Source organism: Lissotriton vulgaris, chromosome 2_2 (assembly GCF_964263255.1).
Source record: "Lissotriton vulgaris chromosome 2_2, aLisVul1.2, whole genome shotgun sequence".
Taxonomy (NCBI): Eukaryota; Metazoa; Chordata; class Amphibia; order Caudata; family Salamandridae; genus Lissotriton; species Lissotriton vulgaris.
Genome location: NC_141688.1, coordinates 84745161 through 85321876, shown reverse-complemented (window position 1 = coordinate 85321876; position 576716 = coordinate 84745161). Strand labels below are relative to the sequence as shown.

The window sequence follows — 576716 nt, the reverse complement described above, 5'->3', positions numbered from 1 at the left end:
GGAAGAAAGACTTGGACTGGTGCATGATAGCGGAGAGATCAGTCTATATAAATAGATGCTGTCATAAAAAATTGAAAAAGATCTGGGGCAAATGGAACATACACTGGGGAAAACTTGCACCATCCCAAGATCATGAGCCTCAGAACCTATATCACAGGAGCATGCAACATGAATAGAGTGAGGGTTATAATATACTGCCCTGCTTTCCTTGGGACTACAAACTCTATACGTAATGTATTTTTGCCCTGCTAACGCATATACACCTTTTGAACAATATCGAACTATGTAGAAAGTGGATTCTGAGATTGACCTAGGAGTTTAACTCACCAACTGTAATGCAACATACTTATGTCTTGTGATGAATAAAACATCTGTTAATAAAAAGAAAAAACAACAACAAAACAATGTAAACCATAGAACAGCAGTACAGGTCTGCCCCAGTGTGTGGGTTTATTCCAGGAGTGTGAGCCATACAACAGAAGCATAGTTACGACTTCTCAAAGGAGTGTATTCCAGCAGTGAAAATCTTCCCTCTTTATTTTACGGGTTTTACTCACTAAGAGTGAACCTTCCCCCAGCAGTGTAAACTTCCCTGTCAGTGTTATGAATCCTAGTAAAATGCAAATCCTCCAGTTGTAGTAGCAGTATTCTTTCAGGCTGTCAGACACAATCAGCGCTTTAGTAGTATCATTAATGACAAATGGGATTATGGTGTGCTCTTAGTTACTGTGAAGACCAATTCAATGTGAGCTCCCTCCAGCAGTGCTCTGCAGGGGTCAGTTACATTTCATAAAATGTTTCCATCACTCACCGCTCTCTCCAGGCTGTCTGCCGAAGGCATGTGCTCCAAGTCCACAAAGGGGTGTGTGAAGAACTCTGGAAAGGTAATGCGCTGCAGAGGGTCTCGCACTAACAACCTCTGCACCAGGTCTCTGCAGTCTGGTGACAACTGTGGCCTCCCTGGAATCTATGGAGAAAAGTCCAATGTCAATCGGAGACAAGATGGGGTGAGACCAGGAGTGGGGAAAGGCATTGCAAACTTCACAGCAGCAGAGCCAGATATTTGTAGACCTAATCATGAAAGGATAAAGTTCTCTGAGACAACTCATCACATCGGACCATAAAACAAATCAATAAATAGAGAGCTCCCGGAGTGTGGGCTTGGGCACCCACCAATTTCCTGCCCTTGCACCCATCCTAAGTCTTGCTCTGTATGTACAGAACTAAAACAAATCCCTCCAGGCCAAGGTTTATGCTCAAATGAGCAAAAAATAGAGCTTATCTCACATCAGCGGAACCTTAGACAAGGTGAGGCATAAACTGAATGGCATGAACATGTGGCACGTGTTAGTGTATTGAAGAAGTAATCCGAAGAAGGACAAGCAAAACACATTCGGAATCTCATGCAACGTCCAAGATGATTACCAAAGAAAGAAGTCTCTGGTGTACCCTCGTGGATAGTGGCGTCCATCCACCCCAGAAGATGACGTACCGTTCATCGAGCAACTTTATCGACCTTCATACTATATGGAGTTAATCCCGCCCATGGACCCCCAACGCATTTAAAGAGGGACATGCCGATTTTATAAAAAAACTCTTTTCGGATTGTTACCTCCTGGGGAATATACAGACTGGTTCGTATTAAGTGTGAACCCAGCCACCCTGTGAACTCTATGAGCCTTTCAACAGTGGTGCTCCATCCTAGAAGCCATCTTGAAATACCCGACCAAGGATAAATAATTGAGAGTAATTAGTGAAAAGAGTGGGAGAATAGTCCAAATCTGGGACACTGTCTTCTTAGGTCCCGGGCACAAAACGCCTGTTAAAGAGAGCCACCCTAATCCAAAACTGGAAAGGATGGCCATGGTATTTCCTGAATCCAATTTGACTGGATAAAGATACTCAGTCCCCCCCCGTGGTTCATCGTCGCCCTGACGAAGGTGTGGCCTGGTTGGGTCTGTACACCAAAACGCGCGTCGGCGTGGTTCCTGCGGGCAACAGGATTGTTTAATGCATCATCAATCCCCTTTGTTGTTTGTTGCCCAGCACCCCTTTGTTTAATGAATTGTACTACATCTCTACCAATTCTTGTGATGGCGGATGTGTATTAGTGGGAGTATGCCTGTTTGATATGCGAAAGAATGGTTGTATGATTGTTTATAGAGTATGTGGAAGTATGAGTGTGAGAGTTTTTCGGGTCATGCGGGACTGTATATGTGGCATTGAACCATATACATTTTAAGTGATATGTGAATGATGAACTAATATTTATTTGTATTTTGTAATATCAATATATGAGACTTTGAAATCATAAAAATAAACAATAAATGTATATATTTAAAAAAAATGTATGATTGATTGTTCGGAATTTTGGCTCTAGGGGGCAGTGTTGGCTCTGTTGGTAGTTTAGGATCCCTGTGTAAGACCTTACTTTAAATTCCAAGGCAGGGTTTTCTTGTTCTAATCTCTTTGGTACCAAAGAGAGAAGTAGCTGGGCACAAATTGGCATAACCTTTTCAACCCTCTTTCGTTTACAATGTTTGGAAGCTATCATACGAATATGTTCTATTGCTACTGCCATGAAACAGCCTGGAATTTAGGGAGCACTTCCAGTTAGGATATGCTTTATCTGGGATTATTGTAGGGAAAATCTTGGCCATCAGCAGTTTCAAAATCTACAAACAACTTCAGGAGGAGTGCCCTGTCGCAGGCATTACATATAAGGACCAATTTCAATGAAATGTTTGTCACAATGGCAAGGGGTTCTATGCTTTCCTGGCCAGTAACATCAATATAAATTATACCTAAGGGTCTGAGGGGGCAGAGACTAGGCCACAAAAAGTAATGGATTGGGTTTCTACATCCACTTTCAGCTCTGCACATTACTCCCAATCGCTTCCACGCAGAGACACAAGCATGTTTTCTCAGTGCCGCTCTCCTGATATTCCACCACTAGCCTTTCTTCCTTGCTCTCTAGTTACGTTGGTCCTTATGGTCTTGGTATTACTCCAAGCCTCTTTAATCGTTCTATTCCAAATCTCTCATTCCACTTACCATCTAGTTTTTCTTGCACCCTCACCATTAGGGATTCTTCACAAGACTCTAATTATTCTATGATGCTGGCATTCACAAGCATCTCACCCCACTCTACGCTCCAAGAATGTCTCCCAAGCCCTTTTTGTTTCACTACTAGGGATTACTCCCAAGCTTCTCTCCTCTGAGGCCCTGCCAAGCGCTGTAGGTCTTTCTGCCAGCTGTACCTCAATCGGACGGTTGCTCCGAATCTTTTCTTCCAGCTCACTGAAGGATTTCGAGGCAAAGGGCGGTCTTCCAAACAGGGCCTCTGAGAGAGAAAAGAAAAATGTAGACCATATTTTAGGATTCAAAAGTGTATTTGTGATTTTCAATCAATGGTTCAAATCCTACTCCCATGCTCAGTTGTCTGGGCCCCTTCTTTTATGGTAAATTTCCATGTTCAAAACAAGAGCTGGGTGGTATTGTTAGACACGTGAAACTATTATCTAGGCTCAACTTCCCATGTAAGTAGTGAGAATGCTCTATCCAGTCGGACATCTGTCTTGCATTAGAATTCACATTATAAAAACCCTAGTGCGCCTAAGGCAAGCCAGTCTGCATCCATCCGCATTGCGGCCACGCCAGCCACGCTGCCGATAAATCCTGCCACAATGCTGCCTTTCAAGCATACTCAAGGGCTGAGCTGCTGAAATTCCATACTGCTTCTTGCAACCATGTTTGTGAGCTGGCGCCCGTTAATAAGGAATGGGGGAACAAATGTCCCTTCTGTGGGTTCTCCCTAGATGCTTATGCGGAGTCCAGTTCGTCCTCTGGCAGGGATTGTGGTATTATTCTTGTAGCAGATCAGATGCCAAGGCTTTTTCCACTTCGGGCCTATTTTTCTCTGCCTGTCTCATTAACTGTCGATCCCTACTCAGGCGTGCTTTACTTATCGTTTACTTACTTGCTGAGATCCACTGGGATTTGATGTTCTAACAGAAACTTGGCTTCAGGATTGTAGGGCCACTGACTGCATTGGCTGTTCCTCCTGACTTTCAATTAAACATATTGACTGAGTGCAGAAAAAGGGGTTGGGGAGGCAATAATATATCGCTCCTCGTACTCTTGCTCCATTTCAAAATTGGTGAACATCCATAATATTGAAGGTCTGGCTTTTACTATTATTTTAGGACCCTCTTGTGCCCTATCTGGGGCGCTTATCTACCGTCCCCCTGACTCTTCGGCAGACTCTTTAAAATTACTTTCTGATGTGCTAGGTCAATTGTCTCCTCTGTAATCAATTTCCTGGTAATAGGTGATTTCAATCTACATGTGAACGACCTAAATAACAAACTTGTGCAGTAGTTCCCGACCTCACTGTAAGGGTTTTATATGGACCTAGTAATGGAACTCACTCATAAAGCAGGTCATACTCTCGATTTTATTTTATCAAACTCCTCAACAGTTCTGGTTAAACCTGCTCTCTCGGTCTGACCACTTTTTGATTCCTTTTAGCATTCTTTCACCAGCTCCTAGAATTGCGCATGTGCTGGTTAGGAAATCCTCCAGACCCTAGACTAACATTTCTGAATCTCAACTTTGAGACGTTACAGTTTACCCCCTTTAGTTGCAGTGGAGATCTGGAAGATGACGTGGTCAGCTTTAACAATTGGCTGGTCAGTGTGTTGGATGCTACTACTCCAAAAATCCACACTTATAAAAGATCAAAACCGTAATAGTTTTCAGATGCAGGTATGGTGGAGAAATCCCTATGCAAAAGATTAGAGTGGAGAAGGAGAGTGGCCTATGATAAAGAGTCTAAAGCGACCTATCAAGCCGCATTGAAAAGCTATCATACCACTACCCAGGAAGCTAAGAAATCCTACATTGCTAACTCCATTACTGAGGCAGCCAATAAACCATGACAGCCATTTAAAATTGTGAATTCTTTCCTCGCTCCCAGCACCAATTTATTTTTCTTTCTCCAACGACTAGGTCATGAGCTTTCTGATTTAAAAAAAAAAAAAAAGAAAATTCAAACCATTTACGAGCAATTTACTGTGCAGGTCCCTCCTGGTCATGGTGCTTCCCTTTTTACTCAATCAGGTCCTCTACTTACTAGGTTTGCCCCAATTTCTTTAGAGGACTCAGCAACGGAACGTGTAAAATGTAAATCTGGTTCCCTCTGGACCCTTTCCCTCCTGCAATTTCAAATTATGCCACTAACGTGGTTAACCCAGTTCTTAGTACGCGGATTAATGACTCTCTGGAATTGGTACTGGTTCCTAAAGGTTGGAAGCAAGATTTATTGCTTTCCCTGTTAAAAAAAAAACGTCTGCGTACTCAAAGGTCTTAGGCAACTCTAGACCGATTTCTCTTCTTGCCACAGTTACTAAACGTTTGGCCAAAATTGTCATGAGGCAGCTATCAAATTTCCTAGAGTATTTTGCATGACTCCCAATTAGGCGTTCATGAGGGTTACAGTACTGAGTCTGACCTACTCGAGGTTTCAGAATTCATAAAGGAAAATCTTGACCTGCGCTCTCCTGTTATAGTTATGCTACTGGATTTGTCCTCGCCGATCGATACAGTTCCCAAGGCTATTTTGTCGGATAGACTCAAGAAGAGTGTAAACAGAGATCAGATTCTGTTATGGCTGAAATCCTTCATTAAAGGTCGCTTTCAAGCAGTCTTTCTTCCAACTTTTACTTGCTCGTCCTGGCCACTTGAGTGCGGCGTACCTCAGGGTTTGGCGCTCAGCCTCAAACTTTTTAATGTCTACCTTGAGCCATTGGCTAAATTAGTGGGGACCTCCGATGCGAAAGACACCCAACTCCTTTTGGCTTTTCATAAAAACACGCCTTCAACACAGAGTTCTTTTCAGCTCTGTCTGAAGGTAGTAAATGAATGAAAGTGGTCTTAATCTCAAAGATTCCTCTGTGTACTTCAGTGCCCCTTCTCTATCATCAGCTCCACTGGCTCCCAGGATCAAATTTAAAGTACTCATCTTTACCTTTAGGGCCTTTATTCATAAAGGTCCTCGCTATCTTAGGAGAAGATTTAAGCCCTATTGCCAAGCCAGATCCCAGAGATCTAATAACCTCAAATTGTTTCAAGGACCCGCATTAAGAAGACTAGAAGAGGTAGTAGATCTTTCATTTACCTGGCTTGCAAATTAAGAAATGCTCCTTCTCTCAGCTAGCGGTGCAGTCCCTCTGAATATGTTTTCAGAAGTAATCTCAAAACTGTGCTTTTTGACTCCTCTCTAGTGGGCATCTAAGGACATGTTATTAGGTTTTTATTTTTCTGGAGCCTTCCGCTAGCATTGGGACACCTCTTCGGAGGCAGCTGTGTGCTCTACAAGTGCCTTGTATTGTAGTGTAAATGCTAACATACAAGTAACAAAAACGATGCAGGACCTGGAGACATTCATTCCTGTGTGCCATAAAACTGCAAGTTGGAACATATCATTTCAAGTTTATAGACAAATAACAAAAGGCGTCGGAAAGTAAAATCCAACATAGGGCTGGCACAGAATTACAACAGGCATAACAATTAAAATGAGTGACTTACAGAATATAGGCTTGTTCTAGAACAAGTCGTGAGCCACTCACACCACCAATGAGATGGACGTGAACAAACTTTGGAAATTCAGTTTCAATAAGGAGTATCTCCAAGAAGATTTAGGCCATCTCCAACTGTACTGCAGCACTGTAAAGATTTGTGGATTTGGCAAAAAACAGCAGGTGTAAATAGGATAATATCCTAAACTCTCTGAGACACATGGGTGTGGCAAGTGAAGTGGGAAGACACCGTAAGGCAGAGGGATTTGGGAACTGACAAAGAGAGGATTCCAGACGGTGGATCCGTGTACACCAGCGAGGGAGAAGGATTACCGCCTTGCTCCTGCCTCGATTAGGAGCAGCCGCTAAAGAAAGCAACAGAGCAGCGTTACTGAAACCGCTCGCTCGCAGCTGCTGTTAACAAACCTGTTGGGAAATACGATATTGATCAGATATTCTCAAGTTGTCGGTCGAACCTATGGATTGAGAACCAAACCCGGTCCTGAGGAGAACCCCACCTATTCTTAGGGGTTTGAAACGCGTCGACCAGCTTTTCTGTCCCGCATCTGGCTACCATTATCATGTCGGAATAGAGTTTTCATAAATTTGGTTTCATGAGGGATCTCATGACAATCACAACGACATTGTAAAATATGAAAAGAATCATTTTCTACTGATTTTTTGTCAGTTGCCTGGACACAGTGTTTTTTGTATTATTATTTGCTTTGTATTGTCTGTGTATGAATGTATGGCCAAGTGTGTATGATATGTTGCATTTATATGTCTGTATATATTGTACATAAAACGTATTTCATTGTCTATTTTGTATTTTCCACGCACAACAAATAATGTGTTGAAATAAGAAAACAAGACCGCTTGCAAAAAATAAAATTGCTCGGTTTAACAAGTTAACCGGTTGTTGCTTGATTCAATCAAAACAACCCTCATTGAAACCAGTTCATTTAATTATTGTAACCCCAGTTTTGGCTCTTGTGTTGGTCATTAGTAAAGAGAGGATTCCTGCATCACAGCAATAGAGATAGTTGGAGGTTGTTCGAAGAAAACACAGGGGGCTTTGAAGCACACACTCACCATAAAGAATGACTCCCACTGACCAAAGATCCACACGGGAGTCATACTGCCTATTGCACACCATCTCTGGGGCCATGTATAGAGGAGATCCCTTCAAGACCTGTTGCTCATCCCACGGGGACATGTGTTGGGCAAATCCAAAATCTGAGGAAACAAAGGTGAAAACCCATAACCCGAGGAAAGGGAGTAGAGGTTAAACATGTGGTGAGAGGGCAATGATGGACCACGACCTAAGACTACACCGTCACAAGGTCCGCAAAATTCACATCACTATCAGCCTGCGATTTGTTCATTTTTTGCTTTTCTTTTTAATGCTCCAAGATATAAAAATGTGGTATGCAAATAAATACATTAATAAAAAGCTGAGAAAAAAGAAGAGAGATGAGGAAACTAACCATGCAAAGAGGGAGAGAGCTGAGCTGAAAGAGCCCACAATCTGAGAAAAGATAAGATGTGAGCAAGTCCAATATATGAGGAGAAATTGAGGCGAGTGAAACCCAAATCAAGGAAGAAGTGATGGTGGAACCCATGATCATATGTTCAGATGCACCTTACTTTCCTCACCAAGGTTATCAGGACTCATGCTCAACTTCAAGGCTTTGCCATCTTAAAGTATTCTCTGATTTATGCAAAGTGGTAACAATTCATAAAAACCCAAACACAAAATATAAATCTAAAGGAAGGAGAGTGATTAGATGAGAAACCCACCATCTGAGGTAAGAGGCGAGAGGTGAAGGTACCTGTAGTAAACGTATACTCCTTGCAACATGACTGTCTTTGGTCATTAGACCTTTCTCTATGTTCTCACCTCTTAAGCCTCCGAGAATACCTGTGTGCATTGTACTTTGTTCTTGAATGTTCCACACTTGTCAGTTGATGGTCGTGTCAGCTGGTGAGGTTTACTGCTGTGCTGTGTCTTAATAAACCTATCCTGTAACTGAAGTATCCTGTGATCAATCCACATCATTTTGGCGACGATTTAGCTGACCAGACCAGTGAAGAAGACCAAGAAGAACAGCATAGCCCCGAGCCACACCTCGCACCAAGAACCCAAGACTGCGTGCCATCCAACTGCATTAAGAAATAATAATAAAAGCAACTGGTAACCGGAGTAATCGAGAAACTTTAAAAAAACGAAACTAAAATTAACAAGAAACATGCGGTTTACTGCGAGTCAAGACGAACTGCCATACACTAAACCGGTCACAGTACAAACTGCTGTCAACCCTGAGCCAAGACGATCATGACGGTGAAAGAAAGTTTACAGGTCAGAATAGACAATTCACAAGGGTGAAATGTCCATTTTTAATTTAAACTGAGTTTATTTAGAAACAAATTGGAGAATTGTTATGCGCAGCAAAGGCAAGCTCTGAGAGTGATAGTTAGGAGATCGGGTGACAAGCTGGAATGTATGTCTGGAATCTATCAGGCAGCGTGATTGAGGGAATTTGGCAATTGGTGACACTGGTAATGACAGAAGTTAAGAGTAGTACTTGTTTGCCCTGAACTGATTCACTAGCCTCTCTTACCGTTTGACAGCCGAGTGATTCTTCTGCGGCGCGGTCATGTTTACACTGATGACGTTGTGGAATCTCCATGTGTCCTAGCGGAGAACCAGCACGTTCACAGTGCTATATCAACAGCATCCAGCGTCTTTATGTTATCATAACTTTTAACCTCTGACCCGAGAAGGACTTGGAGTGCATTATTGCGAAACATCGCGCAACGTCCCTAGATTACCGGAACACAACGCTACGGAGCCCAATTAAAGGAAGACAGGAAGATAAACCCAGCGGCTGCCACAAGCAGTTAAACAAGAGAAATCTAAACTGTGAGTAATTGCTGGGTGACTGTTGTGTCTTTGCTTTATACCTGTATGCAGTACTCCAAAGGAATTCAATGCGTTTGGGTCGTACGGAAAGAGAGAGAGCCTAGGGGATCACCAAAACCTGATTTTTGAGTATACGCTACATTTCACCCGTAATTGTGTTGAAAGACTGTTGCAGCGTGAAATCTCTTACAATACGGCAATCTTGTGGAGCTTTAAATTATTACAAGTAAAAAGTCAAAAAAACGTCTAAGAGCTCGTTCAAGAGGAAAATATACTGTCACTTATTTAAAATTATTTGCGGGGTGGTTGTGCAGAGGTAAAACAGTCAGTACGCTCATAACTTACATTTTCACGAGTATATGCCTGAAGAGGCTGAAGTGCACATGGCAATGAATCACCAAACGAAGTACACCAATAGTTATCAATAGAATTACTCAATAGAATTACTCCAAGGGACAGTGACTGTAAGCTTAGAACTAGTTAAGTACAATACTGTGCAAAGAATACAGAACAAGATCAAAGAGTTCAGAACCAAGACAGCTGGGCAAGAGAGGAAAACCAAAGCGGAGAGCTTATCCAATTAGTTGACAGTGGGCCCTGAAGCGGGCCTTTGGACTCAACCAGGGAAAAACGTCCTACAACTAGAAGCTAGTCAACAAATCCCAGAACCAGGACCGGGAGTGGACAAAGGAAGTCCCAAGACCGGCACAAAGCAAGTCCCAGAACTGGGACTGGGAGAACCCGAAGGGGTCTAAGGACGTACCAGAACTAGCACCAGGAGAGGACAAAGGAAGTCCCAGGACCGTTAGGACTAAGTTCCCAGGACCATGACAAAGTATCGTGATAAAGGGGTTCACAAAAGAACCAGGGCCAAGTTCCCAGAAACATGACAAAGTAGCGTGATTAAGGGGTTCCCAAAAGAACCAGGGCTAAGTTTCAGAACCACAACAGAGTTTTGTGACACAGAGGTTCCGAGAAGAACCAGGATGAAGGCCCCAGAAGGGGACAAAGGCCCCAGAATCAGTTCCGGGAGAGGACTGAGGAAATCCCAGGACCGGGAGGGGACAAAGGTGAAGAATCAGTACCAGGAGAGGACGGAGGAGGTCCCAGGGGACAAAGGTCTCAGACTCAGTACCGGGAGTGGACGAAGGCGGTCCCAGGACCGGAAGGGACCAAAGACTCAAGAACCACAAGGGGGCACAACAGAGATTCATGACAGAGCGGTTCCTAGTAGAGCCAGGACAAAAGTTCCAGTGCCACGACACATAATTGTGACACAGCGGTTCCCAGAACCGGGACCAATGTTCCGCGACCAGAACTGGGCTTAATAGCCCACAGTACTGAGACAGATAGTCTACAGAAAAGCAAAAGAAGAAAAAATAGAAGAAACTTAGAGGCTCGAACAACAGCAAGAGGCCCATAACGCGAGAAAGAGAAGAAGAGCCAAGACACCTGGTTCAGAACTTCAGCTTGGACTGTGAGAGAACTGGCTTCAACTTTTTCTTCGGGAACATCTTTCCAGAACTTTTTGAGCATGGAGGCACTTGTTGAACTGTTCATCTTCAACTGTGAGTGGGAAGCCACATCGGACAAGGACTGTCTCTCTTCCTGTTTTTGCTGTCAACGACGGATTGCAGTGAGTAGGCTGTCTCTACCTGTTTTGTCAATCGAAGGGGAGTAGGTGGTCATGATAATCCTGTTTCTTTCTTCACCCTTGACCCGAAACGAAATGCTTCTTTGCCTCACCATCTGAAAGTCCATGAGGTCGCTGACCTCCTATTTGTCTTGATGTTAATTGTTGCTGTCTTCCATGCTTTATGCTTTCTTTTTATGTTTTGTGTGTTTATTTTCTTTTCCATGTAAAGGAGGGAGATGTGTAGTAAACGTATACTCCTCGCAACATGGCCATCTTTGGTCATTAGACCTTTCTCTACGTTCTCACCTCTTAAGCCTCCCAGGATACCTGTGTACATTCTACTATGTACTTGAATGTTCCACACTTGTCAGTTGATGGTCTGGTCAGCTGGCCAGGTTTACTGCTATGCTGTGTCTTAATAAACCTATCCTGTAACTTAACTAGAAGTATCCTGTGATCGATCCACATCAGTACCCTTTAACTGGGAAGTTAGCGGGATAAGGAGAGAGAATCCATATTCTGAGGAAGGAGAACATAGATGAGTGAGCAAACAGTCAGAAGAGAGAACTGAGGTGAGGGAACCTCTTAATTTGAGGAGGTGTTAGAAGCTAGGGTACCAATATCATAGAAAAGAGCGATGTGGGGGAACCAGGCAAATGTGGAAAGTATGGAGGTCGGTCAAGGAACCCAAAATCTAAGGATAAAAGAGATGTGCTGCAATTCACCAATTGGGGAGGGAGAGGGGTGAGAAGAGAGAAACCCATAGTTTGAGTAAAAAGAGGATTGATAATGCTTCCTCACCATCTTGGGGAAAAAGGGGGTGAAATAATTAACAAGTAGCAAATACAAAGAAAACAACCATCTAAGAAAGGAAAAAAGGTGAGGTCCCTCACCAGCTCGGAAGGGAGGATTGAGAAGCACACGCATTGACAAGAGAGAAGAGGTGAATGACCATCTGTGGAGAGAAGTGTGGTGAGAGAACCCACAAAGCATACACCATCTCTGGAGAAAGTGATTAAAAACTATTTTAAGAGGAAACATGAGGAAATCAACATCAGAAGACAGACGAGAGAAAGGAGTGGACGCATCTATTGAGGAAAGTGTGGAAAGGAAAACCCACAATCTGAAATGAAAAGAAAGACAGGTGAGAGGTAAAGGCACTCACAATCTGAGTGGGAAAAAAGCAATGGGGAGGATGGGTCAATACTAACCAAAGGAGAAAGAACAGAGGAGCCACAATCAGCAGTCATGAGTTGAGGACAGGTGGCGTTCAAAACCGAACCTAGCAAGAGAACAGAAAGGAGGAACTCAGAAGCTAAAGATAATCTAGGGACAAAGAAGCTGGGGAAACCAGAAAACCAGAATGCAACAAGGGACCCTCAATCTAAAGAGGGAGAGGAGACCAGACCAATTCTGCAATTTGAAGAGACAAAGAAGAAAGTGAGAGAACCACCAATTAGAAGAGGGAAGTGTGACAAGGGTGAATGCTTGCAAGAGTGTTTACCAAAAACACAAAAGACCTTTGCAACAGTTTGGGCTCAAGTCAGAACCATTTGAAACACCCTTACTCATAACATTCACAACATACCATTCCTGTTGCTTTTCAAGAAAGCTTTAAAGCAACATAATTCAAATAAATGCTGAACCTTATCCTCACCATAGTATTCCAGTACCTAGAAACCGTCCGACTTTATTATGTGAATAGTCACATTCTCTATAGGTTGGGCCGCTGCGTGAAGATGGGGGGCGGGGGGTGCTTCAAAGACAGAAAAGACCTCTATGGAGTGGCCAGGAGACAACCTGAACCTACTTGTGAGCCCAAGAGAGGTAGCTCATGTTCTACTCCAGTCAGAACAGACCTGAGCCTATGCAAAGAATGTGTGCATCATTCAGATGAAGCATGGAACACTAGATAATGAAGGGATGATTTGGTGCATCTCACAGTTCCCTTTGACATGAAGTTCCCCAATACTAACCGGCTAGTTTAAGGTGCGGCATGTCCAGTGAGCTGAGTAAGATGTTCTGTGGCTTGAGGTCCAAGTGAGAGATGTTTCGTTCATGGAGAAACTGAAGAGCACAAGCTAGACAAAGAAGAGATGTTTATTACTCAGGCATCCTCTACGTAAAACTCTACCAAAAAGGTGCTGTTGCTTAAAGCCCACCCAATGTTGTATTTAGTCCTAGAAGGAAAAGGCTGCATTTTGCATGTTTTGAAGCCTTTTACTGCCAGAGACAGGCTTGCAGCCCTAATAAATTTTTTAAGTCACCAATTAAAACTTAAACATGTCTCCACCCATGTGCTAAGCCCCATATCATCCAATCCTTCTAGAGACAATTTCAGCACATATTTGACATTCAACTAAGTATGCACAGTCAAAGAGGTGACGCCCAATGTATCCAAGTGCAAGCCTCATTGGTCATTTCATCTAAAGCGTAACACTTGGTATGCCTATGCTAAATTCACCAGTAATCCAGTAATAGAAGTGGAAACTTTGTACTCCTGTACCAATCCTACAAAACTTTAGTTATAGGTATGAGAGGCTCTCTATCACTGTGTTAATCTGCTAGGCACATACAGTTGTAGAGATGAAAGGCTGTAGGGGATTGGTGCATGCACATATGGTGTACAGGAGAAGAGGCTCCCTTACCAAGCTGTTGTAGGAAGATTCGAGTCACATTCTCGGGCAACATTCGCTTACTGCGGATAAACCTAGAAAGATCTCCTCCAGCACAGAACTCCATAATGAGGTATATGTGCTCTCGATCCCACTGCAAAAGAGAAAAAGAAAGCATGAGCCAAAGACACAGAAATCTTTTGTACACGTGTATGGACACATGCACGTGACAAGAATCTTAATAATAGCTTTTATCCCTAATACTGGACTAATAAACAGACCCACCAATGACTTAGTACCACTAAACTGGTAAATTAAAAACACCTCCTATTTACAACAGTTTGGCTACCAGCAGGAGCTATATAAAAAGCAGTATTAATGTAGTTTCACAGAACGTTTCTCTAGACTGAGTGCCAATACTAGCAGGCGAGACCATAGCACTTTGCACAGCAAAGCAAACAGATTGCCCAACATAAGGGGATGCGTGTGCCTAATATATATATATATATATATTGTGACCAAGAGCCCGTGAGCTCGAAACGCGTCGTTTGTTTATGCCCTAATAAACAACTTTTTCGGTACCTGGTGGTGTGGCTGGTCATCCTTTTCCTGATCAAAAGGAGTCCGTGGATAGATATATATATATACATATACATATACATACACACATATACATATTAATATTAAACATTATTTACATTTTTTAGTTGCAGTCAAACAAGCAATAAGGTGCAAATATTAAAGTATGTATATTGGATTACAATGCGCGTAAAGCACACTAATCTATGTTACAACACAATGTCTGTAAGTGATACTTATATCCTGTAAGTGGTGGGGCCCGTGGCCCATCAAGAGGCCTAGTGCTTGGTTGCAATTCTGCTTCATGTCTCTGCGTTCCCTCCACTCGACGTTGTCAGCCTATTGATCCTCTGCAGTGTTCTGGTCCTGATCATTTTGCCCAGCCAGTCCGCCCCCAAAGGCCGACTGCCGAATGAGGTATTCTTGGAATGGCCCCCAGAAATTCTTGGGTCTGCATCGGGACAGGACTAGAGCATTAGAATTGTCAGAATGTGGGGTACCATAAGCTAAGTCTGTGCACCACTCAGTTACTTTGGGTATTGGCCCTCGCATTCAGCGCATGGCTATTCTATGCATTGCAAATAATAAACTAATGGCCGCCAATTTATGGGATGACTTTGAAATATCCTTATCATAGCCCAGCAGTGCTACCAGGATCCGGGATCTGAATCTTCAGCATCGCTGTTATTGTGTGAAACGCTTCCCTCCAGAATGCGCAGATGCCCGGACAGTCCCAAGCTAGGGGAGTAAATCCGGACCCCATCGGCACCACAGGGCGGGCACCTATCATCCTCCTGAAGGCCATATTTGTACAGAAGTTCTGGGGTGTAATAAACTCTATGAAGGTATTTGTAGTGCACCAGCCTGTGCTTCCCATTCTGTGAGATCGACTTTGTGTTGCAACAGCAATGTGTCCACTGTGATAGTGACCCCCAGCTCTTTCCGCCACTCCTCCTGTGTCCTACCCAGGGCTTGCATGCCGTGTCTTTTGGTAAGTGTGTATAGTGCTGTAATGCCACAGCTTGGGATGGTGTCCCGAAGGAGATAAGTAAGGGGGCGCATTTCCTGTGGCTCTGACAAATCATCGCCCAGTAGTATTGGTATGCATCTAGACTGGTCATCTAGTCAGTGCGGTGAGGAAATTATAGCACCCCCCTAAAGAGAAGGGTCAGTTCCAAGACAGCAATACCTCTGGAGGAATCCCCTTACTAGTTACCAGGAGATTCATAATGTGTGCTCCTAAAGCCAATTCATTAATGGTCTCTAGAGGAAAAACGAAGCAGGCAATAAAAACAATAATCATAGAAAAAGATCCGCGAGGTCAGGTTAATTGCTTCACACTGGTGCTGGAGGGAACCCTATGGAGCGATCCATGTAAATCCCATCAAGAACACCTAGCTGGAGGAAAGAGTCCCTCCTTGATCAGCTACATGCAGCAGTAAAAGATTGCTTGATGGAGGGAGTGAATCTCTATTCTAACCTGACAACAGCAAATTATCAGTGTACAGGAAGGTTCTAGGGTGCTTTGCACACTCATGCTTTGATCTCTACTAACAACACGGAGTCAGGGGACAACCGGTTTGTAAAGATGAAAGTTTTTATATGGCATTATAGAAGTTCTAGAAAGGCATTAAGTTGGAGGTGTCAAAGATGAGAGTCCTGGAAGTGGCTGACTCTAGAACTCCATAGGCCAGCAGAAAGGTTCTGATGTCTAAGCAGGGGTTGACTTGCCTGCACTTCTACAAATACTTTCTATAATGCGACAGATAGATGATCATTCCTTGAGCTTGCACATGTGTGATGCATTCCAGCATATTCGATTTGATAAGTGGGTAATGTAAAATTGTTTTGGCCTTTGGAGGGGGCCTCTACTAATATTATACCTTTTTTTTATTTTTGTAGTCTTAAATGGTGCAGGTTCCTTCGAGAGAGAATAATAATATTTACATGATCAACACATAAATAGGTACAGGAGGGAAGATTTAATTATCCAACTTAAGTTCACAACGTGTTTACGATCATAAGCTAGCATAATACAAAATCTGCAAGAAAATGGGAGAGCGTTACATCAGTTTTTTTTAAACAAAAATTTACAAAGTTCAAAAATACAGTGGCCACTCTCACAGCTGATTTTTCACAGGTATTCGAAATGGGTTTGGACAACATGAACACCGGCATCTAGAATTTCTAACCATTTGTACCAGAAGCCCAATATTCTCTAAAGAAGTCTGGAACCTCAGATGAAAGCCCTGGGATCTGACAGGATATGCATCCCGCAGAAGTCATAATGGGCTGAATGCAAACATTTCCTAGCTGACCTGAAGGCGTGTTTCAATTCTACTAAGGACAATGAGGCGAGGATTATGCTCAACTTTCTCCACTTTTATTGCTCAGAAGCTCACATTTAACAATAATGCCATTACAGCACATAGGAGTACATTTCCCTTGAGTCCTAGTAACAAAAACAATAGTTCACCAATGACAGTTCTTCCAATGCATATAAAATTATCCACAAGGAATTTGTGCAAACAAAGTACTATTCTTGATATTTTCTTCAGTAGTCTTATTTGTGTTCTGCTTCTACCAAAGAAAAAAATAAAATTTGAAGAAACCTATTTCCATTTCATGTGCACAAGACAATTCAGTACATCCATCTGTACAACATCATCCCTAAACACCTCTAATAAGGAAAATGTGGGCCAGGCTGTTCTCAAAACATTATTCCGAACTACTGCAACAGATAGGGGTGGTTGCCGCTAGGGATGGGTACTGCTATACAATCTATGCACAGTGTGCTATCTGCAGCTCATATGCCTCGAACGCAAAATGCTACTTACCAGTATGCATCTGTTCTTGGCATGTAGAGCTGCAGAGTTGCACACTGTGCATAGATCGCCACCTAGTGTTGGGCCCGGATGTTTGCAGTTTGTTGTTGTCCTGAAAAGTTCTTTGGAAGTCACCAGATAGGTGACACCTCCTTTGGACCACATAGCGCATGGGCATCAGCTCCATCCCCTGATTTTTTTCCCCATTAGGGAAATGATGGAGCTTTGCAAGAAAAGGAAGGTTGCCCATGTAATTTGCATCTAATTAAGATAATACTGGTACAGACAAAAGGTAGCCGGGGGCGGGTGGACGTGTGCAACTCTGCCGCTTTACATGCCAAGAACAGATGCATACTGGTAAGTAGCATTTTGCGTTCGAGGCATATGAGCTGCAGATTGCACACTGTGCATAGATTGTATAGCAGTACCCATCCCTAGCGGCAACCACCCCTATCTGTTGCAGTAGTTCGGAATAATGTTTTGAGAACAGCCTGGCCCACATTAGTTTTGTGAATGTGTGCGGTGTAGACCATGTAGCTGCTCTGCAGATGTCATCTAGGGGAATGTTCCCTAAAAATGCCATTGAAGCCCCTATTTTTCTTGTAGAGTGGGCTTTAGGAGGGACAGATAACATACGTTTAGCTTTGTGGTAACAAATCTGTATGCATTTGGCAATCCATCTAGCTATCCAAGATTTTGAAATGGAATTACCTTTGTGTGGTGGTGAGAAAGACACAAAAAGTTGTTTTGTCTTATGAAAGGGTTGTGTCCTCTCTATGTAGTATAGCAATGCTCTTTTGACATCTAATGTGTGAAGATCTCTTTCTGGTACTGTCTGTGGTTGTGAGAAGAAAACGGGCAGTTCCACAGATTGATAGAGATGGAAGGGAGAAATGACTATGGGTAAGAATTTTGGATTAGTACGCAGAACTACCTTATTGTGATGCATTTGCAAAAAGGGTTCTTGAATGGTTAGTGCTTGTAGTTCACTAACTCTCCGCAGAGAGGTAATAGCTACTAGGAACGCACCTTTCCATGTTAAAAATTGTAGTTCACGTTTGTGTAAGGTTTCGAAGGAAAGCCCCATTAACCGTGTGAGAACAACGTTTAAATTCCACACAGGTGAAGGTGGTACTCTGGGAGGAATTATTCTTTTAAGCCTTCTATAAAGGCTTTAATGGCAGGCACTGTTTTGCAGATATGTTGCTATTGCCGCAAGATGTAGTCTAATAGACGTATAGGCTAAGTTGCATCTTTGGAGATGCAGTAAGTATCCTAGGATGTGTTGAATAGACACATCTAGAGGATTAATATTGTTGTTGTGACAATATATTACAAATCGTTTCCACTTGGCTGCATAACATGCGCTAGTGGTTGGACGTCTAGCTTCTTTTATGACATTCATACAGTCTGGAGGAAGGTTCAAATATCCAAATTTTAGGATTTCAGGAGCCAGATCGCAAGGTTGAACTGAGCTGGGTCCGGGTGTCTGATCTCTTCACGGTTCTGTGTTAAAAGGTGTGGAGACAGGTGTTGTTTTTGGTGCGGTACTACCGACAGTTGTAGCAGTGTGGTGTACCACGGCTGTCTGGCCCACGTTAGGGCAACTAAGATGAGGGTCAGAGAATGCTTCTGTAGTTTGAGTACTACTAATGGCATGAGTGGTAGAGGTGGAAAAGCGTACGCAAATCTGTTTGACCAGTTCATCCATATCGCATTGCCTTTGGACAGTGGGTGTGGATATCTGGCGGCGAAGCTTGGGCATTTTGCGTTTTTGTGGGTGGCAAATAGGTCTATCTCAGGATGTCCCCACATATGAAAGAATGGCTGAAGAACTTGCATATGAAGTTCCCACTCGTGGGTCTGTTGCGTTTGTACTCCTGGAACATGCTAGGCTAGAAGGAATATGTTTAAAGGTATAGCCCATCGCCATATGTCCTGTGCTAGTTGAGATAGCTGCAGGGAGTGTGTGCCTCCCTGCTTCTGTATGTAATACATGGCTGTCAAGTGGTGTGTGCGGACTAACACAGCTTTGTTTGATACTTGCTTTTGGAAAGCTTTTAGTGCTAGGAATATTGCTAGTAACTCCAGATGATTGATGTGGAGTAACTTTTATTGTGGTGTCCACCTGCCTTGCATGGTGTGTTGCAGTAGGTGGGCTCCCCAGCCGGAAAGCGATGCGTCCGCAGTTAAGATTATCTGAGGAACTGGCTCTAGGAACGGTCATCCCTTGGAAAGGCTTTTGGTATTCCACCACTGCAGAGAGCGATGAGCCCGACCGTCTACCAACACAAGGCCTGTCAATTGACCTTGAGCTTGGTTCCACTGATGTGATAAGCATTCTTGTAGCGGGCACATTTGAGGTCTTGCATGGGGCACTATGAAAATGCAAGAGGCCATCATCCCTATGAGTTGCATGAACACTCTTGCTGGAAGGGAGTGTTGTAGCTGAAACCTTGTTAGAAGAGTTTGTATGCTGGCTATCCTTGCTGGAGTGGGATAGGCAAGCGCTTTTGAGGTGTTTATTGTGGCACTGAGGTACTGTTGTACTTTGGATGATTGTAGATGGGACTTGGAGTGGTTTATTGTGAACCCCAAGTCGTGAAGCAGTTGTATTGTGGCATGAGTGTGTTCCACGCATTGATTGTATGAGCTGGCTTTTATGAGCCAGTCTTAGAGGTACGTAAGACATGGATGTGTTGTCTTCGTAAATGCGCTGCTACCACTGCTAAGCACTTGGTGAATACTCTTGGTGCTATTGTGACTCCGAATGGGAGTACTTTGAATTAATAGTGCTGTCCGTCTATTACAAATCTGAGATACTTCATGTGAGCCTTGTGAATGGGAATGTTGAAGTATGCGTCCTTGAGATCTAAAGAAGCAAGGAAGTCGTTTTGCAACAGAAGCGGAAGGACTTGTTGCAGTGTGACCATGTGAAAATGGTCTACTGTATGTATATGTTTAGCGGTGTGAGGTCTAGAATAGGCCTTATAGAGCCGTCCTTTTTTGAAATCAGAAAGCATAGAGAGTAAACCCCTGTGTTTTGTTGGTGCAGAGGAACTGGTTCTATTGCACTTTTTTGTAGCAGGGATTCTACTTCTTGCTTTAACAGTGCTAGATGTTCTTGTGACAATGGACGCTGTTTGGGTGGTATGTTTGGGGGGGTAGATGTTAGTTCTAGACAGTAACCTGAATGAATAATTTGTCGCACCCACCTGTCTGATGTGATGTTGGTCCAGGCAGGAAGGAATTGTTGCAGTCTTCCCCCCACAGGAATGGAATGTTGGTGGGGAAGAAAGTCATTGGGTAGGGGTAGAGGCAGAGCGGGAGTTGTTGGTTTTGCCTCTGGCTTGGTTATTGTTACCCCTGTAACCCCCTCTTTGGTAGCCCTTAATGAATGTGGATTGGCTAGGGGTTTTGTAAGAGGTGGAGGGACTTTCGGAGGAGTAGCCTCTAGTGTTGCCTCTGTATGATGAGCGACTAAAAACGTCTGGGAGCTTGCTGTTGCAAGGCTCCCATAGATTTTGCCATATCGGTGTCTTATTTCATCTTTTCTAAAGACACGTCAACATTTGGGCCAAATAAATGTGTCTCATCAAATGGCTGATTAAGGATGGAGTTTTGTACCTCAGGTTTAAAACCTGAGATACGTAGCCAAGCATTTCTACGTAGGAGGGTGCTGGTATTAATTGCTCTTGAGGCGGTATCTGCCGCATCTAGGGCACAGCAAATGGAAGTGATGGTAATATTTTTACCTTCCGTATTTTTGTATTTTTCAGGTAGATGCTGCATTATGGACTCTAGTTCAACATAATGAGCTTGGTCATATCTGGCCAGCAACTCTCGGGTGTTGGCGATGTACCATATATTAGCTGCTTGAGACGCTGCTCTTTTGCCTGAGGCGTCAAGAAGCTTGGTTTCCTTGTCTGGTGGTGAGGCCTCACCTGATGTCTGAGAATTAGCATGTTTACGTGCATTAGACACTACTAAAGAGTCTAATGGTGCTGGACCTTTAATATAGACTGGATCTGTATGGGCAGCTTTATTTTTTTTCTCAATTCGAGGATTGAGGACCCTAGCCCTGACGGGGGTCTTTAAAAACCTCTGTTGCATGTTTGATTACACCCTTAAGCATTGGTAAAATGGTAGTAGACCTTTGTGTGTTATCAAAAGTGTCTAGTAGGAAATCTTCCTCCACCGCATCTGTGTGTAAGTCCACCCCATGATATTGGGCAGCTCTTTGGACTAGTAGGTTAAAACCTATAGTGTTCTCTGGTGGGGATGGTCTAGAAGGGTATATGTCGTCTTGTGGGACATAAGGCATATCAGGGGTGTTGTAATCATCCCATGGATTAGGTGACTGAGGGGGACTATTGGTCCCGCTGGGTCATGTGCACCTCCATCTGTGTCATCAGAGTCTGTGTCTACATCATCTTATGGATTAGGGGATGGTGTAGGTGAATGGTGAGGTGGAGTAGGTGTAGGAGGGGGAACATTATTGAGAGGTGGAGGAGAAGGCACCCTTAATGGAGAGGATGCAATGTCTCTTCTTTGGAGGAGGAGGAGGTGCTGGCGCATCAAGTGGTCTCTTTTTGGAACCGAGAGTCAATTGACCAGTCTTCGGATCCTTGATAAGAGTTTTTTGGTTAGGGTCAGGTGTGAAAAGTTCCACTGAACAGGGCGGATCCTTCGGTGTCGAGGTTTTCGGCTCCGTAGGTTTTTTCGGCACCGAGTCGGTAGCTGATTTCGGTTTAGAAGTGTGCCCTTTTGAAGTGTCCTTTACTGGAACCTGTTTCTTCGGTTCCGAAGCGTGTGAATCTGGAGCTTTAGGCGGTTTTTTAGTTGGCTCCGGATGCGGTTTCGGCATCGATGAGCCGCTGCCAGTCTTCGGTGCCTTGTGCATTGGTGTCAGAGCAACGGTCGGCGTGGTTGACGAAGATGGCTTTTTCTTCGGTGTCGGTATAGGATCGGCACCGTGGATAGGTGGGCTCGAGCCCGAGCTGCCTGAAGGCTTAATGGGCTTCTTTGCCGGGGCCCGAAGGCGGGGCATTGGAAGCAGTCTCTCGGTGTGCACCCGGGCCCGAAGGTGAGGGTGTGCCCGAAGCCTTTTTAGAGGGTGTCGAGGAAGGGTTGGGGTCGACGATCCTACTTACGATCCGTTGAGCTGGAGTGACTTCCTCGACGTCTGAGTCTTCGGCGTCTGAGGAGCTGGTACTCTCTTCGGCGTGCTGATGTTCTGGCACGACGATGCCCTCTTCAAAGATCTCATCGGAGATCGAAGCTGAAGAGCGAGCCATTGTTCTTCAAGCTCGTCGGTCCCAGATCGTCTTCTTGGAGCGGAAGGAGGCAAAAGCGGAACAGTCTTTAGCCTCGTGCTCCGGTGAGAGGCAAAGGTTGCACACCTCATGTAGGTCGGTGTGGGGAAACTTCGACCCACATCGAGGACACTTCTTGAATGGCGTCCTTTCCCTGAGCCAGAAGTAAGGCCTAGGTAGGCCAGAAGGCCTTCGTCGACGACCGGAATCGAAGACTTCGAAGGTGAAGAAGCGCATCAATGTGGAGCGCGATCGAAACAATACCGTCGAACTGGGTATGGATTGTGCGCCAAAGGAAATTCGGTTCCTAACCGGAGCGCAGGAAACACATCCGAGCCCGATGGCGGAAAAAAACAATCTGGGGATGGAGCTGATGCCCATGTGCAATGTGGTCCAAAGGAGGAGTCAACTATCTTGTGACTACCAAAGAACTTTCCAGGACAACAACAAACTGAAAACATCCGGGCCCAACACTAGGTGGCGATATATGCACAGTGTGCAATCTGCAGCTCATATGCCTTGAACATATATTTATGCTTACCTCATATGTATCCCAACTTACTTTTCCTTTAGCTATAGCTGCTGTGAACCATTCTGCTCTCATTAGCAGGTGTGTGTCAGCGATGGTGTTGGAGCTTGAAAGGCTTAAGCTCAGAGAGGGGCTCGTCACCACACGGACAGTGGAATGAAGCACTTGTATATTGGCTTGCAGAGAAGAAGCAGGTCAAGTACTGTGGAGGCCTCAGAGTGAATGAGGACATCAGTACTGGGCTTTTGGAGGGCACAGTGAGGGAACCTTAGCACAGGTAGATGGTGTTATGGCTCAGTGAGGAGGGGAATCTCAGCACATGGGTCATGAAGGCTGATTTGCACTATTACACATTGCCTTTCACGTAATCCATCTCATAAACTGCAGGGAATGCATCAATGAGGCTTACTCGGGCAGAGGTGCCCTCAGAGACCCTGCACGTGCTGACGATGCTCGCAGATGCACTGTGGTCAGTGGGAGCCAGCTTGGATTCTGGGCACCCTGTATTACTCCAATGGTTGGAAGCTGATAGCCTAGGGTCAGAAGTGGGGGGCCAAGGGTGTCGGAGCTACAGGCACTCGGACTGCAGATGGTAAGCAGCAACAAGGCCTCTTGACACATTCAATGAGTTTGTATAGGAGCTTGTCATGAGATAGAAAAGAAAAGAGGGCAAGGAGACAGAGCGGAAGTTGATGGATGAGGTGAAATGGCACCAGAAGTGACGGGGTCAATATTTTCTGATTTGCTCTAGATCCCTTGGTATCCTTGCTATGCCATTTAGTTTGTCAGCTTGCATAATGCATGTGCTTCCATTCTAAGTTGTTGCATGTCTTTAGGGCACATAGACTTGACTGCACAGAACAAAGGAGCTTCATTACCACACAGAGAGGAAAGAAATTGAAGGAACATTGATTCAGATGTGTCCGGGGATGGGTGACAGTGTTATCATACCATCTTGGGTGGGATAATCCTTGCCTAAGTGTCCTGAATAGAATGGAAACCTTCCTTCATGTCAGATAGGAATGTTACATTCTAGGTCAGGATTGCAGGCTCGGATTACTCAAGTTCAAAACTTATTGAGCACAAATCACGCCACACCCATCAATGGCGTAAGATGAACCATTTTGGCCCCTATGACAAATTGGGCGGTTAATTCTGTCCTGTGCATAAACCTTTGTTTATGCATGGGCCGGAATTATGAGTTTGGCTTTATTTTGCGCATCGATACTTATCTGATGTGTTAAATAACCCAACATTCATTAAATTGATGCCTGCCTCCCTCATCACCCAATGAAACCCTCTTGCTATACTGGGAGATTAAACTGGTTTGAAGGGATTTTTCATTTTAATCAATAATTATCTGGTGCCAGCAGGTATTTTTGTAGGGCATTGTCACATAGGCTCTAATACACCTTACCACATCCAGCTTTCTGTTATCTGCAAAATCAGGGTACTGAATCACTCTAGCATAAGGTTTGGTGTTCCTAGGCACCATGAAAGTGTCCCCTTCTTGATTTAACATTCTAGATTACACATCCAGTGCTTTGACACCCCAATCCCTCTTGCAGGAAATGAGGCATAAAAGCATTGCTATTATTTTTCCAGGACAATAACTGATTGCCTTACCATGATTCGAAGAGGTGCAAGACTATGTTCACATCCCACAACTAAACATATCCTGGTTCACTCCTGTATGAAGTCTACAAACTATCAGGTGTTTGTCCATGGAAACCCCATTACTAGGCATAAGATCAACCGAAGTGGATGATCCACGAGCATTAATGGCATGATAGGCCAACACCATATCTGCCACTTCTTACAGGACCTTCTGGTAGTGCACTATATCCACCCTCACGGAATCCAAACTCCAGCCCAAACAAAAGGGACCATGTGCGTCAAGCCAAGCCATATCTTTTGATTGTGGACTCGGACAAGGACCTGATGATGAGGGTTGTAGCCCGCATCAAAAGACCAGGGACCTCTCAGGGTCTCCTGTAATCGTCCAGACCATCAGTCCGAGAGTCCCTCCAACACTAAACACTAACTGGTGCAATTTGCCAAGAGTATCCATCAGAAGTTTCTGGTGCTGGGGAAACAGTACAGAAAATTTCAAGGAAAGTTCCAGAACTGGAAACTAGACTTGCCACCCCCAAACCAGGGTCACCAACACCAGTGTCTTTCTCTCTCCTGACCTGCACTGCAAGCCTTTCAATCATGGAGAATCGTGGGAATGCATACCTCTTAATCTGGCTGCAATCCTGTAGGAATGCATCTATCACCTGTGCCTTCAGTTTCGGCCTTCAAATGAAGAACAGAGGGAGTTAACTTTCGTGTCGAGATGCAAATAGGTCTATCTTGCACAGACCCCATTTGTGCATATTCATCTGGAATACCTCTGTATCCAGTTTTCATGCACTGAATTCCTTCAAGTATCTAGACCTCCAATCTGCTATTAATTAAGCTTCTCCAGCAGATATTCTGACGTGACTGAAATCCTGCGGTCTAGACAAAAATGCCAGAAGTCTTTGGTCAACTCTGCAAGAGCTCTCGATCTTGTTCTTTTAAGTCCATTTATATACAGACTGGTAATACCTTGTCCATTCTCAGGAGGATGGAGCACATGACATTGTCTTTCATAGGACATTTTATTTCAAATGGTCCCCCTAGTAGTTCCAAACAGTTGATGTGTGACTGCCTTTCCAGCTTTGACCACTGTCCACCCGTGATGATCTCACTACATAGGGCTCTCCAGCCAGACAGGCTTGTATCTGATTCTATCACCAGATATGGCACAGATACGCAAATTACATATGATCCAACCACCACTTCAGTTCCATCCTGGCCTCCATGGTGAGTTGCTCCTCCACAGCGCAGTTCCGTTCCTCAAAAGGGCGTCTTTCCGTCTCTGTAAAGTTCGATATTTGAAAAGGGGTCCCCTGGATTAAAGATGGCAGAAGACCTCGTTTCATGGTCAGATGCCTCAGGGAAGTTAGGTCTTTTAATAAGGTCCTGCAGAGTTCTTTTGGGAACGTTTAAGTAGCTGCTGTGCCGAAAATATAACAAAAGGCCAAGAAAACTACAGTTTTAGTAGGATTGCATACAGTTTCATAAGTACTGATTATGAAGGCAAAGTTCTGAAGAGGAGAGGCGGTCATGTGGAGGAGCCTTCGTGTCATTCTGCATCAGAAGACATCTGATATAGGATTAGTCTGGGATCCCTGGACCTTACAAGTCCCATTACTGGACTCAGTATATTGGCAAAGCACCAAGGCATGGAGAAGAATCCGAACAGGAGTGCTGAGAACTCACACACTTGCTGTCTCTACACGAATTTGAGAAACCTGTATGAAAAATGGGACTGCAAGGTGTGTGGCCACCAGATCCAATCTTACCATCCAATTGTTTGGTAATTGAATGTATCTAAGAAGATGTAATCCCTTTCATCTTAAAGTGGCGATATGTCAGCCACTTGTTGAACTCTTTTAAATTTATTATCGGGGAAACCCCTTTGCCTTTTTTTTTTTAACCAGAAAGATCCCTAGGCACCCTCTTGGATGTCAGCTGGTATGGACTATGGGTCCCTTACTCTGCATAACCCCTTTTAACCGTGTCCTAGGGATCAATCATTAAAATATTTTTTGTAGATACCCTTTAGGCACTTTTACTTTTATACCTCACTGCACGCCCTTTTCACACAACCAGCTCCGCAGTCTTCTGGCGTCGTAGCACACCAAAGAGGCACTCGGCCTCTTTTGGTGGGGCCCTATGATGAAGCATGACACTGACTAGGTCGGTGTGTGAGGGCTTTCTTATCCACCCAAAGTGGGTGTGTGATTCCCCAGTTGCATCGCTCCGTCTCTGTGGCTTTTGAGACCTATTTAACCTCTCTTTTTTTGTTTATACGTACTAACCGGGGACTAAGAGAGTGTTCCTTAATCTCCCTGCCTCTCCTATTGTTGTTTTGTAAACATCCTTTTCCTCAACACCTGAAGCATTGTCCAATGATGAGAAAGTAGTTACACTTGCTTGGCCCTTTGATGAAGGGTTCCCTAAACAGGCCCTTATCTGCTACCGTTCCCACTTCGGAGGTAGTCAATTTGCCCAATTTTCAGTCTCTCTCAATGGGTAGGTACTGCTGTCTCTCAGTCGAAAACTGACAGGCTCTGGTCAGACTGAATGCAGTAGCTGCTTCCCGTATTCTAAATATTATGCCATTATAGAAGAATTTTAGTTGATTCATTGATCTCAAACCGCCATTATTCATTTGAAATGGCAATAATTCCCTCAACTCTTTGATAGGGTCATTCCTGTATCTCTGTTTAAGTCATACGGATGGTCTTGCGGATTGATACCATTTAAGATTGAAACGTCGACACTAAGCTCACCTTTCTACTACATCTTTTGATTCCTTCATCTACACTGACCAAATTCCTCATGAAAGATGGACAATTAATATGGATCTCTTCCAGAGTGGGTCCTTCTATATTGACAAATGAAATCATGTCACGTAGAATACAGTTTATATAGTGCATTGTCAATGTGTATTCAGATATCATTGTATCTTTAACCCCTGCTGTTTGATTTATAAATACAGTTTTCTTTATTATACAATCTATTGATGCGCCAGTCTTGTGTTTAAAAAAATGTCATTGGCTTTATTCCAGTTTTTTCCCAAAAAATTGCATTTGAATGACTTATTTTGATTCAGGATGCAACTAAATTGTGAATCCTCAATTTAATTTGATGTTGTTTACATTGGCATAAATGTTCCCTTCTTCAGCAGTTTACCCTTCTAGTGTTAGATTCACAAGCTAACAAGGGGTTATTGGGTTGCCCTTTTTTTTGTTTGATAGTTCTCAGGGGATAAGGTACAATACCCATTCCCTGGGAAACAAACTGGCGCTTGGACCCAGCCTAACAGAATTTTGGGAGATATAAAAGTTGCCAGTCTCTCTGCCACTTCTGAGATACTTATATTTTAGTTGGAGTCTTCAAAATATTCAGGTGTCAGCCCTTTCATACTCAAGAACAACCTATTCCTTTTTGGGATCTTTACAAAATTTAGTTACAAACATGGCCATTTACAAGTCAATTTTCTACTGTGATGGCTTCGGACATTCTGCCTTTATAAGGCCGTTGACCTCTTTATCTAGGGGTTTTCTTATCCTACCGCCCAACTTCTGGGCCACCTTGTAAGCCATAACTTCTCCACCGAACTCAGATGGTAAATATCCTTCAGGTCTAGCATAGCATGTAATTACCTTGGATTCAGTGACATGTTTGTAGAGATTGTCATCTAGCCTGGGACGTTTGGGACCATCATCCAGATGCCAATGTCTTTTGGTCCCAGGTTTTTGCCCCCAGTCCTGGTCTTGGTCAGGATCTCCTGACTTTCCACCATTTTGAAGGCCTGCTGGGTATGGGAATCATTTGTACTCTCCGGGGTATTTCCAGGCTGTTCATCTTCAATATGCTCCTTTAAGGAACACTTGCCTTAGTCTCTCAAAGATGTCTGCCAGAGGAGCCTAACTAATGCCTATTTGTCCTTATCCTAACCATTGGCTTTTTAAGCTCCCTGGAGTTCTGTGGGCCATAAGGGCCTTCATGCTTTGCCCGCTGGGGAGGGGCAAGCTATGCTTGGCAACCAGTATCAATATCTAAATGACAATAGGCTGCAAAGTGTTGGACATTACCTTTTGCAGTGATGAATCGATGTCATCCAGAAACGTGTTACCCAGAGAGAGCATGAGCTGCCCTTCCTGCACCTCCTCTCTCATCTGTTCCCTGTGTGATCTCGTCATGGTGTTCAGGAACAGGTCCTTTGTTTATACTGGCAATGGAGGTAGTAGCCTTATTAGGCGGGTATATGTATTAAGCCTTCGGTCTTTGTAGGTCAGAATAGAATCGGTCTGCTGTTATCGATCCTGGGCTTACGACTGTAGCCCTCCTGATATTTCATTCGCCTTTGGATAAGATGGGGTCAAACCTACTCGTTACCTGAATGGTGTCCTCGCCAAGTAGGAAAATGCAAACTACTTTTTTTAACATTCTTTTTATTAAACGTGCTGAATACTCAACATTTTAGTCTCATATTTTTGGATAATCTTTGCAAGTTACATTCTTTCCAATTTAGTACATCAGTTAGGCATTTTACAATGTAGGTTGCTCATTACCTCCCTTTCTATACCTCTACTCTCTTCACTACCCACTACATGCCTCTATATACTCTACAGGACTCCCAGATCTCCCCCACTTCTTCGGGCACCCTCTGCTTAAATAAATTGTGTGCTCTGCTTGTTGACACGAATCCAGGTCAGAGACCCAGTCTGCCTCTCTAGGCGGGGCAACCACGCCCCACGGATTAGAGAGGTTGCATTCAACGACCACTACTGCCACTTTAAGCAATTGTGTGGTGTATTTAGGCCAGGACTGTTCACTAGTCGGCATCAGCAAAAGGAACCACTTTGGGTCGGTTGGGACCTCCATCCCCACCACTTCTACCATGATCTTCCCAATCCCTTGCCAACAGGAATCCTCCTGACCGCATCGTCTGTGGCACTGTCCGATTTCAAAGTGCCCCATCCTGTGTAATGTAGTTCGAGGGTAATATAGCCTGTGTAGGAAAAAGTGCAAACTATTATTGGCAAAGCAGGAGTTACACGCTCACTCCGCTTCCAACGGCTATCAATCTCCCTGGAAGGAGAAGCCTTGCAGACGCGCCGGGCTGCTGATGCGGTCCGCCTACATTCCATGGTGGCGTCTGGATGTCACCACGCACGGGGCTGTGATTCATGGCTCTTCCTGCTCTCACAACGGGCTGTGACCAGAGGCAGTGCAGGACCTGGAAGCGCTCCTAAAGGGTCTCCCACCCGTATGGCACCCAGAACGGAGTTATGCTCTGAGGTTGCATGGGCACAGTATTGCTCCTGCAAGACCTCTCACCTGTGCTGCCTGTTGAACCAGCAATAAGAGTAGGGAAAAGATAATATTCTTAATATACAATGCACTGAAACAGTCAGATATTCTTTGCACAATAATTAAGCGTGACGTGCAAGATAAACTGATACTATCACCACAGAACTCACAAGTAAAAGAACGTATCTGGCTGCTAAGCAGCAAAGCAAGAGGAAGTGTTCTGCCGCGTGGATTCTTGTATGCATTGGAAGGACTGTGGACTATTTTTTTGCTACTAGGACTCATGATAAATGTAGTCCTGTCCATTGATATGATATGATTGTTAAATGCGGGCTGCTGAGCAATAAACATGGAGAAAGATAAACATAATCGGAGCCTCCGGTCCCAACACATAATTGGCCTACTGTCCCAGGAAATCAATTCACTGAGTCCAGAAGGAGAAGAGGAAAACTTTTCTCAGGAAGCAACACTAGATTTAACAGTTTGTTGGACCATACCACTGAAACCAGTATGATCAATGCCTTTTGAGGGCCATTCAAAATAGAGCGCTCAGAATCGTTGTGAAAGGAGCGAATACAGTCTGGATTCCAATTCAGGAGAACGAGGTCCGTCACCACTCGCCTGGTCTCCTGCTTTAAGCGAAACTGTTTGGGCATTGAACCAGTCAGCAAAAAACACAAACTGATCAAAGGAGTAGGCTTTTTTTTTGTTTTTTAAATAAATACTGACAAAAAGAGGTACCAGTTGCTGCGGTGTCTGAAATTCCACTAGAAGAAGTCAGCCTTCACATTTACCTTGGTCTAAATGTGTATCACCCGGACAGTGATTGGAGGACGTATGCTGAACTCCTAACACAACATGCCTGCTATTGAACTACCTAGCTTTGGGCAGACTGTTCCTGTTCAAGACCATAATAAACTGCATTGTCTGCCGGCATACTCAGAATGGCAAATTATGTTTTTACAAGCTCTAAAGATCCCTTTCTCGTTCCACTGCTCACTTTCACGAAGCCATCAAATAATTTCCTCAATGACTTCTGGGTTTATGTTGACCAGCTTGCATGTCAGGCTGTTTCTCGGTACCCTTATGTAAGATCTACTGACCCCTTAAAGTGCAGTGCACCTAGAAATGGTTGAGCTTGATATAGTACAAATTACTCTACGCAAGTTTCTATTGGGAAACCTTTTGCACTGTAGACCTATCCACATCTATTTACAGGAACTACACATTTTGGACCTCATTTAGACTGGTCCAGTAATCCTCCTGGTAAGTTACCCTCCAGAGATATGGAGGTCAAAGGTACTAGTAACTCCAGGGGCGGAGCTATCAGAGGATTACACATAGAACCTGAATGGTTCAATTAGAAATGGCAACACCGCACACAATTCCTCATTTTGGCGTGGACGCTCACAAGAGATCTTGGTGGCAGGCTGTTACCGTCCCCATCAGAATTAAGTTGCCTATCACAATGAAGGTCTCTGTGGGAAATTACAATGAAGTACTCTTTACCAATATTTCGAACACTAGTAAAATATAAAACTGTTTCTTCATATTCGGACTATAAGAAAGGAAAGATAAACGCACTTTCTTCCGGCATAGAAGGAAACAAATGACGAGAAAGCATTAGCAACAACCTAGGAGAAATTCCAGGGCGAGTTAGAAAAGCTGTTATCAGTGTTAGACATCAGCAAGCAAGGCATCAACCGTAAGCATATCCACCCAAATATGTTACTTATACACGTACACCTTAGTGCCAAGGTTGGAAAGTAATAATGCAAAGCTTTTTATATTACTTATTTTGGCCAGGACTAGTATAAATTGACTTGTTTATATAGATGTTGTTAATTTGAGGCAAACAATTGTTATTGCAGGTGAGACTTGTACAATTAAAATGTATACATAGAATAGGAACATTTTTCCAGTCTCTGTGTCAGAAGCTGAACCAGTTCCCAAGCTATTCCTAGAGCATCAGTACAAGACAGACTGTGGCAATGTATGTATGCCATCTGACAATGCTTGTTTTATTTTATACGGATAACTATAGATTAATTTTGGTACTGATTACTATGTTGAAAGTTGCACAATGAACATCTTCAAACATATACTTTGGATGGAAAATAAGTGTCCTGTACATTACATATAAATGGTATTGAGCATGATGACTCCATGGTGGAGGTGAACTGAATTACCTTATGAAACTCAAATAACAAATTGATGACGGAGTATCTTGAGAACTGAGTAAAAATTATAGAACATAACAGAGAAATGCCCCAGCTAAATGTCCTAATAACAGAATTGGAAATTGTCCCATATACCACAGGACTGCTCTCACCTGCAAATGTAACTGGGAGCATTTACAGAGAGATTTCAGTATCCATAGAGGCCTCTGTCAAACCTAATGCAGGGTGGTACCCGGCACTTAGGCGGGCTCGTTAAGAATGACGGACAGCTGATATTTATTACTGTGTAAATGAACTAATGTATTAATATGCTATTAATGGCATTAACTATTCAGTGATGGAAAGAGGTACATTGAATTCTCTCATAGGTTGGAAAAATGGTTCGTATTCACATATTGGAACATTGTTATGCTATACAAAATGGGGCTTTAAAATGTTGTAAAATATGGAACCAATTTGATCACCAGACCCTTTAAACCATATAGAATGTATTACGTTATACGGACAATTGGTTTGAAGATTATCACAGAGTAATATCATATTGCACTTGCAATGTATTGTTTACTCAGCTGTAATGATTCGAGTAATTTAGTAGACAAGTGTTAATGCTGAGGAGTATTTTATATTTACTGCATGACGTTTTTTGTATTAACTATCTGGTAATTGTTTTCTGTATTTTCTGCCTGAAACCTAAATAAATTTTTTTTTTTAAAAGGAGCACGTTACAAAAGAAAATAAGAAAACAGTTACCGAATGGTCATCATAGGTGCATGATTAATTGAACAACACATCTATTTCCCCAATTTAATTTAGAATTTTGAGTGAATGAGTTATAAAGATAGGGCAATTTAACATAAACAATTTTTTTTATTTTAACTGTATAAATCGCACACGATCGCCCGTACGAGGTATAAATCCCAACGATAAATTCACAAAAGTGTTTTCAAACCTCATCTTCACAGGCTTTAAGTCTATTTTACGGTATCATGCAGAGTAATATCCTGTAAAATAGACACAATGGTTATATCAAGTAAACTTTGGAATAATGTCACTGGAACTCTACTCAGCGAAAGTTACAGCATGGCAGGGATCACAGAGTAGCACCAGGTTTGATTAGTGGCAGGTGAGTAGCCAGAAAATGAAAATGCCACCAACTTTGAAACAAAACTCTGACTCCGAATGAGAGAAACAGTAAGCCTGACACTTCCTAGATTAGTTCTGTTCACCTGCACATCCTCCGATCTATCCATTCATCCTCCTATCCAACCATTCTTTGATCCTTCTTCCCATCCTTTCATTGTCCCAACAATCCATTGACTTTCCTTTCATTCATCGGTCTACTAATTAGTCCATTCATTCCTCCATTTGTCCATCCGGTCTTCAAACTTTCCAACCACCTAACCATCCATCCTTTTATCATTCCTTCCATCCAGTGATAATTCCCTTCACAAATTAAACATCCATCCTTTCACTCTTCCATCTATTTGTGCTAACCGCCTTTAATCCAACTTTCCTTTCACCCATCAATTTTTTCACCCTTACTTCCAGTCTTTCAATAATCGGTTTGTTTCGCCCCATCATCCAACCTTTCATTCTTCCAACTATTCATTCTTGCACCCTTCCTTTGTTGTTTTCACCCTTCAGTCAAGTTCTCCTTTCACCTTTGCTTGCTTTCTTTCATATACTCTTCCTTGCTTTTTTCTTTTCCCTTTGCCATTTCACCCTTCACGCCGTCCTCTTTCTCGTCTCAAACTATTTTTTCTATTCTATCTTCCCCTTATTCCTCTCCTGTTAAATGCACTCTGGGCCATATTTATCTAATGTAGAGTATCAAGTCACCATGCAGCGCTGTGTTACAGGGAAAGGTAGGAATCTGCCTTATTTATCACAATGTGGTGTATTCCTGCCTTTTCCCAGCGCTGGTGCACATTGTGCTACCTAAAGCCCAGATGGCCAATCTTGCACCATAGTGCATGGGTGCCTGCGTTGCAAGCATGATTGCTTTTGCGCAGGAAGGTTCATATTCCTGCAAAAAAATAACCCCCTGAGGCATATTCCTCTTACTATGTGTGTTGCAGAATGCAGCACACATAGAATGAGGCAGTAACGAGAATAAATAAATATATTTCTCCTCGATACGTCTCTACTGGAAAGGGATACCATTTTGGTACATTCCCAAGTTTACCAATAGTAGTAAATCTGGGAAGGAGTCAAAATCCATGGGTGTTGTGTGGGAACACCCACGCAACACCCATGGAATACCACCCTAGGGCAGAGAAATGCAATCCACCAGGAAGCAGCCCACGAGATCAACCAGGAAGCAGCCCAGGGACCAACCGGAAAGCAGCCCACAGGACCAACCGGAAAGCAGCCCACGGGACCAACCGGAAGGCAGCCCACGGGACCAACCGGAAGGCAGCCCACGGGACCAACCGGAAGGCAGCCCACGGGACCTACCGGGAAGCAACCCATCAGATCAACCGGGAAGCAGCCCACCAGACCACCCGGGAAGCAGCCTACCAGACCACCCGGGAAGCAGCCCACCGGACCACCCGGGAAGCAGCCCACCGGACCAACCGGGAAGCAGCCCACCGGACCAACCGGGAAGCAGCCCACCGGACCAACCGGGAAGCAGCCCACCGGTCCAACCAGGAAGCAGCCCACCGGATCAACCAGGAAGCAGCCCACCGGATCAACCAGGAAGCAGCCCACCGGATCAACCAGGAAGCAGCCCACCAGATTAATCAGGAACCAAGCAGTGGTATTAACCAGCATGCAGCCCATAGGGCTAAACAGAATGCAGCCCAAGGAACCAGGCATACACCTCACAGAACCAGCATGAAAATCAAGCAAGACATGGCTCTCTGGCAATGCGCAATATGGCATGCTAAGCAGGAAAAAACTATTTAAAGGCCCAACAGATTGGCACACAACAACCCATCATGAATCATCACACAGGCCAAGTAGGAAGAAGCATACTCGCCCACACCACAATGGCCCATCAAGTCTAGTTTGCTCCCTGTGTTTGTGTTTGTCTTCATATAGTCTTCAGCTTTGCCACTGCTTTATCAGTACTACTGCTCCATTGTGTCCGCACCAGGTAATTAAACGAGCAATGAGGCTGGGTTTCAAAAGTGTCGTACAAAACAAATATACAATTTTTGTACACTATGTGATTTCAAGTAGAAGATTTGGTCTAGAGGCCTAGTTGTTTTCCTTGCATCCTGAACACGGTTTAAGCAACTGACCATGAATCGCACATCGGGGCAAATCAGATTGTAAATACTTGTAAATGTGTGCCTACATGCAATTTAAAAATTGTATAGTATGTAGTCTAGAGCTGTCACAATCACATGTTCCCTCCACCTCACTATCAGATCATGATTTCGGTAATCTAGTTTTAATCAGACTCCTGTCTCACACACAATATTTTTCGTTGTTCAGCGATCCGTGTTTGAGATGCCCCTGCAATAAAATGACTTTGTATAGGTGTCTTTTGCTCCTTGTTTTTCCCACACCAAATTATAAAATACATATTCTCCTATGTAAAACCTGACCTGAAAGTCTTTCAGTTCCACTATGTGAGGATGACGGATTTGTTTCAGGATTTCAATCTCAGTAAGAAGGTTCTCCACAGACACCTTGTTCAGAGTCTTCTTGTTAACGCACTTAATGGCCACCACTTCTCTGCTGTTCTTCTTAAAAAGAGAAAATAATTGTCAAACATAAATAGTCCTATTTATCCAATAGGAATTTATGACAAGGTACCCAATATCATAAGTCATAAAAGCACCAATAACAGGAAATAGGTAATAAAAATTTTCAGTCACCAGATACTCACCATGGTCTGCCATCATACACTAACCAACATTAATTACCAAACACTGGGTGGAGTAAGTCAGAAGAAATCCCTCATTATCAATGTGAGTCAATTGATTGTCAATTACCAAGCACTGATCAAAATCAAAAGTAAGACATATGTAATTTACATTTTTATTCCTTGGGCACGTTCACACCAGTCACACAGCCTACAGTCACCAAGATCTTCAATTAACGAAAACCTTCTGCTGCTCTCTCAAACCCCTGAAATACAAATATTACTAAACTCTGCAAACTGACAACACACCGATCATCAAATGTTATGCCATTACTTTATTAATGCAGTGTAGTGCCCCCAAAGATTGAAGCATGCCAATATAATTACACATCCTACGAGGCAAACGGAAGCCCAACCACCAGACTACCATATCTAAGAAAGGATTCTTTAATCAATGAGTACTTGGAAACAAATACAATGCTAATTGGCCAATCAGGATACAGACAACATCAAGTTATATAATTTACCCTAAAGAGCGTACACAAAGGGATCCGACCCTGAATTGGCCCTTGATCTTCAGCCGCTTTTCTGTTGCCTTTGATATGATGCACTATTACATTCTTTTCACCGGTTAAAGTTCCAAAATCTTCAAAAGTGATTTTTTTACATGGTCCAAGGATCTTTCTTCACATCAGCCCTCTTTCAGTGTGTTTCTCAAAGCTCCTGAGCATCCGCAATAGCCAGAGTGATGGTAGCAGCCACAGAGCCTCAGCTCTGGGAATCTTTTTGAACTGCTGTACTCTGTGGGTGCTTCTTTTAATGTCAAGCTTGATCAGAAATGTTCAATTTAGAGTAAGCTTTCACTTGCAAACTAACAACATAACTAGGAATCCGTTCTTTCATTACGTGGGGATCTATGGCAATAACCCTTATATGTGCTTAGACCCTCTAACACAGGTGTGTGTCCCACAACAATGAAAAAACTCAAAGAAATCAAATCTGCAATGCTAGACTCATTCCCGGTCTAAAGGGACTTGATGATGCCTCACCTTTACTGATGCCGCTTTACTGGTTGTCCATTGAACAAAAGATCAATTTAAAGCACTGTGCGTGGGGGCAAGAAGGCTTTGTGTAGCAATGTTAGCACACCTCTTTCTAAAATGCTCGTCTCATACCACTCAAGCAGACCCCCAATATCAGCTTTCCAACACAATCTTTTGCAGCTACTTCGAAAACACAAACAGTTTATAGAAGGTTCCTGCAACTATCAAGGGTCTATTTTTTGGAGTTCCTTGCCTCTTTACCGCGAAACAACGGTAGATCATTCAGAACATACTGGAAGACTCGAATTTTCAATTAGGCATTCAAAATGGAATTCATGTAAGGGTCCTTCTGTTTTTTGCTTTTCTTTTTTACACTAACCCTTGCTCAACTTGCATGTGTACTAGCACTGTACAAAAAACAGTAAATAAAAATAAATATAGGCCTACAGCAGTTTTGTCAAAGAACATCTCATAAAATACTGAGTTTAAAAAAATAAATTTAAAAAAAGTTACATACCTAATTAATGGTTAAGTTAGCACAAGAGAATACTAGCCAGGAAAGTAGGCGCAGGGACGATGAGTTTTAAATGTAGTTATATAAGTGAAAGGGTTCAGAGCAGACACAGCAAGGAAGAGAATTACAAAAATAAATCCATCGTAAGAGCAAAACGTGCTAGGGCATACAGATGAGAAAAAAACGAATGTTCGTGAGAGACTATTCAGTTGGAAAAGATAAAAAAATGTTACAGGACACAAGGTCATGAATATATATATATATATATATATATATATATATATATATATATATATATATATATATATATATATATATATATATATATATAATATAAAAACACTGACCCCCCAGCTCTTTACAGATTTCATAATTGGAAGCCTGGTTTAAGAGGGAAACTTGGGAGAATCACAGGAGCACCTGAATCCATAGCTGGGATCATAGAGAGCAAACCAGTAGTCATCGAGCGTCCATATCTGATGCGACACAGATCAGTGGGGGGATGGAAAACAGGCATAAGGATTCAGCAGTTTTCATTTTGGAAAATAAACACAAGAAAAGCGGGGTTAAAAATATATATATAATTCAAGAACTGTAATACTAAGAAAAAGCAAGGCATGTATAAGGGTGTAAAGATTCAGTATAGGGTAGGAAGTAAAAACAAATTAAAGATTTACAAAACTGGTATGTACAGATTAAAGAAAAACAAAACAACAACAAATCTGGATTAGAACTACATTCAAAAAAAGTTATAAAAATAAAAATAGGGTTGCCGTCATAATTCTCAGAGATTACCTTCCCAAGATTAATCTAAAAGTAATTATTGGTCCCGAAATAATCAAATGGAACTGAAAGAGGTCCATCTGGGATGGCCCAAAAAGAGCAGCAGCTTGGCAAGGGAGGTGCTCAGAAGCAAGTTCAACCTACAAAGAGCTATGGCGCAACGTGAATATGTAGCCATGAATCGCAAATGGCATAGGAGGTTAATGGAGGCGTTAGCCTGCAGCGGGGGTAGAGTGCATTGAATGATAGCACACCTCTTCACATCCAATCCCTGATAAACAGATATGTAGAAAACCTCAATTGAGTAGGACACATAAGGCATTACAATGCGAAACATCTGCTGCGGCCACAATGCAGAAGGGAGTACCAAAGAAGAACCTAGTATAAAGTAAGAGTACTGTCTTCATGTGGTGGTGTCCATCTATAGAAGGTAAGATCTGAGGCCCAAAACTAACCGAAAAGTCCAGGTCTGGAGACACAAACTCATGAAAGACTGATTCTGAATCTTACAAGGGAGACAGCACTTTCCTGCTCACATTTATGGAGACAACACGGACAACAAGGATGGACAAGACATCGGCCATTTTTACGAGAACAGCTGGAACTAAACAGTCAATGAAGTGAGTAACAGAAAAAGTCTATACAGAGATGTAATTGAATTTGCACACAGAGAAGGATTTTCATGGCATTGCTCAGCAGAGACCCTTCTCCAGAAGCAACATCTAGTTGAAAGGCTGAACAAGAATGTCAGGGCAATAAAAGCAAATCGATTACAGATACCAGTGGGAGTGGACCTGAAGGACTGACCAGGATACATGATCAACATTACTGTTACATTTGGTACACTGAATGGAATCAGTCTCTGGTAAGTATGAATAGAATATTCAGCCTGAAGGGGGAGAGAAGGTAAGCACAGCATATGTGGGGCCATGCTGCGGATGCTATGGGAGGTCACAGACAGAATCAATTCTGAAAACAGAAGCCTCCCATGAAGGAACCTCTCTAGAGGGTAAACATATTCAACTATTGCATGTAGTATGACTTGGAACTTAAGCGTTGAAAGGTCTTTAGAAAGTATAACTGAGGGAATTGAAGGTGCATGCGTTGGTGTATTCATCTGCCATGCTAGAAGAGTACCTTTATAGAGAACTTGACATTACAGATCTTAATGGGAAGTGTGAGAGGTGTCAACAGTGGAAATGGGATTTTAAAAATGTAGTTAGTTTTGTGCCGTTGCTTGAGACCAAGTTCAAAATGGTATATACACAGAAGGGAAGGCAGAGCTATAGCAGTGGATTGACGTGATTTTTTCCAAGATTGTTCATAATGTATTTCCATTTTTAATACTATTTAAGTAGGCATTACGTTTGTTTCTAATGTCAACATTCTTACTTCTTCCAGTAGACAGTGAAAGTTCAATTAATGTTCTTATCTTGTCACAATTATTCATTCATTGAACTTTATTTTGGCTATTACAGCCGTAACAGTACATAAAAACAAAAGAATACAGTTTTTAACAACCTGTTAAAAGAAGAATCAGGAAAGTAGTCCATTTGCAAACACAAAAATACATAGTACACAAACAAAAAGGAGTTCACTTTTAGGGAGCTATGGCAGTAGATATTCATCACTTATGGGAAATTTATAAATATCTTTTTTTTTTTAACTTTATTTTTTCGTTATGCAATAAAGAGAACACAAACATTCCCCCCCAATTGCGGCATCATATGAACTATTGCATACAGTACGACAAACTCATTAATTTATAAATATCTTTAAAAATATAATTTAATATCTGAATATTAAAACCAAATAAAAAGTTTCATATTAAAAAATAACCAAAGCCCGTCATCAGCTAACAGCCATTTAATATATTACAGTCTTTTAGATCAACAAGTGCCTAAGCAATTGCCATTAATCTCGCGTGGTCCTTGTGCAAAGATAGATAAACTTACAGATGTTATAAGTTCACATTGCAACTGTCGAGGGGACACCTACGCTTAGACCACATTGCAAATAAAATATTTGAGATCACAACAGCAAAGACCGGATCAGTGTCTGTTTTTAGAATCCTATACATTTCTGTGTAATTTCTAATGCCCAGGTTTCTGCAAAGTTGGATCACCCACTTCGATCGGGGGCTCTTATACGCCGAACAGAAGACAACCACGTGAATCACAGTTTCTTCCTCCACTAGACACCCAGGGCAAGGCGGCCTATACTGCCTGCCCACCTATTTGTCCGGGCGTTTGGTGGGAGGGTCCCATATCTAAATTGAAGGTACAATTTTTTAGCTAAAATGGGTTGCATGGTGTCTATCACTCGCTCAAACTTATATTGGCACTTGAAATCGAGAAACCCATAGGTTAGGCTAGAAGGGTCAACCGTCTGTATGATGCATGACAGATTATATTCCTTCATAGAGCATGCTAGAGACTTTTTGAAATTTCAGGACATAATATTTCAGGTGTAGTCCATAGATCTTCCCTGCACGTTGCTCTAAATGTGTCCCTAATAAAAGCCAGCCAGGGAATTCTACCCGCCTCCAATGTGACAGTACCGCTTTTAATTTGTCCCTATAATGGGCTAGTTCTGGGGTGCTCCAAAGACGTCGCCAGTACATCAATGGACGCAACGATATTAGATCCGCTATGGGGCAGATACCCAGATCCATTCTGAGCGGAACTAGGGGTGTATTTTTGGGCAGACTTAGAATCTGTCTCATAAAACTATTTTCAGTTACTATGAGGACATTCGCTGCACAGTGCCCCCAGAGTTCTGCCCCGTATAAGGTAGATCCCCTAGCTTGTATTTTAAAATTTTCTAGTGGCGGACTTATGGCCTTTAGAGCTGAGGTTTTATGGAGTTTTAGAATCCCTCCTATGGCCTGGGTTAGTTTTAAATTAGCATTATTGATTTGTGAACCCAAACCCATTTTATCATTTAGAGAAAGTTCTAAAGAATCAAAGATGGACACCCTATCTAGAGGGCTACCATCCATTATGGGGTGTGGGCAATTTATAGAATTTGCGTTAAAAACCATAAATTGTGTCTTTGTGATGTTAACCACCAGGTTCCTCCTCTTGCAAAACTGACTAAATTCCTCTAGGACACGCTGCATCCCCATTGGTGATTTAGAGAGGAGCAGAGTGTCGTCCGCAAACATTAATGCGGGAAATTTGCGGTTCACCAGTTTTGGGGGGGGGGGGTCAATATCTTTAACAGCAAGAAGGTCTTCAATTAACCCATTAAGGAAGAGGGAAATTACACCCCAATGGATACGCCGTCCTCCCTCTACCACTGTTAGATTATCATGTTGGTTGTTGTGCAAAGCTTGCCCCAATTCTAATACATGTGCTTCCAGTGTCAGGACCAAAGGGTTATGGTCACTTTCTGCCCGGGAGAAGACAAAAAACATTAGTGCTTTATGCCACATTTCACTATTAATTAAAATGTAGTCTATTATAGATTCCTGGGCAGGTTTATTGTAAGTGAAGTGGCCCGGATTGTCGTCAGCGAACCGGCCATTACAGGCCCCCAACGAGTGTGTAAGTGTTAAGGAGGTCAGTTGGAGGGCCAAAAGGGTCCATCCCCTTATTGGATAAGCATTAGCCGCAGGGATTGATTGTACTGCATCCTCCTCGGATGTAATCGGTAATGGCAACCCATTAAGAGGTTCAAAGTGGCAATTAAAATCGCCACCTATTATAAAAATGCTTTTCCCGAGAGTGAAGCAAGTAGAACCGCCAAATGATCCAAAGTTGGCGATGTACACCCATATTTAACTTGCCTTGAATAGACATTAATAACGGCCAGATTGGGAAAATCAGCATTAGACAGTAGAAGGCAAAGAATGTCCGGTGTGTGGGTGTCTATACCCTTCACAGTGTACCCTAAATATGAACCCACCCATATGCATAGACCCCCTGATGGTCTGCCTCTTGCGCCTTTCACTGCTGGCTCACTGTATGATACAAAGCCAACTCTATGTAAAGTTTTTAAGGCCCAGGTTTCCTGAAAGAGAAATGTCGATTCTCCAATTATCATGCTGAGAGAATCTTGATTTCATTAAAGACAACGGAGGCTGACATTATGCAATAACCTTTTATTGCTCCCAGGACATGCAGCCCTTTAAAGTGTAACAAACATCATAAAGAAACATTCCATAGCAACAACAAAGCACCATGACGACCAGTCATCTTCCTCTTAGAGCTGCAAACGAATAAAACAACTTCTTCCAAAAAAAAACATGCTCCATAGATTCTTTTATAATTATGAAGATTCTGAAAAGGAAGAAAGAAATTTATGGTAAAAAACGCACAAAAAATAGAGACATAAAAAAAAAAAAAAACAGGCAAGGATTAAAGATGTGACATCCTGCAAATGTTAAAAAACACAGAATAAACAAATCAACCACCAGGGAGTGGTGGGGGGGATAATGTCAGCCTCCGTTGTCTTTAATGAAATCAAGATTCTCTCAGCATGATAATTGGAGAATCGACATTTCATTACAAGACCGGAGGCTACATTATGCACGTTTAAAGCTCTGTAAAGCAACGTTACTCACATGTTCGACAGGTTTAAGATAAAAATTAACAAAAGTGGAGGCATTAGACCAATCTGCTGCTTTGAGGATATCTGAAATAGAGCCACCACTCCAAAAAACCTTGCTGGCCATAGCACCTCGAGAAGAGTGAGCACCAAATTTGGATAGATCTATGCCAGCTTCAAGCATAACAGTTCTCACCCATCTCGAAATTGTAGCAGAAGAGACTGCCCGAAAGGGTTTAACATATGAAATCAGTAACTGATTTTCATTTAAAGGTCTTAAAACACTCATCTTTTGCTCATAAGCTTTGATACAATTAACAACACAGAGTTTGGGGCAATCCAAAAAGTAAGGATAAAAAATATTTTCAGACATAGTTTTAGTTCTTTTCCAAATTTCAAACAGTACACCATCAGGAGAATACATTTTATTACAGATTTCTAAAGCCTTAACATCAGAAACACGTCTAAAAGAAATTAGACAAAGGAGAGTAGCTAACTTAGTAGACAGCTGTTTCCTGGAAAGAGAAAGGTTATCAGGCCATGAGGTAAAAAGATCAAAAACAAGATTAACATTCCATAAAGAATTATACTTAGCCTTAGGAGGACGTTTGAGTCTTATACCTTTCATAACTCTACGAACTAGAGGGTCAGTACCAATAGAGAAATCATTTGATAGAGAGTGACCTGCAGAAATTGCAGATCTGTAGCAGTTAACTGTTCTGTAAGAAAGTCCAGACCTAAAAAGATCTGCAAGGAAATTTGCCACTTCTACAGGAGGGGCAGCCACGGGATCCAAATCCCGTTCCAAGCACCAACTACACCACTTTTTCCAGGAACCAATATATCTTCTCCTCGTTCCCGGAGCCCATGATTCATCCAAAAGGTCTTTAGCCTCTCCTGAAAGGCCCGAGTATCTTCCCGAACCCCTGAAATCTTCCAGACAAGAAGGTCCATTTTGTCTTCTAAGAGAAGAGGATGAAATTCTCCGTCGGGACCCCGAAGAAGATCTAAACTCCCGGGGATAAGGCGAGGGAAGTCTATTGTTAATTCCATCACCCCTGGGAACCAAATCTGAGAACTCCAAAAGGGAGTAATTAGAACAGTTTGGCAAAGCTCTCTTCGAACTTTCAAAAGAACTCTTTGGATTAGGGCAAAGGGGGGGAAGGCATAGGACAGCAGGGACTTCCAGGGTTGGAGAAGACCGTCCACTGCTAAGGCTAAGGGGTCTGGCCTCCAACTGAAGAAGCGATCTATCTGAAAGGTAAGTCTGCTTGCAAAAAGGTCTACTTCGAAAGGACCCCACAGCATTGAGATTTTCTGGAATACTGAAGGGGCCAGTTTCCAGTCGCTGGAATCCTTTAGGAATCTCGAATTCCAGTCCGCCCTTGTGTTTAGGAGACCCGGAATAAACTCGGCTCTCAGAGAAATCTTGTGATCCCAGCAGAAATACCAGATCTTTTCCGCAAGATCCGCTAGGGATTTCGACTTTGCTCCCCCTAGCCGATTGATATAAGTAACGGCTGAGAAATTGTCTAGCTTGACCAGGACCACATTGTTTTGGAGGATAGACTTGAAGCTCATCAGGGCATTCAAGCACGCCAACATCTCTAGAGAGTTTATGTGAAGGGTTAGTTCTTCTCTCGACCATTTCCCCCCAGTTTCCACCTCTCCAAGTCTGGCACCCCAACCAAGATTGCTCGCGTCGGATTCCAAGACAAAACTCGGTGAATTTCCAAAAATTGCCTTTCCATTCCAACTGTCTAAGTTGTTTCGCCACCATATAAGATCCTCCCGAGCATCTTGGGAGAGGGGAACTATGTCTGAGTACCAAAGACCCCTCCTCAGACCTGAAGCTTTGAGTCTCTGTAAGGCCCTGTAGTGAAGGGGACCTGGAGAAATAGCCTGGATGGAAGAAGATAAGAGACCCACTATTCTCGCTAATTCTCTCAAACTCACTTGGTCCTTGGATAAAACATAAGAAACTTCCTTCTTTATTTTGGCTAGCTTCTTCTTGGGAAGTTGTAACTGGGTTAAGGTTGTGTCCACCTGAAAACCTAAAAATTCCAGATTTTGAGAAGGTGTCATAATAGACTTTTCTATATTGATAATAAAGCCAAGACTCTCCAAGAGACTTACTGTCCAATCCATATGGGATAGGAGTTCTTCTTTGCTCTGGGACATCAGTAAGATGTCGTCTAGATAGATAATAAGGCGAACCCCTCTTCTTCTTAAAGAGGCGACTACAGGCCTGAGCACCTTGGTGAAACACCAAGGGGCGGAAGATAGGCCGAAAGGGAGACATTGGAACTGGTAAGTTACATTCCTCCAAACGAACCTCAGGAACTTTTGAGAGAAAGGATCCATAGGGATTGTAAAGTAAGCGTCCTTGAGATCCAATTTTATGAGCCAATCTCCTCTTTGAAGGAGATCTCTCAGGAGGTGAATACCCTCCATTTTGAAATGGCGGTAGACCAGAAAAGAATTCAGTTCCTTCAGGTTTATTACAGGGCGCCAACAACCCTTTTCTTTTTTCTTCACCAAGAAGATTGTACTCACGAAACCCTGACCAGAATTTTGGACGATGCGTATCGCACCTTTCTCTAGCATTTGATTCACTTCTGCATCTACCAAAACTGACTGTTCTTGGTCTATAGAAAGCTCCCTGGGTTGTTTGGCCTGAAAGGGAATCGATATGAAATCTATCTTGAATCCCCTTACCGTCTCCAAGATCCAAGCATCGTTTGTTATGGAAGGCCAAACGTGACTGAAAAGGGAGAGTCTTCCCCCTACCCTTGGAAGGGAAGAACCAAGAAGAGGGAGTCTTACCTTGTCCTTGTCCTTGGGACTGGAATCTTCCACGACCGGTACCACCTCTGTTACGATAGTTTCGGCCTCTTTGGGGAAAGAAGTTACCGTATCCCCGGTAGTTCCTTGAGTAGCCACGCTGATTCTGTTGGTAGTAGGATCTGTTGTAACCACGGCCGACAGCCGATCCTCCCCTGCCGACCCTTCCAAAAAAATCGTCCGCCAAACATTCGTCTCATATTTGTCTGTGCTTTGTTAAAAGCTGCAAAGGTGGATACATATTTGCCAAGGGACTTAATAAAGGATTCTCCGAATAGAAGACCATTGGGATCCCCTTGCACATCTTTATTGGCCAAATCCCCTAACTTTGGATTCATACGCATTAGGATAGCTCTCCTTCTCTCCGAGGTAAGGTTAGCGTTAGCGTTACCCAAAAGACAAATGGCACGCTGGCTCCAGCCTCTAAGGAGTTCAGTGTCAACTGGAGTGCCATTCAAGGAGGCCTCTTCAGCCATGTCAAGGATCCTAGCCAAAGGACCGAGGGTATCCAAAAGTTTATCCTGGCACTGCTTAAGGCAGCGTTCCAGGCCTTTGCGGGGATCTCTCCCAGTTTTAAATAAAAAGCTTAAAAGTTCAGGATCAAGATTAGGGGTTGACCCTGCTTTGTTATCCAAAAAGGGTTTGGGACACTCAGACTTCATAAGGTTACGCGAATCCTTTTCAAGAGGTTTGCCAATCCAGGTTTTAATAAATTGGGAGACGTGGTCCAAAGGCCACCAATCTGAACCTCTAGGATGGGTGATCTTGGAAGGATTAAACATTTCATTCCCCGATGGGTCTTTAATGGTGTTGAGATTAGTAGAGGTTAGAGTCAGGTCCTCGTCAAGGAGGTCGTCCTCAAGCTTTTCTAGAGGATCAAATACGTACTCATCAGCCTCCTCTTCCAAATCCAATGGGGATAAATAATCGTCATCATCATTGACGAGGTCAATTGTGCCGCGATGGACACCCAATCTCTGCGTGCCGCAAGGGACACCTGTGCTCTTTGCGCCATTAAGGCCGCTCGATCTTTTTGTGCCGCTCGGGACACCCGCATCACTTGTAGCGCAAAGGCTACCCACAGATAAAACTTTATCAGATGTTCCCCCTGGAAGATTTTGAGGTTCAATGTGTTTAGATTTTTTAACAGCCTTACCGCCTTTAGAGGGGAGCGGGTCCACCTCATCATCATCCGATGAAAAGAGCGTTGGCTCAATAGGAATGTCCCTTTTCCTCTTAAGAGCAGCTTCGATAGCTTCATTAAGGGAAGATTTTAAATGGCTCTCAAAGAGACCTATAAGGGAGGCTTGAGTAATGGGGGGGTCATTAACAGAGGAGTCTCCCTGTGACATAATGCAACAAGGGATGTCAGAAGAATAAACAATAAATAAATAAGCGCTACCTGTTATAAAGTGTTCCCCCTTTTTTTTTTTTTTTTTTAATATCAAGTATTCAGGTTAAAAGGGTTAGATCCGCTGAAAGCGCTACCTAAACTAGAGATTTAAGGCCCAAAGGTCAGGGGAGCGAGGGAAGGCAGTCGGGTCGGCAAACGGAGACGGAGAAAACAGGCAGTTAAAAAGCGCTGAAGGAGAGCGCGAGGACGGGTCTCGCGCTGTGTTTACAGTCAAATTTTTGCTTTGCGGGTCACAGCAAGAGCAAAAGTGAACCATTTTGGCCGAGCGGGTCACCTCCGAGTAACGGGAGGGACCCGGAAGCAGGCCGCATAGCGCAGCGGGTCTGAATCAGGAGCCCGTAGCCCGCCGAAGGTACATCGGCTCAGTGAGGGGCGGTAATGAGCGTGTTTGGTGGCGGAAACGCCGATATCGAGCTTGTTTGGGGGCAGAGAGCGAGCGGAGCCTCAGTGGAAAATAGGAAAGAGAAAGGGACCCAACCGAAATTGGAAGGGTATCTGAGAGAGGTAGGAGATATACTCACCTTCCAAATATATATATATTAATGACAAGACGCTCTACAAAGTAAGGGCACGAATAAAATGGTAACTCACAAGAAAATGGGGACTAAGAAAAAACGTTTCATTCATTAATTACACATGCTGAAAGAGATTAAAATAATGCCAAAGAGGCAGTAAATCAGCCTAAATATCTTAAAAAACAGAAAGTCATGAGAGACAAGAAGAAGTTGTACTTAACTGTCCGTGGGCAGCGAATAAAAGAGGAAGATGGCTGGTCGTCATGGTGCTTTGTTGTTGCTATGGAATGTTTCTTTATGATGTTTGTTACACTTTAAACTTTAAAGGGCTGCATGTCCTGGGAGCAATAAAAGGTTATTGCATAATGTAGCCTCCGGTCTTGTAATGAAATCTCATGAGCATCCACAAAATTACCCCAATCCGGCTGCTCTAGTTTACCCAGCAGTACTACTATATTCCATGACATAACCTTAAGACCGTTTGAACTTGCTTCCGTCTCACCCTCAAGATTCAACTCCACTTCTCGCCTGTGTAGATTTTCTGTCGTTCCTGAGTTGTTGATAATAGTCATGGGGGTTTGAAGATGGGATCCCTTCTCACAAGTTCTTACACTATTGGGAATGAACCCAGCTGCCATATTGCCCACATCCTCACATTGACTGGAGGTGCTTTTTCTCAAGGGGTGACACCCCGTGTCACCCCTTCGCTCTAACAATTGTTCCGGAAGGTCAACCCCCGGGGCCAAAGTAGAGTCACCCAGATTGTTAAAACAGGTGGGGTGGAGTATGCGGTTTGGCACTAGTCAGTCAACCACATCCAAGACACTATATCTGTTTCTTACAGGGATGTTAGAGGCAAAACCCAAGCCAACCAACTCGATACTGTTGGTGGAATTTCCATGTAAAGGTCGCCCCTTCCGTGTCCTTTCTTGGTGCCCAAATGGCTCCCTTCTTGGCATAGCTGTATAAAAATAACTAAGGTCCAATGCCCAAATGGATGTTCTCAAGTTTTGAGGCGGCCCCTCACAGATATGAGACACTGCCCGCCTATCCCCAAAATTGACTACTATGCAGTCACCTGGAATATCTTTCTTCCTCCACCCTACCCAGCTTACTCTACGGGCAAACAGAATTTGACTATGTACATTTGGAGGAAGTGGTCTGTTGGTATTCGACCAGTGAATAGTTTTGTTCTTTAATTCAATTTATGATTCAGATCTGCCCTCGGCTAGACCAGGGACCCCTGCCAGAACAACCACACAGGGTACTGATTTAGGGGGCAGATCAATGTGTGGTAATGTATTCACATGATTGTCAGATCCCTCGGTGCCCCTCTGTGGCCCTCTGTGTCATTGTAGCCGAACCCACTTCCAATAGTTGATGGTGTTCTCTGCCACCCCTGATAGAGTCTCGATTTTTCACAGGTACTCTACCATTGTCATTAGTGGGACCTGTTACAATGTTCCCACATAATGTACCTTCTGTATGTTCCATTGGTTCAGGGGCACTGGTATCGGTGGTCAAGTTTGTCACCCAAGCCCCTACATCCATCAGTTATTGTGTTCTTAACCTGACCATTCGCTGGGAGGTTCTTCTGAATGTCGTCTAGGTTGGTCATTATGGAGTTTTCAAATTTCACCAACCTATCCTCAGTCAATGTAAGCCTATCAAATAGAGGTTGTAGGGAAGAAGTGATAAGGCCGCCAATCTTTACCAAAAGACCATCATCATTTACGAACAAAGGCCAGCAAGAGGGGCCATAAGTGAAGGGACAGCAGAGGGTGTGACCACATGTGGTAAACCTGGCTTTGGGGGGTTGACACCGGATGAATCTCCACGTTTGTTCAATTTAGGCATTTTGGGCTTTTTTCCATTCAGTGGACCCCCTCCTCACTTTCACTTTGGGATTGCCCCCATATTCTGAGCAGGTTGAATGGACAAGCCTTCAGGGTTGCCCCCACTGGTAAGCTGGTGGTTACCTGTTCGTCAATGGTAGTAGCCCGTATGTTCTTGCATGAAATCCTACTTTTCTTGGCAGCCTCCCCATCAGTCAAAACATACACTTCCTCTTGAGGCAGAGAAATACCACTTAGGCATGGAGCTCCGGGGTCTATGCCTTACGGTTAACTCTCTCTGGGGTTCACGCCAGGATCAAATCACCTATGGATGAGCGTCTTGCAAATTCAAGTTCCTGGGAAACACAACGCTCAGTTAAAGCAATTTCGTTGGCCAACACAGAGGTAGCCCTTGTAATAAACTGGTCCAAAGTCCCAACTACATGCCCACCCGTAGCAGCTTTCCTACCCTTTCCCTCACGACCGGGCATTATGACCAAATTGATTACTGTATTTAAAATTTAACGTCTATAGTTCGTAGTGGCAGTAGTGTGGCTAGTAATTGACCGTTAGAGGGGGGGGCCCAGCCCAGCCTCCACCAGTCTCAAACGGGCCCAGCCCTCCTTTTGAGCACCTCCTGGCGTTCAGACGATGATGTGCGATGTGCGCGCCTCGCAGGCTGATGGGAAATGTAGTCCCCACACAAGTGCGGCAAACCGTGTGCAGCGCTATCTAACCGGGCCCCCTGCAGCAGCCTTCTATCCCCGGCGTTGGTGACAGATAGAAGGGAAGTGGTGCGGCGGGGTCTCCTTCTCCCCAGCGTTGGCGGCAAGTTGCGGTGCAATCACTCAGCAGGTACGAGTATCGGGTTCCTATTTAGTCACTATTATAATCTATACCGTCTCCAACAAACTGAAGCATTCCTTTACTATATAATGTTGGCATTTTACCAAATTGTAGTGCACCCATTATTGAGTATTTACTTCTGTGTCCGATGATATGAGCGCGAGTGGGTTAAGCTACAGTTCAATGCCTGTTATTGATTATATTTGGATTATTATCGCTTTCCAAAAGGTCTGCATATAAATGCAGCTTCACTGCGTGTGTTCCATTGCCCCTTTTTTACTCCAACCTGGCCAGCATGTGTCAGAAGAGCCAAATGATGTGTAATCATGCTAAATCTAGGCCCCATTTAATCAAGACTAATAACTATTCTCCTTCTATTGGAGAAAATGGAGTGCGTCTCTGCTCTAGGCCACGCGTTAAACCAGATTTTATCCTTTAGGTTCATTTTTTAAGTTTTGCATTTTACTGTGTCAGTGTTTCTTGGAAGTTATTTAAATGTCTATAAATTGGGAGGAGCTACGCGGGCATCCAAGATGGTCGCGTGAGCAGAGAGCTCCCGAGACCCGCGCCGCCCTTCTTTATCTATCCTTCACCTATCCTGGTCATTTTGACGGGCTTTTACAGCGCTTTCTTCACTGATGCTAACGATCCTTTTTTGGTCGAAAACGGACCCTGGAGACCATTTTTCTGTCACTCTGCAACTTTTTGGCCTGCCCACGGGCGCGACCGGGGACTCGGCTACCTACTGTGGCCGACCTGTAATTGAACAACAACGGCTGCCTGGCATCTGGCCCACCGGAGGTGTATTGCTTTCACTTTTGGTTTCCAGCCTCATTGTTCTTGTCTCCTCCTACTCTGCCTTCGCCTGCTGCCCTCGCAGCCCACACTTTCCTCCGTAGGACTGGCACGGAGGCCGCGATACTCTCACTTCACTGGCACGTCGGAGTTTTGGGATTTTTCCTCCTTCTCGCCATTTCTCCTGGCTACTCGGCCAACATTGACCGCGAGATGGCAACTAAAGCGGAGGCCGAAAAACGTCGGAAGGCTGCAACCCGGGGGGGATCGATCCAGTCTAATATGATCGAACGCTACACCCAGCCGAGAGGCTCCCCCGGGGTTACGAGCGTGGGTGCTGAAGGACTCCAAACAGACATGCCGTCTTCTTCGGAAGTATCGCTCCAAGATCTTTTGGCTGCCATCACTGGACTTAAGGCCGATATGAGTCAGCAATTCGAAGCCGTAGTGTCCAAAATAGACACTGTGGCGGTGGATGTAACTCTTATCCGGGCCGACTTAGCCAAAACGAATGAGCGGGTGAAGGCTCTGGATCTTAAAACGTCGAGTCTGGTGACGGACATGGCTGAGGCGCAGTCTGAGATTGGTAATCTGCATGCCTCGCACGATTTGCTGCTCAAGCGGATGGAGGACCATGACAACAGGGCCAGGCGGAACAACATACGCCTAGTCGGAGTTTCGGAATGTGATGGTGCTGTATCGACCGACCTGTTGGTCGAGGAACTCATTGTCGCTCAACTTGCTCCGGCAGGGCTCAGTAAGTTCTCTGCCGTAGAGCGCGCCTATCGTTTTCCAGGAGGACAAGTGAAGCCAGGAAACCCACCGAGGCCTATCATTGCGAGACTTTTTCACTACCGGGACAGAGACGCTATCCTCCAGGCCGCCCGTAAGCACGGCCCCTTGAAATACGACAATAACTCTGTCTCCATCTATCCTGATTTCACTCCCCAAGTGCAGCGACAAAGATCAGGTTTCCTTGGAGTGAAGAGTCGCTTGAGAGATCGGGGCCTGAAATACGCCATGCTGTTTCCGGCCCGACTACGGATCGAATTTCGAGAACGTGCCTACTTTTTTGATCAGCCTGAACGTGCTGCCGACTGGTTGGACTCGTTGCCGGCAGATGACTCTGGAAGTGGAGGCCCTGGTGGTGCGGAAGGTGGTGCAATGGCCCAGGAGTAATATGGGGCCCCAGAGGTTCTGATTGAGACTATGCATTGTACTGTGTAAATTAACTTTGTGCTTTATGGTACTGCCCGTGGCGGTGCGGGAACGGGTGATTTCTCCCTTCCTCCTCGGGGGGTTCTTTGTGTAGATAATATGGGGCGACAGGCACACTGCAGTTGGGGGTGGCTTTGTAGTCAGCAGGGGTGCAGGGAGGGGGGTGTTGTACCGGGTTTCGGTTTTGGGGTTGGTTTCTGGGGAATGGGTTGTGTTTCGTTTAGTTTGTTCTGTCTTGGTTTTCATGGTATTTCACATTTTGCAATAACTTTGAACCGTGGGTTCTGCTGGGGGGTGGGGGTGGAATGTCTTTGTCGCAATGGGGGGGGGGTGAAATGCGGGTTCTTTCTTGGAACGTAAACGGATTGGGTGATAGGATCAAGCGGGGCATTGTACTGCAATTCTTGAGGCGCCACACCCCAGATGTTGTATTCCTTCAGGAGACCCACTTGATTGGAAATGCTTGCAAGGCCTTAGACCGCCGGGGTTATCGCCTGGTTGCACATGCTGGTTTCACTTCAGGTTCCCGGGGTGTGGGTATCATGGTAAAGTCTTCCCTTGCTCTTGCTATTGACGAGGTTATCCTTGATGACCGTGGGCGGTACGCTGCTGTTTCTGGGAGGTGGAAGGGTAAACAGATTGTGTTTGTTGCTGTCTATATCCCCCCGGGACTGCAGGCTACCACTTATGCCGATCTTGGCAGGACTCTCCTTGGGCTTCCGGACGGATTGTTGATCCTTGGCGGAGACTTCAATTCTGTAATGTCCGGTGAATGTGACCGACTTCCCCCTAGGGTATTGTTGCAGTCCCAGATGTGGCTCAGTGAGATGGCTGATACTTTTGGCTTGGTAGATGTTTGGCGCTCACTACACCCCACACTCCAGCAATACACTTTTCACTCTGGTGCACATGGTAGTCTCTCCCGTATCGATTATTTTTTTATGTTAGCCTCCACTCTGTCCACTGTTCGGGAGATACGACATCTTCCCCGGGGTATCTCGGACCACTCCCCCTTGCTGATTACGATTTCTGTGGGCGGTCGACTTGGCAACAGGGTCCCCCCGATTCCTTCCTGGCATTTCCGAAACCCCCGGCTCCGCTCAGAATTGATTAGGGCAATAGATTGCTACTTCGCTGAGAATGTGGGCTCGGTCGATTCCCCCACTGTTCTTTGGGAGGCCTTCAAGACGGTTATTAGGGGTTCCGCCCTATCATTCATTGCCGCAGAGCGTAGGGTGAAGAGGGAGGCTGTTGTGGCTCTTGAAACCGAAATTACTGCGCTTGAAAGTGAGTTGGGTGGGAATGACACGCCTGCACTGCTGCACACTCTGGAATTGAAGCAAGCAGACTATAAAGCCTGTGTTACGGATGCTGCTAAATTGTTGCGAGCGAATCAACTAGGTCGACTGTATGATGTGGGTGACAAGGCTAGCAAGCTCCTTGCGTGGCTGGATAAGACTGAACGTGCGAGTCGAGTTGTACCGGCCATTGTTCGTGAATCTGGTGAGAGTGTCTCTGATCCGGGTGAAATTGTTGATTGCTTTGTGGACCACTTCCGGACGGTTTACACGCCTGTTAGTGATCGAGATGAGGCTGATTCCAGGCTACTGTTGCGTGACATTGCCCTACCCACTGTGTCGGAGGAGGACTGTCTTGCCCTGGAGGCCCCTTTTACTGTTGATGAGATTGCCCTCGCTATCCGATCCTTGCGCTCGGGAAAGGCGATGGGCCCCAATGGACTCCCCATTGAACTTTACAAACTTTGTCCCGACAAGATGGCCGCCCACCTGCGTCACATGTTTCTCGAGGCGGTTGAGGCTGGATGCCTCCCCCTTGAGCAGCGCCTCGCTACCATAGTCGTCATTTATAAGGACGGCAAACCTCGTGACCGCTGCGCCTCGTACCGCCCTATTTCCCTCCTTAACGCGGAACCCAAAATCCTAGCCAAGGTACTGGCCAATCGGTTGCTCAAGGTGATTTGCGACCTGATCCACCCGGATCAATCCGGTTTCATCCCCCATAGGAACACTGCCCTCAATCTGCGCAGACTCCATAGCGTTCTCGCGAGAGCTCCAACTCTCGCCGAGCCGGCAGTGGTCGCTTCCCTGGACGCCAAAATGGCTTTTGACACTATCGAATGGCCATACCTATGGGCGGCCCTCGCTAAATTTGGCTTTGGCCCTAAATTCATCGCATGGGTCAAGCTCCTCTACGAACGGCCACTTGCTCAGGTCGCGGTGAATGGTAGATGCTCGGACCCCTTCCCCTTAGGCCGTGGCACACGTCAGGGCTGTCCGCTCTCCCCGCTTCTATTCGCATTGGCGCTCGAACCCCTTGCCGCATGGCTCCGGTGGGAACCCTCTATTAAAGGGATCCGATGGTCCCCAGACCTTGAGGATCGTGTCTCCTTGTACGCGGATGATATCCTCCTTTATCTCACTTCCCCTCAGAAGTCGCTTAACGTTCTCTTCGACGTTCTCACGTCCTTTGGTAAGAACTCGGGACTCATCATTAACTGGACCAAGTCCTGTGTTTACGTTATAGCTGGTACTCTGCCGCCTCTACCCCGCAGGTTTCCCATTCTGGTAGCGGCCGACGGCTTTAAGTATTTGGGGATCTATGTATCCATGACCTCGTCGGTCCGCTATGAGCGAAATTTGTATGCTCCGCTCCGTAGACTTAAGCAAGACGTTCGACGTTGGCGCGACTTGCCTCTATCTCCATTGGGCCGGGCGGCACTCTTTAAAATGATGTCGCTCCCCCGATTTCTTTACGCCCTACAAAATTTTTTCGACCCTGTTCCAGCTCGCTACTTCCGTGAAGTCGAGAATTTACAGTGACAACTGATTTGGGATGGCCGTGCCCGCATTGCCTTGTCCAAGCTCACGCTCTCCTGGTATGATGGGGGTATTGCGTTGCCAGATATTAGACGGTACTACTGGGCCTCGCACCTGAGCGCTATCAACCATGCGACCTATGCTCCGGAGCCCGCTCCCGCTTTTGCCTTGGATAAACTATTGTTGCCCGGTGGCAATTTTAATAGGGCTCTGTATTCAAAGGCACCCTTTCGACTCCTTACGGGCCCGACGAAATGTGCAGTGCGGGCATGGAGGGACGCTACCGTGGCCACAGGCTGGGGTGGTAGGCTGACACAAAAGACGCCACTGTATGATTCGGAACGGTTGGGCAACCTGTGGAAGACAAAAGGGTTTGAGAAATGGGACATGATTGGGATCAGCACGGTGGAGGACCTATGGGTGCGGGGCGCGGTTAAGTCCTTTGAGTCATTGAAATTGGAATACCGGCTCGATGATAGAGAGCACTTCCGGTACATGCAGGTGAGGCACGCCTTGTCTTCCGTCTTTCCACCTGGTACCGACATTCCGCAGTCCTCCCCCTTGGAGGATCGAGTTCTAGACGGCCACGTCCCGGATAGTACCATCTCCTTAATCTACAAAAAGCTTATTAACAACAGAGCTGACCAACTTGAGAAGCTCCGGGCTGCCTGGACGGCTGACGGACTTGAATTAGACGACGAGGACTGGCAGTCAGCTGTGTCCTCCCCTAAGGAGGTTCCTATTCCGGCACGGCTTCGCTTTGTCCAGTTGAAGATCCTCCACCGTGTGTATCTGACTGGAGTGCGTCTGGTGCGAATGGGTTTGGTTTCGGATGGACGATGCAGGCGTGGGTGTGGTATGGATGGCACCTTTCTTCATGTTCTGTGGGAATGCCCGATGATTGCAGCGTATTGGTCCAGGGTGCATGATGTTATGAGTCGTGTCACTGGGATCCCACTACTTCCCGAAGCACGACGTTGTCTGTTGAATGTGTGGGAACCGTCTGATTGTAATGCTGCCCAGACACTTTGGGTTACCCTGGGCAACATGGTCGCAAAGAGGGACATCGCGCAGCTCTGGGGCTCCCCTAGATTACCATTGCTCAGTGCCTGGAAAGAGAACATGGACTGGTCCATGTTCCGAGAGAAGACTGTGTATGAGGCTCGGGGGCGTCCAGGGAAGTGGTCCAGAGTTTGGGCTCCGTGGAATACTTATCGCGGAGATATCTGCCCCCCTCCGCTTGACTATGAGGTCCCTCTCCCCTCCTCTCCATGATTTACGTTCCTCCCCCAATTTCACTACATGTTGTGTTTTCCCGCTCGTGCTCACCCCCCCCTTGCCAGAGTCCTTTTACCACGTCACTTTTCCCCCCCCACCTCCAGCGACCCTTGCCACTATGATACCATGTGTTTGTGTGTTGTTGTTTTTTCGACAAAAACATAAAATTAAACCTTTCTTATCCTACTTGTATGATAATGTGCTCTAACCGACAATGTGGACTTGAAAGATTGCTCTAGCAACGTACTGTCTCATAATCTACTTTTCAATCAGCCTGTTTATGTCATAGCGGCCGGCCCTGCGGGGTTGTAGGCAGACGCTGTGTATTGTGCATTCGTAAATAAAGGTTTAAAAAAAAAAAAAAAAAAAATGTCTATAAATTACAACTATTACTCTTGTTGTGGTGTGTTCTTTTAATAAAGGTTCCATGGCTGTAAAGTCTATAGTGGCGGCTTGTTCTGGGTACCTCTGGCTCACCCAGCAAATAGGCTGTGCGTCCCATCCCCCTTTTTATAAACAAAGGCAGAGATTTAGGCCACCTGCCTTTCAGAGCCTTCCTAAAATTGCTACACTGTTCCACATCCATTTTTAAAATCTTCGTTTTGAAACTCCGTGGCGAAGTAGGAGTTGTGTAATATCAGGAATAATGGAAATTGGTGAGTAGTCACACCTCTTTCCATTACACATTTTTCAGTGCAATAGTATGTGTCAGATAGATTGTGGTAATTTGTCTTCATACCCGAATTCAGAGGGGTACGCATGGAAAAATGTGCAATATTTTATAAGAGTATGCTTGTTCCACTTTTACCCATACATTATTGGGTGTGTTGAGATCTATTGTAGGTCTAACTTGGGTAACTTGAATTAATCGCTGTATAAGTGGGAAGGCCAATCCCCTCATCTTTCCCCTCAAATTAGGTTTTTGATACTCTGGGGCCCTTCCCTCACCAAGTGGATACTATTAATTTAGCTTGCATCCCTTTAACTAAATCAATAGGAAATGTCACCTGTAAGATTGGAGAGGAACATAGTACTCTGGGATTTTTACACTAGCTGTATGACAACCCCTTATATAAAATATCTAGCAGTTGTGAAAATATTGATGTCCTGTTTTTTGATGATGGATGTTGGATGTTGAGTAGCATTTTTGCAGCAATGTTCCTGTTAACACAATTTAAATGTTTGAGGGTTTATGCTAAGGGGCAGATTTAAAAGTTTTGTGGACAGCTACATTGGGAAGCATATGACCCCAAGATGGAATCAAGTTTAATCACATGATATTAATTTTTGAAAACTTATTTTTCTTAAATTCTTGCTGATAGGACTGGGATGTCGGAAGATTCCCAAATCCACAACAACAAACATGCAGTCTTTATTTGACCATCCATTCAGGAATTCCAACCATCTTCATCAATTTCTAATCACATACTATCAGCATTCTTGGCCATAATTTGGCGGGCAACCAAGACGGGAGTTTGTTTCTATGAGCCTCTAGGGGTTCGTCTGTTGAAGGCTTGTTTGCCAAACAAAACCTCATTGTATAACATCAAAAAATGCCCCCCATCGTGTCCTATCATGCAATGTACTATTTCACCCCACACCATGCAAGAACACATTCAAAATCAACCTACCCCATAACACATCGTTCCACAACACTTCACACCAAAGGATACAATAGCAGAATCTCCCAACAATACAACAAGCTCTCCATCACAACATACCACTTTCAATCAGCTTATCATGTAGTACCACAATAGATCCCACTGAATGATTTAGAGTGCTAAACAACTCTGCTCCACACACTGCCACAACTTAGCACTCCTGATCACATCTTAACTATAGTCCACACAGTAGAACATGCAACGCCATATTAAACCACACAATACGATGCCCCTTCTCGCTTTATAACACATTGCCATAGAATTCCCTACTATACCTTCACATTACATCTCACCTTGCCATTTAATACAGAACTGCATAAAACTGTACCACAATCTGCAACATATCAAAAAAAGTACACTATTTCTCTCTACAACACACCAGACCTACTATTTCATAACACCATGATCATTTTACATCATACAATCACAATACAAATCTGATCACACTACATAACATACACCAACAATACAACCTGTACCAACAAACTAGAACACAGCACTTTTCACTGAATTACATCACACCTCTACACCACACACGAACAGGGGAAACTTAGCCAACAATGTACAAGAATAACTAATATTTGTATGTTTTGCTTATGCACCCCCAACTGCATTTCATATATTCAATTATTATGAGTACACATTTCTCATATATAAAGGTATATTGCATTTAATGTTGCTTGCACAAGAATAACATGAAACATTTGATTTATTATAGTTGGATAGCATATCAGAAATTCACATACGAATTATAAGGCATTATAGAATTAAGCGAAGGAACAGCAAGTTTAATACGTTAATGGTTGCATTTGACATGATGCCTGTGAGGCCTGCCCTTTTCAAAATAATTTGAAAAGTATGTTTAAACTGAGTGCAGACAAGTGAAAAGAAAATAAATAAGTAAAGCAAATAGAAGCTATAAACATCTTTTGTAAATGCCAAAGCCAGGCATCACGAAGCCAGCCTGGCCTTTTCGGCTGACTGGGATGCAAAAGCTACTGAACACAGCGACAGACAATGATCTTCATGTAGAACAACACTTCTGTTTTATCAAAACTTTACAACTGGCAGGGCGGGCTAAGAACAAGGGCCCACTGGTGTAATATCAAGATAATTCCCTTACCACATTTCCACACTCCACTTTATGTGGTCCCACTGCCCATGGGGCATGTTAGTGGAAAGTTCAACTTTTGAAGAAAAGGAGGATGTAAAAGTCCATCAATAATTTTCTTTCCAAAATTCAAAGAATAATAATCTTCATTCCATAACTCTTTTCAGTCCCCTTTCAACAAATAATCACTAAGAAGTCTTGTGTCTCTTAATGTAAATCCAAATTTTGATCAAATCAATGCTTTCCATTAGAAGTAGTCAACGCAGCCCAGCCAACGCGTTTCGTCCCTAGGGCTCAAATTCAACCTTCAGTCAAAAGATTCTATTGTTCCTTCAGTTGTGTGTGTCAAGGTGCAGCCCAATTCACATCGAGGCGTAATCCCTTGTTCTCATTGGTCCCGTGTTGTCAGTCCATAGAACTTATCCATCATGACCTCCTGACTGCTGCTAATCAGGTAACCATCTAGTCGTAGCTGCATCACTAGATGGATACTAGAGGACCGCTCTTCCCTCTAAAATCACCATTGGATCGACAAAAGCTCATCGGTTCCTAAAAAACAATCTCCTCCTTTTTTCACAGTGTGACAACAGGCCACCCTCCACCTGGAGGAACCATGATGCAATACAGAAACATCTAATATGTATGTGGATTTTTTGTATTTAGCATTTGTTTTATTTCAAGTTTGATTAATGTATTTAGCTAACTACATGTGTGAAGAGCAAAGGTATGCAGAGTCTGTGGCATAGCAACATATCCTGCACCATATGACAAAATGTTGTGGGATTTTATCTAGTTCATTAGAACTACACTAGAAGTGCTCACCCATGTTTTTCAGGCAAAGGTGGTCACAAAAGTATATATGAAAAAGTACATACAGCCGAAGGCTGATGCATCTAAACTCTCCTTTATATCTCCACAGAAAAGCAGCAATTGAACACCAATTAGGTGGTAACCGTATGTATGCTCAGTATATAGCATGGCATGGCATGCAAATAGTGTGTTTCTCAGTGAGGAACATACAGGAGTGGTACCAAGGAACTAGGTTCCATGGTCCTGAAGAAGAGCAAAAAGGGGCACGGCTCAAAACATTTTGGCCCAGAGGAACATAGGCGCATTGTAACCTTGTCCTCTTAAGAGACCCCCGTTTTTAACCACACCGGCTAGAGGCAGGAAGTAGATATACCTACTAGCCAGGTATTTTTAGATAACACCGTAGCAAAGCACTATCCTCCACTCTCCCACTTGTAACATCTCCTCCATCATCATATAAAGGCCAATTAAGTGCTCAGACATAGCCTGTAGGTGGCAGCACGCTCTGATCCACAGCGGATCCGGATGGACCGATGATGAAGCATGCCACCAAGGGGTAAGCCTGGTGGGTGAGGGTTATATAAGAACAACAATGTGTTTCCTTCCATGGAGAGATATTAAATGTACCATTGCTGGGTTCCCGGTTTGGCGTAATAATCATTTTAATTGCCACTGTTCTGATAACCTTCATAGTTACACAATATATGTACTAAGGTAGGACGCTGATTCTTAGTGTGCATTTTTTAGTGTGTTTATTAATATTGAAAAGAGATTCGGAACTCATTATCAACCAAGAATCCTGTTACCTAGAACTGACTGCTACCTAGAATGCACCATCCTCATGTAATGTTTAAATGGTTAGTTGGCTACAGTCCACGAAGATTTCTGCCTCTAGTAGGTAAGGTGGCATTGAGACTGCTCTTTTGCCAGAGGCACTAGAAATTTGCTTAGAATAGCAAAACACGTATCATGGTTTACAAAGTTGCATACTACCCATCTTTCAATCAGGAGTTTGTTAAAGCGCGACTACTCACCCGTAAGGGTCTCAAGGCGCTAGGGGTGGGGGCGGTGGGGGGGGGGGGTGGGGGGGGGGGGGGGGGGGTGCAGCTTCCATTCCATCAAGGAGGGGGTCTGTCGAAGAGCCAGGTTTTGAGGTTTCTTGCGAAGATGGGGAGCGATGTTGTCTGTCTGAGGTGGAGCGGAAGGGCGTTCCATGCTTTGGCCGCGAGGAAGGAGAAGGAGCGGCCTCCCGATCTGGTCTTTCTGGTGCGGGGGACCACGGCGTAGGAAAGCTGGGCTGATCGAAGGGTCCTTTGGGGTGCGTGGAATTGGAGTCGGCTGTTCAGGTATGCTGGTCCGGTGCCGTGGAGGGCCTTGTGTGCGTGGGTGAGCATCTTAAAGGTGATTCTCGCCTCGACGGGGAGCCAGTGGAGTGTGCGCAGGTGCTGGGAGATGTGGCAGTGTTTTGGCAGGTTAAGGACCAGTCTTGCGGCGGCGTTCTGGATGTTCTGTAGCTTGCGGATGAGATTTTTGTTTATTCCGGCATAGAGTGCGTTGCCGTAGTCGAGTCTGCTGGTGACCAGGGCGTGCGTGACTGTCTTTGGGTGTTCGAGGGGGATCCATTTGAAGGTCTTACGAAGGAGGCAGAGGGTGTGGAAGCAGGAAGATGAGACAGAGTTGATCTGGCGGTCCATTTTGAGCTCGGAGTCCCAGGTTGCGTGCGTGGTCTGTGGGGGTTGGCGGGTTTCCGAGGGCGGTGGGCCACCAGGTGTTGCTCCAGGCGTCGGGGTTTGGGCCCATGATGAGTACTTCTGTTTTGTTGGTGTTTAGTTGAAGGCAGCTGTTTTTCATCCATTTGGCGACGGCTTCCATGCCTTCTCGAAGGTTGCGTCTGGCGGTGTTGGGCTCGTTGGATAGGGAGAGGATGAGCTGGGTGTCGTCTGCATATGACACAATGTTGAGTCTGTAGGTTCCGACAATGGGGGCAAGTGGAGCCATGTAGACGTTGAAGAGCGTCGGGCTGAGGGAGGAGCCCTGGGGGACTCCGCAGGTGATCGGTGTGGGGTCTGAGAGGAAAGGGGGGAGTCTGACCCGCTGCGTCCTGCCGGAGAGGAAGGAGCAGATCCAGTCGAGGGCCTTGTCCTGGATTCCTGCATCGTAGAGTCTGCGTATTAGGGTGCGGTGGGAGACTGTGTCGAACGCCGCTGATAGGTCGAGGAGGATGAGGGCTACTGTTTCTCCTTTGTCCAGTAAGGTGCGGATGTCGTCTGTTGCGGCGAGGAGGGCGGTTTCCGTACTGTGGTTTTTTCTGAAGCCGGATTGGGAGGAGTCGAGGATGTTGTGTTCTTCAATGAATGTGGCGAGTTGGCTGTTGATGGCTTTCTCGATGACTTTCGCTGGGAACGGGAGCAGGGAGATGGGTCTGTAGTTTTTGAGGTCGGTGGGGTCCGCTGAGGGTTTCTTTAGGAGGGGGTTGACCTCGGCGTGTTTCCAGTTGTCGGGGAACGAGGCGGTCGCCAGGGAGCGGTTGATGGTTTGGCGGAGCATGGGTGCGATGGTGTTGGCGGCTCTGTTGAAGATGTGGTGGGGGCAGGGGTCCGTGGGGGCCCCTGAGTGGATTGACTTCATTGTCTTCAGTGTGTCTTCGGTGGTGAGGGCTGTCCAGTCATCAATCGCTGGTTTCCGGGTGTCGGGGGTGGTTGGTGAGGGTTCAGTGTGTTGGTTGTCTTCGTCGAAGTTGTCGTAGATGCTCTTGATTTTGTGGTGGAAAAAGATGCTGAGTTTGTCGCAGAGGTCTTGTGAGGGAGGGATGTCGGTAGACTCGCTGGTGGGTTGGGCGAACTCCTTGATGATGCTGAAGAGTTCCTTGCTGTTGTGTGCGTGGGTGGAGATTCTGTCTTCAATCGCTTTTTTCCTCGTTTCTCTGATGAGTTGATGGTGGGCGTTGGTGGCGGCTCTGAAGTTGTTGTGGGCTTCTGTGGATTTGGTGTTTCTCCAGGCCTTTTCAAGGCGGCGGCATGTGCGCCTGGACTCTCGAAGTTCGGTGGTAAACCATCTGGCTTTCTTGGCACGGGTATTGTTTTTCTTGAGGGGGGCTATGGTGTTGGTGCTGTCCGAGATCCATCTATGCAGGGTTCGGGCTGCGGTGTTGGGGTCGTCGTTTTCCGCGATGGTTGGGCTGGAGTTGTTGAGTGAGGAGGTGAGCTGGTCATCGGTGATTTTGGTCCAGTTTCTTTGTGGGAGCAGGTGCTGGTGTCTGTGGATGGTGGGTGTTCTGAAGGTGAAGTGGACGCAACGATGGTCGGTCGGTTCATTAGCGCTGCAAAGACTAGTCAAGGTTAGTAAGCATCATACCAAACCAAACTATTAAAAAAATCAAATTCATGGGTCTTTTAGAAAGGTAGGGTATGTAGGAAATAGTAACACTCTTGCCACTGAGGTAGGCACAGATACTGCTTAAGAAAAAAAACACAGGGAGACTGGCATCAGAGATACTGAGTCAGTCAGATCCGGAGAATCGATGCAGACAGAAACTCCAGTGGGATAGGAAGAAAGGGATTTGAACTTTTGAGTCAACAATTCTTGGAAACAAAGAAAAAGGAGAACAAGGTGGTACAGGGAGCTACCGGAACAATGGACAGGAGAAATAGAAAAAGAAATAAAGCATAAAGTTGTTATGAATATAAGGCACTAAAAAAGCGAATCACAGATAAGGACTTATAGGACACTACAAAAGTGATATGCTGAGTAAGCAATGACGGAAGACTTTTGGCTTGCAATGGACTCCATAGGACTGTGACGTGAGTGCCCGAGGGCAGTCAAGTGAATGCAGGTTCAGAATGTGGCGTCTGCGGTTACACGCAGACCAATAAAGATGAGCAATACCAAGCTCCATGTGTGGCATAGTCATTGGCGAGTACCCAGGCAGGGGAAGATGCTACAACTGCCAACGAGATAGGAATTCAGTAACCAGAATATTGACAGTGCTCTCCCAGAGAGTTTGAAATGGTCCCGCAAACTGCTCATGCATGCCACTTGCGCCTCTGTTGAAGTACAGAATTGACACTTCCCGTATGTGGAGTCAAAGCCCAACTCCAGCCAGTGTAAAGTATTTGACGATAACGAAAGCATAATTGAGAAGACTACAAATCGATGGCCAAGAACCTGCTCGTAAGGCCGAAAACAGAGGTACTGTGCTACTACGCAACATAGAGCTATACATCATACAGAGTGATAACGCTGAAAGCGGATGCAATCAGGTTTTGAAATGGGAGCAGATAGCAACAGCAAATATCAAGAAAAAGCTTAGCACAGAAGCAAAGCGAGACAGAGTGCAACCAAGTATCAGAAAATACACAGCGATGCCTAAAAGTAAAGCAATTCTCATAAAAGAAACAATCATCTGCTTACCAGCACTGATTAAAGAGTCATCGTACCACACACTGGGTCAAGTGGCCCAAGGAGAAGAGCCCAGGGCTCTGCTTACAGAGCTGCCTATATCCGTAGAGGCATACCACCAAAGCTGCTGAGCGGGCCTCAGAACAACTCCAGAGGTCTTTTGAAGGGTGAAAGTCAAGAACGATGATCAGAATATTGAAAAATGTCAATGGAAGTGAAGAAAGAAGCCACATCTCTAGTCATTATCAAAGATGCCCTGAGGCCAGTACGTCGCAAAGCCTCAGAGATGGTTTTTTTATGAAGAAGATCAGACAGTATCGGAGAGAATGCTACCCTCCATGTCAGTGAGTTCTACACAGGTCCACAATGTTGCCGCCTTCTTGAAACCACCATTACTATGCGATATTGCCATAAATCAGAATGTTGTCAACAGATGGACTACTTGGATGGAGACATTTGATGATTTCATTGATGTACAAGACTAAACAGATAACAAGAAGATTATCAAATACTTTAAAAATCTTGCTGGAGAAGATGTAAAAGAAGCCATAAAGAAAATGCAGCGAGCTGGCGATGTTACATACCATCCAATCAAAGATGCCCTCAATCTCAAATTTAATCCAATGCCAAATGTAGATTACTAAAAGGTACATTTTCAGTTAAGAATGACAAAAGGTTAATGAGCCCATCGTCAAATTTGTTGAGAGAATGAATACACTCATCAAACACTAAGTTCAATTAATTTAATGATGAGGAAGCAATGTGTCTCAGAGTTATTGGCAGATGCTTATCAGATTCATTCAGACGACAAATGCAGAAAGAAACGCTTAGTCTGCAGCAAATTTTCCTTGCAACCAGAACAGAGAAGGTTGCTGATCGGCAAGCTACTGACATGGAGGCCAGAGGTGCCCAGAGGGAGTTGGTTATGAACATGAAAGGTGAGCAGAGGCACAAGGCTGCAGTACACACAGTGATGTCTCCATGTAAGAGTAAGTTGTGCTTCAGGTGTGGATTTGCATTTCCACACAAAGGTACATGTCCTGCTATTGGACAGACATACAAAAGCTGTGGAAAGGGGAATCATTTTGCAAAGAGAAGTAAAAAGTAAGTCCATCACGGCATGAAGATAAATTGGCCGTCTGTACATTCAGGAAGTGAGGTTCGACACACGGTCACAAGGCCAAGGGACAACACCAGCTGAGGCAAATCGACACCAAACAAAGTCAGTCATCATCTGAATCATTGCCAAATAGTTATTCAGTATTAATATCAAGTGAAAGCGAAGCTGTTTGTGAGATGTAGATGTTTACCTCAGAAAAATGTGTACATCGGACTGGTCGCATGTGAAAGAAAACATCTGCCAAAGAAAGATCGCCATGAAAAAGCATCAAAATCATTTAAACATTGTCCAAAGATTACACTGAAAATAAATGGTTGTTCAATGCCTTTCATTATTGACAGTGGCCAGGGACAAAATAACTAAGCTGTCTCCATTGCCCCATCTTATGCCATTGAACACTAAAATGTACAAGTGGGCTGCATCAAAGCCATTAAAAAGTCAAGGTTCTTTCGTAGCGACGATGAAGCACAAGAAAAACAAAGTCTAATCACCCATTCAGGTGCCTCAAGGTACAAAGTCAAGTGCACGTCTACTCACTTTCAACACAACTGCCAATATGGGACTAATATCAGTGAACTACAACATGAATGCTCACCATGAAACTGTAAGTCTGTTTCTTTCATTGTTTCACGGGTTAGAAAAACTTAATACTATGAAAGTACAATTACATATTAATGAGGACGTCCGTCCTGTTGCTCAAAGACACAGACGAATTGCATTTCATTTACAGGAAGCTGTTGAAAAAGAACTTGAATAGTTACCCAAGAATGATATAATTGAGCGTTTTGTTGATCAAATGCCATTGTATTCTCCCATAGTGGTAGTACCCACAAAGGACAATAAAGGAAATGTATGCATCAGAGTTGACATGTGTCAAGCGAACATGGCAATTTAAAAACAACAACACTCAGGTCCGCACATTGCCAACACGCTAACACAATTAAATAGTGCAAAGGTCTTCTCTTGCCTTGAATTGAATAAAGGATATTATCAGTTGGAACTTGAAGAGAACTGTAGGTACATTACAACTTTTCTGCACATTTTGATCTGTTCCGATACAAAAGAGATTTGATGTGTCATCAGCTGCAGATCTGTTTCAAGATGTCATTCAACGTATCATACAACCGGTCATAAATAGTTTAAATTATAGTGGTGACAACGAAAGTTTAGCAGTGGTGTGGGCTTGTGAACACTTCCATGTATTCCTATATGTAAAGGCTTTCCGCTTGTGACAGATCATCAAGCATCGTTGATCATCTATGGCAATCCAAAGGCCAAGATGCCTCCTCACATTGAACCTTGGGGTCTACGATTACGAGAATACAATTGCACCATTGTGCACCATCCAGGGAAAGATCGAAACCCTGAAGACTACTTCTCAAGAGTGCCTATACAAGGTCATGGTAACCCTCCCAAGATGGCTGAGGCCTACATCAAACACACCAGTTGCCATTTCGATAGAACAAATTGTCACTGTCAAGATAGTGACATGTTAAAGTTTAATGACTTTATCGCATTTCAGTTTTGGAACCACCATACTCAACCTCTTGCCAGTAACAGTGAATACCAGAAGTTAAAATGTTTTAAAGATGAACTGTCCGTTACTCAAGAAGGCATCTTCCTGGGAGGTCCGAGAATTGTCATTCTGGAAAGCTTACGACAAAAGATAATGGAAGTGGCCCATCAAGAACATTGTGGCATAGTTGCAACAAAACTAGTTCTCTAAGACGTAGTTTGGTTTCCTCATCTCAATGAGAGAGTTGAAGAACTGCCACCTATGCACTGTCTATCATCGAAAACTACTCAAAACACCTTGAATATGTCAGAGTTGCCAAAGCACGCATGAGAAACAAACAATTGCTGTTGGCTTCTTTGGTCCTCTTGACAATGGACATCACCTGATGGCGATTCTTGACAAATACTTCCATTTTCCATGGGTTGGAGATCTTTCATCTACCAATCAGAAACAGTTGTCGAGAGATCTTTGCAACATGGGGTGTTCCTGGATTTTAAAATCTGCCAATGACCCATTTTTCAACAGGCAAGAGTTTAGAGACTTTCTTGATCATCTGAATGTGAAGCATCAGAAAAGCACAACTCAGTGACCTAATTACCTTGACAAATGTTTCGTGAGTACATTAAAGAAAGCTGTCCAACGTGCTACGTTGAGAAAGCTAAACCTTAAAACTGTATTAAATTCTACCTTGAGAGCTTACAGTTTAACCCCTCACTTGCCCACAAGTGAAAGCTGTGCAACCTTGATGTTCAAGAGAGCAATGACCAAGTTATCTCACTGGACCAACAGTCGATCAACTACTAAGCAAGAAACCCGCACCAAAGACTTGGTTCGTAAAAGACAAATGAAGGCTTATGAAAACAAGCAACGACATGCAGAAGACATTGTCTTCAATAGAAGAGATCGAGTGCTTGCTAGTCAGAAGAGAAAAACAAAAGTCTGATGCTCCCTTCGATGCGGAGCCATTCCACATAGTTCCCACCAAAAGGACACACTGTGACTGCCCAATGTCCTGTGAAGTTCATTACGCAAGACTTCTCATATTTCTGACATGTGGCTAAATGCTCGTCAAGTACTGATGTCAATGTAGGGACTGGTTCTGAAAGGATAAGTGAGAACTCCCTGACTGCTGTTGCTCCTCCAGCGCCTAAAGTAGATCATAGAGACTTCTACTGCCAGTTCCCAAAGACTCAAACGATTAAACAGAGCACCACGAAGTCTCATGTAAGAGCTAAGACTGTGTATAGATTTGTAAAAAAAATTGTATAGTGCGAGTTAGTAATGATGGAACTCTTTTGGCTCACGATTGACTCCGTAGAACTGTGAAGTAAGTGTCAAAGCATAGTCAAGTGAATGCAGGTTTAGAATGTTGAGTTTGCGGTTACACGTAGACGAATAAAGACGTATAATACCAAGCTCCGTGTGTAGTTTAGTCATTGGCGGATACCCAGGCTGGGTAAGATGCTACAACATTGACTCCACAACATCTGCAACAGTCTTTTGGAAGCACGCAAGATCCTCAACCAACAACACTGCTTTAGCTATCATGACCCCAGAGACAAACATGAGGCCTCCAGTTCGTCCCAATGTGGGAAATCTGCTCTGTTCATACCCTGCTACCTGAGTGAGACTTGAAACCTGCATTCTAGTGCCCATTCACCATGCATCCTATTTCCAAGGTTCCAATGTTTTAAGTGGGGTGAAAAAAGTGGGGGTTTCTTTAAAGAACTTGTCCTAAGAAGCAAAACTAGGAATCCCTGCCAGGAGGCATCGCCTATATACTTAAGGGCATGGTTTAAAATATGTTATCTAAATTTCTATGCTTCCCAAAGAGTACCTCTTAACCCATGTTTGGGTGACTCTCTGCAAGCTTTTTGTACTGCATCCAGACATATCACACAGTAATAAACATGCACCTAAAAAGAAGGCACATCGATTGACTTTGCCAATACTTGTTAACAGTATCAGATGAAGTACTGATTTTGCTTTGGGGGTGGGTATTAGAATTGAACACCTTTCAATTCTAGAAATATTTGACTATGAATTCAACATTTCTAAGGTTTGTAGAAGGGGTAGTAGTGTTCAGATAGTCTCGATCACTCTTGTCCTTAACTTCATACCACTTTCCTTTGCAGTCTCTCTTGTACACTAATGCCTTTTTTTCTGCACACATCCTTCTGAAATTTTTCAATCTCCAGGTCTCATTCCTCATCTCTTTCTTCATTCTCTCCTGTATGTAATTCCTTGCATCTCATTCACTTCATCATATGCAGGCAATGCAACCACTCACCTGTAAGATCTGCATTTTCCTCAACTTTCGTCTCGTTATTAATTCGCCATCAGTGCACCTGCTACACACACACACACGTTCGCATAGAATCACAATTAAAATTGCCACAAGTGCCACAGTGATTTGAAGAGAGGCGAAGAATTGGGTGAACATGTATTTTGAACACCATTATGACACATTGACTGGTGCTGTGAGAAACTAGCATTGCCTTCAGCCTCAACTCCAGAGTTCTCAACTGTGGCCCGCTACAAACACTCACCCACAACCTCAAACCATAAAAGATGGCTAGAGGCAACTCAATACAAGTGTTATATGATGCAAACAATGTTTTCTTAGAAAGCCATCAAAGAACGCAAGTGTTGCGCAGAAACACAGCGCAAATGCCAGCACTGTGTTTATTGTAGCTGAAGAGCACAGATGGACACCGTTTCCAGTAGTGTCCTTCCTCCAACTGATCTGTACAACATACCTCAGAATGAAATACAAACATTACACGAGTGTCAGCTAGTCCCAGCATTCCATGTAACTAAGCAACCTAACACTCACCCCTTCCGACCATAAATACAAATAAAGTTAAGTAATAATAAACAGATGTGTGACAAAAATACATTGCCAAATGTCAATTTTATGAACACACAGCCGATGCATAACTAAATGTTGACAGTGCCAGATTGCAACATAAATATAACTTATTTATTATTCACAATATAATATTTCAACCAACCCTGAACCTTCCAGCAGGATTAAGTAAAACATGAAATGTAAACAGGGATTATTACACCGATTGCATGGATTACTGTAACGGGTTTTACAGCCATTGTTCAGACACCAAGCAGTGTTTTGTCAGTAAAATTAAGGCCATGAACCGAGGGACATACGTAGGGCCCTCTTTTAAGGTTCATTTTCAACTGCTGTCTGGTCTGAACTCCGCAAAGACCCGCCTCACCTAAAGCACTGCATGGTGCACCTGTTCTCTTACTCTGCCGTGCTTCCCTAGAACGCCTCCCGAAAGTACTTTCATAGTATCAGGGTTGTGCCCCTACCTGGCCCCAGCTCCAAAGGGGGGTTCTGCGCAAGCCCTGTTTTCACTTAAATCATATGTACCCCTCCCTGATCGTGCTTTGCTGTGGAGCCTTGTTCCACGCAGCGCTCCATCCATGCTTTACACCCGTAGGTGCTCGTCCACGCCAGCCTCCCAGGAGTGCCCCATCCCTGCTCCCCCTCCTCTCACCTTTCTGTACGCCTTGTAGACGGTGGCGTAGGTGCCGCTGCCCAGCCGCTCCGTCAGGATGAAGTCGTCCAGCCGCGGGGGCGCCCATCCGGGGGCCGCCATGGAGCCCCATGCACGGGGCGGGGTGCAGGGGTGCGCGCTCTAGTCCTCAGAGCAGCCCCTCTTCGTGTACTTGTATTGGTCCCAGCTCTCTGTGTCTCCTTACAGCTGACACATGACGTGCGGCTGCACTTCCTGGTTCTCTTAAAGAGACCGCTCCCTGCAAGCAGATTTTATTTATTTATTTATTTATTTATTTATTTATTTATTTATGCATATTTACATAGCGCGGACTTTACCTGAAGGCGTCAGAGCGCTTCACAATAGGAACAGAGATGAAACATGATGAAAAACATTACACAACAGATTACAAAAGCAGACGTTACGTTACATAAGGTAATGGTGACAATTGTGAGCAAACAAAATACATGAGGTAGTAAAAATTGTGAGCAACCAAAAATACATGAGGTAGTAAAAAGTGCACAAGAGGAAAAAGTGACAAGTGTGCGGTTACAAGAGAAAACAGAGTATAATTTGAGGTATAATACTGCAATAAGTGCTAGACACTCAGGCACAAGAGCAAGCGTTGCGTAGGCAAAGGTGGCACTTGTGCAAGTATCAAAGGTAAAAACATGTGAGAGGTAGCAAACCGTGTGTTACAAGGGCAAAGTGGTGTGTGTATGTTACAAAAGGGCACCAAACACAAGTACATGGAAAATACTGCAAAAAGGCAAACACTCCAACCACAAGAACACACTGGGAAGGCACTTCCATGGTAATGGAAAGTAGACATTTTCAGTAGTGGGAAGTCTTCCTCCAAATAACAAGAGGACGTGAATTACTTTTGGAGGTGTCTCTGGAGGAGGAGAACTTTGAGGTCCCTTTTGAAGGCCTGGGAGGAGGCGATGGTCCGGAGCTGAGGTGGAAGGGAGTTCCAGATTCTCACTGCGTTGCCTGAAAAGGATTGGGCCATTGTTCTTTCCTTCTTGAAAGTGGGAGGTTCAAGCAGTAGATTCTCCGCATTGCGTGAAGGTCTAGAGCCTCCAGAGAGTTTCAGTTTATTCGCCAGGTAGCACGGAGAGGATGAGTGCAAGGCTTTGTGGGTGATACAAGCGGTCTTGTAGATAGCTCTAGCCTCGAAGGGAAGCCAGCGGAGGGTGGATAACATCGGTGTGATGTGATTGCTTCTTTTGGCCCCATAAATGAAGCGAGCTGCTGAATGGAAAACAGACTTAAGTGGGGACAGGTGAGATTTGGGGAGGCCAGTAAGAAGAGAGTTGCAGTAGTCTAGTCTGGAGAGGACCAGCGATTGCACCAGGGTTATAAGGTCCTGCTCCGGGAAGAAGCGACGGATTCCCCAAAGAAGGCGCAGTTGGTAACAAGCAGATTTTGCAATAGAATTGATGTGGGGAGTTAGATTGAGTTTTTTGTATAGAATGACACCAAGGGATTTTGCGCTGTCGACAATGATGGGTTTATTGTTTAGTAGATTCATCTGATCCATCCATGATTGAACCCGGGGAGGAGAGAGTGAGGAGGAGAAGAGGAGGAATTCAGTTTTGGAGAGATTCAGAATCAATTGGTGAGTTGACATCCAGTTTTGAATGGAGTCAAGAGTAGAGCTTAGGATGGAGAGATCATGAGTGGAGCCAACCTTGAGTTAGAGTTGAGTGTCGTCTGCATAGAGATGATAGTGAATCCCGGATTTGCTTAGGAGGTTTCCCAGTGGTTCTAAGTAGAGATTGAACAATGTGGGTGCGAGTATAGAGCCTTGGGGAACACCTTGACCCACCGCCACAGAAGAAGAAAGACTGTTCGCTATTTTGATCATTTGAGATCTGTCAGAGAGGAAGGATGCAAACCATTTAAGCACAGTGCCCTCCATGCCCATTCTCTGTTGAAGAATATTGAGGAGGGTGTTGTGATTGACAGTGTCAAAGGCTGCAGAAAGGTCAAGGAGAATTAGCAGACAGGACCCCCCTGAGTCGAGTATCCTCAACACATCATCAACCACTTGCAGTAGGGCTGTTTCAGTGCTGCAGTTTTGGATGAAGCCAGACTGACAATTGTCAAGAAGATCATTGTCCTTGATATGACGAGAGAGTTGTTTTGCTACACATCTTTCTGTGATCTTCGCAAGAAAGGGAAGGTTAGTAATGGGGCGGAAGTTGTTGAGGTCATTCGCATCAGCAGTGGGCTTTTTAAGCAGAGGGGTGACCTGCCCAGTTCTGAAGGAGACAGGAAGGGAGCCTTGCCAGAGGGAGAGGTTGATCAGAGTGGTCCAATAGGAAAGGAAATGGGTATAGAAGTCAAAGGCAATGGCACTGGGGATAGGGTCGAGAGAATGGTTGGAGGGCTTTGATTCGCGTATGCACTTGAGAAGGGCATCTTCAGATATGGGGTCAAAGCTCTGCCAAATGGTTAAGGATTTGCGCTCCTCTGGAGGTGTAGGATGAGCGACCTGATCCACAAGTGATTTCACTTTTTCATCGAAGAAGATAGCAAAATCCGCTGCTCTCTTTGTAGAATCCTCCACCTTAGAGGTTGGGGGAGAGCAGCTCGGAATCCTGATGAGATCGAATAGTTTTTTGGGTCTATTTTTGGTGGAGTCAAGGAGGGTTTTGAAGTGCGCCGCTTTCTCAAGGAAGATGTGCTTGTGGTACTTGGATCTTGCTGTGCGAAGCATGGCTAAATTGTCAGTGGAGGGGACTTGCCTCCATTGCTTCTCCAGGAATCTTAGCTGCTTCCTTTCCTCATAAAGGGATTTGTTGAACCAAGGTGCTGAGGGAGTGGGCCTTATCCTTTTGCTTTTGAGTGGAGCAACGTTATTAATTTCAGCTGCAAGAACTGTGAGGCATTGGCATCGTCAACAGCTATGTTCGGGTCTAGCCTTGGCAGTGATAGCAAAGCTGATTCACAGAGGGGACCGACATCAATATTTTTGGAATCACGGAACCAGGAGATGGCCCTCTTGGGTTGGCCAAGAGTTATAGAGTGTGAAAGTTGAAGAGAGAATGGGATGAGGTGGTGGTCAGACCAATCTACATGAATTGGGGTAGTGGTAGAAAGCATGCCTGCTTTAGAAATAACAAGGTCCAGGATTGCGCCCTTAGAGTGGGTTGATTCAGTGCAGTGTTGGATAAGATCGTTTGCAGAGAGGAAGGTGGCCAATGAGTTCGCAGAGGAGTCTTGCGGTACGCCCCAGTGGAGATTGAAGTCACCCACGAAGGTCTGATTGTCACTTTGTGAGTATTGGTCGCTGATGAAGTCAGTGAGATCTTCTATAAGCGAAGGGCCACTACGAGGCGGGCGGTAAATGATATGGAATTTGAGCGGTGAACGGTGTTGCAATTGAAGCTCAAGAGAAAGGCATTCAAAGGTGTGAGAGGAGCTGATTGGAGAAGCCTTAAGTTGGAGGGCGTTTCTAAAGATGACTGCAACACCTCCCCCCTTGATGTCAGTTCTGCCATTCCTAACTATGGAATAACCTGTGGGTAATAGGAGATCAAGCATAGAGTGAGAGGTATCTTTGAACCAGGTCTCTGTGAGGAAGAGCATGTCAAGTTTGTGAAGGGTGATGGTAACGGAGATTTCAAGTTTGTGTTTTACTGCAGATCTGCAGTTGTGAAGCATACAGCGCAGCTCTGTCAAGACTGTTTTGGTGACTGGGGCACTTGGGCTCTGAAGGGTGATCGGGATATTGTACTTATGCGGGGGTGCTCGGGAGGGTTTAGGTGGATGCTTTGTTCTGACAGAGGTGATGGTCGGAATAGTGTAGATAGTGGGGTTGCTAGGGTATGCCTGTTGAAGAAGGGTGGTGTTCACGGGCTTGTGTGAGTTAACGACGTTTGCAGACGAAAGGTTGAGCTTGGCTGTATTGGGGTGAGGGGGCGAGGTGCATCTCATGGGAAGTTGGGAGGGAGTAGAGGTGCATGGAGGGGTGGAGATCTTAGAGCATAAAAGTGAAATGGCAGCTGTAAGCTGGGAGATGGAGGTGATCAGAGAGCCTAGCGTATTTTCCAGTGAGAATGAGGCAGAGCACGGAGGGTTGGGTGGCTCGATTGAAACAAGGGGGGGTGGAATTGGTGGTGGAAGGCAGGGAGAGGTGGGGGGACAGGAGGTGAGTTGGGGTGTGGGGTTCACAGGTGGGGAAAGGTGGAGGTTGAGAGCGGGAGTAAGTGAATTGGAGGTTAAGGGAGAGTTGTCATTGTTGGTGTTGCATGAGAGAGAGGAATTAAGGACAAATTTAGAGGGAGAAAGGTGCGGAACACGGCGGTATGGAAATAGGAGGGGGGAGGCCTGTGTGGCGTCATGGGAATGTAGGAGGTTTTGGGAGGAAAAGAGGTGCAGTGGTTGTGGAGGTCCTGTCAGTTAGGAGAGGTGGCAGTGAGGGAACGGTCATGTGGCAGAGTGAGGGGGTTGAGAGAAAGGGAAGTTGAGGAAAGGAGGTGGTTCTGCTGGGCCCGAGGGAGGGAGATGGAAGGGGTTACTAGGAGGGGAAAGGGGGTAGTGCAGTAGTACTGGAGGAGTAGGACGGAGGAGAGAGATGCAGTGGGAATGTGGCAAAAACGGGGTGAATGACGAGGGGATGAAGGGGTGGAGAGGAGGGATGGAAGGAGGGATAAGGGGAGCATAGGGAAAGTTAATTGGGGTGACAGATGATTGGTGGCGCCCTGCCCCGCCCCCCCCATGTGGTGTCCGGCTGAGAGTCACTGGAACCTCTGTTGGTTCCAAGCGTCTTTGATGACTAAAAAAGAGAAGAAGCTTTTACATAAGAAACATGCATAAAATCCCCAACTTCCATTTTCTAGAATATACTATGCAATGCTAAAAAAAATCTTGCGGGTATACAGTCGATATTGCCAAGATTCGCGAACTAATTAGGCCCGGCAATTGCTGTGATGTCTAACAGACCTGACAGAGTCCAACTCCACCAGATTGGAATTTATCGGTGCGATAATGTCATCCGATTAAACTCGTTTCTGGGGAATAAATAACATGTGGATGTTTGCGCTATCCGCATGGTCTGGCCTATGCTCTTATTTTTCCCCGGATAAATAGCGGCACATTTGACCTGCCAAGATTGATCATAAAATGTATAATTACAATATTTGCAATAACAGAAGTTACCTCGAGTATCGCAATTAACCAACCCCTTGTATTAAGGGCCATAATTACGATATGTGTGGTAACAGCAGTTACTGGGCATACCACAATTAAATGCGCTGTTGTTGGAACTGGCACTTTCTGGTTGACTGAACCTATCACTCCCATCACTGTTGGGTGATAACACTCACTGCATAACCTGTGCTCACCCTTTGTGTTGGGTAGCTTGGTACTGAGCAGTCAGGCTTATCACAGAGGCAATATGCAAAGCATTTGCACCAGGGCCGGACTGGCTACCGGGAGGTTGTGTGTGCTGCCGAGCTGGGGGCTGATTTCATTGATGGGGACCTCCGTGCGCTGAACAAAATTAGTTTTGCTTTTTTTATTTCAAAACGCACGCAGGTCCCCGTCAACGAAATCAGCCCCCACTGCAGAGAAATTAGCCCCTAGCTCGGCAGCACACACAACCGCCCGGTAGCCAGTCCGGCCCTGATTCGCACAGCACTCTCACACAATAAATACACTGAACGTCACAAGAGACTTCACATGTGGTGTATGTAAATAAAGCTTGTATTCAACACACATTAATTAACCCAACATGAACATCACGTATTTTGGGGCAAAATCACATTTAGAAATATCACTAGCAGTACTAGGCCCAACCCTGTTAAAATGACATCAGTAATGTGCAAACTTGGGAAAGATCTTACATTTCCCAACCCTCCCAGCACCTTTATGTGGTGCAAAACGTTGTCAGAACAATACCCATCCTGGCAATTATTATAATTCAATGCCACACAGTTATAGGGTACACCACAGATCACAACAATTTCAGAAATGTGTACACACATATAATTACAACACTTTTAAACAGCACCGTGGGCCACCGCAACATGGGTAAAAACCAATGTCAAACGTAGTGGAATCAACGTGTAAAGCAACACCGACATGCGGTGTAATTGATAGAAAGCAGTTACTCCCACACACTCACTCAGCACTGATACAAGGTGTCACAGATATCAGGCAGGTCCGTATGGAGAGCACTCATGCACACACACAGCACCGTAATGCGGCACAACTGATGTCAGGCAGGTCAGTTGATAGTACACATGCAGAGCCCATGGCCAAGCCCTCCTCTACCATTCAGCTAACCCCAACTACCCTACACCCAACGGGCTGGAGATAAAGAAAACCTTTCCTTCTGATTCTGGGCCAATCAGGACCGGAGTAACACTTAGTCATGGTCCCAGGGAAGAAGATGGGGGTAGGTAGCATGGCCAATTAGGTGTCAGTCGACAAATGGGGGTTTTGGCCACTACTCAGGAAGTTCACCCACGGTATGTGGAGCAAAAGCAGGCCGAGGCGATGGTTGTTCATTCAAAGGATTCCACACTGTGCCTTCCAGGGGCATCCCAGTTCTGCGAAGCACAGGTGGGGGTCACGCAGTCTCTTGACCCGCTTCCGATCGCTGTCAGAAGCGTTTCTTAGTCCAGTTGTTTACTCTCACCAACCAGGCCAAATACAAGCAACACATGGCCTCGGGCCGGGTGAGGAGAGGGCAGTTGGTCTGCCACACTGAGGGAACAAAAGGAACAATCGATGAATCGGGGATTAAGCAAGAGAGCCTCTCGAAAGAAGGTGGAACACCATCAGACAGAAGTCTATCAAAGTAGTAGGCTTGTTGGTAAATTCCACTCCGCTTGCGGAATTTGCGGAATTTTGACAATTCCGCGTTCCGCCTAGAACGCGGAATTGCTGAAAATCCGCGATCTGTGGCGTAGCAGAGTTTTTTCCTTGTTCACGCTTTCAAAATGCGTGTTTGCGCGCGGGAGCGACTTACAGGGATCCCTGCATTCACTGACGAGTCTTCCTATCCGTTTGTGTCCAGCCGCACGATCCCGCGAGAGTGGGCAATCGTGAACATGTCATTCGGACGCGCCATCGGACATCTGTGTTCGCGAACAGGAAACACGCATCGCGAGTGGGTGGGACAAGTGAAACAAGATGGCCGCGACCGCATGGGCAAGTTTGCAAGATATTTCCTCCCCGAGCATGCAAACAGTGTCCCTGAACAGGAAAAACACATTGCGAAAGGGCAGAACAAGCAATTCCACGTGCTCGCGGAATTCTGCGCAGCTCGCAGAGATTTTTTCCCATTTCGCAGCACTTTGCGTAACATGAATACGCAAATTTCACCCACCCCTACAAAGTAGCACCCAGGCAATCCGGGTACAACAGAACACAAACCCTCTCCTTAGCACCTCCCTTGAAGTGAAACACAACATCTGGTGTGCGTTGATATGAGATGCAACAGACAGTTCTAGTCACACACTATGAAGAATCGCAAACTCAGTACTTCTTAGGAAATGAGGCACAACATCTGGTGTGCGTTGATACGGGTTGCACCAGACAATTCCAGTCTCACACAACGAAGAGTTGCAAATACCGTACCTCCCTCCATATGTTGCGCATTGATACAGGTCAATGCAGGTCGCACCAGAAAATTCCGGTCACACACACAAGCTCAAGTTCAGCAGTACAGCACGAGGAACCTGTGAATCGGACTCTGCATGCAATGAGAATGGTTGGAGTGTCGCATGAGAGTGATGCGGCACGATTGACAAAGCGGACCACACCGGGTCCCGCAACCATTTAATCTGTTCACCACCAACAAGACGGTTATGTCTGTTGAGGCCCCACATCACAGGGGCCACACTCCTTAGACGCGAGTAGTATTTTTGGGGCTCCTCTCAAGGTAATCCTTTCTCCAGGCACAATACTTAGTTCCATGCTCATGCCGCACTACTAGTTGGGATCCAGCAGACGATGTGGGTATGAAAGAGAGCGCTGCTTTCCAGGTGTCACAAGTAGGTGGTATGTGTCCCGCACGGGAGGTCTTTGATGTCCCAGAGACCTCCAACAGGGAACAGGGGCCAAGCCAACAAGCCCTTGGAGAGCACACTTCAGGGTGCCACACACGAGCCACTATTCAGAAAGGGTGCACACCCCCTTCAACTGGTAGTAATCATCCTTGTGCACAACAGATTCCTCTGGCAGTGTGCACCACGCAGTTCCAAGATCTTCGGTCCCAGATCCCCACAAGTGTATCTCTACCCTGCTGTAGAATGGCACCAGTAGTTATAATGTAGTGTGCTTTTTAAGTTGGGGTGGTTCTGAGGGTTTCCCTTTTTTATTTTTTATTTATTTTTTAAAACATATTTCATTGAGATTTTACAGGACCAATCAGGTATATGGCCGATATAATCCACTTGGCAACACAGTTTCAAAGAGATCGCAACATTAGAAATATCAATGGGTACTGTTTGTATACAAAACATAAGAAAATAAACTAAGAACCGCACGCAGACATCCCAGCACCCCCTAGAAAGTCAAGCAAAATTCAAGATGCACATATGACAAAGATGAGGGAACAGCATATTGTACCTGTGGGCCCACTAATGAGGGTTGTTCTTTGAACCACAGAGTCTCCCCTAAATTTCAGTCCTGTATGCCATGGGGCAGTCGAATACAGATCTTAATCTTTAATGGGGCCATGATCTGGCTTCCCAGAGGCCAAGTGTCAAAACCTCTCCCTCTAATCTCTTCTGCCAGTCCCTCAAACTACAGAGGTCTGTCATTCCAGTTGCATATCCATTGTTTATAGCTGTCTCTGGGGAATGCACAGATGTGCTCTCCCAGCCTCCAGTGTGGACTAGAGCCAAACTAAAAGGCACACAAAGAGTTTTAGAGCAGGAAAATGCCCACTTTAAAAAATTGCCATTTACAAGCTATTAATGACAAATCCCTCTAAATGAAATGAAATGAAATAAAATACCAGCATTTGTAAAGCCCACAGTTACCTCTGGAGAGGTGTCCCAGCGCTGGGGGCCCTCGGGAAGATTTAGCAAGCTATTGCCCAGAGTCACATGGTGCTGGGCTAACCTGCCACGGGCCCGGGGATCCAACCTTGAACCCCGTGCTCCAGGCACCCTGGCTGCTGCGCGACACCTCTTCCACATCTCATCACAGGAGAGGGTTTGTCATTGTGAATCCAATGACAGGAAACATTATGAGGCTGCTCCGTCGTAAGCCACTACTGCAGGTTGAAGTAATTTCAATCATTCCCCCATGTTAACTTATGGGAAGGGCAAACCTCATAGGTGGTGAACACACACATGTGTTTTCTTCACTACCTGGGCAGGGAACTTGTGTACCTGCTCTGCCTTTCACCTACCACTTGCTTCACCCCTTAAGACTTACCCCAGGTGTGCCCTAGTGGTAGTGAGAGGTCCACTGAAGATTGGCCAGTGGTTTAGAAAAGTCATCATGAGCATAAGTGCAATTGCACACACAGGCCTGCACTGGCAGACTTGACACATGTTTAAAAACCTCATAGGTGCAAATGTGCACCCACATGCCTGCACTGGCAGGCTTGAGGCATGTTTAAAAACATCAGGTAAGCACCACTTGTGTAGGAAGGGCACGCGTACTTTCACACTGCATTTACTGTGGAAAAGTGTCTAGAGCCCTCGGCCAATAAAAGAGAATCAGGAAATCCTGTGAGAAAAAAGCAAAAAGTTTAGGGAAACATTACTTGAAGTGTGTTAGGTCAAACAGCCACTCATGATGAGGGCCCTTGGATCTGGTGCATTTCACCTGGAATCTCACATTTCAATAATCCTGGTGAAACTCCTGGAGATAATGTGTATATGAAGGGGAATTCATTTGGGTGCAGTATTCCCAATTCAATTCTACTGACAATTCATAGTTTCTGAGCCTATCTATCCTCATGGTACATTTTTAAATCCATGGGCAAGCGAGTAGGGTGTGAATTCTCAACAAACACCAATACACTCATAGTCTTTGAAAATTGTTCTAAATTAACCGGTTCAGGACTGCTTCTGTATGATATTTGTATATTTGCAGTGCGGTAATGTGTGACATTTCAGGGTCTCATGTGCGACACTTAAGGAGACACTATCAAAAAACGTAGTAACTAATCCTAGCAGATAAAGTCCATCTGTCGGTAACACAGTTTCAAGTTTCTCAGAGCCATGTGCGAGTATCTCAGCCAGTCAAAGTCTTTATCTCTGCATTCTAGGACTTTGAGTTGTCTTGGTCCCAACATAAAATCAAGACTGAATGTCTCAGAGTGAAAAGACAATAACAGAGAACACTTTAACTACTCACATATTGACGGTGCAAAACAAGAGAAGTCTGCAGTATCAGAAATTTCCTGTGATGTATAATCAACAAACCTTGTCATATGGTGTGATCCAACAGCACCAGGAATTATCCATACAAGCACAAAATGACTATAGAGTAGTCGATTGGAATACCAAGAGTCCCCTGCAAGTAACAATTCTCAGTTGGATGACTGCCATCTTCACCTACCCAATAAACAACTATGAATATTCCCCTACAGCCATTCAACCTTCCATTTGTTTGGTATTATTGACTGCCTTGTCATAAATGAAGACTGGATTCTGTTTTAGATACGTAAAAAATAAAATATGTAATGCTGTTCTTTAGTCATACTTTCAACGCTACTTTAGGAAATTACCATCTTTTGCTTCATGTACTGCAGATTTTTGCCCTAGCTGCTTTTCTGGCTTTAGAAATCTGTGCACTTTACCCCTGCTAACCACAGGAAAAGTGCCTGTCCTCCCGTGACACTGGAACAAGGAGTGTAGGAGGTGCTGCAGCACTCCCATAAAGCTTGGACCATTTTGAATGGAGAATGGGCAATAATAGTGCCCTTCAAATATGTTTCCTTTGGCAGCATTTTTGTGTTTTCAGAGAAAAACTGTCATCAAATGCACCCTTATCTTTTTGTGAGCTGAAGTTTTTGGCTAGCACCCCTACTTTAAAAATCGTTCCAGGACGACTGATGTTCTCCCCCTTTAAACATGATTGAATTGTCTTATTCCTAACCAGCAAATTTAACGTTTCTTTAAATCCCTAGTATATGGTTAAGAAAGTGTACCCCAGGCTTGGAAGTAAAATCCAACTAGTGGACTACAGCACTCATTGTGCCATGTGCTACTGTGACAAGGCAAACATAACTTCAGGCCTACCCTCTACAGCTTCACAACTGTAGCGTAAACCTTGCATAACGATCATTTATATAAACATTTTCACAGGAAAACATTTCTTTTTATTGTAAAAAAATTGAACTTGGAACATGCAGAAAATTAAGGTTACAATGTCCTTACAGTGACAAGGCCCAGAAGCTATTTTTACTGTGGCATGCCTAGCTGTCCTATGTGAAAAACCATAGTACAAATTAAAATAGTAAAAAGTATCTCGGAAAAGGGGCCAGATAGAAAAATAATTGAACTACTGTAGTTATTAGAAATCAAATTCAATGGTGAGATCAGATTTCTAATAAATATTAGGGAAAAGTAACTTCTAAAAAGTTAAGTTTTCCCGCCTGAAGATCCTGTAGGCTAGTTTCCATTAGCTCTACAGCTTCTCCCAGCCTGTGCTCAGTCTCAAAATGGTGTGGAATGCCTCCAGAGGCAACCAACAGTAAACCTGAATGGGCATAGATGATTCATCAGAACTAAAAAGAATGTTCAGAGTGAGACTTTGGGAATCCTGTCACGCCACACTGTCAAATCCTGCTTTATAGGTCTGTTGAGCCACAGGTAATATTCGGGGCACACATGAAAGAGAACGAACAAGAGGCCAAGATATTTTCTAGTGGTTCCCCCACCTGGTTGCTGAAGGACCATGTATTTGTCCTAACACACTTCTGTATCGGAGTTTATTGTGTTGCGAGTACCTGCAACACACCTCCAACCATCACATCCCAAATTTTGTCTGGCCAAACCCTGACATGGAAATTTGAGCCTGCTTGCAGGAAGGCAAACAGGAACTATTGCAAAAGTGGTTAGAGTTGGTCCCAGGAACTTTTATCCTATTGGTTAGGGAGAGCCCAAGGGTCCCTCCACCTATTAGCAGTTTCCAAGCATAAATGTGGCACCTACATTAGAAAATGTTATGGACCTGCGAAAATCAGAAGTGGACTGGAACAGCTGTCTGTGACCTGAGAGGAGACCTGAAAGACCACACCTGCATCCTAGTGTACCCAGAACAAAGAAGTAGACTCCAAGAGTCAGTTGTCTGACCTCCAGTGTGGCTACAGCGAGACAGCAAGCTGCAAAAGGCCTTTATGTGGAAGTACCCAGCTGATCAGTCATACCCGGACTGGACCCTGCTGTTGGCCTCTGCCTTATACCCTGTGAGTGTCTCCGCTGAGGTCCTGGGGGGCTTTAGAAGTGTAATCCTGTGGCTATTTGGGACTTAAAAAACGAAGTCCGAAGGTAAAATCTTTGACCGGGACAAACCTTGAGGGTCTATCTGACCTACGCTCCATTGCGGCCAGCCTGAAATTGTCCTGGTCCACAATGACCATAGATTATCATTGCTCCTAGCGCTTCTTGGAGCTATTTCAACTTAAAATCAGCCATTCGTCCTTACACCGAGGCCTCCCATTGTTCAGTTTCCGGTGGAGGAGTTGAATCATTCACATTTATTAATTGCATTCTCGTTCTTGTATTTATTAATTGCATTCTCACACTCGTAAATGGCAAAATAAAACAACAAATTCCAGAATGCAAAAAACAAAACAGGACAGGCACCCAACATGAGACAGACTAAGATGCCAATTGACTAAGTTTACAATAATAAGGTTTCATTTGGTTGCTTATAAATTCAATCCAACAAAGCATTTTATTTTAAAAAATGAAGTTCGAGGAAAATTGAGAGAAATATTGCACCATGGTCATAACTTAACAATATTTAAAGCTGAACAAGTCGTTTGTTGGTTAAAAAAAAGGTCGCTTGTTGACCATCTTGTGAGAGAAGTAATGAAAGTGAAGGAATGTTTATCCTTAATGGCCAGACGTAGCTGTGATTTGTAAACTCTACGCATTGATATTGCCAAGATTTGGAATTTAATTTTTATACACAAGTTTCATAATTGTTTTCACTTTTTGCTGACAAGTTATTCAAAGCATGCAGTAGGAAGTTAGAACTTTGTTTCCCTCCTACAGCTAAATGGATTTACTAGCTTTAGTTTCTATTTGTTGTGAATTGTGGTGTTTTTTCAGTGTTTTTTAAAAATGTATAGAACGCCGTTCCTCTATAAAAATTGATGGGGTATAATTTTTCACTGCATATAGAACATTCACTTTTTAATCCTTCCTTCCCTCTTAGAATTCATTTATTAATTTAAATAGTTTTTTATAGCGCGAACATGACCCTTTCGGGTATCAGAGCACATTACAAAATTATATTGTGCAGAGTGCTAAAAGCAATTGTCCAAACAATGGCTCTTGAACACTACACATACACACCTTAAATTGAAGACCCGTGTTTGTTCCAATGGTTTCCATGATTTGTTATCGCCTGGAGGGTGGTATATCATGTGTAGTTTGCATAGAGATCTGTAGTTGCTTGAGATATCAAGGCAAATGTATTCACAGGTGGGTAAGATAGGAGATTGCTCGAGTATGACTAATAAGTTGATTTTGTCTATGCAAAAGACACCTCCGCCTGGTCCATGGGGCCTATCTAGCCTGGTAATCCATAGTTAGGGGTGACTAGAATGTCTATGACAGGAGCATAGGAGTTATTTAGCCAGGTTTCTGTTGGGTTTAGGATGTCAAGATTATGTGCAAGGATCAGGTCGGCAATATCTTCAGCATGTTTTGAGGCAGATCTGCAGTTCATTAGGGTTTTGTGGGTGGCTGGGTAAGAGTGTGTGAGATTAGTTCGTCTGAGGTTATGCTTGTTGATCTATGGTCAAGTCTAGGAGCCCTGAGAGGGTTAGTTGTGACATCCTGAATAGTTTCCTGACTATCCAAGTTCTGGGGTGAGAGGAATTGGATGATATTAGTAGGGTTTGGAAGAGTTCTACCCTATTAGGTAGCTTTACATCTAGTTGGTTATGAAGGTGTGTTGTGATAGGGTTTCGTTCTCAGTGTCCAAAGTGGAGGCAGAGTGGAGGAAGAGGTCTGGTTGGTGGGTAGGTGTGTTCGGGGTATGGAGGGGTGGTTGGTGGGTTGGTCCTGTGTGGGGGGATGCATCGTGTGGATCTTATTCTGCCCCAGATAGTTGGTCTTCATTGTTGTGAGATGAAAGAGCCTGTGTAGGTCCGCTTTGAGACCTTGCAAGCTTTTTGTAATCTATTCCTGTTTGGAAGCTAGTGATGTATAGGAGTTGGTTGAAAGGTCCTGAGGTATTGGGCAAGGGGCATTAATGTAGGTCTGGGGTGGAGATGTATTTGGGGAGAGGGTACGAGAGAGGGTGTGCTGCGGGCTGAGTCACAGTCTCAATTAGGATGGGCAGAGGTTGAGGGAAGGGAGTTGGGGCAAGCTGCTGGAGTATCATTGGGTGTTATAGGAGGATCAGCATTAGGGGGAGACCGACGTTGGGAGGGAGGTAGAGAGTGTATTACTGGTTGACAGTAATGGGGCCCAATCTTTGACTCTTTGAACGAATAAAAGTTTTCAGACCCATACAAACATGTCCCTTATACAATGTCATTAGCTGCCTACGTTTCAAATATATATGGGTAGGGAAACTAAACCTTTCTGTGTGGATTCCCTAGAATATTGGCTTTTATGGGACTGGATTTACTTGTAGTTTTTAAGATTGGGCACTGGGAGACTGCTAAATATTTCTCAGTGCCTATGACCTGCCCCCTAAATATGCCTCATCTCAATTGGCATATCGGCTTTGTTTGAATTAGCCCATTTTTCAGAAATGTTTTGCTTTTCACCCCTCTATTTTAGGATGTCTCCCCATGGTAGAGAAATGTATAGGCCATGTGTGGTGTGAGATGCCATGTTAAATGTAATGCAATGGTGTGCGCACCTGTAATTCCCCCATTGCAACAATGCACCCCGGTGAAATGTTGCTTTTAAAATGGATGCCATGGCTGTGTGTGGTGCCACCTGACTGTGGTGAGGTAGCAGTCTAGTTGTTCGGTTCCCAGCCATCCCAGCTTTTGGAGGGAAAGCCTGGCACCCAGGGTGCTCTACTCCTCCCCCCCGAGACAGTTAGAACCAGTTCCCCAGACACTTCTAGAAGCTTCTGGCACTGTCTGGTAGGTGGGGAGAGGGGCGTATAAATGGAGGGGCTGTACCACCATGTCCTCAATCAGAGCGTGAAGGTGAGGGGACCTGCTACCAGGGGGTACCTTCACATGGGCCTGTGTGCTGGACCCTGCACCCAAATGTAACCCCTCTGCTGTCCCCAGGGCTAGTGAGAGTCCCACTGCCGGAGTCAAGGCTGCTGTAACAGGAGGAGTGCCACGTTACAGAGGAGGATGGTTTCTAGGACCTAACGCCCTGTCCTGATGAGTGCCCACTGACAGCTGACCTTGCCCAGTAGGGACTGCTGCTCTGCTACCTGGCCCCAGAAGAAGAAGAGCGCTAAATTGGGCTGGACTGTACTCCCAGGAGGTGAGGAGCGCTACCTTTGTTCCCTGAGGCTGCTGGTGGGACCTGGCACCTCGTGAGTGCTACCTGGGGAGTGCCAGGGGAAGAGAAGAGCTATATTTCCCTAGCTGCAGTACCTGTACCCCCTGCCTGCACCCTTCACCAGGAAATCACTTTGGGGTACTGCCCAGGGGAAGAGAGGAGCTGGTGTGTGCAGCGCTGGGCTGGGAAGGAATCCCAGCGTGTGGGACCGCCCTTGTGATCAGGAGAAAAGCGGGTGCCTACCCCGCTTCTTGCATAGTTAATGAGCAGGTGCCCACCCCGCGGATTGCCGACAAAAATCACCGCCACGGCCCGGGAGAACTGTTCATTTTAAAGCCCCACATGTGTGCTGTTTCTGCATGTTCAACAACACAGCGGGAGCCCACCCCGCGTGTTGCCGCGCTTTTGCCCAATTAAAGCTAGCGGGTGCCGGTGCCTACCCCGCCGTCCACTTCAGAGTAAGAGGGAGCCTAGCCTGAAATCACCGCTGCGGACCGGGAAGTCAGGCAGCCCAGCTGGGACGGGGCGGAGCTTCGCTGAGGTCCGGCCGGATCTGGAGAGCCGCGCCATGATTGGCGCAGGCTACTGCACTGCCAGGAAGTCCCGCCTGCCGGAGAGGGACCCGGGTAAAGACCGGCAGAGCCCCGGGCGTTCAGTGAGTGGGAGAGAAGCGGACAGGGACTGCCGAGACACACTGTCGGTGCCTACCCTGCCCGCGAAGACCTCAGGAGAGCCCCGCCCACATGAAGAGGAGCAGCGGAAGAGGGGAGACGGTTACGGCCTGAGGCCCCGGACTTCCAGTGAGTGGGGCTGCGTGGGTGTTGCATTCTTGCTTTTCCACTGCTTGTTTATTTTACTGTGATTATCTCATTGTGCTGGAGCCTGGAATGTATGATGCGTGCCTGCATCTTACATCCTTGGTTCCAGATTCTGTCCCAACTGTGAGATTACCTTGTACCTGTTACCTAACGGATGTGCTGTGCTTCCCTCTACTTAACTTGAAATAAATTACCATTTTTGTATAAAGAAGCTTGGTTCCAGATTCTGTCCCAACTGTGAGATTACCTTGTACCTGTTACCTAACGGATGTGCTGTGCTTCCCTCTACTTAACTTGAAATAAATTACCATTTTTGTATAAAGAAGCTTCCTACTTTTTTACAGTGGGGCACATTGCTGGTTCCGCCCCCATGCCAGGGATTTCGCTGCTGCCCTGCTAGAGCGAGGGGAAATCCAACGCTGGGGGCAATTGTGTAATTAGAGAGCCCCAGAAGATGGACTCCCACACGGCAACAGTACAGGACTGAATTTACACCACTGCCTCGCTGGACAGTGGGCAGTTGCAACGGTTGGGGCCCATAGAGTTTATGCCTGCGGGGCCTCCTATGACTGGCAGCTCAAGGGGGTTAAGTGCTGGTTTTGGGCGTAAAGGTGTTTCCTGCCCTCAGGATAGATGCCTAATACAGTATAGGTTGTTTGCCCCTACTGCTTACGTCGCAGGCGAATGTGCCCTATGTTAATGTGTGATGCCCTATGGTGATGCATCTGTACTAATGTGCCTAACGTTTTTTTTTTTTAGGTTGATGACCCTGAGCTCCCAGGATTTTGCCCAATGCAGGATGGGACTTATATTAGGACTCAGTCACCTGCTCATGATTTGATGCTGTAGCCGTGGGTGGGGGGCTGGGGACGCTCTCGGTGGTGCTAACAGACGGCTCAACAGACACTTGACCAGTATATCTTTTCAAACTCGGTTTTATTTTTAAGGTACGCTTTGTACGGAACGTTAGTCTCTCCCTCGCAAACTCGATTTTATCCGTGGTGGTGGTCTTCGGGGCACGCAGGGTTACAGATTGGAAATTCTCCGGTTTCCAGGGGCGCAGTATGAGTGGTATCTTCTTTAGAAGCAGCGTCGTGGATACCCCAGGCAAGCTACGGTCTCAGGCGTTATTTTCCTCCCGGTGCAGCAACATGGAAGAAAGAAGATGGACAGAGGGAGGCCGTTAGTCGCTATATCCGACAAGCGTTTGCACCCAAAGGATTCCCGTGGTGGTGAGGGACACCGGTGTAGTATACAAGCACGCTAGTGAGTATGTGATCGTACAGGAGGGTAGAGTGAGGGAATGAGGGGTAGGTACGATAAGGAGATAGGGTAGCGGGAAAAAGGAGGGAAATGGGAAACACAGAGGTTCAGTACAGACAGGGAGCTTTTTATACTATTCACACGGGGCACTCTTTCTCCCCACCCAAGCCGCCCAACGCCGCCGTACCTGGCTAAGCCATACTCCTCCCTCGGAAGTGTGGCACGGCGGAGCACAGGGTCATTGGCCTCCTGGCTTTCCTTCTTCTTCCCGTCTTCCGTTTTCTCCCTCGTCTTTTTCCTCCGTTCGGTGTTCTTCGCGTCCTCTGTCCTTCGGCTCGCCGATGGACGTCACACGCTGCGTACAGGGCTTCCCCTGTTTTCAACCATCCAGGATTGTCGACGTCAGTGGTAGGCGGGTCCTCGTGGATGTCATCATACTCCCACTTAAAGGGGGCTGTGGGCGTTTCTTCGGTTTGATCCACGTCCCAATCATCCCTCGGAGTTGCAGTCTGTAGAGTAGAAGGGGCACAATCAGGGATCCACCAGTCCTCCCGACAACCCGACCCGACCCCGTTACACTGTTCCCCCTGGGATTCTCCCGATCGGGGAGAATGGGCGCCCTCGACAGGTAGTCTGCATTACCATTGTGGACTCCTTTCCTGTGAACTATGTGGAATGAGAATGGCTGAAGGAACAGAAACCACCTCAATACCCTGGAGTTTTGTGACATGTTTTTCTGCATCCACTGTAGTGGAGCATGGTCCGAAAACAGCGTAAAAGTTTTACCCTCCAGGTAGTACCTCAATTTGTCCACTGACCAGCGGATCGCCAGGCATTCCTTTTCTACTGTGGGGTATTTGCATTCCCTCGGGTGTAGTTTCCGACTGATGAAGAGAATGGGATGTTCCAACCCATCGTCACCTGTTTGTGACAACACCGCCCCTATTCCTATGTCAGAGGCATCGGTGGCTAGTGAGAAGGGTTTTTCAAAGTCTGGTGGAATTAGGACGGGACTTGATGTGATGGCTGACTTTAAGTTTTCGAAAGCCTTGCTAGCCTCTTTAGATGGGCTCTTCCCTAGGTTGTTTTTGGAATTGTTTTTCAAAAGGTCTGTTAAGGGAGCTGCAGTCTCAGCAAAATTCATGACGAATCGCCGGTAATACCCTATCAGGCCTAGGAAAGCACAAAGTTCTTTTTTTGTGGTCGGAAAAGGAGTACTCGTGATGGCTCTTATTTTCTCCTCTTGAGGAGCGATGACCCCCTCTCCTAACATGAACCCCAAATACTTCACTCTGGGAAAGGCCGCCCTGGATTTCTTCGAATTTATGTGCAGGCCTGCATTTTGTAGGGCCTGTAGGATACTGTCTATGTGTTCTAGATGATCCTTCGATGTCTTGCTGAAGATGACGATGTCATCTAGGTACACTGAACTGTACTTGGTGTGGGGAGCCAATACAGTGTTCATAAGTCTTTGAAAAGTAGCAGGGGCTCCATGGAGCCCAAACGGCAGTACGGTAAACTCGAACAACCCATCATCCGTAGCAAAAGCTGTTTTGTGCCTGTCTTTTTCGGGTAGCGGAACCTGCCAATACTCTCTAGTCAGGTCAAGGGTGGTGATATATCTGGCCTCTCCTATTCTTTCAATTAATTCATCAACTCGTGGTATTGGAACAGCATCGAATGATGATATAGCGTTTAAGGCGCGAAAGTCCATACAGAACCGGGTCGACCCATCCAGTTTTGGAACCATCACTATGGGCGAAGCCCAGTTGCTACGTGATGGTCGGATGACCCCCAGTCGGAGCATGTCCATGACCTCCTTTTTTACGTCGGCTCTCCTAGCAGCCGGAATACGGTAGGCCCTTTGCTTAACTACCTTGCCAGGTTCAGTGTCTATACAGTGCTCAGCTAAATGGGTGTGACCAGGCACATCCGAAAACATAGGTGCGTACCGTTGTAGGGTTTGCAAAAGCTCTTTCTTTTCAGGTTCTGTCAAATCAGGGTTAATGGGAAGCTTGTCGAGGGTAGTGCCCTCGTCTCTTGACGGTAACGTCAGGTTCGCCGATTTGGGTGGTGGCCCTATCCATTCCTTCAACAGATTTATATGGAAGGTTTGTTGCCTTCCCGGGGTGATTTGAATCCGATAGGTTGTTTTGCCTATGGTCTCCACAACCTCGTAGGGTCCCTTCCACTCGCTTCTGAACTTTTGGCTGGATGACGGGAGAAGCACTAATGCCCAATCCCCCTTGTTCAACGTCCTCCATTTCTTTCCTTTGTCATACTGGTGTCTGATTCACCTGGGATCTCTCCAGGTTGGAATATGCTAGGTCCCTGAGTTTACCTAGCCGGGAATTTAACTGTTTGGTGTATTCCAGCAGAGACCTCTGTTCCGCCTCCTCTTCCTTTTCCCAGGCCTCTTTGGTGATCTCTAAGAGCGACCTAGGTTGTCGCCCGTATAACAATTCGAACGGGGAGTACCCTAGACTGCTCTGTACCTGGGCCCGCAACTCGTAGAGAGCCAGAGGTAACAACTTGTCCCAGTCTTTGTTTTCGGCGGTCATAATTTTTTTTAACGTGGATTTGAGAGTACGGTTGTATCTCTCAACCAATCCATCCGTTTGTGGATGGTAGGCCGAGGTGCGTATGTGTCTCAGTTCCAGGGTCTTGCAAACTTCCGCCATCATTTTTTAAACAAAGGGTGTCCCCTGATCTGTGAGGATCTCCCTAGGAAACCCCACCCTTGAAAACAATTCGATTAATTTATCCGCTACATTCCGTGTTCTTGGAGCACTGAGAGCAAAAGCTTCTGGGAACCTGGTGTTATAGTCGACAACAACGAGAGCATAGGTGTGTCCTCTGGATGTACGAGGAAGGGGGCCAATTAGATCCATCCCCACTCTTTCGAAGGGATTACCGATGATAGGTAACGGTTGGAGAGGCACCGCCGGAGGTCTAATCATGTTTTTCTTTTGGCATACCTCACACTGTCGACAGTATTCTTCGGAGGCTTTATAAATGCCAGGCCAAAAGAACAATCTTGTGATGTTCTGTAGGGTCTTTTCCGCTCCGCTATGTCCTGCTGTTAAGTGCGTGTGGGCATAGAATAATATCTGTTCCCTAAATTCTTTGGGGACGACTAACTGAGGAGAGTCACCTGCCTTTCCTTCCCTGTACAACAGTTCATTTATGATTCTGAATCTGGGATACCCTGAGGACGGTGTTGTTTCGTTTATATGGGCTGCCTCCCAGGCATTCAAGAGCGTTGGGTCGTTACACTGTGCAAATTTGAAACTCCGATCTATCTCCCAAGGATCGGTAGTGATAAATGCTTCTCGTGGCTGTTCCAACTTTTTCCTGAAGAGATTCAAGAAGTCAGGGTTATCCACCCCCAAAATCAGATCTTCGGGCAAGGACTCTACTACCCCCACCTTCTCTACACAAGACTCTCCACCCAGAGGTCTAAGAGTAAGTTGAGCCACAGGGTAAGGTTTCACATCTCCATGCACACATCTAATGTGTACGACCAGATCAGGGCCCAACTGGGAGGGTAGAACATGCTGTTTTTTATGACTGATTGTTTACAACCAGAGTCTAAAAGAGCTTTTATACATTTACTGTTCACTAGTACCCTTGCGTAGAAGGATGGTCCCATCTCCGCTGTATACATCACTGCCTTAGGGATGTAGCCGACTTCCATAGGTTCTTCGGGTGGTCGTTTCCGGGGACACATTCTAGTTATGTGTCCCCACTCCCCACAGTCAAAGCACTGAGGACCTCTTTGGGATGGAGGCTCATATCGTATGGGGCGGGTTTTCAACTGCTCTGGTGCTGGTTTTGGTTTTTTTTCTTGTTTCACCAACCCTGTAGGACCTTTGGGGCCTTTGTCCGTATCCCAAGGGAAGGTCTGTGGCATAGCTCTGTTGTAGTTCGATGCCATTTCAATTGCCTGTTCAGCGGTAAGACCTGAATGCTGTCTGAGCCACCGCTGAGTACCATAGGGCAAAGCTTCCATAAACTGCTCCAGGTATATGCTGGACATCACCTCTTCTTTGCTCCTACTCTCTGGTTTTAACCATTTGTCGGCGGCCATCTTTAACCGCAAGTATAATGTCTTAGGGTGTTCCCCAGCTATTCCCTTTTCTTTCCTGAATCGTAGTCTATAGGCCTCTGCATCTAGCCCCAGATGGTCCAAAATCACTGCCTTAATAGTTGCATACGGAGTTACTCCCGCATGGTTAGCTACCTGGTAGGCTGCTTGTGCCTCACCGGACAGTAAGGGAGCCAGGAAAAATGGCCACTTGTCCTCGGGCCATCCACAAGCTCTGGCTTCTCGTTCGAAATTGAGAAGGAGCGCGTCAGGATCTTCCCCCGGCACGTATTTTTGTAGCTGCATTCCTGAGGGATGGGGTCCAAAAGCCCGCCTCTCTGTTACAGTGGACACCCCGGGGTTCTGTATTACCTTGTGTAATCCCTCGAGTTGGGCTGTAATGGTATTTTTTAACATGTCCCGGTCAGCGTCCGCAGCCGTCATTTGTTGGCTGATAGCCCATTCCAGTTTCTGTTGGCCTTCAATAAGCTGTTGCACCACTTGTTCCATGGCTGTTGTTTGTATGGAGGGACTGGATCCCACTTCTGACACCAATGTAGCCGTGGGTGGGGGGCTGGGGACGCTCTCGGTGGTGCTAACAGACGGCTCAACAGACACTTGACCAGTATATCTTTTCAAACTCGGTTTTATTTTTAAGGTACGCTTTGTACGGAACGTTAGTCTCTCCCTCGCAAACTCGATTTTATCCGTGGTGGTGGTCTTCGGGGCACGCAGGGTTACAGATTGGAAATTCTCCGGTTTCCAGGGGCGCAGTATGAGTGGTATCTTCTTTAAAAGCAGCGTCGTGGATACCCCATGCAAGCTACGGTCTCAGGCGTTATTTTCCTCCCGGTGCAGCAACATGGAAGAAAGAAGATGGACAGAGGGAGGCCGTTAGTCGCTATATCCGACAAGCGTTTGCACCCAAAGGATTCCCGTGGTGGTGAGGGACACCGGTGTAGTTTACAAGCACGCTAGTGAGTATGTGATCGTACAGGAGGGAAGAGTGAGGGAATGAGGGGTAGGTACGATAAGGAGATAGGGTAGCGGGAAAAAGGAGGGAAATGGGAAACACAGAGGTTCAGTACAAACAGGGAGCTTTTTATACTATTCACACGGGGCACTCTTTCTCCCCACCCAAGCCGCCCAACGCCGCCGTACCTGGCTAAGCCACACTCCTCCCTCGGGAGTGTGGCACGGCGGAGCACAGGGTCGCTGGCCTCCTGGCTTTCCTTCTTCTTCCCGTCTTCCGTTTTCTCCCTCGTCTTTTTCCTCCGTTCGGTGTTCTTCGCGTCCTCTGTCCTTCGGCTCGCCGATGACGTCACACGCTGCGTACAGGGCTTCCCCTGTTTTCAACCATCTAGGATTGTCGACGTCAGTGGTAGGCGGGTCCTCGTGGAAGTCATCATACTCCCACTTAAAGGGGGCTGTGGACGTTTCTTCGGTTTGATCCACGTCCCAATCATCCCTCGGAGTTGCAGTCTGTAGAGTAGAAGGGTCACAATCAGGGATCCACCAGTCCTCCCGACAACCCGACCCGACCCCGTTACACTTGCCTAATGCATTCATGCTCCTGATGCCTACTGCATGAGATTATGCAGGTTTTACGCTAATGTATTTACGGCAAATGTGTTGTTGCTTCCCCTATTGTGCGCGTTGGTGAGTCTGTGTCTAAAGCGCTTAAGGCCACAGGTGGATGCCTATGAGGATCCTTGATGGTCATGCCGAACGCCTATGTTCCTGTCGGTACTGGTTGTTTTTATGCCGCATGCAGGTCTTGCCGAATGTTATGCCATGCTGATTTTCCTTCCGGGCCTACGGCAAAGGGGATTGATGCTGAACACGGATGTTATGGTGCTTCATGCCTATGTCCACGTGAATTATGCCAATACCGTTATGCACAATGTACTAGAGTTTTCATGCCTACTGTTAGATGACTAATGTGTTCTTCCTTCCAGGCTTACGCCCAATATGTTTATATGCTAACCTGACGTGTATTCTGTGCCCATTGTTTATGCTTCATGCTAATAAGGATGCCTTATGTTTAGGCCTGATACTTTTGACAGGGTCGCTCAGGTCGGGATCTAGCAAGAAGGTCCTGGCGGGTATATATTTAGTGATAGAGTTCACCTTTATTCTTCACCCTTACCTTTATCCTTTGTCCTTTGTCCTTTTGGGATGGTTCTGGCAGCGGTCCGACTGGCCCTCCCATGTAAATAATCCCCTTGTAAATATTGCCTTGGCGCCAGTTGGCGCAGTATAGAGACTACTGTGATTACTATTGCAAGTTTGACCAAATACAAACGTTATACTTACACCACCTTGTGTCGTGTCTCTTTTTGGAGTGTGCCTTGTGTGTCGCCTGTGTGTACTGCGTGGATGCTTTACACATGTCCTCTGGAGTTTGGCCCGCCCTCTCTGCACCAAACTACCCCACTTCTAACATTGTTGGTGAGCGGTGGGATAGGAGTTGTGTTTGCGCAGTGCCACAGCGACAAGGGTTGCACTGCAAACTGAGCAGTTAAAGTGTTAAAGTAATCACAGGTTTTTTATGGATTATTGGTTTTGTCCTGGTTGTGCTTTCCTCCAAAAAGTGTCATTTGTGAATTGTGTTCCCTTGTTGCACTGTGGGTGGTGTGTCCCGGGTGTACCTCGCCAGGATAGGGTTATCCTACAATACCTTATGGAGTACACAGAGCAGGAAGTGATAGACTTATGCAAAGAAAGAGGGATACCCCCAGTAGGCAACACTCACAGGAAGCTATTTCTCTATGAGGCCCTCAAGAGGGGGGAACCCTTAGAGCCCTGTGGGGACCTTTCTGATTACCCCTCCACATATTTAAAGGGGGGATTTGGTGGAGACCAGGAGGACTCTGAGAGTGAGGGTTCCCAGTCCATAACCCTGGAGGGTGGTGATAATGATGAGGAGGAAGGAGTTGCTATGGCGGAAACGCCAGTAGCGAATGAGGACGCCATAGTCCAGGTGTCCCATGCTGAGTCCAGTCCTGGGGGCACTGCCTCATCCCTTTTCCTGTCCCCAGAAGAGTGGTAGATAGGAGGGAAGAAAGGGAACATCAGCTGGCGCTGGAGATGCTCAGGTTGGAGCATGCCAAGGAGTTAGCGCAGCTGAGGGTGGAGGAGAAGAGGCTAGAGACCGAGAAGGTCCTAGCGCAGGAAAGGATTGGCGGAGGTAGAGAGGGCCTCTGCCAGGGAGAGACGAGCTCAGGAGGGTAGGCTGTCACCTGAGAGTGGTTTCAGGAGTCTGGATTCATCAGTGAGGGTGGGATCCAGTGGTGGCAGCGAGAGTGAGTCCAATGTAGGGAGTCCCACTCGCAGAGCCAGGGAGACGGTGCCTGAATCCCGGGAAGAGGGGTACAGGTTGGAGTTCAGGGGCAAGGGAAAACTGTCCCACCAGACTTGGGGGTGGGTATGTGGATGTGTGTTGGACTGCATTGGAGGATTGGGTGGTTGATAGCGCAGTGAATGATGGGGAAGGGCTGCTCCAGGTAGTCATCAAGGAGCATCTGCTAAGAAGTTGTTTTCCCAGGTTGCGTCACCACCTGTTACAGTGTGGGTTCTCCGACCCCAGGGAACTTTTTTAAAATTGTTTTTATTGGCATTTTCAGACTTAGTAAGTCAACATGGAAAGAGAACATCGACCGTTGCACAACAACATTCATTCTCCCGCCTATTTACAATATAATTGTATCCATGCATAGTAACATATACATGGAACATAACATACATATCTTAGTCTATTGGATGCGATTTCAGAAAATCAGCAAGATACAGCCAGTAGTCCTTTGGTCTCGAGCTCGCCGGGAGTTCCTCTTCGTATGTCATTAAGGTATCTCTGCAGTAGGTTTGGTCCCCAATCCATTGCCGTATGCTCAGAGCTCCTGACCCATTCCAGCTAAAAGAGATCCTGCGTTTTGCCATTAATAGCGATATTACACAAAACGTACGCCTTGTTGCTCTTACATTAGGTACCAGTCCCAATAAACATGAACGTATTGTACATTCGATAGGAACAGCAATCATTTCACTTAGTCACTTTAACCCAATAGTCTGCTATTTTCGGGCAAATCCATGCAAGATGAACAAAGCCTCCATCTTCCTCTTGACATCGTTTACATTTTGAATCTGCGCCTAATCCATATCTATGGAGTCGCTGCGGTGTGTAGTAAGTTTGGTGTAGGTATTTGAAGTGTATTATTCTCAAGTTGCCATTTGGTGTCAAAAGACTAGTGAGTGTACACGAATCTGCGCCTAATCCATATCTATGGAGTCGCTGCGGTGTGTAGTAAGTTTGGTGTAGGTATTTGAAGTGTATTATTCTCAAGTTGCCATTTGGTGTCAAAGGACTAGTGAGTGTACACGATGTAGTCCATTCTTCCGTTGTTAACAGGGGGGACAGGCTAGTATTCCATTTATTTAATGCATTCATTGAGGTGCCCACAATATCCTCTTGCAATTTGACATAAAGTTTAGAAACAATCTGGTGAAGCTGTGGGTACTGTCAGGACAAACTGCAAGGAGAACAGCTGTTGCGGCTCTGCAGGGTATGATGGGTAAAGTTCCTGTATCACTCTTTGCAGTCTGGTTACTAATGTAAGTCAGAGTATCTAGAGTTCTAAATTGCCCATCCTGAAATAGATCCCCCATTTTGTCCATACCCGCTTGTTTAAGCAGATTAATTCCCACTTTTTCTTGAGTGACCGAGAGTGCTGGGTGGTAATGTATAGAAATTGCAGCCGCATATAATGGTAGTTTATTCGCTTTCTTGTCCATTAAATACCAGGCTTCATTAGTGGCATCTATTGTGTTTATGTCTTGGGCATGTAGTGGGGGTCTCCTATGCGTCAAAATAGCCGACAGAGGTATTGGGAGTGCATCCCCTTCTTCTATTGCGATGTGTGTCATGAAGGGTATTTCGTGATGCCAGTAGTGGGCATATTGCGCTTGTTCGCATTGATAATAAAGCAGGAAGTCTGGCACTTTAAACCCACCTTGCGAGTATGGTAAAGTTAATGTCTGCAAATCAATTCTAGCTTGTTTACCTAGCCATATTAGGTTTAGTATCAACTTTTTTATATTGTGAAATACTGCCATTGGTGGCTTTATGGGAATATTGTTAAACAAGTCAAGAAAATTTGGCAGGATCACCATTTTCACTATAGCTGTTCGATCAGCCAAGGACAGTGGTAAACTGTTCCATCTCTTAACTTTATCTTCCATATTGCTGATAACTCTGCCATAGTTCGTACGTATGACAAGGTCTGGGTCCCTATGGAACCAGACTCCCAAACAACGTGTTGGTTCCTCCTGCCATTCCAAAGGGTAATCCATAGGGATGGGACATGTAGTATCGGTGAGTGGGATAATTTGTGACTTGGACCAGTTGAGTTTGAGCCCTGAATGTTGTCCGAACTTTATATATTCTCGCAATAAAGGATTCAGGTTTTGAGCGGGATCACGGACATAGAGCACTATATCGTCTGCATAGAGCGAGATGTGCAGTGGGCGCTGTGGGAATTGGAGTGCTGAAGCTGAATAATGGTGTTTTTGTCTTATCTTGCAGGCCAATGGTTCCAGCATGAGTGTGAATAATAATGGAGACCGGGGACATCCTTGTCTTGTACCTCTTGTTATTTTTATAGGGTCAGATACATATTTGTTAATTTTTATCCGAGCGGATAGGTCAGCATACAACATTGACACCCATTGTAAGAATATAGTTGGGAAACCCATTCGCCTCAAAACCGTATGCAAGTATGGCCATTCTATTGTGTCGAAGGCTTTTCCCAGTATAAGAATTGGCTTGGTAGTTTGGTCTGCCCTGTTCCCATGATGCACTGGGCCAGGGTCAGACTACTTTGCATATAGCCAAGTTCTGAGCTGGGATGGTGCAGTGAGCTAAAAAACGGTGATGGATCAAGCCCGGATCTTTGGACTGGGTAAGAGTGGTCTGCTTAATTCAGACACTCTGTTCATCACCACCCCCTTTTCTGAATCATTTTTGTCCACCATAAGCGTGGAAGGGTATACTCAGATGTGAGTCCCTAGCTCATTGCACCATCAGGATTCAAGCAAGCCGGGCCGAAGACAGCTGAAAGGCCAGAAACCGGTCCCCGGTAGCTTGTTTCCTTCCCAGTATAAGAATTGGCTTGGTAGTTTGGTCTGTCCTGTTCCCATGATGCACTGGGCCAGGGTCAGACTAATTTGCATATAGCCAAGTTCTGAGCTGGGATGGTGCAGTGAGCTAAAAAACGGTGATGGATCAAGCCCTGATCTTTGGACTGAGTAAGAGTGGTCTGCTTAATTCAGACACTCTGTTCATCACCACCCCCTTTTCTGAATCATTTTTCTCCACCATAAGCGTGGAAGGATATACTTAGATGTGAGTCCCTAGCTCATTGCACCATCAGGATTCAAGCAAGCCGGGCCGAAGACGGCTGAAATGCCAGAAACCGGTCCCCGGTAGCTTGTTTCCTTCCCAGTATAAGAATTGGCTTGGTAGTTTGGTCTGCCCTGTTCCCAAGATGCACTGGGCCAGGGTCAGACTAATTTGCATATAGCCAAGTTCTGAGCTGGGATGGTGCAGTGAGCTAAAAAACGGTGATGGATCAAGCCCTGATCTTTGGACTGGGTAAGAGTGGTCTGCTTAATTCAGACATTCTGTTCATCACCACCCCCTTTTCTGAATCATTTTTGGCCATGTCCAGCAGGACCGCAGCGGCTTCAGTCTCAGGGATCAGTTAGTGTGATAGTGAGAAGAGTGTTCTCGTGTTATGTGCTGTAGATCTGTCTGGGATGAAACCCGCTTGATCTGGCCGAACCAGTAATGGCATCAACGGCTTGAGGCGCGTGGCAATCAAATTAGCGATGATCTTGGTATCTACATTTATTAATGACAGGGGTCTGTAGGAATCGCAGTATTCCGGTTTTTTTTCGTAGTGTATTGCCTCCCGTAATGTGGGTGGGAGGGTTTGCTTGTCATAAGCATCCCCATACATTCATATCATGTGTGGGGCAAGTATATCCGCGGATGTTTTATAAAATTTGCACGTAAATCCATCAGGGCCCGGTGCTTTACCGTTCGGCAGGGATTTAATTACGTCCATGATCTCTTCGACAGTAACTGGTCGTGACAAGTAGTCTCTATGGGCATCTGAGAGCCATACGATCTCTACATCGGACAGATAGTCCATGATTTCTTCCTCAGTGGCACCCGTTGTATATAGTTCTTCATATGTATACATGAATTCACGCAGTATACCATGTGTCTCATGTTTGGGGGTCCCTGTGGAGTCTCAAATCATCTGAACCAGTTGTGGTGCGTGTCCTGCGCATATTTTATGTGCTAGATTTTTCCCCGGCCTGCCCCCCTCCCCATAGGCACGTGCTGTCTGTCTTTTCGTGATGTATTTGAGCTCGTCATTGGCATATGTTTGGTGTTCTATTAAAATTGTTTTTATGTCACTTAGTATTTTGGCGTCTTGTGTACATTCATATTGGTGTTCTAAGGTACGCAGTCTGGTTTCTCGAATAGTGAGCTGTTGTCTCTAAGGATGCCTGCACTGGTACTAATACATTTGCCTCTAATTGTCGCTTTGAAAGCCTCCCATAAGAGTCCTGGGTCCTCACTAGTTGGGGCATTCAGTTCGAAGTCCTCAACTATGGTGGTATGGATCGTGTCAGTGTATACTGAATCTAAGAGCGCTTTGGCATTAAAACTCCAACTAAACGGAAGTGGGGAGTAATGTGGTATTTTTAGTGACAGTAGTACTGGGTTATGATCGGACAGGGTACGGGGTAGGTGCCTAATCGAGATTGTCCAAATTGACATTTCCCCTGACCCCAACCAGTAATCTATGTGCGACCAACTGCTATGGGATGCAGTTATGTGAGTGGCCTCAGTACGATCAGGATGTCTTGCTCTCCAAATGTCAGTGAGTTGCAAATCTGACATAGCATCTTTCAGTGTATCTAAGGCACGCCTATGAGGCTCAACACCACGACTGGATCTATCTAGCCCACCTTGTAGTGCAACGTTAAAGTCACCTCCCCACAATAAATGGATATCATGTATATCCGATAGGACTCGCCACACCCGGTGATAAAACCCAGGATCATCCACATTGGGGCCATATGTATTTACTAATGCTAGTTGCTGGCCTCGTACGGTACCCACTACTATGACGTACCACTACCAGCCTTCCTCATCCTTCAAAACCTTTTTGACAATGAAGTGTATACCTTTTTTTTTACAAGAATAAAGACCCCTCTGGAGTATGTGGAGTAATTCGAGCTATGCGCTGATTCAGCCCATTTTTTACCAATTTATTTGGGTGCATTATGTGTGTTTCCTGGAATAACGCAATATCTATATGTTGCCTATCTAGATAGGCAAAGATTTGGCGAATTTTCTTTGGGTTGTTTGATGTTTTGGTTGCGGTGCATCAGCGAATCATAAGGCAGCAAAATTGCGGACTAGGTAGCAATAACATATATATCAAGTATAACCATGAAGTGTCACATACAGGGCTACCTACATCTGTTTCCTTCATATGTGGCCAGGAGTTTGCAATGTCTCTCAAGTGTATTGGTCTAAATACAACATCCCAACAATCCCCTTCCCCTCTTCCCCCTCCTCCCTCCCACTTCAGCATCCCAACCTTGCCAAAGACAAAGCCATACACAAACCAAAGTACGGTACAAACTGGTGGTGGGGAGCACACATGTGGGGGGTCCGCTCGGTGCACACATCTGCATCCACATAGTGGATGTGGGCAGGTGCCCAACAAAAAATACATTGCGGATCAATACATCCGAGGACACAAGGCAGAACAATATCCATTATAATCCTGATGGTTAAGGCATCCGCTAACTTCTAATAATAAACTACTGTCAAATGAGGCACAGTGTAGGAAACATTTGGATATTATCAGTGCAAAGATGAAATGCATTAACATAGGATATGTAGGAGTGAACATCAATCAAATGCTGTCGTGTGGGTTCAACAGGTCCATAAACCGCATACCCAAAACAATTATGGAGTAGTCTATTACCATATCGGCATTTTTACAAGCTACAACTGCAGGTGGTTAAGGCACTATATGCAGCTCTGTTAGCCAGGAGACTGTTTTTACATAGTAATGTTCAATTGCCTGTTACAGTTCGGAAACAGTCTCAGGAATACCCATAGTGACCCCATAGCATCTAGAAGTACCATCTCAGTCATAACAATGTCACTATAACCCTGTGGTTTTACTCCCGATGTGGGCCATCATGTTCATATAGGTACTTAAGTACGGCTTACCAGGAGCATGGCCTGCAGCTACAATTCTTCCTACCAGGTTATGTATATCTATGAATCTCGCTGTTGTTCCTGTCAGCTTTTCTCTTTACGTTTGCGTGCTAAAGTCTTTATGAAATCGTGTGCAGCTTGCGGCGTCTGGAGGATGGTGGAGCGTCCTTCTTGCAATACTCTGAGTCTCGCTGGATAAAGCATGGCATAGTCTATTCGGAGTTCTCGGAATTTTTTCTTTGCTGAGTTATATTCCTTTCTTGCCATCTGTACCGCCACTGTGTAGTCTGGGTAAAATTCCAATCTGTTTCCCTGGTAGTTGATCTTACCTTTCTCACGGGCTAATAGCAGAATGGCGTCTCTATCTCTGTAATTGAGAAGGCGGGCAAAAATTGGGCGTGGTGGGGTGCCTGGTTTAGGTCGCGGAGCGAGAGAACGATGGGTGCGCTCCACTAGGAATACTGTTGACAAATCCTCCCTGCCAAAGATTGTGCCAAGCAGGTCTTCCACATATGCCTCCATTTTGCCAATATTTGTGGATTCTGGTACACCCGTTATACGGACATTGTTGCAGCGGGATCTGGCTTCCAAATCCTCTGCCTTGTTGCGAATTACTTCTAGAGCCTTCTCCATTGCAGCGCAGGACTTTGTGGTGGATCTAGATTCATCTTCTACCGCAGACATTTTGGTCTCTGCTTCAACCAGTCTCTCACCATGTTTATCGAGCTTGGCCGCCATGTTATCAACCCTTAGCGTTATAGTATCTAATTTACCATTCATGTCTTGGAGGCTCTGTTGGATGGCCCGTAGCACTTGTTCCATTCCTCCACTACCAGCCGAGTCATTTTCTAATTCATTATCCGAGTGCGTGGTTGCGCCCTTGGTCTGTCGCCTCGACCTGCAGCTTAGTCTGCTGTTTTTCGGGTTTACCCATCGTCGCGGTATCGCGCACGGGCTGTTCTTGAAGGTGATAGCGCCACGTCGTAGCGTCTGGACTGGCGTGTGTCGTGGAGTCAATGCTACCAAGCACTGATCAGTTTTATATCCGTGTTTTAAGGCGTTTTCACAGGGTATAGGAATGTAGGATCCGCACATGCACTACATAACTCCAGGTGGCCGGTGCGTGTACTTAGCCGCTCCTATTGGAGACCGCGCAGCAAGATCCGCCGGTCCAGCAGTCAGTGCAGAAATGGCGAAGCGTCCATGCACTATATAGACACCGTACAACCAGCAGCGTTTTGATCAGACCAAGGCATGCATCTATACGTGATATCTCAAAGCCCTTCCTGTGGCGGGAGAAGAGACCTGTCCCATGAACCTCATTGCACTATATATGTGACACTGCCCCATTAGCCATATTTTTTATCAGCGGCTTCTAAGTCCCTTGATGTGGGTTGCCGAGTCACAGTGTGGCCCCACGTACCTCTGTGCGCCACTTCCATTCACCAGCAGTGTCAGCATCCATCAGCTTAATACTCTCCTTGCAAAAGCGCTTGTACATCGCAATTCACGGGCCCCGTTATGTACGTTTTAAGCACAGCGGTAATCGCAGTGGCCAAACAGCCCCCTCTGTTTCAGAAGTTACGGACTAACGCGCAGCCCGCAGTACCCTCTCGTCTGTTCGTAATGTATGTATTGGCATTTATATAGCGCACTACTTACCCGTAGGGTCCCAAGGCGCTTCGACCGCTGCGAAACCCTTCCTGGCTTCCCTGAGAGATGGTCCCTTAATGGGTATCTCCAGGGTGAGACCAGGCATCCCCGGCGGTCTGGTGGGGCCGTTAGTGAAGATGAGGCAAGCTAATGCCCAGAGTTGCCGAGTGTGATCGCTAATCAGAGTGGGCACCGAGGCGAGAGAATTATCGAGTCCGCTGACCCTGGTCCAGAAACCTGCCGCGCCGGGAATCGAACCCTGGTCCCGGGCCGTCCTCTGCTCTCGGGTCTGCCGCCTCTAACCAGTGAGCCACACTACTTCACTTCGTCATCTTGCCGCCATGGGGAGCTTGCACACGCAATTGCGCCGCACCACTGAAGATATCCAGCAGTTCGAGCAAAACACAGAGCAAAGATTGTACACTCCTTACAGCAATGTCCATGTACTCCCGGCGTCCTTACTGTGTGCTGTATATGCCACAATTACAGCTCCATCTCGGGTCGATCCCATCTGGTCCGTTAACATGCCGCCATTTTGTGCCATCCATTTCCGAAACAGCAAAAATGCTATTTGCTAGTTAAAAACGCATCTTCATACATCCTGCCTTTTTTTCAGTTCGTTCTCGGCACCTTCCGACCCCCGATTCAGCGTTTGTTGATCCTGCACATGACCTTTAAGTGAGGGAAAAATGACTCGTTGAGCACCCGTCCGGCGGAGCTGTCTCAAGAGGCAGCCATGCCGCAGTGCGCCCTCTAGCACCCCCGACCCCAGGGAACTTGCACAGGAGGCAGACCTTTGAGTGAGTACCAGGGAGTCTGAGAGGGCATTGGGGAGTGGTCCTAAAGGGAATGGTGCAGGGATCTTCCGACCCTCCGAGGCGGGAAAGGTGCAGAATAGCCCAGCTAGGTCCCAGGGAACTGAGAGGGTTGTAGGGCCTCACATCCTATCTACAGGAAGGAGTGAGACAGGGAGGTGTCCCGAGGTGCCCCAACCGCAGTCTCAGGGCCTGGAGAGTTCCTTAAGGAAACCCCAGGTTGGGAGCCTACGCTGTCCTGATAGGCCATCCATTGAAAGGGATCCCCTCGTGTCGGGAGAACCCAGGGCATTTGTAATCAGAGCTCCAGAGGTGTGGGGGTCTGCTCAGTCGCAGGGTTTAGATCCTGGGATGGGATGCTAGGTTCAGGGGTTGCCTGACCTGGAGGGAGGGGCACCTGTAAGCAAGGTCCCTACCAGTTTGACTTCCAGGGGTACTTCTCCAGGTGGGAGGGTGCAGAACTCTGGAAGGGGGTGCAGAGGGAGGAAGGTCTCGCCTCTGGCACCGGCTCAGCCACAGGGCTTAGATCCTGGGTTGGGAGGCCAGGGACAGGTACTGCCTGATTCTCAACAAAAACCAGTGGGTCCAAGGATTCCAGACCTATATCTGTTTTCACCAATTATACAAAAGCAGAGGAATCATACTCAAAGATCTGGACCTCTTGAGCTTTAAAATTGTGCAGTTTTAAAGAAAGAAAGAGTATGTATTCCTTTTCTATAAGTATATATGTACTCTCTGGACAGAGAGTGGGGAGTGGAGACCAACGACCGCCGCTTCCAGGGGACGTGCCGAACCTTCCAGATCCAGCCCGGGATCCCTCCGTTTCCTACGCGTCAGCCAAGAATTATGTTGAGCACATACAATGAAGAAAATTGAAGAAACATACAGAATGTCTAAATGAAATTGGAATAGCCTTGAGAAAGCCCTGGCGTCACTCGCCACATAGGGCGAAACACGTGTCGGCTGTTTGTGTTCAAATTTGCATCAAGAAAGACTTTTTTAAAAAATCCTAAATTGGAGAACTCTTTGACATTTGCATGGCACTCTGCATTTAAGGAAACAGGATTCAGCCTTAAATTAATATACTTATAGAAAAGGAATACATACTCTTTCTTCAAAACAGGTACTGCCTGACCTGGCGGGTGGGACGTCTGTAAGCAGTGTCCCTTCAGAATTGTCTTCCAGGGGTACCACTCCAGGTATGGTCCTGGACGAGTGAGAGAGTGGTGGTCTGAGGGTGCCCCGCATAGGAGGAGAGGGCGGAACCCCAAAAGGAGAGTAGGGGGAGGAGAGCCTCCCCCAGACTGTTGGTCAGCCTGAGGGTGCGGACTCCAGGTGGGAGGACTGGTGGCAGTTTGGAACTGCACGGAGGAGAAGGAGAGTGGTAAAGGGGTACTACGGGCCTAGGGCTAAAGCCCCCCCACTCTGATGGAGAGCAAGGGCCAGAGACATCTGGATGGCCTAGGGGCCAGTCTTGGCTACAACCAGCTGAAGAGCCCCAGTGGAGTGGCTTAGTTGGTCAAGGAAGGGTTGAGAGAGGGAACCATCGGGTTCCAGAGTGAAGGAGAACCTGCAGGTGCTCCTGTAGTTGCGGGTCTGGTCCACGTTTTCTTGCCCCAAGCCGGGAAGCCCATCAAGGCATTGATCGGTCTACCTTGGCTTTTGGCTGGGGGGGGGGGTTGTGTTGGACTTGGCCCATTTTCCTGAAATTTTTTGCTTTTCACCCCCCTATTTTAGGATGTCTCCCCCTTGGTAGAGAAATGTATAGGCCATGTGTGGTGTGAGATGCCATGTTAAATGTAATGCAATGGTGTGCGCACCTGTAATTCCCCCATTGCAACAATGCACCCCGGTGAAATGTCGCTTTTAAAATGGATGCCATGGCTGTGTGTGGTGCCACCTGACTGTGGTGAGTTAGCAGTCTAGTTGTTCGGCTCCCAGCCATCCCAGCTTTGGGAGGGAAAGCCTGACACCCAGGGTGCTCTGCTCCTCCCCCTGAGCCAGTTAGAACCAGTTCCCCAGACGCTTCTAGAAGCTTCTGGCACTGTCTGGTAGGTGGGGTGAGGGGCGTATAAATAGGGGGACTGTACCACCATGTGCTCAGTCAGAGCGTGAAAGTGAGGGGACCTGCTGCCAGGGGGTACCGCCACATGGGCCTGTGTGCTGGACCCTGCACCCAACTGTAACCCCTCAGCTGTCCAATGGGTAGTGAGAATCCCACTGCCGGAGTCAAGGCTGCTGTAACAGGAGGAGTGCCACGTTACAGAGGAGGATGGTTTCTAGGACCTAACGCCCTGTCCTGATGAGTGCCCACTGGCTGCTGACCTTGCCCAGTAGTGCCAGCTGCTCTGCTACCTGGCCCCAAAAGAAGAAGAGCACAAAATTGGGCTGGACTGTACTCTCAGGAGCTGAGGAGCTCTACCTTTGGTCCCTGAGGCTGCTGATGGGACCTGGCGCCTCGTGAGTGCTACTTGGGGAGTGCCAGGGGTAGAGAAGCGCTATATTTCCCTAGCTGCAGTAACTGTACCCCCTGCCTGCCCCTTCACCAGGAAATCGCATTGGGGATTTTGCCCCGAGAAAGAGAGGAGCTGGTGTGTACAGCGCTGGGCTGGGAAGGAATCCCAGCATGTGGGACCCCCCCCCCGTTGCCCAGGAGAAAAGCGGGTGCCTAACCTGTTTCATGCATAGTTAATGAGCGGGGGCCCACCCGCGGATTGCCGACAAAAATCACTGCTGCAGCCCGGGAGAACTGTTCATTTTAAAGCCCCGCATGAGTGCAGTCTCTTCATGTTCAACAACACAGCGGGAGCCCACCCGTGTGTTGCAGCGCTTTTGCCCAATTAAAGCTAGCGGGTGCCTACCCCGCCGTCCACTTCAGAGTAAGAGGGAGCCTACCCCTCATTACCGCCTGGAATCACTGCTGCGGCCCGGGAAGAGTCCACACTGCAGACGCGACGCGAAAGTCAGGGAGCCCGGCTGGGACGGAGGCGGAGCTTTACCGAGGTTTGTCCGGATCTGGGGAGCCACGCCCTGATTGGCGCCAGCTACCACACTTCCAGGAAGTCCCGCCTGCCGGAGAGGGGCCCGGTGAAGACCGGCAGAGCCCCGCACATGCAGCTTGAGTGGGAGAGAGGCGGGCAGGGACTGCGGAGGCACACTGTCAGTGCCCTCCCTGCCAGCAAAGACCTCAGGAGAGCCCCACCTGCATGAAGAGGAGCAGCGGAAGAGGAGCAGCGGAAGAGGCCCCGGACTGCCGGTGATTGCTGGGTTTGCGGAGCTAGGGGTGAGTCGGGCCACATTGCCGGTGCCCGCCCTCGTGCCAGGGATTTCACCGCTGCCCTGTTAGAGCGAGGGGAGCTCCAACGCTGGGGGCAATTGTGTAATTAGAGAGCCCCAGAAGAGGGACTCACACACGCCAACAGTACCTAACTGACTTTACACCACTGCCCCGCTGGACAGTGGGCATTGGCAATGGTTGGGGCCCATAGAGCTGCGGGGCCTTTTATGACTGGCAGCTCAAGGATTAAGTGCTGGTTTTGGGCGTAAAGGGGTTTCCTGCCTCGAGATCCATGCCTAATACTGGATAGGCTGTTTTCCCCTGCTGCTTACGTCGCTGGCGAATGTGCCCTATGTTAATGTGTGTAGCCCCATGGTGATGCATCTATACTAATGTGCCTAACGTTTTTTTTCCTAAGGTTGATGCCCCTGAGCTTCCAGGATTTTGCACAATGCAGGATGGGACTTATGTTAGGACTCAGTCCCCAGCTCATGATTTGATGCCTAATGCATTCGTGCTCCTGATGCCTATTGCATGATATTATGCAGGATTTACGCTACTGTATTTACGGCAAATGTGTTGTTGCTTCCCCTAGTGTGCGCGTTGGCAAGTCTGTGCCTAATGCTCTTAAGGCCACAGGTGGATGCCTATGAGGATCCTTGATGTTCATGCTGAACGCCTATGTTCCTGTCGGTACTGGTTGTTTCAATGTTGCATGCAGTTCTTGCAGAATGTTATGCCATGCTGGTTTTCCTTCCAGGCCTACGGCAAAGGGGATTGATGCTGAACACGGATGTTATGGTGCTACATGCCTATGTCCACGTGAATTATGCAAATACTGTTATGCACAATGTACTAGAGTTTTCATGCCCACTGTTAGATGACTAATGTGTAGAGTTCATCCTTAACTTTATCCTTTGTCCTTTTGCGATGGTTCTGGCAGCGGTCCGACTGGCCCTGCCATGTAATAATCCCCTTGTAAATATTGCCTTTGCATCAGTAGGCGCAGTATAGAGACTACTGTGATTACTATTGCATGTTTGACCCAATACAAATGTTATACTTACACCACCTTCTGTCGTGTCTCTTTTTGGAGTGTGCCTTGTGTGTCGCCTGTGTGTAATGCGTGGATGCTTTACACATGTCCTCTGGAGTTTGGCCCGCCCGCTCTGCACCACTCTACCCCACTTCTAACAGGCTTTCAGGCAAGACCACAGTAACATGGGGCAGAGAGTGCACTAGCATCATAAAAGTCAGAGTTTACATTTGTAGTGCAGTGTGGCTTGACACCAAACATGAGTGGCTGCCTCGCAGCCCTGAGCTACTCTGAGCAAAACCTGCAATAAACACAAGTCAAAGTAATATTTTTGACATTTTTAAAAGTGTACTGTTTATCTAGCGAAATTACATAAATATCGCCTTCAAGCTAACAAGGCCTGGGTGCGCAATGTGGAAAAGTGATACACACAGGTGGTCTTCACAGTATCAGGAATCAGAAGGGTTATTTACTGCTTAATGCAGAAGCAGCCATGCCATTTTATCCAAGTCTGTTTTGAGTTTTTAAAAAAATCATATTTTCCCAAGTTGGCTTAAGAAAGACAAAGAAAAGGCATTTCCACGACATTGTGATATTTATCAAAAATTGATTCCTTTGTGAACCTAGAATTTTGGTATATATGCCCTAAAGATAATTTCAATAAAAAGCGCTAATCTTTGACTGAAGCTTGACCAGCTTCCAAACGGTTTCTGTCGGGAACCTCACCATAGTTACAATTATATTTACCAGTTCAGTAGAAAGGAGTACTCCCATCAAGAAGAAAGAACCTTTAGAAACAGATTACCTGCTAGCAGAGCGTTGCCAGAAGAGCTTTCTGGGATTGTTTTGCAGTAACGTTAGAGGCACCACTAAAGGTGGGTTTTCCAGAGTGTGGCATCTTTCTTAAAATAGAATGAGAATTTATCAACAATCCCTACCCAGATATTACTATTTGAATGTCTCCCACCAAGAGATTTCCGAACAAAACTCAACTGGGAGAAGAACAGAAAAGAAGGGCATCTATGTGGGACTGCTTGAGAAAGGCCTGAATCCTCCTTTCACTTGAACTCAAGCCTGGAAGCTGTTCTCAAGGTCACAACAGCTAGCCTCCAGTGGTCACAGGGAAATAAAGACAAAAACAGCATATCTGCAAAAGAACCAGATGACCAGTGGATAGGACAAGTGTGAGAGCCTTCCTTGGCTAAAGTAAGGGGTTGTGCCTGCCTCCTACCTGTGGCCATGTATCTAAAAATTTACCCTAGCAATTGATGTCCCTTAAAAGTGACAAAGAGGAAGTGTCAGCCTCTGTAGTATCCGGTCAACGTGCCAAAGCTGTCCAACTAAGACACCACCTCAGTTGTCCCAATCTTTTTTTTTTTTTAATTATTTTTATTGCAGATAAAGAAAGAGACCAGCATGGTATGCAATTCTCAGCTGTCCCAGACGCGGGAGAGTCAATATGTAAAAAACACAGTGTCACACGGCCAATCAGCCCACACCCCGGAGGTTGGGCGGCGTTTGTAAGGTGCATGCTGAGGGTATACCAGCGTAGCCGGCATTAGCAATTCAGATCATATTGAATATCTGCTTTTTTAGTTTGAATTTAGTCCTCATTTAACCCCCAACTCCTCCCCCCCTCAACTGTTCAACTGAACTGCCGCAAGTGCGACAATCTTTTGCCGAGCCACGTATCACACCTTGGGTTGCTGTCGAGGGTCATTCTCCGCTTACATAGACATATTCATGCACAACCCTTCCCACCCCATCCCACCCCCCCCCCCCATGAAACCACAATCTTTAGCATATCTAGTTCACAACCTGTTCCCACCTTCCCGAGGTACCTCGCAGCGGGGTGTCACAGTGAATACAGGTCCTTGTTCATAACATTTTTTGTTGCACTCCTCCCCTTTCCACCAACGCCCTCCCTCACTGCCCCCCCTCCAGACCATGATACTGCCTCCACTTGGCCCACATTCTTCGGAATTTTTTGGGCCCCCCTCTTGCCTTATAAGTCACCCTCTCCGCTGCCATGTAGAGGTCCAGCCCCTGTCCCCATTCCTCAATGCTCAGCGATTCTGCGGCCCCCCAGTATTTTGCTATGTCTCGTTTGGCAACTACCAACGCTAGTACCAGAAAAAAGAGTAGAGGTCGAGGCAGGTCTACTTCGGTGGTCATGCCCAGTAGGGCCAGCTTAGGCTCCTGCGTGAGTTCCACCCTTAAAACCTCCCCAAGTTCAGTAAAGATGTGTGACCAGTAGGTTTGTGAGAGGAACCAGTGCGGTTCGCTCCTCCCCTTGACCTCTTGCAACCAGTTGTGGGTGCGCCTAAGGTTTAGTTTTGTCGCTCTATCAGGGAGAAACCCCGACTGGTCCATATGGACAAGGTCTGGGATCACCGCTCTCATGCGAGTTGCTAAGATGGTCGCTATCACCTTCACTTCCATATTGAGGAGGGAAATGAGACGTTACCTAGACTTGATCGCTACCTCTCGAGGGTGCATGAGGACAATCTCCCAGTCTAGATCTTCCATCTCACCCACCTCTGCCTCCCATACGCCCCTAAGTCTCGCCAGGTCGCCCAGCATATTATTAGTCAGGGTTCTGTAAGTGAGGGAAACCGCTTTGCCCACTATATGTTCCTGGAGGAGTCTGCCCTCCAGTGGTGCGTATTCAGGTATTCCGTAAGTGGAACATTTTGTGCCCTCCAGGCATGTCTCAACTGCGTGTATTTAAACATTTGTGAGTGGTGGAGCCCGAATTCAGTCCGGAGTGTCTGAAATGACTTCAATTCCCCCCTGGAGATCACGTCACCTATGTTTGATATACCGATATCGTCCCACCGTTTGAAGCCCCTGAGCTTACCAAGTTCTGTCAGCCACTGGCAATGCCACAACGGTGTTTGTCTGGTGGGTTTTCCTTCCCATCCCGTACGTTTGGTCGCCTGCCACCATGCCTTCAGTGTGATTACCGTCGCAGGTAGTAGCGACTTCCTCACCTTACCACCGTACAGATAATACAGAATGTTTCTGGGTGACTGTGTATGTCTTTCGAGTGTATTTGTCGGGTGGTCCGCCGGGACATGGATCCAGTCGTTTATCGGGGTCAGGTAGTAGGCCTCCAAGTTAGTTAGAGAGATACCCCCACTGTATTGGTGTCGTTGGAGTGTCTGTAGGGCTATTCGCGGTTGCTTTCCCATCCATAAAAAGGTGCGAAGATCTGCATGTATCTTTTGTATCGTATTGGTCGGGAGTGGGTAGTATTCATTTTGGAGTGCATAGAGGAACTTAGGCAGGGTAATCATTTTGTACATCGCCGCCCGGCCCAGGAGCGTGAGCGGCAACCGTTTCCATCTGTCCATGTCCTGCACAGCGTCCCCCATGATTCTGTCTATATTGTTGGAGAATGAGAGTTTCCTGTCTAGGGTAATATATACTCCCAGGTATTGAAAACCTGTGGAGGTAGTGACCAGGCGTTCAGGGATATCTCCCCACTGCTCCCTCCCCTGTGGGTCGTAGAGAACCGACTTGTGCCAGTTTATGGTATGGCCTGCTCTTGCCCCAAAGCTGCCCAGTTCCCGAAATAACTCTGGCACTGTTATGTCGGGGTTGGTGATGTAAAGCAGCACATCGTCTGTGTAGAGTGATATTTTTTCCTGCACAGCTACTGAGGGGTCTAGTGAAAAGCCGTGGATGTCCGGGTTCCGTCTAATATTAATTGCCAAGATTTCGATGGTTAGTGTAAACAGGAGGGGGGACAGCGGGCATCCCTGTCGCGTGCCCCATTCAACCTTGAATTCGCGGGATAGTCTCCCGTTCACTCTCACTCGTGCTCTCGGGGCATTGTATAGGAGCGGTATCCAGCCTCGGAGTTTCGGTCCGAAGCCAAACCGCTGGAGCACCGCCATGAGGAAGGGCCAATGCACCGCATCGAACGCTTTTTCTGCGTCGAGTGAGAGGAACCAGTGCGGTTCGCTCCTCCCCTTGACCTCTTGCAACCAGTTGTGGGTGCGCCTAAGGTTTAGTTTTGTCGCTCTATCAGGGAGAAACCCCGACTGGTCCATATGGACAAGGTCTGGGATCACCGCTCTCATGCGAGTTGCTAAGATGGTCGCTATCACCTTCACTTCCATATTGAGGAGGGAAATGGGGCGATAGGATGCGCAATCCTCTTTAGGTTTGCCTTCTTTGTGGATCGGCACGATGGTGGCCAACGCGAGGTCCGGTGGCAGCGACTTCTGCTGTTATGATTCAGTAAGGAGGTTTTTAAGATGGCGTGTCAGGAGATCCGACGCCTTCTTGAAGAATTCCGCTGGGAACCCGTTGGGGCCCGGCGTCTTGCCCGTTTTTAATTTTGCTATGGCTTCTGATATCTCGTCTAGCGTGATGTCCGTTTCCAGCACCGAGCTGGACTCAGGAGATAGTGTTGGTATCTCCATCTGTTCCAGATATTGTAGTGCCACATCTATGTCCCCCAGGTCTTTGGCTCTGTAAAATCGTTCGTAGTGGGTCGCGAATGCCTCCGCTATCTCCACATCGGTGTACCACATACCACCGTCCTCCGTTTTGATTCGTTCCACCCACCTCGCATCCCGTTCTTTGCTGCTTAGCCAGGCCAGGAGCCTACCCGATTTGTCCCCCACATCGTATAAACGATGTAGAGTAGCCAGCGATTGTGTCTTTGCCTCGTTCGAGACTATCTCCCTATACTTCTGTTGGGTACCTAGTAGTCGTCGCAACGTGTCTGCCCCTTTATGTGCCTGGTAGTCCTCCTCCAGGTTCAGGATAGAGGCCTCCAGGTCCGCCACCTCCTCCTGCTGTTTTTGTCTTGCCTCTCTCAACCTTCCCTGGATTCTGTCTCTTAGTACCGGTTTCATCGCCTCCCAGAGGGTTACCCTTGAGGAAACTGACCCCTCATTTTCAGCTATGTACACCTTGACGTCAGCCCTGACGCCACGTGCAATTTCCGGGGATTGGATATCCCAGGCCGCCAGGCGCCATTCAGTGCCTCTCCTCTGCCTCGCCCCACCTACCTTCGCGTACAGGGGCGAGTGGTCTGAAATACCCCTCGCTTTGTACTCCACTTCATCCTCTGCCGTTAGGTGTTGCCTTGCCATGAAGATATAGTCTAGCCTGGAAAAGACTTTGTGTGCCCCCGAGTAGAAGGAGTAAGCGGTTTGTGTAGGATGACGCCATCGCCATGTGTCAGTGAGTCCTATAGTGGTCATCGTTTGTGCCAGAACTGTCTGCGTTCCCCCTCTGCGTGGTTGTCCCATACGGTCTAGTTCGTCCGACATCACGTCATTGAAATCACCTCCCACTATTTGTATGGTGTCTGCTGTGTCAATGAGAATTGACGTGATCGCCTGAAGCGTACGTGGCTGAAGCTTCGGCAGCGCATTGACCGACACTATAGTGTAGCGCTGTCTCCTCCACGTCCCCTGTACCCCCACGTATGTACCCTGAGGGTCACTCCATGTGTGTGTGACGCAGAATGGTGTTGATTTTTTAACCAGAATCGCTACTCCCCTGGAGTCTGAGGTGTATCCCGCATGTGCCAGAACCCTGTGCCTGCCTCTCGCTATGAATGCACATTTGTCTCCTTTGAGGTGTGTCTCCTGCAAGAGAATGACGTCCGGCGCCAGTCTCTTAAGGTATGCATTCACTAGTCCCCGTTTAACTGTTGATCCTAGGCCATTCACGTTCCACGTTAGAATGGAGAGTCCCCTGTCATCCCTAGGCTGTGCTGCTAGTGTACCTGCCATTGTGTGGGTCGATTCTCATCTGTTAGCGGTGCAGATGGTGGGTGTCTGGGATGGAGTGTCAAAATGTGCGTTCGTGGCTTTCCCCCAACTGTGTTCCCCCCCAACCTTGTTCCCCCCTCCCCAACTCATTGTAACTCTGGCCCCCCTTGAACACTTTTTTTTTAGTATCAAAAGAGAGGAGTCTTGGGCTATTACTGCTCTTGTCGGAGCAGAAGGTCCATACACGACGTGCCCAAATTACACAAAATACAAAGAATGTCGCGTTGTTCCTAATGGAAGAGAAAGATGTCAGTACAGTCTGTAGTGCAAGTGGATTAGAACAGGGTAGCCAAGTGGTCACCCTGGGAATCCATTTTGTTGGATTTAATGCCCTCACACACCCTTTCAGGTGTCATGCTTCATCATTTGGGCCTGCTCCTCGTTGGGTCGGCGGTGCAATCCCCAACGGGCAACACCTCATAGAGGGGCTCTTTGGCGGAGATCTTTTTCCAACTGCCGTGTAGATGAAGTGCGGGTATGGGGCCAGGATTCAGGGTAGACGTAGCTAAGTGAGATAAAATAAAGCTAGTGGTACCGGAGACACTTTATTCAGGAGGGCCACTGCTTTAGTTTAAAACGATATCCTAGAGGAGAGTAGTGGAAAGTAATGTTTCCCACTCTCTTCTGGAATGTGTTAGAGTCCGGTCAACATGTTTCTCGCTGCTCTAAAATTTATCGAGCGATTCTTCAGGACCAGGGGGACTATTTTAGCAAGTATCTATGAATATATGTAACTGTCTACACTATTGCCACATGGTATGGTGTATGTAAGCTCAAATGGCTACCATCCTAGTGGGTGAAAAGGGGAGATTGAATATTACTATATTACCCTTCTTCACGTTGCGATTGTTAGTACCTGTTGGAGGCAAAGGGGAGGGGTAAAGAAACATATCGCAAACAAGTTATAACACGTTGCATTACAGACTGTGATACTTGTGTGGCACGCATGCTGTGATTCATGCGTGGCGTAGCATTGTTACACAAGTGTGTCAAGTGCTCTCAACAGTGGGGATTCAGTGAGAGTGACATGTGAAGATAAAATCATGTGTTAAAAAAGAAAATACCAAATTGGTATTTGTTGCACGCAGTTGTTCATGACTCACCTAAAGTTAAAAACAATCAGACAACAACAGTGTCCAGCGGGTAAAGCTTCAGGAGATCTTCAACCACAATGCTGAATATGGGGGGAAGAATTCTCAGTAATATTTACAATGATAATAGTGACCTAGTGATGTTCACAATTTCCGTTCAGAAGATACATAAATACATACAGACTTGTCTTGCAATAGTATTTGAAGATTGTGTATTGCTGGGGTTGGGTATGTACAACACTAGAAATTAATTTCTATACTAAGAGTGTAATGAGCGCTGGATTCGTAAATCTAGTATCTAACAACCTATGTTTCATGTATCTGTGATACTGTTTCAATGTTTTGTTTTAAGTATCTAGGTTGCAGGAGGGTGGTGATTAACTCCTTAAAGTTAATTGTTAGTGCATGGTTTAGAAACAGGCAGAGTATTTGTTGTATCAGTTAAGGTAAGGCTCTGTTTTTTAAGGTTTCCAACCCAGGGACAGTATCTCTGTTTGTGTCCAATATGGACACCCCAAATGTAACATTTATCCTGTGTACCCTGGTTGACATTCAACCATACTATACTCTCAAAAAAAGGGGGGGGGGGCGGGGGGCGGGCCGGGGGTTGTTGATTTTACCGTGTCCTGCTCGTGTCAGGCACTGTATTCATTAGCGGGTGCAGTAATGTATTAATTGCAACTCCGGCATCTCTTATATAATTGGTTAAATTCCGGTTGTTATTTTAACCGTGTCCTGCTCGTGTGGGGCACTGTGTGCATTAGCGGGTGCAGTAATGTATTAATTGCAACTCCGGCATCTGGTGTATATTTGGTTAAATTCCGGTGCATTGTCCCACTCCAGCTCCTCTCTAAACATGCTAACAAACACCCGCCCGTGTGGATTCGACGTGCAGAATTGTAAGGAATTTAGTTGTATGCTTTGTTATTGTCGGGTGCACTGACCCGTTCGTGGTCCTCTGTGAATGAATGCTCGCCCGTGTAAACTATTCAAGCAGACGCTATTACTGCCTTCTATCTTTACCGTTCTTCACCATACGTTTCAAAAACATTCTTTCACTCAGGTGCAACCGCGTATGTATACACATCGCTCGCCTCTCTGTCACGGTTGTGCTCACGTATAACCGCGTTTGTATACACCGCGCTGGCTCTCTGGCAAGGTTTTTTTTCTCTTTTGCTGCCGTGTAAGTGAAAGAGCTCGGCGGGGACGGTCTCAAAACGCGCATGTGTTTAGACAACACGGCGTGTACTCTATAATCACGGAGTGTTACCTGCTGTGTAGTTATATTACTTAGTTATTAGTTATATTACATTTCGCGTTCTATATCACTTACTTGGTGAATGCCTGAGCTTCGTATCAAGCACCTACCCATCGCCGCTGGAACCGGGTGGAGGCAGTGGGAGGGGTTGGGATTGTTTTTAAAGGAAGTGTACGTGGGCCCTATTGGTTAGTGGTAATGGCAGCCATCTTGTAGTGGTTGATGGTTACTATATGCACATATATGAGAAACTGCAAAGTGTCTGTGGAGTTAGGTTTCTGTGTGCATTTTGCAAGGGCTTAAAACCTCGCGTTTATATAATAATTAATTATTGCGGCAGAGGGCAGAACAGTGCCAAAATTCATCTGTTTGTATTACCATAATATCAAACTGCAGTGGGTGAGGTTGATCATTTAGGTCCACTACCTCGAGCTCGTATATAGGCCGGACAGTAAAGGTCATGATGTCTCTCTGGTACAGATAGTGTAATGTGATAGAGTTCTGTAGTAAATACTCATATGTGTAATGAAAAAGATATATAAGTTTTTTTTAGTATTTTAGTGCCCAGTCTTCTATCTTGATCATTAAGAGAGTAGTATAAAATTAAATCGGAAGGATGTTGGTGGTGTCTTTACATTAATTGTCATTTCAGAGGCTAGCCCAGGGTATATCTTCATTTAGGCCCTTGCTGTTGGAGGACAATCTGTGTATCCAACGTTGTTCTTTGTAGAACAGTCCCTCCTTAGATGTCTGGGGACTGGCTTCGAGGACAAGCCATTGGAGCGAGTCAGGAGTGTGTTGCATTTCTAGGAAATGTTTGCACATTTTCGTGTTGCTCTTTTTACACCTGAAATTGCTTCGGTGTTCAGATATCCTGGTCTTCACATTGCGTGTTGTCATGCCTATGTAATATAGGTTGCATGGACATATGATCAGGTAAATGCAATTCGAGCTATTACAATTTGTGTGGCCTCGCATTTCCCACCTGAAGGTGTCAGATAAGGTGATGGATTTGTATTTTTTGGTGAGAGGGCACGCCGTGCAACTCCCACATGGGTAGTGTCCAATGACTGGTGGCAGGCCCCATAATGTCGCTTGCCGGTTGGGTTCATTTTTTGTCTTGGGTCTAGTATGAATAAGGATATCTTTCATGTTCCTTGATCTTTTAAAAGCAAACCTTGGTTGGTCTATGTTAAGGGAGCCAGTGTTTAGAATGGACCAGTGGCGTTTCACAATTTTCTTTATTTTGTTGGATATTCGTGTGAAAGTCGTCACACAAGTCATGGGTTGGGCAGTTGTAAGGTCTCTTTCTCTGGGTTCAATCAGGCATTCTCTGTTGTTGTTCTGTGCTCTGTGCTCTTTTCAAGCTACTTTTTATGTCTCTGGTGGGATATCCTCTTTCCCTCAGGTTCCTTGAAAGAATGGCAGATTCAGTTCTGTAATTGGCCATGGTGCTACAATTGCACCGTATCCTGAGGAATTGCCCATACGGTAAGTTAGATCGTAGGGCTTTGGGATGGTGGCTGTTGTAGTGCAGCAAACTATTGCGGTCAGTGCTTTTTTTGAATAGGGTGGTACTGAGGGAAGCATGACACCTGAAAGGGTGTGTGAGGGCATTAAATCCAACAAAATGGATTCCCAGGGTGACCACTTGGCTACCCTGTTCTAATCCACTTGCACTACAGACTGTACTGACATCTTTCTCCCCCTTGAACACCCCACCTCCCCACCACCCTCCCCTTCCAGACTCATCCCAGTATAGGACAAACCTTTCAGCGGGAGACGGTCTGTCGCCCACCCTCACCCCCCCTCACTTAACTATCCCTCACCTTTCCCCCCAACGTGAAATGCTGTGAGGGCACTAGGCCCAGTGCCGTTCCTAGCCAGATATCTTAACCAATTCAAGGAAACATACACACTGGGCAGAGTGAAAATAACAAAGGGGATTGTCAACTTGCGTGTCTCCGGCCTCCCCGGCCGCCGTCTCTGGTACACCACTCGGTCATTGTTCATGAGTGTGAATCTTGTGTAGCTGAGTCAGTTCCGCTATGTTTGTCGGAAGAGTCCTGCTCCAGATGGTGGATCTCCTTCTCTAGTGGATGCATCGAGTCCTGATCCTCCCTCGGCTCTTCCTCCTCAGGGTCCGACTCTCCATCCTCAGCTCGGTCTTCGCCATCTCCTTCCGAGAGTGTTGATTGACGAAGGACTTGTCTTCGTGTGCCTGCAGTGGAGGACTCCCCCGGTGACTCCGATCGCCCTCTCCTTGCACCCGCGGATGTGCGGGCCTGATATGGCGTCCCAGGTGTGCGAGAATGCAGTCTTCTGGACTTCAGCCGTTGTGGTTTTGGGAGCCCCCATTGCGTCCTCTTCCTCAGCGACCTGTCCAACTCCTCGCGTCCTGACGCCTCTATGCTGTTGAGGATCGGCCTCTCTTCGAGCCACTGCCATGCGTCCTCAGGGTGGGTAAAGAATATCGATTTCTCTTTGTATATAACCTTGAGTTTCGCAGGGAAGAGCAGCATATAGGTGATCTTTAGTGCCCTCAGTTTTGCCTTCACCAGGTCGAAGGAGCGTCGCTGTTTCTGGACCTCCTGGCTGTAGTCCGGGAAGATCATGATGTTGGTGTTCTCTAGCCGAATCTCCCCCAATTTCCTGGCTTCCCGAAGGATCAAGTCCCTGTCTGCAAAGTTCAGAAAGCGTGCTATCACCGGTCTAGGCCTCGCACCTTCCGGGGGCTTCGCGAGCAGTGCCCTAGGCGCTCTTTCAATCACGAAGCACGCCGAGAAGCGTGCCGTCGGGAAGGTCGTAGTCAGCCACGTGTGAAGGAAGGCCGCCATATCGTTCCCCTCGATCCCTTCTCTAAAGCCCACAAAGCGCAGGTTGTTGCGGCGTGCCCTATTTTCCGCATCATCCACCTTCCAAAGGAGTTGTCTGTGTGATGCTTGGAGTTCCACCATGTCTTTTCGGAGCGTGGTGAGTGAGTCCTCCGCTTCCCCAATTCGTGTTTCAGGTTCAGTGACTCGTGCCGACAAGTTCCTGAAGTCTTGTCGCAGGAGGGTGACCTCCGACCCCACCTCGCCTATTTTGACCTCTAGAGCCGCTCTCGATTCCTGGATGTCAGATCTCGATGCTTGAATAGCTGCTAGAAGTCTACCAGTGTCTATTGGCCCCTCCTGCGCTGTGTTGGGGTTCTCCCTGCCCGGGCGGGAAATTGCAAAGTTGTCCATTGGGCCTTGTTTCAAGGATTTGGGGATAGTTTCTTTTTTCCCCATGGTTACCTGCGGTAGGACTGTTTACCTCTGATGCTGCTGTGTTTCTCTCACCTCCGAGCACTGCTCCGAAACGTCCGTAAGTCTGTAGACACGGCGTGTATCTGCCACCAGAGCCTTTACAGTGCTCCGGGTGCGGTCCCACGTGTCCCAACCTTCTTCTCACTGGTACATCCCCAGCACCAGGGACCTTTTGTGGGTTATCGCTGCTGCGCCGCGATGAGCTCACTGTCACTCCTGCCCCATAGGCCCCCAAGCACTCCTGGGCGCTCTCTGAGAATATCCCTACAGGTGGTCACCCTCCCGCGTTGATGGTCGTGGAAGGTCGGCTGCCCGTGAAGGTTAGGTCATGCAGGGATGCGGGGACAGGCGAATATTTAAATCGGGGATCCGTGTGTCTCCGTTCGCGATCTCCCAAATGTCTCGGGCAGAGGCGTCGCCGTTATCCAGAACCCGCAACACATTTAGCGCAGAGCCTCACCACATTCGCCGCGTCCTGGGCCACCCTCCTCTGATGTCCGCCGGGGTGTGCGTAGGCTGTCTCCTTTTAGCTGGCGCTTATTACCCGCGAGTGTCCTCAGGCTCTTCCACCCGTATCTGCCTCTCTCTGCGTCGGTCCGCCCAGTCTCTAGGCAAGCCCTGGTTCCTTCCCGGGCGCGCTGCCTGCAAGCGCGGGCTTAGTTTATCTGGCCGCCATGTTTGTAAAGGGCGGCCCGGTACGTGTAGGGTTCGGAGCCGCTTCCCGCTTCGCCTGTTCCCTCTGTGATCGTGCGGGGCCCCCTCCGGACCGCGCGCACCGTCTCCGATCAGGCCGGGCCCCCCTGTGCGATTCCCGAGTTCCGCCGTTAAGTCATGCCGCCATCTTGGTTAGGTGTGCTCGGGCTCGGGGGGGGCTCTCACCTCTTACTTGATTCCGTCGGGGGCCGCCGCCTCAGGGTTCTCGGGCTCCGAATGGGGTCAGCTTCGTGGCGTGTCAGTTCCCCCCCGGTGCAGGCTCCTGGTCACTTCGTCCTCCTCACGCCGCCATCTTGATGAGGTGCGGCCGGGTATCGGGATCTTTCGCACCGGGTGATCGGGCTGCCAAGCTCGCCCCTCCTGCCCCACGTCCTCTCGGTGACTACCAATTGGCCTCCCGGCTGCCGCAGGCCACTCCCGGCTGTCCGGCGTTAGTCCGGTTTTACTGCCAAGCCTGTGTCGCCATCTTGGTCTCACGGCCCACTCGGTCTGCGGCCAGGCAGGCTGCGGATGTCGGGCTCCTACCGCTCCAGCGGGTCTCTCCCGACAGCGTCGCAGCTTCAGTACGCTCCTCCGCACTTTGACAGTTATTTTCGATTATGTGGCATCGATTTTTGGACGGATTAAGGAGTCGGCGGCCGGGAGCTCCCGAGCTGCACGTCTAGCTCGGCATGCTACAAGCCACGCCCCCCCCTCAGTTGTCCCAATCTTGGTAAAGCTTCTTGCATCAAAGTGTGAAGTGTCAGTGAGATTACACAAAACAGAGATTTGGCCTCCTGAAACCCTACCAGATACAACTATTATCCTCATATCAGTTGTTGATTATTACTTACAAAAAAGAGATTGAGTCCTATTATGGACAGTAACAGCAGACAAAAGCAGAAAAGTACCCCCTCACACGATAAAGGACTAGGAGGGCTATTTTTTTAAATTGGTCCCCTTCTCAGCTTTTGATGATAAAACTGAAGTCTTCAGACAAGCCACAGGTAGGAAATCTGACCTTATGGTGCCTTTACTGCCTACAGTGTCGTGCCTTATCATGTACACAAATATTGAACTAAGACTAAGTCACAAGCTATCTACAGACAAGCTTGAATTTGACTTTTTAATCACAGGAATGAACGTTTGATACTGCAATATTGAAAAATGTCCTGGATTTAGCAGATTTTAAGAAATCCTTAGGTGTCAGATGACAAGGAGCACAATCAAAAGGAAACCTAAAATATTGAAGCCGTAACCAAATTGTTTTAACATGCATTACGTAGCAATATGTATATTTGAAGGTTCAATTTTGTGTATACATTCACATAAAATAGACTATGTCTTGTCAGGGAATATGTGTTTAGCAACAAACTACTTTCTGATAATAAAGAGGTTTCAACACGAACAAAATGGATATACCCAATCTGAACAAGAGGAACCGGGCGCTATTGGTTAGGTCCTGAACACATGCCCCCTTCTGTAGTAATTGAATGCAAGGGTGTGCAGTTCCTGGGACAAGGAAGGGTTGTCAGGTCCGTGGAATAGCCTCCAATTGGAGTAAGTGCCCTCACACACCTGAGAGGTGTCATGCTTCTTCATCTGGACGTGCTTCTCATCGGGCCGACTTGACCCCCGAGTCACCGCGGTCCAGATCTGCACCCGATTGTGGCAATTTAGAGGCTTTCTATTGTTAGGTATTTAAATAAATGTCCTGATGATGGTCCCCATGATTTAAAAGTGGGACCGAAACGCCGTCGACCTTTTGAGCACTTTACACATAAAAATGTTATGTATTATGAATATGTGAAAGTGCCTGCTTGAAAATTCTGTGTATCTGTAAAACTACTGAAAATTGCTGCTTTTGCCTAAAAGCCCTGTTCTGTTCTTCGCTCCACTCACTGTACTGATCTATATGTGCTTGGGTACAGGCTTGTGCCCCACTACGGCGAATTGCTGAAGGAATCCTTTTCCGTGCACCTTTAAATAAGTAAAGATTGAGACCTCTGTCCGGCTGGACATGTCAAATTTAATATAGAACCGACAGTGGCTATATTTTTTTTGTACGAGTATTCCGTATGCATGGGACCCCTGTTGTTTTGAAATAATATGTTCCCCGAGGTCCTGTGCTGACTTGCTTGGGGTCCCCTTGTTGACTTTTATATGATTCACAAAGTTGTCGTAGGAGCAATTTAGTCCGTCAGTGATGGGGACACAATCAGCAGTTGCCTAAATTTACCTTACTTTAGAAACATAATTCACCAGTGTATATTGCTTTGCTGTGAGGCATTCTCTCTCAAGGATTGCTCTTAATGCACATATTACAGAGTGTGCTTCCATGGCTAGCCAACAATAGCACACTTGGTCTCACTCAATATCTATAGTGAGATTTTTCATGTTAGACTTCATAACAACCCAATGATATAAGCTCAAGTATAGTGGAAGATTAATAAAATTACATGCAGAGAAAAATTGTCATGGTATAACTTTACAATATTTAAAAGTGAACAGGTCAAAAATTATTTTTTTGTTAAAAAAAAGTTGCTTGTCAGCCATCTTGAAAGAGGAATAATGAAAATGAAGGAATGTGTATTCTTAATGAGCAGCCTTAACTGTGATCCAAGCTGCCCTGCAGGCTGATGTGCCTGCAAACACAGAGGCCACAATATGGGACTTTATCCAAGCTTGTGAACCCTTAAAGTCATGTCAATCTAGGGGCTGAGGTGCGTTTATAGCACTAACCCAGGCTATTGCCCTTGGAGTTTAAGTATTTTGGCTACAAAGGAAAACAAGCATTTGCAATGCAATCAGTCTCACCTTTGTGATCTTATATGCAGTTAGCTATGCAGCACGCTAGCCTGGGTGCTGAAACAACTACTGTTCTTTAACTTGGAAGGAAAGTAAGTACCAAACTGCGTGACACGTCAGGCATGGGAACACATGGAGAGAAATATTGCCTTTCAGCAGGAAATGGTAGAGTTCAAAGCTCTTGTTTTAATATAAAATCAGGGCCTTCGGTGGTCATATCACTGAAAATACAAGATTTGAAAAAAATATTGTCTACGGGTGCTCTTGGAAGGCAATTTCTATGGACTGTAATCTAGAGAATACTAAAGTGATTCTGGTATTTACTGACCTCTGCTGGTCGTTTTCTATCAAGAAAGTTAAACAGAGGCAGTTGCCAGAAAAATTAAAAAAGAAAGTCCCTCAGCAGAAAGCAATTCTGGTATTTTACTGACCTCTACTAATCGTTTTCTATCAAGACAGTTAAATAGAAGCAGTTGAACGAGCAGGAAGCAATTCTGGTATTTTACTGACCTCTACTGGTCGTTTTCTATCAAGACAGTTAAATAGAGGCAGTTGAACAGGAAAAAAAAGTCCCTAGGCGGTAGCAGACAAGTCCGAGGGCTGATCTCTAGAGCTCACAAAGTACATACACATATTAGTACATACTAACGTATATACAAGAGGTCTCGACTGCTCGACCTAAATAGAGAACCCTCTGTTAGGATGATCTAATTCCATAGGTTAGATTAGGCGTGTAGGCCCTACACCTTTCCTATGGGCGTTTGTTCCATCTCCTGCATGTCTCCTACTTACATTGCATTAATGCTACATCCCATGCAAGGATCTAAAGACATACGGAGAAAAACAAACTCTTCAAATGCATAGGAAGGGAGGATCCGTCCTCACGGGGGCACTTTGCATTCATGGTAACTGGTGGAAGGAGGCTTTTCTTCTTCAATGCCAAAAAAGAATGTTATAGGCCAGAGCGCAGCAAGGCCCGGCTGAAAGCAGGAAACTTCTGTTCCACTTCCCAGTAGTGAAACTCAATTCTAAGTAAACCAACAAACACAAACTCCATTCTAGGATGTCTACAAAATATGAACACCATTTCAATATGACCTGCCCTCTTCTGGCAGGGGATACCTGTTCTAGATTTAGCACCTTCATACCAGGTGACTCCTGTTCTACTCGTATATAAAGGGTCTCTAATCAGTGTACCAAACGTTTCACACATCCTCTGGCTTGCTCCTGTTCCAGTCCTCGTCTTAACCAGGTCAGAAATGTTAGTCTTGCAAGAAGTGTCCTGCAATTGGGACCAGGCACTTTGGACGTTTTATTTTGCAGTCGGGCTTTTTCTCTTCGAGTGCTTCCAGGCACTTCTTTCCGCGAGGCATCCTTTCTGTAAACGAGAAAGAGTCACCCCTTACCCAGAGCCTCCAACAAAGAGGCCAAAGATCAACCCCTATGTCCAGCCTTTGAGAAAGTGTTGTATTTACACAACTGATTGCGACTGTCTCACCATTATAATAGCACAATACAGCTTTTGGCTTTACCTTGAGAACTGCCATCTCTGATGAAGGTGGATAAGGTTTGTCGGCAGCAGCCTTCTTCAAGGAAACAGTTCCTGTAATACTGGGTGATTTCGCATCAGATAACGTCGAGGAACGGCAGTATGACGAGCACAGGGAAAGAGCGGGGTGACTTGGTTCATGAGCTGTAGAATCAGAAAACACACACTGCTCCTGAAGTATGCACGTGGCCACAGACATACAAAGGACAGGAAATATACACTAGTCCAGGAGGACACAGTGATTGGGATATAGACACATGATTTATCTAATAGCTCAGTCAAGTGGGAGGGTATGGATGAGGTAGACATCGCATGAGTGATGAGAAATGAAACTCATGGACTGAAATGGACTCATCTCAATCGAAATGAACGTTACCTGGTGGGGAACTTACCTGGCACCATTACAATGGCATCTGTTATTAGTGCCCAGTGGTGTGAACGAGGGTGGGGAAGGGAAGCTGTGATGACCAAGCCTCAAGGTCCGATGGGTGGAGAAACCAAAAGTAAATCAACACGACATATCCATGCCTAGTCGCAGACCACCTCCATTTTCATCTTTCAAAATCAGCAGAGCCTTTCGCTTGCGGCCTGTGAATCCTATCATGTTGTTAACCAGAAATGTAGTAAACAGTGGCAGGACCAATGGCTGACAGCACTTAAAACAATGGTTTCAGTTGAAAGAGTGATATTTGTCCAATAACTTATATCATTAAGAGAATGGCTGAAAGAAGCTTTTTGAATCAGAATTTTAGAGAAAAATAACCAAATTTCTTGGGGCAGTTTCTCGAACACCCTCAACCTAGGCTAACCCTTTTACCACTGAAGGGAAATCTCGACCCCCATGATCTTGCCAAATGTTATCGGGTCACCTACATTCCACCATTCACAGGGATCATGGACAAGGCAATCAGCAAAGTGCTGCATTAGAAATCAACAACAACTCTTTTCAGGACGATTACCAGTCAGGGTTCAGGAGACAGTCCACCGAGAGTCTGACTTCAAGCCGGTATGTTTGGATGACATGGCCTGCGGCACAGGACGCCGGCCCCTTGGGAGTGGACCTAGTAGCCCCCTCACCCCCCACGCATTATTGGCACCTACGCTGGTACACATGGATAGTTCAGAGTGAGATGTTCCCATAAAGACCGACGGCGCATGTAGTTGAAGACACCTGGGAAGAGAAAGGAGTCCCCTGGCTAGCTGGGCGACTGGGTGCCCAGACGGCAAATGCTGCGAGACTTGGGCAGGCCTTGTGGTCGATATGTGGTGCCCTGTGCCTCCTCTTGGCAAGCAACAGTCTGAATACCTGCAGGGTGAGAGGGAATTGCCGGGAGTTGGTGGTTCGGTGGGTAAGATCCTCTTATTTATTTATTTACGAGTTTATATAGCGCTGGAATCGACTCCAACTGGAGTATCTCTGCGCTTTTGGGCCGGTAGACATACACAGAGGAAAAGAGTAATGCTGGAGCTAGATCTCATTTTTAAACAACAGGGTTTTAAGGTGTTTTCTGAATTTCAGATGTTCTGTGCATAGTCTGAGAGTCAGAGGGAGTCTGTTCCACATCATGTAATATGGTTGTATTTTGTCTTAGTCCTTTCTTTGTGTTTTCTTGTTCTCTGGCTACTACAATGCCTATGTATGTTCTGACGTCTACCTGGAGAATTCCACTAGTGTCAGTTGGTGGTCTGGTCAGCTAGCGAGGTTGTGTGCTCAGCTGTGTCCAACAATAAATCTACATGTAATCAACTAGAAGTATCCTGTCACCACTTACCATCCTATTTACAACATTTTGGCGACGTTTTCTGCTGACCAGACCAGAGATGAAACCATCTAACACAGCCTGAGCTACACCTCGCGAAAAGAACCCACTGCGGTCTACCTATCTGCTGCCAGCAACATTGTCAGAGGAAGTTTGAAACCAGATGAATCAAATAAAACTCAAAGGAAATTAAAGCAAGAAAAGAACTGTGAGTACATTACTCATCTCTGGCAGTACTGTGCAAGCTTAACTGTGGCAAGAAGTAAGGGGTAAAAAAAATAAAGCTGTATTGTAACCAGAAATTTTTGAAGCGCTGTGAAAAAGGAAGAAACCTGTGATGAAGCCTAATAACTAAAATTCTTTATAAATGATGACACAATCCACTATCACACTTACCAATCAATACAAGGCCCATAAAACATAAAGAGTGAGGTGAATGGATCATTATGTTGTATGACTTTAAGCAATAAACTATCTACAATAAACAAGACCAGCTTGTCATTTTGAAAAGTTTATTAAAACATATTTAAGAAAACTTAGGTTTGGAACTTTATTAAGCAAGCATTAGAAAAAGTCATAAGAAAGTTTTATTCAGCTTTTTATAAAGAGAGCTTAATTCAAGAAAATATTATTCATTAGCAGAAATAAGTGAAAAAGAGCATTTCCAAAACCTAACTAACTCTCTGTCTCTACCCTCATCGCCTGAAAACAAAGTCTTAAAAGTTACATTTCTTACGTGTAATCATCGGACAGCAGAACACGTCCTTCTGGATTCAAGAGCGTAAGCCAAAAGTTTGCAGCTTTAGCCTATTCTTATACCCTAAATTAAGCTGAGCTAACTATTTTTCACATTCCAACAGCTGAATTCTGACTCTCCATTGGCTGAACCACCTCACGCCACAGTAAACTGTGACATCTTCCACCACGAGATCAGGCTTTACACAGAGTCATTGTTCATGCACAGAATCCTGGCGACAGTTCCTTAGTCTGCTACATTTTGTAGCAAAAATGTTCAAGCAATACAAAATCTTGTCACGTCTCTTCCTTTCAACCTTGAGCCTGACCATTCTGAGCTTTCCATGGCACATCCAAACCCACTCCACAGAGTTGTCTTTAGCAGTTCCTTTTTTAAAGATTTCACAATAAAAGTTTGTAGGCTTGTCATCTTTTTTCAAAATAAACTTTCTCCTGTGGCTTAGCATCAGCAGGCCTCTTTTAGAAGGCGTCAATTTCCTGCGCCACTTTTTTTTTGCTTGCGTCACTGCGCCACTTTCAGCTTGCATCACTTTTTCAGAAAACTATTATTTAAAGAAACACAAAAGAATAATTAATTCAGGTAAAACAAACCCTTCGGTACCACCCAGCCCTTGCTAATTATTAATTAACCCACTAATAAAAGACATTTAGCAAAAGCAAACAAATAAAGCAACACATAAAATAACTACCATTCTTCATGTAATCCAGCTTTATGTTTCTGAAAGAGTAAAAAGATGATTAAATGATACACAGACAGACAAACACAACATAGGACATACATGTAAGCACATATAAAAGCACATGCCATGAATGATCAGCTGCATATTAATAGTGACAAAGACAATAGAACAGACATAACAAACAAAACAATATTAATAATGTGTTACAAAAACAGACTTGCAAATGCAACAAGAGCACATGTAATTAGTTTCCCGCGTGTTCATGTGTGGTGCAAACTTAATCTAGGTTGTGTTAATTAAACAAATCATGCAACAGCTCATTAATTGATTATTTCAAATTATGAGAGTATGACATCACGAGCTAGAATAAAATATTTTCTAAAGCTCGCTCCATCAACTCCCTCATCTGGTGATTTCAAAATCACCAAACAACACCCAAAAAATTTTAATTACAATTTTTATCTATTGAACATGTTTCAGGCTTACTCAGAATTAGTATTTAAGCTCTAATTTCATCTATCTCATAATTAGTATTGAGTCTTACATCTTACTAATTCTGTATCCTTTACCCTTTCTTTATTCAGCTAAGTTGGACCCTTTCCACCTTTGAATCCCCAACCCCCAATGAATTTATAAAAAAACTAAGTTTTTTGCATAACTACATTTTGAATTGCACCAACAAAACAAATATCAATCTGAGTATTATAAAACAAAACAAAAAACAAAAAGTACATTTTTTGAAAATTTTTGAAAAATTAGTACATAGTATATACCCCCTCTTTTTTTTTTTTTTTCAAATTCTAAATATGTTTTCTTCGACCTTGCCTCTTACATAAAAGTGTTTCCAGCTAACACAATTTCTTCGACCTTGTGTCACCCTAACAAAATTTCTTCAGCCTTATGCCAAAAATAAACCTCAACTTAAAGAAAACTAAACCTAGTCATTGTCACCATTTTCTTTCAAGACCACCTGACTGCTACTGCGCTCCTCAACTATTGGAGGGATAGTTATGTAGGCCCATTCTGGAGACTTGTATTTTACATTTGGTCTCAATGGTCTTTTGCTTTTCCTGGCAATCATTTCAATTTTCTCTTCAGCTTGCTCTTTTTTGTCTGAATCACTCTTCTGATTTGACACTTCGAATTTGAACTTTAAATCTTTAGGCCAGACATCACCTTTTCTCAATAGTTTCTTCTTAGGCTTGTTTTCTTTATATTCAGCTTTCCAAGCCCTTTTTCCGAATTTTCTTATCTCAGACTCTTCATCACTCCCGTCTGTATTTGTTTCTGAGACTTCAAATCTGTACCTAGGAACTTCTTTACTCAGCAGCTTCACTCCATTAGGAACATCATCCTTACAGCTGGTACTTGGTAATTCTTCCTCTTCTTCAGGGATCACCTTTAGCTTCCCAGTTTCAGGATTCTTGTTCCCGCACACAGAGCTACTCTTCTGCTTTTCAATACTCTCCTGGACTTGATTATCTTCTTGCTCAGAATTTTCTGCTTCTGAATCTTCTTCTTGAGATTCTTTTTCTAGCAGATTTTCATCATTTTCTGAATCTAGAATTACAATCTCTAGATCTTCTTCATTCAATGTCTCATTCACATTGACATCATCATCCAGATGTCGACCACCTTGTCGATCTTCAAGATCTGGATTTTCTTCAGGAATTTCTTTTTCAGAGTCTGAATCAGTTGTAGTGTCTTCACTAACTTCATCAGTGTTATCAGGTGCGGTATTACTGATATGCATCCATCTAGTATCTGTTGTCACCTGACTTGCTTTCTGCCACCTGGGTACTAGACAGTTTTTCCTCCGATGAACCTTTGTTCTGACCAAGTCTCTTGGCAATAAATCATGAGCCTGCTCCTTTTCCTTTGCAAACACATGTGTTCCCAATTGATGAAATACAGAAATTGTGTCATTTTTTCTTGTTGGAAAAGCTTCGACCCATTTTGAAAATAAACAAATGATGACTAGGACATATCTCAGTTTGTTTTGTTGGGACACTTCAAAAAGATCTGTTTGAATTTTTGCAAATGGACCACCCTCCCGGTCTATGGTTCCCAAATTCTCAAATGTCTTTTGATCTGCATTGTTTTTCTGGCATGTGTTCTTCTGACATGTCAGACATGTTTCCCTGAACAGTTGAATCATTGTGTCTCTTGCTAAATGACCTGGACCATGGTACATCTGTGCCATGTCAGCAATTATGCAATTGGGCATAACAGGTCTGTCATCTTTGTAAAAGCAGATTTCATTTTCCTCTTGCTGTCTGAAACCTTCTTTGAGCCATGCGTTTTTCTCCGCAACATGTGCCTCATCTTGTAATTGTTTTAACTCTTGCCATGTCTGAATTGCAAAGATTAGTATGAGGATGCATGAAACATGTTCATTGAATTTTCCCCTTTTATTGCAACCCACTCTTGAGCACTAAATTTAACAATGGTACCTGCGTGCTCATTACTTTTTAAGACATAATTATTTTTCTCTCCATTTGCAGCACATTTTATCTCTTCTATTTGATCAAGAAGCTCAATTTTTTTATTGAAGTCTAGCATACCCTGAACAGGAGCTTCACACAAACTCTTTTTAAATTGCTCAAAGGCCTCAAGTTTATTTTCTGTCAGGACAATTGGGTCTTTTACATCTGCTTTTGTCAGTCTCTGCAATGGTTTTGCAAACACTGAGAAAGCACTAATCCATTGGCAACAGCAACCAACCATGCCTAGGAGCATTCTTACTTGTGGGAATTCCATTGCCTGAATCATTTTAATTCTCTCAATAGTTACCTGACTGGGAATCCTCTCTTGGAACCTGAAAGCAAACATTATTTGACTCTCTGGGTACATTGAGACCCAATACCACTCAGCATCATGTGGTATCTGATAAAAGATCTCTACTGGTTTGGGCACAATAAGACAACAAGGGATAACTATCTCATTTACCTTTCTCAGGTCCTGTACTATTTTGTACCTTTCATCTGGTGAGTTATAAAGACTGTTTTCAATCTCTTTTAGGACACCCTGCCTAACGAATTTTTCAATAACAGGAATAACTCCTTCAATTGTTTCTGACTTCATCTTGCACTGTGGAACATTAGGAAATAAGTTTCCCTGCTTCATTGCAATTTTAACTGTATCAGGTCTGTTTTCTTTGTCTCCACTGAATCCTGTATCTGTAATGTATTTCTGAACATAATTTGGAAATGGCGGTGGAGGTATCTCATTCTGCTCAATCACCACCTGTCGCTGAATTTGTAGCTGTTCATTCAGTAGCTGTTGCTTCTGATTTATCTCATCCTGCATCTGTGGATTTTTACACTCTCCTACAACAGTTAAAGTCGCTTTTTCCTTCTCTTTTTTCTTTGTCCATTTTGTTTTCCATTTATTCAGACTACCCCTTTTTCTTAAAGCCCAAATTAAATCTTTTATATGGGCAGAGGCAAACCTACTTGTATTGTTCAATCCTTCAATGTCCTCATCATCCTGTAATCTTTTTAATCTGACTGTACTGATTGTATTATCCAGTAATTTATACTCACCAGGCTGTGTCAGGTCAACGTCAGTGTTTTCACTAGGTGAAACTAGAGTCATCACTCTCTCTTGCTGAGTTTGAATCATTATTAACTTATTTTCAGGTACATTAGAATAAAGTTTTTCAGCAAACTTTTGAATTGGGACCGTTAAAGCTGTGGGACTAGTTTCATCTTTTCTAAGCACTGGGGGAACAGGTCCAATTACCACAGGAACTGTCACTGCTTCCATGTCTGACGTTAACTGCTCAATTAAATCACTTGTAGAACTTACATGATCAGGAATATTAATTTCAGAAGTACTAAGCATCTCATCATACCTACCTGTTGTGACACCTTGAGAAAGGGTCTGGACTGGGACTCCATCAATCTGGACTGGGACTCTTGGCTTTACATTAATCTGCTTTCTTGGCGTCACATTAATCTGTTCTGGGAGCCTGCTTAAATTTCTGTCCTGTTCTTTATTTACAACATAATTTTTACACTGATCAATAAATTCTTCTCTGACAGGTTCATTATTTACATTTGCTAATTCAGGAATTGGATTTTCATTAAAAATTATTTCTTTTGGGGTAGCATCTGTATTTTTATTATGCTTACTAATTACTTCATTACTCACCTGTTTATTCATTAATTTGCTCTCACATGTAGCAACAACCCTTTAACCTGTTTGAATATATTTTCCATTTTCTGATAGCAGAAAAACGTTTTCTTCTTCAAATAATGACTATCCATAATTTAAAATACTTACCTTTATTAAAATTAATTTCAATGTAAAATAATTACAATAAGTAATTGCATTCACTTAATTGACCTAATAGCGTTTACTGATCAATTAATTAATTAATTTAACAAGGTCAGGTGAAGTATAACTTTATAACCTGATCAATTTAATATAACTCCTAATTTACCTGCATCGCTAATTTTAATAAACCTGGAAAGAAAAACATAAATTTGCAAAAACAATAACAATGCAAAATATTTATTTACAACAATAAATACCAACATATAATCACATGTGTTTTAAATGTACTTATTTTTTTTACTTACACACCTTCTGTAACATATACCTGTAAAAAGTAAGCCTAAATGTGCTTGCCTTTAATTTAAATAAAATGTTTTTCTGCAAAAACCTTTATACCCTTTTAACAATAATTTTAGCTCAAATCTGCTTTCTTCTGACCCACACACCTTTTAAACCCCATAAATCACTAATTCCATTATGTCACTCTGCTTCTAAAAGCTCTCTGCTTCTAAAAGCTCAGTCTTCTTATTATTAATGAGGAATGTGTTCCTTCAATTTTATTTTAATTTAATTTCAAATGTATTTTAAATGTCATTTAAAAACGAAGCTCTGGGCACTAACACTAGAAAAATCAAAGCCCTAATATTCTCGGCAGATGTAAACAACACTTCGGCCAATCACAGCGTCACAAATGCCTCGGCCAATCAGAGCACGGCGCTCCAGCCAATCAGAGCGCTGCTTTCACGACGCGCAACCAATCACAACACAGCTGTAGCTGTACCGCTACTGCTGATGCTGTACTCTCTCTCCCCTCGCGCTCAGCCTCTCCCTCCCCTCGCGCTCAGCCCTTCATACATCCGCGCACCTGAAACAGCGGGGTAATATTAATTCAACACTTAATATGAGGAAGATTATGGCTCACAACATCGTGCCATTAATTCTAAAACAGCGCACAGCACTCATCGCTATACACAAATCAGGGACACACAACAAATCAGAAATGACACTTCTTTTCTTTCCATAAACTAATTTGCTCGACTGAAACTAGGACAGAAATCATTTTGGGAACCCTCACAGAATGTAAATAACACAATAGCGCTTCAGCCAATCACAGCGCGACTTTGCTGTGACATCACAAACGTCTCAGCCAATCAGAACGCAGCTTTCGCGTTATTCAGATAATTTCAGCGCTGCTGTAGCTGAAACGTATGCTGCTGCCAGTGCAGTCTCAATCGCGCTCGTCACACATCAGCTGTGACACGATAGCACGGCAATGAAGGGAACCAAAGCAGAGATAAATTAAAATATCTCAATAATAACTCAGCAAACAGTACTAGTAGCGATGCCTCAGTTAATCACAGCGCAGCCTCGCTGTGACTCGCCGGACCTCCCAGCCAATAGAGCGCTTACTTTGCCCCAATGTCACGGAGCCTCGCCCAATAGCTCACGAGCCTCCTCAACCAATAAGGTCGCGGCCCTTGTATGACGCTGCGCGTCAATAGCCAATGAGTGCGCGACCTGCCGGGACCTTAACTAATCACAGTGCGGCCCCTTCGTAAATGTTTTAATACGAGGGAGGCGAGCAGGCCAAGGAAATACAGCGTATTAATACACAAAGGCCTCGCCGGAGCCTCGCCTAATGAGAGCGCGGCTCTCCCATGCGACCTACACAGAGCTTCAGTCTCTACTCAATACACGGAACTTCGCCCAATCAGAGCGCGGCTCACGGAGCCTCGCCCAATAGGAGCGCGGCTGTTTGATGACGCGACTCGTTAGCATCCAATGGGTGCGCGATCCTAAAACGAAGGACAAAAAACTTGGCACACGCACCAATGGGAGCGCTTGCACTGACACTCCAGGGATTTAAACCAATCAGAGCGCGGCAGGCTCTGACGCATGCAGCAGCTGCGGCTGCAGGCTCTCTCCCCACACGTTTTACTCCTAAAACAGCCCCTCCCTTCAGAATTTTCGATCGGGACACTTTTAAATGTATTTAAACAGCGCACAATTCTTCTAAATGCATTTAAATGACGCAAAACACTTTACAATACTTAAAAATAGCGTATTCTTTACTATAAGGCTCAAAAAACGTTTCCAATCATTTTATAAAAACGCAATTAATAACAACATTGAAAACAAACCATTTGTCTGCTTCTCTAACAAAGAGATAGTTTTAAACATTCATTCAAGTATCCTTAGTGTGGAATAGACGACGCTATTCTCACAGAATAGTTTCAATTGCTAATAGAGTAATTCTTACCCTACCCTTCAGTTTTACAAACCATTCACACACTTTCAAACAAGAAAACCCTGCTCATACACACATGAATTCTTGGCAGGACTTGAACCAACCACAGAAAACATCAAGCGTTGATAAGAATAGACGACGCTATCTCACCCTTCACTCAAGCTTGAATAAATCCTACTACTCTTTTCACAGAAAGCTTTAAAACAGGCTCACCAGGGCCCTCTGCTTAATGCTACAATTTCATAGGCAATCCTCACTATTCATTTAACCATGCAATCTAAGGTCCCTAAACTTGTGTTGTACGCCCACAACACGTGATATATTCTATACCACAATTTTGAAACAGACAAATGCACTGTGTAACTTTTCTAGTCACACTACCTTGCCGGTAATTAACCAGGAATCTTTCACACTGCTGGAAAAATTCCTAGAGACAACATATAACACTCTGACATAATCAAAAACTTAACAATTGTTAACACCTTAGCTGCGTGTAAACATTTCTCCCCAGTGCTGCGCTGTCCATTAGAACAAGTGCTGAATGGACGTTCAATGGTCGTGCGCAGCACTGGGGAGGTAGCGCTGCTGACGACCATTGGCCGTCAGCAGCACTTAAGGGGTTAAACATCAATCCTATGTCTATACCAACATATATGTAACATGCATGTCAAAAACAACATATAACCATCCTCTGCTATCAAATTGATGAAGCCTAATAACTAAAATTCTTTATAAATGATGACACAATCCAATATCACACTTACCAATCAATACCAGGCCCATAAAACATAAAGAGTGAGGTGAATGGATCATTATGTTGTATGTCTTTAAGCAATAAACTATCTACAATAAACAAGACCAGCTTGTCATTTTGAAAAGTTTATTAAAACATATTTAAGCAAACTTAGGTTTGGAACTTTATTAAGCAAGCATTAGAAAAAGTCATAAGAAAGTTTTATTCAGCTTTTTATAAAGAGAGCTTAATTCAAGAAAATATTATTCATTAGCAGAAATAAGTGAAAAAGAGCATTTCCAAAACCTAACTAACTCTCTGCCTCTACCCTCATCGCCTGAAAACAAAGTCTTAAAAGTTACATTTCTTACGTGTAATCATCGGACAGCAGAACACGTCCTTCTGGATTCAAAAGCGTAAGCCAAAAGTTTGCAGCTTTAGCCTATTCTTATACCCTAAATTAAGCTGAGCTAACTATTTTTCACATTCCAACAGCTGAATTCTGACTCTCCATTGGCTGAACCACCTCACGCCACAGTAAACTGTGACATCTTCCACCACGAGATCAGGCTTTACACAGAGTCATTGTTCATGCACAGAATCCTGGCGACAGTTCCTTAGTCTGCTACATTTTGTAGCAAAAATGTTCAAGCAATACAAAATCTTGTCACGTCTCTTCCTTTCAACCTTGACCCTGACCATTCTGAGCTTTCCGTGGCACATCCAAACCCACTCCACAGAGTTGTCTTTAGCAGTTCCTTTTTTAAAGATTTCACAATAAAAGTTTGTAGGCTTGTCATCTTTTTTCAAAATAAACTTTTCCTGTGGCTTAGCATCAGCAGGCCTCTTTTAGAAGGCGTCAATTTTCTGCGCCACTTTTTTTTTGCTTGCGTCACTGCGCCACTTTCAGCTTGCATCACTTTTTCAGAAAACTAATATTTAAACAAACACAAAAGAATAATTAATTCAGGTAAAACAAACCCTTCTGTACCACCCAGCCCTTGCTAATTATTAATTAACCCACTAATAAAAGACATTTAGCAAAAGCAAACAAATAAAGCAACACATAAAATAACTACCATTCTTCATGTAATCCAGCTTTATGTTTCTGAAAGAGTAAAAAGATGATTAAATGATACACAGACAGACAAACACAACATAGGACATACATGTAAGCACATATAAACGCACATGCCATGAATGATCAGCTGCATATTAATAGTGACAAAGACAATAGAACAGACATAACAAACAAAACAATTTTAATAATGTGTTACAAAAACAGACTTGCAAATGCAACAAGAGCACATGTAATTAGTTTCCCGCGTGTTCATGTGTGGTGCAAACTTAATCTAGGTTGTGTTAATTAAACAAATCATGCAACAGCTCATTAATTGATTATTTCAAATTATGAGAGTATGACATCACGAGCTAGAATAAAATATTTTCTAAAGCTCGCTCCATCACCTGCCACAAGTATTTGTAGCATCTAGAGACTTTGATGAACCTGTCTAAAGTGGCAACTAAAGTAGAACTAAATTACATCTCAAATAGCTGCAGTTAGAACCTCTAACAAATGTAACTGACAATGTTGTGAAACCCTTATCAAAATCAAAAGGAACCAGGAACTGCAGAAAACTGTCCAAAGAATTTCTTCTCTCCTTCCTGTAATGCTACAAATTAAGCGTCAGACACGAGAAACAGCACGGATTTAAACTAAGTACTTTCAACATACAAGGCACAGCTGCTGGAAAAATGAGTGAATCGGATGGACACATGCTAGACAAAATAATTAATAAAACGAGTGAATTAGAGACTGGAAACGGAGGAAGGAAATGAAGATACAAGTTCAAGTTCATCTACCGTGAGTAATACCGTTATTCTCCCTCCGTGTTTGATCTACACTTCTCCATAGCCCATTTTGAAATGATGACGTGTTTGTATCTCCGTTCGTCTCAGCGCAGGGGCTGCTTGCTCCATTGTGACGTGGTGTGCCCAGCGTCTTCTCACATTAGGGAAACTTCATTCCTCAGTTCCAAGCTGGGTGCATCATCACATATGGTGCGCAACGTGTAACGTCACTTTGCGACGTCAAGCGGACATTTTGGAGCTTCACGTGCATCAACTCAACAAGCAATGAGGCTCTCGGTGTCTAACCTGCTTTCAACGTGACGCCAACCGGAAAGAACTGTCACTCACAGGCTGATAATCGGAAGGTGAGAGAAGTGGAAGGTGTCTTCTTTATTTGCGTGTGTTTTTCTTCAGATGCTTGTGTTCCGGTATTCACTTACTTGTGGGACTGCATTTTGTTTTCTTATGATCGAAATTCAGCATTGTTAGTTGCATGCTGTCTGAAGATGAAGTAATACGTCGTCCTGTTGAATAAAGCTGATTTGTGAAAGGACATAGTAACTAGTACTAAGAAGGGGTAACAGTGCCACCTAGTGGATTTTTCCGTTATTGTAACAGAGATCTGGGATTAATCTGGAAACGAGTCGAAGTGGATGGTGCAAAGTAAATTGAACTTTGCTTTGAGAAAGCAACAATTCTATTTTGTTGATCTACATGTCATGTCCCTCACAATATCAACGAGTGCCTTTCAACTGTAAGCACAGAAGCATAAAGGAGACTTTGGCTTGACAGAGAATCTATGGACAAATGTCCAATAACTATCAGTGCACGGAATCCTTGGAAAGTCAAAGAGCAGAGTGAAATTAGTCCATAAATAAGTCAAAGAAGCGAGGGGACAGAAGTAAAAGAAAACAAAGTATGTAAACAGAGCATGGAGAATGGTCTTCAAGTAGAGTCAAGTTTGCAAGATGTTTGCAAGATGAACAAAATGTTCACAATCGGGACAAAGGTCCCAGGTGAGAGTCTCGACGGAGTCTTAACTTTTGGAACTTGGAGTCTTCTGATAGCTGAAGGGCAGGGGAAAAGTGTGCGAGAGGACAGAAGTAATGCTGGTCTGGACCTAAGCTAAATATGGGCAATGATGTCGCAAGGAGGCAAAGTTGTCCAGGAAGTTGGTGCGGATTGTCCCTGTACCTTGGTGAGGGTATGGATGTAAAATCTAAAAGAGGGACGAAGGTCCCAGGCGGGACTCTGGACGGTAGGTCCACAGCGGATACAAAGATCTCTGGTGAGACTCTGGTCTGTAAGTCAAAGGAGAGTCTCTGGATGGTAGGACTTCAACAGGGGATAATGGTCCCAGGTCAGTCTCTGGACAGAAAGTTCCTGGTGAGTCTTTGGACAGTAAGTCCACAACGGGGGGCTAAGGTCTCTGGAGAGGCTCAGGATTGTAGGTCCCAGGTGAGCCTCTGGACAGTAAGTCCTCAATGGTGGTCAAAAGGCAAAGGTGTGTCTCTGGACTGTAAGTCCAAGGTGAGTCTCTGGACAGTAAGTCCGCAACGGGGAAAAGTTCCTGGGGAGACTCGGGATGGTAAGTCCCAAGTGAGTCTCTGGTTGGTAAGTCCATAACGGGGGACAAAGGTCCCAATGAGAGACTCTGGTCAGCAAGTTGTAAGTGAGTCTCTGGACTGTAGGTCCACAATGTTGACGAAGAAGAGACTCTGGTTAGCAAGTTGTAAGTGAGTCTCTGGACTGTAGGCCCACAACGTTGATGAAGAATCCAAGTTAGTTACAGGGAAAGGTCGATGTGTGCCTCGGGACCGGAAAGAGACATGCTCTCGCCGGCCGGGAGAACGCGGAACCGCCATCTTGGGGGGAGGCAGGGTAGCGCTCCAGCTCCTGGACGCCTCCCGCCCTCCCTCGCTACTTAAGGATCGTGTATTCAGCTTATTGCAGATTACTTGCTCTCACCCCTGAGGCGGAAGCCGGGGGCATCTCCGTCTCTCTTGACCTTACTTAAAAGCAATTTAGCGTGAGTGTGACATAGACATATTTACGATTGAGATCTTTTAATAATTGTAAATATTTTAACCTGATGCTTTTTTAACTCAGCCATTGACCTCCTTGCTTGTTCTGACGAGAGTAAATTCGTCACAGGGGTCCTTGCTCTCTCTCCCCCGGCGCAGCCGAGCACAGCGCTCTCGCCGGCCGGGAGAACGCGGAACCGCCATCTTGGGGGGAGGCAGGGTAGCGCTCCAGCTCCTGGACGCCTCCCACCCTCCTCACACCCTTAGAAGGATGGATAAAAGCAAGGGGCCATCCCGCCCGCGCAGCGGGCGGGCGCAGCGGGCGCGCAGATGGCGCGCCGAAGGCGCGCCTAAGGCAAGCCCGTCTGCGCCCGTCCGCGCCGGGCCCGCGCCCAGCGCCGGACCCCCTGCTCCTCGCTCCCCAAACATCTCCTGGTCCATCGACCAACTTTATCTCATTCGCCAAGGCGCCTGCAGCCCTACCACCTGCTGTAATCCTCACAGCCTGGATAATTCCACCTATACTTGCTCACGTTGCAAATTTGCCATCCCTGCTTCTTCTAAACCGACTCTTCAGTCTAAGAATGCCATGACTCACCAGCCCTCGACCACCTTAAAAGCTGCCCTAATTAATTGTAGATCGCTACCCGCTCATGCCGCTGATATCTGGCTGTCGCTAGACACTAACAACTGGGACTTATTATTTTTGACAGAAACCTGGCTTAAAGACTCAACTAACCCGGACATAAATTTGGCCATTCCACCCGGCTACCATCTATTGGGCATTAATCGAGATTGTTCTAAACCAGGTGGGGGCCTCGCTGTTATTGCGAAATCCCACCTTAAACTAAATATTACGAAAATCCCCAATCTTGGCCTCATTGAGGCCATGTATTTTACAACTATGGATTCCGCAAGTATTATCTTTGCTGGCATCCTGGTTTACAATCCCCCCTCGGCCACCTCCTCATCTCTAAGTGCCTTGATGCACTCAATCGCAGACTTTTCACTTAAACATTCCCACTTCACAGTGCTAGGAGACTTCAATCTTCATATTGATAACCCTTCCTGTGCACAAGCTTCTTCATTCTTGGAAACCCTACAAGGACTTACATTGTCCCAATTAGTTAATGGCCCTACTCATAAAGCAGGCCACACACTTGATCTTATTTTCACTAATCATCCTGGTATCTCTTCTCTCTCCCCCCTCCCCCTCACTTGGTCAGATCATTTTCTTCTTCCTTTTGATATTACCTGCCCTGCCCCTTCCCCTCCTGCTTCTCTTAACAGAGCTAGTGGACGCAAATGGACCAAAGTTACCTGTGAGTCCATCGACTCCTGCTTTCAGTTTCAATTCAAGCAGTCGGAAGATCTTGATAGGGAAACAGAGAGATATAACTCTGCCCTTATCTCTGCTTTGGATCACATTGCCCCGCTAACCCCTCTGGCCTCCGCCAGATCCCGTCCTTCTGCCCCCTGGTTCTCCCCTACATTACGTGAGGAAAAGAGCAGGTGCAAGCAGTTGGAACGTATATGGCGCCAGACCTACGATCCTACTGCCAAATCGACCTACAAAAATGCCCTAAATAAGTTTAAAAAACTCAAACGCTCCTCGATGAGAGCCCACTTTTCAAAGCTTATTCAACAGGCGCAAAATTCATCCAAAACCCTTTTCACCATTGTGAAGGATTTTGTAAATCCCCCTGCCTTAAAAACTCAATGTGTTCCCACCCAAGCCCTTTGCAACGGTCTCTCAGATTTCTTTGAGGAAAAAATAATCAAACTCTCTTCCTCCTATGATACCTCTGCACTTAGTCCCCAGTCTATTGTTTCTCATCCTTCACACTGTTCCTTTAACTTTTTCAGTGAACTCACCCCTGAAACAGCACTGCCTCTTTTTCATAAAGTTAAGTCGGGATCCCCATTAGACCCAGTCCCTGCCAAAGTAATGAGCATCCTTGCCCCTGTTTTAATCAACCCTCTCCTTTCCATTTGGAATTTCTCCCTGGCTTGTGGCCACTTCCCTGAGGTCTGGAAACATGCCAGGCTTCTCCCCATCTTGAAGAAGCCGGGCGCTGATCCCGCTCAATTCAGCAACTACCGGCCGATTTCGCTCCTGCCTAAACCTGCTAAAATGTTGGAGAAGGTGGTTCAGGAACAGCTGGCTCAATATTTAGAAACTAATCAGTTGCTGCACGATACTCAGTCCGGTTTTAGAACTGGCTACAGCACCGAGACCGCGCTGCTGGAGGTATCTGAGACTATTAGGGAATCAGTGGACAGGGGCGAGGAGGCCATGTTGGTTCTCCTCGACCTGTCCGCTGCATTTGATACCGTATCACATGACATACTCACTGCCCGTTTACACCAACTGGGGTTTGGTGGCACAGTCTTAGCCTGGATTAAATCCTTTCTATCCGGTCGAACCCAAAGGGTACTGATGCATCCATTTGAATCAGAAGATAAACCCCTCACGTGTGGAGTGCCTCAAGGCTCCGCCTTGAGCCCTCTATTATTTAATGTCTATTTGGCCCCGCTTGCCAGGGTAGTTGAATCCTGGGGGGTCAGAGTGGTCTCCTATGCTGATGATACTCAGCTTGTTTTTTCATTCAGAGACCATTCTGACTCCCTCTTTTCCAACTTCAGAAACTGCCTTGGCAACATCTGCACCTGGATGGCTACCAATCATTTGGCTCTAAATACGGATAAGACTGAGGTCCTCTTTTTTAGCCAGAAGTCTACTCCCCCTGCTAACTTATGGTGGCCCACTGTCCTGAACCCCCCTCCTATACCCGTGCAGTCTGCCCGTAATCTGGGCTTTTTATTCGACAACACCCTGTCCTGTAAAGCCCAGGTTAATAAAGTTTCAACGGCCTGTTTCAATAAACTTCGCATGATAAGGAAGATCTTTCCCTATCTTCCCCAGTCCTCCCGCAAAACGATTGTTCAGTCACTTATTATGGCACATTTTGATTACGCCAATAGCTTATATGCAGGTGCCCCTCTATATCTTATAGACAGACTGCAAATCGTTCAGAACGCGGCAGCAAGGCTTATTGGCAACATCCCCGCTCGCAACTCGGTCAGAGGTTATCGAGATGAGCTACACTGGCTGCCTATAGCTAGACGGATTGACTTTAAGATCCTGATCCTTGCCTTCCGGGCAATCCATGGAACTGGCCCGGCCTATCTGAGCAAAAGACTCAAGATATCTTCTTCAGTGAGGCATTTGAGATCTAATAGCCTCCGATTACTGAATGTCCCCAGATTCAGACTGGCCCGTAGTGGTGGTAGAACTTTCACCGTTATTGCAGCCAGGCTCTGGAACAGCCTTCCTCTGGACCTTAGGTTCATCGAATCGGAACAAGTCTTTCGACGCAAACTAAAAACCTTGCTGTTTCCCAAACGTTAACTTAATTAAAGCTTCCCTGCTGGTCTTCTGGATGGTCCTGAACCTGGTAACCTCTCTTGCGATTTGACCTGTAATCTTAGCGCCGGGACACCCCCGTTGGAGGTAGCCGCGCGCTTTATAAGCGTCTAAATAAATAAATAAATAAATACATTTCAGTGTCTAGCTGGGAGAGGACAAAGTTTACCGTCAAGTGGCCTGGACTGAAATTGTACTGATGGTGACTTCAAAATTTAGTAAAATCTGAACTGTGAGTCCTGAAGCATGTCACTGAAGCAAGGTGAGGATTCTGTGTCGGAACGAATCCAAGAGGCAAATTTGAGACTGAAGGGTTTCAAGATCTTCCAGGTCTAAGAATTTGCGACAGCAAGTTGTTACAAAGAGGTTCTGAGAGGAACAGGACTACGAGCTGTTGTGTCTTGTTGTTAGACAGCTCATTAGCTTGTATTTTGGGGGTCAATGTGGAAAGTGTGTGGCTGTTCTTTCCCATGGCGGTGTCTTTTACCCAATGGTGTACCCTTCTTTGGGGAGGGGGTGGGGCCGGTCGGTTCCCATGGTATACTCTATGTAGGTCGTGTTGGAGTATAAATGATGTGTCTTGTTAGGCAGCTCATTAGCTTGTATTTTGGGGGTCAATGTGGAAAGTGTGTGGCTGTTCTTTCCCATGGCGGTGTCTTTTACCCAATGGTGTACCCTTCTTTGGGGAGGGGGTGGGGCCAGTCGGTACCCATGGTATACTCTATGTAGGGCGTGTTGGAGTATAAATTCCAAGGTGTGAACCTTGTGCAACGTTTGTTGTAGCTTGTATTTTGGGGGTCAATGTGGAAAGTGTGTGGCTGTTCTTTCCCATGGCGGTGTCTTTTACCCAATTGTGTACCCTTCTTTGGGGAGGGGGGGTGGGGACAGTCGGTACCCATGGTATACTCTATGTAGGGCGTGTTGGAGTATAAATCCCAAGGTGTGAACCTTGTGCAACGTTTGTTGTCACCCTGTTTGGTTGTGTTGTTGGTGGTTAGGTCACCGAGTTTGTTAGTAAATGTTGCATGATTGTGATATGAGAATGCTTGAACCAGATCAACACCAGGTATGTGATGACGGTTTCATGGGTCTGTTCTCCTTTTGTATTCTTTATTATGAGGTTGCAATGACATCTGGTGCCTCATTCTAGTCTGCAGGGCCATTTCTCCCGATGTACTCTATCTAGGAGGGCTTATGTGTTTTTCCTGGTGTGTTTAACCTTTTGAGCGTTTTGAGGGTCAGTGTGGAAAGTGTTTTGAGAGCTGTTGTGGCTCTACTTTCCTATGGCGGTGTCTTTTACCCAATGGTGTACCCTTCTTTGGGGAGGGTGTGGGGCCAGTTTGTACCCATGGTATACCCTATGTAGGGCATGTTGGTGTATAAGTTCCAGGGTGTGAACCCCGTGCAACCTGTTGTATGTTATTGGGGTTAGTGAGGAAAGTGTATTGAGAGTTGTTGTTGTTGTACTTTCCTATGGCTGTGTTTTTACCCATGGTATACCCTTTGTAGGGCATGTTGTAGGTTTGGTTTCAGGGTTTGAACTCTGTGTTGTACCCTTCTTTGGAGAAATAGTGTTGGAAGTTAGTCAATCTCCAAGTTAACCATCCTGTGCTGTCGTGTGGTGTAGCCTACTTTGGAGGGTGTGGAGTTGGTGAGTAATCAATACCTATATTAGTTCTCAGGTTGACTGGTTTAGTTTTTCTGAAATGGGTAGTAGTGTTAGTGCTGCTCTTATTACCCATTGCCCATGTCAGTTCCCAGGTTGTCTATCCTGAGGTGTACCCTGTTTAAGGAAAGTTGTGTTATTTACCAGGCTTACTACCTTGTGTTGTTCCTTATTTTGAGGAGTCATGTTTACAGTGTCAGTGTGTCCGTAAAAAAAGAACTTTTGGTTTCTTTAACTTTCTTGGGGTATGCTGTGTTTCTCCCAAGGGTCTATGTTTATACCTACCTTTGGTTAATAGGGTTTCTACCCGGTTTCTCTAAGGGAGGGGGATGGAGTGTAATGATATTTCGGATACCTGGTGTGGTACTTAATTGGTGTTGTGTATCTTGTTATTGTACAACATGGGGTAGGTGTTGTTTGGTTGTTTGAGTGTTTTGTTTCAACTCACTCTTCATTCTTCATCCTGTGTCTCTGAATACTCTTTTGTCTTTGTGGTTGTCGTTGCAGTCTCTTGTATTGTAATCTTTGTTTTCCTTTATTTCTTTTCTTTTCTATAAAGGAGGGAGATGTGTTGTACATTGATTCTTCATGTAATATGGTTGTATTTTGTCTTAGTCCTTTCTTTGTGTTTTCTTGTTCTCTGGCTACTACAATGCCTATGTATGTTCTGACTTCTACCTGGAGAATTCCACTAGTGTCAGTTGGTGGTCTGGTCAGCTAGCGAGGTTGTGTGCTCAGCTGTGTCCAACAATAAATCTACATGTAATCAACTAGAAGTATCCTGTCATCACTTACCATCCTATTTACAACAGTGTGTCCTACTACTGATAGGGCTTTGCCTCCGTGCCTAGCTTTCTTGGCGCGAGGTACTACCAGTAGATGGCTTTTACTGAATCTAAGTGATCTGGGGGTATGTAGGGAGTGAATTACTGTTCCAGGTAGGTAGGGCCTTGTCCATTTATGCTCTTGTGAATGAGACAGCATATTTTGAATTTTGTCCTTTGTCGAATGGAAAGCCAATGCAGTTTGTTTAGGAGTGGTTTAGATGCTGTTCTTGGAGGGGCATTGAGGACTAGGCGAGCTGCCGTGTTTTGGATTACCTGGAGTCTAGCCAACACTCCCTCATTAGCGGAAAGAAGCAAGCCGTTGCAGTAGTCGATTCGACTCAAGATAAGGGCCTGCACTAGAGTTTTCCTGAATGAGTCGGGCAGCAAGGGAAAGATTTTTAGAGGGTCTACCGGCAGCTGGTCCCTGGATGGCAGAAGCAGCCGTGGTAGCCCCGGTGTGGCTTGCTGCCCAGGATGGGCTGAGTCAGTGATGATGACTCTTGGTCCCGCCTCTCCCACTCTGTAATACCAGCTTTATTGGGGGTCATTCGCCCAGGTGGGCTGACTGCGTGGCATTGCAGTCATAGCCACCATAGCAAACGATAAGGTGTCGGCATCTTTGATGAAACAGAGCACTTTAGATCAATTAACGACCGCCCCACCAGTGACATAGGCGGATCTGATGAGGGAGACCACATCCCAGATAATGCAGCCCTGCTGGCGGCGATTACGCAGTCCCGCGACAAGTTGGATGACAAAATTGGTGCAGTGGGAGCAGAAGTCTCATTCCTACATCAAGACCTCCGCAAAGCACTGGACTGAATTACGGAGGCATAGGCTTGAGTGTCGGTTGTGGAGGACACAGTTACAATCATACAACAAAAAGTCAACCGCCTAACCGTCATTAGTCAAGAACTGGCTACGAGAGTTGAGGATGCAGAGGGCTGTGCAAGACGCAATAAACTACGCTTCGTGAGCTTCCTCGTGGATTGTGAAGGGGCCTTCGCAACGAAATTCATAACGGAATTCTCGGTGATGCCGGAGGGGACACTCTCCCCATGTTTTGTTGTAGAGAGAGTACATAGAAACCTGGTTAAGAGGCCTCCCCCTGGAGCGGGGCCCCGCCCGATCATCGCCAAGCACCTAAACTATGCAGACAGAGATGCGGTCCTACAGTTTGCGAGGGGCCACAAAGATAAACTGTTTCAAGACTCGCAGAATATTATGATATTCCCAGACTATACATGTCCCGTGCAACAGCAGCGACAATCATTCATGGCCGCCAAACGCAAATTGCGGGATCTTAATATGCGATACATGCTGCTGTACCTTGCAAGGCTGAGAGTCATATATAATCCAAAACTATATTTTTTGACACCCCTGAGGAAGTCTTCAAATGGACAGATGAAACTTCTTCACTAAGGCAGAACACTCCACCTCTGCTGGAGTCAGACTCCACTCGGAGTGCCAGACAGAGCAGCCCGAAGAAACATTTGTCGAAGCTGAGATACAGATCGCTGTTGAGCTGGCATTCCCAGGTACAAGGAGAATACCTGTGAATCGTCTGGATTAAACCTCTTGGATCTCCCTCTTCTTGTCTTTTTTCTATACTATATCTTCGTTCTCTCCTAAGCTAGAATAAGCATCTACTTTGACTATTCTGGGACTAACCTACATGTGGGGAACTGATTGTTACGACGGTTTACCACGAGGTCACTTACACGCTCTAAAGACTGATGGTTGAGGGGATGGGGTTAGTGGAGCTCCATTGGTGTAGGGCCTCCTGGGAGAGCCCCGACTGCAACAGATACTTCAAGTTCTTGAGGTATCGGGTGGGTGGAGGGGGTCAGGGATGTTCATGTTATATGGTTTAGGTATGTTAATGGCTGGACACGGGCATAAGTGCCTACCTGCTTCCATGCTCCACATTCATATACACTGCCACTCCCCAAGATTCATCAATGGCAGATATACAGATAGTTCGCTCTGTTGAGATTCATATCATTACCTGGAACATTCGGGGATTGCTAGACAAAACCAAACGGGGAGCAGTGTTGAAAAAAGCCAAGATATTTGGAGTAGATATACTGCTGATGCAAGAGACGCATTGATGGGCAATAAAGCCCGCGTCCTGGCCTCGCTACGGAGACTACCTAATATAACACTCTGGATGCACCGGGGGTCACGGGACAGCCATTCTTATCCATCGTAGAATTCCCTTTAGGTGCGCCAAAACATGGCTAGATTTGGGCGGAGATACACCATAGTCGCTGGTACATTATATGGGGAACACCTTGTTATAGGCAGTTTTTATGCCCCCCTCACCCACTGGTATATACATTCACATAGAAAGTCATAAGTATGTGGGGAACCTTGCCTGACGGTCTATACGTGATGGGAGGTGACTGGAATGACACTATGCAGCATATTGATAGGTGGCACCCTAGGGACAGCGATCGGGTCACAGGTGAATCCAAGCTACATCTCCTAGCAGCCTCTTTGGGGTGGTCCAATGTGTGGAGGGCATACCATCCAACTGACCGAGTACACTTTCTTTTCACCTACAAACGGGTCTCTATCCCGGCACGATTACATGTTCCTTCCATTGCCGCTTGTTCACAGGGCCACATCTACCTCTATACTCCCACTGGGCCTCTCTGACCACTCACCTGTGACACTTACACTATATATAGGACCTCACTGATCCCAATTCCGCTGGCGAATGTCACCATGGCATCTAAGAGACCCCAAATACGCTACAACCCTACACCAGGCTGTATTAGACTACTTCACCTTAAACACAGAGTCCGCGCCCTCAACTATAGTTTTTTTGGGAGGCGCTGAAACCCACTGTACGGGGTGTTGACATCAGTTAACGGGCCGGGGTGAGGCGGAGACGCCTTGCACAGATTGTTGAGTTGGAGTCTCATTAAGTGGCTCTTGAGGGTGAGATGCGGGCCGGGGAGCAGACCAGTTGCCAGCTCCATTTTTTGCAACAACAAACTCACCAACTTCTCACAAACGAAGCTCAACAAGCGTCGCAGGCGACAATATCGAATACATCAGAGGGGGGACAAGTCAAGTAAGACACTGTATAGTCTGTGTCAAGCAATACATGCGCAGGCCCCCATACTTATACTTCGAGGAACAGATGGCACTCTCTGTACTACTCCTCAAGTGGTGGCCCACGCCTTAGCCACAAACTACACCGACCTATACAAAAAAAGGGAACAGATTCATTAGAGAATTCCTACACCACATTTCTCCAAAGCAACTATTAGATAGTATGTATGAGCAATTGGACACCCCCGTAACTCTAGAGGAGCTTACCACTGCCCTTCACACCTTGCACCCGGGCCGGGCCCTGGGTCCCAACGGGTTCCACAGTGAGTTTTTTCGGGGATGTTTCTCCCAGACTGGTCCCCATCTCCTTGAAGCACTACAGGGGTCACTTGAGCTGGAGATACTCCCACCCGGTTGGCTACACGTCGAAATTGTAGTATTTCTTAAACCAGGATGCCCTCCGGATGATCAATCGTCCTGTAGTCCCATGTCATTACTTAACTTCGGTGCAAAACTCTTGGGTAAGAACCTTGCCAATCGTCTCCTACCGCATATCGCGGAACTGGTCCATCCAGACCAATCAGACTTCATGCCACAGCGGTCCACACGCCACAAAATCAGGCAAGTACATAATGCCCTGGCTGGGACAGCTTGCGTCGGTCCAGCTTGCAGATATTGATAAAGCCTTTGACTCGCTGGAGTGGGAGTACCTATTCCTTCTCATACACGCCCTAAACTTCAGGCTGCAATTCAGATTCTACATTAGTCTCTTATACAGAAATCTCTTTCCTTCTGTACAAGTTGCTGGGGCCTTGTCCGACCACTTTTCCATTAGTAGGGGCACACAGCAGGGCCCCCCCCCTTCCCATTCCTTTTTGCGCTCGCTATAGAACCATTGGCCAACTGGGTGTGGCGGGATCCCCTAGTCCGAGGATTTCAATGGACCAGGGAAGTGTCGGACAAGATCGCATCATATGCGGATGACTTCTTGTTCTTGCTTACGGACCTGGGGTTCACCGGTCCTCGGATTCTGAAAATCCCGAGTGTTTGGAGAAACATCGGATCTATACACTAATCAGTCTAAGTCCATACTGTTCCCGGTCTGTGCTGATCAGGGGCGGGGCACGTCGGCATAACAGCTGACGCATGCATCTGATGGCTTCACATACTTGAGCGTTTTTGTGTCCACTGATCAGGCGATGTCCTGGACATGCAACATAACTCCTCTTCTATCCAAAACCAAAGACGAGATACAAGCCTGGTCCCCTCTTCCCTTGTGCCTGTACGGCAGCTCGGCCATATTTAAGATGGGCTCATTACAGCGGATCCTATATAGGTTTCAGAATTACCCATATGATGTCCCTCAATCATGGTTTACACAAATCAATTCAATCCTTAATACCTTCTTGTGGGACGGCGGGGTTATGCAAATCGCGCTGCAAGCATGTACTCAATCCACCTACTGTGGCGGGATAGCGGCAGCCGACATTTTTGCATACTATGCAGCTTCGCATCTTCTCAGCATTAATGAATAGTGGTATAATACCAGGATAGATCCTGCATTCGCAGTAGAGCAAATTGTGATGGAGGACCAGTCGTTACTTGACTTGCTGTATAGCCATGGTCGCTTGGACTTTACCCCTCATGCCACCAGAGTGGTGGTTCAGTTGTGGCGACGCGTGGTCCGGTGGATGGGATTGGGAGGGGCGCTTGACGCAGGAGACTCCACTGTGGCAGGGATCTCGCCTTCGATAGGTGGGAAAACTCTCTAGATTCTGCGCATGGGATCTCATTGGCATATCTACACTAGGAGACATAATGAAGGAAACTGTTCTTAAATCCTTCCAGCAACCGCAGGAGGAGTACCACCTCCACTGTATTCAATTATATAAATATTTAACACTGAGTCATGCCTTACCCAAACACATAGCAACATTGACAGAACTTCCAGAATCCCATCCGCTGGAAGGGCGACTGTTAATGGGAGCTATTGGAGCACACAATATTAGACCAGCATATCAAAACCATTGTCACGCACAACAATACAACGTTAGATGAGCTCCACCGGAGCTGGGAAGATGACATACCACACCTTTCAGATTTTGATTGGACGGAGGCACCGCTATAGCGACCCGCCACCGTCGAATTCAGTTCAAATTTCTGCACCGAGCCTATTACATTAGACATCGCCTATGACGTATGGACGTTATATCTTCACCGATGTGCAGGTGATGTAATCGAGAAGCGGGCACCTTCTTCCATACGGTATGGAGCTGCAACGCTCCTCAACCCTACTGGTGTAAAATACTGACCTGCCATGGCAAGATACTCTTGTGGAATATCCCGCCCGATCCCAAAATAGTTGTGTTGCATAGCACAGATGAAATAGGTGGTAATAGGTATAAACAACACTTATTGTTCATGGGGCTCATGCTTGCTAAGCCGGATATTGCCCAACATTGGAAGAGCTCCACCTCGCCACCTTTAGGGATGTGGAAAAAAGCCATAGATCGGTGCATGGGAATGGAATTGCCGGATATTGCCCAACATTGGAAGAGCTCCACCTCGCCACCTTTAGGGATGTGGAAAAAAGCCATAGATCGGTGCATGGGAATGGAATTGGCTGTATTCCATGCACGGGGTTGCCCACAGAAGCACCGCCGGGTATGGCAACAATGGGCGGACTATAGAGGCATTCACCTGCCCACAGTGGAGTCCACAAACTCCTTCATAGAGCGGGAAAACAACTCAATTTTATAGTCTCCATATACTAGGCATAACTACCCGAGCAACGTGATTTATTGAAGGTTGAAAGCTGTGGGTGGGTGTGGGAGAACAGAGTTTGGGCCCCGCCTAGCCAAGGTTTTTTTTTTTTTATTAATTAATTCATTTATTAGCAGTCAGGCATAGTATACAGGTTCCACATTCCTTGTACAATTACTGTACATCTTTTCATTTACAAGCCCATAAGTTGATATGCTGAAACATTTCCATTAGCTATCATAGCATTTTCTTGACATAACTTCAGCTTGTTGGTTTTGGTCTCGACATGTCCTCAACAAACAATGACACTTGACATTCACAATCTGCAACACCCAGCATCTCTGGCACCGTTCCCCAAAACATTGCACTTTGCATTCAGCCTATATACTGTAGTGTGTATTCATTCATCTGTTTGTATGGATCTAAGGTCCCAGAAATCTTTGGGTCGAGAGTCCTGTGGTATTTCTTCTGCATAAGTTTATAGTCGCTCCTTACAATATGTCATTATCTGTGATCCAAACTTTGCTCTGTGGTGTTCTTCTACTCCCACATCGCAGAGCTATGCGTCTCTTAGTTAGTAGTAGTGCTACAGCCAGAAATTTGCGTCTTCTAGCCCGTTTGATTTTGTAATCCCCAATAGGCAGACCTGGGGCACATTAGGTATCTGCTCAGTCAACATGGCTGTGAGGATATTGCTTTTTATCAGGAGGGGGGAGAAGGAAAAGTCTGTGATACTTTCAGCTTCCTTAGTTGCAATGTAAAAAAAAAAAAAAACAATGGGGGAAGGGATCACTTGTCCTGAGTAACCAGGGTTTTGTTCTCTTATTCGGTTCCGGTGCCGATTAAAAAAAAAAACCCTCATTCACGTACCAAGGCTCGATAGGTAGTATATCTTGATTCTCCGCCTTGTTGTTCGCAACGTAACCGCATCATCATAGGGTTTGATTGTATGCTTCCTCCACCCGGAGGTAAACCACTGCTTAGTACAGTAGTGATTTAGTGATCAAAAAAAGGTGGGAGTGTGCAGTTAAAAAGGCTTCTGTACCCAGTGCTGATAAATTTTAATTGCTGCTGGAAGGAAGGCCTGGTTAAAAAGATTGGGCGTGCGTAGGAAGCTTGATTAGGAGGCTTCCGCACTATGTTATGTCCATAAAAAGGTCGACATGTTTAAGCCACAAGTTGCCCTCAAGGGGTCAAAATAGGCTTTCTTCAGGACCTAGTATCTCTAGTAGAAGTAGAGAAAAGTGAGGTAACCTTAAGTTTTAGGTTAGAATTCTTAGAATTATTTTTCTAGAATTAGGAAAGGCCTTATAGTACCTGTGGAAATAGAAAAAAAGGGGGGGGAGGGGTGACAAGACAGATAATACAAACATATATAGATTGCGTCAATGCGCTGCAATATAGGTGCTAGTATGCTATTGTACAAGAAGAAATCTTAAGATACTTGAAAATGGCAATTCTTTCTCACAGAAGGCAAAATTCTCTCGTTTCCATTTAGGCAAATTTCCTCTCATTGATCATGTTGTACATTTTGAGAATCTATTGTTCATGTGCGTGGATTGACATCTAGAGCGTTCACTCCTGAATTTAGGTGTGGAGAGTGAATGCTGGATTGTTGAAGGACATGGTCCAGTTTTCCATCCTTAAAAAGGTAAAGGCTATCTGAGTAATTATAACTGCAGTCGGTATTTCCTGTCGCTATGTATGCTTAAAAAGTGTGTTGCATGTTAAGCGGAATGGTGGCGACTTTTGTCTTATCGCTAGTAAAAATAGGGAAACTATCAGGGTCAAGCGCGTTATTCTATCTATACTCCTTTACATTTAAAACTCTCTCAACAATTCTGTATTTTGAACTGTAAAAACGTAATTTCAAGACCATTTATATCATCTCACAGAAACGTCGCCCCCTAAGTGTATTGGTGTCAGTGCGGCGTGGCGAGTATATGTTAAATCGCTTTCACCCGCTTTATTATTACCATGATTTACATGGCGTTTGCGATGTAGGTTACATCAAAAAATGGCAAAACCAAACCCCTCGAAGGGTTGATGTCAATGCGGCGTAACATGTGTATTTAAATAGTTAGTCCGCTCGTTTACAACCAATATTGGCCTTGTATCCCATACCTTTGCGGAGAACAATGATTGCCTCCTCGGGCGTGGTGAGAGGGGCTGGACCTGCTGGAAAAATGACATATATACATTCCGTATTACACAAAAGTCTCCACATATACGTTACGGTTTTGTAGCGGAGAATTCTGTCAGCGTTCGTTCTACCTCCTTTGCAGTTCAGCACGACTTGTGCCATCTCTGCCTCTCAGTCCCCGAAAGCAGAGGTTGTTTGGTTTCCTGTCTAAAGTGGGTCCTGTGTGGATTTATTTATTTATTTTATTTTAGGAATTTTCTATAGCGCTGGCCAGACCCGAGGGTATCGGAGCGCTTTACAACATGATATGAATAAATCAGATGCAGTCAACGAGTAAAAAACACACAAAGATGAGCATTCAGATAGTCCGCAGGTAAAATAGAGACAAAGATACGCGTTCAGACAGACCACAGGGGATGTGGGCTGAGGTGTGCCATTGAGGACTAGGGTTCAGGTGGTCGGAGGTCCTCGTTGAGGTAGAACAGTCAGGGAGAGTTCTTGCTGACTCTGCAAGGTATTAACCTGAGAAATTCCCCTGGCAGTGTAGACCCCATGTAGTGGGGAGGATATAGGGGTGAGGTAGGTAGCTGGTCCTTGCGGTCTTAAGATTGACATGACTAGCGCTTGAGCATTATGTAATTGGGTTCGGGAAGGCCCGGTTGAGGTAGAGGTCTTTTAGGCGACCTTTAAACTTAAGAAAGGAGGAAATGGTTCTGATATCCACGGTGATGGCGTTCCAGACTTTTGGAGCATTCCCTGCAAAGGAGCGGGTCACCGTTATCTGTTTGCTTGTTTTCAGGGGGATGAGAAGGAGGGAATTTTAGCTTCGGAGACTTCTAGATTGAAGTTGAAGGGTTTTGTATTGCGCTCGATCACCATGCGCTTTCTTGGCGCTGAAGACGCACTGAGGGGATCAGGAGGACTACTGTAGTCTGAATGCATGAGAAAAAAGGTACGTTTTGAGAACTTTAAGAAAATCCATGTAAGTGGGAGTGGACCTGATCGCAAAGGGAAGAGCATTCCAAAAAGGGGAAGCAAGGGTGGAAAACCTCATGCCTCCGAATTTTTTCCTCCTAAACCAGGGAACACCTAGGAGAAACTGAGTGGAGGAACGCAGATCTCTATTGGGGACGTAAGCTCTGATCTTAGAGTTGATAAAGGCTGGGGCTACGCCAGCCAAAGCCAAAAAGATCAAGCGCCCATCTTGAATAAAGAACGCTCCAAGATGGGCAGCCAATGAAGAGTTTTTAGCAGGGGGGTAACATGATGAGACCTGGGAAATCGAAGGATCAGACGGGCCGCCTGGTTTTGGATTAATTGCAGACGCCGAAGTTCGTAGGCAGGGATACCTACATACAAGCCATTGCCATAATCAAGGCGAGATAGGATCATGGCAAAAAGAATGAGTTTGAGGGCTGTAAAGGGAGAAAAAAAACGAGAAATTTTGCGTATAGTTCCAAGGGACAGAAAACAGGATGAGACCACTGTGCTGATCTGAGGGCGCATTGTGAGATCCTTACTGACTTTGATACCCAAAGTTTTCACAGAAGCAGAGGGAAGGGGAGAGGGGCCAAGGGAGGAGTGCCAGAAGGCAGAGGTTCAGGGGCTGAGAGAGCCGCCCGTAAGTACCAGCTCAGTCTTATCAGGGTTTAACTTTAGATGGCTACCGTTCATCCAATCACTGATAAACATCAGGATAGATTGAAAATTAAGGAGTGAGTCAGGGGAGGAGGAAAGGTTAAAGATGAGCTGGAGGTCACCGGCATAATTGAATACCGTGACCTCCTTTTTTTGTAGAGCAGATTTGAGGGGATAGATGTAAAGATTGGAAAGATGGGGGGAGAGGGACGAGCCCTGGGGGACCCCGCAAGGGACATAACAGGCAGGGGCAAGAAAGCCCTCCAACTGTACGGCCTGAGTGCAGTTCCCTAAGAATGAGGTGAGCCAGGCCAGAGCGGATCCCCGAATGCCGGCGCCCCCGACATGGTCGAGCAGAATCGAATGGTCGACCGTGTCAAAGGCGGCGGACAGATCGAGGAGGACCAAAGCCTGTGGAGAGTTGATGTCAGCACTTCTTCTGAGCTCATCCAGGACAGAGAGAACAACAGACTCCGTAGAGTGTGATGGGCGGATGCCAGCCTGAAGGGGGGGCCAGAAGGTGGTTCTCCTCGATAAAGGCACTGAGGCAGGTAGTGACGTGTCTCTCCAGAATCTTTCCCAGAAACGGGAGTAGGGAAATGGGACGAAAGTTGGAGAGAGCAGTAAAAACAGCACCTGTTTTTTTTAAGCTATTAATGGTAGCGACCTGAGAATTGGGGGAGATATCGGCCAAATTAGGGGGTGAGGCTACAAGAGAAGAACAGAATGTGGCTAAGTCCACACGATTCCAATTCCGTGCCCAAATATTTTTGTGGAGGGAGGGCTTAGTATCAACCCCAAGTTCAAGGGAGAGAGAAATCAGAAAGTGATCAGACCAAGTACACGGGGAGACTTGGGGGTGGGGGTGGGGAATGGATAGGTTGACTGACCAAATCTGGATGTGGCCATGTATATGGGTCGGAGAGTGTATCAGTGAGGTGAAGTTCAAACTGCGAAGTGATTCTGTGAAGTCTTTAGACATGTGATCCTCACGAGGGTCAGTAGGCCAGAAATTTAAATCACCCAGAACCAGGACGGAGGAATTGTTGACCACCAGAGTGGCCAGCAATTCCTGCACTGCAGGGATAAAGTAGGACATTGGTTGAGGGGGTCGATAAAAAATCACACATGTAAGTGGAACTACCAAAGAGACAGAGCGAACAACCAAAAAATCAACAGCAGTAATAGAGGGAAAGGAAAGAGGTTGAAACTGAAGATTGGAGCGGGCTATCATAGCCACTCCTCCTCCAACCTTGCCCTCGGGCGATCAGCTTGTAAAACATAATATGGATCAGGGAGGGCTGCTAGGACATCAGGTAGGGAGTCAGATGAAAACCACGTTTCAGTAAGAAGCAAAATGTCAGGCTTGACGATGTCCAGAAAATTAAACAGCTCCAATTAGTGTTTAACCGCTGAGCGGGTATTAAGGAGAAAAACTGTTGCCACAGGGGGGGGGGGGGGGGGGGGGGGGGGGGGAGTGGGGGCTGGGGATGTGGGGGGGGACTGGGGAGGGCCTCCGGCGTAGCAGATGGCGGAGGGGGCTTCCGCGGTCCAGGCGCCTGGGAAGGTGATATAATAAGATTTGGCTGGAATATGCCAATATGGATAAGGGTATGGGCACTAAGAGGCCAATTGCCTTGGAGTGCCTGAAGTTGTTTGGAGGAATAACATAGTAAATGGGCATAGTAACGGGCCCTGGGCCCGGGTCGGCCGCGGACGGGCGCAGACGGGCGCAGACGGGCTTGCCTTTGGCACGCCTTCAGCGCGCCCACTGCGCGTGTCTGCTGCACGTGCGCCTAGGCCCTAGAATAAATAGGTCGAGGCGCGGGAGTATAGAGCGCTGACCTTATCCGGAAATGTGGAGAAACCCCGAGAGCCCTCCTAGCAACCGGCACACAGCCGTGCAGGACCGGGGCTGGGGTGAGCAGGCAAGGTGAGAACCACAATAGCAGCACAAAAAACAATTTTTAAAAAGTGAATTACGATTTTAAAAACAAAGTAGCAGGGAGCAAGCACACGCAGCTAGCGACCACCCACTGCCACCAGGTGCTAGTCGCGTCAGCCGCCGTGCACACAACCCTGGAATAAGTAGGTCGAGGCGCGGGAGTCCAGAGCGCTGACCTTATCCGGAAATGTGGAGAAACCCCGAGAGCCCTCCGAGCAACCGGCACACAGCTGTGTCAGACCGGGGCTGGGGTGAGCAGGCAAGGTGAGAACCACAATAGTAGCACACAAAACAATTTTTAAAAAGTGAATTACGATTTTAAAAACAAAGCAGCAAGGAGCAAGCATATGCAGCTAGCGACCACCCACTGGCACCGGGTGCTAGTCGCGTCCGGCTTTCTTGAGTTTCGAGGCAAGGTATGTGTTATAAAGAATGCAAGAAACAAGAAATATCCAGTGAAGACTTTATTCAACCATCCACTCTCCAGATCAGCCACCAACACTGCGTCCCCAACATTCTAAGGTAAGCTTCAGTGGGTTGTACCAACTAGGGAGCAAAGAGGGGGTGGACAGAATGTACCAATGTGACCGAAGTTACAACACACCTCCCTTCCTACATAACACAAGGAATGGAGGTACATTAACACATTTTACCTAGCAGATAATTATGAATAACAGTAGATAAATATAACAAGCCCAGAGAAATAATCTTACATTCCAGACCTTACAATTTTATCGCAACTCCACCATTGACCATTGTCAAGTTTGACTAAATGTTTTAGGACCTTGGTGATGCGACAAGGGGGGTAGAATTTGCTTTGGGTTCGCCAGTTCTTTTTGTCTCCCTTAACTTGCACCACATCCCCAATTTCCCAACTGGGCGTTCTCACACCGTGTTTCTGATCATATAGATTCTTGTAATTGGTCTGATGGGAGACTACCTTCCTCCCACCCTCTTCTTCATCAGGATTCACGTCTTTGCCTCCCCCTAACCAGCTGGGGTTAAACTTGGTGAAGGGTTCTCTCCTGCGAAGTGAGATGAATGGGGAAATGCCCGTAACAAGATTAGGGGAGGTGTGATACACCCATAGGCAGTTCCTGAGATGGTGCTCTATGTTGTGACCATTGACTACAGCTAGTTGAATGTGCTCTTTGATCATTCTGTTGGCACGTTCAACTAGGCCATTGGCTTTTGGGCAGTATAATGCCATTAGCTCGTGCTTTATGTTCATGTGGGTTAGGATATTCCTCATGGCTTGGGACATGAATTGGACCCCATTGTCTGTCACGAGGGTAGCGGGTACGCCCTCTTTTGAAAATACTTCTCGGAGGAATTCCAACACCTAGTCTTTGTTAACGCGATGTACCAACTTCTGGGAGATCCAATGTGCGGTGTAGTCGATCAAGACAAGCATAAACCGTCTCTGAACGCCTAGGTTGTCCATGGGCCCAATGATGTCCATGGCTACCTTTGTCCAAGGTTTGGTGGGTACTTTGACTGGGGAAAGGGGTGCTCTGTGAACAGATTTAGACTTGTCGCTCCTAGCACAACTCACGCAATCCTTGACTAGTTGTTCCGTCATGGCGTCCATTGGTGGGAACCAACATGTTGCTCTGACTCTCTGTTTCGTGATGCTGCGCCCCAGGTGTCCTTCGTGAGCAAGTTCGACTATTCTTTTCCTGAGTTCCTTGGGTGGTATCACCCTACGTTGGCGGTAGATTCTTCCCTTGATGATACTCAACTCCTTTCTAACGTCCCAGTATTCTTTCAGTTCCTCTTCCAGTCCTCTCCTCTTGTCGGGCCATCCTTTTATTATGATCTCTTTGAGTTTGCATAACTCCATGTCTACCTCCATGGCTTTGTCCCATTCTTCTTCTGCGATGGCTGGGTGGTCTACCACCATAATAGGATTGTCTAGGGCTTCTTCTTGGACCACACTTTATAGGGGAGATCTAGATAAGTAATCTGGGATCATGTTCTCGGCTCCAGGTACATGCTCAAGTTTAAAGATGAAGTTTTCTAACCCCAATATCCACGTGGGGTGCCGTTTTCCATACCCTTCACTGTAAAAATGGAGGTTAAAGGCTTGTGATCTGACCTGATGGTGAAAGGCAGACCCCAAAGGAAAAACTTGAAATGTCTTACTGCCCAGAAACAGGCTAAGGATTCTTTTTCAATTACGGAATACTTTTGCTCTGCACTGGTGAGGTATCTGGAAGCGAATGCTATGATCTTCTCTTCCTTCCCTTCCTTCTGAAGGAGAGTGGCACCCAATCCTTTATTCGAGGCGTCTGTGGTGAGGATTGTTTTCTTCTTGTTGTCAAAAACCCCCAGCGCTTTGGAGTTCAAAACTCCTTCTCTCAGTTCATCCATGGCAGCTTTATGCTCTTCTTTCCAGAGGAACTCTGAGTCTTTTTTCAGGAGACTGCGCATAGAGTTGCACTTTGCGGCGAAGTTCATGATGTATTTGGCCAGATACTCCATGAGCCCAAGGAAAGACTTAAGTTCCTCCTTGTTCTTCGGGTAAGGGGCATCCTTTACTGCTTTTAACAGACCGTCTTTAGGTCTGAATCCCTCTTCCGATATAGAGTGGCCCAAGTATTCCACCAACGTGACTTTTATTTTACATTTGTTCTTTTGTACTGTCAGACCTGAATCAGTAAGTTTCTGGAACACCACTTTGAGGGTACTGTCATGTTCTTCCACACTGCGACCGTACACCAGGATGTCGTCTTGAAAACACATTGCACGGTTTATTCCAGACAGGATTTGCTGCATTATCTTTTGGAAAACAGCTGCGGCAGAAGCTAGGCCGAAAAGCATCCTCCTGAACATGAATGCCCCCTGGGGAGTTATTAAAGCGGTAAGTGGCCTGGAGTCAGGGTGAAGATCCACTTGGTGATATGCCATGGACAGGTCAATCACACTGAAATATTTGGCTTGCCCCATCATACTGAGCATTTTGTTGCTATTTGGAAGGGGGTGCCTCTCTACACAGATGTTCTCATTGAGACTGCGGAGGTCCACACACAATCTAATGCCATTCCCATTGGCCTTGGCCGCGATCACCACTGGTGCCAACCATTCTGAGCAATCCACTGGTTGTATTACACCCGTCTCACACAATCTGTCCAACTCCTTCACCAAAGGTTCCCTCATGAGTTGAGTTTGCATTAGATCTGAGTTTGATCTTATGCTGGAAATCGTGTAAGCAGCCCAATTTCTCTTGGAATAGATTCGGGAATTCTTCGCGAATGGAATCACCATCTTGGACTTTTTCTGTAAGTAAAACTTGCTCTTCGCTATTGGGGTCTAGGATGATACCTAAATCTTTCTGCTGCTTCCACCCCAGCAATTTGGATCCTGACTCACCTATGTATACCTTACAATATGTTTATCTGTCCTTGAATTGAATTCTCATCTCTTTCATCCCCATGAGAGGTATGGGTTCCATACTATAACCCGTGGGGGAAATGTCCGGTTTAAGTAGAACCGTCTCTCCTTGTTCTCTCAAACTCTCAAAATCTACCTTGTTGAGTAGTTTGAAAGACGAGCACAAATCAGCATACATGGTCACACTTTTATTGTTCAATAGAACTTCACATTTTGGATATATGGTGTTGACCGAACCAGCAATACTTTTCAACTGCAAAACAAAATTCTTTTCACCATCTGTTACACATTTAACTTCTCTGTTATACACCTTTACTCCTTCTCTATCCCATTCTCTAGTGTGTGGCTCACCTACTCTGCACACCCTGGCAAAATGCCCCCTTTTGTTTCATTGTTTACACGTTACATTCCGAGCAGGGCACTGGGGAAAATACGCAAAATGATTACTACTGCCACATGTATAACATTTGAATTGCATTTCTTTGCTGTTGGCCTTCTTACCCGCATTTTTCTTTACTTACTACCTTGTAAACCTCCAGTTCTTCTTCTTTGCAGTTGACAGTAGCCACTATTTCACCATTAGGCTTCATTTCTTTTATACACTTAGCAGTGTGTTCGATAGATTTAGCAATCTGAAACGCTTCTCTAAACCCCGGGTACCTAGCTAATAATTTTTCTTGAATGCGGGAATTATTGGTGCAATACACCAGTTGATCCCTTATGAGGGAGTCGGTGAGATCGCCAAATTCACACAACTGCGTGAGACCCCACAAAGCAGCCACATAGTTTTGGACAGACTCTTGTTTCCCTTGCACTCTATTAAAAAACTTGTGGCGTTCCAGTATAACATTTATCTTTTCACCAAAATGCGTTTCTAACTTTTCGACAGTACATGTAAACAAATCAATATCACCCCCTTCTTCCCTTCCTAAAGGGTCAGGCAAGGTCTCATATCTTTCTCCCATGAATTCCTAAATTGTGAAGGAGGATATGTTGCTTCCGCAGGGCAGTAAATCTCTCACCGCCAATGGCAATAAAGTAAGACTCGAAAATCTTGAACCAATCTTTCCAACAAATTTCTTTTCACCATCTGTTACACATTTAACTTCTCTGTTATACACCTTTACTCCTTCTCTATCCCATCCTCGTCGCCAGTGTTATAAAGAATGCAAGAAACAAGAAATATCCAGTGAAGGCTTTATTCGACCATCCACTCTCCAGATCAGCCACCAACACTGCGCCCCCAACATTCTAAGGTGAGCTTCAGTGGGTTGTACCAACTAGGGAGCAAAGAGGGGGTGGACAGAATGTACCAATGTGACCAAAGTTATAACACAATTCTAGTTTCCCTGTGTGTAAGGCTTTGTGTGTCAGGCAGGCCGTTCTGCAGTTGGCCCATATTTCCACTGGGAGCCACTTTAGATCTTTGAGTGCAGGAGAGATGTGGTCGAATTTTTTTACTTTCGAGTCCATTCTGGCCGCTGCATTGAGCATGGTTTTTAGGGGTGTTAGGTGGGAGAGAGGCGTACCAGAGAGGATCGCGTTCCCATAGTCCAGTCTGGATAACACCAGATTGGGTGGCTTGCTTGAGATCCATAGGCGGAGTGTAGGGTTTGATTTTGTTGAGTAACTTCAGATTGAAGAAGGCGCTCTTAGAAGAGTTCTTGATGTGGTTAGTCATGGATAGTTTGTGGTCCAGGGTGATTCCCAGTGATTTTACTGAGTTTGTCAGAGTGATATTCGAGTTGAGAGTATCAATGGCTTTCACCCACTCCTTCATTTGCGGGTTTTCTTCCTTGTTGGAGAGGAGGAGGATCTCGGTTTTACCTTGATTGAGTTTATGGAGGTTCGTTGATACCAATCTTGGACTTCTTTGAGAGTAATATTGAGTCTTAGAATGTCGTTGAGGGAGGAGGATTCTAGGTAAATCTGGGTGTCATCTGCGTATAGATGGAAGGGGATGTTGGCCTTATTAAGAACGGCGGCGAGGGGTACCATGTATATGTTAAACAGTTGAGGGGAGAGAACGGAACCTTGGGGGACGCCTCTGTTCACGGGGAGAAGGTCAGAAGTAAAGGATTTGATTTGGACTCTCTGGGAGCGATTCTGGAAAAAGGATGAGAACCGTTGCAAAACCTGTTCATCTGCACCAACTCTTTCTTTGAGGACCCTGAGGAGAAGACTATGATCTACCGTGTCAAAGGCAGCTGACAGGTCAAGGAGGACGAGTAGACAGCAATGGTCTGAGTCAAGGGATTGACGGATGTCATCCACAATGTTAAGGATTGCAGTTTCCGTGCTACAACTTTTTCTAAAACCTGAATGATGCTGGTCTAGCAGGTTGATAGCGTTGATATAAAGCAAAAAATAGTCCGGCACACTTTACAAGCAAGTATAACAATTAAACACTCAAGTACAAGATTATTACAAAGAAGAGTCAGTGTTGTATTAGTTTTCGTTTTGATCCTTTATTTTCTTTTGTTTAAAACCTTTTGAAACCGCCAACGCGTTTCGTCCGAACAAGGACTTCTTCAGGGCTACAAAAGTATATAAAAACAATATTATCCAAAACATTTAAAACACAGTCCAAAAAATAGCATCATAAGCATTATAATATTCTTGACAACATCGACCATTTATTACATAGATTTGTCAAGTTTTAATCTATTACATTTCACTGCTCATTCATGATATATTTTGTTCGGACGAAACGCGTTGGCGGTTTCAAAAGGTTTTAAACAAAAGAAAATAAAGGACGAAAACTAATACAACATCGACTCTTCTTTGTAATAATCTTGTACTTGAGTGTTTAATTGTTATACTTGCTTGTAAAGTGTGCTGGGCTACTTTTTTGCTTGCTATAAATTTTGGGAAAGCTGGTTGTGTCACGGTCAGCTACCCATTTATTGGAGGTATAGGGAATTGTGCCTCAAGCCCTTTTTGCACCTATGGATTTTGAATAATAGGCAAGTTAGGAAGAGTGCGGACATCTATGCTTTGATTCCCAAATTGTGTACTTTTGATAGCGCCGATATGTTTGTTCAGTTGTCGGAGAACGTATTTTTCCAGAATTTGGCCAAGAAGGGAAGATTGGAGACCGGTCTGAAGTTATTCAGGTCGTTAGAGTCTAGGCCTGTTTTTTTTTTTTTAGGAGAGGTGTTACTTGTCCAACCTCGAGGCAGTCGGGTACAGTGCCCGTTTTTAGGGAGCGGTTTATGATTCCGCACCAGAGTGGGGCAAGGGAGAGTTTTAGATCTTTGGCCAGTTGAGATGGTATAGGGTCCAAGTTGTGGGAAGAGGGAAACAGACTTGGTGCTAATGCTGTAGTGCTATGGATATTGAGTGAACTAAAACTGCAGTGTCAAAAACACAAAATCAAAAAGCTTTGATTGTGAAAACGCAAGGCTAAAGATTGTCTTTGTCTTTGTTATTGATTTCAAATATGTTTTAATCATCTTATCATAGATAATGAACCAGACTAAAGATCGGTTGTTAGAGTGTGATCAGCATCCTAGGTGGGAAATGATATCAAAGAATAAAGAGGTGAATCTATACACTCATATGTATCCAATTATCAAAGGTTTCTCACGGGAAGGAGTCTTATTGTGGACTCAGTTCTTCAGATATACAGCTATATGATGTTTAGACAATTTAACTGTTCAGGCTGAGCCACGGAATGTTGTCATTGAGTCCATTGACATTTCTTTGTAGGCAGTGGACCCATCTTTGCCCCTTCTCGAAAAGGATCTTTTCAGCATTGTGGTTCTTGGTGGGTAGGGTTTCTAAGATAACCAATCTCTAATCTTTCACTGTATGTTTTTTCTCGATATAGTGATTACTCATTTTGGTTGTGTTGCGTTGGCACTTGACATTGCTTCTGTGTTCTACCATTCTTTGTTTTACCTTACGGCAGGTCATCCCGATGTATCGCAAATTGCAAGGACAGGTGATCATGTATATTACGTGGGTGGTGTTGCAGTTAGTATGACACGTGATGATCCACTTGAAATTGGGGAGAAGTTGTAGTGACTTAGTTGCTGTTGTTAGTTCACATACAGAACATGCGCCGCACGGGTAGTGGCCCATCAAGGGGGGATTGTTCCATAGCTGGGGGGTAGGCTTGTTTCTTTTTGGTGCTGGTCTAGTGTGAACCAATATGTCTTTGACGTTACGCGTTCTTCTATTGGTGAATCTAGGTTTGGGCCAGCTAATAGTCCCTGATGTGATGATTCTCCAATTCTTGTTGACGATTGTCTTTATTTTGTTTCATGCTGCATTGTAAGTAGTTACGCAAGTTACCACATCATTCTCCGTGGGTCTTGGTGTTGTGTCAAGAAGACATTCTCTGGGTTGATTCATTGCTCTTTTCTTGCACTTCTTAATCACTCTCTGGCTCTCAATTGTGTGCACAGGTCCTCTGCTTGGGTCTTATAGTCTCGTGTGTTGCTGCAATTGCGTCTCAGGTGCAAAAATTGGCTGTAGGGCAGGTTTTCCCTAAGAGGGCGGGGATGAAAGCTTTTGTAAGAAAGCAAACTGTTCTTGGCTGTCGGTTTAAAGTAGGTCCTCGTTTGCAGGGTGCCACTGTACGTGTATATTGTCAGATCTAGGAAATCCAGGCTTTTGTTGTCGGCTGTGTAGGTAAACTTAAGCCATTCATCTTTTGTATTTAGCCAGCAGTGTAATTCTTCCAGACTTTCCTTGTTGCCCTCCCATATTACGATGATATCGTCTATATAACGTTTCCAAAGGAGGATCTGGTGTAAGTAAGGGTTATTGGCATTCTGTATATGGGTCTCTTCGAAGTCGCCAACGTAGAGTCCTGCGACGCTCGGGGCAAATGTGCTGCCCATTGAAGTTCCATGGCACTTTTGGTACAAGGTGTTGTTATACTCGAAAAAAAATTCTGTGAGTGCTAGTCTGCGGCACTATAAGATTAAATACCTCTGTGTTTTATGGGCCCACTGTATGTTAAAGAGTACTTTTTCCAGGGTTTCTAGGGTCTTCCCTTGGGGGAGACTGGTATAAAGGCTCTATACATCGAGTACTACTAGTAGCATTGTTTGCTCCGAATACGTTTTATCTGTTAGGAGGTTCAATACATCCCTTGTGTCTTTTAGATATGTAGGGGTCTCCTGGACTGTGAGGATATTGGTCACTGTTTGCCAGTATGAATGGAACTGTGAGCATGCCCATGCCATATGTAAGAAATCTGCCCGGTGAGCACTGCATCTATGACATCTGTCATCCACCCGAGACCATATTTGTGGGATTGCACCAGTGTATAATATAATATGCTGTTGTGTTAAAAATGTATAATATACTTGTAAAAATTTGAAATGTATAATTTGCAAATTACAATTTGAAGTGAGCATTTGTGTTAGTGCACAACTCTATATACCCAAACTTCCTTGACGATGGGGTTGCCTAGTGCTTCTACCCATCTCTGTGGAGCTTTTTTATGTTCTCAGAATTGTTCACGTTGGGCCGTGTTGTAGAGGTTTGTTACTAGGCGTTGGCGTGTGGGTGATGTTAAAAGAAGTTTGATCGCGTTAGGTGTCGGTGGCTCATTAGGGAATTTGGGGTAGAGTTCCTTCACTGCCATTTGCAGTCGGAGGTACGCAAATATCTTTAAAGGTGTGCACTAAGGGAGGCGTTGGTTTGTGATATGAATTGCCCATTTGGGAACATGCTTCCCATGACTTGGAAACCCATTTCTCCTAGTAATTTCAGCATGTTCTTTTCCTGCATCACAGTTCTGTGCGGGTGATGATTCACGGACAATGCTGGTGCATATGTTGGGAGTTTATGTGCTCTTTTCACCTGCATGTGCCAAACCATTTATGTGCAGCAGACTAGGTTTATTTAGGTTCTCAGGGCGTTTCGTCTTGGCTTTGATATACAAGTAACTAGGGGAGTCGGGTGCACACTTTCGTACTCTAGTGCTATATGAGGTATGTGTGCATGTGGGTGTAGCCAGTAGTGTGCATGCTGTACCTGTGCACAGTAGTAATAGATTTGCAGATCCGGGTGCTCCGAATCCACCCTGTGTGTATGGTCTAGTCAGTTCTTTCCAACCCACTCTTGCCTGCCCACGTCAGCCTTGTCATGTAGGTACGCAGTTTTGTGAATAGCTGTGAATAGCTGTTTTGTGAGCCTCACCGGTATGTCCGTGAATAAATAAAGGAATTGTGGAAGCACCACCATCTTCTGTATTGCTATCCTATCAGCTAACGATAGAGACAATCTGAACCAACTGTCTATCTGGTCTTCTAATTTTTACATGGCTTTACCATAGTTTTCTCGTATTACTAACTCCTGGTCTCGGTGGATCCTTATCCCTAGGCACTTCACGGGTTCCGTCTGCCATTGTAGTGGATAATCTACCGGGGGTTGCATTGTAGCAGGAGTGAGTGGTATCACCATGGACTTAGTCCAATTTATACTGAGACCTGAGTAATGTTCAAAGCGCATATATTCTCTGTTTATTTAGGTTTTCTGCTGGGTGCCGCGTATAGAGGACCATACCATATCTTGGTTAGACAGCGCATATAGTGATATACTCACTGGTCAGAGTTTAAACTGCAATGTGGTATCAGCATGTTTTTGCCGGATTTTACAGGCTAGTGGTTGTAGTGCTAGTGTGAATAGTAGTGGTCCTACTGCATATATTGATAGGATCAGATGTGTTGCCATTTACCCTTACTAATCAAAAGGGGGAGGAGGAAATCCTGATCCTTCAGTTTCCTAATTTTAATCCAAATAATCAAATGGGGAAGGATCACTTGTCCTGCATGAACCAGGGTATGCAGGAGATAAACAAAGTGTCTCCAATAAAAAACCCTTGTGCACGTGTTGGGAAGTATGGGTAGCGGTATATCTTGGTTCTCCGCTCTTCATACACGTGTGTGCATAATCATAGGGTTAGTTTTGGTATGCAGCCTCCACCAGGAGGATCTTACCCATGGTTAAAAACAGTAGAGACCCAGTGATGTGGATAGTGTTCAGTTAAAAATACCCGTACAGCCAGATAATGAACTTTATTAGGTCTGGGTTCGGGTAGCCCCTTTAGGGGAATGCTAAAAAATTGTGCGTTCTATTGAAAAAATTAGGATTTCAGAACGTGCTAGCATTTTAGTGAATAATAAAAACAGCCGACATGTTTCAGCCCTATCTGCCAGGATTCGGAATTAAGGGCTTTCTTCAGAACCAATCGAGGTAAGTGAGAGTGGCGCAAGTTTACTAAACTATTACAAACAAGTGATAGAAAAAGGGACATTTTCAACCTGTTTCTTCTTTAAGGTCTACCTGTGTACCTGTGAACAAACAATGTGAACATATAAAGTAAAAACAAGACATGCGAAACGGTAATGGGAGACACACAAAGTAGTGATTCACTACTCTACAGATCAATCTTGACGCAACTTAAAATGGCAATACTTTATAAACCCCCAGTAACTGGCAGTGTCAACTCTCTCTTTCTCCACAAACGTGTTCCATGCAGAAAATATGTACAATAATGGTTGTATTGGTGTTGGTGTACTATTTGTGGTCATGCAAGGTCAAAAGGCTCGCTGATCTCTAATTATTCAAAAACGCTCCTTGCATATGGTTTCATAGCGTTCACAATAATCACAAAAGGTAGCTTTGGCATGTGTAAATGATGGATTGCTGATTGTGTATTCATGCAAAAGTCAATATCTCCCATGCGCTATTTCGAAATGTATTATCATCGCCCTCAGTATTGTAAACGCCACTGTTAACATGCGTGCTCTTAACTCGCGTGGAGCCGCTAGTGTCGGTGATCGTGCTTCGCGCAGTACGAAGTTGCAAAATAACATACCTGAAGTGTCGACAACTTACACCTCCTTCGGGTGTTACAAGGGCTTCGAGGGGGCTAGACCCAAAATAAGCATTATATATTTTAGTGTGGAGTTCAAGATACTTGCGGTTACGTCGCGAGGTTGCAGGCGATGTTATCTACCTAATGATCCGCTCCTCACGCCTCGCATTACGCTGAAGCTGCCTCTTGTTACCCGGAAGTAGCAGAGCTGTGCTACTGGGTTGATTATAACAGCTCTGTAGTAATGAAGCTAGAGATGGGACTAACGGGATGCACGCTAGTTCGTCAAAGTGATTGACAAAACTGCAATGCTTGTGTGCCTTAATAAATTGAAAGCGAATCATAATTTAAATGATCGCGTTTGCCCAAAACTGAATTGTGGTTATTTTCTAAATATCTATTTTAATCTCACGGTGCTACAACGATACAGGGGAAGTAAAAATAGAGAAAAGACTTGCATGCTGAAGCTGATGTCTCTACAGATAAGGGCATTTGCATCATGCTACTCTTACATTTCGGCGTGAGCACGTGAAAATCATGCTTAAAGCTCGTGTTTTTGTTCAGAGTATGGAGCCCTGTATTGGTGCAGCTGCATGCTTAAGATGGGCAAGGTTCACTACTGTATAGCACCAAACATGTTGCATATGGCAGATGGGTGGGAATGGGGGATTTTATTAACGACCCTTATTGATTGTTGGCAATCCACATGAGGAAAGATCCTTTTCAATATTAAACAAATTTGAAACAAAACGGATATTTTCAAGACAAAATGTGAACTGGCAGAGTTCTGTCGCAAATTAAAACTAAAAGCCTGTTTTAAGGGTCAACCAACAAACACTTCAGACGGCGACACACAACTGAGGAACAAGTCTACCTTCTGTCCACTAAACTCACAGGTCCCAATCGAAATCACTACCTTTGAGCAAGCCATCATGAAAGAAGTAGACGAAATAGTCCTGGACCAACAAAGACCTTTTCACAACATAACGAGGGCCGAACAGACAGCACTAGACAAATTGAAAAATGATGGTCAAATCGTCAGTAAGCCGGCCGATAAAGGCAGAGGCGTAGTTATACTCTCTGCAGCTGGCTATGACAAGCAATGTCTGGATTTATTGTCCGATGAAAAATTCTACAGGACATTAACCACAGACCCCACCAAAAGGTTACAAACAACTATAAGGATGATGGTTGAGGAAGCTGAAGTTAACAACTGTCTATCCAAAAAAGAGGCAGAATTTTTGGAAACTAGAACTCCAAAGATCCCTTATTTCTACTCATTGCCGAAGACGCACAAAGCGCGAATGCCACCCCCAGGACGGCCAATTGTTTCCGGTATTGGGTCAGTCCTGGAGCCCCTTTCACAATTTGCTGATCACTATCTGAAACCGTTAGTACAGAAAACGCCGACCTACCTAAAAGACACCAGGGACCTTTTGAATTTACTCAAGGACGTTGAGTACTCACCAGACACCATGATGCTGGTGGGGCTCGATGTGGAAAGCCTTTATACAAGCTTGCCCCAACAAGAGACCCTCGATATGCTGGAGACAATTGTTTTCAACACAGACAGGCCACACAAGACACCAAGACACTTCATCTTGGAATGCTTCCCTCTCGCCCTCACTGAGAACTACTTTCAATACAAGGAGACCCTCTAATTGCAATGCCACGGAACGTCGATGGGCAGTACTTTTGCCCTTAGTGTGGCAGGGCTATATGCGAGTACCTTCGAAGGGACACACATTCACACCGAAGCCAACCCCTACTTTCGTCATATACTGCTTTGGAAGCAGTATATAGATGATATTTTGGTAATCTGGAGTGGGAATGAAGAAAACCTCAAGGACTTTCACACCTGGATCAACTCAAAAGATGACCGCTTAAAATTCACGTACAGTGCTGACAGACAAAGTTTAGATTTCCTTGACATCACAATCTATGCAGAAAGTGGATCCCTTCAGACACGCAATTTCTTCAAAGAAACAGCAAAAAACAGCCTGTTATCTTTTAAAAGCTTTCATCCCTGTCCCTTAAGGGAGAATCTCCCCTACAGCCAGTTCCTCAGGCTACGAAGGAACTGTAGCAAGAATACAGAATACAGAGCCCAAGCAGAAGACCTCTGAAAAATTGGCAGATCGTGATTACCCCAGGCGAGTGATCAATCAGTGCAAAAAGCAAGCTTGCAACCAGAACAGAGAGGGCCTTTTGAAAACATCTACCAGAACAGAACCAGAGGGTTTGATGATGTGTGTCACCACTTACAGTCCAGTGACTGATAGAGTAAAGAAGATCGTCAACAAGAACTGGAGGATCCTGACGTCTGGGGCACTCTCATGGCCTAAACCCAGGTTTGCCAACAAACTGAGTCGGAACCTGAAGGACATTTTGGTCCACACGAGACCACCACCCGCCAAGCAACGTGAAAGAACAAACTTATGGGGAAATGCCCCAATTATTGGCCACTACCCATGTGGCTCTTGGTCAGTGTGTAGCTTAACACAACCCACAAAAGAACTACAACTTCTCACAAACTTCAAGTGGAGGATACTAAAACACACTAACTGTAACACTAGTCATGTGGTGTATATAGTAACTTGTCCGTGTCATTTGAGATACATCAGTATGACATGCAGGAAGGTCAAACAAAGGATTGGAGAACACCGGAGCAACGTAAAATGTAAAAAGAGCACCACCATAATGGCCAGTCACTACTTAGAAAAGGGCCATACAGTGGAAGAACTCAACTGGGTAGTTTTGGAAACCCTAGAAAATAAGGACAGCAATGCAGAGAGAATCATTATCAAAAAGGAACAGCGTTGGATCAAACATCATCTAGGCACGGATACCAGAGGTTTGAATGACAATATTCCCTGGCTGAGCCTGTTGAGATAAAAAAACGCTTGTTTTCCAAACCAAAAGCAGGCAATTTCTCATACAGAACTCAAGCACAACTGTGGTAGCCTTTCTACTTGAGCCAAAAACCTCAGTCTACAGATGAGATCCAGCTCCATAAAACTGCCGATCCTTGGGGCACCTCTACAAAACATAATTTGTTTTATTTTGAAAAGGATCTTTCCTCATGTGGATTGCCAACAATCAATAAGGGTCGTTAATAAAATCCCCCATTCCCACCTATCTGCCATATGCAACATGTTTGGTGCTATACAGTAGTGAACCTTGCCCATCTTAAGCATGGCTGCACCAATACAGGGCTCCATACTTTGAACAAAAAACACGAGTTTTAAGCATGATTTTCCCGTGCTCACGCCGAAATGTAAAAGTAGCATGATGCAAATGCCCTTATCTGTAGAGACATCAGCTTCAGCATGCAAGTCTTTTCTCTATTTTTACTTCCCCTGTATCGTTGTAGCACCGTGAGATTAAAATAGATATTTAGAAAATAACCACAATTCAGTTTTGGGCAAACGCGATCATTTAAATTATGATTCGCTTTCAATTTATTAGGGCACACAAGCATTGCAGTTTTGTCAATCACTTTGACGAACTAGCGTGCATCCCGTTAGTCCCATCTCTAGCTTCATTACTACAGAGCGGTTATAATCAACCCGGTAGCACAGCTCTGCTACTTCCGGGTAACAAGAGGCAGCTTCAGCGTAATGAGGCGTGAGGAGCGGAGCATTAGGTAGATAACATCGCCTGCAACCTCGCGACGTAACCGCAAGTATCTTGAACGCCACACTAAAATATATAATGCTTATTTTGGGTCTAGCCCCCTCGAAGCCCTTGTAACACCCGAAGGAGGTGTAAGTTGTCTACACTTCAGGTATGTTATTTTGCAACTTCGTACTGCGCGAAGCACGATCACCGAAACTAGCGGCTCCACACGAGTTAAGAGCACGCATGTTAACAGTGGCGTTTACAATACTGAGGGCGATGATAATACATTTCGAAATAGTGCATGGGAGATATTGACTTTTGCATGAGTACACAATCAGCAATCCATCATTTACGCATGCCAAAGCTACCTTTTGTGATTATTGTGAACGCTATGACAATATGCAAAGAGCGTTTTTTGAATAATTAGAGATCAGCGAGCCTTTTGACCTTGCATGACCATAAATAGTGCACCAACACCAATACAACCAGTATTGTACATATTTTCTGTATGGAACACGCTTGTGGAGAAAGAGAGAGTTGACACTGCCGGTTACTGGGGGTTTATAAAGTATTGCCATTTTAAGTTGCGTCAGGGTTGATCTGTAGAGTAGTGAATCACTACTTTGTGCGTCTCCCATTACCCTTTCCCATGTCTTGTTTCTACTTTATATGTTCACATTGTTTGTTCACAGGTACATTGAGACCTTAAAGAAGAAACAGGTTGAAAATTTCCTTTTTTCTATCACTTGTTTGCAATAGTTTAGTAAACTTGCGCCACTCTCACTTACCACGATTGGTCCTGAAGAAAGCCCTTAAGTCTGAATCCTGGCAGATAGGCAGATAGGGCTGAAACATGTCGGCCATTTTTATTATTCACTAAAATGCTAGCGCGTTCTGAAATCCTAATTTTTTCAATAGAACGCACAATTTTTGAGCATTCCCCAAAAGGGGCAACCCGAACCCAGACCTAATAAATTTCAATATCTGGCTGTACGGGTATTTTTAACTGAACACTGTCCACATCATTGGGTCACTACTGTTTTTAGGAAAATATTAACAAAGGTCCCAATTCAAGGACAAAATAAAATCCACTCTGTTTTAGTGTTGGTACTCAGAGCCGTCTACTACCATTCCTAATAATAAACAGAAAAAAAACAATAGTACAATGGAGTCCGTTTGTTTATCAATTACACCCTCTATTGTTTGGCCCAACCTTAAGTTGAGACTGGTTTAGTACAGTGCGTGCAACAGGACTATAAAATTAAGACATATAAAAAGCACAGTTCTGGAAAATAAGACTTCTAACAGTGTCTGCTTGGTAACATTAACATTTGAATTTTTATTTCACATAAACAAATGACAATTTACAATTCATTTAAAAACATCATAAAAGATTTGCAATCTGTATATCAATAAAAAATTAATATAAAAAACAAAGAATCACAAGGTCGACGCGGCGTTTCGGCTTTCTTTTGTACACCTTCCTCAGGACTGATTCTTATTAATCCAGATGGAGTTATTGTCCATATGGAGATTATTGCTTGAACGAAAGTCCTGTGTGGATTAGGACCATCAATTGGGCACAAGTTGCTTGCATCAATTTAAAAAGTGTGCGATTCCTAGTACCAAAGGAGTAATCTCAATTTCCTTTTTTGGTCTTATTTGTTGATTTTTTATCTCTATCCGTCTGAATAAAATACAGCCAGATGTTAGCTGCCAGGAGGAGCCACCGTTAGCTTGAAGATTTTTTCGTGACTTTTTACCATAAGGTTAATGGGTCAGTCATTACAGTCGGGGACCTTTTTCAATTGGGTCTTTGTCTCGTACTGTGACGCTCAACACACTTGGGGTTCGCCTCTCAGGGTGTTGTACACTATGTCTTATGTTACGGCCTCCCTGCTCCTTTTGCCTGGCAGCCTGTCCTCGTCTCGGTATACCGGCGTTCAAAATACTACTGTTTTTAGCCATGGGTAAGATCCTCCTGGTGGAGGCTGCATACCAAAACTAACCCTATGATTATGCACACACGTGTATGAAGAGCGGAGAACCAAGATATACCGCGCTACCCATACTTCCCAACACGTGCATGAGGGTTTTTTATTGGAGACACTTTGTTTATCTCCTGCATACCCTGGTTCATGCAGGACAAGTGATCCTTCCCCATTTGATTATTTGGCCATTTACCCGTAGTCGTGTACACGGTTTTGTGTATAGTAGTGTTATCCAGCATAGGAACGGTTCGGGAAACCCCATCCTCCGCAGTACAGTAAACATAAAGGGCCACTCCACAGAATCAAAAGCTTTTGCTGCATCCAATAAGGCCGCAGCTGCTGGCAAATCTGGATTCACATGGTGAAATATTACAAATATGGTACGCAGGTTTTGTGTTGTTGACCTTGTTGGAATGAAGCCAGATTGGTCCGGCAAGACCAGGTTTTGCATTAGGGGTTGTATCCTTAGCGCTATCATTTTGGCCAGTAATTTGGAGTCTATGTTAATCAGTGACAGGGGGCGATAAGCAGCCTAGCCAAGGTTAATTGTTCTCTTTTCTTTCTATTATTTTTTTTATTCGTTCCATTGGTACAAGACGACATGTACATTAACAATTACTGATGTGTTGGCATTGGCCACTGCTGTACCATTACAAGCCCAAATAAAATTTGTTTAAATACAATAGAGAGCATCAAATTGCTAAGTATCATAAGTTTATTTATTTATATATAAAGTTTTCCCTTTTAAACTTCGAGTACTTCACTAGGTCCCACTGTCCACCCCCCTTACCTTCAAGATCTGTTGAGTCATATTTAAGATAGTTTCCAGCCAATAACCCTTCTAAGCAGATCTCTGGTGGTCAGAGTCACCCCAATATCACAGGCTAATAAACTAACGAGTACGAAAGACGAGTCTTCTTCTGCTATGTGGAAAAGACTATTGCAAGAGCATCCCAAAGAAAATACAAGTACCACCATCACTCCTCTTTTTTCAGGAAAAACTTTATTTCAGAATTGGCCACTTCAGAGCACCAGTGACCAATAAGTTAATTTGCAGAGTCCCACGAGTAGCATGAGAGTCGAGGGAAGGGACAGTAAATAGGCACAAATTTAGTCCAGAAATAACACCCACCATTCCACAGAACAACTAATACACAGGAAGTAATGGCTTCTACATTCCTGGCACTGGCCAGCATTTAAAGGGAGATCCCACCCACCTGAACCAAGTTAAGATATGTACTCCACTCTTCCAAGGACAGAGCTCAGTTGCTTTATAGTAAAGTTGCACTCTATGAGTACCCTGCATACAAGCTAAAAAGAAGGCAATGAATTAAAATAACAGAAAGGAACAGCCGTGGCAGATAATTAAGACAGACAAAACTCTATGTGAACAAAGAGAACTGTTGAATTTAACAGCAACTTAGTTTACAGTTTGGTCCCTTGTAATGTATTGGCATGCAAAAGCCATAAAGCTTAGAAACATAGGCCCCTATTTACAAATGGTATTTCGTAGTATGTTTTGTGGTACCACAATAGTATTACTCGTGTACTACAACATGCTATTCACTATCCTGTGTGTAGCTGAATCTGTCTCCTCCACTCTTTTTGCTTCTTTGAACATGTAACTTAGGTTTTAATAATAAAGGTGTAAAGAACAGGGAGAGTAGGTAAGAAATGGGAAATATTTGCTACAACAAACTCTGTTCATCACCACCCCCTTTTCTGAATCATTTTTGTCCACCATAAGCGTGGAAGGATATACTCAGATGTGAGTCCCTAGCTCATTGCACCATCAGGATTCAAGCAAGCCGGGCCGAAGACGGCTGAAATGCCAGAAACCGGTCCCCGGCAGCTTGTTTCCTTCCCAGTATAAGAATTGGCTTGGTAGTTTGGTCTGCCCTGTTCCCATGATGCACTGGGCCAGGGTCAGACTAATTTGCATATAGCCAAGTTCTGAGCTGGGATGGTGCAGTGAGCTGAAAAACGGTGATGGATCAAGCCCTGATCTTTGGACTGGGTAAGAGTGGTCTGCTTAATTCAGACACTCTGTTCATCACCACCCCCTTTTCTGAATCACAAAATGGCAGCGGCATAAGAATAGCCGAACAGCTACTCACAAAAGAGTAAGCCTATTGCTATTCACACACTGCGCTTCTAAAGTTACTACTTTAAAAAAAAGATCAAAAATAGTTGTAAATCTACTAAAGCTCAGATCTGGAGTAAATCCAACACCACACATGGCCAACTACTGAAACTACAACACCCTTTAACAGAAAAGAATGAATACACTAATTAAAATATTAGTTTGTGCGAACAGGTTCACATCCACCATATTAATGGTGCTTCCCACATTTAGGTCAAGCAAAGCTATGATGCGAGCCACAAAGTTTCCAGGACTTGAAAGTGTCATCCAGAGGCTATCTCATTCTGATCACACACTTGATCGGGATGATATAATGCTGGACAGCTTAGTTTGACTTAACCGTTTGAATCATTTTAAATATGGTGATGAGACCCCATTGGCATAAACTATTATTTGAATTATTGTATTGACTTAATTGTATTGAATTAATCTACTACCTGCATATCAGCCAGGATTGCATTCATCTCGGAAGTGAATTATACTTTAACTTGGATCCATCTGACATTCTCTTGTGGTCCTGCGATTTTCGGATATTTTCTTATTTGCCGTGGGGAAGTCTATGCGACAAGGTCGTGACGAAATGTGTTGATTAGAGGTTTTTCCATGAAGAGAGTGGAATCAAGACCCCTTTTCGGACAAGGCCCAGTTGCTGTTCCATAGTGTACTTGCAAGGACTTTAGATAACAATAGATTTGGCACTGCTGACTGACTATGCAACAAGCCTTTAAAAGGGTCCTTGGTCTTATGTTGGGTGAACAGGTTGATATGGCCAAGTCTTTTTTGTGTCTCAAGATCTCCCAGATGCACATGAACAGAGGCATGTTGCCAACCTAGCCAGAACAGCAAGTATGGCAAAGGTTCATGAGGCTAACATCCGGTGACCACCATTCTAAGCAGCATGTACTAAACCCCCTGCACGTATGCATGTCCTTACAGTTGGAAGAGTTTGCCCTGGAGATTATTAGCAATTTTATATTCTCTAGCAACATCCCCATGTGGCTGAATTCTAAGACTGCAGAAGCCAAGATGAAAGAGTCAGGTCATGATGCAATAACCTGCACACACACCTGCTTAGAAAGGCACTGGCCACTTACAGTTGAAAGTGAGTCCACACCGATATTAAGAGAGGTTTGGGGAAACCAGGTCGGCGTGCCCACTCCTTCGAAAGGAGGAGGAGTCACCTTACCTCGTGACTGCAAAGACTTCTTAGAAGAAAAACAACTTGCAAACATCTGCACCCAACACTCGATGGCAGGAGTAGGTAAATCATGTGTATATACAGCACACATGCCTCAAACCTGTAATTATACCCATCAAGATCAGCAGCATCTCCCTGCGACTTAAAACTGGGGCAACCTCAGACCTCCCTTGTAGGTCCATGATGTTAATTTGCAGCTTCTTTTTGGGATTGGGCCAGAGGGCCCTGGTACTGCCAACCTTCTGACATTTCGACCCATTGTGCAAGCCCAGACGGGCATGCCTACAGTCAGATGAGAACAGATCCATCAGCCAAAGCCGGTCTATATGCAATCTGTCCCCTAACTTCGTTCTTTCATGCTCCTAACAGCTCCATCCACTCCAAGTGAATGTCCTCCAAAATCACACATATACTGAGCCTCCACCATGATTTCACAGTGACATACGGCGCAACAGGTCCTGTCCTGCCTCGCCATCTACACCGGTTTCCAGCAAGATTTAGCGCAAACCCAGGACTCTATACTGGGATGTACACAGGCGAGACTTCTGGGAGTGTGAAGTTCTGGACCTCTGTGTCAATTTCCTGAACTGCCTCCTCCAGTGAGGACACTTTCACAGGCCAGTATCCTAGTAAGGAAATACATGGAGATGAGCTGACTGCCACATGGCCAAGCAAAAATATTGAATGGCTAGTGCTCTCAGCCCATTTTGACCTTTAGGAACGTCCAAAGTTTCAGGAGGCCGGTGATGAAAAGGTAAGGGTCATAAAGGCATTTACCATATAGAAAGTAGGGGATGACTTTTGCTATGGTCACCAACTTGAAAAGCTTTCAGACGTACCTTTTCATGGAGCACAAGGGGCTGGTGTGCCCAGATGGGATGTCCTTTAGATACAGGAAGTACCACGAGTAGTTCCCTTGGTTCAGTCGCATAGTGGCTGAAAAGGCCTGTACATCTATCACCAGCTCAACCCTAGATTCTTTTTGCCAAAAGGGAAGCAGGATGTGTTTTTTCTCTGTACTCTAGCCTGCATCCAGATATTAAAATGCCTTTCATACATTTGCCAGAGGTGATCGTGCCCTGCTGCCCCACACTCGGTTTTAATGGTTCCTGTGGGCAATCAACACGTAATAAACAACAGTAAACCGCACAATCACAATAATCAAAGGTAATGAGCTGTCAGAAAGAGAAAAAACTTAGCACAAATTTTTCACGAAGTCAAGTTGTTTATATAAATGCGTATTCACATTATTTTAAATCCAGTGCAGCGCAAAACAAAACGATCAGTAATGCCTGCCGTACTGCACTCAATATGGCTGGCAAGGCTCCCTTTTAGCCTATAAATCAACACCGCAATGAGTGGATTGGTCTTGACATTCCACAAACAGAGACAGCCGGAAGCGGTTCTCCTCCCATCACCGGCGCGATTAGTTTCAAAGCCGACCCAGGCGGCTTCAACATATTAGGTCTCCGTTAGACAGCGCATGCTGTCTCTCCGAGACATTAAGTAATCTATATTGGTGGTGAAACTCCGCCTATTGCAGAGTAATTTCTCGCTGCTTGCCATTTGTGGACTATGGTATTTTGTTGGTTAGCAGGCTTCTTATTGGCTCACAATCGGATAGGTAACTTCCGTTTCTACCGGAAGCAGCACCGCCTCACTACAGTGTCATTACGCTTACACAGCGTAATTGTTATTTCATAAAATAGTGCGCATTAACATGCGAGCGCTACTTGCATATCTGTGCAATGCCCCCACCTTCATCGCCCCTACCGTGCTTGGTTTTCTGGATCAGCGCAGTGTCCTCTTTGTGGACATCGCGCTTCGGCACTTTTTGCATCATTCAAAATGGTCGGCATTACTGCTTTGTTGTTTGCCTTTGCCTCTACACTCTAAGATTCCCGATGTCACGGAAGCAGCGTTCCTGTCGTCGTTTTACCCCAGGGGGGGGTTGACCAGTGGGGGCCTCGGCGGCCTGCTGTCAGTGTCGGCTGTTGAGAAATTCTCACTTTTCATCCCTGCGCTTATTTTTTCTTCTCTCCACAAACCTCCATCAAAGCGGGTGAAAAATGCGTGTGTGCAGCGGAGGGGAAGGCAGTGTGCGCCGGGCTCTGCTACTGAAGCTGCTCGAGAGGCCGGAGCCGGAGGGCGCCGGGGGCTTGCTGCTGATGGAGCCTGGGCACAGTTCCTTCCAGCTAATTTTGTGAATTTGTGAGCAATAAAAGGCCTCCTTTCTTTGCAATTGTTTCATCATTTTTAAACTTGGTAACACAATCAACACAAATACCCTCCACACCTTGCCACATAATTCCAACCAGCATATTTTCAGTCGACCCCACGCACTTACGCACCACAATTCAACTCAAAACATTTCCATTCCACACCACATCATTCGACAACAAACCACATAATTCAACATGATTACACAACACACATACATCCAATCCACACCACATAATTTCACAGCATGCCACACAATTCAACAGCATAGCACATAATTAAACTTCACTACATACCACTCCACAAAATACCATTCCTCATAATTACACTCCATGACACACAATCCCACTCCACATGATTTCAATACATTCAATACCAAATAACTGGATGTATGACGTTAAAACAAATACTTTTACCATGCATACCATTACAACGCAATATTTACAACGCAGGATCTTTAACAACGAATACCTTTACAACGCATGACATTACATCACAGATACTATTACAATGCATGCCATTACAACGTAAGTATATTATTTGTTTATAATATTATATTATTTTTATAAAAAATGTAATTAATAAATATTTAATTAATTTTATTTATTAAATACATTTTTTATTAATGTCATTGTAATTTAAAAATATATATATATATATATATATATATACACATACTTTTTTTAATAAATATTAAAATTACTAAAATAAATTTTATTTAATTTAAGTATTTTTATAAAACTGAACCCTTAAAATACCCCTGTACCCCATAACCCAAACCTAGCCCTGAACCCTAAAAATACCCCTGTACCCCAAAACCCAAACACAAGCCCTGAACCCTAAATATACCCCTGTACCCCAAAACCCAAAGCCAGCCCTGAACCCTAAAAATACCCCTGTACCCCAAAACCCAAAGCCAGCCCTGAACCCTAAAAATACCCCTGTACCCGAAAACCCAAACTTTATATAAAATTACTTTAATTAATTTAATTTATTTTTAATATATTGGTAATTTAAAAAAAGGTTAAATAAAATGATATACTTACCTATACTTACGTTGTAATGGCATGCGTTGTAATAGTATCTGCGATGTAATGTCATGCGTTGTAAAGGTATGCGTTGTAAAGGATCCTGCGTTGTAATGGTGTGCGTTGTAACAGTATGCGTGGTAAAAGTTGTGCGGTAACGGTTGCATACTCAAATAACTACTATCAAAATAATCTCACTGCACACAATGCTACATAATTCTGCTACACAGATCCACTCCATACCACACAATTCCACCACACACAATTCCACAACTAACAATTCCACCCCAACCCACATTATTCCACACCACACCACATACATCCACTCAAAACCAAAACACATGGGTAAAAGACATTGTCATTTACAACGCCAATAGCTCTAACTCTTACAAATCCAAGACCTATTGCATTGCAAATGCTTGTTCGTAACAAGGCCTACATACAAGCAAGCCTCATAGACTACTAGTACCCCTCCCCGCACTAGGGTAGAATTTCACCAGGTTCTGGTCTCACCTATTTGCACTACATCGTGCTCATTATAATTATGCCTCTTTTTCTTCCCATACAGTGCCTGGCGGGACCCCAAGTGATTACCCTCCCTTTATTTTTCACTTCCAAAAGGTGCACACCACACGATCCGACAGTCATTCTCAGGTATGAATACCGACCCTAAAAGAGTATTTTTAGACGCTGTTTTCTCTCTTTCTCCATAATCTCTGCACCGATGCATGGGTTATCATTCTTTCAGGGGTCCCTCCATTGTCCTGAAGAGACCCATATTGACAGTTGGGTCCAAACGTCATTGACAACCTGAAGCGAACCATTTCCCAGCCCCTATTATTACACAAGGAGGCTGCGAGTACTTATTGTAAATTAACATGATGGTCGTCATTGTATATTATCTTGAAACCTTCTTTTATGTCATAGTCACAACCTTGAAATATAGGTTCCACTTTCACTTGGGACACCATGCACTGGACTTAAAATAATGTGAATACGCATTTATATAAACATCTGGACTTCATGAAAAATTTGTGATACATGTTTTTTCTCTTTCAGATATCTCATTGCCTTAGATTATTGCAATTGTACTGTTTATTATGATTTATCACTTGATGATTGCCCAGAGGAACCATCGTTCCCATGCTAAGCTAGAATTACCCTGGTTCCATGTGAGTAGGGTAGCCCTTGTGTGCTTATACATCACACTCAGTTTAAGGCACATCTACAGATAACTATCTCCCTTACGTGCCTGCAGCAACTTGAAGGCTTTTTGCACTCGCTGGTGGTAGGCTGAGCATAGCCAAAAAGCAGAGTTCAGAAGGACTATTTTAGAACTATGGAGAGGAAAACCTCTTTCGCAACATAAAGTATCTACAGGAATACTAATGCCTTTGTCAGGCTTGATTGCAGAGACTGGTCATTTTTTTGCAGACCAGTTTCTCGCCATAAAATGCTGCTTGTTCAGTACAAACGGGAGAAGCTTAGTTGTTTTTTTCCCCACTGTTCCTAGTCATACCTGGGTCATCTCTTTAAGGGTGAGGAATACTGTACTAGGGATGTTCCTCCTCATGGCTCCATTTTCCTATTCTCTTTCTCATAAGGCATTAACACAACAGACACAAAGTTCACCTAACATTTCCAGGCAGCTGCAGCAGTGACAGTCCTCGAAAAGCAGGAGCAGCATCTTGTGTCCATGCGTCTTGTTGCAAAGGGATGGTAGTGAGGGACCGCAGGTTCTTTACGTGGACCTTGCCTTTCTTTGAGATGTTGTCTAGAAGGTGGAGACATTAATATCTTCTACATTCCTCTGCTCTCAAGTACGAATAGGCCACATTCAGAAGATAATTCATCCATAAGGGCTATGAAGAAGCCAGTATCCTCAGAGGTTAAAAAGGTTTGATATGAATGATTTGGAATGTCCTTGGGCGAGATGCATTAATCTGATGCTCCCGTCTCAAAATACAAGGGCAGGCCTTCATGCTGGTCTGACCCCTCTGCATCATCACCTCATACCACTTCTAGCCCCCAAGAGATACACTGTCCGGAAAATCCTCAGATGGGCCAGTTCCCAGTAAGGGGTGATCCACAACCTATTTGAACTCCTGAGCTTTTATTTTTATTTATTTATTTGAAAGGTTTTCTATAGTGCTGGCAAGAACCAGAGGTTACAGGGATGTGAGGAGATACAGTGTACAAGAACACATAATAATAATAATAAACACTGCACAAAAAGTCCGTATAGCCAAGAAAGCATACAAAGAATAGTAAGAATGGTATTTACAAGGAAGAGCCGGGTTAGTTAACTTGAGAAGTTCAAACTTAGTTTGGGGTAAATGGGAGGGGGTGAGCGAGAAGGGGTGAGAGGGAGACAGGGAGAATAGGGAAATAGGGGGTTAGGGAATCAGTGGGAGGTTGTGTGTGTGGTAAGAGATTGTATGTGGATAGAGAACAGGGAGGGTGGTTGGGTGGGGAAAGAGTAGCGAGTGGGTGGGGGCATGGAAGGAGAGGGTGGGGTGGGTAGATGTGGAGGAGAAATAGTGGGGATCCTGGCGGGGGTGTGGAGCATGAGAACAGAATCCGAAGTAGGAAAAATTATGGATCCCAGTATTTGTGGAGGAGGTGTTTTGAGTTCTCTTTTTAAATTGGAGTAGGAGGGGTTGCAGCGTAGGTCTTTAGGTTGAGAATTCCAGATGGTGGGAGCGTTTCTGGAGAAGGAGCGAATTTGTGTGCGTTTCTTCTTTAACAGGGGGGGGGGGATAAGAATGAGGGCGTTGGTGTCCCTCGTCGTTCGGGCGCAGCCTGCATTGTGCAGTGTGTCAGAGAGGTAGTGTGGAGTGTTTTTGGTGAAGGGCTTTGTGTGTGATACAAACAATCTTATAGGAGGATCTGCCTTCGATGGAGAGCCATTTGAGGGTTCTCAAGGGGGTGGGGGGTGGAGTGATGTGGTCAAAGCGTTTGTAGCCCGAGATGAGTCTAAAAGCTAGGTTGAGCACAGATTTGAGTAGAGTAAGGTGAATATTTGGAGTCCCGGCAAGAATAGCGTTGTCATAGTCTATTCTTGACAAGACCAGTGATTGGACAATGGTTTTGAAGTCTGCAGCTGGGATGAAGGGTTTAATTTTCTAGAGTTGACAGAGAGTGAAGAGAGCTCCTTTTGCTGATGATTTTATATGTGGGTTGAGGGCAAGGTTATTATCAACGGGGATGCCAAGAGATTTAACCGAGTTAGAAGTGGTGAGAGAGCAGTTGAGAGCAATAAGATCAGAGATCCAGTCTTGTATGGGGAGTGGGTTGTTTTTTGGCAAGAAGAAAATGATTTCGGTTTTTTTTAGGGTTAAGTTTGAGATGGTTGTGATGGAACAAAGATTGTATCTTGGTCAGAGTGTCATTAAGGTGGACGATATCAGAGTGTGATTTGATCTTATAGTAAAGTTAACTGTCGTCGGCATAGAGGTGGTAATTGATAACTGCACGTTTGAGGATTAGTGTGAGGGGTTCCATGAAGAGGTTAAAGAGAGCAGGAGAGAGGATGGAGCCTTGGGGGACACCGAGAGAGATCGGAGTAGGGTTGGAGAGGCAGTTCTCAATTTTGATTTGTTGGGTTCTGTGTTGGAGAACAGAAGAGGAGAACCAGTTGAGGACAAGGGCATTGAGTCCAAAGCGGATTTTGAGGGTGTTTAGTAAGGCAGTGAGGTTGACAGCATCAGAGGCAGCGGATAGGTCCAGGAGAATGAGCAGGCATGACTCACCTTTGTCAAGAGATTGATGTTATGTTATGTTATGTTAAAATGGGACTTTTATAGCGCAGCGGCTACTCCAAAGGAGTGTCCCGGCGCTTTGAGCTCCCGACCAGAGAAAAGAGCAAAAAACATAACAATAAAAGAGCAGGGGCCTAGAAGAGGGGGCAGATTATCCAGCGAACAACCAGGTTTTTAGGTCTTTCCTGAAGACGAGCAGGTTTGCGGTGTTTCGCAGGGACACCGATAGAGAATTCCATAGCTGAGGAGCAAGGAAACTAAAGGACCGGCCGCCTAGCCGAGCCCTTTTGATGCGTGGCAACGCGTTCAACTAGGTTGAACATGGTAGATTCTGTGCTGCAACCTTTTCTGAATCCAGATTGCATCGAGTCAAAGAGGTCAAAAGTGTTGATGTGATTATCGAATTGTAACAGGGCACATTTTTCAAGGACTTTGGACAGAAGAGGGAGGTTGGAGATGGGGCAGAGGTTGTTTGGGTCATTGGGATCAGCTTTAGGATTTTGGTGTGATTTGCGCAGTTGGAGGGAGGCAGGAACAAACCAAGAGGTCAGGGAGGAGTAAATAACTGTGGTCCAAAAAGGGGCAATGATATGTTTGAGTTCTTGGACGAGGTTAGGGGGCATAGGGCCTTTGGTGTGGGAGGATGGTTTCAGCTTAGCGATGATGTTATAGACTTCATGTTCAGTCACAGGGATAAAGTTCTGCCAGGAGGCATTGTTTTGAAGTTGCTGTGGAAGAGAAGGGTTGGGTTCCGGAGGGAGGGAAGCGGATGGGAGATGGGCAGGAACAGGGGGGTGATTTGGATGGGGCGGGGAAACTCGGGTAAAGTTCCGCAAGGGGTGAGGGTTTAAGATGAAGGATTGGTCCATTTTGGTGACTTTGTCAGAGAAGAACTTAGGAATAGTGTCACATTTCTCCTCAGTGGCAGTTATCTTTTGGGGGGGCGGAGGATGTTTGGTTTTTGACGATGCTGAAAAGTTCCCTAGGTTTATTTTTGGCCCTATCAATCTGTGCTCGGACGAAGGCGGATTTTTCATTGAGGATGTGTTTCTTGTTAATTGGACCCAGCAGAACGGAGGAGGGCTAGATGAGAGGGGGACGGGTGTTGCCTCCATGTTCTTTCAGATTGTCTAAGAGAGCGCCTTTCGTTGTTGAGATCAGAGTTGAACCAGGATTTGGAGGGAATGTTTCTTTGGGTTTTAACTCCCGAGCTTCCAGGGAACTCTTCTTGCACCATGTACTCCTTGTGGAGCTGTTTCAATGGCCTTACTACCCCTCAAACAGCCTCACCTCCTCTAGAAAATGAGGTATTTCCCTTGTGATGGCGGTCTCTAGAAAGATCCTTCTCCTTCAGTTTGTCCAGTTCCAATAGAAGGCCACTACCCTCCTTTACGACTCACCACATAATCCAGACTTCTGGCACAACCTTTTCAGCTACCCACATCTGCGCAGAACACCACTGATGCCAGAGTGTAACTCAATGCATAGCAGAGGCCGAAGGAGGCCCACGCATCACCATTGTAGGAGCATACGTCCTCACTGGCATAGATGATTTCAACACTGGTGAGCATGGAAGGTAGGCCCCTCAAGGTGCCAACTATGGCATCAAGTGGAACATCGTGGCAATGCTGTGAGTTGAACACAAGAATGATCTCTGCAGCCAGAGCAGTACTCTAAGTAGAGGCAATACCAGTGGTAGTCTAAGGCTAAAACGACAGCTACACTATAAAAAAAACCTCAGCATTCCGCCCATGTTGTGGTTTGGGAAGCTGGAGTCTTAGATAAGTGGACTGTCTTGGAAGTTGCTTGGGGAATTTACCTGGAATTCTCAGACTCATCCTCTAGTTTAATGGACATCAACCCAATCGCAGTGTCTTTGTCCGAATGGAAAAAGACTACTAGATAGCACATTCATCGATTTCCTGGTGTAAATACAAGAAGCAGACAATCCTAATGGAGTCATCCTCAAAGATGTTCCTCATGCCACATCTGGCATCAGACTTACCTTTTTTACCTGCATTAGAAGAGAATATTTAACATGTTGAAATAAGCACTTTAGTTTTAAGCACCCTGCAGGCTTAAGACCATGCGCTAGCAAGTGTGGAAAGAATCTGGCACAGGTAGGGCAAAGACAAGTATTGCTGCAGGACAGGAAGGCACTGGTAAAAGTGAGCCCAACTGGTTGTAGGATAGAGCCCCTTTGCTGGTCTTTTGTTAAAAGGCACAAAATGTTCCATTATAATATTTCCCGGAAGATTGACAGCTTGAATCTTCTAGTAAAAATATTAAAACATAGCATGTGAATCCTGCAACAAATACACCAATTCTTTTTCTACAGATTGTCTTTATTATAGAAGCACAAAAGTTTCGAGAACATATACATTTTTTACATGTAAAGATATGAAAATTACATCGTAAAGCAACACTTTTAAATCAGTTTTTTTATAGCCCTGTCCGGTGCCATTACCAGAATGGTGATTGTGGAGATGCCCAGAAAATATTGTTAATTGCAACACTCCAAACTATGGTCAAGCCCCAGAGAACTGAGCGATGCTGGAGGAAGCCAGGAATAAGAGTGACATCACTTGTAATGACTGAATACTTTCCTTGGGCAAGAAAAGAGAACCTTGTCTAGGGCCAACTTGCTGTGCTCCACAAGTGCCTGCTGGCACCTACATAAACAATATTACCCCCATGCCTACTGTATACTTCAGAACCACGTACAAAATGCCAATGGCCAACTCCCATAAAAAACAAATACTGCACGTAGTGCGTTGGGTTATTACATCCTAGCAAAATTTGGGCACCCTTATTGGCTGTTCTAAAATCTGCATAATGCTTTTCCCCCCAAAAACACAGTATTAGGTATCATGAGGGGTCAATTGTTCTTGTTTAGCCCATAAGCTATTTAAAGATTATTATGTGAGTATATTCGTGGCCTCACTGTTGCCGCATGTATCCACCTGGAGCTGCAGAGGTCCTCACACTCTTACCCAGATGCAAGGAAAGTTTGGACAGTTGCTTATAGTAAAAATCACTTACAGGGGTCAGTTATTTCATGACCTTGCCCAGCTCCAATAATAGTGGCTGAAAGCCAATATAACTCCTAGTGCTTATAGCAAAGAGACGCAAACGTTTACATTGAGCATGAACAGCTCGTGGTTCCAACCAAGCATTCAGTGCTACTCACACACTAATATTGATGGATTTGATAGCGTTGGTTGTTGGCTACTCTAATCTCACTCAAAGGCCCATTACCTCTTAGCAATGCTTCAACTGGGCTCTACTCGAGGAAAACGGCCTCTGAAAAAGTATCACTCACAAACCCAGACACAAACCAATCTGCTCTTTTGTAGATTAGTCTTACTTCTGTAAATGTATTATTATTCATTAACCCATGGGGGGAGGGTGGGGGGGATTCAGGGGAGGAGGGGTCGGACCAATAAGTACTTAATTCCGATTCGTTATTATTTTTTTTTATAATAGTGAACTGTCAATCAAGTTGTTACAGAGTTTATTATACATTACAATTTGAGTAGTCAACACCATAATCATGGCCTTGAGTTTAAAGAGGGCATTGGGAAGCAGTGGAAGGGCATCAAGGTTGTCTCAGGTCACATGCGCTCCCTGGAGCGAATCACTTCACATTATCAAGTGAATACTTTTTCTCTTTATTTGATCGGATCTACATAGTTGCATCATTAGAGGGAAGAAGGAAGAGATGTGTTGTGGACAAATCAGATACCATGCGCTGTCACTGGAACAATTATTCAAAGTAGAGCTTTCCAAAATTGGGCCACACAATGTTGGTCCCATGACTGTTGCTTGATGCCGGACACACAGTAGAAACATCAGCTTCAAGAAGAAAATCGCCTCGAACGCCCATGAAAAAATCACCAACTCAGTGGCAAAGACAAATATGCGAAGGCAAGAAACATGTAAAATGCAATGTTCCTTGTACTGTGCCCGCCCTAGAGGTCAAAGATTAAACAAAAGATGTGTAATGACTAACTGTGAAAGGATAATGATGAAGTAGTTGAGGGTAGACAATTTATGCTTGCAAAAGCCCTATCGTATAAACTACTACTGTAGACAAAGTAAAAGGTCACAAACATAGTCACCTCTGCGATCAATGCTTCATAGAGAAAGAACGTTGACGCAGTCACTGAATAAGTACATCATAAGTCGTGAGGCACCCAAAAGGAATATATGAAGCCATACTCGGCCCTCATACATTCATTCCATTGAGCCCAAGTGCAAAGGTGGGATTCATGTTAAAACCGCTCTCTCCCATTGGAAACACAATGATTTGGAGTTTGAAAGTAACAGGGAGAGGCTATTTCAACTAGGTGGAGATGGCGAGGGTGAGAGACAGGACAGCGAGGGCAAGGAAATCTATTTCAAAATGTAGGAAGATGCAATGGGGAAGCAAACCAAGAGTAAAGAGCCATGATTCAAGGTTGAAGAAAGAGATGGAAATCCAGGATTATCATCAACTGCCCCTTCTGCTTGAACAATTCTTGTTTTGGGCCCATGTTCTTGTTCTACATAAATGACAGTACATGCGATCTTTTAGGATTTGACATCAATAGAAGAATGAAGAAGAAACATCCAACAACAACTTATTTCAATTAGCAAACAAGAGAAGCATTAATACCGAAGCATCTAGGTGGCAGTGCTGCCAATGGGAAGTCTAGAGCACACATCAGGGGTTTCGACACTTCAAATAGGGGCAAAAAATTAAATAGCATGGGGGAAGTAAACTATGCAGCTAGGCCTGGTGACAAGGAGAAAAAAGTGACAGGAATATTGCAATGGACACTGGTACGTTTGGTGGAGAACAAAACAATGAAGGATTAATAGACAAAGTAATCTGGCAAAATTCAAATAAAATGAAAAACTCATGATAAGTACATTTTAATGGCTTTCTGAAAGGAATGTAAATGGCGCCCGCACTCCTTGTGTTTCTAAAATGAGCCTCCAACGACGTCGTGACAATAGAAAGCATCCCAGAGCTCCAATGCCTGAAGAAAGTAAACTATAGCAAAGCCTACCATAATCTTGCTCTGCTTCAAGCCAACTGAAACATGTGAAGAGTTCCAGCATATTTTCCCCAGTCTTTTATTAGTCCTTGTATCGGCAGGTACCTGCCTAGTTGCCAAAGGCAAGCCAGGGGTTTTATCCAAAACCATTTTGCCGGTAGGGGTTTTGAGTGGACACTAAAGTGAAAATTGGACACTAAAGTGTAAAGTGCACACTGCAATATAATGCAGTGTAAACGCCAGTTCTTCCTGAAGGTCTTGCACGACATGGGACAACTTGGTAGTTTTATTCTTGAAACTCCCAAAATAAGGTTAATCAGGTCTGTAAAATACAAGCCAGATTTTCAGAATTAAATTTAGAGACAGGGAATATAAACAGAATGTATTTACATAATCTGTGCTTATGCTAAAAATCTGGCAAGGATCTTCCTGTGCTCATCCTACATTGGACATGCCTGCACCAAAATAAACAAACATCCAGGTTCCTGCGCCCCACAAAAACAGCCTTAATGCAATGCAAACAATTAGATTAGCTTAAGTGCAGTGTGGGTGAAATGTTTAAGCAGTAGTCCAATTTGGACTACCGAGGAAGGCTAGAATAAAAAATGGAACAGTAACCATGAGCCACATATGGAGCATGAAAGGAAGCTATGGATACATGTTTTCTGGATGACTCAAACTTTCAATTATCTGTTGAATTCTTGTAACTTGGAACAATCGAACAAAGGGAAGTAGATATAAACATCAACCACATACGCTGTTGCACACAAGACCGATAGTGAAGCAATGAAATGATACAAATTAGCATTTTTTCTTAGAGGAACTGTGCAGCACAGGCAGGACTATACAAGCAATGCTACCCCGAGGGTCGCCGTATCCAAGTGGCACATTCAGATTAAAGATAGCTGCCTCATTGTTTTTTACTTTGGGGAGCCTACCAGCTCAGCATCACCAGTGCAAAATTTTTGCAGAAACAATTTTTTGAGGCCTCGAGATATATAATTCAAGGATAGTCAGTCTTCCAAATACTGCACTATAATGTTTGTTAAAAAAGACTTCAGGACTATCAGGCAACTTGGTCTGCTGTAGCCATTTCATCTACAAGACTCCCACAGGCATGATTTTTGAGACACCTCAGGTGAGCTCCCTCATATTAAGGTGAAGTGCTTAGAAACCTGGGAGGGGTTCACATTTTACCACAGCGCTTTACAAGGCAACTCTGAGACTACTTGTGGAACCAGGAACAAGTTAGGTTTGTATCTGTTTTAGCATTATTCTCCCTCCCACTCATAATGTACAAAGGCAGAAGCTTAACCGCACTTTCCCGCCGAAAGCTATTACTGCTCCAGTATAGCTCTGTTTGTCAATGCAGGCATCCCTTTTAAGGGTTCAGATGCAACAGCCTCTCCCCGCAAATCCCAGAGCTTCATCCAGCAGACTCTCCTGTCAAAAAAGCCATGCCAAGGATTTCAAAGAAGGTGCCTTCTCCACCCTTATCTATCTCCTCTGAATTTTTTACTCAGAGTATAGGGATACGGTATTAGATGTGCTATGGAACTGTACTGCCGATGAATCTAGATTGCACCGAAATGTCAAGTGCCAAGAACTGTGCAAGCCCCATGAGCTCATATAACCTATCCACAGGTCCTTTAACTGTGGCCTCTCAGGCTACAGGCAATAGAAGGTCAAGGTCATATAGACAAACCTATTTTGAACATACTGACTAGACCACAAATGGGGTTGAAACTTGGCACACAGAGATTTCTGAGCCACACTGTTTCCAAAGCAGTCTTCTTCGTTGGAATCACCGTAGGGACAAGAAAGCCTGAAGCAAACTCTTACCAGGCCGAAGGAGAACAGAGGTGAAAGAAAGAAAACTGTAGGAGAGTTTCCCAGCCCGAAGCTGTGGAGGTACCAAAGGGACAACAAACAAAAGAAATCAGGATTGTTTCTACTGCTCTAAATAAAACTTGTACTTTAAAAAATGAGGTCTGTGTTTCTAAACAGATGTAACTTTAATACTGCAAACAAACTGATATAAACTGAAGCAGTTGGAAGAGATGTTCTTGTTCTACATAAATGACAGTGCATGCAATCTTTAGGATTTGACATCAACAGAAGGATGACACGATGGCGGTTTTTAAGAAACATCCCCAGACAAGCATTGCCTCCACGGTGTCCCTTCTCTATGTCTATGAACACCAGGAATGCAATCTACTCCACATGTTAGCAGCAGAAATAACATGACCACTTGCAGCATTATTACTATAAAATGAATGGTAAAAGTTTCTGTCTTTGCCAGGGCAACTATAAACAGTTTCTGTTGTTCTTGTCAATGCGACTACATAGGCCTTACCAGTTCTGGCTTGGGTGATTACAGCAAGCCTCCCTACTACTGATGAGACTGACCACACACATCCTACAAGTTACTGAGAGGATTATCACAATCTTCCCCAGAAGGTTCGGGCAGGGATATCACAGCTAGCTCTACCAGCTACAGTGACCACTCGGAGCTTCATCCATTCCGCTTCAGTTTGGATGCTAACAAGCGGCTCCATCATTCCAGACCAAAGACAACACAGCCCCACCACTCCTGGTAAGGAACCTTAGGCGGTCTTAATGGAAGGGGACTACACATAGTTCAACTGCATATTACTAGGGCTAGGCAAAGGCAGGAATGCCCGCCATGGCTAGAGTGGCCACAGTCTCGTCAGCCCTTCCAGGAAGTAACCCGCAGGTTGCACGGGACACATCTTATGTGCTTCTGCAATCAAACCAGTTGTATGGAGGAATAAACTAAACGGGCAGTGAACCACAGTGCACCTTGAAGGGTTTGAGTGATGCAAACTGTACTTTGAATGTTCCTCCCAGTGAGAGCACGGAGCTGATAATCCATTACAAAGGTTTGTCGGCTAACACATTTAGGGCAACATCCCATTGATGAAAGCATGTGCCTAGATAACTTCACAGATGAAACTGCCCAGAAAGCTATTGGCCCAAGACAATGGGTAATCAGTTCCCCCAAAAGAATGAGGGACTGCGCATGCACGGCAGCATAGTACCAAACAAAGCAATCATAAGTCCAACTGTTAATTTTTTCAGTGGCCACATTAGAATGAATTCCATCCGAGAAAAAATTAACCACGAGAGAGAAAACAAAATATTAATGTGTCAATATACAGAAAAATATAAAATCATGGAAAGCCCAAAACTGATTAGGAAAGCGGGTTGTGATTCAGATTCCTGCTTCTCCAGCTAGGGGGGAGGATAGATGTGTCAGCAAGGATACATTTACCCTCCATCCTTGTGTATATATATATTTATATAGATATGTGTTTCTGTGTAAATCAAGTTCTTTTGGAATAGCTTCCATTTTGCTGGTAGGCAAGGTAATGTCCGCAATGATGCAGGTATATCGAGATGACACCGAAAAGGCCAAGTCCTTGTTCACTTCGTAGCCACAGAAAGTGCATCTTCTTTAAAACCCAGGGGGCGGGGGACACCGATTGGAGAATATGACAAGAAGAGAGGCAATCAGTTAGGCTGGAAGGCATTCCTTGCTGCGGCAGACGCGGCTCCAGATGCTGCATTTTGGACGTTTCTGTTGGAGAAAACGCCTTGTGAGAATTCAGCCTGAGCTTGCTGGAAACTGGCCCCTGTGCGGCGGTACATGGAATGGACCTATTGAGACAAAGACAAGGAATGTTATTGACAAATGACTAGGGCTTCATTTTGATGCAACTCTGAAATAGAGCTAAAGTTTGCAACAAGGCTGCAACACCAATACATGCTTTGATTGCAAAGTCATCAATTGCAATGCTATGTGAATCCTATTCTTTTTTTTTTATTATTCTTTTTATTGGCATTTCAAACATAAAGAACGACACTGTGCGTCGACCGCACTTTACAAAACAGTATACAACTTCACTGCATTACAGCACTCCTCCTCCAAAAGCACAATTTTTACGTACAATTTATGTATATGCAATATAAACATCACGTCCATTAGTCACCCCGAATACAGCACACCCGATTCACACTGGTGCATCTTGCTCCTTGAGATAGGAAATGAGGTATACCCAATAGTCCCTGGGTCTCGATCCGCGCAGTAGTTCTTCTTCATACGTTGTCAATGTGTCTCAGCAAGATCTTGTATCCAGTGCTTTAGCTGTGGGACATTTTTACTTCCTCATGCAATCGATACTCTACGCTTAGCCATCAAGAGAGCTATCACACACAACTTCCATTTTAATGCTCTCACCCCGTGCACCAACCCCAACAGGCACGTTCTGATGTTGCATTCTAATGATACACCCACCATGCACCCCAATGCAGTCACCACCTCTACCCAATAATCCGCTACTCTCGGACAGTACCATGCTAGATGGATGAAATCTGCTGGCTCAACACCGCACCTTTTACATTTGGCGTCATCCCTTAAACCAAATTTATGCAGTCGTGCCGGGGTATGGTGCGTCCGGTGTAAATATTTAATATGAATAATTCGTACGTTCCCATTGGGCGTTAATAATCCTGTTACAGTACCCGCAGTGGCCCATTCTTCCTCAGTCAGGGGAATATCCAAACAAGTGTTCCATTTGTGTATCGCCTTGTGCGACGTGTCCCCTATTTCAGATTGGAGTTCTACATACAATTTGGATACCAAATGTGTAGATGTGGGAGAAGTGAGTAATTATTGGAGTGTGGTGGACGTTGGGGGTTTGTCTGGGTATGTGGAGTATAGGGCTTTCACTGCTCTTTGTAGCCAGTAGTACGTAAATTTAAAGAGCAACGTTTGGTTCTGAACATATGTGAGATCCTCCATCATTTTAAACCTCCCCTGGGGAAACAAGTCTCCCATGGTGTCCATCCCCACTTGCTTTAATAACTCCATACCCAATGTCTCTTGTGTCACTGAAATGTGCGGGTGATGATGCAGCGGCATGCGTGGGGCATATAGTGGTAATTTGTTTGTCTTTTGGCCTATAATCCGCCAAGCTTGGTTTGTGGCGTCTATTGTGTTGATGTCCAATTTATGTAGCGGGGGCCTAGTGTGTGTCAGTATGGCATCCAGTGGGATTGGAGCGGTATCCCCCTCCTCGATCGCCACATGGGCCATGAATGGAACTTTGTGGTACCAGTAGTGGGCATATTGAGCTTGGGCACATAAATAATACAGGAAGAAATCAGGCGCCTTGAATCCGCCTTTCGAGAATGGCAAGGTCAGCGAGTGTAAGTCAATACAAGCGGTCTTCCCTGCCCAGATCAAGCGTAGTGTCATTGACGTTATTCTACGAAATACTGCAGCGGGAGGCTTAATGGGAATGTTGTTAAATAAATATAATAGTTTAGGGAGAATCACCATCTTCACCACTGCCAGCCGATCAGCTAAGGATAAAGGTAATTGGATCCATCTGTTTATTTTCTCCTCAAGTGCTGATATCACTCTGCCATAATTTGTGCGAGTCACTACTTCAGGGTCCTTGTGGAACCAGACCCCTAAGTATCGTACCGCGTCTGTTTGCCACTCCAGCGGGTAGTCTGTGGTGAATAGTTGATTGGTGCCAGTCAGTGGTATAATGCTAGATTTCGCCCAATTAATTCGAAGTTCCGACTGTCGCCCAAATTTAACGTACTCTCGAAGTAGAGGGTTCAAATTCGTTGCCGGATCTCTTACATATAGCAACATGTCGTCCGCTTATAAGGATATGTGTAGCGGCCTCTGCGGAAATTGCAGCGCTGAGTATTGGTGACCTTGCCTTAGTTTACAGGCCAAAGGTTCTAGAACGATGGCAAACAGTAGCGGGGATAGTGGGCATCCCTGCCTGGTGCCTCTTTCAATCTGTATTTCCCCCGATATATATTTATTGATGCGATTCTGGCTGTGGGCGCCATGTAAAGTAGTTTTACCCACTGAAGGAAGATTGGAGGAAAACCCATCCTATATAGAATCGCATGTAGATAGTGCCAGGCTATGGTGTCAAATGCCTTAGCCACGTCCAACAGGATCGCGGCCGCCTTAGTAGAGGGGATCAGGTAATGCGATAGTGCAAACAGTGATCTGGTATTATGTGATGTGGAACGTGTGGGAATAAATCCGGATTGGTCGGGAAGAACCACTCTAGTCATCAGGTGTTGTAGTCTGTTAGCCAATAATTTAGATAGTATTTTAGTGTCAACATTCATGTAGGAATCGCAGTCTTCAAGGTTTTTGTCTGGCTTTAGTAAGGCTAGAATCACTACTTCTCGGAGTGTTTGCGGCAATAACATCTTTACGTGCGCATCTCCAAACATTTTCACGATGTAGGGGGCTAACTGGTCCACATACGCTTTATAAAATTCTCCCGTATACCCGTTTGGGCCAGGGGCTTTGCCGTTTGGGAGTGACCGAATCGTCTCTGCGACCTCCTCCACAGTTACCGGCAGGGAGAGGTACGACCTCTGGGTGTCTGATAGCCAGGCTAGCGCTATGTCTTCACAATATTTCGCTATCTCCTCGCCTGTCGCTGTGTCCTCTTTTGTGTACAGTTTCCCATACGTGTGCATAAAGGCCTGTAATATTCCCTGCGTGTCGTGTCGCAAATCACCCCCAGCATCCCAGACAGCCTATACCACTTGTGGTGGTTTCTTGGCACAGATCTTTTCCGCTAGGACTGCTCCTGGCCTGCCTCCCTCACCATAACTCCGGGCAATGAGATGTTTAGATATGTATCGCAGTTCCTCGTCTGCACATTCTTGATAGTCGGAGATCGCCTGTCTAATGTCCCCCAATAGCGCTGGGTTTTGTGTCCGTGCGTATTCTACTTCCAGGGCCTGTATTCTAATTCTAGATCCCGTTGTATTATCTGTTGGCGTAAATCTTTTAAGATTCCCGCTATCGTGCTTATGCAAATCCCCCTGATGGAGGCCTTGAAGGCTCTCCACAACAAACCTGGGTCACCGTGGATGGCTCGTTCAGCTCAAAGTATTCGATAATGGCTTTCCTAATTGTTTCTGTGTACAGAGGGTCCAGCAGTGCTATCCCATTGAACCTCCAGCTGAACGGTGGTGGGGCATAGTGCGGGATCTTAAGGGTGAGTACTACCGGGTTGTGGTCAGACAGGGTGCGGGGTAGGTGAGATACGTCCTCCGTCCACAAGGAAATTTCCAGCGAGCTTAACCAATAGTCTATTCTGGACCAGCTACCGCATGCTGCTGTCGTATGTGTGGCCTCGAGTTGGGCGGGGTGTCTCCGTCTCCACAAGTCTATTAGTTGATTGTCTTTCAGTTTTTGCAAAGCTCGTTTGTGTGTTTCCGCCGACGTCGACGACCTGTCTACTGTGTCATTAATGGCAAGATTGAAGTCTCCTCCCCACAACAGCGGGGCCTCTGGAAATTTTTGTATTTCCTGCCACAGTGTGTGGAAGAAGTCAGGGTCGTCTATATTTGGTGCATAACTGTTAAGCAGTGTGACCCTCTGCCCCCCAAGTGTTCCTGAAACTGCAATGCATCTACCGTTCTGATCGGAAGCGACGTGTTCAACCTGGAAGTGTACCCCCTTGCGGATTAGGACGAGGACTCCTCTGGAGTAAGAGGAATATGCCGCCCCATGCACCGATTCAGCCCATCTCCGTCCTTTGCGGTTGGAGGTGTGGGGGTCTATGTGTGTTTCCTGTAGGAAAGCAATATCTATATGCAGTCTTGTGAAATAGGCTAGTATCTGTCGTATTTTTTTCGGGTTCTTGAGACCCCTCACATTCCAGGTGATAAGTCTAAGTTTGTCAGACATCACAGTAGCACTCATTCCCCCAGCCATGTCATTATCATGCTCGAGTTCTGGTGTGATGCATCGTGTGTGCGCAGTACGGGCGACATCTCCTGTGGACCAAGTGAGTGTATGTATGCACTCTGAAGTACGGCAGTGCTTCTCAAATGCAGTAGAACCAACAGTAACCCCACTTTCCTCCTCCCCCTCCCACTTCAGCATACCAATTATGCCAAAGACATACCCCAGTGCAAACATCCAACTTTCCAAAACTGTAGTAGGGGTGCACCCTATTGGTGGGGTCCACTAGGGCCATAGAACTGCATCCAACATGGTGGATGTGGCCAGGTTCATTAACAAAGCAGGTAATGCATCTATTTCCCCGCTGAGGTATCGGCTTACAATCAGTGCGAGTTTCAGCCCGCTAGTTCTGCCCGTGGGTTACATATCACCAATTCTCCACCGTCCTTATCCCACCTTCTCCGCAGTAATGACATATAGAGTCATATACAGTTCTCCCTACGGGAGGTAGGGAATGTCCAGAGGCATGGCCAAGTTCCCAACGCCAGATGCTGGTCAGTGTTCTGAGCTCAACTTAACCGCCCACCTCTATCAATCCGGGAACCACTCTCACAGCCGTCTCAGTCGTGTATCTTGTCGACTCGTACATCCCTTACCGTACCTGCTCCAAATCCCTCGGAGTGCCTCCCGGAGCTAAGGTGGTTGGGGCGGTCATCGATTATTCCCATTCGGCGTTGCTTGTTGATGTTCAGTCTGAGTCTTCTTGTTGTTCCGCCTTGCGCTGCTCACGTCTCTTCCTGCCGAACTTTTTAACATACTTCATCGCCTCTTTTGGCGTTTGGCATATCACAGTTTTGCCGTCATGTGTGATTCGCAAGCGGGCTGGGTACAGCATTGCATAATTCACTCCCAGCTCCCTGAGCTTTTGTTTGACAGTAGAGAATTCTCTTCGCGCCAGTTGGACATTCATTGTGAAGTCCGGATAGAACTCCAGTTTGCTGCCCTGGTATTCGATCGTTTTCTTTTCCCTCACAAGTCTGAGCACAACATCACGGTCCCTGTAATTGAGCAGGCGTGCTACTATTGGTCGTGATGTTCAGCTCCGAAAACGTTCTTCAATTCAATTCATCATTCTTTATTTCGGCAATTTTGCCATAAAAGATACCACATAAAATACATACAATTTGAAGACACAAAAAAGTGCACATAAATAACAATTCAGGTAAGGAGGTCCCGCCAATCAGTCACTAAGCCCAATAGCTGCAAATAAGAACCAATGCTAAAACAGTAAAACACTACCATTAAAATCTTTCGAATAAAAATACAGCTATAAAACAGTACAGGGTCATCAATTAAAATGCTCGCAATCTCGGGGAGGAGCCAAGATGGCCGCCGAGACGGACGTGTAGTCTCCCGGCTCCCGGAGCCCGTATCTCCCGCACAGCCATCCTGTCCGCTATCCTGCTATTTTGTGCCAGCGGGATGTTTGGAAAAGCTTCCTGACTCTTCGGGTGTTCCTCCGATGTCCCTGCCTGCTCGCTACCTGGGGTATCGTCGAGATACGCGCCGACCCCTCTCCTAGTCCTGTGCCCGGGACCTACGACACAGCGCACCGCCTTTGTCTATTGCAGCTGCGGGGGCCGGTCGCTCTGGAACGGAGCTGAAATCCTTGGTGGTGTCTACACCGGACGCTGGTGTGGAGGGCATTGCTGGCCAGCTGGGAGTTTCTCTCATCTCCTTCTCTTTGGGACTCTGAAGATGAGCCGCGCCCCGCTCTCTCCAGTGTTGGGAGTGCCCCGGACCACCGGGGCCCCTTTCTTGCCTCGTCGCTCCCTGTCCCGAGCGGAAAGGGACGCCTCGCTGTGAGCCGTCCAGGATTACGGACTTATCTGGTTCCGAAGAGATTCATTCTTCTGCCAATGTGCTGACCTCGCCGGTGATCCTTTGTCGTCTCTGGAGGCAGGATCAATACGGCTGGCTCCCCAGCAACTATGGCGGACGGCGCTTCGACTCCTGCCCGGTGTGCCCGGCTCATACCCTGCTGGGAAGCGGACCTGCCTACTACGCCTCGTACCGAGGGGGTAATGGAGGATAAACAGACGTTTACTCGCACTTTGGTGCTTCGTGCCCTTATTCGATTGCGGAATGAGTGGCGTGAAAACTCGAGACTGTTGAGGGAGAAACTGGATGGGTTTGTGACTGGATCATGCTCTACTTCGCCCAGACTCTCTTTTTGCAATGTCTACCAGCCTTCGCTGATCCCTGTCAATGATACACTGTTGCCGCGGGAGTGTGTACCTAAACTGCAACGTTGCGTGGATACAGAGTGTGTGCTGCGATTTAACCGCCCTGGAGCAGATACAATGTCGCTTTCCCCGGTGCAACACTCAACCTTGCCTGCGGAGTTCATGGGGCTGCTGCTACAACATCCGACTATCCCCATGTACAGTGCCTATTCATTGGAGACATTGACACCTGCAACGCAAAGAGTCAGTATATTGATAATGCTGTTTCTTCTATGTGTCGGCTCTGACTGGGACTGGCGGCGTCCATTTTATCCCTGGACATTACTCCATCATCGTGTGCGGCCATTTTGCCTCTTTGTTCTCATTGGGGCGGGCTTTCTCCTTCTCTCCTACGGTCGTGGCCTCTTATGGGGGATGGGTACGTCGGGTCACCCGAGATCGGGCCAGGGCTAGGCGATTTCTTTAATGTTATGGACGCACTGTTGGGCGGGGACTAGGATGGGACTGTTTTTTGTCTGACTCTTTTGCACATTTGGAAATGTCTTTCCCCACCTATAATCCTGCTTGCTATTTTTGTCATGCTGATGGTACTTGGGGTGGGGGATGCTTACGGGGCCGAGGGAGACCGGGAGTATGTTTACTTTCCTCCTCCCGCCCTCTCTGAGGGTTGGAGATTGGGATCGCCTTTTTCTCACTCTCTTTACTCTCTTCCCCACTTGGGGTTCTCTTGGGGCGACAGGCATGCCTATTGGGGGGGGGTGGGCCGTGGCCTTCCGCTGGTATGCAGGGTGGGGGGGATGGGATGTGTTTTATGTTTCTCTTTGTTTCTATGGCCCTCTTTCTTTCTCTTTCTTCTTCTGTTTCTTTCTCTTCTATATCTCTTCGCTTCCTTTGGGGTTGGGGTTCCGTGTCATTAGGGAGTCTATGGTATTTTATCATTATGTGACATAGCGGTTGGTTCTGGATTTTAATAGTGGTCAATTACTTTCTGATGCCTGCCTTCCTCTATTGTGCTTCCTTATGAGTGCTCCTTGAATTATTATAGCTATCCTGGTCAATGATTAGCCTCTACTCTGTTCGAAGTTTTATGACTTGTTCTCAACAAAACCATAAAATTAAACCTTCTTTTATCCTCATGCAATGTTCTGTGCTCCACACGTCACTCGTCGCTCAGAGACTGCTTCAACAGCGTTCTGTCCCGATTGATCCTTTTTTCCTATCCCTTTTTCGTATGTCATAGCGGCCGGCCCCGAGGGGTTGTAGGCAGACGCTGCGTATTGTGTTCTCTACAAATAAAGGTTTAAAAAAAAAAAAAAAAAAAAAAAATGCTTGCAATCTGACACTCTACATTAAAGTGACCTGGGCAAAAGTGACATTCTCCTACGCCATGCAAATTCCAGGAACTTAGACACTGCGAAAACAATGACTCCTGCGAGATCCGACTTGAGAATTCTAAATGCCACAGAGCAGTTGCTAAACCCCAAATTCCTACAGAGCGGGGTTATCCAGATCCTTCTAGGAACAGAGTAGGCTGGGCAAAAAAAAAAAAGGTGTAATTCATCTTCCAACCCACAGCTGTAACCCGGACAATTCTCGGGGGAATGCTGCTTCCATTTACTAGTAAAAGCTCTGATTGGGAGAGTGCCATACCGCCATTGCAGGTACAATTGCCGGGTGTAATTTGGATAAATATTGTCCAGGACACTCTCAAATTTATAGCAGTCTTTAACCCCGAGAAAGGAATTAACAAGTGAGTCTGTGGATACACCCTGATTATGGGAAGCTAATTTAAATGCATTATAAGTTGCCACTAGGGTTTTGAGGGTTAAATTTTGGCATGCTGCCTCCGGATCACTCCAGAGGGATTGCAGGCCTAGCCGTGCCAGCTCAGTCTTTATATATTTGAACCACGGTATGCTCTCAATGGCAGGGAGAGCAAGAATTTCCCGCAGTTCCAGCCTTTAGTTGGCTAACTCGGGGTAGACCACAGCCTACGCCAGAAGGTTAGTGGCTTTACCCCCAGTATTTGATCCAGTGGCTTCAAACCCAAATCCAACCTAAGGGGCATGAGGGGGGTACTCACAGGAAGATTTAAAAGGTGTCTCAGGAAAGTATTCACTGCGATGACCAGATCCTTCTTGCATGCATGGCCCCACAGTTCCCCACCATATACAATCGCACCTCTGGCCTGCAGTCTATAAATCTCCAGCGGGGGACCAATCGGTCTAACCGATGACTTGTTGGAATTAACTAGTCTGGTTATTCCCCCTGCCAGTTGTACTAGTTTAAATTGGCACTTAGCTTGGTGGTCACCCCATTCCAATTTATCATTGAGGGTCACACGTATAGATTCTTTCTAGTCTGTTGGGGTCAATAGAGGGGCTGGGGCATGTTTTCCGGGGGGGGGGGGGGGGGGGGGGGGGCGGGGGGGGGGTTTAAAAATCATATTTGTTCTTCAGGGCATTAATTTCTAAGCCATGCATTACGCAAAATGTCTCAAAGCCCTCCAATACACGCTGAATCCCCATAGGGGATTTCGACAGCAGCAGGGTATCATCCGCAAACATGATTGCAGGCACCCTGCTGCCGCCGAGCCTTGGAGCGTCCGTGTTGAGGACTTGGTTTAGATGCTCAATCACCCCGTTAACAAAGAGGCAGAACAGAGTGGGTGCTAAGACGCACCCCTGCCTTACCCCCCTGTCAACGGGGAATCTTTGTGAGAGCCCTCCCGACCTGCCACACCTAACCTGCGCAAAGTTATGTGTGTGCAATCGAATGATGATGTCTAAAATGTCAGGGGGAATACCCAAGGAGGAGAGTACCGCCCACAGTCTACTCCGCGGGACCAAATCAAACGCGGCACGGAGATCCACAAACACAGTGTAAAGCATTCCGTCCTCCACCCGCACCGTCTTCTAGAACAGCATGGCTAGACGGAAAATTTGATCCGTGGTGGACACCTTTCTCCGGAACCCAGCTTGATATGTACTCAAGACAGAATTCTCCTCCATCCATTCTTGTAGGTGATCTAGAATCAGCCGTGCAAAGACCTTTTGGGGAACGTCGATGAGGCTGATTGGCCTATAGTTGGCTGGGAGCAGAGGAGACCCCTTCTTGAAAATGGGTACTATCTCTGCTCCCAGCCTAGTACCAGGGACCGCCATCCCCCCCAGAATTGCATTAAAAAGTACCATTAGGTACGGAGCCCACACAGCAGGCTGGTGCCTGAACAAATCACCCAGGAGTTTGTCTAATCCCGGGGCCTTGCCCGCTGGGAGATCGCTGTAAGGACCTCATTCAGAGAAAACTGCATTGGCACGCCCCCCTCGCTAGGTGAAACAGTCGTCACTTGCCCACCAGGGAATTGCTCGGGCGCTAAACCTTCGCCGTGATCGCCAATCCCAGATGCTTCCTCTACATATAGGCTACGGAAGTGATCCTCCCACACACTAGGGGCTATATTAGCTTCCACAGCCTGGATTGACTCTGCAGACCCGGTTCTCACTAGCTGCCAAAATTTGCGGACATCTCTAGTCTGCAGGGTACTCAGCATACTATCCCATTTGGCTTCGTCCCATTCCACTTTGGCATGGTGGATAATGCACTTCAGTTCCGCCCTTTTGGACTTAATTAGCTCTGGATCCCGGGGCTGCTTTAGTGCCAAGAGGAGATCAGCTTTCGCCTTTCTACAGGCAGAGTTAAACCAAGAGGCCCTGGGGCCCCACCGGGGTCCTTTTCTTCAACATGTCTTCCACGTAACTCTCCATCTTTCCAGTGTTCGTCGACTCATGCCCGGTGGATGCCAGGCTCTCTTCCAAGGCCTTTGGTGGCTAGAATACTCCATAACAGGGACAGAGCTGCCATTTTCGGTGTTGCTCACCAGGTGGCCCCATGGAGCCTAACAATCAGTAAGTACTGGTGTTTGCAGAATATACCCTGGCAGTGCAGCACCAAAAGGCCACTTACTTATGGTGTCAAACGTAAGCTTTGTGAGCTGGGCCTGCAATATTTATTACTTTTCTCAACAATGCTTAAGAATATCCACAACCAGAAGATCAACTTCTTCTCTGACCCATCTTTGGCCTGTAACTGTGTTGTGTGCTGCACTTATGTGCATGCACACATGTGATCAAGCGACTGTGTGCACATCACGAGCGTGATCATGCATGCTGTGTTCTTTCAAGTGGCGTTGTGTTGCGATGAGCCTCATGGCTACATTCTTTCTCCATGGTATCCACAACCGTATTGAGATGTGGGTTGTGGTTTCATCGGGGACGAACCTGCGGCTTTAGGGCTCCTAAATTTTTGAGCATTAAACTTCTAAACATTACTCCCTGTGAATCTCATCCTTCTCATGTAACATTTGGCCCTGATCGGCAGTAGCAGGAACCCGCTGCACCTATACCATTACTTCTCAAAATCATAAGGACCCCGCCAGCAATACAAAACTTGGATGCTGACCGAAACGGAATCTACTCTACGCACAGTCTTTCACAAAGCCCTTCCTGAGGATTTACAGATTGCATTCTGTACTGTTACGGTGAGTTACCTCCAAGCTGTTTGTTTTCCTCGCTCCGGTTGAGCTCCCACAAGCTTCCCTCACTCGAGGTTAAGACGTGCTCAAGCACTCTGCCCTTTCACCCTAAGACCAGCATTATGTGGCGGCCTTCTTGGTTTGGACTAGAATTATATTTTATGGTGGCCATCTTAGTTTGGGCCTGTTTTTTAGTTTTTGGTAGCCATATTGGAATGGGGCAAACTTTCAATTTCATGTCAATTTCCACCAATCTTATTTTGGAGTTGAATTATTTTTTGTCTTTGTCAAGATTAATAAAAAAAAATTAAAAGGAGGCCTGAAAATAAATACTTTTGATGAATACCACCATTTACCTGTTCTTAAAAGTGAAACGAGAGACTTGTTAAGAGAGTCCTGTCCAACTTTCAACAATTCATTCAGATCCAACCATTTCTACAGAATCCTGGAAAACCTCTTCAACCATGGGACAAATGGCACAATTCTTTTGAAAACTTTCAGATTGCAATTGACGCAGAGAAATTTAATGCGAAAAAGAAAAAATCGATTCTTTACACCAATCTTGGTATTGAGGGCCAATAAGTTTTCGATAGCCTACCCCTCATAACGTCATCAAGACAATGCGAGGGTTGGAATGAATACTCAGAAGCCATAACCAGACAGAAGAATACATTTACAGAACAGCCAAGTGTGCTATTGGAAAGATTTAATTCCAATAAGAACAAGCATTGGTGCTTGACTGTACAATGTTTGAACAATTTCAAATGTGTTGTTTTTAGTGACGGAATTTATTTATGTGTACATTTAATCCCGTTGCTTCCGGATACTGTAGCTGTGCCTTTGTAGAAAATTACTAACCATAAAAGTGGAGTTAGGCGAGAATAGTAATTAGATCGACTCTGCTGCAGAGGAACACAAATAAGTCAGTGTCTCTCTGATCTCCTCTACTTCGGAGCTGGGGAACCAGGTTCGAGCCTCAGCGTCGGCTCAGCATCTTGTGATTCTGGGAATAATCACTTAATCTCCCTGCGCCTCCCTAAAATTGAATGTGTCCTGGTGTAATTTAACTGCTCTTGTAAAGTGCTCCAATACCTTCGGGTCGAGTTTGCGCTGTATAAATGTGCACACACAATAAAACGTAAAAGAAAGAATCCCATGTAAGCGCAGTGAACTGAACGGAAATATTTTGAGTGCTCTGTAAATCGCTATCTCATTGGCAACTAAGGAAGCCTTTCAGACTCCAACTCTCATCAGCTTGGAATGATTTTGGGGAACAGGCCAGAGGCGCAACTACTTATCAGGTGATTACTTGTCATCTATGGCCTGCTTGCTGGGGGGGATACACTCGCATGAATAAATGCAAACCTTTCAATAGATTTACGGTCTTAGCCAATATGACTCCCTCCTCCTTTGTACTCTTTTTAAGGTGCCTATGTGATGTGGTTTCCACAGCAAACTGAAAGTAGTAAACACATTTCATTTCATTGATTGCTAAAACCTACGTTTTATAAATAAATGTGCACTAAATGCACAGGTATTCTTTAGGCAGCAGGATAGATCACTGCGCTAATAGTTTGCTGTTTAGACTATCACATTTGTATATAGCATCTTATACCACCCGCTGCCACCTGTAAGTGCACTAAACAGTAGATGCTACTTTTGCCCATTGCATTGGTACTCAGTTTACAGAGCTCAGTCGGCTAGATGGTTGTGTGGACCTGGCCGGCATTTGAACCTACAGGCAGCCCATCACGTTTGTCAGCTCAGTGAGCCATGCACCTGCTCATCTGCATCGGTGTGCTACCAGCAGCTCACTGGTTGGAAGCCCGGCACACCCGACGACGCCTCTTTTTCCTTGAGAAGTCGGTAAAATGACGAACAGCGAGGAGAGACGCAGTAACACTTTTTATTTACTCTGTGGTAGCAAGCACTATATAAATGGAGAGTTAAGATGCCTTAGTTAAGACCGCATGATTCTTATTATTTAGAAGGCGTGTGTAGCTTTGGAGTTTACGTGGTTCTGGCCTACAAACTTTTCATCAGTGGTACGACCTTTCCATTTGGCGACGAGGCAATTCTGACATGGACGGGGGAGCTTTAAAAATAAGTGTCAGTACAAAACCAATATGCAGCAGCGATCATTTACAATACCCCAAAGACCGTGGTCGCTCTAGGAATGGAGCTGAAGCTCTTTCCAGCACTAGGAACAATAGGAAATGAATTCAGCGAAAGGCAGATAACAAACAGAGCATCGAAATGGCCGCCGGGAAGCCAGGTGGACGGACAGCCACACAAATCACCAGCGGGCCTTAATGAGTATTGGGTGTGAGCATTGAAGTTCCCTCAGGCTTGACACCGCGTTCCAAGTAGCTTAAAGCCGGCAGCTCTGGGAAGATGGAGGCCTTGCAGACTGTCCAACATCTGGGATTTTAGTTGTCATCCTGGCATGCCAAGCAAGCGCAAACAAAATTAATGAGTTACCGAATCTGGTGATAATGAAAAGCAGAATCGCTCTAATTCCCGGCCGCAGTCCCAGAGGTGGAGGTGCGTTTATAGCACATAAACAAAAGAGAGGTTAAATGTGTCTCAGAAGCCACAGAGACGGAGCGATGCAAGGAAGGAATTACACACCCAATTTGGGTAGATAAGACCCACACATATCCCAAGCTATAGCAAATACCACCGAGTCAGAAATACTCATGGAGAAGAAACATGAACACATCCGCACAATTTTACATGGTACCATCCTGAAACAATATCTTCTCTCGAACACAGCACCGAGGGGCCTGCTTGTTACCAACGCCCCTCGCATTTTTCTGAACGATGCAGCATTCAGAAAGGACTGGGCCATGATCGCGTGGCACTGCACGCGTGATTGGCTCGTCCTAATCATTAAAACAGCGCTCAGGCTCTCTGAAGCACTAATGGTTGAAATTAGAGAAACAGAATCTCATTTCAAGGCCACAATAACAGGGTATAAGAAAAGGTTGGATGAGTTAAACAAAGAACTCAATGAGTATAAAGATAATCTCATGCAATCGAAGGCAACTAAATTTCAAAAAGATCAGAAAAAAATAGATTTTGAGAAGGTTTACCCTTACTCCGCAGTGTCCTATACCCCACCAACAAAGAATGCGAGCAAATCCAATTACTCATATGATGATGATGATTCTTCAAACAGCAGGGGGTCAAGTAACGGCTCCTTTAAACAAACTAAAAGAAGAGGCAATCGTGGCAATAGGAACAATAGAAGCAGGTCAGGCCATCAGAGCCAACATCAACAATGGCAGGCACCACCTCAGATGGGGATGGGCCCCCACTCCTACCCATACCAACAACCTCCGTACCCATTAATGGGTAGGAACCCGGGATTTATGCCTCCTATGAACTTCCAAAACCAATACCGACCGCCTTTTTTGGAGAGCGGCCGGAGGGGGAGAGATAGAAGGAGGGGCAACAACCGGGTGTCCTGGGAGGAGGACGACTCTGTAGCAAATCACACCCGCAGCAACAATCCACAACCAGGAACGAGCGGAGTGTAAGCTTAGTGACCAATCTTTCAGAAAGGATACTAACACCTATTGAGGCCCAGGTTCTAGAAAAAGGCTTGGGGTTTGTCCCCACAGCCCGACCGGACAAATTCAAGTTGCACTGTGAACTTGCTGCTTTCTTCCGCAAGCTGAAGCTGAAAGCTTTTTTCGAAGGCAAAACAGATCCTAACGAGTCCATTCGGAAAGGTGACACCGGCCTGAGACTGAACTCCACTTTCACCCCTCCTCCACATACTGTGCCGGCGGCTATCACCGCCTTTGAAGAGGCGGTGTTTAAAGACCTGGAGTCCTGCCAGAATCCAAGAACATTTGGCAATTTTACCAGTGCAGAATACCAGGCCTTACAACAATTACAGAATGACACTGCAATAACTATAAAACCGGCTGACAAAGGAGGGGGCATTGTAATACAGAATACCAAAGATTATGACAAAACCTGTGAGGATTTGCTACGAGATAATAGGAACTACACCCCTCTGACTAGAGATCCCACGGCGAATCTAACCAAGAAGATCACCGCTCTAGTGAGACAAGCGGAAGAAAGAGGACATCTGTCCAAAAATGAAGCAGACTTTCTGGACAGTAGCAGTGATGTGATTCCATACTTTTAAACACTGCCAAAGATGCACAAGAATAGGCTGCCACCCCCTGGACGTCCAATAGTATCAGGCATAGGTTCTCTCCTGGAGCCGTTATCCCGATTTTGTGATCAATTTCTCAAACCACTTGTGCAGTCAACCCCGACTTACCTGAGAGACACCAAAAGCTTATTACAGCTCCTTCTAGACATCCCCTTTGCAGAAAACTCAATTACATTGGTGACGTTGGATGTTGAGAGACTCTACATGAGCATACCCCAGGACGATACCATCAGAGTCCTGGAGGAGTCACTAAACTCAATTGACTGGAAATACCAAACACCAAAATCATTCATAATCGAGTGCGCCACAATAGCCCTTAAAGAGAATTATTTCTCCTTCAAGAATCAGTTGTTCCTCCAATGCTCAGGTACATCTATGGGCAGCACTTTTGCCCCAAGTGTAGCTGGACTCTATGTGGCAGATTTCGAGGCAAAACACATCTTACCTCCATCCGCAGAATTCCCGGCTTCCATACTTTTATGGAAGAGTTACATTGACGACATTCTGCTACTGTGGACAGGCAGTGACAATGACCTTGAGTTATTCCTGACATGGATTAATACCCCTGACCACAACCTTAGGTTCACTTACACCACCAGTAAAACTGAAATTGTCTTTCTCGATGTAGTGATCTGTCTCCGGTACGAGTCTAACCACAAAAACCCATCACAAACCCACAGCCAAGAACAATCTACTAGAGTTTACCAGTTTCCACCCCCGCCCTCTGAAGGAGAATTTACCATATGGGCAATACTTAAGACTCAGAAGGAACTGTAGTACTCTAAAAGATTTCAAAGAACAGTCTTCTGGACTAACTGAAAAATTGAAAGATAGAGGTTACCCAGCCTCAACTCTGAATAAGGGTTTCAAGAGAGCTCGGAACCAGCCTAGAGAGGCACTGTTGGAAGAAAAAACTAACACTCAAGGTAAAATACCACTCACATGTGTGACCACCTTCAACAGCCTGTCCAACGTCATGAAAAAGACCATAAACAAGAATTGGAGCATCATCAAATCCACCAAAAAGGACTGGGAGAAGCCTCTTTTCTCTTTCAAGAAGGGTCGCAGTCTAAAAGACGCCTTGGTTCACACTCGCCCCAAGGGAAAGATCCCCCCACGAATCCCTTCAGTCACGGAGTCATGGGGTTTACCTCAAGTCACAGGGCACTACCCCTGCACAGATTGTAGCGTGTGCCATCTGACGGACGCATCTAAAACACTCACATTAGAGCAAGGGAAGACCTGGACACAGGTTGCACACACGAACTGCAACTCAACCAATGTTGTGTATCTAATCACCTGTCCCTGCGCCTTGCGATATGTAGGCATGACCACGCGCAAAGTAAAACAGCGTATCTGTGAGCATCGAAGTAATATTAGATGCAAGAAAACAACGACCAAGTTGAGCCGTCATTTCCTGGACAGCAATCACACTACCAATGACCTGAGATGGACTATTATAGAGGTAATCACTGGTACCACTAACATCACAAGCAGGCTGTTTGAGAAAGCACAGCGTTGGGTTTATCGCTTGGGCACCAATGTGGTTGGGCTGAACAATGATATCCCATGGAACACAGTACTAAGGTAAAGAGAGGACCGCACAACACCTGCACTCCACTATATACTGCAGGCTGACCCCAAATAATTGATCTGCTTGAGAACTTATGTAATTCTGTGGTAAGCGAAGTAGTGTAAGATCCACCACCGTATCATCGCCAAATGGTGTTTTCTCTCTTACTATAGGATTAAACATACATGGCGATCCCAGCGGCTTCCCCTTCACCCCTGCATAGTTGTGTGGATTTAAGACAAAGTGGGACTATGATTACTTTGATCAGCCCTTTTTTCTTAGCACTGGCGCTTGGACTGCATGTGACCCATCAATCAGACCAAGCCTAGGGTAATTCGCCCCCTGTGACCTTTTCACAGCACAGCACAGCACAGCGCATTCCCCTTTCTCGATCATGGGGTATCCAGGCTGCAGCATGGCATTGTCAGCCTGGCTTCTTGATTGAACAAAGCTTTAATCAACGTCCCCGTCAGAAAGTAGTTGACCGGCTACCATGGAAACATTTGTCAGCTTGTTTTCCATTGGCCGCCGCCAACCAAGCCTCATTTTCAGTGCGACCACGCCCACCGGCAATCGACCGGTGCATTCCAAGTCTCGCTTCAGCCCAACCACGCCCACCCAGAGGTGCACGGAGCAACGAGGAATGCCTTTTAAACACGATAACCGGCCCGCTCTTCATCGTCGGGGTCCGGTTCAGAGGTTAAGCTAGGTGCTTAGCGGGTGGCGAGCGTTGAGGGCGTGAGTTCCTGACACCATTTCATCCAACACGACCTACACGATCGAGCTAAGTAAACCCGATCTAATGTACTTAAACCTCTGCCTTTTACTTACAGGGTGTGCCAGGTACGCTCCTACCCCCCTCCCGAGACCCATGGTGCAGCTAGCGCCATAACCTAAAGTGAGATAACTGTTTGAGTTTACGAACTATCTGGTGGGGTCACAGGCCTTTGGTCCATTGATCCTTCCTATGGAGTATTTTTATATGTGTTGTTAACCCCCTCTAGCTATTTAGCGTGTTCTAAGCACTTATTTTCCACTTCACTCCCTAGAGTTAGTGGTATCATCCCTACAGGGTTATACGGATGGTGATAATTTTAGTGTTTATTTGCTAACACTATTTTTGCCACAGCTTTGGAGCACCCTGGACAAACGACCTGACCTATACCTACTATTAATTGTGTGCATGTCTTTTATGTTTGTCTGTGTCTTTTCTTTTACAGGTGCAGAAACACTCCTTAATCAGGAGTTTTTTTAGGAACGGGCTATTTGCTCTCCCCCCCCCCTTTTGCACTTTACTACACTTTTTACTTTTTCACTTTCACGTCCCCAGGTTAGGTTGGACGATTAGAGAGTCCATACCGCCGGGGTTTACACTAGTCCTGATGAATGCCTAGGTAAATTAACACCACTGTAAAAGGCTGAAACATGTTGACTGACTTAATGTAATTTCTGAATTAAACCAAACCATTAACTTTGGCTGTAAATTCAGACACATAAGAACTTTTTAACCGTGTCTTAGGGATCTACCAATAAATTTTTTTTTATTATACTCTTTAGGCACTTTTATCTATATACTTCACTGCACGCCCACTCACACAACCAGCTCCGCAGTCTTCTGGCGTTGTAGCACACCAAAGAGGCACTTAGCCTCTTTGGTGAGGCCCTATGATGAAGCATGACACTGACTAGGTCGGTGTGTGAGGGCTTTCTTATCTACCCAAATTGGTTGTGTAATTCCTTCCTTGCATCGCTCCGTCTCTGTGGCTTCTGAGACACATTTAACCTCTCTTCTTTTGTTTATGTACGATAACCGGGGACTAAGAGTGTTCCTGAATCTCCCTACCTCTCCTATTGTTATTCGGTGCGTTTATAGCTGCAGGAGTAAAATGTTGGCGGGACGAACAGATGGCCTGCTGACTGTCCATGAAACTCGAGGCCGCCTACTCCCGAACGGCTTCCTTACCATCACTCCATGCCCGCTCCAGAGTCGCTACTGATGAACTGCCATCTTGTTAAAAAAAGTTTGACTCTAATAAATGGATGGTACGTCGTCTTTAAGTGCATTGGTCTACAAAGTGACGCACCTTGTACCATCATTCCAGCAGACAAATGGAGGGAGGCAAGTTTAAGCCCGGCATGACTCCAGTTGAGTATCTTAAAACCCTGTTCTTGCTATGTACAGACAATTAAATGGCCTTCAACATAAGAAGGTGCTTAAGGGATCAAAGATGGATAAATACACAGTGACGTTTGCCGAAATGTGATGTTGAGTTCTTGACAGCGTTGGAAGTGCATAGATTTCTAACTCCACGTTATACAAAAATTCGCCGTGCGGCTTTACTATTTCGGACGCGAAATTAAATTAAAAAAAAATACGCAAGTGGTGCGCACGCGCGTCACCGCAAGTGCTACCTTCCCGGCGACCAGCTTGCTATTACGCGCATGCGCGCGCGCGCTCTTGTGCTCATGATAGTAAGCTGGTCGCCGGGAAGGTCGGCTCATTGCAGTTTTGCTTTTTACGTGCTTAGGGGGATATCTCAGCCCCCTGAGCACATAGAAAGCCAGGGGATGTATTATTGGAAAGGGGAGAATCTCACTAGTGGATCCCTGCTTGGGGATCCCCCCCAAGAGGGAAATCCCCAAGCAGGGAACCATCCACTAGGCACCAGGGAGAGAGGAGCGGTACCTTAGGCAAGGGCCTTTGCGCCCCCCATTTATTTTGGGCCAAATTCAGTTTTTCTGCCCTTGTGGGGAGCAGAAAAGGCAGTAGACACTAGGAATTTTATTTTTTTACTTTGAAATAGGGGTGGGGGCTGCCCAATATGGGCAGTAAATGCCCCCACCCGCAGCAAAAGGACAGTCTTTCTGCCCCGCTCCCGGGAGGACAGAAAGCACCCTAGATGCCTGGGATTTTTTTATAGGACCGGGGTGGGAGCTGCCCAGACTGGGCTCGCAAATGGCCCCGACTTTCTGTCCCCCCCCCCCCCGCCCCGTCCACCCCCCCTGGGTGTGGGGGGGGCCAAGAAAGCCTACTAAGCGACAGGGATTTTTACAGTCTTTCTGCCCCCTCTGGGAGGCAGATGGGCCAATAGCACCTTATCTACCCCCACCGGGCAGGTGGGGGGGTGGGGGGTAGGGGGGACAGAGAGCCCACTAGCCACCAGGGATCTTCTTTTTCCAAAGATCAGGCTACGGCTGCCAAGAATGAGCTTGCCAATGCCCCCACCCACCCCAAAAAAATGCCACAGTCTTTCTGCCCCTCCCACGAGGCAGTTAGAGGCAGTAGCCCCTGATCAGCCCCTCCCCCCCCCCGGTGGGGGCAGAAAGCCCACTATGCACCAGCGATTATGCTGGCTTTTTTATACGCTGGGGTGGGGGCTGACCAGAATGGGCATCCCAATGCCCCCAACCCCCCAAAAGAATAGCTACAGTCTTTCTGCACCCCTCGGGGGCATATCGGGGCAATAGCCCCCGATTTCCCCCCTCCCCAGGGCAGCAGAAAGCCCACTAGGCACTGACTTTTTTTTGGAATGTGACTACCTGTGGATTGTGGGTCCTAGTGCAGCCGGCACCTAGGAAAACATAGCAAATCCAGATATTTTTGAAAACTAGACCTAGGGGAATCCAGGATGAGGGGACTTGTGTGACTCTCACTTGCTTCTATTACCCAGAATCCCTTCCAAACCTCCAACTTAGTTTAAAACACATTTTGTGATGGAAAGTTCTTGGATCTGCATGGATCCACAAAATTCCACCCACCACGCATTCCCCAAAGTCTTCTCAGAAAAATGGTACCTCACTTGTGTGGGCGGTCCATGTGGTGTATTCTTATCGGTGTCATGTATGCCCACCAAAGAAAGTTAGGGTGCAACGACTTGTGCCAGTGGTTGGGAGATACTCAGCGTATTTGCATACAACTGCAGTGCCACTGTGAGTCAGAGATGGGATGGCCCAAATCCCGCTCCCAGGCGGCACGGACTCGAGCATCCCGGCTTTGGAGTATGGATACAGAGACTTTATACAGCCAGGATAAGATGGAACCCACTCGTGTCTGTGATAACTCCGGTCAGAAGAGGGAATTGAGGGGGTTTGAGGGGATAACTGGGAATTCTGGCCTTCACAACCTCCCTCAGTCGTCGCAATATAAAGTGGTTGATTATCGTTGCATCACTAAAACAGGGGTTTTCTGTGCGCGAGAAGATGTGAACGCTGGGAAACAAGTATCCAAATGTTGCTAGGTGAAACTTTGCTAATGTGCATTTCACCAAGGTCTCCTGTAGAGTGGGGACCCACCAGCGCAGCCCGAGCGTTTGATGTTAGCATTCCACCACAAAGGTGTGGGTGATGGAGTCCCGTCCGAACAAGTCTATCAACAGTGTCTCCATAAACCCATTTAGTCGCTCAGTGTTGTTGGACTCAAGACTGACTCACTACTTGTATGTATGCCGCGTCGCCTCCCTCCGCTGTGCCTGATCTCAGGGCCTCTGCATCGCGGCTGGATCTCTCGAAGGAAAATCTTCATTGCTTTGGGTCACTCCGGACCATGCCCGGACACGTGGATCTGGAGCAAGACCCCTGGGCAAAGTGTCCACTGCACGCAGCGAAACGGAAAGCGTGTTATCGCAGGGCAAACTATACCAGCACCACAGACTTGCAGTTGTAGGGCCAATAGGGGTACCTTTCATCTCGTGGGGCGTCCTGCGTCTTAAAAGCGTGGGAGGGAGCGGCAGCTGATGCCAGGCGGGTCCCCTGCTCAGGGCTTCTGCAACACGGTTACAGGGAGGCACCTAGGATGGCTGTGGACCATGTCACCACGGGGCCTCCGGGGGAGTGCCAGCGGATCTCACCGTAGTGAAACTGAGGATGTAGGACGCCGCCGCCGCCGCCGCTCACCTCGTGTAAGGGAGTTAAAGTGTCCTGTTCAATCCTGAGGTATGACTGTGAAGGCTCTGAAACCTAAACGCAGAACCTGCACCTTTAACTAGGAAAGGTGGTCAAGAATTGGTAGACGGAGCAGCGAACACAAGAGCCTGCATACTAAATTGGGGTGCAGAACCGGTCACACTGTTAGGAGAGGAGGCCCAGATAAAGTAGAATTACTAGGGGACACAGGGAATGTCTCAGGAAGTTTATATACTAGACCGTTCCCAGCCAGTCTCAGGCAACAGGAATTACCTGGGCCCAGTCTGGTCTAATCTTTCTTAGGGCCCGAGAAATACTCCCTCCAAGGGTCTCTGGACACAGAACTGTGGGCAGAGAGTATTCTTCTGAAGGTCAAAGACGGCCACCTGAGGTGTACTCCAAAGTGAAAGAAGGTCTGGACGACTTCTGGGTGAAGATGCCATTCATGGTGGCCAAGAGGAGGCGGAACGTTGACTCTGGTGTTCAGTGAGCCAGCGATTGTTGAACAGCCAGATTCCATGCTGGTGTGGCTATTTAAAAGCTTAAAAGCTTTCCAACAGTGAAGGCGAGACCTAGCTTGAAATCTTGAAGCAGCCAAAGTACAGGAGGCAGAATATTGTACAGACGACAAGTGTCTCAAATGAAGAACTGACAAAAAGAGAAAAAAAGTGTTCATCTTTAAGACTTGAAAAACGAAATTAGAAAAGGTTCAACCATCCCATTAAAATTCATTGTTTCTGTATTTGATTGGGAATTAAATAAAAGATTTTAATATATTTGCATTTGTTTGATGTATACTTGTTTCTGTATTGTTTTGATCTTTAAATTGGATAATTTGCTTAGGCTGGTGGTCCCAAGCTTGCAATAATGACTCAGCGGGTGCTCCCTACATTCCAGTAATGATTCAGTAGGTGGTCCTGTAGGAAAGTAGGATCTTTCTGCATGTGTACCCCCACTTTTTGCCTGGTGCTTAGCTGGTTTTTTGGGATCCCTCTAATCAGGACCCAAGTCTATCTACTTTCTCCCTAAAAAGGTTATGCCATACTGGGATACCTTTGTCAGTTCCTATTATACGGTACACATGTACCCAGGGCATAGGGACTCCAGAGGCCTCCTATGGGCCGAAGCATGTATTATGCCACCCATGAGAGACCTTGCAAAATGGAACTCCTGGCCTGCCAGGGCAACCTGTTTAATGTGGTGCTTGCACCACTTACGAAAGATATAGGTTTCCCATAGCTGTAGGTTACCACACTTTAAAACCCATCAGTCACCTCTCTAGCAGGCCTGAACAATCCTAAAGGCAGGGTGCTCTGCTTTTACGTGAGAGGGTGCCCTTACACGAGCAGGACACCCCTACCTTCTACCACGTTGTCAGTGACGCAGCCAGACATAGGTTGAGGTGCATTATATGCTCGCGTAAAATGCTATCTCAAAAACGGCTGCAACAAAACTTAGTTTTTTGTATCAAACACCTTGGAATCATACCTCCACACTGGTAACAGGTGTGGAAGGTAAGATTCTACCCTTCTGAAATGAGCTTCTTGGGGTCCCTGGTCTTCCCTGTACCAGCCTTCTTGACCCGGGCAGCACAAAATAGTTGCTGCCAACCAGAGACACGTCTGCCCTCCTGCTGCTGAGCCAAGCTCGAGCAGGGAAGGTGGTACAATAGGCATCCTGTCACAGGGAGGTGTGACCACCTCCCAGACAGGATTTAGTGTATTGGGGCTAGGTGGGTGCCCTTCCAAAGTGCCTGAAAGTCAGCAACTCGGGCACACTTGGTTTCCCTGTGCATAGTCCAGTTCAAACCAGTCCTGGGAGCCGTTGGCTCCTTCTCTGGCGTGAAACTGGACAAGGACAGGGGAGTATTCTCCCCACTGTCCTGACCCTCCCCTGGGAGGGTCCTGTGAATCTGTCCAACCCTCTCCCGTGGGTACATAAGGGCTTACCTGGCTGGATGACCCTAGATTCGACATGGATAAGATTCTGAACCACTGAACTTTCACAGTCTGGAGACTCTGTACTTTGCTGGACTCAGATTGGGCCCAACTTTGTCTCCCTCTCCGTCCACAGCATTGTCTGTGCCCATGCACCATACAGGCTCCATGCGAGACCTGGGGAGCATCAAGGACAACTGAAGTTATCTCCCTTGGGGTAAAGGAGTCACTCCACTGTATTCACAGGCATCATAACGCAACTGACCGGTCTGCTGATCCTGAGCTCCTGCGGATTCCGAAGACTACAGCAACACAGGAGGTTGGTTCCTGTGTTCCTTGAGGTTGAGTTGCCCTCTCACCAAGTCTGAGGCCAGTGTCAATCGTGATGAATGCATAACCCGAACCCCGGTGCACCGCGTACTTTTGCAAGCGCATATGCTTGTTGGCGTTCCCGTTTGACAAGTGCATTGGCTAAGCGATAGCTCCAACCTCTGCACACATTTCGTACAAAAGACTTTGGCCTCCTCTCACTCTGTGCACTGCAAGCTGTTACTTTGTGAAACTGCTAGAGGTCCCCTCGACTCCCGTGTCTCCGGCCTGTGAGTCCATTTAAGGGACAAGACAGCTTTTCTTGGGCTACCATGGTTGCTCCAGGCTTGCCCTGACTCCCCTTGCTGTGGTGAGTCTCGTTGTACTTGCTGGGCCACACCGTAACCATACTCTACTTTCTTCGGGGGTTTCCGCTGCCAAGGCTTGTTGGTGCTCCTGCCGGACACCGATCCCAAGCACTCAACATCCTTAGTGGGACAGCTCGTATCCGGATCATGGCCCTCCTCGATGTCGCCTGGTCCCCGTGGCTGCAGAGTCAAGGTTTCCCCTTCCACACCTGAAGCACCCAACACAGTCATGTTCTCACAGTGCACCCATCCTCCATGGGGTCCCTCCTTACTCACCTTGGGTGGTTCCTTGGGGGTACCAGCGATTCTACAGACCTAGACATTGTTTCGACTAGAGTCGTGGCTCTTATACCACTATTTTAGTATATGGTTTGATCTCCCCCTGGAGCCCACTGTGTATTAGTGCTACTTACGATTGTTTCTGTGCTACAGTATTGTGTGCTATGTGTTTATCTGTGTGTAGCAGACACTGAGGTATTTAAAAGTGTGTTAAAATAATAAATAAAGACTAAGCCTGAAGGCTGCTCTCCAAAGCTACCACTTGGATAGCTTTCTAAGGTTATCTTTGACCTCTTAAATAACCATAAGGCTTGTTTGGACTGGTGCAAGGTGCCCACTTTAATTAGTGGACATCATATACCAGGCCAACTTCAGACAGTCCCCAAAAGTCAAACGGTTAAGAACCAATGACACAGACTGACCTTGTACAGTTTGTCACACTTACAATGGCAAGTGTCCTTTTCAGAGTTTACCCGGAAGGAGTGGGTAGGTCGAGACACAACGTGATACTGGCACAAATTACATGAGGAACCCCTCGTGCACAACCTACCGGGTACTGTTGATACCTGGTTAGTCGACAACATAGGATAGTTCCAGTACTGAAAGGTTCAAAAATAGGTAGTTGCTTGGTTGATGTGAGTACGATTCCACGTCACCGATTCTAAAGTGTAGATAGACCTCACTGTTTTGGTCCTGACGAACTGCCTGTAGATTATACATTGAGCGAGAAAAATGTTGACCTTTTCACCAATAAGTTTCCTTAAATCTAAGACATAAAGCTTAGTTTAGAGCCCTATTGTCTATTTTTACTTAGGGTAGGAGACCAATTGATTAAAATGTGCTGTCGCTGGTACTCCCAATCCTATTTTAGGTTCACTCTCAATCCATACATCTACACATTTCTGGCCCCTCACCCCCACTTCACCATACAGCTACTGGGAAAAGATCTCCGCTAAAGTGCCCCTACTATAGGGAGCCCTTTGGGTATTGCACAGCCGACCCAATGACGAGCAGCTCAGATGATGAAGCATGACACCAAACTGGATGTGTGAGGGCATTATAATCCAATATATGGATTCCCAACTTTGAGACTCTACGGTCGGGTGTGCTTTTTGATCTCCAGTGTTCTGACTCTGATTCCTGAGGAACAGCATAAACCTCTTTTGTAAGAGTTTAAACTCTGATTTCCTATGGAAGGGGACACTGAACTAAAGTGGATTTTAGGCAAGTTCTTTGAAGATTTTCAAGAAAACCATTGAAGAAGAGTTAGACCTGTCGGCCCTAGAGTGGTTTTCCCCCAAACCTTTTGCCTTACTCAATTTGTTTGCCGATCTAGTTTTTGTTGGCCTTAGGACTCTGTGCACTTTACCATTGCTAACCAGTGCTAAAGTGTGTGTGCCCTCTCCTCTAACATTGTGAAATTGGCTTATACCCAACTGACACATTTAATTTACTTGCAAGTCCCTAGCAAAGGGGTACTACTTGTACACAGAGGCTGTAAATGAAATGCTAATATTGGGTCTGCAGCATTGATTGTAACACCCGCTTAAGTAGCCCTTCAAACATATCTCAGGTCTGCCATTTGCAGCCTGCGTGTGCAATTTTAAACTGGTATTTCAACCTGCACAGATCAACCTCTTGCAAGGCTCAAACTTCCATTTTTAATACAGGTCACCCTAGGGTTAGCCCTACACAGCCCTAAGGGCAGGGGGCAGTGTATTTGAAAAGTTGGACATGTACCTTTAAGTTGTACATATCCTGGAAGTGAAAAAGTCCTACATTCTTTTTTCACAACTGTGAGACCTACCTCTCCCACAGAATAACATCTGTTACCTTATTACCTTTATTAAGAGACAACTTTCAATTGGGAACAGATATAAAATGTCAAGTTTGGGGTCTATGAAATTTTAATTTAAAACCCTCTATAACGGTACATTCAGATCTTAAGTCACAACTCTGAAAATGCCACTTTTCGAAAGCTGGCATTTTTTGTTGTTACCATTTGGTGCATATAGCCTGTATCCTGGGTCACATGACTAGGTGTAGCTGGCAGTTGGTCTTTGTGTATTGCTCCCAGACAGGGGGATAAAGACGGACTAAGTGTTAGCAGGATGGGCCATTTCGGACTTGATGAAGGAGAGGAGCTTTCACCTACCCGAATTTGCACATCACAAAGGTTCTGCCAGAACTCTTGCAAAGGGTTTGACAGAGCTCCGGTTAACCTTAATGGATACAAACGCTAAATAAGCCCTGCACCTGCACAGTGCCCAGGTGAAAAGTTATCACTTGAATTGACCTGGACTCCGCTGGTGTAGCTGTGAGATTGAACCCTACCCCCCAAGAGGAGCCCCTTATGTATGGACCCTTTGCTGGTCCTAGTGTGTATTCTGTCTCCCAACAGAACAGCAATTTGAGAGCCTAAAGCAAGAGAGAACATAAATTGGGCACAGAGGCAAAGGCTCATAGACTACAGCTACTTGCCGGTTTATGGGTAGCCTCAAACACTGTAGAGAATTAAGGCTTTCACAGGACTGCTGGACCGTCTGTCCACTGATGCCGAATCAACACCAGACCCAAGCTGCATAGAACTCCGCAGATGAGCTCATCATTAAGAATAAGAAACAGAAAACCTTTACTGGGACCAACCAGCGCCTGCATCCGATCCCAAACTTCATTGTGGTCAGCAAGAAACTGACTTCACCCCGGACCCTTGCATTTGAGGCTCACAAACTACTGCTATGAGTGAACGGCATCGATTAAAAAAATGGTTTCAAATGAATTGCAGCAATTTATGAAAATCTTGCAAAAATCATAAGGAAAATGTTACTCTGTAAGCTTCAATTCGTGGCATGTAGTGCTTTAGATTCACATGCTGTGCATACTCCTCTCATCTAGTGTTGGGTCTGGATATGTGCAAGTGTTTTTTCAGCAAAGAAGTCTTTCGAGTCATGATGTCTGGTGATAATGAGCATGGGCATCAACTCCATTGTTAGATTGTTTTCCTGCAGGGCAGGAGTATGCATGATATGTAAGAGATGTACATGCTTGAGAAAAAAAGGATATATTAAGAGATACTGCAACGTTGACAGTTGCCACAGGAGGAGGCGGAGGGTGGGTGCATGTGAATATACAGCACCACATGCCATGAACAGGTGCTTACAAGCGGTCAAATGGCCTGGGTCGTAATTTCAGTTTTTTGCCGCCATCTTAGGGCTGCGGGAGACCACTCGGTTAGTGGGCTAATCACTTCTCTCTCTCCCCTATTTCAGGATTACCATAGAGCAGACACGCAGGGATAGGTAGGGTGTCTCCTTGGTGTATTTATTTGCTTTAGTTACGGTGTGATATTTTGTAATTGTGCTGCTAAAATAGATGGGGGAACCGGGGCCTTTAAATCCACTTATATGGTGCTATTTCGCAATTGTGCTGCTAAAATAGATGGGGGAACCGGGGCCTTTAAATCTACTTATATGGTGCTATTTCGCAATTGTGCTGCTAAAATAGACAGGGGAATCAGGGCAATTTAATCCAATGTTTTCTTTTTAAAAATCTTCTGCTGGTTTATTTAGATCTTTCTGGGGGTTCCTGGGTGTCACTTACATTTTGGCATCCTGTAGGCTGGCATTCGAGTAAGCAGGCATGTTCAAGTGGCCTTGCTCATAATTTTTTTTTTGCCACCATTTTGGAGCTGCGAGAGACGGCTCGGTTAGCGAGCTGGTCACTTTTCTCTCTTATGTCAGGATGAGCATAGAGCAGACGTTTGCAGGAGTGCGCCGCAGGTGTGCCATAGGTAAATCAAAGGCAAGCCTGCCTGCATCCATCCATGCCCGAACAGGCCCATGGGCCAGAGACCCAGGCCCATTTGGTCCAAATTCGAGGTTATTTTCAGCTGAGCTGAAACACTAAGTGCTGAGGTCCCTGAGGGTTCTAACATGCACCTCTTCCATCTTTTCATTACATCCTCAAACTATTCAGGTGGGTAGCACAACATGGTGTGTTCCCCCAGCACATATATGGCTAATATGGAGAAGCCTGCTTTGCACTCTGACTGGAACAAGTTTCTCTTGAGTTTACAACCTCAATGTGCGCTCGCTTTCTAGACATCAACAATATTTCTATGATTTTGTGGTGGACCATATGCATGATGTCATTATTCTTACAGAAACCTGGCTTCATGAGGCCTCTATGCCGGATGTTATAGCAGCCCTTCCCCAAGGATACTCCATTTTGAGGCAGGACAGACCAGATAAATTAGGTGGAGGGATCGCCATCCTGTTTAAGAATTTATAGAAGTGCAAAATCCAAGAAGTATCTGTTCCTGCTTGTGAACCGGTCTCCTTGCTGAAACTGACTCTTAAATGTTTTCTAACTGGTGCTTTAATATATCTTTCCCCGGGGTATGCAGGGAATTGGTGCACAGGTCTATTCAAGATTCAAGATTCAAAAATACTTTATTCGGTTAAAAAGAAAAATAACCATAAAAGTAGCATGAAAGGTACAATTTACAAGAGGTAGAGTAAACTTTTAAAAATCACGAGAAAGGAAAACAACAAAATTAAATTCATGAATACAATAAAAGCGATCAATCCATTTGAATTGATTTGCGACACTTAAAAACTAATTTTAAAAATTCTGCAATTGAGGCTACCATAAAAACAGTTTCCATTTTCTGGCACTCTATGAACGCTAGGCGACATCTATATACATTTAAATCTTTGAGGATAGGGATGATAAGTTTCTTTCGAGGAAGAGTATAAAATTTACAAAAGAATAATATGTGTATATCGGATTGTTGGGATACATCATCACATGGACAAAGACATAAATCCTTCGCCCAACAATTCATCACGGGGAACGATAATGTCCTAAAAACAATATTCAATCTAAATCGGGTCAAAAGGTAACGTTCATGATTGGACATGTACAATGAAAGATATGGCTGCAATTTCTCTCCACATAGAATGTCCTGGTGAACAGAAACAGTCTTTTTTCTCGCCTCCTCTATATGTCTCTTTTCCTTGAGGTACACCATACACAGATTTTTCAAATCTCTTCTAGATATATATTCCATTGATTGTGGGCCCTCAAAGTATTGGGGGCAACTTATTTTTTCAAGAAAGTTTCTGACGTAGCCTATCCATTTAAAGTCACTGATATTGTCCAATGCCATAATGTCCTTTAACCCCTTCGAGGCTATTGACGAGCTGGGCTCGTCATCGCGCTTACCTGTCCTGCGCGGATGACAAGGCCAGCTCGTCACGTAACGCGGCATTTTCGAATTTGCCGCGCACAGCGGGAAAAGCCAACGCAGCGATGCGGTTAAAATAGCCCGATTGACAACACATTCATCATTTGTCCAAACCCTATGCCAAAGGAGGACTGGCTGAATTTTAATAGTATCAGTAACATAAGATGTTCCCAATTCAGCATGGCATATCATCGTTGCAGTACTTTGGGGTACAGACAGAATGTGGCATAAAAACTTATTTTCCATGATTTGAATCGAACTGATATTTGAATAACCCCATAATCCTGCACCATAGGTGGCTACAGATATACAGGTCGCATTATAAACAGTTAAAATCTCCTTTATGGGTTTTTTACCTAATTTTTTCATAAAGCATTTTAGGGCCATAATGGTCTTAGAAAATAACAAAGATCTAGCATGAATTGCTGTAGTCCATGAGCCACTTTCATGGAACAATATCCCCAGATAAGGGAAGGTGGGGGTCCTTTCGAGGGGATTGGAATTTATGAAGATTGGCTTCAAGTGCTTGCTTGTTCTAGACCCACAGTACATAGATAAAGTTTTAGAACAATTGATTTTCAAATCTAAACCAAGCATAAAAGTGTTAAAGGCTGTAACCAAAGTTTGTAAAGCCATTGGGGTGCGTGCCATCAGAACAGCATCATCAGCGTACATCAGTGCAGGGACAGGCCTACCTCTCACCATAGGCATGTCTCTGCCCTCCTGCACGAGGTGCTTCTCCATTCCATTTATATATAACAAAAACAGAAACGGGGCTAGGACGCACCCTTGGCGCACACCCCGACCAATCCCAAATTGTCTGCTGCATTCACCATTGTTCCCATATCTGACACTAGCAGTGGCCCCAGAATATAGCTCTCTCAGAAAGCATATAATGGCATTGTCTACCCCCAATTCGGCCATAATTGACCATAATTTGGTGTGTGACACACAGTCAAAAGCTGATGATAAATCAACAAATGTGAGGTATAGACGCTGTTTTTTAACCTTTATATACTTCTGTTGCAAGGTGAAAAGATTCAAACCTTGCTCTATGGTCCCTAAACCCTTTTGGAACCCAAATTGGAAATCGCTTAACACCCCATTATCCTCGGCCCAGCTTTGCAATTTAGCTAAAATCACTCTCCCCAAAATTTTTATAGAAGAGTCCAATAAGGAAATTGGCCTATAGCAAGTACAACTTAGCCTGTCCCCTTTCTTGAAGATTGGTACTATTACTGATGTAAACCAGGTTGGAATTGGGCTATTTGCCAGAGCGGCATTGAAGAGCTGTACTAACAGTGGCCCCCATAATTCAATGTTAGCCTTATAGAGGTCGGCTGGTATACCGTCTGGTCCTGCTGCCTTGCCCCCCTTAGTCGCCTTCAAGCTTGCTATAACTTCAGGAAGGGTTACAATCAAAGTTCTGGTTGTATCTAAATTTAACAACCCCACGTCCTGGCCTGTTTCAGGGGTTAGTTCCACAACCTTATAAAGGGAGGAAAAATGAGCCACCCACTCATCTTCTGAGATGGCAATTTCCATGCGTGCTTTTTGTTCATGTAAAAGGGGGGTGTTAATGACCCTCCAAAAAGCAGCCGGATCCTTTGATTTTGAGGCAGCGCATAGGTTGTCCCAAGCCTCCCTTTTTATCGAGGCCTTCCTGTCCTTCAATGCTAAATTATAGTCCTTCCTTGCAATTCTAATTAGGATTACATCCCGTGGTCTTTTATGAATTGCATGTCTAAGCTTTGTTAAGGCTCTGGTGCACTTCCTATCAAACCATTTCCTACTGGACTTTAGGGAATTTTTCCTATCAACCCACAATGCTTCCTTAATTGTACTAGAGATGATATTAAAATGGGTTATTATTTCACAGTTCTCTGCGTATTCATCTAAACAGATCGAAAAACTACTCATGCATTTACTCAGTATTTTATACAGGAAATCATCCGGGACCAGTCTGCTCCATTTAAGGTTGTAACCATTTTGGGCACCCAACCTCACGCCCTGAACCGTTTGGTTCGGACATTCTCTAGTATCTACTGCAGCAAATAGGTTCTCCATTTTTAATACCTGTGGCAGATGATCACTCAGTGGTAAGTCCATGATGTTTGCTCTAATCAATCTGCTCGCAGAGCTAAGTGTACATAAACTAAAATCGATAATAGATGAGGCACCCCGCCCAACAAAGATTGGGACAAATGTCGTTGTATGATGTGCTAACTCATTTGAAAACCCAAGGTTAAAATTAAAAATCATCTCATTTAATGAGTCGCCTAGTAGGGTATGTTCAAAATGCGTCAAGTTGACATCTTGTTCCAGCATTAAACCACAAATACCCTTTTGACCCTTTTTGCAGAGAGTGCAATTAAAATCACCCCCCCATAATAACATAACTTCAGCCCTCTTGCTCTTATCGAGTTCGTCTTGCATTTCTGAGGTTAGTGTATCAAGTAAGTCCTTAATCATGCTACCTGGACAGGTTTTGTAAAAATTAAAAAGAACCATCTTTGGACCCTTCCTTGTGTATATCACTATTTTTTGATAGTAACTGGATCCAGGGGAAAAGGAAATTTTATCGTATACTAAAAGATTAGATATGTATACAGTCAACCCCCCCTTGGGTCTTCCGTGTACTCCACCCACCGCAGGGGTAAAGTAAGTTTTGTAGCCATTAGGATGTATCGGCGTGGTGGCCCAGGTTTCTTGAAGGGCCAATATTCCCACGTCGGTAATGGCCGCATCCCAGGTTGGATTGGTAATCTTTTGTTTTAACCCAGCCACGTTCCAAAAGAGCACCTTACAGTAAACTTTTTCTACAGGAAAAATATCTGCAGTATCCCCTAGTCTTCTGACCTGGCTCCCTTGTATAGACTCATCCCCCACCTGTATTTCTGGGGTTTCCTCAGACCCTAGACAACTTATAAAACCCAAGTCCACAGGATTGTTAGACAGCCGGTCGTCTTCTTTGATCTTGGGGAGTCAGTCCACTGCTTCCAAGCAATCAAACCGGTTGTAACACGGGAAAAACGGAGGAAATTGCAGGTTGCCTGTCCATCCTGGGTCATAACCTTGTGGATAAAAGTAAGGAGGCCTCCCTTTGTGTTTCACAGTGTTCCAACCATCTTCATGCCTCCCATTCCACTGTGTGTTGTGGTAGTTATTATCAAAAGCCTGACCAGTATTACCACCATGGTGTCGTTTGTCCCTGGTCCAACTCCACCTATTATCCGGTTGTTCACCCTCAGGGTAGAAGTAGGATAATGGCCTAGCCACAATAGACAAACCATAATTTCTTGGGGGCCTCGATGTAATAAATTCTGCGGTGCGGGGATTCTCAAATGTTATCACCACGCAGTCACCGTGTGTCCTTTTTTTATTATTATACCCCACCCAAGGAGCCCTTTCGACCATAAGGATATTGCTTTTAAAGGCTGGGGGGAGAGGGTAGTTCTCATTTAACCAATGTATTGTTTTATTTACAAGTCCCCCATTATTTTCATTTGATTTTTCATCAGGTTGGGGGACTCCAGTAAGGACCACAACGTATGGTGAGGCTTCTGGCGGTAGATGTATGTTTCTACGTATCTCCCTCTTTTCTACTTTATCCTTGGGAGTTTGTGTGGGTGGCGCTGCTTTGTCAGTTGTGGTTGGGTTTTTAGGTGTTGGTGTAGGTTTTGGAGGTGGATTAGTGGTGGGTTTTGGAGGTGGATTAGTGGTAGGTTTTGGAGGTAGATTAGTGGTAACATCGCTTTTAGCAGCTGTGGGTGGTCTGTTCGTAGTTGGTTTTTTTTGTGGAACTTTATTGTTCGAATTGAAGCTAGGGGCACTAATATCTTTATGGATGTTAGTCAGTATTGTTTCCAGACATCGTAGCCTAACCTCAATAGGTTCTAAGAGAATTTTTAGCATTGCGAAGATGTTATTATTAACCATGCTTAGGCTGCTACTGTCCTCGCTCCCTCCAGCTTGATTATCAACTACCCCACTTAGTTCCAAGATCCCCTTCAAGCTACTATCCAAGATAGTTTCATCTGGCAGACTTAGTGTTATGCCCACACTTGCCAGGGGCCCACCCGCGATATCATTAACATTGGTGTGAGCATCTGGGTTGGTGCTCACATTCAATGGAATCGGATCCAACTGAATTGGGTCATGGATTTTGCCAGTCTGGGCTTTTTTCCCCTTTCGAGTGGTAGTTTTAATGGGCTTTTGTTTAATACTCTTTTGTTTAGGGATTGCCCCCTCCTTCCTCCCCCTATCAATTAGGGTACTAGCTGTAGTTTCATTCTCGGTTGCAGCCGGGCCATTTTCCAGCAATAAGGAGAGATTTGGGGTTGCCTCCAGGCCTTCCTGCGAGGCTGGTAAGTCACAACCCCGGTCCTTGTGTACCATTACGAGTGTTTTTGGAGCGGATACACTGTTAGGTGTGCAAGCTTGTGCAATATGGCCCAAAGAGGAACGCTTTGCCATGGCTAAGTCTTGGGAGACCCTTCTATCCATCAGTATGATCCCTTCATCAATGAGGGCATGTGTGCGCACTATAAAATCATCTAAGGTACCAGTTAGTTTCTTTGCCCCAGCAGCTGCCATGCTTCTGGTCTCTGGGTGGTTCATGGCGAGCCCAATAAATAACCCACTATACGGCAGGAAATGCTTATGGCCAATTACCAGTACCAATCTCAGTACAACAGGAACTCAGAGGCTCACAATGGTATGTTACAGCAAGATTTAGCCAACTTACAGTTTTGCAGTCTCGATGTCCTTTGGCTACTTGCAACCAGGCAGAGTGTCTGGCACAGGCCAGGCTCCTCGGGCCTCTGAGGGCCTAAGAGGGCCCGCCCTTTGCCCGGGCTTCGCCCCGGGCGTCCCGCTCGCGTCCCGCGACGCGGGGGCTCTCCTCCCTTTCAAGGGCTCTGGCGCCCTCAGCAGCGCGACCCGCGTCACTGCTAACGCGCCGCCGCGAGGCCTGCCGGGATTTGTGGTCTCCCGGAGCGGCGGCGCGGAGTCCGGTGTCCAGGGACTCTTGGCGGTGGCGGCGGAGATGGCAGCGTTCCCTCGCGCCTGCTGGCTGCTGCTGGCTGCCCACTGACTCTCGTGGCGGTGGCGGCAAACAGGTAAGTCGCGTTATGGTTCCCCCACAGGTCTATTCTGATATTCTAACTCCCCACATTTTAAAAAGTTTAATAATTTTACTCGAGTAGGAGATTTGGATATCCACTTAGAACGTAGTTGATGCAGTGCTGGGCAAATTTTTATAGAAGATCTTAATGCCCTGAACCGGACACTTGCCACTACTACAGTGCCCCTATTGAGGTTAGATCACCACAACGTAATATTTACTGGTTTTTACTAGATTGGCTCCCTGTAGAGAAAAAGGCAGATTTCTGGACAGCTCCAGAGCCTGGCCGAGAGTAGATACCTCAGCCTTTAATTCCCAACTGAGGTGTATCATGTCTAACTTAGCCCAGGTGGCTGAGAGTGGTCAGCATATAATTGGTTTGGCTGCAGAATTCTCTGGATGTGGTTTTGCCCTCTAAACTGGTCTGTTCTGTCTGGATTCATCCTCCAGCTCGTTTGTTCACTGAGGTACTTCATGCGGAAAAAACTACTTTTAAGGACTTCGAGAGAGCTTGGAGGTCTAAAATGTGATTAAGAAGCCAAACCCTGGTAATTAAAAAAAATAATAATAATAATTGCTATAATGCACTTCGTAGAACTGCCTGCACTACCTTTTACCTGGACAAATTACTTCTGCACAGAATTGCCCCAAAACATCGTTTAGGGTAGTCCAATAACTTTATAACCCCTACAAGATAGCCCCCCCCTTTACTTTCTCAAACTCAGTATGAAGAAGTGGCTCTTTTTTATGTCAAAAAGGTAGAGGGTATTCAACTCTCACTAAAACTGGAGAGGCATGGTCGGCCGCAGCAGTGACTTATGACATCACTCTCCGCTATGGACGATCCACTTGGTTAGCCACAACCTTCGCCTCTACATTCTGAATCTGTTGTCACTTAGATCACTAATACCAGGTGTCTCTAATCGGTCGATTGCGAGTTACTGGTAGCTCGCCAACAATATCGGAGGAGCTCGCGACCTTGTAGCGTCAGTAACATAGTCATATCATGCCTACAACAAAAATAACAATGTAGTTTACATTTTGCATATTTATATTGAATCTTTTATCTGTAATTCCATATCTGTGTGAATTAGCATTTGCCCCCTCATCCATGCCAGGAGGAAGGTACTTTGCCTATATGGGCCCTAAGCTTTCGAAGAGTCTTCCACTAACTTTGAGAGGCTGTACTTTTGCCTTCTTTCGGATTTTGGTGAAAACCTGGTTGTTTGAGTAGTCCATGAGGCTGCACCGTATCAGTCTTTAGCGCCGAAAAACCCCATTATGTAGCTGCTCACACGCTTTATAAGCTCGTTTAATAATAATATATGGTAAGTAACAATTTCCATTCCAAACATGTGTGGCTGAAGATATACACATGCTGTGCGTAGACTGTAAAGCAGTCCTCCGCAACTGTTGGTGTTGCAGTTTATTTGGGAACGTGTATGTAGAACTGCCTGGCCAACATTAGCTTGTGGGACTGCTAAAACATCCACACAGTAGTGTTTAGTGAAAGTGCATGGTGTAGAACGGGTAGCTGCTTTACATATGTCAGCTATTGAGATGTTCCCCATGGAGGCCATAGAAGCCCCTCTTTCTGCCCCCCCCCCTCCCTTCCCCTTCCCTCTCTCAGTTTCCGTGTGCTCTAGGAGAAGTAGGTAAAGACCTTTTAGCTTTAGCATAACATGTCTGTATGCATTCAACTATCCATCAGGCAATACCAGATTTGGATATAGCCTTTTCTTGGGGAAGGAAGAAAGCAACAATAAGTTGTTGAGTTTTTCTAAATGTTTTTGTCCTATCAATGTACTATATGAGGCCTCTCTATAGATCTTAAGTATGGAGAGCCCACTCCGCAACAGAGTCAGGTTATGGGGAAAAAGACAAGTAGATAGATAGATTGATTGAGCTGGAGTAGGACACTACCTTCGGTAGGAATTTGGGGTTGGTGCAGAGAACCCTGTCCCTATAAATTTGGAAGAAGAGTTCTTCCAGGGCTATTGCCTGTAGCTCACTGACATGCCTAAAAATTCCACCTTCCAAGAAAGAAATTGAAGGGGGCATGTGTGAAGGGGCTTCAATTGAGGGTCCATGAGTCGCATGAGTACAATGTTAAGTTTTCACGAGGTTGCAGGTGGGATACCTGCGGTGGAATCACTCTTTTGAGAACTTCCATGAAGGCTTTGATTACTGGTATTATAAGAGAGATGTGTGCCTATTTCGAAGACAGGCAGCTACTGCAGCTAGATACAACCGTATGGAGGTTAAGGCTAGGTCAGAAATTTGTAAGTGAAGCAAATACCAGACGATGTCTTCTACTGTAGCTTGGAAAGGTCAATTTGTTTGGAATGGCGATAGCAGACAAACCTACTCCATTTGGTCGCATTGCATGCACAAGTAGTGCAGCAGGCTTTTTGAGACTGATCATGCACGTAGGAGGAAGATTAAAGTAACTAAATTCTTTGACCTCACTAGCCAGATCGCTAGGTTGAGTGACCTGGGATACCATTGCCTGATTTCTCCACGGCTGTGAGAAGATCTGGCCTGTTCTGTTATATTATACTACATTTATAGCGCGCACGGATACTCTAGAGTGTTCCGGCGCGAAATGCTAGTAGGAGAAGCCCAAGGAGGCAGAGACATACCAGGAATTAATTAAAAAGCTGGGTTTTAAGATGTTTCTTGAACACTCTAGTTTCTTGGATGTTATGCAGTTCCATTAGAAGGGAATTCCAGGCTTCAGCCGACTTAAAAGATAGGGAGCTGCCACCCATCCAAGTGAGACAAAAACGAGGGATGACTGCTAAGCGGTGGGCAGCAAAGCGTAAATGCCTTTGTTGAACATAAAAGGAGAAGCGTCTCCTAAGGTAGAGTGGGCCCTCACCGTGTAAAGCTCCATGTGCCAAAATGAGAGCTTTAAACTGAACACGGCGGGCTACAGGGAGCCAGTGAATATGTTGCTTCATACTTTATCGACCTGGGATTCCGAGCAGAACCCTAGCTGCTGCGTTCTGTATGGTTTGCAATCTTCTTAAATGGTAACCGGGCAGCCAATGTATAAGGCATTGGCGTATTCAATACGTGACAGGATAGTAGCACGTGTCACCATTTCCTTAGCTGGCCGGGTCAGCAAGGGAAAGAACTTTGAGGGATTTTAGCGTACCAAAGCACACTCCTGCCAGTTTTTGAATCTGCATAGAAAACCTAAGGTCTTCACTGAACCAAACCCCCAGGTTCTTAACAGGATTGCCAACAGAGTTGGGCGGAGGATATTCAGTCGGCCAAATAGATTCCCTAAAATGCGAGTGGAAGGATCCGTACAGGAGAACCTCAGACTTTTCTTCATTGCACTTCAACTGCGCCAGTGCTAGCCATTTAAAAACAGTAGAAAGACAGTCTTTCACTTTGTCGGGCCCAGATCATTTTTCTTTCAGGTAAAGAGGAGCTGGGTATCATCGGCATAAGCGATGATCTTCGCTCCCAGCTCCTCTGCTAAGTAGATCAGGGGAGTGACATAGATGTTAAAGAATAGGGGACTCAAAATGGACCCCTGAGGTACTCATGTAGTCACCTGTCTGGGGGTCGAGGAGATAGGGGGCTGACATACCTGTTGGGTCCCATCTTCTAAAAAGGAATTGAGCCAATACCAGGCCTGGCTCGAGATACCAATACTTCAGGCGAGCAAGCAAGTGTTGATAAGGCACTGTGTCAAAGGCGGCAGAGAGGTCCAATAAAATTAGAGCCGCTCTGCCGCTTGCATCCAAGCATTACCTTGTTGTATCAGATATTTTGAGTAAGGCTGTCTCCGTGTTATAGGATGCCCTAAATACAGATTGAGCAGGATAAAGGGCACCAGATGCCTCTATAAAGGCGGATAGCTGTTTAAAAACTGATTTTTCACAAACCTTTGCCAGGGCAGGAAAGAGGGATATGGGTCTATAGCTAGAAGGAGAGTTAGGGTCCAGGGAGGGTTTTTTCCAAAAGCGGTAGCAGTTTAGCCTGCTTCCTATTCAAATGGACTGTGGCAGTATGGAGGGATACATTTATGATTGTATTCACCTCAGGGTTAACCAACTCCGCTACCTCCGCGAGAAGTCTGGCGTGGCACGGGTCAGTCGGCGGAGCCTGTTTAAGAGATTTAAGAATGGAAAGTGTGTCAGGCGGAGCGATAGGGGAAAACCCAGTCAGGAAGGAAACCGACTGGGCGGAGGCAGCAATGATCGAACTGACAGACTTATCTTGCCCGTGCGAATTAGTACCAAAACTGTCCTGTAGGGCCCGAATCTTCTCAATAAAAATACTTGATAGCTTCTAACACCATTCGGTGGAGGCAGGGAACGAAATGCGTTCAGCACTGGGCATTAAATAACTCTGGACAGTAGTGAAAATTTCCTTCGAGTTATTTCTAGACTTGGCAATGCGTTCCATATAAAAACAACTTTTAGCCTCTCTGATAGCAGCATAGTATACCCGCAGGGCCTTCTTTAGCGCTATTTTAGCCAGAGGGCAGTAGGCCAGTCTCCAACTGCGTTCCAGTGTTTTAAAGGACTGTTTCAATTCCCTACGCTTGCTAAAGTACCAGGGTCTTGAGGGAGCAATTCTTGCTCGTCTGTTCCAATGGAGCAGGGTAAGAAACTCAATCGCCGAAGAGATCCAAGTAGTGAAACTCTCCAATGCACTAGACAGATTTGTTGAGTGAGTGGGGCGTGTGTCCGACAGTACCTCGCAAAATGCAGCCGAATCAATTCTTGGTGATGGTCTGCCTTGAGGAGGTTCCTGAGGTATGGAAGAAAACGCAATGGTCCAGGAGAACTGTATCAGGAAATGATCAGACCTGTTGCAGAGCCTATTGAGCGGAACTAGAGAAAGGTCGAGTGTGAATCAGGGCTGGTGAGCCCATATGGGAGTTACCAGGATGAGCATGAGAAACCTCTGAAACACAAATGGAAGAAGAGGGAGAAGAAGAAAAGCGAAGGCAAATATCCTCAACCAATTCATACGCAGTGCATTGCTGCTGGGTTGTGGAAACCTGGAGGCAAAGTTTGGGCATTTGGAGATGTCCACCGTTGCAAACAGATCTATTTGGGAGAACCCCCATTGCGAAAGTAACAGAGGACAACTCGCGAGTGGCGTTCCTACTTGTGGACTTGTTGCCGCATCCCAAATGTCTTGAGATAGTTGAGACCGTTGTCTAGAACGTGGCCCTCCCCTCTTTTCTAAAGGTAGTAAATGGGTGTCCTATTGTCTATCTGCACAAGGACAACCTTGTCTGTTAGATGAGGCAGGAAGGGTTTCATTGCTAGGTGAACAGCTAGAAGTTCTAAGAAGTTGATGTGGAAACCCAGGAATTTTCACACTGGCCCTGCACGGTCAGATCCTGTAAGTGTGCACCCCACCCTGTGAGTGATGCGTACCTTATTCCAATGGTCTGTGGTACAGGGCTCAGGAAAGACCAACTCCACAAGAAGCTGTTGGTGTTCCACTACTACAGAGAGTGATGAGTGCAGCTGCCTATCAATACTAGATAGTCCCAGTTACACTCTGTTTTAGACTGCTGTTGTGCTAAACATTTCTGCAACAGATGCACGTGAAGCTTTGCATGAAGTGTTATGGCTAGGCAAGAGGCCATCCTGCCTAAAAGGCGCATGACTGTTCTGATGGTGAGCTGCTGATATGGTTTGAACAAGGAAATTAGTACTTGAAAGGACTGTGTCATTGGTACCGGCTAAGCCTATTTGTGTGTGGAGAATAGCGCCTACGTAAGGCAAGACTTGCGATGGTGAACCCTTAGCAATGAAGCAGACTTAAGGTGATTTGCATGTGGTTAAGACACTGCCGACGGGTGGCAGCTTTGAAGAGCCAATCGTCCAAATAAGGGGAAACATAGACGGCCTGTCTGCATAGATGAGTGGCCACCACCACAAGGAACTTGGTGAATATCCGAGGTGCAGTTGTGACCCCAAACAGGAGGACTTGGAACTTGTACTGCCTTCTGCCTACCACAAATCTGAGATATCGGCAACCTGCTTGGTGTACTGGAATGTGAAATAGGCATCCTTTAGATCTAAGGCAGCCATAAAGTCACCTTGCTGGAGAATCCTGAAAGGCTACTATGTGGCAGTGTTCTGAAAGAATGTATTTATTTAAGGGCCTGAGGGACTTGTGTTTTTTGGGTACAAGGAAGTAGAGTAAGTACTCTCCTTACCCTGCTGATGGTTGGTGACGGTTTCTATAGCCTCTTTGAGGAAGAGGGCTTGGGCCTCGTGTTTGAGTAGTGTCTGATGTGCAGCAGATAGTCTGCGTTTGCAAGATGGAATGGTGGGAGGCGTGGAAGTCAGCTCAAGACAATACCCATGTTGGACAATATCCAACACCCACTAGTCTGAGGTGACGGTTTGCTATTTGGGTGAGACACTTTTGATACGTCCCCCGACTGGTGTTATGTTGTAACTCCTTTGAGGAACTTCTCTTGCTTCTGCCTATTGAGTTGTTGCCCCTGTAGGACCCTCTAAGATAATCCCTTGAGAGAGGACTTCTGGCCGTGGGTGCATTGATAAGAGTTGGAAGTCTCAGAGGAGGTGGCTTTTGAACCATCATGGTAGGAGGGACGGCGAAAGTTGGTGTTCGCAATGCATTGCTTTTGCCATCTGTGTCTTATCAATGTTTTTTTATTTCATCTAAATTTTGGTCTACCTGGGGGCCAAAAAGATGGTCACCATCAAAGACCTATTCAGAAGATTTTGCTGGTCCTCTGGCTTAAAGTCAGGGATGCAGAGCCATGCATTCCTTCGTAGAAGAATTATGGTATTTACCCTTCTAGCAGCAGAGTCAGTTGCATCCAGGGTGCAGCAAATGCATGTATTTGAAATGAGTTTGCCCTTTGATACACGTTGTTGGTCTTGTTTTCTTTGCTCCTCAGGGAAGTCTTGGAGAAGGTCCTACATTTCCTCCCAGTTGGCATGGTCATACTTTGCCAGGAGGCACATAGAATTTGTGGTTGGCTGATTGCCCTGCTGATTGCCCTGCTACCCCTTTCCCGGCATCAATACATTTGCTCTCTTTATCTGGAGGTGGGGTATCTCTGCTGGCCTGGGAGTTGTCATGTTCACGGGCAGTGGTGTTGACCAGAAAGTATGGCAAGAGGACCACTTATATAAATTGGGTCAGATGGAGACTTGAGACTGTGTAGATCTCCATGGGCGAGGCCCAGGTGGGGCATTGATCTATACGGAGCCAACCAGATTTAAATATTCGAACAATAAGCAAGGGAAATAGAGGAAAGAGATCAACGACAACACAGTCAGAGGGAAGAGCGCTGCAACGGTGTCAACCTGGAGAACACGTCCGAACCGGACAGTCGAAAGAAAACAATCTAACAATGGAGTTGATGCCCATGCGCATTATCAACAAAGGGAGGAGTCACTCTACCTGGTGACTGGAAAGACTTCTTTGAAGAAAAACAACTGGCACATATTGTGAGCCTGTGAATACAGGGTAGTCCCTATTTTGCCATAGATGTAGGAAAAAAAACGTCTACTGAATAGTAGAGAAAGTATCCACACCCTTTGTGCACAAACCATAACCACATGAATAATAAATCACAAAAATGATATTGTGACCCATCACTAGATGGCAGGAGCATTCACAGCATCTGTATCTACAGCCACACATTAAGTGAACCTCCGGTTGCCTAGATCAGATTTTTTAGTTTTGAATAACACTAAATTTATAATAGTGTATTTTTTTATGCTTTACTCCCGTTTTCCTTTGAGCTAAGCCTGAATGCTCTGTGCTACAGCTACCCAAGACTGAGCTAATGTTTGAACCCTAACTGAACCTAGTACAGAATATTGATATTATTACTTGATGAGGTCTCCTAAACACCCCAACTAATAAATCACATCCTCACACATTAACCCCCTCGCACGCGGATGACGAGCCCAGCTCGTCACGTAACATGCGCTTTTGAAAATCTCAGCGTAGGAGCAGAATTCCACTAGCGCGCATGTGGTTAAGTATACAGGATCAACCAAATGAATCCGAGACTTTGCCATTGTTCAAAGTAAAACTATGGATGTTCAATGAAAAACTCCTGTAAATCAAAAGTATGCACAACTATGTGTAGGCTTTGCTGGCATAGTGCAGTGGCCATAGTGATATAGCATAATAGACATCCTCTGCCTACACACGTGAGCTACCACTGCCTTATGTTCAGCTATTAAGTTGAAGAAATGGTTGTATCTTTCCACTGATAACAGATACCAAGAAATAACCACAGTGCTTACTAAATGAAACAGTATGCTCCATTCCTTGAAAGAGGGCAGTAGCTGACTAAAGGAAGCAGCTGGAGTGGATCTTGAGATAAGAGTTTATTTTAGATATTCTAGGGCAGCATATAAAAAACCAGCTCTCTTTTGCACTGTACAATATCTAGCCATTCAAGAAAAAATATTTTTATGGGGCGGAGGATTCGTCATACCCATCGAAGGAATGTGAGGCAGGGAGCACATACAAGGGCATTGATGGTTAAGCTACTCAAATTGCAAAAAACATCAACAGCTTCTACATAAGTGCCAGAGGAAATATCAGGCCACATAACTGTAAATTAACACTGGAAAATCAGACCCTTTGAACCAGACATTGAATTTAGTAAGGCACTCAGAATGAAGTCTTAAGAATCAAAAACCTTGACTTACAACTATTTATGGAGAATAATGGAAGGAGGTGAATTCTTGATTAAGTTACCGATGGGACAGGTAACTATATAGCAGGAAGGATTAGTTACTTACCTGTAATCCTAGTTCTCTTCCAGGGGTATCCTCATCAAAGTCATAAGCATTAGAATATTCCCGCCCGTGCGCGGGACCCCGGAAACAATATATTATATGTACCCGACATATATATATATATATAATGTATGTATGTATATATATATATATATATATATATATATATATATATATATATATATCTCATCACGAAAAGTTTGCCCTTTTAGAAAAGCCACACGCAGGTAGGTAAACTCACGTTTATTGAAAGAAGCTGCAAAGCGCTGGAAGGGAGTCTTAGCCAGAAGTTACAAGCTGCCTGACGCGTTTCATGCGTTGACCGCATTTCATCAGAGGCACAATAGTTCACAACAAGCAGCTTTCAGCATTTATTTGAACAGCAACCACGTGCCCCAGTGGGCGTTGGCTCGGGCCGAGCCTCCTGGTCCTAGTAGTTCATAAGTATTTCTCCAGTGAGTGGCTTGCTCGTCGTGAAAACAAATTGAAAACATTGTTTTAAAACCAAGTGGATCTGGAAAGCATCCCCAGTGCAGCGCCTGCACAATACGACTCCCCAACACGACCTTCCTGCCCTCGATGTGCTGCATCATGTGATAAGTGCACAGGTCCAAACAGTTATGGCTGGGCTTTTCTCCGACCGGGACCGGCCGTAATACTTCATCACGAAAAGTTTGCCCTTTTAGAAAAGCCACACGCAGGTAGGTAAACTCACGTTTATTGAAAGAAGCTGCAAAGCGCTGGAAGGGAGTCTTAGCCAGAAGTTACAAGCTGCCTGACGCGTTTCATGCGTTGACCGCATTTCTTCAGAGGCACACAATAGTTCACAACAAGCAGCTTTCAGTATTACGGCCGGTCCCGGTCGGAGAAAAGCCCAGCCATAACTGTTTGGACCTGTGCACTTATCACATGATGCAGCACATCGAGGGCAGGAAGGTCGTGTTGGGGAGTCGTATTGTGCAGGCGCTGCACTGGGGATGCTTTCCAGATCCACTTGGTTTTAAAACAATTTTTTCAATTTGTTTTCACGACGAGCAAGCCACTCACTGGAGAAATACTTATGAACTACTAGGACCAGGAGGCTCGGCCCGAGCCAACGCCCACTGGGGCACGTGGTTGCTGTTCAAATAAATGCTGAAAGCTGCTTGTTGTGAACTATTGTGCCTCTGATGAAATGCGGTCAACGCATGAAACGCGTCAGGCAGCTTGTAACTTCTGACATCGGTCTCCTGAGGCGGAAGCCGGGAGCGCCAAGACCCATTTTTTTAAAATATTATAATCTGTGATACTCTGTGTTTTAACTCACTGGGAAATTGTCTTCACACCCTTGGCACCCTGAACAGCGGTAGCGCTGCAACGATCTCCTCATAACTTCTTCGCCATTCCCGAGGGCGAGGCGCGTCCCGAGACACGCCCCCTCGGCTGGGCACGCCCCCTTTTGGCATATAAATAAAGCGCCGTCGCTTTACTACACAGTGACATCGGTCTCCTGAGGCGGAAGCCGGGAGCGCCAAGACCCATTTTTTTAAAATATTATAATCTGTGATACTCTGTGTTTTAACTCACTGGGAAATTGTCTTCACACCCTTGGCACCCTGAACAGCGGTAGCGCTGCAACGATCTCCTCATAACTTCTTCGCCATTCCCGAGGGCGAGGCGCGTCCCGAGACACGCCCCCTCGGCTGGCCACGCCCCCTTTTGGCATATAAATAAAGCGCCGTCGCTTTACTACACAGTGACATCGGTCTCCTGAGGCGGAAGCCGGGAGCGCCAAGACCCATTTTTTAAAAATATTATAATCTGTGATACTCTGTGTTTTAACTCACTGGGAAATTGTCTTCACACCCTTGGCACCCTGAACAGCGGTAGCGCTGCAACGATCTCCTCATAACTTCTTCGCCATTCCCGAGGGCGAGGCGCGTCCCGAGACACGCCCCCTCGGCTGGCCACGCCCCCTTTTGGCATATAAATAAAGCGCCGTCGCTTTACTACACAGTGACATCGGTCTCCTGAGGCGGAAGCCGGGAGCGCCAAGACCCATTTTTTAAAAATATTATAATCTGTGATACTCTGTGTTTTAACTCACTGGGAAATTGTCTTCACACCCTTGGCACCCTGAACAGCGGTAGCGCTGCAACGATCTCCTCATAACTTCTTCGCCATTCCCGAGGGCGAGGCGCGTCCCGAGACACGCCCCCTCGGCTGGCCACGCCCCCTAAACGCCCTGATCCCCTTGCATAAAGCATGTGCCTGGGTAGGAAGCGCAGCGGACGAGCGCAGCGGGAGCGCCGTTTGCGCGCCGAAGGCGCGCCTAAGGCAAGCCCGTCTGTGCCCGTCCATGCCCCGGCCGGGCCCAGGGCCGGACACGCCGCCCAACCTAAGGTACGTACTGATCAACCATCTACCTATACCCGAGCTGATCTGCTCGCTCTAAATCACAACAAAAAAAACTGTCTCAACATCATAAATGCCGAGACATGGTTAGGACCCGCATGCTGTCATCATTGCAGAACTCTCCTCACCCCTGTAAAACAGCTACCAAACGGGAGTAACGCAACTTTGCTTCGTGGAGCCTTGATCAATGCAAGGTCCATGTGCAAGAATAGTGAGCACATTTATGATCTCATCACGGAAAATGACATTGACATGTTCTTCATAACTGAAACATGGCTCAAACCTTGGTGTAACCCGACCATTGCCCAAACGGTCCCCCAAGGATACCTCATTCAGAGGATCGACAGACAAGAACTTAGAGGTGGTGGATTGGCCATCATCCATCGAGACTCGCTGAAATGTAATATCACTGAACTCCCGGACGTAAAAGGGGCAGAAAGCATGGCTTTCTGTATTAAATTAAATTGGGAAAACACCTTTGCGCGACCTCTCATATACCGCCCCCCAGGACCCCAAAACGGCTTTTCTGAAAGCTTTGAAGAGACTCTCAGCATGCTCACTTTAAAATATGCAAACTTCACCGTTTTGGGTGATCTAAATTTCCATCTAGACAAACCCGACGACCCCAACACCATGTGGCTTAACGACCTGACAAACATTTTAGGAATGAAAATACTGACCAAACTGCCCACGCATAAAGCAGGCCACATATTGGACTGCATCTGCACCAATACCCAAACAATAACCGTCGAAGACCCACTGACCCAAACATGGACCGACCATTGTCTAATCCCTTTTAGTCTAACCACCAACAAGAAAAGGTCTAACACCGCCAACCAAAAAATCGAAGTCCCTATGCAAAAAGACTGGAAAAAGCTTACAAACTCACCCAATCTTCGGCTCACCGCAGAAAAATCTACACCTTCATTGTCGGGAGATACAGAATCCGACTACAAAATATTTTGCAATTGGATCTCGAAGTGCTGTGGTACGGCCAACTCAGAGAAAGTCAGGAAAAAGCAGAACAGAAAATCAGCACCCTGGTTTTCCCCCGAAATTAAAGCAAAACGTACAGAGATCAGATCCCTCGAAAAAAATGGCGTCGTAACTATGATCCAAATGAAGCTCTTGCCTATAAAACCGCGAGGAAAGCATATCACTCTATGATAAAAAACGCCAAAAAAGACCATTTTCTTCAAAGAATTAACCGGTCCAACAACAACCAGAAACAAATTTTTAAGATCGTCGACGAGTTCATGAACCCCAGAATTCTCAGGCAAGAAATACCACCCTCTCAAGCCCTCTGTAATGACATAGCTGACTATTTCGAACAAAAAATACTTAAACTCACCTCAGACTTCCCTGACCCTCCTGAACCCCCTCCCTACTATGAAACATTACCAACCAACAATAAACCTCAGTTGCAAAATTTTACTCCCATCAGTCTCGATTAATCTCGACAAGCCATCCTCTCCAGTAAGTCCGGTTCCCCATTCGACCCATGCCCCCCTATGCTGCTTCACTCTCTGGTAGACACGGTAAATCCAACCATAAACTCTATTATAAACTCCTCCCTATCCACTGCAGCCATTCCGATTGAATGGAAGCTCGCGGCAGTTAAACCTCTGCAGAAGAAACCCTTACCTGACCCCACCACGCTTTCCAACCTTCGCCCCATTTCACTACTCCCCCTACTGTTTAAATTGACTGAAGCTGCAGTCAATAAACAGTTGACAAAGCATCTAGAGGAAAACCACCTTTTCCACCCCAACCAAGCTGGTTTTAGGGCAAAACACTCCACAGAGTCAGCCCTCCTACACACTGTAGAGACCCTCAAGATGGCTTTGGACCACGGGAAAAAGGCCGTCCTGATCCTGCTTGACCTGTCGGCGGCCTTTGACACGGTCTCACACACCGTGTTAATTGGCCGCCTGACAGAGTCAGGATTATCAGGTACCGCCCTCGAATGGCTGAAAAACTTTCTAAGCCAAAGGAGACAAGTTACTGTGCTAGGAAACTACTGCTCGGATGAAAAAGCGATACAAACAGGGGTTCCGCAGGGCTCAAGCCTGAGCCCTGTGTTGTTCAACCTCTATATGACCCCCCTGATAGAACTTATCACATCCTTCAACATCAGCACGATATCTTACGCTGACGACACCCAGCTTATCCTAGTATTGGATAATAACTCCTCCAAAGCAGAGGAAAACTTACAAAACTGTCTGACGGCTACATTTGACTGGATGCGATCAAACCACCTCAAATGCAATTCAGGAAAAACTGAAATCCTCCCTTTCGGTTAAAACAACTTCTTTTCCCCCTCAAATTGGTGGCCTCAAGACGCCGAAATTCCCCCCAATACCATCACGTCGGCCCGTAACCTAGGGATAAGGTTCGATGAAGCACTATCCTTTAAGCAACAAGCAGGTACTGTGGCAGGGTCCTGTTTCAACATCATTAAAAGTCTCAGAAGATTCTTTGACCTTCTTCCCCTAACAGCCAGAAAGACTGTGGCAGTAGCCCTCATTACATCCCGCTTAGACTACTGCAACAGCATCTATGCAGGCACAAACAGAGCTGTTCTGCACAAATTGCAGATGGCTCAAAATGCCGCCGCTCGCCTGGTGCTACGGCTACCCAGGAAATCATCTGCCTCAAAAGCACTCAAAACCCTGCACTGGTTACCCATCCACAAAAGAGTGCTTTTTAAAATCCTGCTCATCACTTTCAGAGCCTACCACCAGTCAGGACCTACATACCTGTCCCAAAGGTTTGTAAGATACACTCCCCCTCGATCACTCAGATCATCCAACCTCAACCTACTTGCAGTTCCCAGATTTAGACTAACCACAAAAGGCGGAAAATCCATCGGAGTACTGGGAGCCAGGGCCTGGAACAAGCTCCCACCACAGATGCGCCTGATACAGTCAGAAAAACTGTTCCGGAAAATGCTCAAAACTTGGATTTTCAATACCGAAGACTCATCCTGCTTAGCTTTAATCTAATTCCTTTTCTTCACCTATAGACCATGCTCTATCATTAGGATCCTCCCCAGCAGCTGCCCTATTTTTCTTCTCTGTTGAGACAGCGATGTCTAGCGCCAAGATGCTCCCTGGAGTGTAAGCGCGCTTTAGAAAAACCCATTCACATTCACATTCACTTCTGGCTAAGACTCCCTTCCAGCGCTTTGCAGCTTCTTTCAATAAACGTGAGTTTACCTACCTGCGTGTGGCTTTTCTAAAAGGGCAAACTTTTCGTGATGATATTATATATATATATATATATATATATATATATATATACATATACATATACATACAATTGCAGCCAAATAAACAGTAGAGCTGAATTATGCTGTAAGAATTTCCACAATACATGAACATCTGCATTAGAAACATGAGAAACAACACCAAAGATTGTTTAGAAACTGTTTTAATGCTTAGAAAGCAGTAGAAATTCTTATAACTCACTGAAAGCATAGAAAGCTCCCAGGCTGCATTGCAAACACACAGTCTAAAAAGACTGAAAAGCTAACCTGTAGCTGCATGCAACAAAAAACTGACACCGTGCCTTTAAGGCACTCATGACCCCCAGCTTCCCATCATGCCCCAGGGGTGACAGTTGGGTCAGTTGTTCTTTCCGGCTCCTTCATGAAGGACCCTGGTAACACAGCTCTACTCTTTTCTGGCTTTTCTTACAGAAATGTACTTCAATTTTCTATCCTTTTGTGCTTACTTTGACTTTTAACACCTTGTCAAGTAAGGTTCTGTCTTTTGAGACAGTTTTTGTGTGGCATTTTATTTTAAAATGCCTACTCTTTTTGACAACTGTCCTTCTTGTGGCAACAAGAAGAAAAAATCAGACAGTCGTGATGTCTGTATACTTTGCTTGCCTGATCATCATGATCCTAAGGGCTGTCCTCACTGCGAACGCCTGTCAAGAGAACTCTCAAGGACAGAGAAAGAAACCTCCTCCGCCGTCGTCAACCGGGGCGGCGATCGGCGTCGAGGATCAGGACCCCTCCGCCGTCGTCAACCAGGCGGCGTTCGGCGTCGAGGACCAAGATCCCTCCGTCGTCGTCATCTCGACGACGCTCGGAGTCGAGGACCAGGACCCCTCCACCATCGTCAACCCGGCGCCAATCGGCGTCGAGGGACGGCACACCTCCACCGTCGTCATCTCAATTAATATGATTGATAATAATGCATATCAAAGAAACTGTACGTAAATTGATTTTCATACTTATAAAAAATGGAGCATATGAATGTTCGATAACCATAATGAAATGCTTTGAAATTACATTCTGTAATTGAATGCTCACATCATTTACCACTATAAGATGGCCGCCATGATTAATGCTTGAATTACATGAATTGTGCCGTTTTATGTTTATTTTTAAAGCACGTGACAGGAAGTCACAATTAATTTTATTTAAATCACCACAAAAAAAATACGCTGGTTTACACTGACGAAGGCGGCAACGCCGAAACGCGTTTGTAACCTTGCTAAACTGCAAAAGCTGGAATAAATTATGGCAAACCACGCTGGAGCGGCTCTGAGTGCTCTTTTATGAAATTAGTCCCGAGGATCGAGGGACTTTGTGTTGGGAAAATATATATATATATATATATATATATATATATATATATATATATATATATATATATATATATATATATATATATATCTATACTACTATTATAAAGAGAGAACTTGCACCTTTTGGCCAGGTAAACTCTGGAACCACAGCGCCAATCTACACACCCGATACATCTATGAAAATGTCAGGGTGTGTAGATGGACATAGGCTATATAATTTTTTTTAAAAAAGTAAATGTAAAAAATTACGTTTGTAAACAAAGTAGTTCCCTGAAAGTAGCGCCGGCCGTGACCTAGCGCTGGCCGCGACGCGACGTGCGTGATGACGACGACGGAGGAGGGTGGTGCAGTGACTAGCGGCTGTGCAGTGAGGAGCGGCGGCACAGGTAAGGAAAGGGAAAGTGAGACTGTGATGCAGGGGGAGGAAAGAAGGAGGCAGCAGTAAATGAAAATGTCGAGCGGGAGGGGGGGCGCGAGTGAGTCGGGAGGGGGGCACGAGTGAGTCTGGGCGGGTGGGGGGCGCGAGTGAGTCTGGGCGGGAGGGGGGCGCGAGTGAGTCTGGGCGGGAGGGGGGCGCGAGTGAGTCTGGGCGGGAGGGAGTCAGTCCGGGAGGGGGTTGGGCGGGAGCTGGTGTACTGCCCCCAGCCCCTTTCTGCCCCAGGCAACGCTGGGGCGGGCTGCTAGTATTAATATATATATATATATATATATATATATATATATATATATATATATATATATATATATATATATATATATATATATATATATATATACATATATTCCAGCTCGAGTTTGCACCAACAGCGACGGGGCACTGGCGGTGGGTGCCGCTGACACGGTGGTGCACCGTGTATAGATACCGCTCCAAGTCTCCTCCCCAGCCGGGAAAGAAAAAGGCAGCACTCGCGGGGTGTTTGTCAGTTGTCCAAAATTTTTTATTCAAGCGCTTCTCACAGACGCGTTTCGGGTCAAGCCCTTTATCAATGTGCCAACACAAGTGTTGCACCGAAGCTCATGTTAAAGTGCAGCGTGCGTTCTCATACAGAAAGTGAGGTAGGACTACTCATTGGTATTATTTTGAGCGCCATCTTAGAATGCGCAAAATCGGCAAAGACCATATGTACCCAGTTCATGATTAAAACTGAAACATTTCATATTATCAAACATGCATAAACATATTAACCCCTTCGCTGCTGATGACGAGCTCAGCTCGTCATCAGCCACGGGTGGCGTGTGCTGATGACGAGCTGAGCTCGTCATGTAACGCGGAAAAGGGAAAACAGCCGCACAGCGCAAAAATCGCCGCAGCATCGATGCGGTTAAAACGCATTTAACAACGTTAAATGACTTGGAGCGATATATTATATATATAGCACATATAATATATTGTTTCTGGGGTCCCGCAGGAATATTCTAATGCTTATGACTATTGATGAGGATCCCCTGGAAGAGAATGTGCATCTCTTTTGGGAAGTCTAATGATCACCTACTGGACAGGTGATAACTGGACTGAACAAGTGGACATGATTCACTTACACAGAAATCTAGTGAAATATATGTTCAGATACTCCCCCACCATTTGAAATGGAGATCTGAAACAGAACACAAATGAGTAGTGAAGGCTGTGGAAACCTGGGAAGCTGTACCATATGCATGAAATTGCTGCAAGCATAGTTTGAGGTCTTACTTCATGTAGATTTAGCACTGTTTTCCTTAATTGTCCACCAGCTGGTACAATCCCAAAAGTAGCTAAGAATAAAGGGAATCTTGCAGAAAAGTAAAAGGGAGTAGAAGATTTGTGAGATGAGCTAGGACACGCACTGCAGACCAATCACCTCCCTGACCAAATACACTTTTACAATAGGATTGCTTTTACTATTACTTTTAGATTGGGGTGCAGAAGAAATTAGTGTAGGGTGGGAATAAGCTTACCTTCTTTAACAGGACGAGTGAAAGAACACTGCAGAGTGTAAAAAACGCAGCAACCACCATCATTATGATTGACACTCCCACACTTTTGCTGAAAACCGTTATTGCTGCTATCCAACCACTGAAAGAGGGAGATTATTGGACACAGTCAAAACCAGATCATCTGAAATGTACATGCAACAATTACAGAGCCTTACCACATCTTGTAAAAGACTTCTAAAAGCTAATAAAAAAACTAACTGGTACGTTTATTTAAGTCCTGCACGCTGTAAAACTCCTCTTAGCAAAGCTCACTTCCATTTTTGTTTCAAACGAAAGTCTTTGGCAGTGTTGACAGCAAGTCAAACATGGGTAACACATGACACGCATGATAAAAATATTAAGGTCAAAAACACAGGTAATGTGGTTGGTGGTGATAGAGGTGCAGAGTGGAGTGTAAGACATAGGCAGCATAACAGTTGAAGGTGATGCACATAGCTAAAGGGCCAAACAATGTTATGTTTTGGCTATTTTCTAGAGTGGAAGCTAAGCTCCAAAGGGCTGCAGCACACGGGATTTGAGGGTGACTTCAAAACAATCAGTGCAAGATATAAATGAGAATATTTAGTATTTTGAGGCAGAGAATCGTGGTTGATAATTTGTACATTTAAAAACCGCTATAATATGCTTAATAATTATAGTGTTTTGTAAAATTTAGCATCATCAGCCAATCACAGCATTCTGACGCACAATAAAAATAAATTAAACTATTCTCCTTCGCATCCATGTGTATCACATTCGATGCAAGCTGTGCCATACATAACCTTCATAGACCCCATATTAAAATTCAATTACAGGCTCATTATGTAATCACACTGATAGATTCAATTGAAATAATACCGATCTGGTCAACGTTTGCCTAAATATGTTTTTTCTTTCTCAATTGGAGCTTTTGCAAAGTCTACTTCAACCTCTTGTTCCTCTGCTAACTGCCCCGCCAGCCTCAGTCAAATACTGCCTCAGGAAAGAGCAGCACCTATAGTGTCAATGCACAGTCGCCAACAGAAAGAAATGAAGACAAATTCTCCCAGTATAATTACTGCTCCATAATCTGAAGAACTGAATGAGGCAAGAAAGATATGGAAAGTCACTGTAGCCCACACTATCTCCTAACTGTCAGGTAACCTTCTTAATTAAGTTATGGAGTTATGTTTTGATGCAGGCTTTTCTTGACTACAAGCATTTGTGTCAAAGTTCTAGTGGAGGAAGCCACACAGGCCAACACAATTAGAGTTGGAGGGTAGTCAATAAGAAATGGGAGAGACTCACCTGTCACCCCAGGAGGAGAAGCCAACTGCCTGGATGATGTAGATGGCAATCTGGCAGAAGAAGACGAAGAAGAAGACGAAGAAATTGAACGAGCTGTCTGACCTGCAAGAGAAAGATCAAATCTGGTACAAAAAATGTAAAAGGAAATCTGGTACAAAAGATATAAAAGGACATTATCCTTGGGGTATTAAACTGAGTGAGTGGTTTACCCTTTGCAGTGAAGACAAGACAGTTGAGATACAAAAGCTTGTGAGTCACTGCTAATAGAGTAACAAAGGATTCTTTACATACTAGTTTGGTCAGTAAAGAAGGGTCATGAACTGCAGTCTGATGAAAAAAGTGGAAAGATAATCATGGATTAACCCTTTCGATGCTCATGACGGAACGGTTCCGTCATGAGCAACGGTTGAGCTGTGCTCATGAAGGAACCGTTCCGTCATGACCACGCCCATTTCCGTTAGGGCTCAGCACCCGGCGGTAAATTGTACTGCACGCAAGGTGTTAAAATTGAGGCACATAAACAAAGGATATCAACTGAAATCAGACCTGGCTCCGCGTTAGTAGATAAATGGGAATATAAAAATGAAGCAGGAAGTCATACTGACTGTTGAATCATGGAGACAGGGTATAAACCACAAATTGGCTCATGAGGTTGTGAAAGGTTGTATCTGAACAGGAAGAGGAAAATGGGTGAACTCGGTGGAGAGGTGTAGTGAGAGGGCGGAGTCTGAGATCATATGCAGCCGCAACTTAATGAAGGGAGGAATGTAAATGTTTCAGAGGGTGGGACACCTCAAAGAAGTGATTCAAGAACAGTGAAAAGGGTTGGAGATAGCTTGTTTGATGTGGTGGTTGAGTGAAGAGGAATGGCCATTCTAATGGATGAGGGTGGAGTGAGCGAGAGATTGAGTTAGAAATCACAATGCATATTTAACCTAGGTGGGAAAGAGAGAGATTAGAAACATGGTCTCTAGGCAACGGAATAATGACACATGCAATGAACAAGTTATCAAAACACAAGGAATGTGTAATAGGTAGAAAAGTAGACATTCAGGGTGTGAGTTGAGAAATCAAGAATTACATCAATGTACACAAAATGCAAAAACAGATGTGATGTGTCTAAAAATGTCCCTCTTCAAATGTTTAACACAAATGTGGTAACAGCCATAGTTTACAGCCATAGTTTAGCTAGCATTTGGATATAGCACACCTCCACTAGTGTGCTGCTCTAGCACTAACTAACCAAGTTAATGAGAACCCCTGGTGAGAGTTGGATTACTGTTGCATGACAAAATTAGAGATTTATTTTAGCAAATCAAGAAGCAGAAAGATCATTATTGAGTGAAAGTAATAAAAGGAAATACAAAGAACAAGGAAGGAAGAATAAAACACATACACAGACAAAAAGAATGCAAGTACTGACACAACTTGGACAAAACTTGATTTTACCCACACATCTCTGGATAGCACTCACTTGAAAGCTTTGTAAATAGGTCGATACCAACAGATGAAGGCACAAGGGGTGAATAAAATGAACCACAAGATGGAGAGGCCAAAGTTCACACCACTGCTAGAATCAACTATGAACCAGGCCAGGCAAGCGAGCAGGTTCAGGAATAAGGTTACGGCGTGAACTGTAAAACAAGAAAGAAGTGGTACATATAGTAATTTTAAATAGTTAAGAAACAGACAATGCCATAAAAAGAGAATCTCAATGAGCAAAACTCTACCCTTCTGAGCTGGAAACGTGCATGGCGCCACTATTCCACTGCAAGGATGAACTAGCATCTTAACACATTTCACACTGATATCCCTGGCACTGATTATACTTTTAGAACTAGAAGTAATGAACAGGCTATCTTGTTTGAGGTTTAAACCTATAAAAACTGATAAAACCTCATTGAAAGCGAAAAAGCCCTCATAAGTGCAAAACATATAAACACACGCACAGCCACAAACTAAAATGCCATTTAAAGAAACGAGTCATGTTTATTTCTGAAGGGGTAACACAATGTAACTTTGTTATACGAGGTAGCAGCAAGAAAGACTGGTCCAACGTTATTGTGCTTAAGTTTTGTTGTTTAGGGATGTCACTAAAAAAAAATGTTCCCTTCCCTTTTTTTCCTTTTATTGTGCTTGGATTGAAAGTGCAGGGTTTAAAAGCTTTTTGGGGGGTCTGATCCAATTATTTTATACACAGAGAATCTGGGAGTAGTACACATTATATTTGATCTTTTTCCAGTGTTTAGTTCTTTCACTGATTGGTAAAATGACTGGCTCATAAGATCTTGGCCAATATGTACAATACCATTTACTCACTGACAAACCCACAGTAAACCCTTTTGATACAGCGGCCCCTTTTTCTAGAAAATATCAGTACTGATAGCAGGTCGCCTGCAAATTATCCCAGGCTTTAAATATTCAATGCAAGCTGTAGTGACCGGTACCTGTGAGATGAGAGCTGTCACCATGCACATGGGATAGTGGTGAAAACATGGCACACGATTTTCCATATACCAACCAAAGTCATAGCTGTAGGGTAAGGTGTCCCATTGTTATCTGTGATATCCTCAGCTAAACCGGGCTTTTTACCCAACTGCACTTTACTGTTGGGGTATTTGCGTCCATGGTTAGAGTGTCAACACAAACGTTCAATTCCTAGAATACTATGTGATGTCTATTAAAATATCAGGACTAACTTAAAGTGAGACACTTGCAATGGGGATACAAGGCAGCTATAAATGTCCACACAACAGAAGCACCACCACCTTAATGTAGTTGGGCAAAGATGCCTTAGAATGCAGGGCTACAAATCTATCTGGGTTATAATTCAAAATGTTAAAGGTTTCACAAGGTACAATGCTGTTGGCAGGGTTGACAACACCTGCAATGTCAGTAAAGAGTAGGTGAATGACCCCCCCCCCCCCCCCGCCCCCCCCCCCCCCAACTGTATCCGGGAATGTGTTAATTAAAACATTTGAATATAGCATTCTTACATTTTACTACATTAATAGCCCGGTAAACCAGACAGAGTACTGATAGTGTGAGTGGGTATTGAAATGTGAGAGAGGGTAACGAGATGCAAGAGTGAGCAAGAGTGCAATGCACTGACTATGCTTTAAACAGTGTAACATAAGTCAAGTAATCATACTAACGGGAAGACACTAGAAACCCTGCATTACGTCTTCTTTAAATTAAATATGTGCTTTACAAGAATCACTGCACAAAGAACAACATCTTTTTTAAACAGTGGAAAACACAGTTTTTGTCTACTTTGGGGGTTAGGTAGCTGAAAAACATCAATAAGCACGGATTTCCAAAAGTTTGGAAAATACTGAGAAAACATCACTGAAATCCAAGAGAAAACAAAAACAAGAAAGCCTAGTCGTGAAAAAAACAGTCATGAACTAATTAGTCCATTATAACCTGTCACTTCCAAAATTCTAGCGTAACATTTTAGAGGCTGCATGAAAATTATTCTTTCCCCGCTACAACCTAAAATAAAGCATGGAATAGTTTCTGGAGCCAACTGAATCTTTTTAGTCACATACAAAACCAAACCCCATGTCTAGACCAGCATTTTATCTATGGAATTATATTTTCTTGGAAACAAGAATATCCCTGTTTAGCCATTGAGATGTGATTACAATATTTTACAGCAAAAAAGCCAGTCGGCAGAGATGCCCAAAATTCCACCAGAGAATGGGAACTTTGATGTCAGACAGAGGAGTACTCACGCATCCACAGGTAGTAAAGCATTTTGCATATCTGCTGGTAATCTGCTGGAATATCCGCTGCAAAGTCCTGATAGAAACAAGGCTTAATGGGGCATTTTGGGGGAAGTGGTGGCCAGTTGTTCTGTCTCACTGTTGACCAAGAGAAAAGGAAAAAGATCAGAACATCAATTGGAAAAAAAAAATATATCAGAGAAAAATATCAAATTTTACAGAGAAAATATGAATGTGGAAATGTTCCCTTAAAATGCAAGCTACAGTTTGCAGCTGAAAAATAACTGACATTTGGCTGTTTATAGTTAATCATAACTACCCACCCCACCAACAAAATGCTCATGACTTCACACGTCATAGAAGGCATCACCAATAGCATAACTCACAACAACTGACATATCACCTCAACATCAATGTGCAACATTTACTATATCACCTCAGCATCAATGACTGACATCATAGGATCTCACAAAAGATAAAATCGAAATACTTGAGAATAATGAAAGGAAAAATATTAGGGTATTGAATGTCCCGGAAGGTCTAGAGGGAGAGAACATCAAAGTTTTCATGATTAACTTACTGGAGGATTTCATCCCTGGAAATTACGTAGTCACTCTAGAAGAAGATATACAGAGGATCCATCCAGAGGCTTTCTCTAGAGGGCCAGCCAGGAAGACTCCAAGAAGAATTTTTATTAATTTTAAAATCATACTCCCTTAAAGAAAAACTACTTTAATAAGCTCTCAAAGCAGAGAGCTTTAGATATGATGACTGGTCTTTCCTAATCAGGTCGGATATCTCAGGCCAGGCAGTAGGAGTTAGGAAAATATATCTAGAAACTCAGATCATAAGGAGCTACAGCACAGATGCATTTCCATGCCACGCTGAAAATTATGTGGAACAATAAAATGCATAACCCTAAAGTAGTAGAAACACTAGTGGAACAAATCAAAGCACATCAGAAATGAAATTTGTTTGTTAATGCCGAGGAGTATAGAGGGTTGAAATGAGTAGCTCCTTCAGAAATACCCAATAATTCTAGGGAGGGTTCCCAGGGGTGAGGCGGGAGGGTCACAACAACAGTTTTGTTTCTTAAAATCTTTGGGTGTTGAACAATGTGGGGTAAAGATAATCCTTCCAAGTCCTCATTGGTACAGTGAGACCATGTAGTCGGATCAGAAAGTCAGTCAGATAGACCTCAGTCCAAACCCTCCCCTTATCCCCCCCCCCCCCCAACTCTCCCCCACCTATTTCATGACAGAACCGCTGACTTTTAGGCCCCTAATGGTCCAAACATTGAATGTCAACGGCCACACGGTTAGAGGCAGAATAATTCTAAAATATCTTAGACTTTCAGATAGTGAGGTTATAATTATGCAAGAGTCTCACCTGTTAAAAGAGGAATGGGAATCCATAATCAAAAGGAACAAAGATAGGTAGACCACTGTATATGCACTGATCAGTCATGCTGCTTTTAAGGGGTGATAGTCCTTTTTCAGAAAACTATCAAAGCTACCCTGGGGTAATCCATTGTGGATCCCGGAGAGAGGTGGGTAATAGTAAAAGCACAGATATACAGCACTTTGTTAGCCTTTGTAGGTTATTATGGGCTAAATATAGAGGATTCTGTCCTCCTCCCAGCACTATATACTCAGCTTCCAGAAGTCAATTTGCCTATTATACAAGAAAGGGAGTTTAAAGCAATAATCGATCCCACCCAAGAAAAATTCATTTCTATAAGTACGGCCAACTAACCTAAAATGAGAGCCTCAATAAATCTGATAATAGGGGACTTATGGTTTTGTCTATATTTCGAGGTTAAAGCGAGGCAAAGGTTTACATTCCATAATGAAAAATATGGAAATTTTTCTAGAATGGATTTTTTCTTGTGGGCACTAGAATTAGTAAAAACATTATAAAAAGTGGAACATGAGGCAGAGCACTTGTCTGATCACTCTGCAGTCAGCTTAGATATTATGCGAGATAAAACACCACTTCCTATGAGATAGACAAAGTCTAGCACTCCTTTTAGACCTACAAATAGAAAACCTGAAAGCAGGAACAAAGGAACTCTTTCTCGTAAACAAAATGGCAGCGCCTTATATATTGTTTGGGATGCCTACAAAACCTTCATAAGGGGAAGATTAATTGACTTAGCTGCAACACAGAATAAGGAGACTAAGTTAAGTACATTTGAATCCTCAATACAGACCTTGTTGACAGAGGTAGATAATTATAACACTCAAAATCAGCCCTTGATAAATAAACAACTAAAGAGTGCATAGCTAGAGTTGGAAAACTGTTTAGAGGCAATAATAAAGAAAACATGGGAGGCTAGTAAACTCTTCTATTAGGAGCACATGTAGGGGTGTGGGAAGCTACTAGCACGAAAAACCAAGGCAGAACAGACCAGAAATACAATTAAGGATATTCTAAATGAAGTCACAGGTAAACTATACACTGAGGATTCAGACCTAAAACAAGCCTTTACACCGTTCTTCAAAACGCTCTACACAGAAGTTAAAGAGGTGACGGGAGAGCAGATTAAGAGATATCTTGAGGAGATACAAATTCCGACCATACAAGTAGCTTCAAAGTGCGAAATAAATTCAGAGATTAGTGCTGAAGTAGTTTCCAAACTAATTATGAAAGTAAAAAGAGGGAAGGCAGCTGGACCAGATAGCTTCCTAAAGAACAAATTACTTACCTTCGGTAACAATATATCTGTAAGAGACATATAGGAGTTATGGATTTCTCACCTTAGAATTACCCCCAGGCGTCAGACTGGATCCGGAGAATTTTCCTTCAGCGGTATCCCTGCACGTCGGTGGGTGGCGTTGGTAGACTCCGCGTTCGTCATTGGCGTCATGGTGGTCAGGATGACGTTGCGGTATCTACTTAAGACGCCGCCCATGCGCGCTGACGTCTGTTCTTTACACAACATTCCACGCAGAAGAGCAGAGCCATGCAAGACACTGACCACTGAGGCACAAAACTAGGGCCCTGAAAAGGAGTCCCTTAACCTAGAAGTCAGTTTGCAGAACGGGGAGAATGGGTGGGGCAGTGAGAAATCCATAACCACTGTATGTTTTCTTACAGGTATATCGTTACCAAAGGTAAGTAACTTGTTCATGTGAAAGAGACTATTAGTTCTGGATTCCTCACCTTAGAATAGATACTCCAGCAATACCAACCCCGGAGGTGGGTCTGCCAACTAAGCTCACACCAGAAAGTCCTGGAGAACTGAACGGCCAAAGAAACCGTCTCTCCGGACTTGGCTGTCCAGGCAGTAGTGTTTAGTAACCGTGTGCAATGAAGCCCACATAGCTGCCGGGCAGAGGTCATGAAGAGGGACTCCACGTCCCAAAGCAGTAGTGACTGCAGTCGCACTGGTGAAATGGCCGCGCAACCCCTCTGGAGGTTCCTTTTTCGCTAAGGAATAGAAGATTATGATGCAAAGAGAGATGGTCTGTTTTTGCACGGCCTAACCTTTCTTGACGCCCAATTAGCCAAAAAAGAGCTGGTCATCTACCCGGAATGGTTTCGTGCAATCCAGATAGAATGATAGTGCACGTTTTGGATCCAGATGGTGGAGCCTCTCTTCCTCTTTAGAAGGATGCAGGGGTGGGAAGAAGGTGGGCAAAGTGATGGTCTGGCCTATGTGGAAAGTGGTAACCACTTTGGGAAGGAAAGACGGCCTAGTGCGAAAGACAACTTTGATGAACAGCCAAGAAAGGAGGTTTGGAAGAAAGAGCCTGAAGCTCACTCACCCTGCGAGCAGAGGTGATGGCAACCAAAAATGCAGTTTTAAGTGTCAGAAGTCTGAGAGGACAGTTATGGAGTGGCTCGAAAGTAGAGCACATAAGATAGGCCAGAACAAGGTTCAAGTCCCACTGGGGCATTACAAAAGGAATTGGAGGAAACACATGAGTAATGCCCATAAGGGAATGATTTACAATAGGGGACTTGAAAGGAGAAGGCTGGTCAGGAAGACAAAGAAAGGCTGGAATGGCTGAAAGATAGCCTTTTAGAGTGCCCAGAGCAGAGCCCTTCTGGGCCAAAGAAAAAATGAAGAGGAGAACCTCTGAAAGGGGGGCAGAAAGGGGATCTACAGCCTTTGCTGTGCACCATGCCACAAACTTGTTTCATCTACAGGCATATACAGTTTTGGTGGAGGAACGCCTGGCTCCCACGATAACGTTACAGACTTCAAGAGGAAGGTCGAAAGCGGTCAACTGCCGCCGCTCAATTGCCGCCGCTCAATCTCCATGCAAGGAGGTGAAGCCTGGACAGGTTTGGGTGGTGGACTGTCCCCTGCTACTGCGACAGAAGATCCTCCCGAAGGGGCAGTCTGATCTGAGAATCGATGGCATGTGCAAGAGCTCGGGATACCAGGCTCTTCGTGCCTAGTCCACGTCCACAAGAATGACTTGGGCCCGGTTGCGCTTGATCTTGTTCAGCACTCTGGGTGGTAGTGGTATAGGCGCAAAGGCGTATAGAAGACCGCAACACCACTCGCGACGAAAAGCGTTGCCTAGCGAGTGCCACCTTTGAAATTCTAAATGTGCAGAACTGCTGACTCTGTGCGTTCTCTTCGGTGGCGAATTAATCTAACCAAGGCTCGCCCCACTGCTGAAAGAGACCTTGCAACACCTCAGAGCAAAGACGCCATTCGTGATCCATCATGCACCAGCAGCTGAGCTTGTCCGCCCTGGTGTTCAGAGAACCTGCCAGGTGTTGAACCACCAGGGATATGTCCTTTATGTTCCAGCAATTTCTAGGGACGAAATTCCTCCAGATATAGGGTCCACAACCCCACCTTGCCCTGTTTGTTGCAGTACCACATGGCTGTGGTGTTTTCCGTGAACACCTGCACTATTCTCCCTATGACAGAAGGAAGGAATGCCTTCAGTGCAAAAACGGATCGCCCGAAGCTCGAAAAGGTCGATGTGGAGCATGGTTGTCTGCTTTGTCACCAAACAAGCGACAGCCAAAGGACATGTCCAAAAGTGTAGCTTGGACATGATCCGAAAAGCCAGTGGACCTCAGCCAGGCATAGCATCTTAGGGCTACCAACGTTGAAATGATCCTGCCTAGCGAGTCGGCGGTGTCCAGCCCACACCGTATGGCAAACTTCGCTCCCTTCGGCCACTGCATGAGAGAGCCTATTCTGAGCACTGTGGCAGCACCTGCTCAACTGTGTCCAATACAGAATGGGAGTAACAGCCCAAGAGACATGCGTTGTTCACCGACCGCAGTCCTAAGCTGAAGGAAGAAAACATTTTCTTCCCAAGATGTTCCAGTTCCCTGGATTCCCTATCAGGTGGTGTGGTAGGGAATTTGCCCTTGGAAATGGATGCTTGGACCACCAAGCTCTCCTGGGTGGGGTGTTGGGAGACGAAAATGGGGTTACCAGTGCCGGGCAGTGGCGTTGGGCAATCATCCTATTCACAGGAGATCCTGTGTTGGGCTTGGACCAAGTGCCCAAAAGGATGTCTGTGAGGGCCTCATTGAACGGCAGCAGGAGCTTCGAAGAGCCCACTGCTGGTTGAAGCACCTCGGTCAGGGGGTTTGTCCTAACCGCCAGTGTAGGAAGCTCAAGGTTTAAGGCCTCAGCCCCACTAAGCAACACCACTCCGTAACCACGGTAGGGGGAGAAAGCATGCCAAGGTTCCAGAGAAGTGTCCAGACTACTGGCCTCACACAACTCCTCTCTCCAGTCTGTTTCTTTCAACTGGTCTGCCAGAGGGTCGACAGACCCCTCCCAGTCCTCCAGTAGCCACTCAGGGCGATAGGGAAAACCAGGAGAGAACAGGGGTACAATAGTACTGGTTGGTGCCGGTCCAGACGTCGGGCGAAGTCTGTCCTTCTTCATGTCCACATCGAGGCGGTGAGGTTCCGTGACGATCTGAACCCGAGTTTTCAAGTTTCTCGGAAATACATAATATTAGTATCAGCGAACCGCAAATGATCCATTTAGCATATCCTGGTGTTTTCGCTACGATACGAGCAAGAACACTCCTGTTATGAACACATTTCTGATCTACCCACGGCATCCATCTTAGATCATGTCCGCCATTTTGTGTTTCTTGCCCTCACATATGCAATAACCTCTGATCACTTCATTTCGATTAAGGACACGTAGCCTTAGCCGGAGATTCACCTCTTCCATGACACGTGTGCCTTAAACCAGATCACGCTGTAGCTGCATGACTTGACAAAAGCTGCCTCCTCTGCCCGAGGCCAGCCCACCTGAACTGGTTCTCGTATCCATTGTCCCGATCATGATTAGACGGCCGAAGCCGGTAGCCTTGCCCATTTACAACCCACAAACATCTCTTATCCCGCTTTTCTATCTCCTGCACCTGGCTCTGCTCCTTTCCTTCTGGGCTTTTATTAGGGGGAGGTAACGAACTTTACGATGAGGCGGTCCGGCTCTTGAATGCAATATTGACAAGGGATTGTGATGGACTAGTGGGAACCCCTCTTCGTGATGTTTGGCATCAGATATTATCGACAGTTCCTGTGTAACGCCAAATATTTATTGTTTAAGACACAAAGGTTTAGGAATGTACTAGCATGTGAAATATTTGCCTGAAGCACAATTTTTCGTATATAAGGAGCAACCCTCAATGTACAAATCGAACAGGCTCCTGGTTACTGCCCATGCGTAGTTTCTGTGACTTCTGTGTCCCTGCAGTAATAAACCTTTGGTCTTTGACGCCACCATCGAGAAGCCCGTTTTTCTGTTCATTTGCGCACCAAGGCAGGTGGAACTCCGGGGTCTTTGGGTGTTGTTCCCTGACACCTCTGGACGGAACCAAAAAGTCCATAACTCCAATTGGCGCCCAAAGTGGGGCGACGTCATTCGGTACCGGTCCAAAAGCCTGAAGAGTTCGAGGAGCTTCGTGTGAAGATTTCCGAGGGAGGCGCCCCACTTCATCGATCCCGGCATATCGCAAAAGTGGCCCGAAGTTCTCTTCCACGAGGGTTCCCGTTCAGGACGGCTGCAGTGGGCCGTTGCCTTGACCGTCGCCCTGTCTTGGACCCGAGGTGCAGCCCTTAGTACAGCGAAACGTGACGGGTTTCTCCTTGGTGACGTCTTCAGTGCCTCAGTTAAGTATTTAGTGATAGCTAGCTGGTTACTTTGTGAGGATTGTTAAAATCCTTGATCGGTTCTTGGTTTGGTTTGGTTTCGTAAGATTATCACTAGTTGTTCTGGTTACGATAATCTATTTGGTTCAGTTTGGGTATCGATACATTAGTTTGGTTTTGGTAGGCCTAAGTTCTTGGTTCGAGTGCACATATTTGTTCCGTGTTTTGTTTGTTTTGTGTTCCAGACTGAAAATGGTAAGTCGGAAAATGTTGTCTTGTTTTGGTTGCAACCATGACTCACGATTGGAGGATTCCTGTCTGGTTCCTCCGATTGGGACTCCCCTTTATGACTTGTACTGTAAACATGGTGTGGGTCCTATATCCTATAACGAGGTGTGGGTCCGCTATACTAAGAAGGATGGTGTCCTTAGTTGGCCACTACATGGTAGTTTTGAACCCGAGATTCTTGATAATTTAGAAGCGAAATTGTTTAGGAAGAAAGCCCGGCCGGCAATGTTTGATTCTTTCCGTTATTGGCGAAAAGAGTCCAAACAGAGAGAAATGAAAAGATTGAAGAAAGAACAGAAAGAGACAGAAGAGCTAACTCTAGAGCAAGCAACTAAACAATTGCAAGATAATGAGTGCGAAAAAGCCATAGATGTAGCAATTAGAGAGCATAATTTAGCGATTGACAAGTGCTACCCTGCCTTGCCATCGAAAACAGCTAAGATACTGGAGGATCCCGAAAACGATCCTCTGTTGTCTTATCTGTTACGGTCACCTCCACCGTACGCACAAGGTGCTACGGCCCAACTTGTACCGAATGTCCAATTGCCGGTTGCTGGACAACCTGGTGTTCTTGTTCCTCAGAATGTAGTTCCTGTACCTCCTGTGGTTAATGTGAATATTCCTACGGCTCCTCCTCTTCCTGGGTTTTCGTCTTCTATACCTGTATCTGTCTCGCTTACACCTACTACATCACAAACTATTTTTCTCGATACTTCTACTGCTTCGCAATCTGTTCCTACCTCTACTGTGTTCTCTACATCTGCGAGTGTGTTAACTCCACTTTCTGTACGTCGAAAAATAACTGATTCTGTTGCTAATATACTGTCTCCTTTATATAAATCTTTAATTAAGACTCCTACTTCTGATTCAGTTCAGAGACGTAGTCAGCTACCTAGTACTGAAGAACGGGGAGTTTTAGATTCCACGGCTCTCAGATGGATTACGAAAGTTAGAAGATATAGTACGAGAGATGTACTAGACACGTTTATGCAGTGGAAGGAACCAACGCAACGGTACGTCTTTGATGAGATGTGCTCGTTGTTACGTGAGGAAATAGAGGAAGATGATGTTGAATCAGACTTGGAAGATTTAATTAAAATTCAAAAAGAGTTTGCAGCAGGAATGATAGTGGGTGATAATATAAAAGAAGCGATGGAACTCATTTTAAGTTTTAGGAATGATCCATCTCTTCGTTCGCCGAGAGATTTAGAGAAAGGTAAAATGAAGCCAAGTCGCCAATATCCTATGAGGGAGGTTCCTCCAATTTGGCGCGAAGCAATACAACGTGATGATAATGCGGGTATTGCAGCTGCTCCAGCACAGTTCCAACGAGTGTGGATACACATTCCATGGAAGCGAGCTGAAGTGCTAGCGGTGAAACAGGCCTTGCCAGATCCGCGTAAAAATCCAGCTGGATATTACAAGGAATTAACACAGACAGTTGAAGCTTGTATAATGAACTTAGCGGACATCGATATGTTATTTGGTAACGTAGTTCCACAACCAGTGTGGGCTAAAATTCGTAGGGAGGATCATCAAGCAGCTTTAGGTGGTGATTGGGCAGCTATCACTGCAGCGGATGGTCAGCAAACGGGTGGTGCAAAACCCGAACCCCTAATTGCTAATCTTCCAGGTAGAATAATTGACTTAATGAAGACTCTGATGCCTGCGTTGCGTGTTAATTGGGATAAATTATCCGCATGCAAGCAAAAGAAAGATGAAAGTGTCTCCGACTTCTTCACGAGGTTCGAAGAGACTTTTGTAGATCATAGTGGTCAGGATATGAGCACTGAAGGAGGACAGAGACGGTTTGTCGATAAATTTGTGCATAATTTGTTACCTGAATTATGCAATAAATTAAAGGATTCAGAGAGTGCGTGGGCTGTTTCCACAACTGCGCAAATACTTGCGACTGCACAATACTACGAAAATAGGGATAAAGAGGAAAAGGAAAAATCAGAGAAGAAAACGAAAGATTTAAAGACTAAAGTTCTTTTACAGCAGGCGTATCCGCCTCGCACGAATCAGACTAATATGCAACAGAATTCGTATCAGAGGACAGATTATAGTTCAACCAGGCCTCAATATCAGTGGAATCAGTGTGCGTACTGTAAGAAAGAGGGTCACTACAAAAATGAATGTCCAATCTTAGCGCAAAATAATGCAGCAGCAGCTCAGAGAGGTCGTGGTGGTTTTGCGCAGAACTCTAGAGGTCGAGGACGAGGTGCTATGCCTCCGCAAACGAATGATCGTCCCTCCAATCACTTTGATCAACGAAATGTACAGTCAGCTCAACAAATTAGAACTCAGCAATATCTTGTTGAAGATTATTGTGAAGTGGATGAGGGATTTCAGCAAAATGGGTACTAGGACAGCCATGGACAGAGAGAGGGAGTAGTATCAGTTCCAGTAGATCAGAGTGGGCCTTATGTCGCAGTAGCAACATCAGGTGTAGTCGAACCGTTTCTGTTGGATACTGGTGCCGCAAAAAGTTCTATCATTCATGCGAAACTCCCTGGCGCACCTTTGTCCGGCTCAACAAATGTTTCCGTAGGTTTTTCAGGCGCCCCTGTTTACAACCCGATATCTGGTCCTTTGTCTATTTCTGTTGGACCGTGTCAATTGAAAGCACCCTTGATTTTGACGACGGGTTGTAATGAAAATCTGCTTGGTTTAGATTTGTTAAAACGACTATATGCGACATTGTACTGTTCTCCGGAAGGGGTACAGCTTACTTTGGGTAAAAGAATCACTTCTCCGATGTACTTGTCAATGGACGCACTCCCACCAGAGCTGCGCTCACTCCCTGATTCTCTTTGGGCGACTGGTCCTAATGATGTAGGCCTTTTAGAAATGCCACCGTATGTAGTAACTTTGAAAGCAAATGTAAAATTTCCAAGAATTCCTCAATATAAAATATCTAATGAAGGAGAACGTGCACTTTTATTGATTGTGCAAGATTTGATTAAGAAAGGTGTGGTTGAAGAAACTCGAGGAAATGTTTGTAATAGTCCTGTATTACCGATTCTGAAACGAACTGATCCTACGAAACCTCCAGTGTATAGGTTTGTCATAGACCTTAGAGAAGTTAATAAGATTGTAGTTCCGCAATTCCCTGTGGTTCCAGACATCACTGCATTATTAACATTGATTCCTGCTACAGCCACTTGGTTCTCAGTCATCGACTTGAAGAATGCCTTTTTCAGCATTCCGATAGCCGAGGAAAGCAGAGATATTTTTGGCTTCTGTCTAGGAGGTCGAAGTTTCAGATTTAAACGCGCTCCACAGGGCTACTGTGAAAGTCCATCTATTTATAGTCAAGCATTAAAAAGCCAGCTAGATTCTTTTGTCCTTCCTCCAGGTTCTGCCCTAGTACAGTACGTAGACGATCTTTTAGTGGCTGCCGATGACAAGGAAACTTGCAAAGCAGCTACAGTATCGTTATTGCATCATTTGTCTGATTTGAATCACAAAGTGTCACCTTCCAAGATGCAATACTGCTGCCAAGAAGTGACCTACCTAGGTCATCTCTTGTCAAAGGAGGGAAGGAAGTTGACCCCAGAAAGAATAAAAGCAATTACGCAAATGAGTGTTCCACGCACACCGAGAGAAGTACGTGCCTTTTTAGGTATTACCTCCTACTGTAGGCAGTGGATTCCAAATTTTTCTCTTTTAGCGAAACCATTGGTAGCTTTGACTGGGAAAAATGTTCCGAGTCCGGTGCCATGGTCTGATGAATGTCAAGAGAGTTTTACTGAATTACGAAAAGCCTTGTGTTCAGCTCCTGTATTGGGTACACCCGATTACAGTAAGCCATTCACGCTCTACGTTCACGAGAGAGAAGGTTGTGCGTTGAGTGTCCTGACACAGAAGTTTGGTGATAAACAACGCCCTTGTGCGTATTTCTCATCAACATTAGATCCGGTAGCTAGAGCGTTGCCTAGTTGCTTGAGAGCTACAGCGGCAGCTGCGGCTTCCATTCGGCAATCTGCTGGTTTGGTGATGAACAACATGCTAGTGGTCATGGTTCCTCATGCAGTGGATACACTCATGAACCGAACGAAGACACAACACCTTACCAGTGCGAGATTATCTGGTTACGAGCTGACACTACTAGCGAGTCATATTCAGATCAAAAGATGTAATGTATTGAATCCAGCAACGCTGTTGCCGACTGATCAAGAGTCGAGTGATTCTGAGCCACATGACTGTTTTTTTAAAACGGAGGAAGAGACAAAAGGACGCATCGATTTGAAAGATACTCTGTTACCCGATCCGGATGGTACGCTGTATGTGGACGGGTCATGTTTTAAACTGGAGAATGGTGATGTGACTGCTGCTTACGCGGTGACGACGTTGAAGACGATTGTGGAGACTGCAAGAGTGAGTCAGAATTCTGCCCAAGCTGCAGAATTAATAGCTCTAACGAGAGCATGTGTTTTAGCTGAGGGAAAGAGAGTGAATGTGTTCACAGATAGTCAGTACGCATTTGGCGTGGCCCATAGTTTTGGCCGGTTGTGGAGAGAAAGAGGTTTCATTACGTCCCATGGGACTAAGATTCAGCATGGTCAGCTAGTTAACGACTTGTTGGAATCTCTAACCTTGCCGACTGAAGTTGCAATTGTAAAGTGCAGTGCTCATAAAGCAATCACGGATGATGTTGGACGTGGGAATGCTTTTGCTGATGAAATTGCTAAACAGACAGCTAGAGACATGATGAGTAGAATGTATGTTGCAACGTCTGCAAGATGGATCGCTGAGTCTGGGATGTGTGAAGATACAATGGAAAGTGTGAAAGAGATTCAGAGAGAAGCAACTGAGGAAGAGAAACGTGTATGGAGAGAGAGTACGGGCAAGTTGGACTCGAATGGATGTTGGATTGATTTGACAGAGCAGCAGCGTTGGATGTTGCCGGATGCATATGTGCTTGCAGTAGTGACAATGGCGCACGGAGTAGCGCATATAAGTTCTAAAGGGATATGTAAGATGTTGGCTCCGGTCTGGAAGAATGAGGGAATCAGTAAGTGTGCAGAGAGAGTGGTGAAAAATTGTATGGTGTGCTTGATGCATAATCCTGGCAAGGGAACTCCAACTCCAGCTGGTCATTTCGCTCCTCCTTCCTGCCCCTTTGAAGTGATTCAGTTAGACTTCATTCACATGGAACGCTGTAATAATTTGAAATATGTCTTGGTGGTGGTATGTGCTTTTTCCAGGTGGATAGAAGCATACCCACTGAAGGACAATACTGCCTTATCAACTGCCAAAATTCTTCTCAAAGAATATTTCCCTAGATTTGGAATGCCACGGATTGTATGGTCAGATAACGGAAGTGAGTTTATAGGGAAAGTTATGCAGAGTGTATGTGCAGGCCTAGGTTTGAAACAAAAATTTCACAGTGCGAACCATCCCCAGTCAGCTGGTTTAGTGGAGGGTTACAATGGTACCCTCAAGCTGAAGATAGCTAAAATACAAGCATCCACAGGTTTAGCCTGGCCAGATGCACTTCCTTTGGCTCTGTTATCAACAAGAGCAACCGTACATTCTAGAGTGGGGCTTAGCCCATACGAGGTGGTCTTTGGCCGCCCAGCAAATATCTGGGGTGTGCCAAGGCCCAAGGAATTTAAATCTATAGAATATCCTATGTTGATAGACTACCTTTACGACTTGACTGCTAAATTAAGTCTTATTCATCAACAGGTCTTTGATGCATTGCCAAAACCTCCGGAGAGTCCAGGGCATCAGCTGAAACCAGGAGACCTGGTTGTCATCAAGAACTTCGCGAGGACGAAGAACCTTCAACCAAGATTTGTGGGGCCCTTTCAGATCTTACTGACAACGAGGACAGCCGTTCGTGTAGCTGGCCGCAAACATTGGGTACACGCGTCTCATGTTAAGCGTATACCCTTGCCGCTACCTTACGACAACTGGGTGAAAAAGGGAATTGGTGCCTCCGAAACTGAAAGCACACCGAAGTTCCTTCCTTTCAGCGATGCCGAATTGATTACTGATGCTCCAAAATCTGACTCTCCTCCTGAAAAGACTCTTTTGAACACTGAACATTTGTCTCCAGCATCAGAAGAAACTTTGCTATCTGCGAACTTAAACACTGCAACAGCTGCTAGTGATACACTATTTTCCGATCAGACAATACCTGCGAAGCAGAGATACAACCTGAGAAAACATAACATGGACAAATAAAGCAGGCAACTGCATATTGTGATTTTGATATATTGAACATTTGCCTTCAGCCAGGAAGTTTGCTATTGTTTATTTTTTTTAAATTGCCTTGCCGTCTGGGTAGCCGTAGGGTCGTGGCTGTGTGCCTAGTTTGAATTTGCAGGGGTCTGACACAAGGTCGATCTTTCTGTTGGTTCTGGGAACTCCCAGGGCTGACAGAGGCATTTTCATCTACGTACACATCATCAGTGGTCGCGAGCGGATTGTAGAAGATGGAGCTTCCTGCGCTGCAACGAGAAAATGTGATTTATGTTCGCAGAAACAGACTGTACAGAATTCTTCGTAGCAAATGCTTTTTGATGCAATGTGCCGTTACATTTTTGATTATTTTAGCAACATTGGTGGGTGGAATCGTCTTTAGTATAAATATGATTTTTGTGCCAGTTACTACAGTACCTCCCCTTGATCCTGCCATTTCTACTGTTTCTTCTATACACTCTTTTCACTCGTTTCCTGAACATGAGCAAGCCCGACGCACAGAGTTCATTAACAACACTTTTGTACAGCTCTTGCACCAACACCAACTGGTAGTTAACACTACAGACTGCTGGGTGTGTGGCTTGATACCCCACACTATGGATAAAGGTATTCCCTATCTGGTTTTGCCTTTCAGCTACAATGGATCATTTCAGGCCCTTCAAACAATCTTTGCTTATGCCCTTGAGACCTATCCTCCGCGTCCACCACGTTCCACTAGATATAACTCTGCCAACAAAGCTTTAGTCCAGGGAATTATTGACATGATCAAGGATGTCAATAATACTCCATCATACCCTAGAGACGAACTACGAGTGTATTTAAGTTGGAATACTTCAGAGTATCGCCTTAGTTTAGGAGAAAGCAAGCGTAAAAGCTCAACTCCAATCTGGGTCGTACCTCACCGAGGTCAAGTCTGTTTGCAAGGGAATGGGAGAAATCCGAGAGCTCAGCTAGGGAGGAGTGAGTGCGTTGAGACTTATGTGTTTCCGGCTAACTCTTCCCCTGCCTTCCTTACTGCTAGGGGTACCTATTTCATTTGTCAAGACCGAGCTTATACATGGTTGCCTGCTGACTTTTCAGGTTCATGCTATATTGCTCGATTGTTGCCTCCAACATACACTGCTTCATCTGATTACCACAGAACCAGATTAGCGAGAGGTGTCTTCAGCAAGGAAGATACCGCTGGTCAGGAAGCTGGAGACTTCTTCAAAGGCTTCCTTCCGTTCTGGGGGCCTATGGCCAATAGTAGAAACATACGTCAGCTAACACGGGTAGTTGAATCTACTATTACTGAAACTGCTGGTGCCCTTAGCAATCTGACAGCTGAGCTTCAGGCGGATAGACTCATGACGTTGCAGAACCGTATGGTTCTAGATGTTATACTTGCAGATCGAGGTGGGGTATGCAGAATGATCCAACCGAGCTGCTGTGTCTTTATTCCTAATAATGCTCCAACAGTCTATGAGGCGATCTCTAAGCTACACAAGATTTCCGACTCTATACATGTAGACAAGGGAAACTGGTCCTTTATGGAGTGGTTTTGGACTCTGATCTCAGCGTGGGGATGGAAGGTTCTAATGGTCATCGGTGTCATCTTAGTATTCCTATTCTCATGCTGCCTGATTATCCAGTGTGGTCCTGCTCTATGTAGTTTTTGCGCTGCAACTTGTTTCAGAAAACCACCTGCGTTTGGAGAAAAGGCACGAGAAAGGATGATGATACAACAACATGTTACTGACCTGATGAGTATAGAACTAGACTCTGATATAGACTGAGTAATTGCCTATGTAAGGGCAAAAGGAGGGTCTGAGGTTCCGTGACGATCTGAACCCGTGTTTTCAAGTTTGTCGGAAATACATAATATTAGTATCAGCGAACCGCAAATGATCCATTTAGCATATCCTGGTGTTTTCGCTACGATACGAGCAAGAACACTCCTGTTATGAACACATTTCTGATCTACCCACGGCATCCATCTTAGATCATGTCCGCCATTTTGTGTTTCTTGCCCTCACATATGCAATAACCTCTGATCACTTCATTTCGATTAAGGACACGTAGCCTTAGCCGGAGATTCACCTCTTCCATGACACGTGTGCCTTAAACCAGATCACGCTGTAGCTGCATGACTTGACAAAAGCTGCCTCCTCTGCCCGAGGCCAGCCCACCTGAACTGGTTCTCGTATCCATTGTCCCGATCATGATTAGACGGCCGAAGCCGGTAGCCTTGCCCATTTACAACCCACAAACATCTCTTATCCCGCTTTTCTATCTCCTGCACCTGGCTCTGCTCCTTTCCTTCTGGGCTTTTATTAGGGGGAGGTAACGAACTTTACGATGAGGCGGTCCGGCTCTTGAATGCAATATTGACAAGGGATTGTGATGGACTAGTGGGAACCCCTCTTCGTGATGTTTGGCATCAGATATTATCGACAGTTCCTGTGTAACGCCAAATATTTATTGTTTAAGACACAAAGGTTTAGGAATGTACTAGCATGTGAAATATTTGCCTGAAGCACAATTTTTCGTATATAAGGAGCAACCCTCAATGTACAAATCGAACAGGCTCCTGGTTACTGCCCATGCGTAGTTTCTGTGACTTCTGTGTCCCTGCAGTAATAAACCTTTGGTCTTTGACGCCACCATCGAGAAGCCCGTGTTTCTGTTCATTTGCGCACCAAGGCAGGTGGAACTCCGGGGTCTTTGGGTGTTGTTCCCTGACACCTCTGGACGGAACCAAAAAGTCCAGAACTCCAGCGGGAGGCCGGGTTCAAAGTCGTTTGGGGACACAACCGGCGTCGGAGGGGGTGGAGGTCTCGCCAATGGATTTTGCGCCAGAGGAGGTGTCCCGAGGTCGACCGGCGCCGATCCGGCTCCAGGCCTGGATCCTAGACCCTCAATGCCGAAGCTGCCAGCATTGAAGGTCTAGAGCCCCCAGCTGAGTCCGCGGGGCCTGAAGGTGCGTCAGCAGAGTCGGGCTGCCCATAAATAGAGTGGAGGGCTGCCCATAAATAGAGTGGAGGGCTTCTTAAAAACTAAGAAATTGGGCTGGGGTCGCTACGGAGGCTTGGAGTCAACCCAACATACTCTGCGGCCAGAGCTGGACGACTACCATCTGCAGCCACGCCGGTCGAGATTTAATTTTGGGATGAATAGTAGGAAATTTAGTTGGAAGTATTCTTAGTTCTACTGAATGAGTTAAATCTATATTTTCTTGTATTGGAGCAGACAGAGGTTTCTGAATTCCTTGCATTTTTAGGGGTTAGTTGCTAGAAGAAAACATGCTTATGAGAGAGTAGTAGTAGTAGGTGCTGCAAGGAGTGAGGTGACATCATAGAGATGCCACGCTGGTGTCTGTTGGTTGGTATAGCGCCGCACTGGGATAAGGTGACAACCTCATAGAAGTGCCACACTGGTATTGCTTGAAAATGTGAGAATTCCAGGAATGCGATTACAAATTAAAGAGTTACTGACAACCCTTAGGAAATGTGGAGAATTGGAAAAGTGGGAAGCAATGTGGGCTAAAAAGAAAGAATCAGCAACAATTCAAATGCCAAGGCTCTCAGCTTTTGAGGATGATGGAGGTGAGGGAGTAAGAATGCTTCCGGCGAGAGAGGGACCTGGAGGAGGGTATGTGCATGTTCCTTGAACACGATCAGATATACTTTCTTTTACAAATGATTTCCCAAGATTGAGAGAAAATCCAGTTGAATAGTACAAACAAGTGGAAAGGTTTGTAAAGATTTCAAAGGTTCTGCTGAAAATGATTTGTTGTTAGAATGCAAAATTGCTATTGATTGGTCTGAAACTGAACCAAACTAGACAATCCCACATAGGAGCACTATCTCCTGAGGTAATGAAGAAATACTATCAAGCCATTACTTATTTGAAGGGAAATTGATTGGGTAAAGATGGACAGGACAGCTCAGGAATTGAAAAAGATAGTTTATGCCTATTACGAAAGGCTGTTGCAGGCAGTTAAGTAATAAAGTGGAATGAAGAATGTGGCAGAGAAGGATAGGACATTTTGTCTATCGATTTGTGTGTGGAGTAAGGAAATTGGCAATATGGTACAGCAACATCTGATTTTTTGGCACAGCAAGCCCATAAAGCAAATTCTTCGGTATGCTAAATACTGTGGAGATTAACTTGAATCTAAACACAAGAACCTGAAGGAAAAATGAATGATCGCTCACATGAAAGCTGCCTAGAAAGCATATAGTGGTGATTTTACAAATGTGGTAAAGGGAAACAGTTGAATTCTGGGATGAGAGGAGTAAGTGGAGGACAACAACAAGGTATGCAATCCCAGGGTAAAGGTAGAGGTGTAGCATAGAAATGCTGAAAATGACTAATCGGTGTTACATTTTCGGCAAATTTGGGCATTTGAAGCCCAAATGTGGATTTAATCCTCTTAATCAGATGAATGGACAGGTTCAATAGGTTGAGAATGCACAATAACAGAGTGGAAACATGGTGCAGAGTCAACAGACACATAGGTGGAGAAATAGGAATCCAAACTTGCCTCAAGCCCCCATGCCACACATGAATGGTCAGATTCAGAAATATAATTCAAGTTGAGGATTTCACACAGAGGTTTAAGGAGATACGGGTCAAAAGGATTCAAATGGACGTCACAGGCTCTGCCCTGTCACAATGACTGTGCCTGAGGGGGGAGGATGAATGAATGCTTGGCATATCCCTAGAGGTAGACCAGAGTGGTCCTTGTGGGGATAGCAAGGTAAATGGGTCCCCAATCTTATTCCTTGTTGGCACTGGTGCTACCTATTCCACTGTGAGAACAGTGGAAGATTTCAACCTACCCTGCTAGGGAGAAAAAATCCAAGTTGTAGGCATTTCAAATTGATGTATGTCTAATCCAGAAACGAAACCAATACCAGTTCAGGTTGGGCCTTTTTCAGATTTACATACATTTGTGGTGTGTGATTCAAGCCTCGTAAATCTGTTAAGACGAGACTTGCTGTGCAAACTCAATTTCTCAATATATTGTACATCAACTGGGATAGAATTCCATACCAATGATGAAGATCTTGTTTTTAAATTGGCAAAACAAAAATCTGAGGCAAAAGGATTATTATTTCCTATTTTAACCAGGCATGACTTACCTGTGGAGTTGAGACACCATATCTCTAGAGGTGTTGGATTTCACTGGAAATGATATTGGCCTGATTAAGGGAGTAGTCCCAATAACAATTACTGTGAAGTCAAATACTGAATTAACTAAAATACCTCAATAGAATTTCAGTTCTGAAACAATTGCAGGAATAACACCATTGATTGAATCTGTTTAAGAAGGGAATCCTAAAGGAAATCATGGGTGTCATTCTCCTATTATGGGTATTCAAAACCCCAATGGCAAGTACCGGAAGTTCAGGACCTGCACCTGATAAATCAGACTGTAATACCATGTTACCTAATTGTACCGAATCCAGCTGTGATTCTTTTAAAGATTCCTAGTGAAGCTGAATGGTTTTCCGTCATTGATATGTGCCAGGCTTCCTTTTCTATTCCACTGCATGAGAATAGTCATTTTTTATTTGCTTTCCGCTTTTGCAGCCATGTCTTGACATGGTGCCAAGTCCCACATGGGTATACAGAAAGCCCCTCTATCTTGAAGCAGATCTTGAATAAGGATCCAGAGTCATTAGTGATACCAAATCACTCTGTCCTTGTTCAGAACATTGGCGACCTGTTGGTAGCACCAAGTACACAAAAAGCCTGCATATGCGACACCACTGCATTGTTGAATCATTTGGAGGAAAATGGGCATGTCACCATCAAAATTGCAGTTTTGCAAAAGGGCGCTTCAATATTTGGGACATCTCATTGAGAAAGGAGACAGAAAAGAGTCACAAGATAGAATCACTGCTATTCTGCAAATACTGCCACCCAGAACACAAAAAAGAAGCCTGCATGTTTCTGGGAATGGCTGGCTGTGTCAGGAATTGGTCTTTTTATCCTTATTGTTTCCGCGCCTGCCTAACTACAACTCCCAGAAGGCCATGGGAGGCACTCAGGGGTTATCAAGGCGCCGGTCTCGCACACTTGTGCGCGTAATTCCTTTTCCGTTCCAGCAGTCCTGCCCGGAGGTTTCTCGCGTATTACGGGTGGGAATCTTCCCCGTAATTAGTTGCTAGCACTGACGCTTCGAGTCTCTGGAAGCGTTACCAGCGCGGATGCGCTTGGTATCTCATTTGCTTGGAAAATAATCGCCGGATAGCTAAGTGCGGATTACACGGAGAAAAAAAAGCGGTGAAGACTCACCACATTAGCCCTGGGCTCAGGGTTTGTTCCTCACGATACTTTTTGATACCGGGCAGTATTTACTTGTTGATCTCAACGCATATGCGTGTCTATTTCACATGAACTGGACCCTGTTGTTTAATGAAGCTTGAAAGATTCTCGGAGCACTCAGAGAAAAGGCGACGGTTATGCTAACACCGTGGAAGCCTTGTTCTCAGGGGTGATTTTTGTTGGACTTATATGGGAGAATAATCCGCGGTAAAGTAACCGCAGAAGTAGTGTGTTTTCTGACACTCGGTGACTGGATGTTTATTTGGACAGGGCGGCGGTATGCTACGCCGTGGAAGCCCATCCATTTAAACCAGTTATCTACAGAAATAAACACCTACTGAGCGGGAGTGCAGTTAACTTCAAGCTTAGGTGTTATATTCTGTCTGGATGTTTCATGCTGCCTTTTTATTTATCCCCAAGAACCGGTGAGCTAGCACATATGTCCTGTTAGATAATTGTAAGGTCATATTGTCTATAGTTTCTACATAACATTTTGCTCTTGTGTGTATTAGATGATATCGTTTTGAAGTGCTCTATTGAGATGGATGGTCCACATAGAGTATGCTGTTCCAGTTGATATTCAAGGTATGCAAGAGTTCTTTAGCGAGACTTAATGATGATGCAACTCTGTTACATTTATATTCAGAGTTTGAGGATGTCTGGAGGTGGACCCCATATAGCATCATCCAGATCCTGAGGAGTGCTGGTTCTGACAGGCTACTGTCAACAATGGATTAAAAAAAAATTATGTGACAGCAAAGCTACTTCAGAAGCTTATGCACAAGAATGTCATTGATCCTGTGCCTTGGACTGAACGATGCATGCACTTTTTTACTGAACTGCAAGAGTGTCTTTGTTGAGCTCCAGCACTGGGAATGCCTGACTACAAAAAAAGCTTTACTCTGTTTTGCAGTGAGCACGAAGGTTGCACATTGGCCTGCTAGCACAAATGCATGGGACTGCGCGTAGACCCGTGGCATACTTTTCAGCTACTCTTGATCCTGTTGCTGCTGCATAGCCAGGATGCCTTAAAGCTGTTACTGCTACGTGTGTGAGCTTTGAACAGAGTGAGAGTATTGTGATGAGCCATCTGTTGAAAGTACATGCACATCATTCTGGCGAGCTATTTCTTCCTTGTACTCATACGCAACATCTCCCCAGTAGCCAGCTTACAAGATATAAGCAAGTTATTTTGGGTGCAGAAAATAGGACTGATGAGATGTAGGAGTTAGAATCCAGCACCATTGATGCCTTTGCCTTGAAATTAGATTGTGCGTGATGAGGCTGATCAGGATTGTTTGGATGTGACTGAATTGTGTACGAAACCCCGACTTGACATTCTTGACGCCCCTTTGCCAGAATCCGAATGTTTGTGGATGGATAATGCTTGCGTGAGCAGAAGAACATTTGAAGGCTGCTAATGCTGTCTGTACGGTTGCAGAGGCACTGAAGCATCTTGGTTGCAGGGAGTGTAGTCTGCATAAGTTGAGGAGCTTGAGGCTTTAACCCAAGCTTGTAAATTATCTGACAAAATGTTAGTTACCATCTTAACCTTCAGAACGGATTTGGCGTCGTACATGAATCCAGGCAGGTGTGGTCACATGTCGTAGAGAACGCCATTCGGAATAGGGAAAGCGTGAGGAACCTGCTGCTGTCATTGCAACTGCCTGTTCAAATTTCTGTGGTGAAGTGCTCTGCTCATTGGCATGGAACTGATTAAGTTAGTCAGCAACTGCCATGCGGATGAAACTGCATGCCATTGCCCCCTGAATTCTTACATATTCAATGAAGAACCCTTTCGAGTGAATCCGGATGCCACAAATGTAGACTGTTGTTGTCATATGTGAAATCATAGGATGAAGTAAAGGCGTTACAAGATGAAGTGTCAGATGCAGAAAGACCGGGATGGATAAGAGCAGGTGGCACAGAGAGACATGAAGCTAAGGCAGTGGTCTTCAATCTGTGGGGCGCGACCCCCAGGGGGGTCGTGGAGTCCTGGGAAGGGGGTCGCAGATTCTGCAGAGTGCAGTTCCTGGCATTGGGCTGATCAAGGGTGCTCACGGCGGAGGCCTAATTCACACCGAGGTGTGAAAAACATCAACGCCTCATTAACAAGTAAAAGGTCTTTTAAAGACCTTTCAAGTACTTGGGTGTGACTGTGTGTGTCCCTGAAGCTGTTTCAGCCGGGCTCACATACACGAGCTGGGAGGAGCTGGGGGTTGGGGGGGGGGGGGCTGGGGGAGTGGCTGTAGTTTAGCCCTTTGAGTTCAATGGATGTTGCGCACCTGGAGCTGTGGGTCCCGTGACACGTCCCCCACCCCCAGCAGGGAGGCACAGAGATGCCCTCCCGTGAGCGGGAAAGAAGAAGGACGACGACGACGACGCAGAGAGATACTGATCTCCCCCCTCCCCCCCCCCATGAGAGAGGCACAGAAAAGGTGGGTGGATGAATGATGGGTGGATGGATGGATGTAAGGCTGAAGGATGGATGGATGTGGATGGATGGATGGATGAAAGGCTGAAGGATGGATGGATGTGTGAAAAGGTGGGTGGATGAATGATGAGTGGATGGATGAATGAAAGGGTGGATGGATGAATGATGGATGTATGGAAGGATGAAAGGGTGGATGGATGAAGGATAGATTGGTGAAGGATAGATGTATGGATGGAAGAATGAAAGGGTGGACGGATGAAGGATGGATGGATGAAAGGGTGGATGGATGAATGATGGATGGATGTGTAAAAAGATGGGTGGATGAATGAAGGGTGAATGGATGGATGAAAGGGTGGATGGATGAATGATGGATGTATGGATGGAAGGATGAAAGGGTGGATGGATGAAGGATAGATTGGTGAAGGATAGATGTATGGATGGAAGAATGAAAGGGTGGACGGATGAAGGATGGATTGATGAAAGGGTGGATGGATGAATGATGGATGTGTAAAAAGATGGGTGGATGAATGATGGGTGAATGGATGGATGAAAGGGTGGATGGATGAATGATGGATGGAAGGATGAAAGGGTAGATGGATGAAAGATAGATTGGTGAAGGATAGATGTATGGATGGAAGAATGAAAGGGTGGACGGATGAAGGATGGATGGATGAAAGGATGGATGAATGATGGATGGATGTGTAAAAAGATGGGTGGATGAATGATGGGTGAATGGATGGATGAAAGGGTGGATGGATGAATGATGGATGGAAGGATGAAAGGGTGGATGGATGAAGGATAGATTGGTAAAGGATAGATGTATGGATGGAAGGATGAAAGGGTGGACGGATGAAGGAATTATGGATGGATGTGTGAAAAGGTTGGGGATGAATGATGGGTAGATGGATGGATGAAAGGGTGGGTGGATGGATGTATAGATGAAAGGGTGGATGGATGATGGATGGGAGGATGAAAGTGGATGGATGAAGGATGGATGTATGGATGGGAAGATAAAAGGTTGCATGGATGAATGATGGATGGATGTGTGAAAAGGTGGGTGGATGAATGATGGGTGGATGGAAGGAAGGGTGGATGGGTAAAGGATGGATGTATGGATGGAAGGATGAAAGGGTGGATGGATGAAGGATGGATGTATGGATGGAAGGATGAAAGGGTGGATGGATGGATGTGTGAAAGTGTGGGTGGGTGAATGACGGAGGGATGTGATGAGGTCTAACAGGCGCATTTATGGTTGTCAAAAGTTGACGATAAGGAGTACCAGTTTCTAGAAACTTTTGTCGGAAGGGGGTCCTTACGCCTAAAAAGGTTTTACATGGGGGTCTCGGCATCAAAAAGTTTGAAGACCTCTGAGCTAAGGTATGGATATACACGAATGAGAGACCAGTTTTACCAGATAGCTTGTCGTCTCCTATGGCGCATCATTCCCACGGTCCTGCACAGGGATGCTATGGTGCACCTCCTTAGACAAACATGGTTTAATTCTAGATTCAGAGCTGTTGCAGAAGTCTTGTGTATACGATGTAGCGTGTCAACAACAAATTGTAGGCAAAAGAACATGTTCTAACGACTCATTTAGGAAGATTTGGAGGACCATTTAACAGGATGCAGCTCGATTTCATTGAAATGCCTCCTTGCAATGGTCTGAAATACATCCTTGTAATTGTATGCGTCTTTTTTCGTTGGGTAGAAGCCTACCCCACCCATCAAAATGATAGTCTGGCAAAACTATTGTTGCAAGAACTCATACCATGTTTTGGATATCAGACTACTTTGGAATCAGACAGAGAATCATTCGAATAATGAGGTTGTAAAAATGTTATGTGCAGCATTACAAATTGATCAGGAACTACACTGTGCTGATTGCCCAGAAGCCTCTAGCATTGTCGAGCTTGTAAACAGGTCATTAAAAGTTTGATGGCCAAAACTGTGTGCTTCGACATCCTTAAAATGGCCTCCTGCATTACCTCTGGTGTTGCTGAGTTTGAGAAGTACCACAGACAGAAGAACTGGACTCTCTCCTCACGAAAATATCATAGGGAGAGCCATGGAACAGCCTGCAGTTCCATCAAACCAGCTAGCGATTACTGTAAAGGACTGGCTGACAGGGTACGTTTATGTCTCAGCAAGTTGGGGAAGCAGCAACTTTGGCTCAACAGGAGCAGTGCCACAACCTCAGTCCTGGAGACTGGGTCCTGGTGAAGAAGCACATACTCAAGTTGTGACTGGATCCTCATTCGCGTGGGCCATTCTAAGTGATTCTGGTAACCGCAGCTTCTGTTAAATGTGGTGGTTTTCCAAATTGGGCACACGCTGCCCACACTCACAGAGTCCGTAGTCCTTTTGAAGATACAGTGCCTGTTGCGGATGTGCTGCTGGTTTCAGTTAGACAAATGCCTCAGGTTAGCCAAACTGTTGAGGGGGCTCCAGCGACCGGGACTCTTAGAACTAATACTGAGAAAGGTCCGAAAGAGTAAGCTCTTGATGGTACAGAAGGGGCACATGACGAAGAGATGACTAGGCAAGATATTGACCCCATCGAAGGGAACCGTGCAGCTGATAGGCAAGTGATAAAAGGAGACCGTTGTCCAAAAAGATCAGACAAGTTGTGATGCATTCTAACTGATTTGATTTGATTTGTATATTTACAAAGAACGCGATTGCCCATGGGCGTCTTGGCGCTAGGTAGATGCAGAGAAACCTGATAGCTGCCAAGTCAATGTTCCTAGCCGGTGGTGAACAGCCAGGTTGTTATCTCTTTCCTGAATGAAAGCAGAGATGGGCTATTTTTTATTGCAATTGGAAGCAGATTCCACGCCTTAGCTGCATGCAGCAGAAAACTTCTTCCCCCCCACCTGACCTGTTTGTATTTTGGCACCTGGATAAGTTTTGATTGGCTGGATCTCAAGGTCCTAGATGGCTTATACAATTTCAGGTGAGTTTTCAAAAACTGTGAACCCATCCCATGAAGGGCTTTGTAGGCCAGACACAATGACTTAAACTTTATTATTTTTCCTATTGGAATCCAGTGGAGTGATCTTAATCTGTGTGCAATAGGCTCGGAAATTGGAATGTTCAGCACCAGCCTGGCTGTTGCGTTTTGCAGGCGCTGCAGTTTTGCAAGATGCTGGATCTGTATCACTGCATATAGAGCGTTTCCATAATCCAGCCTTAATAAGGCCAGAGTTGTTGCAACCGTTTTACAGGAATAATGGGGAATGAACGGCAGGAGTTTTCTTATCATTTTCAGGATGTACCAGATGGTGGATGCTAATTTGTTTGACTGAGCATCATATAACAGTTTATTGTCCAGAAGCACTCCCAGGTTTTTTACCTTGTTGACTGGGGATGGGCAACCGCCTAAACTATCTGGCCACCAAACTTGGGACCAAATTTTCATGTCTGTCCCAAATAGCATGACTTCGCTTTTGTCTCCATTTAACTTTAGGCAGTTGCCCTGCATCCATTGATTAATCTGATCCATGCAGTGTTTAAACCTGTCTGCCGTCTCTTTGGCATTGTTTGTGATGGACGATTTGGGTGTCGTCAGCATAGGAGACCGGTAGGAAACCACAGTTCCTTATTATTGCCGCCAGGGGTGCCACATACAAGTTAAATAGAGTGGGGCTTAAAGAGGACCCCTGGGGTACACCACACGGTGAGTTAAATGGTTTTGATTTTGCCTCTCCCGCCTCGTTCTGTTAGACAGATAAGAGGCTAACCGTGTTCGAGCTGACACATGGACTCCTGCTTCGGTTAGTCGGATCAGGATTGTATCATGGTTTACCGTGTCAAAGGCCGCCTAGAGATCCAAAAGATCATGGTGGCCTTTCCTCCGGCATCCAGTACACTCCTGAGTTCCTCAGTTGCCATGAGCAGGGCTGTTTCCGTTCTGTGTCCCTCTCGGAAGCCAAATTGCGAGTGGTCTAAGACATTTACCTCCGAGAAAAATTGAGACAAATGTCTATTCAGTAATTTCTCCAGAACTTTAGCAGCGAACGGGATTCTCGCAATGGGTCTGTAATTACAGTGTTCTTGTGGGTCTAAGCTTGGTTTCTTTAGTAGCGGCAACACTGAACGCCGAATACCACACTCCATCAGAGAAGTCTTTAGTCAGTCAGAACAAAGTGACCGTGAGGATGCAGGACCATTGGAGAGAAGGTCCAAAAGAGTAAGAATACCAAGTCGCAAATATGCTGCTTCAGAGTGGACTTACTTTATTCAAATGAGTAGGAAAAAGCATATTACACATTCTCGTTCAACAATTCAAGTTCATATGAGCCTGCTTGAAAAACAGTTGTGCTTAATTTGAACATTCAATAAATACAGTCAGTACTAAAAAAAAAAGTGTATGAAGATAAATTGGAAATCTAATGAAGTAAATCCACTTTGTGGTGAGAAGAACAAACAGAGAGGAGAAAGTTAAAGCAAATTTAAAGAGTTCCTGATTTTCATCTTTTGCTGCAAGCGCTTTTAAGAACTTATGCAAATGAACAAAAGTCGCAAAGTCTGATTCTAGAAAAGTCATGCATCCAAGGTCAGTATTGGTAAAAAGGGAATGTGCTTGTTTAATTGCTGCAATAGTTCTTGTCATATTTCTTAGCATACTACATTTGCCTCATCATACACAGTGAAAACTAAACCTACTACTGTTTCTAAGTCTCGATCAGAAAATAACAATAATGAACTTCGTATTTTAGCTGACATGACCCTACCTAGAGATCAGTCAACTAATGATTTGCCATTAAATGTTATTACTAAGCGTCTCGATGAGTATGTAGAGACCATGGATGCAGAAAATTGTTGTGTGTGACAGCAGAAATGATGGCCAGGCGCAGCTGGTATAGCCGCCAGGCGCAGCTGGTATAGCCGCCAGGCGCAGCTGGTATAGCAGTCAGGCGCAGCTGGTATAGCCATCAGGCGCAGCTGGTATAGCCGCCAGGCGCAGCTGGTTCTGTAGTATGAGGGCCGGTGGAGGGCTTTTTTATTTTCCAGGGCCAGTATCTGGGCACAGAACCCACTGGGTGCAGCCTTTAGTCATGCACTGCTGGTTCGGTGGTATAGTGAACAGTGGAGGGACTGGCTGCAGGCACTTGCTCTGTAGTGCATTGCAAAGTGGAAGTTTAATTGGACGGCTCAGAGTTTTAATCACCATTAATCTGCAACGTGCGGCTAGGCCCTGTGCCATCCCTTGTACCAATAACACAGACCTACATCCTCTGGCCATGCTCGGTACGCTCGGGCACAGCTTGCAGCCATGACCTGCACTAGCCCCCGTACCACAGGGATATCTGTGCACGGCCTTCAGCCTTGAGCACTGAGCTATGTTCTCTAGAGCCGGGCCAGCAGCAAAACCCTGCACCATCCCCCATGGCACAGAACTTGGCAGGACACAGCCTTTGGTGCAAGCATTGAGTATTGAACAAGGCTTTTTGGCAGTCCTAGTGCCTCAGAGCATGGCACGCATGGACTTTAGAGGGTTCTGGGTTTTGCCAGCCTTCCTAAGCACAACAAGCTGCAGATGTCCAAAACTTTGCACAAGAGACCCGGTCATGGAAACTAGCTATAGACCAAGATCCTGTCCTACCAAACCATCATAGCACGGCCAAGGCCCTACATAGCAAGATTTGCGTGCTCGGCCTGCAAAAACCCCCATTCAATCTAACCAGCTAAGCACAGCTTTCAGGTGTGCAGCAGGCTGAGTGGTTATGGGCATAAGCCTCAGGGTAGAGGGGCTTGCCTATGGTAATGCTTTAATACAAGCCCCTGTGCCACCAGGTCGTCTCCGTATGGCTGCTGCAGTGTGCAGCGGACTTGGGACACAGGGCATGACCGATTGCCATGCCCAGAGCCTGCACACAATGGACACCACACTCGTATTTTTCTTCCCTCCTCCCCAACCCCCAAAATGGAAAAATTAGAAGAAAAAAATAATTTGCTAAGCAGTGTTCAGGTCTTCGAACCTGGGCCTGCAAACCCTGTGACAACGTGGACTTATGTCTATTTGAGGGGCCTGCAGTTGCCCCTCTGTAACCCCTACATCCTCCCTGAAAATGGTATTGGCCCTAAGCCCAAGACACTTTTTTTGCAGGAAGCGGGTTATCCTTTAATGGACACCTCAGCAAAAACGAATGTTACATTACTTTGCACCCAACCAATGAGTTCTTCTGATTTGCAGACCTTCTGAGGATTTGCAAATGTGGTATGGGAAAAGATGAAAAACATAATGCCTTGGTTAATTGAGTTTAAGTTTCAGATTGGTGTCCTCAAACAATCCTCGAATTAACGGTCAACCTTTCGCAGTACACAGCATGCCGTAGTCTAACATGATTGTAAAAAAAAAAAAACGTAATAAATGTTTTGCGCCAAACCAAAGACCCTTCCCGGAGTAAAGTTCTAATTTCTTGCCAGGTTTGCTGCAATTCTGTTCAACTGGGTTTCCTACACTGGAGACAGAAAAATTCTATGGAGTTCAAAATAAAAAGAGCGTTTTCCTTTGGATATTCCCTTACGTTTTCTGATCTGCATAAAACTTAACCTCTCGAAATTAAGCCAGATGCAATGTCTGTGAAATTCTGTGCAAACTCGTTAAACCCTACCACAGCTATTAGTTGATAAAGATGTCTGCAACGGAAAGTGAGACTCCGTCATTACTACCCAGTCGTTATTGTCAATACTAGTTACTTTTTAAATTGATTTCAGATCTCTCAAGTCCTTTTTGCTCTTCTCTGGTCCATTCCTTTTAGCACTCTCACAATTCATACTTCCCCCATCCGTCCTGGGCCCTCCACTAGGAGGTTTATCCACTTTCATGTTAGGAGCGGGCAGAAGTCCATATTTATATTCACGGTTCAAGAGGCAGCTCTGCCATGTTCAGTATCTAGATCAGCAGAGAGAGAAATAACAGAAAATAGCCGTGGAGCCTCACATTGGGAAAAGAATTGCTATAAGCTTCCCGCGATCCAAGTGTCTCAGCCATCTCTGTCTCAGCAAGGCAGTGCGCATGTTCCTGAATCAAAGAGAAGCCTGGAAAGTGCTGGAGGATTTAACATTTGACGGACTGACTGACCATAGACAATCATAACAGTCTTATACAGGCCAAGTCTAACTGGTCAAAAGGCAGCAGATCAGAATTACTTAAACAACCTGGGTTATCAGGCAGTCCGACTGGCTAACCATTAGTGAATTGGAATTGTTCCCTAGTATCATGCAGTTTTTGCCAACTACTGGACAGTCTGTCAGAATAACTTAAGCATCAGGCACTTTCCTGCATTGGCTTTGTGGTCTATGGAGGAATGGGTGGCAAGTAAGAGGCAGGTTGGTCCCAAAATCTGCTGTTTGAAAGTCCCTGGATACTGCACCGACACCAGAGCCTGCCCATTTTCGTGTTTTGTATGAAATATTTTGCCAACCAATACTAATTACATCACTTTCCTACAAGCCGTGGTTAGAGTAGGCGGAAGTACTGACTAATGCAATCTGTGTGGAAGAGAGAAGTAAGCAGCACAAGCATCAGCCTGGGTGGGACAAGACGTATTTTAGAAACCAAGGCATCTTCGCATTGCTGGATGTCAAGCACATGGAAACGCACGTGTCACTCTGCATGAAGAGAAGCTCATGTTTAAGCTCAGGAACTGGCAGCACACCAAAGTAGTAACATACAGGCTGCACTGTTTTATTAGTAGCACAACAGCACCAAATCTGATATGTCTGGGCTGCTCCTGGTAGGGAGGTCTACCAAGTGGAGTGACGTGCTAAAAAAACCCAGAAATGCAAAATCTGTTTGCTCAATCTCAGCTGAAGGGATCAGTAAGAAGCCCTAGTGAAACTTCAAACAGAGGCTCAGAACACGAGACGCAGGCTTTAAGGACTCCCCACAGATAAGGCTTTACAGTGAAATTCTGAAGGTCCTCTGTAGCAGTGTTTAACAAGGCTAGACCCTCCCTATCCACTTCTCGATCCCCAATAAATAACCTGGTGAGCTGACCCATTGCTGAAACAGCTGAAGCAGGATTTATGTGCTGTTTGCATAGGATTAGGTCGTACAGCAAAATGATCATATTAAAGTGGCCAGTAAGAAGTGCTTTGCACAACTAGGTACTATTTCTCCGGAAAAGTAGTCATTGATGATCCTAACCAGGGGTGGAGAGAGGAATCACAGGGCTATCACTTGATACAGGTGCGATTCAGAACAGGTGTGTATGATGTTTGGTTCCTGTGGTGTGTACTACAGTGATAAAGACACCTACTACTATGCAACTGGGGGAGTTGAGAGACATGGAGGAACCAATAGACAAGCTCTTGCCCCCAGCTGTTCTCACTAGAAATTCGGCTGTAGCTCACGGTTGAGCAGGAGGAATATTTGGGAAATTGCAATTAAGATGCTAACATAATTGGACCCATTTTGCGGTTTCCTCCAGAACTTTCTTGTTGGGTAGCTAGAGGGAAGGCATGCACTGGGATAAGGCATGATTGAACAACCATGTCCATCGGGAAGAGGTCCATTAAGGCCAGGTGGATGTCAGCTTGATGATCCCTAGATCCGATACGCAGATGGTGTTTGATATTTTATCAAACCATTAAAACTACCTTAAAAACTACATTTGAAGGGACATTCCAGTTCTCCAGCAAAACCTGTATAATAGTGAAATGTGTTATTGATGTGCTACATGGGATCATGTGTCAAGTTTTCAGCAGGTTACTGAAGGTTTGGGTGGGGGTTAGGGCTAGAGTCCTCACTACGAGATGTTTCAAGGAAAAAAAAGATCTTGCTAACTAACACAAAATCTCTGTTGTGGGCGGTTAATTTATGGCTCACTTCATTCCAGCAAAATTAGCTAAATATTTAGGTCCAAGCATTTACAAAAAGCTATCCCCTTGAGACACAAAATTCAACCAATTCTAGATTTTATGTTGATTATCGGCAAATGTGAAGGTGGATATTCGCCTTCTATGAAAACATTTTTATTCCGTTGTTGATTACATTAATTGAGATTGGACAAGGCAGGTTTCATACCGTCCCAGAAAGGTCATTGGATGTCTACAATTAATTAAAAATGCAACACCAAGACCTATCAATGGTCTACACAAGACAGACTACATATCACCCACTGTAAATGATTAACATTGGTTTAGAGTCTGGAAAAAAATCGTTTTATTAGCAACTGACTGTTCAGCAGCTTTGGATAAAAGGTCTGGATTCCGTGCTGCATACTTTAAGAGGTACTGATCTAAACATGCCCTCAGATCATTACAACCCTTCGGTATGGCTGTCCTTAAATAGAAATCAGCTAGAGCTGGGGGTAGAGTATTCTGGAAGGAGCAACACGTCTAAAGGAAAAGCCTAAACATCTTCAAGGATGACTAAACTTAGTGAATTTTAGTAAGGCTTAAAATACATGGCTCTTATGGCAGTAATTTTCTTTTTATCTCTCTTTACTGTCTTTCCCATTCAGCATACAAACACCGTGCCACAAAACTGCAGTAAACATGCACTTTACTTAATTAAATGACATACTGCGAAGTCTAGTGCTAGAAGCTTTTATTTTTTTAGGAATATGTATTTAGCCAATACATATATTTAGATGTTTACTAGAGCACAGTCTGTCCTTATATTATAACTTCACAGCAATATAGATGCGACATGGTCTGTATGCTCTGAAGAGGGAACCTTTACAGCACAACAGGTGAAGGACTCCTAGCTCCTTTCATTCAGTACCCATCCCAATGTATAGTGAACTCTCAAATATGCGTGGGGGTCTGAGTGAATAAGAAGAATGGCGCTCGCAACAGTATGCGGTAAAGTGAAAATGTATAGAATAGATACGGTGCTACCAGGTCAGGGGAAACCCAGACAATGAGGGCATGGGTCCACACTGTAAAATTCAAACCAAATCCTGGGCACACGTTTAAGGAAATATAAAAGAGTGTCAATCCTCTAAAATCATATTGCAAGCAAAATAATAGCAAGGGTCGACATCAGTGGATACTTGCATAGATTCAACCGAAATTTCTGCTCCCGCAATTTATTAAGCCAAAAAGCACCAAATTGCGAATTTGCAAATATAAATTTGCAGGATAAATGTGGAACACCCTTAGCGAATCTGTATCAGCGATTTTCTACTTATTCTGCGAATTAATTTGCGAATTCACAAATAAATCGCAAATTCGATTAATCAAACATCGCAAATTGCGAAAAACACCAAAATCGTTAAATGAGAGTCACTATTTAAGGAGAAGTCAAACCAGGTGGTAACCATGAAGTTCAATTGGTTAAAATAAAAAATGAAAATTCTAACAAGAAACAGGTGCGGGGTAAAACAAACACACTTAAGGAGACACAGTAGGAGCATGAGGACATTGACAATGCCAGGTCTATACATCGTGGCAAGGCAGCTGAGGCTCCAGCCTGCAGCCCGGAACCAACGCAGCATCCAGGAGCGCATCTTCCGGCTGCGGATAACACTCCTGGACCCGACTGAAGAGGAGATCTACTCCAAATACAGGCTGAATGGGGCAATGATAACTAAGCTCATCCGAGACCTTGATCCCCTGATGCAACACCCAGCAAGGAGGACCAATGCCGTGCCCACCCATGTCCAGGTCCTGTGCTGCCTGCACTTCCTGGCCTCCGGAAGCTTCCGGGGGATAGTTGCATATGCAGGGGGATCTCCCAGAGCACACTGTCACGCTGCCTAAGGAGTTTCCTGGACGCTATGCTGAGCCGGATACACCACTACATAACCTTCCCAATCACCCAGCAGGACTAAAACCAAACAAAGCTCGACCTCCATAACACCGCGCAATTCCCCCATGTAATTGGCTGCATTGACTGTACCCACATCCACATCTGTCCACCCGCTGAGACAGAATACATGTACCGGGACCGCAAGTCCTACCACTCACTAAACATCCAGATGGTCTGCAATGCAAAGACATTCATCACCGACATAGTGGCCCAATACTCGGGGAGCACGCATGATTCGTTCATCTTCAGGCACAGCGGCATACACACCCGCTTGGCCAGGGGTGACTTTGGCGAAGGACATCTCCTAGGTAAGTACACATGCCCACATACAGTATGACAAGACCATGTAGCTGCGCATAACAGGCACTGACCCTCTGCTCCCATCCTTCAGGTGACAGCGCCTACGGCCTCCGCGAGTACCTCCTCACCCCATACCTCAACCCTGCCACACCACAGGAACAGCGTTACAATGCTGCGCACATTCACACAAGAAATGTAATTGAGCGGACATTTGGGATGTTAAAGAGCAGATTCCGCATCCTACACAAGACTGGTGGGGCCCTCAAATACCAGCCTGAGGTCTGCTGCCGCATCGTGGCAGTGTGTGCCATACTCCACAATATTGCTACCAAGCGGAGGATACCTGTGGAGATCTCTGGTAGTGAGTCTGAGGGGGACAACCGGCCACCTGCACATGTGCATCATGCACGCGGGGAGAATCCTGCAGAAGGACACAGGCGCCGCAACAATATTACACTGACCTATTTCTATTGCACCCATACCCCTCACACAACACTGCACTCATGCATGCCACATGAAACAACGAAATGAGTAATATTTGAGTTCAAAATTAATTCTTTCATTTTTTTTAACAAGATCTATAACTTTTTTGTTTTTACAAACATAACTGCTGTATTGCATCATACAGCCTCTTGAATGCAGAGCAGGCGTGCTTGGTACATTAGCATGCACTGCTGCTAATGTTCAGCCATTCACTGGCGCCTCCTGCCGGACGCACCTTGTCGCCTATCCAAATCCACGTCGGCAGTGTCCGGCCGTGATGCTGCACTGGGCCTGGTACTGCGACGCAGTTCTGGTACCACTGGCACAGACAGGCTGCTCAGGCCCCCCCCCCCCTTGCATGGGCATGGCCGCACACCTGTTGGTTTTGGATTGCGGTGGTGACCTGCTCCAGGGGCCTTGCAACATCCTGGCTGCATTGCACCGATCAGGTGGTTTGAACTGGTATATGCTGATAGCCGGGTCGGCAGCTGGTGGTGATGTCCTGCTGCGCCACCATCAGTTGGCTGTTCTCCTTCACTGCAGCAGTCAACTCCTGCACACTTTCGGTGAGGTGATTCACTTTGCGTGCAGTCTTGTACAGCTGCAGCTGCATGGCTGCCATGTGCTGTGCCTGCTTGCGGTGCACAGCTAGCATCCGGCGTTTGATCCCTAGCCCTGGATCTTGGGCCGGTTGCTCCCTCTCTGTTCGTGTGCCCCCGTTGCGCTGCTGCCTCAACCGGCCGCTTGCTTGCGAGCGCACAGTGGCTGCCTCCTGGGTGGTGGTGGGGCCTGTTTCATTGCCATGCGTGACGCATGGGGTGGTTGCACTCCTCCTGTGGCTGCAGGGGTGGCCCTGTCCGCATGTGGAGGTGGTGGTACTGGTGCAGGTGTGTGTGATGGTCCAGATTGTGGGGCAGGATGGCTCTCTCCCTCCGTCTCCTCTGGGGTCTCCTCGATATGGAGTGCCTCGCTGTCTGTGGTCTCTGCTTCTGCAGCACCTATGATGTAAATGGGTGCATGATCATCGATATGAATCTTGAACATGGGATGTTGCAACATGCATGCAGGCTTGCATTCCCTGACTGGGTTTAGGGATATGTTTCGCTTGACAGTTCTGGCTGTGTGTGGCTATCAGAGAACTATTGTCACATTACAGGTCCCACAATGCAATAGTGCGTTTCTGATGTGCAGGGTCTGCAATACTGGGGTTATCAAATGGCTAGCTTGGGGGGCATGGGCATTGTTAGGGGACGGGGTCGCAGTTGCATGGCTCTTACCTTGTGATTGTTGTATGGGTCGGGAGGTGTCCAGCAGAGTGACCCCCACGCAGGCTGCAGGGTTGATCCTCAACCAGGTCTTCAAGTGGTGTGTTGGCGGCAACTGTGGGGTCTTCTCCTCCCGTGGCATGTTGCTCCCCCAGCCTCTCTGCTATGCGCTCCTTGGCACGCCCTCTGAGGTCATACCACTTCTTCTTTAGGTCATCAATTGACCGCTGGGTCACTCCGATTGCATTTACCTTCTCCCTGATGCGCAGCCAAAAGCGCCTTTTGTCGGCCTCAGGCAATTTTCTGGATAGCTTCCCAAAAGCTTATCATGGTCCCTGCTGACCACCTCAATCAGGAACTCCAGCTCCTGTTCTGAAAACTTTATTTTTCTTTTCCTGCCAGTTTCACTGGCTTCTGCTGCATCCTGGGACATTCTGGTGTTGGATGTCTGTTCTGTTGTGGTGCTGCAGGGTGTGTCTTATAGAGCTCAGGGCTGTGCCTCCTCCTCTCTCCAGCTCTGTGTTCAGAATGAGAAAGGGACTGCCTACTTCCTGGTTGTGATGTCATCATTGTGCTCAAAATGCGACTTCCCGTTTTTGCGATCTCGCAATTTGCGATATCGGTAATTGCGAAATCGCGAAATCGGGTTGGGAAAACAGGAGATTCTGCAAATTGTCTGCGATTTTTGGAAATTCGCTTTCGGCGATTGTGGATCTCATTTTTTGATGTATCCCATTCTGCGAATTCCAATTTGCGATTCGGTATTTTTCGTAAATTGCAATTCGCAGAACGGGTGCTTGATCCATCTGTGGGACTATTTTTTGGATTGTATTAGCAAATTTCTTCAGACAGTAACAAAATAAGAAAACCAGCCATATAGTGAATTCTGTTGTAGGCAAAACGGAATAGTTCAATTTTCAGACCCATCATGAAATACATTCAAGTTTTGCCTTGAGGCATTTCACAGTTTTGGACCCTGGCATCCCAACGTGCTGCCCCCATAAGTTATTAAAAAACTTGTCGAGCAATGAGGTGCGCTTGGCATGACATGAGGTGTTTTTTTGCAATTCTCCTACTCCAATACCCCAAAGAATTTGGTGTATTCTGTGAAGAACTTTAAGCTTGGTCTTTGCATCAACTAGGAACAAAGGGAGTGCTTTTAACTTTAATCTGTGCAGGTTCGGGGACATTCGCTCCACAATATTTTGAAGTCTGCGATCTAGTCAAGAGTTTCTTTGGGAGCTCAGTGTAAATGTAGGGGAGCCATGACAGGGGGAATCATTGGATCCACCCAATAGTCAGCTCTGTTAAGCACAAGCATTCCTGAAATCAGGAAAGCTGCAACTTGATTCCCTTGGTCATCTTTTAGACTTCGAGAAAGAGGAACAATCAGTCAATTGGCAGCATTTTGAACTACTCTTTAAAAAGCAAAAAGCAAAAGAAAAGCATAAGAAAATAGAAGTACTTAGGTAGCACCTGTTTGGAGAAGATAGGTACATCATCTTGTGTAGTATGCTAACAGTTTCATTACCCCATAACTGAGTGCAGTGGCAGAAGGAAGCCTGTTTTCTCTGACAGCTAGCCACTGGTTCCACTGGGGAGGACAGATATCTGATATGGGGCCACTACACTGGAGAGCAGTGGTGGCCGCTTTTGCCCTGGTGGGTTGGCCTCTACGCCCTAAAGGAGGATCCTTCTACAGTTAAGGCATAACAGATTTTGATACAGAGAATAACCCAGCAGGATATAGTCCTCTTTTAGACGGAATGCCCCTTCTTTGCGTCGACATGCCCTATAAGGACTGGGTCATCCACCTGGAACTCTTTGGTTTGATTGAGGTAGAATAAGAACGCTCTTTTTGGTCAACACGATGGAGACATTCCTCTTCCTTGGAAGGATGCGGGGGTGCATAAAAGGGGGCAGAGTAACAGACTGTGAAAGGGTGTTACCACCTTAGGCAAAAAAGATGCCTTTGTGTAGAGCAGTACTACATCGGGTAAGGAGGCTGAGATGACAGTGTCTGTAATGTAACGACATAATAAGCTGCTGCCCTTGAAATCAGCTCTTGATAGGATACATTATAAATCTGAATCATTATCCATGGGCAGATCAATATTATATTCATCCCATGGATCTGCTATTAAATTACCATTGTCATAATTATCATCATATCCTAAATCAGGCTGTGTAAGAGGAGACACCTGGGCTGTTATGCGTATCTGAACCTGGCAGTGGCAATGGTGAAAATTATGGTGATGAAGGGGATGGCAAAGTAGGCTGAATAGTACTTGTAGCCATGTCTTTCTTCTTCTTGAGGGGAATTATAACCAATGTGCATTGAACTGACTTTACTTTTGGAAGGTGTTTTAGCTAAAATGCGTCCAGTATCTATATTGATGTGTAACTTCTGCTTAGGGTCTAAGTTTTCTTTCATAATGCCAAGGATTGGTTCTGGGGGCTATGGAAGGTCGTCTTTCGATTTCGGCACCAAACGCTTCGGGCCGTACCGGACTAGTACTTTTTTTGTGCTTGGAAGCTGAAGGTTTCAGTTCCGAACTGGCCGTGTGTTTCGAAGCGGAAGATTTTGGTTCCTGTTGGAGATGACCCTTTTTGCAGGGTTATCCCCAAACTTTTTGCTTCTTCGTCCTATTTTTTCCTGACCTGCAGTGGTTGGTTTTAGGACTCGGGGCACTTTATAACTGCTGATCAGTACTAAAGTGCATTTGCTCTCTGGGTAAATTGTGTTATGGATTGGTGTTTCCATGATTGGCATATTTGATTTACTGGTCAGTCCCTAGTAAACTGCACTGAGTATGCCAGTTCCTGTAAACAAATGCTACTAGTGGGCCTGCAGCACTGATTGTGCCACCCACATGAGTAGCCCTGAAAAGGTAACTCAGACCTGCCACTGCAGAGTCTGCGCCCAGTTTGTAACTGCCATGTTGACTTAGAACCCACTTGCCAGGCCATACCATTCCCTTTTCAGACATGTAAGTCAGCACTAAGGTAGGCCCAAGGTAACCCTGTGGGCAGGGTGAAGTGTATGTGAAAGGGAGGACATGCCCTGATGTGTGTGACATGTCCCGATAGTGAAATAATGCCAATTTCGTTTTTCACTATTGAAAGGCTTTCTGTCCCATTGGAAAACATGGGAGTTCATTTATAACATCTTATAAATATAACTTTCCATTGTGACCAGCTAGAAAAATAAAGTTTAGTATGCCTGAACTCAGAATAGAAAGATGCATCTTTTTGTAAAGGTGATTTTTACATTCTGTGATTAAAAATATCGCTTTTTGAAAGTAGATTATTTTCTTGCTTAGCCATCCTGTGTGCCTCTGCTAGGATGTGTATGGACTGTCTGGCTTTGGAGTGACAGGGGTTGGGGAGGTGCATTCTCTCAGACAGCCGCCAGGGGGGTTGATGTGTGTCCTGTCTTTCCTGAATGAGTCAGGGATAAGCTGAATAGACCTAGTCTGCATTCAGAGTAGTAGGAGGAGTTTTCACTGGCACCCGAATAGGCCTGGCCTGGATTTAGAGTGGCGGGAGTAGATTTCCCTTGAACCTGAATAGGCCCCGTCGGCCTCTGACAATGCGGTCTCCACTTCCTGCCAGGAAGCTGCACCATGGAGGACATAACTGGTTCTGGCTGGGCACAGACACTCTCTGCCTGAGAGGGAAAATTATTTTGGGCTCTAAAAAGTGGGTCCTAAAACCCTAAACTTTAAAACTCTTTTGGACCAAGAAGACTGCCAAGAAGAAGAGCTGGAGAAGCTGTGAGGAGGAACTACCACTTTTCTGAGTGCTTTGCTGTGTTGGCCTTCAGTGGCTGTTACGGTCTTGGGCAGTGAAAGACTTTCGATAATCTATTTTTGTGAGTTTCTCCAAGGGCTTGAGATGAATGAATGAATGAATGAATGAATGAAACTTATATAGCGCACGACTTACCCTGGGGCATCTCCGCGCTTGCTTAGGGAACCCGTCCTGGTATTCCCCTGTGAGATAACCCTGGCAGGGTATCCACAAGGTGAAAGCCAGGCATCCCACCGCGAGGGGCCGTTGTGGAGATCAAGCAAGCTATTGCCCAGAGTCGCAGAGTGTGAACCCGTGAGTCGAGAAGGCACCGGAGCGAGAATTATCGAGTCCGTGGAATTTTTGAGCCCAAGACCCGCCCAGGCGGGGAATTGAACCCTGGTCCAGGGCCGAACTCAAGCTCCAGGTTTGCCGCCTCTAACCCCTGAGCCACACTTCTCCACTAGAGGTAGAGCTTGCTCCTTGTTCAAGAAGTCTCAGGAACAGCAAAGACTTCAAGTTCATCTGCCTTCAGCACTGGGAACTCAGCTTTTTTTGCTACAACAGAGGAAAAAGCAACCCAACGCCGTTTACGACGCCGCTGCAAGCTCTGTGTCCTGAAGACATAGCGGAGGGCACAGCTGCAACGAGACCCTAGTCTCAGCTACGACACCATCTGATGCCACCACCGAGCCACTGCTGGCACCATGACCTGTGTGCACCGCTCCGCCTCGCTTCACAACGCCACCTTGGTATCCCTGTAGCCTCCACTTCACGCCGACATAGACGTTGCTGCTTGCACTGTGGTTCGAGGGCACCGCTCGTTAAGTTACACGACGCACCGCCCTCATCTCGCACAGCAGCCTTGGCCTACAGACGCCAGCGACATCGACTCCAGTACATCAGCAGATGACAGTGCTTAAGCAATGACTACGTCGCTGCTTGCACAGCGACCTGCCAGCACTACGACGAGCACCGATTACGTCGCACTGTGACCATTGTCTCATCGAGGACGACAACTCACGCCGCTGTCGAACCGCTGCTCGCTCGCACCGCGACCAGAGGGCATTGCACGCCGCACCGCTGCACTTTGCATCGCAGCACCAGAGGCCAGCACTCCGGACTTCAACCACGAGGAGTTCGATCTACAACGCGTGTGACTTCTAGGGCCCAACGACTCCTGCACAGACCTCCTCAACAGACGCGTTTTTTCGGTAGCCCAACAAGGGGTCGCCGATGCCTTACATTCTTAAGACACTGTTTTGCAGATCTTCCAGACACCATAACTGGCCCGCGACGCGGTTGTCAGCCAGAACTGTTTGGATTTGTTTGTTCACGCCGTCTGATAACCCCAGAGGGAACTATCGACTTTAAGGAATTGTTTGTCAAGGTTATTTTGATAACTGAAGATTTCTAAGTACTGGATTGTGGATTTTTATAGTTTTTGGTCTTGCCTTAAGTATATAAAAAGATATTTTTCTAAACTGGTGTGGTGTTCTATTTGTAGTGTCTACACTGTATTATTGTTGGTTATGTGCAAATGCTTTACACACTGCCTCTAAGATAAGCCTGACTGCTCGTGCCAAGCTACCAAGGGGGTGAGCAGGGGTTATTTAGGAGTGTAACTCCCTTATTCTGACTAGAAGGAAGGGTCTGTTCCATAGCAGGAGAAAATACAGCTAACCCAATCCAAAATTCAACCCATGGTGAAACCAGATAGGTTTTTTCAAGCTGGTGACCAAGTTTCGTAAATTTTTCCATGAAGGTTTTATTTGCTGGCGTTGTTTCAGGTTCACTGGGATCCTCAGAAAAGTTATCAAAGTTGATAAAATAGCCACTGCCAGTTCTGTCAATTGTTGGTATCGCATCCGGATTATTTGATATCACTGGTGCTGCTTGTTCCCTTGACATATTTGTATAGTCAGATGCTACATCATTGTAGACGGGAGTTTCTTGACGAACTGTTATTTGGGTTTCAAGAGGCACAAGTTCCATGGCTTTGTTGCATAGTCCTTTTCCCACTTTAGAATCTTCAAAGGTGATGAGTCTTTCAGTTTGAACCTCTTGGATAGTAGCAAAATGTGGTCGTCTGCTACATCATGGGAGTCCACTGGGCCTTCTATTTATTATCGGCCACATGGTGTGGTTTTACCAGGTCAATTGATACAGATCGGTTCTCATTTCTTCCATCAAGGGGCGGCAGTAGCACTGTTCTTGAGCCGTGGATTGCTAATACAGGTACTGGTTTTCTGTAAGAAGGCCCACATTCCATCTTGTCCGCTATTTTCTCCCTGACCAGATCCCCAATCTTTGGAATCCAGACAGGATTTGCTGGGACAGGTGGTTTTTCTTCAGTGGTCGCTGGCTTTTCGCTGGTGTTGCTTAGACTTCTTCTTGTTTCATTTAAGTCCTGTAAAACAGCCAAACGATCTTTGATATCAAAGGGTTTTCGTTCCACCACTGAAGTTTGACTATCGAGATCTTCAACCAACATTCTAGTACCAAAAAGGATTTCATATGGAGTGATTCCACCCAGAGAATTTCTTGGCAGGTTATTAAGACTACGTTGGACATTTATTAGATGTTTGACCCACCCATCACCCGAACCCAATACCCTAGCTGTTATAGATTGCTTTATGTCACAGTTTTTTCTCTCCACAACCAAATTTCCCTCAGATGGAATGGACTTGAAAATCGCAATGCAACGCCCAAGCTGGCCATGGCCTCCTTGTAAGCACTAGAGCTAAAAGCAGGACCCTGGTCAGAATGCAGCGTGCCGATTGCGTATTTGCCAATAAAGACTTGCAAATCTTTTATAACAGTTCGGGCGTCAGCCGAGCACTGCGGCCACATTCAATTGAATCTTGTGCATGAATCCACTGCGACCTTGATATATTTATAGTTGCCATCCCTTTGAAAGGGACCACAGTGGTCCAGGTAAACACACGCTAGTGGTTTATCTGAAATTACAAGGGGTATCTGCGCAGGTGTTTCACTGTTGAACTTTCATTTTCTGGCAGATTTGACATTCCAAAACATAGTTTCTGGTTTGATGCCTCATGCGTGGCCACCAGTATCGCTGTTTTAATAATAAAACTGTGGCGGAAACACCTGCGTGTGCAGAGGCAAGCCCTTCATGTGCTGCTAAGATTAGTCCTAACCTGTGCTACATGTTTGGAATTACTCTATCAACCACTCCAGGGATTCGAGCAAACGGAACATTATTTGCATCAGTTATATACGAGTACTTGAGTGGAAAGCCTTTTGGTAATGTTTTACCACTGTCTTTTATTGAAGCAGCGACTGCTTGCATTATTTCGCTGTCTATTTTCGAACGAGTAATTGCAGCTACGGAAGCTGTTTGCACAGCTGCCTTCGCCGCTTCATCAGTCAATGAATTCCCTGCAACGTGAACGCCATCACGCTGATGACTCAGTGTATGGATCACATGAGTCTTTTGTAGTTCTTTCTGTAACAGAACTACTTGTTCCAAAGCAACTTATGCTTGATTGTGCCACCTTTTGCAACTTTGAAGCCGTTTTGAACCCAGTTCTGCAAGTATTCATTGTAAAATTGAACGCAGTAATACGAATTGCACATAATGAGTGTGGGGAATTCGCGATAGGCATTTTCAAGCGCCATCTTGAAAGCTTGGAGTTCAGCTCGCTGAGTTTTACAGTCTCCTAGAGAATCAGTTTTTGTCACCATAGGTTGGAATTTACCATCCGCCGGCGACCTTTAACAATCGCACACGCTGCACTATAAGCTTGTTTACCCTCCAATTGCTGGCTGTGCTGATCAGTCTGTATATATTATACATCCGTAATGTTCTAGAGGCAGAATCTCAGTGGGCAGAGGACATTCTTGTTCGTATTGGAGAAATTCTTGTGTCTTCAAGTAAGGGTCAAAAACGTATTCAACGTCTGTTGCAGCAAGAGTATTAAACCATTGTATCCATCTTGGATGTAGAGCTTTTGGATTTGGAATGCTAGTCTTTGTCACTGCCTCTAAGGCAGATACAGGTGTAACGACTTCAATGCGTTGACCCTTTTTGAGGGCTCTCTCCTTTGCTACCGCAGTTTGAACTGCTGTCAGAATTTTTCTGTTGGAAGTGAATTTCATTTCAGCTTGTGTGTACAAGAGTGCCTTGTAAGCTATTGGTAAATTTTCACCTTCATTAAAGGATAGGTATGTGAATCCGCATCTCCCTGGGATGATTCGGATTACAAGGTTGCATACATTGTCGCGTGTTTGTAACTGTGTTTTTGCCAACATGTCTGTTTGCACTGAACGCAAAATTTCTGTGTGTTTTTGAGTCCAATTAGTAGGTTTGAAATCAGGTTCGATTAGTTCGTAGAGAGGTTTAACCCTTTCTGCGTAATTCAGAATGTAAGTTCTTACGAAGTTTAGAAATCCTAAAATTGACTATGTTTTTCAGCGTTTTTGGAGGTTGGAGCAGCGCACATTTTTCTAAAAAGTTTGCTGCCAGGCTTTTGCCTTCACTTGAAAGTTTGTATCCTAAGAATAGGACGATGAGGTGGGCAATTCTTGATTTTTTTAAATTGAATTTATACCCTTCAGAGGCGAATCCAAGTATTATGGTGTTCACCCTGATCAAGTGGCTGTCCAAATCATCGTCTGTAAGATAGAGGTCATCGACATAAGATAATGTCTAATCATCATACGTTTGTAGTAACTCTGTTACTCTGGTTGAAAATAATCCAGGCCGGTTCTTGAATCCCTTGGGGGGACGGCAAAATTGACGCTGTGTCCCCATTAATGAGAAATACCTGCTTTCTGGTGAAATGTTTTGAAATGTTTTGACAGAAGAATCCGTTTGAAATGTCTAATGTTGTTTTCTATTTTTTGCGAACGATGTTATTCATCAGTGCTGCACTGTGTGAATTTTGTACTGCAATAGTTTTGCAACAAGAGTTTAAATGTCTGTAGTCCAAAACTAGACAATATGTTTTGTCTGGTTTGGAGACAGGAAACAAAGGATTGTTCATTGATGAGGTGCATGGTTCAATCATCCTTGGTATTCAAGTTGATCTAAGATCTCCCCAACTTGTTTTTTAGCTTCCTGCTTAACTGAATACTGGCTTTGAGCAGTAGGTTGATTTTTTTAACTGGATTTTATGGTGAGGAAAGTCCTCATAACATCCCACAAGAGTTTTCTATAATGCTGGAGCCAGGGCCACAGTCCATTTTCTGGCATAGGTGTATTTTTTTATAAATAGGAATATGATTCGAGAAGGCTGGCATAATGATTTCTTCGCCATGTGGGCACTCCCTGACAAATTCTGGTGGCCAGTCTTTTTCAGCCAGAAGAATATCATAATCCTTAGATAGTTTTTCCCAAAAGAGAGCTTTTATTTTCCTAGTTATATCCCCCTCAATTCGGAGTGTTACTTCATATAACTTATGTGGTGCACTAACCCTGGTGTCGGCAGTTTCAACCTGAATGTATTCATTCAGATCCACTGTCTCAAGATGATCTTTCAGGATCCTGCGAGTTATGGTGACCTCTGCTTCGCAGTTCAGCATTGTCTGGGCCCACTTCCCGTTCTTGAGTCGTGTCCTCAAGATCCTCTGCATGTCTGATTTTAATACTTGCTACCTTCTTTTTAGAGATTTGCGGTTTCTTATTTTTTGGAACGTTTTGATCGTTTTTGGACTTCACGCGTTCTTTGTGTTCTGATCGTCCTCTTTCGGATTTCTGCGAGGAAGTCTGAAATTACGAGAGGATCGTGTATCAGTATCTTGATATCTATCAGGTTTTCTTCCATTATCCCTATTTCTAAGGTTATATCCCTTTTCAGAGTGCTCCTTTTGAGGAGATCTACCTTTGGCCTGAGAGCGCTTCTATTTAGGAAGTGGCTGTCTACTATTTTCCCATTTCTTTTTAGGAGTATTTAGATCATTCTTGATAAAAACTCTTTCAGGATTTTCTGTTAGTTCGGGCTTTACAGGTTTCCCTCCCAAACTATCTCTTCCTAGTTCTTCATAGGATTTTTCAATAATTCTGGCAAGTTCATACGGTTGCTCAGTAATATCGAGTTCTTTTAATTTTTGGCGGATTGCCACGGATGCTGCTTCACCTTTAATGTTAGCTAATAAGATAGCTGAGACCTGTTCGAAATCTTTCAGTAATTTCATACCAAGATTCAAGGCTGGTTCTGGACCGCAATCATTTTGAATCCATCTCAGAACCTCTGGTATTACCGCCATAGACGGGACACCATGTGTTTTTGTGTAGATTCAAGCAAAGACTGTACCCCATGTGTGTCAGTCCTCTACGTGTGGTGAAATCCCCATTGGTAAACAGATTGTAAGAATCCTGTGTTTCTCATGAGGTGTACCATCGGGAAATACTGCCTCTGAGTAATTTTCTGGGCTAACCAGAATGGAACTTGTTCCCTTTTTGCGGGCAACTTACCGATTACTGACTGTATAGTCTGTGGTGTGATTTTGTTTGTGTTCCCCTGATGAGGGGTGTGCTATGGAATTCTTACAGCAGGTTGGACTGTTAAAGTCTGCATGACATATCGTACCAATGGTCTATGCATTTTAATTAATTGTTTTAGCTGAGCTAATAGTTTTACATCTGACATTCTTTCAATGTTAGGATGTGGTGTATAGCAGGCTAGTACCGGCCATGTCGCTCCTGGTCTACCTAGTGGACCGAGCCTGGTAATGTGATTTTGATGTTGTAGGGCGCCTTTAAACCAGAGCTGATGCTCTTGGTAAGTCACTAGAATTTCAATGTCCTCGAAAGGAACGTATTCCGCTGGGTGTTATTCTATCGTGTAGAAGTGGAACACATGTGTTGTTGGATTTGCTTGTGGAAAGATAATCCATGAATAGAATACCTCTGTCTGCCGATATTCATGGGCCTCTATCACAAAAATTACCCAACCACCTCTTGCTGATAGGCCATTTTCTATAAGCTTTATAGCTAAGGTTTTCCTTACTTTTCCGGGATTATTATAGCATCAACGTCTTCATTAAACCCTGTGGTTTCAAAAACTGGTCGAGCAATTCCAGCTCCACCGGCTTCGGTGCTGTCGTTGTCGACATTGTTTAATGAAAGTTTGCTGATGAAGTTTCAAGGAAATAAAGATAAGGTGAACAATATTTTGGAACACTGTATCCTTCAACGTTTTATCAAAACCAAAACTAATACATAGGATTTTTCGTCCTACTCAGTTTATGGCGGATATTTTTTTATCCTTTAACCCACTCCAGACGTCTATAGGATTTTTTACGGGATAAAGGGGTCTATGTGAAAAGCACAACTGAGTTACTCTAGTATCTAGCGTTAAATTAGTGCCTTACCAAACGTTGGGCGCCATGTAGTGTAGTTTCTATATTGCCAATGGGCTCTGCGTATTGGAATAATATATCCTATAGATTAGACGTAGGAATGAGATCTACTAGGTCTCTATCGAATACATTAGACTTAATTGTGAGTGCCAGCTAGCTCAGAGGTCACTAGAAACTGTCTCGAATTCACAAGAAGGGATTAGTTTCGGACAACCGCATAAACATGACAACTTTGTTTCCCAAAGACAAAACTGATCTTCAGAGTCGTGGAAACAATAGATAGATATTTCACTCAGTCAATCGTGCATGCTTCGTTTCACCAGAGGTGCAGAGAAATAGAGAGACGGGCGTTTTCAATAAAAGTATTTATTGAACAGTCTTCTTTCTCAAGCATAAGAAATGAACTGCTACAATCGTAAAGCTGGTTGTAAAATATAATGCATACAGTATAAAGAGTAGAATAAAATAATACTGTAAGATCACTGTATGGTTTCTAAACCATAGATACATACATACATACATAAATAACAACGGCTAAAAGTACTCAACTGGTGCTTCTAAAATATGCCTACCCCGATGTACCCAACCTAAGCTCAGCACGAGGAAAGAAGTAAGTGGGATGTAGCATAAATATAGTATTCTTTTGCCAAGAATCTGCCCAAGATTTCTCTTAGGGTCTAATCAGCTCCGTACCTTGATTTGGAATGAAGAAGGTCAGGCTCAGGACGCGATTTCCCAACAACCCGCAAGGGTAGCGTGGAAACACTGGAGCTGGATTTCTCGGCAGGAGAAAAGTGTCTCTCAGTGCGTCTGCTGGAGGGTCGGCTTCCTTCACAGCCCGCTCGCCGCGCCTGCGCGGCGCGAATTCCGCGCCTGCGCTGGGCGTTCTAAATAGCGGGTGGGCCGTGACGGAACCGTTCAGTCACAAGCACAGCTCACCCGAGGCTTGTGACAGAGCGGTTCCGTCACGAGCACGGGAGCGCCGTGCGGCCCCGCCTCCCCCTTAGCGCTGCGGCGGAATAGCCGCCGCAGCGAAGGGGTTAAAGACTCTCAGTTCTTTGAAAACTCCATGAGTTATTGGACAAGTCAGTTCTCGAGCAAGAGAAAGTCCCTAGCTGCTGAAGCTGCGTTTTCCAAGAAATTGTTGTAGATTTTCGGAACTAGTGGAAGTAGCCCTGCCGTATTTGGACTGCAGAAGCTATTACTAAATATGGTTATGATTCTTATGCCTATATAAGGACATGGTGATTTATACCTATATAAGGGCATGAATCGGGGAAATTTACAATAGTGTCCTAAAATGGTTCACAACAAGGATAGGGCTGGTTTGATTGCCTGAAGCAATACAGCTCTGTTGAGTGCCAGCCTCTGTGTCGGGGGACGCCAGGCTCCGTGTCGTCTGGGATGAGGATAGGTAAGGTGTCACCAGTGGACAACGATGGCTCCGGAGACCTTGGCGTCTGATGCAGCGCCAGGGAAAGTAACTGTGGAGGTGTGACCAGCACCAGTACAGGCCCAGGATGGGTTCAACAGAAGGCCATGGCGCCGGAGCCGTGGTACCGACGGGATCTCCTTCTATTGGGCCTCTAGACCCAAAGGCGTGCTGGCAGGATCAGACCACCCAAATACGGCGCTTCATGGTGTAAAAGTCCATGAGCTGGGCAGGGATTGCTCCCGGTTACGGATAACGAGGGCGACGCAGAGCCGACCTAGGTGTCCGCTCTGCAGAGTGCAGCCTAGGACATAGAGGCCCCCCTCGACTTGCCGGACAGCGGACGGGGAAAAGTCAAAGCACGCATGACTTCTTGTGATGAAGAGGACTTCGAGGCCATGGAGTGATGCTCGGACCTTCCTCTCGACTGATACCAGGATTGAAGAGGCGACCTGCCGGGCCGCAAGCAGCTTTAGGGACTGCTCCCTCAAAGCTTTCAGCACAAAGGCCCAGCAATCGGAGCACAACATTGTGTAGTGGCCGTGCTCCAGGCACTAGAAACACAGAAGGTGGGGGTCCGTTACTGGCATGGCGCGGTGCAGGCGCCGCATGGCTTGAACCCAGATGTCTTTCTACTGGACACACTAAAAGGAAGCGACAAAAGTCGAAAAAACATGTAACAAAAGGGCAGGGGTTGGCTCTCTTCAGCAGTTCCCTGAGCCATGAAGGGTCCCTCAGCAGAATTATTTTTGGAGGAATGGATTGAGAAGACGTTCCGCCAGACCAACTCTCCAAGTTCTTCCACATAGAAATGGCGCACATGGCATTGGCAGCGATTCACAAACCTGGGGCACCGCCTAGGGCGATTAAAGCAACACTCTAACTATAGGGACCGAGACACTATACTGCAGCATGTGCGCGTTCACATCCCCCAGATACGCAAGGACAAGCAAATACTAATATTCCGGATTAGACCCACAGGGTTCAAGACCTCTGCAAAAATGTTATGCCAGGAGGGGCGTGGCTACGGGCCGAGCAAAATGGCCACTTAGTCACAGAGCTCCAGGGACGTTTCAGCCAGTTTTATAAATCCGCTCACAAATCCATATAATTGGAGTCATTTGAAGGCCTAGCCTGGGGTCTGAGCCCGAGCGGCACACATCGGACGTACTCCGGTTTAAATCCGAGGCCACCGCCGAAAGTTATTGCTGCCGGAGTGAGTGAGGCCTAGGAGAGCCCAAGGAGCCGGGGAATAAAGTTGCCTGCGTGGCCGGAGGCAGGTGTGCAGAGGCGCGGGGTCCAGCGCCGCCGGAGACCGGGGACACGCAGACGGCGATCTCACCTTCTTTGATGAACTCAGCGATAATCGCTTCAAACCTACCTGCCTGGGGCCCCGCTGTGTATGTGTGTCTGACACACCCTCTGTTGCTAACGCTGGGGCAGGCCTCGTCCTGCTGATCTGACACAAGCCCGCCGGCTGCGGGCGAGGTGAGCCTATACGGGTGGCGGCACTATCTGCGGAGCCAACACGACCTCCTTTCCCCATCACTTCATGATATACAGTCGCGGGTGGGGCTACTGCTGGTGAATCCTTCCTGCTCTGGACTGTGCCATTGCCCATGTGCAATCCACGCTGGCTCCGGTGGTTTGCCCGGTCATCAGATTGAACATTGAGGTGTGGACACTATGATACAGCTATCTGGGATGAGGTTAAGGCTTTTTGGACTGGCAAGAGCGCTGGAGTCGGAGGGTGCACTTACCTCGTAGTATCTCTACTGCTGGAACTACTAAGCCTCCGGGACGTTTGGGGGGTTGAGTGCCGGTCCAGAAGAAGAGGAGTTGGTGGATTCTTGGTGTTTGTGATGTGACGACCAGTGAGTGTCCAAGACGGTATACGCTCCACCACTCCACCCTTCCCCCACCCCACATACCACCACGTATTTTTACGCGCCGGACCTGAACCTTGAGATACCGCCACGGCTGTATGCAGATGGTGGAACACTTTGGTGAGGTTGCTAATAACTTAGCTGGTGGTCCAGCTACCAACTGTACCTGACACGTGCCACACGATACACATGACTATGGCGGGCAGAGGGCAGCGAAACCAGGTAGTTCAGGCTAAGCTGGACAAGTTTGCTTACGAAAAAGGCCTGGCCTCTACACCACCTCACGGTAAAGCGCAGGAGGGAGACGGAGGAAAAAAGGTCACGCTGGACGGCATTATGAAGGCCCTGGCGAATGTCCAGACGACGGTCGGCACAATCTCCGTGGACGTCTCTCTATTGCGGGCAGACCTCCACAAAATGGGGGATAGGGTCAAAGAGGTGGAGATAGTTGTAAAATCACTGGTTCAGGACACTTCAAAACTGCAGATATCGGTGACCCGCCTGGAAAAGTAGAATAAGATACTAGCGGAGAAGATGGACGACCAAGAAGGGCCCGCATGACGGAACAACGTCAGAATTATAGGTATTCCGGAATCAGAAGGAAGCCCGAGCAATGGATCTATACGTTGAAGAGTTGATTAAGACCAGGCTACAACCTAAGGGACTTTCGCATTTCTTTTCAGTCGAGCGTGCACATAGAGTGCCTGGCGGAAGGCCGAAGGTGGGTGCTCCCCCGAGACCAGTACTGGCCCGCTTATTTAACTTCAGAGACAGAGACGCAATTCTACAAGCGGCGAGGATCTCTCCCTATCCAGATACTGAATTCATCTATATCCTTTTTCCCAGATTACACTGCAGCCGTATCCAGACGACGTTGCAGCTTCTTTGAAGTTTAAAAATTACTCCGGGCGCAGGAATTGCCGTACTCCATGCTCTTCCCTGCAAAACTGAGGGTGGAGGCTGAGGGACGGACCTGGTTCTTTGAAACGCCAGAGGCGGCACACGAATGGCTGGAGGGATGGCGCCCCGTGAACCGAGCGGACCGAAGACCGAAACCCCATCGCCGCCGAGAGGGAGAAGACGCTTCAGACGACCTGGGCTCCGGCGGCCAAGAGCTCTTTCGCGAACAACCCCTGGAGGAGGAACAGGTCCGGCTGTGAGAAAGATATTTACTGGTACCTGATGCGACAACATGGACACCGGTGTTTGGGCTGTCTTGAGGTTCTGGACTGGGGCGAGCCGGAGAGCCTCCAAAGGGCTGATGCCTGGTAGGACTCTTTCCCCTACACACAAGTATTGTAGCTAAGGGAGGGAAGAAGCACTCTGCTAAGTTGGGGTGACGGGCAGTTGTAGGTTCGCTAAGAAGGGAGGCCGTGAGGGTGGGTGGGAACTGGGATGGGAAAGTAACTGGTTTGCTCAATTCTGTTGAATCCGTTGTATGTATGCTTTCATTTTTTGACTTGGTTATATGCAACTTTAGTGGGGCAGCAATGTGTTTCGTTATTGGAACTTGGCGGGACAAGTGCAACCGTAAATGTTTGACACACCTAATTTTCTATGATGGCTGAGAACACTTCACAAGAGCTACGAGCCCCACAGACAGCCCTAACTGTACTCACCTGGAATGTCCGTGGGTTGGGGGACAAAGTGAAGAGAGGTTTAGTACTGCACTACTTGAAACATTGTAGCCCTGCAGTGGTCTTTTTGGAAGAAACGCATCTAGTGGGATCGGCGGTTAAAGCTATGGACAGATTGGGGTATAAAATGCTAGCGCATGCGGAATTTTCCTCAGGCTCCAGAGGTACAGGGATACTTATTAGGAAAAACTTCCCACTGGTGATGCAGCAGACACGAGTTGATGATCAGGGCCGTTTCGCGGCACTAACGTGTCAATGGGAAGGGCGGTTATTTAACTTTGTCTCAGTATACATTCCGCCTGCCCTCCACACACAAGCCCATTTGGCCCTTACGGCATTTTTCTAAATCTGCCGGCAGTGACGCTTCTGATAGGGGGCGACTTTAATGATATACTAGTTGGTACATTGAAAAGATTTCCGGTTAGACCAGGGGTGCAGGGTGGGCAACGTCTTATTGGTCTGCTAGACGCCCTAGGACTCACAGATTGCTGGAGATACAAGCACCCTACCGAGAAACACTACACCTTCTACTCCGGGGTATATAACTGTCTCACGCGCATTGATTATTTCTTGATATCGGCAGGCGGCGTACAGGGCGTAGAAGAAGTAACTATTCGCCCTAGTGGCATATCGGACCACTCTCCGATAATGCTAAAATATACCCATCAGACTTATAGGAGACGCATGTTCCCGGTGCATGCCTGCTTCCTGCAGGTGACACCTCTCATGTCAACCCTCGCAAACACTACAAAAGAAACCTTGGCTCGGTGGATTCACCCAGCACGCTCTGGGAGGCCTATTAAGTAGTCCTTCGAGGTCAAGCAATCGAGGGCTTCAATCACAGGTCACAAGCGGGGACAACAGGCGGAATTAGATAACCTTGAGGCAGAACTAGCCGCAGCACTAACAGAACAGGAGGCCCACCCTTCTCCGGGAACCGCCCGAGCGGTTCGTCTTAAACAAACTGCAGCTGTGGCTTACCAAAGGGAAGTGGCACAAAGTAAAATCCAGGCCACTCATCATAGGATATACGAATTAAGGGATAAAGCAGGGACGATGCTAGCCTGGCTAGACAGAAAAGAAAGAGGTAATAAGGTCATTGCACAACTGGCATCAACCACAGGCTCCATGGTCTCTGATCCTAATGGTATAGTGAACATTTTGGCCGACCATTATGAACAAATATATGCTCCCCGGGCGTCTTATACGGTTGTGGAAGCGTAGGAATATATTAAGGACCTGAGGAAATATAAATTTTATGGTCAAGAAATGTTCCCTAACGTACCCCACCGTCTCCATGTACGAACTTAAAGTGCATGTAACTTCCCTCCTGTGCCAGCTATGAAGACGCAAACACATTTGCGTCCAACGTTAACATGTCCTCTTTCAGACCCACCCTGAACGGGTTGAATATTCCGTTTCTAAGTATGCCTTGCCAACGTCTTTTTGTGGTGTACTTTACACGTTTTTCCAGCCCAGGCGAAGTAGGCCCTGAATTCTGCCATCGAGCCTTTTCCTGCCTTCAGATTCTGAAATGCCTCAGCCTGGGCCGGCCCCTGTACCCGTGACCTCTGCCTTACTCCCTGCGCGGCTCACGGCGCTTGGCTCAGCCTGTTGCCTGCCAAGACCGTATTCAACCTTCGAGTTATCTGTTCCGCTCCTCAAAAATACATTCCTGCCTACTAGTTTAAGTAAACATCCTTCCAGCTGCAGAGCAAAGGGCCCGGCCTCACTGTCTCCGTCCGAGTAATTCATAGTCTCTGTTACCATGGTAGGCCCATGCCCCCTCGCATCTCATGCAGACACCCAGACGCTTATACACGCACTCACAGTCAGTATAGAATAGCTTCTGTCCGAGAGACCTTTTCCTTCTAGATAATATGGTTCCCAAACATCAGATACCAGATATGATATAGGAACGAGTTGATCTGACATGCCAGACTTCTGTCTCTTTCCTCTCGTGTAAATGTCAAGTCCCCTGCACCCTCCAACCTTTACGTCAATTACACGTCATGCAGCTGCGCGCGCATCCTAGCTACCGATTCCTGCTGACTCTGCACTATTCTTGTCATAGAGCCACCCACTTCTGACACTTACATGTGACGTTTCTAGAACACACCTCTGTGCACGCCTTCTGATTACGTATTGCCAACACGTGTGTATCTTTATCTGGTCTCTCTCAGCTGTTACGCCTTCTGCATTGACTTCTATTATGTATATTAAGTATAAAAGTAATGTAATGTCAATAAAGTATGCTCTATCCCTTCCTGCACCCCAGTGGTGGCAGGAACCCGATATCCAGTACCTGACCCATTCCTTTTTAAGGACTAAAACCCCTAAGAACTCTAACACCACGGACTCTGCCTCTTTCTTTCCGATTGAGTTATTTTTGTTTAAGTACTTACCTGCATAGAAATTAAGACGGTAAATCAAATATTTACCACAGACCTAACAATTCCAAAGCTCTCCCCGGAAGCGGCGCTTCTGCTGGAGGCGGACATTACCACTGATGAAATACAGGGAGCCACCTTCTCACTGGCAAGGCGCTGGGGCCAAATGGGCTCCCAGTTGAACTGCATAAAAGAACTGTGCAAACGGCCCCCTTCTTCCTAAACATGTTAACTGACAGCCTCGAGGCAGAGGAGCTGCCGAGGGATCAGCGAATGGCCACAATTATTGCAATCCACAAGCCAGGCAGACCAGAGACGGACTGCGCCTCCTACCGTCTGATCTCTCTCATAAACGCGGAGTCTAAGATTCTTGCCAAACTGCTGGCGTTGCGGCTGACTTCACACCTCTCATCCTTAGTAAATCCGGACCAGTCGGGTTTCATGCCACATCGGAGCACGGCCCTCGAACCTCCGTCGGCTCTACGCGGTCCTGGCGAGCACAACATATATAAATTAGCCTGCAGTCATCCTTTGACTCTACGCTACTATGGCTTTCGATACAGTGGAGTGGCCCTACTTGTTCGCAGTGATCCAACACATGGGATTCGGTCCCAAATTCTGCGCATGGATTCGCTTGCTTTACACTAAACCCTTGGCATATGTCGCCGCCAATGGGCACATTTCACAAGACTTCCCTCTTGGCCGGGCACGAGGCAGGGAAGCCCACCGTCTCCGTTACTTTTTGCGCTGATCTTAGAGCCACTTGCGATCTGGATCAGATGGGAACCCTCTATCAGGGGACTCTGCTGGACCGGGGTATGAGAGGATCATATATCTCTATACGCAGATGATATCCTTTTATATCTCACTTCCCCCAAAAAACCTATCCTTGAATTGCTGAACGTCTGAGAAGTTCGGTAGGGTGTCAGGCTATAGGATTAATTGGACTAAGGCCATCCTTTATGTCCTCGCTGGCCCCCCACCTGTATTACCCGTGAGCTGCCCCCTAAGAACCACGGCGACGGCGTTCAAATACCTGGGTATATATATATCACGCAGGATCCAAACGAATTTTACGGTTTAAATCTCTGCCACCTTCTGGAGCGGTTCAAAAGCGACGTTAAGGTGTGGCAGGCTCTTCCTCTCATGCTTTTAGGCAAGGCAGCATTATATAAAATGATAGCACTCCCGCGCTTTCTGTACGTACTTGAAAACACCCAGTAACATTTTAAAGCTATAGCTACGACAGTCTCCCACCTACTGTGGGGCGAGAAGCCAGCCTGAATCGCACAAGCTACGTTAACTAGAAGCTGGTATGATGGGGGGATTGCACTTCCAAATATTGAACTATATTATTGGGCAGCACATCTAAAGCAGATACATTTCTGGCTGCACGCCCCACAGACCGAGCCGGCATACCTTGCTGACAGTCAGTCTCTGGAGTGTAAAGGGCTGTTAGGTAACCTCTACTGCCGTCGCCTGCCTCCAGATTTAATTGGCCCGAAGCAACACTCTGTATAGCTATGGTACAAAGCTAACAGGCGTCTTCACTGTTGGGGAACTATCACGCAAATGACACCGCTGTGGGACTCCTGCAAGTTGGGCTTTCTGCGCAACAGTAAGGGGTTTCAGGCCTGGGACACCATTGGCATCTCGGTGGTGGGTGATCTCTGGAAGGAGGGCAAAGTGGTAGATTTCTCCCACCTGCAAACACAGTACGAGATGTCGCAGACGGAGAAGTTCAGATACCTGCAAATTAAGCATGCACTCCAGTCGGCTATACAGACAGGTACGGTCCTGCAAGAATCCACTCCCCTCGAAGATAGACTTCTGACAGAGCATATGCTGGAAAAGGCCACTTCGTTGACTCACCGAAAACTCATAAACAACCTCCCAGACACGACATCCACATTGAAACAGAACTGGTCCAGGGACGTGGGCTCCTTCGAGGACTCCAAATGGCAGGAGGCCCTCTCCTCCCCCCGAGAAACAGCAATTCCCTCTAGGTTAAAATTGGTCCAACTTAAAATACTACATAGTACGTATTATATTAGAACGACATTATACAAGATAGGAAGATAGGGAAAGCTACACATAAATTCTGTCTGCGGAACTGTGGGCAGGAGGGAACGTTCTTCCACACTATTTGGGACTGTAGACACATGGCAACATACTGGACGATCTCCCAGACCATAGATATCTCCACGTTACCTGAGCCTTGTCGCTGTTTACTAAATGTATGGGAACCCAATGATCTAAACCACCGGCCACAAGACTGGGTAATGTTGGGCATGATGATGGCAAAATGTAACATCGCCATGTTATGGGGTTCAGCAATGCTACCAACACTCAGAAAGTGGTGCAGGGACATGGATGAGGCGATGGTGGCGGAGAAAGCAGTCTTTATCCACCGAGGCTGCCCATGGAAATGGGGAAAAATATGGGGGGCTTGGAACAAGTTTTGGGGTTATATTTGTGAGCCTTCACGCATTGAAGAAGAGGAGGCTGACTCAGACTAGGAGACTCCTGCTGTAATGGAATGATGAAATGTTGATGTGTCAAAATGCCCGTTTTTTAATTGTACTTTAATACTGAACAAAGTTGTGATGTGCCCCCAAAAACCGCACTATATGATGTATTGACTGTATGTATTGCTGCCCGATTGTTATGTTAAATATAAAATAAAAATATATTTAAAAAAATAAAATACATTTTTTTTATACCAGTCAAAAAGAAGCTAAGGGTACACACTGGGCTGAAAAAAAAATAAAAAAACTGTTACTAGACCTGCAGGTCTAGTAACTTAAAAAACCTACTCATGCTAACTGTACTGCACATGACCTCTGTGAGCAAATGTGATAAGTTAACAGGATTTAAAGTAATTTCTATTGCTCATTCACTTTATGAGCAAAAAAGATGTCTTTAAATCTTGCTATCTTGTCAAATTTGGTGTGCTTCCAGATACGGAGGTCTAAAGTCAGTTTATCTTCCTATTCACCAGAAAGGGCGAGTAGGATATAAAAATAGCTTGCCCTAGCACGCAAATGCGACGTGCAAGTTGATTTTTCAAGCCCGACACATTAGATTTAGCCTGAAGTTAACTGAAAAACTCAGAATCCATCATGAAGTAAGAGTGCATTTCTATGAAATACCACAGGAAGCTATGGGTGGCTGGAGTCCCTCGGACTGGAACAGGGGGCGAGGGCCCTAGCTGGACGATAAGACAAGGGACACAGTAAAGGGGGGGGGGGCACATACTGCCCAGATGGGACATTGCGGATGGCCCTAGTGGAACCTGCATATCAAGACTCCTTCTCGCAAATTCGAGTGGTTTCAGATACTCTTGGTGACAAGCGCAGATGATGGGTAGGATAAGAGGCCACTGCTACCCAATGAGACAAGCCCTGATTGAAAATATAAGACAGTCAGCGGGGACTTACACTTGCCATTATTGCTATCTTTTTCCTTCCAGCAGGTCGAGTAGGGCCACGGACTAGATGCAGCGAGTGAGGGTCACAGACATTGATAACAATAAACATGCCTTTGTGATTTCCATGGCTGGTAGCAGCTGAGGGCCCAATTTCGGTTGGACTGCTGAGTCCTCCTTTGTCCTCGCGGACGGCTGAATTTATAGTGTCATGGGCAGAACGCACACCTACAACTCTATTAGAGTTAGTTAGTGGAGGGGGTGTCAGGGGGAGTGGGCAGTGAGGAGGTGACCAGTACCCCCTCTGACTGATGGTTGCAAAGGGAGTTCTGTACAGTCTGCCTGTGGGAAGGACTGGACAAGAGAGTTTGGGGGGAAATGTTATGACCAGTTGAGTTTAGTTGGGGTTTTCCTACTGTTAAATTAAAGGGAGGAAGAGTAAACTGACGGGTGTGGCCCAGTGAGTGGGACTGTACTATTTGTTACTGATGGCTAAGGGAGCCAGTTATAAGTCCCTCACCTGGAATGTGTGTGGGCTTAACTGGCCAGGGAATTATATAGAATTCATGCATACCTGACGAAATACAGGGTGGCCATTGCCCTATTACAAGAGACTCACTGATGGGGAGATTGTATTAGATGCCTGCGAAAAAAATGGAGAGGCCAGATATCTGCCACGGCCCATTCGGTCTTTGCACGTAAATCCCTTATATGGGTAGACCCTGGGACCCCATTCAGGATGACGCAGGTTCAGGAATACCCAGAGGGGAGATATGTTAATCAACTAGGTATGCTGGATGCACACAAGATATGCCTCTAAATGTGTATGCCCTGAAAACGGATAGTGGTGGGACAGTCCTGGCATTAGACCAAGGACACAGATGCAAAGGTCATACTAGCTGGTGACTAACTGCGTGTTAGATGGGGAGATGGACAGGACCCTATTCAGATGGGCATTAAACCACACATGACAGCAGCACTCACACAGACCATAGCCAGTATAGTGTTAGTTGATGACTGGCTGTCGCATCACCCTCAGGACCAGGCATACGTATGCTACACAGGAGCTGCAAAGACACAAAGTAGGTTGGACTACTTGGTGCACGTAGATATGGCCCAGCAAGTTACTAGCTTGGTTTACCTGGATTGCTACCAGTCAGACCACTCATCTCTTTTTATCACATACATTCTGGATGGGCAGGTGCCACAGGTACCCTTCTGGCGATTGAGAGAAGAAGCTCTAACCGACCTGGTGTTCGCAGGAACAGTAGCAGACACACTAACTGGCATTTTGAGACCAATTGTAGCAGTGTGACACACAGATCATTAGAATGGCCAAAAAAGGGGGACGCCACAAGTGTGGCGGGGTATGCTCAGACGTGAGTCCCTTGCTCACTTTGCCACTGGATTCAAGCAAGCCGGGCTGAAGACGGCTGGAATGCCAGAAACCGGTCCTCGGAAGCTTGTTTCCGGTCCAGGGAAGACATGGCTTGGCAGTTCGGGCTGGACTGTTCCCATGAGGCACAGGGTCAGACTGATTTGCATATAGCCATGTCTGAACCTGGGTGGCAGAGTGGGCTAAAAAACGGTGATGGATTAAATCCAGATCTTTTGACTGGGTGTGAGTGTTTGATTGGTTCAGATGCTCCGTCCATCACCACCCCCTTTTGTACCATCTACTTAATGCTATAGCATGTTATTGACACCATGGTGATGACAGAATTTGGAGGCAAGCCGTTTTTCATTCACATGCTATAGGATATTGGATACTCTTTCATGCTGTATTACTTTTGGCACCTAGGTGGATGTCTCTATATATTCTGTGTGTGCGTTCCAATATTGGAGGTTTTTAATTGCAGCCTCAGCACTGTAGAGATCATCAATTGTTTGGTCTGACCAGATGCTTTTTGCATACGAGGTGATAACCACTGGCCGAATTCTATAAAGCCTTTGCAGGGCCACTGACGGACAAACTGCTGCTGGTATATGCAGAGGCACTGGAAAGGACCGTGCTCCCGACCTCTAAGTGAAATGTCCTTATAGTCTTTGTGCCCAAGTCGGTTAAGTAACCAACGGAAAGTGGTCCTACCGACTACTCTCAATGCTGCATGTGAATCAATAGATCCTTGGACAAATCCTAACAGCATGCCTCCTGAGACACCTGCCATGCCTTGTCTATATGGACAAGTCGAGGTTCATTCCGCTTAGAAATGCATTATGTAATCTGCGACGCCTGGTGCATGTAATTCAAGCCCCTGAGCTGGAGGGCCTTTCTGAACATACAGAAGGTCTTCGACTCAGTCAGTTGGGAGTAGATTATCCCCCACAGATAATCCATAATTGATATGCTACTATGAGTGGTCCTGAAGAAGGTGGACTAAAAATTTACTTTATCCACAAAATGTGTGCTGACTGGTTTTGTGAGAAATCCATGCCTGCAACACAACTACGGCTGAAACTAAAGACCTTTCCAGTTGTAATCCAGCAGCTGGGATAGTTTTGAATGGTATATTTCAGAAAATGAATGTTTCAATGTGAATAAGTGAGGGAGTGGTAATGTGAAATTGGGAGTGGAAAAAGACAGACTTGCTAAATGAAAACAAACATGTATAGTTTGCTATAAAACAAAATACTAACAATGTTTTTGTTTGCCAAAATGTGTTTTAATATTTAAGAGTAGGAATATGTTAAACATAATCAATATGTACATAGTGGATTTGTGGATGAAGATGTTATAGTATTGTGTTACAATAAGTGTATACAATTGTTAAACAAATGACAACAAAAATAACGAAATAAATCAATGTAATAGGTGTATTTTGGCTTACATTAATGCTTCTGGTCAGTCCATGGTACTGTTTTAAGCCAGTTCTGAAGAGATACATTTGTATGGAATTTTGGATTTATGCTTTGTTGTTGGTTTACTTCTCATTGCAGACCAAACATTGTTTGTACTTGGGATACTTTTATTTTTTTTCTGTGGTGTTTCGACGATGCAGTGTGCACTGCAATGTCTACAGGTATATAACAAATGCTAGCATGAGAGTTAACAGGCAGGAAGATGAACTGTAAACTACTGAAGCAACATTTTCTGCCCGGCCGGAAACTCTACGGAACTGGGGCAGAGCCCAACAACAAATATTGACCCTATGGCATTAAATGGGGAAGCACGGAGTGTAATCTTATAGAAGAAGATTACACATGGAGGGGGGACACGGCAGGTCGCAGGCTGGCCAGGCACGAAAGGTACACACCACCTATCCTTTCTGTCAAGAGAACGGACGGGCCAGTAGGTATACACCCAGCAAGCGATCAATAGGGTGTTAGCGGGACCACTTACAGAAGGTGTACACTACCCCACAACAGCTTAACGAAAACCTAATAACCAATTACGTACAGGCACGGTCAGGGCTCTAGGTGGAGGAGTGTGCAGACTTGGTGTGCCCCTGACTGAACAGGAACACCACTGGGCGGTGAAATCCCTAAAAACCGCTACGCTGCCGGGAGACGACGGCCTCTGGCCAAATTCTATAAAGCCTTTGCAGGGCCCTTGACGGACAAACAGCTGCTGGTATATGCAGAGGCACTGGAAAGGAGAGGTCCTTATAGACCTGGTGCCTAAGCCGGTGAAGTACCCAGCAGAAAGTGGTCCTACCGACCACTCTCAATGCTGCATGTGGATCAGAAGATCCTTGGACAAATCCTAACATGCCTTCTGCGACAAATGCCATGCCTGGTCTATATGGACCAGTCGAGGTTCATCCGCATCGAAACGCATTATGTAATCTGCTATGTCTGGTGCATGTAATGCACGCCCCTGAGCTAGAGGGCCTTTCTGGACATACAGAAGGCCTTTGGCTCAGTCAGTTGGGAGTATGTATGGACAGTTCCAGAGGGGATGGGTCTGGGCGACACATACATTCAATGGGTTAAATTACTCTATATGCAACTGATGGCGCGAGTCCAGACTGGGAGATGCGTCTCAGTTGTGATCGACCTGCAGAGGAGCACTGGGCAGAGATAGCAATTGTCCCCCCTGCTGTTCGCCATTGCAATGGAGCCTCTAGCATGCAGGCTTCAACGAGTGTTGCAAGACTGGGGGTTCAGAGTGGGTTGGATGATACATGTAGTGTCACTCTATGCAGATAACACAAAGATCTATCTAGGACGGCTAGACGCATCTGTCACGATCCTGCTACAGGTCATGCGGGGGTTTGGAGACTTGTTGGCACTCCATGTAAACTATTCCAAACTCCGTCCTCTTCCTGCCGGGCCGCCTGCAGGAGGTGCCCTGTGCTGCTCCTCGTGGACAGGACTCCCCACGAAAACAGAAAGCGTTGGATACCTGGGAATTCACATAGTGTGAGGGGGGGAGGAGTACTACAACTGAAATCTGGGTGATCCGTAATCTCAGACCCTAAATATCCTTTTGGAATACACTGAAATTGTCCCCAATGGGGAAAATTCTCATAGCCAAAATGATATTGCTGCCCAAATTTCTCTACATACTGCAAGCCACCATGTATGAGATACTGGTACATGTGTTTCGGGAACTAGATCAGCTATTGGTGGAGATGCTATGGGCTGGGAAGAGATGTAGAGCGGGAGTTACCAGACTTTGAACTTTACTATTAGGCAGCACAGCTGCAACACTGACTGGAGGCATACTGATAAGAGGAAGACTAGTCCCGGAGTCCCGAAGGGTGTGCTCTGGGATAGAGCAATCAGAGGACTGTTAGGCAGCGCACCAAATGCACCAGGTCTACACATCTGGATGTAGGCAGATAGCTCAGACAATGGCAATCGACCAATGAAAGGACTGCAGGTGCAGGATGCAATCAGATTTGTTTGGGCAGATTAACTATGCAGGAGGCATTTCAGACGCTTGGAATGAGCCTAGGGCATATTTTGCAGTACACCAAGATAGCAGCTACGATAAGGGAAACCTGGCCCTCGTTCCCCGAACCCACGTAAACACAGGTCTTCATGCTTCCTTTAGCAGGTAGTGGCAAGCTTATCACACACTTGTACAGCGCAGACAGGGACCCACTGAAGATGGAGGAAACCTGGCAACGTCTCAGTAACCACCAGATTACAGTTCAGCAGTGGCAGAAAATAAACAGCAGGGTTGGCAAAGATTCGCTAAACCCCAGATTCAATCTGTATAATTGCGTACATCTGACATATCCCTCCCCAGAACGATTACACAAAATCTATCCAGCTAGGGACCCTGGCTGTGCACATTGTGGGGGTGGGTCTGCTAAATTTTTGCATGTGGTGTGGAGCTGCCCAGTCATCACAAAGTTCTGGGAGAAGGTGCTGCCACAGCTTAATAAGGCAGCAGGCAGATTGTTCAGCGCACGATTACGCCTTGTCTGCTGAGTCTGCTCCCTAATAGGAGTAAAAGAAAGCAGAGGAGGAAATTTATCATGCTTGGCCTCCTATTAGCAAAACAACTAATTGCTATCAGATGGTAGAGCCCCTGGCCCCCTACAGTACAGTATTGGCATAGAGATATGCTGTATTGGGCAGGAGTTGCACATTAGAAAGAAACAGCAACTGTTTGCAAATACAGGGAGCAAGGCAATATTTGAGTAAATAAGGCATTAGTGGTGTGGGATTACTCCTGATGCACAAAGAACTCTTACTGAATCCCTTAAAGCTCAGAAGGAAGATACAATATGAAATCTGACTAACCTGGAGAATCATTCAAGAAAGAACTATTTGTGAATTCTGGGTGTTCCAGAAGGCATGGAGGGAGCGGATGTTCGGAACTTCGTGGCTGAACTCTTCTGGGAGGCATTCCCTAAACTCACACAGTGGGACTGGACAGTTGAACTGCTAAGGGCTCATATATTTCCTTTCAATCAGCGTAAACAACAGGTCAATCTACTGATATACCTAGGTCTATTCTGATTTGCCGAAACAACTTCCTGGCTCGTTAAGCATTATATGATTTAGCCAGACTGGAAAGGAAAAGGGCGGTGATGGGCTGTGAGTTTTTTGTGAGGCCCGATTTCTGCAAGGTGACAGTAGAGAAAAAGTGGCAGTTGTGGCAATTAATTCCATTGCTTCAGGCCAAGGGGATGCAGGTTATTTTGCTCAACCCAGCCAAGTTGAAAGTTTTGAAAGTTATAAGGGCAAGAGAATTTTTTTCCTCCGAAATATTAGCAAAAGAATTTGTTACCAATTTAAGGTGGAGATGTAAACATAATCTTTCTTCTGTTTTATGTCGCTGGTTTGAGTCATTGATGTTTACTTGATGCTTCTATCAGAGTTAAAATCTGTCCCTTTTTTCAACCTTTTCTTTTTTTTTTCTTTGTCGCTTTTGTGCTGCGTTGGGGGGAATGGGAGTTTGGGGGGGGGCTGGGTGCCAGCTCTTCATCACTGAGGACCTTTGGTCCTTATGCCTCATTTAGTGGGAGGGAGGGGTTAGGCAAGAAGGTAGGTGAGGGGTGGAGGGTGCTCAGGGGGAGGTGGAGGGTTAGGTGGACTAGGTTGGTTAGGTGGGTGGAAATGTTTTTCACATATTGTCATGGCACTTCTATTTATGCAAGGAAGAATGAAATGATCGCTATATTCAGTGGTATTGTTTGGAAAGATTCGATATGGACTATGTAATATAACAGGATGATGGGTAAAATACGTATTTGTTCACTGAACATATGTGGCCTGAATGACAGGAAAAAGAGGCATGCTGGCTAAGAATCTTCTGTTTATGCAGATCGATGTTCTATGTATTCAAGAGACTCATATACCCTGGAGTAAACAGGGATGGCGGAGGGATTTAGGTCTTGATTTGTTAGCCTGTACTCGGCAGGGTACAACACTAAAAAGGTGGCTATTTTAGTAAAGCGAGGCATGGGAGTCTGTAACAGAGTCAAGGAAGACTGCTTCGGAAGCTGGGTTATTATAGAAATTATAGTTAATAATCTACCTGTCTCAACCTGTTCCATTTACTGATCTAACTTAGACGATCCAGATGTTTTGAATAATCTAAGTGTAGAATTGGCCTTATGGCAACACCCTCTATCTTTTGCGGAGACTTTAATATTCATTTAAACAGTGATTTCAATTTGATTGGTGATCTGCCATATGAATGAAGGAAAGTCAAGGACTGGTCAGGGAACGTGGGCTGATTGACACCTGGTATAAACAGACAAGATGACCCAGGGTTTACTTTTTATTCAGCCCCTCATAATAAATTATTTTGTTTGGGTAACTTTTTATCACCAATTAAATGGCTGAGACGGACAGATCTTCCCGAGGGTTATTTCAGACCATAATCTGTTAGTAGTAGAAATGCCACTAAGTTGGATCCCAAGAGCGCAGAGACTGTGGACGTTGGAAAGAAAGCGGTTGCTGGATCAGTCATATTGTGAATATATGGCTAAGTGGACTATGGAATTTTGGGATATTAATAGAACTACAGCCTCTGAAATTATTGTCTGGGATACTTTTTTTGAGGGGAAATCTTTTTTTATTATATTATATTCATAGTCCGCAAGGTACAGTATCACAGGTGAGGAACAAACAAAATACAAATCAACATTACGCATTTCCACATTACAAATACATAGGCACACATTTCCCCAGAGCTTACAATCACATTCTTCCAGTTATTCAGTCTACCCTCCTAGTGTTCCTCATCCAAACTGTCATCCCTTTGCTCCCGCTGTGGTTTACAAGTGTCTCCCCTGAATGTATTCCACGCTCCCCATCTCTTGCTCCACTTTCGGGGGCATCCACGATTAAGGAAAACCATTCTTTCGGCCACCATGGCCGTGTCCATGTCTTTGCACCGTGCGGCCAAAGACCGCACCTCCACCGCCCCCCATTTTTGCTCAATAATGCGTTTAGCAACCGTCATGCCCAGCGTGGCCAAGTCCTGCGCATGATGAGTAAGGTCATTAGGTTACCATATATTTAACAAACATCTTCTGGGCTCCGGCACGAACAACACTCCCTCTGTCTGCGATATGGTTCTCAGTATTTTTTCCCGTCTGGGACGCTTTTAAAGCAGGTGTACTCTTGTCAGAAGGCATTACAGGATAAAATCAGGGGATGGGTTGAACAGTTGAGGACGGCTGAGATTGGGCTTATGAGGAAAATAATGGGGGGCCAAAATATACAGTAGTGCCAACAGCTAATTGCCATCATCAAATCTAAGATACATCAGCACTTTGGTGCAGAGCTGGCTGCAAAATATGTGCAGTATACGACAGATATACGAATTTAGAGAAAATAGAGGGAGGGTACTGGCAAAGCGTTTACAGCAGAGGCAAGTTTCAAATCGAATCTGTAGAATTAAAGACCATTTAGATCAGGTACAGTATTCCCCAACAGAAATCCTTAAATGTATTTCAAAATTATTATAAGCAACTATATACTGAGGGAGTAGAAGGAGGGGGAAGAATCTCCAGAATAATTTTTTTGAGATCTAGAAACTACAGAGTTATACCTGGTCAAAACGAGGCCTTACAGCCACGATTACTTGGGAAGAAGTGGAAGGTGCTATAACTTTTTTAGCCACCGGTAAGGCTGTGGGTCCGGATGGCATTCCTTTGGAATTTTTAAGAACATTTCGGCAGTCACACCGGTAAGATATCACATCCTTGTTTCAATTGTCTCAAAGGGCTACATTCCCGATTGATGGCGAAAGACAACTATAGTTGTATTTCAAAAAAAGCCAAGCCTGAACTTATTCCATCCTTGTATAGGCCCATTTCACTCATTAATTGAGACAGCCAGATTTATTCTAAAATATTGGCTTCCAGATAAGGAAAGGTCATCAATCCTTTGGTCTCAATGCGTAAACATGGGTTCATCCCGGGTAGGGACACGACAGATCATGTTAGACGTGTAATTGCCCTTCTGGACTCGGCTTAGGCCATGGAATCCCCGCTGGGGTAATCCTGCTCTCCGCTGAAAAAGCGTTCAACAGAGTCTCCTGGCAGTTCCTGTGGTCTGTCCTACGATGGAAGGGGATGTGCATTGAATTTATTCAAAGCCATTAAGGCACTATTTATCACCAGAGGCTGTGATTCTTATCTCAGAACAGGAGTCAAAATTATTCAATATCAGCAGAGGCACTAGGCAGGGGTGCCCATGCTCTTCTTTACTCTTTGTTTGATACATTGACCCTTTTCTCAACAAATTAGAGAGGAGCATGAATATTAAACCAGTGAGAGTTAATGACACGGAGTGTAGGCCTTTGGCATATGCGGATGGCATCGCTATACTTACTAGCGATGTCATCTTGGCACTTCCAGAAGTGAAGGGGTTGGCAAACCGGTTCGGTGCTTTTTCAGGGTATAAATTAAATATGGATAAAACTCAGATCCTCCATTCAGACAGCATGCCCCTTGTAGGACTCGCAGTTGTTTCAGAAGCAACCTACCTGGGGATTAAGATCACAGCTGCGGTTGACCAAATGCTTGAGTTTAACACCGCGCCAATAATAGATAATGTAAATAAAAAATAGGAGAGGCTAGATCATCTGCATCTCTCTTTACATGGACGAAGTAATGTCATTAAAATGTTGGTCCTTCCTAAATTCTTATACCTTTTTAGGACTGTTCCTCTTGAATTTTCTCTATCTTGTTTAGCATGGGTAGAGAGGATATGCTGTAGATTTCTTTGGGGTATCGCAGACCAAGAAGAGCGGCTAAATGGATGATCCTTCGAGGGGGGTGCCCTGCCTAGCTTTCTTTTTTACTACTGGGCATCCATTCTAGAACATATAGGAATTTACTTAGTCGGGGCTAAGGTTGAAATCCCACTGGCAGCTAGACCGACAATATATGAAATAGGGCTGGGAAAGGTAGCGAAGGGCTGTTTGGTTAGGATACTCTAACCCAGCTACTATAAAAAGACCAAATTTAAAATACTTAAAGCTGCTTATAAGGTGTGGAGACAAATGCGACCCCAACTGAAGATCCCAAACCTGAATGTATATACACCATTCTCAGCTTCCGATACTTTGCCACCAATTTTTTAGGACCAAACTATGTTCAGGTGGGGGGAGTAATGGAAGTTACTCTTTAGGCGACCTTTGTAGCGAAGGTCAACTTCTTTCTTTACAAATTTACAGGAAAAGTTTGATTTATGTAAACAAGATTTTTTAAGTAGTTACAGATCCAGAGCTTTTGGGGAGAAAATGCGCATAGGTCAGCTTTAAATCTTGAAAAGATAGGTTTGGTGGAAATAGTACGAATCAAATCTCGGATGGGGAAAATTTATCAAAATATGCTGGAAGCTCTCTCTGACGATATTGATGTCCAGAATACAAAGTAGGAGCCTAAGTTAGGGAAGGAAGGAATAAACATGGAGGATTCATTGGAATTAGCAAATCAGATATTAATAACTGGAAGCCTTAGGAGTCAACACCTTATATTAGTTCTTGATCTTTATTACGCGCCAGCAAAGATAGCTAAATGAGGGGGAAACTAGGGGTGTGAAATATAATAGATGTGGGGTGCAGGAGGCCGATACTATACAGATGTTTTATTCCTGCCCTAGGTTAGATATATTTTTATAGGATGTCTAATCTTTCTTGATAACAGTCCTAGGGATCTCAGTATCACTTACGTCAAGCTGTTAACAAGATGGCTGCAAGGAGGGCGCTACGGGGATGAGCTCCAGGTCAAGGGATCACAGTTAGTGAAAATCCCGACCGGAACACCCCCCCCCAATCCCCTTCGAACGGCCCGGCTTGCAACAGGGTTTCTCTATCGATACTGAACCCGGGTCCCTGTACCACCCCCCCCCCTGAGGAACACGGAGGAGGACACCAGACCAGTCGGCACGGCCAACACAGGAACCCCCTTCCCCACCCACCCGCCACGACAGGAGAACTGGAACGGCATCCTTCCGCAAAGAAACCCCACCAAAAGGAGAAAATAAGATGGGCACTTACCCCTGACAGGGAATGGTGGTGAGGCGATCCGCAAAAAACAGTAGCGGAGGGCGCAGCTCACAGAGGTGGTCGTAGACAAAGCACCGACCACAAGGAACAGCAGAGCCCGAAGCGGAGACCCCTTTGCAGGCGGAGGCTGGATTTAACGTGGAGCAGACGTTGCGCTGCTCGCCTCCGGTGAGTGCCTGTCCCTAAAATGGCCACACGCTAGCTACAGCCTGTTAAAAGAAAGGACTCCCAGGCCAGTATCACCCCTAAAGTCACCAGCCTGGGGTCGTAGGGAGAGGATCCTTGCGACGTCCTAGAGGAGCACCATAGCACCGCCAGCACTGAGGATCCAGAGGATCCTGAGCCCCAGTGCGCTTTTTTGGCATCCAGGCCGCCTGACCCCAAAATGGCCTCATCGCCCGGGCATCTGCTCATTCCCAAGGAGCACGAAATTCACTGATGCCCCACGGAAACGCCGGGAGGTCCGGAGCAACCCCCCTCGGGACGGACTCTGCGGCCAACTACCGTGTGTACTGGAACGTCAGACACCCACCTCCCCCCGCAGGACCTAAAGGACAGTCAAAACCAGCTCACGCCCTAGGGGGCCACCGGACCCTAAAATGGCTGCCATGCCCAGACAGCATCTGATCAATTAAGGATCAATTTCGTGCTCCAATTAAGGAGCACGAAACTAACAGAGAAGACCAGCTTTGGACTGAGCCCCGACGACCCAGTATTCCCAGGTTAGTGAGGCCCCACATCCCACTACACACCTTCAATTGAAGAGAACCAAGGGCTCTGCACCCCTGGTTTACTAGCGCCCTGCCCCCCAGAGAGGTCTCCTGACAGCACCTCTAACGCCCTCACTCTCCTCCCATTAAGCCGTTCGAACCCCCCCCCCCCCCGACGCACCACTCCTCTTCCCTCTACCCCACTACACACCTCCCTGAACAGCCCAGCCTCCACCCGACTCAACACCCCAACCACCCCCCCATACCTGACGACCATACCCGATGACCAGCACAGATGCCCCCGGCCTCGCAATCGGACACTTAGCCATCCCCTACACCTAACTACCTGACACCCCACGGACAAAACACCTTCGCTATACCTTTCCCCCACACTCTCTCCTTCAAAGCGAAAAAACACTTTAAGCTCAAATTAATCAGGCGACATCCCGAAACACTAGTTGTTGACATTTACCCACTGCACATCTAGAGGGCAGCGGAAAATCGACTTCATCTTCCACACTGACAGGCTCGACCTCTTGGTCACTATCTTCAACTCTCACCTCCCCATCTCCAAAACCACCATCACAGCCCACAGCTGCAAACTAACAATCTCCCTCTTGAAACACCAGTCCCTGACCGGAGACATTTCCATTACCATCTTTGAGAACGGCACCATACTAATTCAGGCTAAGGACGAGAACCTCGAGTTCTTCGACTCCATCTTCCCGCACTAAAGAAGGCAACATCACATAACTCACAACCGTCGTGGATCACCCCCCCAAGCAACCCCATTCAAGCACCAAACTCCTGATCCCGCACGCGCCCGCTCCTAGAGCCCATCCCCTCAAGTTACGTGAATTCTCTAGCCTCGCCTCCTCCGCAACCGCAGCTCCTCCGCCCACCCATCCACCCCACCCAGCCTCCAGAGCCCTCCGCCCAACCACTACTGTTCCACAGCCCCCACCTTCCCCACTAGCCGGTCCGCGCCCAGATCACGGAAACCCGCCCAAAGGGAAGCCGGTCCTCCAAGCAAAACTGTCTCCCAGCCCCGCCAACCCCATCTCAACCAGAGCAGAGCACCCACACCAGAGTGGATCACTACCCCATCCTCAAGTAGGCCTCACCCCCCCCCCCCCTCCTGCCTCACCACAGATGGGCGCTTAGCTTGAGTCAGCACCCCAGCCGCCTCTGAACCCCCCTAGAAACGACATGGCCAGCAGCTCCTCACCCCTAGGGCTCAGCTACTTCCTTCCCACACTCACCTCCCCCCCCCCCCAGACAAGCTGATGCATCGCCTTGACCTGCTAGAAGCCCAGCTCGGAATCCCAAATCACGGCCTGAAGGAAACCCTGTCCACCTTAGGGAAAATCCATCGGTCAACCTCAGACTTCGCAAACCGCCCCCACTCCTCCGCAAACGAAAAGAAATGGCTCACAACCCCCCACCCAGACCTCGGCATCCCCAGGCTCTCGACCCTCACTCACGAAACCCTGGATGGAGTCACAAACAGACAGGCCCAGAAGAACTAATCCCAACCTCTCCCCCAGGAAACGACCACACTCGCCTCATCATATGATCATCCCACTATCCCCTACCACAAGCCCGCTCTCCACCCTCAGATAACGATTCCGCCCACCTTAGCTCAAGCTCCAACTTTGATCTCTTCACCCAAATCCGCAATACAAGTCATTATGTTTGGGAAATTTGTATTGCGCACAAATATCCTAGGGTGTCTCGGCGCATAGGACAGTAATCCGCCTAAAACAACGAGGACGCTACTGATTAAATAACCAGGTCTTTAGTGATTTCCTAATGATTAGGAGAGTGGGGCAGCTTCTGATAGAAATGGGAAGAGAGTTCCATAATTTTGCGGTGGCCACAAGAATACGTCTGTCTCCCCAGGATGATGTTTTTGTCCGAGGGACAGGAAGACGAAGGGCCGTAAGTTAAAGTTCAAAATTTGTATAGCGCACTACTCACCCAGAGGGTCTCAAGGCGCTTGAGGGAGGGGGGTACTTTACTTATCGAATATCCAAGTTTTTTGTTGCTTTCTGAAGGAGAGGTGGTTCTGTGCAAGGTGGAGGTGGGTGGGGAGAGAATTCCAGGTTTTGGCCGCTAAGTAGGAGAAGGATCTACCCCCCCATGGTGGATCTATGGATGCGCGGAATTGCAGCGAGAGCTTGGTTGGACGATCGTAGTTGGCGGGTGGGGGTGTAAAAGGACAGGCGCGTGTTGAGGCATTCGGGTCCTAGGTCGTAGAGGGCTTTGTGTGCGTGGGTGAGGAGACGGAACGTTATTCTCTTGTTGACGGGGAGCCAGTGGAGGTCTTTCAGGTGACCGGAAATGTGAGCTTGGCTGTGGTTCCGGCGTAAAGGGTGTTTCCGTAATCCAGTCGGCTTGTGACCAGTGCGTGGGTGACCGTCTTTCTTGTTTCGGTGGGGATCCAACGGAAGATTTTTTTGAGCATGCGTAAGATGTTGAAGCATGATGATGAGACGGCGTTGACTTGTCTGGTCATCGAGAGGGAGGAGTCCAGGATGAAGCCCAGGTTACGTGTGTGGTCCGTAGGTATGGGTGCGGTTCCCAGGGCCAGTGGCCACCATGAGTCGTCCCAGGCAGAGGGGGATGAACCCAAGATGAGGACTTCAGTTTTGTCCGAGTTCAGTTTTAAGCGGCTGTTCTTCATCCACTCGGCTACTTCTTTCATCCCTTCGTGTAGGTTGGTTTTGGCGGTGTTTTGGTCTTTGGTGAGGGAGAGGATCAGCTGGGTGTCGTCTGCGTAGGAGATGATGTTGAGGTTGTGTTGGCGCGCAATGGATGCGAGGGGACTCATGTATACGTTGTAGAGGGTGGGACTGAGTGATGATCCTTGTGGAACGCCGCAGATGACTTCGGTGGCCTCTGATCTAAAAGGGGGGAGGCGGACTCTCTGGGTTCTTCCGGCGAGGAACGAGATGATCCAGTCCAATGCTTTTCCTTGAATTCCGATGTTGCTGAGGCGTTGTATGAGGGTGCTATGACAAACTGTGTCGAAGGCTGCGGAGAGGTCAAGTAGGATGAGGGCAACTGTTTCTCCGTTGTCCAGTAGTGTTCGAATGTCGTCTGTTGCTGCGATGAGGGCGGTTTCGGTGCTGTGTTTGGCTCGGAAGCCGGACTGTGAGGGGTCGAGGGATTTGTTGAATTCGAGGAAGGCGGCGAGCTGACTGTTGACGGCTTTCTCAATGACTTTGGCAGGGAATGGGAGGAGCGAGATGGGGCGGTAGTTAAGTTCAGTGGGATCTGCTGTGGGTTTCTTCAGAAGGGCGCAGAGTTTGGCATGTTTCCAGCTTTCCGGGAAGGTAGCGGAGTTGAGGGAGCAGTTGATGACATCTCGGAGATGGGGTGCGATAATGGAGTCTGCTTTGTTGAAAATGTGGTGGGGACATGGGTCGGTTGGCGATCTTGAGTGGATGGAGTTCATCAGGCGGATGGTGTCTTCAGTGGTGATTGGGTTCCAAGCGCAAACGTTGTTAGAGGGGGGTTTTGGTTCGGAGGTGGGTGGAGAGGACTGGTCTCCGGACTGGTTTTCAAAGCGGTTATGTATGTCGGCGATTTTGTTGTGGAAGAATGAGGCTAGGGAGTCGCAGAGGTCTTGGGAGGGAGTGATGTCGTTGGTGCCGGCGGTGGGGTTGGTAAATTCTTTGACGATGTTGAATAGTTCCTTGCTGTTGTGGGCGTTGTTGTCAAGTCGATCCTTGAATGCTGATTTCTTGGTGGATCGGATCAGTTGGTGGTGTTTGCGGGTGGCGTTCTTGAAGGTGGCCAGGTTGTCAGTGTAGGGTTTTTTCTCCAGGCTTTCTCGAGGGTGCGACAGAACTTCTTGGATTTCTTTTTTTTTTTTTTTTTAAACCTTTATTAATCAAATGCACATTACACAGCGTCTGCCTACAACCCCTTCGGGCCGGCCGCTATGACAAAAAGAGCAAAATGTACCTCACATCATACTGCGGAGAAGGCCGCTTAGCACATCATTATGGTGTAGTGCATAAATCAGCAATTAGAGGACACTGAAGGTTCAATTTTGTACTTTTGTCGAAGTTTAACAAACAACAAAAACAAAACACATGGTAAAGCAATAGCAAGTTCACGGGAGGGGAGGAAAAGCGGGAAACAATATATAAGAATGAATAAGAATGAAGGCCAGTCCATTAGGGGATGGGAACAATGAAAGGGATCAAGAATGGAAGCTAATGAAAGGAACGTCAACTATGGGGAGGAGGGAATGGCGTCGGCGTAGTCAAGTGGCGGGGTACAAATGTCACCTCGGTATTCATTCCATTGCGCCCAGATTCTACTCCACTTCTTTGGACGACCCCGAGCCTCATACACCGTCTTCTCCCGAAACATGCACCAATCCATGTTATCTTTCCAGGCACTGAGTCCAGGCGGCCTGTGGGAGCCCCAAAGCTGCGCTATGTCCCTTTTGGCAACCATGTTGCCCAGGGTGATCCAGAAGGTCTGAGCGGCCGTACAGTCCGTAGGCTCCCACACATTGAGCAGGCAGCGCCTTGCCTCGGGAAGGAGGGGGACCCCAGTAACACGCCCCATCACATCGTGGATCCTAGACCAGAACTTCTTGGATTTCTTAAGGTCATCATTGAACCAGGGGGCTTTTTTGCTACCTTGCTTGATTTGATGGTTTTTTCAAGGGTGCTAGTTCGTCGGCGCTGTGGGTGATCCATTGTGTGAGGTTGGTGGCTGCTTGGTTTGGGTCCGATGATTTGGCAGGAGGGTTTTGGTGAAGCAATGTGAGAAGTTGGTCAGTGGTAATTTTGTTCCAGTTTCTTCGGGGAATTGGTTGAGGAAGGTTGTGGGTCGTGGTCTTTTTGTAGTTGAAGTGAACGCAGCTGTGGTTCGTCCAATGGAGAGCTGTGGTGTGATTGAAGGAGATGTGCTTGCTGGAGGTGAAGATTGGGTCGAGCGTGTGCCCGGCATAGTGAGTGGGGGTATGAACAAGTTGTTCGAGTCCGAGGTTGGCCAGAAGGGTGGTGGTGTTGCAGTCGTTTTTCTTTTCCAGGTGGAAGTTGAGGTCTCCCAGTAGAATGTAGTCCTCGGAGGGGAGGGCGTGTGGGCTGATGAAGTCCGCGATGTCTTCGCCGAATTGTGTGCGGGGTCCTGGTGGCCTGTAGATGAGGGTGCCTCTGAGTGTGGTCTTGGGGTCGGTGTGGATCTGGAAGTGAAGGTGTTCGACGGTAGCGAGGTTATCGTCGGAAATGGTCGTGATGCGGATGGTGTTCTTATGGACGATGGCGATGTCTTCTCCTGTTTGGTTGGTGCGGTCCTTTCGGATGATCTTGTAGCCATCCGGAATGGCTATGGCGAAGTCGGGAGCTGATGAGGCGTTTATCCAGGTTTCTGTAAGGAAGGCGACGTCCGGCGATATGGTGTCGAGTAGGTCCTAAAGGTCAATGGCGTGTCTGTGGATCGAGCGGGTGTTGAGTAGGATGCACTTCAGGTGGTTAACGTCGGAGCTCTGTTTGGAGTCTGTGGATTTGGTGTGGGTCCTGATGCAGTCGAATTTGTAGGAGTGGAAGGTGAAGGGTCCATGGGTGTGTCTTGCGGCGGCTTGGTAGCAGTCTGGGAGACGGCCGGGTTTGAGTGCTGAGAGGGTAGCGGAGTCGTACGTTATGCGGGAGGAGTGGATTTTGCGGGGACCAGGTGGTCTGGCGCTGGGCACGGTCCAATGCGCAGACGGGCGTAGACGGGCTTACCTTTGGCGCGCATGGGGCGCGACCGCTGCACGTGAACGCTGCGCGCAAAAGCATATGTCATAAGTGGATAGTGGAGGGGGGGCGAGGGAGGTGCAGCTGGGAGGCGGGAGCGGGGCGGAGGGACGGGCTACGAGGCACAACAACAACAAAATGGCTGCAAAGCAAAAGCGAAACAGGGCGAGATTGGGGTCTCAAAGAAATGGGCAGAGGCACAACCGGGCACAAATGACTGACAAAGCAATGCGATCAGTGAAATACAGTGAAGTTTATCTATCGTACCAGGCAGCTCCTAATAACAATGTGGGCAATGGGAGCAATGTAAAATTAATGCAGCGCTACGATCTAGCAGACAGGCACAGACAATATTACAAACGGCAATTCCTGCAAAGCGAGCGATGCGCAAATCAGCTGACAGCAGCAATTAACAGAGGGAGCGTGATAGAGCTACGATACCAGGAGCCAGGGAGCGTGGGGAGCGACCGCCTCTGAGCGAGCCAGGAGGGTCACAGCGCAAGCGAGGACGGCACGAACGAAGAGAAGAGCAAAGAGTTCTAGTGGGGGTGTAAATGCGGAAGGCATCCACAAGAAACTGAGGCCCTGAGTTGTGAATGGCCTTGTAGGCGATGCAAAGGGCCTTGAACTTGATCCTGTTTCGGACCCCAAGCCAATGGAGATGGCGAATGGCGTTCGTGATTGATTTAAATTTGGGAATCCGGAGTAACACCCTAACTGTAGCATTCTGCACCGACTGGAGTTTATTCAGTACCTTCTCTTGGGCATTAAGAAGGAGTGCGTTGCAGTAGTCTATTTTCGAAAAAGTCAAGGTCGTGACAAGGGTTTTACTCGACGAAGATGGAAGATAGGGAATCAATTTTTTTATTTTCATTAAGAGATAGAAGGAGGAGGATACCACATTGCTTACGTGATGGTTGAAAAGGAGTTGGTCATCAACCATCACTCCCAGGTTCCTTACCTTGGGGACAGGTTGTGGTGGAGGGCCCAGATCTTTGGGCCACCAGATGGACGGCCAGACGAGAGATGGATTTCAAAATGTCATGACCTCGGTTTTATCAGAGTTTAACTTTAAACAGTTATTGGTCATCCACGAGCTGGTGGCTAGCATCCCCTCGTGGAATCTTGAGGCTACTTCTGCTCCATTTTTGTGAACTGCTAGGACCAGCTGGGTATCGTCAGCGTAGGTGGTTAAGCTCAGTCCGAATGATTTGATTATCCTCGCCAAGTCCAAGACGTAGATATTGACTAACGTGGGACTGAGCGAGGAACCCTGCGGCACCCCACAGGGAAGCGCAAAAATGGGAGAGTAGTAAGTACCCATTTTGACAGTTTGCGTGCGGTCCGATAGGAATGACGCCAGGAGGTCCTTTGCAAGATAGTGGATGCCAAGAGATGCGACACGGTCGATCAGAATGGAATGATCGACTGTGTCAAAAGCAGCGGATAGGTCCAACAGTATAAGTACTGCTGATCCGCCCTGGTCCATAATTACCCTGATTTCGTCCGTTGCTTTTATCAAGGCCGTTTCTGTTACTGGAATGGGTAGGGACCCTCCCCACCGTAGAGTCACCAGACCCCCAGCGCACCTATCCTCCATACCCAGCGCCCACCCTGACATTCAGAAGCCGTAAGAAGAACCGCCCATTAACTGCATGCTCATCAACAGCAGATCCGCTTCCAAACATGCTACTGAAATAGCAGAAGCCATCCTCTCACATGACCTGGATGTAGCTTTCATCACAGAAACCTGGCTGAACACCCAGTCTTACCCAAACACGGATATGCTGGTGCCGCCCGGTTTCTCAATCATCCACAAAGACAGACCTGGGCGCAGAGGGGGTGGCATAGCAATCTTTCACAAAAGCGACCTCTCCATTTCAGAAAATCCCTCATGCCTTTATAACTCCTTCGAATGCCTATCGGTCATCATCAAATTGCGTACTATCAGTTCGCTACATTGGCATCTCCTATACCACCCACCTGGTAACCACAATGAATTTTGAACACAGCTCTCGGACTTGATCACCCCATGCGCTCTCAGCAACGATAACAGCATAATTCTGGGTGACCTCAACTTAAGATGGAATGAAACAAAAAACCCGCTCATCCAATCTCTCAACAGCCTCATGCTAGACAACGGTATGATCCAACACTGTGCAGAAGAAACACACCACAGAGGAGCAATCCTGGATGCAATCATCTCGGACAAGAAATCAATCACTATTGACTACATAATTCCCGTTGACTGGTCCGATCACCACATTATTCTTTTTCATATCAACCAACCGGCCCTATTTAAACGCCTCACTCTGGCACCACCGAAATGGGCCAGGAACACATGCAGAGTCCCCCGAGACAAGCTAGGAGAAGGGCTGAGCATGCCCCTCCCAATCGAAGCGGAGCACCTCTCAACCACTGAACTTACCTCGCTCTACCACTCTAACTAGTCGCTCACCTTGCACCGGCTGGCGCCCCTGAAACTAAAAAGACCCAGAAGCACCCCCTCTAGGCCCTGGTTCACCACTGACATCAATGTGGAAAGAAGACACCTCAGAACCGTAGAAAGAGCTTGGAGGAATAATCCCTCCTCCCTCCATCATGATCAACTTAAGGCAGCACGCAGAAACTACAACAAGCACATCAAGAACAAAAAGACATCTTTCTTCTGCTCTGCCCTAGACAACACAAAAAAACACCCAATGAACTCTTTAACATCATTAGGAGCCAAACATCCAAACCATTGACAACCAACATGGTGGCGTCAAAAACGCTCTGTGACCACTTTGCTAGCTTTTTCAATGAAAAAAAATTGCCAAAATAGATCTATCACTCAGCACCTACCCCTCCACCCTTATGGCGACCTCAACACTAGCAACAATAAGCAACTCTCTAGTGATCACTCCTACGCTTTGGTCCTCCTTCCGCCTCATCCAGGAAGAAGAGATTATTAAGCTGTTAGCCGCCGCTAAACCCTCATCCCACTCCCTAGATCATCTACTCTCGATCCTGGCGAAAGACCTGAAGCTTTCCCTAGCCCCAAGCTGGTGCAAGATAATCAACAGTTCACTGAGCACAGGACTCATTCCTGACTGCCTCAAAGTAGGTAAAGGCACTCCGTTACTAAAAAAAACAGGTCTGGACACTGAGGATATGAACAACTTCAGACCGGTATCTAACCTTCCGCTTTTATCCAAAATTCTTGAAAGATGTGTTCTCCCTCAGTTAACCCAACACCTAGAGAACATCAATCTACTAGACCCACACCAATCAGGATTCAGAAAGGGATGTAGCACTGAAACCGCAATCTTAAATGTCCTACACAATCTTCACATGTCACTTAACTCTGATCAATGTAGCCTTGTCATCCTACTTGACCTATCGGTCACGTTCGATACAGTTCACCACACCCTGCTCCTCAAAGTCCTCCAGGAGAGAGCAGGCATTGAAAGGACGGTACTAAAATGGTTCTCCTCCTTCTTTAACAACCGCACACAAAGAATAAAAATCAACAACTTTGAGTCTGGCCCCCTTCCCGTCAGTAGAGGAGTTCTACAAGGGTCAGTACTCTCCCCACAACTTTTCAACATATACATGGAACCCCTCACCACACTTCTAAGTAACTCCAACATCCCCTTCCACCTCTATGCGGACGATACAAAACTCTATCCGGAAACCACCTCGATTGAAGACATTCACAGACTAAATGTCACGCTCAAAGAGGTCCAACAGTGGCTCTCAATGAACCATCTGAAACTCAACCAAGAGAAAACAGAAGTTCTCCTCATCTATAATAGAGACAAAAACCCTCAAAACGAAGAGTGGCTCAAAGCCATAGACGCCCTCAATGGGGCCCTTGTGCCAACGGACTCGGTGAAATCCCTAGGGTTTACCCTTGACCCAAGCTGGACATGAAAAAACACATCTCAAAAGCCGCAAAAAGCGCGTTCCTAAACCTGAAACTGCTGTACAGAATAAAACCCTTCCTCCCTCCAAAAGATCTTAAACAGGCCACGCAGGCATTGGTGCTTTCCAGAATTGACTATGGAATCGAAGCATTAACCGGATAGGCAAAATCTCACCTAGGTCCCCTGACCACTACCCTCTATGCTGCAGCAAGAATGGTCACAGGAACGAAGAAATTTGAGCACATCTCTCCGGCACTTAGGGAACTGAAGTGGCTTCCTATTGATCAACGAGCCAGCTTCCGCGCAGCTTGTCTCACGCATAAAGCCTTGCACACAGGCAAACCTGAATATCTGGCCGCCAAACTCAAAAGGGACGGTCAGTCCAGGAACCTCAGAAGCTCCAACATACTTCTACTCATCCCACTGAAAGCTCGGAAACTCAAAACCGCAAGTAAATCCTTGCGGGTAATGCGCCCAAGATTTGGAACTCCATCCCGCCTCACTTCAGAATGACCACCTCCTTCCCGAAAATCAAGACACTTCTCAAAGCCTTCTTCCTAGAGCGCTCTCGACCGTAAAGAGTAACCCAGAAAGGACTTGGGGATAGATTACTATTACACTTCTTGAAACCCATCCACCTGGAGATATGTTTGGCAACTGTTTACATATTGTCTTTGAGTTGGTATACTGAAGGTGTTTTTGTTTTCTTCTCTGCTCTCGTTTTCAGTTCAGAACTTGTTTACTCATAAGTGTACATGCTGTGAAGCGATCTGATACCCTCGGGTCCAGCTAGCGCTATACAAAACTTCAATCAATAAATAAATACATAAATAAATAAATCTTGTAATTTTGGGATTGGAATATAATATGGAGTGAAATGAGGCAGAGACCAGAGACAGGATTTTTGTTCATTGCAATGGCTATCGTTCGTTTATGCATTACCTCCCAATGGATAAGCTCCGATCCCTCTACCTTTTTCAATTTGCAGTCAAGGATGCTGGCTAAATAGAACATAGAATCCTCAGTATATAAATTAAGAGGACGGTGAAAAAAAGGAGGGGGCAGAAAATCTAGGCCCTCTATTGCAGGTTTGATGCAGTAAAGAAAGATTAGGCAAGAATTAAAATATATAATCTGCGTATGTGCTGTAGGGGATATGTTGTAAAACGGCTTAGTATAGCACGAGGCAACGACGGAGAGTGCTTGGCCTCCTTTACCCTGAGCCGTCGCCAGGTGAGGTGAGGTTTCTCATCCCAAAAATTGGGGAGAGGATACACCACTTTTGGAAATGACTGTAGTTTGTCCCTCACAGCACAAAAAGTAAGTGTTGCAGTAGTGATTCATAGGTCCTGACGAAAGCCTACAAAGGCTGAAACATGTTGACCACATTACATCTATGGTAAATAGCAAGTTATTCTTTTTTCGCTATTATCACTCTGCTTTTAACTATACCATCTTGATGGGCAGACCTAATAAAGTTTCCTTATTGACATCAAGATAGGTATTTTTAATCACTTGGATCAATTTCCTTTCTGTTTCATATATTCTTTAACACTTTTTTCTAGCACTGCAACTAAGGACTATCAGCCTTAAACTCTGTCATCTCATCTGGTTGAGGGTTCAACCAGTGGTTCCATAGCTAGCCTCAAGTACTCCTTGAGGAAGGGCTGTTTGGACACCATTTTTCAAACATGAAATCCCAGATGACGAAGTTCCACTATTGAGTGGGCTGATGGGTACTTTTTAAGGGTTCTTACTCTGAACTGTATCTTAATACTCACTATTCTGTGTGTCTCTCCTGAACTTCAGTGACTTTTCATTTCTCAGCTATCTCTGTAGAACACTGTATAGGCTCTGCACTGTGATAGGATCAAATAGAGACCTATGGTATCTTTCGTGTATTGAATTGTATAGTTGGGGGACAAGATATCCATAGGTCTATAAATATTTTCCTTCCCCTCGGGCCCTTCTCCACCCTTTTGTTCTATGTAAAACAGGTAGGGACAATATTACTCTGTTTCTTATCTTGTGATTATCGCTTTTGATCATTTTAATGAGTGAGCCATTGGAGTCTATAATATATTACTGTTTTTACTGAAGGGGCACATTTTTTTCCTCTGTATAAGATATACTGGTTGGAGAGATATGTGCTTTTACCCTTGTATATTTCGCATGAATTGTCTGGTCTTAATCGATAATCTTGCACTGCACTTTTTTTGCGTTTTTTGCTATTGTATTCTTAATGATTAATCGTTTCTAGATGAATTGCAAAGACTTGCAGTAAAGTAATTTTTTCTGTACAAATGGGGAAAAATAAAAATATTTCATAAAAAAATAAATTAAAAAAGACAGAGATATAATAAGCAGGCAGATCACCTGATTGCATGGGGAGCTATGATAAAGGCTTTAACAGACCTGCACCCCCAATACCAGGTCACCATGTGAGACTTAGTGGATAACAAGTTAGACTATACAGAGCGAGGAGAGTTGTGACCGGGTGTTGACAATGAGAAACCCTACCAATAGAATACTTTGAAGATAAGGTGCCAATCAACGGTAGCAGAATGTGGGCCATGTGAACTTGATGCATGGACAGGAGCTAGGGAGGGAGTATTTTCTTTTGTTGAGTTTCAAAGTCATTGTTTCTATAACACCAGTACAAACCACGCTGTGTAGTATTGATTGCTATAAGCGCAAATGTAATTTTTCTCATTGTATGTATCTCTGTCAATATCAACACACTAACGACATGGAGGTAATTTGTGCTCCTTTAAGTAATCTATACTACTATTATAAAGAGAAAACTTTGCACCTTTGAGCCAGGTAAACTCGAAAAGTACACCACCAATCCAGACACCCAAGACATCCTTGAAAACCTCAGGGCAAGCAGAAGGACATAGGCTATATAAAAATAAAAAAATTATACGTTGTTTAAAACATTTACAAATAAAAATAAAGTAGTCCCTTGCAAGTAGCGCCGGCCGCGACGTCTGCGTCATGACATCATTCAGAAGCAACAGGAAGAGCGGCCGACATCAGCGTGGGGAGGAGCTGGAATCTTGGCAGGTAGGAGTCTTCATCTGTTTCTACTGAACCCCTTCTACTAACACCTCTGATAGCAGAGAAGTCTCGAGCTTGAAGTTGCAGATAAGACGTGTTTCTTTTTCTGTCTCTTCCTGTTTCAGTTCCCTTAAAGGCATATCTTTCTCAACAGCAGCACTCCCAGCTCCGTAGCACCCAGCAGCCGCCCCTCAGACCAGAGAGCTCATTAACTCAGGCAGGCAAGCGTCGGCCCTCAGGGGGGCACGGATTACTGCTAATGCTACCAGGGAGACACCTCCCCGAGGGACCCGCGGCGCCGCCTCGGAGCTCCATCCAGCCCGGGTAATTGAATCCTGGAATCAATGAATGATGCAATTACATATATTGTGAGGCATTTCACACAGACAGTGTTTGACAACACCCCTTCTAAATTAGGCATCTGTACCGAACGTGTCATAGCGTGACTGCATGAGGGAGCAAAAACAGCGATTCGGAAAGTTAAAGCAGATGTGGCTGAAAAAGTCGGCAGTGAAGCACATAGCGCTCAGTCAGTTCACGCACACGTAGGGGCGCTATTTACTGGAAGCAAATAATATAGGGTTATCAATTGAGCCCGGCTCACCGTGACGATGGAACTAATTCATGGCAGCTTGAGTAGATGCGGCTGGAGAAATGTCTTAACAGATGAAGAGTTTCAGAAGAAACTATACCAAGCCCCTTTCTGCCCCGGTCAACTAGTGTGATAATAAGTGCAGAGTGGGACTGTGGCTAATGTGAGGAGTTGCCCTTTCACCAAGCAATCAAGACAGAAACTTGATAGGCATTCGCAGTGTCCAGTCCCTGACAGTGATGTGGTCTGTGCAGGATTCCAAGAAAAATAACTTACTGATTGAAGCCAAACCTCTTCTTTACTTCTAGAAATGTGCATATGGGACTGTCCTTGGAAACACCCGATTGTAATCCCGATTTACATTTTTTTTGCACCATCCACAAGACATATTAGAACAAATGTTGCAATGAACTTCAAGATCTAGCTATGCATTGCAGGAGCAGGCTGAGGTACGTCAGGAGCAGGCTGAGGTACGTCAAGCATGGGGAGGAGCGGTGAACTAAGGCGGACTGGAGCGGGCTGACGGGTAAACTTTGGTGGACTGCAGCCCCGTGTGCAATGGGTACATACTGGCTTTGTGTAGTGGGGGTTGAGTCGCCATGACAGGTTATGAACGGGGTTTGCTTTTGCAGCGCACAGAGAAAGGTCGTTTGCAGCGTCAGATGCGTGGCAAAAGTGTTAGGGAGCATGGCGTGTGTGGCTGATTGGGGGCACTGAAGGTGGCGGTGAACTTGGGCTGAGGAGGTGGTTGGGGCCTGGGTTTGGGCGACTGCGGTGAACTAAGGCGGACTGGAGCGGGCTGAGCGGTAAACTTTGGCGGACTGCAGCGGGCGTGTGGAATGGGTACATACTGCCTTTGTGTACTGGGGGTTGAGTCGCCATGGCAGGTTATGAACGGGGTTTGGTTTTGCAGCGCACAGACAAAGGTCATTTGCGTCGCCACAGTGTTAGGGAGCAAGCCTGATTGCCCCCGGACAACGTCGGGACGGGCTGCTAGTGTAATATAAAGTAAGTAATGTGAGATGATACGTTTCAATGGAATTCCAGTAAAGACAAATAAAAAAACCTAAAAAAACAACTACTGATTAGAAACAAATGATCAGCAACAGTTAACAAGCTTTAGGACTAGACAAGATATTTGTAACAAGCGTATGATGCTGGGCATTATATTACTGTAATTGGAGTGGGATGCACAACAGAGCAAGTGCAATAAATCAGTGAATGTAACAGGATTTCCCCAAATTGGACATGCTTAAATTTTAAAAGATCCCTTTTATCAGCTGCCCCTCTGTAGATAGACAATAATATTAAGAGGTAAGCAAAAAATGTATAGGAGTTGTGTATTCAATCTAGTGTTCAACAGAGTACAAAATAACAGATGATAACCATGCCTGAATTGATAATGAATGAATCATTGAGAGGGACGAGTTAGTTTGCATAAACTGGTTAGTTGGAGTACAGACAAATGGAGATACATATGAAAGCACCTCGTGCTTCTATAAAAGCGAGGCGGATGAAAAAAACACCTGAAAGGAAGGAGATAGTCTTTACAATGGACAGCAACAAATAGCTTCCCTATGAAGGGATGCAAACCAGCACCCGTTTAAACATTCAGCATGACTATAATAAAGTGGGCTTCTGGGAATGTATGAACAGATTGTTCAGAAACTTATTCTGTACATTTACTGATCAATTGATTATTTTACCATGTACCAGCTGTAGGCTCAACTAAGATACTCAGCATTCAGGAAAACCTGTCCTATCTCAAACACTGTACACAAGACACAAGTTTTCAAACTAGTAATGGATAAATCAGTTAACAATTGCATTTGAATAAACAAAACACTTTTATATTGCATTACATTTATACCACTAACCCTTAGGTTAGAAATTGGCGGTTAACTTAGTAGACAGCCAGACAAAAGTGTACACGGCTTATAAGTTTTATGGGCAGCTTTTTGCATTGTCCTTGAAGATTAATTGTAGAGCAGCTACAGTCATATCCCAAAGAAAAGACAACAAAAGGGTCATATTCTCATGCCTTTCAAAGCATATATACACCTTCAATTGCAAGACATGGTAACCGCTCATAGACACTGCTCGTAAATCCTCCTAACCTAATTGTAAGCCTATTCCAACCAAGCCACAGGTCTTCCCTGAACTCAGACACTGAATTCTATTACTGGCTCAATACTCACCATTAACACCCATATTCTGCATCTCCCTTTCTTTCCGCTCTAGCTCAGCTGCTTTCTTCTCCAGCTCTTCCTGCTGCTGCAGCAAGCTGGCTTGAGCCGCCGCTGCCACTGACTGCAAATGAGAAAAGAGAATATTAACAAAAGCATCAAGACCTAGAAAAATAAATAAATTCCCATAAGATTGACGTGTAAAAGGGGTGAGCAGTGGAATGGACAGACATCTGCACCTTACTTTAATACAAGTGTAATTCATCTAAAAGGAGGACATGATCTATCAGGAGGCTCTGGATGAACCAGACTTTCACAAAAAGGCACACAAGGCAGAGTAAAGCGCATGGGGCTCCAAGAATATTAGAATATGTCAATCCATTCGCTGTGCTGAAAAGGAGGAGAACATTCAGTGGAGATGAGGTCCAGGAATGCAGACAGTCCCTGGCCTTGAAGCCTCAGACAGGCAGCAATCTGGGCAAGAGCGAAAGAAAGGGTCTGTACATCTGCACAACAAGAGAGCTCCAACAATACTGTAATTGGATATTATCATCCCAGTGTGGGAAAGAAGCAGCTTGGGAGTAGCAGGGATGAAGTAAAGTTGGTTATGGTGGCTCAGGTTGCCGAAAGAATGAAAACAATGGGAACAGTCTTTCCTTGACCCAAAGTCACCTCAGCATTACAAATACCATGACTGGGTAAAAAGATTTGGAAGAGTGGCTGGAAATATTTGAACCTGACTGCATCTGTATCATCCACCCTGACCCAAAGGTATGACCTGTTTTATATACCACTCAGAGTTCAGCACTGGCTGTAGAAATCAGTATGCAACCTGAAGGTCACAAGTTCAAATCTCAATAGGACAGAATCATTCATCCTTGCGAAGGTCGGTTTCAGGAGTGCCAATCATTTACAGCACCAAATAAAGCACTACTATTGCTAGAATATGGACTGTACATTCTGACAGGAGCAGAATGCACATCTGTTTAAATGATCATGGCAGTGTGGTAATTTCAAACCAATGTGCTAATGTAATTTTACATCAAGAGATTTCAGTGGATTAATGTGACCAGAGAACTTGACAGTTACGATAACCTTCCTGCCGTTCTAGCAACGGACAAGACAACATAGAGCCTATGGATCATTTCTGTTCACAGGCTGAATCATAAGCATGATCGTAGACTCAACCTTATGTGTGACTGGGTGACTTCATTGGCGATGTTGGAGGCAGTCCACTCCTTCCATGCGATCAAGATGAGGTCACTGTTCTGCCACTCACATGGTGTAGTAGAAGCAAGTCAATTCGGGTCCACCTTAAGAACTATAGAAAATGTCATTAATTTGAAGTCTGAGACCTCGTCCCTCATGTTTATTCTGTTATACAGACCTCCGTATCACATGCAGGGTTTTTCTCAGGCCCATGCTGAAGCTGTAGCGCCCCTAATGGTAGGCCAATAAATGGTTCTCTGATGACCTGAAAATGGCGAAACGTAATCTTCGACGAGAGGAAAAAAATGGTGGTCGGAATATTGGCCAGATCTTAAAAGTAGGCAAAAAAGAAAACTTAAAGAGTACAAAGCTCTATTAATGCAAACCAAAGTGAGCTACTTTACTTTTAAATCCTGAAGGTCCCAAATAAATCTAAGTAGATATTTAATATGGCTACAGAACTGTTCAACCCAGACAAAAGTGACTCTCCCGGTCACATCCTCACAGAATCTGTGTGATGCTCTCAATGTTTTTTTCGTGAACAAGATTGAGGCTATTAAAAAGAGCATCTCCTCTAGTTCCTCTTCCATCAATCCACCAGCAGGTGACATGAATAGTCACACGATTACGTGCTTTCCTAATATCTCACAAGATAACCCTAACTGAGTTCCTGATGAAAGTTAAGTGTGGCTCAACCAATGATATTTCCCCACCATAGTCCTAAGAGTGGTGGCAACTTGCTCTGTGGATAGTGTTTTACCATTTCTCAATTATTCCATTAATTCTGGGCTGGTCGCTAGATCTTTTTAAAAAGCGGTCATTGTACCCCTCCTTAAGAAAGGAATGCGCAGAGAAGTTGACAAGAGTAACACGCAAACCCTGGTGCTACTAGACTTTGACACGGCTGACAACTCTTTGTTGACTGACTGGGTCAAGGCTGCTGGTTTACAGGGTGTTGCACTGAATTGGATGATCTCGTTTTTGAAGGATAGATCCCAATCGGTCAGGATTCCCCCTTTTACCTCAACAGAGGTCCAATTGAACTGTAGGGTGCCACAGGGCTCCTATCTTTCTCCTCATATGTTTAATATTTATATTCGACCCCTGGTTAACTCTCTTAATAAAATGGGAGCTGGCGCGACGAAGACGCGCCGAAGTTGCGCCTAAGTTAAGCCCGTCTGCGGCCGGGCTCGGCCCAGGGCCATAACCCCATGTCCTACGGTAGGCCACTTGCACTGGTGTAGGGCTCAGCTCCTTGCCCTTCGAGGCGAAATTACCAGCTCCTGCTTACATAGCATGAGGGTGGACGAGAACGAGGGATGTAGATATTGTCAGTTTGCCTACAATTTAGGAAAGGAGACTGACAGTGAGCACACCGAGCTGTCTTGTGGTCTGCTTAATGTCCACTCTGCGTAAGCACAAACTTGATATCTATGATCTGATCACTGAGTGGCAATGGGATCTACTGTTTCTCACTGAAACTTTGTTGGATGGGGATTCCGTTACTGTCGTCCGAGTATGGAACACACTATCATTGGAGATTAGGCAGACTTCCAATTACACCAAATTTAGACAACTTTTGAAGACCTGGCTCTTTAAACAGGCTTACCAGAAACAATGGTCTAATGACGTAGCAGCTACCTAGCAGCAAGAGACCTCACAGTGAACGTGCGCTCCAGAAATATTCAATAACATAAATCATTGGTCTAGGCAACTATTTTAAACTCAAAGCCTCACTAGGGCCGATTGCCTGCTGCATTTGCATTTTATGAATTTAGGTCTTATGTAGTTGCATACATCTGCTGCCAAAGTTCTAAAAGAGCTAACAAGCAGTCTGTTGGAGGTTTAAAATAAAAGAAAAACCTTAATATACACAAAAAGAAGTGTGGTATTCACCGTACATTTGCTTTCCAAAGGATACACATGCTTGCAATTTCTCTCCTTTTTAGATGCTTTAATATATGTGAATCTTTATGACAAAACATAGGCTCTTGTGGAGGGGCATTAGCTACCTTTGCATAAACTAAGTGGGTGTGGTATACAGGGCAAAGTGGCCAACATAGCAAGGCCCATAGCATATACACAATGTAACCTAGTAGAGTAGTCATACCTTTTGCTTTACTAACTCAGCCATTGTAGGTGAAAGTATATCTGTGAATAAGTGACAGAGAACCCCTCTAAATTTGGTAGTCTGACTACCAAGGGTGAGGGGTATCGAAATGTTCCCATTTCTTACAACTCTTGCATACAATATTAGGGGCTGAAGAGACATTTAGATTTGGAGGCGGGTCGGTGGGGGAGATAAACCTCTCCGACAGAGTTCGGGCAGGAGTACACAAGGGATGGGAGCTCTGCTAGTGAAAGCGGAAAGAGATCCTTGATCTGAATGTGCAATAGAAATCATTTTATTGTACCCCTTCTTCTGCTATCTGAAGTCTGCTATTGAGGGTCACGGCTAAGATTCCTGCTCTCTTGTGTCAAGGATAACAAAACTCTAAACAAGAGTGAAGAGAGTCTCTTCTCAATGGGAACAGATAGAACTATGTGAAAAGAGTATAGAAAATATGTCTCAATCTACAAATGAGTGGGCAACCTGGACCAGAAATTGATGGTGAAGTAAGCAAACACTATAGGTGCAGTCTAAAAAAATATGTATGGGGACAGCGAACAGGCTCTATTGAGTGATGAGAATTAAAGACAGCCCAGTACCAGTGTGATACATAGGCCACAAGACATGAACAGTCCCAAAGGCCGCACCAAACACAAAAGGTGCAATGGCACGAACAACAACAGCCACCATGGCTGCACTTCATGCTACATACACAGAATGCTAATTAAATGAGCAGCACATCCTTACAGATATTTCTTCTCAATATTTAAATGGGGGTGGGGCTTTTAAAATGCCTTAATTAGGGATGTACTAGGGGTAAGGAAATGACTTCCAAAAATGAAACTCATGTACAGATTGTGCAGTGAAGGGTATCAGCCTATCAACTCTCTAAACGCTGCATGCATTACGTGTATAAGAGCATAAGGCTAATAACCAAAAGCCACCTTACAGTGCAGAGTAGAAACATCAGAGACAGGCGCCACAGGGCCTTCAAAAAGTTAAATTGGCTTGTGGGTGCGCTGTGAGCTGCTGAATCGCCACCAAAGGTCAACTAAGCAGTAGTGCGAATCAAATTCTCCCAAGCATGATCTCCTTGGGGCCTTTGGGCAGAGTAGGAAGAGATCAAGGGTAGTGCCCATTAGAAGATGGGGTTATAACCTCATCTATGGAGGCAGCTGGACCAGGTCCCAGTGTGTCTTGCGAGTGAGGGTGCCACCCATTCGGGCCCGACCCCCTAAAACCAGAGTCCTGAGATCTCTGCACACCCGGGAAAACACAAGGATCCCACGCTCCATAATAATAAAATCAGTTGACACTTACATCGCCCCCAAGTTGGCACACACTAAACGGCCAGTATGACTAAAAGCCAGTCAACAGGACTTGCCACGAAGCAAAGCATGATGGACACATTTTCGGGCAGAGGCACCAGCTCTACCATTGTAAGCAACACCTGCACTACAACACCAGATACCGCTACAATCCTTGCTGTGATAACTCAATCGCAAGATATGCTGGATGCCAAAATTGGTGCGGTAGGAGTTGATATTATGCTGCTGCACAAGGATTCACTTAATGCTGTGTAACAAGTAACACTTGCCGAAACGATGATCTCCGGTGCAGAACACGCCATCACCACATTGCAAGGGAAAGTAACTACCCCTGAAACTTTCACACAGGGTCTTGTCACACGGGTTGAGTACGCAGAAGGGAGGGCCCATCATAACAATTTGCGTTTTGTGGGATTTCTAGAGGGGTGTGAGGGCTCAGACATGTGCACGTTCCTGGATCAATGGCTCAAATCCTGGATGGAAATTTGTCTCCCTGCTTTATTCTAGAGAAAACCCACAGAGCCCTCACCGCCAAGCCCCCTCCAGTCGCTCGTTCTCGTCCAGTCATTGCACGGATCCTAAATTATCACGACCGACATCATGCTGAGACAAGCCCCGGGCGCACAAGTCCCTTACCTCCGAATCCTAACCAATAATGATCTTCCTCTACTACACCAAGTTGGGACATCAGCAGAGACAATCCTTCCCGGCAGCTGAATCACATCTTTGGGAATTGCAAATACCATACATGCTGCTTTTCCCAGCCTGTTTCAGAGTCCGCTTCAAGAATAGCACCATGTTCTTTGAGACCCCCTAAGGAAGTCTTGCAACGGACGGATGAACAGCGCACGGTTAAGCCGCATACGCCACCACTTTGTGACTCTGATTCTTCCTCTGCTGACCCATGTCACCATCAAAATAATAATAAAACAGACAAATGAAGGCACTGATCGTGGTCTTCCTGGCGCTCCTGCGGCAACAAACAAGCTGAGATACCAGATAAATGTCTCATGAACCTCAACATGTCGGCACCCCAGATCACATGGTCATCAACGGTTTGTAACCTTGAATAGATCCTCTAACCGGCACCAATATGGGCCACCCTATCTGAACTGACATTCTTAGATCCCAGAGACATTCGCTAGGAAAGGGATCTTTAGGGAAACTGTATACACTCCGCGCCAGATACTTTATTATTCTTTGAGGTATTGGGGTGGGATGTGGTGGGGATGGGTGTTACAATTACTTATATTGCTGGACTTAGAAGTTCAAAAGTTCCCAGCTATGTATTACCTTGTCTTGGTACCAGTGTCTTACACCTCGTAATCTTTCTTGCTGCACACCAAGACAACACATCTAAACAATTAAAATCCAAAGGGTGAAATAAAGATGGTCGCCTGGAACGTTCGAGGCCTTCTTAACAAGATCAAAAGTGGTGCGGTCCTTAGACATAGAAAATGCTTTGGGGTGGACATCTTGCTATTACAAGAAATACACTTGATGGGGACAAAGGCCACATGTCTGGCCCGCTTGGCTTTATGCACGTCTTTCACTCTGGCTTCACAAGGGGCGCCAAAGGAGTAGCTATTTTGATCCATTGCAGACTATCATTTACACATATTCTGACATGGGCCAATATCTGTACATTCAAGGCATGAACACATTTTTATCACCAGGGACCACGTTCATCGGCTGGTCAAGTCAGAAATTCTACCCCGAGGACTGTCTGACCACTCCCCTGTCCAGTTGCAATTAAGGTCAGGTTCCAGAAGGTCCTTGTTTCATTGGCGACTGTCGGCTTGGCAACTACACAACATGAGCTATAAAAACAAACCTACATAAAGCCCTGCTTGACTACTTCTTAATAAACGCGGAGATGGAAGGCTCCGCTACTAACTTGTTGGAAGCCATGAAACCAATTGTTCTGAGATTTGACATTAGTCACTGCACCACGGCCAAACGACCTTAATACAACTTGAAGCCCAGACCACGAAAACTGAGTTGCAAACACAAGAGTGAAATGGTAGTAGTGCCTGCCACAAAGCAGGATTTATCAATGGGGGGAGAAATCAGGAAAACCCCTACACAGACTATACAAATACACACTAAAAACAGTTCAGGTACACATTATTAAATCACATACAGGTGAGATGATCACCAACTCCACATATATTGCCAGATCCTTTGCTGAATTCTATCAATCTCTCTACACTAAGCACAGAGTCTTATCCGAACCTCAGATAGAGGACTTCTTTCGAGATATACCACCCAGGACACTAACCACCATCGCCGCACAAGATTCACTAGAAACTCCTATCTCACTTGAGGAATTAAATTCAGCTGCCTCAGAAATAGCATTGGGTAAGTCACGAGGACCCAATGGATTCCCTAGCAAATTCTTCAAAATGTATGCAACGATATTAAGACCGCGATATCATGCCACCCTTAATGAAGCCCTCAAAAATAATTGCTTGCCCCCAAACTGGAGACATGACGAAATAGTAGTTTTCCTTAAACCGGAACACCCACCTGAATTATGTACATCCTACGGGCTAATCTCTATCCAAAATATTGAAGCTTAACAACTCGCTAAGGTGATGGCGAATAGACTCATCCCACACCTTCAAGACCTGATTCATCCAGATTAGGCGGACTTCATGCCACAAAAAGCGACCCGGCAAAACAAACGTAGTTTACACAATGCAATTGCCGCCAATGATTAACTGGATTGACCAGTAGACCTACTATTGGTAGATATGGTTAAAGCATTTGACTCGGTCAGCTTGTCGTACATGTTCATTCAGGGCTCGACAAATCATATAAAATGCTCTAGACCTGCAGGTCTAGTAAACTACAAAATCTCCTCGACCTAACTTAAATGAACTTGACCTCAAACTCTGAAAACTGAGCAAATGTGACAAGTTAGCAAGATTTAAAAGCATTTATATTGCTCATTTACTTTGTGAGCAATAAAGATGCCTTTAAATCTTGCTTTCTTGTCACACTCTGCTTTCAGAGGCAGAGGTCAAGTGTCAAGTTTGTATTCCTACTCGCCAGAAAGGGCGAGTAGGACCTAAAAATAGCTCGTCCTTAATCAATCTCACTCGCAAATGCGAGCGGTCGAGTGAATTTCTCGAGCCCTGTCATTCTACTGCGACATTTAAACATGGCCCCCCGGTATATAGCACTGGTTAGATTATTAAACACAACCCTCTCTGCCTCAATCTGGGTGTCAGGGGCTACATCGGCTCAATTCCCAAACCAGCAGGGATCCTGACAAAGATGCCCCTCACTCCTCTGCTATTCGCCCTCACCATGAGCTGCCTGGGTGATAAGAGATGCACTCTATCGCGGCTTGGAATGGACTCCTGAAATTTCTGATCGAATTGCATTGTATGAGGATGCTATCCTACATTTCCTGACCAACTCCCAGATTACTTCAGGCTATCGTTGATTTGGACGATAAGTTGGTCGATGGGGAATGGCCAAAGGGTGGAGGGACTTCCATTGGTAACACTTGGCTAAACATATCGGGCGTCAATGTGTCTGACAGTCAAACCATCACCTGGAAATGTAATTTAGAAATAACGACAAAGGGTTCAAATGGAGGTGAAAAACTGGTCAGCACTCCCCCTGTCCCTTTAAGGATGATCAGCCATCTTTAAGATGGTATCCCTGCCGAGATGGTTATATAAACTACAATCTAACCCTTACCCAATCCCCTGGTCCTAGTCCCATCAAATAAATGCAATTCTGGGACACTTCCTGTTGGGGAGGGGGTACGATCCAAAAGACCTTCCCCCTGCGACAAGAGTGGTGATAGTGACCTGGCGACAGACCTTTAGTCGAATCGGCTGGTGGGGGTGGCTTAACACGAGAAACCCTGCTGGGACAAAATTGCCAACTTCCATAAGTAGCGTACCTCCAGGGATTCTGCAACTGCGACTGCAGGATACTCAATTTGACAAATTCCTACAACTGTGGAATGCCCTCCATCCCTACGTAAGGGATCTGACTAATTTACCAGACTTCAGCTCACTAGAAGGCAATCCTCTGATGGGGGATCTAAGGAAGAAAATAAATATCCAAAATCTACCAACCCCTAGTTACAAATAGCCCCACGACCCTAAATACCTTAATAGTCATGTGGGACACTGATAAGGGACCGATCGATGACGATTGGGCAGAGGCACTTCAATCACCACGAGTAGCTGCAATCTCTACCAGACTTAGTCTCATCCAATTTAAATATTTACACAAGGTACATTAAACCACACAGACTATGGACGGCAGGATTGATTGCTTCTCAGCTATGCCTTTGGTGCCACTCAGAAGATGGCACCTTCTTCCACAGAATCTGGTCATGTCCCGCCCTAGATTGCTTCTGGCGCGGTGTATTAAATTGCCTGACAGGAGAATTGGCATGGGACTTGCAGAGATCCCCGAGAATTGCACTACTGCACTGTACGGACGGCATAGGGAAACAGATATAAAAGACACCTTTTATTTTTAGGTCTCACATTAGCAAAACGTGACATTGCTAGAGAATAGGTGGCAGAAACCTCTGGAAGCAAGATGGTGGTCATGTAGTGGGCATTAGCAGTAGCAGCATGTTGACCGGTGGACTTTGATTAAGATTACGATTAGGAACAGAGCCGAAACAATTAAAGAGCGCTTAAAACAAACCTGGATGCCAATGGATGGTGGAATGCTTCATTGTGGCTCCGAGGGAACTGGTACGTGCCGGCGAACTTTGATACTTTTTAAAGGGTTCGCAGTGGTCCGGTTGTAGTATGGTTAGGGGCCTACTTTTGCGTGCATGTTATGGTAGCATGGCTTACTAGAAGTTTACCTTTCGCTGCTTTTGCACACGACACTGCATAGCTGTTTTTGTACGTTAGCCTTCACGAAGGTCTACACATGAGAAAAGGTTTGTTTTTCAACATTTCTAGACGTACATCGTGCCCCTAGTCTGAACAGGGAGTGCTGAGCTGTTAAGGTTATCAAAACATGTTAGCTGTTTTTCGGCAAGTCCGTGTAACGCATTCTAGACAAAACATTGTGGAAGCTGCGAGGCAAGTAAGATTCTGGCGCCTTTATCATTACACACTTGCCATGATTTCAGGCACTTGGAAGATGTCTGTTTCCAGGAATGCAGAGAGTCTATGCGGATTCAGATGTAATTTACTCTTACTGAGCGGAAAGGTAAGGGGGTCCCCCAAGACAAGCCTAAGAGACCTTCGTTAGTTTATAATACATAGTTCCTATGTAGGGAGGGTGTTAAAACTAGGCACTATAGGACCTGTTTTCACCATCATTGTAATAAGATTCCTCCTTTTGTATTTTATGGAATTGTAACCATGCTGACCATATTATTTTAATCATATGTCTGCTTATGGTGGCTAAGATACTACACATGAGATCACGTTGTTAAAATAAATATTTTAACCTTACTGTGTCTCTTATTTACTACTGTTGTGGACTGGTATGAGAGTATACCAAAAGAGTGTGCTCACTGGCCACCATTACGGAGATGGTCCTAAGTTGCATGTTCTAGGTTGTCTAATCATTGGCTACTTTGCTATAGGACAAAGAGCTAATGTGACACTGATGCTAGCTGGTTGGGGTTTTTCTAGGTACAAAGGTGAGTTTCTGGTACACCACAATTCACTGACGTCCTAGGGTAGAGGGGGAAAGGGGGGGGGGGTTGTGGCAGAGATGGGGCCAAAGGCTGCAACCAGCGGTGGGAATCAGAAAGCGAAATCAGCCCTCACATTAGCCATGACAGGAGCCGTGGTGCAGGGAGAGGAGGCAGCGGCTCAGAATTTACGATCAGGCGGCATGCTCTCGAGGAATCGGAGCCTGGACGAAAAGAGAAAGGCAGGGCTGCCGGCAATGCATGTCCGGCCGGCCCTACGGTGTTTGAGCTGAGGACCGGGTCAGAGGCAAGAGCTAGAGCTGGAAGAGGTAGCTCACAAGCAACAGCAGCCACAGGCAGTGGAGACAGTTGCTACAAATGTTACAACATCAAGCTCTGCAGACAAGCTCAACACATGTCTACAATAGCTCAAACCCCTTCAAAAGGTACAGGCACAGGGTATGCAGGAAATTTCCCTTACCAACCCCCTCATTCTAAGTGAGAATAATAGAGACATAAGCAAAAATATTGTAGTAATGGCTTGGGGGGTGAATACGGATGACATTGATTTTTAACAGCTGGAGAAGGGGAATGGAGCAGTCAGGACTTGAGCGAAAGGAGACACTCACTCAAATGTACAGGCTACTCGACCACTGTAGGGTGCACAAGAACATGATTTACTTAATTCTAGGAATCTTGATCCAGCCTCCAACGCAGCTTTAGATCGGAGTAGAGACCCATCTGAGAATGCGGGGACAATGCCAGGGTGGAAAAATGGGTGGTGGGGGGTGGGTGGGAGACAGCCAAATCCAAAATCAGTGTCTGCTTTTTTTCAATGTCCGACGCAGCCGAGTGGTCTATGGAGGAATCAGAAATATGTAACAACTCCAGCAATAGCGAGAGTGAGCTTGAGCTTGAAGAGGTCGGAAAGAACAGTATTCCGCTCTCACGTAAGACGGCAAAAAAATTCAAACAGAGACCCCCGAAGGGCAGAGATTTAGCCTGGGACTACTCGCCTACGGAACACCTGGCCGGTCCACCATATGTGAATGCACAAGTAAAGGGTGGCACAGAGTCTCCTACATTAGATGCTATATACTGAGTAGCCTCAATGTATCGGGAGGAGACTAGACCAGATAGACGAATAGCTCAAGCAGCACTGCGGAAAGTACAAGGCGTGATCAGGAAATTGACCAAAGTCTGCAATACGTTTGGGGATCGTCTCATGGATCTAGAGACTAGAACTATGGTGACAGAATCGGATCTAGCGACCACCAAGGCACAATCTCTGGATCATGAAGCCCGATTAGTCGATTTTCAGTGGAAGGTAGAAGAACAAGAAAATCGTCAGAGGCACAATAACCTTCGCCTCCTCTGGGTCCCAGAAGGGGTTGAGGGCACGGACATTCGGACATTTACTACAATTCTACTTTGGACAGCCCTGCCGGAACTATAGACTTGGAACTCACCCCAAGAAGTACAGCGAGTCCACAGGATACCCTTTGTGTTAAGGCAGCCACTTAGAGTGGGAGCTAAGCCCTGGACTATTCTTACATACTTTGGGAACTTCCTACTCAGGCAAGCCATTTAAAAAAAGCGAGACCTGAATCAAAGCTGTCTAGTGGGGAAATATCATTCTCTGTCCGACCCACTTTTTGCCAGGGTAACTAACATCGAAAAAGCCGCAAGGCGAAACACGACTGTCAGGAGGGGGGTCTGCACTAAAAGTATCCGATACTTTGATCAACTGCTCCCGTATGTGCTTTTCATCTGGTGTCGAAGATTCTCCGATTATATATATATATATATATATATATATATATATATATATATATATATATATATATATATATATACATACACACACATTTGTTCCCCTTTTTTTCTTACCTTTCCTCTTTTTTGGGTTAAAAAATGATATCACAGTTCATATGCGTTACTCTCATCTCCTTCAGTCTGTTAGCTTGTCAGGGTAGGGGGGTGGGGTGGGCTTCAGGGGAGGGGGGGAGATCTGGGCAAGGGGAGCTTGGGATGGGGTGCACGGGGTGGGGGAAAAAACTTTGAAAAGAAAACTCAGAACAAAATTTGAGATGGTTAAATGCAAATATTTTTGTACTAGTAAAAACCTGAATGAAGATACAATTAAGAACAGTAAGTTGTTTTCTGAGTACATCTTGCATGGCTAAACTTATTATATGCTCCATAAGTGTAGGAGGGCTTAATGATAGAGCCAAACGGGTTGAGGTGGCAGAATTTATGAATATGATAGCCCCTGATATTATTTGTATGCAGGAGACACATTCCTTGTGAGAAGAGGGATAATGTTGATAATGAGGAGATATCACTTACTGGCATGTTCTTCACAGAGAACAAATATTTGAGGGTGGCCATTTTAGCCAAACCACAGATAGGGGTGGCTAAACGCCCATGGTGCTCAGGGTAGATGGGTCCTGATTGAACTGGAGCTAGGAAATGCGATATGTGTAATTTATGGAACTAATCAAGATGATCCAAAGCTATTTGAAGAGCTCAAAGTGGAATTAGTAAGCTGGCCCTAGCCACTGGTTGTTTGCGTAGATTTTAATGTACATCAAAATACTGTTCCCCAATTAGGGAGGCAATATCAAGGAAGGAAGCCGCAGGTATATAGGGCATTGATGTCATTTACGGATAGTCACGGTTTGATCGATGTTTGGAGCCATCGACAACCTAGCGACCCAGGCTATACCTATTACTCATGTCCCCATAAGAAGTATGTACGACTTGATTATTTTTTAAGCTCAATAAACTAGGCAAGAAAAAGTTTAATTGAGAAACTACCGAAGGTCGTATCAGATCATAACCCATTAGTTTTGGAGGTTGAAATTCACGTGACTGGTAAACGGCGTAGAAAATGGACTTTTGATAGAAAATTGTTAACCAAAACAAAGTTTGTCGAACATATTAAGGGTTGGTTGCAGGGGTTTTATGATATTAACAGATATAGTGCTTCACGGGCAGTAGTATGGGATTCTTTTAAAGCTTCCTTGAGGGGGAAATCATAAATTATGTTGCTCAAGAAAGGAGACAGTGGGGGAGGAGCCAAGCAGGCATCCGAAATGTCCGCATAGTCGCTCGGCTCCGCAAGCCCTTTCGCCCCACACGTCTATCCTGCAGTCTATCCTGAGCCGTGAAGGCATACTTTGCTAGGAGAAGGAAAACGAACACCTACCGTTTGTTCCCGGAGCTCCGGTGTGCAGCGGATCCTGAGAACTGTCCCAGTCTGCTCCGCGGCCTACGCGGTGATGGGACCGGGGCGTTGCCTCGGCGGGGCCTCCGGCTGCGGCGCTAGCATCAACGGCCGTTGCTGCGGATAAGGAGCCTGCCGGTGGGTGCCATTGACGTGAAAGACCGCTTCTGGCGGTGCAGACCCGGTCCGCTTGGCGGCGACCCTTGAGGAGCAGTCGGGTGGCACTGTGTCGGAGGGGGCGCTTGACTTCTGCCCCCCTCCCCAAACTTTGTTGCCCGGGCATAACCAAGGTCTGCCCCCGATATTGACGGGCGACTCCCGGGGCCCGGCCGGGACTTTAGCCTTTTGGTGGCTTTCCATTCTGGGGCCTGCCCCTTTGTTTGCCATGGAGACGCATCCCGTGGCGCCCCCGTGGTGAGGCCTAGTCCCGGAGTGTGGAAGAGGGACGGGGCCTGCTGGATCAAGATGGCGGCTGGTGCCCTCCATTACGACCTGAGTCCAAGTCGGACGGCTGATGAACGGATGGGGCCGGGAGGCTCGCAACACACGAAGGAGTTCATTTCCCGAGACGTGATGGCTGCCTTAAAAGTTTTGCACGAGACTATGCTTTGCCATGCTCGAGACTTGGGCGGAAGAATGGACGCCATTGTTGTTTTTCCGTCTTTGGCGGCCACGCCCCGATTCCACGGGACTGCCGGTGAACTTGCTGCTGAGCCCATGGAGAAAGTTTCGGCTCCGCGGGGGCATCGGGGGCCGCTTGAAGATAGGGCTCCCATGCCCGAGCGGGCCGACTTGATTGCTCGTCTAGATGTCTCCTTGGGACACTTGTCCAGCTGGTGGCTGGGGGTGGAGTGCTGTTTCTTCTCTTGGACTGGCCTGGTCGTGTCGCAGCGGTGGCTGGACTGTTTGACTTTCCTCTCCTTGATGGCGTGGTTGTTTGTGAGATTCGGGAGGCTCCCGGGACCAGCGTTGATAGTCGGATCTTTGCTGTTTATACCTTGATGGGCTTGGATTGTTGTACTCTTTCATGGCTGCGCCCCAGCCGGACTCGCTCATACGGTTTGGACCCTCAGGATTGTGCTCTAAATTGATTACCGATGGGATTTCTGGCGGGGTCACTGCCAGACAGGGTCAGGGATGATGTGTTAATGGTCAAATTGGTAATATTATTGACGGATGGTGTAGTGGGTAGGTTCGATCGATATCTTATCGTGCTTATGCTCGGGCGGCATGATGAGGGCCCTCCTCCGCTTACTTTCTTGCTTTCTTTCTCTGTCTTTCTATATTTCGGGTCTCTATTAGGGCGACAGGCACGCTGCTGGGGGGGGGTAGCTTCTGCGGGTGTGCAGGGTGGGGGTTGTGGGGTGGGGTTTTGATCGATATTTGTTTCTATGGCCTTTTAGTCTTTTTTCCTTTTCAGTGTCGTCGTCACTCATGCTCTTTGCTATCTGTTTGGTGTTGAGGGGCGGGGGTTAGATTTGTTACCCGATGGGGCTGTGCCTACCTTTCTTCTGCTTTGTATATCTTGCCCCCGATGACTCCTTCATATCACTACTGTTTGCAGATATCCTGTTTTTCACATTATTGTGGGACTGAGTACGATTGTGCGACACTTCTTTAGTTTCCTATTTGAAAAATGAACCTCTTGAATCCTGATTTTCAACTGTTGTGTATGATTGCAAGCTCCGCACTGTTATTTTCTTGTCCCGGTTCTTCAACTGCTATAATTCCGTATAGTGCTGGCTTTACTCCAGCTATGTTTAGCGGCCGGCCGGGATGGTTGTAGGCCCATACCTGTAACTGCATATACTACAAATAAAGGTTAAAAAAAATAAAAATAAATAAGGAGACAGTTTCAGATTGAAATGGAAAGGTTATGTAAGGAGTTCGCGGACACAGAGCAAGAACATGTTAAGAGTATAGGACAGGGACAGGGGTTAGCTCAAACTCAGCTTAAAATCATGACTTTAAAGGCTGACATTAATAGCTGGATAAACCAAAGGGTAGCTGAGGAATATCGAGTACATTCGCCTGAGGTATATGAATTTGAGGAATCAGTTGGTAGGGTACTGGCAGAGGGACTACTGACCATATTCGGCGGGCAATAACTCGGTTTGATATTATGGTCAGTACAGGGAGACAGATGGCTATGGCGCTACTCGATGCAGAGTAGGCCTTTGATCGTGTGGATTGGAGGTACCTCTGGGGGATTTTGGCATCACAAGGTTTTTGACCCACAAATAATTACTGCTATTAATGCCATGTATTCTAATCCATATGCACAGCTCCAAATAATGGGAGAAGAAAAGGAGGTTCTAAGTATATCGAGGGGAACTAGACAGGGATGTCTGTGCTCCCCTATTTTATTTGCGCTATATATAAATCCACTGATTTGAGGTAATTGGAATTTTTATGGTCAGTTATGTCCCCTAACGAGTACCCCATCGTCTCCATGTACGAGTTAAAGTGCATGTAACTTCCCTCCGCAACCGAATTTAAAGATGCAAATACATTTGCGTCCAACGTTAACATGTCCTCTCTCAGATCCATCATGAATGGATTGATAATTCAGTTCCTAAGTATGCCGTGCCATCGTCTTCACATGGTGCACTTTCACGTATTTCCTGGCTCTGCCGAGTTAGGCCCGGATTCCTGCCATTGAACCACTTTTCCGTCTCTGTCTCCGAAATCTGCAACGTGGAGATGAGATGCATCCTTGACCTCTGCCTTACTTCCTGCCAAGCGAGCGGTGCCCGGCTCGGCCTGCTCTGCCTGCCAAAAACAGTATTTTGCCTTCAAGTTATCAGCGTAGCCAGCTCAGCCTCCTCGAAAACACATTCCTGTCTAGTAAAATAAGTAAACAGCTCCCCGGCTGCAGAGTAAAGGGTGAAGCCTTCCTGTCCTCCTCATGTAATTGGATATTGGATATTGGATATTGGAGGGGTATTTGTAAAGCGCAGACGTTCGCTCCGAAGGGAGCATCTTGGCGCTATGAAAACCTGGGACCAGATCAGAGGGAGGGCAGTGGGGGGTTTAGATGGCTGCTTTAGTCCAGTCATCAGAGAGATTAAAAATCCATGTTTTGAGGTGTTTCCTAAAGGGTTTCTCTTGCGTCTGGAATCTAAGATGCTTTGGCATACTATTCCAGGCTCTGATAGCTAGGGTGCTGAGAGTTTTTCCGCCTTTGGTTTTTAGGTTGAATTTGGGGAGGGTCATGAGGTTTTCTTGAGAGGATCTAAGAATGCGACCCGGGATGTAATGAGGGAAACGTTTCGCAAGGTAAACTGGGCCAGATTTGTGGAAGGCTCGGAAGGCTACAACGAGAATTTTGAATAGGATTCTCTTGTGCAGGGGGAGCCAGTGGAGGAATCTGAGGGCAGTGGAAATAGAGGATTTACGTGGGAGTTTTAGGACCAGACGCGCGGCAGTGTGCAGGACACTTTGCAGTTTTAGTTGGGTGGATTTCTTGGTCCCTGCCAAGAGGCCGTTGCAGTAGTCCACCCGAGAGAGAATGAGGGCTACTGCAATGGTCTTTCTGGAGTCGAGCGGGAGAAAGTCGCAGAACTTTCTCATGGATTTTATAATGCCAAAGCATTTACTCGCCACGGTAGTGGCATGGGAATCAAAGGACAGATCGGAATCGAAGATGACTCCGAGGTTTCTGGCCGATGAAACTGTCTGGGGTGGAGCAGCAGAGTTATCAGGCCACCACAGAGCGGGACAAAAGGATGCGTTCTTCCCAATGGGCAGGATTTCGGTTTTGCTGGAGTTACAGCGAAGGTGGTTGTTATCCATCCATTGAAAGACCGCTGTGAGGCAGCATTTAAGGTTGAGTTCAGCCAGGTTGGAGTTGTCTTCGAGAGGGATGACAAGCTGAGTATCGTCGGCATAAGACGTGACGATTATGCCGAACGATTCTATGAGTGAAAGCAGGGGGATGAGGTATATGTTGAATAGAAGGGGACTTAAAATGGAGCCCTGGGGTACTCCACACGAGATTTTTTTTTCTTTAGATTGGAAGGGGCCCAGTGAGATGGTCTGAGACCTGTCACTTTCATTGCTCCCGTTACCATGGTAGGCCCTGGCTCCGCGCATCTGCACCTAGACACGCATACATTCAGTGTAGCATAGCCTCTGCCCGAAAGACCTTTTCCTCCAGTATAAACATCCTCCAAACACAAGATATCAGATATGTTTCAGGAACAGGTCGATCTGACATGCCAGTCTTATGTCTCCTCTACTAGTGTTAAAAGTCAGACTCTTAGCTCCCTCCAGACGCACGTCAATCACACGTCATATTAGCTGCACGCGCATCCAGGCCATAGGTTTCAGCTGACTCTGCAAGAATTCACTAAGCATCCACCCACTTATGACACTTTTCTGTGACGTTTCTAGTTCACGCCTCTGTGCACACCCATGTTCACGCCTTTTCGCTACGCACATGTGTTCTTATCATATACATTTCACTAGTCACGCCTACTGTATGCAATACTATTGTGTCTTTTTACTATATATGCCATGTACTGTGAATAAATCGTTGACATCTTTCCTGACATCTTCCCTTGCGTACCCGATCCCTTGTATTGATGGAATAGATCTCCATTGACTCGAGTCATTTCTGAATTAAAGCCCTTTAAGACTCAGACACCCCGGACTCTGCCTTTCATTTTATTGAGCTATTCTTGAACTTGAAATTATATGGCAAAAATGATACGGTAAAATATTTACCACATAATTTGGCGCCCGAACAGGAACCCCTCCCCCACCCCACGCGCCGGAGATGCGTCGCAGGCCTAGCCCCCTGCCACGGGCGTGACGGACCCCAAGCGCATCCGCAGGATTTCCTGTATCTCCCTCAGGCCCACAGGAGGTGACGGAGACTGCGATCGACATCCAGACGAGGCGGTGAGGAGTGTGGAGGATCCCGACCAGAGCCCAGCCGAGAGAGCAGCGTCCGAGGTGTCGAGAGGCCCACCTGTAGTGCCGAGGCGCATGCGTAGTGCGCAACAGAAGCGGTGACGTCAGTCCAGTCCAGTCGAGTTTCCGAGGCCTTCCGTTCCGTGCTTCCCGGTGAGTACCGTTGCTGGGGACGCATCAAGACGGGTGCATTGATTTGTATCCGGTCAAGACGGGTTTGGGTACACAGACCCGGTCTGCACTGTTTTAGCAGTGTATCTGTACTGTTTAGCAGTATATCAAGTAATTCCTGTATTCAACGGTTCGGTTTTGTTCTGATTATAGAATTAATGGGTTGTCAATTTATGTTCGAAATGTTTCAATGTGTTTAATGTCGTGGTATGAGTGACTGTTTGCATATTATATTGTGTTCATTGTTTTCGTGTCCATTTTAGAGGCAGCAATGCCTTTATTCTCGAAGTTACGACAGATAGGAACTAGAAAAGGGATACTTGAGGAAGCTGTTCCCATCCCACCCAGGGACACTCCTGGTCATTTTATGTACCACAAGCACGGCTTAGATGCCATCTTATATCTAGATTTATGGGTGGATTACACGAAGGACTTGTCAGAGAATCAGAGATGGCCCGTTACAGGGACATGGGATGCCGAGTGCATCATGAGAGTAGAAGAAGCGTTGTGGAAAAAGAAAGCTAGACAATCACAGAAAGATGCCATTGAATTGTGGCGTAAAGAAGCACATAGACGGACAGAGAAAGCACTCAGAAAAGCAGAGAAAAGTAGAGAGGATTCCGAAAAAGCCAAAGAAAAAGAACTAATAGAAGAAGGAGAACAAGTTAGAATGGAACAACACGACAGACAGAGTAATGCCATTATGACAGGACTGTATCCAGTTCTGGCCGAGGGCCTGCCCAAGGCGACCTCGGAAATACCGAAGGATCTGCCCCCTCCATTGGTTCCGACTTAATTACGTCATAAGACCGCAGCGGACATTTTCCTTTCTTCCTATCTAGACGATGTAGCTCCCGCATATACTAATGCACCTGCCCATGTACCCGTACCACTTGCTGACGTTAACCTACCCCACGATCATCTACCCCCAGGTCCGCAACAGCAAACTCCACCTCCACCACTTCCTGCACCTGTTGTCACTTCCCCGGTAGTTCTCCCTGGTGGTATTCATCCACTTAATCCTTTTGCCCAAGGTCCAATCCCGCCACAAATACCGACCCTACAGTCAGGTTATGCTCAAGCCTCCGCCTCAGGAGGTGCTAGAGGAGGTTTCCTTACCCCGCCACAGTTACAACGTATAACAATGAGAGATCTCGCAATGTCACGAACACCTAAAGGAGCTCCAGCCGAAAAACTTCAAGAACAGCTTACTGATTGCAGATATGATCCAGTGCCTGGTAGAACAGGACTCATGTTGTTAGCATCTCTACGTTTAAGACGTGTTACCGATTATTTAGTTTTACTGCAAGAAATGCCAGAACATCTAGACAATATGTATCATTTTATTAGAACAGGAGAAAGACCGGAGTGTGTTGGTGACGCCATGTCACGTCAGAAAGTTGAGAACAAAGGTTTAATCATGCGTTTTTTGGTTAATTGTTTAATAAGGGAACAAGATCAGGCAGGTTTTCCACAAGATGAAATAAATAGATTGACCAGATGGAGCCAGAATATATCTGAGGGTAAACATGCTAAGGAGAAATGTGTACATGCTATGGTTAGAAAGATCCGTAAAGAAATAATAGCAATACATGCCCGTCGAGAATCTGAAGAGCCACTTGAATCAGACGATCAGGACTCCTCACAGGAGGAGGATGAACGAGAGAATCCAGCAGAAACCTCGCAACAGGCAAATAGAAAAATGATGGCATATGTAGGTAGAGAGAAACTCCCTAGACCGTATCCTTTTGATAGGCCCTTCGATAGACCCATTCGTAAACAAGAAACGTTCGAAAACAAGAAACGTTACCTTTGTCCGATACCAGAGCGATGTACCCTTGAACACGTATTCCAGATGACTGACAAAGTACTAAAAGAGAGGATAGGTTATCAAGAACTCAATACCCTACGTGATCAGGAGCTAGCCCGATCCGCAGTACAGTGGGCCGGGGATGACAGTATATATAAAGACGATTCAGTAGTGCATACGTTTTTAAGTCTTACTCCAGAAGAACAGCGACTGGCTGGTATATACATGACACAACACCTTATTATACAGTATGAAAATCAAGCATCTGATCCAGGTCCGTTATACAGTTTATTGCAAGACTTACTCCTGAGGAGATGGAGAGGTCTAGGTACCGATTTAATTGAAACGATTCTAGAACAACGTCACAAATATAGAACCTTCTTGACTCCACATCTTGTTTCCGTTCCACCCCCAGTCAGGCAATCATATGACTTTGACAAACAGAATCCTTTACGAGAAGTACATCCAATCCGGAATCCCGATGATACCTTTGCACGTGTGTACGTATACACGCCTATAACTAAAATGGAATTATTGGAAATGAAGAAAATAGTGCCCAGTCATGATAAAGACCCCGCAGGTTTTCACCGTGAATTAAAAGACATGTTACTCATGGGAGATTACACTTATCCCGACATTATGAAAATATTGAAAGTATTGTTGCCTGCCGGTATTTACGAGAAACTCAAAGAAAAGGAATGAAATGAAATGAAATGAAATGAAAAAGAAATTTCTAAAGCGCACTGCGGCCAAGCGGCTTCCTGGCGCTGAGGAACACAACAGATTCTACAGAGGGTCCCATGAGAGGTTAGTCGGGAAAAGCCTGAAGAAAAAGAAAAGTTTTAAGGGCTTTGCGAAAGTGGGGAAAAATGGGGATGGAGCGGATGGAAAGAGGGAGATTGTTCCAGGTCTGAGGGGCCAGGACAGAGAAGCGGGTGCCCCCGGTTCGGGTTTTGCGGAAGCGGGGGACATGAAGAAGAGAAAGAGAAGAAGAACGGAGAGAGCGACTGGGAGCATGGGAGGAGATAAGAGAGTTTATGAAAAGAGGGGCAGAACGAGCATGCGCTCGGAAAGCCAGACATGCTAATTTAAACCGGGACCTGAAAAGAACCGGGAGCCAATGGAGGGATTTGAGGGCTGGGGTGATGTGGGAGGATTTGGGAAGACAAAGGATAAGACGGGCCGCCTGGTTTTGGATGGCCTGGAGACGGCGAGTTTCGTAGGCAGGGATGCCTACGTACAGGCCGTTGCCATAATCCAGGCGGGATGTAATAAGGGCCGTGATAATGGTTTTGAGGGCATCAACAGAAAAAAACCGGGAGATCTTGCGAATGAGGCGGAGGGAAGAAAAACAAGAAGACACAACGGAACTGATTTGGGCGTGGATGGATAGATCATTACTGATCTTGATGCCCAAAGTCCGGACTGAGGGGACAGGAGAGGGGGGGGGACCAAAAGAAAGGGGCCAATGAGCAGAGGACCAGGGATTAGATGAGCCGCCGGTAAGGACAAGCTTGGTTTTATCGGGATTGAGCTTCAAATGATTGAAGCTCATCCACTGGGAAATGAAAAGAAGAGTAGAACAGAACTTAGGAAGAGAGTCAGCTGGGGAGGAAAGATCGAAGACGAGCTGGAGGTCGTCAGCGTAATTATACACAGAGACCCCCAGCTCGAGAAGAGCGGAGATGAGGGGACGGATGTAAAGATTGAAGAGGAGGGGGGAAAGGGAAGAACCTTGAGGGACCCCACAGGTGACCGGGAGTGGGGGAGCAGAAAAATCAGAAAGGTGGACTGCCTGTGACCTGCCTTGGAGGAAGGACGCGATCCAGGAGAAGGCATGGGAGGTGGGAGACAAAAAGATTATTTGGGCTGAATTAGAAACCGAAGAAACTGGTCGAACCCCAGATTTAGGTCTTGGGGACAAAACTAAAGCATTACCAGGATTGTTAGTACAGGTTTTGCCAAGATTGTTAGCAACTAAAAAGGAGGACTGGGATGCGATCTCAGCCTGCAAACAGAAGCCCGATGAAGACACTAGTGATTTTTATTCTCGATTTGAGAAATGTTTTACTATTAATAGTGGCCTGAAAACAAGTAGTGAGTCATATCCACACCTTTTTGTGTCAAAATTAGTCGAACATTCATTGCCCCAGGTTAAGAACCGTGTACTGAAAGTTGAGAGCACATGGCAAGCTAATTCGCCTTCCCAAATGTTACAAATGTTACAATATCACCAGAACAGAATTAGAGAGGAACATGATCACGAACAGAGACGTATGAAAGATACGAAAATGAAAATGTTGGTTGCTCAGTCAGTTCCAGCAGATGGTCAGAAAAAGGGCGCGACACATTCAAATAATTCAGCGGCTCCCGTTAAAGGGACATGCAACTATTGTAAACAGCCAGGTCACTATGTAAACGATTGCGCAGTTCTGAAGCACAATATTGCCACAGGTAAAACCAAAGAGACCGCGTCCGCCCAGACAGGATCAGGTCCAGCAGCATGTTCCACAAAATGTACAACCTATGCATGTTCCACCGCAGACCGTAGCGGTACCACAGCCCCAACCCATTGCCGCGACTCAGCATGTTACACAGCAGATGTACCAGTATGCCCAATCTGATTACCCCGATTATCAGCAATACACATGAAACAGCCTAGAGAGGGAGGTTGGCTTGCCCCTTATTGAGGTTCCTGTAGATCAAGAGGGTCCTTATGTACATAGCCAGGTATTAGGGAAAGATAGAAAGTTTTTGATTGACACAGGGGCAAGCAGAACAACCATCAGTCATGAATAGGTTCCAGGGGCACCCCTCTCAGGCTCACAGAATGTTTCCCTTGGATTTTCAGGAAAGCCTATTGTTAATGAAGTATCAAAACCAGTACCCCTTGCAGTTGGTCCATTGTCCCGAACTACTGATTTATTGCTCACGAAATCATGTCCAGAAAACTTGCTTGGTATAAAAACCCTGAAAGCTCTAGGAGCTGTAATTTGTTGTTCTCCGGAAGGAGTCAGGCTGTTCCTTCGTGACTTCAAGGGCCATTATGTGTTGAGAGATTTTGATCCCAGGTTACAGAATGTTCCTGCACATTTATGGGCGAAAGGCCCCACTGATGTAGGTTGTATGCATATTACACCGTACCGCGTTACACTCAAGCCAGGAGTTATACTACCACGTATTCGACAATACAAGTTACCACCAGATGCTGTAGTGGCTTTACTGAAAATCATTGACGAGCTCATTGCACAAGGAGTGGTTGTAGAAACTGACTCCAATGTTTGTAATTCCCCTATCATTCCGATTCTTAAACGTACTGATCCAAATGCACCTCCAGTCTATCGACTGATTATTGATTTACGCAAATTGAATAAATGCGTGGTACCACAGTACCCTGTGGTCCCGGATATCTCTTCCTTATTGACAGCTATTGATTCAGAGGCGACGTTCTTTACTGTAATCGATCTGAAGAACGCCTTCTTTAGTGTCCCCATTGATCCGGAAAGCCAGTATCTTTTCGGATTCTGTTTAAATGGCTGAAGCTTCAAATTTGCACGCGCACCTCAAGGATTCACAGAAAGCCCCAGCATCTACAGCCAGGCGCTGAAACGACAACTTGACGATATTCAAATGCCTCCCAATACTGCCCTATTACAGTACGTCGATGATCTACTGATCACCGCCCGAAGTGAACCAGAATGTGAACAAGCATCACTGACAGTTTTGTTTTTCTTGGCGGACAAGGGACACAAGGTGTCTCCTTCGAAGCTGCAATTCTGTGCCCAGCAAGTTGTGTACCTTGGGCACTTGCTGTCCAAAGAGGGAAGACAGCTGACACCAGATCGTATACAGTTAATTGCACATCTTCCACAACCCAAGACACAGAAGGAAGTACGAGCCTTTGTTGGACTCACCTCGTACTGCAGACAATGGATTCCCCAGTATGCATATCTAGCTAAACCACTCATACAGTTGACAACACAGGAGGCAGCGTCTTCGACTGTCCTCCCATGGACTCAGGAACATACTCAAGCTTTTGATGAATTGAAGAAAGCCTTATGTCAAGCACCTGTTTTAGCGACACCATGTTACAGCAAACCTTTTACACTTTTTGTCACAGAACGCGATGGCACAGCGTTATCGGTTCTCACTCAACTTCAAGCAGACAAACACAGACCGTGTGCTTATTTTTCGAGCACATTAGACCCAGTAGCCCAGGCCTTGCCTGCGTGCTTAAAATCAGTTGCAGCGACAGCTCTAGCAATCAGACAAAGTGATTCCATTGTATTGGGACACCAAATGACAGTACAGGTTCCACACTCTGTGGAAGTTCTCCTAAACAGAACACAGACCCAACACTTGACTATAGCACGACTGACAGGTTATGAACTGACATTATTCCAACCACACATAGAAATCAGACGTTGTAATACACTGAATCCTGCTACACTTTTACCTTCGAGCACAACAGATCCTACTCCACATGACTGCGTAGATGTAGTTGACACAGTTACGAAACCCAGACAAGACTTGACAGATGTCGCATTACCCGACCCAGACCTGACACTTTATGTGGATGGTTCATGCATGAGAACAAGTACAGGAGAGCTAGTGGCCGCATATGCAGTGACCACTGAAACTGAAGTCATAGAAACACATCGCATTGACACCCTGTCAGCCCAAGCAGCAGAGCTCATTGCTCTGACCCAAGCCTGTATACGAGCCCAGAACAAGAAAGTAAACATATACACAGATTCACGTTATGCATTCGGAGTTGTTCACGACTTCGGTGTCCTCTGGCAAGAGAGAGGTTTTCTGACCTCCCACAGAGCCAAAATCCAGCACGGTCCCCTCATTCAAGCACTATTAGAAGCAATACATTTGCCTACAGCCATAGCCATCATGAAGTGCAAGGCACATACGAAAGTAACAGACAAGATTTCCCAGGGTAACGACTTTGCAGATCAGACAGCGAAATATACAGCACAGACTCATACACAGACGACTGATATGACAAAGACTGATGTATCATCACTGACACACAGCATGACAGTCAGGGACCCCACACAAGATGTCATTGACATACAGACACATGCTACTCCAGACGAAATCAAGAAATGGGCTGAACAAGGAGGGGTCCAGACAGATCAAGGTTGGATGACGAGGGGAAAAACCACATGGTTCCTCCCCGACTCTATGGTTCAAGTTATCATCAACACTGCACATAGCCCAGCACATCTAGGTGAAAAAGCCATGTTAGACAGTTTACAGAATCTATGGTTCAACAAGCATTTACGAGCAGCAGCAAAACAGAAAGTGCGTACCTGCATGATCTGTTGTCAGTTCAATCCAGGAAAAGAGATTCCCGTAGAGCAAGGTGGATTTCATCCTCCTGACTATCCTTTTGAAGTCCTCCAGATGGATTATATCCAGATGGACAGATGCAGAGGATTCAAGTATGTCCTCGTAGTTGTATGTGCCCTATCCCGATGGACAGAAGCGTATCCCGTCCCAGATTACACTGCCCCGACCACTGCCAGGCAGCTGGTTCGTGAGTTTTTCCCTCGATACGGTTTGCCCCGTGTCGTGTATTCAGACAACGGTCAGCCATTCTCGTCTGAACTGATGAAGCAGATCTCACTCCTATTGGGGTACCAGTGGAAGTTTCACTGTGTCCGGCATCCAGAGGCAGCAGGTCTCGTGGAGCGCCACAATCAGACTCTGAAAACCCGCCTAGCTAAAGTGTGTAAAGAGAAAGGCGTAGATTGGATAGTAGCATTACCAGTTGCACTGTTTTATATGAGAATGGTAGCCCATTCTAGGACAGGGCTATCTCCGTATGAGGTGTCTTCGGTAGACCTCCTAATATGTGGGGGACGCCTCTGCCGAGAAAAATAACCGATGTCGAAAGTACTATGCTGACAGATTACCTTGCTTCCTTGATGTCTGCACTACAATCTTGTCGTTCACAGGTTGCTGCAGCCTTCCCAGACAACTCCGAGGTGAAGCCACATGCACTGGTCCCGGGAGACACTGTTGTTGTTCGGAACTTCGATAGGACGAGCCCTTTGGAGCCCCGCTGGAAGGAGCCGAAGATTGTTTTGTTAACAACCCGGACTGCAGTAAAGCTAGAGGGGAGGAAGGGCTGGGTACACTCCAGTCACGTGAAAAAATTTCATGGACTTTCATTCATCAGTATGTTACACCATTCCCATCAGACCAGCAATGCTACCAATTGTTGGATATGTGGCCGACTCCCACCCTATCAGAAATATCAGGGAGTTCTGCCCCTCTTTCCGTATCCGTTTACACACAATGGTTCCTGTGGTGCATGGTTTAGTTTAATTAATTCCGTAGATGCGGATTCCGTAGTTTTCCAGGGCAATTGGGTATGGGGTAATCTGAACACAGTTCTGAATAAGGCATGTTTCCCAGACAAGGAGGGTCTCCCCCAAAGGACAGGGACCGACCTAGAAAACGAAGTGTATGGATTAGGCAATTTTACACTCGACCTCATGATTCAAAATGTTCAGTCAGAAACTAGTCCAGACTTGCCATCTATGTCAGTATTACCAGTCAAAGGTGAATTATGTGTCAGAAAGAATGGTTCAGTACACCTAGGTCATAGTGAGTGTACTACTGTGATCGAATTCAGTGATAAAGGCAAGTCTACATTCAAAGCTTCCCGACATTCCTATTTCATTTGTGGCCATACAGCCTATATACGTTTACCCCTAGACTGGGATGGTACCCGTTACATTGCATTCCTACTGCCACCTGTTTTTCTAGCCCCTCCTGATTATCACAGGAATTCCCGCCTCAATCTAGTTAGGCACAAAAGAGACCTTCCATTAGTTGATTATACTGAAACCGCATGGGAACAATATACAGATTTCAATAAAGGATTCTTTCCCTATTTAGGCACAGTGTCCAATAGTAAATTGATTCGCAAATTAACCAGAACTCTCGAAGCAGTAGTGAATGAGACTACTTCAGCTTTGGGCAACTTAACAGAGGAGCAGTCTGCTATGAGACTTGTTGTTCTTCAGAACCGCCTTGTCCTTGACGTCATCCTGGCCGATAGCGGCGGGGCTTGTAGAGTCATCGGATCCAGTTGTTGCGTGTTTATTCCTAATAACGCGCCTTCGGTCTATAAGGCCATCACCAGACTTCACGAAATTGCCCATCAGATACACCAGAACCCAGGCTCCTGGACTTGGTCCGGTTGGCTCTGGGGTGTAGTAACAGCCTGGGGATGGAAGCTATTGTCATTCCTAGGGATTATATTGGCCATTGTATTCAGTTGCTGTCTATGTCCTCAATGTGGGCCAGCGATTTGCGGCTTGTGCGCCACATCTTGTATTCCCCGCTCAAGTGCACGTTCCCACTCCCGATTAAAGAAAGAAGAACAAATGATGTTATACGAACAAATAGATGGTCTCATGAAAATAGATATATCCTAATGGGTCCGTAGGGGACAAGGAGGGAATGAGGTAATTGGAATTTTTATGGTCAGTTATGTCCCCTAACGAGTACCCCATCGTCTCCATGTACGAGTTAAAGTGCATGTAACTTCCCTCCGCAACCGAATTTAAAGACGCAAATACATTTGTGTCCAACGTTAACATGTCCTCTCTCAGATCCATCATGAATGGATTGATAATTCAGTTCCTAAGTATGCCGTGCCACCGTCTTCACATGGTGCACTTTCACGTATTTCCTGGCTCTGCCGAGTTAGGCCCTGATTCCTGCCATTGAACCACTTTTCCGTCTCTGTCTCCGAAATCTGCAACGTGGAGATGAGATGCATCCCTGACCTCTGCCTTACTTCCTGCCAAGCGAGCGGTGCCCGGCTCGGCCTGCTCTGCCTGCCAAAAACAGTATTTTGCCTTCAAGTTATCAGCGTAGCCAGCTCAGCCTCCTCGAAAACACATTCCTGTCTAGTAAAATAAGTAAACAGCTCCCCGGCTGCAGAGTAAAGGGTGAAGCCTTCCTGTCCTCCTCATGTAATTCATTGCTCCCGTTACCATGGTAGGCCCTGGCTCCGCGCATCTGCACCTAGACACGCATACATTCAGTGTAGCATAGCCTCTGCCCGAAAGACCTTTTCCTCCAGTATAAACATCCTCCAAACACAAGATATCAGATATGTTTCAGGAACAGGTCGATCTGACATGCCAGTCTTATGTCTCCTCTACTAGTGTTAAAAGTCAGACTCTTAGCTCCCTCCAGACGCACGTCAATCACACGTCATATTAGCTGCGCGCGCATCCAGGCCATAGGTTTCAGCTGACTCTGCAAGAATTCACTAAGCATCCACCCACTTATGACACTTTTCTGTGACGTTTCTAGTTCACGCCTCTGTGCACACCCATGTTCACGCCTTTTCGCTACGCACATGTGTTCTTATCATATACATTTCACTAGTCACGCCTACTGTATGCAATGCTATTGTGTCTTTTTACTATATATGCCATGTACTGTGAATAAATCGTTGACATCTTTCCTGACATCTTCCCTTGCGTACCCGATCCCTTGTATTGATGGAATAGATCTCCATTGACTCGAGTCATTTCTGAATTAAAGCCCTTTAAGACTCAGACACCCCGGACTCTGCCTTTCATTTTATTGAGCTATTCTTGAACTTGAAATTATATGGCAAAAATGATACGGTAAAATATTTACCACAGATTGAAAAAATAATAAATAACCAGAGGATAAAGCCTATACTTAATGAGGGGTATGAGACTAAAGGTCCTTGCATACGCCGATGATATCGCGGTTGTAACTACTGATCCCCAAACAACAATTAAGGGGACAGAAATTATGGCTGAGGACTTTGGTAAAATCTCAGGGTATTTATTAAATAAGAGTAAAACACAAATCATCTGTACCGAAAATCTCCGCTTTCAGGATACAAGATGTGTTGATTCAGCTTTGTATCTAGGGGTAACGATGATAGCTAAAATACATTTCAACCCTATAATGGAGAAAATGTCAACTGTTCTAAAACACATAATCGGTCTCCACATGTCAATCATTTGTAGGGCTAATGTATTAAAAATGACCCTGCTGCCCAAAGTGCTGTATTTGTTTCGATCTCTACCAGTGGCGATTGATGAAATAATATTGATGGCCTTAGATGCTATGTTTATTAACTTTGTGTGGCAGTATGGCAAGATAAGGCATTCAATTAAAAATCTATCCCTCCCACAAAGGCGGGGGGCTGGCAATTCCCACATCATGTTATATTATTGGGCGGATATTGAGATAACGAGGATACAATAAACCAGCAGGGGTATAGTAGCCTTCCAACAATATACGAACTAGCTCTGGGGAAAAAGGCTGGTGGACTACTTTTACGGCAATTAGAACCAAGTTATTTTTAAAAAGTGCGCTTTAAGGTAGTACATTGTGCATGGAAGATCTGGATTAAAATCTGCAAGGGTATGGATTTCCCTAAAGATACCCGGTATACTCCTCATTGGCGTTCCTCGTTTCTTGCCTTGCAGTTTTATGATATAAAGGGCAGACAATGGGAGCATCATGGTGTGACAAAATTTGGGGACATATTACATCTAGAAAAACTACTCCCATTTACGGGGGCGCTAGAGGGCGCACAGCAAGATGGCCGCACTCCTGTGAGGCTCTGCCTGACCGAGCCATTATCGGCCTAATATCCGCCACATCTGTATGCTGTTTCACTACCCATTGATGGCAGGGTCCTGCCAGTAACCTGCGTTGCTGAATTACGCTGCTGCGGGGACCGTGGACCTTGTGGGCCCGATTCTGGCGTCCTGACTTGTGGACAGCGAGGCCCCTGCAAAATGGCGGGCTGACCTGGGCTGAGTGGCTGGCTGCATAAACTACATTGGCTGCTAGCATATAAGCATCCCTGCTGCTCTACACATTGGCGGCGGTACCGGAGCGGCTGCAGAGGTGTTGAGACGACGAGTGGATCCTCCTGAAAGCCCGGTAGTGGGAGGCAGCTGGCGGAGCGGCCGGCTCCAAGGCGCGACCGCGGGCGGAGAGACTGAGTGCCAGCGGAGCGCTCGTCTGGAGCCGCCAGCTGTAGTGGTGGAACGGACCTCTCCTACTGCTGTGGGCTCGTTGCTATCCCTGTGCTCACTGCGGTGAGTGGGGCTGGGACCTGGAGGCGGCCGGGGTTGCAGAGGCGCCTCTGGGTCGGGTGCTGGGTCGCGCCTCTGCGAGCTGCGGTTGGCGGGGGCACGGGTGGCGGCAGAGCTGCTGGTGGCAGCCGAGTGGCTCGAGGGCTGCTCGTGAGGCTGTGACACCAGGCGGCAGGCTCCGGCTGTGGAGGCGCTGGTGCGGGGCTCCAGAGGTGGGCCGCGGATCCCCGGCATAAATTAGCGGTGGGCGGCCGCTGAGCACTATCGGACTGATTGTCTTCACCGCAACAGGCCCTAGCATAGCTCGAGTTTGACTCTGGTGCCTGGTCCTTTGAAGTAGTGGGGCAGCATCTGTGGCGCAATTGAATTGACTGAGAAGCGCTGCCCACAAATAAAAGAGGTACAAAAGGGGGTGGTGATGGACGGAGCATCTGAATCAATCAATCACTCACACCCAGTCAAAAGATCTGGGTTTAATCCATCACTGTTCTTTAGTCCACTCTGCCACCCCAGTTCAGACATGGCTATATGCAAAACAGTCTGACCCTGTGCCTCATGGGAACAGTCCAGCCTGAACTGCCAAACCATGCCTTCCCTGGACCGGAAACAAGCTTCCGAGGACCGGTTTCTGGCATTCCAGCCGTCTTCAGCCCGGCTTGCTTGAATCCAGTGGCAAAGTGAGCAAGGGACTCACGTCTGAGCATACCCTGCCACACTTATGGCGGCCAAAAGCGGTACAAAAGGGGGTGGTGATGGACGGAGCATCTGAATCAATCAAACACTCACACCCAGTCAAAAGATCTGGGTTTAATCCATCACCGTTCTTTAGCTCACTCTGCCACCCTAGTTCCGACATGGCTATATGCAAATCAGTCTGACCCTGTGCCTCATGGGAACAGTCCAGCCCGAACTGCCAAGCCATGCCTTCCCTGGACCGGAAACAAGCTTCCGAGGACCGGTTTCTGGCAGTCCAGCCGTCTTCAGCCCGGCTTGCTTGAATCCACAAATAAAAGAAGCGGTGATCTTCGTGTGACAGTCCTGGGGCCTTGTAGCTAAGGTGCGTTCAGTGGGTAGCTGTGCTTCACCCTACAGTATTGGTAGCACTGCTTGGGGTTCTGTGTCGTCAAGAGGCCTTTCACACTGGCGCAAGAGGTGGCCTAGTGGACTGCACTACATTCATATCGCATATCTGCTCCCGCTTGCTAATGATTTGCACTGGAAGTCACAACATGCGGTACAAAAGGGGGTGGAAATGGACGGAGCATCTAAACCAATCAAACACTCACACCCAGTCAAAAGATCTGGGTTTAATCCATCACCGTTCTTTAGCCCACTCTGCCACCCCAGTTAAGACATGGCTATATGCAAATCAGTCTGACCCGGTCAGCCTAAACTAATGTTTGAAGGGCGACGGCAGCCTACGTCCACGCAGCAGGCTGCATCGGCATCTGAGGCTGCAGTGATGGTGGGGGGGCTCCCCGAATCTGGAGGCCACATTGATCGCTATGCAGAAGACGCTGCAATCTATTGAAGGTACCATGGCACTGGTTAATCATAGACTTGACCATATGTCCACCCAATTAGAAAGACAGAATGAGCGAATGGGGGAGGTGGAGCAGAGGGTGTCTCACGACGGTCTCCGATAGGGCGCTTAATATGGAACAGGTCCTCTCGCTTTTCCAAGCAAAGAATGAAGATTTGGAGGCGAGGTCCCGGCGTAATAACATCTGCGTCACGGGGCTGCCGGAGTCTACGAATGTGGGTAAAATGGAAGAGTTTACGGAGCCCCTGATTGCGGACATTTTTGGCGCTGAACAACTGTCCCGCATGTTGAGCACGCCCATCGCACCCTAGCTGCGCGACCGGTGCGGGTGCGCCTCTGCGCCCTATCATAGCTTGCATCCTGAATTATAGGGATAGGGATGTAATTTTGCGGCTGGCACGTGAGAAAGGGACCATTGACTATCAAGGGAATAGGCTGGCGTTCTTTCCGGAATTTACTGTTGCAGTTCAGTCTGCGCGGAGGGAATTTGGCAATGTGAAACAATTTCTGCGTAAAGAGGAGGTTCCATATGCTATGTTGTACCCGGCCCGGCTCCGTATTGGAGCAGTCACGGACAATAAGATTTTCACATCCCCAAAGACCGCAATGGAATACGCAAAAAAATTGAAGCGACGGAAGCGGGATTCGGCTGGTGCACAGACGGAGGAACACCCGGGGGAGGAGGAAAGTTAGGTGCCTCGCCCAGGCAGATGAGGACATTATGGATTGATTAGCTGTTTATACTGACCTGTTATGTACTGTGCATATGCCACGCTTTACTGATTAGGGACGGGTGGTGCAGATATGCGGATCCACGCAGTTGGGTCTAGGACTTGGATTGACTGTCACTCTCCTTTATTGTGCATTGTTGAAGGTGGCTATGGTTGGGCTGGAGCATTCAACTGGTCTTATTTGCTCACTTGCCTCTCTTGGAGCGGGGGGGGCGAGGAGGATGGGGGGGGGACGTCTGCCGTCCCTTTATATGTGACAGTCAAGGGCTGGTTTACTTGCTAAAGGAAGTATGTATGATGTTGACGCATCGGATGTTCTATCTTAGGTGCTTGGTCACCTCCTGTTGTATGGGAGGCTTAGGCATCTGCGCCCCCCCCCAAATGGGTGTACCCAATTTGTTGGATGCTGTTGGGTGGGGGGAGGGCTGAAGGGGGGCTGTGGCAGGTTTGGGGTGCTGAAGTGGGTGGCGGGTTGGTGGGTATGGGGATTTGGGTTTGTTCATTGCCTGTTTGCTTGGGATGGGGGCGGTTGTATGGGTGCAGCTGTGCAATATGTGCTTATAAGCTCTGCTATTTGTCTCTGAAGGTGTGTTACTCAAATATTTATCACATGTTACGATTTTTTGTTTTTAATGGATAGATGGGGCAAAATCACTTGGCTTACGTGGAATGTGCAGGGGTTAAAGAGGCCACAAAAAACCAGACTGGTGTTAGCATACTTACCTCGACATAACATTCAAGTGGCATTTCTGCAGGAAACGCATCTTACAAGGTACACTGCTGCCTCTGTGGCTAAGCAACGGACGGGGGTTCGCGTAGCCTCCAATTATTCGTCTTATGCTCGGGGGGTAATGATATTGATTAAAAAGAATGTCCCATTCGTGAGCATGTATGAGGAAATTGATAAGGATGGTAGGTACGTCACACTGCAGAGGACGCTCTGTGGTACCTTGATTACAATGGTCAATGTGTACGGACCGAATGTGGATGACCCTGAATTTTACACAATTCTATGGAATAAAGTTTATGCATTACCTGCAACTGCTATTATATGTGGGGGAAATATAAAGTATTCAACTGAAATTATTTGGGGACTTAAGCATCAAAATAGAAAATTGATAAATAATTGTATTGTATTGTTTGATTTGAGATATTATTACGCTCCTTCTCGATATGCTGTATATGTGGTATCGGTAAGGTTGGTGACGGTGAACCTGTAGGGAGTAGAGCATATTTTGAACCTGAAGTACAGTACATAGTGTGATAGCCATTTAGTGCACAGAACAGTGGACCCTCATCGTCGTGTTGGTATAGTTCTCTTCAAGAGTGGTTATGCTTTTTAAAAGGGCTTTCGCACAATTATTTTCAATTTTTATAAGTTACCACTCCATGTTGCATCTGCTATCTTGGAATGGTATAAAAAAACATCAAATGGTGCTCGTGTCATTCCACATATGCACACGTCATCATGCATGTGTGAGAATGTGGTAGCAGCATCATGATACATATTCACATCATTATGCCAATAAGTTAAAAAGGCTTTACAAATGCTCACTTAATGAGCGGGGCAGATACAGACTAAAAAAATAAGTTACTTACCTGTAACTTTAGTCCTCCAGTATTGAAAGCTTTCATAGATTCACATGCTTGAATCATTCCCCATCGTCGAGATGGGAGTCCCTGGTACATCAAAATAGCAAGCAAAATTATTACAAACTAGAAACTAGGCCTAGGCCCATTTTACTTTCTCAGTCTATCCACCCCTTTTTTTTTTAAAAGAGACCAAATAAAACACACCAACAATCAGATCAGTCTCACCATCTAGAACCATCCTTAGAGAACCTCAGACCTTCAGATTTTTGTAGCAGTAGTGCCATAGGATAACCATAAGTCAAAAAAAGTTAAGCTTTCCCAGGGGAGGAGGGTGGGCAGCATGTGAATCTATGAACTCTTCCCATACTGGAGAACTAAAGTTACAGGTTAGTAACTTATTTTCTTACTCCAGTACTGGAACTTTCATAAATTTGCATGCTTGAATCACAGTAGCTAGAAGTTATGAGCACATTTCTTGTTCTGATCTTCTTTAAAAATAGCACGTAAAAAAGTAGAAAGAGGAAACTGTTTCCTCAACCTAGACTCTGTAATGTATCAAGACAAGCATTTAATCTTAAGCGTAATCATACAAGTAATTTCAAAGTATCAGCCGCGCAGCAATAAAAGAATGCGCAAAGCTTACATGCAGACAGTATACCAAGAAAAATTACATTCATCAAAGAACGTGCAAGGTTTTTAGGAAAGGAAAGGAAGGAGGGATGAAACGGAAAGATCGCTGCTATCGAAATGGGTTCCTCAGGACTGCTTGGCCCACTGCAGTATCACTACACGTCAAAAAATCCAAGCAATAATGTCCGGTAAAGGCATGGATACTGTACCAGGAGCTGCTCTGCAGATGTCCCAGATAGATACCCCAGCAAAGAGGGATGTAGAGGAAGAGATTGCCCTCCTGGAGTGAGCACAGGCTTATCCCTGAAGGAGTTTCCCAGCCAAGTGATGACAGCTGGAAATCCAACCTGCAATGCCTGGTTTAGATAGGGGAAATCCCTTATGAGGAGCACTATAAGCTACAAAGAGCGGAGGTGACTTTCTAAAGTGTTTTGTTCTTTGGAGATAGAATTTCAAACAATGCTGAATGTCCCGCGAATGAAGCGATCTCTCAGCCGGACTAGGTGAACGTCCGAAGGCACCTTAGGGATGAAATTGAGGTTAGTACAGAGTACTACTCTGTAATTTTTTAACTTAAGAAAAAGCTCCTAGATAGTGAGTCCCTGCAATTCGCCAACCCTTCTCGCAGATGTTAGCGCCAGAAGAAAAGCTACCTTCCAAGATAGGAATTTTAACTCTGCCTTGTGGATAGGTTCTAAGGGATGCTTCATGAGCTGAGCAAAGACCACGTTAAGGTGCATCTAAAAAGCCATTTCATAAACGGTTTAATTATTCTCGCTGACCATAGAGAAGGGACTGAAGTTGTTCTTCTGAAATAAGAGATGGCTGCAGATGTACCTTAATAGATGCGTGGGCTAAGCCAGCCTAGGCCAATGAAAGGATGTAAGGAAGAATCTCATGAGCCGAAGAATAGAAAGGATGAACTCCTGTTTCTTGGCATCGGAGACAGAACCTTTTCTACTTCATTCGATAGGTCTTGTTCATACTCGGAGTGTAGAGACAGAGAAAGAATGTATCTACACTCCAAGGACAGATTCAGGTCAAGAAACTACCTGTGTTCATGAGCCATGCTGACAATTAAAGAGATGGATGCAGCACATGGTCCGGGGACATCGTCAGCAATAAAGGGATAGGATCCAAGAGAATCGGTCGCGCCATCGACAGAAGAAGCTCTGTGTACCAATACTGGTAAGGCCAAGACGGTGCTATAAAGATCATCTTACAGGGCTCTGCTTTCATCTTCATGAGAATCCTTGGCAGAAGAGGAATGGTGGTGGGGGGGGAGGAAGCGTAAACAAGGACGTCTGACCATGCCATTGAAAACGCATTCCCTTAGGATCCCAGGTGGTGAAATACAGGCATTTCTTGTTCTGTGGTGTCGCAAACAGATCTACAGATGGCTTACCCCATAGCCGGAAGATGCTGTCTAGTGTCTGCTGATCCAACTCCCACTCATGGCAGACCGACTTTAGTCTGCTGAGAGTATCCGCTGTCTCATTGAGGTTTCACTGAAGATGTTCGGCTTTCAGCGAATGCCCATGTTGGATCGCCCATTCCCAGATATTTTGAGCCTCCGAAGACAACAGGCGGGACCTTGTGCCGCCCTGTTTGTTGACATAATGCATAGCCGTCGTATTGTCTGTCCTGTTGAGAAACAATGAGTTTCTGATCCTAGGGACAAATGGCTGTAGAGACAGGCAAATCGCTTTTAGCTCCAGCAAATTGATGTACAGACGGCGATGATGCTGTTGCCAACAGCCACTTATTTGAAGGTCTTGCAAGACTGCTCCCCAGCACTCTAGAGATGTATCTGTAGTAATCATCAGAGGAGCTGGGCTGGCTAGAAAAGAGACACCTTGTGAAATGTTCGCCTGGTGGGCCTACCATGAAGTGGCGTGCCTCATTGGTGAAGTTACCTTGACCATGTCCTCGAAAGAACCTTCTATTTGACGCCACTGTAAGTCCAGTTGCTCCTGAAGAGGTCACCTCCGTAACCTTCAGTGGGGTATCAGAGGAATGCAGGACGCCTTTGTAGAGGCGAATTGAAAGTGACTTTCTTTTTAGGAGTAGTTGAGGTATTAACCATAGCTTTATATTCAATGTGGTGACCCAGTTATGTCAAAGGACCTGGGTTTCGATTGGCATAGAAAACAGTGGTCCTAGACACTTTTTACTTGAACTCAATTTTATACCCGTAGGAGTATAAAAATACTTCTTGCCACATGAAGGTGAAGGCATACAGTTATAGGCCACTTCAAAATGACTAGTAAGATTAAGTCATGAACCCGTGAGTGCAAATGGATTCACATTTTTGACACGGTGGGCAAAAGCCTCAATGAATAGGAGGAAATTTCCAGACAAATATCCACCCTTAGCAATGGTTAATTTGTTCTGTATAGACAGTTCTAGTTTTCAATCTGTTTATTGGGAATTCTGAATTTGAAGCACTCTTGATTTCCACAAATGTGATGTATGTTTCCTTACATATGCAGCTGTGCTTGATCTGTTTTGTCAAAATGGGCCTTTTCATGTATATAACATCATTTCTTTATACGCCATATTTTATATTTCCTTGCATGTGAAAATTGCAATGTAAATCGTACTTGGCACTAGAAAATATGTATATAGTGTGATCGTATTACGTTATATTATTTTGCAGTTATTTTCATTCATTAGACATTCACATCCTGTGCTGTTCCACACACTGTTCAGGCTTCCTGAAAATCCTCAAGGGATTTTTTAGTCTGCCTTGAGAAGCCCCGCTCACTTTGCAGTCTGTTTATGCTGTAATTATTTTCAACGTAACAGCAGCTCACAGCGCTCCCGGTCCTTCGACGTACACGCCGGTTTTATAAGCCTGGTTAGGCCAACGTTCACTCTTGCATTCCACAGAGACGCCGACGGATGCGGCACGCTGGAAGCGCTGAGAGGACCATCACATTTAAGGTATTTCCAAACAACCCAGAGTCCTTTTGTAACTTTCGATGGAATCTCCTTCAGGCAATTGCCTTTCTTTTCAACGTGACTTATTTACTTAATCCTTACCGCAGATTTCGAACCAATTTGACACACGCCCAGACGTTCTCACGCCACTCTTCCACACAGCGGGTGAGTCTATTACGTTGAGTTTTTTGTCTAGTCAAACGCCCTTTTACGTCCTACACGTTGTCCTACAATGCCCTACATGATTATTTTTTTATTTTTAGTGCTGGGATATCGCTCCCATTACATGATGAATCTACAGGATTGATACCTTTTGAACCATGAAGTAATCTCTTGGTTACTCACCGCACTGTGCGCACTGGTGAGCGTTTTTACTCTTTAGGCACATTTTTTACTGGTTTAAACACTATTTTAGTCTCACTTGGCCACTTTTCTGAATCTTACGGTTATTTTCAGATACCCCTTGCCCCCGTCTTGAGGAACACCATCAGCAGAGGATCCCACTCACCCTTTTGCATTAGGATCGAAACGTCGACAACCCCTGAATAGGCTACACCCTACCAGAATTACAGAAGAAGTTACGTTGTGAAAAAACTGATGTATTTAATGTACTGCATCGGATTGTTTATACAGAGGTAGGCCGGAATTCTGAAGGGAGACCATTTTGTCAAGTTTTAAGCTGGATACCTTATGCAATAATTTATTTTAATCACCCTCTTGATTTAACTAATCTCTCTCTTTTCAATTCTTCACATGAGCACTCACTTTCACACCCCCTTCTTCTTGATCATAACCGAGTGGATATTACTAATTGTATATCATGCCTTTGAATTTTTGACTTCTTTCTTTTTGAATGAATACTTATCATCACTGAATAAACCTAATCTTACTAGTCATTTTGAAGTGGCCTATAACTTTATGCCTTCACCTTCATGTGCCAACTAGTATTTTTATACTCATCTACGGGTATAAAACGGAGCTTAGGTAAAAAGTGTCTAGGACCACTGTTTTCTATACCGATTAACCATAGCTTGGCCTGCCTTTCTAGTGATGGAAACGCTCTGTTCAGGGACATGTCCAATATGGCTCCCAGAAATACGGCCTTCTTGGAAGGATGCAAGCTTGATTTGCCCCTGTTAAAGGTAATGATTCAGAAAAGGGGGTGGTGATGAACAGAGTGTCTGAATTAAGCAGACCACTCTTACCCAGTCCAAAGATCAGGGCTTGATCCATTGCCGTTTTTTAGCTCACTGCACCATCCCAGCTCAGAACCTGGCTACATGCAAATTAGTCTGTTCCTGTCCCAGTGCATGATGGGAACAGGGCAAACCAAACTACCAAGCCAATTCTTACACTGGGAAGGAAACAAGCTTCCGGGGACCGGTTTCTGGCATTTCAGCCGTCGTCGGCCCGGCTTGCTTGAATCCTGATGGTGCAATGAGCAAGGGACTCACATCTGAGTATACCCGTCCCCGGTAGCTTGTCTCCTTTCTGGTGAAGAATTGGCTTGGTAGTTTAGTCTGCCCTGTTCCCATGATGCACTGGGCCAGGGACAGACTGATTTGCATATAGCCAGGTTCTGAGCTGGGATGGTGCAGCTAAATAACAGTGATGGATCAAGCCCTGGTCTTTGGACTGGGTAAGAGTGGTCTGCTTAATTCAGACACTCTGTTCATCACCACCCCCTTTTCTGAATCGTTTTTGGCCACTATAGGTGTGGCAGGATATACTCAGACATGAGTCTCTTGCTCACTGCACCATCAGGATTCAAGCAAGCCGAGCCGACGACGGCTGAAATGCCAGGAACCGGTCCCCGGTAGCTTGTCTCCTTTCTGGTGAAGCATTGGCTTGGTAGTTTAGTCTGCCCTGTTCCCATGATGCACTGGGCCAGGGACAGACTGATTTGCATATAGCCAGGTTCTGAGCTTGGATGGTGCAGTGAGCTAAATAACGGTGATGGATCAAGCCCTGATCTTTGGACTGAGTAAGAGTGGTCTGCTTAATTCAGACACTCTGTTCATCACCACCCCCTTTTCTGAATCTGTATAACCAGGGGTCAGACCCCGAAAACGGTGGAGTAAAGAAGGCTAGCACTGTTTCTCCTCCTTCTCCTCCAGAGGGAAGGAAACATTTAAATAAACCTCCTTCTGTTCCTCTTGATGAAAAACAGTCCAAGAAATCACCAACGTTGACAAGGCCGTCGACGAAGAAGCTATCATTTACATCGTCGACGCGGAGTGACAAAGGCCAGTCTCCTCAGCCTAGAACAGTTCCAACGACTGGATCATCACCGGAAGCTCTGCTAGTGTCAATGAATACGGTTCCGGCACCATTGACTACGACAACGGCAGTATGGACAAAGCTGGAGACAGCGATGACTAAGACGGCGGTAGCGACAAGAACTATGTTGGCGACGGCAATAGCGACGACGGTAACAACGTCAGCTAAGCAAAGATGCATTTGGAAATTGCATGGAAAATTTCAAATTGGGAACGTCCCTCCACCTCCCTTTTCTCAGCCCCCCACTTGACAGATCACCCTGAAACCTTCCAAGAGAACCTGAGGTACATTAACTTATTGAAAACATTTTGTGAGTATAATATATATATATATATATATATATATATATATATATATATATTTTTTTTTTAGAGGACCTCTTCACAACGACAAAATTTCCTCACTAGGTCTTACCCCCACGCCCATCGCTTGAACCCTAAAACTACTTATCCCTAACACCTAACCGCTACCATACCTGAACCCTAAAAACCCCTTAGCCCATTACCCATTCCTGTCCAGGAACGCTAAAAGCCCCTTACACATAATTTTACCCTTATCCATCTCTGAACCTTAAAACACACTTACCACGCATTGCCCCTACCCACTCCTGCACTCTAAAAAACCCTTAACCATCCCTGAACCGTAAATATTTTTATTAAGTGACAATTAATGTATATGTGTGCGTGTGTGTGTGTGTGTGTGTGTGTGTGTGTGTGTGTGTGTGTGTGTGTGTGTGTGTATAGGTGTGTGTGTGTGAATATATATGAATGTATATATGTAAGTATATAGAAATATATATGTAGGCTTGTAAATATTTACAAAAGCAAACAAGTTCCTTTGTCATTACCAAAATAAAATACTTAGCCTATGTGGTAAAGTTCCGTGCTGGAAAGTACCTAAACATGACGGCAATTACCTGCGTGGTAAAGTCTGCTCTGGTAAAGGTACCACGTGGTAAAGGCTGTATAGTAAAGGTAAAATACCTTTTCTAAGATTATCCAATGAAATCCCACCACAATCATAAGGCACCAACCCAACAGTTATAGTAAGCATGCAAGTGGCTAGGCCACCGTAGCTCTCTGGCCACTTAGGAGATGGTAAGACTATACAGAATAATACAGTTAACCTATTTCAGCCCATTCCTCTATTGCAGGCACTCTAATGATGGTTAGCTGTGTACCAACTCATTTGTAAAAATAAAAAAAGCACAATGGGTGTGTACCTGTGGGCTGGGCTCCATAGATGGCTGCAGTACGGCAGGTTGAGAGGGAGCATTGGGCTGGGTTGCTGGGACAGTTGTCTGTGCCGGATTGGTCTGTAAAAGTAAAGATACAGAAAAACTTAAGAACTATTCCACTTTTTTTTATTTGGGATATATCATCAGAGGCAAGGATAAACAACACACAGGGGAATAATAGAGGTCTTTGATTAGTTTATGAAAAAGAAGCAGCATTACACAGTGGGCTTACCTTCTGAATGTGTAGTAGCAATTTTTTTAAAAGACAAGAAAATTAGTCAGAGAATTGATGTAGTAAGCCTAATAGAGTGCTCTGGACTCAAATAATTGAATAGGAAAAGAGTGTCCATTTCACTATAGCAGAGTGGGCCAGTGAGAAGAGAAATGGAAAAGCAAAGAGTGTGGGTGGCGGGGGTAAAGTATTGAGAGAAATTGTTTATGTATGTGTGAGATTTGTGGTGCTCACATCGGTGTAAGGGATTAGGGCAGTGAAGATGATGGCAACTTACTGCCGAAGTGCAGAGACCATGCTAAACACACACACCATGTAAAAGACAGATCATGTTAGCCACGGGGTGGGGGGTGGGGGGGGGGGGGGGGTCAGATGTAATGCAGGAATGTACATGTGCTGAGATAGGCGTTTCTATTACACCAGCTCTCTCTTTATGTGCTTTAGGACTCAATGAGTTATGATTCTAGTGGTGAGTACGTGTCCAACAGCACTGCTTCGACAAATCACAGCCCAGATAAGGTCACATCCTTACAACTGGTGTGGCCTCCATCGAGTCAGTCTTCCAATTCTGCATTTCTGAAGCACACCTAGACAGCAAGAATCCATGGGAGCGTGTGGGGGGCTCCTGTGGGTGCCTAAAGGAGTTACGGTATTAGAAGACGAATGTGGGGGCTCTCGTATGTAAAGACGTCTGAAGTATGCAAGGAAAAGAGAGTTGCATATAGTGTATTGAGGCTGGAGGTCTCAATTGAAAAGTGCAAGGGGTGCTCAATAGTAAAATTAGAGGGGTGTAAGGAGAATGGAAGAGGGGTGGAAGGAGAATGGAGGAGGTGTCAGAAAGGCACGGAATACTGCAGGAAAACTTTGGGTGCTGAATCCAATAGTGATGGACAACACCAAGGTGAGTCGTACAATTTCAGCTCCATGAATGAGATGAGGAGACTCTTGAGGGGAAACTACAAAGCCTCAACCGAAACAATTAGTGCTCAGCTATGGGAGGTTTTATGTAAGTATCACCTACCAGTCGTGAATTCTCAGAGAAGGGATTAAACTCTTCCAGTGTGCTCTGAGCCGGATTGGTCAGCTGTGTCACAGAGGGATCCTACAGGAGAGAAAATACAAATAGGATCATGAAACCAGGAGAGAGATTGGTAAATTCACAGGCACATCTTCTATTACACCAGTTTGTAATGGTAAAGCGGTTGTATCATGCCTCGCACAGAATCTGCATCCAGGACAAGTGCACAAACATGCTTCGAGGGGAAAAGGCGCCAAAGAGCATTTAAGTGTCACAGATAAACTCCAACAAAAACCTGATCTGTAGACCCTCTAAAAGCCAAATCTAAGGCTCTGAAAAAAGCACCTAGTCAGACCTAGTCTCATCCCTCCGTTGTGCTGGCCATGGTCAAGACTTTCAGAAGGTGTTGGGTTGAAAATATACAAACAAAAACCATAAGATGGTATCAGAGTTAAAGTATAAAAAAACGTGGTCTGTAATAACTTAAAAAGAATATTATTAGCTTCTAACTAACAAAAAGCCTGAGATAAACAATAAAGGGAAGGCATAGTAAAAAAGATTTCAACTGAAGTCAATAGGGCCTCCAGTTATCATTGGCAACTATGGAGCTAAACAAACTTATTTGAGAAAAAGGTCTCTAATTTCTGAAAAATGAGCTTCTCTATTGGCCTTTTTAGCTTGAGCTTGGTAAAAAGGAAGACATTACTGGCAAAGACAGGTAGTGCGTTAGGCCATGTGATCAAAGTTATTTTCATACCTAGTCTCTTTTGCATTGTAAAATATAAATCGATGCATTGGGTCCAAGCGATTGATCGGGACAAATAATATCCTTCTGATCAAAACAAAAACCTAAAAAAAATAAAAAAATTGCAGCATGAGGAATCCGTTAACACTTGGATGCTCTGTTTTTCTCTGGTTTGTATGGAGCTTTGTTCTTTGTAATGGGAGTCGAAAGACTTAGGCCAAGCAAAGCTACAGGGATTAGGACAGAAGCCAGTAGAGACTCACATGGCGGAGATTCATGAGACCTGAAACAGCACCAACAGTCTGGCAAGATTCTTTCTTAATCTGATCGTCCCATGCACTTCACTGGTCTTCCATACAAAGTGAGATTATTTTCTAACATTTAACAGCTCGCACTTACGACGCCCCCAACAGACAAGTAGGGCAAAGAGGCAGAAACTTCACAACATTTGTCAGAAAAGACTCTCTGGAGGATGTTCATGCCCACTCAACTAGGGACAAGACAGCTTCTTTGGTTCTCACCAGAGGCATTTGCATATCGGACATTCACGGGTCAGCCTAGTGGTCATGTCTAAATAAATTTGCTAAACATTACAGCCTCAACGCCAAGGGTTGGGCTGCATGACTTCCTTGGATTTTTGCCACTACTGATTCCCAACTCTCAGAGCCTACCGCTTTGGGACTCACTCTTAAGGTGAGGAACTCCTTCTGTAAGTATATATCTGGTGGATACAGAATCTTATTGCATTTTCTTATTTGCCTTCTATCCTCCCCAGAAGGGTCACTACCTTATATAATAAGACCAAGGTACGCAAACATATTATGTACTCTTATTGTTGTAGATGCTCTCTTGGTTCCACTCTGCAAGACTCCTAGAGGTTGAAAAAGTTTCGGAAACTGGCATTAGCATGCAGATTCACATCTAATAAAACCCAGTGTGGTCGTGTCCAATGGGTTAACATAACTAAAGCTGCATAGCACCATCTGGAAGTGCTGGAAAGTAACTTCTCTAAGTTTAATGTCTGGGAGGATTGTCTTAAAGTGAGGCAGAAAGATGTATCCATCAAAATTATTAAACAGAGATCCAAATTCATCACACACCTAGAATAGAGGGACTATAACCTTGAATTGCAATTGTAGATAAAATCAATTTTTCATTAGATGAAAGAGACATTCTGAGCCTTCGCAGAGTTTTAGTGAGTGAGGAGATTTCGATTTGCCAGCTATTTTGGGAAATTGAGTACCTTTCTGAGTGTAGGAGTTAAAGCCATTCCAGTGCTACCTGGAATGGGAAGACATAGTTCACTGCCTTGGTTATAAAGTATACAAATGTAGAATAACCCAAAGATCTGCTATACATGTACTACACCATCAAGTTGATCAGTGAACTACAGACACAATGTACAAATATCGCTTACCCTGCAGTCAGCCCTCCCCACAACTGCATTTGTTCCCCAAAACCTTTGGCAATAACAGTACAGGGCACTTTCCACATTACAGATCTGAAGTACATGTACTCCTTTCTCCATGAGAGACACTGAACACTTTTAAAACATGCAGCGACGGTGCTACTCCCCTTCTCAGACTGCAGCCTAGTCACAAAGAACCCCAGATCCTGCCCTTAGCAATGTCATAATGTCTTGCCAATCTCAAGCTATTCCCAGAACAACAAGCATTGGCATATCCAATAGGTCTCGCCTTAGGGCCCTTATAAGTGTTTTGCCATGCAACAGTTAATGTTGTTGCACCAAGGATATTGTGCTGGATAACTAAACACTTACAAGGTCCCAACCAGGCAACGAGTTCGGCAGCATTGGCGGAAAATGTGAGTGGATATATATAAATTTTAAAATATAAAACATTTGTCTAAAACATGCTTATTTCAAGAAACCATGCCCAATTTCAAGTATAGCTTTCAATGCTCTAATAAAACTATGGAACTATGGATGGGAACAAGGCTGCAGCAACGCAGCCGAAACGCGTCACGCTGGAGACAAGCGGAGAAATAAAGCTTTAAATTAATGGATCTTATCACGACTGAGTGGTCTGCACCTGAACACATTATGGTGGAAGAGCTGTTATTCAGGACGTGATATATCTTGTGTTGCCGCCCAAATGTACAATAAATGGCTGCGTCCTCCTCCTACCGGTGCTCCGGCTATTTCTGTTCACAGTGCTGGTTTCAAGTTAGCGGGATGCTTTGTTCCCGTGGTTTGCCGAGGCTGCCCTGCAGGACCATGGGCTCCCGCTCACAAAGAGACTTTGTTGGTATTAAATGTCAGGAGACTGGCCCGCTCCTAATCCAGGACTTTCCAAACAATCACTTGATAATATGGAGAGGAGCAAGGGAGACAAGAAGGATATTTCATCACTTCTTGCAATGATGTGGAAGCAACATTTACTGAGGTATTGCAGCAACACGAACAATGCAGCGCTTGATTTGCATTTTTGCACCTTGAGAGAAAGCATTTTGCCTGCTTGAGTATTACCGGAACATTGCATTGTGGGACAATGAGTATTTGACCAAGCTGCAAATGAATGTCTATGATTAAGGCTATCACAGCTGAAACGCATCAGACTAGTAATCTTGTGTTGCCGCCCAAATGTATATTAAATGGCTGCTTCCTCATCCTACCGGTGCTTCGGCTATTTCTGTTCACAGTGCTGGTTGCAAGTTAGCGGGATGCTTCGTTCCCGTGGTTTGTCGAGGCTGCCCTGCAGGACTATAACTCTATATATATATATATATATATATATATCAACTGCAATTCCGGTCTCCCAGGAACAGAAGGCAACAAGAATCCCAAAATCAAGGCAAATTAATATTTATTTGGCAATAGCAGCAAACGAGACTGACGCGTTTCGGGCAGTTGCCCTTGTTCACAGTCACACATTACCCATAATGCCTGTTTTTTTATAAATGCTTGTGCACAACATGTGACTTCAATAGGCATGGAGAAAATACTATTACGGTGTTCTTGCGCATCTCTGAGTACAAGGGTTGCATTTTCATACTCCTCATTTCATATTTACATATAAAGGTAAACATGAATATTTCTGAATAAATTCATTGGTTTGTAACAAGATTGTATCTGCATAAATGCAAAAATAAGGTCTAAACAGTATAATCACTAGTGCAAAGTTAATGTGCAAAATAACGCAAGCTGTAAACATTTCACTTGGTGCAAAGTAGGCAAATCAGTTATAAAAGTATAAATACTTAAAAACTTCCAATACAAAATTAATTATTATATATAGAAAATTGCCATATACACATGTTAAAATATGCAAAATTTGTAAACTTCTACACTGTGCAAATCACACAATATAGTTACAAATACTGAAAAGACCAAATAAATACTATTTACAATCCTGCAGGGACATCTATAAATGATGGCAACCCTGTTAGTCCTAACCAACCTATGAGGGACATCTACTAATGATGGCAACCCAGTAATTCTCATTGATTCACAACCCGTCAGGTAGATCTCTATACAATAATCTTAAATGTGCTAATAACACCATAGTACAATGTGTTAAACTCAAAATGGAAAGTGATGCAATCCATTCTTAATTTGAGTAGCCCCCAGTGCAAAAATTATATAAAAAAGGGAAGGGAAAAATGACTGGAATCAACAATGGGAAGGGGCGAGAAACTAAACAGAAAACCCCACAGAGAGAAAGAGAGCAAACAGGCGGACAAAGATATTAAAGTATAAATCCATCTGCTGATGATTACCCAAACAAGCTTAAAGAAAATGATATAGATCTTCCGTGGTGTTAAGCCCGTTCGGTGCCTTAGTGTCCAGTTCCAATATCATTTTCGACTCCATTTGACGCAATAACTTGTCCCTATCACCCCCTCTGCGTGGTTGGGCAACTGATGTCAACACAAAATAGTTCAGGCACTCCAAGTTGTTATTATGAACTCTTCTGAAGTGCCTGGCGACTGGGTATGTATTATCGTTGTTGACAATGGCACGGAGGTGCTGATGTATCCTGGCGTGTACTGCTGGCCGAGTGCTCCCGACATATCTCAGGCCGCAAGTACACGTCAGGATGTATACTGCATATTCAGTCCTGCAGTTGTAGTTTCCTTTAATCTGCAATGGAATTGGACTGAATGGGGTCGTATAAGAACAAGTATTTACACCAAATTTACATGCCCGACAACTGTTACACTTGAAAAACCCATTTCTTGGGGGTAACCGGGTTTTCTGTATGGTGAGTTCTGGAAAAGGATTAGAGACGTGACTACGTAAGGAGGGTCCCCTTCTAAACGTAATTATTGGATTAGCAGGAAGGTCCCCTGCTAAAACCCCATCTGTTTGCAGAATGGGCCAACTGTTAGTCAAAATGGACCTTATTTTTCTGTCCTGACAACTGAAGGCTGTGAGGAACCTTATTTCTGAGTTTCCACTACCTTCCTTATTGTTCATGTTGTCTTTCTCTTGTGACAGTAAGGACTCCCTAGTTCTTTGCTGAATTTTCAAGGCCGCTCTTTTAAGGGTTTGGTCATTGTATCCCCTGGCCTTAAATCTGTTGATAGATTATTTTATGCATTTGTCCCTTTCCTCAGAATCACTGCAGATTCTCTTTATTCGGAGTAACTCCCCATAAGGGATGTTATCGATGGTATGTCGCGGGTGGGCACTACTTGCGTGCAACGTAGAGTTGCCCGCAGTTTCTTTTCTGTAGAGGGTGGTTGCCAACAAGTTATTTTTGGGATATACCTTCACATCCAAAAAATTAACTGATTTTTTACTGATATGGTGCGTAAATTTCAAGTTGTAATCATTAGTATTCAGCTTTTTAATAAAATCTATCGCACTGGCTTGGTCACCCCTCCACATTAAAAACACGTCGTCAACAAATCTGACCCACTGTTCCACATGTTCAGAAAAAATATTCAGGTGGTCCCCCATGAGGACCTGCTTCTCCCAATAGCCTACGTGCAAGCACGCGTAGCTAGTGGAAAAGCAGGCCCCCATAGCCACCCCCCTCTTTTGTAAAAAGACATCCCTACCAAACAAAGAAATTATGATGTAGGCTCCACTTAACCAATTCTACTAACATCTTGTTGTGGTTATAGCAGTTGGCTGGTCTCGTGCTCAAAAAATATTCTAAAGCTTTTAGACCAGTGGAGTGCTCTATGCTCGTGTATAGAGCTTCGATGTCCAATGTTATTAGTAAAGAGTTCTCTGTCCATGGGGTATTCTTGATTTTCTGTAGAAAATGTCCTGTGTCTTTAATGTATGTGGACAGACTGGAGACCAGAGGTTGCAGGAAGGAATCTGTATATTGTGCGAGATGTTCACCAATGCTATCTATTGCCAAAATGATCGGCCGTCCCGGGACTGGAATATTCCCCTTGTGCACTTTGGGGATTAGATAGAATCTGGGCATTATCAGCAGCTCAACGTGCAAAAACTTGAACTCTTGCATGGAGATTAAGCCCTCCCTTCTATACTTGAAGAGCATTTTTCGTAATTTCTCCCTGGCTAGATCGTATTCTTTCAAGTTTGTTTTCATATAGCAGGTGGAGTCCGACAATTGCTTGATAGCCTCTGCTATATATTGTTCTTGGGGCCAGATGACTACATTTCCCCCTTTGTCAGAACCACAAACTATATTGCAATGATCGTTTTTCAGTTTGTTCATCAGCTCCCAATACTGTTTTTCGTGATCTCGCTTGGCCCTCCTGCGGTGTTTGACCTGATGGTGAAGTTTAAGGTCTGCCGTCACTACATCATGGAATGAATCTATTGCATCCTTGGGCATAGTGGGTGTGAAGGTTGACGTCGGTTTGAATGGGCTTGAACCCGCTCCGATTTGAGAGATTTCAGCATCTCTTAGTTCCTCCTGTGTGGACGTGATGATACTGGGTTCATTGCCATCATCACTCAATTGATGAAGTGTGAGCATCCCTCTGATGTCACGGGCTTGAAGTGGCAGGATACACATCCGCTATTTCTGCATTGTTTGAACCCTCCTTGATGTTAAAGAACTTTCGAAGCTTCAGTTTCCGTATATATCGAAACACGTCCACTCTAGTGGCTGTATAATTGAAGTCAGTTACTGGGCAAAAGGTGAGGCCAAGGCTTAGCAGTTGATTTTCTGCAGTTGTAAGGGTAGTGGAAGATAAATTGATGACCATCTTGTCACTCAATTTCTGTTCTTGCGCCAATGCTTTTTCTTTTTGTTGCTGTTGTTTGTGTTTGTGTTTTTGGCGGCGCTCTCTTCGACGGCGGTTGATTCTGGGCCTTTTTTCTGTTGATTTTGCTGGTTTCGTGGGCGCAGAGTTTGCAGCCGCGCATTCACTAAAAAATCCACTTCTTCCCCTAAATCCAGAACCATTGAGGGCCCTTCATCTTCATTGCCTGCTGTTAATGCCTCATCATCCGAGTAGACACTGCTTACACTGCTGCTTGTTGAATTAGAGTCACTATTAATTTGAGCATCTGTAACTACTTCCGTGCGTGAACCACTAGCATTTTCTTCCGCCTTTGCTGTTGTCTTCATCGGGGCTGATTTTTGGTTCATTTTTAAACGCTTTATGCTGTCAAGTTTACGTGCGAAAGTGTAGATTTTTCCATGCTCATAATCGTCCTTGTCACGCGCAAACTTCCATGCTTTGCGCACTTTGATTTTTTCCTCATGTTTATTAACTTTTTCTTGAATCTCTTTTCTCATTGATACGATGATGTCATTAGGTTCCAATTTCAACAGTTCCCCATTAATTTCTTCCATTTCTTGCAGCAGTTGTACGCGGTCAATTTCGGCATATTTAATGAGTATTTTGACTAGATTCCGGGAGGCATCCAGGTTGCTATGCCCCCACTCCTTCAACATTTCTGGGTGTGGTTTATCATAGCTGGGAGCAAGTAAAATCCTTAAGCCCCTTGGCTATTTTTTCCAGGAGAGAGAGATGATGTTTAAACGCAGCAGGTGTATCAATGCAATAGAGGAAGAAATGATGATATTTAAATGTCTGAGGAATATAAGTACAGAACGCTAGGGATGGCTTCAATGATATTTAAATACCTTAGATGTATAAATACAGGAAGTAGAGGAGACATGAGTGAGATTTAAATGTCCCATATGTAATAATACACCAAATGATGGAGATTTGAATGATATTTAGATTCCGCAAGAGGAATGATGGAGGAGGAAAAGACGAGTAACATTTTAATGAATAAGATATATAATAAACACAAGAGATGAGAGCGATACGAATGAGCAATTAATTTTCCTGACGATAAATACAGCAGCCGATGGAGGCCTTATTGATATTTAAAAACCTCAGGTCAAGAAATACCTCGTAGGAGAAAGATATGGATGGTATTGAAATACCTAGGGCGTATAAATACAGCCCAAGAGGTGATAATAGAATATGAGACGCTAAAGAAATCAAGGAATTCGCCCACCTGCGGAAAGGGGGCTGGAGATGTGGTAAAACCAGGCCAGCAGCAACCAACCCCAGAGTAATCCAAGAGTGAGAGTGAAGGCAGATCAGGAGTCTGAGCTGGGAGTTAGACTATGGCAAGGGACAGTCTGGATGGGTCAATGGCCCTCGTATGCCCCCGTATCTGCGTCACGAGAACTTTCCCGGATGACATCTCGCCACACAGTCCTGGCATAAACCTTCCAACGACAGCACGCTACTGCATCTCCTAAAACATCTCTTCTTTTTGAACGGGAAACCTAAAAAGAGAAATATGGTCAAAATATTGACATTTTGGATTCCATTCGAAAACATGGCAAGAAATCCCAGAAACAAAGATAAAGTCAGAAGCCAGAACACTCTATGGGAGACTCTGCCCTATTTAAGGAGATTTTGGCAGCGCGTGCTGCTTCCAAACACAAACGAGGAGACGTCCAAATTTGGACAGGTGGAATTTTTCATTACAAAAATCGAAACGTGAAGCGTAGTGAAGACAAGGGGAGTTACAAAGGAGGGAGGGCAGCGAAAGAACGAGAAAAGGAGAGAGATGAAAACAGATGAATTAGAAAAGCCGAATAGCGAATAAGAATGGGGATGTGGAAGGGGATAATCTTATAAAGAACAAAAGGGAGAGAGTGAAAAAAGATGTGGCAGCACGAAGAGTACATGAGGAGGTAGAAAAACGGAACAAGCGCTGAAAGACAAGGGCGGCCCAATCGCGATCGGCGTTCTTCACTTTTGAAGCACTGCACTCGTGCTTGTGGCGGCATCCACCTTGCGGGAGCGAGCAGCCGCCATATGTTTGTAATTAACGTGGCTGCGCCGCTGCTCGCTCCCGCAAGGTGGATGCTAAAGGCCCTCCTAGAGCAGCGCATGCACGCTGCCTAGGCGACACCTAAAAATGGGAGATGCACCCATCTTCTCCCAAACATACTGCAGAGTTACAAGAACCTGCTACCCTCAGTGAAGTTTAAATACCACTCTTGATTGAATTCAACTGCCATGGCTTCCATCCCTTTGCACAAACACTGAACGCCGCCCTCCTCTTGCAGACTCAGCACATGGATTTCTTCCATTAGACTAAAGTGACTTTCCATAGCAAAAGCGTGCTACACTTCCCTTTGTTCTGACAATCCACAGCTTAGTCAAAGGAGAGGGTACAAGACACAAAAATGGTCAGCACTGGCAGCTTAAAGCCCTCCTCTCCTACCATTTTGCATCATAAAATTTTCTTTAGCGCTGCTTTGAGGACACCTTTAGCCCCTAATGATAGGCATAGGTATTCTTATTCAACAGTGACAACATAACTCCATATTTTACTTTGTAGTGAAGCTAATATTTGATTTGCTGCTGAGATGCTGTGTATGTTTCCAGGAAGGATTGTGCTCTTCTTTTTACTAACCCTGAATTACCTGAGAGTTAAACCTGCCTGTTGGACTTGGCCCTTTCTGTAAGTTCATTCCCAAAGTTTTTGCTTTCATCATACTGTTTTCTGAACCCATTTTGTTGGCTTTTAGCACTCTGTGCACTGTACCAGTGCAAAAGTACTTGTGCTCTCTCCTTAAAACCTAGAGGATGGACTTGTGCCCAGTTGGCATATTTAATTTACGTGCAAGTCCCTAGTAAATTGGCACCACCTGTGCATAGGGCCTGTAAATTAAATGCTACTAGTGAGTGAGTCTGCAGTGCTTATTCTGTGATGCGCTTAAGTAGCCCTTTAAACACATCTTAGGCCTGCCATTGCAGACTGCGTGTGCAGTTTTAAACTACCATTCCGACCTGGCCAAATAAACCTTTTGTCAGGCACAAAACTTTTTAATACAGAAAAATCTCCACTAGTGTATGCTCTTTACAGCCCATAGAGCAGGGTGCAGTGTAATTAAAAAGTTGGACGTGTACTTTTTAGTTTTGTATGTCCTGGTAGTGAAAAACTCTTAAAATTCATTTTTCACTACTGCAACCCTACCTCTCCAATAGGATAACATTAGAGTTACCTTATCACATTTAACAAGTGTAGTTTCCAAATGAGAACAAATAAACTGTTCCTGTTTGTGGTCTTTTGTATTGTAATGAAAAATCCTAACTTATGGCTAAGTTGGATTTTAAATTATAATTTTTAAAATGGCAATTTTAGGAAGTTGGCTTTTTACCTGCCGCAGCCATTTGGTGCCTCAAGACTGTTGATGGGTCCCACAGCTGTGACTAGTTGACAATTGGGCTTTGTGTATTCCTCCTAGAAAGCCACAGAGTAGGGAGCTTAGATGTGCCTGGAAGGGCCACCACTGGCAGGATAGGAGGGAGGAGCTGGGCACAGACCTACTTACACTTGAATAGGCTGTGTTGTGCCTCCACACAATACGCTGCATACCCCTATTGCAAGTCTTGAGGCATGGCACCTGTGAACTTCAAAAGGTTTGCCTCTAGAAGCTTTTCCCCATTTCTAAGGTACAAATGGGTATAAATACTGTACCTCAGATACCAACTCTGGACATGTGGATGCTCTGTCAGAAAGAAGGACTTCTGTGCTGCTGAAAGGATTGCCGCTCTGCTTGACTGCTGTAATGAAAGACTGTTGCCCTACTGTGTTGACCTGCTGCCCTCCTGCCTCGGTGAGAACTGGATCTGCATCTGTTGAACCCAGGACACCAAATGGACTCCAAGGGCTAGTTGGCTGGCTTCCTGACTTGACCCTCTGGGTCAGAAGGCTCCAACAACCTTGCTACAGCACCTGGACTCTGCTATCTAGAAGTCTACCCTGGTAAGTGGGGTCACGCTAGTCCTGGACCCTAGGAAATGGGCCTAAGGTGCTCTGCCAGCCTCTATTTTCACTAAAATCTTCAAAACTGCATATATCCAGTTCTATTATTTGGATTTATGTCATTTTGTTCTCGTTTCGTTTATTAAAGAAAACTCTATTTTCTTACTTGTTGATGGATTCTTTTTGTGTGGCGTTTTTCACATTATGTTTGAAGTGTTGCACAAACACTTTACAAATTGCCTCTTAGTTAAGCAGGACTGCTCTGTGCCAAGCTACCAGAGGGTACAGCACAGGTTAATTTATGGTTGGTTTGTGCCTAACCCTGCCAAGGAATGTGGTTGCTGCTTGACCAGAGCTTACACTCCAGTCAACCAACAACACAATTTCTTATACTGCCACTACCAGGTTACGGCCTCAAATGCAGGCAAACACAAGTGAGAGTGCATTCACTCCACAGCTTCATACAAGGACGGGAGGAGGAGGGTAAAAGAAAAACCACTATGACTAACATAAGCTCAAAATCCACCAAATGTGCAAGTAAACTGAGGATAAGATGTCGCCAGTCTCAACAGAGCAATGATGAGTTAATGCAGTTAAGTAACTTTCACATAACCTGGGCATAACTAGAAAGGATATGAAGAAGCAGGTTGAGGACTTCTAACATATCTTCTTTGGGGCGGAAAGTGTCTGAATTTCAGCTTCTTTTGCGACCAGAGATGAATAAACAGACTGCATGAAGCTGTTTTACAACTGTTAAGTAAAGCAGTGATGTGACTGTCAGCCAATGTAGGCATTTCTAGATCTTAATAATGGGTTATCAGCAACGCTGCACAAAGAGTGTGGGTCAAGGTGCAGTTGCGTTTTGTTTCAATATGTTTTATGATTGGGTATATGGATAAAGATTTCACGAGAGCACTGCGTGAATTAAGCAGATCATTAAGTAAGGCTCTCTAACAAAGACTTTGCCATTATAATGGAGTTACCATCGCTCAATGCAAGAATATAATTTGCCAGGATAAAAAACTGGTCAGGTTCTGCTAGGGTTCCAACCTGTGGCTGGAGGTTCTACACATCAACAGATAATCACCTAGTGAGACATATTGCCGATCTGGTGCAAAGCCGAAGTCAAATTATCTCTCTGCAACTGGGCCTTACTGCTAATGAAAGCTAATGTACTGTGGAGGCTGACTTCCCCCAAACCCTCGCAAGCCCCTACTAACATATCTCCATGTACCTTTGAGCCCCTGAAGAGTGAAGCATGTGCTCCAAGCTAAGCTCCCATATAGTCCATCCATGAGACAAACAGACTGTGTTACGCTGACAGGCTACGAGTCCAGCTTTCTCATACTGTATTCCAAACTTCACTTCAGTTTTGTGGCAACATGACAACCTGGACATACAAAGAATAGAGACATGAGGAAAATAGAAGAAAGCTCAAAAGGGAGGCCAAAGAAGGACTGAAAAAGGAAGAAATAAATAAACAGGGATGAAAATAAGACCGCAGATTTGCCAAGACAAGTAGTCGAAGAGGTGATATAAAACTTGCCCAGAGGAAAATTGACACGAAATGAAATGGTGGTATAAAAGAAGGGTTTCTCATTTACCCCACAAGATATTAAATATAGTAAATATAGTAGATTAAATACTAAGGTAGAAATGTCGATTCATTGGAAAGTTAAAAATTAAGAAGTTCTTTGAATTAAATCCTAATAAACATAAATCATTCTGAGTGTTTCCAACATAACCTTTGTGGCAACATGACAACCTGGACATACAAAGAATAGAGACATGAGGAAAATAGAAGAAAGCTCAAAAGGGAGGCCAAAGAAGGACTGAAAAAGGAAGAAATAAATAAACAGGGATGAAAATAAGACCACAGATTTGCCAAGACAAGTAGTCGAAGAGGTGATATAAAACTTGCCCAGAGGAAAATTGACAGGAAATGAAATGGTGGTATAAAAGAAGGGTTTCTCATTTACCCCACAAGATATTAAATATAGTAAATATAGTAGATTAAATACTAAGGTAGATATGTCGATTCGTTGGAAAGTTAAAAATTAAGAAGTTCTTGGAATTAAATCCTAATAAACATAAATCATTCTGAGTGTTTCCAACATAACCTTAAAAAATTTAATATTTAATTAAATTGTAGTCATGAATCTGGAAAGCTGGAAAAATTAGAGGATGCTCCTAAAACAATTGACATTAATGAAACTACAACATCAAACTCATCGTACCCAAAAATCTTAATTTACAACACATTTGCAGAATAAGAATGTTTTTGAAGTTTTTCATCATCTTGCCAACAATGACTGACAATCGGAGTGTATCGGCCCACATTATACACGAAGAGGTAGGAGAATCCTTTTTAGAGGACAAAATCAAATCCAAACCTCTCATGGCATGGGTGAAAGTATGGACCAATCCTGAGGCGGCCCTTACTAGACAAATCATTGAGGACTGCCTCAAAAGAGACAAAGGCCACGTAATCCCTTGGCTGAAATTTGTCAAGAAGTCGCTAACAGAGATTGGCTGCTCTAAATACTTTGTAACCCCCGACTCTCTAACCCCGGAGAGCAAGACCCTGGTCAAAAAACTTTTTCTCACACAGCTGAAGACATTAAGGGCAGAAAAAGAGAAGCATAAACCCACCAATCTCTCCTATAATGAACTCACTGCGAAGCAAGGCATGGAACCCTATCTGAGGGTCATGTACAACGCGCAGGATCGCTATCTCATGACCCGATTCAGAATTAACATGTTACACCACATCCTTGCAGTGCCATCTGGGTTTACCCACACAGTGGAGGAGAAGGGTACCTGCGGCTGCGATCTCAGATCTCCGCAGGATACCCTTCATTTTGTTTTATTGTGCCCATTTTACACGATGCCAAGACGTAAGTTCCTGGTGGGAATCCTGAAAGAGCTCAAATTTAAACACGCAAAACGGGCGCTGAGATTCCTACAGGAAGCGGAGGACGCTTATACCCTGTTTTGTACGATAAACTTTATTCGAATTGCAACAAAACTGAGGAACACCAGAGACATTGGCCCTTAACGTGATTTGAACATTTAAACTTTTTAAACCCCCTGGCCCATTCCTTGTGTACAGAAAATTTTAATATTCACACTTTTCATATTGAATATCACTTGCTGTGTTTTTTAATTTGTGTGTGTACATTGTAATTGTGCTTTTATGGTGTCTTTTTAAGAACCGAAATAGAGATTATAAATTGAAATTGACTGACAATCGGTCAAAGGAGATATATATCTTCAATCTTATAAGTAAAGAGAGAATTGCAATGCGTGCACTAATAAATGGTTTCTCCATTATTATTTTCAAAACAGATAAGGCGGCAACGTGGTAGCGTTGAAATCTATAGAATGTGACTCTGGTATTAAAACCGTCACACAGAGAGACCGATTATATAAAAGCTGATAAAAACATAGTGAAACAATGTGTTTGAGGAATTACACTTAAGATTGGAAAAATGGTTTCACTTGGATCGGTTAAACAACAATGAATATCACTATCTTGATATATGAAGACCCACTACCCCAGTTATATACTTTCCCCCTAAAGATCACAAAGGCGACAATAAATCCCCACGTCGACCAACAGTTTCAAGTACTGGAACACTGAACATCAAGCTTTCAGAAAACAGATATTTTGCTGGCTCAGCTGATAATATGAAAGATGCTTTTAATGATTTATATGGTATTGTATGGGAAGACCATTTCATCTTTGTGACTATGGTTGTAGGATTTAGAAGCGCTCAAGAGGTCTACAGAAGAACTGCTAGCCTATCACAGATTTATAAATGACAATCCATAAAAAGATACAACTTACATATATCAAAGTGTTAATATTGATGTCCATATACACTTCAATACGTGTATGTTCAAAAACCAGATAAAATCACTGTTGTAGAAATCTCCAGAGACAACCTTTCCATCAACCTAGAGTAAGAAACATGTGGTCAGTCAGGTCTTGAGAGGTAGGCCTGAGATTACTGATTGACAGATCACAAGTGGGGTTGCAAGTAACCAGCCGTACAAACTAGCAAACAGGAAAAAAACTAAGATTAGTCCCACTGATAGGCAGCAACAGCCCTATGCTCCCAGGAGATTGGCCCCAATGAAGAACATGTTGCTGGAGGGGTGCACGAGTTCTCATAACACCATAAAGTTAGAAACCACATGAAGTTAGAACACACAGTCAAACAGAACCCAGCGCACACAGTACAGAGAGTGATCACGCACTCCGCATGCCGGACATCTGGACACTTCACCCACTGGCCCTCTTGTCGAGACCCACCTGCATTCGCTATCAGGTGGCCTGATGTAGAGTTCCATGACTAGGCCTGCATTCCTTTTTCTAAAATAAGATCTACATCGTTTTATGGTGTTCCAAAGACTGTATATAATGGGACTCAGAACAAATGTTTGTCGAGACAGTTCTTAGACCCATTTCTGTGACTGTTTCCCGGCCACAGCATTCAATTAAACCAGCTGTTCCTGTTTAGTCTCTTAACTTTTGTTTTTTTTCAGGGAAATTCACATTCCAGCAATAAAAGGACAAATATTTTGAAATCTAGATATTGAGGTTTAGAAAGGGAAAGTTCAACATTGTCCATTTAGCAAACCCACTGACACAAACAACATCTTTCATTATAAGCTACATCATCCAATTACACAAATTTAGTATCCCTAATAAGTCACTCTTGTGACTTAGGAGAAACTATAGCAATCACAGTCTGTATAAAGAGGAAGAAAACTTGACGACTGAACATATTTAGCGCTGGGATATTCCAACAAGCTCTTAACAAAAGCTATGGATCATGTAAAAAAAACAAAAAAACTAGGAAATAACTTTTGAGAGGCAAAAACAAAACCAAACAACCTTGAGATAACTATATTATACCTATAACTCAGTGCAGCGTTTAGTTCAGATTCTCAACATGTATGTTTAAGCAAAGGTGAAGAAAGCACTAAAGTGCTTTAAAACAAATTAGAACAAGAGATACTCATTAGCGACATATTTTAATAGCAAGCACAATATGGATTAATTAAAATACCTAAATTACTAGGCATATTTAATTTCAAGTCCAACACACAAGGAGTAGGCACGGAAAATATCAATAGTATATGTTAGGTTGATGATGAAAAATTGAATTTTTTGCTTGAACCTCATAGTTAGGATAGTGTTAATGCATAGCCTATGAGTATATAATTGGTTAGCCTAGTTTTAGATCCATCTTTTACTCTTATTGTTCTTTTAAGTAAGCAAAAATGTCAGTTGTAAAAAATATTTTGAATGAGAAAGGGCTATCAAGGATAAAAATACAAATAAAACATTCAAAAGTAGTCCCCGTGTTCACTTTAGTAACCGTTAGGAGACTCAGTTTTTTTTTGTTTGTTTTTTAGAGTTTAGGATAAGATTTTTTTTTTTTACCTGAAAGCCTAGGCAATACGATTGGTTAGTTCTGGGTTCAGTTTCACCTTTAAGCTCTACCTTCCTTGAATAAACTAGGTTTTGATACAGTTAATAAATCATTATCATTATAATACTGGTAATAGGATATTGCATTGGACTGCGTGATTTAGACTGAAAAAGCAATCCATGGGTTTTTAGGTTGAGCCTGGGCAGCGCACACGCTGCTCTGAGAGGCATGCTGTATTCAAGTGTGAACTTGAAGCCCTATCCACTCTCTGCCCATATTGGTCATTGGCTTGCGTCATTGTCCTCCCTAAATGCTGGCTTCTGATTCGGTAATAGGCTTTTTAGTCCCTCATTATCTAACCTGGTCTTCATTTGTAACCTTCCATAAGGACTGGCCCTTTTACTTCTATTACACGGTTTGTCTTATTTAGTCCTTAAGCACTACTTTTTAATGTGTTTCTCCTACTGCAGGTACGACATGCTTTCCTGCAACATTCAGCAAGCCATGCGCGCTTTCACTTTCCAAGCAGTCCGGGACAATGGCAGGCGCTTCCTTGAAATGAATTAAGTCTCACATTTACAAGAGTTTGAGCTATTGGCATTGTAAATAGCAATGCCGTTTATGTATGTGTTAATTATCAAAACAGATAAATAAAAGGCATTGTAATTTGCAATGCTAATAGCTTAAACTCTCGCAAAAAGAAAGACCTATTGCAATGCAAATGCTTGTTTCACCATGTCATGAAGTCACAGTATTATGATAACAGAGGCTTGACTACACTAATTTTCTTTTTGCGATACAGTGCAACGGACTGTGCCTCTTCTATGGCAGATACGTTTCTCTCTCAGTGATATCCGGTCCCCATATGTTGATCGTGTGGGATTGGGCATCTGTGAATGGGGGGTGAGGGAGAAGGGGGCTAGAAAAGGTCAGAGCCGGGACCAGGGTTCAATTCCCGACGCGGCAGGGTCTGAGCCCAAGTGTCCACGGACTCGATAATTCTCGCTTCGGTGCCTACTCGAATCACAGGTTCACACTCTGCAACTCTGGGCAATAGCTTGCTTAATCTCCACTACGGCTCACCGCGGCAGGATGCCGGGCTCTCACCTTGGGGATGCCCAGTAGGGGCTATCTCACAGGGAAAAGCCAGGACGGGTTCCCAAAGCAAGCGCCTTGAGACCTTTCGGTGAAAAGGCGCCAAATAAGAACCTTTGACATGACATGACAAGAGGTGACTGAGGAGAGTCAGAGATAAATAAATTACACTCAGGTGAGCTGGAAAAAAAAAACGAACGAGTGGAGGGGTGGGAAAGAGTTCAAATGCAAGGGGCGGGTACCACACTGGGAAGCGTGGACTAAAGGAGGACTGGGGTTGGTGGTTGGAGGAAGGGGAACAAATGATAGAGGGAGGAAGACAAGAGTGGGATCCCGGAGAAAGTACTACCAGTGGAGGCCGGACGTTCACATTCCTGACTGGTCCCAGTTTGCAACAGTCTTTTCCCGCCGGGTGGTTATGGCCTAGGGGTTTGTTTTGAGCTTCTTGGAGGCCAGCTCTGCCTCGAGGAAGCTCATAGTAGTTTCACATGCTGTGCAGAATAGGAGAGAAAATGAAATCATCTCTCCTCCCCACCCTCCTTTTAATGAACTAGTGTAGCAGTGCAGGGCCAATAAACTGATGGTTTAACCAAGTTTTATATTTTTAAGATTTTGCACAGAGTTTTACAAAAAATCTCAATTTCGAGTTTTTACTTTTTCAGAACACAAAATCCTGGAGGGTCTGTTTAGAGGATTTTCTCCATGTATATTTCTATTTATTCCCTTTTTCACTAAATAAATCTATAATTTTTCAGAAATTTTACAAATTATGTTTTGAACTTCATAGGCTTTTTATTGAGCAAATAACCAATCTCTTAGTTAATTACTTTCAAGGAGACTTTGCAAATCCGTATTTTGCACGTTTAGTGTTGCATATAGTAAGCAATCACTGAATGGTACTCTTCTCATCCTAGATCTCCATGACATACTGATAGTCAAACTATCTTGCGGAGACGTACTTAATTCCATTGCTGGGCCACTTAGGCCCCACATCACAGACTGCAGTACTCTTGGCATAGAGAATCATCATTCTCCTTCTTTAGATAGGCCTGCATTAATCAACTCCCATTTATTCTGTCAGCGTTCAGGTTTGTTGACTGCTAAGATATTGACCGTGCATTAAAACATTGCCAGGCTAGGATGTCGCTGGCCACCTCACACATGTCCAGATGTCTTTTTCTTAATTTCCTTTTCTCTGATCTTGGATAATCTTCATCATTTCTATTATCTAGTTTTCCAGAGAGTCTAATGCTTGCCATGGCAAACCTTAACTTTCTCATCTCTTGCATTTGCTTTCCTCTCATTAACCGTCTGTTTGGGTTTTTTCACGTCTCCGAAGTATCCTGTACAAGTCTGTTCCCATTTAGGTGTCTCCCCTTCTTTCCAGAATCTTCACTGAGTTTTGCCTCATGTCAAAGTTTACGAGAAAGAGGTGCTCTGAACCTACTTTTCCAGTTTGAATAAGTGGCTTCCCCCTCCCACCCCCCCCCCCCCCCCCCCAATTATTCCAGGCACCACCTCTTCCTCTCAATCTTATTGGAATTATTGTCAACAGAAATGAGGAAACAAATGCTTTCGGTTAAAAGGTATTTCATGTGAAATGTTGTTGGCTCAATATTGCAGTCCTGTTCCAGGGATGCTCAAGACTTTCCTACGAGGCCCAACATCTCCCTCCCTATTACCCCCCTTTCAGTCACTTCCTCTATATCCACTCTTCCAACCTATTACATCCTTTCTTTTCTCAATCTTCATGTCTCTAGGTAAGGACTTTCATTATAATCCTCTGCTTTTTAAGCAGAGGATTTCCTGTTGAATCCAAAACTGGTTGTTCAGGCATTTGGCCTAAGAGGGCCTTCCTCACAATGCCGGTGGAGTGTCCTTCACCTTTACCTTCAAGGGCCTGGCAAAAAGCAGACAATCATGTTGTCATTCTCAACACGAATGCCGTGGCCATACTTGTTATCATTCATGAATGTCTTGTCAAAAGTGAGGTTGACAGATGGCCCGTGAGCATCTGAAAGCCTTTCCTAATAATTTTTGGACCTGTGGTTGTGAGACAAGAACCTGTTAATTCCTTTCCAATCGTCTTCTATTTCTTTATAAATTGGAGTTTCAAAGTCCCACTACTCCCAATATATCTCTAATGCCTTCCTTTTTCAGGCTGCTTCTGGACAGTCCATCTTGCTAAATTAAGCTCACAGGGCCACATGGCTGAACAAGCTCTCCATGGGCTTTGAACTAACATATTAAACCGCCTCGATGTCTTGCATGAAAATGGGGACACTCCCAGCTTCACTGCAGAGAAAATATAAGATTTCATTAAGCACAATGATGAAAATACGATATCTTGTCAGCCCTCGTAGTGGGTTATCAAGATACTTGCTGTGGTTCTGTTTAGCTACTTCTCACTTGTTCTCCGTCCCTCTGCTTTTATCCTTCCTTCTTACATATGTCCATTCTTTCACTTGTGGACTTGACACAAGGGACCAGCCCCTTTTAACTTAGCTCTTGTTGTGTCACTGCTATAAGTTAATCCATTATCCGTTGTGTGGCCTTCCAGAGTGACTATTTTATTCTTGCATTTCAGGCTTTTCATGCGACTTTTCAGCTGGGGTACATTACTGTTATGTTCATCTACTCAACATGGTTTTTATACCACGGTATCCCATCATCCTAAAGTGTACTTCTAGCCAATCCTTAACTACGTTTTTCAAAAACAGTTGGTCTTCTTCCAATATGTTGTCACCTTCTCCCTCAAGTAACTATCTCCATGTGCCTCACCCTGAGTTATGTCCACTTTATATCAATGATGTCTTCTAACAAACCTTTGTATACGTTAATATCTGGTTTGTGGACTCAGTCTTTTATTCATCTCCCCTACTGTTGTTGAAAACCTATTGTGTACAATACCAATACTTAAGTGGGATTTGCATCATTTGATGGCTCTCTAGTCAATCGCATTTGGCGATTTCTTGAAAAATAGTTTTTTCTTCCTCTTCTTGTATTGTACCTTCTTTGGCGCATAACATACTTTGGATTGGATGACTTGCACATTTACACCTGCACACATTTAGGGAACTATATTTTTCTTTTGCCCTAAACTCTCCACGGGAGTGCATATGTTTTCTTGAATTCGGTGTCACTTGCTTCACATCCCACCTCATAGGTAAAAGCACTGAAACTGGTATATTTTTGCAAAGGTTGCATTAAGGTAATAAAAATGTATTAGGTTGGTTCTCTAGGATCTTCCGCATGAGGCATGAAATGGGGGAGAGGCAGGCTGCTGCGCGCAGCCTCCATTTGAGGTGGAAGGTTTACTTAATAGTGAATGGATAGGAAATGTCTCTTCTCCCGTAGGTCCATACATCTTCACCCTGGACTCCTGCAGAGACCAAATGGCCAAAGAATTTGCTCCAGTACCAAGTCATGTGAAAAGTAAGTAGCAAGGGTTTTCCTTTACATTCCGATACTGCCTCAGACAGTTATTACGTTCCTTTAAGTACCTAAAACTATTCCTCTGTGTTATTTTTAAGCTGGATCACATCTAAGATGCTTTTGAAATTCTCTAAAGGCCTTGAATTAACTTTTAAATAATAAAACCATGCAATTTTTAAAGACTGAAGAGGGGGAATTTAATATTCAGCTTTGAGTTTCCTCAACAAATAAGTGCTTTTCCTCTATTTTCATTATTTATTTCAAGAATGCTTGGCAAACAAACATTGGCAATGCCAATAACTTCGCTCTCGCACATTAAAAGGGACATATTGACTTTGCCAATGCTAGCTTACTTTACGCTATCACTCTTTATTTCTCCTTAGTCTTCACTTTCTTAGAGACTCCTGAACTCCTAGAGCTTCATTTACTTGGTCTCACTTGCTGGTTGTGGTTTCCTCGAAAACAAAATGTGTCCGCTACATTTTGCTTTGTGCCTGCCAGTAACCTTTTTATCCGGGTACTCCCTCACACCTTCTTTTGCAGATTTTTCAAGACCACGTCTTTGGCGCTTTCAGCCCAGTTTTCTGCTTGATGGATGTTTTCTTAGGCATCTTATGCATCCTTCACTGGCTGTTCATGTATAATGTGCTGTGGTCTGTGTATCTTTTTACATGACTATGCTGCAACTGGAAAGCTTTCAGCGAGATGTTTCGGGGGATTAGCTGCCTTCACGTGCTGTACTCATGGCTGGATGCTGCTGGTTACTGTTTACACTCATTTAGATGCCACACCGGTGACCGCAGAATAAAGAAAATATCACTATATTCTTCAGAGCTGTGCCAACTTGTTTCTGTGCCTCCTTGTGGCTTCCTCAAGTTGTCTGCGCCCCAGTCTTCCGTTTTGACTCTTCCTGACGAAAACTTTCTTCTCCATTGCTTGCTATTTCTTCACTTCCTTTATGAGAAGACTTTGCCATTTCGACAAATACTTGCAGTAAGAGAAGGTTTATGGATGTGGCTAGCTTTTATACGTATGGAGAGAAATCACACTGTATTGTTTACCTTTCTTCTACCTATTGCTACTTGGGTCAGTAATAAATGGATTTGGGTATTGTACATGCCAAGCTCTCTTTAAAAAAATCGTACATGGTCGCTACTAAAGCTAGAAAAATGCCCATACTGTGCTCCACTTAAACATTCAATGGCAAATAAAGTGTTAGTTATAGAGACAATCTACAGTAATGATGTACTTAAAGTGTCATTATTAATAATTTTCGACATATTTTGATAGTTATACTCAACAAATGTTTTTGTTTATAGAATTATTTGAGAATATAAACGTTGAGTTATGTAAGCCAATATGTTAAAGATGTTTTTATATTTAATTTTTTAAAATTGTGTTCAGCTAGTTGTGTTCATATATGGTATTCTGACAGAGTAGTATTAATATCCATCCTTGAGATAATATGTTTTGTATTCTATGGAGTGCGTTGTAGAATTGTAACTTTGATGTATTTACATAGTATGTTGCTTTTTGTTCTGTGTATTAGGTTTGTTTTATCTCCTCCTGATGACTACTGATGATAAAAGTATTGATTACTGCTAAACCATCAAATTGGGGCCAGACGAAGAGGGACTCCTATAGCCTGTTGGCTGTCATATTGTAAAAATAAAAACAGAACTATGCAATAGATGTTCATCGGATGGTGGTGATCGTGACAGTCTTCTGTTAGGAATCTCTCTTTCAGTTATAATTGCTGTCCCATGTGCTTGGTGAGGCTATGTGAATATAACTACTGGAAGAAAAATTCCAAAAGGGCGAATGAATGATCCCTACCGTCTGAAAGAACAGACTCCCGATGAAAGGCACTAGTCTTCAATTTAAAAACCACTACAATTGCAAACTGGGAATATGAATCTGTGTGGGCTGAATAAATGAACACTTTGAAAATCCATAGAATTTGGGTGATTAATAGAGTACAACATTTGGCCTCTCTACATGTCCAGGTGTGCCAAGACCGTTGTCTTAGGTCCTGCTTTCTATACCAAACATTAGGGTTGCCTGCCATTAGAGATACTCCTTGTTTGGCATTTGATTCTCATGCGGGTTACCGAACTAACTGGTATGCTCCACGATCTTAGCTGTAATATTTTGATAAATTTCCTGTGGAGTCATTCTTTCTTTTGCTATCTTGTATACTGTGGTTGCCCAGTAAATTGGCTTGCAGGATATTATTTCATTTCCAAACAAAGGATTCCAATTAGTGTAGCTGGGGGAGGGCTGAGTGCAGCACCTTTAATTTATACTGTTGTCTTAGATCGACCTACATTCAAAACATAAGGAGTCAAGGGGATTTGGTTCAAATAGCATTGCACAATATGCTGGACATTTAAAGTCTAGCTAATCATTAAATAACGTCTTAATAGTTTTGGGGGAGGGGTAGAAATCTATGAAAGAAGAAGTTTTACAAAGAGTAATGCATCAGAGACACCTAGTGGGAAGCTTGCATTGGTTAACTCTGCCCCATTGCATTTTAACGTTAATATTGAAAGGGCTCTCTTTTCTAGTGCTAGCAAAGTGTAGGACTAGCACAAGCAAGTTATAAAAGGATGTTACAAAAGGATACCCAAATACAACTAACAAGGGGTGCCAATACGATACCTAAACGGGTGCCCATACAAGATCTGGACAGGCAGACAAGTGGGGTTGCGTCCCAGCAATCTTGTGCAATTATAAACATGGTTTCATTGGCATGAAGGGGTCGTTGAATGAAACCGGGGCGACTTGGACTGCTGGAAGCATACGATTTCTTTCCTGGAGGGGGGCTTCTTGTTTACAATGTGAGGGTGACAAACGGGAGGTTCCTTTACTGCTTTCCTCACGGACAGTTCAGGATGGTCTGGTGACATATAACAGAAGGTGTGTGCTTCACATCTAGAAGATGCTCACTTCAAGGAACTTCTGTTCAGGCCATGTGAGACTATACACGATGGGGTGAGAGGGGCTTCTCTTTGGATCTGTAAGTGACTACATGGCAGAACTCCTTCAAGACTGCGTAAGTGTCTTTATCTCAAGGAGATCCAGCTGGTCAGAGGCCCTAGATGATGCGTCAGGGCGGAAAAAGGGGGTTGTTTAAGGTGGAGGACTGCTTCTCTTGCGGAGATTCTGCTCAAGTTAACTGGGGACCGGATTTAAAAACAAAATCGTATTAAAGGCTAATTAGCAAGACGATCCACACATCAGATGCTACATATATTCTGAAAACTCACTCCGAGAAGGTATGTCACCCATGCGTTCTTGGAGTGGCTGCTACACAGCAGTACGATGAGAAAGGGAATAGCAGTGAAGTGAGCCACACAATAGTCAGAAATGGTGAAGAGGGCAGGGGAAAACATAAGTGAGAAAGCAACACAGTTGTATCGCATGGACCACATGAATGAGGAAGCCAAACAACCATGATCCAAACAAGAGTCCTATTAACCAAAAACCTACAAGTAAAGGATCCCTTAAGAAACTTGGGGGAGGAGGGGTGGCTTGGCTCATTATGTGGTCTTTGTCTTCCATAGCCCCAACCTTGCAGCAGGACTAAGAGGCTCAGCCCCAGGTAAGAGTAGCAATATTACACCAATAGAGTGCTGTATTTTAGTAGCACACTATAACAATCTATGGGCATTTATATAGATGCATTACATTCCTAGCCTGGAACAGCCTCCTCCTGAACATGCCATCACACCGGCATGTCTGACAACAAATGGGAAGGGTGGGTGAGAAATCAAATACGAAGTTATTGTAAATTTCTTTGTGACCTCCAGGCGCATCCCCTGTGCTGGATAGACTGCCACTGCCAAGACAAGGAAGAATACCAGTTCGACTCGCACTAACAGCATCCCAGACGGTGACAATCCAGGCGCGTGGAGGGCCTGGCACAGATCAATTTGCCCAAGCGATTAGAAGCAATTTAGTAATCAGTCTACTGTATAGAGGAAAAAACGAATTTAAATCCTAGGCAGAATTCACAGTGAGTAGAGGAAACAACTGTCAGTTGAGAAATCTGCTTGTCACGCCTCTCCCTGCAGTTCACCTTTCAGAGATAATGTGTGTATTAAGTTAACACCAGCAGGCCCAGCCGGCACTCCCTACGCCTCGCCTCGCAGGACAGGCCACACAGGTTTGGCACACGTCCTAAGGGAGAGCCTCCGAGTACAATCCTTGGACAGGGGAGACTAATTCTACAGATTTCTCCGTAAAAACATAGGTACAATGGCAAAGCAGGGGGAGGGGTGGGGGGCAATAAGAGTTTTGTTGGTGGGGGGAGCAAACGCAGGTTACGTTTGCCAGCTGTCGTCCACCCCACCCCCTCAAGCTCCCTTTACGGCCGTCTTGAGCCGCCACCGGGGCATAAGGCCTAGCTACGCCACTGCATAGGTAACTAACATTCCGGTACCCATCACAAGTAACTGCCAGCATTCTGCCTCAGGGTTTTCCGTACAACTGTAAAAGCGGAGTAAAAACAGACTTTGTAGGACTGGGACTTTAAGGGCCATTTCACCGCTCTTTTCCTTTGGCCTACAGTTTGTCTTTATGAAAACAAAAATGTCCGCCTCTTTTTGAATAATGTTTTGGCTTTATTAAACCTAGTTTAGCGTATCCTCTCTGAATACCATGTTTAGGATAACGTTATCACGGTTCACACACACTCCCATTGTAATGCTGTCACTCGGCCGCATGCTACATGCCAGACATGAGAGTTTAAATCTTTAACTTCACATATCCTCTACCACTTCAGAGCTTGCGTTTCAAAGGCCAATGGAATTACACATGTAAAACTTCTGCATTTTAAATTTGCAGCCACAAAGTCTCGTCTCTTCCTGTGTTTGAACCACATGTAGGCCAACACGTACATAGGGAAGGGGCCCAGAAAAACATGCTGAAACTGTACAAAGCACGTGCATCTCAGAACTACTGGCCAAAGACATTTGCCGCAACTCTGTTTTTTTCATGCTTTGCTTAGAATGCTAGTTCACTGTCTCCTGGTAAAGTAACACCGCCTCTCAACGCAGCAGCCCGACTTTTATCTGCTGGTAGACGGGTCAGGTGGGACTGCTTCCACCAGGACACACTGAATCCCAGTGAGCACCTTTGCTCTACATTGTGTCAAATAGTACTGCAAATTCAACTGCATTTATATTGTGCTTGGCACATGGCGAGGCGTTGTAGCGCTAAACATGTTGACCTCTGGTCTCTTGAGTGACCTAAGGATGAGATACCCCCTCCCTCACGTGTCTCAGTGTGCTTCAGTGGGCAGTGCTCTCAAGTTTTCAGAATTCGTAAGAGTGAACGCTAATAGCATGCTTGATGACATCATGGGAAGTGGTGTCAGGGAGATGTTGACATTAATAGCATGGCAATGGACATTACTTAAATGATGAAACATTCACAATGAATGCAAAGTTAACAGAACACCACCGCAGTTCACCAAGGTAGATAGGTGAACAGCTGACGGAAGCTGTGGAGCACGACTCGGATTGTAGTGTCTTACGCCAGTCCTTTTAGGCCAGTCCATTTGTTAATGTGTCTTATTTCCCACCCATTATTCCACCCTTGTCCTTCTTCCTTGTTCGCATACCTCCTGTGTCTTTGCGAGTGGCACCAGTGCAAAGCCAAGGAGGATCTCAAAACGACGCACTGTCAGCAGATAGGCATCCGTTGTGAAGCCTGACAGAGTAACAAGTTACCAACTATGCGTACCTCATCACTACACGAAAGGAGAAGTACTTGGGGCCGCCCTAAAAAGCCGAACCTTAAATAGCATTTAGAGATCCGGTCCTAGCCATGCCCTGCAGGCGTGACAAATACTGATGTAGGTGAAACCAACCTGCTCTCAAAATGCGTCACTCACAATGAGCGAGACCTGATGTCCCCGAAGTCTCTCTCTGGGGGTGATATTGGGTCACATTCGATCCCCATTTGGTTTCTCTGCTCAATGAGAGACTGGCTTGCTCATGAGGCCCTCTGTGAGAACGGCATGTTCCGATCCTCTCTGCTCTAGTGGGAATCCACAGCTGAAACAGGTCTGCATGTGTGTGACACCAGCAAATGTACAGTTTCCACCTCAGTTACCATGGAACCATGGCAAGAATCGTATGCGCATGTGGCCATGGTGGACGCGCTGAAAGTTCATCTTCAAATAGGAATAATTAGTACTTAGCAAGAAACACGAAAAGCTGGAGACAGCCATTCTCATCGCACATTAATTCAGGGCCAGTGGCGGTGAGGATTCGGATGTTGCTCACTGAAGCTGGAAGATGGCGGACATCGGCCACACTCACCAGCAGTGGTTGAAGTGCATTAAATATTACTGTGGGAACAGTGATGTTGGCGCAAATGGGGCGGGGTAAGCGAGCCTGGGGGCGGGCTGAATGGCGTGGCTAAAAAAATATTCTGTGACGTTATTCGGTTCGGTCTTTCACCTTCAGGTAACTCCATATAAAATAATGCACAGCCTAAATTAAAAATAAATGTAGGTTAAGTTAATCAGTGGGAATTGCCCTATCGTACAGTATGAAACCTGTATTAGTTAATGCACTGCAAAGGTCTGGGTATGTAACTAGAGGGCCACAGAATTGAAACCATGTCCGTGCAGTGGAGAAAAGTGACTTGTAAATGTTTAGTGCCACGTATAGTGTTGCAATGTCCCAGTCTATGACATACAGCAGTGTGAATAAGCAAGTCACTATTTTAAAGTTGCATTATACATAGTAGAAGATAGGCGGCTATAAAATTCACAAAAAGGTTTAAGATTCCAAAATACAGTTGTTAGTAATAGTCAGACTGTACGTAGTGCATTTCTTTTATTACAGTTCTTTAAAAACACACTCTTTAAAAATGTATGCTGGTGACTCCCTTTTAATTCAAGTGATTCCATCAATTCCAAGCACCCTTTGCAATTGCAGATTAACCAGTTACGCATATTTACATTTCTTTCAGGCAAGCATGCACCCTGACCAGATTACTGGTTTAGCTGTCTACCCCTCCCTCGGCTTCACAGCACAGGAAACTCCCTGCCTTACACTTCTGGTGATGTGCACCAAAATAAAGGTGCACCCATTAGTAAAAATAAAAAAGATAAAAAGTGGCCCACGTTTGCAAAGCAAAGCAGTTTTCAACTTGTAAAAGAAAGCCACGCTTTGTAGGTGTTTTGCAAGGCATGGGGAACTGCACACATTGTGCTTTCCGCAGGCAATGTTTGTGATAATATCAGGTAATCAACTGCCAAAACTGGCCCACCAGACCATAACAAAAGTCTCACAAACACACAAAAATCGACCCACACACAGACCGGACAGACCAGTCCTTCTGGCACGACCAGATTGCCCTATTGGCAAGTATGACGCTGGAGCCATTAAGAAGGGAGGTTGAAGAGGGAAAGAAGAGCCGTGGCTGACGAGGGAAAGAAGATGTGGGGGCGAAGGAGTGCTCCATCTGAAGTTGGCAAAAAGGGCTAGGCTGAGGGAGGGAGAGAGTAAATGGTGAATGGAGGTAATGGACACTTGGAGGGATCTAATGAAGGAGCTGTGGGGAATAAAAATGAGGCGAGCAGAGGCGTAGAAAAGTGAGCTGAGATACAGGAGGGAAAGAAAAGCTATGGGGAACATCTTGTGAATGAACGAGTAGGGAACTGGGATGAAGGCACCGCACCAAAAGGCAAGGCAGACATTAGAAAAGAACTGTTGTAATTAAGGATGCTAGCATTAAGTAGGGAGAGTGTAGCAGATGTTCAGAGACTCGAGAAGAGACAGGAGACTCAAGGGTGAAAGTGAAACAGGGTAAGTGGTGAAAAAGGAGGAATGCTCAGTTGGAGCTAACGGAGTTTAAGAAAAGTTGGGGTGTAGGCAGGGTTCACACCACAAGAAGAACGCCGGGACGGAAAGAAAAGCTGGAATGAACAAGCATTGGCAAAGCCAATCGGACTACCTACGCAAGAGCTATTGGCTTTGCCAATGTTTTTTTGCCATGTTGTACAGCAGCATGGCTGCTGTTCAGCATGGCTAAACGTTAGTTGTTTAGAGGAGCGTGGAGTAGAGCATTGTAGAGTCTTGTGGGGTGGTGTAGTCTCGTTGAGTTAAGTGGCATGGAGTGGCGTAGCGGCAATTGTGTACAGAGGAATAGAATATCATAGAGTAGGTTGTTGTAGAGCAGGCCCAGTTCAAGAGGGTGGGCCCGATCTTCCCAAAATAGCTCCATGGCCCACCCAAGGTCCCCTTTCACAAAAAATAAAATAGAAAATACATGCCTGCAACCTCTATTTGTAATCCAAATTACTGTGCACTTGTAAACGATTTTGCCACTGCAAGAAAAGGAATCGAAAATGCGCACACCATCAGGATATATATCTTAGTAGTGGTTTGTTTTATTTTCTTCTTCTGTGACACTATTCCTAACTTAAGGCGAGGGCCCCTGGAACTATGCGGCTGGGGAAAATCAAAGTATGGGTCAGGGATTACTAAAGTTAGCAGCAAGAAAAGCCAAATTACGTGGCATAAAGTGGCACCATTTCTAATAGTATAACTTATGTTACTACTGTCTTGGCACAGGTTACACTTTATCAGTACCAATTTAATACAAAATACAGCAATAGGCAACTGAAAGGTAACCAGTCGACCTTTCTGAGGAGCCTTCCTCTGTGTAGCAACAGGTGTCTGTGTTTTTAGTAACCATTGATCCGTTTGAGCTAGAAACACATTTTTCTTTGTTAAATTCTAAAAATCATGCAGCTGGTGATAGATGATGTGGCAAATCGATAATTATGCAGACTGCGCAGCAGAGGTTGGATCATAACATTCCAGGTGTCCTGCTCATGATACAATATCCAGTACAAAAAAAACACAAGGGCAAAGTTTGGACTCTTTTTAAGTGAAAAGACTTGTCAAGTTTCACTAATACAAAACAGATACAGAATGAGAAGGAACCGTGCCAGTGCCCATTATACAAAGAAAATCACTGGAAACAATTGCATAGCAGCACAGTCAACATGTGCTGCAGCTGTCCTGCCTACTTAGTCTCCCATCGTGCTCGGAGAAAGGCGGAGCTCGCTAATATAAATAGAAGGAACTTCAAGAACAGACAACTAGTTTAGGGCGACGGTGACCGCATTTATTCTCTCTTACACGCAAGTATGTATTTGTTACATTTGCCACATAATCCATCATCTACTGCATAAATTGCGGATTTTAACTTAAAGCCAACTTAAACAGATTAAAAGTTACTAAAAAATCGCAACACTGCCCTGAACCTGCGTCGCCTCCACGGGGTTATGGCCCGGGCCCACACTCTTAAAGACCCGGCGGTGTTGGCGTCCCTGGATGCTACCATGGCCTTTGATTCACTGGAATGGCCTTATTTATGGGCGGTTCTGGCTAAACTTGGGTTCGGTCCGATCTTCATTGGCTGGGTGAAACTCCTCTATGCGGACCCGATGGCCAATGTGACGGTCAATGGTCGCCTGTCGGCACCCTTCCCCCTTCGCCGTGGCACCAGACAGGGTTGCCCCTTGTCCCCCCTGTTGTTTGCCCTGGCTCTCGAACCCCTAGCGGCGAGGTTACGGTCCCATCCCGATTTGAGAGGTATCGAATGGGCCCCCGGATTTGAGGACAGGGTCTCCCTCTACGCTGATGACATACTGCTGTACATGTCTTCGCCGGGTAGTTCCCTTATTGTGGCCTGTGATGTCATCAGACTATTTGGGCGATACTCCGGCCTGGTTATTAACTGGGCCAAGTCTTCCCTCTATGTCCTTAAAGGGGATACCCCGCGCCTCCCGGGGGGCTGCGGTATCCAGATCGCTTCGCGAGGCTTCAAATATCTGGGTATATACATATCCGGTAATGCCAAGCTCAGGTATGATAACAATCTGCTCCCTCCACTTCAGCGGCTGCGGCGTGACGTCGATAGCTGGCGCCACCTGCCGCTTTCCCTCCTGGGCCGCGCTGCTCTTTTTAAGATGATGGCTCTTCCCAGGTTCCTCTATGCACTACAGAATTCGCAAGACCCTGTCCCTGCCCGCTATTTTCGCGACGTTGACGGCCTTCTCCGTAATCTCCTCTGGGAGGGTCGCCCTCGCGTGGCCCTCCACAAACTCACGCTCCCCTGGTATGATGGGGGCATAGCTCTCCCCGACGTGCGCCGGTACTATTGGTCGTCCCAGCTCGCTGCCCTGAACCATGGATTCTACGGCCCAGTGGAGAACCCTGGATACGCCATGGACAGATGGCTGATGGGAGGCGGTAATTACTACCGTGCCCTATACTCCAAGTCCCTTGACCGCAAACTGACGGGCCCCACTCTAACGGCGGTTCGTATCTGGAAGGCAGTTACCAAGGCGCAGGGATGGCGGGGCAGACTCACGAGGTTCACCCCCCTCTTTGATTCCGACATCCTGGGTAGACTGTGGCACACCAAAGGCTTTGACAAGTGGGACCTCATTGGCATCAGCAGGGTTGAGGATATGATTGCAAGGGGCGTGATTAAGACCTTCCCCCAGTTACAGGCTGAATATCAGCTAGGCGCGACGGAGTTCTTCCGCTATGCACAGTTGAGACATGCGCTGCTTTCGGCCTCCCCGCCGGATGGCGCCATTCCTGAAAGTTCCCCGCTGGAGGATAGGATCCTGGATGGGCATGTGCCAGACAGTGAGATTTCCCTCTCGTACAAGAAACTGATAAATGCACGCACAGACCTCCTCCTTGGCCTGAGAGAGCAGTGGGTAGCGGATGGCCTTGAGCTGGACGACGAGGATTGGCAGAGTGCGGTTTCCTCTCCTAAGGAGGTTGCCATCTCTTCCCGTCTCCGCCTTGTGCAGTTTAAGATCCTCCACCGGGTGTACGTGACTGGGTCCCGATTGATGCGCATGGGTTTCTCCTCTGATGGGCTCTGCCGCAGGGGGTGTGGGGCTCCTGCCACCTTCCTACATATCCTCTGGGATTGCCCGGTGATCGCCTCCTATTGGAGGAGGATCCACCGCGTGATGGCGGAGGTTACTGGCGTGGCCTCCCATGCGGAGGCCCGTCGGTGCCTCCTAAATGTTTGGGAACCGTCCGACCATAATGTTGCACAGACTAGGTGGGTCACCCTTGGGAACATGGTGGCGAAGAGGGACATAGCTCAGCGGTGGGGTGCGACTGCGGCCCCTCTACTGGTGCAGTGGAAGGCCAACATGGACTGGTGTATGGTTCGTGAGAAGACGGTCTATGTAGCCAGGGGGAGGCCGCAGAACTGGACGAAAATCTGGGGAGCATGGAATGAATATAGGGGGGATATTTGCCAACCACCTGAACCAATTGACCTACAGGAGGCTGCGTTCCCCTGACCTGTGACGCCAACTGAATTTCGAAGTGCTTCTTCCTCCTGATGCCCTCCCCCACCTCCCTCCGTCCTATCCTGAACTTTTCCTTTCTTGATTGTATTCCTGCCCTATTCCCTACCCATCCCCGACACACAGCGACATGCTCTACGTACTGCCACTTTCGCGCCCACGGGCGCCAGTTGTTGTTTTTCTATAATAAAAATTAACCTTTGATGATTATGTTCCTACTGTTGAACGCTAATGCCCTCCTTTGCTTTTGCTGCCTTGCCTCCGGGATGTTAGGCTAAATAGCTGTGTTTTCTGATTCCGAATAAAGGTTTTCAAAAAATTAAAAAAAAAAAAAAAAGTTACTAAAAATGCATTGACATATTGCTTCACTGTCCAACAAACCTTTGCAAAATTTTATTGGTCACTTTTCAGCTGTTTGTTGTTGTAGTTGCATTTAAAACTGGTTCTAATGAGGTGAAACCTTTCCCCAGGCAGTGTTAGAAGACAAATAATGCATTAATTCTACCCCACATCTCTCCTCATAATTTTATAAGCCCTGATACCAAATGTAGTCCTCCCCTGTTGCATAATTCTAGTTTCTCTGATTATGGTGCTGCCGTTAGTCCTAGAGTCCTAAACTGATAAAATAATATTCTGGGCTAATGGATTTAAATGATTCCAAATTGAAACCATTAACTTGACTAAAAGTCCCAAGTATATGGTATACAAAAAGCACCCAGGGTCTTGAAGTTAAATGTCACATGTGCACTGTAGCACTGATTGTGTGATCAACAGGGTGGGCCTGCAACACATGGCTTCAGGCCTACCAGTGTAACCCGACAGCTGAAGTATAACCTGCAGTTCAACCTGCTAAATAACCCTTTTTGACTGGCAAATACCTCCTTATTAAATATTAAAAAGTCACCCCTAAGTAAGCCTTAGCCCACCGGGTAGGGTAAAAGTTGGATACATTGAACATCATCATCATGTCCCTATAGTGACAAGGCCCTAAATGCTATATTCACTCAGACAGGCCTCGCTGCCATATACTAAAAGCCAGACTAAAAAGAGTAAAAAAAATGAAACTCTAATCTCAGGTTTGCGACCAGCAAGGAAAATAATTAAACCCCTATTTTTAACAGTTATTTAAAATTCAATTGGGAAGTTTGATTTGTAATAAGTATAAAGGAAAAGTAACTATTATAAAGTAAAATTTACCCTGCCTGAAGCTCCTGGAGGCCTTTTGATGAGGTGTGAAATTCCTTCCAGGCGCCAAACAAAACACAACTTTGATTGACAGGTCAACATTAGGGGCGGGTATGACTCCTGTGAGCTCAGCTGAATATTTAGGGTGAGGCCTGCTGCTCCTTCATTTGGAAAAAAAAACAATTGTTTGACGGAATGCTGGACAATGCAAACATTCACACCCAGTCACAAGGATCTGAGTTTAACCCATCATTCTTTCGTCCACCACACCACCCCAGTTTGGACCCAGCTATATGCAAATCAGTCTTGACACTGTTCCTTGTGGGAACAGTCCAGCCCGAACTGCCGAAGCCAGGTCCTTCCTGGACGGGAAACAAGCATCCTGGGACCCGTTTCAGGGCATCACCCTTCATCAGCCAGGCTAGCTTGAATCCAGTGGCGTAGTGAGCGCGAGACCCACGTCTGGGCATACCCTTCCCACTTAGGGCGACATATGCATTTGGCACAATATTATCAAATTCTGCCTGAAAGGCCTGTCAGAGGGATATGTAAACATTTTACACCCTTGAAGGGATTTACACAGGGCCACGTCACAACTCGTGTTTCCTCTCTCTGGTTGCTGTAGGACCCTGCTGTATCTTAACAGATTTCTGTCTCATGTTCCGTTGTGGCTCCAGGGCCTCCTTCAGACTAGTGTCGCTCTACAATTAACATGAATATCTAGTCATTTCTATAGCACACTATCCTACACCTCCCACCCCCAGATAGCAGACCTTTAAAGTGGCTGAAGACTTTGGCCATCTTGACATTGGTACAACATCATTTTGGGCCTGTTTGCAGTAAGGCAAACAGGAACTACTGAAAAAAAAGGTAGGCCACGGCCTGGAATCTTTTAGCCCATTAGTTAAGGAGTGCCCAGTACTGCCCCAACCCCACGCACTAGCTAGTACCACCTATAGATGTGGCACCCCAAGCCACCCTCCTCGGAATACTGACTGGACCTGTGGAAGATCAGAATAGGGCCAGGCTGCTATCTGTGACCTGAGAGGAGCCCTGAATAAATAGTGCTGCTGCCTCTTGTACCCAAAAACAAAGAAGTGTGCTCCAATGGTCAACTGGCTGACCTCCTGTGTGGCTACAGGGACACATCAAGCTACAAGAGGTAATTTCTCTGAAGAGCCCAACTGGCCAGTGGCAACTGGAGCAGACATTGATATTGGTCTCTACCGGACACCCTGAGGGACTTTAAGTGTCTTTCCTTGAAGTCCTGGGGGGCGTAGAAGCCTACTGCTGGGGTTGTTTTGGCAACAGAAGAGTTTGGAAACTTTTGAAAACTTTTCCTCTAAAGTTTCAACAGATAAGCAGAGGAATGTATCTGATCTGAACTTCCACGCAAAGTGAATTTCAGCTCCATCCCAAGCAGAGATCTCTGCACCTCAGACAAAACAAAAAATGTCCATTTTGAGTTGGGACTTAAGAAAAGTTTAACAAGAAATCTCAAAAGTTTCAGAGCGTCAGCAGGACAAACCTGCTTCAGGTATTTGGGATTTGGTTTCATGGCAGTAAATGCAGTTTCAGTGATGCCCGCAGAGAGGATTTTTCTCCCAAATAAGTGAATTTTCAAACCTTGACTTCCAGACTTTCACTAGGACCAATCCACTTGGTGTATCCGACTCCAAGCTCCATCTTGGCTAGCCTCAAGTTGCACTTATGTCCTCACTCTACCGTGGCCACTGACTAAAATTAGCTCTTTGTGCTTTTTGGTGCTATGTTCACCAAAACTTAAAAAAAACGATCTATCCATAACTTTTTTCTTAGTTGCCCTTGAGACAGTCTGCTAAAATGACAGACAACACAATAGCGATTGAGAAACTAGCCATCAAATTTCAAGTCCAGTCGTCAACCTTGGAAGATGTACTCTTGGCACAGTGGGCAGATAAGTGTAGAAACAGGCCCCATTTGATGCCTGATTTGTTCTTGTTGTTCAGGCTGCCACCTTTGATGGCTCTGCCAATTGTTATCTTGCTTATTTAGTCAAAATACACATGGCTCCAGGTCTTTGTAGATCTCATATGTGCTCACGAGTATGCACTATAACAATCAGGCTTCAGTGCTGCCATTTTCTGAAATGTGGAGAGCTACTAGAGAAGAACAGATACAGGCCCGATTACACACTCCCATGCAACCACACAAGCAGAGGCACACTTCTCATTCCTTTACATACCCAAAATCATTACCTCATAGGAAGCAGCAGAGAAGGTGAGGCTGACAAGAGACATGAAGAGCCCAAGGAGGGGTGGTGAACGAGAAGGGTGAACAGGGGAAGGTAGAACAGAGAATGGACGGTAATAGGGAGGTGGCTAAGGCAGTAGGAAGAATGGTGAGGGACAGAGAAGGAGGGCAAATCGGAAGAGGATGAGTTAGAGGAGGGCAAGGAAGAATGAAAAGGGCAAGGAAGAGAGAAAAGGGGAGGAAGAAAGAGCAGAGTGAGATTAAGCGAGAATAGTGAAGTGAATGAGTAATAGGACAGTGAGTTAAGGAGATATTATGAAAATGCAGAAAGAGAGAAGGGTGATGTGAGAGAAACAGAACGGTGAAGTGGAACAAGAAAAGACACAGCAGGGTAACGTGGATAACTGGAAGAGAGCAGTTGGAGGTCAAGAGTGAGGTGGGAGAAAGTAGAGGGGGAGGTGAGCAGGACAGGGAGGTGAGCGGGATGGGTAGTTGAAGGTGGAAGGGTGAACTAAGGAGAGAGGACGGGAGAGACCGAGAGAAAGGAAGGTGAGATAGAGAGAACGAAATGTGAGATCAAGAGAGTGAAGATAAAACCCATAGGTATAAACCTATAAAAATACACAGTTAATACTAGTAGACAGTACCAGCGATAGGTTTGGTATGCAGCCGGGGGTGGGGGCGCTAGCGAGCCCGGAGAAAGATGGCTGCGCCTTAGTGTAGCTCTGCTGGTCAAGCTATCTATCCGCCCAAAATCAGACAATATTGGTCCCATTCACGGCTAACAACAACGGTCATCCACTCCAGCACTGCTACGGAGCGTCTTCCTGCTGAACTTTACAACTTCTATGTCCACCAACTCCCTGTGCCCGACTTTACCCCTCCGCCCGCATTGCAGGGAAAATGGCGGCCCCACGGCTGGCGGGCTGTTACTTCCCTTAGGGGATCTGTCCTCGGGACAAGCGGCTGGACATAATCTACCTCTGCCGGGGGTGCCCGAGCACTGGTGGTAGGGTGACCAACTGGCATTCGTGCAAATTCAGGACGGTGAGTGTAAAAATTCAGGACAAAGGGTCAAAATTCAGGACACAAATTCAGGACCGGAGGTCAAAATTCAGGACAAAACTTTTTACAGACACATCAGAGGTCCCGCAATAGTATATAAGTAAGCCCAGCCATTTCCAAACATATTCAACCATTTGCAAACCTATCCATCATGTATCCTTCCATCTATCATTTCACTAATCCATCCCCTCATCCATCCTTTCACTCATCCTCCATTATCCATCCATCTATCCACCCTTTCACCCTATCCATCTGTACACTTATCCATCCACTCTTCATCCCATCCATCCATTCCTCATCCATTCAGCCATTTACCCTTTCACCAATCCAGCCATCCTTTCACTTACTAATCCTTCCATCCATCCACTCTTTTAGTCATCCATCCATCCTCCCTTTCTCTCTCCATCGACCCTTTCACTTAGCCTTCCTTCCATCTATCCATCCACCCACCCATCTACTCATCCACTCATGAATCCATCCATTGCCCCTATCACTCATCCATCTATCATTTCACTCCTTCACACATCTATGCATCCTTTTGTCCATCTACCCTCCCTTTCACTCACTCATCCATCCTTACACCCACCCTTTCACTCATATGTCCATTCATTCACCCTTGCACTTATCAATCCATCAATCTATCCATCATTTCACTCATCCACCTACCCCCATCATCCAGCCACCCACCATCCACCCACTCATCCATCCATCCTTTCACCCACCCACCATCCAATCCACTGATCCATCCTTTCACCCACCCACCATCCACCCACCCACTCATCCATCCATCCTTTCACCCACCCACTCATCATCCATCCATCCATCCATCCATCCATCCTTTCACCCACCTACTTATCCATCCATCCATCCATCCTTTCACCCACCTACTTATCCATCCATCCATCCATCCATCCTTTCACCCACCTACTTATCCATCCATCAATCAATCCTTTCACCCACCTACTTATCCATCCATCCATCCATCCTTTCACCCACTCTCCATCCATCCATACTTTCACCCACCCATCCATCCATATGTCCTTCCCCTCATCATCATCCATCAATCCATCCATCCATCCATCCATCCATCCATCCCCTCATCATCCATCCATCCCCTCATCATCCATCCATCCATCCCCTCATCCATCCATCCATCCCCTCATCATCCATCCATCCTTTTCTCTCATCATCCATCCATCCATCCTTTTCCCTCATCCATCCACCCATCCTTCCCCTCATCATCCTTCCTTTCACCCACCCCCTCATCATCATCATCATCATCTATCCATTCCCTCATCATCCATCCCCTCATTATCCATCCATCCATCCATCCCTCCCTCCCTCCCTCATCATCCATCCTTTCCAGTCATCCATCCTTCCTTCCTTTCATCCATCCTTCCCCTCACCCATCCATCCATTTATCCTTCCCCTCACCCATCCATCCATTTATCCTTCCCCTCACCCATCCATCCATTAATCCTGCCCCTCATCTATCCATCCCCTTCCCCTCCATCCACCCATCCTTCTCCTCATCCATCATCCTTCTCCTCATCCATCATCCATCATCCTTCTCCTCATCCATCATCCATCATCCTTCCCCTCACCCATCCATCCATCCATCCATCCATCCAATCCATCCCATCCATTTATCCTTCCCCTCCATCCATCCATCATCCTTCCCCTCCATCCATCCATCCATCATCCATCATCCTTCCCCTCCATCCATCATCCTTCCCCTCCATCCATCATCCTTCCCCTCCATCCATCATCCTTCCCCTCCATCCATCCATCATCCTTCCCCTCCATCCATCATCCTTCCCCTCCATCCATCATCCTTCCCCTCATCCATCCTTCCTTTCATCCTTCCCCTCACCCATCCTTCCCCTCCATCCATCATCCTTCCCCTCATCCATCCTTCCTTTCATCCTTCCCCTCACCCATCCATCCCATCCATTTATCCTGCCCCTCATCCATCCATCCATCCATCCATCCATCCATCCATCTATCCTGCCCCTCATCCATCCATCCATCCATTTATCCTGCCCCTCATCCATCCATCCATCCATCCATCCATCCATCCATTTATCCTGCCCCTCATCCATCCATTTATCCTGCCCCTCATCCATCCATCCATCCATCCATCCCCTCATGCATCTTTCCCCTCATCAATCATCCAGCTACCCTTCCACCCATACATCCAGCTATTTACATTTTCTCTCCTTCCTTCCCCTCACTCATCAATCCATCTATCCTCTCTCATTATCCATTTATTCAATCTTTCATTCATCCATTCACCCTTTCACTAATTCATCCAGCCATTCACACATCCCTTCACTTACTTACTCGCCCACCTTTCCATATTAATTTTGAGCTGAGCCCTTTTGAGAAGAGGCCCATCAAGAACTTCACCCTCGCTGCAGGGGACGTTCCAAGACTGGGACAGAAGCCACCCAGGGCGGAGACAGGATCCACCACAGGGGGGACAGGAGCCATCACAGGCGGGGGGTGGACTGGAGCCACCACAGGCGGGGGTGGACTGGAGCCACCACATGGGGGGACAGGAGCAGGAGTCATCACAGGAGAGGGAACGTGATCCACCAGGGTGGGCGTGCAGTATTCTAGTATCATCTTGGGCTTCTCGCCCCCTCCTGCACAAGACAACGAGAAGACCTCTCTGTCCAAAATGCCATCCCTACTGTGATATACAGTACTTACAGGAGATACTCTATGAGAACTGATTGAACTGATTGTCCTCCATACTTTGTTAATCAGTGTGGGTGCGATTGTGCCATTTCTTTATTGTATTACATTATGCATGTTTGAAGAACCGAGGTTTGCTTACAAATTAGTGACAGTAATTAAGCTCGGTGAAGAGAAGCAGGTGCTGCCTCGGTGTAATCAGGGGTGTAATCTGGCCGAGTCTAGGATGTTTGGGGCCCTGGGTAGAAATGGAATGTGTGAGCCCCCCTCTAAATAGCAGATACAAGACGCATTCAGGGCTGTTTGCATGTGAATGGATGACCCCTGCTCCTGAACCTGCAGCCCCTCCCTCTGTCACCTTCGAGCACCTCTTAACAGCTCATCAAGGGCTGGAGGTGTGAGGGTTGCCACCCCGCTGAGCCTCTACAGTGCTGCTGGGTGTCTGAGCTTTTATACAGCATCGGAGTCAAGAAGGGAGGTGGGGGCAAGCTGTGCCCGGTTAAAATTACGGACAAATGGCGTCCGTTAAAGAATCCTTCACGGACAACTGACAGACAGCCAAAATTACGGACTGTCCGTGAAATTTACGGACGGTTGGTCACCCTAACTGGTGGGCGACGGGGGTGTGAGGCTGTCGGCCCCTGCTGCCTGCTCTTCAATATCTGTATGCCGGTTCGGGTCGCATGGATGATGGCGGATAACAAGTCGGAGAGTCAATGAAAGTGCTGAGCGCTGGCCTGCCCTGTACACTAGCGGTGAGTTGAAGGCGGCTAGCGGCTATTTGCATTTCCGTTGGTTGACGGGAGGTCGGGCTGTGAGCATTACCTGGGTCGTGGCAAGCGGAGACGCTCCCGACTGCCCCGGCGCTTCTCCCGACGCCGGAGCACTGAGACGCCTGTGGCAGTTGCGGCGTGGCGTTGGAGGGGAGGTGCCGCTCGGCGACCCTCTGGCTTGAGAGCTGCCTGGGGACCTCTGGCCCGATTTTCTCTGGATGTGTGCCGGAACCGCTGTGACACCCTTGGGGAGAGCATGAGCAGCTAGATAGGAACGGAGGTGCCTGGGCCTGGCTCTGGCCGATGGCGGCGAGTGCCGAGTATCTTCTCCCCTGACCCCTCTGTAGCAGCTTCTCCTGCCAAGGCTTCTTCAATGGCCTTTCTGCATTGCACGCTAGGGGAGGTGTATAGACTTGAAGTCCCCTGGGATTACCGCCGGCGGTGAGGCATAACTGTGACCAGGGCCCTGGTTACTCGGCATATGCACTGAGCGGAGACACCGCTCTTCCTGCCTGTGACTGTGTTTGATTCTTCTGGCCGTGTACCATCTGGATTCTTGTGGGGCTCTGGCCCTTCTGGGTGTGCTCTACAATTACATGCTTTCGCCTTGATTGCCCTCCAGTGCCACTGGCTGCAGCGTGTGTCTCATCAAAGCCCGGTTTCTTTGTGGATGAGGCGGGTGTTTTGTGCATTGGTTCTCCCTTGTGTCGTTCTTGGTGAGTGCATTCCATATTGACGCTGGTTGCGTCCTTCACACCACCTTACGGTTTCACACAGCGATATCCCTATTGTTGCTATGGAGCGCACAGACAAACAGCAGAGTGAGCTTCCCTTTGAGGCTAAAAAAAGTTCTAAGCCCGATACACCCGCTGCTTCGGACTCGGAGCAGGATCCCGAACAGGGCTCAACCTCAAAGTTGGAGTGCCTAATGCTCACCATGCAGCAGAGTCTACACACTATTGATGCCAAGATCGACAATATCAATCTCCGCATAGACACTATGGCCTCGAAACTCGAAAAGCACAGCGCTCAGACTACGGAGGCGTAGAAGCGCATCGTGACCACGGAAGATCGTGACCACGGAAGATCGTATAGAAGTGGTGGCGGCCTCGTGCTCTACCATGGAGAAAGTGTTGAATGTAATCAAGGCCAAGGACATAGAAGCCCGGTCCCAGAGGAACAACCTTCGTATCCTTGGTGTTTCTGAATCCACCAATACCGGGCCCATGGAGACATACGTCGAAACGCTGCTCACCACTCAACGAGGGGCCGAACACTTTTAGAAAGTGTTTATAGTTGAACGCGCTCATCGTTCGCTGGCTGCAAGACCTATTCCGGGAGCGCCTCCGCACCCTTTTATTGCCAGGCTCCTAAATAATAGGGACCGAGACACAGCGCTCCGTCTGGCAAGGGAAAAAGGAAAGCTTGACTACCAAGGGATGAAAATAGAACTGTTCCCGGATTTTACTGTCGCAGTGCAGCAAGCTCGTCGTGAGTTTTAGTCGTTTAAGAAAAAAATGCAATCTCTTCAAATCCCCTACGCTATGCTCTATCCCGCCCGTCTCCGGATACAGCATGGCTGAGGGATGAGCATGTGAGAGTACTCTGAATCTGCTTTTACCTGTTTATTGTTTATATTCCTTGCTGGCACACTGCATGTTGTTTTGTTATCAGGCTTTATATTTCGAACTATTGCGTACATTGTATGGACTGGTTTTTCGTTTTTGAATATGCTATGCTCAGTATAGTGCCCTTACAGTTTCTGGATACAGTAATCTGTTACGTAGGGTACTGTGCATCCATGGAGAAGCCAACGTCAAGAAGTTACTGAAATTACCTTGTGTCAACTGCATAGCCTGGAGTTGGTTAACCACGCTCATTCTGACTCGACCCACCCTGCACATGCGGGGGGCCAAGGGCACTGGTGACCCACAAAATGGGAGTTCCCCACAGAGTTTTGGCTCGGTGTTGGTGCCACTTCGGCACCTTTTTTGGGGTTCTGTATTTCCTTCATCCTACCTGGCTATGCATTATGGAATCCCAATGTTCCGTTTCAGGTTCTGTTAACACTTGGGGATGCACGCGGTTTGTTTCAAAGACCGCTGTGGGAGGGTGGGGTGGTTGGGGATTTCTTTTTCAGCATAATGGCGCTGTACAGAATGCGCTCATGAGTACTAAATGATATGTCCTATGTGGAAACAAAAGCGTTGCAATTTATACCTTCCGGATTACATGGCATGGCTGACATAAATCGGCATACTCTTTCTTGGATCAGATGGAACATCAGGGGGCTTAATAACACTAAGAAGGTGCGACAAGTAATGGCTTATCTGAAAAGGCACCACGTGCAGATCGCCCTGTTACAGGAGACGCACCTCACGAGGCAGGGGGTCTCGCTTATTGCCACCAGGTGGGCTGGGATAAGGCTGGCTGCATCGTATTCATCATATGCTCGGGGGGTTATGATTCTGGTAAAAAAAACTGTTCCCTTTATGCCCACACATGTTGATGAAGACACTGATGGCAGGTATATAATTGTGTAGGGTACACTGTATAATACGCGCCTGACAATAGTCAATGTACACGGACGATCCCGCCTTTTTTGATGCCCTGTGGTGTAAAATGTATAATCTTTCCCCCGAGACGATTATCTGTGGCGGTGATTTTAATGTACGTTAGATCCCACAATGGATAGACAGTCAGCAACAGTTCTTCCCCCTCATAAGGCTGCTAGTGCGGTGCATGATGGAATGTGTGCACTGGGTCTTACAGATATCTGGAGATTACGACATCCACAGGCCAGGGAAGGGACATGTCACTCAAATGCGCAACAATCCTGGTCGCGCATTGATTACTGGCTGGGGACGCAAAATATCTGTACCTGAGTGACACAGATACGACACTTGCCCAGAACACTGTCCGACCACTCCCCTGTAGATGTGGACATGACACTTCCCTCCTGCACTCCACCTCCCTTTCAATGGCGCTTACAATCCTCCTCTCTCCTTGACCCTGTGTTTGCTGGCGGTATTCGTGCGGCTATAACAGCTATAACAGAGTCGGTCCAAACTATGGAAACACTGTGGGAGGCCTTCAAGGTGACCATTCGGGGGAGATGTATAAGCCTTCAGGCTGGGGTTTTGAAATCCTTACGCCGTACCATGGCTAAGCTAGAGCGGCAATTGAGTGACCTGGAGCACCAATATAGCGTCTTCTCTAACCCGACTATATTAGCGAACATCAAGGATTTTTTTTTTTTAGAATATAATGACACGGCTGACCAAGAAGTTAACCATCTCTACCGTCGTCATACAGCTCGGTACTATGGTGAGGGGGGCCGGCCGGGGAGGACACTTGCGGCCCGCATCATGGACACGCACCGCAGGGCACAGGTAGTTCACTCAATCACGGTTGATAATGACATTCATTACGACTCCAAACATATTTTGCGGGCGTTTACGGACTACTACACTGGGATGTATGCCCACAGGCCTACAGCTAGCGTTGCTGAACTGGATCAATATCATGATGATGTAGCTTTGGTGTGGCTATCGCGGGGACAACAAGACTCTGAGGCACCAGCTCACATTGGGTGAGATACAGGATGCCATAGTTTCACTGCCTAACGGGAAAGCTACGGGCACCGATGGCCTGGCGGCTGAATTTTATAAAGAGTATATCGACCAGCTGGCCCCCTACCTGCTCCAACTCTATGAGGAGGCATACAATGCCCAATGTTTGCCGCCGAACCTGCGCGAGGCGCTGATGGTTACTCTTCTGAAGTCAGATAAGCTGCCTCATAAATGCGACTCGTATCGCCCCCTATCTAGCATAAACACGGATGTAAAAATTCTGGCAAAGGTCTTGGCCACCAGGCTTAAACTGCTCCTTCCGGTCATGGTGCTCCCTGACCAATCTGGTTTTATTCCCACTCGTTCCACCTCTCACAATGTGCGCACCATCTTTGCGGTGATGCAGGTCTTGAAACCCACATTACCAGCTGTGGCAGTGTTGCTCGACGCTGCTAAAGCGTTTGATTCAATCTCCTGGTCTTACATGATTGCGGTCCTCCTTCGTAAGGGTATCCCGTTTGCATTCACGAACTGGATTAAATTGTTGTATACAAAACCTGAGGCTCGGGTCAAAATTAATGGGAAACTGTCGGCAAAGTTTTCAGTTCATCGTGGCAGGCGGAAAGAGTGTCCCCTCTCACGATTCTTATTCGCGATTGTACTGGAGCCCTTGACATGTATACTGCGTCAGCGACATGCCGTCTCGGCCTTGCGGTTTTTTCAACGCCCGCTAGATGTATCCATGTACGCTGACGACATGGTGCAATATGTTCGGGAACCGGCACGTTTTCTGACTCAACTCATTCGTGAATACAGTCTGTTTGAACGCTTTTCCAGCCTGGGGATCAACTCGTCCAAGTCCACCATACTGACACTTACTGAAAATACCTGCAAGTTTGACATGGAATACCCCTTGGCGTGGTGTACTGATGCGATCAAATATTTAGGGGTATGGTTGCACAGGGACCAATAGACGGTCATACAAACAAATTTTGTCAATGCAATCTCGCGACTGGAAGACCAGGTTGGTCGGTTGGTCAAACTGCCTCTATCATTCGCTGACCGTATAGCCCTGATGAAAATGGTTGGACTACCGCTTTTTTATATCTCTTTTTAAATATCCCTGTACAACTAACACGACACTTCTTTGACACTCTTCGTTCGCTTCTGGTTACCCTGGCCTGGGGGGAAAAGAAACCTCGACTTAAATAGGAGACGCTCACCTTGCCGTACGAACAGGGGGGGGTTTGCCACGCCATACCTCCATCTTTATTACCTTTGTGCGCAGGCGCAATTCGCCTATTACTGGCAACATGGCCCGGTATATATTCCGCATGTGGTGGTGGAGGCGGGCGCGGTACATCCCATTCCGCTAAAAGCCATGATAGTGAACACGCACACGGTGTATGGAGAAAGGGGAATTTGACACAGTACAAATTACATCTAGAGCCTGGCGGGATCTCGGGCGGCGGGCGGGTAAACTACCGTTATATGCTCCTAACATGCCACTGCTACATCATTCACATATTTCAGTCACCCAAGAGGCTGGTACACTAAAGACGCTTGCAGAGATGGGAATGTCCGTTATGGCGGACACGTACCCTGGAGGTCAATTTGTTACGTTGGACGGCCTGGCCACTCGGGGAGACCCCTACGCCATGCAGATATTTGTTTATACCAGGATGCGCTCAGCAATGTGTGCGTTTAATTTGCATTTCCCTTCTGAGCCACCGACTCTTGAGGCGCTGCAACGTCTATATACTACTACATCCAAAACCAAAATAATCACAAAACTCTAAAGAGCTTCCCAGCGTGACTTGGTCCTTGTGGGTACAACTGCACTTGATAACTGGAATGTTGTGCTGCCGGAGCCACTCTCGGACGACGACTGGCTCGACAGCTGTCGCCTGACGGGCCGTTTGATGGCAAATGGCAATCTACGGCTGGTGAATTTTAAGTATCTGCATCAGCTATATTATACTCCTGCACAGCTTTATAAATTTGGGCTCCGGCCAACTGATGCCTGTAGACACTGTGGTGCGCCTGGAGCCGGATTTTACCATCTGGCTTGGGAATGTCCTAAAATACTTGCATATTGCGGCTCAGTTGTTCAAATACTGTGCTTAATGATTGACGAACCTCTAGTATGTCACCCGAAGATATGCCTGCTGGGGATTGGGCTCAGGTAGAACCCTCCAGTCAAAAATTTGTGTCTATAACATTGCTCATAGAGAAACGCAGAATTTCTATTTGTTGGGGGAATAGAATTGCACCTACGTCTAAACTATGGCTACAGGACTTGACGTATTGTCTTGAACAACTTCTATGTTACGCAGAGGAGTTGCCTACGGTCTCTAGGCCCCATGACATTTGGAGACCGCTCACTTCCTACCTGTTGTCGCGCTCAGATGTGTAATGTCTATACTATATTGGTACTGCTACCCTGCTCACCCTCGCTGTATAACTGCCTGAAAACGCCATGTCTGTATCTGACTACATATGTGGTTCTGTTTTATAATGCTGTAATCTTTGCACTGTGATTATCTGTGATGTGTACACTGTACTAATGCCATCGATTTGAACTTATGCAATGTTTTTGTACTGTACTTGAAAATCAAAAACAAAAAATTTTAGAAAAAATAAAGGTTTGGTATGCAGCCCACACCTGTACGAGAGAATACAGCGTGCCCAGACCCAGCTCTAAGACACCATAGAGTGGGGTGACAGATTGGGAAGGCATAAGGTAGAGGGTGTGGCGGGCTTATGGTGGAGGGGTGTACAGTGGAGTATGCATGGTGTGGTAGCTCACGGACATTACAACAACACAAGTCAAAATTATCATTACATTTGCACGGACAGTTTTACTGATCAATCCAATCACCTAAGTGTATTAATTTGCTTTAATCGTATTCGAATGTTTCTACCATACTTCAGAATGCCCCAAAAATGTGCTATCCCAATTCAGATATATTCTGAAACATTTGCACAGTTCATTTACAGACATTTCAATGTTGTGTGCTAGAAAGAAATCTTTTCCTTTCTCAGGAAGATGATCACATAAATCCTCTCACTTTAAAGCCAGAGAAAAAAAAGTAAACACCTAGCTCCCTCGGAAGACAGACTGACATTTGACTGCTGTCTCTGAATGTACAGCATATGTGACATAAGTACAATATTTAAAGGCCTGTTTACAGAGACTAAGCACTTGTGGAAGAATACAAGTAGCCCTGGTAAACAGGTTATGCTCCAATGGAGGGGCTAACTAACGCTCGAAAGCCTAAAAACAAATAAAGCCAACAATTAGAAAGCAAGTAACTGAGCAACAAAACACAAAGCCAATGGTTAGCATTGGGTGGAATGCATTCACAGGGAAGATCAAAATGTCCCAAGTACTGTTGAGCAAACCAGACAGCTGTGCGGTCTCGTAGACTTCGACTTTAAAGGGGATAGATGAGGTGAAGGAGAGTAGGATGTCCCTAGGGAAAGAAAAGGTGGATATATATATATATATAACCAGGTTCTACTCTCCACGTAGCCTTTCTCACCACGCTTCCACAGAATAGAGAGACGGACTCGTTTTTCGTTCAGCAGCCGCTGGTATTTTTTATTATTTCAGATTTTCAATAGTGCAATGCTGTGCCACAAACCAAACGCGTTTCGGCGTTCCCTGACGCCTTGATCGCTGGTAATTAGTGTACAAAACCCTCCTACTTTTTGAAAGAACTAGACCCCATGTGATTGGCCACGGTCACAGTAGTAAAAATGAACGATATACTTTCAAAGCATTGAACAATCCAACAGCAAATAAAATATACGTAAAACAGATTACATGCATTTAAATTCTGTCAGTGCCCTTTGTAAATTCCTATGCAATGTAATTCTTGATCAGAAATTTATATTGTAATTGAACAGAGATACCATTTGCATACTTCGTGCACAATAGTTATACATTTTTTACTATTCCTATCAAATCAATTGTAACCTGTTTAAATAGTTTCACTATTATATCTCAAAGCTGTTGGTATGTAATTTCATTTCAAATACCTCTGTGTCCAAAGAATTCACCCATATATGTGCAAAGTGCAAAAAACATTTTTCAGAATATTTTACATTTCGAAGTTCTATTGATTCTACTCCCAGCCGGGAGTATATAATCATATATGTACTTCGGAGTTTCGTTAAAATATCAAGAGGGGGTCAAGGGTTGGGGAGACAGATGATTTGAAGTTTAAAGGCTAAAATTCAAGACTGCCTCAATTTAATGTGCAATTCAATAAACTTATAACTGTACAAATACAATATGCCATTCAATAAACTAGACATATTGTTAGTTCCAATTTCATATTTTTAGTGACACGAGTCTCATGATTTTATATTTGCCCACAAATCAAGATTCGAATTTTTATGTGCATCACCACATCATTATCATTTGGAGTATAAATTGTTAAAGTCTGTGATTTACATTCATAGCTTTTAAATAGATGATAGAATTTCATGCATTTCATCTGAGGTTTCCATAAATAATATCATCTATTAACTACACAGTATCCTATCATTTAAGAACACCGTATAAAAATATAAATATATAAATATAGACTAAAACCTTATCTTTCATTTACATGAAATTTTCTATGTATTTACAAACCATAAAACGCTTATAATTCACAAAATTAACTCCACATATAAAATGATCCTGTATAGGTGTAAACAGTCATATCTCGGAGTCACCCCAAGAAGTGATGTAAATCTTCGCAAATATTAAGGCCCCCTGGACTCTTGGTCTCTAATTTAACTATATAACTGGTTTCTAATCGGCGCAGTTGCTTTTCCCTATCTCCTCCTCCTTTAGTACCAGGAATATGATCTATCACGAAGTAGCTGAGAACGTTCAGATTACCATCGTGCTCAGCTTTTACGTGCCTGGCTACAGGATACAAAGGGTCAGAGTTTACTGTGGCCCTTAGATGTTGAAGGATCCTAGCTTGGACCGGTAGCTTAGTGCTTCTGACGTATCTCAATCCACAAACACAAGTTAAAATGTAAACTGCATACTCAGTTTTACAGGTATAATACCCTTTTATCTTTATGGGTTGATCTGAGAATGCACTTGTGTATGATGTATTAGAGCCAAATTTACAAGCTCTGCAAGAGGAGCATTTGAAAAAAATCATTGCGAGATGATAGCCAGTTGTCCTTATTAAAGGTCTCAGGACTGGTTTTCACCAAGTCAGATTTCATTGAATGGGCATTGCGAAAAGTAAAATTGGGCTTATTTGAGTACATGTCCTTTAAAATACCGTCAGTCATCACTATTGGCCATTCTTTGTTAACAATTTTTCTGATAGTCTTAGATTGCCTACTGAAGGTTGAAATGAACCTACATGTTTTGTTGGATTTTTCTCTTTCGTCACCTGAGTTCATATTGAGGGAAATTTCTTGAGTATTATTATCTACTCTGGACTGTAGTAACGTTTCTCTTTCGATCAAGGCAACTTTTCGCAAAGTGGCATTTAGATTTTTCTTTTTATAGCCCCTCTCTAATAGTCTACGTTTAGTTAGGGCGAAAGCTTCCTCGCATGCCGAGACTGTACTACATGCTCGTTTAACTCTGAGGAATTCGCCATATGGGAGGCTAGCTATGGTGTGGCTAGGGTGAAAGCTACTGGCATGTAGCAGGGTATTTCCTGCTGTTGGCTTCTGGAACAAGTTTGTTTCTATTTGCCCTGCTGTGATATTTACTTGAATTTCAAGAAAGCTTATAGTGGTGGCATTTATATGGTGAGTAAATTCCAGGTTACATGAGTTGTTATTAATAACCTCCATAAAATAAACTGCCTCCATCTCTGTACCTTTCCAGATAATAAATATGTCGTCTATAAATCTCCATAGACGTTCAACATGACAATCATACAGGGCTTTGTGTTCCCCCCTGAGGACATGCTCCTCCCACCAGCCCACATGTAAACATGCGTAACTGGGGGAGAAGCATGCCCCCATTGCAACACCTTGTTTTTGCCTATATACTGTACCATCATACAAAAATCTGTTGTTGTAGAGGCATCTATGAATCATGTCAAGTAACATCTTATTATGACCGTAATATTCAATATTACGTTGATTCAAATAATATTCTACTGCCGCTAGACCCGTCAGTGTGTTTGATACATGTATAAAGTGCCTTGATGTCCAAAGTTATCAATAAGTATTCATTTTCCCATTTTACTTTAGTCAGTTTAGCAAGAAAGTCTCTAGAGTCTTGTATGAAAGAGGGCAATGTCCTGACAAATTCCTGTAGATAGAAGATATATATATATATATATATATATATATATATATATATATCAGGAATGCCGCTTTCGAATTGCGCTGCAACGAGTCTCGCCAGCCAACAAAAGAAACTCGGACACGGACCAAATGGGCTCTTGCTTTTCCTTTTATTACAGAGGTACTGTCAAAGACGTTTCGGCTCAACGGAGCCTTGTTCACATGACGGTGTATATATATATATCCCCGAGATTCTGCCGGTTGAAGCACGCCTTTTTAGATTCGGACGGACAGAATGACTAACTCCCCTGAGATTTCTCATGGGTATAACGGTGATCTAAAGACCCAGTTTTTCGACCCTGAAATTCCAATTAAAGCCTTTCAGGGAGAACCTGTGATACGTAAAACCCTCTGATCGTGACTGTTGGTTTAAACAGTTCATCTTTTTAAAACTCGGCCTGATGATGGTCTTTTGATTTATCTTATTAAGACCGAAACGTCGACCTTCACGTCCACTCCTGCCACTATTGACATCTTGCGTTCAGTGACTTACTATGAATTTAGTAGTAGTCATTGCATCATATGGAACAGTTTGAACTTTTTCTATTGTACTGCTGGATAAACCAATATATTCCTTGTACATTAGAATTGTATACTATGTTTTATTCTAACAACTGATGAAGAAAACTGATAATTGCTTTAAAATAATAAAAATTTTGATACATAATTTCCTTGTGCTGCCTCTTTTTGTTCGGGATAGTGTGGTAGCCTTTATTGTGACTTTTGTGCTTTGGTCTAAAACAATTAGACATTTGAATAGAATACAGCAACTGATGCTCACAGTTAGGATCTAAAACTCTTTTTAATAGAGACTCCTAGTGCTGTTTATAAGATTGTAAAACAAATCCCTTGCTGGCAATTTACTTTTGACATAAACCTGCTCAAGCCCGCAAGGGTTTATTGGGTTACCCACCGTTCTTTCACCTATGTGAGAACAGCATGCTCAAATCCTCTCTGCTCTGTTAGAATCCATAGCTGCAACTCGCCTGCAATTGGCAACAAGCTCTTCTCCGGCACCCCAACACACAGCGGCGACCCACTGATGGTGTTCGCCACACCAGATAGATATCTAACTTATTTTGGTCTTGAAAACGTAAAGTATGAAAATGAGATGCTTTGGTTCCGGATCTATGTGTCTACGAGATGTTTGACTTGGCTGTATCTGCAACTGCTCTGAACAATGCTCGATAACACAACAGACAAAATACATGTCAGCTGCGAAGTGTAAATAATTATACCACGTTGTCCGTTACTTATCGGGTGTGATAAATAACACCTATTACGAATTTGTGGGCAATAACATGCAGATTTTGATGTTTAAATATCATATGCTTTTCCCCTGTTAAATTATGACAGCTTTGATCTGCCAAAATTTAGCAAAAGTCGAGTTATTTAACACATCCGATAATTATGGTATGGGTTAAAAACCTGCAAACTCATAATTCCAACACATGCGTAGACTGGGTTTATGCATGGGTTGAAACTAACCAACCCACTCCTTGGCACTTACTTACTCATTTTCAGGTCAGTGGAATATTTGGAGGTTCTCCGTCCTCCCAAGAGAGCAAAGCATACACCCTTCTCTTGGCATCACACTGCTGCCAGCATGCTACTGCACCACAGTTAGTGAAACGGCTGTAGGAAAAGCGCAAATTGTGCAGTCGCTTCCCATAGAACTGCACCACTCGTCCAAGAGGAAAGACTCTCCACATCACTGCAGCCATCTCAATAATGCTTCTTGAGGGACTCAGGAGCTGCCAGACATGAGGCCAAGTGACTTACACTCATCCTTGTTTGAGAGTGCCTTCAATCCTACCAAGATATCTAAAGAAAATGGGTTTTCACAATGACTTCCACATACTTCTCACTGAAAAGATAAGTCGGTACCGAATTTTCTCTCTCTAACCACTTTAACCTAGGACACTATTCAATTACAGAGGGGAACAGAGTTTCCAGATGTCTGCATGTCATCAGGAACATTCTTTCTAGTGTTCTCTTCTTGTCCATAGTTCTTTCTACTTGCCCATCTCCCTTAGCAATCTTTGGGCACGTAGACGTTGGCAGTATATTAAAGAGAAAAGTATGGGACACATGACATGCTCCATGTGTGTTACCCTTTTCCACTGTAGGTCCATGCCTTCCAAGGAAACTAATGGACAAGCTAAAGAATCCACAATACTGCAGCCAGACAAGTCTTAAACCTGGGAGGTTGGGACCACATTACCCCTCAATCAAGTCTTTAGACTGGCTACTAGTTGCAGCAAGGAGATCATTCAAAGCCATTTGCGTTGCTCCCAGGTGTCTTCTCCAAATTCACACCTCTAACACTACAGATTTTTTGAAAAGGTGAAATAATCAGGAGTAGAGAATGGCTCCGCTTCTGATAACTCCCCACTTGTAAAAAGCTCCAATGATAAAGTGCATTTAAAAAGGACAGTCATTACGAATTCTCAACAGAATGGCAGGTCACTGAACTAGAACTGTTATTTTTACATCATAATTCATTTTGTTCCTCTGAACCATGGGTTCATAGTTTTTTTACTTTTCATCATGCTACAATCTGACCCTAATTAGGCTTAGCCACGACAGATGTACCATGGTATTATCCATGGGTGGCTAAAAATGCCACGTCAGCTAAGGCCCTTAGAATCTGGATGTGGAACATTATGTCATCATTACCACATCCTTTCAGTTTGCCTGTTTCCCTGATGCAAAAAGTCTGAGAAGTTTTTCTCCACTGTCTTCACATGCCACTCAGTTGTACTGATCCACAAGCGCTACTGCGGTACACATCTTTTGTTTCTAGCCAATGGAATCTATTGTGCAGCTCCCCTTATCCACTGGAACTGTATATGTGCATGAAAGTTAGCATTGCTCATCAATTAGGTACTACAAAGTGCTGAAAAGGAATATTATTAAAGCTTTTGGGGTGTCACAGATGAGTCGGGCTCAACTGCTCTCTAGCTCGGTTTGTTTGTGTTGATCAAATAAATTATATCTTCCACACACTGAAATGTGATCTCACAGGATATGTTGGAAAGAACGCAGAGCAGAAAAGCTTCATTTAACATAATCTATTTTGGGTTGTTCCAGGTCATAAATCAGGAGCTTTGCTAATTCTTTGACTCCCAAGTATTTATTCTGAATTAGTGCACAAATCCTGGAGAACACGTGCTCTTCAGAAGTGTTTCTATCGACGTACACATTGCACCTCACTTTTCTTCTGCCAGTATCTCTTCCCATCAGAAATCCCCCAAAAATAAATTAGCACCTCAATGTGATAGCATTCCTAGTATTCCATTTCCACAAATCAAAAGATGTCAATCAGTTGATTGATGAACAATATTTCCTGTATTTGATACACATAGACCTTTGAAAAAGTAGTACATACAGATTTAAAACACAGAGACCATCCAAACATCTGTAAGACTAAAGCAATTACAAAGTGCAAACGTATGTGTGCTCCACCACCAATTACTGAATAGCAATAATACACCAAAACAATAAATTTAATATAAGAAGTTGATTCCAGTTCCAATATTCCTATATGAGCAATACAAAGGCTGTTTTTAATGCTTGGAGTCCATACACTGTTTCATAAACATACAAGTCATTCTAGTAGTAATTTTAAGTGGAAATTCTGCTTCATAACTACAGTCCTTTCTAATCTCTTCCACATGGGGGAATTGTGCCTAATGTCCTTGGGTTGCAATGTCAGTGTGTTTTGACCCTTCGTTACTTTGGGGGATGGGTGGGGGTTGTGGGTATGAGGAGGGGCGGGTCTTATCAGGACTAGGAACTGATAGGCCTATTGTTAAAAGAGAACACTGCAGAAAAGAGCGATATTGATTTTTAATAGGTTGTGATACTCATTTGCCACCCAGGTGATGAGTGAGAGGGGAGGAAGATATATACCTTGTAGGAGCTGCTTATGCTTGATTAGAGGATACATCCTGAAAAATAAGAAATGGAAAATAGAGCAGTTCATTTGTATGTTTTGTTAAAGGGAATGGCATAATTGTAGAGATATCCTTACAAATATTTGCAGGAATACCTTGGAAATACAAACAAAAAATCCAAGAAATACAGTACATCAATCGACTGATTTATATCTTTTGATTTGTGGCAACTGAGCACTAGAGAGTTCTATCATGGAAGTGATTTTCTTTGCATTTCTGATATAAATAGTAATCCAACTACCAGTGTGAAGAGCACCCACCCCTTCCCAATAGGGAATATCAGTATCTCTTTCCATGGTCCCAAGTACAAATGCATTCCCTCTAAGTGGAAATAAGTGAATGAGGGGACAAACAGGAGGTTGAAATCTTTGGCACTGATGATCTTGACATTCTATGTTTCAACAGCATGGCCCTCGATGGTTAATGCCTCAAAGTCATGCAAGAGGGTGACATCTAGTTCTTCCATGCAGACAATGGTGGTGAGCTCTCTGCTTCAAGTGCTTTTGAGTAATGCACTGCCAACTGGGAATGTCATGAGGATGTGGAAGATGCTTTTCATGTTTTTTTCCTCAATGTCAATGAAGGTCCAAGGTGGTAGCGGACAGAACCGCAATGGATTTAATAAGTTCATTAGGCTTACTCTTGGCTAAAAAATGTCAACAGCAGATTGAGGAGAATCAGGAATATTCTTTAGCTTTTAGGCGCACTTCCTCGCTATTGTTTAATGTCCTCCTGGCATGTGGTTGTTGGGTAGGTACAGGATGACAACAAAAGAGACTTTTTCAATCATTTTCCCGCCACATAGGTGACACTTAGCAAATAGCAGAAGATAATGATAGAGCAAAAATGTAAAATAAACATTTCTCAAATGCAAGATGGTGAGGTAAGCGAAAATATGATTAAATCAGTTTAAGCATCCTGAATACAAAAAGAGAAAAATGAACTGTCAACCTACTGCCCAAGGTGCACACACAGGAATAACAGGTTAAACATGGGACTCTAAAGGTGTACCTCAGCATTTCTGTTTGAGTTTTTACTATTTTACGGACACTTTAGGGAAAAAAAGGAACACTTTTGATGTTGTCAGGTTGATATTCTTCTTTGTGAAATGCTTAACTAATTGGATACCTCATACCAAAATGATAAAGCACCTGTTGGAATAACCATCGCCTGTATGGTATTCCCACAGACTTTTACCTTAACCCATTTTTGTTGGCCATAGGACTCTGTGCACTTCACTCCTGCGACCCAGTAGTGCAGTCCTTGTGCTCTACGTTTTAAACAAGATTCAATACACACAACTGGCACATTTAAATTATGCTCTACAGGCCTGCACTTGCAAGTTTGTGTGTGCAGTTAAAACGGCCATTTTGACCTGGTAAAATAAACATTTTGACAGGCCTCAACATTCCTTTTTAGGTTGAAGCCTACCGGACAGCACATCCGTCTGGCTTACCAAAGACATCTTGGGTACATTTGAAAAGCTTCCCATGGAATGCATTCTGCCTAATGCTTACCATTGGCTTTGGGGTTGGTAAATCATATTTGCTTGCTTCTATTGGCTGGCTTTATGTTAGACTGTCCAGCTTGAGTTCATCCCTTACCTTGTCAAAACCCTATTTACAGCACTCTTCCATCAGTACTGGATTTCTGTAATCAGGCCTTTAAATATTTTCTTTTTGCTGGGCACTCATGGACAGGGGTCAAATGTCAGGTTCCGTTTTCCAGGGAGCTTGGTTTTCACTTTTCTTTCACTGACTTCAAAGTGAAAGGATTCATATGACAATCATGCTGGATACTCGGGGGGTGCTGAATGAGAATATATTTTTTCTAGCACACAACAAAATTTAAATGTGTGTAAATGAACGGAGCAGATATTTCAGAATATGCAAAGCACAAATGAAGCACGTTTTTTGGTAACTGAAGTGTTGTGGAAACAAATCCATTCACTAGGTGTTGGCCTTTCCACACATTATAGTTTTGTTATCGTATTGTGCGTTGTATACTTTTATCTGTAAAACTGAATGTCTGTGCAAATGTAATGGTCATCTCAATTGAAGATGTATTGTCCATAATGGCAATGCGCTACCACATCATGCATACTGCACTTTACCCCACTCAACTCTACACTACTCTGCACCGCTCTAAGACACTGCGCTATACTGTGCACCACTCCACACTATGCCACTTCAGTCGTCGCCTCTCTACTCGACACCACCACTATTCTAACGCACTGTAACCTACACTACTCTACTATGCACCTCTGTATTCTATGCCAACCACTCAAAGCCACTCTGCACCAATTCACACTATTCTGAAACATTCTACTCTACGTCGGTTGTATGTTGGAACAACGAGATCGTCAACAAAAACTACCTTAACGACTATTTCTTTTACCACAAATTTTCATAGTAAACGGCCATCTGTGGCTTATTTTACGACCACCCTCTTTCTCCCCTGACCTCTAAATACACCTCTCAACCTCTTAAAATCTGTACCGAACCCTCCACCCCCTTAAAACTACCTGAACCCCCACCCCCTTAAAACGAACTCCAATCCATCCCACCACACCTCCCATCCCCAAAACCTATCCCCAAACCCCATGCCCCCTAAATACTAACCTGAATCTCTCCCACCCCCTGAAAACTAACCCAAACCTCTCCCACCCCCTAAAAATTAACCCGAACCCCTTAAAACAATCCCAAACCCCTCCCGCCCCTAAAAGCTATCCCAAACATCTCCTACCCCCTAGAGAGTACCTGAAAACCCCCCCCCTAAAAACTACCCTGAACACCTCCCAACCCCTAAAAAGTACCCCGAAATCCTCTTAACCGGTTCTGTTCCTGTCCAATGCTCCTCTTTCCCCGCCCATGCATACACATGCGTGGTTAAGGCCAAGTCATTGTTCTGGCAAGTTGTTGTTTGGCTCGTGTGACTCCAGAACTCGTTGTTCCGGAGTCGTGGTTACGGATGTTTCCCCTCTACGCCACTGTATGCCATTCCACTCGCTCCACTCTACACCATGCCACTGCAACTTATTTATTTAGAGTATTTACAGAACGTGACACTCATCCCCTAGGAGACACCACAGCACTGAATGCTCCCTAACATTTCATCTGAAGGAACCCCTCAAAAACGACCATAGCATAGCTAAAGTGTCATCAGTAAAAAGAGTTTATAATAAAAAAATAAAAAAAGATAGGACTTAAAGAAGAGCCCAGTTAAACTTCACATTCAGATGTGTGGGCAGGTTCTATAAGTGACTAGCTGAACTGAAAATGAGCTTCATTCTGAAAGAGCCATAGAAAGTATGCCCATGTCATAAAGTTTGTTAATCAGTAGACTATACGAGACCATGCCAAAAGTCGTGGATAGGCCAAGTAGGATTAGGGCAAAGGCCTTGCCCTGATCAACTGTTAACCCATTGTCATCCAAAACAGCTAGCAACGTAGACTCTGTGTTTTTATTGGCTCGAAAACCGGTCTGTGAAGTGTCTAATAAATTGTTATTTTTCCAAAAATGAGTCAATTGCCTGTTCGATGTTTTCAGGATTTCTGACATAAATGGAAGGAATGATATAAGCAGATAGTTGGAAAGGATGAAGGCGTCGATTTCTTGGTTTTTTGGCTTAGGGAAAAGTTTTGCTACCTTCTAGACTTCTGGATACATTGCCTCATCCAAGGATTGATACAAATCAGTATGAAATAGGGGCAAAGGGTGGCAGCTAACCGAGAATAAATTAAATGAAAGCAAGGATCAAAAGGGGAGGCCGACTTGACCTCGGTCATCAACTTTAAGATGTAATCTTCTGTAAATTGTTCGAAGGCTCCCAGGTAAGCAATGGCATCTGGATGGGGGTTCACAGCAAACCAGGGAAATTCATCTAGGAGAGATAAAGCACCAAAAGATAAATATATCTGGTCTATTTGCTCTGTGAAGTAATTTCCCCAATTTCTCAGAGGGCCTTATTCCCGGGGAGGGGGGGGGGGGGGGGGGGGGGGAGGGGGGGGGGGGACAGATAAACAGGTCACTCCACAACACTCCCCTCCCCCTCCACAACACTCCCCTGCCCCTACACAACACTCCCCTGCCCCTACACAACACTGCCCCTACACAACACCATAATGACATTATGCAAGGAAGTATGACCTTCTACATTATTACGGGACAACCAGTGTTACCTTATTTTTACGTTGACTGTAATCCTCTTTAACTCAGTCAGGGAGAGAAGGTACGTTACCCAGAATGATCACCAAAGGGGTAGATTGTGGGGGTAGATCAATAACGGGCAAATTATCCACACTTCTAGTTCTCCTTTCTGTATTTGTTTTTTCCTCAACAAGGTCTAAGCCTGCGGGTTTCTTTTTCCCAGCTACCCCCTCGATATATTCAATTCCTGCTTTACTATTTATCTTTGTCCTTTCGGTCTCAATCCTAGTCTCGTTATTAGTTGGTTTTTGTGGCTCCTCAGCTATAGTGGTTAATTTTGGCGGGGTAGTGGGTGATAAGCTATTGTTGGACTCAATAGGTTTTATGGGTTATAAATCAAGGCCGTGATTTTGCATGTAGGCTGCCAGATTTTCCAGCGTATGGAAGTTATTTAGAGTGGCCGTTCTAACTTCCCCGGGATCTCATTTATTACTTTCATTCTTTCAATGAGTGGTAGCATAAATGACTTCATAATCTGTTAGACTTGTTCCACAAAGCCTTCTGGACTTTGTGACATTAAAGAGGGCCGCTTGTGTGGCTGTGACGTGGAGGTAGATGGAGTTTTAATGGGCAGACTATGGGAGACGTGGGAAACATTATTTGGAGTTGGTTTAGTAGATGACACTAAATTCACCCCTTTTTGGGTTGTTTTTATTACTTTCGGGCATCTACCCTTTTGGCGTCCGCCATCCCGCTTTCTTTTCCCAGTTTGTACAGGGCCTGTTACAGGTTTTGTTGTTAGCGAATCTGCTGGAACATTTAGGGAGCTTATTTCTACAGGCTCACTTTCTTCAGATAATGTGCTACCTATTGTGTTATTCCCCAGGTTCCTAGTAATGCACCCAGCCGATCCTGTGCTCACTTCTAACAAACTATCACCATTATCTCGCTGACTGCCTAGTCGATCTGGTGAAATTGCATTCATGATGGTACCCAATGAAGACCGCTTCGAGCAGAGTGATTCAAGTGATAGGCACTTTTCAGTGAGGGCTATTTCACGCTCTAAGACAACTGCAGCTCTAGTAATAAAATTATCTAGTAATACTTCCCCTATGGAGTTTGGAACTACCTTCCTCCCCTTCCCTAATTGTTGTGTCATAGTCCCAGAGTATCTGGCAATTAGTTAATACACGGGATACCTATAACCATGTAAACAAGCAACAGCTTAACAATAAATTAAATGTCTCACTTGAAATAGTGTCTCGTTAGAGGGGTGGCCAGCCCAGCCCAGCCCAGCCCAGCCTCTGCCAGACCCTGCTTAGCCCAGGGTCTGCCCGCGCGCATCCCGCGCTGCGGGGGACAGTCTGGTCTTTAGTAGAGCCCTGGCGCCGCCTGATGACGCTGTTGGCAGGCGCCTGGGCTGGGGCTTCTGGGAGTTGTGGTCCGGTCCCGCAATAGAAGCTCCGATGGCCGTTCCCCTCACGGCGTTTGTGAAGGGCCAGATGCCGTTTCCCTCATGGCGCGTGTGCTGCAAGGAGATTTGCCCCTTATCCAAAGCTGTGAGTAGGTCCAGAGAAGAAATGTGCGTTCCGCGCTGCGGGCACCTTCTGGTCTTTAGTAGAGCCCTTGCGCCGCCTGATGCCGCTATTGGCAGGCGCCTGGGCTGGGGCTTCTGGGAGTTGTGGTCCGGTCCCGCAATAGAAGCTCCGATGGCCGTTCCCCTCACGGCGTTTGTGAAGAGACAGATGCAGTTTCCCTCACGCGCGTGTGCAGCAAGGAGGGTTTTCCCCTTATCCAAAGCCATTGGCAGGAGCACGTTTGGCACACAGACCGGCGCTACAGCAACTGGTAGGGTGTGAGAAAAGATGGATGAAGACGAAGACAAAGATGTTACAGTGCTGGGTGACAGGCAGTTGATCAGAACAACGGTTCTGCTTTGTACAATATCTATGGGGCTGGGAGAAATTGCCACAAACAACATAGGCATACTTTTTTTTGTCTGTGTTTTTAAAGACACATAAGCTTACCATGAAACAGAGAAAAGCAACTTTAAACCAAATTATATCCATATAGATGCTGTTACAGTAACAGACTCAGAAGCAGAGAAAAAGAACGAGTCATCCTGTTGATGCCGATGACCATAATGGTATAGAGGATCATTTTTCCTTCAATAAAATTACTCTGAATTGGAAGCTGTTGGCACTGAAGCAAAGTTAGTGCCGTCATTTTGCTTGCCTAAGAATGTTTGGAGCTAAGGAAAGAGGACAGTTTTGGACTTGAAGGATGTAGAGAGGAAAATATAGGCAATGCAGGGTTTGTGAAGGACCAACTTTAGTCCACCTGTTTCAATGAGACCCACACTCTCACATTAAATGCGTTGACTAGAGTATGGCACTCCTATGGAAGAGACTACAGAGCTCAGTCCATGTATGGGAGGGCCAGAACGGAGTACGACCTAGCACTGGGAGAGTTTGACTAGAGCATGGCCCATTACAGGTTGAATCTGCAGACACGTTTTCCCTCTGGCAGACACAATGCCCACTTAAAAAACATATGGGGACCTGTCCGCAGGGGAGTCTCAAACTAAAAGACAAGGCTAGCAAACAAAGCTTGATAATGAAAGCTATCTATTAATACCGACTTTGTTCTCCTCTGCATTCACTTAGCATTCCAACCACATTTGTTTGCAAAAGTACCAAAGCAGTCTATTATGAAAGAGTCTATGTCAACCTACCTAATTCTGCATAAAACTCCCAAGAATTTGCCCTGCCCCAGACGAGCCACAGTAGAGTTCAGTCCAACTGCAGAGTTTCAGAAAGTTCATGGCCAACGTGCCCAGCCAGGGTCCAATAATACTCCAACAGAAAAATGCCTAGAGTCTGTGCTAGTGCTCTCGTGATCTCAGACAGCTCTGTGCAAGCCTAAGAGTTTAGTCCAAGAACTGGTAAGCCAACTCAAAGTCCGGCCCAGCTTATATGCTTTTAGAGAGGACATCCGCTACCGACATGATAAGGTGAAGAAAATCAAAACATTTGCACCTCCATGCAGCATTTTAAGATAATGCAATGTTATTAGACGGCACTCAAGTTCAGCATGCCCTTTGCATCATCTACTGACACAGGGTGAAGTAAGGAGACTGACTTCGCAATAAGCTAGAAATTCAGACTCGCTCATGCTGATAAAAAAAGCACAATTTTACATTTAATGGCTGAGGCCAGGAACAATATCCCCACTTTGCTGCAGCCTTTCAGTGGCACCATATTGTACTGTGCACATATATTCGTACTCATGAAGCCAGAAAGATTTAGCTTGGCGGAAATAGATGTTTAAGACAAAAGAGCAAAGTTCATCTCTAGATCCATTACTGTCTCACACAGGCCAAGAAATACTGACTTCCTGAGCCACCAACACCCTGAGTAAACAAGCCCCTCCCAGCAGGAAAAGCACGGCTCACTCTGTTCCATTTTAGTGGAGGATGGTCAAAACCTACTAACAAATAGGAGGTAGAACCACCCACCACCTGCTCTACACCAGCGCTCACTCTCCTATCCTGTTCAGGAGGACAATGAGGGAGATGATCTATACAAGGCACTTCTTACTGTTTCCAGTCAAATACACGACGCAGTCAGCCACGAAATAAGGGGCATAGTGATAGAGTAGTCCAGTCAAACAATAGCTTTAAGATTGCGTAAATGTGTGGAACAGCTTGCTGGTCCTGGGCCACTCATAGTGGCATCCTAAAAAGCGCGAAGGTTACTTTTAAACAGCGAAGTCACCCATCTGCTTGTTTGGGAAAAGGGAGCCCAGAACCGAAAGCAGCACGGGAACAGAATGCAATAACAGCCCCATACTGTGTGAGCAAGCTTTAAAATTCCAAGAGGGTAAGGTGGGTGCAGAGGGGGCTCGTCCCAGCTGCACTTTCAAACAGTCTGGAAAACTGCACTTTACAACAGATTTTTCCGATGCATCCTATACATCAAAGCGGGCCTTAATCTAACACCTTCATCTAGCATTTCACAGTGTCCCTGTGCCCAGCATCATTTCTTTGTGTCTGCAAATAGATGCATGTGCTCATTACAAAGCTCTGTGCAAGGTGTAAACACTGGATGCACAGCAGACAAAATTGTGCCCCAGAGAACTAATAGTGCCCAAAAGCTTGTGCCACAAGGGAAAAAAGTAGTAGTACCCTATAGAGTAGTTCGGAAACAGGGAACAGTGTGCCTGAAACACACTGAAATACTACGCCATTATATAATGTCTATCTCTGTGCCAGAAAGAAAATACAAGTGGAACTGTCGAAAGCACGTGCGGCTGCTGCTGCAAATAGATCACGTGGCGAGGGGTTCAAATAATCCAGGGTGCTGCCTACGAGATCACAGTGCTGCTTAGATAAATCAGTGTGCCAATACAGGTCATATTACAGTGGTGACACACACGCACCCTGGAGTGCGAGTGTAACACTACTAATGTTCCGAATGGATAGATGTATGTCGGAGCAGCATGCATGATGGTGGAAGTCTGTATGCGGAGGTAAACCTAGATTAATCCACCCGCCCACTAACGAGGAGCCTCAGATGAGTCGCTTAAGGTGTTTGGGGAGGGGCATAAGGGGTGGAGGCAATAGATGGGCATTTGGATCCATGCAAAAAGAGGGGCTAGAAAGACCGGAATGGACTTAAAATCTGGTTACCTCATACCTGGGTCATAACAAAACACGCCATTATCCTATTTCAGAAGCAAAAACCGCAACAGGCTAGATATAAAAGGCCTAAAGCCTTTAGTCTATGTCTGGCATGTCCCGATTTTTAAAATAAATAAATAAATAAATATATATATATATATATATATATATATATATATATATATATATATATATATATATATATATATATATATATATATATATATATAATTAGCTATGAATGAACCGCCAATTTAAATCCCCCCTCCCCACCACCCCCCCCGCCCTCCTCCCTACTCTGCCTCCCCTCTGCTGGAAGCGTGCAGCCGACCTCCTCCTGCCGCCTGAAAGGAGATTCAGACTTTAGGAGGTGCCCATGGAAAGGAAAATATACGTTTCAATTCTGCTTTCCAGGGTGACATCACCTTGTCCCCCCTCAAAAAACGGGACATCTATTTGAAATGTAAAAAAATCGTGACCGTCCTCTGAAAACGGAGATTGTCCGGGACGTTATCACCCTACACAGGTATAGGTCGGCAACTGCCAGTTTTCTACAGTCTCAGTTGATATCTCTGGCCAGGTGGTGGAACTACATCGCAGGCAGGTCTCAGAGATTAGCGGGGGGAGGAGGTGTAGTCCTTGGAGTTATGTGCAAGAAAACCTGGATCCTCTTACTGAAGAGGACAGAAATGGAGCTTTGATTGAGGGCCAACCACACGGCCACGAGGCAGAACCCGAAAAACATGATAGTGTACCACTGGTGCTGCCCATAAGCAAGGCAACTATAAATATACTTCCAGCAAATCACTATTTAGGAACAAGTGACAACAAAGAACTGATTTTAACATGAAGATGCTGTGACTTGCAAATGCCAGTGGTCAGGATTCTTCAAGTCAAAAAGTATCCTAATTGCTTGCAGCTAGTTTAGACCAATCTAATGACTCAATGTCTTGGTCAGGAAAGAACGATCACAATTTAACCAAAAAGAAATGTCACTACACTTTTTTTTACCAGCTCTCTTTTGACCATTATAAGATTCCTGTCTGAAAGTTTGGTTTTGACTATTCTGAATTTCAAGATCATGCACTAATCTCTTACTGCTAGTCCCACGTATCACCCTCTTGCCACACAATATGGGCAGTCCTAAAAAACCTTAAGACCTTTTTGTGATGTTGATTTTTAGGTAAATCTTAGGTTCCTAATTTAGTACATCCCCTTAATTTTGGCCTGCTTAATTCTGTGCCAAGATAGCTCTTGGTCCAGATGGGTCACTATACAAGTATTAAATCAAACCTCCATTGCTCAGAAACGCAGAAGGGTTTTTCTACAGTAGGTGACAGTAATTTTTGGGAGTCCATTTACAGTTAATTAGTAGATCAGGATAGAAAGGAACAATATTCCTCAACTGAGATCCTAAGTCTGCCTGACACCAACAGAGCTCGAATTTCTCTAAGACACTGCATAGGTCCCGGTGTTTAGGCCCCAATATTCAACCCCTACCACTCAGCAATGGCACCTGTCAGCTTCTGGTCTAAGGTGCAGTTTTCCACACAGTTGTCTTTAGGGCTCAATCATCAAGCAGGGTAGCCCTTTTTCTACCATTAAATGCTTCCACACGGGATCGTAGGCCAAAGCTTGACAAAGTGCAAGATCCTCTCCTTCCACTACAGCCATCTTCTTCAGTGACTAATTATTACACTTTGTTCTTTAACAACAAGGCAAACAATGCTCTTAATCAAATTAGCAAGAACAAAAACTAATCTCATCTCTTCGCAACCCTAGTTCTGTGGCGCTTTAATTCTATGGAATACTCTTGCCTTTTCACTCAGATGCAAAGTTGGCTAGCTGACTTGCCCTTGTGTAAGATAAGCGAAGGCAAGTTTGTCTAGAATGTGGCTCAGTTTTCTCCAGAGTTTTGACATGGTTAGGCAGTGAGCAGAAGTTTTCTGTGTTCCAAGTTAACCCAGGAATACCTCGGGCACCTTCCAGGTACACAAAATACTGTTGGTATTTGATGACGGTCAAAAACATGCTGGGTAAGTAAAGTCCAAAGAATGAGGTTGCAACACTCTACAGTCTTCGCTCAATCTGCAAATAAGATAAATACCCTAGACCATGAGACATCCTTGCAAATGACAATGTGAGAAGCCCAAAGGTGCACAGTAGCAACTGTACGCTGTTGGCTGCTACTTATGTAGCTGACACTGCTAAATATTTTGATGGTTGACTGAAAGTGCTTCTGGGTAGGAAGATCTAGTGGGCGCAAAACAAGTCACCCCACCCTGGATTCCCTCAGGGGGCTAGTTTTCAAAAATGTGCTGGATTACTAGGCTGTCCTAGGTGCCGGCTGAGATAGGTCCCAAAATCTACAGCTAGCCACAATGATAAGAAAGGGTCAGTTTCAATGGAAAAAGTATGTGTTGCGTTTTGAGGGTCTTTCCTGTCACTGGCACTAGCCCCACCCATAAAAGTGAGGTACTATTTTTATCGACATCTGTGAATACAGAATATTGGAACATATGTTACTACCAACTATATTTCCCTGCATTTGAGCCTTCCAAATATAAGCCAGTGTGTAAGAAAGAAGACATTTTGAAAAATGCCCTCTGAATCACATTCTTGTATGGGTACTCCCAAATTCAGAGATGTAGAAATGACCACTGCTCCTAAACTCTGTATCTGGTGTTTATTTCCGAAATTCCTAGGTTTCATTGATGAAATCATTTTTCAGTCTTTATATTTTACTATATGAATTACTTTATACGCATGTACACAATCAAAAACTACTGTAAGGTGCAGTTAAGTTGCCTGCTCTGGGTTCCTCGGGCACATCTATATACCCTATATATCCTTGCATCCAGAATGATCTAGTAGACGTAATGGTATATTGAGTCTATAAATCAGCCATCATAGAAAAAAGTTACAAATGAAAACATTGTCACAAATTGCCGTTTAAAAAAAAATTATTTTCATTTTAACTGTTTTTTGGGGAAACCCTTAAGTGATGTATACAAATTACCCCTTAATTAACGCAGAATTCAGTCTACTTTTCAGAAATCTATAGCCTTCTGGGGTCACCTATAGGGTTCACCCTGGTTTCTACCACAAATTGGAAGTAGGAGGAAAGCACAAAAATTAGGAAAAACGGCCTACCTCTTTGAAATAAGAAAAAAACAGCGTTAAATGATTATTTTTAATTCAACTCTCCATGTTCATGAAAGCTGGGAGAATGACGACTTTAGCACAGCAAACCCTTTGTTGATACCATTTGTAGAAGGAAGACAACGGACAGGTTTTCGCTGAGCTATTTTATGCCTATTTCCTCAGGCCCCTCCAGGAAAAAAAAGGGACACAAATTTGGCGTGGATACCATATGTGGAAAACAAGTTATGGAGGCCTATGTGTAAACTACACCAAATAGTGAAAATAGGGCTTAGCATTATAGGAGCGGGGGGGAAGCTTTTCAGACAAGGTGTTAAGAGAACCACATGTGGTAAATACAAGGTTAAGTCCCAGTCGAAATAAAAACAAGCATGGGCATAGCCAATAGGTCTCGCATTTGGGACCTTTTAAGTGTTTAGCCATGCAACAGTAGGTGTTGTTGCACCAAGGATATTCTGCTGCATAACTAAATACTTATAAGGTCCCAAAAGCGAGACCTATTGGCTATGCCAATGCTCGTTTTATTATTACTTTCCAGATGAGCACCACCTGGCAATGTACTTTGAAATGAATGCTTCTAATAACTACTGAATGATCATGATGTAAGGTAACAAATTCATCGTAGCATTTTGAATCCGCAGGAAAAAAAAACAGCTGAAAAAACAAAATAGCATACCTATGGATCCAAGAACCTTGCATGTTTATATGTTCTGGCATTCAGTACTGTTGCATCAGAATAACAAGTATGCATCTTTAAATTACGCCACAAGTTATATTTAAATGCTACATTGTGCTTGGTAGCCTACCAGGCTGTGGGTTTTGCAAGCTCTGCGTTCTGATGCCGAACAGCACAGTGACAATGTGTCTTCTCTCGACGTTCCCAGAGAAGCGTCGATAAACCCTACAAGTTTTACTTATGCCGTATTCACCACGAGAATGGGGCTGAAATGGGAGAGTGTGAATCTTGGTGGAGGAGGTGGGGTGGATGTTTTCACTGTTTTAGAAGTCAGCCCTAAAACTAGATTATTACTTAATCTCAAGACCTGTCACAAGCTGGTAGAAAACAAACTTTACAACTCCTGCCTTGCTCTTTCTTGCCCCATCCTGCTCTACACCCTTTGTGTGCAAAGCACGTTTAGCATGCATCTAACTCATAGATACAAGCTAGGAATTTCAGTATTGTATTTGACTGAAACTGCTTTAAGTGAACGTGTGGTCTATTTATATAGGAACTGGTCAAGTGCTTTACTGCATGAGATTGTATCATCAAAAACAAGCACTGGCAAAGCCAATATTTTTCGCCTATGCAAAATATATTGGCTACGTCAATTATTTTTTGCATTTTGCATAGCAGTTCAGCTACTCTGCAACATAGCTTAAAGTAACAAGCATTTACAATGCAATAGGTCTCGCAGCATTAAAGTTTGAGTTATTGGCATTGTGTATGACAATGCCAATAGTATAACTTTTGCAAATGTGACACCTATAGCATTTGTAACGCAATATGTGTTGTACTTACGTGACTTAGATTTATTGATATTACCAATAATAATGGCTGTTAATATTTTTAATAATTAATACTTAAATAAAAGTTATTGCAATTGAGTCGGTGGAAAGGTGAAGTGGGTCGTGTCCCCGAGAGATGTTGTGGTGTAAATGACAATGCCTTAACAAGGTCTTCACTGGGGCTTAATGCAGCGTGCCTTCGCACATAAGAGGCAGTATTTGTTTCTTCAGTAATGAACCATTACCTCAGAAGCTACTGCAGTTTCTGTGCACAGCTTAGGGACAGGGAGCTCGAACCAGGGCCTACTGCAGCTTACCCAACTCCTGACAATGGCCCAGACATCCCTCCCTCTGCACTTGCTCATTCCCCTGCAGCCACGAACTTCTCTGCCACTTGGGGGACACCAGAGTTGCCGTTCTTTGGCTTTCTGTTTTCAAAGCAGTCAGACAGACTGTCATCACCAGTCCTGGTGCACTATCGCCAGCTCTGCCCGGCCCGCTACTTTGGTACTCTGCCCGATCACTCCCGGTATATTACTGCCTGCTCTGACCGCACTGTGCCGGTCCGGGCTTACCTTACGTCAGAATCCACAGTCCAAAGAACTCTCTCCGTATCCCCAAGTAGCCCGGCTCGCTGTCTTGACAACTTGCACCCACTAACCCGGCGTCACGGCGTGGTTGAAACATTTCCCAGAGCAACCGGCTCATGCCAGGGAGCAACTGCTGCCTTTCACCACGTGATGCGCGTGCACTGGCTAAAACGAAACCAGTGGTGGCGGGGCGGGCCACAGCAAAGCAACTTCCACGCACAGCAGAGAGCCCGAGGGAACATGAACCCAAAACACACAGCATTATTTTCAAATCGCAGTGTCGGAGGGGTGGTCGCTAAGCCTCACCTAGCAGTCTCTGGGCAGCTGAGACCTCGGGTGGCTGCGGTCTCCTCTCTGGGCTCCGGCAGAGGTTGGCTCCTTGTTTTGGCCTTCTCCGCCCCAGGCTGGAGGCGGGCTCCGAGGCGCTGGCGGGTGTGGTGAAGCAGCTGTCAGCCTGCGGGTGTCCCCATCCCTCGTGGTCCGCTATTTGATGCTCCGCCCGCTTTGGAGTCTGTTGTTCGTCCTCTTCCCCGGGCGGGTGCTGCACCGGGGACGGGGCCTGGTGGCGGAGTCCCGTCCTACACAGACTCCGAGGAAAGCCGGTCCTAAAGCTGCTGCCGCTGCGGGCCCAGACGATGAGAGAACCCTAAACTGCAACTCCCCCCGCTCCGCTCCCCACCCCGCGGATAATTAGAACAAGCACGGAACTGCACCACAGAGGAGCCGGCGCGCTCACCAGAGGAGCGGGGGCTAGGGAGCGAGAAGACACGCTGAGATGAGGTAGGAGATGTGTGTGTGTAAGCGCCGGGGGTTCTGTGTGTGCGTGTGTGTGTATGCTCAGCAGGGGGGGGGGGGGTCTGTATGTGTGTGTATGTGCGGCGGGGGGGGGGGTTGGGCTGTATGTGTGTTGTGCATGTGTTGTGAAGAGCCTGCCGGAATCGGAGCACGTGTTCACGCGCGTGACCTGGTCCGATTCCGGCAGGCTGCGTGCGCGTAACAGTCTCTTGTCCCCCCTGGGTAGTCCTTGAAAGCAAAAAGGACTGAAACGATTACAATAGACTCGCTCTGCGACAGCAGGGGCTTTCGCCCCTGCAATCGCAGGCGCGAGACCTAAAAAGGATAAGGGTGAGAAAACTGCAGCAATCAGTTGAAATTCCAGCATAACTGAAACCTGAATGCTTGTTAAAAAATGGAACAAAGGAGTTCTTCATGAACTTTAGAAATCAAGAGTATGTGAAACTGGAGAGCAATCAATTTTACCCAGTTAATCGATTATCGCAATTTCTAGGCCGAAACAGCCTCAGCCAAGTCCAAGGTCACTGCTTTATGCCTTTTACAGCATAATTATTAGTTTCGATATTCTGAGCGGTGAACACATGACTGAGTTTCACAGACAAAGCGATTTTAGCACATAAAATCCAAAGTAGGTCTTCTTGCCTTGGTTTTAAAGTCACCATTCTTTATAAAGTTTCATATCAGCAACGGGCCACGCAGCCCTCTACGAACCAAGTAGAGTCCTTGTCTCTTGGCAGACTGCGAGCCGAGGGCTCTTGAAGCAGGGCTGCGACGAGACATACACCTGACTAACTCGACAGATCACGTTAAAAGTGAAAGGTGATTAATGGTTTGACCTAAAATAGGCCCCTAAGCCCTCATATGCTGCAGAGAGGCAGGAACGGCCCCACATTAAACAACAGACACAGGGGTGGGGGGGGAATCACAGAAACAACTGAAATGGGAGGAGGGTGAGAGGTTAGGAGACAACTGACAGTGCTTTGGGTGGGCAAACACAATAGAAATGTGGCCACGCGGTGAGGTATGCGCCTGACTAACTCGACAGATCACGTTGAAAGTGAATGGTGTGACCTAAATAGGCCCCTTAGCCATCATATGCTGCAGAGAGGCAGGAACGGCCCGAATTAAACAGACACAGGGGTGGGGGGTTCAGAGAAACAACCAAAATGAGAGGAGGGTGGGAGGTTAGGAGATAACTGACAGTGCTGTGGGTGGGCAAAAAACAATCGAAATGAGACTGTGAAAATACTGGCTCACTGAGAACAGCAAAGCGGCCGCGAAAATGATTGCTATCAAGCGCGGCGAGTTGAGCATGAGCATGACGAGGAAAGCCATATAGCGCCTCTGCTCGGAAGCGCGAGCCGCAACATGCAAGCAAGCTGCAGGCTGGCCATAGTAGCCTTTTTTGAAGCCTATACTAAAAGTCTTGCCAGACCAGCGCATGCACTGGGTCAGACGAGACCTAAAAATAGCTCATCACATCCTGTACCACAGGAATTTTTGTTCTTGCTTTTTAATGTCCTGGGAACTTAAAACTGATCAAGAAAATCAATGGCTAACACAAGAAGCCCAGCACCATGATCACCACCAAGTAGATTCTACTGATGTGTTTCTGAAGAGAGAAGCAGCCAGATACATGCACAGTCAATGGATGGTGGTGGTGGTGGTGGTGGGTGTGGAGGGGTGTGGGGGGGTGAGAGTCAAAAAAAGTCCCCCTTCTCCCCGCTTCAAGCTTCCCTCAACATAAATTGGCTTTGTCTATTAAATCATGTCAGCAACAATAATGAAAAGGAACCTGGTTACAAACAAAGCAACAAGTTGACAGGGGTCTCTGCCAACATCCTGGACGAGTAGCACTTTACCTGGACTTCAGAAGTTTCAACTGAGACATACTTTATGTGTGTGTGGGGGAGGTGAGTGGCTGGGTCCATTTTACATGAGGGAGACAGTCAGAAATCACATGCACACTCATGGAGTGCTTAAACGAAAAACGTAGTTTCCTAAGAGCGAGCAAATAATCACAGTAGCCAGCCAGTAAGAAAATTGACTTAAGAGTCTATGCTTCATGGCAGGAATAAGAATCAGGCAAATGAGTGACAGCAAAGAAACTAATGATAAACAATGGGTGAACTCTAAACCCTGTATATTATAGGAAAGCCTTCCGATCCTCTTAAGCCAGCTTATGGGATGAAAAGGTTACCTGTGCTCATTCCTCCATTGAGCAATGTGATTAACTTATCTCTCTCTACGGCTGTTGTACTGAGCACTTGGAAACATGCTAGGGTAGCCCCCATGCTAAAAAAAACTAACATGGATGCGGCTAAACCAGAGAGTTTTCGCCCCATCTCCCTCCTGCCCTGGGTCTCTAAAATCTGAGGGCTAAGTCAATATCATCTTGACGGGTATCCACAGGAAAACAACATACTAGACCCCTCTCAAAATGGTTTTTGTTCCGGTCACAGCACAGAATCTGCTCTTCTTGCTGTCACCGAACATCTGAGATGGGCCTTTGATGAGGGTCGTACTTCAGAACTGATTCGGCTTCATCTCAGTGTCCCGTTCGACACAGTTTCCCACGAGATCCTGTTGAGGTGTCTGGAGGAGGTGGGAATAGCAGGCTCCCCTGTGGACTGGTTTGACTAGTTTCTTTCCAGGAGGACCTTCCAGGTAGCTGCCTCTCCCTTGGTCTCCAGTTTATGCCACCATGCTGTGGGTACCGCAGGGCTCAGCTTTGAGCCCTACCCTCTTCAACCTGTATGTTTAACCACTGGTGACGGTGGCCAAGAACAGAGGGCTCATGGTAGTATTGTATGCAGACGATAGTTGTAAATGTAAATGTAGTGTATTTTGTAAAGCGCGCAGCTGCCCCAACGGGGCGTCCTGGCGCTGTATAACGCTGTGGAACCCTTCCTGACTCTCCCTGTGAGACGCTCCTCCTGGGCACCCCCAAGGTGAAGCCAGGCATCCCAGTGTTGCAGGGGCTGTTGTGGAGATTCAGCAAGCTATTGCCCAGAGTTGCAGCGTGGGACCCATGATTAGAGTAGGCGCCGAGGTGAGAATTATCGAGTTCGCAGACGTTGAGCCCAAGACCCTGCCGCTTCGGGACTTGAACCCTGGTCCCGGGCCTGATCTCTGCTTCAGAGTCTGCCGCTCTAACCAGTGAACCACACTTCTCCACTTTTAGTAGTCACACTCTCCGATGACATTACTCGGAACGCTTGTAAGTTCCGCAGCTATCTTGAGGCTCTTTGGGATTGGATGACTGCCAACTGTCTTCAGCTCAACGACAGCATGACCGAGGTACTGCTGGTGGGGTGAGACTCGAAGCTGTGGAGTGACCACTGGTTGCCTGCCACATTGGGGCAAGCACCTGCCCCTAAACAGGTGGTAAAAAACCTAGGGGTTTGGATGGATACCGCCCTTTGCTTTCAAACCCAAACCAAGAAGGTGGCAGGGACGTGCTTTGGGCTACTGTGGGTGTTCAAACCTCTGTTTGGTTTTTTCGATCCCCTAATCAGGCAGGTTATCGTCCAGGCCTTGATCCTGTCAAGACTTGACTATGCCAGCTCCCTTTATCTGGGGGTCAACCAGTCTGAGATTGTCAGACTACAAAGGGTCCAGAATGCAGCGTCTCAAGCTCTCCTTCGCCTGCCGAGGAGGTGTACTACTTCTAATGCCATCCGTCGCCTCCATTGGCTGCCGGTGGCCAAGCGCCTAGAGTTCAAGGCCCTCTGCATTACTTTTAAAATCCTTAATTTTTCTTCTCCCTCCATGTATTTTGGCCAATCTGCATATTTTTTACATCCCTCCCGCCAACTTCGTTCAATGGGACAGAATCGCCTGGCAGTCCCCAGGGTGAGGAGGGTCCATGCTGGCGGGTGCTCCTTCCGTCCGTATGTTGGCCTCGAAACTCTGGAATGCGCTCCCCACTTCTATCCACAGTATAAAGACCTATCTGCCTGTCCGTAAAGCTGTGAAAAAGTTCATTTCCCTCTGTTATAAGCGGTCTTGTTTCCTACAAGCTGTTTTCTGTTTTTCAGCGCCGGGATGCACCTTTGCTGGCGCAGCCGTGCCCTCTATAAGTCTCCATTACATAACATAACATATCTGCAGCAACCAGACAACATGTGCTGTTTGGAAGACCCAACCTAAAAAAAAAAACTTTTGAAGTGGGTAACAAAATTCACAAAAAGAGCAGATCTAGCCAGATTTTAATTCAAGAAGTGTGAAAATTAAGAGTCTAACGTTAGTTAAAAGTAGAAACTAACGTGTGTGTGTGTGTGTGTGTGTGTTAGTCAGACAGCACCGGCTCAGTATAGTCTCATAAGCCAACGGCATCCAGCTCATCCTCTCCCTCACGAACAACCCTGAAGACACCAGACTCAGCTTCCAGGAAGGAATGAAGGATGTCACACCCAGGATGAAAGACAGCCGCTTGAAGCTCAACTCGGAGACGACCGAGGCCCTCATCCTAGGGCCCTCCGACTCGGCCTGGGACAACACCTGGTGGCCCCCTGGAGTCCTCCCACCCCTATAGACCACACCAAGAACCTCAGCATCATCCTGGACTCCTCCCGCACCGTGACCCGCCAGATCAACTATGTCACCTCTAATAGCTTCAACTGCCTCTGCATCCATCGATAGTCCTTCAAATGGATACCCCCCGAATGCAGCAAGAATGTCACCCACGCACTCACAACCAGCAGACTGGACTACGGCAACGCCCTCTACACCGGAATCAACAGAGCCCTGCTGCACAAGCACAAAACCATCCAAAACGCCGCAGCAAGATTCGTCTTAGGGAAAACCATGATACAAACACATGACCCAACACCTACGAGACCTCCACTGGCTCCCAGTCGAGAAGAGAGTGACCTTCAAACTTCTCGCCCATAACTATAAAGCCCCCACAACATCGGACCCAAATACTTCAATGAGAGAGTCTCATTCCATGTACTCAAAAAGAACCTCCGCTCCGCCAACCTCGCCTTAGCAGAGATCCCCGCATCCGCACAAACAGAGCTGGCAGACAAGCCTTCTCTTACATTGCAGCCAAGACCTAGAACGGTCTCCTAGCAAACATGAGACGCTCCCCGAACCTGCACACCTTCAGGAAGAAACTCAAGACATGGCTCTTCACTTGAACAGGAGCTGCCCCCTCTCTTCCCTCCCCAACCCCAGCGCCTTGGGACCCTCACAGGTGAGTAGCATGCTTTATAAGCCCCTGTTTGATTGATTGATTGATTGGTACATCTCATTATATATCTCAAGAGAGGACGGGGAGATTACAGGTCCAGTACACACTCCCCCCATGCTACTGAAAGTTAAAATCACAGTATACTGTTCCAAGGAGATTCAGCCCCCGAGAAATTATCCCTAGCTGAATAAAGGTACCCTGAGAAGCATGTGCCTCTGAGAACACTTCCCTTCACTGATCCAGAGGTGACATACTGCAACATTGGGCTCTGCTCCTCGCCGGACCAGTGCTGCAATGCCTGGTGAGCCATGTGAGAAGGCTCTTGGTCGGAGATCCTTTAATGAATTTGCAGACTGGGCACAGTAGGAAATGGCTGTCCCGGATTTGGAACTTTATTATTTGGCCGCTCTGTTAAAGTGGGTGGCTCAGTAGCAGTTGGAGAGGAGCTGGGTGAGGGGGGGAGGGGGGGGGGAAGAAGTTGGGAACCTTGCAGAACGCTTCTAAAATCAAATACTAATGCAACCTACCCAGACACAATGGTGAGTGGTAAGCATGTCTTACCCCAAACAACGCACCAAGCATGGCACGAGATTTGCAGAGAACGCATAGAAGGGCTCCATATACCTGCAAGCTCCCCTTGCTGATAGCTTAGTAATGGCAGCACCCAGGAGGTTGGGCTGGCCTGGGCATGTGGCAGATGGTGGGGATTACCATACAGGGGGGCTCTTTGCGTGGGCAAAGCTAGCTCTTCCCTGGACCAGAGGAAGGCGTATGACGTTCCAGTAAGGCACTTCCTTTTACATGGGGTTCGGATGGGCAAGACCCAGGCCTGGTGGAGGGTGGGTTCAGCTGAGCCTCTAGAGAATGAGTGTCTCCGCTATCTGTTGCTCATTACAAGGACGATGAGGGCGAGGACACTGCTGTATTGAGCCATGTTGAGGGGGCTCAGAAGGACCTGCTGCACCGAAGTCAGCACTGAGTCACAGACCTGGGCTCTGTACTCAGTGAATCTGCCTGGAAGAACAGCCTGACTTTCACCCTCAAGTTGTCTCGAAATGCTAGATTTAAACTCATACAGTTATCTCTTGCAAAGGGCGTACCTCACCCCTAGACGATTTCACACCATGTTTCCTGAGGCATCGTCGGCATGTCCCCACTGTCACAAGACTGAGGTTAAGTTCATCCACATGGTAAGGACTTGCCCAGTACTGGCTACGTACTGGGCCACCGAACTGTCAATTTAGTCAGGCAACAAACAGGCAATTTGACTGCTCTTTGCAGCAGAGTAACTGGGTCTCTGTGCTCTAAGTGTGGCCCAGAAGGTTTCCAGATTTTGTGCTTGTACTTGCCCAACGGCAATCGACGATGAGCTAGAAATCTGTCAGCAGTCCCGACCATAGTAAATGGGGTAAGTAACTGACCAGATGGGTCCGACTTTGGTAAATGGGGGAAGGAACAGACCAGATGTGCAGATTGTGGAAGGGAGGCGATATAGAAGGAGGAGGCCAGGAGTGTGCGTAGGGTCCAAATCTTACTTTCTTGGGATGCGATACTGGTGGCTTGTCCAAGACTGGATGCTCAGGGACTGGATGCTGAGGTGACTATGAAGCCCTCACTGGAGGCGGTGTAACACTGCGGTCCTCGACCCCTACTGCTGACGCTCAGAGGTGGGAGGCCTCTGCTGAATGAGTGGTAGTTACTTGATTGCTGAGAGTCTTGGTTTTACAGAGGATCACTGGGGCTTGTCCCTGACTCAATTCCTCAATCTCACATCCACCCCCCGAGCTAGGGTAAAACTGAAAGCTTCTGCCTCAGCTTTACTTCGATGCTCTGACTTGGTGCATTCTGTATCCCTTCTTACATTACTCTTTTCACACATCCTTAGTGAACAAGTAGGCAACTATTACCTTGATCGCACACACCTGCCTTTCATTTGTATGTTTATGTAAAGCTGTTTACCTGAAAATTGAAATAAAAATAGCTTTAAAAAAGGAAAGTAAAGCGTGCAGCTACCTTATCAGTAAAAATAGGTAAATGGGCAGAACACTCCCAACAGAATGCTTCTGGTTACCCGTTCAAATCCCAGTTAACACGGCTATTATTACTTCTAAGTCACAGAAAAACAGTATAAATTATAACTGGTTCAGAACACTTCGGTTTAAAGGTCTACAGACACACGACAGTTTCTGATGTGCATTACATACACATCTATTATTAGAATAGCATCTGTGAGCATATGGGCAAGAGAGCGACAAAGGTATTGTCCAAACAAACCAAAATATATAACGTTTTGTAAACGCATGAGAAATCAGCATTATATACAGAGAGAAACAGGTCTGCATAATTGTGACGCTTACACAATGTTGCAAAATGCTAAAAAAGTCTTAATACACATTCTTCATGTATCCTCATCTCGAAATCTACCCTGAAAACAAAGTGCAAAATGTGGAATTATGTGCTGTGGAACAGAATGAAAATATACCCCAGTTAAATATATCTGTAGGAACGATGCTGCAGCTCCTTCAGATACTGTTGCCAGGGGAACGTGGTAGACTCATCAGTTACAAGGGGAAGGTGCAGCCATGCTCTGTCCAATGATAGAGGCGGGCTCCTATCAGAGTTATCACTGAAGCTGTGATGACATTTACTAAACTAGCAAATATTGGTTAAAGATTTTATAAAATACAGATTTTAAGAGTCACAGCCAAGACAAGTCATTTTTGCAAGGTGGGCCAGCAGCGGTCGGACAGACAAGTGTGAACAATGGCTCCAGGTGAAAATGATGACAGTAACGATAAACAATGCTAGTTATTTTCATTTCATCTTGTAGAGATTGGAGGCTTTCACGTCTTGCTGTTCCTTGGGACACATGGAGCTACGCCAAATCACCTCTATCCCCAGTTCAAGGGTTTTAGTTCAAGCCCACCAGACAACACACACCGTCTAGTTGCAAAAGACATATCGTGTGCATACAAGGTGGTGTTTCCGAAACCAATCCGCCATATATGCAACACGAATCGAAATCATGCAGCGAATAACTTGTCTACTTACTCAGTACTAAGATGTTCCTCAGAGGAGGTGCTCAGTTGTAAATACTGTGCTACATACATTTCGAAGTGTCTTCTGTGCAACTCTGACGTTCACAACTCTTGTGAATGGCAGACCATTGCAAATCAGGGATTGTCGAATCCTTCAACCTCGTTTTCGTATTCTTTAGTTCACTGTTGCAACCCTAAATCTTCAAAAGGTGGATTTCCTTCTTTTGCTTTTTTCTAGTCCAGGGTCTCAATCCTTTTCTATTACCAGAGCTACTTTTGGTCGATTAAATTTGAGGAAAAGTGGCAGAAATGGTGCATTTTAACACACATTTTTCATTATATATTCAGTTATATTACCTTTTAAAGCATAGTAAATGACCTTACAGTGCACCAGGATTATTACCGTCTTTCTTGGGGATCTTCAATGATTCCCTCACTGTTACTCTCCAACAGTGCCCCTCTCCCATGTATTTCTTATTTTTAAGTGCTACGCAAACGAATGATGGACGTAATGCTGAATAATTCATACATTCACCCTCAGTCAAGAGATCTGGGTTAAATCCTTTATTCATTTACTCACCATGCCACTCAAGTTTAGACCCAGCCATATGCAAATCAGTTTTGACCCTGTGCCTCATGAGAACAGTCCAGACCGAGCTGCCAAGCCAGGTCCTCACAGGACCGGAAACAAGCATCCTGGGACCGGTTTCTGGGTATTACCCTTGATCAGCCAGGCTAGCTTGATTCCAGTGGCACAGTGAGCAAGGGACCCACGTCTGGGCATACCCATCCCACTTAGGGTGAAAAGTTCTACGCAAACAAATGATGGCTGGGCTGGGTCTAAACTGGAATTGCATGGTGAGCAAAAAAACGATGGGTTTAGCCCAGATCTCTGTACTGGGGTGAATGTATAACATTGTTATGCATTCTGTCCATCAATTGTTCTTTTTGCATTTGTCACCCCGAGTGGGACGGGTATGCCCAGACGTGGGTCCCATGCCCTCCATGCCACTAGAGTCAAGCTATCCTGGCTGATGAGGGCTGAAGGCCCGAAACCGGTCCTAGGATGCTTGTATTCAGTCCATGGAGACCTTGCCTGGCAGTTCGGGCTGGGCTGTTCTCATTGGGTGCAGGGTCAAGACTGATTTGCATATGGTTGGGTCCAGACTGGAATGGCATGGTGAGCAAAAAATCGATGGATTTAGTCCCAGATCGTTGTACTGGGGTGGATGTATGACATTGTTCTGCATTCTGTCCATCAATTGTTCTTTTTGCATTTCTTTTTTTTAAAGCACCTCTCATACCAGTTTAGGTTGTGTGAGCACTTTACATCGCACACACGCATACAGAGACAATGAATCATACATGTGTAAATTAGTGTAGAGAAATGTTACATAAGACAAAGGGGACTACAAGGTGTAGGATTCACTTGTCGTCCATACTGCTAGGCATTTTTTTTTTTTTTTTTTTAAAGAGTGCTTGGTTTAGAGAAGCTCAAATTCAGGAGTCGGACCATAACAGTGGTTAGGTTTGTCTTTATTAATAAGAATTTATATCTACCCAAACTTTTTTTAGCAACATTACGATGATGAAAGAATGGGAAAAGCATAACTTTCTAACCTGTACCGTGCAGTTTGAATGCTGCTCTTGATGGCCGATCATAACTCACTGTGCTAGAGTACGATTGTAACTTACAAACTGCCCAGTAACAAAAAGATCTCTGTGACAAAAGCTGTTACTCACTGAGTTATGCACATAAAATATTGTTCTGTGATTTGCATGTTACATGTTCTTTGCAACAGGTATATTAACTCTTTGGGAGAGGTGTGGCGCCGCGGCCAGGGCGACCGATGCGGGAATCTGGGGCTCACTGTTCGATTCCCTGCACCGGCGGCAGATTAGCCCAGCACCATGTGACTCTGGGCAATAGCTTGCTTAATCTTCCCAACGGCCCCCAGCGCCTGGAGACCCTTACGGGTGACTGTTCACGCTTTACAAATGTGGATTATTATTACTATTACCTTCGATGAGTCAAAATTGCCATTAGACAAAACTCTTATCTCTCTCCAGCAGGTACATTAATCACCAGGGTTATCTTAACACTTTTATTGCTGCGTGAAAAATGCTGGATTTACAAGTAATTCTGCAGCGCTGCTTTTTAAACTGCAGCACTTGTAGAAAACAGTTCCACAATAACAAAACTGGCCCGCACCCTTCCAATCTTCCAAGGAATTGCCCGGTGCGACAAGTCCGGACCGGCCTTGATAGAAGATGTCATCAGTGATGTAATATGTGTGGTAAAAAGCAGTGCATGGCGAGGGCTGCGGCCAACCCTGTGCATGCAGCCAACTGCACGCTGTGCATGGCCTTCGGCCTTGCGTGCCGGAAGGGTTAGCCACAGGGCCTGCAGCCAATCCCTCCAGCCAACCACGCACTGCCTTTGGCAGTGCACTACGGGGGTGGGCTGTAGGGCCTGGCCGAGCCAGCCCCAACATGCAGATAAACAGAAGCTGCACACGGCCTTCGGTCTTGCGTGGTGTGGGGTCGACAGCATGGCTTGGCCTGAAGCCAGACCCTGTGGATAACCCTTCCTCAAAAGCAGCCGACCTAGGAGGGGGCATGCAGACCCCTCCTCAAGCATATTTTGGCCCTGGAGACCCCTTCCCACAGGGCCGCCACATTTTTTTAGATACGGGGTTACTCCTTAGGCCTTATTTCAGCCCCATGGGCTTCTTCTCCCAGGGCCCGGCGTTTATTGTAAGTGGGGTATGCAACCCACCTTCTCCCAGGCTCGATTTTTGTCCCTGGGGACCCCATCTCCTGTGGTCTGCCAAATTTAGAAGGGGCACATGACACCTTCCCCATATTTCAGCCCCATGGGCCTTAACTCCCAGAACTTAGCCTTATTGTAAATGGGGAGTTGGTACGCAGCCCCCCTCCCGGATCGATATCTGGCACCTGGGACCCCATTACCTGAGGCCCGGCCATATTTAGAAGCAGATGGGGGAACTGCATCCACCACGGCCTATTTGAATATTAATTGTGATGGGGAGCTGTGTAACCCCCCTCTCCTGGGGCCCAGCCATATTAAGAAGGGGGCACATGACACCTTCCCCGGAACGTATTTCAGCCCCATGGGCCCTAACTCCCAGGGCCTAGCCTTATTGTAAATTGGGATTTGGCACGCAGCCCCCTCCCGGACCGATATCTGGCACCGGGGACCCCATTTCCCGAGGCCCGGCCATATTTAAAAGGAGATGGGGTGGACTGCATCCCCCACAGCCTATTTGATTATTAATTGGAGAGGGGAGCTGTGTAGCCCCCCTCTCCAGGCCGATTTCGGCCTTGGGGACCCCATCTCCTGGGACCCTCCATTGCGCACTGGGGCATGTAGCGCCATGAATGAACGGGGAGGGGGCAATGAGGCTTCCCCACCCCCCTCAGCAAATATTAGCCCTGGGGACTCCATCTCTGGGGCCTTGCCAGTATGTGAAGGGGGCACACAGCCCCTCTCCCTGGACCGACATTGGCCCAAGGGAACCTATCCCCCAGGGCCTGCCCTTTAAATGATGGATGCCCTGGAGCTCACCCAGGAAACCCACTGCCTCTTTGTTTAAGGCTGCGGGTGGGCCCCAGTGACCCTGAGGCCCAAGCTGGCTCCCTGTGTCGTACGATTTCCACTTTTCAGTAGGAACTGTTATTTTGTTATACAACACAAAAGTTAGGATGGTGCCAGACTGATTCAGTGCACCCCCTCAGATATGTTGCCCTATAGACTGGCTAGCTCACACTTCCACCATAAGTACCCCGAAACCTGGCAAGGTAACAAATCATTTGGGTAACCTCAGAACATGACTCCCTAAGGAATCATAGTAACAAATCTGGAACCTTTTCTCTCAGTCACTCACTCAGAGATATACAAGAAATACCCAAGAGGGTGATAACATTTGAGCCATTGCGGTTTTTAGGTCTCGCGAAGAGAGAGACCTAATGCCGTCCATCCACAAAGCTGACTTTTACGATCCGGATTTTCGGAAGTGCACGCCTCGTGCACGAGCTTATGCCTATTCTGCCTATCAGCCTTTCACTGACTGGCTCTTCAAAGGCTCTGCTCCCCGCCCCCCCGCCTGCAATTCACGGCCGCTTGCTAATCTCCCCGTGACTCCCCCCTCACCTCTCCCACTGGCCAACAGTCACTTCAAAGCCATATGTTGCTTCCCCCAGCGGGCTCGGCCTCACTTACTTCTCCTCCCCCCTAATTAGGTGTTTGACTGACAGGAGCTCTGCTCCATCAACCCGACCTCCATTTCGCCCCCACAAACATGTTTTTATAGCACCTCCTTTACAATAAACTATTAATATTTACGTACCATCCTACATCTGCCACATGCGGCGCCATCACTTATATTACAACAGCCCAGCAGCAGTGCTTTCAGACCCCTCCTGCCTCCTCCACGCAGCATGCCGAAGCACCTTTATTTATTTCATAGCAGCTGTGCTTTCAGCCCCCTCCAGCCTCTCCACACAGTATGCCCACCCCTCCCGCCTCCTCCACACAGCATGCCGAAGCGTCTTTATTTCATATCGGCGGCGCTTTCAGACCTTGGTGAAGCACCTTTATTGTTGCAGCAGACCTCTTGTGATCTCTTCCTCCACATCACTGGCTCGCTCTGCCTGTCTTACTCGCCCCTCCCCCTCCACAGAGCATCTCGCAATCCTTATTGTCACCTCGGCTTGCATTCACGGCGATTTGATCTAGTGCGCTGCGCGCCAATGCTTGTTTTTGTAACATCTGCTTTGGAAAACATAAAAAGGCACCTCTCACCGTTTTCAGTCTCACCACTCTAAAAACAGGACATGAGCTCAATTTCCCGAAATCTGCTGGGACAGCTGGTGAAAACCCGGGACGCCTGGTCACCCTACATTGCTGGCCAATGACTTGTGCACAGTCTATGGACTAAAGTACGTGTTTAGGGCTGAGACTGCTCATGCAAATAACAAGTGCGTGCAGACAGCAATGGAGCGCTCCAACCCTGTGGTTCATTTTATTAAAATCAAAGAGTGCATTGCACCCAGAAGAGGCTAACAAAGCGGAAAGAAGTTTCTGTAGCTTTTGCTAAATAAAACATTTCTGTAAATGTGGGCTTCCTTGGAGTGTGTTGGCTAAGTCTTGAAAATGACCAAGGAGATGGTGCAGCACGTTGCACAAAGTCAGTTAGCCCTATTTCTGATCTCCGCCTACTTAAAGTTTAATGTACCCTTAATTCAGCTGTAAAGAATATCACACAATGCTTTGTTTTCGTCATTGTATTTTTACCGCGGCTCCTTTGATGTGCGTACATTTGCCATCAGCCACTTAGCCACTTTGTGTGCGCGCGCCGCCTCTGCTGCCAGGCTTCAGCACACCAGGCTGCACACCCCCTCACCCCCAGTCACTTCATCCGCGTCCACTTCGCACGCGCTCTGCAGGTCATAAACAGGACCATCTGCTCCACTCCCAGCGCTGCATGACCGTCTTCAAAGCAAGCTTGTAACACGAGCTGCCCTCAGACGTTCCAAGACACACACTTTTCATGCTTCTGAGGTCGATAACATGAGCCCTGTTGCATTGACACACACTGCCCTCACACACACAAGTTACTGTCACACACACAATGCTCTCAGACACACAGGCTGCTCACACACACAGGCACTGTTCACACACAGGCACTGTTCACACACAGGCACTGTTCACACACACACAGACACTGCTCACACACACACAGACGATGCTCACACACACACAGACGATGCTCACACACAATTATTTTCAATCACTTTTATTTAAGTATTATTTAAAAAAATTAAAAGCCATTGTTATTTGTAATATCAATACATCTAAGTCAAGTAAATACAACATATGTTGCTTTACAAATGCTATAGGTGTCACATTTGCGAAAGTTATAACTATTGGCATTGCAAATGACAAAGCTATTAATTTAGCTATTTTCAAAACCAACACATAAATAAAAAAATTATCATTTACAAGACCAATAGCTCAAACTTTCATAATGCGAGACCTATTGCATTGCAAATGCTTGTTTTTAAAGTATTTTTGCGCTATTGATTTACAAATCTATTTCAGATCAGTGAATAAAATAAAAGAAAAAAAAGCTGTCCATGTCCACATGCATGTCTATAAAATGACCCATGGGCCACATCATTGCACTTTCTGTACAGCATGGCTAACAAAAAATTTAAAAAAAACATTAGCAAAGCCAATAGGAGTCATAACTGAGACCTATTGTTCTTTTTTTCTTCTTTGCCAGTGTTCTATCAACCTCTTCACTTTATTTCTACATGAAAAGCACTTCTTTGCTAACCTTTTTTCTTCAACTATGTTCAACAAAAAACAATGTTATTTTGATTTAATGTATACATATTTTTTTAGACTTTTATGGCAATCCGTTTAAAGACCGTATGAGAGATCATTGTACTTCAGATCTGTGGCAAATAGAAGTATGGAAATCAGGCATTTACTCAATAACGCATAAGTTATGAACCAAATCATCAACAGACCAAAAGAAGAGCATCAAGGGTTCACTGTACCAGCAAAGAGAGCCAAGAAATTATTTGAACAATTGTAAGTCTTTTGGGCTTTCTTCAGGAAGCAGGCAGGTAGTAATGACATGGTTTATGTGAAACAGGTCGTTGGCATATCCTACAACCTTATTGGTTGTTGGCCAATAAGGAGGTGGTGAATGAAGCAGCAGCCGCAGCGCTATATTGTTACTGCATAATTTTGTTTTGAAGGTATTTACAGATCATGCATATGTAGATATCATAGGCAAATTAAAACAGTATTTCAAATTCCTAGGAGTATCAAGTCAGTGCAGTGTGGAATCAGGCACATGCATACATGAAGCTGGCACGTTGACGTGGACTAAAGTTCCATCAACTACAGCACAGACACTGGAGGAAGCAAATAGGAAGATATTGAGGAAGACAAGAATGTACTAAACGCTCCTGTGAAGAGAGTGCTTACATGGGAATGGCATCAAGACATTGTCAAGATACTTAGCACATTTGATGAACAATGGTTGACTGAAGTAAGAACATATAGGGAGGTCATAGGTGAGTAGGATTCCAAGCATGACAACTAAGAAGAATATGAGGAACTATCTCTAACCAGGTAACATGAGTTGGGAAGGAGGATCATGGTCTTTCAGGTTAAACTACAGTATTCGACCCATGCATTGCATTAATGTTCTCTCCAACATCTATATATAGACAAGCATTTACAATGCAATGGTCTCGGCAATATTATAGGTAGAGCTATTGGTATTGCTTATTTTTTAAAATCTTTTTTGTATCCCTAAATAAATGGCAGTGTCATTTCTATTGGCATTAGCTTTTTTTGCATATGTGATACCTATTGCATTAGCAGAGAGAGAGTGAAGTAGTGAGATAGAGAGAGAGAGTGAGGTATTGAAATAGAGAGAGTGAGGCAGTGAGAGAGAGTTAGATAGAGAGTGAGGGAGTGAGATAGAGAGTGGGGTAGTGAAAGAGTGAGGTAGTGAGGGAGAGGGATGTTGTGATGTAGTGAGATAGAGAGAGGTAGTGAAAGAGTGAAAGTGAGTTAGTGAGATAGAAAGAGTGAGGTAGTGAGATAGAAAGTGATTGAGGTAGTGAGTTCGAGAGAGAGAGTGAAGTTGTGAGCTAGAGAGTGAGGTAGTGATGTTTTAAGAGAGAGAAGTTGTGAGATAGTAAGGTAGTGAGATAGAGTGGAGTAGTGAGGTAGAGAGAGTTAAGTAGTGAGAGAGGTAGATAGAGAGTGAGGTAGTGAGAGACAGAGAGTGAGGTAGTGAAAGAGTGAGGTAGTGAGGGAGAAGGATGTTCTGAGGTAGTGAGATAGAAACAGTGAGTGAGTTTGTGAGGTTTTGAGATAGAGAGAGTGAGGTAGTGAAAGAGAGTGAAAGTGACTTAGTGAGATAGAAAGAGAGAGAGTGAGGTAGTAAGATAGAGAGAGAGCGAGAGGTAGTGAGTTAGTGAGAGAGTGATGTAGTGAATTTTTGAGGGAGTGAGTCGTGATATAGTGAGGTAATGATAGTGAGATAGAAATAGAGAGAGTGAGCTAGAGAGAGTAAAGTTGTGAGGTAGTGCGTTTGAGAGTGATGTAGAATGCATGCTAACAATAAGCAACAAACAAACATGCTACAAATACCTCCCACCCCAAGACAAGCACTTACCTCTAATGTCGCTGATCAGCACACATAAGCTGTCAGGAGAAACAAGAACAATCTATCCCAGGCTCATTAGCGCTCGTTCCACTGCCCATCATGGACCTGGCATAAAAGGCAACAGTTTCCTGATACACCGCCAAACTCTCCAGGCACAAGAGAAACGAGAGCGGCGACCTCATCAGCGGGAGGGGGCGGGAAAAAGACACGGACAGCGGGAGGGGTGCACCCCTGGGAGTTGGAGGGCCCGCTTTGGCCTGTCTCTATCGAGAGAGCCTGCTGTCACTTGGGAGTAGGCCTTGGGTTAGAGCAGTGATTCCAAAACTGTGCACTGCGGCTCCCTGGTGCGCTGTTAGGAGTAGCCAGGGGCGCCGCCGGCGCACGATGTGGGAAAGAGCTTGTGCCGAGGAAGATTGTAATCAGGTGAGAATGTAAGCAATTAATAAAAAATTATGCGTCTTTTGACACCCTAGGTTACCATCGGCCTGAAGGCAGCAACCAAAGCTTATTTAAATTACACACAGGGGTGTTACAAATGTCACCTGTATGATCATGATGAATGGTTTGACTCAAGAGCGCACGGCCGCGGTTACGTGCTTTCACGTTGCCTCTGCCTATATTCGCAGAAAGGAATGTTGATCATTACTGCTGCCGGTGTTCAATCGTGCCTCTGGGGACCCTCTTCTCAAGAGAAAAGTAGGTTGGTTTCAAAACACTCCTTGCTTTAAGTTACTTGTTACTTTAATCATTAATGTCAAGAAGGGGAATATGTCAAACTAGTGACCCCAAAGCAGCCCGTGTATTTCCATGCTGGCTGCTTTTCCTGCACTTTGTTCGTGTGAGGAAAAACTGTGCCCAATTTTACAAGTCAGAAATTTCAGTGGGCAAACATGCTGTGGAAATAGGCCCCATTGCAGACAGGATTAGTTTCCCAGCACCAGTGTGACCCTCAGCAAGGCCTGGCAGGAAGCATGTAATAACCCAGCCACTGTAATAACCTTTCCTTCTCAGCCTCCGTGAAAGTTTCTCATTCTTCCCTCCGAATGTTTCTCCATGTTAGTGACAAGAAGAGTAAGGCCTCTCAAATTAAACGAGTAAGTATAATAAAACCTTTAAAAAAAGTCTCTTGAATTGTATTGCAATTACATGGATAAAGCGCTTACTACCTCAGACAAAACATCGCAGCTCAGACTGAAACAACCTGGGCATCGGAGAGGCTGTTAAATCACCTTAGACTGGGCCACCCACGTGTTTTTTATTTCTGGGATGAGAGAAATACAGGAAACTAAAAGTGACACCAAGACTTTCAGCCTGAGAAAATAAGGGCAAACAGCAGGTGGAAGAAGAAATACACAAGGGTAGAACAAAGTGTGAAAGAATCAAAGCAAAAGAGAAGGAAAGCAGGACATAAAGGCAGAGAAAGGGGAGAAAAGAATGTCTGAAGAGTAAAGGCAGCAACAAGAGGTTGAGAAACGTAAAGGCTGAGGGGATAGAAGATGTTTTAGCTTTTTTATAAATGAAAGTTTCTCAAAGCATAATTAACGGACCATAAACAGATACAGCTGGGTTTGCAACAATGCAAGCTTCCTTTAATGCACAGAACAGGCACGCCTACGGCTGCTCTTTGGCTCTTTTTAGCGTTTAAGACCGGGCATTCTGGGGCTTGTAGTTGGTCTTTTTTAGGTCTCGCCTGTCGATGCGCATGCGCATCGAGCAAGGCGAGAGTATTGCGAGTTATCCACTCTTTATCCACACTGCAAGGAATCGTGGCGATTCCTTGCAGTGCCCGTGACTTTTAAGGTCAATGCGCATGCGCATTGAGCTTATGCGCATGCGCATTGACCTTAAAAGCGCGTGCGCGTGCACGTCCGTCTTTGTTTACCCGCTCCGCCCCCTCCCCTTCCCGCCGTGTCGCATTTCTCCTCCCCCTCCCCTCTCTTCCTTCCGTCTAACGCCGTCTAACTCCTTCATCCTCAGGAATAGCCTTGTTTTTAACCACGAGCATTGCCCGACCGAAGGATCTGCTACCTCGAGCTGCACACCACTCGGACTACTTTCAGTGTCTTGATCACTGGTAAGCCACGTACCCCTGGCCGCCATGCAGTAACGCCGTACACATCAGTCTGTGTGCTCTGACACCCATGCCAACCCCTGTCTTCCAGATTCCCGCAGCCTGTACCTCATGCTGGAACCGGTATACTCATCCTCCAGCCGCCCGTTACTACGGTAAGAGCACTTCTCTGCCTTCCATTTCCCTCGTTTCTGTTCTTGCACACCGGCTTCTTCACGTCCTCCCCCAGATTTCTCTTCCGATACAAGTTTTACACAGGTAATTTTCACGACATCTCCCTGGTACGAGCGGGACTAGTTCCCCTTTCTTCTTCTTTCTTTCCCTCCCTCGGACTCCCCCATGTCTCAATATCTCGTCTCTTTTTCTATTTTTTTACCTGTCATACTCTCGACATTGTTTGATGCCAATTCGTACCAGGCAAGTGTCTTTTAAAATTCTCTCGCACAGCCTCAAGTGAAATGTTTCGTTAATGGGATACAACATTGACTGTATTACTTGTGCTTTTTTCATTGACATCCTGCTGTGACTAGTCTTTGGGCCATTATTTCACTATACATTTCCAGAGCCTACAGCCATACCGGGACTACTCTCCAACAGTTGCAAATATCTGAGGCCTTTCCTCAGTCTTACCACGTGTAATATGTCGCGGCATGTTTACCTCACATGTACCGCTGCATTTGCCCACTTCTGTTTTAAGTCGGTCACCGGACACGGACAATTATTATGCATTGCCACTGAGCACCTCTGAGTCGTTGTTTGGTTTCGCATTTTTACACTGCTTTTGTCTTTGCCTTTTTTGTCTTCTCTTATGGTGATTCTTCCCCCCCCCCCTCCCCCCTTCCCCCCCTCCTCAATCAGCGGCTCAATAATCGTGTTTCTGATCTCGTGCATTTAGAGCATATGTCATTCTTCTCTCGTGTTGGGATTCTTGTACCTCGCAAGCGTTAGCTATTATATGACGCAACAGTTCACTGCACATTTGCATGCATATTTCGTCTTCTCTTAGGGTGAGCCTGAACACTGGAAATTTCACCAGAATTTTCAGATATCGTGGCAGTTGTACATAGACCGACTTTTATCGATTTTAGACGCCTGTCTGTATGCGGGTAGAAAACGGTGCTTTTAAAATTTGAGACAAGATCATTGTTGGTTTATTAAGGGTGTAAATACATTTACCCTTTCTATGAAAAGATGGAATAGTGTAACAAGCTTATTCCTAGTTTCGAAGCGCAAAGCAAGCGTGCTGGGCGTAGAAACCTGACCCCACATGGATATCCCTCTTTGGGTCTAGTTAGTGAAAATACCTCAGATATGGACTGGTGGAGCCCAGACAGGAGTGACATGGGCCGGTCTTATTAACACATGCGATGTGTATATTACTCACTGGGTTTGTCTGGTTCGGTTGTTGGCTTTTTGGTAATTAATTATTTTGTAGGGAACAACTCTTTAATTGTTGAATAGGTTGCTTGGCTTTGCAGGGGTCTTTGGTTGTGCCACAAGAATAGCAAAAAAAAAGTCTACATCTGGGCTTGCTGCCAACGTGCTTTAATTAAATATTGCATATTCTAATTGAACAGTGCCACTGCTTCCAAAAATCAGGTGGAGTTTGAAGACTTTTAGGAACCAATTTTATTTTGAATGCACACCGCATAAAAATTATTGGCACATAAGAAATGTGATACTGCATTTAATCACTGTATACCGACACAAAATGCCACATTTAAGTATTCCTGTCGATGACAGGTGGTCAGGCACCCTCACCCTCACTCACCCTCAACCCCTCACCCACACTCACCCCCACTCACCCCCACTCACCCCCACTCACCCCCACTCACCCCCACTCACCCCCACTCACCCCCACTCACCCTCACCCACCCTCACCCACCCTCACTCACCCTCACTCACCCTCACTCACCCTCAACCCCTCACTCACCCTCAACCCCTCACCCACCCTCAACCCCTCACCCTCAACCCCTCACTCACCCTCACCCTCAACCCCTCAGCCTCACCCTCACCCTCAACCCCTCAGCCTCACCCTCACTCACCCTCAACCCCTCACCCTCACTCACCCTCACGCTAAAGATTTACAAAAAAAACCGTTAACAATTCTAAAAGCACTAACTCTAATGCTGCGAGACCTATTGCATTTCTAATGCTTGTTTACACTATGATGAGTATAATCTCACAACTCATTGTAAGCAAGAGCTTTGTATTATTTCTCACTTAACCAGTTATAGTACTGGAAGTACTTCCAAGGTCGGGCTTACATCCCCGCCCCACCGGTAAAAAAAAAGTGTCATGATGGGGAGCCACAGCCAACTGCCAATTAAGTCAAGGGAGCCACAGGTCGAAAAAGTTTGGGAACGACTGGGTTAGAGGGATCCCTCAGAGGCTGCAGCGCCTTTTGTAAAGTGATCTCCTCCAAACACATTCCCAAAACCCCAAACAGGAGGTGAGGAAGGACCAGGGCACCACAGCGAACAGGCAAGGCCCAAGCTAGTTAATGGGGCTTTAAGGGGAAACAGAGGCCCGGACTGGGATTTGAAGTGCTGAAATCCGGATCACAGTTCACCAAAACAACCACTCGACTCTACTTTTAACATGCTGTCAAAAGCAGAGAGGGGCGACACCGGATCCAAAATACCAGAGAGCTTCAAAGAGCAAGGAAAAAATGGCATTCCAAAGACACCACAATTTTTTTCCATTTTATTATAAAATAAAAAGGTTATTTTCCTTTGGGGATATCCAGGGACCAGATGGATGAGTTGGTGCGTTCTGAGCTTTTAACATCCTTTGAAGGTTATTCAATAATGAGTTACATATCTTCTCATTAAAAAGCTTTTTTTCTCTTTATGAAATACTCCAATACTCACTAAAGCATTTTTTTGTTAAACCTTTCAATTGAAGCCTCTGTACATCCCTTCTTCCATTTCTTGGAATTTAGTGAACAATGTCATAATAATAAATATCGCATCTTGCAATTTTCAGGTGAAGTTTAGTGTGCTATAAATTGTTTTGGGATAGTCTGAATGTTCATATTAGGTTTCTTGCTTTTGCCACATCAGCATTTGAGGAATGAAGACAATAAGCTGGAATTTTGAACGGGTGACCCCAAACTACAAAAAAAGAATTGCATCACATTCTACTGTCAAAAATATATTTCTGCGAAGGCCCTAATTACACCACGACTGCAATACCAGACGTTGATGTCCCTGAGTTTTAGCTGTCCTAAGCCGTGCTATTTTCTAGCACAGCAGCAACCTTTACACAAACAACCCCACTGACGAGTGCATGACCGCCACGCCATGACAGATGCACACAACCATTAATGACAATACAAACCCTAAACACAATCCTACACCTTGTGACTGAAAAAGGAAAATATTTACCTGCATCGAAATTGCATATTATAAATATGGCTGCGGATGAAGGGGGTGGCATTTTAAGATTATGGAAACTGCATTCCTATCACATTTGGTTTATGAGTGGACGATGTTTCGATTCCCAGCAGGGAAGCTCAGTGAGTTGAACGCATGCTGCTGGGCACCAAGACCTTCCATCTTTCTGAGGTCGCTACATGGAGCGCCAGATATTGGGTAATGGTTGTCTGCTTGCCTCTCTTAATTACACCGCTTCGAAGGTGAAGACGTGCCTTCTGAAGCTCAAAGCAAAGAACTGCTACTTGCAATTAATACAGTGTAACCGCAAATATTGCTGGTCATACTGCCACCCATACACTGCACACCCACCTTACTGTCAACCATACACTGCACACCCATCTTACCGCCAACCATATACCGCACACACACCCTACTGCCAATCATACACTGGACACCCACCTTACTGCCAGCCATATACCGCACACCCACCATACCGCCAACCATACACTGCACACTCACCTTACTGCCAATCATACACTGCACACCCACCTTACTGCCAACCATACACTGCACACCCACCTTACTGCCAACCATACACTGCACACCCACCTTACTGCCAACCATACACTGCACACTCACCTTACTGCCAATCATACACTGCACACCCACCTTACTGCCAACCATACACTGCGCACCCACCTTACTGCCAACCATAAACTGCGCAGCCACCTTACTGCCAACCATACACTGCACACTCACCTTACTGCCAACCATACACTGCACACCCACCTTACTGCCAACCATACACTGCACACCCACCTTACTGCCAACCATACACTGCACACTCACCTTACTGCGAACCATACACTGCACACCCACCTTACTGCCAACCATACACTGCACACCCACCTTACTGCCAACCATACACTGCACACCCACCTTACTGCCAACCATACACTGCACACCTATATCTCACACTTCCTGGTGTGTCCCATAACATGATAACCAAATCTCTCAGTGGTCATCAAGATCGACATGGAACCACTTTCTACATAGGTTCAAAACAAAATGAACATACTTCCAACCACACGCCCTACAAGGGCAGCCTGCAGTAATGCGAGTGAGTACTTCGGCGCCTCACAGGGGTAGTAAGCGCTATGTAAATGTTACAATACTGTGCGCCTCTCTGTCCTGCGTCGATGTGTTACTTCTAACCCCTTCTATTCGATTCTGCACTGTGATGTATCCTGCGTCACTTGATGTTATCCTATGTTCACCCTCTATGATGCACTGTCCCGTGAGGAATGCCCCTAGAGCAGCAGTGGGGGGGGGGGTCGGAGGGATGGAAGAGGCGGGTCGGGCCAGAGGATAGAGACTGTGGCGGGAGGGGGGGCTGGCTAGGTTGTGAGGGGGTGGACAGGAGGCGAACCCCTCCTGCAGCTGGCGCACATCTGGACCTAATCTTTGGAGCCCTGCCGCGGACAAGCAGAAGCAGAGAAACGGGACCTTACAAGCAGAGAGGCACGAGCCGGAGCAGGCAGAGAGGTAAGAAGAGAGACAGGAGGAGCCGGAGCAGGCAGAAAGATAACGCGCGAGGGAGCAGGCTGAGAGGTAGGAAGAGGGAAGCCGGAGCAGGCAAGGAGCTACAGGAGCAGAGCAGGCAGTGGCAGAAGGACGGACGAGACAACAGGCAGATAGGGGTCTAGGAAAAAGTAACAATAAAGTAAGGGAGATGGAGCAGGTAGAGGAAAGGGGAACAGAGAAGCCCCGGAGCAGGTATATTCGTGAGGAATGCAAACATCTCCCGCGGGTGGAGGGGCAAGGTGCAGGTGTGAGGTTAGGAAACAGGGCAGGCAGGAGTTGCTGAATTCCCTGAGGCAAGAGAGTTTGTGGGGAGGGAGCGTGGGAGGAGTTAAAATAAATGTGGCTAGAGGGAAGGGGTGCGAGAGCGGAGACCTGCAGGCAGAGGGAAGGGGTGCAGGAACAGGGAGTCAGAGGCAAGAAACACCGGCAGAAACAGGGGCAGGGGCACTAAGAACGGCACAAACTAGAGAGAGGGAGAGAAATCGAGAATTATAGAAATGTTGGACAAAAGCGCGAGAAACTGACGTGGCAAGAGAGAGGAGGGGAAGCGGGTAAGATTCACAATTAGAGGGCGAAGTAACACAGAGTGAGGACTGAGAGGGGAGAAAGAAAGGGAGAAAATGTGCAGGAACGCGGATCATTGAGCGTGGGACCCGACAGATAATACACTGGGGGCAGCACTGCGAAGGCGGTGCCGGCATCTAGGGGAAAGGGGGCGCAGTAGCACGCTTTACCTGGAGAAATGGCAACAGCGATGCGGCAGGCGGTGTTGTGGCGGGGGTCCTTCGCCGGGTCTGCTCTCTGCCCTGGCTCAGCACGGACATTGTAGGCATGGAAGTTGATTGTGAGCACAAGTAGGGACAGGCCTGTAATCTGGTCGTCTGTCTGTATCCATGAAGCGGGCAGCAAGTCAACCAGTGATAGGCAACGGGTGAAAGGCACGAACAACAGCACAAACAGGGGTGCAGGAGCACTAAAACCTGCACAAACGGGGGCAGAGGCAGAGGCTCGAGGCTCACCTTCACTGCGGGGAAAGAAAATGGCGGCCGCAAGCTTCTGAATTTTTCGGAATCGGGGGCGTGGTTTTGCTGTTTTGAGTGACGCATGACGTCACTGTCTAACGAACAGCAAAACTTACGCCCCCAAATCCGAAAAAGACGGGGCTAAATCGGAGTGACGCATCTCTCCTCCAATGGCTGGCCTCTGTTTAGGAAGCCAGCCAATAGAGAAGAGACGGGCCAGGGAGGCGGGTTCTAAAGCCCTACTAAGAAACATTAAATCTTCAACCCCAGACTGCACAAGCGCAGCTTTTAGGTCCTCGACCTAATAGAGGTTCCCCAAGGTCACCAACAGACACATAAATGTCAATGGTGTTCTTTGGGAAAGTATGGGCCTGAGCTGAAGTCTGGCGGAAGAGAGTTGGATACACAAAAATAATGTGAAAGTAGCAATATAATCTCTATCTCCAGTGTACTGACAAATACGGGTACTCAGTTGTATGGCAGTTAGTTAGCATGATGGCAGGGTTGGTGGTGTTGCAGATTGTAGCAGCAAGTAAGACCATAGTCTTGGTACAGTTAATGCCTCAAAAATACAGTAGCCTCGATACGATTAATGCACAATAAAGTATGCAGTTCACACCATTTACAGCCTCTTTGGCTACCACAAAGCGCACCCTTAACCATTTGAGGAACTTATTAAATAATAGTAACTGACCACACCGACAATCTTTTTCATGGCAACCTAAACATTCAATGGAATATATATTAATAAATCAACTCAATAGAAAGTTAAAAAGACAAATGCACCAGTCATGATCTAATCCATACATTTCCCAAACGACGCACATAGTATCACGACAGACTTCACTTTTTTTCCTGCCAAACCCTTTCTCACTTAACCTATTCGACCTAGACTAGTCTTACCATCTTGCAATAATTTTCCGCTTAAAAATAACAGTAAAGTGCCTCCCTAGCCAGCCCAATCCCGTAAAAGGTTTGATAAAACCACTTAGTTAAATACCACCCAAAAACTGTCAGAGGAGCTAAAAACTGTTTCCTCTCCAAATCTGCCACACACCTCTGACTAACTCACATACTATTACAATCAATCAACAAAAGGTGTTACAAAACACACTAGACCACTATAACCTATCAGAGAGCATAGCTAGCAAAGGGGGAAATAAAACAAGCATTTACAATGCAATGGTCTCGGCATTATTAAAGGTAGAGCTATTGGCATTGCTCATGATTTTTTTTTAATCATAAATAAATGGCAGTCATTTACAATGCCAATGGCTTAATCGCTCGCAAATGCATTACCTATTGCATTTACACCCACACAGAGCCACAAGCACAAAGCTACCCACACACACAAAGAGCCACTCACATAGAGGCACCTACACAGAGCCACCCTCACACAGACAGAGCCACCCTCACACAGACAGAGCCACCCACACACAGACAGAGCCACCCACACACAGACAGAGCCACCCACACACAGACAGAGCCACCCACACACAGACAGAGCCACCCACACACAGACAGAGCCACCCACACACAGACAGAGCCACCCACACACAGACAGAGCCACCCACACACAGACAGAGCCACCCACACACAGACAGAGCCACCCTCACACAGACAGAGCCACCCTCACACAGACAGAGCCACCCTCACACAGACAGAGCCACCCTCACACAGACAGAGCCACCCTCACACAGACAGAGCCACCCTCACACAGACAGAGCCACCCTCACACAGACAGAGCCACCCTCACACAGACAGAGCCAGCCACACACAGACAGAGCCAGCCACACACAGACAGAGCCAGCCACACACAGACAGAGCCAGCCACACACAGACAGAGCCAGCCACACACAGACAGAGCCACACACAGACAGAGCCACACACAGACAGAGCCACACACAGACAGAGCCACTTATGATCCAAACTTCTGCTAACTAAAGGCATAATGCCATCACTGATAGATATATGTAATGACCATATGGCTAGGCCCTCCTCATTAAGCCTCGAGTCTCACCCATCAAGTATGAAATCAAGGCAGTGTTCCTGAGTAAAAGTATAGCCCATCTCCCCCTTGGAAATACATACACATGGTAGCCGCTCAGGCAAGAGACATTATACCCGACAATTCATCAAAGACTAGAAAATCCAGGCATCAAGCAAAACAAAGCAACATGTTCCCTAAGAAGGCTTACCGGTATAAGACTGTCAGCAGGTCTGCAAGAGCCAAGACGTCACGGCAGGAAGGATGGGGGACGAATAGCTTCACTGGGCCAGTTTAAATACTCCCGGCTGATGAGACAGCCAGGGGGCAGGGGAGCAAGCACAGCCAGGGGGCAGGGGAGCAAGCACAGCCAGGGGGCAGAGAGGACAATGACCACCTCATACGCTATGGAACCCTTGTGGTCAAGTGCAGGAAGTTGATTTCATGCAGACCTTTGAGTCACAGAGCCTGGCAAATCCATGCAGGAATCCTAAGGCAAGCATCCTGTCCCTCCAATTTGAAGGGTTACCCTTTCCAGGACTCAAGTGACGGATGTGGCACTGGTTGTTACAGTAAAGCTATCATGAGGCACTGAGATGGTGGGAGTTGGCCAACAGCTGAGTAATCCTCTTCTCTGCACTGCTCAGAATGCTGTGACTTGTAACCCTTGTGAGTGTTTTTTAGGTGCTCCGAGTGCTCTCTGTTCATTTGAGCAAGCGCTGCCATTTCAAAGTCCCTCGGCCAATCAGGATGTGAGCTGGATTGCTGCCGGTATGTAGGCCCGGAATGCTTGCACGTGACGCATTGGACCTGGAGTATTGGTGTGGCATCATGTGTTAGTGCTGAGTGTGGCAGGGCATATCTCCCAGCCTTGTGCCTTGCATTTTTGGTGTGCTGTGTTTTTAACGTTTTCAGAGATATATAGAGTTTGCAGTGCAGCATGCCAGAGACAGAAGGAAGGAACCGCACTAACCTGCCCTTGTTTTAAGCATCCAAGCCTTGTGTGGTCATAGTTAACTGTTCCAGAGCACTTATAGGGGCGGTTGGCGCTTAGCTGGCCGATTATTTATGAGATTTCACTGGTTATTAAACGTGCCAGGACTCGTGCATTAAAAACACTTTCTGGCACATGCCAAGCTTCGAGTAAACCCGAGCGACCGCATCAACGGACAGTCACCCAGGAGAAAAAGAACTGCTCCTGCAGATATGTGGCCGTCCCAAATGCCACCCGACGGCATTGACATGTTTTTACTCATTCTGCAGTGATGACAAACGATTTTGAAACTTATGCTCTGCATTCAGAATGCAAGAGGCGTGCAGCAACTCTCACTGGCCCGTCGGAGTTACAACATTTATAAAGTTGCAAAGTGGAGTAAACAAACCATCTGTTTATCTCCGCCGTATATGTCACGCTCTCTTATGAGCCTTTTATAATTCATTTAGTGCACAAATTTGGTTAGTTCGCTCATGTCAGAGTTAGAGGCAGCTTGACAATAATTAACATTCGTGGGACAAGCGCGCTAATGCCACACTCCTGCTGCTAAGTCGAACGTCCCCCCCAGAGAGCGCCACCCCGCCTTATTGACAAGGCGAGACTATCCATTTTGTTTCCCTGCCACATTAGGCGGCCATAAGGGGATGGAGGCTCCTTGGAGGACGACGCAGTGTAGGCCGCGTAATTCACTGTGAATTGAGAAAAGAAGGCTAATTCTGATAAATGGCCGACCCCAGTGCATCCCGCCTCTTATTACAAGAGACATGCACTATCTGTGCAGTAAATTAGCCAGACCCCAGCAGAGTTTTGGTGGGAGCTTATCTTCAAGTGAATAATTTGAATGCGGAGGGAGCCGATTAAGTGACCGGTGTGAACGATTTATCTCGCATTAGAAGGGGTTTAAGTGATTTGTGCTCCACAGCTTTATAGCATAATTTGTCCTATAATCTATGCAAGCTTTGTGCACTTTTTTTAGTGCTTTTGAAAAGTAGTTTCAGATTTGGCAATTTCTTTTTTTTTTTTTTAAGTAAAACTGTTTCTGCCCCCTTACGATGATCACACACAATTTTGTAGCGCAACCAAGCCATGTCTAACCTTGAAGAGCATATTATGGGTAACCAGGTGATGGCGGTCAGGAAGTAGCCGTGGGGGGATTTGACAGGCGACGAGGATCCAAAGCCTTTTTCCTCCCAGCACAGGACAAGGGAGCAGCAAAATGCAAAATGGCGGCCGCAACGCAAATTTCGGATTCGGGGGCGTGTTTTGGCGTTCTGAGTGACGGATGACGTCGCAGGTGGAAAGAACGCCAAAAACACGCCCCCGAATCCGAAAGAGACGGGGCTTGATTGGAGTGATGCCCCTCTCCTCCAATGGCTGGCCTCCATTTAGGAAGCCAGCCATTGGAGGAGAGAGGCGGGTTCAAGCCCAGTCTAAAAAATATTAATTCTCCGACCAAAAACTGCACAAGCGCAGCCTTTAGGTCCTCCGACCTAAAAACTACAGAATGTCTGTTGGCACTCAAAGTATAAAGAAACACACAAAACCTCATACGGAAACAGTGGAAACTACATTTTACAGGTTGAAGATTAGCTAAACTACAAACAGTCCTAAGTTTCTTTTCAAAGCACGTAAATACTGCACTAACACTCATCGCTACAATAAAAATTCCCAGTTTGCCAACTTTTTCATTAAGAAATATCAAAAATAAATAATTAAACTTCATTCACGAAAGGTCCATTTCTGCCTGGTGTATGTTCATAAATCAGCCCACACATTTAGACAACTGACCCAATACCTGCATCAGTAATAAAATAAAAAATAAAAAGAATCTGCAAGCATGACATCTCCACATCGTACTCAAAATAGTTGTGCCGATGAAGGAGTATTTTTTACCTCTTCTGAAAACTCTAAAAATAGAAACCTCTCCTCAAGGAGCTAAATCTGTACCACAATGATCCTCAAGACCTCAGGTACGTAGTTAAAACTCCTGCACAATCCAGATAACAGATGATGTCTTAAAAGCAATGGACTATAGTGATGTGATGCCTGACTTTTGATATTGCTCAACCTTTCAGCAGCATTTTACATGCTTGTCCCCCACTGACTCCCACATATCCTGGGTACAAAAGGAAAGAGTCATCAAATGGGTCAGAACCATTCTGACCATATTACACCCACAATAAAGCAACACCACTTGCTGAGCCCCGCTGACCAGAGGCAAGAATCGATTTCAATACTGCATGCATAGCCTACAAAACAATCCATAATGGACTATTCTCATGTCAAAAAGAGAATCTGAAACTAAATGACACACAGAAAAAAAAATAAGGAACAGGGACAAACTGGTCCTTGAAAATCCCCAAATCCAAAACTTTCAAACTGGCCTGGTCTTGCGTTGCCTTGCCAGTAGCCTTAGTAAGTCCATTTCCTGACAATATCAGATGTAACCTGGAAGTACAGACATTTTGTACCAAGGAAATCTTTGCCACAGTGCACGAGCTTGCCTCCTCTAACAGAGCCACGGCTCTGATTCCCCCCTCCCAATCGCTTTGCGACTCGCTCAACGATTTTTTTGTTGACAAGGTCGCAAAGATAAAGGCCAACATCCCCCTTCCTTCCCCCACATTCATTAACCCCTCCCCACCTGCTGTCACTTCTAAACTCACCTCCATCCCCCCCCTGACCAAAGCCACGCTCCTTCCCCTGCTTCAAAAGGTGAAGTCAGGCTCCCCCTGGACTTTGCCCCTGCTCACATCCTGAAAGAGATCTTCATAGCCTGTCCAACCCCTCCCCTCACACTTCTGAATGATTCACTCAGCAACGGAGTGGTCCCCACTGCCCATAAATTTGCGGCTGTTATACCAATCTTAAAAAAGCCCGGTGCTGACCCTTCATCCCCCTCCAACTACCGTTCCATCACCCTCCTGCCGTACCTGGGTAAGGTCTTAGAAACCCATGTAACCAGCACCCTGAGCACCTATGTAGAAACCAATCACTGCCTCTCCCCCCGGCAGGCGGGCTTCCGCCCCCTCCATTCTACGGAGAAGGTGGTGATCTCAGTGATGGACAGCCTACGCGAGGGCATTGACACCAACCTCCCACAGGCACTCATTCTTTTAGATCTGTCCGCCGCTTTTGACACGGTGGACCATTCCATCCTCCTCACCCGTGTCAGGGCGGCGGGCATAGAGGGCCTGGCCCTCGCCTGGCTTGAGTCCTTCCTGAGTGACAGGGCCCAGGCGGTCCATCTAGCTGGTTTCACTGCTGCCTCCCGTAAGGTTGTATGTGGGGTCCCCCAAGGTTCTTCACTTTCCCCTCTTCTGTTTAATTTATACATCTACCCCCTCATTTTTATGTTACAGCAGCTTGAGGTCACGGTGTTCAACTACGCCGACGACCTCCAGCTAATTTTCAACCTCTCACACTCCAATTCTTCTTCCCAGAACGTCCAATCTGTCATGTTGTTCATCCAGGATTGGATGAACTGCAACCACCTCAAACTCAACCCGGACAAGACGGAGTTAGTCTTGACCGGAGGTGGTTGCAGTCCCTGGTCCCCTTCCCACTGGCCACTTTCTCTCGGTGTTTCCCCGCTCCCTGTCCCCAAGGTCAAAACCCTGGGTATCTCCCTCAGTTCGTCCCTTTCCGTTCACTCACAGGTCAACTCGGTCGTTTCCTCCTGCTTCTTTTCCCTCAGAACTATTAGGAAGATCTCTCGCTTCTTCTCCGAACCTGCCCTAAAGATCATAATGTTGGCTATGGTGCTCTCGCGCCTTGATTATGGCAACATCATTTACAACGGCGCTCCGGCCTACGCCATTCACCGCTTGCAGCTAGTGCAGAACCAGGCAGCCCGCCTGATTTATGGCCTGCCCAAATTCCACCGTGCCACTCCTCTACTACAGGCACTACACTGGCTGCCGGTGAAAGAGCAAGCCTTGTTCAAGCTTGGCTGCACCACCTTCCAGGCCAAAATGGGCACCGCCCCGGAGTTTATCTGCTCCGCTATTAAGCCTTACATACCGGGCAGAGAGCTCCGTTCCACCCACCAGGCTCTTTTAACCACACACCGATTTAGAAAGCAAAAGGCAGGCGGAACAAAATTTGCAGTTCTTGCTCCAGTGTTTTGGAACTCCCTTCCGGTAGAGCTCCGCACGACACCCTCCTACACCGAGTTCCGGAAAGGTCTTAAAACCCTGCTCTTCTCCCGAGCCTACAATGTCTAATTTCCCTCTGCTCCTGTAGTCTCCTCGCAATCCAAAAGCGCCAAGAAACCGCGTGGTAGAAGTGCGCTATACAAAAGGTTTTTAAATTCAAATTCAAATGGTAAAGTTCTAAAAACTCACCTCTTCAAGATCTAATATGCTTTTTTATTGTTTACCTTATATTAACTCTATATTTACACTTTTCCCATTTTCTATACGTAAAATACAATATTTTAATTATTAGCCGTGTTAGGTTTTATGTAATGCATGGAGCTACCCAGTGGCTAGGTCACACTATAAATACTACAACTTAAGGAATAATAAAATAAAAAGATCTCTAAAGAGTCAAATTAGAAATGCGAGTAAAGTGTCCTAATGGATACAGAAATGGCAACACACTGACCGCATTTGGTTTTTGGGAAGAGTACTTTGTGGAGGCCACAATCTTTGTTATGTTATGTTATGTTAAACAAATTTATAAGGCGCAACTAACACCATTAGGTTTCTTGGCGCCATAATGAAGAGAGCAGATGAGGGAGCAAAGAGGCCGGTTATTTGTAGGATTCAGTAAAAAGAAAAGTTTTAAGGGAAGATCTGAATTTGGGGTACGAAGTGGACAGCCTGAGAGGCAGGGGGAGGGAGTTCCAAAAAGTGGGGGCCAGGAAGGAAAACTTAAGCCCGCCGTGTTTCTTCCTCTTGTATCTGGGAATGGATAACAAGGCCAGTTGGGAAGACCGGAGAGTACGAGAGGGGACGTAGGGTTGGAGGAGGGAAGAAATAAAGAGGGGGCCCTGACCGGCAAGGGATTTGGAAATGATACAGCCCAGCTTGAACTTGCAGCGGGCAGCTACTGGGAGCCAGTGGAGGCTTTTTAGGAGGGGGCGGACGTGTTGATCTCTTGGGAGAAAATGGATCAGGCGGGCAGCCTGATTCTGGATCAGCTGAAGCCGCCTAAGTTAGTAGGCAGGTTAGATGCTGTTTTTGCTTTTGGAACCTTTTTAAGGCTCTTGTTGACTACTCATCATCATTCTTGTTTACTCTTTCAGTGATAAAGCGCCAACTATGGTTGTTTAATAAAATCCTGCAACTGAGTAGTTGTGGTAAGCCATCTACGGTATTTCCAAGAAGGTTGCTTTGGTGAAAGTGGTGAATTCATATCTAAAAAAACGTAATTTCTTTCAGCTGATCCTCGATGACCATTTCCACAGTCTCCAAAATGGTTTGACACAGACCTGATGCAAATACTGAACTTCATCAACAAGCGAGTCAGGGATAGCCTTTGTAGCGAAGCGACCCAGCTCACGAGCACCTCTCCCTCCCAAGAGGCGATCGCCCAGGCGGAAGGCAGACCGGGGAGTAGACCAGCAGCCTCACCAACCACTTTTAAGGGACAAGCAAAGTCAAGTGTGGGGAGGGGGGGGGATGGGGACAGATCCATAGGAGGAAGGCAACCCAATTTCTACCTCAGGCTTACCGCCTACCTATACTGCTCACAAGAAACAATAACGGTAAGGCTAGGGGACAGCTGATAGGTGGCACTACCTGGTCAACTGCGCACAGAGGAAGCATGGAGAATCAAGAAGCAAGGGAGCAGCCAAGTAAACTAGAGGAGATGTTGCGCCTGGCAAGAGCAGGGACAGCAAAGTACGGAAATGACAGGTTACACTGCCAGCTGGGGAAGGACCCAGGCACGGAATCCAGCAGTCAGCAGTACAGCAAGTAATATCTGCAGGGGAGACTGCGGAGGCAAACAGCGGGTTGAAGTTGGGGCAAAGACCCAAGAAGCGCCAGAGGACCACAAGCAACGGGACAAAGAAAGCCGACAACAAAAAAGGACTAGAGTACAGGGACCCACCTCTGGAGTCATCCCGGCGACTGTGGGTTCCACCAAGATGGCCAAAGAAAAGAAGCAAATGGTGTGCACCTAAGTACAGCAGTACATAAATGTTTAAAATAATTTGCACTGTTGTTCAATGGCTCAGGTACAGCGCAAGGGCAGAGCACATTAGGCACCCTTTCATAAAAGGGAGACAAGTCAGGTCTCCCGCTGCATGTGATGGACCTAAAGGACCCATTCCAAGGGAATACAAATAGGTCAGAGGGCCCCTGTTTGGGGGGGGTGGGGCGGGTGGCCCCAGGGAATTGTCTTAAGGAAGGGGGAAGATAGAGAGGCAGTAACGGGGCAACCTGGGACCTGCGCCTGACAATGGTGTGTGGCTCCCACCACCTATGGTGGTGTGTGGGTGAGGGACACAGCATGGAGCAGCATGCAGGAAACCCAGCTTTAATGGGGTAGGCAACAGAGGCTTACGGAAGGCCCACGCCAGGGGAGCCATCAACAGCCAGGAGGGCAACAGGTTTGGAGAGTAGCATCACACTAGCAGTGAAAGAAAGGATTTTGATAAAGGAGTTTGAGATCTTTATCTTATTAGCAATCCAGCTAGAGGTTTTAGTCTTGACAATGTTTGACAAGAAATTAGTATAGGAGAGACAAAAAGAGGGTGCAGAAAGACAGACATTTTAATAACTGGATAAATGCATTTAGGATCATGGCATGCATTATAGTAGAAATATTCGTGCACTGTGCAGCAGACCTGTGGCTGTAGGAGTCAAAAATTCACAAGGCACACAGACAACTTCCAACGGTTTCCAGCTAGCCAGGTCCCCAATTAACACACACCAACTCTGTAGGTAAGCCAATGGGTACAACAGAAAGGATACTGCTTTAATAGCAAAAGGTTTTGAGGAAGGTTTAAAAATGCCCTTCAAAAGGTGCCATCACCACAGGCGTAGTGAGGGATCTGAAGTCCGTCCAGGAGCACCCAGAGATACTCCAGCAAAAGATAAAGAAGGAAAAAGGACAGGGCGAGAAAAGAGCTCCATATCCCAACCATTCCCCAAGGGGTTGGTGACATCACCCATTGGGGGTGGTACCCTTAAAAAGCGGCGGGATAGTTAAGACTTATACATCATATATTTTCTGGAGGGAGCATTCGTAAGCGATGGGATCAGTCCAGAAGCATGCTCGGTGTGGTACTCAATAAAAGAGGACGTCAGCAAGTTCACAAGACAAATGGCTTTGATAGTATCAGGCATAGCCTGATCAACTTAAGGTGCCTGGAATTGTATGTAGGGGATGGGGTGCTCCTCTCAGATGAAGGAATGAAGGAGTTCTGGGCTAAGCTATGGGCAGCCATGGCAATGGCGGGTTGCGTCTAAAAGAGACTGGAACGTACCCGGAACTCAGTGGGGAGCAGTGAGTGGAAAAGTGTTGGTATAGAATGCATAACGGCAAGGCGGTGTGCCAGATGAAGGCCATTTACTTGCTGATGCCTTGCGGCAATACGAATCGACCAACAGGGGGAGTAAGCAGAGAACAACACTCACAGCCCAGACCCACCAGATAGCAGGGCACAAAATGGACAATGTTGCAAGATGAGCTACTACCCCTCGTGCACAGAGAAAAATACAACGCAAACCTTTATTGCTCCTCAAAAGCGATGTGCATGATTGACGGCATATCAACAAGTAAAGGATATCTTAAAATAAGGGAGGAAGATAAGACAATTGATTTATGGCAAATATGATTTATGACCCGTCACATTGTTTAAGCCCCTGTCAGAATGATTTAGGATACTGTCAAAATTATTTATGGCCGTGTCAGAGTGATTTATGGCGACAGCGTAATTTATGAATGCAATGACATACAGGTACCAAACATACAAGTTAACAAAACTGCGGCGAAGAAATCCCAAAAAACACAACCCATGCCTGATGTATTTTGTGCGCGAATCGGTACATGTGAATGTTTAAAGAAGTCCAAGTGTGTGGGTTATCACAGCAACCTGCCATCAGCATGACTGCTTCTGTGAACCGTAGCTGCCTGCCATCAGGTTAATTTATTCTAAGCTGAACAGCAAGGGCATCCTGGTTGCCCAAACAAACACCCGCTCTAGTGAGTTTAGAAAGTGTAAAAACGCAGCCTCCGTGATTAGGTTACATCTGCATTTAGCTGCCCGCCCAAAGACTGGTTACTATTGTGTAGCAGCACATTCAGAGTAATCCACGGCGCACATCTCCCGTCAGACAAGTAGCAATTAAAATGAATATCAGACCAGGGCTGAAAACAAACAGAAGAGAGTCCTGTTCTGCACCAGTTGAAGACTTAACAATCACAAGCTACATGGCGGGCTACATGGGAGGCTCTCCATGAATGCACTCTTAAACTCATGGTGAGAGAGCCCTGTGAGAACAACAAATATCCCCAACATTCATAAGGAGGTACACTGCTGCTCGCTCCAGAACACTTATAATATATAATAGATGTATACATACAAAGCACATGTTCAACAACAAAAGCATCTTGAGGCAGAAATAGAGTGGTATATTGCCAGCCAACTCAATCGTAACAACTTTACCGACCCCAGAAGGATTAAAAGTTGTGTGGATGAATTAGTGAGGCATCAGATTTAGCTAGTTCAAGAACGCACACTACAGCAGGTGGTCTGTGCAAAGTCAATCCTCAGAATGCAATGTGGATCTGGGTGGGGTTTCTCCATGTACAAAAGAGATTAACATGATGCAAGTAGCTCGCAAACTGATTATGGGCGCACCACCTGCCTCTCAAATGTATGAGGCAAGAACTACCTGAAGTCACCCTACGTGATACTAAGACTGCTCTGAAACCAGCCATTTCCCCAAAACCGATCCCGAGCACAACACAACATATGCATGTAGCAATCTCTACCAAAAGAATCCCAAATGGCTCACAAGAAGCTTGTGCGCTCCAAATCAATGAGGGGACCACCCTGGAAGGAGTTGTCAACACTAAACAGATTACTAGCATGCCACGTGACTGCCACTCCAAAAGCGCCCATAAAGCTCACCCAAAAATTACAGGAGCCCTAAAATGTTGTCTTTTTCACACTAATTATCAGTGTTACATGTTGCTCCTTCAATCTATTTTTGAGTGGCTTGATAAAGTAGCACACTGACAACCCTAACATACAGAAAATACATCTGTTTGACTGGATATGCCATGGAGACTTTAAAATGTCACCATCTAATGTAGTAAACATACACAGTTCGTAGGGTCAGCATGGCAAATACATACAGACAAAGTTGCTGCATACTTCTGTGAGCTCTACTATACAAATCACCCCCACCTCACATCCCTGGAAGACGATAGGCTTTGTTGAACACTTCGAAATCTAGAGTGGTGTGACACACCAGAAGGGACATTGGATGTATAATCTCTTTTTACATCTGTATAAAACTGGTCCCTATGACACCCTATAAAGAGTAAATGAAAGCTATCAATTTGGTTTCACACGCCATGGATTTCACAACTTTGGTATTCTAATGTTACAACACTCATTACTAGAGTTTTTAACAAGCAAACGAATACCAAAGTAACAGAGTGTTGCCGAACTAAATGAGGCTTTCATTGATCCATCACTTCAGACATCTTTTTGGGAACTCCGTCAAAGTAACCAAAGTGACCATGTTGTTGGTTTGGTTTTTGCATGGTTTTATTAACATCTCTAGGAGCACATTAATGAGGTCACATCATGCATCATGCACCTCAATGATATTGTATAAAATGTTAATGTGTTCTGCCCTCAACAAATAATTCCAATGGATTTCAAACAAGTCAAAATTACTTATCAGCGAACACTATGACATTCTGACAAATTGGGCACACTTAAATTACACGCATCGAAATGCATTCAAAAGTTATTACTGCAAATTCATTGTTGAACATCGTTTTGCTGTCCAGGAGCAATATTACAGAAACTTGCACAGGTGCAAATAGCATGACAACTCTGTTATGGACTATTTAACAGCTATGAGAATACGCAATACAGTCAACAAATTTTGCCCCAGTCAGTCAGAGAAAATGTATTTTTATCAGCTTAAAAATAGTTTGCAGAAAATATTTGAAACCTATAAATTACACACTGGCTGTTCAGATAATTATACATCTGTGGGGATAACGATTATATATTTTTTTACATTTCAGTTTATATTTATCCATATTTATTTTGTGTTCTCTGAATATGTGAAGCGGTGATAAGATATATTTCCACATTTACTTAACTAATAAATATGTGCTCATATTTTGACGCCTGTTGTGTTTTAGCAAATAAAGCAGCCAAATATAACATAACAATACACCCACAAGTAAATATTGACATTGCACTACACATGGATGTTAACATGTCATTATTTAATTAAACCTCATTCTGTTTTTTATCTTCCCATGCAATGTATCTGCTCATCTGTTGGCCTGAAATTAATGAAAGACAGTAAGGAAAGGCATTTAAAAGAAGCTCGATTTCATGTATTTCTCCATTTTTTAGAACAAATGCAGACAGGAAGAACACTGTTTTCGGTCTGTATTTATCTGTAAAAATTGAAAGCTGGCAGCTCGACATATATGGAATAAAGACTGTAAGCTTTGCTTGAGAGCACGCATAACAAAAACTGAGCCAACGGAGTTCGTTGTTTTTTTCATTCAGGTAAAAAAAAATGAAACTATAAGATTTTTAGCCAAAAGTAAGCCTATTGGTTTTTTTTGTTAATACTAATTGTCTACCTAAGCACGAACATGTATCTTAACATTTTCTGAGCCGTTGGGACACTAATACCGTCAGGCACATGGTGACTTCAAGTCGAAAATAAGGACTCTACATTGACTGTCTGTTTTAAACTATAACCCTTTAGAGCTGCGTGCGATTATAAAGCACTGGAATGTGAGTGCAGGTATCTCATGGGGTTTGCTATACAGACCTGCAGAGAAAACCTATTAGAAAGTACAAATTGCATAATACCAGCCAATTTGTTTCATCTCCCACATATCTAATTATAAATATGTGCAACATTAATAGATTTAAACTAAAAAACACCGATTATAGTGTGCTATCTGGTTTGTACCAGTTACAAGCCAGTACTGTTCCACGAAAAGCACCTGATGTTTAAGATGCTTGCGCTACATTAATTAATAATGTTCTCTGTTAAAACAACTCGGGGGTGAGGGGTCATGCTTATCATTAGAGAATGGTTTTCGTTGCAAAAATTTACAAAAGCATGCCCTCAAACAGTCAACGGTCCCGACTGTGCACAAATTGCATGCAACTGTAAGAGGAAGAGAAAATTCCACCCACTTGTAAATAAAGAAACTATAATTCCAAAACTAGCATTCTGGTTTTCTTAGGATTTTTAAAACATGCTCTTACTTGTGATTAATGGTAGAGTTTTTCAATTAAGGAAGTACACTCAAACCTACCCAAAACACTCCATGAGAAAAAACATTTCGAATGATCCCACATACTTCTCAGACAAAAGGGCCCATATATTAGACATACAAAAGAACCAAGTAATGAAATCCTCCCCATTGAGGGATATAACATTGTAGAAGAGATGTGGGCATGCCGCGCACTTGTCTTCCTCTACTCGCATTGGACAAAATTGAAACCCATTATTAATTACTTATTCCTCAGAATCTAACAATGCTGCATGCTGCTCACACCTTTCAATAACAAGCGTTTGCAATGCAATAGGTCTTGCATTATTAAAGTTTGAGCTATTGGCATTGCTAATAATAATGCAACACCAATACCTCAAACATTCAGTAATGCGAGACCTTTGCATTGCAAATGCTTGTTATCCTTTTAGTTGTAGATGAGGTCCACTGCTTTTTAGAAAATTAACCAGTGATCACTGTTTTGTGTGTGTGAAGTTAATTATTTTCTATGTTTTTCTGTTTAGATTATATCATATATAGCGTTACTGTATAACTTGTGTACACTTGTATTTGTGTGAAAGGCAGCTGTGCTCTGCATGTGTGCAGAAAACTGCAAATAAAATGAGAAATTCTCCTAAAACAGGTGAGTGGTGAGAGACTTTATGAGCAAACAAAAGAACATCAACAGAAAGCTATCGTTAGACACACACCATGCCTGTGCAAGCTACTTGGGAGTCTCTCCTTTACCGTGGGTCAGCCATGCGCTTGATTCTCCGGTCCCCTCCACTATCCGAAGCCAGTGAAGGTTTCTGGGAAGTCGATTGCGAATGGCGGTTATGGCCGTGAAATGAGCACCACGTCCTAGAGACAATGGATGGCATTTGTCTACAAGCGGTCTAATCTGCCTGCGGGAACAGCAATGCTCAGGTGGGTCCCTGGTCTAAGTTCAGGTCAGTCACTCAAATGAGGGGAGCTGGACAATTGCTCCTGTGGGATAAGACAGAGGCAGTCTTGGATAATTAGTGTATACCAGAGTGTATATGCTTACATAGCGCTACTTCTGTGTTTGGTTAGCTGTGGTCGCAGCGCTGCTTCCCACTTTGGGGAAGGCAGGGTGGATTCAGTTGTCCGTGACACTGCGGAGCCGGGTGCTAGCTTCAGAGGGAGCACTCAGCATTTGGCACTGGGCAGACCATTCACATTGCTCTTCATTTGACTCACTTCCACATACATGGAAAGGAGGCTGCAAAAGCGAGGGTTTCAGTGCGATGGGTGTATTAACAGAACAGAGTCATCCAGAATGTGCAGTGCAAACAAATTGAAACAGTTCGGGAGTAGCGTTATAACATTAATTTAGCACCCACGTCTGTCGCACTGCACCTCGAAGGACTTTTACAACATGTGCTGCTTTGTCAGCTGGCTTGCTAGCTTAAACAGGAAACATGCAAATAGGGGGTGGGGCGAGAGTGTTAAATCTAAGCAGCGAGAGCAATGTGTTGTCATATGGGTGAGGGTCGTATGCGTGAGGGAGAGTCGCAAATAGCGCTTCTGCCGAGCCTAGAGGCCCAGCGCTGCGTTGGAGTGATAGGTGAGAGGGGGAAGAGAGAGATGCAGCCTGTTTCCTCCTCTGCTTCCCTCCCTCTTCTGTTGAATCTACTCTAAATTTAGCTGGTGTGTTTTATCTGGTGACACAGTAATTTAAAAACTACAATGCGGATGGTCTTTTCCGTTGCCACTTTTTAATGTGCGGGTGGTGGCGGGGCAGTGTGTGAGCATCACGTACCAATGGAAGATTCCTTTAGAGGTGGGATAGGCACAGCCCATTGCTAACACACTGAAGACCTGTGTGCAGTTACTGTTGTGTTTCTAGGGTCTCTGAACTCCGTGTGAGTGAGTGGGCTTTACCCCTCCCTCTCTCCCCCACGTAACTCACTTCAGTTAATGGGTGTACTCACTGACTGTGGGGGGTCCGTGTGGCCGAGAGGAGCTTTCCCAGTAATCGTCTCTGCTTGTAACCGTGAGGAACCTGAGAAGTGCTGTGCGCCTACTGTCACCGCTGCCTGTCCGTAATCTGCGTGATCAGCTATGAGGAAGTATCACCGCCGCTGGCCAGAGTTACGTGCTGCGATCGTGATCTTTGTGGGGGTGCATGCCTGCCATTTACTGATTCTTGCCATCGGGCAACATTTGACAAAAATGCGCCTCACTGAGTGGAAGCCTCCTTTTCCCGCACCCCATCGACTCCTTGCAACCAGTGGTGCACGCGAACCACGGAGGAGCGGGGGGAGAGAGCGCGGGGAACGCACGCTGCTGCGCGTCTATCCACCGAGGGGAATGGGAGTTTCAAATGCGGGACATTGTCCCGCCTTTGCCCAATCGGGGGCTGTTTTTTTTTTTTTTTTAAGCACGCACTAGCCACTGCCAGACTGGGATAGCAAAACCACACACACGAGCGTGTGGGAAGCTTTCTAAACCCCGTACAAGAGATCTTGCGCTGCACGATCAGTGCTGCACACTGCAACGCTAGGCGCGAGACCTAAAAACAGCAGCCCAAATCACCCCTGCTCTCAGAAACTTCATGACCATCTTTATAGTATTTGGAAAACCAGTTGGAGCATTGTACACTAGTATGGTTAGCCCATACTAATGAAATAAACACATACTGTATATACCAATAATGTGTCAAATGTCTGTGCAACAGCTAATTTCCTTTTCACTGCAAAGTTAAAGTAGAAACCTGTGACAAAATCAGTCAGTATTTTACTGGAATCAAAATCTTGTCCAGTCTTTAAGCAATATCAAAGTTACAATCTGAACAATCACACCAGTTATACATGTGTTAAAACGGTGTGCACTAATCTTTCTATTTGTCAAGAGCTTTTCACCAAGGTACCCTTCTGAACAGTTCATGGCTTGTAGGGTCATCATGAGAGATTCTCCCACGTGTCCAGCACTAGAAAAAGTGTGCAGCAAATGTAGCAAAAAAGAAGCATTTCATGAAAGTGTGTTAAGCTAAAAGGAGTAATGAGTTGAAACCATTTAAGTGTCAACACAGTTGTGAATGAGAATGACATGGGTAATCAATCTGATTCGGACCAAGGCAGCATGGTGATCATGTTGAGGGAAGAGCAACAATGTGTGGATGTGCCTCCGAAGGATGGTGTGGAATTCTCATTGGTATGCGGGACCACCATGAAGAAGCTGTTGTGCAATGTAGATGGAATGAGACCAGTGTCAACGCAATGGCAGACTCTAGATCGTTATTCACGTTTATTGGTGTAGTTGGGGAAGAGGATGTAGCCTTATGGCCAGAGCAGTCGCCATCAACTCTGGGGAACCGGGTTAGAGTCTGAACATCGAAGCTCAACATCCTGTGATTCTGGCCCAATCACTTAATCTCCCCATGCCTACCAAAAATGAATGTGTCCTTCTGTAACTAAACTGGTGCTCATTTAAAGCACTTCGATACCAGATGTTTCTGGTCTAGTTAGCGCTATATAAAATTCTATACAAAAGTTTTAAAAAATGGAAATGTTTGGGGAAAGTGAATTTGATGAAGTCCAAGGTCAAGCCTGCTGCATATGGAGGCAACCCCATTGAGGTGGTGGGTGAAAGCGATGCTCTATTGAATTTCAAAAGGAATGAGGCAGAAGGCACCAGTGTATGTAGCCTCTAAAAGGGCCATGTTTACTGGGGTAGTTAGAGCAGAGAAACCTGGAAATCATGCAAGATCCTAACAGCCCTGAAGAGGTCAGGTTACGTAAGTATATAATGGGAGTGAGGTCTTCAGAGAAAAATGCCTGGACAGAAGCCTTCCCGGAAAGGTTCAGCAAGGAGTTAGGAAACATTAAAGGGTTCACGCACCAGAATCATTTGAAAGCAGGGGCTGGCCCTGCTGTGCATAAGGCAAGACATGATCCCATTGCCATGAGATAAACATTGAAGGAGGAACTCAGTAAGTTATGGCAGCAAGGAACAATTGAACAAATTGAAAGCTCAGAATAGCATTCCTACTTGCCGGGAAGCCTCATGGTACCCTGAGGATGTGCACTAACTTGAGGGAACTTATTGATAGAATATGGGTAGACAGACATCCCGTGACCAACATTCCTGAAATGTTAACCACTCTAACAAGCATTGGCATAGCCAATAGGTCTCGCAGTTGGGACCTTTTAAGTGTTTAGCCATGCAACAGTTGGTGGTGTTGCACCAAGGATATTCTGCTGCATAACTAAATACTTATAGGGTCCAAAAAGCAAGACCTATTGGATATGCCAATGCTGGTTTGTTTTTTTGTTGCTCTTTTGTTTAAGTTGCCAGATCTACAATAGCTGGACAAGGTTTTTGTTAACAGTTCTTTGCATCAAATGAACTTGTTTTCATTGCTCGGAATTTTGTTTCCATTCTGGTTGTAGGAAGTAGTCATTCCTGGGGGTGTGTGGGCTGCCTCGCTGTGCACCGAACTTTGCAAATGAGAAAAAGTCTGGTGCAGGCGCAATTTACAAGCGTGGAGTGAGTGAGCACCAGGAAGCATGATTCACTCACAGGAGTGAATGCACAGCACCTGCATACTCGGCATGGTTTAAGGAAACTCGACCCACTCCCTCCCAGACATCAAACACATATTTACCAAGAAACTCTGAGAAGAGCCTGCCTGCTGCACAGACGGCTGGTGGTGTGCGTGCCTGGTGAACGCGTGCACTGACGGTTGGTGGTGTGTGTGCCTGGTGGAAGCGTGCACTGACGGCCGGTGGTGTGTGTGCCTGGCGGAAGCGTGCACTGACGGCCGGTGGTGTGTGTGCCTGGTGGAAGAGTGCCCTGACGGCTGGTGGTGTGTGTGCCTGGTGGAAGCGTGTACCGACGGCTGGTGCTGTGTGTGCCTAGTGGAAACGTGCACCAACGGCGGGTGGCGTGTGTGCCTGGTGGAAGCGTGTACTGACAGCTGGTGCTGTGTGAGCCTAGTGGAAGCGTGCACTGACGACTACTTGTGTGTGTGCCCGGTGAAAGCGTGCACCGACGGCTGGTGGTGTGTGTGCCCGGTGAAAGCGGGCACTGACAGCTGCTGGTGTGCGCCTGGTGAAAGCTTGCACTGATGGCTGGTGGTGCGTGTGCCCGGTGAAAGCGTGCACGACAGCTGGAGGCATGTGTGTGTGTGTGTGCGCCTGGTGAAAGCGTGCACTGACGGCTGGTGGTGTGTGCCTGGTGGAAGAGTGCACTGACGGCTGGTGGTGTGTGCCTGGTGGAAGAGTGCACTGACGGCTGATGGTGTGTGCGACAGGTGAAAGCGTGCACTGACGGCTGGTGGTGCGTGTGCCCAATGAAAGCATGCACCGATGGCTGGTGGTGTGTGTGTGTGTGTGTGTGTGCGCCTGGTGAAAGTGTGCACCGACGGCTGGTGGTGTGTGCCTGGTGGTAGCGTGTACCTACGGCTGGTAGTGTGTGACGGCTGGTAGTGTGTGTACCTGGTGAAAGTGTGCACTGGCGGCTGGTGGTGTGTGTGCCTGCTGGAAGCGTGCACTGACGGCTGGCGGTGTGTGTGCCTGCTGGAAGCAGGAGCATTCACAGTGATAGAAGACACAAATGAAACTGACGAAGGGGAGAAGGGGGAGAAGGGAGGGGGAGTGCAGCAGAGGAGCATGATTCCCAGCTATAAGCTGACCAGGAGGGAGGGGGAAAAGGGAGGGGGGTAGTGCAATAGAGGAGCCCGATTACAGCAATAAAAACACAGATGGCAGCTGTGCACGTGCACAAGCTCGTGAACGCATGCTGTAAGCCAGCAAAAGCCTCTGGTGGAACTTTTAAAAGCCACTTACTAAATGTCTCGAAGACACAGCGCATGCACTGTCTCAGGCGAGACCTATGAAGGAGGAAGATCTTTACCGCATTAGACATGTTGTCTGCTTACCATCAGCTTGGCTTACATAGGGATTTCTGCCACCTGACATCCTTAGTGACTCATAATGGAGCTTTTAGATTTAATCTGATGCCATTCTCCACATTCCCTAATGCATTCCACATTCCATTCCTAGCCACCCAAATGAAACCCAACACACCTTCCCCTTTATACAAAACAAACAAGCATTGGCATAGCCAATAAGTCTCGCCTTGGGGACCTTGTAAGTATTTAGCTATGCAGCACATTATTCTGGGTGCTACAATCTATTGATACTTCACTAGCCATTGGTGAAAGGGGGGGGATGGGGGCCACAGCCGCCAGTGAAGGCAGGAGGGGCTTGTATGGGGCACAAGAGAGTGAACAAGCAACGTGGGTCAGGCCCTACACCATAGAAGTGGGCAGTGCCCTTGTAATAGCAACGGAAGAGTGAGCTTGCAGAGTGTTAGAAAAAAGACCTAAGAGTAGAACGAGCTACGGTCAAGAGATTTGAGCAGAAGTGAGGGTGCAAACATTGAGAGAGAAACTTAGACAAAAGTAAAACAATGATTAAGACTGAAGAGTTGAGCAACGAGGAGAGTGCAAAGATTAAGCGGAAACAAGTGGGCAGAAAGGCTAAACAAGGTCAAACCAGGCTAATTACATTCCTAAAACGATAGAAGATTAAATTAAATAATACGCGGGGAATAACTTCAGCGAGACCGAGCGGTCAACTCAAAAGGGTTAGATTTGACACCTGGGATGTAGTCGCTTCAAAACATACACTGGAAAATCGTTAATCTCTCGGCTTCTGATAAAAAGTGGAGTATTCCTCAAAACGTAATTAAAACAATTGTACGATAACAGGCCCATACAGAGAAATCATACAAGAGCCATTATGTATCCTATGCATATTAAATTATGGGGATAGACCAAAACGCCATCAAGTCCCTCAGCCTACACGCAGGACGACATTTCTATCACTGTAAAAAAGCTTGTCATTTATGTACATGAATTTGGAACCACAGCATAACTCACTAATACTCGTTGGGTAGAAATGGTCGTAAAATATTTGGTCCATCCCATAGTCGTTATAGCACACTGCAATGTATTGGAAGTCGTGGATGGGGCCTGGATAACTCTGTGGTCTAGATGGCGAACTAGCGTTGCACCCTTTGTGGTGCAACTCAATCCTAACGATGCAAGATACTGAGTCCAAGAATGTGACTGTGCACTAGGAACAGCAGCAGAACCAAACACTCATTGAAAATGTGTGAATGTCATAATTTTTGTTTTATTATTGGTCTACTTCCGTGGCGCACACGGCAGCAAATCCGCTCATCGCCCACGTGTGAAACTGCCCTAACCAAGTTCACAAAGCGATTTAACGTCACGTCAGGGATAGTAAGTGCGATATAAATAAACATAGTTGCAATAATAAGTAATAACGCACACACCGGCTAGATACCTCCAAAATAAAATAAAACCATGCTTATTACTACAATAGCCTAGCGTTTACTTATAATGAGCGTCCCTGTGAATAGCGATACACGCAACATGAAGGGCATGAATAAGGGAAACAATGGCGCGTCGGAGGAAGCGGTGATGCATTACATAAAAAGCGAAAGTGTGGCGCGTGCAACCTGAGACAGAAAGAATGCAGCTGGGAGCCTGCGGGCCCCTGCTCACTCCCAAGACCCATAGGCCATGGGACTGAACGTTCACAAAAAAGGCGGGAGGTACTCCCGCCTTTGGCCATTTGCGTGCTTTCATTATTGAAAGCCACACACAAAGGCCAATGGGATGTGTAGGAGGAGGAAGACCCACACGGAGAAGTCTCTTGGAAGTCTGAAGTGAGTCCAAGAGGCCCTCTCCTAGCAGCACATGCACACTGCGCTAGGCCAAAACTAAAAACAGTTGAACAACCTATAAAGGTTTACAAAATTATCATAGTATGCACAATCATGATACATGATCACATAACCAACCAGTAGTCTTCTCTCCTCCCGAGTTCTGGTGTGTAGAAGACGATTCCTATCCTCAGCAAAACCTTAAGTCAACTTCCTTCAGACTGCTGCCCTCCAATACAATGCGCAGGTCCACCCATGTTCCGAGCATGGATTCCTTTCCTGCTTGGTGACCAACATTGTATTGCCAGCTTCTCATTATTTCCCCATCATCTAGCTCCTGAGGAGCTTTGCAAAGCAGTGGTTATCTCATTGGTCACTTTGCATCCTAGACTATTGTAATCCCATGTATCTGAATAGAAATAGTTACTCCCTGAATACATTTCAGACAGTGCAAAATGTGGCTGTGCGGCTCATCCGCAACATCCTGAAATACCTTTCTGTGAAAGAAGGTCTTCGGAATTTGCATGGGCTGCCAATTAGAAAGCATGATAAAGGAGCAATCAGGTCTGCCTTTCATTGGTACAGACCAACAAGGCATTTGAGATCCAACTCTGGTAAGAAAGTTGTAGCTTCTAAATTTTGAAAGGCACAATGGGGCGCCTGCTCCTTCTCTGTGGCAGCTGCAAAATTATGGGACACCGTGCCAAAATACATCGATGAGATGAACTCCATCGCCTTTTGAAAATATTTTACAACCTGGCTTTCACATCTTAGGTTTGTACTTTTTGGATTCACTAGATTAGTTGTTGTTCTTCTTTTCTTTTTTGTAGGTTAGGGCTGTATTTCCCCTCTCTTTTTTCAGTGGGATCAAGGAAATCCTTAGATGTAGCACATTGATGCCTGCGGGTTAAGAGCACTTTATAAATCCCTTTTCATTTTATTTATATATTTTCCCTGTGCAACTCTCCTTTTTCCATCTACTTGTGCCTTTTTCTCCTCCGACACATTAAACCCATTCATCCATGAACACACCAATTTGTTTGCAGCCACTCTTTCCTTAAGTAATGCAAAGGGTGAAAAACCTTTGACTGCATTGGGAGATGTGTGTGTATAGTTCATATTAAATCCTCCATCTGTCTGCACCAATCCAACCCATTTGCCAAAGATGACTGTACATTGTCCTTAAATCACCAGGTTGCATCTCTCCACCAGACCGTTACTTTTGGAATGATATAGGGAGGTTGTCACATGCTTCACCAGCCACATGAACTTGCCAAATTCCTCCAATGTAGATTATACCCTTTTAACAGTCACTAACTCTATAGGAGCACCTTCACTTTAGAACAGAGCATGGAAGAATTTCACCACCTCCTGATAAATTTGACATCTGGCCATCGTGAACAATAATCTAGCAACACGATTCCATATGTATGGCACTCACTTAACATGTTCCTAGGTCCAATTATACCAATGCCTTGTTTGACCCTTGGCTTCTCTGGTACAGGCAAACACTCCAATGGGCTAGGTAATGTCACTTGTGACTGGTCACTTAAAGCACATGCAACACTCTAAACCCCAATGTTCCACTTGCCCGTCCGTTCCTGGCCACCAAAACGTATCCTTGATTCTCCTTTTCATTGCCCTCGTTCGGACAGGCCTTTCATGTGCCAGCTCAACTACTTTCAATTGTATTCTCTGGGGCACAACCAATAAATTGGCATGGCTCATTATACAATTCAGCACACTTAACTCCTCAAATACTTCCTTGAAAATTTTATGTGAGTCATCAATTCTCCCTTTGGGCCATCCTTTATCCAAGTACAACAGTAAATCCCGAAGCTCCACATCCAGATTCACTACATTCTTCCTTCGGCACATCGCATTGGGTCCCTAAACAGCCACAACCACTACCCTGCCAGTCCACTCATGGACAGATGCCATCCTCGTCGCCAGTGAATAGTGTTCCATCAAGGACAACGCAGAGGCAGAAATCCTTTTTAAAGCTTAAGTTTACTTCAAGAGATAAGCAGCACCCGTCAGAACAGCCCAAGGGAAAGTAGCTGCCTGCAATTTCAAATAAAACATTCCACCCTCTCAACGTGAAGTCACAACACTCCACATTCCCCAATACATTCTAAACTCTCGATTCAATTCCAAGCCACCCAGATGAAACATAACACTTCACCTATGTGGTCAGCATAGGATCCTTTTACACCAAAATAATTAGAATTAACTGTAATATGTCAGCGTTATCCCTCTGCCTGCTTAATTCATATGTTCAACCGCTTGTTTTACCTCTTCACCACTTTTCACCTAAAATACTGCACATTTGCAGGTGGCATCCTCCAGTAGCTTCAGAGAGATAGAGCAGAGACAGTTTGCTAAGTGGATTCTTGCTTCAGGGCTATGTTCAACTAGACCCATTAGAGTGATCCGAGTTCACTGGAAGCAGGACATGGGCTTACTGCTGACAGAAAAGGCAAACTAAGGACCTCCAATTATAAGCTGGAACAGTTCGCTCTCCTCCCAACACTGTAAAAGACCTTAGGTTGATATTAAACAAAGATCTAACTCTGATCCCTCCAATATATATATTTTTTAAAGAATCAAAACTTTGCCCTTTCCATCTAAGAATACAGAAGGGTCAACCAACTTTTATACTTTAAAGAATTTAAAGCTACAGTAACCTTGGCAAGCAACACCCACTTCAACACTGGAATTTTGTAATAGTATTTATCTGTGTTTTAAAAAAAAACATCTGAGCAAGATTAGGTGGATAACCAATGCAGCAGATTTCTTAGAATGTTAATACGTAAGTCTGACAACAGTCCCCGGGGCATGAGCGAGCCTTGCTAGTTTGATCAACAGAATAAGATGTATGCATCTTTCACACAGTTTGTTTGCAATGAAGGAAAAGCGATTTAATAAAACATACTGAATAAATAGTCTTCAGACCGAGTTTTTAACATCAAGAAATGTTAAAACGTTAGCGGTTCCACACAACTGGAAAGAGAGATATCTGATAGAAGAGCTTTATCAGTCACGACCTATAGTCCTAATAGCTTTCCAAATTCCAAAAGTAAACTCTTTCTATCTCGAAAAAATAAATAATTTAATTATCCAACCATAGAGTTGTTCACAGTAAACAAAATCCAAGTTAAAAGAAGTATGATCTAGGAGGTGGCACAACAGTTCATATATGCTCACGCAGTAATCAAAGAAGGATGTGACCGTATGTGGTCATAGCTCATTCTGCCAACGTGGTTATGGCGAGTACTGCATAGTTCGGTGTTAACCCCATCTGGTACCAGCAACTTAAGATTTAAGCTTTAAAAAATGTGCTAGAAGTGTACTCCATCTAATCTTGTCTTTAAGATGGTGATCGTGTCAAGAGGATCATTCAACTGAGTTCTAATCTTAAAATTTCATTAAGGGAGTAGCATCTCAGTCTGATTTGAGGACAGGATGAACTTAAGGGCAACATGAAAATCTAATTATTTCGATATATTCGCTCTTATGCCATTCTCATTGGTCACTGACTTCATCAGCGACCAATACTCGCAAAGTGACAATCAGACCTTCGTGGGTGACTTTAATCTCCACTGGGGCTCACAGCAAGACTCTTCTGCGAACTCGCTGGCCACCTTCCTCTCTGCAAACGATCTTATCCAACACTGCACAGAATCAACACACTCTAAGGGCTCAATCTTGGACCTTGTTATTTCTAAAGCAGGCATGCTTTCTATCACTACCCCTATTCTTGTAGACTGGTCTGACCACCTCCTCATCTCATTTTCTCTTCAACTATCACACTCTATAACTCTTGGCCAACCTAAGAGGACTATCTCCTGGTTCAGTGATGGCAAACATATTGATGTTGGTTCCCTCTGTGAATCAGCTTTGTTATCACTTCCAAGGCTAGACCCGAACCTAGATGTTGACAAACTCACCTCCCAATGCCTCACAGCTCTTGCAGCCGAAATCAATAACGTCGCTCCACTCAAAAGCAAAAGGATAAGGCCCACTCCCTCAGCACCATGGTTCAACAAATCCCTCTATGAGTAAAGGAAGCAGCTAAGATTCCTGGAGAAACAATGGAGGCAAGTGCCCTCCACCGATAATTTGGCCACGCATCGCTCAGCAAGATCCAAGTACCACAAGCACATCTTCCTTGGGATAAGCGGCGCACTTCAAAACCCTCCTTGACTCAGCCAAAAATAGACCTAAAAAAATATTCGATCTCATCAAGATTCCTAACTGCTCTCCCCCAAACTCCAAGTTGGAGGATTCTTCAAAGAGAGCAGCGGATTTCGCTGTATTCTTCGATGAAAAAGTGAAATCACTTGTGGATCAGGTCGCTCATTCTACCCCTCCAGAGGAGCGCAAATCCTTAGCCATTTGGCAGAACTTTGACCCCATATCTGAAGACGCCCTTCTCAAGTGCATAAGCGAAACAAAGCCCTCCAACCATTATCTGGACCCCATCCCCAGGGCCATTGCCATTGACTTCTATACCCTTTCCCTTTCCTATTGGACCACTCTGGTCAACCTCTCCCTCTATCAAGGCTCCCTTCCTGTCTCCTTCAAAACTGGACAGGTCACCCCTCTGCTTAAAAAACCCACTGCTGATGAGACTGACTTCAACAACTTCCGCCCCATCACTAACCTACCCTTTCTTGCGAAGATCACAGAAAGATGTGTAGCGAAACAACTCTCTCGTCATATCAAGGACAATGATCTTCTTGACAATTGTCAGTCTGGCTTCATCCAAAACTGCAGCACGGAAACAGCCCTACTGCAAGTGGTTGATGACGCGCTAAGGATACTCGATTCGGGGGGGGTCCTGTCTTCTAATTCTCCTTATCCTTTCTGCAGCCTTTGACACTGTCAATCACAACACCCTCCTCAATATTCTTCAACAGAGAATGGGCATCGAGGGCACTGTGCTCAAATGGTTTGCTTCCTTCCTCTCCGACAGATCCCAAATGATCAAAATAGCGAAAAGTTTTTCATCTCCTGTGGCGGTTGGTCAAGGTGTTCCTCAAGGCTCTATACTTGCACCCACATTGTTCAATCTCTATTTAGAACCACTGGGAAATCACCTAAGTAAATCCGGAATCCACTATCATCTCTATGCAGACGACACTCAAATCTACCTCAAGGTTGCCTCCACTCACGATCTCTCCATCCTAAGCTCTACTCCATTCAAAACCAATCATTGTCGACAGCGCAAAATCCCTAGGTGTCATACTCGACAAAAAACTCAATCTAATCTCACACATCAATTCCATTGCAAAGTCCGTTCTTCCCGGAGCAGGACCTGATAACCCTGGTGAAATCGCTGGTCCTCTCCAGACTAGACTACTGCAATTCTCTTCTTACTGGCCTCCCCAAATCCCACATGTCCCACCTTAAATCTGTTTTCCATTCAGCAGCTCGTTTCATTTATGGGGCCAAAAGAAGCGACCACATCACACCGATGTTATCCACCCTCTGCTGGCTTCCCATCGAGGCTAGAGCTATCTACAAGACTGCCTGCATTACCCACAAAGCCTTGCACTCCTCCTCACCTCGCTACCTGACGAATAAACTGAAACTCTCTGGAGGCTCTAGACCATCACGTAATGCGGAAAATCTACTGTTTGAACCTCCCACTTTCAAGAAGGAAAGATCGATGGCCCAATCCTTTTCAGGCAACGCAGTGAGAATCTGGAACTTTCTTCCGCCTCAGCTCCGGACCACCGCCTCCTCCCAGGCCTTCAAAACGGACCTCAAAGTTCTCCTCCAGAGACACCTCCAAAAGTAATTCACGTCCTATCTATTATCTGAAGGAAGACCTCCCATTACTGAAAAGTCTATGCTCCATGACTATGGAAGTGCCTTCCCAGTGTGTTCTTGTGGTTGGAGTTTTGCCATTTATTGCAGTATTACCCTTGTACCTGTGATTGGTACTCTTTTGTAACATGCACACACCACTCTTCTCTTGTAACACACTGTTTGCTACCTCTCACATTTTGTTTGCCTTTGAAACTTGCACAAGTGCCACCATTGCCTATGTAACGTTTGTTCTTGTGCCTGAGTGTTTAGCATATATTGCAGTATTATACCTCTAATTGTACTTTGATTTATCTTGTAACCTGCACACTTGTCACTTTTTCCTCCTGTGCACCGTTTGCTACCTCATGTATTTCGTTTGCTCACAATTGTCACTTTTACCTCATGTAATTTAATGTCTGCTTTTGTAATCTGTTCACGTGTAATGTTCTCTTCATATATCACTTCATGTATCAATTCTGTTCCTATTACGAAGCGCTCTGACGCCTTCGGGTAAAGTCTGCGCTATATAAAAACGCATAAATAAACCTTAAAAGTATAGATCTGTTCTGAGGCAGACTCTGTGCTATCTACTTTTTGTACTTTCAACATGTGGCCCCTAGGAAAACGTTAAGTGGAATCCTTAAACTAGCTACCCAGATATATTACACAAGACAACTGAGTCTACACACCTGCTGCGAAGAGGACAGATTAAAGATGTACTACATGTAATACTTCATACAACCAGATAATAACGAGGGGGCTTAATGGTAACCAGAAATCAAGGAACACAATATCTTACTCAATAGCATCAATGACTGGCGCACACGTGCTAATCGGTGAGCACTGATGTCTGGTAAACCGGTTACTCCGGTACACACCTTTGTCACTCAGGTGATTCGAGTCTCCAGTAACTCGGGCATCTCTGCGCTGTACACCTGTCATGATCCCGCCCCCTCCGGTCTGAGACTGGCTGGATCTTCCTAGAGCTGGACACGTATTGGTCGCTCGAGCTTTTCACTCTGGCTACCTCGATAGCAACAAACAGCCCGAGGCGAGGAGACCCCCTTGTACTGTATCCAGAACCCAACAAGCTCCCTCACGGAGCAGTCTGGTGTCTGATACTAGCGGATATTTCCTCTGGGCACGATGTCTCATATCACAGCCCCAGTCCCCTTACCTGGAATGGGTTTACATCCACCGGGTCCGCGAAGGGGTTGCTATCGAAGCCAGACATGGCAGCAGTCACGGAGCCCCAAGGGGGCGCTTGACGATAAGCGGGGGGCAGTCAATTCTCTTCACCGAGGTGTATGTGAACACCTCTGCTTCTCAAGTTATAGGATACTTCCGGGTTCGCCCGTGCCCGCGCAATCTCCTTCCGCCACCTTCCAGAGCCGCGCTGACGGGGAGGGGTTACAGAGGACCGCCCCTTCTATGACGGACCTACAATAAGGCGCGGCTAACTCGGTCTTCAGCACTAAGCGTGGCGTTCCACCTTTCGTGTCGAGGAAAGATCGAGCGCGTGAAAATTTGTGACATCACGCAAGGTGTGTGACAAGAAAGGTAGTGCATCAGCACGACCAGGGTCGGGATGTATTTGATCAATAATGCCAGGCGGCCATGATAGAATCAGGCAGAAGCCTTTAAAACTACAGGAATTAAGGGATTTTTCAGTGCTTGCAGCCAAGTATATACAGCGTAGAGAACTCCGGCAAACCCCTGCTGGGATGGTGCTCATTCGAAATCTTGAATAGCACTGCTGATTGAGTAATTTCTGCACACAGCCATGGCTGTGCTACGTGGAACTTTTTGATGTAAGGGGCGGGGCGACAAAGCAATGGGAAATGCATGACTTACTCTCACGCTTTAGGTGTTTAAACAAATAACTTCTCATCACCGTGTCACAACGTTGCAGTCAGTCACTGGGTTTTCATTTAATCCCTACATTCCGGCATTTGCAGTCTTCGCACTTTGTCCAGGTAAAGTGTAGTCACCTGCATACTTAATGACATTATGAGCCAAGAAGAGGTAGGATTTTTTCAGACTTCAAAACTTTAATATTCCCTCCTAGTCCTGTCTCCCCGTCCCATTCCTTAACAGTGAGCAATTAGTCTGCTCTACAGAAACCTATTACAGCAGCAGCAGTCTGAGAAACTTCCAGTTTTTTTTTTTTTTTTTTTTTTTTGCGTTGCAGTTTGCCTCCGTGCCTAGCTGAGCTATGGGTAAGTGTTCCATTTTCTTTTTTTTTGTATTGCGGCGGCCTGCTTTAGCGGCCACCTTTGTTTTCATGCATTTTGCCCTCCTGTGCTGCCCGATGTGCTGGTTTTATACGCGGCTCGCTCTAGCGTCCGCTTCTGCCAGGTACGCTCACCTGTTGGGATGCGGCCTGCTTCAGCGGCCAGTTTCCTGTTTGACGGTCCCGCAGCACCCTGCTTTAATGGCGGGGGTTGCAGCGGTGTTCTTGAAGGCGCGTGTGGTTGTTTGTGGTCCGGCTTCTGCGGGATGGATCCTGAGGGCAAATTTGGGTGGCCGGCTTTTTTTTTTTTTTAAGAGCCGGCCCCTTTTCCAGTTCCCGCGGGAGCGCGGGTCCTCGGGACTTCGTTGCTTTAAGTTGGGGTCCTTTTTTTCATGCACTCGTCCTCTGTGAGTGCCTGTTTTGGTGTTTCGTGGACGTTGTTGTTTGCAGTCATGGACTCAAGTGTCTCTTCCTCTGCTGCTCCTCTTGATGCCCTGCGCCTGTTGATTAATGAGGCGGTGGCTGCTGCTTTCCAGGCCAGGGACGCTGCTGGGCCTCCCTCCAAGGTGCCTCGTGGTTTTGTAGATCCGCAGGCCGCTCCTCATGATGAGATGGGTCCTGAGGAGGATGAGGGTGACCAGGGGTGCTTTGTTCAGGGTGCTGAGCTCTCTGGCTTGTTCGCCCATGTGTGAGACAATTTGGGTTTCGCTCCTCCAGTGTCGGATGTCCTGGAGGATGACTTCTTTACGCAGTATCTCCAACCGGCTCCTGACTCCTTCCCGTTGCATGGTGCTCTGCGCACGGTGCTGGATCACGAGTGGAAGGAGGTGGATAGGTCCGCCTTCCCTCGCTTCTTGTCCAGGCGTTATCCTCTGGAGGGTTTTGCTGCTGAGTTTCCACAGGCTGTCAAGGTCGACAATTTGATGGCTGGCCTTTCCTCTCAAGGTTTGGTCCTGTCGGATGACGCCCTTCCTGCAGATGCTGTGGATAAGCGTGTTGAAGGGGCGGTGAAGCGTTCCTATGCTGCTTTCAATTTTTCTCTCCGTGCGACTGCCTATTAGAATTACATGGTCCAATCCCTCCTCAAAGAGTTTCAGGCCCTGTCCCTTCTGTTGCAGGATGGAGAGGATGCCACCCCTCTTTTGTCTCTGATGGAGTTGCAGGTGCGATCCTTGTCTGGTCTTTCCTTTGACAATTTGAGTACCGCTGCGGCTGCTTCTGGTGCTTCGATTGCTGCACAACGTCATATCTGGATGCATTCCTGGAAGGCTGAGTCTCCCCAGAAGTCGGTCCTCCTTAAGTTGCCCTTTGGGTGTTCCAAGGTGTTCGGACCTCAGCTTGAGGAGATGGTCAAGCAGTTGGCGGAAAACCGCAAGCTTGTGGCTCTGGTCCGCCCTCCTTCTCGGGGATGAGGTTTTGGCTACCGTTGCGCTTTTGGGCCTTCTGCTCAGGGCGCTTTGAAGTCCTTTTGTGGCAGGGGTCGTGGCCTGGGGGCCCCTGGAGGTGTCAAAGCCCGGCCCCCAGCCAGTGCTGCTGCTGCCGCTTCTTCCTCTTCGCAATGACTGTCTGCCTTTGCCGGTGGGTGGTCGCCTTCAGTCTTTCCTGCCCCAGTCGTTGTCCGTTCCGGATGCCTGGGCGGTTTGGATCGTGTCAGAAGGTTGTCGGATAGAGTTTTCTGCTCCTCCACCTCCGGTCTTCCTTGTGACTCCCCTACCCCGTCTTCCTCTGAGAAGGGAGGCGTTGCTGGCAGGTGTGTGTCTTCTGTTGGAAAGAAGGCTATCGTGGAAGTTCCTCCTCTGGAGAGGGGCGAGGGTTGTTATTCGATCCTCTTTTTGGTCTCCAAGAAGGATCTTTCGGATCTGCGTCCTGTTTTGGATCTAAAGAGGGTCAATAGCTTCGTTCTCCATCGTTCATTCAAGATGGTGACTGCATTCCATCCTTCCTCTGGTGCTTCCGGGGGGGCTTCCTGGCGTCCCTGGATCTGATGGATGCCTATCTGCACGTCCCGGTCCATCTGGCGGATCAGAAATATCTCTGATTTGCTGAGGGTTCCCGTCACTACCAGTTCAGAGTACTCCCCTTTGGCCTTTCATCGGCGCCCAGGGTTTTCACGGAGCTTGTGGTCCCTTTGGTGGGTATTCTTCATTCCAGAGGGCTTCAGGTTTTTCCCTATCTCGATGACTGGTTGATTGTTTCTCCTTCTTTTTCTCAGGCTCTGTCGGATGTGGACCAGTTTAGTCGTCTCCTGGGTTCCTCGTCAACCACCGTAAGTCCTCCCTGGTGCCCTCCTAGTCCCTGAAGTTCTTCCGCATGGATCTCAGCATGGTTTTCCTCTGCCAGGACTTTGTTTTGTCACCTTTCTTGGCTTCTGTCCCAGTCCCAGGTGTCCGCCCGTCTCTGGTTGTGGAGTCAAGGGGAGATGGTGTCCACTTTGCATCTCCTTCCTTGGGCCAGGCTGCATTTGTATCCCCTCTTGCATCATGTCCTGTCGCACTGGGATCCTGCCTCCCTGGACTACGAGGCCCTGATACCGTTCTCTCTGGGGATTCAGGTCGATCTCTTGTTGGGGTTATCCCCTCATTCTCATTCCCGGGGGTACAATATTCTTCCTCCACTGGCTGTGGTTGTGTTGTCCACGGATGCCAGTGCCGTGGGTTGGGATGCTATGCTGAGTGCCTCCAAGGCTCAGTGTCGGTGGTCCGGTTTCGAGTCTCTAGAGTCCTTGAACTGGAAGGAGTTGAGGGCGGTCTGGTTGGCTCTTCGATGGTTCGCTCCTCTCCTTCGGTGTCTTGCGGTCTCGGTGCAGACAGACAACCAGGTTGTTCGGGCTTATGTCAATCGTCAAGGGTACATGTGTTGGTCTCTGTTTCTCCTCTCCAGGAAGATCAGGCTTTGGGCCGAGCAGACTCTCTTGTCTCTGACGGCAGTCTATCTTCCGGGGAAGGAGTATGGGCCTGCGGACTCTTTGAGCAGGGTGTTCCCTTCCTCGGTGACTCTGTGTCTGTCCCCAGATCTGTTCGATCTGATTGTCCTCCGGTGCCGCCGTCCTTGGCTGGATCTTTTTGCCTTGGAGGATTCTGCCCTTCTTCCTCGGTTTTGCAGCCTTGTTCCCTTACGGTTGGCGTGGGCGATCAATGCTTTCTCGGTTCCTTGGTGAGTTGGGGCTCCTGTTTGCCTTCCCTCAATTTGCTTTGATTTCGCGGGTCCTTCGGAAGATTCGGTCGGACCGGGCGGAGGTTCTCTGGTTGTGCCGGAGTGGTCTCATCAGTCTTGGTTCCCCCTTCTGCTGACCTTGTCTGCATGCCCCCTTTGGAGGTTTCCCCTGTGTCCCTCCCCTCTGCGGGCTCCTCTTAGGATTGCCTCCCTGCGCCGCCTCCGGTTGGGGGTTTGGCACTTGAGAGGTTGAGTTTGTTGGGTCAGGGTTGCTCAGTTGAGGTTGCCGGTGCCTCCAGTTGTCGCAACGCTCTTCCACCTTGAAGTCCTGTGCCCGTCATTGGAAAAATTTCTCCTCCTGATGTCTTAGGAAGGGTCTCTCTTCCTCCTCCTGTGAGGGTGTTGGACTTCTTGCGGGATGGTTTCATCTTGGGGCTCGCTGTTTCTTCCCTGCGTGCGCAGTGGGCTGCCATTCTTGCTTTTCGGGGTTCCTCTGTGTCTTCTGTCTCTCCGTTGGTGGCTCGCCTTCTGTAGAGTTTTTTGCTTCAGCGTCCTGTTTCTCACTCTCCTGTGCCTGCCTGGGATCTTCCCTTGGTTCTCCAGGCCTTGACGGGCCCCCCTTTCGAGCCCTTGGCCTCAGTGGTCCTTAAGTTCCTGTCTGATAAGTTTCTTTTCCTGGTGGCCGTTACTTCTGGGTGGTGGGTTGGTGAGATTGGGGCTTTGATGGCTTCTCCCCCCTTTTGCGCTTTTGCGCTGACAAAGTCATTCTCCGTTCCTGTCAGTTTTTTTCTGCCTAAGGTGTTGTCATCTTTCCACTGTCAGGAGGATATTGTTCTCCCTGTTTTTTTCCGGATCCTGCCTCTCCGTAGGAGGTGGTCCTCCATTCGTTGAATGTGCTGAGGGCTCTCCGCATCTACTTGGAGCGGACCTCTAGTTTCTGTAAGGTTGATTCCTTATTTGTCACCTATGGCCTCTCTGGGCTGGGTCTTCGTCCATCTTTGTCCACCTTTACTCGTTGGGTCAAGGGTGCTGTGGTTTCCGCCTGCGATTCTACCCACTGTCCTCTCCCCTCTTCTGTTCAGGGTAGGTCGACCAGGGGCATCTCCTCCTCTTGGGCCATGTTCAAAGGGGCCTCCTTGGGGTACATTTTTAATGCTTCCATACGGGCTGCTCCTCATACGTTTGTTTCATATTATCGTCTTCAGTTGGGGATGGCGGCTTCTGCTGCCTTTTGGCGCTCCTGTCCTGTCTGCGGTACATGGTTTGTGATATGTACTGTTTTCTGGTGATTAAATGGACCTGTTTTCTCGCACGTTCTGTCTGTTTTTCTTACAATCACCGTGTGCTTGGGTATGGGCTCATGTTGTGTTTGCATTCTTAATGTACTATTTCTTTAATTGTACTTGTTCCAGTTATGTCATTTTCAGAATATGGAATGTTACATATGTCATGTACTGTGCATCTTTTGTAAGGGACAGTTGTTCCTGTGATGCAGATCTTACTGGATGACATACATTGAGCTCTTCGTTGCATTAAAGGATTACTTCACTTCAATTCTGGATTTATCTTCATTTCACTGGCGACGGGATTCGAAGAGCAGAACCTACGTGGGCAACTTATTTGAACTTTATTTTGGAAATCTTAATTTTTTTTTCTCTCTTCCAATTTGAGTTAAAGTGGACTGGAAAGGACGTTGACAGCTATTCTGAATACCGATCTTGGTAAATATACTGATTACCCCAGTGGCGATTTTTTTTTTATTACTTTTAAATCTATATATATATGAGTGCTTGAGCTGATTTGAGTTGTTTTATATCGTTGACTTCCTAACGAACTTGCAAACGTTTTGAATTGAATACCTTTTTGGATATTAACTCGTGACTGCATCAAGTAACATCGCATTGACTGTGTGTTCATCGAGTTAAGTTTAATTTCAAGCGCAGTTGGATTCAAGTTAAAGGAAACAAAGCGCCTTTCCGTTTTCAAATTGGTAAACTGCGCGTTACAGCTCGCACCACAGCTCGCACCATATTTAAAAAAATAATCACCTGCCATGTTCTATCGCTGACGGACTTCTCGAGAGCTGATCTTCTTCTGGTTCCATCGTCGAAGGAGTTCTTGGAACTTTCTTGGTTTCCTGGATTCAGCGCTCTGACGTCTTCGCTCCGACGTTTCCATGTGCATTGTGGGTACGCTTGCGTATGACGTCACACGCATTGGCGGACATTTTGGTTAAGTGTGAAGCAGTTTGAGACGAACATTTCTTCACCAACGATTTTCAACGGTGATTCGCACACCTTGTGCGATATCTTCATCGGATATTATTAATTTCTTGGATTTCTTTATCGGTGATACGCACACCAGTGTGAATTAGTTTTATCATTATTTTTTTTTAATCGATTTTAACTCTATTATTTAAGGTATTTATACAACTTTAATTCTACTGTATTGAGGTTACCTTAACTATTTCTGCATAAGTCATCCAGTTTTATTATCTGTTTTAATTTATTATGTCTCAGCCCAATTATAACATAAGTGCACCTCAGGCTTTTTGGGTTTCAGGCAGTGAACCTCCACTTAAATGGTTTGAGTGGAAACCTTATTTCTGTAATTATATTGATGCATTAGATGAGGATGGTAAAATGTCCTATGCTCAAAAGAAAAGATTACTTTTACATTCTTTAGGTCCTGTTGGACTGAAAGTGTACGAAACTATGACTAAACCTTCTTTTCCTGGTGATTTAAATGTGTATATGTTAGCGTTACTGCATTTAGACACATATTTTGCGCCTAAAGTTTGTATAGGTGTAACTAGGTACACATTTTTTTCAAGGAAACAAGCTAAAGAAGAAAATATTGACCACTATCTTTCTGACCTCAAGAAATTGTCCTTGGACTGCAAACTTGGTGTGTTACAAGAAGAACTTATTAGAGACCAAATAGTTATGCATTCTTATAATGCTTCTATTCAAGATAGATTGTGGATTAATGGGGATTCTCCTTTAGATGACATTCTAGCAATTGCGCGTAAAGCGGAAATGTCTGGCAGATGTGCTAATGTGATCAAACTTGATAATTCTTCTATTAATAGTGAAGTTGTAAGCAAAGTTAATGCTGTTGACAGAAGGAAATGTAACTATAGCTCAAATAATAATTTGAGTACTAGTAACAGACCATTTTTTGCAAAACAGTTTCAGGGTTCTAAACCTAAGTGTTACAGATGTAATAGTTCTGAACATTTAGCTGACTTTAAAGGATGCCCTGGCCTTAAAATGAAATGCGCTAATTGTGGATTAAAAGGTCATTTAACAAAAGCTTGTAACAGGAAGAAGAAAAACAAAGTTAGTTTTGTGAATGATATTGATGAGGATGAAGCTCTGGAGAATGATCCAGAAGACAATTTGGTTATGAATTTGCATGACAAATTGGTTTTAAAAATCCGTGATGAAGATGTGGTTAACAAACCAATTTGTTTGATGAGTATTGGTGGGGTGGATATCAAGATTTACGCTGACTCTGGTTCGCCCTATACAATTATTAACGAAGAAATGTGGAAATCGTCCTTTGTCCAACAAGTAGGAGACAAATTATTGGCTCCAGACATTCACCCTGAAGGCTATATGGGGAAACCTATTAATATCCTTGGTTTCCGTTGGTTTGTATTCAGATTTAAGGGTAGAGAATGTAGAGGGAAATTATACATTGCAAAAAAGGGTCCACCAGTCTTAGGGTGGTATGACCAAAAACAATTGCACATCATTCTAGACCCAAATAGTCGTGAACAGGTTTTGGTGGTGGATGACAGTACTACTGTGACTAAGGAAATTTTACATAAGTTTCCGAAAGTATTTTGTAAAACTTTGGGGAATTAAGTTGGTTTCGAGCACAAAATCATAATTAAGGACGATGCTTGCCCTAAAGTGCATAAATGTAGAAATGTTCCCATCCTTGTGAGAGAGGAAGTAAGTAAAGAATTGGATAAACTAGTTTCTACTGATATAATTGAACCTATTGAAGCTAGCAAATGGGTTTCTCCGATCGTCGTTGCGAGACGGAGCAATGGAAAAATTAGGCTATGTGTAGATCTAAGGTATTTAAACAACAACATTGTGGTTGACAAGTTCCCACTGCCCCAAATCAATGAAATGGTCTCTAGTCTGGGGAATGCACAATGGTTCTCGACCATAGATTTATCATCGGCATATCATCAAATTTCCTTGTGTCCTGAATCAATGAAATTTACATCTTTTATAACACCTTTTGGGTGCTTCCGTTATAAGCGGATGCCTTTCGGCTTAGCCTCGGCGGCCGCTGTCTTCCAGCGTTTAATGTATCAGCTTTTTAAGGAAGAAAAAGGTGTCAGATTTTTTCAAGATGATATACTGGTGTTTGGGGATGATGAGAGTGAGCATTTGTCTAGATTGGAGAGAGTTTTGAGCATTCTTGAAAGCAAAGGCCTTACGGTAGAACATTCCAAATGTAAATTTGCACAAAGGAGTGTGACTTACCTTGGTCATATTATTGATAAGGAGGGTGTTAGACCTAAACCTACTCTGGTTTCAGCTATTTCTGATGCTCCTGTTCCTACTTGTAAGGATGACATTAAGTCATTTTTAGGCATGGCTGAATTTGTTCAAAATATGTTCCTAAATTTGCCAATGTCACTTATAATATTCGGCAGCTGTTAAAAAAGAATGTAAAATTTGAATGGTCTAGTTCTTGTGATGAAGATTTTAAGAATATCAAGTTAGCTATTGCTAAAGCCACTTCCCTGCGAAATTTCGATCCATCTCTGGAAAGCATAATTACAACTGATGCTAGCAACAGAGGTCTTGGAGCTGTATTAGCTCAAGTGGACGAGAAGGGCAGGGAGAAAGTTATTGCTTATGCTTCAAGATCCCTGTCTCCTTGCGAAGAGAAGTACCCTATAATAGAAAGGGAAGCCTTAGCGTGTGCTTGGGCATTAGAACATTTTAAGTCTTTTGTTTGGGGGAAAATGTGTTTATTGCGTAGTGATCACAAGCCATTGGTAAACATTTTGACAACAGAAGGTGTGATCAATGCGTCTGCGAGGTTGGCTAGGATTTCAATGAGGTTGCAGAATTGTATGTGAGGCTTGACTCCCACATATTGCTGGGTAAGTCTTGTTTACTTTTTGAAAATTTATATTCAGCAATGTCTGTGGTTTACTCTAAATGCAACCTACATTATATTGATTGGCCGTTCTAATAGGGACTAGCCTCGCTGAGTCTTATAATGGTCCTCATGACATAATTAGTTTATGTTTGATGAACACAAAATAGTTTTTGTCTTTCTGTTTTTGTTCACAGGAATGCATCCTCTATCAACAATTGGTGCAAGAGGATACGGTAGGATGGTCCATGTGACCACACCATTAGTTTGACAGTCTTCTAAGATTTTTGGTCTGTCTTTTTCACTTTATATAATACTATTAGAGTGTACCTTTGCAGTAGCAATATCTTATATATATGGCCCTGAAGAATGCCGGTGTAGTTTCACCTGTTGGCAGAAACATGTTGGCCTATTTAACAACACAGCAAAGCAAACAGTGATTTTTTCAAACTGTTCTACATCTCTTTTAATCTGGCGTCCTGGTGAATATCAATAAAAAGTTTTTTTGCCTCGACCGTCATTTCAACATCACTTATTCACCCTTTTTTGTTTGCACTGCACTTCACCAGCACCGCTCAGTGGCATGGACACTTCCATTGTATGAACCAGAATTGTGTGCTGTCTGGCCAATTCATCTGGGCTTGGACACACCATCCTGGTTCTAGACGTCCTACATGACGAGGCTCCGCCAAGTGGGTGGGCTGATAGGATATCTATCATACATCTAGTGTCATGTGACCACTTGGTCTGGTTCAGTGCAATCCAAAAGTGTGGGTTTCTAATGAAGACCTTATAGGCTCGGCTTTTTGGTTCACAGACCCTCCAACTCTTCTTGTTCTTTTGTAGCTTCAGTAGGGGTATTTGAGTTTGGATGGTCTATAAATATATTCCCCTTGACCCTCCTTAATTAGTTGTTTTTTGATTATTGAACTTTGCCACGAAGCACATCCTGGTATTGTGCGATCAAAGTCATTGATAAAGCATTTGTTTTGGTGGCCGGGTTGTGATTCTCAGACAGAAAAAGTGGTTAGAGATTGTGTTATTTGTGCTTCTGCAGATAAGACCTTGCATACTTTTCGTCCTCCTATGTTAGAGTGTTCATTTCCTGAACATCCTTGGGAGTGTGTAGCAGTTGATATTATGGGTCCTATTCAAAGGGGAGATGATTTCCATCAATTTTTAATTGTTATTATGGACCTTTTCTCAAAATGGCCTGTGGTTAAGGTGGTTGAGAAAGCTGACACTGAATCTGTACTTTCCTTTCTTGATGAGACTTTTGTTACCGAGGGAATTCCTTCTTGCATCCTCACGGATAATGGGGTTCAATTCTTGTCCATTAGAGCAAAAACGCACTTTAAAAAGTTAGGTATCAGACACAGGACTACATCGCTTTATAATCCTAGTGGGAATGTGGTGTTGTTGAGCGTTTTAACAGGGTTTTGAAGAATGCCATTCAGTTGTCTTTGAGTAATAATTTAGATTGGCCTACGCAAGTGGGAAAGGTAGTTTGGAATTACCGCATCACTAATAATGACTCTACTGGAGTTTCACCATTTGTATTAATGAAAGGTAGAAATCCACGTTCAAAGAGCATCCCTACTTGGCTGTTTACTAGTGATGTTGAACCTTGGTCTAGAGAAGTAGTGAAAGCACGTATGGAACTCAGGCATGATAAAAGTAAAAAATATCATGTCTTGAAGCATGGTTCTAAGGAAGTTCAGATTAAGGTTGGGGATTGGATTAGAGTCAAGAAACCTTTAAAGGTGCGGAAGGGTGATTCACCATTCTCTGAGCCCTTTAAAGTAGCGGAGGTTTTGAGGAACTCTGTTAAACTTAATGGTGGGAAGGTTTGGAATTTGAGTAGGATTGCAAAATGTAAGCCTGATAATTCTCAGGTTCTTTGGAAACCAGAGGATTTGGATGTTAATAGTTCTTCTGAGAATGATGAGTCTCAAATTGATTCTGATGTGGTTAATAGCCCTAGTATTAGTGAGGTTCCTTCTACGAGTGATGTTGTGGTTTCTTCTGGTGAGGTTTCAGGAGAAATTGTTGTTCCTGGAGAAGGGAGTTCTATTTCTGTGGATGAGAATTCTTCATTGTGTCGTCATTCCTCAAGGAGGAGGATGGTTCCTCTTTGGCTTAGGGATTATATTATGTGTAATAAGTAGTTTTTAGTTTGTAATAAGTAGTTGTCAGAATCTATTTTCTTCCCCGTATTTATATGTTGCGGTATCAATTATATTTTTATGTTATTTTTTTTAATTTTTTTAATTTTTTATTATTATTAGGAAAGGGGGATGTGTTGTGTTTGTATTCTTAATGTACTATTTCTTTAATTGTACTTGTTCCAGTTATGTCATTTTCAGAATATGGAATGTTACATATGTCATGTACTGTGCATCTTTTGTAAGGGACAGTTGTTCCTGTGATGCAGATCTTACTGGATGACATACATTGAGCTCTTCGTTGCATTAAAGGATTACTTCACTTCAGCTCACTGTTAAGGAATGGGGCGGGGAGACAGGACGAGGAGGTAATGCCCGGTTACTCACCGGTAATATTCATTACTCCAAGTCCTGGTCTTCCCGTCCCATTCCTGAGCCCTTGCCGTCCTCCCTGTATTGTATTTTTTTGGGGGTGGTTGTTTCGTTTCTGGGTTGTTCTCTTTGGTATTCTCAGGAAGTTTCTCTGCTGCACTTCCCCCTTTATCGTCACATGATGGTGACGCCATGTTGGGGGAAGTGCAAAAGCTCGGCTAAGTCATAGGTTTCTGTAGAGCAGACTAGCTGCTCACTGTTAAGGAATGGGACGGGGAGACCAGGACTCGGAGTAATCAATATTACTGATGAGTAACCGGGCATTACTATTCCATCACCTGAAATGGAAGGCCCAATGATGACACTGTAGGCCCTCGTAGCATTGTATTGTACACATATCAGTGGCAATGCGTGATGGCTTCAAACTCATATAACCTCATGATAAGTAAATTAAAAAGTCGGCAGGCAGTGAATAGAAAACTGTGGTGTACTACTTCTTACCTTTGATTCCTGCTAGAGATCTCGGATTGCCATTCTTCCAATTCACAGAACCGGAGAACAAATAAACTGGGTAATTGTAACACATGCTATTTATAGTGCTTAGAAAGGTCAGAATTGTTTGACGGAGCACTTAAAAAAAGATACTGGCAAAAATTGCATATCTGCAAAATGAATTAATGAATTAATGTTGGCAAGTGTGCTACCACTTAGTGTGTGTGTGTGTGTGTGTGTGTGTGTGGGGGTGTGTGTGTGTGTGTATATATATATATATAATCTTTATTAATTGATTATTAAAAATCATTGCAATCACAGCATCTTCAAATCTCTTAATAATAAAAACTGTATTCATTGATAAAATATCATTGCAATCAATGTATCTTCCCATCACATAATATAAAAACTGTACCATATATACTATTTAAAAATGTACCAATATACTCAAATCAAACCACCGTACATGAATAATGACAACGTCATATTGCACATTTAACATTTTAAAGTGACAGCGTGCACAACATACTATTTCCCTGTATATAACGACAAATCTAAAATACTCTAAAAGAATACTTGTATTAATTTCTACAGCGTAATATTACACATGTTGCATGTCAAAGTGCTACCGTGCAGTAAGTGCAAAGACCATCATATTAAAACAATAAAGTGCATCAAAAGTTACTGTAACGGTGACACTTCTATTATTACATTTCTAGTTATCACCCTCATAACAATCATTTGGATATGCAGAATATAAACCAAGTGGAACTATTAGGTACCAAAGCCATTAATATAGTGGAGCTCAACCCTCTTATAGCAGACATTTTTCAACTGCCATTAACATTTTTATCAATTGACGTAAAAACAGAATTGATTTGCCAGATAATGACATAATTAAAGCCTGACGACCTGATCTAACCACTCTCATCAAAAAATGTGGTTTCAGAACTGTAAGTCGAAGGTTAATCAAGGTTAAATGTACTAGTGTTTCCTGTGGCAATCTTCATAGTCTACAATTAGTCTGGCCACTGCTTGATCCAAGGTTGCGTGCCCTCCTTTGTTAGATTTATTCCCATACGTAACCTTAAAAACATATTTTTGAACTTTGCTGAAAAAAAGCAGTCGGATACGGGTGAATACGCAGGGATTGGTATGAATTAATCACATACCATGCATAATTATTCTCTGCTAATGCATTTGTACCCAATTTGAGCGATTTCAGCTTTAATACTTTTTTTAAGATTAAATTATAATGAGGCATTTTCAGATCTTGCAGTGCAATTTGCAGACCAATATCTCTTAGGGAGGTTAAACTATAAGATCTCCATTTAGCAGCATAGGCAGACTTATCTATTTCTAGCCAGCAAATGTTCCCTAAAGATGCAGGGGCTGATGTGGACAAGATAACCATAAATTTTAGAATAGCTCCTTTTGATACCAGGACTCTAGTCTTATTACCACTTGATACACTGAATTGGCAATCCCAAAAGTTGCTGTGAAGATCTTGACTACCAGTAGATCAAGGATCTTCGCATCTTTCCCTCTAGTAAGGGGATACTTTAAAAATAAAATCATATGATTGACAGTTCAGTGTTTTTTTAAAAACATGTAAAAGCATGGATCAAGGTCACAGTCTTGGCCCTTAGGTCCTTAAAATGAAATTTAAAAGCTACTTGATTGTCGAACACCACCCCTAAGTATCTATACATCTTGACAACTTCAATTGTACCTGATCTGGCCTTCCATGAATTAAACTTCTGTTTAACTGCACCAATTTTCATCACTTTGTTTTTTTTTTACATTCAGTTGAAGGCCATTCTGTTGTGTATAGTCCTCAAAGGCGGTAATAAGTCTTTGTAGGCCAATAGGAGTATGACTCTAGAGGATAGTATCATCCGCATTTTGGAGGTAGCTGATTTGTACCCCTCCCCATCGTAGGAACCTGTCCGTTAATAGCATCCAAATGCTGAGAAAGACCTGATAAAAATAAATTAAAAAGACAGGGAGCGGAGGAGCCACCCGCCGGTCAACATGGCCGCGTACTTCCTCTTCTCTCTAACACCTGTCCCTCAGCCTACCTATCCTGCGTTCCATGCTGACCCTAAGCCACATCGCCGGTCAGCGGAGTGAAGGCAGAGCCCCCGGCAGCAACTCCGGCCCCTCTGTGACACATGGGGGTCGGAGTTATCGTCGCAGCGGTTCTTGGGTCTCCGGGACGCCGGAGCACGGGACTGCAGTACGCCAGTGTCCCAGGCGTAGTTGATAAACATCGGGGAAGTGGATCGGAAGAAGTCAGTCCGCCCCCTCTAAGATTGGTGCTGGTGTGCCGGGCCTCCCGCACCTGAGGACCAACTCGGGGACAAGTGCACAAGAGTGTACCCTGGCCACCCTACCCTCCCTGAAGGGACACAATCGGAAGACTGGAGTGCACTAACGAGTGCCGAGGTTAACGGTGAGCCGGGGAGCGGCTGGTCGGAGTGTGGGAACAGCGCAGCTGGGCGTCTGGACGACCAGCGGCTGCGGAGTCGTTGAGGAGGGCCCCCCTCCTGTGTGGGGCTTCATCGAAGAGACATCTGCCCGGGGATGAGGGGCCTATTCTTGGCTCCGGGGGGCTTGGCCCTTGCATCCTGGACCGCACTTTTCTCCTGAAGGGTGAGTGGTGCGCCAGTGGACAGTCTATCTGCCTTCTGGCAGTGGCCATTGGACCTGCGCAGCAACAAAGGCCCCAGTTCGATTGCCGATGTCGGCTTTGCGGGGCCCACCCCGGGGGCCAGCTGTGTCATGGAATTAACGGCACTGGACCCCACTCTTCGCTTTGCGCCGGGGCAGTTGAACGCCTTCCACTGCATTATTGAGGACACTGCATGCAGGTTGGAACATAGAGTAATCGCAAGGCGCTCGCCTACAAAGACCATAGCGCTGTTGTATTCCTTGACCCCACGCTGACGTCGTCCTACCGGATCATCTTGTGCAGCCGGGGGTGCCGATTGTGGGCATCGCAACGGTGACCCTCATGGTGCCTACGCTGCGGTCACGCTTTGCCAGGCCCGGGCCGAGGGGAGGAGCCTCTGAGACTTTGTCGCGACATGCCAGGTCGGAACGCTAGTGCAGAGTTGGTAGCGGCGGGTGAGCCAGTGCCCTGAATTTTAAATGGCGTCCAGACCCGAGGGTGACAGATTCCAGCAGAGGACATCTAAGGGAACACGACAGGTCCAATCTAATAAGTTGGACAGGTATATGATGCCCAAAGGCTCCACAACTGATTTGAAACAAGCGCCGTAGGCCGGGGGTGACTCCTCGGGCTCTTCATCCGAGCTGACGTTGCTTGATATCATGGCGTCAATTAATGGGGTTAAGTTGTCGCTGGGGCAGAAGATGAAGTCCCTTAATAATATACTAGACACAGTTACCGTTGAGGTCAATCTCATTCGCGCAGATCTCACCAAAGTGAATGAGAAGGTCAAGTCGCTCAACATTAAAACTGTCAGTCTGACGGACGATGTGGCGCTACTCCAGCGGGAGGTGAGAGATCTCAGGGTGTCTCACAACCTGACCAAGAGTAAACTGGACGACTATGAAGGACGCTCCCGGCGGAACAACGTTCAAATCCTGGGGGTGCCCGAGAAATCCGAAAGTCCGGCCCGGACTTATTTGTGGAAGAGTTCATACTCGCACACCTCAAACCCAAGGGATTGAGTAATTTCTTTACAATTGAGCGTGCCCACAGAGTTCCAGGGTGGCACCCTAAACCTGGGGCACTCCTGCGCCCCTTGATTGGCAGGGTGTTAAAATTTCCGAGACAGGGATGCTTTCCTGCAGGCGGCCCGCCTGGGGCCCCCTCTGCGGTACTCGAACGCCACCCTCACTTTCTTTCGTGCAGAAACAACGCCGGAATTTCCTCTCCGTGAAGAGAAAATTAAGGGACAAGGGACTGAAATATGCTATGATGTTCCCGGCCCGATTGAGGGTGGAGTTGGACGGGACGGTCTGGTTCTTTGATAACCCGGAGGTGGCCTCAGACTGGGTCGATAGCCGCCTCCCCGGCGGACGAGAGATGGGCGGAGAGGACGCGTCGTAGGACAAGCAATGAGGCGGAAATGTGACGTATTGGACTTGTGTATACTGCCAGGTATTGGGATTGTGGCCCAGAACTGGGAGTTGGCCCGACCCTGGAGACATTAACGTTTTGATTTGGCGATGTAGGCTTTAGCGGAACTTCTAACCTGGGCTGGGACACCGGCCTCCTCCCTCATCACTACCTTTAGTTAATCAGTAGGTTTAGAGTGTGGGGCGACAGGCACACTGCTAGTTGAGGATGGGCGGAAGACTTCTGCAGGGGTGCAGGGAGGGGGGTAGGGATTCAGGATTAGTGGGGTTCCCGTCTCCAGGGACCTCATTGTTGGTGGGAATGTATGTAGTTTATGTTCATGTTTGCACATCAGGAGACACTGGGGTGTCAGTGACTTCTCTGTAGCGGTTTAATGGCGACACCTAGACGGGGATCGGGGATAAGTGTGCTCAGTTGGAATGTGAACAGCTTGGGTGATAAAATAAAGAGGGGGATGGTCAGTCAGTTTATTAGACACTCTCCGGATGTGGTGCTCCTGCAAGAGACGCATCTCATAGGAAACAGGTGCATGGCCCTGCATAAGGGGGGTTACAAGCTAGTGGCGCACGCAGGATTCACTACGGGGTCGAGGGGAGATGGCATACTGGTGAAAAACACATTTACCCTGATAATTCAAGCCACATGGTCCGACCAGAGGGGTAGATATGTCGGAATATCGGGTCAGTGGGAGGGGAAGACAGTTACCTTTGTTTCTGTATATGTCCCGCCGGTCTACAGTCAGATACATTTCATGACCTGGGCTCCATTTTTCTGTCTCTGCCCGTGGGCATATTGGCGCTGGGAGGCGATTTCAACGCGGTGGTGGACAGTGCTTTTGACCGACACCCTGCCCCAACGCTGAGACCGGCGCAGAGGTGGCTCCCCGACTATATGGATACAATGGGTTTGGTGGATAGCTGGCGGCTTGCGAACCCGGTCTGTGTGCAGTATACGCACGTGTCCTGTGCGCACCAAAGCCTTTCCAGAATAGACTATATTCTTGTCCCAGCCGCTCAGGCGCACGCCCTTCGGGAGGGGAGACATCTTGGCAGGGGCATCTCGGACCACTCTACAATCTGGCTCCGGATGGAGTTTCACCGGGTCGCTGCGGATAGGATAGCTACCATCAACTCATGGCACTTGAGAGACCCTAACACAAAGAAAGGAATAGTTCAGGCCACAGACGGGTATTTTCAGGAGAATCGGGGTACGGTAGACTCGGTGCTGACTTTGTGGGAGGCATATAAAACGGTTATCCGGGGTGAAGCTGTATCTCTAATCACCGGGAAAAAGAAGGGAAGGCAGGCAGACCTGGGGAAAGCGTAGGATGAAGTGCTACAACTTGAGAAAGAGGTATCGCAAACGGTGACACCTGAGGGTCTTCACCGTCTTCATCTACGCCAGGCTGAGTCTTGCTAGAGACAGAGCTAGGGCGCAGTGGGGAAAAGATCCAAAGCAGGCTATACGAACATGGAGACAGGGCAAGGAAGCTCATAGCGTGGCTAGAGAGGAGAGAGTGGGTGTCGAGGTTGATCCCGGAGCTGCAGGGAGAGGAATCCGGCTCTATCACTTATCCACAGGCCATTGCTGCAGCGTTTGCAGACTACTACGGTGGGGTATATAGTAAAACAAGTGTCTATACAGAGGCAGACAATACAGGGATGATCAGAGACATCCAACTGTCCAGGCTCTCGGATGACAATGGGGAATACTTAGACTCCCCACTCACGGATGACAAAGTGGTGCAAGCCGTCAGAGGAGTGAGATCCGGGAAGGCCGCGGGCCCAAACGGCATTCCAGTGGAGCTTTACAAACTTAACTCTAACAGGGTTGCTCCATTTCTCCGTTCTATGTTTGTAGGACAGGGAACAACTCCCTTATGATCAGTGGGTAGCCAATATAGTAGTTATTCACAAGGAGGGCAAGCCTGGAACATGCTGTTCGTCTTATAGACCTATCTCGCTGCTCAACGTGGAGCCTAAGGTACTGGCAAAACTGTTGGCGCCGAGACTGGCTAAGGTCATTACCACCTTGGTGCATCCTGATCAATCAGGCTTTATGCCTCACCGCAGAGACTATATCATTACTGTATAATATCTTGGATGTACGGAAAGTCATGAAGTAACTTGAAAGATCTATGAGTAGGTCACCTGATGTGTATTTTTGTTGATTTGTTGTTAATAAGAATAAAAAAAAAAAAGACAGGGAGCAAGATCTTCCTAGATAATCTGCGGCGGCACTTGTGTTACTGGGCATCTCCCTGAAAAAACTATCTTTTTGATCTATGAGAAGATCATCAATAACATGGAGGATCCATTGGTCACGGTGCGACAGTACTGGAATGACAATGGTCTTGAGCTAGATGACGAGGATTGACAAGAAGCGGTTTCCTCCCCCTTGGGTGTTGGCAATTCAGATGAGATTGAGGCTAATGCAGTTTAAGATACTACACAGGTCATACGTTACAGGTCCCGTCTTGGTACATATGCGACACTCGGAAAGTGGAGAGTGCAGGAGGGGCTGTGGGGAGCAGGGGACATTCGTACATATATTGTGGCACTGTGGAGAGATGCAGGTCTACTGGGGGGGAGGTACACCGGACGCTGCTGTATTCTAAACGTTTGGGAACCCACAGACTTAAACTCATAGTCAAAGTCAAAAAGTAACTTTATTTCGATTGAATTTACAATCGTAAAAAGTACATTTAAAAACAAATATTTACAATAGTTTATAAAAAAAATTACCATTTGCTCATTAATTACAAAAGGAAGCGAAACACTATTACTCGAAACATTGAGAGATCGTTCAAATTCAACTAAACATTGACACTCTATACACAAATATATTAACATAGTAGTCATTTGCTTGGAAATGAAGTCTTAAGGGGCAGTGGCCAGTATTTGGGAATGAATTTTCAAACAGGCTTTGAGGTAGGAGGCTACGGTTTTGGCGACATACGGAGTGTCTAAGTGTTGAAGTGCAAAAAGAGCCGGTCTGCATCTTCTCAATCCTAACTGCCGGAGAAGTGGGACCAGCCAACGTTTACGCGAGGTCTCGTAAAAACTGCAGAAGAAGGTTACATGCAGGGTTGACTGGCGAGTGTGACCATCACATGGACAGTTAGCTAGTTCGCATGACCAAACAGAGGGCACAGGCAGTGAGACAAGACGGTAAAATACATCAAACCGAAATCTGGTTAAAACATATCTCTCGTAATTGGACAGAAAAAAAGACAAATAAGGTTGAATGCCATAGGAGGATTGAATCATCGTTAAATGAACATTTGACTTTTTACCAAGTTCTGAGCATAAACGTAAATCGCTTAGATGGGCGACACATAGTTTTTTCAAAGTTTTTCTTGGTATAGCCGATAATGATACAGGGTCAGTGAAATATGCAGGGCAATTCAAATCGTGCAAAAATTTAAAAACATATAACAGCCAGGGAATTTTTTTCCAATAGGTCAGTGTAAGACAGTCAGATATTAGTGACCTAGTAAGATGACATTGCTCCTGGGTCCATATGCGATGCCAAAGGAGAATCGGCTGGTATCTAATGATGTCAGTTAGATACTCCCAGCCGAGCTCCATATGGGTGCCGTAAGTAGGAGCACTTCGGGGAAGGGCTAATATGTATTTCAGAAAATCATTTTCAGTAGTTTGAAGCTCATCTGCGGGCGCATAGCCCCATACACTAGCCCCGTAAGTGGCCACGCTCATGCATTTAGCTTGGTAGATCTTCAAAATTACAGCAGGGGCGGGCTTGCCCAGTTTCCTTGAAAATGAAGTCAACGCCGATGTTGTGCGTTGAAACTGCAATTTCTTGCTGGAAATGGCAGGTTTCCAGGACAGGTGTTTATCAATGAGAATCCCTAGGTATGGGTAGGTGTTAGCAGTTTCTAACCTGGTCTTCCCAATAAAAGGAGATTTACATTTTTGGGCTTTCTTGCCAATATTCATGACAAAAGTCTTGGACTTATTAACTTTAAGTCCAAGAGAAAGCATGAATTGGCAGTATTTATCTAATTGAATCTGGAGTTGGTTGGGTGTCCTTGCTAAAATGACAGAATCGTCTGCATATAGTAGTGCTGGGATTGGGCAGGTGTTTATGCAGGGGAGGTCTTTGCTGTCAACTAGCATCGCTTGTTCCAGTCCATTAGTGTAGATGTTAAATAGGAATGGAGCAAGGACGCATCCCTGCCTAACGCCTTTTACAATGTCAAAAGATTCAGAAAGCTCCCCTTTGATGCCATATCTCACACAAGCTTTTGCATCCGAGTATAACTCTCGGAGGAAATTCAGCAGTGCAGGATCTATGCCCAGGTTACTCAAGATCGCCCACAGCTTGGAATGAATTACGCAGTCGAATGCGGAACTCAAGTCCACATAGACTAGGTAAAGATTACCGCCTTTGGCCCAGGCGTATTTACCCATAAGCAGAGTCAGGTTTAAGGCCTGTTCCACAGTGCCCAATCCCTCCTGGAAACCAAACTGTAAGTCGGTTAAGATCTTATTCTCTGAGGCCCAGTCCCGTAGACGGTCCAGAATTAGTCTACCGGCGACCTTGCCCAGAGAATCCAAGAGGGAGATGGGCCTGTAGCAGGCTGGATTGTCACGGTCACCCTTTTTAAATATGGGTAGAAGCACAGAAGTGGACCAAGAATCAATTAGGCCGACCTGTGTCACTGCGGACATGACCTGCGTGACAATTGGGGACCATAGGTCTATATTGCTCACAAAGATGTCTAAGGGGACCCCATCAGGACCGGGCGCTTTACCGGTCTTTGAGGAGGTCAGCGCAGCGATTACCTCCGCTAGATCGAAGTGGAGGTCAATAGGATAGATATTGTTACTGGTGGCAGCTGCCACCTCTAGACTAGGGGCCTCGGTTATCAAGGTGGGGTCCCCAAAGATCTGTGAGTAGTGTGCTACCCATTTTTCAGAGGGTACTGCCACATCAAGATGCCGTACAGCAGTCGCCTCAGCTAGAAAAGGGGCCTTAACTGTTCTCCAAAACAGGGTACAGTCCTTGCTTAGTGTGCTCTGATGTAATTGGGCCCAGAGAGTATTTTTTATTTCCCGTTTACGGGATTTTTGTGCCATCTTACAGTTTTTTCTTAAAGAGGCAATTAGGGGCAGGTCCCTGACTTGGTTGTGTAGAGCGTTTTTTAGTGCACGCTGGGCTTTATGGCAGTGGGAATCAAACCACCCTCTGGAATCCTTATCGTGAGTCTTATGTTGACGAGTAAGCTCTTGTCGGATAGCTTCTAGGATTTTAACAAAGCTAGATAGGATCAACTGAGGGGATGATGACTTCTCCAAGCAGTGATAGATTAAGGGAAGGGTTTTTTGGATAATCTTGCTAGTGACCTCTGAGGGATTGATCTTCGACCATTTGACAGTATAGCCATTAATTTTACTCATCTCCAGAGAATGCTGCGTTAGAAGACCACTTTTCGAACAAGCTGAGGATGGGGTATTTAGTACTATAGTAATGCTGTTGGAGTAGTGGTCACTTGAAGGATCAGTACCAGTTATAAAATGTTTCAATCGATTGTTTAGAGAGACTTAAACTCATACAAAAAGCAATGGACAACTTTAGCATTTATGACAGCGAAGTACAATATTGCTCAACTGTGGGGAGCCAGTCAGCCGCCCCGTATTGAGAAATGGAAGGAGGATTTAGACTGGTGCATGCTTAGAGAGAGGTCTGTTTATTCTGCCAGGGGGTGCCCTGGGAAATGGGGTAAGCTGTGGGGAGCATGAAACCACTATAGAGGGAATGTCTGTGCGGCACCGGTGGGGCATGAGGACGCAGAGACTATATCATTACTGTATAATATCTTGGATGTATGGAAAGTCATGAAGTAACTTGAAAGATCTATGAGTAGGTCACCTGATGTGTATTTTTGTTGATTTGAGTTTAATAAGAATTAAAAAAAAAAGACAGGGAGCAAGAACACAACCCTGCTTTAGGTCATTATATCTTCTAATCTTCCTCGATAAGGAGTTGCCATCACCCAACATCAGTGTACAAAAGAATAATAGCCTTCAACAATTTCCTTGAAATGCCCCGATCTAACAATTTTTTCCATAACCATTTTCGTGGCACAGAGTCGAAGGCTACCTTTAAATCAATAAAAGCAAAATATTAATTTTGTTTAAGACAGCCCACTCCGCAAGTAAGGTTAGTAATGGTGGATTGACTTTTCCGGAAACCAGTCTGATAAAGTGGAATAATGCCTTCCTGCGTTGCCCAATTTTCCAATTCTATCAACAGAGTGGAAGCAAACACCTTTGCATTAACATCAGTCAAAACCGATAATTGGCGGGATTGGCCACCGGGCCACTTTTATAAATGAGCTGCAGTATGCTACCTTGACATGATTCTGGTACAATCACCAGAGTCAACACTTCCCTGAATAAATTATACAGAATACCAACCCACATTCAATTTTGGCACGGAACAGGGCATTTCGTAGCCCATTAGGTCTAGGGGCACCATGTGCACGGAGCCCACTTAACACGGTCAATACTTTTTTTTAAACAACTTTATTTATTAGGTTTTATTACCCAACTGGTCAGTTGTACACACGTTTGCTATGCACCTATCAATAATCTTTTTCTTGAAACATGCAGATTTCCAGCGATACCTTGTTCAGATACATTAAAATAGCGAGAGCATTTTTCACCTTTCCCCTACGGAGCTGCACTGCAACAGATCAGCCTACTGGAACCATGTACCGGCCACCCCCGATGCCCGAAGACAATCGACAGAGCAATCCAACCTCCCTTGCCCACGTCACCCTGCACTTTTTTTTGCATTTTTCAAAGTGCCATGTGGCGCACATGCATGTCCTTAGGGCATGTATGTGTGCCACATGTGCACACCTGAATATTTCAGGGGTGCAACATGGTGTCCTTTTGACACCCATGCACCCTTGAAATTGCATTCGCAATTTGCGAGTACCTACTGGGTACTCGCAAATTGCGACTTTCTTCCCATTCATTCCTATGGGCCTCTCGGCCCATAGGAGTGAATTGGAAGGTATTCCTTAATTGCGAATCGCAATTTGCGATACGCAATTAAGGAATATGTAGGAATCGCAATTATTATTGTGAAACCTACATACATTGCATTTTGCGAGTGTTTGATGGCAAATCGGTAAAATTCGCTATTAAGGACTTGCAAACTACAGTGTTGATACATCTGCCCCCTAGAGGTATCACAACCCACCTTTGCCTTGACTTCTTGCTGCTTCACGTTTGCATTATATACACTATCTCCTACTTTCTTATTACAAACCAAATTTCTGTCCAGGACAGGATTCCCTGCTGTTTTTTTAAACTTTGTCCACAAGTCAACCTACTATTTTTGAGAGATCGGACATTTTATCCAAAATGTGAGAACATGTGCATCTTATCATTTGTTCATTAACTTCAGTCTGGGCCTTAACCACCAATCCTGTCAGGTTTTGTAATTTTGTGTCAATACCAGCCACATAGACTGCTAAAGTATTTAAGAGATCCACCTGAATTTCAAGTTAATTTGAATGGAAGTCAAGTGCGCTTGTTATAACGTTCATTGTATTTAGCAAACTTTTCCATACAATAATTTCATCCTCACTTTTATATATTCTAGTGCACGCATCAACAATAGATAAAACGTCATGTCCAGGAATGAAAGATCAGCAGGGTTCAGTGAGTTGTCAGGCTGACCTATGATAGGATCAGCAGGGTTCAGTGATATATCAACTTGACCTAAAATCTGTACACCGTGTTGGCTATTTGTGATTTGATTTTTTGCAGGAATTAAAATTGAATGGTCATGCAATACCTGATCGGCACCACACATACCTGGACCAAATGAACTTAAAATGTTCTTGTAATTTGTTATCCTAAAAAATTGGCAGACCTAGGCGCTCACTTTTCTTCTCTACCCCAAACGCGGGCATCCCAGGTATCAAAGACCTTGAGACACTTTGTTCACTTGCACATCCCCCATACTGATAACAGAGGCATCACTATAAATTGCGTGGGGCCGGATGCTAGTTTTCCACTATCTCTCTACTCTTCCCTGGGATAAATAGGGTTCTCAAAGACAGCTAGGTCTTTGTTAAAAATTTCCGATGCTGGGGGCATGTTGACCTCACCGTTGCCTTCACTTTAAGCGACACCTTTCTGTATAAAGAAATGATTACTGCTTGTCTGGGAAGCATGGACCCCCGTCGTCTCCAATAAAGAATGGGTTACTAGTTTGGCCCACAACCTTCAAAGTGACCCCCAGGCTTGACATTGACACACTTTTACCCAATACATTCTCGAGGGCTGTCTCATTTGCCTGCGAGGTATTCTTTTGGGAGCAGGTTAGCATTTTCCTGGCAACTCTGCGCCATTTTTGTAGCTGTTCTTGAAATGAAAGTTGCGCTTGACCCCTTAGACGACCTGATCTCATAGCATAGGTGGCAGCGAGTCTATGGGGTTACAGGACAATACAACACTACTATGATGCACTATTATGCTGATATACTGCTCAGTTTCCCCAATCTTAAGCCCTCTGGGCCACTGGCCACTTCTACTGCTTGCCTTGCTTGTCCTGCTGTTTGCCGGGCGAGCGAAAATGAAATGAAAATATGGCACTCCTGTGCCTAAACTCTCAGCCTTGCCACCACTCTGGGTTTGCTCCAACGTAGTACTGCCTGCTTGCCGCCTGCTGCGTACCACGTGACGCTCACCTCGCACCTCCCTCCACAAGCCTCACTTTGTCCAAAAATCACCGGGCTGCTTCCGCAGGGGGGGGGTGGGGGCAGGGAGTCAGCTTTCGCGGGGAGCGGGGTCACAGCGGGTTCTCTGCAGTTCACAGCAGTTGGGCGAATCCTATACTCCGTAGCTGGGGTCGTTGCTGGAAACTGTGGAAATTGTGGCTCTGACCAATTCAGGTGTATTCCGTCCCGCTCTCACTCCCGTCCCGCTCTCGCACTCCAAAGCTCCGAGCTCTGAAGCACTGCTCTCCGCACTCGCACAAACCGGAAATTCACACTACCACTTAGTAATGTTGGCCGTGTCAACACTTCTGTTATATCAAGAAGGGTAAATACGAAGGATCAGTGGGAGGCAAAGTAGACTCAGAATATTCCGCTTTGAAGAATTCAACCAAAGCCATTCACTTGGTTTTTTCAAAATATTTATTTTATTCAGTAAGTATAATTAACATTAAAGTAGTAATGTAATTAGCAAAAATGATCAATCATCAGTAAAATAGTATGCTCACGGCATGTAAATTGCCTAAAGAAACAATATACAAGGCGAGCAAATTGAAATCATCAGATTGAGCTTCAGGGTACTCCACACTACAAGGCCTAAATGAGCTAACGTGTCAATAAATTTGGATGTTTTGTCTGGTTTTGAACAATAGAAACAATTCATGCATACAGAACTAAAATATTTGTAATCCATTTAATGCATAACATCCAGCAGCAGAAACGGACATCAATATTGTTACATGCATTCTCTAGCTCACATAGAAAGAGGAAAAAGTTTCTGTGTGATTGTTTCCGTGAAGGAAGGTGCCCCTTACTGTACCAAAAAAAATCCTGCTTATGTTGGTGCTAGGCAGCAATTTGTGCGTCAGTGCAAGGAAAAATGACAAGAATGCACTGTATTTCATAAATACTTTGCGTTTCTGCCCTTTCACATTGGCATAGGGCAGCGCCGCAAGAAGACTTGCTTCACTGCCCTATGCCAATTCCTCATAAATGAGGCCCTTTGTTTTTAGCTACACCTTTGAGTACACCCCCACGCTCACTGACCTTTGGATTGCTAAACACTGTTTAACATTATTTCCCCACCGTAAAAATTATTTGCTGTGAGAATTGGGGGCTATTATGGTTGTCGATGAGGAGTACCAAGTTCTAGAAATGTTTATCAGAAGGGGGTCCTTACGCCTAAAAAAGTTTGACAAGGGGGTCTCGGCATAAAAACATTGTTTGAAGACCTCTGCACTACACTATGTTTTTCTGTGTGGGCATGACAAAAAACTGTGAGAACATTTGCACATCTGCCAAAATTAACTGCACATTTCGTCCTCATAATGTTACACCCATTAGCTGCTGGAAGATTCAACAGACAACCAAGCCAGGTACTTTTAACTCATTCACAATGTTTTTCTATCTTCCAAAGTAAGAAATGAATGCACATTTATTTATTGTGCACGTTTAAGGCCTACTGTGTTAGCAACTACAAAATGGTGTCATATACATTTCTAATTTATTAATTAGCTTTCTCAATCGCACACCGATAAATGGAAATTTCATACCATCAACTGACCTTCCAGACTTTCGGAATTAAACTATTCAATCTGTCATATTCTTCAGCTTTTCTCTATTCCAGATTGATTCCTTCTTTGGTGACATTTCTCCTCATCTTCTTCTTGCCTCTGCACTTTATTTTCAAACAAATGCTAAAAGTAACTCCCAAAAATGTAAAGGGTAGATAAATGCCTAAAACAACTAACAAAACTACTCCAAATATGATACCAACTACGTCTAACACTAATTTACCACAAACACCTAACCATGAACCAATCTGATCCCAGGTTCTGCAACTGGGTGAACTCTTTGACAATATTAATCGAATACTTAACATATGTATGAGTATTCTAAGAATTATCTGGTTTATATATGCAGTTTTGAGTTTTTATCACTGTATAGACACTGCCCTATTTTTTTTAAAGCATATCTAAAGCCATTCTATTTTGCATTACCATGCCCTAATTGCAAGCATCTCCTCATTAACCCCTTAACTACGGTGGTTTTTTCTGAGTCCTTTTTTGGCTATATGGGTGTGGAGCTGGGTGGCGGGCGGACCGGAATAACAGGCGGGGAGGCCGGATATAGTGAGCTATGACAAGTGTTTTATTGCAGGTGAAGAACAAAGTCACAATGAGGGAGGGACGTAGTCTTGGATCCAAAGGGGTGGTGGTGGGCCGATAGTAATCTGCGGTGGACCAGGCTCGGTGAGGATGTTGGGGATCAGGATTCGCTTCTCCTTGTTCCGCCAGTAGTCTCCTCGGTGTGGTACTGGGGCTCCTTGGAGGCTTAAAGAAAGGAGAGAAGTGTAGGGCTTTAGTCCGAGTACTCCAACAGTACACCCCACCACCTACACCGGGGAGTGAAAGGGTACTGAGAAAGACCAGTGAGGACGGGACGGTAAGGGGGGAAGGAAACAGGCAGGAATGAGGTAGGAGGGAGAAAGGCGGGATAGTGCAGGACAGTGCTCGGTCTTTATACAGTGCGCGTGAGTAATCACTAAATATCCCTGTGCTCGTGCAGTCTACGGACTAAATACAAGGCTATTTACATCTACTATACACAGAGGGAACACGGAGAAAGGGTAACTGGTACTCACGTGCCCCGCCGCAACTCTCGTCCGAGTTGCGGCCGCTCTCCAGCTTCCTCCTGAGGACGCCACCAGTCCTCCGTCCAGACGTCCTCTTCCTCGTCCTCGCTTCGGTCTCGCAGGGTTTCTCCTCTCTCTCTCAGGGGTCCGTCGCTGTCCGTTGCCTCCTGCCACGAGTCGGTTGCTCCGAACGCCTCTCCTTCGTCCTCGGGACCTTTTCTACCTTCCGGGTGCCGGCCACTTCCGGGGTCGGGGTCGATCACTTCCGGGTTGCTAGGGGTCGACCCATCGTCATTTCCGGTGTTCCTGGCGAGGGTTTCCGGTTCTTCGGGCTCCAGTGTCGGTACCTGCAGGGGACGACAAAGAAAGGGTGTCCTGGGTGTCCGGGACGTTAAGTGATCGGGCGCGGGAGACAGGACCCCTGCGCCCGGACTTGGTTGCATCGAGGTAGGTGCCGCCTCCGCTCCACAATGGGATAGTTTGTGGTTACTGGAAACTGGTTTTTTTCAAATACGTTATCCATGGCAAATGTATGGCTTTTTTTCCAACATCATGTGGATTCGAAAGATGTCCAGGGTTTGAGGATTTTGCTTAAGAGAACTGCGAAAATATCCAAAATATGGCTACATTCTGGGGTTTTTGAGATAAAAGCACTCCACAAAAAAGTGTCTGGGTTGTTTCTTAAAATGGCATCAATAAAAGGCTTGCTGTGCTAAAATCATAGTCTTCCCAACTTTCAGTAACATGCAGAGCTGTATGGAAAACCATCCTTTTTACCACAGTTTTGACAATTTTGTAAGGGAATATTTCCGAATTGTTGTACTTTCCCATCTTTTTCACCACAGTTTTGCATATTTCTAAGAGATAGCTAATTTTTCTGAATTGTAGTACTTTCAACCTACTTCCAGTTTGTGGTGGAAACAGGTGTGAAGCATTTGGGTGATGCCAGACAGCTATAGATTTCTGAAGAGGAGGCAAAATTCTGAATTCAGCAACATGTCATCTGTGTAGATCTCTCAAGGTTTTCTCAAAGAAAGTAACTGTTGAAATAAAAATATATGAACAATGGGTATGTAAAAACAGCTATTTGTGGCGATTTTATGTGTAACTTCTTGTCATGATGACTGATTTACAATAGTAATACACTTGTACTGCCGCTAGACTCTTCTGGTCGCGGGGTTCTCCAAAAACCTGAGGTACCCAGAGCCAACAGCTGAGCTGCACCTTACAGTGGTTTTTCGTTGTGTACTCTCAATACAGTAATTCATATGGTAACATATAAAGAGTGAAAAATGAGTATAAAAGAAACCTATGTATTTCTGAAATGTACACCAGATGCTGAGCTGATGGGCAGTTGTTATTTTTGCTTCCCTGAATTTGTGGGTACTCATATTAGCTTGTGGATCAGAGGACATTTTGCAAAATGTCTTTACACACTGGCTTTCATTTGGAAGGCACAAACACAAAGAAATCCTATGGGTAATAACAAATGTTCTTCTATTCTGTAGTTCCACACATCTCTTTGAAAAAATGGCACGCAACTTGTTTGGTTAGGCCTAGCAATTGCAACACAATACACCCCAAAACGTGACCAGGAGCCATCTTCTACAAACAGAATACATGCTTTTTTATAACATGGTTAGCTGCAGATTTGGTACTAGCTCAGCCACCACTCAGGAAAATGTACCAAACATAGAAATGTTTGAAAACAAGACACTGGGAGAATCCAGGGTGGCATGAATTGTGTGGCTCTCGCCAGGTATTTTACCCAGAAGCACTTCTAAACCTCAAACATTGGCTAAAAGCAAAAATGTTCCTAACAATTTTGTGATGAAAGTTGTGGGATCTGCAGGGGTCTACAATTTTCTGAGTACTCAGCTTTCCCCCAAGTCTCCCGATAAAAATTGTACCTAACTTGTGTGAGTGGGCCTAGCCTTCGCTACAGGACAGGGCCCAAAGCACAACATGGACATATCACTTATTTCCACTGAAAACCACCCTTTTTTGTAGTTTGGGTAGCTGGGGATTTGAGACCCTAGCTCAGCCAGCACCTGTGTAAATATACTAAACTTGCACATTTCTGAAAAGTAGACACCTGGGTGGTCTGACTTGCATGGCATTAACTAGGTTATTTTACCCAGATACCCTAGCAAACGTCAAACAGAGGTCAATCAGGAGGCACTAGGGTCAGCCACACAAGTGGGGCCGCATTTTTATGAAGACAAGTGGGGTAATCCTGGATGGTAGGAATTTTGTGGACTCCTGCTAAATACCGGAAGATTCCATTACAAAAAATGAAAGAAAATGTATGATTTTAGGCTAAGTTCGAGGTTTACTGGGCATTATGGGTTAGACAATGATGTGGGATCCACACTAGGCATACCATCCTGGAAGCCCCTGGTTGGCTAGTTTATATATATGTCTGTGGCTGGTAGGTTCATAAAATAGAAGGGTACCCCCAAATCAATAACTAGGCTTGGGAAAAGGAAGAAAGACCACACCAATCAATACTAGAACTTCCTGCTTAACTTATGTGCATTTATCAATGGACTCAAATCCCAGACCGTAAAAATTTTAACATGTTCATTTTATTTAGCATTATTTATTTTATGACAATGTTTCCTATTATGAGAAAAGTTTTGTTTTCATTTTATCAAAAATATATTTTCATACATGCACTACTTAAAATATATACATGTATTCACAAACACTATTACAATAAATATAAATTCATAATAGTATAATACATATTATGAAAATGCATCACCCCACTCATCAAGCACTATCTACCATTCATACACACTCTCCCATACACTCATCCTTCAGAAACCCAGAACAAGTCATGCACCCTGGCACAACAGCATCAATTCTTCTTTAGCTTTCAACTGATGTATCAAGAACTGGGTTTCTTCATCAACTTGATCATCTGATGTGTCTGTGGCACTCGAATGCTATTGACCACCTTTTTCAGGACCTAACACTCTTTGAAATGTCTTACTTCACCCAGAATGACAAGCTGGGGGATCTCAATGGAATAAAAACATCTGGGTCATAGTCACATATTTAATAGAGCATAGTTTGCACACAAAAAACCTTTATTATCAGTGCTCTAGACCATCGAGAAGATCGATTAAAGCCCACTCTAGTGGGATATACTGGCCATTAAAGGTCAACTCCAGCAAAATTCTGGTATAGCCCGGCTATGCAAGGCTATTAGAACATTCCGTCATTAGAGGGCAGAATGTTCTAACAAATAAACCAAAGGCCTCCCGGAGCCTGAGGGGATTGAAATACCCTCGGGCTCCGGGTGGCCTTTGTTCACAGCATCAGTTGTGAACGATAACTTTGGAATGTTGGATCTCTGGGGTTCTACTGGCCATTAAAAGCCCAGGGTACTCCATTGTTTTCAATGGAGCTCTCAACATTCCAATGTTCTAATATAGTTTCAAAGTATAACGTCCTCATAATAGGAGAACTAATCACCATCATCCACGCCATCAAACATTTGTCCTGAAAGTGATCAATGTTGGACTTAAAGTTTTCAGAATCTTTTCTTTTGAAGGCTATAGTGACATCACCTGGGAGTTCTAGTATCTCATAAAAACTCAAATGAAACCCACTGGGGGTGAACAGTGTATCCTACTGAATAAAATTAATAAGGGCATACAAAAGTTAGCCCAACTAACTCCTTACCTTCCTCAAGGCATCTCTCTGAGGAAGCTGTCTCTGTCATTTGTAATCAAAAAAATGACCCCTCTCCCCCCCAATATAGCACCCCTACCTCTTGGCCATCTCTTTGAAGCTGTCAATAGATCTCACTACTTACCTTTTATCCTGGATGTTACTCTGAGGCCCAAATGATCTAGAGGGTCAGAGTGATGTGCCTGAACATGACCCTGCTTGACTTCTGCCTACCACCCCCTCGACTCCCCTTGAATCTGCATGTAAACAGAGGTTGAAGTGGGTGGGTTCTGTGGGGAGCCACATGCTCCATGCTTCTTCATTTTACAAAAGCAGTTCCCATACTTTTTGTTAAAAAAACAACCGTCCCTGAACAGTTATAGTAGACCTTGAAGTGCCTCGATGTTAAAATGAAGGAAGGGAGGGGTTGGGGTGGAGAGGAGTTTTCCAGTGCGGGACAGAGAGCTAAGGAAGAAACAGTACCATTTACTAGGGTGCCTGCTACCTGAAAGAATTGTGCATTTGGTTAATCACCAAATGTAAAGGCTGACTGAGAGCGAGTATAGGCTTTAATTGATGGAATCACTTGGAGCTTAATGGTGACAACGAGTTATTCTTTTTTATATTTAATGTCGGGGTGTTATAGGTTAAGTTCTAGAAAGTGCTCTTTTTGGTTTAATGTACCTATTACTAGAATACATACATCGAAATCACGTGTTTTAACTTAGAACACCAAATCATTTTGCAGCAGACTACCTTATACTGTGTGCAATACAAATTTAAAATAATGACTTGCATACTGAGAGTGCTTTCTGCTCCAGGCTGGGACCTCGTAGCACTATGAATGCAAAAGTCACTATTCCTATTATCTGTAGTGGTCACATTACCCAATTAAATTTATTAGCGAAAAATAATGCATTTCAATCAGATCAGCTTAGTTTGAATTTATTTTTCATATACTGTTTCTCCATGATTATATATGCAATTAACTGAAAGTAAAACACAAAATACTTGCAGAATATTTTGTTCTTTTCAGCCACGTTCAGTGGTGCTGACAAAGTAAAAAACGTGGCTAAAAAGAACAGAAAATTCTGGACGTATCTTGTTTTCACTTTCAGTTAACTGAATAAAAAATAATGCAGAAACCTCAAACGAAAAATAAATACAAATTAAGCTAATACGTTTTTTACGTTATGAGATTTCCCTTTTTTTGTGTAAAATCTTTTTATTCGAAGAAAAACATAAAAACAAATCAACAGAAACCAAAAAGCAGTACATTACATTAATCTAACATTCAAAAAAGCTCTATACAAAGTACAAATATATATAGAAGCTTGGGAAATGTTACAAAAGACATGCATCATCATTCCATATTAGTGCCTTTAAATTTCTTCATTGTCCACCACTAGCGAGGGAGGGAGGGCAACAGATCCCTGCTTTCGTTCCAAGAGCCCCAGATTTTGGTCCATTTTTGTGGGCAACCCCAACTTTCATAAACCTCCTTCTCAGCCTGCATGCACCAATCCATGTCCGACTCCCAATCATTATAACACATCTATACTCCACGCCTCCAGGTTCTGGCAAATTTGCGCTTTGCCACCAATCAGCCCAAGTTAACCCACATCTTCTCTGAGCGAGTCAGATCTGTGGCGTCCCAGATATTAAGGAGACACTGCCGGGGAGCCGTCTATAGTCGAGTTACAAACACGAGACATACCAGCAACAACTTTTTCCCAATACCACCTAATGATAGGGCAATACCACCATTGATGAATATAGGTACCATTTCGACCACAACCACTGGGTAGGCAGGGGAACTTATCACACCCATCTTAACCAGTACAGAGGTGGTATAGTACGTCCGGTGCAACAATTTAAGCTGTTGGAGCTTGAATCATGATCGGATGGCTACCTTGCGGGGGATGCCAATGCCTCATCGTCGGCCCACTTAGCACGCAATTTTTCCTGGCCGTCTGGGGTATGATTGGGGATTTTCCGGTAAGTCAATGAGATGGCTTTCTCCAGGAGATAATCATCCAACAATCTATCCTCCAGAGGCGAGGAAACCGGCACTTTGGAGTCCTTGGGAATGGCTTTATACAACGCGTTACTGGCCTGGAGGTAACGGAAAGTTTCTTGTTCGTGCAATTGGTAGTCTTATAGTAAATCAGTAAAGGGAATCACTCTACCCCTCACCCACATATCCCGAATGTCGAGAGCCCAATCAAGTCCCACTTATCAAATCCTGGCTGCTTGGAGAGCTTACCCAAGCGTCCGTTTCCAGCAGAGGAGTAACTTGTGGTATTTTGTCTTGCCACCCCAAAGCTTACATTGCTTTATGCCATAAATCCACAGTGGGTGACTTTAGAGTGAACCTGGGGGCGTATCGTGCACCCCGTAAAGTGGCCTGAGATAAGTGCCGGGAAGCATATTGTGCTGATCCATTCTGTAAGCGGGGTCGGAAATAAGAAGATGGACCCATCAGATTAAAACAACTAACTGCGAGGCCCAAAAGTAAGACCTAATAGAGATTTCCCATTTTTAATCACTTCAAGGACTGCATGTAACTGAAGAAAGCCTTGAACGTAACAAAGTGTGCCTCCTGGCCATCTTCATTTACAAGTACTTGTTGAGCCATTTGCACCACCTTGGGAATGCAACCACGGACCACCAGGGGGCACACCCCACAGTTTGAAGACCTATTGTCTGAATGTTTGCATGGCAATGCATCAAAATTATCATACGCTGTAAAGGAGATATCTTCGAAATGCCTCTTGTAACTCAAGAATTGAAATAATCAAGGTAAATTACACTGAATGTTGTAATGCTGTATATTCAACTGATCAGGTACGAATATTCTTGTAATATACATAAGAGGTGACGAAGAATGTATAATGTATAGACTGTATCTGTTATATTGATGCATGTAAGGAATTGATAACTGTACCTTTCACATTTATATCAATAAAAGTAAAACATTTTTTTTTAAAAATTATCATACGCTGCCATAGCAAACAAGCATTTCCAATACAATAGGTCTCGCAATTTGCGAAAGCTAGAGCTCTTGATGTTGAAAATGACAATATTTTTACTTTGTTTTGTGTATGCAATGGAGTGATCAATCAATCAGGGGTTTGTGAAGCACCCTACTCGCCTGTGAGGGTCTCTAGGCGCTGGAGGGGGCTGGGGGGCATTGAGCAGCTATGTCTCATCCGAAGAGCCAGGCCTTGAGGCTCCAACTGAATTCTTGCAGTGTGGGGGTTCATCTGATGCTCAGGGGAAGCTCGTTCCAGGTCTTGGCTGCGGTGTAGGAGAACGCTCGCCGCCCTCGCTCTGGCTCTGCAGATGCGTGGGATTTCAGCTAGGGCAAGATCAGTGAGGCTTCTTTTGGGTGCGTAGAAGGCGATTCCTTCGCCCAGGTATTGGGGTCCAATATTGTGGCGGGATTTGTAGGCGTTGGTGAGGAGCTTAAGGGTCACTCTTTTTTCGACAAGGAGCCAGTGGAGTTCTCGTAGGTGCTGGGTTCTCGACATGTGGTGTTGTGTGATGCCGAGGACGAGTCTGGCTGCGGCTTTCCGGATGGTCTGGAGTTTGCAGAGTAGAAATGTGTTTATTCCGGTGTTGAGGGCGTGTCCGTAGTCATCTCTGCTGGTTATGAGTGTGTGGGTGACGATCTTCCTGGATTCTGGGGGGATCCATTTGAGGGTCTTGCGGAGGGTGTTGAAGCACGCAGAAGATACAGCGTTGATCTGACGGTTCATGGGGAGGGAGGAGTTGAGTATGATGCAGAGGTTTTGGGCGTGGTACATGGGTGTGGGAGGGTTTCCGAGGGCGGTGGCCCACCAGGTGTTATTCCATGCGGAGGTGGTGGATCTGAGGACGAGGACTTCAGTTTTCTCTGAGGTGAGATTAAGGCAGCTGCTGCTCATCCAGGCGGTGACGTCTTTTATTCCTTCCTAGAAGCTGTGTCTAGTTCATTGGTGAGGGAGCTGTGTGTCGTCGACGTAGGATACTATGCTGAGTCCGTATTTCCTGATGATGGTGGCGAGAGGAGCCATGTATATGTTGAAGAGCGTGGGGCTTAGTGAGCTGTCCCCTGTGTCCCCCGTGTGCTGGCATCGTGGAGTCTGGCAGTTAGTGTGCGGTGGGAGACGCTGTTGAAAGCTTCTGAGAGGTCGAGTAAGATGAGGGCAGCCTTGTGGCCTTGATCGAGGAGGGTGCAGATGTTGTCAGTGGTGGCTGGGAGGGCGGTCTCAGTGCTGTGGTTGCTGCGGAATCCGGATTAAGATGATTCGTGGATCGAATTGGATTCTATGAAGTTGTAAGAACAATGGAGCGGTGCTGTCCCAAGTCAATATTGCTTCAATAAAGAAGCTTGATCAGTATCTTCGTTGCATCAATCTTTAGTTTTAACAATCCATATGAACACATCAGCCAACATGTTTCGTTCAAGGATTGAACCTGGTCAGGGCGAAATGGTGTCCAACAAGCCGATACGCCGTTACTGATACTACAGGATAATTTTTACTGTCCCTTATCACGGAGGCCAATTCACATTTTTGAAACAACATGACTGAGTGCCATTAACTTCATTTCCAGAACAGGGTTCGGACCAGGTTGGGCCCGCTTTTACCCACGTTGCTAATGCAATAGTCGCTCATAAATCCTTTCACCATTTCGCCCTGACGAAGTTCAATCCTTGAACGAAACGCTTTGGCTGATGTGTTTTACAACCTGTATGGATTGCTAAAAATAAAGATTGATGCAACGAAGATACTGATCAAGCTTCTTTATTGACGCATTATTGACTTGGGAGTGCACCGCTCCATTGTTCTTACAGTTCTGTCTTCCTGCCTGGCAGGTGGCATCCTACAACGTCGGGTGCAGGAAATGAATGTGCACACCGACTTTCAACATATACAGAAAGCATTACTTGGGGATCACATTGAGGAAAGTGCGGCAATTGGATTCCGCCATTGGTTCTTTGTTCACAGATTCTATGAAGTTAGTGAGCTGGCTGTTGACGATCTTCTCTGTCACTGTGGCAGCAAAGGTGAGGAGAGAGATGGGTCTATAGTCATTGAGGTGGGCTTCTTGAGAAGGGGCTTGATTTCTGCGGGTTTCCAGTTCGGGAAAGTGCATGTTTCAAGGGAGCGGTTGATGGTGCGTGGGAGTTCCCGTACTATGGCGGGGCGGCTCTGTGAAAGAGGTCGGGTGGGCAGGAGACGGTGTGGGAGCGCAGGTTTGATAAACAGGCGAGGAGGCTGTATGTATTTGCCAAGTGTTCTACTTTTATTGCCAGAAGTAACAAAAGATGCGGCTTCAAGAGAGTTTTCATCAAGTTCTCCTTCTGATGGTGTCCTCATTGAGCTGGATGGTGAGATGGAGGGTGGTGTTCCTTTCTCCTCGTTTTCAGAATCACGGGGTTCTCCCCAGAAGCTCATAAGAGGCAGAAAGAAGAGCCGTCAGAACACTATATCTTAGGCTATTCAATAAGTTGTACCCGTCACCACACCTTTTAGTGCTCAGAACATCTTGCTCAGGCAAGATGGTGAAAGTCGTAAGTGAAAAGAATTTCCTGGAAAAAGGGACTGGTTGAAGGGAGGGGAGGGTTGGGGTAATTTATATGGGTAAGACCTGTTTACAGAAAGAAACAGCTTAAAGTAGGATTTGCGCAGTTACTATATGATGTCCACCTGGTATCCACAAATCTGTTCTATGACCTTAAATGACTAAAACAACAGAAGATCCTACCAACAGCTCAGGTTTACACTCGCAGCTTAAATTCAGCTACACATGACCCCCAACAACAAGGTCGCCAAACAGTGAGCTACCTGCTCCCAAAACATCAAGGTCCTCAAAACAGCGAGCTACCTGCTCCCTTAATTACACAAAACAATTAAAAACCCACGCTCCTTAAGGAATGCCCGGTTCCCCCCTACCTCCCTCGTTTCCCCTGGTTCCCTGCCTACCTCCCTCGTTTCCCCCGTTTCCTCCCGAGGGATGCTGGTACTCACCGGCTCTGCCGCAACTCTCTTGCGGCCACTCTACAGCATCCTCCGGAGGACTCCACCACTCCTCAGACCAATGCTCGTCCGGTTCTGTCTCCACCGCGTCTCTGGTCCTTGGATCTTCTTCGGGTGCACAGCTACAGGGTCCATCTTTTCCGCTTCGCGCTTTCGACGTCCTTCCTGGTTTCACGCCACCGGTTTGACCTCCTCCTTCTCCACCGTCCTCTCTTTTCATTGGATCCGGGAAAGAGCTTCCATGGCATTCTCCTCCCCCTTCCGGGTTCCCGTCTGCGTCCCTCTGTGGAGATACAGAACAACGACATGGATTTCGCGCTCGTGTGGGATCCTTCGGATGCCGTCGGGAAAGCGGCACCAGGGTCTGTTGAGGGGAATCAGCCCAGGGCTCTATAGCGGTGAGTCCCTCCTCACAGACGGTGAGGGCACCTTGAGTGTTTTTGCCTGAAAAGTTAAGACTATGACTACATGGCTGGAAGGGAACTTTATATCCTTACAAAACGTAAGCAGTATGGTTTAAAAAGATCACATTGAACATAGAGCCGCAGTACACATTTTATAAATTAAAATAAGGAAAACAGCTGATAAATCTCGTGCTCACTTCCATAAAGAGCAGAAAGCCTAACACACGAAATATCACCAATGCACTCTACATTAACAGCAGTGCTTTTACAATGGACACATTAAAATATTCAATGTGCGTTCCATAACGCAGTGCTTATATACAGGCACACCAATATTCTCCACTGTGCTCACATAGACAAGGCAATAAAAGACACCTGTTCAAATACTAAAATGTCTGCTTTCAAGCTTATAGCAGTACCATTGTGGCATCCGCAATTCAGTATATCAAAAACAACATAAACTTTGCAGGAATGAAGGGCCATCTTCTAAGATAGCCATTATACCCTGCGTTTCGTGGTCGGCTGTACCTAAACGGAGAAGGTTTAGGCAATGCCGGTGAAAATAAGTTTGGCCCAATGATATTGGTTATTTGGAACGTGTACACATGCTGTGATACCGGGTGGGCCCTGGTTTTATACTTACTACCCTTTTAAAAACTTGGGGCTGTGAGATATCAGCACCCACATGCCCCTGAGCAGGTGAAGTGTGTTTGAGAGGGCAAATAGATGCCACATAATGGAAAAAACTGGAAACAGCAGTCACCCCAGTGATGACAAACCAGGGACCCTGTTGCCTTCTGGACCTGTGCACTCACTCAAGCACTGTTGTGCACTTGGACATCGTTGTGTAAACAAATATGCATTTACCACGCCCACTGCTTGTTTATTCCCCAAGGCTCCTCGTGTTGCACACATTACGTTTACTGTAATGGTGTAATTTACTTCCCCCACAGAGCACAGGATGCCAAGATGTGTAGAACAGTTCCTTTATTGTTTTTATGCAAATCGCTATCACAACGAGCGCCGAGCGTCTAACTCTTTCCAGCTCCGGTCGCTTCTGCCTGTTACTCTCCTTCGCGCGTTTACTCTCCACCACCGCGCGCATGCGCCGGTGTTCCGCTCTTGCTCCGGCGTGGCACGTCATCATGCCAGGCGCCAGAGACTAGAGCGCAACACCACATTCACAATAATTGTGATTTATGAGAGATTAGTGTCTGGGGCTACAAAAACCGGCTACTGAATATGTAAATAAATACCTGTATGAGAGCGCTGAAAGCTCCCTTCCGCTCCTGCGTCTTTAAATGCTTCTGCCTGACACATGGAGCAGCAGGCGAGGCCAAAGCGTTTTTTGGATTCATTTCACATGGGAACAAATCAAGCAGAGAAGAGAGGCGGTAGCCATTGGTTGAATAAATGGTTTTCAGCAAGTGAGGATGGGCGAGACAGAGATAAAGAGGGAATAAGAGAGAGAGAGGGGAGGGGCAGCGACAGAGCGAGAGAAGTGAACTCTGTTTTTTAAAAAAAGGTGATAAAACTAAACAAGCGCTTTACTGGCAAACTCTGTAAAGGACCACTAAAAAGGTGTTTTGTTGTGAATAAAGCCAATCTGGCCACTTTTCATGAACTTTTTTTTGTCTCCATTCCGAGGCTGCACTGTAGAATAGAAAAATGTCAGAAGACGATTATTGCAGCCAAAGTGTTTTTTTTTTGGATCCATTTCACTGAGGAACAAATCGAGGAAAGAGAGGGTAAGAGCCATTTGTTGAAGTCATGTTTTTTAGCTAGCAAGCTAAGGAGCAAACCTAATGGTGTCCGTTGTCCTTGCTGGAGAATGTAATCACAGCAAACTGCTACTATGGACCTGAAGAACTGGTGCTCACGTAGAGCACTCCAATACGTTCCGGTCAGGTTTGCGCTACAATTGCAAAACAAGCGGTTGCGAGAGAGCATGCCTTGCCTGCAACAGCGGGTAGGAGAAAGTCCTTTAAGAAAATAGTGCTCACAGACAGTAAATAAAACATACTGAGTAACAACACATGTACCAGGGGCAGTCCTCATGGGAGGTTACAACAAAAGAAAAGGAGGTTCTAAGGATGGACTATTAAGCCTTTTCACGAATCAAAAGCCACCATTTAAAAAGGATAGTAACAGGAGCCATTTGAAAAGATGGGTGGAAAATGGGCAGTGCTTAAAGCCCCATACCTGAATACAGCATGTTTCGAAGAGACAGTGCAAGCGCTGCCTAGTGGAGACCTAAAAACTATCCAAACTCATAACTGGTGCGAAGCTAGGTGTTACTCGAACCATGCGAGTATACCAGTAAAACTATATGCTTGGTTTGTGCACTATCCCCATGAAGTGTGGGAGTTCACTGAAGTGCCTGAGAATGAGGCTCAAGAGTGCCTCCATGCTCCCTCGGAAACTGTTTGGCACGCACATTTGTTTGCTGAACAGTATCCTCAGGGAAGTCAACATTCAAAAAGAAATGGACATGGTCAAGTGGCAGAAAATGTCCTGTATCAACTTTAAATCCAGCGTCTGCAGTGAATGGGGGAATGTGGGACTGCACTAAATTGCGAGGCTGACAAGAGAGCCCTACACAGGCTGTACTTGCAAAGGGACATCACAACTTCCATCACCATGTTCCTCAGAATCAGTGGAAGACAAGAGATCAGAGTAACTGAAAAATTGCTTCCAGATTCTGCTCCATTTTCTGCTTCCTGTTGGTTCTGCTCTAACCCAACTAGAAGCTGAGACTCATACATGTAAAATTCCTCCACAATATATATCATACTTCCATTGGCCTACTCAAGATGGGCCTCCAACCTGACTCCCCATGACTACGTTGTATGGCCATTTGAGCACCGACTTTCTAATTTTAGCCTGAGGCTGCACAAAGATAGCTGACGTTTGAATGGATGGCATTGCTGGACATGTTAAAGATATTCTGACTGGCACCCGCTGACTAACAGCGATGATGCGGCTGGTCCAAAGAAATCTGGCTATGCACTTTTTATTGATTTATTAGGTGTTTACGATAGCACGAGCATGACCCTGAGTGGGGAATCAGAGCGCTTCACATTTGCATAACACTAAACAGTCATTAGTAGTTGAATAATGATTTTGTGAAAAACATTAAAGCTTAATAAACATATATACAATACCCCAAAGAGGTTAATGTTCCATTAGAGGTAGCATGCATATAATCGTAGTGGAACAATGATAATGGCGAGTCTGCTGCGATTATGGGAGATATTTACTCATGTAAATAGACTTGGCTTCAATTTTGAAAGCAGAGATTCTAATGTTAGGGGGGAGAACGTTCCCTATTCTAGGCACTGCACCAGAAAATGCTCGGTCATAAGTTCTTTTCTTAGGGAATCAGACCGGTTATAGTAATAGATCTCCATGGCTCCGGGAGACATAGCATCCTCCTGATAGTGTGATTTTCTGGACTAGGTACACTGGTGTTTTGTAGTGTATACATGCCATTTTTTGTTGTATTCTTGCTTCGTTAGGCAGCCAGTTAAGCGCTTTCAGATGAGAATTTCCTGGAGCCGGATATAAGTCTTGTGGCTGCATTGAGACAGGCTTTCAGCGGGGCTGTTAAAATCTTGGGAAGACCAGCTAGGGCTGTGCAACCCTTCTCGATCCTTGATATTACTAGTTCCATGACTGCTGTTTTACGGTCTGACTTATTTAAGAAGGGTTTCAGTTTTCTGAGGTAGCTTAAGTGGAACCGGGCATTTTTTGCCATTGTGTTGATATGAGATAGCATATTCAAGTTCCAATGTCTAGTAACTTAGCCTAGTAATGCGAAAAAGAGACAGATCTCAAAAGGCATCAGAAAATAAACATTTCCTCCCTGCAGGTGCATCTCTCTCAGAATGTCTGATTTATAGCAGCTGGATCAAAAGAGATAGAGGAAGAAGACATTGCATTGATAACAGAGCTACACAGGTGTAATTATTGGGCAAGTCTGTAATCAATTGCATCCTCAATAACCCTTACATCCCACTTCACCCTAGCCCAACTTTGTAACAAAGCCCAAAATCTTTTCTTCTTAGAGTCTTTCCCTAATACATCCATTTTAGACATGTAAAAAGGGAATATAACCACTCTAAGTGTTGAGATGGGGAACCTCCCACCCAATTTCGACAGATTTCTCCTCTGGCCAATAAAATTGCATAAAACAGCAAATCTCTAGCAATTCCTAAAACTACTTTGTAGCCCCATACTACCTGAAACTGTCATTCCCACTTCATCCCAAAACCTCCTGATTTCCGGGCATTAGTGAAACATATGAACATCCATAGCGTTTTCAAGACCAAACTTTGCGCATACAGTAACTCTTCCCTTCCCCATCTTTGACAGCTTCTCAGCTGTTATGTATACTCTGTGGAGTGAAAAGAGGTAATTTCTCATTAAAAAAGCAGGCTTGACATGGAATATAATGTGTGCATCAATACTTGCCACGTATTTTGTAACTGCTCCCTCAGCAAGCATCCTTCCCTACAGTTCTTCTGCCAGACTGAAATCTCCATCCACAGTGTCTTGCAGTTCCCAATACCAAAATGAGATCTCTTTGTTGCCTGGGGATTTTCCATTAAGTTGCTCGTCCAGGCCGTTTTCCATACCCAAAGGCAGCTTTCGACTTTGTTCTCAACTTTTCAATTGTATATATTTAAATCTTGAAAGTTTGCCCCCCAACAGCTCATTTAACTCGTTCCATGGTATAAGGTTATCGTCTTGGGTAAGGTTTCCCCAGACACATACCTGCATTTCTTTTTGGTAGCGCCTGTTTGTCTTTAAGGCATTCCACTGTCCCTGAAGATTCCCAAATAGGGGCTTAGTAGGACTAGTAGTCTAGTTTTGACCGTCGTCTAATAGTGTCACCACTCTAGCCATTGCTTGAAGCACTTTTAATTTGATTTTTAAAGTATTTTGGGTCTCTAAATATAAAAAGGACTCTGTCTACACCCAACTTGCTTTGTTTTATCATTGTCAAGGGCATGGTTCCTACTTCTGATCCATCCGGTGTATTAAAACGCATTCTGGAGTTAGTCAGTTGAAAGGCCCAAGCATAATATTGGATGACTGGTAGGGATAAGCACCCTTTCTCCCTTCTTCTCTACAGCTATTTCCATGAGATCCTAATCCCCTTATATGCCCAAATAAAGGCATGTATTGCCTGCTGGACTTTATTGAAGTTTTCTCAAAATGCAGGGGGATCATATTGAATAGAAAAGTAATTTGTGGCTATATCACCATCTTGTCCAGATTAACCCCGCCCCCCAGGAGGAAGATGTGTCCATCCCTTCATTAACTGTACAATTTCTCTTGATATTTTCCCCAGGTTTGTTGCTGAGATTTTACTTATATATTGCACAATTTCCTAATTTCCTTCTTAATCAACAGGTTATCCATTCACTGATTCCATACCATAACGTCTGTTTTCCCCTTATTCACTAAGTAACCGGACACTTTGCCGAACTCTGTAGCCATCTGTAAGGTGGCCGGCAGATCCACTTCAAGGTCTGAGGAGAAGACCATGAGATCATTTGCGCATAATGCTACTTTCTTTACCCAACCCCCATGGGAGAAAGGGCGAATGCTAGCTGCCATTCGGAGTTTCTGTGCGAGGGGCTCTATATAGAGGTTAAACAAGAGGGGGGATTGTCTTGTGTTTCTAAGTATTTTAAAAGATGAGGATTGATTCCCGTTCACTAAAACTCTTGCTGAGGGGTCCTTATATATTAGTTGAATTGCTCTACAAAATGTATCCCCAAGCTCATATTGTTTCAGACCAGTGAACAAGTAAGACCATGTTACCCCATCAAAAGCTTTAGAATCAGAGTTATTACTGCTAAGGGGGTAAAATGGATAGTTGTACGATTGATAGCTCCTATAAGCCTGTGTGTTAACTCATGTAGATATCTTTCTTTAATGATCCCCTTCTGATTCTTGTGTCTCACATCTCCGGTTATCTTACTTAATCTCCTTTCTAGGATTTTTGTAAAGATTTTATAATCCATATTCAGGAGTGATATCAGTCTATACGATTCACAGCTCGTGGGATTGTGACCTGGTTTCAAAATAAGTGCAATTATTGTCGCATCCCAGGATTTTGGTAGCTGTGCCCCTTGATCTAAAATCTCCAGATCATTGCTGTCACATATGGGGTTAAAACTTCCCCAAAATTTTTATATAGCTCTGCTGGTATGCCATCAGGCCCTGCAGCTTTGCCCCCCTTCCTTGACTGTACAGCCATTCTAACCTCCTCCTCGGCGATATCCTGATTTAGCAACTTTTGCTGAGTTGAATCCAGGGGTTTAATAGAGTCTACTAACCAACCATTAACCTTCTCTTCTAATACTGTTCCCTCTTCCAAGTATAGATCCCCGAACTAGTCCTTAAATGCCTCTTCCATCTCCATCTCACTGATCAGCATGGCACCAGACTGCCCCTCTTTGATTTCCTTAATCTGATTTCTTTTCTGATCTGCCTTAATATTCCAAGCTAATAGCTTCCCTGTTCTCTCCCCATACTCAAAATTAGCTAACTTACTAGCATCCCATCTTTTTTAAATACGCATTTGGAGGACGTCTTCCATATGGTTTTAATGCAGTTTTTCTCTGCCAAGATCCTACTGTCATCTGCTAGATTTATTTTTACTTCAGCATCTAACTTTTCCATTTCATCCTCTAACTGAGATACCTAATTCCTGTATTGTTTACTTGAGTTGCAAACTGCACTCGTAATCCTACCTCTGATAAAGGCTTTAAGTGTGTCCCATATTATCCCAGTGGGAGCTGAGCCACTATTGATCTTAAGGAATTCTCCTACTTCTATTTTGAGGGCTTCCATTACTTCCGTATCTGCCAGTCTGATAAAATCTAATGTCCACTTACTTTCTGTAAATCTACTGGTACTCCAGATTATTATTGTCACTGCTGAATGATCTGACAGATGGTCCGTCTTATATCCAATGTCTAGTATATTCTCGCTATGGCTCCAATCTACTAAAAAGTAATCTATCCTCATTTTATGCCCGTATTTCTTATTAGGAAATGAGGCACCCTTCAAGCATCCGATTCACTCTCTCCACAAGTTGCAAAAAGCATGTTATTTCATCATAGATTTTTTTTAAATGCACGCAATTTGGGAGTAGGTATAGCTCTACTTTTATTTTATTTATCTAGATTCAGGTCCATTATCACGTTGAAATCTCCTGCCACAATTACGGGACCTAGAAAATCTCACAGATTAGTAAACATTTTTTTAGTGGCTCACAATCATCATGATTTGGACCATAATATCCTACTGTTAGTAGTCTATCACCTATCTTATGTTTGCCATGATGTGAGAAGTTGGCCTGATATGTAATGTTTCCAATTCTGGAACCACTTGGTATCAGTCCAAACAAACCCCAAAGATGTCAGGTTGTAAGTCAACCTTGTTAGACAAGCTATCCTAGTGGTAGCATGGACTAAGCAGCCTTAAAGGCTTAACTTAAGAGGTCGTGTTAAGCGAGCTGTTTTACCACATACAATCCTGTAATCAAATGAAAGGACACCACACAAGTATATATTATAAAAATATATGTGTTTATTTCTAAAATAATCCCCAGTACTCTTTATGAGGAAAGGGGCACAAGCGTTAAATCAAAAGCACAGTATAACATACAAAGTTGCACAATTTTGGATAAGGGCCGGTGGCCACTTAAACCATATACTAAAAAAGTGGTATAAGAGATACCAATCGAACAGTGGTTAGGCCTAGGGCCTAGAGATTCGCTGGGAGCAGTCAGGACTAGCAATGCTGAAGTCGGGAGTAGCCCACGGAACTCGGGTGCAGCACGGAAAGTGCGGCTTGCACCAATGCAATGTCAATGGTGCGTAAAGGTTACACAAAGTGAGTTAAAAGATACTTCCGCTAAACCTAGAGGAACAAAACTTTAGACACAGACCCTAGAGGTGTGTACCAGTGTGGGAACACCGGCGTTGCAATGTTACCTCACCCACAGGCCGTGGGTGCACAGGGTCGAAGTGGCGTCGGGTTTTGACACGCAGGCTCTTGGTGCTTGGAGCTGTTGAAGCTGCAGGCGATGTGAAGCAGAAGTGTCCGGTGCGATCCAAGGGTGGATCGAAGTAGAAAAGTACCTGAAAGCAGAGGGGACAGAGTCTGGGTCACTCAGCAGTGACCAGGGTGGAACCAGGACGGAACCAGGCAATGTCGGGCGCAATCAGGTGGTTGTCGATAGGCTTCTCTCCGTTGTCACGTGGGCTCTGGGGCATCTGCGACGTCCAGGAGCAGGTCACGATCTGTCCCACGTAGGCTCTCGCCGTCAGCACCGTCGGCTTCAAGATTGCAGCAAACAGCACTTGGCAAAAGCAATCCACGCAGAACCGGGAGATTGCTTATCACTCGAACCAGGAGGGTCAGAGTGGGGGCTCCTTTTTACAGGAGCTGGTGCAGATCTGGAGCAACCAGAAAAGCGAGTTGTATTCAAGTTTTCGTCGGCACAGGGGCCACAAGCCAGCTGGCAAGTGACCGGGCCAACGCGTCGAGCCAAAACAAGCAGAAGGGTCCCACGCAGCACTCGTCGAGTGTGGAGGGGGTAGCTTTGGTGCAAGTGTAGCTCGGGGTGGGGGCTTCTCAAACCCCGGTGTACAGCTTCGAGGGTCACTCGTGGGCTGCACGGTCAGCGTCTCGTGGCCTTTTCAAGATGGCGTGCCCCATGCTTCCGGTCGCCTCCACTGGTCTCAGCTCTGCAGGGACTGTGGATCGGGCAGGGAGAAGGCAGGCAAGCTTGATCTCGTCGATCACTGTCGCTCGAGTTCCGGAGGGAACTGCAACAAAGCAAGGGTCGAGGGCTGGATGTTACCTGTTTGCACAGGGTGGTCACTCCTTGACCACAAGGGAGATTCTTCAGTCTTCTATGTTGAGTAGAAAGTCGAAGGGTCCAGAATTCGTTTCTTATGTTTCTTCAGGATGATCTGAGTTGCATTGGCACTGCTCCCACTCTTATTCGAATCTTGTGGGCTGGACATCCTGCTAGGTCCCCTCCTATGGGTGGGACCCAGGAAGGGGGTGGTTACACCCCTTTCCTTTGATCCAGGCCGCGCTGGGACGGGGGCTGGAAGGCCCCAGAACCGGTTTGGCCGGCTTATGCAAGGGGCAGCCTTGTGCTCCTCAGGCAGTGTCTGGTTTCTTTGAAACCTCCCTACTCCAATCCACTATCTCCTGTCTGGGGTGGTTTGACACCGCCCTGCGACAGGAAACCCTTTGTCCAGACCACCATTTGCTGAGTTTCGGTCAGCAGCAGGAGGCCAGACCCGTGTCTGTGGCAGGGGCATCCATTTTGTGGATCTGAGGCTCATTTTAAATCAACCGCGTTTTAGTAAAGTAACATGTCTTATCCCTCTAGAAGGGTGGAATGCTACCCCCGTCGCCAGGACTGGCGAGAGGGTAGTATTCCAAATCGTATGACACCTTACACGACATGTTTTGATAAAGCCAAACCAAAGTTGACATATAACCGCGAGGATTATAATGCACTTAATAGTATATGGTTTGGCATTATCCCGGAACAGCTAAGGGAATTGCTCCTGACAGCTGCAGACAGGCTCAGCTCATGCTAGAGCACCATCTCACTTTAAACCATGCACTCTGCCTTCAGGATTGTTAAGGCCTGCCATAGGAGTGGCTCACATGTTTATATGTGTCCAGATAGGTTTAGATATAGGCATACTATATCTAAGCAAGGGGTGATTACACCACCTTGCCCCAGCTGAGTGATCAGCCAGTTGTGTCAATTTTAGATAGCCAGCCAGGGGTGGCAAAAGATATGCTGCAGCCCCTGGTAGGCCTTGGATGCACCTATGCCCTGGGGCTGTACAGGGGCTGATAAGGTGACCCAAGCCAATCTAGTTATGCGCCTAGGGTACATGGAATCCATTTTACAGAGAGAGCAGATAGCCTGGGGCCCTGATTAGCAGGGAACCAGGCCAACTAAGTCGAAAACCAGCTAAACACAAGGCAAAAAATCTGGGGTAACCGTAGTCAGGTAGCCACCTTCCTACACAACCCCCCCCCCCCCCCAAACGAAAGGAGATAAGGCTATCCTTGGCCAGGTAAGCCTATATTGCCTTAGTGGCCATATAAGGAAGTACCTGCACTAGCATGGGTACCCCCTGTCTCATGGTCCACTAAGCAGTCCCTCACCCTAGGGGTATTAGAGGTTCTCCACCATAGGGAATCACTACCTTGGGTGTGTTTATGCAAAGTTAAAGGCTGGTTTGGATATGGAGTATTGAAGTGAGGCTCCACTAATTTTGGACTCAACTTCCTCCAATTATCTTCCACCATGTGTGCCTTTCTTTCTTCAACTGAGTTGCACTGAGCTCTCAGGGTCAGTCTCTGGCTACCTAAAGCTGGAGGCTGGGTCCCTCTGTTTGGCTTGCTGGAGGGACAGTTCAGGTTTGGGCCCTTTGGGTCCCAGGTTTGGCTGTGCCCAACAGAATCCATCTGTGGGAGGTCCCTAACTGTTTTTAAGGGGGCTCCCTCAGGAGTTTTTAAAGTTTTCACCTTACTAGGGCTACTAGTTTTGGTGCCCCTAATCTGTTGATGGGGGGGCTTTATTTGACAGGGGGCCCTCTGGGTCTCACTGTCCTTCTTGTCCTCTGCAGCCCTGGGCTGACTGAGGCAAGGTAGAGAGGGGCAGGTTACCTGCTCCAGACTGGGTCCCATCTGGGAAGGGTCCACTGCCATCAGAGGCTCTGTCAGGCCAGGCCTAACAACCTCTGGGGCAGTTCCTTCATCAGGGGTAAGATCAGTTCCCTGAGGAGGCTGATCCTGTCCTAATGTCTGGTGAGGGGAAGATTTTTCTTCCTCTTCCATGCTCTCAGTTTGGTTGGAGTGATCCATCATTTCAGGCTTCACAACAACCGTATCTGTTTGAGTTTGGGCTGTGGCCATCACAGCCCCACCAACCTTTTCAGAAGGAGACTCAGTTTGGGTTTCTGCTGTTATCATAACAGCTTTGCTATTCTGTTTTGGAAGAGCTTCTGTTAAAGATGGGGCAGAGAGTTGCTCAGCCCTACCAACCTTTTCAGGAAGGACATCTTGGGTTGGGGCTGTAGCTATTACAGCCCCACTAACCTTTCCATTGGAGTTTACCATTCTAGAATGGATGTCCTGGTCAACCTCAGCCCAGGCTGAGATTTCTAAATCATTACCCAGTAGACAGTCTACAGGCAAGTTTGGTGACACTGCCACTCTCTTTGGGCCAATGACACCTCCCCAGCTGAGACTTACTACTGCCATGGGATGATTTGTTTGGATGCCATCAATGTTTGTTACCTGGTATGTGGCACCAGGTAAAAGTTGCTTAGAGGGGACTATACAGTCAGCCACCATGGTGATGCTAGCCCCTGTGTCTCTAAAGGCTTCAACTTTCAAACCATTGATGATGGGTTCTTGTCTATATTTGCTCAAGGTATTTGGGCAATCAGAGAAGTTGGCAAACCCCATGCCAGTCTCATAAACAAGATCATTTGGGGATGGGGACCTGGCTAGGCCAGGGTCCTCCTGGGCTCCAAAAGTAAACCCACCCAGATTCCTGGGTGTGCTCCCACTTCCTGGGGGATTACTGCTGACAGTAACAGGAGGTGTTGGAGCTGGCTTTGGAGGTATGTTTTCTTTATTGCCATTCTTGGGACAACAGCTGTCTGTTTTGTAATGCCCAACCTGTTTACAGGCATGACTATAAGGCTTTTTCTCTGTTGAAGAAGTGTCGCGGGGCCCACCCTTTTCATTGGAATTTTGGGGCCCTGGGGAAGTCTTTTCTTTACTTTTATCCCCACCCTTATCTTGAGGCTTGGTAGACTCCTTCTTCTGGTTATTGTCCTGATTCTTAGGCCTAATCCTGGTTCTGACCCATTTATCTGCCCTCTTTCCCAATTCTTGGGGAGAGGTCAAATCTGAGTCCACCAGGTGCTGGTGTAAGAGCTGGTTCTGACAATTACTTAGGATCTGCTCCCTCATAATCAAATTATACAATCCTGTGAAGTCATGTACTTTGCTGCCATTTAGCCAACCCTCCAGAGCCTTAGTTGCACAATCAACAAAACCAGTCCAGTCCTGAGTCTGTGTCTTCTGGGTGTCTCTGAACTTTAACCTGTACTGTTCAGTGGTTAAGCCAAACCCATCTATTAGAACACTCTTCAGGACTTTGTAATTGTTGGCATCCTCATGTCTGACAGTGAGGAGCCTATCCCTCCCTTTCTCTGAAAGGGAGTACCATAAGATTGCTGCCCACTGTTCCTCAGGAACCTGCTGTACCATGCAGGCTCTCTCCAGAGCAGTCATCCATTTGTGGATGTCATCCCCTTCCTTGTAGGGGGGCACAATCTTTGTCAGGTTTCTACTATCATAGGACCTGGGTTTCTCTTTAGGAATATTGCTGCCACCAGTGGAATCTAATCCACGCATTTTTCTTTCTCTTGCTAAAGCAAGTTTAGCTTGAGCCAAGGCTATCTCTTCCCTCTCTATCTGGAGTGGGACAGCCCTCATCCTGGCCCTATGCTCTTTCCTCTGGGGGGAAGTCATTCCCCTTTGAGATTCTCTTGAGACACTAGAAACATGAGAGTCCCCTGATGGAGATCTCACCCTTCTGTTGCCTGGGAGAATTAGGTTATGGGATCTGGGGAGGTGCTGGCCCTCTCCATTCCCTAGTAGGTCCAAGTTGGGTTGGCTAAGCCTCCCCACTGGGATCTGGGTATTCCTCTGACTCTGAGTAGGCTCATCTACCTCTGAGCCTTATTCCTCCTCTTCTTCCTCCTCCACCTCTGGGGTGGTCTCAGTCTCAGGGGGGTTCACTCCATCTTCTGACTCTAAGGGAGCCTGACTCACCTTATCTAAGTCATCCTTTTCCAGGATGGCTATCAGGGAAGGAATGGTAGGGCCTCTGCCCCTTTTTAGCCCTCTTGCTGTGCACAAGGCACTCAAGTCTTTGTGGCTAAGGTTGTCATATCTGGAAGTTGCCTTGGTAGGGTCAACTATCACAGGGGCAGAGCCTGAAGCTCTTCCTGTGTCAGACATGGCTGCTAGTGAGGTGTAAGTGGTGCACTTACCTACACTAAGTGTTTTCCTACTGTACCTTGCTAGTGAGTTGTAGTCAGGGTGTGCTAATCCCTTTAATCTACAACTACTAAATTCAGTAGAACTTAATATGCTAAGCTTTTGATTTATATGTACCTAAGGTACTTGATGTGATCTTTCAATTTGATATAAAGATTGCAATGGTAAAACAAACAGCAAGCTCAAATCCCACCGCTGCCACCAATGTGAGAAGTTGGCCTGATATGTAATGTTTCCAATTCTGGAACCACTTGGTATCAGTCCAAACAAACCCCAAAGATGTCAGGTTGTAAGTCAACCTTGTTAGACAAGCTATCCTAGTGGTAGCATGGACTAAGCAGCCTTAAAGGCTTAACTTAAGAGGTCGTGTTAAGCGAGCTGTTTTACCACATACAATCCTGTAATCAAATGAAAGGACACCACACAAGTATATATTATAAAAATATATGTGTTTATTTCTAAAATAATCCCCAGTACTCTTTATGAGGAAAGGGGCACAAGCGTTAAATCAAAAGCACAGTATAACATACAAAGTTGCACAATTTTGGATAAGGGCCGGTGGCCACTTAAACCATATACTAAAAAAGTGGTATAAGAGATACCAATCGAACAGTGGTTAGGCTTAGGGCCTAGAGATTCGCTGGGAGCAGTCAGGACTAGCAATGCTGAAGTCGGGAGTAGCCCACGGAACTCGGGTGCAGCACGGAAAGTGCGGCTTGCACCAATGCAATGTCAATGGTGCGTAAAAGTTACACAAAGTGAGTTAAAAGATACCTCCGCTGAACCTAGAGGAACAAAACTTTAGACACAGACCCTAGAGGTGTGTACCAGTGTGGGAACACCGGCGTTGCAATGTTACCTCACCCACAGGCCGTGGGTGCACAGGGTCGAAGTGGCGTCGGGTTTTGACACGCAGGCTCTTGGTGCTTGGAGCTGTTGAAGCTGCAGGCGATGTGAAGCAGAAGTGTCCGGTGCGATCCAAGGGTGGATCGAAGTAGAAAAGTACCTGAAAGCAGAGGGGACAGAGTCTGGGTCACTCAGCAGTGACCAGGGTGGAACCAGGACGGAACCAGGCAATGTCGGGCGAGATCAGGTGGTTGTCGATAGGCTTCTCTCCGTTGTCACGTGGGCTCTGGGGCATCTGCGACGTCCAGGAGCAGGTCACGATCTGTCCCACGTAGGTTCTCGCCGCCAGCACCGTTGGCTTCAAGATTGCAGCAAACAGCACTTGGCAAAAGCAATCCACGCGGAACCGGGAGATTGCTTATCACTCGAACCATGAGGGTCAGAGTGGGGGCTCCTTTTTACAGGAGCTGGTGCAGATCTGGAGCAACCAGAAAAGCGAGTCGTATTCAAGTTTTCGTTGGCACAGGGGCCACAAGCCAGCTGGCAAGTGACCGGGCCAACGCGTCGAGCCAAAACAAGCAGAAGGGCCCCACGCAGCACTCGTCGAGTGTGGAGGGGGTAGCTTTGGTGCAAGTATAGCTCGGGGTGGGGGCTTCTCAAACCCCGGTGTACAGCTTCGAGGGTCACTCGTGGGCTGCACGGTCAGCGTCTCGTGGCCTTTTCAAGATGGCGTGCCCCACGCTTCCGGTCGCCTCCACTGGTCTCAGCTCTGCAGGGAGTGTGGATCGGGCAGGGAGAAGGCAGGCAAGCTTGATCTCGTCGATCTCTGTCGCTCGAGTTCCGGCGGGATCTGCAACAAAGCAAGGGTCGAGGGCTGGATGTTGCCTGTTTGCACAGGGTGGTCACTCCTTGACCACAAGGGAGATTCTTCAGTCTTCTATGTTGAGTAGAAAGTCGAAGGGTCCAGAATTCGTTTCTTATGTTTCTTCAGGATGATCTGAGTTGCATTGGCACTGCTCCCACTCTTATTCGAATCTGGTGGGCTGGACATCCTGCTAGGTCCCCTCCTATGGGTGGGACCCAGGAAGGGGGTGGTTACACCCCTTTCCTTTGATCCAGGCCGCGCTGGGACGGGGGCTGGAAGGCCCCAGAACCGGTTTGGCCAGATTATGCAAGGGGCAGCCTTGTGCTCCCCAGGCAGTGTCTGGTTTCTTTGAAACCTCCCTACTCCAATCCACTATCTCCTGTCTGGGGTAACCCTTTGTCCAGACCACCATTTGCTGAGTTTCGGTCAGCAGCAGGAGGCCAGACCCGTATCTGTGGCAGGGGCATCCATTTTGTGGATCTGAGGCTCATTTTAAATCAACCGCGTTTTAGCAAAGTAACTTGTCTTATCCCTCTAGAAGGGTGGAATGCTACCCCCGTCGCCGGGACTGGCGAGGGGGTAGTATTCCAAATCGTATGACACCTTACACGACATGTTTTGATAAAGCCAAACCAAAGTTGACATATAACCGCGAGGATTATAATGCACTTAATAGTATATGGTTTGGCATTATCCCGGAACAGCTAAGGGAATTGCTCCCGACAGCTGCAGACAGGCTCAGCTCATGCTAGAGCACCATCTCACATTAAACCATGCACTCTGCCTTCAGGATTGTTAAGGCCTGCCATAGGAGTGGCTCACAGGTTTATATGTGTCCAGATAGGTTTAGATATAGGCATACTATATCTAAGCAAGGGGTGATTACACCACCTTGCCCCAGCTGAGTGATCAGCCAGTTGTGTCAATTTTAGATAGCCAGCCAGGGGTGGCAAAAGATATGCTGCAGCCCCTGGTAGGCCTTGGATGCACCTATGCCCTGGGGCTGTACAGGGGCTGATAAGGTGACCCAAGCCAATCTAGTTATGCGCCTAGGGTACATGGAATCCATTTTACAGAGAGAGCAGATAGCCTGGGGCCCTGATTAGCAGGGAACCAGGCCAACTAAGTCGAAAACCAGCTAAACACAAGGCAAAAAATCTGGGGTAACCATAGTCAGGTAGCCACCTTCCTACACATGACCCACCTGCTCTACGTATCCGCCCTCGTATCCAATATCTATAGTTGTGCCTGTTCTTTCACTACAATTGCTACCCACTTATATTTGGGCTCTCATCTGTAAATACCATTGTTGTACCCATCTTTGCTTTCTGAATAGCTCAACACATTCCTTTTTCACCAGATGCGTCTCAGGATCAAAATCTGTGCAGGAGAATCTCTAAGTTACTGTTGTATCTGGTCCCTCCTCTCTTTGGTGCCTAACCCATTAATATTCCATGTTAATACCTGAATAGACATGTAATCCCTACCCTCCATTTTAGCCCATCTATCTCTTCCAAATACCTTGTATCTCTCTGAGGATTTTGAGGACATTTTTATATTTTTTCCCACATGCTCCCCGCCCACTGCACCCCTCCTCCCCCCCCACCTTCCCTTGGAGAACACTCCCATATTTCTTTCTGGACCAGATGTTAGTCCAATTTTATTTTCCCGTTACCAAAGGCACCCACCACCAAAACATAAACAAAAACAAATTCATTGTGGAGACCCCCACTCATGAGAAGGGCCATACTTTAGACCTCATCTGGGCTACATACTCAGCCACGTTACTGACAGTGCAGACCTTGTAGCTGTTCAGATCACTATCAGATCCACTTTGAAATCCCGTTACAAGGTAAATCAGTTCACCTACCTCCAGTTTGGAGGGCAGTACCGAACTGGCGTAGGATAGAGGACACCAGTCTAAGGGCAGCACTATGTGAGACAGACCACCAAGGGACGCAGTCTAGTGACCAGGAGTACGAGAATCTTACTCACTGGCTGAGGGCAGCTAAGGATATTGTGGCCCCTGTTCGGAGGGAAAGAATAATGAATAGAACTAAGGGTGCTCCGTGGTACTTGGAAGAACTGAGAAGAGGAAAAACAGGACCTTCGTCAATGTGAAAGGCAGTGGCGGAAGCTATATGACTCAGAAGCTCATGAGAAATATAAACTAAAACTAGCCTCCTATAAAGTTCTAATTGTTACAACTAAATCTGTATACTATGAATTAAAGATCGAGGAGGCTACAAACAGTCAAAAAGAGACTTTCAATGTATTGAAAGAGCTGAGTCATAAGAAAGAACACAGAGCGGTCATCAATCAGGATGACTGTGAGGAAATTCAGGAATTCTTCCTAGTTAAGGTCCAAGACATTATTAGGGAAATAGGTAGCACCCATCTAAGCCCTTGTCCCTTTCCAGTACTAGACCTATCAGATTTTAAGGGCAGTATAGTTTCGGTCTTTCCTGCCCTAGACCCCAATGACCTAGCCCATATAGTGGCTAAAGTCAAATCGGGGTCACCAGAGGACCCTTGTCCTTCATGGGTGTTCAAAATGGGCTTTCCGGTAACCGGGCCAGAGGTACTGTCCTTGGCTACAGGGAAGGTCCCAAACAAATTTAAAGAAGTGATGGTGATCCCATTGTTAAAGAAACCAGGGGCAGACACTAAGAATCTAAAGAACTTTCAACCTATCTCGAGACTCCCTTTTTTGGCCAAAGTTCTTGAACAACATGTGCTCTGAGTGTTCTCGCCATTCCTGGAAGCTCACCAGTTGCTACATGTCCGGCAAGCTGGATTTAGGGCTCACAACAGCACTGAACTGGTGATGCTCTCAGTGCTGGATAAGGTAAGGCTCACAGCAGATAAGAAAAACCCCTCTGCACTGATCCTTTTGGACCTCTGAGCCGCATTCGACACAGTAAGCCATGCACAGCTGGTGACCCGTGTTCCACGGCTGGGCGTTATTAGGACAGCTCTCAAATTGATTATCTCCTTCCTGGAGCATCGGTCCCAAAAAGTCCAACTGGGCGACTGTACATCCAGGAATAGCGTTTTGCCATGTGGGGTCCCGCAGGGCTCGGCATTGTCACTGTTGCTTTTTATTATCTATCTTCAGCCACTTGGTAGATCCGTTTGCAAAACTGGACTGTCCAGTGTTTAATTATGCAGACGATACCCAGCTAATTGTGTGCATTGACAATTCTGCCTAGGCACAGCTGAATGTACAGAACATCCTCCGGTTCACTATGAACTGGATGACCTACAATTGGTTTAGGTTAAATTCATACAAGATAGAGGTGCTTGCCCTTGGCACAGGGGCTAACCCCTGGTCCAGCCTTTTTTGGCCACAAGAGTTTGGCACCTCTTCGATACCGGTGCCGGTTGTGAAGAGCCTGGGTATCCGGTTAGACACCAAGCTAATAATGAACAATCAGGTAGCTGCAGTTGTAGGGAGCTGCGTGAGTTTGATGAGACAATTTCAGAAACTCGTACTCGTATCCCTGCTGTCATTTACCACTATGCGCACCTTTGTGTCTACATTCATTTTGTCATGCCTGGATTATGGCAACGCAGTCTATATTGGGCTCCCCGAGAAACTCCTGGGGAAACTTCAGGTAACATTAAATGATGCAGCAAGACTGCTTTTTAAGCTGCCAAGAAGAACTAGCACCACACCCCTGCTACAACAACTACATTGGCTCCCGATTAAGCAAAGGATCAGGTTTAAGGGCCTGTGCATTGCCAACAAAGCTCAGTATGGAGCAGCACCCAGCTATATAAAAGACCGATTGAAGCCTTATGTGCCTAATTGTCTTCGTTCATTCGGGAGAAATTTGCTGACCTGTCCGTGCTTTAACAGAGCTACACTGGTGGGAGGGGGGGTGGGGGCTGGGCGGGGCTGGGGGGAGCTTTCTCTGTGGTGATCCCCCAACTTTGGAATAAGCTACCGTAGAGCTTAAGTGGGGAAGCTACGCTACTTCCTTTTAAGAGGAAGTTGAAGACCATCTTATTTACTGAGGCATTTGGATAAGCTTACCCCACCTCTGCTCGATCAGTTGGCAGTAGGGGACTTCTGGGTCATTTTGGTAGTGCTTATTGACCGTATGTACAAATACATATTAACATAACATAACATAACATATGGCCCCCAATACCCCTCCCCTACATCCCTTGGGGAAAACAAGGTACACCCTGACCTATAGCTCCACTTATACACATATCATCTCCTAGTTTCCTGCTCCTCCTTTCTTGATAGCCTCTAATAGGTCATCTGCCTCTTTTGAACTTCTTATCATATGCATTTTATTATTGTGCATAACTCTTAGGGATGCAGGGAATTTAAGCTGTGCTGTTGCCCCTACTTTTTTTTAATTTGTCTAAGCGCTTTCCCAATTCCCATTGTCTGTATAAGGTGACCCGTGATAGATCTGATCTAATCTCAAAAGTCTTTCCCCATTTATGTCTTCCATTTTAATGCATATAAAAGGATTTTTTCCTTTAGAGCGTACGTCTGAAAGTTAAGGAGAATCCTCTGAAGTTTAACCATATTTGGATTTTTTCTGAAGGGATCTCTGTGTACCCGTTAAATGTCTTTTGCAATGTCCGCCTCACTCTCATCAATCTTAACCGTTGCCTGTATAAGGGAGAGACAACAACGCTTTTAGGTCATCACCTTCCTTGCCCACCCGGGACATTCAGTACCATCAAATTATTCCTTCTTGAGTTATTCTCCAACTGCACCAGTTTCTCTTGCAGTTCTTTCTCATCCCTCCGTAGCACCTGTAACTCCACTTTACTATTGCTTAGATCTTCTTTCAACTCCCCCATCGCAGTCTCAAGCATTTGTATCAATCTTTTTCCCAAGGGCCTCACCGAAACTGTGTATTTCATCCTGATTTGCATCAGATATGGCAAAGCTCTTCCTAATATCAACAGTGAGTGAAGAAAACATAGTCTCTAAGGAGCAAGCTGGAGCCGCTACATTTGTTTTTTCTTTCCCTAGTATAAGTCTATGTCTGACGGAGGTTTCTCCCTATCCTTATTTTGTGTAGGATCATCCGCCTTGGGCCCAGCTTTCTAGGTATTATCGCTATTTAAAGCTGTTTCTTGATTAATCCAATCTGGGCTAGACAAACTCCCCTCCGCTGCCATCATTGATGTAACTGGTTTGTCCCCCGCCCTCTCAACAGCAACTGTTTCTTGCTCTCGAAGTGTCACTACGGGGGTAAAACCTTAAAAAGGGCCTCATAGAGGGATTAATTTTTAATATACAATCTAAAATTTCATTTCTTCTCTGTGCTCTCCCTGTCCTTTGCGCCCCATTCCTAGACTTCTCCTTGGATCTACACACCTGGGTTTGGGGGTAAGTTCCTTGCACACTATGATCAGCAGTCAAACAAGTTGGGGAAATATTTGAGGGCTGCTCTGCTAGTTGTTTTTTACCACACTCCGTTGAGTTAACGACCTTCTCCTTTTGCAAAATGTTGATCTTGCCCACAGTTTGTTTTCCCTCACCAGGACTGACCCTGCTATCTCTCATCTGTGTGGCTGCCTTGCCAGTGGGCTGTTTATCCAGCCTTTCCTCCTTCCTTCTACTGACTGATAGCTCTTCCTTATGGCACTCAGCACTCTACCCAGCAGCCAGAGAGTCTTTCAGCTCTCTGGGGGCCGCGGGGATAACGTATGTACTGACGCTTCTTACACTGACCTGGAGGAGGCCTTGTGCTGCTGCCCTGCGGCTCTGCCTGAGATCCACGGCGGCCCTGAACCAGAGCAAGTCTCTTATGTTCCTGTCCCAGCTGTCTCTGCTCACCAGCCCCTCTGCAGCCTCCACCGACAGTGACGCAGTGAGGCACATAAATCCAGCGTAGAGGGGGCCTACAATTACACCCGGTGGTGCGTGCTCAGCATAGGGTGACCATCTGGCATAGGTGCAAATTCAGGACGGTGAGTGTAAAAATTCAGGACAAAGGGACAACATTCAGGACAAAAAATCAGGACAAAAGGTCAAAATTCAGGACAAAACTTCGGGACAAAAGGTACGTTTTACAAACACGTCAGAGGTGGTTGCGCAATAGTATATAAGTAAGTAAATAAACAACCATCTATAATGTAGTAATTAAGTCCACACATGTAGACAGTTCTCAGGTATCCATCTAGGTGCTCAGCCCATCCAACTGTAACACCTTAGGCAGAACACCAACATTCTGATAGTTACATCAATGAATATTCCATTGGTGGTAGAAAGGCATTACATAGAGAATAGCAGGATATTACATATCCCCTTTTCTTATACAGAAAACAAAAGCTAGAAACAGCATATAAAAACCAGAGAAATAAAAGCAAGCATAAATAGCAAAAGCAGGTAAGAAACAGCGAAAAGTGATAGTAACAGCATATAAGAACCAGAGAAATAAAAGCAAGCATAATTAGCAAAAGCAGGAGAAAAAAAACAGCGAAAAGTGAGCACTCGTCACAAGCAAAGCAGCATGAGAAATAAGGAAACTCACAACAGCAAGAAATAGAAATAGAAGAATGGAACCAAAGAGAAATCAACAAAAAGGAATGTAACCAAACATATAAACCATCCTCTCTTCTTACGCAACAGCAGAAAAGAAAAAGATCAACAACGTACAAGAAAGAAAAAGAAATCATGAAAATATCTCCAAAACACACCTACTGCCAGAACAGGAATGAATGAAGACTGAAAAATGGAAACTACAGAACACAGAAAAGCAGAAAAGGAAAAATAAAACAGAAAGGAAGATGAGGAACAATTAGGGAGAAACCTCATCAAAACACCATTAACTTTAAACAAAATACAAATCAGTAATGCAAAGGTAACAGTGCGAGAAAAATTTATCAAGATACAATGAAAACAGAACATATTTAGCTATAAATGCATGAAAGAACTTAAATATAAATAAAACATAAGCTAAATATGATAATAAGACCAAATCTCTTATGAAAAAGACACGTTGTGCCCCTCTTTAGAAACAAAACTAACTGGCGTAAGCATAGAGAGAAAACTGTGTGGAAGAACCACGTTGTGCACACTTATAAAATGCTAATAACTAGCAAGTATGAGTAAAGCTCATGATAAGAGATATAAAAGACTTTAAACTTTTCATAAATTCCTTCAAACTGGATTAAAAAGACATAGTATGGGTGGGAACCCATGTCACACAAAGGGAATTGCACCCTAATACAACTCCTAAATAGGAAGTAAAATACAAAATTAAGTATGAGTAGGAACCCATTACGATAATGTCGAGGGACTGTATCCCAAGCATAACTCCTCGGAAGGAAACAAAATTCGCACCTACAAAATCCCATCCTCGTCGCCAAAATAATGTAGTAATTAAGTCCACACATGTAGACAGTTCTCAGGTAGATTTATTGAGCAGTTAAGTTAAGACAGGTACAAGCTCAATAGGAGACCATAGGGAGACCCCACCAGGAGCATCCATCTAGGTGCTCAGCCCATCCAACTGTAACATCTTAGGCAGAACACCAACATTCTGATAGTTACATCAAAGAATATTCCACTGGCTGGTGGTAGAAAGGCATTACATAGAGAATAGCAGGATATTACATAGTGCAAGTCAAAATAAGTTTATATTAGGTTGAGACAATCGTGCACTTCACGGTTTTTCAGTATGGCCGCAGCTTGCCACCTTAGGCGATTCAAAATTCACATCTCACTCCAGCAGGTACATTAGTCACCAGACAATGGTGAACCACACCTGAATATAAGTGAGGCCGCTTTTATTGTTGATTGAAAACTACTGGACATAAAAGGAACTTTGCAGTGCCGGCCCCCAGTAACAAAACCGCTCCCCCCCCCTTTCCAGCCTCCCAGGGAAACACCCGATGCCCGGTCCGGCCAGTCCTGCCTTGCTACCACCCTTCAATGGTGCCCCTCATCTTTACTTAGACCGTCTCTCATGTGTATTTAATTTCTCTTATAGTGTTACTCAACCCAATTATGCAGGGCAGGGTGTCGGAGTGCGTTACATCACACACATTATATAGAGACAATGACTCATATTAACGTGAAAGTTAATGTATGGGAAATATTACTTAAGATAATGGTGCTACAAGGTGTAATCATTCTTTTATCTATCATTAAAGTCTTTCACCATTCATTCTGTCCTTCCATCTATGTGCCCATTTATATCCAAACATATTCAACCATTTTCAAACCTATCCACCATGTATCCTTCCATCCATCATTTCACTCATCCATCCCTCCATCCACCCTTTCAGTCATCCATCCATTATTCATCCATCCACCCTTTTACCCCATCCATCTGTACACTCATCCATCCAGCCATTCATTCACTTACTCATCCATCCACCCAGTCACTTATCCTTCCACCCATTCACCCTTTCAGTCATTCATCCTCCCTTTCTCTCTCCATCCCCCTTTCACTTATCCACCCATCCATCATAATCCACCTACTCATCCATTCATTAATTCGATCCATTGATCCTATTACACATCCATCCTTTCACTCATCCATCCGTTCTCTCATCCATCCACCCTTTCACTTCTTAACTCATCTATCTATCCTTTTGTCCATCTACCCTCTTTCACTCATCCATCCATCCATTTACCCTTTCACTTATCAATTCAATCCATCCCTCCTTTCACTCATCTATCCACCCATTCACTCGCCCATCCTCTAAGCATTCACTCATCCATCCATCCTTTAACACACCCATCCATCCTTTTACCCATCCATCTACCCTTCCACCCATACATCCATCTATTTACCTTTTCTCTCATCCATACTTCCACTCATTCACTCATCCATACATCCTTTCCTTTATTATCTATCCATTCACCCTTGCATTCATCCTTTCAGTCATCCATCCAGCCATTCACACATTCCTTCACTTATTTACTCACCCACCTTTTCACATTGAGCTGAGCCTTTGTCTGCAGAGTTGCAGACAGAAGAGGCCCATTAAGAACTTCACTTCGCTGTAATTCCTAAAGCAAGGGGTGGGGTGGGGTGGGGTGGGGGAAAGTTTACTATGCCCCTGCACACAGGCAATCTGAAAACATAGAAGTCATGAGGAGTCATGCATGATGCACAGTGCCAGGATGTAAGGTGACTGCGACATGGTGTTGTTTTCAAGGCTTTAAGTGGTGTAAAAAAAACTGGCGGGTCTCTTCAAAGGGGGTGTTCGAAGTAATTAAGGGTGTGGTTTAAAACACCTAGGCTAAAAATCAGCGCTTAGCATAGTGTTCCGTCCGACTGGTATTATGTTGTTGTCATTGGATCCAGATATATAATACAGCAAGTATCATTACACCAACAAGCCAGGACTATTGGCTTTGTCAATGGTTGTTAGTTGCTTAAAATAAAAAAGCAGCAACCATGGCTTTGTTGAATATAATATTGATACTTCAGTTAAAATATGATGAGACAGTGAAAGAACGATAACTCGTTCTTTTTAACTTATTTTACATGCTTCATTACATTAACTGTTTTCTAACGTTGCTAAAGTTTCAGCATTAGCGTTTTATCTTTTATCTGACAGATTGCCCTGCTGTACCCTGGGGCAGGAGGAGGCCGCCACATGCTTTAACACCCCAGGCTGCCCCTTGACATTCTGTATGTGGCAATTACCCAGCATACAGAATGACAATGGGGGTGTGGGGCTGCTCTTGTGCTCCAGGAGGAGTGCGAGGCGGCCCCATCAGCGGGGGTGAAGCCTCTCACAGGGAAGCTGCGCTGCTCCCTGTGATGGCCAAATTTATGGCCAAAAAGCGTCCGTAAAAGGGATCCTCACAGACAACGGACGTGAGGTCCAAATTACAGAAGGTCCGTGAAATTTACGGACGGTTGGTCACCCTAGCTCAGCAGCGCTCTAGCGTTCCGCCCGTAGCGCGGCCGCCATGTTTTCCCCCGATCGTTGATCCTTCCTCCTTCCAGGAAGAAAAGGATCATCACCTCTGAGGAGGCATCAGAACCTCCAACTTTTAATAAATACTCTTTGTGCTGTAACATAATCTGGTGAAACCCTTCTGCATGTTAAAGCAATATGATTTACTTGCCATATATTTTCAAGGCCCGGCTAGAGCACAGGCTCCTAGAGCCGGAGCTGCCCCTTGACTAGATTCTGGATCGGTTCTCTCTGTTAATGTGTTGGTTAGCCCTCCTCCACTGGGAGCCAGTGCAGATGAGAAGAGATTCCATTAAGACCAAGAAGAAGCTGGGAACCAGCATTCTAAATATTTTGTTTCCTCTAAATAAAGAAGGCCAGTAGCATAGCAGAACAAGAGTTGCAATAGTCTAGCCTGGCGAGGATAAGAAATTGATCTAAAGTTTTCCTGCATGATTGGGTATGATGGGAATAATCTTGATAGTTTTCACCTGCTGGAAACAAGTAGAGGTGAGTGTTTGTGTATTATCAAAAATGATACCAAGAATGCGGCCAGAAGCGAAGGGAGGAGACGTAGAGCATCCCTCCACCAAGTGTAAAATTAGGCTGAGGGATTGTCAAATACGATGATTTCTGGTTTCGCAGTGTTTAACCCCAGAGTATTGGAATTCATCCAGCTAGAAACTGCGCAGAGACAGCTTTTGAATTGATTCTGGAGGACAGCAAGGTTTTCATTCAATCTTAGAAGGAAGTGAGTGTCATCAGATTATGCGCAGAATCGTAGTCGTAAGGACTGATCAAGATCGACCAGAGGTGATACATAGATATTGAAAATTGTGGGAATGCGTGACAAACCTAGAGGACACCACAGTTTTTCCTTAAAATATAACTACAACAAAAAATTATTTAAGCATTAATAGATTGATAAAATAGGTGCATTCTCGCCCAGTGATAAAATCAGCAAGCCAATACCCAGATGTGTTCATTCATAATGATCTACATTCATGCAGTATTATTTGCCATAGCCAGGTGAATTTGTAGCAGTTCAAATGGCAGTTGACACTATTACGTAGCTCAGTAGTACTCCTGTTGGAGTTCTTGGAAGGGTGTCTTATCTATCAACTCTTTTTAGACCTCCTGGTTCTAGAAGGAAATCTACAACAAGCACTGTATCCCAGTGAGCTGTCTTACTATAGGGCTCGGAGCCAGTTATCCAGAAACCAAAAAAGCTAACTATCCACAACAGAGGTTGATAATAAGTAAGGTGTTTTGTTTCTACTTTGTGCAGAGCGTAAAATGGGTCGCCAAACACATTGCAAAAGTGTTTAAAGAAATGCATTCTATATTTTTTAGTAAATACACCTTTAGTTTCTACGTTTACATATTTTATGTTTGAGGTTTGCTAAAATGTAATCGTGATTAGTCAACCTTTTATTCAGTATTTTGTGTGTACATATATACATATTATATTTTAAAAAACACATTGTGAGGACCGGATTGGTCCTCATAGCGTGTGTAAACCCGGACAGAGCTAGACTAACACTATCTTTCTGAAGATCGGTGCATTAGGAGGACTGGTCCCAGTAGTGTTTTTAAGTACTTTCGATAGAGTGTATACAAGTGGAGTTATATTTGCCTCTGTCCACTTTATAACCTACCCTACTATCAGGGATTTAAGTGCACCGGGTCTCGTAGGTGCTGAGCACCGGCAGATTTTAAAAGGGGGTCTAGAATTGGGTCCCTATCGGACTTTGTTTTGTGCCCTGGCACAGGTGGTCCGTTTTTTTTCTGAACAACATTGACAGTTGGCACATCGATGTGCGCGTGCTCACACTGCTCACTTCTCACTAGTGAAGAAGTTACGGCATGACGTCATGGCAGGTGAGCGTTGCAGGGGAAGGGAAATCCTTTAAAGTGTGTCATTTTCTCTCTGGATTTCCCTCCTCTTTTTGAAACTCAGGAGTAGCAACATGGTTGTGGTGTCACAAGGCATTAAGTGGAGCTTTTTCATTGTTATATACAACAAGCCATAGTTGCTGCTTATTTATCTTATTCAACTAACAACCATTGACAAAGCCAATAGTCCTGACTTGTTGTAGGTATGATGCTACTTGTTTTCATAATCATATATCTGGATGCAATGACAGAACAGCAAAATACAAGCCAGGCATCACAGAATGCAAAGCACAGATTTTTACCCTTTGTGTTATAAGCCACACCCTTAATTTCATAGGCCACACCCCCTTCAGAGCTCCTCCAGTTTTTTCGTCCCTCTTAAGGCCCTGCCTACTATCAAAGCATGCCTGGAATTAGAATAGCAAATAAACACTTCATTTAAGGGGCCTGACTGGCTGTTGCGGGCACCGGGCAATCCCCCCCCCCCCCCCCCCCCCCCCCCTCCGTGGGCCGCAAGAGTGGGGACCGTTTTTGTTACAGGACCGTTTTTGTAACAAAATCGGCCGAAAACCGGCCCGGCAAAGAGCTCGGTCGCACCCCCAGGGGGCGGCCGAGCACTTTGCCAGGGCCGGTTTTTGTTACCAGTCCGGCTAATTGCCAGCCTCATAGTAAGAGGTATGTTATATTATTAGTGGGGAGAGCGCGTGCCTACTGTGTGCGTGTGTGTCTGTGTTTGAGTCAGTTGAGAGACTGGCGCATCAACTGAAAGGGGCCAACTTTCCGTGTTCCCGCGCGGGCCCCTTGGAACCTTGCTACGCCACTGGCCCTGATTTCGCGCCGGATGAGAATATGTTCCTGCGTCATACTAGGTGCGGCGCCGTGGGCACAGCGCCCAAAACAAGCAGGAGGGCGAGTCACATTCTCACTGGAGCAGGTGTCACTTCTGCGTAGCTGTGAGCAGAGACCTAACCAAGGTTACTAAAACAGCAAAAGCAACTACGGGCCTAGAAGGTTACATTGTTAGACAAAAGCAACAAGATAAAGGATCGCCAAGAGCTTCCCTCAATGTGTGTATGATCGTGGTCTCTGTCCAGAAAAATACAAATATGTGCTTCTTACATTGAGAAAAGGTAGACGCGTGCAGTCGGAAGGGATCTCATTAACACGCTGTAATTGTAGGCACCAGGAATGTGAAGTAAGGAAGCAGCCGCGGGCGAAGCACCTCACGCCCACGCGCGCGTGACAATGCAGACACTTTCACACGTACAGGCCACGCTATGGCCTCATTTTAAAAATTATTATTATGATTCTTTTTTTTTTACAAAATACCGTCTACATACTTAGGCGTGTGTGTTTATTTTAGTGTTCCCAGCTCGCTCACCAGTCCGAATCTTCCAGAAGTCTTCAAACGTTTTTTGTTCTGAATGCTCCCTAAGCAAAGCCTCCCCTCTACTCCCCTCTTTCAAGCCTCCCAAACAAACTGTATTAGTAAGGGAAGAGCAGTGTCCGGCCTTATGATATTCAGCCCAAAATCCCCAATAGATTTGAAAGTACTAACAGCGCAAAAGCATCAAAATAAAAGAGAAATTTGAAAAATGCTGCGGTCCCGTACACCTGATGAAGTGGACCCCTCATAGCCGTGAGCTCTGGTTCACCCCCACTTGATAACATGGTTGGTACGGCCCTACGAAGCATGCTATCACACCCCAAGTTCATCGCTTCAAGGCCTGAAGAAAACACCTGTGCACCAGGGTGCCCTGAGCCTACACTAGAAAGGAAAAATGTCCTCCACTCCCCTCTTCAGTAGTAAGGCAGCCATAAGTGGGGCACAGTAGGCCCCTCAGCCCACTGGACTCTGGTGCCACTACACCTCATGCACTAAGAATAACTATAGCCCTATGTTATAAAAAAAGAGCCCGCAGGTATGTGTCTTGTAAAATGTATGTGTCTTGTAAAGCGCACTGCTGCCCTGAGGCGTCGTGGCGCTGTAGACCGCTGGGGAACCCGTCCTGGCTTTCCCTGTGAGATGGTCCCTACTGGGTATCTCCAAGGTGAAACCAGGCATCCCCGGCGAATGTGGGGGGCCATTGTAGAGATGAGGCAAGCTAATGCCCAGAGTTGCCGAGTGTGATCCCTGGTTAGAGTAGGCACCGAGGCGAGAATTATCGAGTCCGCAGACCCTGGTCCACGACCCTGCCGCGTCAGGAATTGAACCCTGGTCCCGGGCCGTTCTCTGCTTCCGGGATTGCCGCCTCTAACCAGTGAGCCACACCACTCCCTGAGCCATCCATATGTGCTCCAAACCAGGCTGTCTCCTCTGCTTTTTTCTTCCCCCTCACCTTGGCCATCATGTGCCCGCATGCAAGAAAAATTGCCCCAAATCCCCTTTTGGGCATTAAGGCAGTCATATTTGGGTAAGGAATTATCCTCGTTCTCCTGGGCTCTGAGGCCACTGCCCCTGTTGCGGTAATGACAGCTCTGCCCTTTGTTTAACAAGCCCCACATTCTGTCTCCTTCCCTGGGCCCTCTCTTCGAGGCCCAAAACTCTCTCTGCCCATTGTCAAAGGAAAGGTGCCCTTGTATCTCACCCTTTCCCCTCTCATGAGTCTCTGCCATAAGACTTCAGAGGCCCAGACATTGGAGCCCTCCCCACAGAAAGGGAGTCCACCAGCCGGTGAGTCTATCAAGACAGCTTGGAGCAGCAAACAAACAAGCTTGTGTTTCCATGCCATCTGATCACTGGCGCGATGCCCTCCTGATCTTGTGGCACAACTCACTGCAGAGCCATTCAGCCACCATAGCAATACAGACAAATTCCCCAGGGGTGTGTACCACAGTTTGAAGACCTCTGGACTGTTCAATGATTATAACATCAATAAAGATTCCCATGAAGGAGAACTGTCTCCACTCTCATATCAGGTACTAAGTCCACACGGGAAATGACGACATTGGGAAGTGAGGATCTTGGTGCTGGCCATAATTCTTCTCACACTTCAAACTTCTTTAGCTGCTAACTTACCAGTCTCACATGAGTATTGGTCCTGCTAGTCTTTAATACTATATAGGGGCTCCTGAACCCTTGGAACAACATCCCTTTTTGTGTGGAGTTTTATATAGCTCGAGCTAGACACAAAGGTATCAGAGCGCTTTACATGAGCACCAGTTATGTAACAGACAGACACATTCATTTTTGTTAGGCACGGGGAGAATAAGTGATTTGCTCAGAATCACAGAATGTTGAACGTCCCGCCGAGACTTGAATCCGGTTCCCCAGCTCCGAGGTCGGCCGCCCTAGCCGCTAGGCCACATTCTCTCCCCAATATGGGTCAATATGGCATGATGCAAATTCAGTCAAGCCATAACCAGGCAGCTTACATGCACCAGGCTTAACTCGACCCTACTACTGTTCCTTTTTGCAGATATCCACCTTAAGTTGGTCTCCCTCGAGTTACTGGTTCTCCCTAAAAAAATGTTACCTGAACACTTGCTACATATGTGTCAAACAGGCATGCATGGGATATTTTTGTAGATTATTAGCACTGGTCATTATTAACAATGTGCAAAATATGGATCTATACTCGAATTTACACGTGTACACTTATCTGATGCTATTTATTGCCTTTGAAACGATTTTGCAATGACACGTTAAAGTGCCTTTTCCTTGCTTATGCTAACTAGGCCTCTACGCCATCTTGATCAAAATGAATGTCACCCTGCCTGTTCACTGTTTATTATTTCTCTTGCACACAATAAAGTAAAATCATGTTTGTTTGTTTCCATTGAAGTTGTTCTCGCTGTTCTTGAAGAAAACTTTTCCAACATGGGCTCAGTAATGTTGCAACTGTTCAAGATCTCGCCCGTCTGCTCACTGTACTTCACTTTTTCACAATAGTTCACTATTGTTTTTTAACTAGTTAGTTCTGCCATCTCTGGATGACATTAGCATAGAGTGGGCTAAATAAATATTAAAGTAGTGGGATAGTGCTTGGAGGGTAAGGCAGTATGACTTTTTAATAATTCCGTGCTCTGATTTGTCAACATTGTATTTCTTTTGCTTACACAATGATGATTTAACTGTTTTAGTTATATTCTGTCAGAAGATTTCCTATATAAACCTTCACATACTGTTCTGTATTGTCGTATGTACTGGGAGCCTTGATGACAACTACTTTATGCATCTGAATTTACAACTTTTGTATTGTATCTTTCGAAATTTTGTAACAAAAGCCTTTACATTTTTTTTTAATTCTACCTTATTGGGTCTGTTCTTATTAAAGAAACTATATTTTTGATATGTTGTATGGTGTCTTGTCTCAGGACACATAGCCTCATTAAATTGAGGTTTATCCGTCCCGACCCATCCACCCACGGGTGTGTTATTAAGGTGTGTTTTTGGGTGTAAGAATTCAGGGGTTTCCCTCGCCCACACGCCTGACTTCACGAGCAGTAACCATCTCAGTATATTTCCACCAGTCTACTGTGGCCAAGAATCCCTTTCAATAAATTTTGTATCTATCCTATGCTATGTGCTGCCTGAGGGACAACAGAATAGAAGAACCTTCCCTAATGTCCACCAGGTATCTACACACATTCTAGTGATAGGTCAATAGAGGGTCAAATCTGCATCTTTGGAGGTAATCACTCACACCATACTTTTGCTGGCTTTGGGGTTTTTTTGTTCTCAAGTAGGAGCAGATTTCCTATGCTAGCAGGGAAACTCTTCGCTGTGACTACTGCCAGCAACCTAAGAGCTTCCAATCAATTGTTTATATGTCTGTCTTTTATCACCCGTTTTCTTGCTTTTTATCCTCCTCCTGCTTGCTGACTTTAGTGAGATCCAATTCCTCTAGTGAATAAGGGCTATAGTCTTTGCAACCATGGAGGGTTAGCCTGATGATGGCATGATCTGAGTGCCCAACCCACTCTGCTGATGTGGAAAGGGCCTTTAGTTCCCAATGTGCCTACTACGCATGCCCAGATTCGTCCATTTGCTAAGTCAGTGGAAACATACCTGGTATAGCTTGACCCAAATCACGAATACAAAGCGGAATTAGCATGCAACAGTGATTATGAAAACGTATCTATGGCTGGCAGCTCCCATTTGCATACATTTTGGCCTCCTCCTCTTCCTGAAATTTATCTCCCCTCACTCTGCCTCTGAGTGAAGAGTAAAAGAGAACCTTCACCCAAATGGGTTTTGTTTTGTCAATTGGATCTTGATGTACCGCAACGTCTCAACCCTGAAGGGACATCTCGGCGCTCTGACAGGCAGGAGATCAGGGAGGCAACTTGTTAACACAGCGTTTAAAGATGTTTTTCAAAACCAGAAGACCTGGGAAATGCACAAACATGTGGAGGTTCCTGGAACCTCAGCAGGGCTAATCATCCTACTCTGCCCATAATGGGCCTTTAGGGGAACACATCCGCGCTGTTCTCTGCTGCTGACTGAGCTAAGGAAAGAGGAATCTTCTGTGTGTTGAAGTAAGATCCAAGATTAAGCATTCTGTTCTTTTTGTAGCATATCTACAAAGACCATCAACAATAGCTCCGGTCTTTAGGACGTCATCTCACTGCACTTTTAAATGACTGTTTGTACAGAGGAGGAGATACGAAACATTTTGACTGCCTGGGTGTTTGTGCACTCCTGCCTTTTGCCAGGCATGTTCTCTAATGTTTGCTCAGAGCTTGAACAAATATTGGAGAAGCAATTCGCCTCACTGTTGTCTTATATACTCTTGACCCTGCTATATGTCATTAGGGCCTAAAAGGCACACTTTTTATCACTTAGAAAAGGGCCATTTTGCAGCAAATAGATGGAATGGGTGTGATAGCAAGGAATCTTCCGGATAGGAATTAACAAAATACAAAGCCTACAAAACACCGATGACCTGATCATTTACAACCAAACAATGGTGGGCTTACAACGTGTACTAAATGCACTAAACATTTACAACCAGCACAGCAAATTGTTCCTTATGGAGAGCAAAACCAGCGTCATGATCTTTGGAAAGGAAAAATCAAAGCCAAGAGAAATTGGATCCTAAACTCGCACAAGATAGGCTACATGATGATTTATATTTATCTGGGGCTTTGGTTTAATGAAATACTTTTTCCAAGACCTCATTTACTAACGAGCACTGGCAAAACCAATAGGTCTCACCTTTGTATCTTTTGGCTTTGCCATGTCTTTTGGCAATGCTGTACAGCATGGCAAAAGAAATATTAGTAGGAAGCAAAAAAAGCCATGTGCAATCAAGATGATGGGTACGAGCATGTATCAATGTATGGTGCACCTACATAATGGATTAGGTGCCATTTATGTTTTTTATTTACTGATTTGTGATGGATTAGTTAATTTAAAAAAGAAGTGAGGCGGAGAGACTAGTGACAATCTGCTGCCTGCCCCCTCCCCAAAAATATAAAAAATAAAAAAATATTAAAAGTCTGTAGGCATGGGGAACAACAGAGAAGACGGTGGAAGCAACAGGAAGTGAGAGCGGAAGGGGAAAAAGCAGCTCGTGATGGATAGCAACATGGGGCAGGGAGAAGCACACAAGTGAGAAAGTAGCACATTGGGCAGGAAGGAGGACGTTTGTAGGAGGGGAGGCACACACCGCCTAAAACTCAAGAGGCACAGCAACACATAGCTCTGGGAGCAGGAATTTGGTGGGGAAAAGCACATGAGAGAGAGAGATGAAAAGCACATTCACACTTAGGCAAACATAACAATGTGTTTCCCTAAAAGGGAGCAGAGGAAGGATGGAAGCAAGCCAATCAGAAAATGATAAAGACGTTATGCTCCGTCAGATAGACAATAGATGTATGACGGAACCATGCATGGAATTACCTTGCATGACTTTACAACACGTCAATTACCACGCAAATGCCTTTACCACGCATGCCTTCACAACGCATTACATATATTCTAACTCATTGTAAATGCATGCGTTTTACCAGCATATTCGTGGTAAAGGCATGCGTGCTAAAGGCATTTGCATGGTAATAGATGCATGGTCACGGTAACGGTGTGGTAAATTATGTTTCCTATTAACAACACAAGATGGAGAAGCTGTACAAAGAAAGCCAGTAAACAACAGGCAAACAAATGAGACTGACAATAAAGCCAGGTGGGCGGTAAGGCTCCTTTCAGTTTTTGGGAAGCCGACAACATGTCTTTTGCAAACTGGCTCAACCTAAAAATGTGTAATGTCCACACCTCCGGAGAGAACCACACAGATGGAAAAGAGCAACATAAAGCGGTGGGCAGGCATGGTAGAAAAAGCACACAAGGGAGACAGCGGGAAAAAAACACATGCACTGTGGAGTGATTAAGCAACAAGTTTTGGTAAAGCTAATAGATTTTGCCTTACAATGGTGTTACCTGAACTTTTGGCAATGCCAACGAATTTTGCTGTTGCTGATCCACATTAGCAAAAGGAAAAATAATGTCACGTTAGCAAAATGAAAAACAATGTGTGTCTGCTAATGCCGAACAATATAAATAATAATATATATATTTATAAATAAAATACTATAAGCATTAGCAAACTAAATAGGATTTTGTTTAATGTGCTATCACATGCAACAATAGAACATTAGAGCTAGATAATGAAGGAGGATCAAGCAGAACCCTATGCTTGCACTTCAAGGCAAGCACTAAAGTGCCCGTGGATGGATACGCTCAAACAGCCAATAACAGAGATGAATCCTCCACTGAGCTGGCCCAAGTCATGGCTTAAAGTCTGTAGTAGCCAGTTGAAGAAAGCCCGAGTTTGAAAAGAGTGCACCCTAAGCCCACTCCATGTCCATGATTAGGAGTGGGTCTCTATGACAGCATTGATGTCATAAAGAACCACACCTATGTAAGTGTAATGATGAATGCACACACGTGTTCAAGCATCCACGTGTATGCATCATGACTATGCGGCAGCCCTAGCAAAATGATGTATACACGTACATGCACCACTAGACACGTGCATAATCAAGACGTAGCTGCCATTTGATTTTTAATTTACTGCCCCAATAAAGAAGCAGCCCAGCAATTAATTTGTACTGCTGGCAGCAGGAATTATGATATCACAAATCAACTGTAATAAATTGGTACAGTAGCGTGAGTGTCATTTTTAGGTCTTGCCTACGCTGCGCGCATGCGCTGCATAGGAAAAAGACCTTTAGTAATGGACTCAGCGCTTTGATGAGTGTGGGTGTCTGAATTTTCAGAAATGTCCTACCTGGAACTCTCTCCTGCTGCATTTTGACTTTGAAACTGTTTATTTATTGTTCGGGGAAGAACCTAAAATCTAGCCATACTGCCCTGGACACGAAGCTATGAATATTCAACATTTTGTCTGCATTTGGCCACATAACCCTCTCCTAATTGTTCCATAACATCCAAAAGCTCTAAAAGGACATCTATCAGCTCAACCACTATTAAAAAAGCTACAAAAAGGAAAAAGACAAACTAAAAAAGAAAAAAAATACACACATTCATCTAGCCTCGTTGGCTCGGGCATCACATGCGGTAACTCTAATGGAAAACCTTGAAGTCAGTTTGCAATATCAGCTTTTAATTCGTTTAAATTCAAATTCCACTACAACACGTGAGTTGTAACCTCTGCAATCATGCGCATCTCTGGTCAAAACCCGAGAGCAACTATCCACCCCACAGGGGTTAACTCTGGGGCCCAAAGGCACGAATACATGTATAGAAACTGCAGCTACTCCATCCTAAAATCCCTGCATACAGCCCCCTTCACCCCACAACAACAAAAAGAAATTCGGCTTCCAGGTTACTCAGTCCCCAAACATATGGTCATATCCGCACATCCTTGTGCCCCAAAGGAGAAATCTTAAAACGTTTAATTACCTCGTGCTCGAGTTTCGATTATAGGCTAATAAACATGTGAAGTCCAGGGTAAACAATTGTAAAGCTAAACTTACACTGATTGACAGCACAGGGACGCTACTCGTGCAAGCTCCATAAAACTCTGAGATTGGTTAGAAAGTATGACCCGCCCTGGAAAACATGACCTAACTGCTCCGGAAGCGCTTGTCCGGACATTGTCCTCGAAGTTATTGTCCAGATCTTGATTGCATGTATTGTATACGCTGTTTCTGGTGGCTGGTTAGAGGTTTCGGATAAAAAAAGATTTTATTATTTAACTGTTGGAAGTGGATAAACACAAGCTCTGTTCACTTTTTATTTAAAACACAATTGCATTGAAAGGGAGATGCAGTGGCAACTAGATGTGTTTTTGCCAACCATGTGAGCTAGTCTGCTATTTTTCCAGCCAAACTGTAGAGTACAGATTTATTGGGGGGAAGTGTGGGGAGGGGTTCTGCTGCTTTTTAGGAAGTGGAGGACTGAACCCCAAGCAAAAAGAGTCTGGAAAGGTCCACTTGGTTCTTCCGGTCAGTGTCTCAGTGCAGTTTTTTGTCCAAGACTTGGCAGCGGCGCCAGAGCACGTTTGTGTGCATTGCCTTTGCTACGATGGCGTGGTATCAAATGGCTGATCATCTCATTTTCACATTCATATGTCCTGGCTGAAAGCTTTTTTTTTTTTTTTTTTTTTTTTTTTTTTTTAGGCATGGTGGCACTTACAAAGTGATCCTACATAAACAAACATTGGCATTGCCAATAGGTCTGGCCTTTGGGACCTTATAAGTGTTTAGCCATGCAACAGTTGATGTTGTTGCACCAAGGATATTGTGCTGGATAACTAAACACTTATAAGGTCCCAAAGGTGAGACCTATTGGCTCTGCCAATGCTTGTTTTTATTACATTTAATTAGAGACGTCACACCTTGACTGTAATAATGAAATTAGAGACTAGATTTTATACAGGGTTCTCAGGAGTAATAATACATAGCTTTTATATAGTGTTTCACACTACCCTTCTGTAATTTCTCAAGTTAAATAACAGAAATTACCATTACCCTCTTTATAATACTCAATTTACATACTTCTGATGGATGGGGGACTTTGTCTGCATTCAGGACCTCTATAACACCACATTTTGTCACAGATGACCAGTCAGCTCACTTAACTACCCCAGCTGCTGAGTTGGCACCTTCATTTTCTTTAACTGGCTAGCATGCCATTTGCTTGTGCGGTTGTGCAGTTCATATTTTAATTCACTAAACAGGTCATGTATATTATGCACGAACTTCACAATAACAAGGTAAATGACATCCTGCTTGATTTAAAGAAGTGTGCAGTGCCCCAGTTTAACTCTGCCTGTGTACACGAGAGACTTGTCTATGGCAGGATTCTATACATTTTTAAAACAAATATCTTTATTGGTCTTTTCATATATTTCCATTTTTTTACAATACATTACATAGCAAGGATGTGAAAAGCAAAGTTGAAATCCGCATGTAGCATCATCATAACAATATTATAATAGAACAGCTGTTCCTATTACAGCAACGTGATTTTTATGTATTATCATATATCAGCTTATCGCTAATAAATATTCTCACATACATTGCTGTGATTGCTTGCCCACTGCATATCCCCACAGTTTCTAGGTGCCTATACAAGAATAAGAAAAGACATGTTGCGGACATCGCATGCTAATATTGTCCACATCATGTAAGTCGTTGGTGTCAAACTGTCATGACATTAGCAGGCGCTGGAAACCTACACATGTGGCCTGTTCAATAATGCAACGAAGGGGACTTTGCCAAAGAAGAAAAGGAATCATGAATAATTATAACAATGATGATGGAATAAATCCAGATCTGTTGACTGGGGGTGAGTGTTTGATTTGCTCAAGCGCTCTGCCCATCATCCCCTTTGGTATCGCTTTGTTCGCCCTAAGTTGGCAGGGTATGCCCAGACGTGGGTCCCTTGCTCACTTTGCCACTGGATTCAAGATAGCCTGGCTGATGAGGGTTATGAACCCGAAACCGATCCCAGGATGCTTGTTTCCGGTCCAGGGAAGACATGGCTTGGTAGTTCGGGCTGGACTGTTCCCATGAGGCACAAGGTCAGACTGATTTGAATATGGCCATGTCTGAACTGGGGTGGTGGAGTGAGCTAAAGAAACCCAGATCTGTTGAATGAGGGTTAATGTTTGATTTGTTCAAGCGCTCCGTCTATCATCCCCTTTGGTATCGCTTAATTATAACAATAGACATGTCAGTAAGCATACATTATCTAAATAACAATATTTAACAACACAACTAAAGGGTTGCCATCTGGAAATAAGGATGATAACCAGTGCATTACTGAGTGTGGGACCGTATATTGCATGAACAACGACTTGGAGATTCACCGGGGAGTGACTTGGACTCATGCGGGTGTTGGGGGCTAGTGTCACAGTACTAGGTGTCAGAGCAGGAAGGAGCAAGGTCCCTATTACATCAGGCCTCATCCATGAGGTGTCATCTATTGGAATGCGATTGTCATCCACCACCACCCCTCTCCCCGCCACCCAAGATCCTTGGGTTGTATATTTGCAGTCGCTAGCTGGGTGTCATCGCCCTACCCGTTTACTTTGTTGCTGAAGGCTGTAAGTATGGTGTCCCAGTGTTGCGTCAAGGGGTATTTGCGGAACCCCGCTGTTTCCTCCCTGTGCAGCGCTGTATTCTCTGCCTGCACCCATACCTTGTGACCTTTTCCAGCTGTTCATTTCTGGGGGGTTTGCCTGCTTCCACCATTTTGTAATTAAGCGCTTGGCAGTTATTAAACCTAGGTTCCTAAATCCCGATGTGACTCTTTTTTTGGGATCTGACATATACCCCCAAAATGCAGACTTCCCATTTGGGCTGAAAGGAGGTGTCAGTACAGTGCCCAAAGGCTGCGGCGACCTCCCTCCAGTAGCTTTGCAGGGAGGTGCAAGACCACAGCATGTGGGGCAGATCCGCATCTGGTTGCCGACAGCGTGGGCATTATGCTGTGGTAGTGTGAAAATATCTATTTATTTTGTCTGGGGATAAATACACTCTCTGTATTATATATCATTTTAATTTGGAGCTTCTTGGTATATATGTAGCACCAGCTAAGATGGTAGTCCATTCCCTGTCTGTCCAGGGTCGGCCCTTGTCTGTTTCCCAGGGGGTGCGGAGTTTCAGCATTGGTTTCAGCATTTGCGTGAGTAGGGCTGTCACCAGCCAGTGTAATATGTGTGAACCCGCCCTCATTACATCTAGATACTGTAGCAACAGGTGCGTCGGCGATTCGGACGTTAAATCTCCCAGAAAGGCCGATAGTGCTCTTGTAAGAGAGGTATGTAGTAGGAATTGTCCAGCTGGTAAGTCAGTGCTCTCTGCCAGTGCCTCAAATGTTAAGAGTGTGCCATCCCTGTAGAGGTCC

General features: G+C 45.4%; 2 protein-coding genes across 3 annotated transcripts in view; both read right to left on the bottom strand.

Moving 5' to 3' along the window:
- Positions 1 to 70758, bottom strand: part of ULK3 (unc-51 like kinase 3) — a 249596-nt gene extending 178838 nt beyond the window's left edge. Inside the window, exons 1-7 of one of the 2 annotated variants that reach the window (XM_086959332.1) lie at positions 70523 to 70758; positions 35653 to 35793; positions 13786 to 13906; positions 13114 to 13218; positions 7671 to 7814; positions 3261 to 3343; positions 812 to 967 (exon numbers count right to left, since the gene is read on the bottom strand). In XM_086959332.1, the coding sequence (XP_086815458.1) occupies positions 812 to 967; positions 3261 to 3343; positions 7671 to 7814; positions 13114 to 13218; positions 13786 to 13906; positions 35653 to 35793; positions 70523 to 70624 (852 nt within the window). In that variant the 5' untranslated portion in view covers positions 70625 to 70758. The remainder of the gene's footprint in view (positions 1 to 811; positions 968 to 3260; positions 3344 to 7670; positions 7815 to 13113; positions 13219 to 13785; positions 13907 to 35652; positions 35794 to 70522) is intronic. The other variant, XM_086959333.1, reaches the window with a different exon arrangement.
- Positions 70759 to 186233: 115475 nt separating this feature from the next.
- SCAMP2 (secretory carrier membrane protein 2) lies at positions 186234 to 500014 on the bottom strand. The gene is made up of 9 exons (XM_086959331.1): positions 499759 to 500014; positions 377119 to 377199; positions 375851 to 375943; positions 334379 to 334490; positions 250180 to 250308; positions 247917 to 248076; positions 246443 to 246544; positions 245138 to 245255; positions 186234 to 192629 (listed from the first exon to the last, which is right to left on the bottom strand). Exons 1-9 carry the CDS (start codon positions 499813 to 499815, stop codon positions 192483 to 192485), a joined length of 999 nt encoding a protein of 332 aa, XP_086815457.1. The 5' UTR covers positions 499816 to 500014; the 3' UTR covers positions 186234 to 192482.
- Between the last annotated feature and the right edge of the window lie 76702 nt (positions 500015 to 576716).

What these genes read in the sequence shown, in the direction of transcription:
- SCAMP2 (XM_086959331.1), bottom strand. Translation starts at nt 499,815, where the DNA reads ATGTCTGGCTTCGATAGCAACCCCTTCGCGGACCCGGTGGATGTAAAC. An exon ending in CCTATTTACAAAGCTTTCAA is followed by an intron (nt 246,545 to 247,916) that starts GTGAGTGCTATC and finishes TTTCTCTTGCAG; the next exon opens with GTCAGACAGCTCGTTCAATT. An exon ending in TTCTCCTCCTGGGGTGACAG is followed by an intron (nt 245,256 to 246,442) that starts GTGAGTCTCTCC and finishes TCCCTCTTTCAG; the next exon opens with TGGTTGGATAGCAGCAATAA.